Genomic DNA, 548,649 nt, shown 5'->3' on the forward strand with positions numbered 1-548,649 from the left:
ATATGGCTAGCATTCCAATATGGCGTCAAGAGATAGCTCATATTGTTTGTATGTTTGAGAAGGAACTGTCGACGAGTTTCATGGACTTGCAGGTTCATCTTCTAATTCACCTAGTAGATGAGGTTGAATTAGTTTGTGTGGTTTTTTATCATTGTATACATTTCTTCTGAGATAGGTATGGGAATAAATTAAAAGGTTTTGTTTGACAAAGGAGAAAATCTAAGGGGTCTATGGCAGAGGAGTATATATCATATGAGTCTTTCTATTATGCCAATGAGTACATCAAGCAGATTGAAAACATACCAGGTGCAATGATTTGGGACAACGAAAGGGATGAAGACAAAAGATAGGGGGAGCTTCTCGAAATGAATGGAAAGAGGCACATGATAAAGAGTAAGTGTAGGCTTATCATTTGTCTGATTACTACACAGTAACTATTCACGTTGAACTTCATATTAATGTATATTTTAATCTCATATGTAATATATATATACATATATATATATATATATATATATATATATATATATATATATATATATATATATATATATATATATATATATATATATATATATATGTATATATAGGTTTGATTTCAACAGTGAATTCATAAATTGAAGCCATCAACAAATTCATTCTTTACAATATGGAAGCGACACAACCATGGGTCACATTGTACGAACAAAAGAGGAGGAAATGGGATAGTGACAAGAAAGAATTCAAATGATTGAATGGTAGAAGTGTGCCTTATCCTAATCATTTAAAAGAAAATATGCCAATGACATGCCCTAACAGTTGGGTTGTTGATCAAGTCAAAGAGAAATACAGTGCATCTGGTCGTTACCCGTGTGCTGAAGAGGATGCACTAAACATAGGGATTGGGTACATCAACTTAGTAATTATAATCTCTTTCTGTATAGTTTTAACTTCATACTACACCTTTGAATTGTAACATCTATATATATATATATATATATATATATTATATTTTTAATTATGTTCAAGTTATTAGACACATGACACTATGATTTTTTCAATTTTTGATAGGTGCATTTGTTCAATGTGGGCATATGGACATCATTTTCGCATGGAGGATGTCGATGATGGATGCATGATACAAGACTATGGAGTGGAAGTCAAGTTCGACCAATGTAGTTGTGCTAGCCATCGTGATCAAAACCTAATGCAGGGGGCAGTATGTTACATTGGAAAGATACAAGAGATCATTCAAGTGGACTTATCTTCGTTCCAATGTGTTACTTTTAGGTTCAAGTGGTGGGACACCTTTCATCAAAATATTGTAAAGGAAGATTGAGATAGTGGGTTGATATCTATCAAGTCTAGAAAGATGTGGCATGAATCTAAGGAGCCTTATGGTTTCCCAAAACATTGCAACTAGGTGTTGTTTTACCCAGATGTGTTGGATAGGGATTGGTGGTTTGTATTAAGACATGAGCCTATATCAAAACATATTTTTGAGAAAATAAATGTTATTATGCCAAGTGAGGAAGATAATCAGGGTGATGACAATGGAGAGTGATATGTACTTGTGTTATTTCATTATTTCTACTATTGTTGTATGTTTTTTTTTTTTTTCTTTATTTCACTAATTATATTTTTTTTTATTCATATTGTTGGAATTTTATAATATAATTGGTAAGTTTCACAAAGTTTTTACACTTTTTTTTTTATTATTATACAGTGGAAAGATTTTTACACTTAAAACTAGGTCTTCCAATTATGTAAAATATCTATGATAATCAGGATTCAAGGTCACAATCCTACTCAAATAGGAAAATGAGAAGAAAATAGTGAATTTAGAAATAACATTGAATATTTAGTCTGGGTTTAGATACTTATTGATTTATTAACCAATTCACATGTTTTTTCTTATTATTTAATTCAAAATCAATATAAATCATCATGTAGTGATAACTCTATGAGGACTTTAACAATGAAAAAATTGTGTATTAATATGTAAGATTAAATTATTGGCATGAGAAGTAAAGTCATGTTTACTATATTTAAATTATAATTATTGCAACATTATGTAAACTAAAAGGAGGTCTTATGCATGTATAAAATGTTGATTACATATTTTTATGGACCATAAGAGAAACAAATGGAAGTTATATGGATGCATGAGAGATTTTAATTTTTTCTTCATGGCTAATGGAACAATTTTGAATTAATAAATAAATAAAAGTTGAATTAATAAATATTTCATGGCTAAGAATTAAATGATAAATAATGTGATGGTGATTAAGAGGCATTTGTTTGAATTTCAAATAGACTTGGTGATGCATTTTTCTTTCCTATTTAGATTATGTAAAATAAATATCTATTTTATGTATTTATAAGTAAATTAGTTAAAGTAGACATGCATTTATCATTGTGAACATGATGTAATATTAGCTAGGAGAAATGTGAAAACATGAATTTTAGTGACTATCTCGTGATACATATGTGGAAAAAATAATATTTTTTGAGTTGTTCATTAAGAAATAATCAAATATATTGTTTGTCAAAAGTTTAAATCTAATATAGTATCATTTTTGTATTATTTAACTGATATTTATTATTAAAAAGAACTAAATTTAAACCAGTACAATAGCAAATAAAGAACCAAAATAACACCAAAATGTTATATCTTTATTATTAGAAAAATGTTCACTTACCTCTTTAAGGGAGAACTTCCAATAGAGAAAATCCCCAACTACAAGTAACTTCACAAGCCTTATTTTACATTTCTTGATCCTCATCTTTAGAGAGAGAAATTTCTAATTTAAATTGGTAAGAGTTGTTATAAATGTTAAATTTAAATTGCTTGAAAATCTCATAACTTTAGTAATAAATTAAATTTTATAAAAAAATATAATTTTTTAAGCCATATTAAATCTAAATTAATTATAAAAACTTATGACCTAAGTTTTTGAAATTTAACAATAGATTGAATTTTATAAACCAATATTGAATTAGTTAAATTGTATTTTTGAATAATTTATTATTAATAATATTTTATATTAAAAATTGAATGAGTTACACATTTTCGTCTTATTAAGAACTAACTAAATTATTTTACCTTTAATTTTTTTTGCTTGTGAGTATTGAAATATTTTACTAATTAAGTTAAATTGAATATCAATGAACTATCTAAACAATAGAAAAATATTTATCGTAATTTTACAATCATAGTTTCAACCATACTAAACTTTGTAATTTATAAAAATATCTTTGCATTTTTTTAAAATAATTTTGCATGCAATTTCATATATAAAAGTTTGATATAAGTTCACCAATACATAATCTATAATAAATATTATTTCATAAAAATAAACATCATGATGATAACCATCTAACAAACATAAACATAATCTAAGATACACATTCAAATTCACTACCATCATCTAATTATATACACCTCTAGCACATATAAACATCATTAGCTAGCACACAAATCTAATAATCTAACAGGGCATCATCATCGTGATCACATCTAACAAAACACAAACATTATAATTTAACATCATCACCATACACATCCTCAAATTAATATACATCTCATGTCAAATAATTGCTATCACATACATATCTATCTGCAAGCACATTAAATGAACATATCTAACATGACCTAACAATATACACACCAACATATAAATTAAGTACATAAACATGAACAAAAAAATTGCACCATATAATATATACAAACAAGTCAAATAACTACAATCAAATATATGATACAACAAATGTAGTAGTGCCAGCCTGGTATGCAGTAGAAGACGATGGATGGTCAACTACTGCCTCAACACATGTCAAAATTTGAGGTGGAGGAGGAGGTGACTGGTCTGCAATAGAATATGATGGATGGTCAACTACTTCCTCAACGCGGCCTGATGAAATTTGAGGTGGAGGATGAGGTGGCTAGTCTGGCCTGTCAGGAGAAATATAAGACGCATCCTCTAGCTATGGCATCTCATCATCAGATGATGAAGGAGGTGTACTATCAGAGGGATCACAATCACCACCCTCATCATCATGATCATGATCACCACTCTCATCATCATGATCATGATCACCACCCTCATTTGACGTATTTGTCAATGCATGCCCTGCATCCCTCATCACTGCCAGTACCCTACTAGCTCCAACGATATGACGCATAAGAGACATCATCTCGTGTGAATAGTCCCTATAGAGATCCACGAACCTAGGATTTGCATTGATATCTCGAGCTCTTGCAGGGAGGTCTCCCTCCTCAACCAAAACTCTAGCCAATCTGTCACAGTAGTCCATCTAAAATAATAGACCAAACCTACAACCCCAGATGCCCATGGCCCTTTAAGAATGTGCCTCATGCTCTTGGACCTTGCCCATATCCTCCATCTTCTGGGGGAGGAGGCATTTCCCCATCAAATGTGTCGATGTCTAAAAAATATATAGTACACAACAATAATTAGGCAATTTAATTAAACAAGTTAATAAAACAAGTTAAAGAACGTGCTAGAATAAATTTTATTCTAATTAATTAAAATAATAAAATGAAACTAGATTAATTTAAAGAAAACACTAATATTACCTCTATCATTTGGAGGCTCAGCTGGTGTGAAGAGGATGTTGGGACATTGTTTCCAATCAATCCCCACTTATGGAAACACCAACGCGACAAACGCATGGTCATCCTCACTAGCCAGTAGTTTCAGTGCCTCGACAAAAATCCTAAGCAGATACTCCAACAGGCCCCTCTTGGGCATCATTTTCACCCACATGTGCATCCAGACCTCTAGGTGTTGCAGCAAGAATGTTGCAACGTCAACCCGAGGTTCGTACAAATTTGGAGGGGACTGTGCTATATACACAAGTAGAAGTGAAGGTACTGCCTGTTGTCACTGCTCATCTGGCAAGAGACCTTAGGGGTTCTAAGCCAGACTTCTATAGGGTCAGAAGAAGCTTGATTTTGATGGAAAGAGAGCAAACCTATTCTAGGGGAGAGCTATTCTACTGCAAAAATGAAGAAAACAACATGCAAACCTAAATCACACCATAACCCAATTAACCGTGGAAACAGCTATGCCTGAACAAAATTGGAAATTAACACTAACATACTACTGCTATCTAGTATCTAGGTTGTAGAAGAAGAAAGCACCAAAACTAGGCTAAGGGGGTCAGAAATGGAACTAGGCTAAGTCTGTGTATAAGCAGAAGAAGCGGTCAGAGGAAAAAATGGTGAAAATAGGACGTAATGAGCAACAACACATGAGGACCATTGGATCAGGCGAGTGAAGGGTAAATGAACGGTTGAGATTAGATAGTAGGAGGGTACATAGGCAAATGGGCGGACATGGTAGATTAACAAGATGGACGGCTGGGATTATATCACAGAGGCGATCGACAAATGAGTGGCGGAGATCGTCCAAGCTAGTTGGCGATCGGGGGAAGCGACAACCATCAATCAAGAGACAGATCAACGGTGGAGAGTTCAAGGCGATAAAGCAGTCTAGTGATGTGATAGCCGTCAGATCTGGCAGGGAAGATCGATGGTGGAGGTTGGAGTGTGAAAAGAAACGTGCGGAAATGATGAGCAGGTTTGGAGGGCAGTAAGTTGTATCTCGCGTGCCCTCAAAACCATAAGTTGTATTTTGAAAATTCACGTGATTAGCCTCCCCGGCTAACATGTAGCATGGGGAAACCGCCCATATCACGTGCTCTCAGCTCGATAACGTTTGGACAGAAATCCACTTGATATGGCGCGAAGGCCGTCAGATCTAGCAAAGCAGATATGGCGGATATGTGACCGAGCAGGTTGGTGAGTGGGTGTGTGACAACCGTTAAATATTACAAGGAAGATCGACGGTGGGAATTTAAAGGACAAAAAGTCAAGCGTGAAAAGTGGATTTGAACGGTGATTGGACGATTTGTCTTGTGAAAGGCGTTTTACTGGTAAAACCATTTAAACATGAATTATTAGTTCTTGCGCAAGCGTTTCGGGCTGAAGGAGAATGACAGTATGAGTGAGGTCTTAGGCAGAGGGTGAAGGGATAGATAACCAGGAAATGAGTGAATGATCATGAAACGAACCAAGCAATGATATGATGAACCACGTGATTGCATTAAATGACAAACCCTATGAAAACCAAAACCCTGTGTTTTTGGGGTTGCTGCAGAGTTTTTTCCTCACATCATGGTCCCAGAGGGAGGAGATGAGGCCGAGACACCTGTGAGCATCCTAATGGATATTTTCTTTACCAACCTACTGATTAAATGAAAGCATAAATGGAACAAACTGAAACACAACTACTCTGTTCTACCCTGTTGTAATGGACTGCAACTATTCAAGCAAATGAACAGGAAACAGGAAACTACTTAAGTCAATGAGCAGGAAAGCCATGAATCTGTGTTGAACCACTGTGATGAAAATGCATCTATTTAACCAAATGAACAATCAAACCATGCATCTATGCTATTGTTGCAATGGAAATGAACTGCTTAAGTTAATGAACAGAAAGTAGGATTCTATGCTAGAATACAATACAAGAAAGAGGAGCTTTGGCTGCTAGGGTTGGGCCCTAACCCAAGAGATTCAGCCCTCTAAGTTAACTCAGTGCTGGCTCAAATAAAAACTCATCTTCATTATCAAAGAACATTGTATTACATCAAACTGTTACAAGTCAAAAGGTCTGAATACTTGCTAACTGACTGACTGACTATTGGTTGACTGCCTAGCTAACTAACTGACTAAAAAAACTAAGGTCCTAAGCCTCTCTATTTATACATCTAAAGTCTCAACGACTTCCCTCAAAATTAGGGAGGTACAACTCCCAACTTAATGGTAACTTGTCCTTTCACTTTCACTAGCTCGGCTGCCTTCTAGTAGGGAGGCTGCTTGTACTTCCACTTGCTTGGTTGTCTTTTAGTACTTTAGATTTGGCTGTTTGTACTTTCAACTGATGGAGGGATATTCAAATGGATGGGCAGTAAATGAGGAGGATTTACCTCTTGTAATTCCTCTCCCTTGTCTCATCCGGGTTTTTACCAAGGTATTTTACCATAGTTCCTTACTTTTACCTCTTATCCTTGCATTACATGAACATTAGACCACAATGAAAAATATCCAACTCTAACTCAACTCATAAGCAAAATATAATCAAAAGTATGCAATAAGTTGTGAGAATAGTTGGTTCGACTAAGCTAAGAGGTGAATTAAGGCCAATTAAGGCCCATATAATTACTCAATGATGAGACTCATCAATTGGCCTAGGAGGTCGATGGTTAAACGTAGGCCTCGTCTCTGGAAACCTCTCAACAAATAAATAAAAAATCTCTAAAGTGAAAGGGAAGGTCTCCCTCCCATATCTCAACGCATGACATCTATCTAAAGCCATATAAAACTGCCTCAAAAAAATGACAGACCATCTAATATAATGTGGTTCCTGAATAAAAGAATTGACATAATACAAAAGAGGGAAACTAATGTGTTTCCCATCACTACTAAAGTGTGCAATGGTGGTGACTAATAATGAGAGGCACCTAACCTCCTGTGTAGCAAAAGAAGAAATTCGTAGTTGTCCACCACGTACTTGAAAATCTATTAGACATATTGCATGAGGCCCGACATATCTCTGAGTGTAGGCAAGCTGACTCTCAGCTGCAACCCCATGGGGGACATCAGGGAACTAGGGAAAATCCCCCTCCCCTCCTGGATAGGCCAGTGATAAAGTATATGTCCTCCTTAGAGGACCTATACCACACCCTAGGACCAACATGTAAACCATGCTCCTAGGCACTCCATCAGTGGATCAGATGCACCAATAAGACATAATATGCCTTCAGGGATGTAGCCTCCTCATAGTACTTGAGGATGCCTACATTTCTTAAGAGCGTTCGGGTCGTTGCAGTAAAAGGGCGATGGTATAAATCCCTCTCCTTCTCTCTAGCCTCCCATTGTCGAACCATATTGTATGGGTCCGCTATTTGCTCCTACTCCTGTTGTTGCTCCCTCTATTGACATCTCTACTACATGATTGACATATAAAATACATCAGCCTCATACATAAAATACTATTTTTTTTATTAAATGAAAAATGTATTTATAAATATGGAAACATAAATTTGGAATTAAAAAAAATTCATCAGTGCGCCAAAACATAATCATGCACCGGCTCCGGTGTGCTATCAAACCCAACCACATTGGCATCGGTGTACATATACATATTACACCATTGTTGGTTCACAAATTTAAATTTTCATCACGATGCGTCACACTTATGCACAAGTGAGCATGTATAACTTTTTCGCACCAGGAAAAAACGTTTAGGTTATCGAACACACCGAGCTATAGCTATATTTTTAAATATTATTTTTGTGGTGCATTTGGTAAATATAAATGCAGTGGGCATAACACATCGTCGTAAAATTTATAAATTTCCCAGTGCGTTTTCATTTACGAAACAGATTGCAACAATAGAGGTGTGTTATGTTCACTCATCAAACTACGGTGCACCCTATAAATTTACAGGGTGCATCGCTATCGGTGCGAGCTGAACATATCGAGTGCACTGCGTAGGGAATTTTTTCAAAAACAATGGAAAATTTAAGCTAATTTGCGAATTATAATCTGCTAAAAAATTAAATTAGAGAGAAACATAGATATTACCTGGACATTTTCTTGTTGAGGAAGCATTGTTGACATGTAATGGACAAAAACAAATTTTACCACGGTTTGAAAAATTGGAAAGTCGGGAAGTGAGCATGGAAGGATGGTGAGTAAGAGAAGCACTGACGTCAAGGTTCTTGCATGAGGAAAGAGTGGCACCGGTGCTTCAGATCTCTCCAACAATGTAGATGTTAAAAATTAAATTTATGGCTGGGAGGTTTTTTTATTTAACCCTCCTTCGGTGCATTACTATAACCACACCTGTGGGGAAGATATCCAAGAACACCGTGTTTTTTAAAATTAAAAAATCTATAGCGATGCTTTTGTTAAGATGCTCCAGGCCATTCTAATACAAATAATGCACCAGTGCTTTGTTTGACTATAGCACCGCTCTTTTAAAAAAAAAAAAAAACCACTTAACAGTGCTCTTTAGAAGATGCCCTGGGGCATTTTAGTATATTCACTGCACCAATGCACCTTTGGAAAATAACACTGCATTTTTTTGAAATTTAAAAACTATAGTGGTGCTCCTTCTTGGTATGCACCGAGGCGTTTTACTACATGAAGGGCATCAGTGTTGCGGGTGTATATAACACCGACAATTTTTAAAAGTTAACCTTTTTCCAATGTTATCGATTATTCAAGCACCAATGTGTTGTGTTATTTAGCGCACCATATTTTGTTTTATTTTATAAAAATAATGGTGCACCATGTTCTATGTGGCACCAATTCTTGTATGGATAGTAAAGCACCGGTGCATTTGTAGATTGTAGATGCACCATCCAAAAAACATCTGCTAAAACATTCACCCACCCGCCTCTGCTAGTGACCTCTGCTACAGACGGATTTTTGGGCTATTTTTATAGGGGCTTATGAAAAAACCTCCTCTAGAAGGTCTTTTCCTTGTAGTGTATTTGATTTTAAAGTGATTTATGGTTTTTATTATGCACATATTATATATGAAGCCTAATGTGATCCCCGAGGGCTAAGTGAAAAAAATCAAATCAGCAAGACAAGATTGATGTTCCTCATTCATTTCTCTAGACAAACATGAGGTTTTTAAGGCACTTTGTCCCTTCACCTTCTCTAGTAGATTGGAGTAATCCTACTAAACAAGTTATATGATTTTAAGGGATTTTAGGAAGACTTAGTTAACATTCATTTTCAAGTATAAAATGAAGTCTCCTCTAGTGGGGGATCATTCATCAATTTGTAAATTTAACTTTGGAAGTAATACATAATTTTGGTTCAAGTTTCTTACTGTAGTGCCTTTATCTTGAGGGATTCACCCCCTTGCTTTCTTCATGGTTTGGGCCTACTTTGGAGCTATAATGGAGGTTGAATCATCTCTATCTATGGGTTAGATGGTTGTTATTTTATTCTCTTTCAAGATTTAATGTGGTTTTATTTCTACAATTCTTGTACTTTCATTGCTAGCATGCATTTACTTTCATGTATTTCCTTTATTATTTTTTCTTTATGATTTGTCACTAGAATAGTTCGCTATAATTTGTAATTTCTTGCTATTAGAATAGTTTAATTTCTACAATTTACATTTTGTTCATTTCCTTTGTGCAAATTTACTTTATTGTAACTTTCCTTTCTTGTTATTTGGTCAAAGCATGGAGCTAGGTTACACTTTTTGGCAAGGGAGGGCGCGTTTAGGTGAAAAAAAGATGGCTCGATCAAGCATTTTAAGCACTCAATCAAGCCATTTTTCAGCGCTCAATCAAGTTCATTGAGTGATTAAAAAATAGCTCGGTCGAGGGTTTAAAACAAACATTCAATCAACCTGTAACACTAGATTGAGCTTCAGGGCTCGATCGACTGTTAGTGTTCGATCGAGCTCTTATTTTCTATTAAAACTCGCAGATGTGGTTTGCGTGCATCATTTTCACATACTGCAGGATAAAAATGAGCTCAGCCGAGATATTGGAGCTCGATCAAGCGATTGCAACATGGAGCAACCCAACCAACATCATTAACAACTCCGCCAATGTCCTAGAGGCTCAAGCTAAGTAGGTTTCCTATCCTTTTTGTATTTTTCATTTAATTTTTCTTTCAAAATTAAATAAATTAATTTGAAAAAAAAAATTCCATACAAAAACCATGAAAACCACAAAAAAAACCCTTCAAAACAGTTAAAAGCAACTTAGAAAACCACCAAAACAACCCTAGAAAACCATAAAACAACTTAGAAAACCACAAAACCACCAAGAAAACGCTTTGAAACCACCAAAAGAACTATAATTTAGGTTTTAATATTTTTTTCTTACTTGCAATTTGGTAGCATGTTTATTATGAATATTTTCTGATTTTGAATGGTAAAAACATTATTTTCTAATTATTTTAGGTTTTAAAGTTTTTCTTTACGAATTTAGTGAAATAAATTTTCAATTTTTTTATTTTTTTATTTTTATTTTTATTTTTTTATTTTATTTTATTTTATTTTATTATTATTTTTAATTAATTAATTAATTTTATTTTATTTATTTATTATTATTTTTTTTAATATTAAATTTCAAACAAATTTGACCAAAAATATACCCCAAAAATATACCCCAAAAAACAAATTTCATAACTTTGGGCATAAGGATGCTCAATGTGTTGCTTACGAAACCATCATGACAAAAGAAGCACGAAATCAAAAGAGTGTAATAGGAATCAAAAAAAGTTCCTATAATAACTTTTCTCCTCTTAAAAATGAAGTAGAATGTTCGATTTGTAACAACTTTGGTCATGAATAATTTAAATGCAGGAGCAAATTTCGGCCATCACTTCAAAAGGAGCAAACACATTAAATCCCACGATATGGAGAAATAAGGAATCTCAATCATAAATATGTGGCATAGCTCTGTATGCAGAAGGACAAGAAAATCAGTGGTACATCGACAATGAATGATCCAAACATATGACAGGTGATAAAGAGAAACTTCATTCATATAATTCTTTAGAAAAAGAAAAGAATGTCTCATTTAGAAATGACACTCCAGCTATCATTAAAGTTAAAGGTTCTATCTTCTTGAAAGAAAAGGTTAAAGCTGGAAATGTCATGTATGTAGATGGTTTAAAGCATAACTTGTTGAGTGTCAGTCAAATGTGTGATCAAGGAAATGAAGTTGTGTTTCGATCAAATGGATGTGTGGTTCGTGAGCTTGATACAGGAAATACCGTGATCAAAGGAACAAGAACTTCAAAAAACTTATACATACTCAAAGGAGGAAAACAACAATGCTATCTAAGCAAAATCGATGAAAACTGGCTATGGCATAGAAGGTTGGGACATCTAAGCTTTTCTCAAATAAGAAAATCATGTAGGTTCAAGGCAGTTCGTGATCTTCCAGATATCAACATCCCAAACAATACCATATGCAAACCATGTCAAGTTGGTGATCCAGGTGGATGTTGGTGGCCACCCACCTATCCCATTTGGACCCCACAATTGTCTCTTTCAGTTTTTCTGTTTCCTTAATTATAGCACAGTTTACTATTTTTAGCAATTTTTCGGGTCCTAAACTTCCGAAGCCGTTTTGAGGCCCTAAACGACGTTTTCTGGGAAATCCACCGTCAATGATTTTTCGGTCTAAAAATCGTGTTTTTCGTCGTAGTCCTCAGAGAGATCTTTCCAATGGGCTATCATGCGCATCAAACGGAGATAGTATGACCAATTCGCGACCCCGGGATCGCGAATTGGTCGTACTATCTCCGTTTGACGTACATGATAGCCCATTGGAAAGATCTCTCTGATGACTGCGACGGAAAAGATGATTTTTAGACAGAAAAATTGCTGGCGGTGGATTTCCCAAAAAACGTCATTTAGGGCCTCAAAACGGCTCCGGAAGTTTAGGACCCGAAAAACTACTAAAAATAGTAAAATGTGCTATAATTAAGGAAACAGAAAAACTGAAAGAGACAATTGTGGGGTCCAAATGGGATAGGTGGGTGGCCACCAACATCCACCTGGATCATTTGGTAAGCAAACCAGAGTTCACTTCAATGAAAAAGAAGGATCAACAAGTAAGCCTCTTGAACTCATCCATATTTATTTATGTGGACCAACAAGGAAAAAGTCACCTTGTGGAGAAGAATAATTTATTTTATTTATTGATGATTTTTCCAGGATGTGTTGGACAGGTCTACTAAACCAATAGCATAAAGATGAAGCATTTGAAAAGTTTAAATCCTTCAAAGCTTTAGTTGAAAATGAATCAGATTGAAAAATAAAATGTCTCAGATCTGATTGAGGGGGAGAATTCATATTAGATGAATTCTTTGACTTTTGTGAATAACATGGAATAAAGAGGCAATTCTATGTCGAAAGAAATCCTCAGAAAAATGGCGTGGTGGAAAGAATGAACAGAACAGTTCAACAAATGGCTCGAAAAATGCTTGATGAATCTGGAACTCTTGCAACCTTCTGTGGTGAAGTTGCATTTGCTGTCATGACTATTCTCAACAAAGCAAATGTTCAGATAAATAGCAATCAAACTCCATATGAACTTTGGTATGGTAAGACTCCTAATATAAAACACTTTAGAGTGTTTGGAAGCAAATGTTTCATCAAAAGGACTGATGAAAAACTTGGTAAGTTTGAACCTAGAGAAGATGAAGGAATTCTTCTTGGTTATTCATCCAAAAGTAAAGGATATAAATGTTATAATAAAAGACTTCGGAAAATTGTTGAAAGCATTGATATTGTAATTGATGAAGAATGTAGAAATCCATAACAAATGAAATCATCAGAGGAATATGACAGTGAGGAAGTTGGGGAATTCTTTCCCGCATCAAATAAAAATGATATAGAAGAAGAAACAAATGAAGCACCAAGAGAAGATACAACAGACAGGGAAAAGACTCCATCTAGGTATGTTTAGAAGAATCATCCATAATCTCAAATTCTAGGAGAAAAGTGGGCTGGTGTACAGACAAGAAAAACTCTTATAGGAACCTCAAGCAATCTAGCATTACTATCCTCCATCGAACCTCAGAATGTAAATGAATATTGCAAAGATGAATGTTGGGTCAAGGCCATGGATGAAGAACTTGACCAAATTGAAAAGAATGATACTTGGGAGTTAGTTCCTAGACCTCATGATAAAATTATTATAGGGACAAAATGGATATTTAAGAACAAGTTGAATAAGAATGGAGAAGTTATTAGAAACAAGGCTGGACTTGTTTGTAAAGGGTATGCTCAACAAGAAGGTATATATTTTGAATAAACTTTTTCACCTGTTGCTAGACTTGAAGCCATAAGGATGTTTCTTGCTCTTTCTAGTTTTCAAAAATTAAAAGTATATCAAATGGATGTAAAATCAGCCTTCCTTAATGGAGATTTAGAAGAAGAAGTTTATATTGAAGAAGATGTTTATATTGATTCATTCTTGGAAATGATGCAAAACTCGTATGCAAGCTTAAAAAGGCTCTCTATGGTTTGAAACAGGCTCCAAGGGCTTGGTATTACTGCCTTGACAAATATCTACAACAACAAGGTTTCACAAAAGGTTCTGCAGATAACAATTTATACACAAAGGTTGAAAATGATAAACTGCTAATTATTGTTGTTTATGTTGATGATATCATCTTTGGTAGCAATGAAGAATCCATGAGTCAGAATTTTGCTTTAGTAATGCAACAAGAATTTGAAATGTCCTTACTTGGTGAACTTACTTATTTTCTTGGTCTACAAGTACAACAAACAAAAGATGGTATATTTCTTTCACAAACCAAATATCTCAAGCAAATCTTGAAGAAGTATGGAATGGAAGATTCTAAACCAGTATGTACTCCAATGGTAATAGGATGCAGTCTCAGTTCTAATGATGAATCACTAGCAGTAAACCAACCAACTTACAGATCTATGATTAGAAGTTTGCTTTATCTAATAGGTGCCGGACTTGATATAATGCATGCAGTAGGAATTGTTGGAATGTTCCAAGAAAATCCAAAGGAATCACATCTCCAGGAAGTTAAAAGAATTTTCAAATATCTTCAAGGAACTTGGGACTTCGAACCATGGTACCCTAAAGATACAGACCTTACTCTTCATGCATATATAGATGTATATTGGGCATGAAATGTTGATGATCGAAAGAGAACTAGTGGAGTTGCATTCTATATGGGTTCTCAGTTAGTGTCATGGTTCAGCAAGAAACAAAGTTCGATTGCATTATCTATAGCTGAAGCAGAATATGTGGATTTTGCATCTTGCTGCACAAAACTACTTTGGATAATGCAAACATTGAAAAACATTCAGATCACATGTACTCCACCCATCTCCATTCTATGTGATAATACAAGTGGCATCAGTATTTCAAAAAATCCTGTCATACACTCCAAGACCAAGAACATACCCATTAAGTACCATTTTCTACGAGAACAAGTGCTTGAACAAAAGGTTAAATTGGAGTTTGTTCCCTCCAAAGAACAGGTTGTTGATATATTCACTAAACTGCTTCCTAGAGAAACATTTGAATATATCAGACAAAATATGGGAGTAGTTGTTGTATCATCCTGATGTCAAATCCAATTTTTCAGAGGAAGGTTATTATACGTGGGTTTCATGAAGTATAGTCGCATATACATGTGGGTTTTTGTGGCTGAAGGAGAGTATATGTTTTTCTGACAGAAAAACAATGGGTCAGATTCTGATATGGGTGCTCTGTCTATATTGACGATTATAGTCTAACGATATGATTTGTTCATTGATTTTTATCTGACTGACAAAGATGCCTTGATGAATGACTTGTTGAAAATGCACAGGTAGCATAGGTTCAAGGGGAGCATTAGCCTTCACTCACATTCAACATTGTTGGCATCATGGTTATTGAGTTCAGCTATGGCTTCAAATACTTATATCATTTGTTGCATAAGTCATGTAAAGATCTAGGGTGTGATATGACTTCTTCTGTCATGGTCTATATTTCAATGAGTCCTATTGGACATATGATGTAATTTGTATCCCCACTTTTCATGGGATGGATGATGTAATAATTGTTGTATTTCTGTCATGTATAAACAATTGGTATATCCCCACTTGATTGGGTGGATGAGTCAAATATGGTGTATCCCCACTTGGTTGGGTGATTGATGTATGTATGAGTCATTGGTCATAGGGAGGTCATACTCACTTAGTTGAGTTATAGAGTCATGTTATTATTTTGAAACATATCTTTGCAGACTCGGCATGTACTCAGGGGGAGCATGGACAACATAATGTATATCAAAGGGGGAGAATAACTTGGTCCTCCCTTTGCCCCTAATGTTAAAGGGGGAGAGTATTTTGGTGTTGCTTGTTATCTCTAACAGTTTCTACAGCTTGGAGTAATCAACACTAGCATGGTTGCAATCAAGTCCAAAAGGGGGAGATTGTTGGCATTATGATACAAGTGTTGTCCTTGATGGAATCTCATTCACAGGTCAGTTCAGTTTTGATGAAAGGCAACCCACAGTGTAACAGATCCATTCAGATGTAACAAGGATTTGGTATAGAAGAATAGGAAGATGGAACTAAAGTCTACTAATCAGAATGAAGAAGTTGAAGGTAAAGGATGGTGAAAAGCAGTTCAAGATGTATACACAGGTTCACTGAGTCAAAACAACATATCCATGCCAATTCATAGAAAAAAAATATCGTATATGTATACACACACTTTCACAAAAAATAAAAGCACGTATATGTTGGAAAATCAAGGAAATTCAAGAGGAGACAATACCAGGGGTCAATACCATGGTATTAGCTCACAATATTGAGTGGAGAAATGACTAGTTGATCCTGCCCAAGAATACCACAGGTCCTAAGTGGTTTTGGTCCGAGGTATTGAGAAAGGCCTAAAACTATATAAGGAGGAGGAGATCATATGACCAAGGTATGCAAGTGAAAAGGGTTTCTAAGCAATACTTCTATCTGAAGTATATTTTATGTTGCAGGGGCTATGTTGGCGATTTGATCTGAAATATTTTGTGCACCATGAATTTAATGTTGGATCAGGATCATGAGACCTGAAATGAATTATCATTGAATGATTTGATATTGGTTGGGCCAGATCTAATTGTGTACACCTGTTTTATTCTTTAAATGTCATGATTTGGGTTTTTCTGAAGTCTGGAATAACAATGAAGTTATGAGTTAATATTTTCATATCTATACACTGGTTCATCTCGGTAAAAGTGCGTGTACACATAGGTTCTACTCTTCCAAGTAGTGTATACAAAGGAAAAGCCTTTTCTTTAGGTTTGATTGATCTATCTGATCAGTTTTGTTGTTTTACTGTTGTCTATCAATGAAGTCTTCTTAGATATGAATGAAAAACTGAATGCATAAGGAGTTTGATATCTGATTGATTGATTGTATAAGTGAGAAGGGTGATCTCTGCTACTGCCTATGTAAATAAATGTAAATTGACAGTAGATGTTTAGTATATTGCTGGTTGGTACATACTTGATTTAGAAGTTTTATGTTTTAGTAGTTTTGAAGTTATACGTAGGTTTGATTAAAGGAAGTAGCGTCTACACACAGGTTGGGTTCAGTAAAGTAGCATATACATTCTGATGTATGATTTTTGAGGTTGCAGCTGGTTCTAAATGATTATGCAGGTTTCTGGGTTCAACACAGTGTTATGGTGACAATGATCTGACTATTCAGATTAACCAATTATTGGTTGATGTAGTTTGAAAGTTCTGATGGGTCCAATATGAAAATTTGATGAAACAAGATCTTCATGTGTATTGTTGTGTACTAGGAGCATCCAGTCTGAAAATTTATGAAACATGGGCCCTGGAGGAAGAGAGAAGGTCGTAGTCTTCTGTAGGCCGGTGCCTACGTACTAGTAAACACATTGGCTAGTACAAGAGTTAGGGGGTTGTATCTCCCTTCCAGTAGAAGCTGGAAAACGAGAGAAGGTTGTAGCCTTCTACAGGTGGGTGCTTGCATATTGGTATAAGTCTACACCAGTACAATATTGTAAATGGATTTTATTATTATTAAAAGAAGACATAAACGACAACAGAAGGTGTTTTTCACCCACATTGGGTTTCCACCTTAAATCTTGGTGTTCATGTGTGTTGCTTATGTGTGATGGTTTATTCTGTTTTTACTACACTATTTAGTAAGTTAATGATGCACTGGTTATAGATCAACACCTGATAAATTAACTAAATCACAAATTCTCTAGGTATACGTTGGTTTCACTAATTACAGTAGCGTGTACATGCTAGTTCACTTCACAGAAGTAGCATATATAAATCTGTTTGGGAAATGAAAAATTATTGATAATATTGATTCACCCGCCCCCCCAGTATTATTTCCAACAACATTAATGATATGAAGACGATGCTCAGAACCCCTAGAAAAATCCGATAATAGAATCTCTAAACAAATTTTATAAGCCAAGAAATTAGACATATGAGGGTCCCACATATCATATAACCCACTAGAATGACCAATAGTATATGTTTCATAAACCCTCCATCCTAGATATTTTTTCAAAAAATAAGACCAAGCCTTCTTCCCCAACACCATAGTCTCCTGAAAAAGGATGACCGATGGTTGATGTACTAAGATTAAGTGATTCTTGGATAATTGCTTAGGGACACCCCCCAATCCGTGAATGTTTAATGACATAATCTTCATGGGGGAAGATTTTTATGGGGTGAAATTTATCTAAGAGCCCGAGAAGCATATTCCACAAAGGAAAGGATATTGTGAGTGTTTGATTCTTCCATAAAATTTAGAGCTAAAGAAGAGTAAGAAGGGACACTAGACCAAACACTTTTATATTTACCACCCCACTTTTTCCTAATGGTAACATTCCACCTCAACTATGAACTAATGGACAAATCAGCCACGTGGACAGGGATGAATGGATAGTAAGTGGTTCCAGATATAAAATTGTATTGTGCTTTAGAATCTTTAAGTCACTTCTAATAGAATTTGTAGCAAACAAATCTCCCTATAAGAGCCAAAATGAATAATCAGAGAATGGGGCTCTGAAGGAGACTAATATGCAGGCCAAGAAATAGGGTCAACAATCATCGGGGACTTCTTAGGACAAGGGGTCACCGAGGAAGGAGGGTAGGATCCTATTATGCAACTAGCTCACAGAAAAGATAGATCAACGACTTGAAAATTATCCTCTTCGAGGGAGAAGCCTCCTTTGCATTACATAAATGAATAATTCTTGGATGATACAAATGATAAGAACTCCTTGGTATATATATGAGTCTAAGGGGTCACAATATAATCAGAGCCTACATAACAATAATAATGTAAGGGTACAAAAATAACAATAGTGGGCTTCTATGGGGCACAACAATAACAACATGGGGGATACATGGACATAAAAATAACAATAGGGGGCTACACAAATAACAATAAGGGGAATACACTAGTATTATAGGGACCTAACATGCTCATCTCCTTCAAAAAAGTGTTGTCCTCAATGCTTGAGTAGTTCTGGATGCTTCTGTATAAAGTTCTCAGCCTCCCATGTGGAATCTTCCGTGGGTAAGTTTTTCCACTTAATGACATACTCTAAAATTAATCGATTCCGTAGTTGTCGGGTTCTTGTTTCCGTGTCTGCTTCATGATCAAATATGTTTTTTTCCTTCTTCATCAAGTTCTAGAAACATTGTTTGAACTAGAAGCTTGTCACCGATTACCTTCTTTAAGGATGAAATGTGGAAAACTGGGTGTACTTAAAAATATGCAGTAAACTCCAATTTATATGCCATAGTACAATTATTTTGCAACACCTTGTAAGGACCATAGTACTTGGTGATAATTTTTTATCCTTCTTAGCTTTCTTGAGGGACATTTGTTTGTATGGTTGTAGCCATAAAAATACTCAGTTGCCTACATCAAAACTTCTTTCACTGTGATATTGATCTGCATGTTGTTTCATTCGATTATGTGGCAAAGTGATGTTATCCTTTAAGAGTTGTAGAACTTGTTGTTGATGCTCAATGTGATCTTCCACTGCTTGAACCTTAGAGTTTTCTCTTAAATATGATGTGATAGATGGTGGATGATATCCATAAAGTTCCATAAATGGGTTTATTTTTGTTGTCATATGTAAGGAATTTTTAAACCACAATTCAGCTAGAGGTAACCACTTGACCCATTGTGTTTGTTTATCAGATACAAAGCAACGCAGATATCCATCCAAACATTTGTTAACTATCTCAATTTTTCCCTCAGATTAAGGATGATGAGATGAATTATGAGCTAGTTGAGTACCAAGACATGAAATAATTCCATCCAAAAATTTCCAGTAAAAATGGGATCTATGTCACTTAAAATAATCTTTGGGTTTCCATGTATCTTTTGAATTGTTTCCATAAATGTAGTAACAACCGTACTGGCTTTAAAAGGATGAGATAATGCACAAAAGTGTGCATACTTGGTAAGTCTATTAACTACCACCATGGTGACACTCTTTCATACTTGATTAAAACTGTGATAAAATCCGCAAAACTGTGATAAAATCCATTGAGACCTCCTCCCAACACTGACTTGGAATGGGTAAAGGTTGTAATAGACCCGGGGTCTTAGTTGTCTCAACTTTATTTTGTTGGAAAAATAAACATTCTGCCACAAACTTCTGAATATCATATTTAAGGCCATCATCGAAAAATTCCTTCTTGACCCTGTGGTAAGTTTTCAAAAACCTTGAGTGCCCTCCTAAGTGGGAGGTGTGCAATTCCAAAAGAATCTTTTGCTTGAGTTGGGAACTATTACAAAGATATAAGCAACCTTTGTACCATAATTAATTATTTTTCTAGCTAAATGTATCAGATGCACTAGGAACTTTTTGCAAATTTTGAATGAGTGCCCACACCTCTTCATCATTCTTCTAGTCTTCCCTTGCTTCGTTTATCTAATCAAGTTGGATAATAGAAATGCACAAAGAAATGCTTCCATATCCTCATTATTTCTTAAAAGTGCATCTGCAACAACATTTGCTTCCCTTTTTTGTAGATGATTTCAAAGTCATAACCCAATATCTTTGTGGCCCATTTTTGTTGCTCTTCTAAAGATACCATTTGTTCCAAAATGTATTTGAGACTATCATGATCTATTTTTACCTTGAAGTGTCTTCCCATTAGGTAAGGTCTCCATTGCTTTAGTGCATGTAGTATTGCCAACATTTCCATCTCATAAATAGGTTTGTGCAAATAATTTCCTTTGATTAGATGACTTTCAAAACCAATTGGTCTTCCTTCTTGCATTAAAACAACAACAATTCTATTTTTTGAGGCATCACATTCCACAATAAAGGCTTGTGTGAAGTGAGGTGTAACTAAGACCGATGCTTGGTACATTTCCTCTTTAAGATGTTCGAAGGCCTTAGTCACTTGTGGAGTCCAATAAAATGCAAATTTCTTCAGTAGAATTGTTAGAGGTGCTACTATTCTCCCATAATTCTCAAAAAACTTGAGATAATACCCTATCAACACGAGAAATCCTCGAAGATGCTTTATGGTTGTGGGGATTTTCCATTCCTAAATGGATTTAATTTTGTTAGGGTCTACCTCAACACCCTCATGAGATACAATATGACCCAAATATTGCACGTCTTGTACTCCAAATAAACATTTGGAGGTTTTTGCATATAATTGTTTCTCCTCCGATAGTTTGAGCACCCTGTCAAAATGTTGAACATGGTCCTTCCAAGACTTGTTGTAGATTAGTATATCATCAAAAAATACCAGTGAAAATTTTCTAAGGAAAGGATTGGAAATGGAATTGATCAAACATTGAAATGTCGAAGGTGAATTAGTAAGGCCAAAAGCAATGTCCAAAAATTCATAATGTCCCTCATGAGTTCTAAATACTATTTTCGTAATGTCTTCAATCTTCATTATAATTTGATGATATCCTGAACGAAGATCCAACTTGGTGAAGTAAAAGACTCCATGTAATTCATCCAATAATTCATCAATGACAGGAATGGGAAATTTATCTTTAATGGTGAGCTCCCTATAATCCCAACACATACACAATGGTTCATCCTTGTTGTGCACCAAGACAATTGGAGCAGAGAAAGAAAATTGACTAGGTTGAATTATACCAACCTCTAGCATTTCTGCAACCATATGTTCAATTTCACTCTTTTGGGCATAGGGATATATGTAAGGTCTAATGTTTGGAGGAACACTTCCTCGAATAAAATGAATATCATGATCATGATCATGGATAGGTGGGAGGCCTTTGGGAGTCTCAAATACCTTGGAATGATTGTCCAAGACTTTTTGGAGATCTGGAGAAATAGATGATTTTGATGTTTGAACCTCTAGTGAGCATAATTTTGCAATTATGCCCCGTTTTTCTTTCTTCAAAATATTTGTCATGCCATTAGAGCTGATTATATTTCTCGGTTTCCTTGTGATACCCCATTTTTTTTTAAGAAAAGTTCTTGGAAATTAAAATATATTGTCCCAAAGATTGTAACCATTGGGCTCCTAGTACAATATCAGCACCACCCATTGGAATGGAAAGCACTGGACTATTCAATTCATATTTCTCCAAGGTTGGTTTGACATTATGGCACTTTCCATAGCATTTTATAGTTCCTCCATTTGTAACCATCACTTGACACTCTGGTGGTGGATATAAGAAGCAATTCAATTCCTTGGCTATCTTACAATGAACAAAATTATGAGTACTACCTTAATCAATCAACACTATTACCTTTTTCTTCTTGATATATCCTTATATCTTGAGATTTTGAGGAGTGGTAATTCCTACCAAGGCATTGCAATACATGGACGGACTCATTTCTTCTTTCTCTGGGGTTCGTCCCTAGTGTATATCCTCCTCTTTTGATGTTTATTATTCCTTTTCTTCCTCGTCTTCACAATTTATGTATAATAATTTCTTCTTGGCACACTTATGACCTTTAGTGTATTTTTTTATCACAACTATAACAAAGCCCTTTTGCTCTTTTTTCCTCCAATTGTTGTTGTGTCAAACTTGTAGGTTGTAGAAGGCTAGGAGCAACAACACTTCCATCTTTATAGTTGTGAGTGGTAGACTTCCTTGTTGCCATAAATTTTCTTTCAACTTTTCTTGCCACCCTAAATGCCTTTTCCAATGATTCAGGTTACCAAAGGCAAACCTCAAGTTGGATGTTATCCTTCAAAGTACCTACGAAGACATCAATCCTATGTTCCTATGGAATATTAGTTACCTTGATATTTAATTTTTGGAAGTCCTCAATGTGCTCTTCCATTGAACCCTTTTGTTTGAGATTTATCAATTGGCTAAAGAAGGTGTTGCTCTTTGTATCCTCATAATGTGCTATCATTTCCTTCATAAAAATTGCCCAAGTGACAAGTGGGTTTATGAGAACAAATCCATCGGTACCATACAAACTAAATGGGTTCTAAATATAAATATGCAATTTGTACCTTTTATGTGTGTTTCACATCACGGAGATCAAAATATTGCTCCATCTGTAGTATCCATGTTATCGGATCCTTTCCATCAAACTTCCTCATATCGATCTTTGGAATGTGGTGGTTCTTAAACCCAACATTGGAGTCTCTAAAATCATAATTCATATTCCTTTTTTCCTCATCATGATTTTCATGGATTACCTTGTCACCATTGGGAATCCTTTCTTCTAAAAACTTTTCCAAACCTTCCTTCAACCCCTCTATCTTGACATTCATCATTGCTTCCATGTCTACTTTTAAACCATCATTCAAAACTCCCATGTCCCTTTTTATACCATCTATCTTAACTCCCATGTCCCTTTTTATACCATCTATATTAACATTCATCATGGCTTCCAATTCATTTTTTGTTACTTTTTGTGAGAGTGAAATTTGTTGCACTTGGTCTCATAAATTTGATATATCATGTTGCATTTCTTCCTCTTCTTCATGCATCATAGAAGAGCTTTCTGGTTGCTTACTAGGTGTGTCCATTTTTTTTGTTTCGAGGCATTTTGGAATCAAACAATGATATCTATGCTTCACTATGCCCTTTGAATCACTTCAAACTAATTTTTCAAACAAAAGTTATGGAAAATTTAAAAAAATACACACCTTTTTCTTTTTTTTTAGGAGCTCGATATTAAAACTATTGTATCTCCAACATCTGGAATTTCATTGTGTGGTTTCCATATGAGTCTTCTTTCCAACCCTACAAGTCAGACTGAGATTGGATTCTTCAGGAGATATTTATGCCCAATCTCCCACAATGAATTTATTATAGACTGGTTCAATATAGTGAACCTGTATGGAGTTCCACATGTCACTGTTTTCTACCTCTGACTTTAAAAATGGTACTCGAAATACTATAGTCTGTGCAATTTCAGTAACTTTTTACAAAACTCAAATCTAATGCTCAGAGAGAAAGTTATGATGATTTTCCCTAGGTCACCTGTTTGAGATGAAATTCTAGAGCTTACAAAAACCCTAACTTCCTTGGATCATATCTCCAAAATTATAGTGAACCAAGATCTTAAATTTGTTCAAAATGTTCGCCAATATTTCAGATCCATGTGGTATTAATTTTACATTCTAAAGCCTCATAGAAAAAACGTTATAGAAAAAAATCTAATACTGCATGTTTAAAGAAGCGAAACCCTAGAATCCAATGCTCTAATACCAAGTGTTATGAAATCGACTCACAAAAAAGATACATCAACGACTTAAAAGTTATCCTCTTTGAGGGGGAAACCTCCTTTACATTACATAAATGAACAATTCTTGGACGATACAAATTATAAGACCTCCTTGGTATATATAGTAGTCTAAGGGTCACAATATAATCAGAGCCCACATAACAATAATATTGTAAGGGAAAAACAATAAAAATAGTGGGCTTCTATGGGGCACAACAATAACAACATGGGGGATACATGGGAAAAACAATAACAATAGGGGGATACACTAATAACAATAACGGGAATACACTAGTATTATAGGGACCTAACAAACCCCATAAGATAATTTGTAGTGAAAATTGAAGAAACCCCAATAGAACCCACCCAAATCAAAGGTTTCATACAAGAATTGTCAACAAGTTCCCCCTTTTTCACATAATTTTGAACATAAAATTCAACATGGCCATCGAAAACATCAATTGGTGATACACTAGAGGGAGAAAAAAGTATGTCATTTATAGTACTTGGGTCAACGTGTTGACACAAAATATGAGAATCCATTAAAGACGCTTTATGCTTCTTGTTCCCATTTTGATGGTCTAGCCACGACCCCCTTTCCAGTTGTTGAGTTTTTCGAGCCACCCCATACTGATGCTTATAGTGTGATATCAAATGCCTGGTCTCATGATAACCCAAGAATCAAAACATAATTCTCCAATAATCAATCCATTGTTGAAAGGTAATATTTCCCTACCAAGTCGAGCTCTGCTAGAATACCTCCTGAGTGACAATATCCACCAAAATCCAAGTTAGAAATGTTTCCATCCCACACAAACTTCGATCCTCCAAAAATATGAAATTTCCAATCACATTCCCAATAGCCATAAGGATTGGTCTCATCCATAGTTCCAAAGGGAGCCCTGGAAGTTTAACCTAGGCCAATTTTCACCATGGAACCTCCCTGAGTGGTTTGAAACCCAAGAACCACCACAGAAGAGACAAATAGATTCAACCAAGCACCCATGGAAGTCCCATAATTCTATCCACATCTTCTAACAAGAGAAAATGGAAAAAAAAACCACCCATTCAACAATAAACTAATCTTTGACTTGTAAGTGATATTGGGGGCCCAGTGGGAATCAACCCACTCCTACATCTGTGAAACATCCATACTATATAATTCTCATTGCTCCACAAGAGAATGTTTTTGCAATCCAAAGACCCAATACCAACCCTTGAAGAAGAGCACACCTCAATACCATCAACCCCAGTAACATTTTGTAAACTTGGTCTAGAAACAGAGCAAGTGTCGAAGGACGTAGTGCTAGAATGTATACAAGAAAAAAGAGTTTCTTCCTCTACAATTGCTCAAATGACGGCATATGTATCTTGGGAATATGGACCATTCATGGCATGCCCGTCTATCACATGCAAACTGCTTTTTGGCGTCACCACCATAGATCAACCCACGTGCAGAAAATCCACCTGTTACAACCACAATAAGTGAAAAATGTTCCAAGCAATAAATTGAAATGTTAACACTTGACAACATGCCAACTTCAACCTCCCGCATCGAATCCAATGCAATTTGCACGTAGATCTGAAAATATGGAGAAACAAAGAAAAAAAGCATATATACACCAACTATAATGATGAGAATAGTCATAAACATCTGTCACTACCCCAAATAAGCACCAGACGTATAGAAAGTAGGAGAATACAATATGTTCATCCACGTCATCCCAATAGCTCCCAAAAATCAATAATATTAAATTATCAACAATGAGGTTTAGACATACCAATTAAAGTCCCAATTAATATACAACCATAACCAACCATTTTTGGGAGGCCCATATCATGCCTAACTAGAATGGAGTTATGATAATATGACATATACTTAACTCACCATAAAAATTAAAATTATGCCACGCCAAAGGAAAAACCACATCATATCCAAGATAGAATGCACTTCCCACACCAAGTAGCGAATTCTAACTATTGTAACCTAAAACCACCCCAAATTACATATTGTTGAATTTTTATAGCTATGGTCCATCTTCATAATATTTTCATTTGTATTTATTGAAATATGGATTATATTTTTGAAATACAATTTATTTGAGGCATGTTCTTCATGCTTGCAAAAGAAAGAAAAATATTATAAGTCTCATCAAGAGAAACAAAATGAAATTTTTGAATTTGTATCTTTCCCACACAAGAGGCCAAGTTGGCTTTCCCATGAGACACACCAATTTGCATGAGACAAAAGACTATAAATATAGCCTATTCACTCTCCTACAAGAACACACTTCGGATCACTCATTTATCTATGTTCAAGCAAAGAAGACAAGGAGTATAAGAATGAATATTAAGAAAGAAGACACTTGCTCACTCTAGCAAATCGAGACCAAATTTTGTACAAGTGTCTGAGGTTCATCTCTCTATGGAACAATGCAAAATTTTTAGGTTTGTCTCTGTATGGAATGGTGCAAAAGTATGAGGTTCATCTCTCTGTGGAATAATGCGAAAGTCTGAGGTTCATCTATCTATGGAACCGTGTGAAATTATTAGGATCATCTCTCTATGGAACAATGCAAAAGTATGAGGTTCATCTCTCCGTGGAACAATCCAAAAGTCTCAGGTTCATCTCTCAGTGAAATACTAAGGTATATCTTTCTATGGTTCAGCGTGAACGTTCTTTGGCATAGTGCGCAAGTTTGAGGTACAACATTTGTGACACATTCTATGGTATAGTACAAAGGTTCTATGGTCAAGTGCACAGATCTTAGGCATATATTTTGTTGTATCATCCAAATCCTAAGTCTAAGATAAAGGATGTGTTTTTGGCCATCTTGGAGTCTCTATCTCTGTGATATATCTTTGTGACATAGTGTGAGTTCTAAGGAAAACTTGGAGGATGTTTCATGATCTTGTTGTAGATCTTGTGCGTATAGAATTGTGGAGGGTTGACTTGGTCCTTTGTGGTTGCTCACCGTATTGGTTAGTTGAATTTGATGTATCTCTTGTTGTATTGATTCACTAAGAAAAAAATTGGTTAGGTTTTTCCCCACAATTGTGGGTTTTCACGGGTTAAAATCTTCTTATGTTCTTATGCATTATGATCTCTATTGCTCTATTGCCTACTTGGTTGAATTTCTGAATTATAATTATTTAATGATCTCTCTGCTTTGCTAAACAAAATATATATCAATTTAAGTAATTATCATAGTTCAAAAATAAAGTACTTGTACCTATTGTATCAGAAAAATAATTACATATACCAGATACTACTTGGATCATGAGAAAAAACCACCCCAACTTATCAAATCAGATGAAACCATACACAAATCCCACTGAGACACAAACAATAATATACCACAGATGAGATCGATAATGAAAATTGATATTGGGCCCAAAAAATTGTATTGGTAAATTGGATACACCCTCTATGACCCTAAATAGTGGACAAATATCGAACAAAACGACAAGTAATGTGAAAAATTCAAAAAATAATGCGCATCGCAAATAGGATATGAATTTTTCTGTATAACCTCCCAAAGCACCAAGAAAAGACCAAATAAAATGCCCGCCATATACTAAAAACTTCTAATAAAGAGAAATCTCATGTAATACATGACAAAGGAAATCATATCATCATCCCTAACACTTGATAACAACCATATAAAACCTTAGAGACACATACTATGGCGCCATTTGACTTCTAGATCCGCAAAACATATATGATGGCCTAAATGAAACAAAATCGAGGATAAAACTCCACATACCTTAAAGTAAAGTTTCATGCATGTTGAATACCCTTATCACAACCAGAAATTCAATAATTCGCATCAATGCATCAATATGGTCCATAAATAGATACAAACTACCTAGATGTAAGTTGCATGACCTACACAACACACCATTTTCGCCTCTCCCTCCCGCTCCCATCGTGGCTATGTATAAACATTAATATTTATAAAATAAATAAATTTTTATAAGTTTTTATTTTATTATTAGAAAACCATAAAAATATATTAAGTTTGTTGAATCTATTTTGTTATTAAAGGATAATGTCAATTAGAGTTTTAATTATTTTTCTTAGCAAATAAATTATTAAAATAACTTCAAAAACCTGAGCAAAGGGAAACTAAAAGAAAAATTAGTAGTTGTGGGATGACTGGTGGAAAACAAAAAGGAACCATTAAGCCCCATGGGGGAGAAAACAGAGGAAACCAAAATCAAGGGGATAAAAAGGAAACCGATAAAACCACTTAGACCAAGAAGAAGACACATTGTTGGATAGTTTGAAATAATGACGTATAAAAATTGAGAAACAAAGCAAAATTGTCATGAAGCAAACTAAAACTGCCACATTTTGTAGTACCAACAAACAAAAAAGAAAGGAAAAACTAAAGAGATTAGAGTTATAAATCCAAATAAAACCTAAAACTAAGTGCAGGAAGGAGATATATTTGTTATTTCATCAGAAGTGATATCAATCAAGTTTTCCTTGGAGCCACCTGAAAATTTTGATACTATAACTTCTCTATGCTTCTTCTTGAGCCATGAGTAAAGGGTTACAAGAAGATGACCATGCTCTTCAAGCTTTTCCAAGTGAGCTTTAAGCTTAGAATGTTTTGCCTCCTAACTATAGAGAGCATGGGAGATGAATTTTTTGTAAGCCAATATAGCTTTTTAGTCTTAAAAAAACTAGCATCTCCAATGTGACTAGTCCCCAAATCCAGACCAAAGTCAAAAATATGTTAATCTATCTCCCCATCCTCTTGAAATGCACACTCAACCTTCACATCTGCCATCATAGTTTTAAGTTTCTACTTAGTTATAGGCAAGAAAAAGTGGTAGGAAACCCAAATAGATTCCATTGTTGTATATTTTGTGTGGGTTCAATAGTTTGGAGGTTTTCCTTGTTGGTTAGGTTGCAGAGCCTTGGTGAGTTGAAGTAACCAAAAACTATAAACATATACATGGAAGAAAATAAATTTTTAAAATTCACATATTGTCAAGTAAACTAGATGAACTTGAGGAAGAGTGGAAGAAATAGGCATAGCTACACAAGGGTGCCAAAGATGCTAAATGATCTACATGTCGAATCGACTAATGTTTCCCTTTACCAACATGAATGCCTATAACATTGATAACATCATAGTTATATCTTGACACCGGCAAAGCTATAAAGCTATCGAGGGAAAATTCCATGCCACAAATGTTGTTAATGAAACCTACATATAGTGGAATTGGTGGGGATCAACATATTTTTCGGGATCAACTACCGCCAACTAAAAGGCATGTAACCTTCCTTGTTGTATCTTTGTATACCCAATACAAAAAATATAGGAAAGTATATCATTATTATTATTCTAAAAAACAAATATATATTTTTTAAATGAATAAATTTATATAAATAAATAAATAATTCTTAGAATTTCACTAAATTTAACTATTAGGAAAATATCGCTTAATTAAAGAAATTTGTACTTTTAATTTTTAAAATTTAGTGAAGTTTATAAGATTTTTAAAAGATAAAATTAAAGAATTAATGTGGGATATATATATATATATATATATATATATATATATATATATATATATATATATATATATATATATATATATATATATATATATATATAAAAAAAATGAAATGGTAATTAACAAAAATTAAGATAATAAAAAATTGAACATATTATTGATGAGTTTTCAAATTGGCTATTTTTATGGTCCATTTAACATCTGCATTTCATACATTATTGCTTCTAGGCCATAATCTTCATGAACAATTCATCCTCTTGATGACCAATATGACTTATGTTTATTGAATTGTATATAATTAACTTAATTTAAGTGAATTGTGACATATGCCACTACAAGGAAAATACGTTTTAGTGAAGGTTATAACGAAAGTTTTTAGTGTTATAAAATAGGCAAAAATTGTCAAAAAACATCCACTAAAACATTCGTTTGTGATAGCAGATGTTTTAACAAAGATTATAACAAAAATTCATCACAACTGAAAAAATTTGGGCGGTCGGAGGCTTTAGCGGATTTTTGTTTGCGGTGCGTTTCATGGAACAAGTAGCATCAATGCTCAACATATATAAAGGCACTAGGCTGCATACATAACTAAAAGAAGTGAGGCATTGAATGCAAAGAAAATCAGTGGATAATTTATGCCGCACTGATGCTAATATATAGAAAAATATTTGGGGTGTTCTTGTAAGGAACAACACTGGGGCATGCAAAAAATAATTGCACTCTCGCTCCTTTTATTTAAACTTGCAGTGCTGATGCATATTATTTGTATAGACACACTGGTGCGCTAGTTAAATAAAAGTACCAATGATGTTAGTTTTCATAATGCACCGAACCTGGAAATAATATTTTGTAGGACCAGGGTGTTAGTTCTATGAAAGCACTAGTGCGTTAAGAATTACAATGCATCAGGGTGTTAATTGCAAACAATACCAGTGCTTGAAGAAATAAATTCCCCAATGCTATTGTTTTCCGAAAAGGAACTGGTCATGCAAAAAGATGTCATCATGACACTTTTCTATAGCATAACACATCAGTGCGTTTTTATTTTATGGACACACAAATATTTTGTATGAGATTTTATTTTTTTTTGGAAACTTTGACCTGCGATAGTGCAATTATTGTAATTTTTAAATCCATTATTTATCGAAAAATTGACACATATCTTATAACAATATTCATATAAATTAAAATTTGATTAGTGCATTTGTATATGATGTTTGGATTAATTTGTTATATTATCATATTTCACATCTCTTCATTATAATATTTAATCATCCATATATTTAATCAATAGTGTAACATTCCACAATGACATTGGATAACACAATAGAATAAGTTAAAATGTATTTTACTATATATCATTAAGAGGCTTTTTGTCATATAAAATGGGATTGTTATTGGTAACCTCTTGTATTTCAATTAGGACACTATGTTCATTACATTAAACAAAATCTCTTTTTTTTACGGATAATTATTTCAAAAAATACAACAGGTTGCCTCGATATCCAAATATATCATCATTCTTCGTTGGAACTATTGTCAATGCTCAAGCTACTTCCATGACTTGGGCTATTTGGAGGAATATTATGTTGATTGCATCGATTGTTTTCATCTTCTTGATCTTGTTCCATCTGCAAATATAAAAATAAAGTGTAATGAGCATATCTACATTAACGAGAATAATGAAATTTGAAATAAACAATATACATCAATGTAAATCGAATATCAATGTACCATAGCAAGAAGTGACCCATAAAATGTGCATATGGTTTCAAAACCAAGTTTCATGCCTTGTTGAAACAAGTCTTCTATTGGCATAGTTCCATACTTTCTTTCCTGTATGTTTTAAATCCCATTATAAATCACATATTTAATATAAATATATTTTTTGTTCTATTAATTATAAACTCAAAGAAGTAAAACAACATAGATACTTTCAAATTCCACAATTAATTTTTGATATGCTAACATATACTCACAACCAATATTTAACCCAATCTCAATTAATTCTTCTAATTGCTCTTTTTTGTATGTTAACACCTATTTGAAGACATTCAAGGATGGTTGTTGTAAAACAACTTAAAATATACAAAAAAAAACCTTGAATTGTTAAAAGGAAATATTAATAATTACTCACAAACTTTGAAATCAACCATTTTCTTCCTTTTCATCTTGTTTTATGTGTTGAATGAGTTCCATTTTATTTTCTTCTCTGCAAGAAAATACTTGAAAATTAATATTTAACACTATATTATTTTTTTATATGTGGAAAGTCAATCATGATTACATACATTTGAAGCACATTGTCATTGAGATGGGTCCTATTGTGATGTAATTATGTGCATTTCTTTGACAATTTCCTTGTACACTTTTTTACACATTCCTACTAGTATATTTTGCATATTAATTCGTTGATCATTTGGGATTTTCATAATCTTCCTGAAAAAAGGTAATAAACTATTTTTATATTGATATATTAAAACTAAATATAACAAAATTGATATTAATAAATGAATGGTTTGTAGTAATATATACAGATAATTATAGAAAATCATTTAGGAATATTACGCTTTGAATGATTCTTTTTTGTTGTTGTATTTTTTTGCTATTATAAGTCTGACATGTTTCAGTGACCATTGCTTTAGAAATGCTTGATGTAATTTAGATATAATTTGATTCTTAGAATCATTGGATTGATTTTTGTATTGTAAGTGGAAAGTACGTCTATACATTCACTCCACTATATCCCTCATAGTTTTGTAAAAAACATTCCCTTTTGATTAACCTTCAGCACCACTGCAGATGAGTTAAGGACCAATTCATCATCATTTACATGTTTTATAATTTTTTTTTACTTAGAATGACGTTGATATTTTCTTTTGTTGTTTTTCCATGTAGAACATTAAACATATATGAATTAATAGATTGTTTGAAACATGTTATCCAATATTCTTAAGTATATTATTAATGAAAATAAAAAGTCATTTTGATTAGTATTTTTCATTCACCTCTTTCATCCTTCTGCAATTTTTCTATTAGGCTTTTATGCTCTTCTACACTTAGATTAGAAATAATCCTATCGACTTTCTTCATTTTGTGGCTCTGCATGACACACGCTAACCAATACATATTAGCTTACATATAGTTCAAACATATTAATTTTATAACAAATTTACAAAGCACTTTCCCTCTCTGCTTTGTTCGATGTGCTATCATTGTGTTGATCAATATTTTTGTTACTTGACACCTTATGAGACATTTTTTTATCAATATAAAGCCTATACCATACAATACATAAGCCATTAAATGTATTTTTTAAATAAATCAAATAATTTTCAACCAATAAATGCACACATGTGTTTATCCCATAAAACACATTGGGAGTTTAATTGTTCAACTTCGTCAAGGAAAATTATTTTTTTTAAATTAATTTTAAATTATAATGGTGTGATTTGTAATGCTAAACGCACCGCAATGATTTAACAGTGCTAGCTGGAAGAGGGGCATCAATGCATTATATTACACCAAAAGTAAAGATGAACATACTGGACAAAACTGACAATGTTTTTTTTCCAAGGAAAAAACGTAATTTTCATTAATAATTAAGAAAATTACATGTTGTATACCAACATATAAGGAATTCATTCTTTACTATCCAGAAAGTTATCAGTCCAAAAGTCATGTGCACAAAAATAATATTTACATATCATCCTTCTTAACATGAAGGATCAATGGCAAACCAGGGCCATAAGTTTGTAAACTAGATAAACTAACAGCTTCAATATAAACAAAATAAACAAAAGAGCCAAAAATGATGATCACATAGATCATTCCTGTAGATATCCCGCCCCTTCAAAACTGACAATGTTATAATATATTGGTGTGTTATATTACACAGGATGCGTTGGTGCATTATGTTACATAGGGTGCACTGCAGAACATATATCCTTTTTTTTAAACGGATAGAGCTAACAGGGTTTGGATCTAATTCAATAAGTGATTCCCCTACTTTAAATGTCAAGTGCCCTATATATAGTAAGTACACAAACCCATTAAATCTAAAATACCTAAAATGAAAACCCCTAATTCTGAAGTGGTAGAGGAAATTAAACCCTAAGGTGAAATTTTGCATGAAGAAGCAAGGGTTAAGGTAAGTATTGATTTTTTTTGTTTTTTTTCTTTCTGAATTTTAATTAATTTTAAAGAGGAACAAGTATCGTAAAGATTTTTACTAGTAAAACCAATATTAATTTTTTTATTACACATGGTTTTTAATTCTCTTCTTTTTCTTTGAATTGTGAATAAACCTAAAATGAATTATAAAAGAAATTAAGAGTAAAATTTAAAAAATTTGGTATCCAAGGTTTTGAGTGAATCACCATACATTTCAAATTATCATCTTTCCGAGGTTCCAAAATATTTTGTTGCTTCACAGTTCTCCCAATATGTCTCTCTTGCAAATGATCTCTCTTTTAATTAAACCCTAACATAAATTGTAAATTATTTTATTTGTAAAATAAACAATAAAATTTAAAACTTTTATTATACAGGGTTTTGAGTGAATCACCATACCTTTTAGTTTCTGATCTTCTGAATAATTCTGCTGCTCCAAAGTATTATGTTGTTACACAGTGCTCTTGGTATGTCTCTCTTACAAATCACTCCCTTGAAATGTTGGGGAAAATAATGAAATAATGAATAACTTTTTACTATTTAAAATACTTTATGAAATTAGATTTCAAAATATCAATTTCCGCTTGTTTTTTAATTAAAAAAAAAAGAAGAAAAAAATGCATGTTTTTTTTTTTAAATTTATCTGAACATCGGTAGTTTGATAGTCAAGCGCACTGATGTGTTTATAAGAAAAAGGGACTGACATTTCCGGGGTGCCAAATTTTTTCAATGCACTGACATGATACAATTATTTATTTATTATTTTTGAAATCCTGAAACAATGCAATTAATATTTTTAATGCAACGGTGCGGTTTGTATTTAAAAGCATCAGTGCTATAATTGTTATAAGAGCATCGAGACAGTTGAATTTGTTGTTTTTTTGTCTTTCTAAAATCCGGAAACAGGGATGTACTAGTGTTATTTTTTTTTAAATGCATCGGTGCATTTTTATACAAGAGCACCGATATGATAACATATGTTTTTTTGGAATGTCGAAAACTGGTCTGGGTATTATTAGAACGCCCCGATGCTAGTATTATTTAAACACATTAGTGCACTTTGTTCTAATAAGCGCACTGGTCGGGTTTAAAAGTTATCTGTATTTTTATTAATTTTTGTTAAGCTTGGCAGGACCATTCCATTTTCTATTAAACAAAGGCAAATTTACACCACATAGATTGACTAGGTGGCCTCAACTTGCCCCGAAGGGAAACCAAGTCTGTTAGCCACCTGTCCGCATTGTAAGCCATCCAAAAATAGTAAAGTCTTAATCTCTCTAGCCAAGCTAGATATGTCTCTGTTTCATGTCCATACACTACATAACTATCTAAACTGATATTTGCATAACAGAAATTAAAAGCTATCCACATAAAACAAAAATATGCATAGGTAAGAGTCTATCCCTTCTACTCCTCTGAGGCAGATTCAATAGGTGTCGAATCCTTGGCTGATGCCCCAGGCATCTCATTCAGTTCCAGTATGCAAGGGATGTGGCGGTCAATTCTATCTAGCCTGATGTCTTGTTTATGAAGTTGGAATAGGATTTTCTGCAAATCCTGCTTGTAACTCGACATACCTTGGAGTGTCACTGCCATTCCCACATAAATATGTTCCATTGCTTTGCCTAATAAACTCTTCATTAACCAATAGAGGTAAAGATTTTTTTGAATTACATAATTCTTCCTCGGGTGTTGCCCGGATCCGGGACTAAAGTCCTCCAATTGTCCATGTCTTCCTTTGTCTCACTGCCTTGTTTTATTTCCTCCTCCCACTCTTCTAACAGTTTCCAGATTCCTTCATCTGTCCCCTCACGGTAAGCCTCTGTCGCTTCAGTGATAAGGTGTTCTACCGACTTCCTGCCCCTTCGAGGTTCCGATGTGCTTGGCTCTTTGTCTTTCCTAGGTGTCGGGCCTCTCCTTCCATGACTGCGTCCCCTCACAGGTCGAGCCATGTCCAGATTTCCTGAACCCTGGTGACAACAATGGTTTGTTAAACCAAAACAAAGCATTGCAGTTTGGGACCTTTTCTGAATTGTTTCCAGCACTATGTGCCACCCCCTACTTCTCCTCTCCTCTTGCTCTCTTGACCTCAGAGTTGGGGTGGTCCATAGACCAAACCCAGCAATGGGGTGGTCCATAGACCAAACCCACTATCGCTCCCCTTTTCCAAGCCCCATAACTTTTGTTCACATGCAGGTCAACCTTCCCTTGCCTAAGCCATTCGTGTAGTCCCCTCCTCCTCCTTACAATTTTCTAGGAAGAAATTGGGTCCCTTTCCCCTCTGCCCAGGGAGTAATAGTTCTGCCTCTCAGTTTTGCCCCTTTAGCTTTCCAATCAGGGTCTCTGGCCTTTCCATTGTCCTGAGAGGAATTCCGGTTAACCCAGCACTTGCTTTTCCTGCAGCTATAATGTCTGCTTCCCATGCAACTTATCGACTGCTCCCCCCTTCGCCCTTCTTCCATCTCATTTCCCTCACCCATTTGCTTGCAACAGTCAACCTCACCCCAAGCGTGGTTTAAGGAGCCCGGTATTTCCAAACCCGACAACATGAGATTATCCCCCTAGCGACCATAGGCACTACCCAACTGGCAAAGGATATAGATGCAGAACCAAGAAATTGCCAACAATTTCCTTCCCCATTGCCACCAGCAGTTCTCTACCCCCAGGACTTCTTCCTATTTACCCTCTTCTCACCCCAGCAAAACCCCAACCATAACATAATTACAGTGGAGGAGCAAGGCCAAATAACATACCTGGGTTCAATTGGCATTCGTTGTCGAGCTTTGATTCGGAGGTTTAATCTCCCTCCTGAGCCACTGCAACACCATCTTCTGCCACAAGCATACACTCTAACAATGCTCGTGTGCCTACCTTGCCTTCCTTTATTCCTCACCTCACCTCATGTCTTGCCACCTTTCCCACCACCCCAGCATGCATTCATGCCAAGGGTCGTCGCACCCATTTCCTTGAGCATGTGGGGGGCGGCGGTACTATTTTCAGAGGTACCGATCATTAATAAGACCAGGTTGTCCCAACTTTCGGAACGCATCCCGATCGGGGTAAAAGTTATCTGAAATTTTATTTTCACATAAATGGCATATTAATTTCAAATTATCCTTTAGGACACATCCACATGAATTAAAGTAGTTCATAGTATACATTTTCCATTTAAAGTCATATTATCCTTGAAAAATGGTTTGAAAACTATATTGAAATTCATATTGTGTTATATGGTTCTAGAGATTAATTTTTGATATGCACACATTTTTTATTTATTTATTTATTTATTTTTCCTTTGATTTTTCTCAAATGCAGGGACAAAATCTCAATAATATCAAATGGTCAATTCTTCAAATTCCAGCTCGTTCCATATTGTTGATCAAAGTCTTTCACGAAATTCTCCCTTTCCATCTCCAGTAAGTTCATATTTTATTTATATTTTGATTATCTAATTGATTTTTTTTAATCCATGTCAATTTGAATAAAATTGTATCCAAATTTTCAGGATCCTGATTCAGAATCAAGTTCAGATGCAAAAAATATTCCTCCATTTCAAAAATGTTAGAAGCTCTTACCAGGAGCAGCATAACGCAAGTAATTGGTAGATGAAAATGGAGAACTTCTTCACCCTGCCAATTAGAACATGCCATCTTCCAATCGCAATACTGGATCAATGATCGTAATAATTGTTTAGTATAATGTAATTTCAACAAACCAATTGCATTTATGTGCTTACTAATATCATTGATATTGTACTAATGACGTTCAATATTTTTTGAAATTAGGATTCTAGTGATGATGAGCGACCCACCTACCATCTTCCGGTGCACCCCACTACAATGTCAACTCGAGAGAATGTTTCATTAAGAGCAAGAATCAGAGAGGAAACATACAAATAATGTTTGAATCAACCACCTATTCAATTCCCACTACGTCCAGATTCACTAATTAGGAATGACTACAACAATAGTAGTTCTTCATCACAAGTTGGAAATAGAGGCAATCAAATAAAGGTTGGTATGGATGATTACTTATGGGATACGATTGCCATGGAGGCAATGTTTTTATATGAATTCTAGAACGATGAGATTGGGGATGATGCTCATATCATTGATACCTTATTTGAGAGGCTGAAATCTGCTTCCACCACCCCTCTCTTTGGACCTGGCAGTAAGTCTCAGCTGGGGACAATGATGTTGTTGTACAACTTGAAAGAAAATTTTGGCATGTCAAATGCATGTTTCTCGACAATATTGAGGTAATTCACCTGCATGATCGATCAAGTCCCTTATATTTTGAGAAATCTTGTCACAAAATAAACATTAAAAATGTTTGATTTTACGAATGTAAAATATTGACATTGTACAATTATATTCCCCACCAATTGTAGATTATTCAAAGATAAGTTCTTCAGAGTGATAATGTCTTGTCGAGTAGCTGTGAAGAGGCAAAAAAATTGTTGAAAATGTTGGGTGTTGAGTACATATCATATCATGCATGTCTGAATAATTGTATTATATATAGAGGAGAATATGCATACAAAGAAATGTCTCAAATGTGGGCATGACAGTTACCATAATTAAAAAAAATGGGTAAATCACATGGTCCTCCTCATAAGATATTCAGGCACATTCCTATAATCCCAAGGATTCAAAGACTCTTTCTTTACAAAGAATTAGCTATGTTGCAGGGATGGCATGCCTCACATAGAAGTGAGTCAAGATCTATGTGAATCCCAACAGATTCAATAGTCATGAAGCATATAGAGGATACATAGTCTTAAAAATTCAAGGATGAAGTACAAAGTCTATGACTCGGCATAGTCATGGATGAGTCAACCCATATTACCTCCAAAACACCAACTATTATGTTTTACCTGTAGTAGTGATCAATAACAATATCCCCCCATGGTTTTCCTTGAAGAATGAACATCATATGTTGGATCTCATAGTCCCTTGTAGATGACAAGTGAAGAATATCGATGTCTACTTACAACCATTGGTAGATGAATTGAAGAATTATGGGAAGGAACATGCGTATGATCTATAAAGACCCATTTCAACAGAGAGGAGTTTTATGTTGTATGGAATATGTTCTTACACCATACATGATTATCCAAGCTTAGGAGTTTTCTCTGGTAAACTACATTTTTAATTATTTTTTTATATAAGTAACAATATTGTTTCACATATTAATTTAATTTGCCACAATTGTTATGATGGTCGTTAACGTGTTGGCTTGTATACAATAATTTCATAGGTCTTTTAACAAAAGGGTATCATAGATGTAAATGTTGTAGACATTCTCTGAAGGCTAGGTGGTACGACCACCTATGAAAACCAATGTATGACTGCTCCAGGGTATTCTTCCTAGAAGAACAACCTTACAGAAGAACAACATCCACTTTCAATGGTAAACTAGAGAGAACCCAAAGGACTGCAATAATGACACCCGCTGAATCGCTTAGAACATATGAAAGAGAGAATGAGAAGGACTTTGTAGAAATGTTCAATTAAAATGGGGAGCCTATGTTCAATGATCTAGAATTCTTCAACACCTATGTTGAGAAATTTCCCATTGGGATGAAAAGGAAATATGTATTTTATGATCTCCCATATTGGGAGAACCTCAAGATTACCCACTTACTAGATCCCATGCATATATTTAAAAATATTTCATCTTCTTTATGGAGGCACATATCATTGAAAGAAAGTGACATATTGGCTGTTAGGAGAGATCTTATTTCTTCAAAAACTAAAAAGAAGCATTGGTTAATACAAGAAACTAGAGGAGAGGTTGGTCCCTCTTGGTCTTTCAAAGAGGGTGATGTCCCATGGACTTTAAAGAAAGATTATATTTATTTTTTAAAGGAAGTTATAATGAGTGTGAGGGTGTCTTATTTATATAAGTATTCACTACAACACTTGTTCACTATGTAAGACCATTTGTCAGATTTGAAATCACAAGACCATTTGAAAATTCTAAGAGTATGTGTATCAAAAACATGATTAAAATATATATATATATATATGTGTGTGTGTGTGTGTGTGTGTGTGTGTGTGTGTGTGTGTGTGTGTGTGTGTGTGCGTAATGGGATATTTTATAATGAATTTTTGTATAATGTATTATTTACTATGCAGTGTCATTATCCTCTGCTCGTGCATGGGCATGTGAACCATGACTTCTCCAAAGACCTATGATGTGCCATGTCTAAATTATCTACCTTTATATGTTGGATCACATCAAAGGAGATTCATATGGCTAGCATTCCAAGATGGCGTCAAGAGATAGCTCATATTGTTTGTATGTTTGAGAAGGAATTGTCGACGAGTTTCATGGACTTGCAGGTTCATCTTCTAATTCACCTAGTAGATGAGGTTGAATTAGTTTGGGTGGTTTTTTATCATTGTATACATTTCTTCTGAGATAGGTATGGGAATAAATTAAAAGGTTTTGTTTGACAAAGGGAAAAATCTAAGGGGTCTATGGCAGAGGAGTATATATCATATGAGTCTTTCTATTATGCCAATGAGTACATCAAGCAGATTGAAAACATACCAGGTGCAATGATTTGGGACAACGAAAGGGATGAAGACAAAAGATAGGGGGAGCTTCTCGAAATGAATGGAAAGAGGCACATGATAAAGAGTAAGTGTAGGCTTATCATTTGTCAGATTACTACACAGTAACTATTCACGTTGAACTTCATATTAATGTATATTTTAATCTCATATGTAATATATATATATATATATATATATATATATATATATATATATATATATATATATATATATATATATATATATATATATATATATATGTATATATAGGTTTGATTTGAACAGTGAATTCATAAATTGAAGGCATCAACAAATTCATTCTTTACAATATGGAAGCGATACAACCATGGGCCACGTTATACGAACAAAAGATGAGGAAATGGGATAGTGACAATAAAGAATTCAAATGATTGAATGGTAGAAGTGTGCCTTATCCTAATCATTTAAAAGAAAATATGCCAATGACATGCCCTAACAGTTGGGTTGTTGATCAAGTCAGAGAGAAATACAGTGCATCTGATCGTTACCCGTGTGCTGAAGAGGATGCACTAAACATAGGGATTGGGTGCAGCAACTCAGTAATTATAATCTCTTTCTGTATAGTTTTAACTTCATACTACACCTTTGAATTGTAACATCTATATATATATATATATATATATATATATATATATATATATATATATATATATATATATATATATATATATATATTATTATGTTCAAGTTATTAGACACATGACACTATGATTTTTTCAATTTTTGATAGGTGCATTTGTTCAATGTGGGCATATGGACATCATTTTCGCATGGAGGATGTCGATGATGGATGCATGACACAAGACTATGGAGTGGAAGTCAAGTTCGACCAATCTAGTTGTGCTAGCCATCGTGATCAAAACCTAATGCAGGGGACAGTAGGTTACATTGGAAAGATACAAGAGATCATTCAAGTGGACTTATCTTCGTTCCAATGTGTTACTTTTAGGTGCAAGTGGTGGGACACATTTCATCAGAATAATGTAAAGGAAGATTGCGATAGTGGGTTGATATCTATCAACTCTAGAAAGACGTGGCATGAATCTAGGGAGCCTTATGTTTTCCAAAAACACTGCAACTAGGTGTTTTTTTACCCAGATGTGTTGGATAGGGATTGGTGGTTTGTATTAAGACATGAGCCTATATCAAAACATATTTTTGAGAAAAAAATGTTATTATGCCAAGCGAGGAAGATAATCAGGGTGATGACAATGGAGAGTGATGCGTACTTGTGTTATTTCATCATTTATGCTATTGCTGTATTTTTTTTTCTTTATTTCGCTAATTATATTTTTTTTGTTCATATTGTTGGAATTTTATAATATAATTGGTAAGATTCACAAATTTTTTACACATTTTTTTTACAGTGGAAATATTTTTACACTTAAAACTAGGTACTTCCAATTATGTACAATATCTATGATAATCAGGATTCAAGGTCACAATCCTTCTCAAATAGGAAAATGAGAAGAAAATAGTGAATTTAGAACTAACATTGAATATTTAGTCTCGATTTAGATACTTATTGATTTATTAATCAATTCACATGTTTTTTCTTATTATTTAATTCAAAATCAATATAAATCATGATGTAGTGATAACTCTATGAGGACTTTAACAATGAAAAAATTGTGTATTAATATGTAAGATTAAATTATTGGCATGAGAAGTAAAGTCATGTTTACTATATTTAAATTATAATTATTGCAACATTATGTAAACTAAAAGGAGGTCTTATTCATGTATAAAATGTTGATTACATATTTTTATGGACCATAAGAGAAACAAATGGAATTTAAATGGATGCATGAGAGGTTTTAATTTTTTCTTCATGGCTAATGGAACAATTTTGAATTAATAAATAAATAAAAGTTGAATTAATAAATATTTCATGGCTAAGAATTAAATGATAAGTAATGTGATGGTGATTAAGAGGCATTTGTTTGAATTTCAAATAGACTTAGTGATGCATTTTTCTTTCCTATTTAGATTATGTAAAATAAATATCTATTTTATGTATTTATAAGCAAATTAGTTAAAGTAAACATGTATTTATCATTGTGAACATGATGTAATATTAGCTAGGAGAAATGTGAAAACATGAATTTTAGTGACTATCTCGTGATACATATGTGGAAAAAATAATATTTTTTGAGTTGTTCATTAAGAAATAATCAAATATATTGTTTGTCAAAAGTTTAAATCTAATATGGTATCATTTTTGTATTATTTAACTGATATTTATTATTAAAAAGAACTAAATTTAAACCAGTACAATAGCAGATAAAGAACCTAAATAACACCAAAATGTTATATCTTTATTATTAGAAAATTGTTCACTTACCTCTTTAAGGGAGAACTTCCAATAGAGAAAATCCCCAACTACAAGTAACTTCACAAGCCTTATTTTACATTTCTTGATCCTCATCTTTAGAGAGAGAAATTTCTAATTTAAATTGGTAAGAGTTGTTATAAATATTAAATTTAAATTGCTTGAAAATCTCATAACTTTAGTAATAAATTAAATTTTATAAAAAAATATAATTTTTTAAGCTATATTAAATCTAAATTAATTATAAAAAATTATGACCTAAGTTTTTTAAATTTAACAATAGATTGAATTTTATAAACCAATATTGAATTAGTTAAATTGTATTTTTGAATAATTTATTATTAATAATATTTTATATTAAAAATTGAATGAGTTACACATTTTCGTCTTATTAAGAACTAACTAAATTATTTTACCTTTAATTTTTTTTCCTTGTGAGTATTGAAATATTTTACTAATTAAGTTAGATTGAATATCAATGAACTATCTAAGCAATAGAAAAATATTTATCGTAATTTTACAATCATAGTTTCAACCATACTAAACTTTGTAATTTATAAAAATATCTTTGCATTTTTTTAAAATAATTTTGCATGCAATTTCATATATAAAAGTTTGATATAAGTTCACCAATACATAATCTATAATAAATATTATTTCATAAAAATAAACATCATGATGATAACCATCTAACAAACATAAACATAATCTAAGATACACATTCAAATTCACTACCATCATCTAATTATATACACCTCTAGCACATATAAACATCATTAGATAGCACACAAATCTAATAATCTAACAGGGCATCATCATCGTGATCACATCTAACAAAACACAAACATTATAATTTAACATCATCACCATACACATCCTCAAATTAATATACATCTCATGTCAAATAATTGCTATCACATACATATCTATCTGCAAGCACATTAAATGAACATATCTAACATGACCTAACAATATACAAACCAACATATAAATTAAGTACATAAACATGAACAAAAAAATGTACCATATAATATATACAAATAAGTCAAATAACTACAATCAAATATATGATACAACAAATGTAGTAGTGTCAGTTTGGTATGTAGTAGAAGACGATGGGTGGTCAACTACTTCCTCAACACATGTCTAACTTTGAGGTGGAGCAGGAGGTGACTGGTCTGCAGCAAAAGATGATGGATGGTCAACTACTTCCTCAATGCGGCCTGGTGAAATTTGAGGTGGAGGATGAGGTGGCTAGTCTACCCTGTCAGGAGAAATATAAGGCACATCCTTTAGCTATGGCATCTCATCATCAGACGACGAAGGAGGTGTACTACCAGAGGGATCACAATCACCACCCTCATCATCATGATCATGATCACCACTCTCGTCATCATGATCATGATCACCACCCTCATTTGACGTATTTGTCACCACATGCCCTGCATCCCTCATCACTACCAGTACCCTACGAGCTCCAACGATATGACGCATAAGAGACATCATATCGTGCCAATAGTCCCTATAGAGATCCACAAACCTAGGATTTGCATTGATATATCGAGCTCTTGCAGGGAGGTCTCCCTCCTCAACCAAAACTCTAGCTAATCTGTCACAGTAGTCCATCTAAACTCATAGACCAAACCTACAACCCCGGATGGCCATGACCCTTTGAGGATGTGCCTCGTCCTCTGGGGCCTTGCCCATATCCTTCATCCTTTCAGGGAGGATGCATTTCCCCATCAAATGTGTCGATGTCTAAAAAATATATAGTACACAACAATAATTAGGCAATTTAATTAAACAAGTTAATAAAACAAGTTAAAGAACGTGCTAGAATAAATTTTGTTCTAATTAATTAAAATAATAAAATGAAACTAGATTAATTTAAAGAAAACACTAATATTACCTCTATCATTCGGAGGCTCAGCTGGTGTGAAGAGGATGTTGTGACATTATTTCCAATCAATCCCCACTTATGGAAACACCAACGCGACAAACGCATAGTCATCCTCACTAGCCAGTAGTTTCAGTGCCTCGACAAAAATCCTAAGCAGATACTCCAACAGGCCCCTCTTGGGCATCATTTTCACCCACATGTGCATCCAGACCTCTAGGTGTTGCAGCAAGAATGTTGCAACGTCAACCCGAGGTTCGTACAAATTTGGAGGGGACTGTGCTATATACACAAGTAGAAGTGAAGGTACTGCCTGTTGTCACTGCTCATCTGGCAAGAGACCCTAGGGGTTCTAAGCCAGACTTCTATAGGGTCAGAAGAAGCTTGATTTTGATGGAAGGAGAGCAAACCTATTCTAGGGGAGAGCTATTCTACTGCAAAAATGAAGAAAACAACATGCAAACCTAAATCACACCATAACCTAATTAACCATGGAAACAGCTATGCCTGAACAAAATTGGAAATTAACACTAACCTACTACTGCTATCTAGTATCTAGGTTGTAGAAGAAAAAAGCACCAAAACTAGGCTAAGGGGGTCAGAAATGGAACTAGGCTAAGTCTGTGTATAAGCAGAAGAAGCGGTCAGAGGAAAAAATGGTGAAAAGAGGACGTAATGAGCAACAACACATGAGGACCATTGGATCAGGCGAGTGAAGGGTAAATGAACGGTTGAGATTAGAAAGTAGGAGGGTACATAGGCAAATGGGCGGACATGGTAGATTAACAGGATGGACGGCTGGGATTATATCACAGAGGCGATCGACAGATGAGTGGCAGAGATCGTCCAAGCTAGTTGGCGATCGGGGGAAGCGACAACCATCAATCAAGAGACAGATCAACGGTGGAGAGTTCAAGGCGATAAAGCAGTCTAGTGATGTGATAGCCGTCAGATCTGGCAGGGAAGATCGATGGTGGAGGTTGGAGTGTGAAAAGAAACGTGCGGAAATGATGAGCAGGTTTGGAGGGCAGTAAGTTGTATCTCGCGTGCCCTCAAAACCATAAGTTGTATTTTGAAAATTCACGTGATTAGCCTCCCCGGCTAACATGTAGCATGGGGAAACCGCCCATATCACGTGCTCTCAGCTCGATAACGTTTGGACAGAAATCCACTTGATATGGCGCGAAGGCCGTCAGATCTAGCAAAGCAGATATGGCGGAGATGTGACCGAGCAGGTTGGTGAGTGGGTGTGTGACAACCGTCAAATCTGACAAGGAAGATCGACGGTGGGAATTTAAAGGACAAAAAGTCAAACGCGAAAAGTGGATTTGAGCGGTGATTGGACGATTTGGCTTGTGAAAGGCGTTTTACTGGTAAAACCATTTAAACATGAATTATTAGCTCTTGCGCAAGCGTTTCGGGCTGAAGGAGAATGACAGTATGAGTGAGGTCTTAGGCAGAGGGTGAAGGGATAGATAACCAGGAAATGAGTGAATGATCATGAAACGAACCAAGCAATGATATGATGAACCACGTGATTACATTAAATGACAAACCCTATGAAAACCAAAACCCTGTGTTTTTGGGGTTGCTGCAGGGTTTCTTCCTCACATCATGGTCCCAGAGGGAGGAGGTGAGGCCGAGACACCTGTGAGCATCCTGATGGATATTTTCTTTGCCAACCTACTGATTAAATGAAAGCATAAATGGAACAAACTGAAACACAACTACTCTGTTCTACCCTGTTGTAATGGACTGCAACTATTCAAGCAAATGAACAGGAAACAGGAAACTTCTTAAGTCAATGAGCAGGAAAGCCATGAATCTGTGTTGAACCACTGTGATTAAAATGCATCTATTTAACCAAATGAACAATCAAACCATGCATCTATGCTATTCTCGCAATGGAAATGAACTGCTTAAGTTAATGAACAGAAATTAGGATTCTATGCTAGAATACAATACAAGAAAGAGGAGCTTTGGCTGCTAGGGTTGGGCCCTAACCCAAGAGATTCAGCCCTCTAAGTTAACTCAGTGCTGGCTCAAATAAAAAGTCATCTTCATTATCAAAGAACATTGCATTACATCAAACTGTTACAAGTGAAAAGGTCTGAATACTTGCTAACTGACTGATTGACTATTGGTTGACTGCCTAGCTAACTAACTGACTAAAAAAACTAAGGTCCTAAGCCTCTCTATTTATACATCTAAAGTCTCAACTACTTCCCTCAAAATTAGGGAGGTACAACTCCCAACTTAATGGTAACTTGTCCTTTCACTTTCACTAGCTCGGCTGCCTTCTAGTAGGGAGGCTGCTTGTACTTCCACTTGCTTGGTTGTCTTTTAGTACTTTAGATTTGGCTGTTTGTACTTTCAGCTGATGGAGGGATATTCAAATGGATGGGCAGTAAATGAGGAGGATTTACCTCTTGTAATTCCTCTCCCTTGTCTCATCCGAGTTTTTACCAAGGTATTTTACCATAGTTCCTTACTTTTACCTCTTATCCTTGCATTACATGAACATTAGACCACAAAGAAAAATATCCAACTCTAACTCAACTCATAAGCAAAATATAATCAAAAGTATGCAATAAGTTGTGAGAATAGTTGGTTTGACTAAGCTAAGAGGTGAATTAAGGCCAATTAAGGCCCATATAATTACTCAATGATGAGACTCATCAATTGGCCTAGGAGGTCGATGGTTAAACGTAGGCCTCGTCTCTGGAAACCTCTCAACAAATAAATGAAAAATCTCTAAAGTGAAAGGGAAGGTGTCCCTCCGATGTCTCAATGCATGACATATATCTAAATCCATATAAAACTACCTCAAAAAACTGACAGACCATCTAATATAATGTGGTGCCTGAATAAAAGAATTAACATAATTCAAAAGATGGAAACTAATGTGTTTTCCATCACTACTAAAGTGTGCAATGGTGGTGACTAATAATGAGAGGCACCTAACCTCCTTTGTAGAAAAAGGAGAAATTCGTAGTTGTCCACCACGTACTTGAAAATCTATTAGACATATTGCATGAGACCCGACATATCTCTAAGTGTAGGCAAGCTAACTCTCAGCTGCAACCCCATGGGGGACAACAGGGAACTAGGGAAAATCCCCCTCCCCTCCTGGATAGGCCAGTGATAAAGTATATGTCCTCCTTAGAGGACCTATACCACACCCTAGGACCAACATGTAAACCATGCTCCTAGGCACTCCATCAGTGGATCAGATGCACCAATACGACATAATATGCCTTCAGGGATGTAGCCTCCTCATAGTACTTGAGGATGCCTACATTTCTTAAGAGCGTTCGGGTCGATGCAGTAAAAGGGCGATGGTATAAATCCCTCTCCTTCTCTCTAGCCTCCCATGGTCGAACCATATTGTATGGGTCCGCTATTTGCTCCTACTCCTGTTGTTGCTCCCTCTATTGACATCTCTACTACATGATTGACATATAAAATACATCCGCCTCATACATAAAATACTATTTTTTTTATTAAATGAAAAATATATTTATAAATATGAAAACATAAATTTTGAATTGAAAAAAATTCATCAATGCGCTAAAACATAATCATCCACCAACTCTGGTGCGCTATCAAACCCAACCACATTGGCATCGGTGTGCATATACATATGGTGCACCATTGTTGGTTCACAAATTTAAGTTTTCATCATGATGCGTCACACTTATGCACAAGTGAGCATGCATAAATTTTTCGCACCAGGAAAAAACGTTCAGGTTATCGAACACACCGAGCTATAGCTATATTTTTAAATATTATTTTTGTGGTGCATTTGGTAAATATAAATGCAGTGGGCATAACAATTCGTTGTACAATTTATAAATTTCCCAGTGCATTTTCATTTACGAAACATAGTGCAACAATAGAGGTGTGTTATGTTCACTCATCAAACTACGGTGCACCCTATAAATTTACAGGGTGCATCGCTATCAGTGCGAGTTGAACATATCGAGTGCACTGCGTAGGGAATTTTTTCAAAAACAATGGAAAATTTAAGCTAATTTGCGAATTATAATCTGCTAAAAAATTAAATTAGAGAGAAACATAGATATTACCTGGGCATTTTCTCGTTGAGGAAGCATTGTTGACATGTAATGGACAAAAACAAATTTTACCACGGTTTGAAAAATTGGAAAGTCGGGAAGTGAGCATGGAAGGATGGTGAGTAAGAGAAGCACTGACGTCAAGGTTCTTGCATGAGGAAAGAGTGGCACCGGTGCTTCAGATCTCTCCAACAATGTAGATGTTAAAAATTAAATTTATGGGTGGGAGTTTTCTTTTATTTAACCCTCCTACGGTGCATTACTATAACCACAATAGTGTAGAAGATATCTAAGAACACCGTGTTTTTTTTTTTAAATTAAAAAATCTATAGAGGTTCTTTTGTTTAGATTCTCCGGGGCATTCTAATACAGATAATGCACCAGTGCTTTATTTGACTATAGCATCGCTCTTTTAAAAAAAAAAAAAAACTGCTTAACGACACTCTTTAGAAGATGCCCTGGGGCATTTTAGTATATTCATTGCACTGATGCACCTTTGGAAAACAACACTGCATTTTTTTAAAATTTAAAAACTATAGTGGTGCTCCTTCTTAGTATGCACCGAGGCGTTTTACTACATGAAAGGCATCAGTGTTGCGGGTGTTTATGACACCGACAATCTTTAAAAGTTAACCTTTTTCCAGTGTTATCGATTATTCAAGCACCGACGTGTTGTGTTATTTAGCACATCATTTTTTGTTTTATTTTATAAAAATAATGGTGCACCATGTTCTATGTGGCACCAATTCTTGTATGGATAGTAAAGCACCGGTGCATTTGTAGATTGTAGATGCACCATCCAAAAAATATCTGCTAAAACATTCACCCACCCGCCTCTGCCAGTGACCTCTGCTACAGACGAATTTTTGGGCTATTTTTATAAGGGTTTATGCAAAAACATCATCTAGAAGGTATTTTACTTGTAGTGTGTTTGATTTTAAAGTGATTTATGGTTTTTATTATGCACATATTATATATGAAGCCTAATGTGATCTCCAAGGGCTAAGTGCAAAAAATCAAATCAGCAAGACAAGATTGATGTTCCTCATTCATTGCTCTAGACAAACATGAGGTTTTTAAGGCACTTTGTCCCTTCACCTTCTCTAGTAGATTGGAGTAATCCTACTAAACAAGTGATATGATTTTAAGGGATTTTAGGCAGACTTAGTTAACATTCATTTTCAAGTATAAAATGAAGCCTCCTCTAGTGGGGGATAATGCATCAATTTCTAAATTTAACTTTGGAAGTAATACATAATTTTGGTTCAAGTTTCTTATTGTACTATCTTTATCTTGAGGGATTCACCCCCTTGCTTTCTTCACGGTTTGGGCCTACTTTGGAGCTATAATGGAGGTTGAAACATCTCTATCTATAGGTCAGATGGTTGTTATTTTATTCTCTTTCAAGATTTAATGTGGTTTTATTTCTACAATTCTTGTACTTTCATTGCTAGCATGCATTTACTTTCATGTATTTCATTTATTATTTTTTCTTTATGATTTGTCACTAGAATAGTTTGCTTATAATTTCTAATTTCTTGCTATTAGAATAGTTCAATTTCTACAATTTACATTTTGTTCATTTCCTTTGTGCAAATTTACTTTATTGTAAATTTCCTTTCTTGTTATTTGGTTAAAGCATGGAGCTAGGTTACACTTTTTGGCAAGGGAGGGCACATTTAGGTGAAAACAAGAGGGCTCGATCAAGCATTTTAAGCACTCAATCAAGCCATTTTTCAGCGCTCAATCAAGTTCATTGAGTGATTAAAAAATAGCTCGATCGAGGGTTTAAAACAAACATTCAATCAACCTGTAACACTAGATTGAGCTTCAGGGCTCGATCGACTGTTAGTGTTTGATCGAGCTCTTATTTTATATTAAAACTCGCAGATGTGGTTTGCGTGCATCATTTTCACATACTGCAGGATAAAAATGAGCTCAGCCGAGATATTGGAGCTCGATCAAGCGATTGCAACATGGAGCAACCCAACCAACATCATTAACAACTCCGCCAATGTCCTAGAGGCTCAAGCTAAGTAGGTTTCCTATCCTTTTTGTATTTTTCATTTAATTTTTCTTTCAAAATTAAATAAATTAATTTGAAAAAAAAAATTCCATACAAAAACCATGAAAACCACAAAAAAACCCTTCAAAACAGTTAAAAGCAACTTAGAAAACCACCAAAACAACCCTAGAAAACCATAAAACAACTTAGAAAACCACAAAACCACCAAGAAAACGCTTTGAAACCACCAAAAGAACTATAATTTAGGTTTTAATATTTTTTTCTTACTTGCAATTTGGTAGCATGTTTATTATGAATATTTTCTGATTTTGAATGGTAAAAACATTATTTTCTAATTATTTTAGGTTTTAAAGTTTTTCGTTAAGAATTTAGTGAAATAAATTTTCAATTTTTTTATTTTTTTATTTTTATTTTTATTTTTTTATTTTATTTTATTTTATTTTATTATTATTTTTAATTAATTAATTAATTTTATTTTATTTATTTATTATTATTTTTTTTAATATTAAATTTCAAACAAATTTGACCAAAAATATACCCCAAAAAACTCCAAAACAGAAAACAACCAAACTATAACCAATAAATAAATAAATTAGGAGCTTGAGATTGACATGATGAATATGGTTTCTCATGGTAAACCTCTATTTATCAAATAAGAATTTTTATTTTATTTTATTATTTTAAATTTAAATTAATTTATATTTTAAATATTTTTTTAATAATAAATATAGTACGATGAGTTTTGAAAAATTAATTACTTAAATAAAATATTAATTTTTTTTATGCAACCAGCTCACAAAATAGAAGAAAAGGTAGATCAATGACTTCAATATCAGCCTATTCTAGGGGCAACCTCCTTTACATTACACAAATGAGCAATTCTTGGATGATACAAATAACAAGACCTCCTTTCTATATATAGGAGTCTAAGGGGTTCAAATACAATGAGAGCCTACATAACAATAATATTGTAGGGGCACAACAATAACAATAACGAGCTTCTATGGGGCACAATAATATAATAAGGGGGTTGTACTAATAACAATAAGGGGTTACACTAGTAGTATAGGGACCTAACATGCCCCTCTCCTTCAAAGAGTGTTGTCCTTAATGCTTGAGTAGTTCTGGATGTTTCTTTATAAAATTCTCATCCTCCCATGTGGAATCTTCAGCGGGTAAGTTCTTCCACTTGATGAGATACTTTGAAATTTATCGATTTCGTAGCTATCGATATCTTGTTTTTGTGATTGCTTTAGGTTCCAATATGGTTTTTCCTTCCTCGTCAAGTTCTGCAAATATTGTTTGAACTGGGATCTTCTCACCTATAACCTTCTTTAAGCATGAAACATGGAAAACTAGGTGCACTCAGGAAGATGCAGGAAGCTCCAATTTGTATGCCATAGTACCAATATTTTGTAACACCTTGTACGAACCATAATACTTTGGTGATAATTTATTATCCTTCCTAGTTTGCTTGAGGAACATTTGTTTGTGTGGTTGTAGTCGTAGAAATACCCAATCACCTACATCAAAACTTCTTTCACTGCAATGTTGATATGCTTGTTGTTTCATTATATTTTGCGCCAACGTGAGGTTATCCTTTAAGAGTTTGAGAACTTGTTGTTGATGCTCGATGTGATATTCCACTGCTTGAACATTAGAATTTGCTTTTAAAGATGATGTGATGGACGGTGGATGATATCCATAAAGTGCCCTAAATGAGATCATTTTTGCTGCATTATGGAAGGAAGTGTTATACCACCATTCAGCCAGAGGCAACCACTTGACCCATTGTGTCTGTTTATCAGATACAAAGCAATGAAGATATCCCTCCAAATATTTTTCCACTATCTCAGTTTGCCCATTAGATTGAGGGTGATAGGATGAGCTATGAGCTAACTGTGTACCCAGACAAGAAAATAATTTTGTCCAAAAATTTCCAGTGAAAATGTTATCTTTGCCACTTACAATAATCTTTGGGTTTCCATGTAGCTTTTGAATTGTTTTCATAAATGCAATACCAATTGTATTGGCTTTAAATGGATGAGATAATGCACAAAAGTGTGCATACTTGATAAGTCTATCAACTACCACCATGATGGCATTCTTTCCTTCGCAATTGGTTAAATCTGTGATAAAATCCATTGAAACATCCTCCCAACATTGACTTGGAATGGATAAAGGTTGTAACAAACCTAGGGTCTTAATTGTCTGAACATTATTTTTTTGCAAACCAAACATTCCGCCACAAACTTTGAATATCATATTTAAGGCCATCCCAAAAAAATTCTTTCTTAACCCTGTGGTAAGTTTTTAAAAATCCTTAGTTCCCTCCTAAGGGAGAGGTGTGCAATTCTAGAAGAATCTTTTGTTTGAATTGGGAATTCTTGCAGAGGTATAAGTGATCTATGTACCATAACAAATCATTTTTCTAGCTAAATGTATCATATGTACTAAGATATTGCTGCAACTTTCGAATGAGTGCCCACACTTCTTCGTCATTCTTCCATTCATCCCTTGCTTCGTTTATCCAATCTGGTTGGATAATAGAAATGGCACAAAACAATGCTTCCACATCCTCATCCTTTCTTGAGAGTGCATTTGTAACCACATTTTGCTTCCCTTTTTTGTAGATGATTTCAAAGTCATAACAAAACATCTTTGTGACCCATTTTTGTTGCTCTTCTGAAGATAATATTTTTTCTAAAAATTATTTAAGACTATCATGATCTGTTTTTACCTTGAAGTGTCTTCCCATACGTTAAGGTCACCATTTCTTAAGTGCATGTAGTATTGCCAACATTTCCTTCTCATAAATAGCTTTGTGTAAATACTTTCCTTTGATTGCATGACTTTCGAAAGCAATGGGTATTTCTTCTTGCATTAAAACAACACCAATTCTATTTCTTGACGCATCACATTCCACAATAAAGGTTTTGTGAAGTCTGGCGTAGCTAAGATCGGTGCTTGGCACATTGCCTCTTTTAGATGTTCAAAGGCCTTCGTTACTTCTGGAGTCCAAGAAAATGCATCTTTCTTTAGTAATGTTGTTAGAGGTGCTGCTATTCTCCCATAATTCTTAACAAACTTGCAATAATACCCTCTCAACCTAAGAAATCCTTGTATATGCTTTATGGATGTGGGGATTTTCCATTCCTTAATGGCTTTAAATTTTCTAGGGTCTACCTTAACACCTTCATGAGATACAATATGACCCGGATATTCCACCTCTTGTACTCCAAAGAACATTTGGAGGTTTTTGCATATAATTGTTTCTCCTCCAATAGTTTGAGCACCCTGTCAACATGTTGAACACGATCCTTCCAAGACTTGTTGTAGACTTGTATATCATCAAAAAATACTAATACAAATTTTCTAAGGAAGGGTTTGAAAATGGAATTCATCAAACCTTGAAATGTATAAGGTGCATTGGTAAGACCAAAAGGCATGACCAAAAATTCATAATGATGCTCATAAGTTCTAAATCCTGTTTTTGGAATGTCTTAAATCTTCATTTTGATTTGATGATATCTTGAACGAAGATCCAACTTGGTGAAGTAAATTTCTCTATGTAATTCATCCAATAATTCATTAATGACATGAATGGGAAATTTATCTTTAATAGTGAGCTTGTTGAGCTCCCTATAATCCTGACACATGCACCATGATCCATCCTTCTTGTGTACCAATACTACTGGAACAGAGAAAGAACTTTGACTAGGTTGAATTATACCAGCCTCTAGCATTTCGGCAACCATATGTTCAATTTCATTCTTTTGGGCATATGGATATCTGTAAGGCTTGATGTTTGGGGGAACACTTCCTGGAATCAAATTAATAGCATGATCATGATCACGAATATGTGGGCGGCCTTTGGGAGTCTAAAATACCTTGGAATAATTGTCCAAAACTTTTTGGAGATCTAGAGAAATAGAGATTTCGATGTGGGAACCTCTAGTGAACATAATTGCCCAATTACGCCCTGTTTTTCTTTCTTTAGAAGATTTTTCATGTTGTTAGGGCTAATTATCTTTCTCGGTTTCCTTGCGATACCCCTTAATTCAACTTCCTTTCCTTCCAAAAAAAAATTTAAAAGCTATCGTACCCAAATATTGTAGCCATTAGACTCCTAGTACAACATTAACACCACCCATTGGAATGGAAAACATTGAACTATTCAATACATATTCTCCCATGTATAGCTTGATATTATGGAAATTTCCAGATAAATTTATGGTTCCTCCATTTGCAACCATCTCTTGACACTCTAGTGTTGGATATAAGAAGCAATTCAATTCCTTGGCTATCTTACAATGAATAAAGTTATGGGTACTACCCTAATCAGTCAACAGTATTGCATTTTTCTTCTTGATATGTCCTTCTATCTTGAGAATTTGAGGAGTGGTAATTCCTACCAATGCATTACAAGATATGGTCGGATTCATTTCTTCTTTCTCTAGGGTTGGTTCTTGGTGTATATCCTCTTCTTTTGATGTTTCTTGTTCCTTTTCTTCCTCCTCTTCACAATCTATGTAAAATAATTTGTTCTCAGCACACTTATGAACTTTAGTGTATTTTCTATCACAACTGTAACAAAGTCCTTTTTCTCTTTTTTCTTCCAGTTTTCATGGTGTCAAACTTGTAGGTTGTTGAAGGCTAGGGACAACAACACTTCCATCTTTATAGTTGTGAGTGGTAGGTTTCCTTGTTGCCATAATTTTTCTTTCAATATTTCCTGCCAACCTGAATGCCTTCTTCAATGAATCAGGTTCCCAAAGGCGAACCTCATGTTGGATGTTATCCTTTAAAGTTCCTATGAACACATTAATTCTATTCTCCTATGGAATATCTTTTACCCTTATATTCAATTTTTGGAATTCCTCAATGTGCTCCACCATTGAACCCTTTTGTTTGAGATTTATCAATTTTCTAAAGAAGGTGTTGCTTTTTGTATCCTCATAATGTGCTATCATTTACTCCATAAAAATTGACCAAGTGACAATTTTTTTGCGAGAGCAAAGCAATCGATACTATACAAACCGATTGGGTTCTAAATATACAGTTGCAATGCGCACCTTTTGTGTGTTTTGCACATTATGGAGATCAAAATATTGCTCCATCTGTAGTATCCATGTTACGGGATCCTTGCCATCAAAATTCCTCATATCGATCTTTGGAACATGGTGGGTCTTCAATCCAACATTAGATTCTATGGAATCATGATTAATGTTTCTTTTTTTCTAATCATGATTTTCCTCTACTACCTTTTCGCCATTTCTTGAAGCAACTTTGTCAAACCTCCTTTCAAACCTTCCATGTCTTTCTTTAAATTTTCAATGTTTACTTCTAAACCATCCATCTTAGATTCCATGCCATCCATCTTAGCTTCCATGTTAGTCATCTTAGCTTCCATTCCTTTCTTTAAACCATCCATCTTAGCTTCTATTACTTTTTGTGAGAGTGAAATTTGTTACACTTGGTATCATAGTTTTGATATATCATGTTGCATTTATTCCTCTTCTTCATGAGTCATAGTAGAGATTTCACGTTGCTTACTAGGCGTTTCCATGTTCTTTCTTCGGGTCATAAATTAATGATAATTATTCTTCACTATTCCCTTTGAATTACTTCAAACAAAATTTTCAAACCAAACTTATGTAAAAGTTTAAAAAGAATACACACATTTTTCTCTTTGTAGGAGCTCAATATTTAGTATGTTGTATCTCTGTAATTGTGGATCTCCAAGGTCTGAAATGTCATCCTATGGTATACCTCTGATTCCTCTTTCAAACCCTGCAAGTCATAACAATATTGGATTCTCCAAGAAATAGTTATTCCAAATCTCCCATGATGGCCTAATTATAGACTGGTTCAATAGATTGAACTTGTACGAAGTTCAATGTATCACTGTTTCGACCTTCAAACCTAAAAATTATATATAGAAAAGTATAGTTCATCCTCTTTCTGAAAGGTTTTACAAAATTTCAATCTGATGCTCAAGTAGAAAATTATGACGATTTTTCCAAGGTCACCTATTTGAGATATAATTCGGGAGCCTACAAAAAACCCTAACTTCCTTGGATCATATCTCCAAAAATATAGCGAAACAATATCTGAAATTTTAACCCTAGGTTCATCAAGATTTTGTCTCAAATAGTTTTTAATTTTAGATTCTGAAACTTCTTAGAAACAAAGTTATAGTGAAAATTTCATGATGTCCTGTTTAAAGCAGTGAAACCCTAGCATCCAAACCTCTGATACCAAATGTTATGCAACCAGCTCACAAAATAGAAGAAAAGATAGCTCAATCACTTCAAAATCATCCACTTCGAGGGGGAAACCTCCTTTACATTACAAAAATAAACAATTCTTGGATGATACAATTGACAATACCTCATTTATATATATAGGAGTCTAAGGAGTCCCATTAATAAGAGCCTGCATAACAATAATATTGTAGGGGCACAACAATAACAATAGTGGGCTTCCCCCGGATGCGGGTGTTAGATAGGATGGGACGGGCGTGGGCGGCAGGCCACATGCCATCACGTGGCAGACGTCAGAGGCATAGGTGTTGGCATTATGGCTAAAGTGTTGTCCTTGATGGCAACCCATTCAGGTGATAGATCACAGTACTTCAAGTCAGCAGCAGAGATTGATGATCAGCTATCAAATATTGAAGAAAATAAGGGGTACGCAGGTACACCTTACATAAGGTGCGTACACGCAGGTCAGTGTTACATAAAGTGCGTACATACCCGCAGTTATCCCGTTCAGGAGGTGCGTACCCCCAGTGCACACATTTCAAGGCAGAGAAAAGCACACGTGGGGTTTCTTATGTTTAACCTTTGGTATTTAGCCGACGGTTTTGTGTTATTATGGTGTCGGCCCGTGGTATTGATCCATGATTTAAGGAAGAGCTTTCCTATATAAAGCAAAGGAGATCATTTGGCTTGAGTATGTTTTGTGTTGAATATCTTATGAGGGCTAGATCTGAAATATTATGATCTCTTGGGAGTAATGTCTAGATCTAAATAAGGCGAATCTACTGATGGATTGAGATCTCTTCGGCGCATGATCAGATCTGTAGATCTGACTGTCTGGGTTATTCTTGAAGTCTTGAAATCATCTATGCCCGAAGGTACGTAGGTACAGTGAAAGAAAAGTGCGTACATACGCAGGAACGAAGCGTTTCAGGTGCGTACATACGCAGGCACAGAAGGGTTTCAGGTGCGTACATACGCAGGCACAGAAGGGTTTCAGGTGCGTACATACGCTGGCACAGAAGGGTTTCAGGTGCGTACATACGCAGGCACAGAAGGGTTGCAGGTGCGGAGGTCCACAGGCAGTTCAATGGACTCAGAGCGAGGTACGCAGGCGAGCAGTTGAGCAGGGTGCGTACGTAAGCAGGCGAGCAGTTGAGCAGGGTGCGTACTGTAAGCAGGCAAGCAGTTGAGCAGGGTGCGTACTGTAAGCAGGCGAGCAGTTGAGCAGGGTGCTTACATAAGCAGGCGAGCAGTTGAGCAGGGTGCTTACTTCTCTTAAAATCTTTGTTTATCATTGCTGTGTTCTGGGTTTGGTCCTATCATTGACTGGGTGATTCTCTTATACTTGATGATCATTTGATGCTTATGGATCCAGTTTGAAAATTTATGAAAAGTGGTCCTTGTAAGAAAAGAAGTAGGGGGTTGTAGCTCCCTTCCAGGAGAGACTGGAAAACGAGAGAGAGTTGTAGCTCTCTGCAGGTTGCAGCCTGCGTACTGGTAAAGGACTGCACCAGTACAAAACCATTGTAAAAGAAGTTTCTAATTTGAAAGAATATAGAGACATATTGCAGCAGGTGGTTTTCACCCACATTGGGTTTCCACCTTGCATCTTGTGTTCTTTGGTGTGACTATCTGTTTTTCTTTGTTCATGCTCATTATTTTATGGTACTGACATGCAAAAATAATTCAAAGAACAAATAAGGAAGATTTATTAAAAGAGTTATATAATATTGATTCACCCCCCCTCTCAGTATTATTTCCAGCAATTGGTATCAGAGCAGGTCCTTCAGAGAAGCTTGATCGCTTGAAGGTAGATCGTTCATCATGAGCAACTACGAGAGAGGAGCATCAATCAGGCCACCGGTTTTTGATGGGACAAACTTCAATTATTGGAAGGTAAGAGTTACTACCTATCTTCAATCTCTTGGTACATAAGTTTGGGACATCGTAGAGACAGGCTATGCTTTTCCTTCAGCTACTCCTACAGATGCAGCCGAGAAAAAGAAGTATGAAACAAATGCAAAAGCAGTCAGTACTCTATTAGGATGTATATCTCAATCAGAATTCATGAAGGTAATGCACTATAAATCCGCAAAAGAGATATGGGACAAAATTGTCACGAGCTATGAAGGAGATGAACAGGTAAAGCGTGCTAAACTTTAAACTCTCAGAATTCAGTATGAGACTCTCAAAATGTATAATGATGAAAGTGTGGCTAACTATTTTCTTCGGGTAGATGAGGTTGTTAATTGTATGAAAAATTTGGGTGAAGAAATAAAAGAGGCTATTGTGGTTGAAAAGGTTCTAAGATCATTGTCCCCCAAGTTTGAATCTAAAGTATCTGCAATAGAAGAAAAGGAAAATCTACAAATTCTTACTATGTCTCAACTACATGGAATTCTAACTGCTTATGAAATGAGAAAGGAAGGTCCATCAGACAGAAGAGAAGCTGCTTTCAAGGCATCAGACAAAGGAGATTATTATGAAGCAAGCCACGTCCCAGAAGAAGAGGAAGAAGAATCAAATTTTGTCAGAAATCTTCAAAGGGGTTCTGGAAGGTTCAGAGGTAAGTTACCTTTTAAATGCTTTGCTTGTGGAAGAGTAGGTCATTATGCTGCAAAATGTCCTTATAAGGATAAAGGAAAGGAACCTGCTAGATGGAACAAGAAACAGAATGCAAATAAGAAAAGCTACTACACTCATGAAGATAGTGATGGTCTATCAAACAGTGATGAAGATGAACAAGGTAATGAATATAAGTTGTTAATGGCATTTGAAGATGATGATTATATGGATGCTATAGATGTGGATAACCTTTATGATGAAATTACTAGACTCAAGAGATGTATAGAAGAAAAGAACATGATCATTGATACTCTACAATTTCAAATTGATGAAAAGGAAAAACATCTTGAAAAATTAGAAGGTGAAATTGTTGGTCTTAGAAAAGGGATTGAGAAAACAAAAGCTATTAATCTCAAGTTTGTCAAAGGATCTGAAACTTTGGATGAGATTATCAATGTGCAGCGGTCTCCACTAAACAAGACAGGTCTGGGCTATAATGGAGAAACTTCTCAAGCATCCACCTCAAAAAGTTATCTTGATGCAGCAAGAAGAAATGAGCAAAAGCACAATGAAGATCATCAGGTAAAGCAGGGACGAATTACAAACAAAAACTATCAGGGGCAATCCATCTTAAGGGTGAACAAAAGCTACAACCAGCCACAGGTAAAATCTTCTCAATTTGGTTCAAGAATAGATGACAATAGAAATTACAATCAATTGGCTGGTAGATTCGATAACCGCAGAAGTTTCTTCAATGGACAATGCTTTTCTTGCCATAACTTTGGTCACAAAGCAGCTCAATGTGTTGCATATAAAACGATCATGACTAGGGAAGCTCAAAAACAAAGAAGTATGACCGGGATTACAAAAAGGACCTATAACAACTTTTCGGTTCTTGAAAATGAAGTTGAATGTTCTATTTGCAATAACTTTGGTCATGAAGACTCTGAATGCAGGAGCAGGTTTCAGCAGAAAAAGGAACAAGCCTCAAGCACCAAAACATGGAGAATAAAGGAACCACAAACAGAAAGATGTGGGATAGCATTTTATGTAGAGGGACAAGAAAATCTATGGTACATTGACAGTGGATGTTCGAAGCATATGACAGGTGATAAATAAAAACTTGAGTCATTTTCTACTCTAGAAAAAGGAAAGAAAGTCTCTTTTGGAAATGATACTCCTGCGACTATAAAAGGAAAAGGCATTGCTCAATTAAAAGAAAAGGTCAAGGCTGGAAATGTTTTGTATGTTGATGGATTGAAGCATAATCTTCTAAGTGTCATCCAGATGTGTGATCAAAGAACCGAGGTTATATTCAGATCAAATGGATGTCTTGTTCGTGATCTTGATACAGGTAAAACAGTGATCAAAGGCAAAAGAACTCCAAATAATCTGTACATATTTGAAGAAGGACAACAACAATGCTATCTGAGCAAGGATGATGAGCACTGGTTATGGCATCAGAGGTTGGGACATCTAAGCTTTTCACAAATAAGGAAAGCATGCAAATATCAGGCAGTTCGCGATATTCCAGATATCAAAATTCCTGACAACACCATATGCAAATCATGTCAGTTTGGAAAACAAACCAGAACTAACTTTCCAGAGAAAGAAGGATCAGCTAGCATGCCTCTTAAGCTAGTACATACAGATACATGCGGTCCTTTCAGGAAAAGAACACCTCGAGGAGAAGAATACTTGATATTATTCATTCACGATTTCTCCAAGTTTGTCTGGTTAGGACTTATGAAGCACAAAGATGAAGCATTCGAAAAATTCAAATCCTTCAAAGCCTTGGTTGAAAATGAATCAGGTCACAAAATTAAATGCCTCAGATCCGACAGAGGTGGGGAATTTACTTCAAATGAATTTTTCGATTTCTGTGAAGAACATGGGATAAGAAGAGAATTCTCTACAGCAATAACTCCTCAGCAAAATGGAGTTGTGGAAAGAATGAACAGAACAGTCCAACAAATGGCTCGTGCTATGCTTGATGAGTCAGGAACTCCCGCAACTTTCTGGGGTGAAGCTGCACATGCTGCGATTGTTATTCTCAACAAAACAAATGTTCGAGTGAACAGCACTCAAACTCCTCATGAGCTCTGGAGTGGTAGGACTCCTTCAGTAAAGCACTTCAAAATCTTTGGGAGCAAATGCTATATCAAGAATACTGGTGAGCAACTTGGCAAACTTGAACCTAGAGCAGATGAAGGCATTCTTCTTGGTTACTCTCCATATAGCAAAGCATACAAATGCTACAATAAAAGACTTGGCAGAATTGTTGACAGCATTGATGTAGTGGTTGATGAGAAGGGATACATTCCTAGGCAAGTACATCATGAAGACATCGAAGAAGATGAAGGCTACCCCCAACGACAGAATGATGAAGAAGAAGAACCTCAAGAAGAAAATCAAGAAGAACCAGAGGAGTAAACAAGAATAGAAGAAAAGACTCCATCCAGATATGTCCAGAAGAATCATCCAGAATCTCAGATTATGGGGCAGAAAGAAGCAGGTGTACAAACAAGAAGAACAGTTGCAGAAGCCTCAAGCTATTTGGCATTACTCTCCTCTACTGAACCACAAAATGTGAAAGAGGCATGCAAAGATGAATGTTGGGTGAAGGCAATGGATGAAGAACTTGAGCAGATCAAAAAGAACAACACTTGGGAGCTGGTTCCTAGACCAAAGGATAAGAATGTTATCAGAACAAAATGGGTCTTCAAAAATAAATTGAATGAAAATGGGGAAGTAATTAGAAACAAAGCCAGACTTGTTTGTAAAGGGTATGCGCAGCAAGAAGGAATAGACTTTGAAGAAACCTTTGCTCCTGTTGCAAGACTTGAGGCCATCCAAATGTTCCTTGCTCTCTCAAGTTTTCAAAACTTCAAAGTATTTCAAATAGACATGAAATCAACCTTTCTGAATGGAGACTTGGAAGAAGAAGTATACATTGAACAACCAGATGGGTTCATTCTTGGAAATGATCCAAATCTTGTATGCAGATTGAAAAAGGCTCTCTATGGTCTCAAACAAGCTCCAAGGGCTTGGTACTACCGTTTGGACAAATATCTTCATCAACAAGGCTTTTCAAAAGGATCAGCAGATAGCAATCTTTATATAAAAGTTGAAAATGACAAATTGCTAATACTTGTTGTGTATGTAGATGACATTATTTTTGGCAGCAATGAAGAAGCTATGAGTCAAAGCTTTGCCTTGGTCATGCAGAAAGAATTTGAAATGTCCTTGCTAGGAGAACTGACATATTTCTTTGGTTTGCAAATCCAACAAAAAGAAGGAGGAATCTTTTTATCTCAAACCAAGTATCTCAAACAGATTTTGAAGAAATATGGCATGGAAGATGCAAAACTAGTATGTACACCCATGGTCACAGGATGTAGCCTCAGTGCAAATGATGAATCTGCGGCAGTACATCAACCAACCTACAGATCTATGATTGGAAGTTTACTTTATTTGACAGGTACCCGACCGGACATCATGCATGCAGTTGGAATAGTTGGAAGATTTCAGGCAAATCCGAAGGAGACTCATCTTCAGGCAGTGAAGAGAATTTTCAAATATCTTCAAGGGACTCAAAATTATGGCTTATGGTATCCTAGAGATACAGATCTTACACTTCATGCTTATACAGATGCAGATTGGGCCGGAAGTGTGGATGACAGGAAAAGCACAAGTGGTGGTGCGTTCTTTATGGGTTCCAAACTGGTATCTTGGTTCAGCAAGAAACAGAGTTCGATTGCTTGTCTACAGCTGAAGCGGAATATGTTGCTGTTGCATCTTGTTGCACCCAACTCCTTTGGATGATGCGGACTTTGCAGGATTTTCAAATCACTTGTACACCACCAATCCCCGTCTTATTTGATAACACAAGTGCAATCAGCATCTCAAAGAATCCTATTATGCATTCAAAAACCAAGCACATACCAATCAAGTATCATTTTCTCCGGGAACAAGTGCTTGAACAGAAGGTCAAGTTGGAGTATGTTCCTTCTAAGGAACAAGTTGCTGATATTCTCACCAAACCCTTGCCCAGGGACACTTTTGAATACCTCAGGCAAAAGCTGGGGGTTGTTGATGCATCATCTTATTGCTGAACCTCTTCTGATTGATGGTACAGGTTCAGGGGGAGCATATAATGCATTGTTGGCATTATGGAGGATGTGCAGAAGGAGATCTTGGAAGTAGCTGCAATATGTCTCTATCTCTTTCATGGTGGATTATGGTTCTTCGTTGCAGATCTGGTTCATATTCAGGGGGAGCATGTTCTTAGGGGGAGCATAACCCTTTGCCCTTGATGTCAAAGGGGGAGAATGAAGCTGAAGTTTTGAGGTTGCCATCAAGTCCAAAGGGGGAGATTGTTGGCATTATGGCTAAAGTGTTGTCCTTGATGGCAACCCATTCAGGTGATAGATCACAGTACTTCAAGTCAGCAGCAGAGATTGATGATCAGCTATCAAATATTGAAGAAAATAAGGGGTATGCAGGTACACCTTACATAAGGTGCATACACGCAGGTCAGTGTTACATAAAGTGTGTACATACCCACAGTTATCCCGTTCAGGAGGTGCGTACCCCCAGTGCACACATTTCAAGGCAGAGAAAAGCACACGTGGGGTTTCTTATGTTTAACCTTTGGTATTTAGCCGACGGTTTTGTTTTATTATGGTGTCGACCCGTGGTATTGATCCATGATTTAAGGAAGATATTTCTTATATAAAGCAAAGGAGATCATTTGGCTTGAGTATGTTTTGTGTTGAATATCTTATGAGGGATAGATCTGAAATATTATGATCTCTTGGGAGTAATGTCTAGATCTAAATAAGGCGAATCTACTGATGGATTGAGATCTCTTCGGCGCATGATTAGATCTGTAGATCTGACTGTCTGGGTTATTCTTGAAGTCTTGAAATCATCTATGCCCGAAGGTACGCAGGTACAGTGAAAGAAAAGTGCGTACATACGCAGGAACGAAGCGTTTCAGGTACGTACATACGCGGCACAGAAGGGTTTCAGGTGCGTACATACGCAGGCACAGAAGGGTTTCAGGTGCGTACATACACTGGCACAGAAGGGTTTCAGGTGTGTACATACGCAGGCACAGAAGGGTTGCAGGTGCGGAGGTCCGCAGGCAATTCAATGGACTCAGAGCGAGGTACGCAGGCGAGCAGTTGAGCAGGGTGCGTACGTAAGCAGGCGAGCAGTTGAGCAGGGTGCGTACTGTAAGCACGCAAGCAGTTGAGCAGGGTGCGTACTGTAAGCAGGCGAGCAGTTGAGCAGGATGCTTACGTAAGCAGGCGAGCAGTTGAGTAGGGTGCTTACTTCTCTTAAAATCTTTGTTTATCATTGCTATGTTCTGGGTTTGGTCCTATCATTTACTGGGTGATTCTCTTATACTTGATGATCATTTGATGCTTATGGATCCAGTTTGAAAATTTATGAAAAGTGGTCCTTGTAAGAAAAGAAGTAGGGGGTTGTAGCTCCCTTCCAGGAGAGACTAGAAAACGAGAGAGAGTTGTAGCTCTCTGCAGGTTGCAGCCTACGTACTGGTAAAGGACTGCACCAGTACAAAACCATTGTAAAAGAAGTTTCTAATTTGAAAGAATATAGAGACATATTGCAGCAGGTGGTTTTCACCCACATTGGGTTTCCACCTTACATCTTGTGTTCTTTGGTGTGACTATCTATTTTTCTTTGTTCATGCTCATTATTTTATGGTACTGACATGCAAAAATAATTCAAAGAACAAATAAGGAAGATTTATTAAAAGAGTTAGATAATACTGATTCACCCCCCCCTCTCAGTATTATTTCCAACAATAGGTATTGCAAGCGGCTGGTATAAGGTGAAGCTGCAGAGCATAGTAAATGCCCTGCATGGCAATTCGGCTCAAGCAGAGGTTGCAGTTATGGTGGGTGAGCTCCAAGGTAAGGCAGTTGAGGCTATAAACAATGTTGTTGCGTATGGTCAGGGAATGTTGGTGGCTCTTCCTTTTGGTAGGTCTCTGCAACTTCGGTTGCCCTGCCTCTCCGTCTCAATTGGGATATCCACTCTGTCTGTCTGGCTCATTCTGCAGTCTGTTCCGGCAGCTGGTTGTTTGGATTATTCCGTGGTCTGTTTGAATTTCCTCTCCTTGACCCCTGTAAGAATGGTGAGACCTCGACAGCGTCTGCTTAGCCGTCGAGGCACTTCCAGAGGAGGAACCTCTCGCAGTCACGAGGCGGATAATTCTGTCCACTGTTGTCATTGCAATAACTTACGCTCCACTGGAGCTAATCCCCTTCACTCCAGTCAATTCATGGACGTGGGTGCATCGAGCTCGGCTGCCTTGCCTGCCTTTGGCTCTGCTATCTTCAATTTTAGCAGTTCCATGAACAACCTGCAGATTAGTGCGCATGTTTCGGTCTTGTTCATTGAAAATTCCCAGGAAGACAATGACTCCCTGGATGAACATGGGCAGAGGAAGGCTGACAGCAAGATGCAAGAAGCAAAGGTTCCTGAAACTAACCCGGAGAAGGATGTTAAAGATCCTACCTCAGACCTGGAAAATGTCTCGAAAAGCAGGCTTGATCAGAGGGAGAGGACCAGTGAAGCAGAAGACACTGCTCCCACTGCTGCTGAAAGGGAAGCTTACGGTTGGTGCCGGGTAGAGGAGGTGCAAATGGATGAATAGTGATGCTCGAGCTCAAGGTTCACATGGCTCTTCTGTCTGGTCTTCTGGTCTCTTTTGCTGTCTGTTTTCGCTTAGTTTTGGCATCAATGCTTTGTGTTTATGTCTCTGAAACTTCGTTAATGGGTTGGTTACTGTTAGTCTCCCCTGTGTGGGATAATCCGCATTTCTGGTTGGTGCCCCTGCGTGGGCTAGCTCTTTTGGATGGTTTAGCTTCTCTGTTTGGTGCCCCTGCGTGAGCTAGTTTTTTTATTAGCCTCAACTGCTCCTGGATGATATTCCCAGAGCCTGGTTCTCTCTGTTTTATCATGATGTAAATTTTGTCTACTGTACATAATATATTAGCATAGTTTTTACCGAGAAAAAAAAAACAATAGTGGGTTTCTATGGGGCATAATAATAACAACATGGGGACTAAATGGGCACAATAATATAATAAGGGGGTTGCACTAATAACAATAATAGGTTACACTAGTAGTATAGGGACCTAACAAATTTTTAAAGTTAAAAAAATGATATTTAGGTAAATTATATATATATATATATATATATATATATATAGATATATAGATATATATATATATATATATAGATATATATATAGAGAGAGAGAGAGAGTCATGTAACTATAGAGCAAAACATAACTTGTGGTATCACATTTGAAGGCAAGAACGTCTCAATTTATGGTACTAATTTGAAATTTGTGCATAAGACTCTGATTATGAAAAGACTCTCTGTGGGTAGTGAAAAGGGGAAATCCTTTCAGCCCTCTTTTCTTCATTTGTACAAATTAAAACAAGTTCTAAACTCGCAGCCCTTATGTGAATCCCAAAGGAAAACCCAAGCTCATTGGTGGTTTTATAAATCAAATCTTAGGTTCATTCCTTGCCATATCCCATAAACAGTTCAATCATCATTCATTGGCGGGACCGGGGCTTCATGGGTCCCATTCCAGGTCGGGAGTCGAGGCTCTCACCACAATTTGATCAAGGCTTGTTCCAAATCTCGACATCCAACTAGTGGCTCACCGAAGTCGATAGTCGGAGGTCAAATTCACTGTGTAACGCTTAACACCAAAGGCCGATGACACTTCTGCTCCTACAACTCTCCCAACTTCCAATTGGTTTGTTGGGTTCTTTACGTTTCTATGTGTTGCCATGTTTTTTGGGGCATTGATATATGAACTCTACATTTTTACCAAAATATATATATATATATATATATATATAATTTTAAAAAAATACTATATTTTTCAAATTTCCAAGGTTGCACACTCATTTTAATAAATTGTTGTAAGTGTATTTAACATTTTTGTAAGTGCACTCTAATATATAATTTTTCAAGATTTAGTTTTGCTTTAACATTTTGTTAAGTGTGCTCTAATATGATTATAATTCTACCCTTCAATTAATCGTTGGTTGACCAAAAATTAAAGAGGCAATTTCTAAAGTGAACATTAGAAAACAAAAGCAATTTTTTTTCAATTTTTTTTGAATTATATGTATTTTCATTTTGATTGGTTAATGGGCCTTGGGTCTTATTTTTCAATGTTGTTTTTTCTGCGTTTTATAGCAATGCAATGTACCATTGTACGATTAGTCATTGTTCCGACTGATGGCCCAAGTGCATTTGCAAGGGTGTTGAATTAATGCAATGTATGATGAGCACATAGATTTGATAAATTGCAATGTTACACATTAAAATGCACAAAATTCATGAAAACAACTTGAATGTAGACCAGAGAGACATTATTAATTGCTCATACAAAATTTCAAGGAAATTTAACATAACAACACCTCTGCATGATTCCCTAAAGCAATTCGAGGTCGAGGCTTTTCTTTATTTGCCAAGTTCTTTCACTATCCACTCCCACCTCCCGACTTCACAGAGCAAAGTGGGGACAAAATAATGCAGCAAGACACAGGAAGCTTACCTAAAAATATTATGTTTCCCTAGGATTATATTTATGTGATTCTATTTACTTATATTTGCACAATATTGTTTAGTGTGGTTGTTGTAGGATAATTCCAAAGCATACACAATTCCCAAAGTAGGTTAGGGTCGGTTTACTCCTTCCTATTTGCAGCTGATTGTTCTGACAGCCAATTAACTGATGGCCCAAACTATATTTGCAAGAGTGTTGAATTAATACAATTCCATGCATCAAAGCACAATTAATATCAAATGAAAAAAAACATGAATGTCCTTTCCACCTAGGTGGTTCAGTCACCCAGGTGTCAGTGGCAGTATTTAGGTCAAGTACCAGTCAGAGTCAGCGCTATCCATCATGGCAACCACTTTCATTGTTTATAGGCCCGACCCCTGACTTTCGACCTAGTCAGGGTCGATGATATTTGTTGGTGCATCGACCTGGGTGACCTGGGCATATTCCTGACTGACTATATAAATTGCATATATATATATATATATATATATATATATATATATATATATATCACAATTTATAGTATTATTGATTATTTCTTATATTTGTATTCATTTTTATAAATAACTTAATTATCTTATTTACACAACAAATAATAAAAAAATTCCCAAGTGGCAGTGGTTTAGTGACCCACATCGCAGTGGCAGTATTTAGATCAAGGAGAAGTTAGAGTCGATGCTTATCATTGTTTTTGGGCCCGACCCCAACCTTCGACCTAGTCGGGGTCAATGCTCTTCCTTGGTGCATCGACTTAATTGACCAAGGCGCATTCCCGACTGTGACTATATATATATATATATATATAGATATATATATATATATATATATATATATATATATATATATATGTGACAGTATCCATCTGAAATCCCTGGCGGAGTGGGGCCTATCCATGAGTAGGCCCAATTTTAGCTGAGTACTCCACATGGTAGTATAGAATTTGTGACAAGACCATGCATCATCTAGTTAGAAATTCCTTAGTGGTCCTGATGGAAGTAGTTACTTCAAAGCCCAGTTTGGGTCTACCCTATCCATTAGAGTGACCAAATTTGTTATTTCCTGTCCTAACCCGTGACCTTCAACCTAGTTGGGGTTCATTCTTGTCGTTGGTACATCATAGTTAACATCAGTCCCATTTCTTGGTGCATTAACGTGCTTAACAATGTGCCCTTCCCAACTGCGATTATGTGTCGATGCTCGATGCTTTGCTCATTTGTTTGTCTCAGGAAATCTGCCCACTTCTAGTTTAGTGCTTCTTCCACTGCATAGTGATAGGGTTATCCATAGTTTTCCAATTTGGAGTTAGCACAACTAGGTCATGGTAAAGCTAGATGGATAAGCGTTATCCAAGATGCGACTCTGTGTAGGGTTTGAATGAGCACTTCAATGTATTTTGGATCTGGTGGCTTTTACCACAGTTGCTCTAGCATAGATTTTCCTATAAATTGGTTGAATTGGTTGTGCAATAGGGTTGACCTTAGTGGACTTGTTTCCAAATCCACAACTTCTCACTACAACTTCCGCTGGTACTATCCCTCCAGAGCTTTCAACAAGGCGACTGTTTCCTAGCCCACAGAGTCCTTAGAGAATAGTGAAGGCCACATGAAGATTGGAATTCAATAAGGGAATGGGGAATATGTTTTCAAGGTTTAATTAAGGCCTTGAATACTATGGACATGTGTGCATTGGATGCATTATCCATGTGTAAACGTTTATGCGTTGGGGGCAGGGAATTCCATGCATGTCTACGTAGGTAAACTTTCAACCGCTTGTTGCTAAGAATTGGGTGACTCCTATAGTGCATTTAGTTCAATTGATACAATAGCGAGTCAAGTCAATGTTGAGGCAGTCTATAGGGTGGAGCTGCTGGCCATAGGAATTTCAACAATAATGCAATGCAAATCAATTACTCAGCTAGATACAAAAGCCTTCATGTAAAGTTAGAGTTTTTGTAGTGTTTCATTGCATTATGTAGCATAACACTATTTCCCTGATGAGCTAGCAGTCTAGGTTGACATCTTGTCACCAATGTAACCTATTGACTACAATAAATAAAATATATTAATTGGTTGTATTTAGGCCCTTTTCCCCCCGCTTTGTTGAAATATGTAACTTGGTTTGGTCTTCATAATGACATATATAATCATGATTTTATGTATTTAATGTAAAAATAAAATAAAATTTATTATTATTGTTCTTGGAATCTTGAGGCATATATTTTGTGCTCAAGGGAATTTATTTTATAGGTCAGGCACCCATTGAGTACTTCTAGGTTTGTCATAAAGTCAACTGAGTCATTGTCATGTATTGAAGACCCATTTGGGCATGTTACATATTGTAAAGAAAAATTTATTGAGTCAATGTAGAGTCAAAGTAGAGTCAAAAGACCCTCCAAGACCTTGTCGTGGTGCAAAGATACAATTAGCCTACATGAAGGAACAAGTCAGTCTAAAGATAATAATTTGTACCCCTCAAAAGCATATATAAGAAGGAACTCGACCTCATTTGTACATACATTTAAGCAAGTTCGATCTCCTCAAGATAGATGCCAGAAAGGATAAAGAATAATAAGCAGAAGAAGATCAAAGTTTTGGGTCTCTCTCTCTCTCTCTCTCTCTCTCTCTCTCTCTCTCTCTCTCTCTCTCTCTTACTAGGATTTCTACAATCACTGGGCAAGATGAAATTCTGAAGCTGCATTGAAGTTGTGAAGCTACAGCGAAGTTGTGAAGTTGTATCAAAGTTTTGAAGCTGCAATGAATCTATGAAGAAGGAGCTAGGTCGAAGCTGTGAAAGGTCAAAGTGGTGAATCTGCAGGAGAAGTCGAAGTTGGAGTAAAATCTGTTGGTCGAAGTTGCAGAATAATTTGCTCGGAAGAAGAATTTGCTAGAGGTCGAAATTGTAGGAGTTGTTGAGGAACTACTAGAAGGAAAGCTCGTCAAGGGACTTGATCTTGGAGGGTCTTGGTCAAGGTTCATATGTCTTGGAATTAATTAATTGAAGATTTTATAAGAGAAGAATTCTTGCGGGTTTTCCTTTCAAGTGGAGAGGTTTTATCTTGTGTCCTCTTGTCTCACTGTTCTTTATGGTTTGGTAGTTGATTGATGAAAAGAACACAATAATAATTAAGGTGAAAAATTATCTAATCAAGATAAGCAAAAATACATCAAAAGCAATTATCAAAGTAAGAAAAATCACATAATCTAGATGCCCTAGATTTCTCAACATGATTAAGGGTCTAAATTTAGGAAAGAATGATTTTAGGCATTTTAATTGAGTATGATGTAGATAAAAATTGAAATTAAGATGGCATCAAGCGAGCTAGTAAGTAAATCGAAGTAGTATAAATTCGACTATAGGACTCGCAATTGTGATTTGGCTTTCTATTGAATTTTCTTGCTTTGTATTAATTACATATTCCAACTTCTATTTCAATGCATTATTTATTGTTTATACAAATTTGAAATGAAATTTAATATAACAACGCCTCTCTTATACTTGTTCTTTAATATTTCTATTTATTTTTTAGGGTTTCCATGTAATGAAAACATAAATATTTGAGCCAGACCAATCACAACGCACGCACAATGGGCAATCTCTAGGGAATAATATTTGACAATACTCCCACACTTGTAAAAATAGCAAACATTAATTGCTGAGGTACAATTTTCCAATGGAAGTCGGTGATCGAGACTTTTCTCTATTGTCCAAGTCGGTTCATTGTCCATTCACGATTGATTGGGTAGCGGGAACATTATGGCTCTAGCGTAATCAGGAAAAAAATATAGTTTTAGAGTTTTGTATTTCCATTTATTTTATGTGACTGAAAATTTATTATTGTAAATATTATTCAGTACTATGCACAAAATTTCATAATAATAATATAGTTACAGTAATAATGATGACAAAATATCAAATATTTTGAGCTCTGGATTGTACTACAATGTTCACTAAATTTTATGCAATCTTATGCATTGAATGAAATTACTTAGATCTTTAACACTTGAAAGAATATTTCGTGCCATTGCCAAAGAAATCAAATAGTAAGTCTCTAAATGTTTATGATTGTTACAATTCATTTTGTGACGAATACTTCAGATAACATTTCAGCTTTGCCAATAGTTTTCATGGGTTGACAACACCTGGAGGAGCTGGCAGAAAGGTCTTTGAAAGAACAGGAAGTTTGGGAACCTTGGTGCAATTGAATATGTACCAACATTGTCAATAAGGTATGTGAGCGTCTTAGTTTTTGGTTTTATTTTTTCAAAATGCAACATATTCATTGGTTTTTTGCTTTGTTTAACTCGTTCTTTGTCTTTATGGTTCTCGTTGTGCTATGAGGAATCTGTCTATGTAAAATCTCATGGGTTTGATTTTTTATTATTGACAAAATCCATTTAAAAAAACATATGTGAATTTAACATTAAAAACAGGCTTTTCACTTTCACTATTCATTGTCCGCATTCAGGCTCCTTAATAAGAATATTTCCACATTTGTTTCCATTTGGATGTTGCAGTTGCATTTAAAAACATTTCAAACATTAAGTAATGTGAATATTTACAATATCTAGATTAAAAAAATAAAAAATAGAGTTAGTCTCATGTACGATAAAGAACATTGCTACACAACAGGAAAAAAATTAGAAAATTATTCAATAAACAAACTTGAATTTCCTAGGAAGTTCATGTTCCTTTAAATGCTATAACAAATTGCACATAATAACTAATATCTTTAACCTACTAGGGAACAGAAACTAGAGAAAGGATGACAGGTTTAGTCCATTCAATGGTTGTTATTTTTCTTGATTGAAGACTTGCACTACTTTTGTTATATGTCATAAGTTAATAGTTTTGTAGATAGAAACTCATATGCCAACTTCATTGTTCTCTTTTGCAAATAAATTTCCAAATACATGAAAGTGGAAATGTAGAATTAGTTTCATGTTGCATTGTACCGTTCCTTTTTTCCCCCTTGTTTCATTGTGAGTACAGTTCTCACAAACACAAAGCAATTTCATTTAGCTAACCAATTTTAACGAAAAATATCATGGGACGACTATAGAAAAATGCATGAAATATTTGATGTTGACAATTGGAAATCAAAAAATCTATGCAGCAATCATGTGATTATTGACGATGTCTTGAACACAAATAATATTTTTAGACTTCAAGAACTTTCACACACCCTTGGTGATTTTCTTTTCAATGCAATTTAAGTACTTTTGCATATCCGTTATACATCGAATAAATTGTGAAATGGAACAATTGACCACTTCTTCATGTATTATTAAACAAGGAAAAATAGAAGCAATAGAATCATTTAATTATGAGCTAGCACCTGATTTCCTATATCAGCTTCATGGAATTCATGACATTGAAACATATTTGTGGAGGATGTGTTTCCCTGCTTCAAATGGTCCTATTAACAATGAACAAGGACTATGGGGAGATACATTTTTCATACTTTGGTTGGCCAAATGGTTTAAGTTACCAATAGGGATTTGGTCAAGCACCAAAAAAAGGTATCTTCTCTTCAATTCAAGCAAAACAACAAACCCATTGCATATATTGTTCCATGATGAGAATCCTCTTAACAGTCACTATGAACCATTGTTGTACAAGAAAATAGGCCAAAGCATTGTAACATGCAGTGAATACTTTTCTCCTTCTTGCAAAGATATACAAATCTATTGCAAAGTGATCAATGACAAAATGCAAGCCCATGAATCACATAAGGTGACAAATCCTATATCCATTTGTGGAGATAGCATGTTCTCTGCACTTTGTCATTTGATAGCGCCTAAATTTGATACAGGGTCCTTGAGACTTTACATTGTCGAGTCATTTTTCAATTCAATAATGTACAATGCACAAGATGCATTGCATTGTTTACAAAAATATCTATCAAATGATGTCATAAAAAAGTAAAAAAAGAGTTGCAAATTGGCAAGCATACCTTATCAATATGGAAATGCCATATGAAAAAGGTGGGGTTGAAGGTGGGCCATTTTTCTTGCAATAGGAATCAATAATATTTGTGCACAATGTGATGATTGCATTGAGAGAACTATGTTCTTGACACCTTTACAAAACTAAAAACATAAGCATAAATAGAGATTGGAATAACATTCTACAATCAACTGCTTTAAATGATTCAACTGAAAACATTGGCATTGAAGACAAAAATGAAACAACCAATGATTCAAAAAATGAAACACCGACTGAAACGTTGGTACATGGATACATAGGGTCCCAATGCATCCATGATTTGCAAGACAAGTTGATCGAGGTTTCTCCAGCTAAAGGAAAATGACCCCTTGTAATTTTTAGAGACAAGTATGCAAAGGAGATGAACTTTCCATCCCTTTTCTTTAGAGATCCGCGTAATAGTGACATTGTTGAAAGATTCCACTACCAAAAAATTGTGCAATGGGAGCTAATGCATTATAGTGGTGATTTCTCTTACCACACAACTAATCTCTTTTTCAAAACATTGCGAATAATAATTGAAAAAGTCCTTTCATGCATTTCAATAAGAATCAAAAAAGGAAAATTAAAAGGAAGAAATTTACAAACTAAAGATGTTAAATACAAACCCAACTTCGACAAGAACCTTAGAAGTGACATTGGTTACATGGATTTCAAACACATAATAATTTCTCTTGATTTCTTACAACAAATGAAGAAAAATATATTTTCCATGATACGTCAACAAGGACCACCAACTTTCTTTGTCACATTTACAAGTGTTGAACATCAGTGGGCTCCATTGGTCAACACATTGACCAGATTACATGACAAAAGAAGAAAAAGAAAACATATTGAAACAATAGTGGAATGCAATATTGACGATATGACAAGGAAAACTGCAATAACGTGTAGTTGTTATTATAGGCATAGAATAAATGCGTTAAAGCAAATGATATCTCAATATAAAAAATTCCTTGGAAACATAGTGGATTACTACTTTCTAACTGAGTTCCAAAATGGAGGAAGTGAACATGAGCATGTTATGGGTAGAAAATGCACCGATATATGGAGTTAATAGTAACACTGACATTCAAAACTTTTCCGACCATTATTTGACTTGTAACACAGACCACCTTGATCCAAAGCTTGTTTACTTCAACACCTTCAAAAAGTTGTAAAAGGAGAAAACTCTCACATTGTAAATACAAATTTCCAATGTCTCCCATGAGAAGCACAAAATTTCTTGAACCAATTGCTTTGGTAAATGACACAATGAACGAAAAAGTGAAATTATTATATGGTATTCTAGAAACCAGAAAATATGATAGCAATAGCACTTTTGATGATTTTTTGGATGATATACATTTGATTGAAGATGATTACATCATAATAATACAAAGTACATTGAAACAACTGATGATTTTATTGGAATGAAAACCCTATCACATTTGGAACAATAACTTTGCAAAGAACATGCCACAATTATGGAATGCAAATATTGATGCCCAGTTTGTGCTTAATGCATATGCAATTACATCATATTTCACATCTTACATGACAAAAATTTACAAATCGATGAAAAATTCATTCAAAAGAATAAGAAGAGAACATGAAAAGAGCAAAGTAAATGTTATTGAAATGATACATTCATTGGGAAACGCTTTGCTTAATCTCCAATAGATCTCGACGCAACAAGCAGTGCATATAGCACTTTCTCTACCATTGAATCATAGTTCATGGGAATTCATATTTATAAACACAAGACTAATGGATGAACACCCATGTATCCTCAAACCAACGTTCCTTCTAAGACATGAAGATGACAATTAAAAAAATGACATGTGTAATTCCATTATTGATTATTACGTTGTTGGACTTGATGCTATAAAGCATGTATGCCTCGCTGAATTTGCATTAAGGTACAAAAAAATGGAACACTTATTACAAAGAGAAAGAAATCAAAGGTAATATGATTCATCAAATACAAGAAGCACATTGACTATGAAAACTATTGCAGGGAAAAGCTTTTTCTATATGTCCCATTTGAAAAAATTGAGAATGCATTGAAACAAAACTTGGGATCATGGGAAGTCGCTTATATATTACATGAAAACATAATAAAAATAAATGAATCTAAATTCACATATAACATCAACCCACTATGGGGAAATCTAGAGAATGCAATCCACGAAATCTAGAACAATTCCATGGATTCCAGTAATACAATAAAAAATAGAAAATCGTTGAACACCTTAGCGAGAAATATGATTTGGAAATAGATTTGCAATGTTCCCATCACCATCAAAGAAAAAGATAGTTGAATATTGGATTCCATTTGTCTAAACATCCATTTCTACTTGAGAATGCGGAATATCACAAGATAAGAAGAATGCTCAATAGGGAGCAACAAGCAATTATCAAATACATTGCAATGAAAAAATGTATGAACATAGAGAAACCATTGTATCTATTTCTAACTAGAGGAGCCAGAATTGAGAAAAAATTCACAACAAAAGAAATATTCCAAATGCTTATATGGCTTTATGATGCACACTATTCAATTGATCCTTTGAAACCAAAGGGATTGATACTAGCATACATAGGAAAAGTTGCATATAATGTAGGTGGAACAATTGTCCATTCTACACTTCTCATGTTGTTTAACAAGTCTTCCCCTACACCACTTAGCAATGAAACACTAGATGCACTCAAAAAACTTTACCAAGAATTGAGACTAGTTTTCATTGACAAAGTTTCCCTTGTAGGAAGTTGCTTCTTGTTTTGCATTGATGATCAAATGAGAAACATTAAACATGTCTAGACAAAGTACTTTGGAAATGTTGACATTATATTTTGTGGTGACCTTTATCAAGCACAACCTATACAAGATTCCCTGATATTTGAACAACCTATTCTCAAAAAACAACCAATCACATATGATTTTTGGAAAGAAAATGTAAAATGCTATGAATTGCATACTACAATGTGTCAAATAGATGAGAAATTCATCTCAATATTGAATAGAATGCACACAAACACTCAAACAGAAGATGATTTGATATATTTGAACAAAAAATGTGTTAGACCTACACCTATTGACCCTATTTTTCCCTATTTCTTTTATAAAAATAAAGATGTTGCTTTGCACAACAAAAAAATGTTGGCACTTGTTCCTAGACAGGAAATTGTCATCAATGCAATTGACCAAGAAGAAGAAAACCACAGTGATTTTCCTTCACATTTACATATAGCAACATTGCCTTAAGAAATAGTCATGAAATTAAATATGTTAGTTGAAATCTATGCTGGCAATTATGATTCACAAGATGGCCTTGTAAATGGAGTAGATGGAATCATTAAATCTTATACAAAAACAAATGATATTAATGTCATATGGATCAAGTTCTTCGATACAAACATAGGACATCACCAAGCAATAAAATTGGCTAACTTATATAATGTTGTTTCCAAAGATTGGATCCCTATATTGTGAGTAGTAAAACCAATAACACAACGACATGCTATATCAAAATATGAAAACAATTTCCTGTTCAATTGGCATGTGCACGCACAATACATAGGTCACAGGGCCTCACACTAGACAACCTTGCATTTGATCCTTCTAGAATACAAACTCATGGATTAGTCTACACAACCTTGTCTCATGTTAGGAACATGAAATCCTTGATACTGTTAAAGCCTTTATAGAAGAAAAAAAACTTCAAAGTTTAACAAAAAATAGCAATTGAAATGCAACATCTACGACAAAATGCAAAATGGGAACTGAATTACAAGTATCAATCTTTGCACACACATCCATGCACATCAATTATGTCTTTAAACACTTGAAACCTAGAAACTTATATTAACAATGTAATCAATGACTATGATCTAATGGACACTAACATCTTGTGTTTTCAAGAGACACATTTGAAACAAGATACACTGCAACAAAGGTTCAAAACCTTCACTTGCATATCTAACCATAACAAATATGGATTGCTCATATGCTTCAAACAAAGCATAACAATCCTTGAACACATGCACTTTGAAGAAGGCAATGTAGAAGCACTTATGGAAAATATCATTCTACATGGAATGCAAATCAAAATTGTCAATGTCTATGCAATGCCCTATGCTACATTTCCCAATATACTAAGTGAATGCATGAAGATGGGTTACACTTTTGGGCTAAATGTGGTGATGAAATTTCAAAATTTTCCTCTTTTATCAAATCAAAGCTCTCAAAATTCATATAAGCATTGTGAATTTTGGTTCGAAGTAAAAAAAAAAAGTATGTGGAGAATTACGTTGTTGTCCTAATGATATTTTTGCAAAAAAAATTAGTTTCATATAATCTCTCAATTTTCCATTAAATGCAATACTTGTCCTCACAAAATACACATTTTAAGAGGTATGTGTGTGTTTACGTAGCATAACTTAGTATAAAATGTGTTATATATATATATATATATATATATATATATATAAGCATGATCTACATGTAGAGAACTAAGTTTTTCATATTAAAAAATTGTTTGAAGTTGACGAAGTAATATTTCAATTGCATTTTGCAAAAAAATGTGTTTATGTAAGTTTTTTTCAACTATTTAAATAAATTGAAAAACCCAGAGTACCATTTTGAAGAGGACTCGTAAACGAAGATAGTGGTATTTCTTAAAATGTTTTCGTCGTGTATATTTTATGTTATTGATTTTGTATTTAGCATTTTTAAAATTTTCCAAAAAAAATTCAAGCATTATGTTTAAAATAAATTAGATGAAAAATATCATATTAATTTGAAAATGTCAAATCCATATGCCATTTTATAGAGGATTCTTTCATGAATCCAACATGATCAACTTTGTTGCCTAAGGACAAATTTTACCCTAAGTCTGCTAGGGTACAAAATAGTGTTGAAGAAGGGGTGCTAAAATTGTGGCTTTTAGGACCTTAGAAGCCTGATTGAGCACTTGAAATTTAAATTCAAATTTCTCGATCGAGCCTTTGTAAAAAAAGTAAATCAAATCCTTATGTGAGGGAGGAAGATATAGATATAGATATAGATGGAGGGGGGAGAGAAGGAAGAAAATTGTTTGCACTAGATGCATTGATTTAATTGTAGATGTTGATTTATAATCCTATTTGATTGCTTGCATTAAATGCATTTATTTTAGTGTAGATGTTGATTTCTAATCCTGTTTTATTGTTTGTATTAGATGCATTCATTTCAGTGCAAATGTTGATTTCTCATCCTATTTGATTATTTTCATTAGATGCATTGATTTCAGTGAAGATGTTGATTTCTAATTTGATGTAACTAGATGTATGGTGTACATTAATTTCAAGGTAATTAGATTAACATTGTGCATTGATTTCAGTGTAAGCACAAAAAAAATATTGATAACGTGCATTGATTTCTATGTTATAGTAATTCAACCATAAATAAAATACTTGAATTTTCATCTCAAATAAAATGTTCACTTAATTGAAATGTTTGCTTCTTGAAACTGTAAACTATTTGTAATTAACTACATTCTTATTATTCTCATTTTCCATGCTTCATATTGGATTGTAAAAAGTACAACACACACACACACATATCATGTTATGACTAAGCTCTTGTAGATAACCTCAAACGAAATAAAATTGAATAAAACTTATTTGTAACTTTTACATCTCCACATCTTTTAAAATTGAATAAAACTTATTTCAATCATAAGGAATTGACGTAAATTTAGGAAAGTTGATAACATTATATAAAATTATAGAAATGTTATCATAATATATTTTATTGGCCTATATTAAATTCCAATATGATTGACTTATATCATGTTATGAGTAAGCTCTTGTAGATAATCTCAAAAGAAATAATATTGAATAAAACTTATTTGTTGTTTACATGACATCTTTTAAAATTGAATAAAACTTATTTCAATCCTATTTATGTTTTTTAATTGAACCTTGAGATTTAAGAAATTGATTGAAATACTTAAAAAAATTGACCAATGCAATAGTGTATGGGTGGGTCACAAAAAATTTTATATATAGATTTATTATTATTATTTTTCCTTGGAAAAAGTCATAATTTCATTACTTCCAAAAAATATAGAAAGTAAATTTGTAGATATATGCATTTCATATATTTTAGATAATATATGTTCCATATATTGTCCATATATATCGTATATTTCATAATATATTATGATCAAAATACAAAATTTTAACACCTACTTTCAAGTCCAAACTGCATCACAATATCTTTTTCACTATATAGTGCCCCTCTCACAGAAGGGACGATGATATATACCCCGTTTCCCATCTGGAAGGAATTCTTCAATCTGCATTTGCCCCACCTATATCATCATCGAACCATTCTCGACAGCCTCATTTTCCAGCACATTTCTCTCCCTGTAAACTCGTGTAATTGAACAACAATCAAATTGTTGTATAAAGAGAAATATATCTTCAATGATTGGCAAATAGTGAATAATATGACAGCATTGTAATCTATTTTTCCATTGCACAACGATCAATGAGCCCCCAAATACTTGAATATATTGACAACCTCTCAAAATCACCCGTTGAAGAAGAATGTACAAGCCCATTAATTTAGCAAAATTATTACTCCCCTCCCCTAATCCCGCGGAGAAATAATGGTATTGATTTGTAGAAATAAATACAACAACCCCCGCCCCCCCAATTTTTGGTTTCCCCTTGGATGAACCATCAAAAAATCCCCATGGTAAAGTATAGTCTATGTATTATGCCTGTACATCACGGATACGCCCCATAGAAGGTAAGGATGTATAATATGTGAAGACACCAATAGCTTGAACAACCACCACCAAAGAAATCGAGAGTTTGTCATGGAAAATGGCAGCATTCCTTGCCAACCAGATACCCCAGGAAATAATCAAAGGTAGAGCCCGAACTTGCTTATAGGAATCTTCAGAATACCATGCCAGGTAAGCCTCATCAAAGGAATTACCCGCCCAAACAAATTGCAGACCCAACAGACAAGAAACCTCCATCCAAATAGCATAGGCAAATGGACACTTAACAAATAAATGAGGAATATCCTCTGCTGACAATTTGCACAAGTAGCACCATCCTAGGCCATTAAATTGTCTTTTCTGCAAAAAATCCCATGTAGGCATCCTATAGGCATCCTACCCTCCAACAATGACCAACCAAATAACTTTGTTTTTGTAGGACACTGTACCTTCCATATTCTGCACCGCCATCATTTGGGATTCCACACAAAAATTGCCACACTGATCTTGATATATTCGTTCTTTGGTGTATAAACACCCGAAAATACAGGGTCCCAAACCAATACATCCACTCGATCAGTGATTTGAATATGTGTAGCAGAGAGTGCATTTATATCTCTGTTCCAACGTTCAAAATGTTCGCCTAGCAGAATGAGAAACACCCATGTAACCAACCTTGTTACCAAATAGTAGTTGCTTTCGGATTCTGAATCTGATGAAGTGTTCTATAACCAACCTCTGCAAGATATATGCATAAATCCTCAGGAAGAAAATGATCGATGCCACTTCTTGGCCATGGGTCTAATCTCACCTGAATCGACTTCCCATCTCCTACCCTCTATGCTAAACCACTCTTGATAATCTCAAACGATCTCACTAATGCCTTCCACGTCAAAGAGTAATTCCAAATAGTCCATGAAGGAAGCCTCATCCAATCAGTCAGATTATCTGGTTTAATATATTTCTCAATCACCACAGAATTCCACAAACTGTTCGTGGAGATGAGACACCACCCAACCTTAGCCGCCAATGCCTTTGAAAAATGAAATATGTTCTTCAAACCCCAACCTCCTAAAGCTTTTGGTATCGCGATTGCATCCCAACAAACTCAAGGAAAACCCTGCTCCTTATGTCCCCTCCATAGATAATAAAAAACTAACCGTCATAGTTTTTCCAAAGTCCCCTTTGGGATCCAAAAGAGTGACATCCAATAAACCAGTATAGCCTCAAACTTGACTAAAATCAACCTGCCAGCCCTCGAGAGCCACCGATGGCTCCATACATTCAAGCGCTTCCCAATTTTTGCAATTAACCACTTCCAATCAAATTTCTGATAATCATTAGGCTTTAGATAGAACCCTAGATACTTGATGCCCTCATCAAAGTCCAAAACAGGACAAGCAAACTTAGAAGACAAATAGTCAATTTCCATCACCTTAATATTGGAATAGGTAATGGAGGATTTATCCATGTTAATAACCATACCTGTAGCTTTCTTAAACAACTCTAATCCAATACACAGTTTATCCACATCTCTACATGACCCATCACAAAATATCAAAATATCATCAACAAACAAAAGATGGGAGATGAACAAAACCTGAGATATAGGAACCCCTTTGTAGCTGCCAGTGATTTTAGCATGATCCAGAAAATGACTCAAACTCTCCACAACCAGCAAAAACAATAGAGGGGACAGTGGACACCCCTGATGAAGACCCCTCCCAGGAGTGAAAAAGGGAGAAGTTGCCCCATTGATTAGTACAACAAAGGATACCGAGGTCACACAACTCATAACCCATCGAATGAAACTCATAGAAAATCCCAAATGTGTCAAAATAAGTCAAAGATAAATCCAATTGACTCAATCACAGTCCTTCGACAAATCCAATTTAATCACAACTCCTTTTAATCCCCTAGTCATTAAACTGTGTAAGCCCTCCTGTGCCACCCCAATAACCTCATGAATATATCTTCCTACCATAAAACCAAATTGTTCCCATGAAATTCTATTAAAAAGAATCTCCTTTAGCCAACGTGCAATAACCTTGGATATAATCTTGTATAAATAGTTGCACAGTGAGATAGGTCGATACTCGTCAAGTGTACCTGGATTATCAGACTTGGGAATTAATGCAATAAATGTAGCATTAACATGAGGGTGAATAAATCCTTCCGAACGGGATTCCCCAATCACCCAGAGGAGATCCTCTCCAATCAATTCTAGAAAGCCCAGAAAAAATTCTACCGGCCACCCATCCAGTCCAGGGCTCTTATCCTTCTGGAAGGATGCAAGAATTGTCTTCAACTCCTCCATTGACACCTCGACCATCAAATCCACATTGTCATTATCTTCCAAAAACCTAGGGAACAATTGTGACACCTGAATAATTTCCTCAATGGAAGTCCCACCCTGCTCTTTGAAAATATCATCGAAATATTTCACCCCCAATTGAGCTAGATCTTCAAAGGATGAATGTCTAGTCCCAGCCTCATCAGCCAGCTCCCATATTGTTATAGACAATTTTGTGCCTTGCAGCATCAGGCATGAATTGTCAATAATCTAAGGGATCCAAAGTCCCTAAACATGATGTTCCTACCCCTAGAGGAACAAGGTCAGCAAACCAACAGCTCTCAGATCAGTTCTCCACCTGAAAACACTCAAAAACAAGCAATCCTGAAATCAAAGCAGGTGCTCCACTAGGCTTCTGCGCTGAAACTCAACTCCTCCATGGTGTACCTGCGTTGCAAAGCAGGTAGAACAAAGGCCACCTGCGCTGAGCGAGATGGGACAAGTGGCACACTGAGTCATTACTCTGGAATCTTCCAAAAATGACACTTGGATCAGGGATTTCGCCTTGTGATGAGTCAGAGGCTCTGTTTCTCCAAGTGGAAGCAAGGTTCTCCAAGTGGACTCAAGAACTGAAGATCAACTGAAGAGAGAGAGGACACAAGGCAGCTACACATTAGTTGCAAGCTGACTCATCCTTTCTCAATTCATCTATATATTGAGCTCTCTCCTATGAGCTCAGGAGGCTGGAATTTTGTGCAAAGTAATGATATGTTGTTGGTTTCACTATAGAACTATTGGGTGATTGCTTGAAGGAGGTGAAGAGGAGAAATTCTTTCTGCTGGGAGGTGTTGCTGGATTGGGGCCTTCAATGGTTGTAACACTCTCAGAACTTTATTTCTTCCATTAATAAAAGCTATTGAGGTTCTTCTATATGCACTTGTTTCAATGATGTATTGTGATAATTGTATATTTGATTTATGCTAATCCTTGAATCAGTTATGATTGCATGCTTTTTGTAGTTTCCTTCTTTGTTATTTTGCAGGATCTCATTGTAGCTGGGCCAGCATAAGAGCAAGGAGCTGGGAGCAAGCAGCAAAGAGAAGAGTTTGGATTCGACATTAAGCGCAAGGCAACGGTTAGTGCATTTCTTCATTCTCTCTTGCTTTCATAAAGAAGTAAACCTTAAGTAGTTTTCTTTACAGTTGTTGCTGAGGTACTATCACCCTTAGAGTGGGATAGGGTCATCCGAGTTGGATACGTTTCCCTACAACAAACTGGCGACTCCGCTGGGGAACGTATCTATTTGATTGTTTGTAGTATTTTGCTATTCATTTCCTGAACAAAAGAGTACCAAATCGAAAAGCTTTTGACTATATCAAAAGCGAAGTAGAGGGCAACTACTCTAGCTCATTTCTGAGCAGGTTCATGATTTGAAGAGCTGATCTACAAGGATCCTTATAAGCTCTTAGTGATAGCTTTTCATCTTCCTTGTCATCCCTTAGTGTGTACTTGACTAATAGCTTCTGATTTGAGCAAAAACTGTGAATTTTTGAGAAAATTGTGACCCGGAAACTGAGAAAACGCAACTTTCGTTTTCCAAAGCAGGTAGTACACAGGCTACCTGCTTTGCAACGCAGGTCCCGAAGGGGCTACCTGCGCTGAGAGCCAGACTGGCTGTGCAGCACCTGCGTTGGCCCAATTTTGCCTTGTGCATTTGGGGTTTCCTCCCTTTTTCTTGCCTGTTTTCACTATAGATTTTGCAGCCAGTTACCAGTCTTGTACCTGTTCTGAAACCAACCTTACTTGCCATCATTCCGCCTCTGTTATATAACGAAATTGTACTTGTTCTTTTGTATTTCTTACATCATTTACAATTTCCCATAACGAAAGTGAACTAGTCTTGCTTTGGCCTCTTAGATCTGAACCTGTGTTAGGCATTTTGCTGGTCTAAAGAGTTAGCTTGTTTGCTGTCCATAGCTGATTAGTCTTTTTTACTTTCGTCATTATGGTTTGATTTCATGTATTTCCAGTGATTAAACAAGTAAATCTTAAGGTGTCTTTTGATTTTGGACAAGCTTGTTTGTTTTCGCTTTAAATCGAAATCAAAGTTATATAACAACTTTCTTTTTGTAATACATCAACATTAAGAAAGGGAAAAGAAAATACATGCATTGTGCATTTTGCATTTGACTGTTTGCATGCTGATTTAGGAAATTTTGAATTAGTGTGTGCTCTATGATCTGTGTGAAAAGATTTGCCTTTCTTCTCCTCAGTAGTTAAGATTTTCAAAGTTGAAAGATTGAAAAGTTTGCTTCTCATCTTAGACTGCATTCAGGAATTTGTTACATACATCTCGTGGTGATCCTTAAAGGCAAACTGCTAAGCAAGATCAACATTAAAATAAATCCAATTTACTTAACAATGCTTTGAAACATAACGCAAACACATAGAGGTCTAGGTAGAGACGTGTTCCGGCGTCGTTAAACGTAGTGACCGTCGATCTCTACGAAGGTGGGTGATTCCTCCTGAGAGTCGGTGGCACTAATACGGACTTGTGCTCCCACGTACCGTTGCGTATATATTGGGAGACCCCTATAGGAACAAAGCCTTTATCCATAGGAAGCCGTGTCGGCCGCCCTACTGATCGCGATGTAGTGAACACAGCATTCACGAAGATCGACCACCCGTACCGTAAAACGTATTCTGTGGTTTCGCGAAAAGTTTGGCACACCCTCTGCCTAGAACTCCAGAGTAGTTTCTTTTGGCCTTTTTCAAACTCTATAACTGAAAAAGTCCATCCGAGCATTTGTCACTTCGGGCTCATTAAAACATCGAAGGAGACTAGATTCATCTTTAGCTTTTTCTCGACTCTTAAAACATGAAAAAGCAAAGTTGTGTCTAAAGCGTCGTTAATAAAATTTATTTTAATCGGAACATAATCACCTGTTATTCCCACGTTGATCTTTCAGTTGAAAAGTATGGAGCCCACCAACCAAGGAAGTCACCTTGGTGGAAGTCCCAATCCCTTCTCCTCTTGGGGAGATGTTGGTGCGCCTCATATGGCCACATTGTCACTTCCAGGATTGACAATTGGCCTACCTGTATGGCTCTTTTCAACTAATGTAGTTCAGATCACCACTAATCCTGAGCAGTCGAATCAACAGTCAGACCAGTCTAGAGCTACCCACCAGCCTTCCACTTCTTACAATTCTTCCTCTGATCCTTCATCTTCGCAAGGTAGAGCCGGCAAAAGTCAGCCTCCCATGGAGAAGAAGGAAAAGAAGAAGAGAGAAAAGAAGCAGAAGGGGCCTATGGCGAAGGCGACTGGGGGCAAGCAAAAAACATCTGACAAAAATCCACACACTACACCGACCGGGCCTAAATCGCCATGTGTCATTTGCAAAGGGACCCACTTCCACCGTGACTGTCCTTGTATTCCCCGGATACTAAGGGACTGGTCCCCCAGGTTGCACAATCTGGTAGCATCAACCTCTGATAGACATGTTGATTGCATTCCGTCAACTAGCGAGAGTGAAGGACAAAGAGGGAGACCAAGATCACCCTGCAGACTGTGTGAAGGCGATCACGCCATCCACCGTTGTCCATTCTTAGATGAGGCGAAGAGAGTTTTGGAAGATCGTCCGGTTTCACCGTTACGACTTCCTCCTGGATACCAAAAACTCGTGCCAAGTCCCTCGATAGTTGAAAATCCAGCTGGCCCGATTAAGTGGTCAGCTGAAGTGTCGGTCATTGAGAATGAACCTACTGAATCCAGACCAGACGAAAGTCTAAAGGTCAAAACGGCAGTTGACCCGGTTCTTCCTTCAGAGGTTTCATCCTCAAATGACACCGTCGTTGAAGATTCATCTTCAAATGACACCCTCACTGAAGAGAACAAGGATGACACCATCCAGATTCTTTTCATCAACACAGACTCTGATGAGCATCAGGGCAATGCGCCCATTCCTTTATCGCAGGAAGGAACATCGTCAGGGTCGTATCCGGCCGTGTATTCGGTCCCACCACCAAGCAACTTGGTTGTGTCCTTTGATTGGAACCAACTAGGCAGACCCCGGTTACCAGCCAATATACCATTCAGAATCATTGTCTAAATCTATAGAATGGTGATGGCTGGAACTATCATTGATGAAGGGGCATCTGTGAGTATCCTTTCCTCTATTGCTTGGAAAGCACTGGGTTCCCGGCGCTTTTACCTGAGATGAGAAATCTATCAGGTTTTGATAAAGGAACCAGTCACCCGTTAGGGATTCTCCCCAATGTTCCCGTTACATTGAAGGGGAAGACAGTTCATATGAACGTCATGGTCGTCCAGGGACCCTTGGTGTATAACTTACTCCTTGGACGAGACTATATATATTGCATGGAGGCGATAGTGTCCTCACTCTTCAGAGTCATGTGTTTTCCGCACGAAGGAAGAATGGTCAAGCTCGTAGACCAACTTTCATTTCCAGGATCACGCATCGCAAATAGTCAAATACCATCCCTTAACGGTTTATTCACTCAAGGAATGCCTCCACCCCCGGTTCTACTTCCCGATGAATGCGAGTGATTCGGAAGAAAGAACTGGGACCCAGGGGGCATGCACCCTGGCCTGCCTTGGGCAGAGAAAACCTTGGGTATAAAGTTAATTTCCGCAGAAGAATATAACTAGTCCATACCCCGTCCGGCATGGAAGAGAGGGTTGTTCTAGGATAAAGTTCTTTTGTCAAAGTTATGTGAGTGAGATAATCAGCTTCTCGCTCCCCTTGTCTAGGTAAGTAGGATGCCGAGGGAGGAGATCCATTTGTGGTGGCAAGTAGCCACCATCTTTGAAGGCAAGCCTCACCCATTAAAACATATGTTTTGAAGGATAAGTAGGGGCAGCCTCCAAAGAAAGAGATGAAATTGCTGCAACAAGTGGTCACCATCTTTAGTAACCTAGTAATAGACATCGCCGGAAAAAAGAGTTTAGTTTGTGGCAGCGAACAAAACCATTTTTCGGATAATAAGTAAGAGGCAAACCTCCCTCCGTAACGCCAATGTTTTATCTGTTGCGATCTTGCAAAAATCGAAAAGTGAACTGATGGGAAGACAAGTACCGTCGGCACCGAAAAATAACGAGAAGACAAGTATCGTTAAAAATATAGCAAGACGACAAGTAGAAAAACAGAGGTGGGATAGAGGAGGGGTAGCCTTGAAATTATACTTTATACCTGGGGGCATGAGAACCTTTTGGAGTGCAAGCACGGGACGACTATTTATTTTTTAAATTTTTAGGTCCTCCCTTTAAACCTGTAGGTCTAACCCGTTAAACTCGTAGGATTAGCCGTTTCCAGCTTGCATAAAGAAAGGATGTGGGGCAAAAGTTAAAACTTGCCAAATTGGAGTAACTAGTGGTATAGCTCCTTAAATATGACTACCTCACCTGAGGCGTTCCTTGTATTAATACTGGTATAATCGAGCAGTTTTAGCACACAGTTCATGCTCGTTAAAAAATAAACGCAAGATCCGAGCAGTTTTAGCACATAGTTCATGCTCGTTAAAAAATAAACATAAGTTGTGAGCAATCTTCCCCTAGAGTTCAAGCTCACCCAGAAAAAATGAACCGGTAAATAACCTTGGTAAATGTAACCTTTGACAGCCATATTAAAGCCCTTGGTCGTGTTCTTGCAGTCTCACCTCCATCCGTTCATTTGGCCAATCGTTCATCTTCATATGTTTGTTTACCCATTTTGAGGAACAGCTGCGAAGAGTGATTTCACTTAGCCATCCTTGTGACACTGCCGTGATTGGAATATTCCAACCTGTACCTGGAATCTGCTGCTATCCCTGTTTATCACTCGTTCCTCAAAAGACGAGTCTTCTTTGAGCTCTTTTCTTCTGACTCGTAAAATATGAAAATTTGCCGAGTTTTGGCCTTCTAGCTCGTTAAACGACCGGAAGAGCCATCCCTCCTCTAGATTTTAATCTTTTTGGACCTGAGGGATTATTGCACAAAAAGATCGAGCGCTTGTTTTGTTCGGCTCGTTAAAGCAATCGAAAATTCATCCCTTCTGTATTGTTTTATACTTTTTCGGACTTAAGGGATTAGATGACGAAAAAGGAATTCTGGAGTTGACTTTATGTACCTTTTCAGACTCTCTAAAAATGAAAAGGGCCGAGTTATCCTTGTCGTTAGACTCGTTAAATTCATTAAATAGCGACAAACTTGTCTTTAGACGAGAACGAGTTTCCCTATCGCTAGGCTCGTTAAAACATAGTGATGGGCTTGCCCGAAGGGCAGGTTATAGAACAAGCATATGTTATCCTCCTCAAGCTTGACAAAAATAAAGAGGTACTGGTCAGCAATGACTGGGGAAAAAAAAAAATTGGGAGAACCTCACAGCTTTAATGGTAGCAAGTCGCTCTTGAACATGATATTTTGTCCTCCGTATCACATCGGGTTGGGTTGTTTCATTCACCGGTCTCATCACCATGGTCCTCGCCACACCATCCACATTTGGGGTAATGCTACCGATCCATCACATCAGTGTCGTTATATGTTCAAGAGATGTTGTTCTGCAAAGAGTCAACCATGTCCCATCCACTGCCATACATTGTCCTTCATCCATTTCATGACCGCCACCCTGAATCATACATCACAGTTTGTTCTCACCTCATCACAATCACTAGCTCCGTTCTGTGTCACTGATGTGGGATTCATTAAGGCCCTCCTTTGACGGATCGCTCCTTGTCAACATCAGCTCATTATCCAAGGAGTTGATCTAGGAACAACCCCTTCAGTACTTTGAAGCTTGCATGCCTCAATGGCAAGTTTCTCACTTCCGGCGACAGGTATACATCAATGACCTTCGACCAGAAGATTTTGCATGGTGGTCGACGCCAAGTCTTTTATTCCCACCATGTGAATTGTACTGCCGTACCTTGAGGGTCATCATCCTTATCGGTGATTCCTCTCGCGCTTGTTAACGGTTTACATCATTGACCGGTAATCAAGCGATGTCTTTCCATGTTCGACTTCAAGAAATTCTCACATGGATCGACTTGTACATCGAGTGAAGATCGGAAGAGATTGAAGACCCCGGATCTAGTTTCATCCATCCGAGCTGCGATATATATTCAGGATATAAAGACATTTGATGTGTACATCATTGCAGCAGATGATCATCCTTCTCAAAGGATGATAATTTCAGCAGAGAATTATCATTCTACCATCAGACGATCGTCTGTTCTATGTACCAAAATGAATTTATAAAGCTGAGCATGGGAATGCCCGCCTCAGCTAGATCATGAAAAAGTATGAAACATAATGTATTGTATTGTATCTTATTACAGGACACTTCTCAGCAGATTGAATGAACTTCGGATCCTCCTAATAAAGCATTTCACCCGATAAACGACCTCATACTTTAGGGGGCATCTGTTATAGACAATTTTGTGCCTTGCAGCATCAGGCATGAATTGTCAATAATCTAAGGGATCCAAAGTCCCTAAACATGATGTTCCTACCCCTAGAGGAACAAGGTCAGCAAACCAACAGCTCTCAGATCAGTTCTCCACCTGAAAACACTCAAAAACAAGCAATCCTGAAATCAAAGCAGGTGCTCCACTAGGCTTCTGCGCTGAAACTCAACTCCTCCATGGTGTACCTGCATTGCAAAGCAGGTAGAACAAAGGCCACCTGCACTGAGCGAGATGGGACAAGTGGCACACTGAGTCATTACTCTGGAATCTTCCAAAAATGACACTTGGATCAGGGATTTCGCCTTGTGATGAGTCAGAGGCTCTGTTTCTCCAAGTGGAAGCAAGGTTCTCCAAGTGGACTCAAGAACTGAAGATCAACTGAAGAGAGAGAGGACACAAGGCAGCTACACATTAGTTGCAAGCTGACTCATCCTTTCTCAATTCATCTATATATTGAGCTCTCTCCTATGAGCTCAAGAGGCTGGAATTTTGTGCAAAGTAATGATATGCTGTTGGTTTCACTATAGAACTATTGGGTGATTGCTTGAAGGAGGTGAAGAGGAGAAATTCTTTCTGCTGGGAGGTGTTGCTGGATTGGGGCCTTCAATGGTTGTAACACTCTCAGAACTTTATTTCTTCCATTAATAAAAGTTATTGAGGTTCTTCTATATGCACTTGTTTCAATGATGTATTGTGATAATTGTATATTTGATTTATGCTAATCCTTGAATCAGTTATGATTGCATGCTTTTTGTAGTTTCCTTCTTTGTTATTTTGCAGGATCTCATTGTAGCTGGGCCAGCAAAAGAGCAAGGAGCTGGGAGCAAGCAGCAAAGAGAAGAGTTTGGATTCGACATTAAGCGCAAGGCAACGGCTAGTGCATTTCTTCATTCTCTCTTGCTTTCATAAAGAAGTAAACCTTAAGTAGTTTTCTTTACAGTTGTTGCTGAGGTACTATCACCCTTAGAGTGGGATAGGGTCATCCGAGTCGGATACTTTTCCCTACAACACATATTTTTTTATTTCTTTTCCTACCCCGAGAACCTGCATGGAAGAATTTTGTGTTCTCATCACCATTCTGCATCCAAATGGCCTGGCTTTTTAAGCACCAAGTCGCCTCCTTCTTAGCCAACAGAAGCCTCCTTTTGTGCTCAAGCCCTGTTACCTCCAACTTATCCACTTCCGATTAAAAACTCCTACCATTTCCCTCCAATAATATAAATAGCCTATCCTCAATATCTTTTAATACCCGATCATCCTTACATCTCTTATCATGAGCCCAAGCCAAAGTTAGCTACTTGATCTTCCTCAAATTATTCACAAATTGAACCTCTGCATGACCTCTATGTTGGCAATAAGGAATCCAATTATTTGTAACCAGGTCAACAAAGTGCACATCTTTCAACCATTCAACGTTGAATTTGAATGGGCTTGGAGGTTTCCTCCCCCACCCTTTGCATTCCAACAGAATTGGGTTATGATCTGATTCACCACCATAAACCATCCATTGCCTCAAACAAAACAAAGACAAGGAAACATCCTCAGCCACCAAGAAGCGATCCAATCGCTTAGCAATAACATTCTCACCCGAGTGATGATTCCTCCAAGTAGGATTCAATTTAATAGGTTCAATATCCACCAACCCATAAGAGTCTAATAGATTGATGAAAAAAGGAGAAAGTGCATCAGGATTAGCATTTTCACCCCACAACTCAGATGCCCCTAGAGTAAAATTTAAATCACCACCCAAGATCACCTTCCTATTTTCGAAAAATGATTTACAAAACAGGTTCTCCCAGAAGGGGATCCAATCAATATAAGGACCATAGATATTAACAACTAATAGAGAGGTATCCAATTCTGCCAAGAAAAATTCCAGTCCCATAACTGACTCAAAACCCCAAATGTTCTCACAATGACAGGTCCTTTCTAGCCATCCCACCGCCAAGCCACCAGATCGACCACAAACATCAATAGCCTCAAATGTCCATCCCCAGAGTAATGACTCCAAAGTAGCCTTCACCCACGAACTAATACCCAAATTTTCTTGTAGGAAAATAATATCTGGCTTAGTATCCTTTACCAGTCTACAAAGCAAATATTTTTTAGATGGGCTCGCCAAACCTCGACAATTAAATGACAAAAAATTCATGAGGTAACCATAATCCTGGGTTTCACTGCTCTAAGTGCCCATTCAATACAAGACTGTCTCATAGATGCTAAATCCATTTTTGCACGAGCCTGTGCATGCGAGAGTAATGATTTCCGACCCCTACTCCTAGAGAACATAGGTATGGTGGAAGCCAACCCCAGGCTAGAAGAAGCACATATACCATCACTATCCAAAATCACCTGATTGCACAACGAGTATCTAATACATTAATCTTCTAAATTTCTCGAGAGCGAAGACAAAGATGTAACTCTAGGAGTCAGAATACACTTCTCAATACTAGGAATGATGCATTCTACCATAACCGGAGATGAAACTAAAGTAGTTGAAGCAGAATATAGAGAAACATTAACAAATTTATCGCACGACAAAGAATTATGTACCATAGGAACAGATGGTGACATACCAAGAGTACCATCCACTTCAGCAGTAGTGACCATCGCCTCCGGCAAATGCATCCCTTCTGCCCTACTAGTAGACCCCTTCTCCTTCAGATCCTCCCCCCTATGAAAGTTAGGAGAGGTCTGCTCCGATACTCCCCCCAAATTTTCCAAATCCTGACAATCACCACCACGCACCTCATCTAGTGCAGCCACCAACGCTCCCACTTTGCATCCACCAAGATCCGCCCCCACATACCTAGGCTGAAACTGCAACATACATTGATCAATCGAGTGACCATAGGTATGACATCGGAAGCACCTAAAAGGTATGCCTTCATAATCCAACTTTTGTTTGAAGGATCCTGATGCAATTTGAATAGGAATTTTAGCAATCAAACCTTCTTGCAATTTCAACCTTACCAAAATTCAAGCCACCATCATTTCCCTAGTCTCCACAAATGACATACCTGCTTCAACAAATTTCCCAATATAATTCCCAATTGCTTTAAGACGGTCTAGCTCCCAGAAACCACTAGGAAGATGCGAGAGGCGTACCCAGACCAATTCCTTAAAAACCTTAGCCCTCTTGGCATCAAATAGTGTAGACCACTTGGAAAAACATACAGGCACCCTCGCAATCTGCTAGTGAGTGCCAACCACCCATTTAGAATCATCTTTGGTTTGCATAAAGAAAGAGAACCGATCGTTCGTCATCCCTTGAAGCCTGGAAACATATGAAAACTTAGAACCCCAAGTCTCATTAATCCATTCCCTTAGAAAAGGGACCCCCAAATGTCTACCACGGGCCCGACCAACAATAACCAAATCTAAATATTCAACCAACTTGGACATTGGCACGTCCTCCCCAAAAATTAACCCTTCACCACAATCTTTAATTCGCGCTGCAATGAATTTTTTCTTATGCCCCTTCAATCTGGCAACCTCGACCCTATCTTTCAAAATAGACTGAAAACCCACCAAACCAGCAAGAGAAAATGTAGTACGACCATCCTCCACACTCTTACCATTCAATTAATTCCTTAAAGCCTCACAAACAGAAGGAGAAGAAGCATTCACCCCCTTCACCAGTGGGTGCCCAACTAATGAAGAAACCCCAGAACTCGCCCCTCCACAGAGATCAAATGAGTCTACAACCCCAACCGGAAATGGCCCAAAATCCTCAGATAAAAACACTGATCTAGAGAGTGGTTCTGACACCAGCCCTGCATATGATTTTGTTCTAGCAACCCCCACCCTCACATCAACTGGAAGACCCTGTAACTGCACAAAGCACCGTTTGTCCTTACATGGGTCACAAAAGTCCGAGGGAGGTCCTAAATCCGAGGAATGTTCATAACTGACACCAAAATTCTGGTATCCCCAGTGTCCCCCTAGTTATGCCCCAATTGTCTAGCAAAGAGGACCGCATCAACCTGTGTAAACCTGTCCCTCAAATAGTCCTTCAACTTCACTGTCAGCCTAGCCCCATGGTAGCCACATTTAGGTATATACATGGAATAAGACATTATCGAGACCGATTCCACACCTGCTAGCAATGATTGAACCCCAAGCGCTGCAAAAAATATTCATGTTGACTCAAATGGATCTGATGTGTAGTCCAGTTCCGCCTCCTCCTCCATCTCTCACCAGACACTGACAACCTAGAGTTTTCTCCCATCAATAAACCTTAAACCAGACCCATCGGCTCCTCGGCTCCAAAATATCTCCTCCTAAACTTGAATGGTTGACCCACCAAAGAACTTGTACCCCTTTTTATTATAATATGAATCAATTTATAATTCAAATAATTTGTTTTTAAAATTGAATTATATAATAACATACATTTTGATTTCACTAAAAGACACTTTCTACAAACCAATATGAAGCATGATTGTAATTCTTTCCATGCTCAATATTAAATTGATACATGATATATTTTAGTTCATTTTAAGTATCAAAGTGACTTGCATCATAGTAAGATTGTACTTATATCATATTATGACTAAGCTCTTGTAGATGACCTCAAAAGAAATAAAATTGAATAAAATTTATTTCAATTTCATTTGTGTTTTTTAATTGAACCTTGAGATAGCCAAGTAAATTTAGGAAAGTTCATATTTAATTATATATAAAATTATAGAAACATATATCATTAATTGATTTTTGGTATATTAAATTCCAATACATATGACTTAAATATCATGTTATGACTAAGCTCTTGTAGATGACCTCAAAATAAATAAAATTGAATAAAACTTATTTATTGTTTACCAGACATCTTTTAAAATTGAATTTAAAACTTATTTCAATCCTATTTGTGTTTTTTAATTCAACCATCATATATTTTAGTTCATTTTAAGTATCAAAGTGACTTGCATCATAACTTAAGGTTTCACTTATTTTCTTAGTCTATGAAACTAGAAATCAAAATTGTTATATTTTTTAATAAAAGTTATAGTATATAGAGTTTTTTTTTTAAACTAGCGAAATAATTTTAATAGATCCATAAACTTCAAAAATTAATGAACATCCATAAACAAGATTAATACAAATCCATAAACTAAAATAATGAATACATCGATAAACTATCCATGTGAAAACATATACAAAATACAAATATCACATGAACATCCATAAACTGAAATAATAAGCATGATCCATAAATTGAAATAATGTCCATGTACATCCATAAATTTTCGATGTATGAAAATATAAAAATCTGGTATTACATGTGAATGTGACCTATGAAATGGGTCTGAAATTATACAAACTATCCACTCTAAGAATCACCAGAACTCCTATATGAGTTTTGTTGCATAAAGTAAGTTTCCACAATCTGGTATTGCAATATAACACGTTCAAATTCAAACTAATTAGATCATTATTTGTACAAAATAAACAATATGGAAATAAATCATTTTGAACCACATTTTTAATTAGATATATGAATCTACTAACCTCACTTAAGTCCAAATGTAAGTCAAATAGGATGGGGGTCTAATGAATTTAGGTTTGGTTCTCCCCTACCTGTGGCTCAAAGATTGGGGTCTGCATCAATGGACCCACATTATCAATGCCTCTATATCCAACATCCCACTCATGTGTCAACATAAACCTGACGTCGATAATGCTCTACATATTGGCCTGTACACACAATGGCAAGGACAAATTGTAATTAGTCTACGAATTAATTAGCATGCATGTAACTTAAAAAAATAAAATGTTGAAATCTTAGGAATAAAAATGTTTACCTCAATTGTTGGTCCATGTGGTTGTACATAGTGACTCTCCTCCACATGAGTGTTATGAGGTGGAGGTGGTGGTGGAGGTTGAGGAGAATACATGGAAAAATGCACTCATGGAGGATGTCTTGGCCGATCAAATACCCCCTTGGATGATCTCATACGCTTATCCATGTAGTTGGAGCCCTATTTCTACATGTTATCATGAACTTATTAATATAAATGCAATCTAATACAAACTAACTTAATATAAATAACTATGCATAATTTGATGATAAGATTCAAAAGTTTCATATATGTGCGTGTGTGTGTGTGTACCTAGTTTGTGTCACATGTGTCGTGCACCCTCTAAGTGTCACGGATGGCATCATGACATATACATGCATATGAAAAAAGTTGGTCAACAGGTAAAACTTGAGAGAACTGAATCATCATATAAAGGAATTGGCAGATCATGAGGCAATGGTGGCAGTCTGCTAATCTCTTCATGCAAAGAACATGTGCAATGACCAATGAAGTCCACATGCTATCGGCAATGGTATCCATGGTCCTAGCACCGAGCTACAATGGCTTCTATAGATCAGTCAATAATACCATACTCCAAGATGGTAGTGACAATAATCTCGGAGGTGGTTGTACATTCCCAAGGTCCCTACAATCCCCTGCGCAATCATATGTACATCCCAAGTCAACTCCATAATAATGAGATCTGGTATCAGTGTAATACAACCTCATATGTAACACGAACTTTGCATATATATGCTTGGAAAAATAAAGGGTGACCTAGTCATGGTGGGGGAACTGGCCCAAAACTCCAATGAATCGATCATATATCAACATTCTTAAAATATTTTAGTGGAATCAGGCCTTAATGTCTAGTAGGGAAATCTAGAGGGATTTCAAACAACTCCCCACGAACATCAATGTTCTTGGTGACCTCTTTCACCACCTCCCAAGTATGTGGGCCTCTAACGTCATGCCTCATAATCCTTTGTATGGAATGTAGTAGGTGGCTTTGTGGGCTCAATCTATGGTATGTCTCGATCAACCTATTGATGCTATAAAACATCAAAGACAAACTACACCTAGTAGCTGAACTAGCATGGATGTTAAGTAGTTGTCGTGTGATCCATGTATGTTGGGTCGTAACATCCTCCAATGTGATACTAGTTATAGCATCATCCCACAAAGGGATCAACGTTGCACTGTTTGCAAATCATAAACATAATTTAACATATATATTTCACAAACTATAAGCATAATAACATATACATTAAATTCAAACACACCAGTTAAAGACAATTTAAAATTAAAGAAAATTTGAAGACATAAACACATAAAGTTTAAAGAGGATTTAAAAATGCAGGAGGTGTACCTGAAATAGGTGAAGAATGTCCACTATCAGTAGAATGATCATCAACAGAGACAAAAAAAAACTGCCTTTGACAGTCTGACTGGCATCAAAGGTAGGATCTATGAGTGGAACACACACTTTAGGTGGGCTACATGATCTATCACAAGCTTGACCATGTATAGTAGATCCCCCCACACTCCAACGGCCTATGATTGGGAGGCGTATGAGTGATGCCTTTGCATATTACATATAATACATATAAACTAATCCAATAAATAAATGTTGACTAAACTATTACATATAATACAAAACTATTACATATATAACATATAAACTAATCCAAGAAAAAAAAGTTGACTTAGAAAGAATGTTGACAAGAAAACCATTTCTAAACTCAAGTAGAATAATATAGCTTGAAGTCCTAAACTTTAGAGTTCATTTTTTGATAATTTATCAACCAAAGTATTGAGTTCCATGTAAACACAATCGAAGAAGTGATCAAATCTACCTTCAAAGTTTTTTCCATTTCTAAATATAATGCATTTTATTCATAGGGCATAAATATGTAAATATATATGTAAAAAATTGAAATAAACCTATTCACACAACTAATAAAATTTAATGCCAAGCAAATACTTCAATAGCCTTTATGTTCTTATAATATTTGACTTTGACACATGGCATCTACTAGGTGTAAGCATATGAAAACAATGTTTCTTGTACAACACACTACATAATGAAACAATATGGTACAAATTAGAAAAGAGTCAAAATGATTTTATTCACTTTAAATGCACTTTTCATGATGAATTTAATGTATCTATCAATGATGCATTGTTGAAACTTGAACTTATATATATAGTTATATAATTATATAGTTAAATGTTAAATTATATATATATATAATTTAACATTTAACTATATAATTATATAACTATAAGATATATATATATATATATATATATATATATATATATATATATATATATATATATATATATATATATAATGTTTTAAATAGTTATGCTATAGTTATAGTTATATTATGTTATAGGTATGTTGTACATGTTACACTATGTAATATCATAGTTATAATGTTAGAGAGAGAGAGAGAGAGAGCTATGTTATGTTATATTTGATATATAGAACTATAATATATCGTTGTGTGATGTTATAGTTAAACAAGGCCACATAACTAGTGCTCTATGCCAGTTAGTTTAATAATTGAATTTTCATTGGTAATAGAATAAAAATTAATTGTAATTAACCATAGTTGCAAGTTTTAGTCATTTGACATAATGCATGTTTTGTTGAATATAAATTACATATGCATTGAAATCATGTTGTTCTATTGCGATATAATTTTGCAAATATATATTATTAGTAATTTGCAATAGGTAGGAATGCAAAATATCTCAAAAAAACACAAATTTTTCTTGGATGTGTGCTTATGTTATTGCGACATGTCATTTTTTTCATTTTTTTCCTTTTTCTTTTAAAGTTTAATAATAGAGTTGGTAAAAATGTTGAAAACTGGAAAAAATAAACATTATTAAATTATCAGATTTCTTTTAACATTAACTATTTCAATAATACAATATATATATATATATATATATATAAACACTACAAAGTATAGAGAGTAACTTAAATAAAAAACTCTAGTAAAATTGAATTGCAAGGGGTTCTAATTGGATTTGCAACAAGATTTTCAATTTATGAAACTTGGTAAAGCACATTTACACAAAACTATGTATAGAAAATTTTATTTAATTTTCTTATAGTAAAACACATTGACATAGATCCCCTATTTGTCTTTTTTGCTAGCATGAGACCACAAACACAACCCATGTAGCGGTACTAGGAGCTAAATAATAGTGAAACCCTAGACAATAGAGATTTTTGTAAAAATATTTATAATTTTTGGCATGCCATTGAGCAAATGATGAAAGCTATATCATTATATACATGCAATTCAGTTTTTTTAAAACATTGTCGCTATTTCCATGAAGTTTATTTTAGATACAAATTTTATTTTCCTTTCAATAGGCACATGTGATAAATTAGCTATTTTTTGCATGCCAAAGTGTGATTTGAAAGAGTTTATAAATTTTTCCAATATAACTTTGATTACATAAACAAAATAATGCTTCCCAAGCTATAGACACACAGTTTTAAAATTATCGGGAGATGAAATAGAAACCCGATGCAAGCTAGTTAGAGGTCAGAGCCTATTCGTTTGGCAACACATTAAGGGAGATAATGCTGACTCCCGACCATGGCATGGACATGGCAAGAGATTAAGGTGCGGACGTGTAAAATGCATGCATGATATTTTTTTAGCTTTTCAACAAATCCCTAATGTTGAACCCCAGAATTGCTTCTTTTTTATAATCCTTCTTCTCTCTAATCCTTCCTTTTTGACTTTCATAACTACAATTTGGCTATCAATTTACAAGGTTGAAAGAATAGAAGGTACATAATCATCTTATATTTCATAAATGTCATTTGTCTTTATTATTTAACTTAATATCTACTTGAGCTACCCAATTACAACAATTCTGCAACTAATTCCAAGGTTTGATAGGTTGCGGAGCCTCAACCGAGAAACAGGGCACATGGATAGTTGAAAAATAACTACAGCAACGATATTTTCCTATTTGCAGAAGTTGGATCAATGAAGAAGGAACTCTATCAGTTCGGTCAAAGGATAAGTCAACTATCGTGAAAGGTGAATCAAGCGAGCAAGATGTATATTTTCCGCCTCATGATTTGTTGCGTTGATAGAAAATCATGAGAAAGATTATGATATATTATCTCTTTAGTTAATTATAGGCAATGTCAATTAGCATAGGCATAAATATTTGAAAACATTTATTGCATAAGGGTTTTATAAATATGCCTCTTGACATGGCTAAAATAGACTTGAATTTTATCTTTGAGCACTATGTTTTTGATATATAAAAACTCTTTTTTGATTTCATTCTAACATGTGATCTCAATGCGTGGATAGTTAACTTGTGAAAGCTTAATGATGCTACTTGCTTCTTGTAGGAGGGCCCCCTCGAGATAGTAAGGTCTTTTTTCATTAACAAAATTTATTATTTCAGTTTATATTCCCATAGATTTTTATCAATTCATTTGAGTAATTGAGTTTTGATTCTTAGATATAAGTTTGAAATTGTTTCTGCTAATCATTTTATTGTTCAGGTGAAGAAGGATTTCAGATGCACATGAATAGAGTACAATCTAACATAGCAGTAGAAGTATAAGCTTTGCATTGTAGTGATTTTTCAATTACATAACTAATCTTTCTTTAAGTTAGAACATATTTGTTTGTAAGTGTGATTTTATTGTAGAGAGTGATTTTATTTAAGTGCAAGTGTGTTTTACATTTAAGAAAGTGTGGTTTCTAATTTTCATTCAAGCAAGTTTGATTTTGAGAGTAATTTACATTTAAGCAGTTATGGTTTTCAAGAGTGATGTTTCATATTTAAGCAATTGTGGTTTTCAAGAGTGATTTTTAATTTAAAGTAAGTGTGAGTGTGATCATTATTCAAGAAAGTAAAGTAGAATTGATTTCATTTTGTATAAGTTACATAGCTATAGAAAAACATGTGCATTTCAATAACTCAAATTAACTTAGGAATTGAATGAGTGACAAAGACTCTTAGCACATACAATGCACATACACTTCATCAATTTACTAGCCCTGGTTGATAATTCATGTAAGTAATTTAACATCAATTAAATTACCAAACATTTTGGCATCGTTGCTGGGGAAGTGTATATAGGAGTATTTTTCTTTTTCTTTTTATTGAAAAAAATGATATGCATAGGGAAAGATATTCTAGAGGTAGATTTGTAGGTAGAGGTAGAACTTTGATTCCAACATCATCACTCACCCCACCATGACCTCGTAGTGCCACACCATCCAACCAAACTCATATTCCATCCATTACAAGAAGACACAAACTTCCTGAGGTACTTAGATCTGAAATCCAACCTAGAGATTCACCAACTTCATCAATTGAAGCCATAATAGAAGAAGAGGATCCTACATTCCCAACAGAAGGAGTAATTTTTCTATCCTCAACTAGAGAACAAATTTTAGGAAAAGAACTAGAAATCCCTAGTGAAGAGGAAGAAGAAGGAACCTATTTTAACATTCCATTGATAGAAGAATCAGAGGATCTAGAAGAGGAACTAGAAAATCCAATTTTAGAACCTTACATTAGTTTTGAAGAATCTACAATGGCAGGTGAAGGGGAATGGGAAGTACATATTGTGAATGGTGAACAACCTAGGATTGGAGGTGGAAGAGGAGGAAATAGAGGAGGTGGAATAGGTGGAGGTAGAGAAAGAGGAGGAGGTAGAGGAGATCCATAACCATTTGGATTTCCCATCCTCAATGAAGATACCATAGCTACAATGAAAAATGTCTCACCCTCCATCCTTCCTAATTTAATGGATTAAGGAATAAGGATCTTGAAACATTTCTCTTTGAATTTGAAGTCTTGTGTATATCCTATGACTACCTGCTTGATTCGGAGAAGTTGAAATTGTTTCCATCCACTCTTAAGGATGCAACATTAAAATGGTTTATGGGCTTAGGATTACATTCCATAAGAACATGGAAACATATGAGAACTACATTCTTAGAGAAATACAAAGATTATTGTATGCCTCATAATATTAAAGATGAAGTTTTTAAAATGATGCAAAAAGAAGATGAAAATCTTGAAGACTTCATTGAAAGATTTTCTTATAATGTTAAGAGGGCTAAAATGCATAATCTAGATGAAGAAAATTTGAAAGCTAAAATTTATTAGAGATGAGTGGATTGATCTTCTCAATCTGATGGGTAAAGGAGATATTTCTCAGTTAACATTTGGAGATATTTGTGAATTATGCATACACATTTCAAGAGGTAAAGCAAGAACTAGGAAAAATCCAAGAGATCATGTTATGTCTAGGATTAATAAATCTGCAATTGGGACAGTAAGTAGGGATGAAATAGGCAATTTTCTTGACAATTTTAAAACAGATATTTTGGGGAGTCTTAGTGAGAAAATAGATACCCTTAAAGTAAAAACAAGCAAAAGGATGAAAATGTTGCATTATCTATCATTTGTCCAAAATGTAGAAAGAAGCATGCCTTAAGAGAATGCCCTCTTGACCTAAAAAGTGTAGAAACCCATGTTATATGTGTAGAAAATCATGATACAAAGGAATGTCCTTCAATACCAGGTCTTAAAGTTGTCTATCAAGAGGAAGTAATACCAAATCAAGTAGAACCCCTTTGTTTTATTGTTAAGAGACCATGGAAAAATCCACAACCAAATATGACTCAGGGTTTCAACAAGAAATGTTTTTTATTTTTGGATGGTTTTAGTGGATATAACCAGATCCAAACAGCTCCAGAAGATCAAGATAAAACCACTTTTATCTGTCCATGGGGAAATTATGCTTACTGAGTACTTCCTTTTGGGTTATTTAATGTAGCTGTAACATTCCAAAGGGCAGTTTTAGGCATTTCTCTTATCTAATTCATGATTGTGTAGAAGTTTACATGGATGATTTTATTGTCTATGGAAATTATTTTGAAGAAGCTCTTAAAAATTTGGAAAAAATTCTCATTATATGTAAAGAAGCAAAACTCCCATTAATTCATGAAAAATGTTTTATGATGTTTACTTAGGGAATTGTTTTAGGACACCATATTTCAAGAAATGGAATTAGAGTGGATACATCTAAAGTGGAAGTTATTTCTAAATTATCAGTTCCAATATATCAAAGAGATGTTAGAAAATTTATTGGTTTTACTGGTTATTATAGAAGATTCATAGAAAACATTACAAAAATAGCCTCCCCGCTTTTCAAATTGCTCACAAAACATTGTGAATTCATCTGGAACTCTGACTGCCAAAAAGTTTTTGAAACATTGAAAGAAAATATCTATGAAGCACCCATTTTAAGAGGACCAATTTGGAAATTACCTTTTCACATTTCAACTAATGCCTCAGATACAACTTTAGGATTTGTATTAGGAAATAAGGATTTAACTCTTTATGCCATTTACTATACCAGTAAAAATTTTGATTCCTGCAGAGTTAAATTACACTGTAACAGAAAAAGAGTTTTTAGTTGTTGTACATGCCATCAATAAATTCAAACATTACATCATTGGTTATGAAACTTTCATACACACAGATCATTCTGCAATTATATATCTAATGAATAAACCAATTACTAATGGCAGAATTACAAGATGACTATTATTATTACAAGAATTCAATATTACTATTTTGGATAGACCTGGAAAACAAAACAGAGTTGCTGACTTTCTATCTAGAATCCAAAATGATAATAATGATGCTTTTGTAAAGTATAATTTTCCTGATGAATATCTTTTTGTAGTTGTTGGTTGCTAAATTTGCCCACTTTTTACCCACCTTTTTATCCCTTTCCTATACTCATTTCATGCCCTCGTTGGTCAATTTGTGTTCTAAATAGCATAGGTGCACCTATTGTCATGTCTTTGAGAATTGTTAATCAATGAAACGTAGTCGTAGGGTATTATTTCCTAAAGCGACTTGCTAACTTAAGTTTCCATGCAGATTTGGAGGAATGATGATCAAAAGCATGATTCAACATATGATGACTATTGAGTTGGCAGCACTATCTTTGGATATCAGCTGCAATGGTGGTTCAACCTATCGACCAACACAAGTGTTATCTTTGTATTATGTTATATCTCAAGAATCACTATGTATTTGCAGGCAGACAACTGTCGTAATCTTAGGCACTGTTAGTTGTTAATGAAATGTATAAGTAGTGATTATGGGGCTGGGAAAGCCACCGCTAGGAGATATGCGATATTTTTGAGTTGTAACAACAAACCTCTGTAATGATATTTTGATTAATACAATTGTTGAAATTTTGAGTATTTTATAAATCACGATCTTGCCAAAAACTTGATCAGGGAGTTGGACCCACTCTCCTGACTAGGTGTTGATGGATTAGATGTGTGCCTAGGTTAATTTTCTGTTCTGTTATCTCTTTGCTCTGTATTGATTTCAGTGTGTTGCTATGAGTCTTAACTTGTTGTTACAGTTATAACTTGTTGTTACACATTATTATGTTATGATTAAACGTTCAATGCTGGGTAGGGAAAATGTGGCCTTCATATACCTTGCATGATAGTCTTGAAATACTCTATCGAGCCCCGGGTTGACAATTAATGTGGAATTTGGTGAATTGCATGATTCATATCTGAACACCAACATTTTGGCGTCGTTGTCGAGGAGGCTATCGAAGGTGCGAAATTATGACCAATATTGACCATAGGACCATTCTCTCATCCTGGGGAGGAAATTTTTTCACCCTGCTCTAGGTCCTGAGCATTAGATTGTTTGTTTCTTTCATAGGAACTGCTCTCTCATCTTGGGAAGGGAAGTTTTTTTTCACCTTGTTTCAGGTCCTAAGCTTAGAATTTTGTGGTTGGTTTGTTTTCCTTCTTTTGCTTTCTTTTTAGGGGCCACTCTCTCATCCCGGGGAGGGAAGTTTTCACCCTGCTCCAGGTCCTGAGATTTCAATTTTCTTGAATGTTTTCCTTTTATTTTTTGATTGAATGAACAAAGATACAAATAAAATGGGTAGAGGAAGACCCCCAAAAACAGGAAGAAAATATCTAGGAAATCATTTCAAAAGCTAAATCTGGAGCATCGTTGTGAGATGCTGTTAGGGTGAGATCTCATACGAGATCTAGAGGGAAATCAGTTTCACAATCAGGGAAGAAGAAGTAGCAAGCAAAGGATCGGGGGAACTGAACACTGTGAGTTCAGAAGAAGAAGAATACTTGAGGGAATTCACTACACCATTTGATCGAGGAAGTGTTGTTAAACAGACTCAACCATGCATTATAGAACAACCAGAACCTATTGAGATTCCAAGTGAATATTGGAAGATATTCATGGCTCCTGCAACTTCTTCGATCGAGTTCCCAATTGGAGATATCAGGGGTGATGTGCCTATGAAGCCTATTCCTTTGACAACATTACCTAACTTTCATGGTCTTTCTTTTAAAGATCCGGACACATTCCTGTTTGAATTCAACGTTGTCTGTTAGGGGTATGACTATATTTTTGATGCCCAGAAATTGAATATATTCCCCTCCACTTTGAAGTGAACATCTTTGAGATTGTTCATGGTTTTAGGGGGGAAATATATTACTACATGGGATGATATGAAGATGAATTTCCTCGAAAAGTATCAAGGCTACTGCAAATACTAAGATGTTAAGGAATAAATCTTTAAGATTGTGCAGAAAGAGGATGAGAACATGGAGGAATTTGTGGAACATTTCAAATACAGTTTGCAGAGATCAAGCCATAGTGATCTAGATAAGGACATCTTGAATATAACTTTTCTCCAAGAACCAAGGGAGGAATCTTTGGAAATTTTGAACATAGTAGGAAAGGGAGATATATCAAAGGAAGAATTCGACACCATCTGTGAATTATATATTAAGTGTTCACATGGAGCTGCGAGGCATAGGCAGGGGATATGAACTCTCAAGTCATCCAGCGGTGGAGTTACAAAACCAGAAATTGGAAACTTGTTGGACAACCTGAGGACTGATATCTTGAGAACACTATCCTCACAACTGGACGTTTTACAGGCGAAATGGAAGTATATGGAAGCGGAGAAGGCTATGTCCATTTTCTGTCCACAATGCAGGAAGAAGCACTCATTGAGGGAATGTCCACTGAATATTGTTGAGACCTGTGAGATATGTGAACAAAGTCATTCCACTAACACATGTCGATCTCTTCTTGGAATGAAGGCATTTTTTTAGGGAGAAAATGAAGAAGTAGATCAGATGTACTTCATGGGATCAAGGAAACCATGGCAACCATGGCCACAAAACATGAATCAAGGTATGCCTCAAGACCCTTCTCAGTATTTTAATAATTTGAATTTTGGGCCTCAGTCTGTACCTTTTTCACCTTCATGGCCGTAGTCCTGTCAATATCCAATGCCCTGGCAACCATGGTTCCCTCAGTCTAGTCCAACTCCTTCATGGTCCCAGAATTTCCGTGGATGTCCTCCTCCTCTAGGAAAGTTCTCCCTTCCTATGCCATAACAAATTTACAACTGCCCTCTAATGCCTCCACCAGTAATCCTCCTCTTCATCCACAACTACTTTTTCAATCCAACCCAAATCCAAACAATAGGGGAGCTCAACAGGTTGAGACACTCAACCTTCTTGCATACAATATTTCCACCGCAAAATGTAATGAATTAAATCTCTGGTTTGGTCGGGTGGTAAATACTCAGACTTCACCAATAATTGTTAAACATACTGATGATGAAGTCTCAGAAACAGAACCTAGGAATTCTGCTGGAACAACTGGGGATGAGTCAACACAAACTCCTATGGAAGAACAACCCCCTTCTCAAACAATTGTTACTACTGGTCCACCTTATCTTGAGAGATTATCCTTGAGAAAATAGAGTCCTCATCCTAAATTTGACTTTTTAGGGGAATTGAAAAATTTATTTGTCAAAATCCCGTTACTTCAGGCTATGAAGGACGTACCGATTTATGTCAAAAACAATCAAAGAATATTTCTCTAAGAAACCTGGAATAAAACGAAGGGATCCACTCACTATTCACGTTATGGGAAAATTATCAGACGTAATATTGGGAAAGTCTATACCTGTTAAGTACGGGAATCCAGGGAGCTTGATTCTTATAGTACAGATTAATGGGGTTGATAACCCAAATGTGTTGGTAGATTTGGGGGCAGCAATTAATGTCATAATTTCTGCAACTGTGATTACCTTGGGCCTGTGAAACCTTAAACCAACTCCCTCCTAGAATTGGTAGATCGGTCTACTATAAGACCGGTAGGGAAGTTGGAAGATATAACTATTTCAGTAGACTCATGGCAATACCCTGTCGATCTTTTGGTATTACATACCCAATCTCCAGTTGGTGGGAATCCTTTGATTTTAGGAAGACCTTGGCTTGTGACTGTAGATGCTTACATTGGGTGTCGGTCAAGAAATATGGTAATATCCAATGGGGAAGTTATAAAGAATCTTATCCTTTATCCCCCTGCAGAACTGAGTTCACCAGATAAACTAGGATTTACCTTAACACAAAAATCTCTACCTGTGAAAGGAATTGAACCTGAAAACGAAGAAATTAGACCAATTCTTACTATTGGTGAGGCCCTCTGTTTTAAGGATGAAACAAAAGATGATGCCATTAATACCTTTATTAGCAGCCCCAACTCCATTTCTAATTCAACCCGCCAGCTATTAGAATTTGTTATGAGTTGCAGTATTCAGGAAGCCATTGAACCATAGACTGGAGTTGAAAATGTTCCGGTAATTGTACCCCATAATAGTATACTTGTTGAAATTGAACCAGGGAAGACGTTGAACATTAATCCTGACCTTTCACCTTCCTAGTCTGAACGATTATTGAAAGTCCTTCAAGAATAGAAAGAAGCCTTCACTTGGGAATATACAGATATGAAAGGAATCCATGTTGACTTATGTACTCATCACATATACATTAAAGAAGAATGTCGACATGTTAGGAAACCACAAAGAAGAATGAATCCTTCTTTAAATAACATTGTCAAAGACGAATTACAAAAACTATTAGATGTGGGATTTATTTACCCAATCTCGGACAGTCAATGGGTATCCCCACTAGTCATTGTTTCTAAAAAGAATGGAAAGTGGCAGATTTTCATTGATTACAGGGAATTAAATAAATCAACTCAAAAGGATCATTTTCCCTTACCTTTTATTGACCAGTTCCTTGATACATTAGCCGGATAGAAGTTCTTCTCCTTTCTGGACAGATTTAATGGGTACAACCAGATATAAATAGCTCTTGAGGATCAAGATAAAACTACCTTCACATGCTCTTATGGAACCTTTGCAAATCGAGTCCTCCCATTTGGTATCTTTAATGCACCCGCTACCTTTCAACGGGCAATATTGGGAATTTTTTCTGATCTAGTCAATGATAGTGTTGAAATCTACATGGATGACTTCACCCCATATGGGGATTCTTTTGAAGAAGGTCTGGAAAACTTAGATAAAGTACTTAAAATATGTAATCAAACACATGTTTCTCTTAGCACAATAAGATGCCATATGATGATGAAAGAAGGAATAGTGTTGGGACATCTGCTTTCAATTGTAGGAATCTGGGTTGATCCTGCCAAGGTAGAGGTAATATTAAATTTTCCTACACCTAAGACACTGAAACAGGTGCATAGTTTCATTGTTTATGTTGGCTATTATAGACGTTTTATAGAAAAAATTTCTAAGATAACATTTCCAATTTTTCAATTATTACCTAAGGATGCAGAGTTTGTGTGGACAAATGAATGTGAAACAGCCTTTGTGAAAATCAAAGAACTAGTTTGCAAAGCTTTGATATTACGTGATCCTGACTGGAAGCTCCTATTTCACATCTCTATAGATGCTTCTCACATAGCAGTAGGGGTAGTCTTGGGACAACAGGAGGAAAAGAAACCATACACGAATTATTATGTCAGCGAGAATTTGACTCCTGCTAAATTGAACTATATGGTAACTGAAAAAGAGATTTTGGTTTTTATTTATGCTATTAATATGTTTCAGCAGTACATTATAGCTTATCCAACTTTCATGCACACTGATCATACAACCATCAGGTATCTGATGAATAAACAGATAACTCCTGGTCATATTACAAGATGGTTATTAATAAATCAAGAATTTGATATCACCATTGTTGATAAGCCAAGGAAAGATAATGTAGTTGCATATTTCCTCTCTAGGCTGGATACTAGTGATGAAGGTGCACCTGTAGAGGATATTTTTCCAAATGAACATCTTTTTGCAATTTCTACTAACGCTTGTGGTATCCAAATATTGTTAACTATATTGCTACAGGAAAAATACCTCAACACTTACCATACAGAGAGTAGTGAAGGATTATCCATCATAGTGCCTGCTATTCGTTGATAGAAGGATATCTCTTTTATACAGGACCTGATCAACAAATCTGGTGCTGCATAGGTGAAGATGACGTCTGTGATGTCTTGAAAGCTTCTCATGGTGGCCCATGTGGAGGGCACTTTGTAGATAAGAGGACATGTCATAAGGTGTTATGGATGGGATACGATTGGCTCTCTATTTTTCATGATGCAAGGAAATATGTCCGAGGGTGCGATAGCTAACAGTAGGTGGGACAACCTGCTCAGTCAGATGAGATTTGGTTACAGCCTCAACTAGTTCTTGAGCCATTTGATAAATGGGCTATCGATTTCATTGGGTCATTCAATCCATCCTCACATAAGAAAGTCCACATTTTGGTCTCCACAAATTATGTGACAAAGTGGGTAGAGGCCAAGGCTATTATGAAAGCAACATAATAGATTGTCTCATACTTCTTATTCGAAGAAATTTTCGCTCGGTACAGAGCTCCTAGAGAGATAGTTTCAGATATATGGTCGCAGTTCACATCACATATGATAGAAAGACTTATGAAGAAGTATGGAATCAAGAATAGGGTAATATCTCCATATCATCCTTAGGCGAATGGTCAAGTCGAGAGTACAAATAAAGTGCTGGAGAATATCCTTACGAAGACTGTAGCAAACCATCACTGAAACTGGGCCGAAAAGCTTCTTGAGGCACTTTGGGCATATAGAACAACATGGCGGAACACAACAGGATTTTCACCATACGAGCTTGTCTATTGGAAATCCCCTTTGTTTCCATTGGAATTTGAAATTAAGATGCTCAAGACAAACAATGAAGTAGGTTTGGATCTTTCAGAAGCCCAAAAACACTGACTATAATAGTTAAACAAGTTAAATGAAATTCGTTTGGTAGTTGTCCAGAACACTGCTGCAATTCAATGGTAGTGAACTAAATGGCATGATAAATTTATCAAGAAAAAGGTGTTTCAAAGAGGAGATTGGGCGTTGCTCTATGAATCTTAGTTCAAATATTTTAAAGGAAAACTCTGCTCTAGATGGATTGGACCATATGAGTTGATACGGTGTTTGATAACGAGACTTTTAGACTCGTAACAATCGATGAGGTACATACTCCCCTGATTGTAAATAGACATGGCCTCAGATTGTATCACCATCTAGTTTCCAAAGACTCCTTTATCAAACATCTTTCTAACGATTCTGGTTTTGAAATTGTTAGTGCAAAGAACTCTTCCTTTGCACCTCTTGAATAAAAAAAATAAAAATAAATAAATAAATACATATATATATATATATATATATATATATATATATATATATATACAATAAGATGTTGTTACTACTCTATCATTATTTTTCTTGTGAGTACTTTGTTGGCACGGCTACTCCCGTAGTTTTGTTACTCCTCTGGTGTTGTTACTCTGCAGATGTTAATTTCATCTAAGTACTTCATTGGTGTTGTTACTTCATTCATCGAGATTTCATCTAAGTACACTAGTGTTGTTACTCCTTCATTGTGTTACTCTGTTCGTCGTGATTTCGTCTAAGTACACTGGTGTTGTTACTCCATTCTTCGTGATTTCGTCTAAGCACACTGGTGTTGTTACTCCGTTTGGCTTGATTGTCTAAGTACACTGGTGTTGTTACTCCTCCAACGATGTTACTCCTTCGGTGTTGTTACTCTGTCAAGGTAAGTTTGAAGGTACATCCCCAACTGACTTCGTGGATTTGATTGACATTTCACGTATGACATGACTAGACATGACCATGGACAATCATCCCTTAGTTGGGGGGAGGTATCATATTAATGTTAAACATGTCATATTTAATAGCAATGATGATCCGTCATTATCATTGTTGAACCTTGTGCCAACTCGTACATTCCACATCATCATTTTGATCCCCACCATACCTTGCACATTTATCCATACGCATTGGAACTTGAACTACATACAATTGTATTGAATTACGGTCCTTTCCAATGCGTTGTAATAATTTCCATTATTTACCATAATCCACCATGGATTTTTCCCATAATATCTGCCCGGATTTCCCTTTCACCACATCCTTTGCAACCACAATCCTTGTCATCGCAACTTTACCAGCTAATGCTCTCCTCAATGGTTTTGCTACTACTCTAAGTGCTGCTACAAAGAAACTTGCAAAAATGGTGGGAAAGTTGTTAGGCATGAACCGGAAGACACAGCGCAGGTTTGACACCATCCGAATGTATGGCAGGTTTTTTAGAATGTGGGATGGCATACCTATTTTGAGAGGTTGCAGGGATTCGACTAAGCTATTATAGTCGAATTCACATTGAAATCGGACGAAGTTATTCCAAAGCTCGTGGGTTGGACATTCCTGTCATAGAGGAAATTATCTCGACTGTTAGTGGGTTGCCAGAAGGTGGGCAGAAATGGTTCGCCTAGAAATTACCCTTACCAGAATTTCCAAAATTATTCTTGCCTACAGGAGAAACCATGGTTCAAAAGGGAAGGGGATATGATAAAAATCCTTGCCACATCCATGGGCTGAGGTCGCATACTTTATGGTGCGATACATTACTTGTGAAGGTTGGCTCGCTACCTTATTCAAATACCATTTTAAACTTCTTGCATGCCTTCGGTTTTGTCATGTGAATTCTCTGGATATGCCATATTTCTTATGGAATAACCTCTAGTTAATGGCACGCTCTTCTCATCAGTCGCGTCAACCATTGGTAGTTCTCACAAACCACGGGCTTGTCAGGCTACTAGTGGTACATGCCCTATCACAGACTTCTATGGTTTCGCCATAATTCACTGAATTAATAGAAGAGGAACTTGTAGCCATGATGTAGGAAAGAGAGGAAGAGGAATTAGTGGCAGAGGAAGAAGTCACAGATTACGTTGTTACACAATAACCAGCGTCAGTTGTTGAACAATTGGAAGAATTGGTGATGGAGCAGGTTGTAGCTATTACACGATGTTATTACACAAGAACTAGCATCAATTGTCAACCTGGAAGAAGGAGAAATGAAAGTGGAAGGAAGTGCAGTTGACGATGTTACACAAGAACCAGTGTTGACCACTAAACTAATGGAAGAATTTCCGGCAATGGAAGAAACTGCAGGCGAGGTTGTTATACAAGAACCAACATTTCTTGCCAAAGTGATGGAGAAACCGGTGGAAGAAGCATAAGTCGTGGTCAACGTTGTTACACAAGAACCAATGTCGATTGCCGAGCAAGCAACTAAAATGAAAAAAAGGGTGCCACATGAAGAAAAGGAGAAGGATGGTGCGGAATAGTCGGGGGAAGGAGAAATAATTGAAATAGCAGGTGCAGGAAGGATGGAAATCAATGAGGATATCTCTCATTCTCTGCTTTCCACCTCCCTGCCAAGAGAGGCAAGGAAATTTTTCACCCTTAGATGCTCGATGAAAGAAAATATCTCTTTCCCGATACTAAAATTTGTAGGGATAGCTAAGGGCATTATTGTCGACACTTTCACACAAGAACCAGTGTCGATTGGTGGAAAATTTGGGAAAATCGAAGGACGGGTGGTCAAAATTGTTATGCAAGAACCAGTGTCGACTGAGGAGCAAGTGGAAGAAATTGTGGCTTATGCTATTTTCATAGAGTTGTTGGAAGAAAGCGATGTTGTTGGTATCAACATGCAAGGGCCATAACCAATTTCTGAGCAGATGGAAGAAGATAACCGGGCAACAGAGTAGCCATAGGAAAAATGTGTTGAAAATGTTACTCCGCAAGGGCCTTTAGTGGCTCCGAAGTCATTTAGGGAAGATGTGGAGGTTTTAAGACCTGCAGAAGAAGATGTTGGGGCCGCCCCCCGAGTTGAGGAGTAGAGAGAAGAAATAAGGTTGAAATAGGAATCGGTTGACGAGTTTCCTAACATCAACCCGACAAATCCAACACCGGCCGTGAAACCAGTGGAGGGGGTCACTGTCAAACAATAATTCACTAAAGAATGCGCAAAGAGAATGGCCCCCATCCAAGAAAGGTATCGGTGGAAATTTAAAGAAAATATGCAATTAAAATTGGAGATTATTAAGTTAAGGAGCAGGTGTTACGCTTACAGAGATGGGTGAGGAATCATAAGAGGAATATCAGTCGAGATGCTACAAATCCTGGAGCTGAAACCACTTCAACAGTAGTACAGACCGAGCCATTTTTGCATCTGTTTGAGTTGCGAGAATTCTTGTTCACCGCTGAAATTTAGAAATGGCAGGCTACTGCATCTCACCTTCAATGGGGGTCTATCTCTTTGGAAGACCACCAGGGAGTGAGAGGAATTCGAGAACAAGCTGTGAAATTTATGACTGATTACGCGACCCAGATGGAGAAAGAAAAGTAGAAACGAGAAAAACTACAGAAAAGGATTGAGGAACTAGAAGAGCAAGTGCAGCTACTGAAGGTTGACAAACATGAAATGTTTGCTCTTGCATGACATGTAATGGTGTGCTGACCTCCTACTCATAGTTATGCTATGTTCCTCCATGAACAGTACATGTTCTTCTGTATCATAGATAAGCCACGAAAATGAAGATTCGATACAGTTCCTGCGGATCTTGAGGGGTCACAATATCCTGAACCAACCCTTGATGTGCGAACTCTACATGCACGATTATTTTCTGGGGATCGATCAATCGTTCAACCTAGTGCCATATGTGGGGGATATTCAGTTGAGAGCCTTCACCTCCTTCACGATTAACCAGGTTAAGTGGAAGAAATCCTTCGACATGTTCGAAGAGAACCAAGTAAACATGCCACTTGTAGTTTGGGTAGAGCATTGTCAGGCCGTGAATATTTTTAACAAACATCATACCTTCTTGGGAATAGAAGGACAGAAGGGTCAGATGTTGGAAACATAGAAGTGGTGCACTGACATGTGTACAAAGCAATTTTTTACTTGTCAGGAGGAGGCCCAGGTCAGCTATCAGAAACAATGGGTGTTATTGTGAACTATAGTAAGGATACGTGAACCTTTTGGGGCCCCTAATTTTGTTCAAGCTTTAGATAGAATGCCACGATATATCACATTTATTTAGACCTGCGGGACCTGATGGATGGGTCTGAAATTTCGTTTTCCCATTGTTTGGTTGCTAGCTAAGAAATACACACCAGATTAAGTGGTACACAAGGATTAGTGGAAGGAAGTCCTTCACACAGATGGATACAAGGTTCCCGTAATAGAAATGGTTGCAAAACCTTGCACGGCTCCATGCTGACCATAGTGGCTCTAACACAGATTTGCATAGGAAACGAGTTGCATGAGGAAATGAAAAAGGGCTAGTTGGGGGGAGATGTTGGTTGCTAATTTTGCCAAATTTTTACCCACCTTTTTATCCCTTTCCTCTACTCATTTCATGCCCTTGTTGATCGATTTATGTTATAAACAACAAAAGTACACCTATTGTCATGCCTTTGTGAATTGTTAATCAATGAAGCATAGTCTTAGGGGATTATTACCTAAATCGAATTGTTAACTTAAGTTTCCATGCATATTTGGAGGAATGATGATCAAAAGCATGATTTAGCATATGATAAATATTCAGCTGGCAACGCTATCTTTGGATATCAGTTGCAACAATGGTTCAACCTATTGACTAGCACAAGTGTTATTTTTTTATTTTGTTATATCTCAAGAATCGCTATGTATTTGCAGGCAAACAGTTGTCGTAATCTTAGGCAGTGTTAGTTGTTAATGAAATGTGTAAGTAGTGATTACAGGGTTGGGAAATCCACCGCTAGGACATATGTCGTATTTCTAAGTTGTAAAAACAGACCTCTGTAATGATATTTTGATTAATACAATTGATGATATTTTGAGTATTTTATAAATCTCAATCTTTCCACCGCCCTGGTCAGGGAGTTGGGCCCACTCTCCTGACCAGACGTTGTTGGATTAGATGCGTGAATAGGTTTATTTTATGTTGTGTTATCTCTTTGATGTGTGATGATTTCAGTGTGTTGTTGTGAGTGTTAACTTGTTGTTACTCTTATTGTTGTTACATTTATAACTTCTTGTTACACATTGTTATGTTATGATTAAATGTTCAATGTTGGGTAGGGAAACTTTGGCCTGCATATACCTTGCATGATAACCTTGAAATAACTAGTCGAGCCTTGGTTGGAAATTAATGTGGAATTGGGTGAATTGCATGATTCATATTTGAACACCAATAGTAGTATCTATTAAATCTCCTTGGTTTAGAGATATTGCTAATTATTTGGCTACATGGAAGTTACTATCGTATTTGTCTCCTCAAGAGAAAAAGAAGATTATTCGAACTAGTGCAACCTATTCCTAGATAAGTGAAGAATTGTACAAGACATGACTTGGCCTAATCATTCGAAGATGTGTTAAAGAAGATGAAGTACAAAAAATATTGAAAGCTTGTCATGATGAACCATGTGGAGGACATTTCACTGGTAAAAGAATTGCTTATAAAATCATTCTCTTATGATATTACTGGCCTTCTCTTTTTAATGATTCCAAAGAATATGTTAAGAGAATGGGAAAACTAGTTTCTTTAGATGAAATGTCTTTACAGTCTCAAGTACTTATTGAACCTTTTGAAAAATGGGCTCTGGGTTTTATTGGTCCAATCAATCCGCCATCAAGACAAAAAAGGTATATTCTTGTATGTACAGAGTATGTCACAAAATGGGTAGAAGCTAAAGCACTTTCTTCTGCTATTGAAAATGTTGTAGTTTCATTTCCTTTTGAGGATATTTTCACTTGTTTTGGTGTTCCAAGGGAAATTGTGATAGATCAAGGTGCTCAGTTCACATCCAAGCCGGTACATAATATAATGCAGGAATACAAAATCAAACATAGAAGGTCAACTCCATATCATCCACAAGACAACGAATAAGATGAATCTACCAACAAAGTAATTGAAGCAATTCTTACCAAAACTATGCATTTGCATATAAAGGATTGCACAGAAAAGCTTCCAGAAGCTTTGTGGGCATATTGTAGCGCATGCAGAAATACAATTGGACACACTCCTTATGAAATTGTTTATGGAAAACAAGTCATGTTTCCTATTGAGTTCCAGGGAAAGACTTTTAAAACAACAATCAAATTGGGTCTTGATTTATCATAAGCCTAAATACAAAGAATGGATAAATTGAATGAACTTGATGAGATGCAACAAGATGTTATTCAAAGAACCAATATAGTCCAACAACAGATATCTAGGTAGCATGATAATTTTATCAAAGAAAGGAAATTTTAGCCTCATGATTGGGCATTGCTTTTTTATTCAAAATTTGAATATTTCCAAGGAAAATTTCAAACTCATTGGCTTGGTCGATATGAGATTGAAACTATCTTTGATAATGAAGTAGTCATAATCAAAACTATTGATGAAGAGAAGATGACCTTCCTTGTAAATGGTCATAGATTACAAATATATAATAAACCATTAACAAGGGAGGAATTCATAATAAATCTGCAAGATGATGTTGATTTGAAGTTGTTCAAGGAAGACTCTTCTTCCCCTCCAACTTAGTCTTTTACTTTCTTTTTAAAAAATAAAAATAATATATATATAATAAAATTGTATAAACATGAAAACCAACATTGTTGGCATGTTTATATAGAATCCAAGTTGAAAACCAAGAGTTCTTGGCATCTTAGATTTTATTTTCCCTATTCTAGTCCCATTTTCTTTTATTCCTCTTTTTCTTCTTTGAAATAATGTAGCTATGAAATTGTCAACAAACTGCAGCTCTAGCAGATTCTGTAGCTGAATTAACAGATTGTGACCACAACGAATGGAAAGGATGATAAAAGCACAATCTAATGAAAACAGTCATAATCAAAACTATTGATGAAGAGAAGATGACCTTCCTTGTAAATGGTCATAGATTACAAATATATCATAAACCATTAACAAGGGAGGAATTCATAAGAAATCTGCAAGATAATATTGATTTGAAGTTGGTCAAGGAAGACTCTTCTTCCCCTCCAACTTAGTCTTTTACTTTCTTTTTAAAAAATAAAAATAATATATATATAATAAAATTGTATAAACATGAAAACCAACATTGTTGGCATGTTTATATAGAATCCAAGTTGAAAACCAAGAGTTCTTGGCAGCTTAGATTTTATTTTCCCTATTCTAGTCCCATTTTCTTTTTATTCCTCTTTTTCTCCTTTGAAATAATGTAGCTATGAAATTGTCAACAATCTGCAGCTCTAACAGATTCTGCAGCTGAATTGACAGATTGTGACCAGAGAAAATGGAAATGATGATAAAAGCAAAATCTAATGAAAATTACAGCTGAAGCAACAGGACAACCTACAAAAGACAAATCAAAAGCAGTAAGATAAAGGAGAAAAGGTATGTAAATATTGAGTTATATAATAAAGGTAAACATTTGAATTATGAAATAAAAAGATGAGTAACCATTGCTACTGCCATATTGAATAATGATTACCCTTAATTGTTTTCACACAACTTTGGTTTAATGAAAATATCAATGTATTGTCAACCAAGTTGGGGTTTAACCGTGATATAATCACCCTCACCTCTCCATTCATCATTCCTCTGCATGTCGAACACTTCCATTTCACTCAACCCTGTTTTAGCGTTGAGACCGCTCTCACCTAAAACTCTATTTTCCTAACTCGTTTCATACTCAAATTCCTTCCCATTCCTTAAACCTGTCAAAAGAGCGATTGTGGGTTAGACTTCCTCTACCATGGGGGTCATTGTAAGGTTAGAGTCGAATGGAATTAGGTTTTTGGAGGGATATCCACAGGTCAAACAAATGTTGCAGCAAGCTCAGTGGCTTGAATTTGTGGAGAAATTCGATGGCCATGAGAAGGAGGTAACAAAATCTTTTGCTAGGGCATATGACGACATCGAAGTAGAAATTGGGGACATGAAGTTGGTGTTGACAGAATCCTTCATAGCAAAAGCGACATGATTGCCAAGAATTGGAGAAAGTTGGTTTAAGAATAGAAGAATTGAAGAAAGAGAATGGAGGGTTTTTCTCAAGAATCCAGGTATGAATATTTCTGAGTTTAAAAAGGGAATACCAATCACGAATTTGAAGAATAAATGGAGAAACCTGCTGCTAATCATTCAAAAGTTTATAACTTGTGAAGGAAGATTTGGTAATATGTTCTTTTATCATGCAAGATTAATGATGAATTTTCTAGATGGAAATGAAATTAACCTAGCATATTTTCTACTTCAAAGCTTAAGAAAAATGGTTGGTAGCATTCAAAGAAAAATTCAATCTATTGATAGTGCTCTATATCATCATGGTCTAGTAAAAATATTAATTCAAGCACATATTAGAAACCTTAGTGAAGTTGTTCAACTCATGATTAAACTCTTCACTCTTGAATTGCAAAATAATGATCCTCTTGCTCTTGCATTCGAAGTAAAATATATAATGCATGATATAAAACCACTAAGGTTGAATTGGATATTCCTCTTATCGCTTTTCTCAAGGCAATTTATCCTACTTACTCCAATTATCTTGAGTCATTGCAAGCAAATGGAAATCTCAAATATATCACCTTTGGCTCTCTTGTGAAAAAGTTTGCTGAAAGAGAGAAAGCTTTTGGAAAGAAGACAGCCGCTGAATCTTCTGAAGAGGATGTGTGCCTTTCTCATAAAGAAAAGAATCCTACTCAAGATTCTTCCAGAGGAAGAGGTGGTCGAAGAGGAAGAGGAAGATATTTCAGAGGCAGGGGGGCAGACACTCTCAAGGAGAAAAGGCAGATTTGCACTGCATACACTGCAAAAGAAATGGATCACATGATGCCTCTACATGCAAGTTACCATGGGAAAAAATTTAGAAAAGAAACCAATAGAAAGGTAAAATTGATGATATAGACAAAGGTAAAGCACCTAAATCTGCTCACTATGTTGTGGCACAATGTAATATTGGAGTAAATGAAGATTTATTTAATGCTTCACTTGCTTCTTGAAAAAATGATTGGTTGCTTGATTCAGGAGCAACCTGCCACATGACTCATAGAAAAGATTTTTTTGAAGAATTTACTGACAATGTTGATGGAGCAGTATACTTTGCAGACCAAACAAAAATCAAGCCATCAGGGCTTGGCACTATCAGGCTTCAATTGCCTGGTCTTCCAGAATTTCTTTTGCATCATGTTCTCTATCTCCAACAGCTGAAGAGAAACTTGTTGTCCTTGGTCCACATCCACCAGCAAGGTCACTCCATTCATATTTTTGATGGCAAGCTTGAGGTGAGAAAAGCATTTGACCACTCACTTGTCATGAGGGGAATAGAAGAAGAAAGGCTTCTCAAGTTGCAAGGTACCTCTGCTCGTGCACAACATTTCTTAAATTCTCATCATGAAGAAGGTACACTTCCATCTAGTTTATCATGGCATGCTAGACTTGGACATTTGAACTATGACAGCCTCCACTTGTTGAAGAAAATGGTGTTGTTGGTTTGCCTACAATTCCTAGGAAATTTAAGCAATGTGATGCTTGCATTATAGGAAAGCATAGCAAACAGTCTTTTCATGATTCACATTCAAGAGCACATAGAAAACTTGAACTCATTCATTCAGATTTATGTGGTCCAATGCCTGTTCCTTCTGCAAATGGAAATAAATATATGATGAAATTTATTGATGACTACACCAGAATGTGTTGGGTTTATTTATTGAAGAACAAATCTGATGCTTTTCAAACATTCAAGAACTTTCATAAATGGATTGAAAATGATGCACAATCTCATATTGGGTCTATTCACACTAATAATGGAAAATAATACACATCAAATGAATTTGAAAACTATCTTCGCCAACATGGGATCAAACATCAAACAATTGTGCCTTATAATCCCCAACAGAATGGTGTAGCTAAAAGAATGAATAGGACAATCTTAAATATGGTACGATCCATGCTCTTCTTCAAAAATGTAAAGATAATGTTTGTGTTGATGTTGTTCTATGTGTTGCATATACAAAGAATAGATGTCCATATAATGCTATTAGAAACAAGACTCCATATGAAATGTGGTATGGAAATGTTCCTTCGATAAAGCATCTCAGGGTCTTTGGTTCCACCTATTATTCCTTGATACCAAAGGTACATAGAAACAAACTTGGTGCTAGAAGTCGTAAATGTATCTTCCTAGGGTATTCAAACACCCCCAAAGCATATCATCTCTATGATGAAGTAAATAAAAAGTTTGTTGTATCTAGAGATGTAATTTTTCTTGAATCATCCAAAACTGACAATGTTGTTGAGCGGCAACTTGATCGCTTGGATAGATTTGCAAAAGAAAAATCATTTCAAGAATTTGATAATCAGATTCCACATCTTGAAGGGGGGATTCCTATACTAGATCAACATGTGGAATCTTCTTCTGAAGAACACTCTGCCCTGCATGAAACTCCAACAACGGATGATGCTTTAAGTGATGTGATTGATAGAATTGGGAGACTCAATCTTGATTCAGTCCCAACTCAATCAACGGAGCAGCCTGGAGCATCTGAGAAAGGTCCCCTAAAGTGGCTGACAAAGACACTTGAAAGTGTTCATCCTAATGAGGTTGGAAAGACATGAACTAGAAATTCAAATCGACAAAATGGAGGTGATGTAGATGACTCTAATTCACCTGTTGATATGGATGTTTCTTATGATTGTGAATTGAACTTGTCTACAGATTTTGAACCAACTTCCTTAAAAGAAGCTACTTCTCATGATGAATGGAAAGAAGCGATGCAAAAGGAGTATGATTCCATCATAAATAATGACACTTGGAAGCTCGTTGATCCTCCATTAGGAACCAAACCAATTGGCTGCAAGTGAGTCTACAAGAACAAGTATAAAGATGATGGCTCACTTGACAAGCACAAATCTAGGCTTGTGGCAAAAGGTTTTGCACATAAGGAAGGGGTCGATTATGAGGTGACTTTGGCCCCCACAGGAAAATGGGCTACCATCCGGACACTCTTTGCCCTAGCAGCTCAGAACGGTTGGAAAGTCCATCAAATGGATGTAAAAACTGCTTTCTTGAATGGAGATATAAAAGAGAATGTTATTATGTCCCAGCCTGAAGGATTTGTTGTGAAAGGACATGAAAATAAAGTATGAAAACTTGTGAAGTCCTTGTATGGCCTCAAACAAGCACCGCGAGCCTGGTATGAAAAACTAACTGAGCATCTTCTAAAACTCAATTTCAAACATTATGATCTTGATGATGCAACTTTATTTTTCAAGAAAGTTGGAAAAACAGTTGTATATCTTGTGGTATATGTAGATGATCTTTTGATGACAAGGAACAATGAAAGATACATTGCATCCATAAAGAAGGAATTGGGGAAAAGTTTTGAAATGACTGATTTGGGCTATGTTCATTACTATCTTGGTATTGAAGTAACCCAACATCCGAAGTCCATATTTATTTCTCAAAAGAAGTCCATTGGAGATTTGTTGAACAGGTTTGGCATGACAGAATGTAATCCTCTTACTACTCCAATGGAACAAAACTTAAAGCTCACATCTATTGAAGGAAAAGAATTTGAGGATGCAACAAAGTATAGACAGCTTGTAGGAAGTCTCAACTACCTAACTACTACCAGACCAGACATTTCGTTTGCTATTGGAATCCTCTCCAGGTTTATGCAAAAGCCTTGTGAGGAACATTGGTTTGCTACAAAAAGAGTTCTAAGGTACTTGAAGGGAACTCAAGACTTTGGAATCAAGTATACACAGGTGGACGACTTCATCTTGATTGGATACTCTGATTCAAACTTCGATGGAGACAAAGAAACTAGGGTATCTACTTCAGGATATGCTATGAGTCTTGGATCAGGAGCTATCTCCTGGAGATCATGCGAACAATCAGTTCCAGCAGATTCCACAACAGAAGCAGAATACGTGGTAGCAGCGGAAGCAACAAAAGAAATTGTGTGGCTCAGGAAAATTCTTGAAGATTTGCAGGTAAAACAAGTACAATCAACTCCACTCATGATTGACAATACCTCTGCAATAAAGTTGGCCAAGAACCCTAAGTTCCATGATCGAACGAAGCACATCAATACAAAATATCATCTGATTCGACATCATGTTGAGGCCAAAACAATCCATCTCCGTCATTGTTCCACCAATGAGAAAATTGCGGACATCTTCACCAAAGCGCTTGGAAGAGAAAAGCTTGAACAATTCAGAATGATGCTTGGACTCACCAACATCCCTTCAGATTAAGGTGGGGGATGTTGACACCTAATCATCAGGATTGGGTGAATATAATGTAAATAAATAAAAATAATATGAACAGTCATCGGGATATTAAGTGAACAGTCTCTCCCTCATGTATATAATAAAGACCAACCTTAAGGAATGTAATATACAAATCAATTTGTGTTGAGGAGTTACTGCCTGGTCTGACAGAAACATAGACAATTGGGAAGATTTCTTAGTTAGAAATCATTTCAAGGAAGTAGAAATAGAAGAGCCCAGTGGTAAAACAAAGAGAAGTAGAAGGAAGTTGCCCATAAAAGATAATTCACCTCCAGAATAAGAGAAACATTCAGAAGATGAGACTCCTCTCGCAGATATGTTAGTAAATCTTAAAAAGAAAAATCTTAAGAGAAAGGTAACTTCATCCAAAGAGAAAATAGAGCAAGGAAAGGTTAAGAAGCAACCCCTTATTACTAAATTATCATCCAAACCATCATCTTCCATAAGAAGAAGTGCAAGGCTCAATAAGAAGTTGCATGAACAGCCTCGACAATCCCCAAAATTTGTTGATTTAGAGAAAGAGGAAATGGAACCTATAGTTCCATCATCACCGATGCCATCACCCACAATTGCTAGTCCAGTTAGAAGAACCCCAGAGATTGATCTTGTGCAACAAGAAATTTATGACTATATAGAGTCTTTGGAAAGAAAATCTACAGGTAAAAACATTGCATCATCCTCAAATCAAGGAGAAAATGAAGCAGTCCATTTTAATATCTCAGAAGGACATCAAGTTGAAGAAACCCTCAAACAAGAAATTTATGAATTAGAAATACTGAATAGACATTTAAAGCAGGAGAATGAAGCAATAAAAGCACATAATGAAATCCACAGAACTCAGAATGACAACATCCTACTACACCTTGGTATGTGGTATAAGAAAAACAAGAAATTGACAGCTCAGAAAAATTTTCTTAAAAGGAGGAAGGGTTGAAGAGAAAATAAAATCAGAGAAGAAGGAAGTGGGGTTAGTGTTCAAATACGAAAAGAAACATAGATAGGACTTGCTGGCTTTCGCAGTCTCGACTACGGGGAGCACAATGGCTATATCAAGTGTTGATTTTTGTTAGCATCAAATGTGCTCTAGCCATAAAATTTGGTGGAGAGGCTAAGGAACATGAGATCTTTCTGGTAGCATCGAATGTGCTCTAGCCAATAAAATTGGTGCAAAGGCCAAGGCACATGAAATCTCCAAGACCCAGAAATCATTTGGGGAAATTCCACCCAAATGGAAAGATACTAAAATAATTAATATTTTTAATGAGGTTCCCAAGTCTAAACTTAGGAAAATTAAAATATTAATGTGTATTAATATAATATGGGTGAGAAATTTCTAAATAACGAGGATCAAGCTAAATATAATCTTAGCCATTGATTAGGGACTTGATATCGGTCATTGAATCATCAACAAGAAAAGTATAAGAGGAGGCTTGAGGGTTAGTTGGAGATACACCAAGACACCAAGAGAGATCAATCAATTCAATTTTCAGGGGCGAGGTTTGCTGAGAAAATCGAACAAGTGATTAGCTGCAGTGAGGGGTAGTTTGGAAGGAGGCCGAAGAATACATATCATAGAGGCAGAAAAGAGTCAGAAGAGGCAGCGCAGAGCCTATGAGGGCTGACACATAGGCTAAGGAGGTCAGTGCAGAGGACACAAAAGTCGCAGAGGTAGGCACATAGGATGCAGAGGCTGACGCAGACAACACAAAGGCTGTAGAGGCTAATGCTGAGCCAAAGAGGCTACGCTTGGGAGGTTCTGTGGGGAAGAATAAGAGAAAATTAGACGGGAGAGGGTAACGCAGTTCCAGAGGAGTGCTTAGAGGAGCTTTCATGATCAAACACAAGGAAAAGTCATAGTCACTATGGGGTTGTTCATCCAACTGCCAATTTACTAGAATATCTATCTCCGAAGAGAGGTTCTACTACCAAGGAAATTCCCTAAAGGGTGACCCATTTTTGGCACCCTAGTTGTATTCATAATCTTCTTAATAATAAAACCCTCTATATGATGCACTAGTTTTCCCGAATTGGGTTTTTCTGGGGACGATTGTCCAAAAATAACAGTGTCCCTTCTGTTGTCTCAATTTATTTCAGTTGTTGATTTGTATATTTGTGAAGGTTGCATTTGTGTTTACTTCAATATTTATGTTATTAAATAACTTGTTAATTTGAATAACAAGTAGGAGATAGTAAACCAGACAGTGCAGTAGGGATCTCTGATGTGTTAGATTCAGAATTTTTCACATGGTATCAGAGCGATTTTAGATCAAGGAGAACTGAAGACACCAGCAGAAGAAATCTGAAGATCCGCAACAAAGAAGTAGTTGTCCCGAGAGACAACTTTGTTCCAGAGTTGAAGTGGCAAGAGGAAGAGTGACGTAGTGCTAAGAGGGTGACACAGAGCCCGCGTCAAAATTTCGAGCTAGGAGAAAGGCCTATGTAGAGGCAGAAGGGGGGCATATTAGGCCTACGTAGTGCTCGATCATCCTTCTCAGCTAGGAAGGATCGACACTGAGGCCAAGAGGATTTGATCCATCTATCACTGAGATTGCGCAAAGCCCGAAGAGCTCAGATTCTTCAGTTTCCAGGGCTAATGGAGTTGTGAAGATTGTGATTTGAGGATCCGATGGGACGTTGTTTATGTCTGTGTAGAACAATGTTTAAGGAGACGAAACCAAGGTAGAGAGAAGCACTACCTCGACGAATTTTTAGCTAAGAAAACCATATCCGAGTTGTAGCAACAAAGGAGGATTGGAGAGGAGCGATTCGATAGTTGGCAGAAGGATTTCCAGGAGGGAAGTCGAGATTCAGAGGGAGTCTAGAAGAGGAGAAGAGATGGCAGTCAACAGATTAAGGGATCAGGACAGATTGGTCGGGGCTTCCAATTTTGTCATCTGGAAGGCTAGGATCTTGGCAATCCTGGATAAACATCCATCAAGGACTATGTCTTGAGAACCTTAGTTGCCCTAGTTGACCTTGACGCTAATGAGAAGTATGAGGAGGCCCAAGCAAAGGTGAAATGCATGATTCTAGATGGGGTCAAGGATCATGTCATACCACATATTGCTGAGATGAACACAACAAGAGAAATGTCGGAGACCTTGACCACCTTATACCATGGCTTTTCCGTGCAGCAGAAGATGTTATTAGAGAATCAGTTGAGGTCATATCAGATGCAGAAAGGAGACGAGATATATCACTTCCTCCTCAAGTTGCAAGGAATTTGCGATCATCTTACTTCTGTGGAGTCTACACTGGATCTAGAGTTTATGGTCAGGACTGCTCCGAATGCAGTCTCCAAGGACTGGGAGATGTTTGTCCAAAGCATTTTGGGTAGAGCGACTCTCCCCAATTGGGAGGAGATGTGGGTAGCTCTTCGACAAGAAGAGATCAGGAGGTTAACCAAGGTAGGGAGTAGTGGTAAGGGAGTTTGGGTCAAGAAAGAGGAGGAGGAGGATGCAACTCTAGCATCTGCGAGACAACAAGGGAAGAGGAAGAACAAGGACATCTCCAAGGTCAAGTGCTTCAACTGTGAGGAGCTAGGACATTATGCATCTTAGTGCACCAGGAAGAAAGGCAAGGGAGAAGCTTCTGACTCAAAGACAGCTCCAGCAAAGGCAGAGAAGAATGTCGAGACTGATGATGATTGTGCCATGACTGCTCATGCACGTCTAGAGAAGAGGTGGGGAGACATAGAGTTGTAGTTGAGAGGAATACATGCAGGGATAGGATCCTTGAGGTGCCCAAACTCTTCGATCACATATGGCTACGGGAACCCTTAACGACAATAGCATGATGATAGGTGTTGGGTGGAGCAAAGTGTGGTGGAGTAGTAAGGCAGGGCTAGAGTGCAGAAGTCTGTAGCAACGCAGTAGAGATTGCAACATTGCGAGAGACACATAGGTGTTTGCAGTAGCGTAGTGGTAGCAGAGGAAGCACAGGATAGCAGAAGAGGTAGCCTCAACATCACGAGGCTTCAGACCGACCGGAATGTTAGTGTTTGGGTAAAGTCAGTGACTTACTTCTTGGTAACTAAGTTGCAATGCAGCGGTTAGTAGTGGTAGTGCTATGGGAAGCATGATGTAGCATGTTGAGAGGGAGCTGCAATACATATGTGGTAGTGGCAGTGGCAGTGTCATGGGAAACTGTATAGGAAGTAGCAGTGCAATGGATGTGAGGTAGCAGGCCTCGCATCAACATAGGTACCGATGCGGAGGATCAGTGTTATGTTTCTATGGTGAAGCATTACTAGAGCACATTTCTCGCTAAGAGGGAGTGTTGATTTTTGGTAACATCAGATGTGATCTAGCCATAAAAATTGGTGGAGAGGCTAAGGCACATGAGATCTCCAAGACCTAGAAATCATTTGGGGAAATTTCACCTCGATGGATATATATTAAAATAATTAATATTTTTAATGGGGTTCCTAAGTCTAAACTTAGGAAAATTAAAATATTAATGTGTATTAAGATAATATGGGTGAGAAAGTTTTAAATAACAATGATCAAGCCAAATCTAATCATAGTTGGTGATTAAGGACTTAATCTCGTATGTTGAATCATCAACAGGAAAAGTATAAGAGGAGGCTTGAGGGTTAGTTGGAGATACACCAAGACACCAAGAGAGATTAGTCAGTTCGATTTTTTGGGGCGAGGTTTGCTAAGGAAATTGAACAAGTGATCAGTTGCAGTGAGGGTAGTTCGGTAGGAGGTCGAAGAATACATACCAGAGAGGTAGAAAAGATTTGAAAGAGGCATCACAAATCCTAGGAGGGTTGATGTAGAGGCTAAGGAGGTTAGAGGAGAGGACACAGAAGTCGCAGAGGCAAACACAAAGGACATAGAGGCTGACGCAGAAAGCCACAAAGGCTGACGCAGACAGCTCAGAGGCTGTAGAGGTTGACGCTGGGCTAAAGATGTTGTGCTAAGGAGGTTCTGTGGGGCAGACTGAGAGCAGCTTAGCTGGGAGAGTGTGATGCAGTTCCAGAGAGGGTGACACAGTTCCAAAGGAGTGCTTGGAGCAACTTTCGCTGTCTAGCACAAGCAACAGTCAGAGTCACTATAGGTTGTTCATCTGGCTGCTGATTTGCTGGAATATTTGTCTCTGCAGAGATGTTCTAATGCCAAGGAAATTCTCTGAAGGGTGAGCCATTTTTGGCACCCTAGTTGTATTCAAAATCTGCTTAATAATAAAACCCTCTATATGCTACACTGGTTTTCCTCAATTGGGTTTTTCTGGGGATGATTGTCCAAAAATAACAGTGTCCCTTGTATTGTCTCAATTTATTTTAGTTGTTGATCTTTATATTTGTGAAGGATGCATTTGTGTTTGCTTCGATATTTATGTTATTAAATAACTTGTTAATTTAAAGAACAAGTAGGAGGTAGTAAACCAGACAATGCAATAGGGGTTTCTGATGTGTTAGATTCAGAAATTTTCACATCAAGGGCATTGTCTCCTATGTTATCCATGGCATAGAGCGGGGTGTCGCGCTTTTGAGGGTGAGTTTAAAGGACACATTTCCTTACAGGTACTAGAAATAACTTTTCATGGTAGCTGAGGATATGTAGACGAGGTAGTTGGTTTATTGCGGTAAGAAGGCCAATCTTTGATACTATGATATCCAATATAGGACTAATGATATCCAAGACAGGAGTAGGAGACTTGTTTGTTGTTATCTCTTTGTTCCCATTCCTATTTTTAGATTTGGCAGATGGCTAGGAGAATTGTTTGCTAATATGTCTTTGTAGTGATTGCCATTTTGAGACTTGAAATTACAAGAGAACATTCATTCAGATTGATAGCATAATATAACAAATAAAAACATTTTGAATAAACATAATTCAGTGCTTAAGGAAAGAGAGTAGAGTATAGCAAAAGTTTGCATTGGAAATTTCTCAAAATATTTCAACTAAACAGAATTCAGTGTTTATAAAACTATTTAGTTGACAAGAATCAAAAGTCATGTATAGCAAGGCACAAAAAAAATTATGGACATTACTTCAAAAGATTTAAGTATTTTTGTGCCTGAACATAATAATGTTCATTATTCCTTCGGCATTATCATTTAAGATCTATAATAACCTAGTGTATTATTTTTTTCACTTTTATCATCCTTGCATGAGGAAAAAATAATACAAAGTTCTTATTGATGTTTAAATAAATAGAAAATTGCAGCATTTTGTTATATGACTAAAAAGTAAACTTGAGAGGAAGGGGATGATACCTGAGGAGAGAAGAGGAAGTTGCTAGTTGGAACTTTGGGTTGTTCTGTTGTGTTTGTTGTTGCTCTTAGCATCCAAAATCTCATTGTCGCCATTGAGATTTGTAAATTCCGCAACATATAAATTGTTGCTATTTTTTTCTGTAGATATTCTTGGTAAGACATAGTAGCTAATTCAGGTAGTAGTTTCTTTAGAACTAACATGTTTTTGAGACAACATCACAAGATGCTGTTATTAGGAGTTCTTATAGTGCAATTGATAAAATTTTGAAAAAGAAAAGAGGTTTTCTATTTACACTTAACATAAAATATTGACAGATATACTATCATTATAGAGGAAGACATTTGCCAATTTCATACTACACAAACAAGTTCAAATGGTGTTAAGTATGCATTTGCAATGACAAGTATTCCTTGCACCTGTTACAGAAGAAAACTAGTCAACATATTTGTAGCAAAAAATAAGTAACTGTAGTATGAAACATAACTTGGTTACTGAGTATGTACGTACCTGGATCCATTTGTAAATTATTTTTTTGAGGTATTGTTCTATCTCAATATTCAAATGCGTAATGAAAGTGACCTATGTTGTACGAAACATTTTTTCCTTGGCATCTTTTCTTTTTGTTATGTTTTTGAAGAGCATGGTTGGCATATCTCCAGTTTGCAAGCATTGTTCTATTTCATTGTGATTAGATGCAAAGTTTTCAAATAGTTGTAGCTGTAGTATAAAGCGCGCCCGCAAAAAAAGAAAAAGAAAAAAGATAAATATATAAAAAAATTTAAAAAATGTAATTGTTCAAATTGCATGTAGACAATAAGATGAAATGCATAAGACTAATGGATGAGTGGTGCAAGGTTGAGCATGTTACTGATGCTTTGTCGTCTTCAGAGCTTCCATCTTTAATTTGTAGTGTATATTGCATTCCAACTTTTTGAGTTGTTGTTACAAGTGTTGCAACTGTTGCAATTGGGAATGTTTCTATGCTTTCTCCCAACTGTTTTATTGTTGCATTGGGAACAAATTTGTATTTTTCAGTGCTCATGTTGTCTAACAACATAGTGTGGTTGCAATCACCACAATCATAGTTTGTTTTTGGTGCAATCTGGAAATTTGTGACTACAATTCCTTTTCCTGGCAAGATCTTTTGCTTGTATTTTTTGATGAGGTCACTTGGAACAACCATCGTCATTGTCATCAATCCTTGTTGATCAGTGAAATCAACACGCAATATTTGATGACTTTTTTTTGCTTAGTCCATAAATGTGGTGTCGACTACCATGACATCACCATGAAAAAAATTCCGAGATTTTCGAATGTTTAGTTCTTCAATTGATATCAAAATGGTTGGAAATGCATTCGTGTTGTACATAGATCATGCAAATTAGAGCCAATTACAATGAGACAATGTTGATGTGTATATGGAAGATATGGCACATGCACAAAAACAATATGCATAGGTTGAATTGTTTTTCTGCTTCTGTTGCTGTGTTGTTTTGTTCTTCAAACCTGCAAGTTTTTTTGTTGCAATGCAAGTGGCAATGGGAAGGAAAAACACAATTAGTAATAATGGATACATGCTAACTAGTATATATATATATATATATATATATATGAACAAAAGTTAGGTAGATATGGTATTTGTAAATACTTACCATTTTTGTCTTTGCTCACTACAACTTTGATCCATTTTTCTTCTATAGCAGAAAAGAAATTGTATTAGAAGCCTTCTTTGCATATGGGTGCAATGGATGCTTGCAAAAGGACATTAGTAAATGGTTAAAGTTAAATGGCAACAAAAAGTGGGGGAAATGGTTTAATTGCAAATATGGAAAGTGTTAAAAATGTTTTATGGTTCATTTTCATATATATGGTCCATTATGAAACAAATTGTGTCATGATCTAACCAATATGTATCCAGTTTGTAGATCTTGTAGCTATGTTTTATGTTAGACCATACATGATCAATAAGTGATGTGTGCAAATAGGAATTTGTATCTAGAAGGAAACGAAGGTTGTGGCTATGCATATAGTATGTTAGTGTCTTAGTTCTATTGTTTCTTTGACGCATGTTAACATTGAAATCTCCTACAATGAGCATTGGTTCGCTAATAGCTATATTGGAGAATTTTTTTTCAATAATACTTCTAATATGTTATAGTGTGCGGGGATGCATTGCGGACTGGGGAGTGTTACTAACAAAGAGATTCCTTGATGAGGATTTCAAGCATGGCATTGAGGTGGGAATATCTAGGAAGAAATTTTGGAAGGGAGGCATAGGTGTTGGGATTCCATCTTGGTGAGTCTTGGAGTTGGAGGAGAGAGCTCCCATCCAGTGTGTCTTTCACACTTCTTGGGCTAATGCAGAGGTAGAGTATTGTGCACACGTGGGAGGTGAAGCTTCAGTTGTTGAGGCTTGTCTTTGCAGGAGAGTTGGAGGAAACACTTGTAGAGGAGATTGCTACTTTTCTGGAGCCTTGGAGGAGGATTTTGTTGATATCTTTGCAAGTTTTATTCTTGAGCAGTCTTAGAGGGCGTAGGGCCTCTTGGAGGTCGATTTTGGGAGGTTGGATTCATACTAAAGCCTTTTTGGGTTTTTGTGGGTTTTGGTCAAGGAGCATGGGGTTAATTTTGTATCATTTTCTAAGCATCGGAGGTGAAGTTTCATGCACTTCCTTTCCATCCAGCAGTGTAGTTTTCTGGGGAGCGCAGTGCATTAGAGGAGTAGTCATTTCTAGCATTTGAGATCATTGTATTATCACCTAGGTTCTGTCATGCTTTCCATTGAGGCAAGCCCAGGTGCATTCCTCCATACTATTGTACTTGCTCCATGGATTAATAAAATGGCTCAGTTGGTGCTTATTTCTGGAGTTTTGATGAACCATTTTAGGTAGATTTGGTATTTGTAAATACTTACCATTTTTGTCTTTGCTTGCTGCAACTTTGATCCATTTTGCTTCTATAGGAGAAAAAAAATTGTATTAGAAGCCTTCTTTGCATATGGGTGCAATGGATGCTTGCAAAAGGACATTAGTAAATGGTTAAATTTAAATGGAAAAAAAAGGGGGGGGAAATGGTTTAATTGCAAATATGGAAAATGTTAAAAATGTTTTATGGTTCATTTTCATATATATGGTCGATTAGGAAACAAATTGTGTCATGATCTAACCAATGTGTATCCAGTTTGTAGATCTTGTAGCTATGTTTTATGTTAGACCATACATGATTAATAAGTGATGTGTGCAAATAGGAATTTGTATCTGGAAGGAAACAAAGGTTGTGACTGTGCATATAGTATGCTAATCTCTTCTATTGTTGCTTTGACACATGTTAACATTGAAATCTCGTACAATGAGCATTGGTTCGCTAATAGCTATATTGGAGAATTTTTTTTCAGAAATACTTCTAATATGTTATAGTGTGTGGGGATGCATTGTGGACTGGGGGAGTGTTACTAACAAAGAGATTCCTTGATGAGGATATTAGGCATGGCATTGAGGTGGGAATATCCAAGAAGAAATTCTGGAAGGGAGGCATAGGTGTAGGGATTCCATCTTGGTGAGTCTTGGTGCTAGAGGAGAGAGTTCCCATCCAATGTGTCTTTCACACTTCTTGGGCTAACGTAGAGGCAGAGTATTGTGCACACGTGGGAAGTTAAGCTTCAGTTGTTGAGGCTTGTGTTTGTCGAGGGAGTTGGAGGAAACACTTGTAGAGGATATTTCTACTTTTCTGGAGCCTTGGAGGAGGATTTTGTTGATATCTTTGCAAGTTTTATTCTTGAGCAGTCTTGGAGGGTGTAGGGCCTCTTGGAGGTCGATTTTGGGAGGTTGGATTCAGACCAAACCCTTTATGGGTTTTTCTGGGATTTGGTCAAGGAGTTTGGGGTTAATTTTGCAGAATTCTCTAAGCATCAAAGGTGAAGTTTCTCACAGTTCCTTTCCAATGAGCAGTGTAGTTTTCTAGGCAACACAGTGCACTAGAGTAGTCATTTCTAGAATTTGAGATCATTGTATTATCACCTAGGTTCTGTCACGCTTGCCATTGAGGCAAGCCCGGGTGCATTCCTCCATACTATTGTACTTGCTCCATGGATTAATAAAATGGCTTAGTTGTTTCTTATTTCTTTCTGGATTTTTAATGAGAATTTGTTGATTGTTTAGAATTTTTGTGTTGTAAATCATTTTTGCTTTGCATATCACTGCTTATTCTAGTTTGTTACATTACAACCTCTGTGTTAACCCAACAACATCCAAAATTATAAAATGTATATATGATGTCTCCACAAAATTGTAGAAAGAGTCCTATTGCGCAATGATGAAAAAATCCAGCAAACACAAAAAGAAACCTCCAGTAGCTAACAAGATATGTTTCAAATACATCACCTCCATCTTTTCTTACTAGCTGAGGTCTTACTAGATGATGCTTTGGTAGCCTTGCAAGGGGTCTCAGTTTATTTGATTAACTGTGACTGTGGTTGTGGTTTTGGCACACTTCTAGATGCTCTAGATGCTTGTTTATATTTTTTCAACAATCTCCTAGCCCTTGACACATTTTGTTTCATTAGCCTCAACCTCTTCCTCATAATCAAATTTCTCATATAATAATTTTTCAAATTCTTGCGCAGGGGAAGAGTCCATTTCATGAACTGTTTGGCTCCATCAAGTGCATCCAAGGCTTCTGCAAGTTGAGTATCAACTTCTTTGATGGTCTCATTGATGGCTTCCTTATATCTTTCATTTTTCTCTGTTATCTGGTCAGCTTGTCTTTGGCAAATTTCAATTTATTCAAACAACCTTTGATACTCTTTCCACTCATCAAATGTTGGTTTCTCTATTGCCTGAAATGTTTCTTCATTTTCTTTTTCCACCCAGTTGTAGCCCTTGTTGCTCTAGTCACATGTTTCCTTGGTTTCATTTTAGGTTCTTCCATGTCTTCAACATTTATCACCTACTTGCCTTTCTCTTGTGTAGTAGGTTTAGAAGGCCCTTTAGATGTGTCACCCTCTACTTGTTGAGCTGCTTGTGAGGCTGTATGTCTGAGTTCCCTATTCTCCTTTTGCAAATAGGAAATCTAAATGTGTGCTTTAGCAAGATCATCCTACAGTTTTGCAATTTTGCTTTGTCTTCTTCCATTTGAACATTATGTGCTTCACTAGTGTCTTTCTCTAGCCTGTCTTCTAGAATAATAACAATTTGTTGAGGAGTTGGCTCCTCAATGACTTGCTTGGTTCCCAATCTGGTTCTTGGTCTGAACACAAATTGTGTTTCCTCTACTGTTGGCACCTTTTCTTTCCCTTTTATAGTTTCCTTCTTATCCCTAATCAATTTTTCCATTATCTCTTTCATTGTTGCTTCATTCTTGGGTTCTTCTTATTCTTCAGGTATCTCTATTGGGGAGATGTCTGCATGAAGTAGCAAACCCACACTTTACAAGAAGCTTTCCCATGATATCTTCCTCTTCTCCAGTTCATGCAACACTAACAACTTAATCAAGGAAAAATGGAACAAACTGGGCATATGCCTGTCTCTGTTTGCTTGCACTCTCTCAGCCATTTTACCCAAAATTTTAAACAAATAGTATGGAAAATTAAGACTCTTCTTGGTAGTAAAGTTCATGAGAAGCCTAATATGATATTGGTATACCTTACTAAACCTACCCTCACAAGTAAAATACCTTTGTATGACTTTGAGCATCTGATTGTAATGGTTTAGTAGGTAAGTTTTGGGAAATGTTGTATCATATTTTTCTTTAAACTGAGGCTTAAAAAACTCCTTGAAATAGGTTGCATCTAAATCTTGTCCCTTAAACCAGTTTTCACCTTGCAAAGGAATGGTTGTAGCATTCGAAACAATTTTCTCTGTAATGACAAACTCCATATTACCTAACTTAACTATGTATTCCTTGAAATTTAAAGCAAACATGCTTTCTAGCTGTACATGGTGGCCATGAGACTATATCTTCTCACAAAAGAAATGCAACCAGTGTTTTCAAAGGTCACTTTAATAGATGGGTCAGAATTTACAAGGTCAAGGTTTCTAGGCTCAAAGCGCACTGCATCCCCTCCTTTATTTTTGTTTCTGCCAGCAGTGGTAGCCATGTGTCTTTAAAAAGGTCTTAATTGAACTTGTGGCACGCTCGTTGGATGGTGGTAGGACAACACTATACCCAACCCACTCAACTTCGACAACACTTACACAAACCCTAGGTCTACGGTTCGATCCCTAAGTTTGAACCAAAATGAAACAGGGGCTTACGCAGTGATTAGGTAGCAGCGAACTCACCAAACTTTAATTGACCTAGGTTAAGCTTTTAAAAACAAAATGTGATTAAGGGTAATGTATCCTACCTCAGACCTTCATGAGAACCAATTTTTGATTGTGTGCATGCTCTACAGGGTGTCGGGGAATGTTGCACAGCTGTTGTACAACACTGTGCGATTTCCAGACTGGGTAGCGCTTGTGCAGAAACCTTCTACAGTGATGATCCACTCAATTTGTTAACAGTGTGCTTGCTGGGTTCAATCCTTGAACTTGTGTACTGATGTTTTGTTCTCTAAATAAGCACAATTTGCATGAGTGAACAGTGAGATGAGATGAGGGTGGTAGGAAAATTTGAATTGCACCTTTGAATTTTGTCTTTTGTGTAGTCATTAATTTGGTCACCTTGTCACTTGATTGATTTAACTTTGGCTCTTGCTTGACTTGTAATGAATGTAGGGGTTATGGGAAATGATTAATTTTAGGGGTATGATACATAAATAATTATAAGGCATGAGGGTGTGTAGTGATGGTAAGAGTGAATATGAGAATGTGGATAGTAATGTTTAGAGAATAGGTTTGGAATGAAAAGGGGGAGGAGTATGTAAATGTATATGGCATGGGAATGAAGGGGTTTATGTATGAAGGGAAGGGAAATAGGATATGGGATGGAAAAGTTGTTAGGATATTCCGACACATAGGATATAGTTAAGATCAACTTGGTCTAGTTTAGAGTTAGGTATAGAGTTAGGTAAAGTGTCTTTCTTTACCATTGTACATATTGTAACTTACAATCCGACGGTCACGATATGTAGTGATCCGACGGTTCACTCTCACCTCGGTATTATCGACACTTGATCCGTGGCTTGACACCCGATTGGTCCATGAGTTCTATTTAAAGCGCATGGAGGGTCATTGTTCGGGTAATCCGTGCATGAGAGAAGCTTATGTAAATTTTCATTCTTTGATTAATAAATTGTCTGTACCCACGTTGGGACAGGCCGTGGACTGTTTCCCTCCTTGCACTCTGAGGGTTTTAACCACGTCAAAAATACTGGTGTATTGATTTGAGATCTGGTTGTGAGCGGTGTCCTTTTGGTATTCTTTCTGAGGAACTTACCCTGTAAATTCTTACATGGTATCAGAGCTATTTGAGGGCCGCGTCCGTTGGTGATCCAAATCTGAAGCCGGTAGAACTGCATGCGGCTGTCGTTTCCTAGATCTGCTGTTTCTGACTGCTTTCGGGCCGAGAGGACTGCTCTGTTGCGTTCGGAGCATCTGTTTCAGTGAGGAACCCCTTTCGTTTCACGCGAAAAGGTTTCCGATAGCCCTAGCTGCGTCATTTTTCAGATCGGGAGGTATACAGTGTTTTTTGCAGTTTACTGTCATTTTCTCTCTGCTTATTTCGGTTTCGGTTTATTTAGCCTTTTTTTTTCCCGGATCTATACCTTTCATTTCTGCGTATGCTCCTTGCCCTGCGACTCTGTGCGATCTGGGCAAATCAGAAACAGAAAGAAAGGATTTTTCTCATGCGTATGCTCTTTTCCCTGCACCTTAGTGTGATCTTGGAAAATCAGAAACATTGAGAAAAATATTTAGTTTTTCGGTTAAAAGCTAACTTTGAGATTTTTTTTAAAATTCTAGTTTTTTGGCTAAAGCTAACTTCGAGCCGTAAGGTTCGTTTTTCTTTGCATATTCGTGTTGGGTTTTGTGTTTTGTGTTTTGTAGGGGAAAAGAGCCTTCCCAAGGCAAGCACGCAAATCGAGCCCCCCCCCCCCCCCCTCTCTCTCTCTCTCTCTCTCTCTCTCTCTCTCTCTCTCTCAAATATTTTGTATAGATCAATTGGTTCAAAGACTTTTTAAGAGAGTAGAGGTCTTGGGTTCAAGTCTCCATTTTGTGGGGGCGGACTTTTTCATTCCCGCACATTCGCGCACTTTGCCGGCAACGTCAACAATTTTTTTTCAAAAAGCCATAACTTCTTCATCCGGAAGCCTTTTTCAGAGCCGTTTTTTTTAAAACCGCCTATTTTTTCGAGATCTATCCATTGGACCACTTACTTTCAGCATCTTCAGCTTTAGTTTTTTTTCAAAAAATGGAAAGTCCATGCCAAGTCATTCTTGACAGCACTAACTACTTCCAATGGGTAGCCTACATGGGAGATTTACTTAGAAGTAAAGGTCTCTTCAGAATAGCCACAGACCAAGAGAAGAAACCCAAAGATGAAGACAAGGCCGAAAAATGGGAAAATAGACAAGATCAAGCACGTGGTTTGATAGGAATGTCTGTTTCTCCTGATCTTAGATTCCACATTGCAAAAATTGAAACTCCTCATGAAGCATTAGAAAAACTTGCTAAAGTTTTTGGGATTAAAAATGAAATTAGAGCCCATCAACTTGAGAATGAGTTGCTTACTTTGGATCCTAATAATTTTTCCTGCATTGAAGATTTCTTGTCCAAATTCAAGACCCTTAGATATCTCTTGGAAGGTGTTAAAGTTAAGAAAGAAGATGGTAACCTTATTTATTCCATCCTTACTAAGTTGGGACCAGCCTACTCTGTATTTGTTTCCACTTTCCATTCTACAAGGGAAGCTTTCATTTGTCAAGGCAAAGACTACAAACCCCCTTCCTTTGACTCCTTTTGTGATTCCTTAATAAGAGAACAAGAAAAACTCTTACACCTTGGTCTTCTTAATCTTGGAAACTCTTCCTCGAAAGCGTTAGCCGCCCAGCAGCAACCAAATTCAAAGAATCCTAAGAAGTCTTATCCTCAAAGGAATGGTCCTAAACCAACTCAGCCTCAAGATGAAAGATCATTTCAGCAAAATGACAAGACCAATAAAAACAAATGGAAGAGGACTGACAGACATTGTAACTTTTGTAATCGAGATGGCCACTTAGAATCTAAATGCTTTAAGAAGATGGAAGCCTTGGAAGCCGCAATGAAGAAACATAACATCCATGTGGAGCCTACTTCAACTTCAACTTCCGGAATGGCACTTTCTGCATGTCGTTGTCAATCATCTCAGTCTGGTTATGCTTTAAATGTATCTTCTTCTTCTTCTCATTCTCATGAGTGGCTCATTGATTCTGGAGCCTCTTATCACATGGCCAAAAACCAAGCCATGTTTTCTTCTTTAAAAGATTGTAACACCAAAAATATATATGTTGGTGATGATAGATCTCTTAGTGTTGTAGGGACTGGAACTGTTCATCTAGACAATGGTCAGTTTAATGATGTATTATGTGTTCCAACCTTATCCTCCAACCTTCTATCTGTCTATCAGATAACTCATTCAGGTGAAGGCAAAATTGTTGAATTTTCACCTCATGATGTTGTAATCAAGGATCTAAAAGATCCTAAACAGATTCTAGCTACTGGTCTTGCTGATGATTCCACAAGGTTGTATAAGTTTCACAACTTTGGGTCATCAAATCTTCCCTCAGCATTTGTTGCTCATAATGATGAAGTGAGCAAACTTTGGCATGAGCGATTTGGTCACTTAAACTATCGCTCCCTTCAGCATCTATGTAAAGAAAATATGGTGACAGGTCTTCCTATGATATCTTGCAGAGATGGTGTTTGTTCCGGATGTGTACTCGGAAAACATCATCGAGACAGTTTTGACAAACGTGCCTCTTGGCACGCCTCAGCCCCTTTACAGCTTGTGCACAGTGATTTATGTGGTCCTCTTCCTGTTGCTTCATTCTCTGGTTGCAAGTACTTCTTAACCTTCATTGATGATTTCTCCAGACGCACTTGGGTATACTTCTTAAAACTCAAGAGCGAAGTATTTAACACTTTTTTGGCCTTCAAAGCCTTTGTTGAAAAACAATCTGGACATCAAATTCTTAAGCTACGAACTGATAATGGTGGAGAATATGTTAAAAACACATTCATCAACTTTTGCACTGAAAATGGAATTCAAATGCAACATACTGTTCCATACACTCCACAACAAAATGGTGTAGCTGAAAGGAAAAATCGCACCTTAAAGGAAATGGCTAATTGTATGCTGCAATCTAAAGGACTCAGTCTTAGTTTTTGGGCCGAAGCAATTAATTGTGCAAATTATATAATCAATCGCACTCCTACTAAGGTTCTAGAGAATATCACTCCAGAAGAAGCTTGGAGTTCCATTAAACCAGATGTAAGTCACTTTCGTGTGTTTGGAAGTGAAGCATGGGCCCATATTCCAGATGAAAAGCATAAAGCTTTAGAACCTAAGAGTGAGAAATGCACTTTTGTTGGATATTCTGAAGATGTAAAAGGTTACAGACTTATTCCATTTAAGTCCAAAAATGTTATCATTAGAAGAGATGTAAAATTTGATGAAAATAAATCGGCCTGCGAGCCTAGTCCGGCGGATGTGCCACCTCTTCCTATCTCTTCTACTTTTGAAAACATTTCTTCTTCAGATGATGAAAGTGAGGATGACAATCCTCCCCCACCTTCTCAGGATCCTCAACTTCCAAGATGGGTCCGTGCTACTCGAGATGCAGCAGGTGATCTTGCCGGTGATCCTACAGATCAGCGACGTACACGTTCTCAGTTTGAAAGAGCCTCTTCTTTACTGGCTCAAGCTCCAGTAAATCATGATCCTGACACTTTTGCAGAAGCTTCAGGCCATCCACATTGGGAAGCAGCTATGAATGAAGAATATCAGTCATTGATGACAAATGATACATGGGATCTTGTTCCTCTACCAACGGGACGAAAACTTGTAAGATGTAAATGGGTTTACAGAACCAAGTATGGACCAGATGGCAAAATTGATAAACATAAAGCTCGTCTTGTTGCTAAGGGCTTTTCACAGGTTGAATGAATTGACTACACTGAAACCTTCGCCCCTGTTGCCAAAATGAACTCTATCCGCCTTGTTCTTTCCCGTGCTGCCTCTTTAAAATGGGAAGTCCATCAAATGGATGTTAAATCTGCCTTCTTGCATGGGGACTTGCAGGAAGAAATCTATATGGAACAACCCATTGGCTTCATACAAACAGACTCAAGCCTTGTGTGTCGACTTAAGAAATCCCTTTATGGTCTCAAGCAGGCTCCTCGGGCTTGGTATGCCAAAATGGATAGCTTTCTTTTAGAATCTGGCTTTTCTAGGTGTCATTCTGACAATACTGTCTACACCAAGAAAGTGGGTGACTCTCTTATCATCCTTGTTCTTTATGTTGATGATCTTATCCTTACTGGTAGTGATCCCAACCTTATAAACCATGTGAAGTCTATCCTTAAAAAGAAATTTGAAATGACAGACTTAGGACACTTACACTATTTTCTCGGTCTTCAAGTCTTGCAATCCAAGGAGGGTATTTCCCTTTCCCAGTCCAAGTATGCTTGTGATATTCTTCGTCATTTTCACATGGAAGACTGTAAGCCAGCCCCTTCTCCCTTTCAGTCTGGAGTCAAACTTTCAGTCTCTTGTTCTTCTCCTGAAGTTGATGCTACCTTATACCGTCAACTTGTAGGAAAACTCTTGTACTTAACCCATACTCGTCCTGATCTTTCCTTTGCTGTTGGCCTTGTTGCTCGTTTTATGCAAAACCCCCGTGAAAGTCACTGGAAAGCAGCCAAAAGAATACTTCGTTATGTTCGAGGTACAGTACAGTTTGGGATTCATTACAGTGCCAAAGCAGCTCCTCTATTAGTTGGTTTCACTGATTCTGATTGGGCTGGTGACCTTGATGATCGGAAGTCTACTGCCGGTTATGTCTTCACTCTTGGTTCAGGACCTATTACATGGGCTTGTAAGAAACAGGCTGCCATTTCTCTTTCGTCAGCAGAAGCAGAGTATCGTGGTGCCGTGGAAGCTAGTAAGGAAGCCTTGTGGCTTCGTCAGATCCTATCAGAGTTTGGCTTTGAGCAGCAGCATCCAACCTCCCTTTGGTGTGATAATCAAAGTGCCATTCAGCTATGCAAAGATCCAGTCCAGCATCAGCGCAGCAAACACATCGAACTACACATGCACTTCATCAAAAAACTCATTCATGACCATGCTCTTGAAGTACAATATTGTCCAACAGATGATCAGATTGCAGACATCTTCACAAAGGCTCTCACAGAGGCGAAGTTCACTAAACTTCGATATATGCTTAGAGTTCAGGAAGTTGTCACTAAGGGGGGATAGGCTCTAGTGCCTCCTTCCTTCTCCTATTGTGTCATATTTGTAAATCCTTCAATCCTATCCCAAGTTGTTCTTAAGGGGGGATGTTAGGATATTCCGACACATAGGATATAGTTAAGATCAACTTGGTCTAGTTTAGAGTTAGGTATAGAGTTAGGTAAAGTGTCTTTCTTTACCGTTGTACATATTGTAACTTACAATCCGACGGTCACGATATGTAGTGATCCGACGGTTCACTCTCACCTCGGTATTATCGACACTTGATCCGTGGCTTGACACCCGATTGGTCCATGAGTTCTATTTAAAGCGCATGGAGGGTCATTGTTCGGGTAATCCGTGCATGAGAGAAGCTTATGTAAATTTTCATTCTTTGATTAATAAATTGTCTGTACCCACGTTGGGACAGGCCGTGGACTGTTTCCCTCCTTGCACTCTGAGGGTTTTAACCACGTCAAAAATACTGGTGTATTGATTTGAGATCTGGTTGTGAGCGGTGTCCTTTTGGTATTCTTTCTGAGGAACTTACCCTGTAAATTCTTACAAAAGTAAGGGGGTAAATAAAATAGGAGTAAAATTATAGATCATAATTGGCAGAGTATTTTAATGACCAAACCTCATAACCAATGGAACCTTAGATTGACACAAATTCATTTCGAATGGTTCTGATCAATGAAGACTAACACAAATTCCCCTTTAACCCTGATTAACTTTATAAACATGTGGCCTCAAAACTCCTACTGACTAAGACTTTTCACAACTCCAGTGATGTCAGACAATGACTTTGAGGCTATGACAACAGGAGTAGTAATAGGCTAAAATTCTACTCAAAAAATGAAAATCAATGAATAAGGCAAATACATTTTACCTCAAACACTAGGACCCTAACATTGGCTCCAATGTGGATGGCATCATCCTTGTGAGGTGCCAAGAACATTAACGTGAACTAGTAGCCTAATCAGACCATTGGGCAATGGAGTCAAACATAGACACTGAAAATATAACTGATTGACTAAAATTGACTAACTGACTGGCTGCCTGAACTTATATATGGCAGCAGATCATTGGAACCTTAGGGCCTTCTCCCCGGTCTTCAAATTCCAATGATAATTTCCCACACTTGCAGTATTGAAATTAAACTAGTATATACAATGGAGTGTTGGAACAGCTGCAACTCAGGTAAGAAAATGTTTCAGCAACCTGCCATTGACAGACCCTCCTCCAAGTAGTTCTCCTGACAGATCTTCGAGAAAATAAGCAATTTTTTCCTAGAAAGCAACAATTTTGAAAGGTGCTTTTCTCAAATTTTCAAACTTCAAGTGCTTTCCTTTCTCCTCATTCCTGGCATCCCACTTTAACACCAAGTCTTCAATCTAAAAATCAATTGCCTTAGTCCTTCTGTCATAAATATTTTTGATCTGGTCTTGTATCAACTGAGTATTCCTAAACACCTCTTCTCTAGGCTGTTGTAGTTGGATCATTTGATTAATTCTTCTTTGAATATCATTGGGTTCCAATTCAACCACCTGTAACAATTTCATCACTGGAACTCCTAATGAAGAATGAAAAATTGCATATGTTCCATAAACTAATTGAAAAGGAGACATGCCTATTGACTTTTTGGTGCTTACCTGGTCAGCCCATAGTGCATTCACCAGCTTCTTATGCCAACTTCTTTTGTTTTCTTGCAACAATTTCTTAACGATGTTGACCAGGCTCTTGTTGGAAGATTCATCCAAGCCATTACCTTGAGGGTAATAGGTTGTTGAGTGTCCAAGAATAATGTTAGATTTATGACAGAAATCCACCATTTTCTTTGATCTAAAAGCAACAACATTATCTGTGATGATTTTATGTGGGTAGCCAAATCTGGACAAAATATTGCCTTCCAAAAAATGAATGATAACTGTGTTTGTAGCATGTCTGGTTGGGACTACCTCAATCCACTTGGTAAAATAATCGGTTGCTATCAATATCCATTTGTGTTGTCCAGATGAAGTAGGATGAATTTCACCAATGAAATCAAGTCCCCACTATTGAAATGGTGACTCAACCACTATGGGTTTCAGGGGTAGCGGGAGCAATTTCTTCCTTCCTTCAAATATTTGACATTCACGACAACTAGAAACTTTCTTATACACATCAGCAAACAAAGTCGGCCAATAAAACCCAACCCATATAATTTTGTTTGCAGTCGTCTTCCAAAACAAATGTCCACCACAATCCCCTTTATGAAACTCCTCTATGGTCTTATGTGCTTCATCTTCTAGCAGACAATTTAACAACATACCATTGGGATCCTTCCAATACAAAAATTGATCTATAATACAAAATTTTACTGCTTTCAACTTAAGGAAATGAGCTTTGGTTTTGGTCAAACCTGGAGGTGCTTGTAAGTGTTGCAATACATACAAAATGTCTACATACCATGGAGAAACAACAAATTTTTCTGCAACCTGCTGAACTGACCTTAAATCATCCTCCTCTGACAAGGCAGTCAAGAAATCAATCTCAAGAGCATGCATATTTGATTCTGCCATCATTTTCTCCAGTCCTTGTCCTTTAATCAGCTTCATGGGCTTAATCTCTATGTCATACTCAAGTATGGAGGCAATCCATTTACCTCTCCTACCTTCTGAATCATTCTTAGTAATAATATCCTTGACAGAAGCACTCGGTACATAAGCAACAATATGCGAATGCAAAATATACACCCGAAAATCCTTCAAAGCTTTTACTAGATCAAAGCCCTGTTTTTCCATGATGTTGTATTTTAGGGAAACATCTTTGAGAGTCCTGCTAAAAAATGCTATAGGTTTTTGTACACCTTTCTGATTTTTCTACATCAAAACAACTTCTATACTATGCTTCGAAGCAAAAGAAAAGATGATAAAATCTCGAGTGTAATCCAGACTAATAAGTACAGGGGCAGGGGATAGTGCAAATTTTACCTCATTGAAGGATTTTCTAGTTTCTTCATTCCATTTAACCTCGTTGTCTTTTTTCAGCATGTTTGTAATTTCCCTTAAATTTCTGCCAAGTTGGGAATAAATCTCCTTAAGAAGTTTATCTTGCCAATAAAAGACTGAATTTCTTTTTTGTTTCTTGGAAAGTCCATTTTCTGAATTTCCTGTATTATGCTAGGATATATTCTAATTCCATCTTTAGAAATTATATGTCCTAACAGTTCGCCTTCTTCCAACCCAAACAAAGACTTTTTGGGATTCAGTGAGATGCCATATTTTTTGCACTTTTCAAAAAGTGCCCTCAAGTGTTGTAAATGATCTTCGTCCAACTGTGAATAGATAGTGATGTCATCAATATATATCACTAAAAATTTGTCCTTCTCATCCACAAAAGCTATGTCCATAGCTCGTTGAAAAGTCGCTCCCGCGTTCATCAAACCAAAAGGCATTTTAGCATACTTGAAGGTACCCCACAGTGTAGTAAATGCAGTCTTGTCCTGATCTTCTAGGTGAACCAAAATCTAGTTATATCCCGAAAATCCATCCAGCAGTGACATTATCCTTGCACCCACCACTTTCTGAAGGATATGATCCATTTTGGGCAATGGGTAGTTGTCCTTGAGAGACATTATTTCAAATTCCTAAAATCTACACATAATCTGATTTCTCCTATCTTCTTCCTAACTGGCACTAAGTTAGACAACCATTTAGAAAACCTAAGAGGTATTATGATCCCAACATCAAATAACTTCCTTACCTCCTTTTCGATCAAAGGAAAGAGAATAGGATTTGTCCTCCGCAACTTTTGCTTGAATCTTTTTTGGTCCTCTTTGATCAGTATCATGTGCTGGATGATGCTCTTGTCATATACCTTTAGATCCTCGTATCCCTAGGCAAAAATATCAGAAAATTCCTTTAGCAAATATAAATAATTTTGCTTCATTTCCAGACTTAGGGTCTTGGACAGTTTGACCATCTTAGGCTTATCTGTTGTACCTATATTACACTCCTCTACCCTGGCCTTGGTAGGCATTAACTTTGGCCTTTTAGCCACATCATTTTGATCAAACAGTTCCTCCAATGGTACCAACCCTCTCGAAATGACATTATCTTTCAATTGCAACACCTTCAATTTTGTCCCATGCCTATCCAATTCTTCTTTGATTTGATTTATAAATTTCTCCTTTTCATCTTCTTCCCATTTGCAGTCATTCTCAAACCTCATCTTGGCAAATTCTTCTTTCATCAACAAAATTTTTTCCAACTGCTTGTCATTTTCAAAAACCTACCAATACTTCATGTTATCTGGGACAACAGGACTGTATTTGACCTCAACTGTGTATTTTCCTTTAATTCTGCTAGGAATTTCAAAATCACAAGCTAATGTAGCTAAGGCATCAAAAACAACATTTTGTCTTCTAGGAACCACTGAAAAAGTATACTCGGAAAAATTATGCAAACAATCTAGGACAACATTCTGGTAAGCACGCATTCGGGGATGTTTTGTTTGGTACTCACCTTTAATCTGTTTGATGACTAATTCTGAGTCTCCATAGATAACTATCCTTTTAGCTCCTGACTTCTTCAAAACTTGCAAACCCAAGAGGAGTGCCTCATACTCTGCCACATTGTTGGTGCAATCAAAAGCTAGTTTATATGAGCACAGTTTGGTCTTTACGACTTCAAGATTGATTATCCACACACCTACACCATCACCTTCTTTGCTTGTTGCATCGTCAAAATGCATACTCCAAAGGTGTTGTTTTTCCCCTTCTTCTTCACCCACTTTAGCCTTCAAATTTTCAGATTTCTCATTGACTGTTTTGTTGTCCTGTTGCTCACTTTCCTTGCTGCCCTGTTTTGTATTTTCTCCTTCCTTTAATTTTGTTATAAGTACTGAACTTGTTTTTTCTTCTTCGGGACAACCAACATTAAACATAACAAAGGAATCTAGATCAGAGTGAACTGCATACACAGGATGATTTGTGGGCTTTTCCTTATTGTTGATCATGTATATCATTAATGGTTCCGATACAACCTTCTAGTTTGGCCTCCAAAAAATGAAACAGTGATGTAAGACATGTCGGTCTACATTGCACCTTGCAATTTTGCTATCCATGACATGGATAGAAGCATGCCAAACTTGGGAGGTATTTTTTCTATGAAGAGACTACCATATATTTTATCAACCCCAAACACTTCACCTTGCTAGAATCGAACAAGTACAGGTCCTTGTATGGTTTGGTGATATCAAGCCCAAGCCTCTCCATGATTACCTTCGGCATCAGGTTATGGGAGGCCCCGGAATCCAGCATAGCATTGTGAAGAATTTGATCATGCACATTTAAACTCACATAGAAAGGGGGCACTTCACCATCTTGACCCCTGTCATCAATTTTTGGCCCGAAAATGATAGCAAGATGATCATCAGTTATCTTGACAGTATCAAAAGTCTTGTCAATCCTCAAAGCCTTTAAAATTTGAGTCCTATATTGATCATCCTTGAGAATTTCACCTAGAGGAATAGAAATTTTGAGCTTAGCAAGTTCAGTCTCGAAATTAAAAGGATTATGTGTCCTATCTTCCTCCTTAGGGACTGAATCTTTCTTATCTACATTATCCTTAGAAGAATCATCTTTCCTCTGCAAAATGATGATTGGTGGTGTTTCTTTTGACCGCTGCTACTTGGCACATATTTCTTTGCGTTGTTGGTTGCTACATTATTTGCTAAACTGTTTCCCACATTCCTGCTCCTTAAATTATACTGCCTTTGGTCCTGCATGATATCATTTTGATAACCCTTTTTGTACTCTTCAGACTCATCCATCAACATATCATCTTGGGACTGAGAAAACAACAATTCTTCTTCCTCAATCACAAAATTTTCGAATTGTTCTTGCTCTTGGTCTTCTTTGGTCAAATACACAGTTTGCTGCCTATCACTAAAAAAGTGAATTTGATCCTTAGGTGCCTTCTCATCTTCCTCATCTTGGTCTTGTGCATAATTTTGTTGGAACGGTGGTCTCACTTGTTGTTGTGGTTGTTCTGGACCTTTCTCCTCTCTTTGTTTAATTTGAACCTGTGGCTGCCTTCTAAAATTGGGGTTTCAGATCTGTGGACCTATTTGAGGCTCTCTTGTAGCAACCTGATCAATCAATGTCATTTTCTCCATAGTCTTGACCAGGGTATCTAACTTTGCATCAGAGGAAGTGGCAATTTCTTCTTTTATGGTTACTCTTCTTTCTGATTTCATTTTAGATTTCTTCACCAACAAATTTACCTCCACGCTGACTACATTACTCTGCATATCTTCAAGTGTTGTTGGATTTCTTTCCTTGAGTTGGTATGCCATCTCGGGATCAAAACCATCGGGGTAATGGAGTAAAGCTATTCTGGTAGGGGGTTTTATATTTGTTGGGATGGAGTTGTACACTTTGTTGAATCATGTTGAAAAATCTTGGATTGTTTCACCAGGCTGTCTTTTCGAGTTATCATATTCAGCAAGGATCTGTAAAGGGTTCTTTTTCTCACCCCATCTTGCAATGAAGGCATCCTCCAGTTCTTGATAGGTAGCAAATGTTCTGGCTCTAACACTTCTAAACCACTTTTTAACCTCCCTAGAGAAGCTCTGTGCAAACAATCTCATCTTTACATCCTCATGATCTACTTCTTCAAGGTCCACAAAGTCATTGACTTTATCTATATGTTGTTTGGTAGTAGTTTCACCAGTACCATCATACTGAGGGAATCTTTGGCCATAATTCTGTGGTAAATTGTGTAACTGAGCAGGTAAAGCCAGAGGGGCTACCTTGCTGCCATAGATGATGTTTGAATAGCTAATGAGCATGTTGTGGTGGAAATTGGTGTGGATGAAAGGTGAGGCAGCAAAACAATTTGTTGAGTGGTGGCTATAGTAGATGATGCAGGAACAACGAACAATGTAGGGATTGCACTGAAAGATAGAATTGGAGGAACTATCAAAGAAGAAACAATAGATGTAGGGACATCAAATAAAGTAGGAGTTGTGGTTGGTGAATGGACTGTTTTTTGGAGAAGAATTGCTTTCTCAACAGTATGTTGTACTTTACTAACTAGACCTCTAAGTTTTATGAACCACTACAATATATTTCTACCACAATTAGTCTTTGGAAGTCGGATGTAAGGACTGATAGTGGATTGATCCACAACAGCTCCAAAAATGCAAGACTCAGATCTAGTTCTGGACAGAGGGTGCTCAAAAGATAAATTGGATTTATTAACTATGCTTGAAATTTCAGGCAAAGAGCAGGACCTTTCAAGATGGATATTACTCCCTTGACTCTCCTCGAATGCTCTCTTTTTTCTTAGCAACCTTTTAGGATTGTTTACAATCTCGAGAGGATTTGGATTAGGGTTTTGCCTAGTATGCCTCTTGGAAGCCATATTTTCTCACACAACTTTGCATGCAACCGATCACAACATAGGTCAAGGTGACTTTCAGCCTATGAATACCTAGCAACCTATCACCCACAAGGCTAGGATATAGCTCTAAAAACAATACATCTTCCTAGGGAAAATTTGACTTGCGTTCCCTAGAAACGATGCCACTATGTTAGCACTATGTAAATTTATCCAGGTTGAGGATAGAAACCCCAGAGGTAACCACAAACCTCTTTGGTTTAGAAACTGATCCTTTCTAACCGGAGGGGGCTCCCTCACTAGTAAAAATCTAAAGATAATTACCCCGAAGCTCAATGACTACAGAGACCAGATATGGAAGAATCTTAGAATTGATGATAATTGTTGGGAGATTTAAGAAAAGGCCACGGAGGAATGAAACCATTAGCATATTTCAAATTCTCAAATCTATAACATCAGTGCATAAGTGAGTCATCTGTAAAGACAGAGGCAAGGTAGGTACGTGCTTCAAGTAGACATCAATTGTAGTATAATGAAAAGGATAAAGAATCACATAACAACATTCAATCAAATGTAATAGAGCAAACTCTAAATTTTGTCACATACTTTTTGATCAAATATTTAGAAGAACAAGGTTAAAAGAGCAAGACTAAATTCCATCATGTATGAAGATCAACAATCAACTAGAGCACTGAAAGGTGAATTCTGGAAACTGCTTCAACAATACACTTTAGAACGAGACATCAATAACATTAGAATGAGATAGCAATAAGACATTTAAATTAAAAAATTTCACAGAAGAAACACAATCACTTGAAAGGGACATACCACATGAATCTCTGCAACTAGTGACAAAATCTGCACTTAAGACTTTATTCAATATTAGAAGTTCACACACACAGGGCCTATTTCTTGATTCCAACCAACCCTTTCTTCATAGTTCTTGTGGCCTTAAATACAATTTTTTACATAACAGGCCCATTGACCAGATACATTGCATGTCTTATCCATTAAGTGGACAGAATTAGACTATGTTTAATAACATGTTTTTTTTTAACCAAAAAGACTAAACAAAGCTAACAATAAAAAATACAACATTTATCTTAAAAGAACATAAAGCACTTTATCCTATCCATCTAATGACTTATTCATTTAGTTTCAAATTTATCCTCATCCTTGATCATGTCAACATAATTCGGATCCAAAACAAAAAATAGAAACAACAAACAACTTGAGTTGTGTAGCAACTCCAGCTTGGCACGCACACCTGTAGCACTGAGGGACAGTTGGATGATGAACGATGATGATTAGGTGGATGAGGTGGAGAAGGACCCATCCAATGTGTCTCTTTGCACATGCAAGCTCCAAACTGCTCAATTCCACTTTTGTGCAGCACATGCGCAACAAAATTTAAACTTGTGGTTGAGCCATGTTTTCCTGCTCCAAACAAAACCAAAATCGACAACCAATCACCTGAACCTCTATGTTAACCCAACAACATCATAAATTGCAAAATGTATCTATGATGTCTCCACAAAACTGCATAAAGAGTCATGTTGCGCAATGATGAAAAACTCCAGCAAACACAAAAGAAACCTCCAGTAGCTAACAAGATATGTTTCAAATACATCACCTCCTTCTTTTCATACTAGCTGAGGGCTTACTAGATGATGCTTTGGTAGCCTTGCAAGGGGTCTCAATTTCTTTGATTAACTGTGACTGTGGTTGTGGTTTTGGCGCACTTCCAGATGCTCCAGATGCTTGTTTATATTTTTTCAACAGTCTCCTAGCCCTTGACAGTTTTTGTTTCATTAGCCTCAACCTCTTCCTCATAATCAAATTTCTCATATAATAATTTTTCAAATTCATGCACAGGGGAAGAGTCCATTTCATGAATTTTTTGGCTCCATCAAGTGCATCTGAGGCTTTTGCAAGTTGAGTATCAGCTTCTTTGATGGTCTCATTGTTAAAATTGGCAATTAGGGCCAAACTCCATGTGGGTCAGCTTATTTATGGAAGCTGATATTTTTATTGGATGCCTCTCGTTGAGAGGTGTAGGATTGATCTAAAGATCATCCGATTCTGATAAGTATTTATGGAGATATGAATTTATTTTGATTATGGAATTATTATCAAGCCAACCAGCAACTTGAGTAGGCTCAGAAGCCCAATAGACATGCCTATTCATCATCTACATTTTAGTATAAATTGGCAAGGACTTGAAGTCATTTGAACACACATTCTTCATGTGATCTCCTCTCCACGTCTTGGGTTTTTGGAGAAGGAGAGACACTAATGAAGGATGCCCTAAGATGATGCCCTAATCCAATGCAGTATTGAAGACACTTAGCCGCAGTAAGGAATACATTATTACGTTGTTCATGATGGAGAGTATTATTCTATTAATAGAGACACATAAATGCTAGCAAACAATGAGGATATTATTCTGCCAATAGAGACACATATACGCTGGCAAACAATGAGGATATTATGTTGTCAATAGAGACACATATACGCTGGCAAACAATAAGGATATTACGTTGTTAATAGAGTCACATATACGCTGTCATTGATATATATAATGAGGAGCTAATACGCTAGTCATGACACTAATACGCAGTACACTTATGCACAGGTCATGGCATATATATATCATCATATACGCTGGCAAATTAACGCAGCAAAATATATTACAACGTGGGCTAGTCTGACTCCAGATTATAAAGGTTTGACATACACATGACAGGAGGACGCAGTCTCGGCATATCTGGGAATGAAGAGACACAGTCTCGGCATAATCATGACAAGCAAAGTCTCGGTGGATATCCCAGTGAAAAAGATTCGGACCTGTCTCCTAGCAGTGGATATCTCAGTGAAAATATCCGGACCTGACTCCTAGCAACCTCATTATATATGTATAGAACATCCTCGCATGGATCATAGTGACACAGTCTCGGCATAGCTACATCAGACATCGATGCAATGAAATCTTAGTTACAGTTCTAAACTGTCATGATCTCAATTGTACTCATGGTCTTGATGGTAGTCTAATGAGGATTTCAGTACGACATATAACCCAGACATAAACATGTTCTGGGCATAATTGCATTCATAGCAAGGTCAAGATCTCAATGAAGCAGTGATGAATGATGATGAAAGATGCAACACCGTGGGCATGACAAGTATGAGATCATGGGCAGCATCAAGAATAATGATCATGGGCAGCATGATGTATGAGATCATGGGTAGCATGATGTATGAGATCATGGACAGCATGATGTATGGGCAGCATAGTGATCATGAGCAGCATGATGATGCGTGATGCAGTATGATGGTGCTACATGGTAAGGTGCAGCAAATGGACGAGATGTGGCACTATGATAGGTGAATAATTCACCTTAGAGAATCAGTTGAAGCAATATGTCTTCAACTGATCTTTGCGGATATCAAAAGTCAAAGTGTTGACTTCTATTGTAAATGTACTATCTCTCTCACTTTCTATGCTAAACTTTCTAGAACATAAAAGAAGAATAGATCAAGGGTTTCCCCACATTGGGGTTTGTCCCTGGCTAGCACCACATCTTGTGTCCTCTTGTCTTGGCTTGTCTTCTGCAATTTATATTTATGTTCTATTTGCAATTTACTTTAATGTTGTTGTGATTGCTAACTATGAAAAATTAAATAAATTGCTCTAGCATAGAACATACCTAAACTTAACACTCATTGATATCTTCCTTATATCTTTCATTGTTCTATGCTATCTAGTCAACTTGTCTTTGGAAAATTTCAATTTCTTCAAACAACCTCGAATACTCTTTCCACTCATCAAATGTCATTTTCTCTGCTACCTGAAAGGTTTTTTCCATTTTCCTTTTCCACCTAGTTGTATCCCTTGCTTCTCTAGTCATAGGTTTCCTTGGTTTCATTTTAGGTTCTTCCATGTCTTCAACATTTATCACCTGCTTGCCTTTCTCTTGTGCAGTAGGTTTAGAAGGCCCTTTAGATGTGTCACCCTCTACTTGTTGAGCTACATGTGAGGATGTATGCATGAGTTCCCTATTCTCCTTTTACAAATAGGAAATCTGAATGTGTGCTTTAGTAAGATCATCCTGCAGTTTTGCAATTTCACTGTCTTTGTCTTCTTCCATTTGAACATTTTGTGCTTCACCTGTGTCTTTCTCTAGCCTGTCTTCTGGAATAGTAACAGTTTGTTGAGGAGTTGGCTCCTCAATGACTTGCTTGGTTCCCAATCTGGTTCTTGGTCTGAACACAAATTGTGTTTCCTCTGTTATTGGCACCTTTTCTTTCACTTTTCTAGTTGCCTTCTTATCCCTAATCAATTTTTCCATTATCTCTTTCACTGTTGCTTCATTCTTGGGTTCTTCTTCTTCTTCAGGTATCTCCATTGGGGAGACGTCTGCATGAAGTAGCAGACCCACACTTGAAAAGAAGCTTTCCCATGATATCTTCCTCTTCTCCAGTTCATGCAACACTAACAACTTAATCAAGGAAAAATGGAACAAACTGGGAATATGCCTCTCTGTTTTCCTGCACTCTCTCAGCGATTTTACCCAAACTTTTAAACAATAGCATGGAAAATTAAGACTCTTCTTGGCAGTAAAGTGCATGAGAAGTCTGATATGATATTGGTATACCTTACTAAACCTACCCTCACAAGTAAAACACCTCTGTATGACTTTGAGCATCTGAATGTAATGGTTTAGTAGGTAAGTTCTGGGAAATGTTGAATCATATTTGTCTTTAAACTGAGGCTTAACAAACTCCTTGAAATAGGTTGCTTCTAACTCCTGTCCCTTAAACCAGTTTTCACCTTGCAAAGGAATGGATGTAGCATCCGAAACAATATTCTCTGTAATGACAAACTCTAGATTACCTAACTTAACTCTGTCCTCCTTGAAATTTAAAGAAAACATGCTTGCTAGTTGTACATGGTGGCCATGAGACTATATCTTCTCACAGAAAGAAATGAAACTAGTGTTTTCAAAGGCCACTTTAATAACTGGGTCAGAATTTACAAGGTCTAGGTTTCTGGGCTCAAAGTGCACTGCATCCCCTCCTTTATTTTTGTTTCTTCTAGCAGTGGTATCCATGTATCTTTAAAAAGGTCTTAGTGGAACTCATGGCACGCTAGTTGGATGGTGGTAGGACAACACTATACCTATGTGGACACACAATGAAAATAACTAAGACTCAGCAGTCTTGTTTACAACACGTTGCGCAATAATATGGAAAGGGTGTACTGAGGTAGGTGTAAGGACTATTTCATTAAAAGACCTTTACAAACTTTTCACCCAACCCACTCAACTTCGACAACACTTACACAAACCCTAGGTCTACGGTTCGATCCCTAAGTTTGAACTATAATGAAACAGGGGATTACGCAACGATTAGGTAGCAGTGAACTCACCAAACTTTAATTGACCTAGGTTAAGATTTTAAAAACAGACTATGATTAAGGATAATGTATCCTACCTCAGACCTTGATGAGAACCAATTTTTGTCTATGTGCATGCTCTGCAGGGTGTCGGGGAACGTTGCACAGCTGTTGTGCAACACTGTGTGATTTCCAGACTGGGTAGCGCTTGCGCAACAACCTTCTACAGTGATGATCCACTCAATTTGTTAACAATGTGCTTGCTGGGTTCGATCCTTGAACTTGTGTACTAATGATGTGTTCTCTGAATAAGCGCAATTTGCATGAGTGAATAGTGAGATGAGATGAAGGTGGTAGGAAAATTTGAATTGCACATTTGAATTCTGTCTTTTTGTGTAGTCATTAATCTGGTCACCTTGTCACTTGATTGATTTAACTTTGGCTCTTGCTTGACTTGTCATGAATGTAGGGGTTATGGGAAATGATTAAGTTTAGGGGTATGATACATAAATAATGATTAGGCATGAGGGTGTGTAGTGATGGTAAGAGTGAATATGAGAATGTGGATAGTAATGTTTAGAGGATAGGTTTGGAATGAAAAGGGGGAGGGGTATGTAAATGTATATGGGATGGGAATGAAGGGGTGTATGTATGAAGGGAAGGGAAATAGGGTATGGGATGGGAAAATAAGGGGGTAAAAAAATAAGAATAAAAGTATAGATCATAATTGGCAGAATATTTTAATGACCAGACCTCATAACCAATAAAACCTTAGATTGACACAAATTCATTTCGAATGGTTCTGATCAATGAAGACTGACACAAATTCCCCTTTAACCTTGATTGACTTTATAAACATGTGACCTCATAACTCCCACTAACTGAGACTTTTCACAACTCCAATGATGTCAGACAATGACTTTGAGGCTATGACAACAACAGTAGTCATAGGCTAAAATACTACTCAAAAACTGAAAATCAATGAATAAGGAAAATACATTTGACCTCAAACACTAGGACCCTAACACTTTCAACCACAAAATTCCATTAATAAACCCTAATGCTAGTATCTATTGGAAAGCCTTGTTCCCTCATTATTGATTATCCTTGATAGGCCTTTTCTTTGGTTGTTATATGACATCCTACACCATGTTATTGAAAACTAGTAAAACCCTAACTTATAATATCCATCTATTTGGTATATTAATAGAGTGCTTGAATATTGGCATGAAATATATAGACCTTTCTAGGCTCCACCAATACTTATTCCATTTATTACACCTAATATATATCATCTTGAGCCATAGTAATTGGATATCCTTTCAATGATTTAGGGAATCCTACCTTGTGGTCAAATGCCACTAAAGAGCCAGATAAAGGTTATTGAGGTGACAGTGGAAGCCCTTTCTCTCATTGCCCTAAGGTCTGGTTTTTCCCAGTGGGGTTTTACACTAGGCTTGCAAGATTTTGTAATAAATTTTTTGGCATCATTTCTAGGGACGAGTTGAGTCCACCTCTTCAAAATCTCAAGTTTTTGCTTCAATAATTCTTGATGAGAGTATCCCAAATCTTATTATAGAACCTCTTGTTATCACACAAACTAGCAGGGGTCCCTATAGAGTGACTACTAGGTCAAGTGGCTACAATGGAGCAACAACCCATTGTCACCTCAGCTAAAGCTCCTTGCTCTTTACGAACTTCCACCGATGGGAGGAGTCCCGATATTAGGGAAATTACTAAGAATGATATATCAATGGTGTAGAGGTAGTGATTTCAAAATCCTATTCAAAGGAGAGAGTCTAATGATAAGGGTTGTTTGCTTTCGAAGCAAGATGTGTGGCTCTCCAAGAAGAGCTAAAGGGAAACCTAGACCCAGGGTTGAGAGGTATTTCTTGATACAAAGTTCCCTAGACCTAAGAATCCTAAGAGAATAGGGTCTAAAATGATCCTTGTGAAATAGGAATGGTAAAAGGTGTGGGACCACAATGAAACCCTAGTGGACCCAAACAAGGTCAAGGGTTTTGGGTAGAAGTTCAAACAAAAATCTTGACCAAGTATGGGAGGAGAAAAGGATCAAAGGAAGTAGGTTTGACTTGATATGTTGATGCAGTGATCCTTAATGAAGCCACTAACCAAAAGAAAACTAGGGAGAATGGTTTTTGATATAGGGCTTGGAAAAACTTGATATTCAACTGTCGGAATAGCTTCAAAATTGGAGGCCCTCTGAAGGACACACCAACACAGCTCTAGACCAAATTTCATCAATTTTGGATGGCTACAATTGATTTTGTGTGATGTCGTAGGAGACCTTAAGGTTAGGGCTTAGAAAAGAGGAAATAGAGGTGAAAAATATTTCCGTTGTGGTGATCACCAAGGACTAGATCAATGCCTAGCTTATTGGGAGAATGGGGTCAATGAGATTTCAATGTTTAGAGTTTCTTTTACCAAATCAAGGAGTTCCCAGCAACTTCGTATGGCTCTAAGGGAAACAACTAGGTTACCAAGGAAATTTATACTTCTTGATGCTGCAATTGATGACTTATCAAGGTAATTATGAAGATCATATACCCCTAGGAACATTTTTTCAATATACCAATCACGAAACATATGAAAAACCCTCACAAAAGCAATCTTCAATAAATTCACACCTCAATTAGGGCAATTACTCCAGCTTCATGAGAAAAATTCTCATACATTATACATGTGACATAATAAAGAAATAGATCATGAAAAAGGCACTTACAAGTATATCAAAATCATCCAATCATCAAGAGAGACAAAAATCAAAGCTCCAAGATTATAGACAAGATTTCCAAACATCAAAATGCATCAAAGACATCCAATTTCTCCTCCAATAGCTATAGAAAAAATCCCAGAAGAAACAATGATCCAAATCCAGGTGATGATCAAATGAAATGATCATCACATCAATATATATCCTCCTCTAAGGGGTTCGATTTGCCTAATTAGGCCTAATGATGCCCCAACTAATAAAATAATGTGCAAAAATAATATTACTTGGTGACAAGCCCACCAAGATAGCTCCATAATAAAAAAATAAGCCTCTCAAGAGGGAAAATGATACATAAAATAGGTCAAAGAACCATTGAAGAGGCCTAATGGAGTCCAATGTGTGGCAAAATGGATGAATGAGCTCTAATCATAGTGATAAAGGGGGTGGCCCTTTGATATCCAAGCAAATGACCTATAGAGTCCCCAAGTGGTCGTGGGGGCACAAAAACATCCTCATAGGTCTCCAAGTGGATTGAACAAGCATGTATCCCATCTGTAAGGGATGGAAGGATGATGCAAGCCCTCCCTTTGTCTCCCATGGTGAGACACATCCTCATCTAGGCCCTGAATCAACGGCGAGGTGTGTGGTGCAAGAGTGTAGTCGGTTGGGCAAGGTGGTCCAAGTGCATCATCATCGTCAAATAAATGGAACACGAGGAAGCAATGAGTGGAACTAATGGATCCCATGATGTGGAAATCTATTCTCTATTATGGTGAAGGCCCATGGCTCTCAACACTCACCCTACAAATGCCAATATGACCCTCTTAAGGGCTTAGATCCCGTATAGGGAGACCAAACCCAATATGAAGACCCACCTGCAATCATGTATAAGATCCAATGTGTCCCCTCACCTTCCAGTACAATAGATCATTAGTGCAATTGAGTAAATAAGCTTACAAATCATGGAACCAAGTGGACACTTCATAGTGGCATGCACTTCCATAGTGGGCTTTAGAACATACAAGTGTCTCCAAGTTAAAGAAGAAGGCTAACTGGGGACAATATTAGGTGGTTTCAACTTCTAAGGGTAGTGACATGTTGATGGTACATCCATTAGATGGTGGGTGGCATGTGATATAATGGTGGAACGGAGTGGGGCATCAGAAGAAGTCTCCAAGCCACATGCCACGGTACAAGGGTAGCTATGATAGGGGGAAACCCACACTACCGTATATGAATGTAGGAGGGAGAAATTGTGGTACATGTATTCATATGCATTTTTCCTTTTATTGATTTTTCTTTTTGTAACTACTCGGGCTGCAGGGGATGAGAGCATGGTGTGTAAGATGCAACAATGAATACCCCCAATAGGTGGGGCAGTTCATCTCCCACAGGGGTTGGGACAATCATGGATTCCTTAATGATGTAGGGGGTCGATACAAGGGACCCTAGGAATGAGGGTGATGGCCATAATGATAGGGGGTAGAACTCATGTTGGCTTTTTCCCACCTGCTAAATTTGTATGTCTCAGCCATCTTTTGCATTTTGTAGTACATTTCCTATTGAGAGTGGCCAAATTATGCTTTTAACTTTCTTTTTGTCTACACCAACCTCCAGGGCATTGTTCCAGGCTAGACCCAAAGTGTGGACAAGGAGAGGGGGAAGCTAACTCCTTGTGGACAAATGTGAAACCCGATGGGAAATATATGAAAAGGGGTTATAATGAGCCGAGGGGAATGATGTATGTGGTGTCGGGAAGCAGTACCATACAACCAAAATCAAGGTGTCCCATGTAGTGCCACCCCTAAATCTTGTAGCCAATAAAGGAAATCCCACGAGACTAGGATACAAGGCTAACCATCAAATTGGAAAGAGGAGACAAGAGTACAAACCAAGCCCACTCTTTCTGTGAATTCCCCACTAATCCATGCCCAAAAGTGTCCATGATAAGTAAAATCCATACCTTTGGGGTTGGAAGGCCCACCTTCACACATACATCATGACAGATGGGCGAGGGTCAGAATGGTTAGCTCAGGTGGCACATTGAGCTATCAGGTGGCTACAAGGGGTTGCTAGTTGTCGGCCGAGGACCATCTAAAAGGAAAATTTTCCCCTATGGATATCACCCACAGGTGGTGGGTAACATCTCACTCCAATTGGGACACGATCTCTCAATAGAGTGCATGAACGTACTCAAACAGGAAGGTCATGAGAACACCAAAAATATCTTGGGACTACAGACTTATTACCTGCACATGTTAAAGACCAAGCACACGGGGCAACGTGTTTGTGGCGTCTTATGGTCGCCCATGCTTGTATTAGGCCATAAAAAATAAAAAAATAAATATAATTTTATTCTAAATGCAATTTAATCTATATGCATCTAATATAGCATGATAATATTACATGAAGTTAGTTATAATGTGAAAAATATGCATGCAATGCAACCTACCCTAACATGCATGGTTACATTATTCGAATGCTAAGTGTAATCATACAACCAATGCAACTAACATATCATTATATCAATATAAGAGTTTTCGTCAATATGATTACTCATGCAATAAATCCAAAAGCCAACATAGAGATAATCATATGGATGATGCGGGTGGGGGGCGGGAAAATATGATATCCATATGGTATAGAACAGAGTCCTGCATGAGGGGAAGGATACCAAATTAGAGGTTTGGAGCCTCTCCTGCAAGCACATAATGGAAGAATAGATGACCAAGCTCAAGAATTCCCTATTACGATCATTGTTCATAATATTATGCTTTGTGATCACCACAAGGTCACGATGGGAAGGAAAAGGGGACCGAGGAGATGGAGGGGCACAACAAATAGGTTGCTCGATATGATGATCACAAGCAGGAGGATAGTCACAGGGATCGAGTACAGTGACCAGTACCAGTATCTCCTCAGGGGTTGGAGATCCAGGGACTTCTCAGCAGATGGAGTAGCAGGAACAGGAGGAGGAATTGATTGAACCTCCTACCACCAGTGGTAGAGCCAGTAAGGAAGTGCGTCAGACCTTGAGGGATGCAGAGGAGTTTGTCAGAGCTCCTAGGACAGACAAGAGACATCGCAGGCAACTTAATAGATATCAAGCTTTGGTAGCTCAGGTTACAAAACCCTCCAGCTTTCAAGAAGCTGCATAGCATCAAGTGTGGGTGGATGCCATGGTAGAAGAATATAGTTCTATCATGAGAAATGATGTTTGGGAGGTAGTGCCTAGACTAGGAAACAGATCAGTTGTAGGTTCTAGATGGATCTACAAGATCAAGTACGTTATAGATGGCAGTGTAGAGAAGTAGAATGCTAGATTCGTGGCACAAGGGTATGCACAGAAGGAAGGGATAGACTATGAGGAGATCTTCACCCCAATGGCCAGATATACCTCTATCAGATCTGTTATATCCCTAGCAACGTACTTAGGATGGGAGATTCACCAGATGGACGTAAAGGCAACATTCTTGAACAGGGTGATAGAAGAAGAGGTGTATATAGAGTAGCTTGAATGCTTCGAAACACATGAGAAGCACACTCATGTATGCAAGTTGAAGAAATCCCTATACGAGCTCAAACAGGAACCAAGGGCATGGTATAGTCGGATTGATAGTTATTTGCAGCAGTTGGGATTCATCAATAGTGATGCAGATCCCAACCTCTACTATTTGATGGTGGACAATGAGCCTCTCATTCTAGTTTTGTATGTAGATGACCTATTTTTGACAAGATCACCAAGGCTCATAAAGGACTGCAAAAGGAACCTTGAAGCATAATTGACATGAAGGATATGGGGTTGATGCATATTTTCTAGGATTGAAAGTATGGCAGAAGAATGGGGAGATATTCCTTGGGCAAGGGAGATATCCTACAGATATTCTGAAGAGATTCAGAATGTAGTATTATCAACCCATGACGATGCCCATGATTACCAATTGGAAGAAGATAGATGCATCTGGGGACAAGAAAGTTGACCCCACCTTATACATACAACTCATTGGGTCACTCATGTATCTGGTTAAGACTAGGCCAAACATTTGTTTCGCTATCAATACCCTTAGTCAGTTCAAGGTAGAACCGAAAAGGGCACATTGGGCAGCAGCTAGGCACATTCTTAGATATGTAAGTGGAACAATCGGATATGGGTTGAAATATACTCGAGGAGATGACGTCAGATTATGTAGATTCACAAATGTAGATTGGGCAGGTAGTTGAATGAACATGAAAAGTACATTCGGGTACTGCTTCAGTGTTGGATCAGGGATGGTCTCTTGGTGCAAAAGGAAGCAAAAGTAAATATCACTTGTGAAAATTCGAGAATACCACCCAAATCTACTATTGTAGCAACTGATTAAACTTATACTATTTGTTAATTATTGAAACAAATTATTTACTGATTCCTACAGAAAATATCGAAGCTAATACAATTGCAACCTTCACTTAATTAATTAATTTTCCCAAAACAAGAACAGAACAATAGAGAAAAAATCCACACAAGTGACAATATTTTTTGGACAAATGTCCCCAGAAAAACCCAATGCGGGAAAACCAGTGCAGTAGCTCTGAGTGTTTTATGTTATTAAGTAGTAGTTTCCAAATACAACTCTGGATGCCCTTCTGACAATCCACTTATAGAGAAAATAAACTAGCAGAAAAACTTAGTGAGATTACCTCACTCTACCCCTAATTCTAGTTGTTCTGGCAGCTGAACCAACTATCCCCAACTATCTCTACGCTGGACCTACATCAGCCTCAAAAGGCTCTGCGTCAACTCAACTGGGAAATGTTTTCCATCTGGAGAAGTTTCCAGCCCTCCCATCTCAAAAATGTAAGCTCCCTCAGTAAACTCGGACTTCTGCACTGAAGACAGCACAACTTCTGCATGAGCCCTCCTGGCTCAGCCTCAAGCTCTGCGTAGGCCCTTCTGGCCTAGTTTCAACTCCTCCTAGGTTTGCGCTGCCTCCTCCTGGTGTCTCTCTACCTCTCTTCTATGTATCCTGGGCTCTGGAGAAGATACTCCAACCCAACTATCCTTGCCCCTCACTCCAACAACTCACTACCGAAATTCTCCTTGCAGCTCCTCTGCTCTACTTCATAAAATCGAACTTCTAAACTCTTTGTGTGTATTTCCAAGTAACCCTCAAGCCTCCTTAAATAATCTCCTCATTGACATTCAACGACCTAGATTAGAAACTAATCAATGACTAAGATCATTTATGCTTGATACTCATCCTCTTCTAGAAGTTACACCCACAGTTAGATTAATACCCATTAATTATTTTATTTTCCTAAGTTTAGACTTAGGGTCCCATTAAAAATAATTAATTATTTTAATAAAACTATTTTTTGGGTGGAATTTCCCAAAACGTTTTCAGGGTTCTTTGGAATACATGTGCCCAAGCCTCTCTGCAAATTTGATACTTAGAGCACATCTGATGCTATAAAAAATCATCACTCCATCTTAGCGAGGAATGTGCTCTAGTAATGCATCCTATTGAAGCATCACTATGTTATGTAACATTTACCTCTGTGATGTTGATGTCTGACATGTTTTCCACCAACCACTGCACAAATGTTGCATTTGTATTGTTGTTGACCTTGCCATTGTCAACTCTGCATCTGTACTGCAAATCCCTTTGAGTTTCTACATCCGTGCTGCTGCTGGCACTACCACTACCAACTGTCCCTACACCGTAAACTGTTGTTGCTACTGCATTAGCAATAGAAAAACATCCCAAATTATTGAAATAACTGTGTTCAGTATGGAACCATGTGAATGTTGGAGCATGACTACTGTTAGTCTTTGCACTGACCCTCTGAATCTTTTGTGTTGTTGTTGACCTCTGCTCTGTGCCATCTACACTACTACCAACTCTGCTCTAAATTTTTCATTCTCCGACGCTCCTAACCACTACAACTGTCTCTCTAACACTCCTCGACACCATCTGACACTAGTCCATCCTGCTACTTCTGATCTAGGCTCCCGTAGCAAGGTATTGATCCAAGAGGTGGGCTCCTCAAGGATTCTGACCATCTGTAGCTCCTTCGAACTGCAACTCCAAATCATCCCACCTCCCTCCTAGAGGTATCTTGGCTGTCATGGTGAACTCCTCTTCCTTGATCTCTATGGGTGCAGTCTTCGGTTCGTGCTTCTCATCTTTTTCCTTCTTCCTGAGAGGACACTGAGTTGCGTAGTGACCCATCTCACCACACCTAAAGAACTTTATTTTCAAGACATCCTTCTTACATCTCTGCTGCTCCTGCTACCCCTTAGATGCAAGGGCTGCATTATCCTCCTCCTCCTTGGGCTTCGACCCACTGTTGTTGCTTCCATCAAGCTTGCACTTGACTAGATCTCTCCTCAGCTCTTCCTGATTAAGAGTTGCCCACATACTGTCCCAGTCTGGAAAAGCTGCCTTGCCCAGGGTGCTCTGGACAAATACTTGCCACTCTTTTGAGACTGAGTTTAGGGCCAATCTCACCATCTCAGAACCTTGAGGTGTAGACCCCACAACAGATAACTCGTCTCGGGTCTCTTGAAGCTTCGTGAGGAATGGATCCACACGTCCATCCTTCTGCATGAGGAGATCTCAGCGTCTACTCCAAGTACATCTTCCGCTGCTCGGAGGATCCCTAATATATCTTAAACAACACATCCCACATCTCCTTAGAAGTCCCTATGCTAGCGATGTGACATCCATGTGATCCTTCACTCTGTTAAGGAGCATTCTTTTCGCCTTCGCCATCTCAGCTCGGTACTTCTTCAACAGATATGCATCTGCAGACACAACCACCATGTTACCGACATATGTCTTTGGGGCATGCTCATCAATAAGGAATGACATTCTAGCCTTCTAGATGACGTAGTTGGATGCTCCATCCAACCTCTGCTGATCCCTCAAACCACTGGTTTCCATATCTGCCATGAAAATTTCGAAAAACTCCTCTCTGCTTCTCACTGTTACTGCTCAGCCAATAAGAAAAAATACTTCTTGGCAGGAATTCTTCCGAGGAAATATTCCTCCACAGTGCTTCTCTTCTCTTCTAACATCTCTTCCCAGCAAAACAAACTACAAAAAAACTATGTCCCACCAACTCTTCCTCATGCTGAGGCTTTAGTGCTGCTCCCTCTACCACAACAAGATTTCAATCTTGGAAGCCCTTCTCTCTGTAGATCACTTAGAGAGATACTGCCTCGAAATTCAACCCTCTAGCCTGGACTACGCAAACCCTCTGGGGTTTCGAATTGCTGCCTCCTGCAGCTTTTTTCGACCTCCTTTTCTGTTTAGCGTTGGGTTCTCTGGTACCATTCTTCTTGCTTCACCTGCACTAGCTTTGATACCATGTGAAAATTTGAATCCCACCCAAATCTACTACTACAACAACTAATTAAACTTCTCCTATTTGTTAATTATTGAAACAAATTATTTACTACTTCCTACAACAAATATAGAAGCCAATACAACTGCAGCCTTCACTTAATTGATTAATTTTCCCAAAAAAAGAACAGAGCAATAGAGAAAAAAATCCACACAAGTGACAGTGTGTTTTGGAAAAACGTCCTGGGAAAAACCTAATGCAGGAAAACTGGTGCAACAACTCTGAGGGTTTTATATTATTAAGCAGTAGTTCCTGAATAAAACTCTGGATGCCATTCCGACAATCCAGTTACAAAGAAAATAAACTGGCAAAAAAACTTAGTGAGATTACCTCACTCTACCCGGCAATTCCGACGATTTCGGCAGTTGAACCAACTGTCCTCGGCTATCTCTATGTAGGCCCCCTGTCAGGCTCAAAAGGCTCTGCGTTAACTTAACTGAGAAATGTTTGCCCTCTGGAGCAGTTTTCAACCCTCCCGACTTAGAAATGTTAGCTCCCTCAGCAAACTCAGACTTTTTCACTGAAGACTGCAAAACCTCTACGTGAGCCCTCCTGGCTCAGCGTCAAGCTCTGCGTGGGCCCTTCTGGCCCAGCTTCAACTCCTCATAGGTCTGCACTACCTCCTCCTAGTGTCTCTCTTCCTCTCTTCTGTGTATCCTGCGCTCTGAAGAAGATACTCCAACCCAACTATCCCTGCCCCTCATTGCAACAACTCACCATAGAAATTCTCATGGCAGCTCCTCTGCTCTGCTCAAAAAATTGAACTTCTGAACTCTCTGTGTGTATTTCCAAGCGACTCTCAAGCCTCCTTAAATAATCACCTCATTGATATTCAAAGATCTAGATTAGAAGCTAATCAATGGCTAAGATCATTTCTGCTTGATTCTCATCTTCTTCTAGAAGCTACACCCACATTTATATTAATACTCATTAATTATTTTATTTTCCTAAATTTAGACATAAGGTCCCATTAAAAATAATTAATTATTTTAATAAAATTGTTTCTATGTGTAATTTCCCAAAACTTTTTTTGGGTTCTTTGGAATACATGTGCCCAAGCCTCCCTGCAAAATTTGAGACATAGAGCACATTCGATGCTACTAGAAATCAACAACACTGAGCTCAGTAGAAGTTGAATATATGTCAGCCAACACAACTACGTGCGAAGCTATATGGCTTAGGAAGCTTCTCGTGAGTTTGTTCAGGTAGATGGGAGCGACCAATGTTTACTGTGATAATCAGAGTTGCATAAAACTCTCTGAGAGTCCATTATTTCATGATAGGTTGAAGCATATTGATATCAAATGTCATTTCATCAGAGACTGCGTTCAGCGTGGGGTAGACCAGCGGTAGTATGTTCCCACAAGAGATTAGGTAGCATACATACTGACGAAAGCTCTGGGGAGAGCTAAGTTCATCCAGTTCAGGGAACAAATGGGTGTGGTAGAGAACTCGTTTCAGTAGCAGAAACATATGGATTCTCAGTTGCAACAATAGCATATGAGAGGGAGTTGCAGTGTAGATACAGTAGTTGGCAACAATACAGCAGGATCAGTAGCAACACAGATGCAGCGCATATAAGAGTTGTGCAGTAGTTGGTGTGTAGTAGCAACGAAACATCAACAACGTGACAAAACCAATGTGTTGTGGCAACAGTTGCAGCACTAGAACTCTTTCCTCGCTAAGAGAGAGTGTTGTTGTTTGTAGCATCAAATGTGTTCTAGCCATGAAATTTTGTGGAGAGGCTAGAATACATGAGATCTCCAAAACCCAAAAATAGATTATGGAAATTCCACCTAGAAATGACTTAATTAGATTATTAGTTGTTTTTTTTATATTTCCTAAGTCATAACTTAAGGAATCTGACTAATTAATCAAATTAATTAAGTTAAGGTGTGAATGTTCTAGAAAATCACATGGATCGACAGGGAAATAATCTAGGCCATCGATTATGTTTTAATCTTCGTCGTTGGTGCTCCAACAAAATATTATAAGTAGAAGTCGATGGGTAGATGGAAGGCACACTAGTGCAGTTACTGAGTTTCCCAGGTAGATCGATTTTTTCAGTGGTTGAAGTTTAGCAGAGGAGATAGAACCATAAGGTGAGTTGCAGGAGAGAGAGAGGGTATCAGCAGTGATCTGGGAAGTGCAGGACGAATTTAGGAAGAGACAACATGAGGAGAGATGTAGTCCATTAGAGCACTACACAAAGGGTGACTCAGAGACACCAGTGTATGGGCAGAGAGTCCATCTCAAGGTCAGGGAGTCGCTGTGGAGAGTGAGAAATTTGTCACTAAATTTCTCTCAGTATTTTTCCTCTGTTCTGTTGTCTGAATTCTTGTACTTGAATTACTGTTGAAGGATTAATAAAGAAACCCTCATCTGCTTCACCGGTTTTCCCACATTGGGTTTTTCCAGGGACAATTGTCCAAAAATAACCATGTCAATAATTTTATGTGTGTGCTAGAATTTCTCTAATTTTCCAGCATTTATTTTTCTTCTGCAATATTTTTTTGTGAAGGCTACAACGTATATGTTTCAATATTTGTCGTAGGAAACTGCAAATAGTTTGTTTAATTAATTTAACAAACAGAAGAAATATTATCAATTGCTGCAATAGTATTCCAAGTTTCAGAATTCTCATAGGAAATTCTTCTGTAAATTCCCGACTCACCCAAGCTACTGAAGCTGACCCAAAATATGTCACATGAACTACCTTTGCACCTAGGAAGTGCCTAGAACTGGTTGTCTTGCTACAATATAGCCTTGTAGGAGCCCAAAAGTAGACTCCCCTTTGTCCTAACTAGGGAGACACTCAAATTTCTCTGAAGAATGGGGTGGGATTTTGCTTGAAATCCATATGTTGAACAAGACTCCAAATCTGGTGCTAAACAACTCCAAGAGAGGTTGAATTGGGTAAATGAGATAGTCAAAAGATAGTGAGAAATTATTCTTTGCTTCCTTAAGTAGTCTAGCCCCCTTAGCCTCCCTTGATGGCCCCCACAATCCACTAGTTTGACTCTCCTCCCTTGGTGATTCGAATGGTCTCCCTTGGTGGCCCCCATGCTCCACTCAAGATTTGATTTTTCTCTCTCCTATGAAGAGACCTTTGCCCCAGTAGCTCGGTATACCTCTATCAGATCCATTGTATCCCTTGCAGCACAGATGGGATGGGAGATTCAACAAATGGATGTCAAGACAACATTCTTGAATGGGGTGATAGAAGAAGAGGTATATATCAAACAACCAGAAGGTTTCGAAACACATGAAAAGAGAACTCATGTGTGTAGATTGAAGAAAACCTTGTATGGGCTGAAACAAGCACCCAGAGCTTGGTATGGTCGAATTGACAACTTGTAGTAGTCGGGATTCATCAAGAGCGATGTTAATCCCAATCTTTATTATCTGTCGGTAGAAGGTGAGCCCTTAATTTTGGTGTTATATGTGGATGATCTATTTTTGATAGGATCATCCAGACTCATAGAGGATTGCAAGAAGAACCTAGAAATACAATTTGACAAGAAGGTTTTGGGGATAATGTACTACTTTCTGGGATTGGAATTTTGGTAGAAAGATGGTGAGATCTTCTTTGGCCAAGGTAGATATGCATCAGAAATTCTGAAAAGATTCAGAATGTAGGATTGTCGACCTATGGCTACGCCTATGATTACCAATTGGAAGAAAATAGATGCTTCCGGAGACAAGGAAGTGGACCCCACCTTATACAGATAGCTCATCGGGTTGCTTATGTATCTGGTCAACACCAGGCCAAATATATGTTATGATGTCAACACCCTTAGTCAGTTCATGGTGGAACCAAAAAGGGCACACTGGGCAACAGCAAAGCACATTCTCAGGTATGTGAGGGGAATAATCAATTTTGGATTAAGATACACCAAGGGCGATGATATCGAATTGAGTGGATTCACTGATGCAGATTGGGTAGGAATTTCAGTAGACAGGAAAAGTACCATTGGGTATTGCTTCAGTATTGGATCTAGGATGACCTCTTGGTGCAGTAAGAAGCGTCTGTAGCACTGAGATTGGCTGAAGCTAAGTATACGGAAACTAGGAAAGAAACATGTGAAGCTATATGAATCAAGAAACTGCTTGTAAATCTATTTAGGAAAAGGATGGAAACAACAAAAATATTCTGTGATAATCAGAGTTGTATCAAGCTCTCTGAAAATCCAATATTTCATGATCGCTCCAAACACATTAATATTTAGTGCCACTTTATCAGGGACTTTTTTCAACGTGGGGTAGTACAGTTGGAGTATACTCCCACAAGAAATTAGGTAGAAAATGTACTCACCAAGGCTCTAGGAAGAACAAAGTTTTCTCAATTTCGGGAGCAGATGGGTATGATGGAAAATCCCTTTCAATAGCATGGTGAAACATTTGAGAGGGAGTTGTAGTACAGGTGCAATGGTGTCATGGGCAACAGTACATTAGCAGCAACAACACATTTTTGGTGGCAGCAATAGTGCGGAAAAGGAAATGCTTCAGAGACAGAGCAACATGTTGTTGGACATTGTTGCTAGAGCACTTTCCTCGCTAAGAGGGAGTGTTAGTTTTTGGTAGCATCAGATGTGCTCTAGCCATAAAAATTGGTGGAGAGGCTAAGGCCCATGATTTCTAAAAAACCCAGAAACTGTTTGGTGAAATTCCACCTAGATTGTATTTTATTAAAGTAATTAATATTTTTAACCGGGTTCCTAAGTCTAAACTTAGGAAAATTAAAGTATTAATGGGTATTAATAAAAATATGGGTGAGAATGATCTAGAAGGTAGATCAAGTCAAGATTTAATCTTAGCCATTGATTAGAGACTTAATATCGACCGTTGAAGTCTCAACGAGAAAAGTATAAGAAAGAAGGCTTGGGGTTCATTTGTAGACATAGAGAGTTGATCAGTCAGTTCGATTTTCCTAGGGAAAGGTTTGCTAAGGAATTCGAACAAGTGATCAAGTAGTGAGGATCAGAGAAGTACTGCAAGGAAGTGATTTCCAGTTCCAATGAATATACTTCAGAGAAGACAATGAAGGATCAAAGATCCATCGCAATGCCAAGGAGGGACAACACAACATCTAGAGAAGGTTAACGCAGAATTGCTGGGGGAGAGCAAGGATCAGTGCCAAGAATCATTGTGGGTGATTGGCAAGAGAAATATTGATTTCTCAACAGTAGAATCAACAAAAACTAGGGTGGCACATTGAGAGGGAATATCCACGCAGAAGTCACACAGAGACTGCGCAGTGGGTCATCCAGGAGCTGGGGTTAGTGTCGAATCTCCAGATTCAATGTGAGAAAAATCTCACTATTTATCTATCAGTTATATTCTCTGAGTGGATTTCCATTTTTCTTTGGGGCATCCAAATTGTACTCAGAAATTTACTACTAATAATAGAAACCCTCATATCTGTTGCACAGTTTTCCCGTATTGGGTTTTTCCAGGGACGATTGTCCAAAAACAAGTGTGTCAATGTGATTGTTTATATGTTGGTGTTTCTCTTGCCTATTTAACTTTCAGTTCTTAATTTGGGAAGTCTACAGCTGAATTTATTTTGATATTTATTGAAGCATTGGTGAATAAATTATTATTGTAAATAAGTAGGAGAAATAAATCAATCACTACGGCGAAATTTTCATAGGGAGCACCATAGGTTCATTATTTGGAGAACAAAGGGCCAACCCCTTGTCCACTGCTTTTGGGAGTCCTATTTCACATTATGGCACCTACGCACTTCATTAGGCCTCCTTTAAGGCATAATAACATGTATTATTGATCATTTGACCTCTTGCGAGGCTTACTCTTTTGATTTTGAGCTAGTTTGATGGGCTTGTCACCAAAAGATTGTTATTTTGCACATTATTTTATTTAAGGAGTTCTATTAGGCCTCATTAGGAAAATCGAATTCATTTGGACATGTATAAATACAAGTGAGATTATTTCATTTCATCATCATCACTTGGGTTGGACTTGTATATGTTAAGAGAACTTCGGTATCCTTCTTGGAAGACGAAATTTTGGAGCATGGAATGAATTTTGATGTTTGGATCATTTTCTTTTGTCTTGGAGTTTCTTGATTGGCAAAACTTTAATGGTTGGATATACTCTTATACATGTAAGTGAAATTTAATGCTATTCTTTCTTTCTATTTTGTCAAATACATCGTTGCTAGGATTTTTCTATACTAGGGCTATTTTACTACATCCATTTATGCGAAGTTGTGGAAATTTTGTTTCTAGATAGTGTTGCTTCATGTATGGGCCATGTATAATGAATGAATGTTCCTAGGGATGTTTCATGGTTGAAATTCATCTTGATAAGCCATATATTTTTCAAAATGAAGTGTAAAGTCTTTGAAGTTGCTTTTCTTCTGTCCTAATGCTAAGCGAAGTTGTCTTTGAAGCCTTCTTGACCTAGAAAATCAAAATCCATATTCATAATCATTCTTGAATCCAATATCCCGAAAGGATTAGGCACTGGTCCACCATAGGTGATCACCCTAAAATCCTAAATTTTTCCCTTCTTCCTTTCTTTTCTAGGTCTAGCCCCATTGGGTCTCTTAGGGCATCAAATTTCTTGCAAACCACCCATAAAAAAAATTCGATCTCTTGGCTCCTACTACACTGGTGTGTTTCCTAGGTGCCCTCCAATTTTGAAGAAATTCTGATAGTGGGATTTTGAGATATCCCAAGCCCTAGCCTCGAAATTGAATCTTTCCCTTGGTTCCCTTAGGCTAGAAACCTCACTGGGATCATTGCATTACCTTTCATTGAAAATTCCTTCCTTGATCCCATTCTCCTCCCTGATTTGGTCAAGCACATCATTGGTTGCTCAACCCCATTCTCTTGACCTAAACTTGAGTCCACTTGGTCCCATGTGATCCCACAACTTATTGAAGTTGATTTGACAAAGATCACTGGAAGCCAATTTTCCACAAGGATTTCAGGAACTAACAATCTTGTTAACAATTCATATACTCAAACCCTATCTCTTAGAATTCCCCTAAGCCCTTCCTAGAGAGCGTTTCATCTTTCTTTCAAAGCAAGCAAGACATATATCTGAGCCTCTCTTGTGAATAGGCTTCCAGGATCACCTCTCATCATATCATCGATCCATTATTTTGTGATCCTTAGTGTAACGAGTCTTCTACCACCGCTGAATCCATAAAGAGTAGGGAGCCTTAGCCGAGATGACAGTGGGCTATTGCTCCATTGTTGCCCTCGACCTAGTAGTAGCCCTTCAAGGATCCCCCTTTAGGACGCCTGCTAGTTTGAGCAGTAACATTTTTGACACCGTTGTCGGGGACATGAGTCATGTCTTGTTCTCCATATGACAACATTGACATATCATTCTTGGCGACTCCATTGATCTCTAAAGTGAATGCTTGTAGGGTGAAGCAAGCATTTGTCGAGGAAATTTCATTCACCCTTGTGACTCCCATGTCATTCAAGACCCAACAACATCTTGACCAGTTATTTTCCCACCATAAAACTAACGGGGATCCCGCAGTATCCCTCATTGGAATTCATGATAAATATGCCAATGTTCGATATGGACCCACATTCCATAGCCAATCACATTGTAAGGTTCATGAGGTATCTTTCGAAGCAAAATATAACTCGACCTTGTGACCAAATGGAATTATTTGTCCTATCCATTGCCCCTAATATCGATTGGCTTGGGTCATGTGAACCTAAAATCATTCCTTCTCTTTCAATGTTGGTCGTGCACTTCTTCTTGCATGAAGGGCTAGGTTTCCAATCTCATGAAGATGTGTGCCAAATGTTGGACATGGCCTTTCGAGAGGAGGAAGCTATTGAATATGGTTTTATGCTTGAGGAAGAGTATCCTCATCCTTCTCCAAATCATTAGGATCAAGTGATTGATGCACACCTTGAGGATTGTGCCTAAAAAGAAACTCATGAACCAAAAGGAAGGTCCTCCAAGGGTGATGAAGAAGATTTGGATCCCGAGAGCTTTCAGGTGTTGCAAGATAGGATGATGGAATATGAAGAGTCTTGCAAGAAATTGATGGCTACATATAACTCCAAAGATATTTTCTCCCTCTATTGTGAGCAATCGGAAAGGCTCCGTAACATGAAATGTGAATATAACAAGAGCCCTACTGATGACCTTCTCCTTGAAGCATACTATCAAAATCACGTAGTAAATACCTTAGAAAGCATTCTTCGAGAAAGAATGAAGGAGGAAAAGTCCTCCCTACTTGACAAAGAAGAAAATGAATTGCAACTCAGCCAATATCAAATATATAATGAAGAACACGATGATTCTAAAGGAAATCATGATCATCAAATGAATGAAGAATCTATGAGTGATTTTTGGGTTGTTGATTGGGGAATTGGGTATGATTATAAAAATCAAGACTCCATGCTATCCCAAATCCATAAAAATGAGCCCAAGGAAGATGAAAATGATCCACCCCTTCTGAATGAAAATGTTGGCCCTTATGAAGCCTGGTCTCTTCTTTATGTTTCAAGATGATCCAATCAAAGAAGAGCCTTCCAAAAATTATGGGTAATCCTGATGATTCTAATGTAAAAGAGATTGATGAAAATGTTTCCTTTAGCCATACCACTGACAAAGGGTTTTTCTTCATGTTTGAGCATTCCTCACCTTATGTCCCTATCCCGGAGATGGATGTTTATGATAAGGTTCATTCCCCTAGTTTTGAAGAAGAACTGGTTTCCCCTATGAAAAACCAGGAATCATGGTTTTTCCCCAAATATGATGATGACTTTGCCTCTTGTTTTCCCAATGACCAAGATATTATCATCTTAAATGTGTCTAAATCATCTAGTCCTTCTTACCCCGAGGATGATAGGCTCGAGATAGTTCTTCATCAAAGATTTATGTACCTGGTCATTAACATTTCCATCTTTTGGTTAGAGGAGAAAATTCAATCATCTCGGTTGGTGTCTTTCCCTTCTTTCGAGATTCTTTTCCATGGCATATGGGTCTCTTATTTTCCCACCTCCTACCCTCGCAATCCCTCATACTATTCCTCATATTTGTGTTTTTGGATCTGTTGCATGAATAATCATAGAACCACATGTTTCTCTATTGATCAACTAACATGTTGGTTGCATTGTAGCTATGATTACACTTAGCACTTGACATTGTAGCATATGCATGTTAGGGTAGGATGCATTGCATATTGTTTTCTCATTTGAACTAACATCATATGATATTTCTCATGGTAGATTCGCTGAATTTAGATTAAAATTTGCATATTTTATTTTTCTATTGATTTTACAGCCTAACACCAAGCATGGGTGATAATAAGACACCTTAGAAACATGTTGCCCCGTGAGTTCATCCTTTGATATGCGGAGATAACAAATCTACGGTAACCAAGAGATTTTTTGTGTTCTCGTGACCTCCCAATTGAGTAGATTAGCCCACTTTTCGAGAGATCACAACTCAGTTGGTGCCAAATGTTACCCACCATTTTGTGGGTGGTATCCCTAGGAGAAAAAAAATTCTCCAATATGATCCTCAGTTGACAGTAAACAACCCCTTGTAGCCATCAACTAGCTCGTTGTGCCACTTCTCCGCTACCTAAGCTAGCCATGTGGTCCCTCACCCATCTCTCATGAACGTATGTTTGAAGGTGGGCCTCCCAAACCTAAACGCATGCCTTGTAATTTGGTAACTGCATATTGTAGTTTACTTATCATGGAAACTTTTGGGCATGGATTAATGGGGGGATTCAGCAGAAAGAGTGGGCTAGGTTTGTGCTCTTGTCCCCTAAACCTCTTTTGGATGTTACCCTTGGACCTTAGTCCCGTGGGATATCTTTTACTGACCTTTGGGATTTAGGGATGGTACTACATGGGAAACCCTGATTTTGGTTGCATGGTCCCACTCCCTCATCCACATATATCACTCCCCTTCTGCTCATTATAATCCCATTCATCATTCCTCCCACCTAGGTCCACATTCCTCCACTAGGTCCACATAGGGTTAGCCTTCCCCTCCTCTTGTCCACACCTTAGGTCAGGCCTGGAACGATGCCCCAAAGGTTGATGCAACTAAAAAGAAAAGAAAAAGCATAATTGGCCACATTCAATAGGAATATGTACCACAAAATGCAAAAGATGCCTGGGACAACACATTTATGTTAAGTTATGGTATGTTCTATGCTTATAACAGTTTACTTCTTTTTCTTATTGTATTCCACAGATTAGCAATCACATGTACATAAAGTAAAGTGCAGATAGAACATTAAACGATCAACAGAAAACAAGCCAAGACAAGAGACACAAGATGTAGCGCTAGCCAGGGACAAACCCCACAATGTGTGGAGAAACCCTTTGATCAAATCTTCTTTTATCTTTGTTGACCACTATGTGTCAACTACCCATAGCAGTACACCCCCTTTTCTTCGCAAAAGGGATAGCGTTTGATCGACGTCTCCGTGCCATTCGATTGTCATCATCAACCCGATCGTGTTATGTTGTAAACCCAGTCTGCATGTGTAAATTGTAAATAATCTTAGCAGATCTAAGTCATGTGTGTAAATTGCCTAGGAAAACCTAATTTTCTAGTGATAATCTACGTTCTAGAAGGTTTTTTGTCTCACCGATCCATGATCGGCAGAGTTTTCCTTCAGCCTAACTCCAAAACCGGAATGACTTTTGTCATTAGAATCTTAGGGGAATCCTAGTGTGCTTCGAGTCTATGTAAAAGTAATTTGGAAATAATTATAACTATTTGGTTAGGTTATTACAAATTGCTTGATCTGCTAGATTATAGTTGTGTCGCAGAACTGGGTGGTCTATGTCAAATGGGTTTTCCCCCTTGAGATGTAAAATTGTAAAAGTCATGATATAAAGTGTCTTGACGGTTAGAAAATGTTTTAATCCCCTTGTGAGTCCTAAGTCCTAGGTCCTAGGTGATTTTTCCAAAGGCTAAGTTCGAGGATCCAACAATATTAAAAAAAAAAGATATAAATAATAAAAATTAAAATTTAAAAAATTTAAAAATAGATAAAAATAATAATAATTAAAAAATATTTTTTTTTGAAAAAAATAAAATAAAATAATAAAATAATAATAAGTGAAAGTTTTTAGTAAATAAATGCAGAATTTCAATTTTTTAATATATTAAAATGCATTTAAAAATTCGACGGATGAGATTAAAAGGGATTTTGATCCTCATCGACGGTTGAGATCATTTTGACATGGATAACTCGAACTAGCCATTGGGAATTTTTCCTTTAAATAGGGTGTCAAGGGTCATTTGAGATCAAATTGGACCTGCAAGTCTGATGCTAAAGAAAGCTCTCTTGTAGTCATTTTTTGTGCAATAAAGAAAAACTTTGGGGTTAAAAATCTTGCTGGTGTTACTCTCTTGGAAATGATGTAAGATGTTTTATTTTTCTGCATAATTTTATTTTCAGCCATTGATAATAGCTTGATGAAGATTGATTTAGGCACAGGTATCTTCTCTGATCTCTAGGGTTTGAATGATAGTTTAGATTCTAAAATATAATGGCAGTGTCTCCATTTGATCTGGATTTCACTATTGTTTTCTCCCTCTATGTTAATGGTTGATTTTAAGCTGTGCAGGAAATCCTTTTTTCAATATTACCGTGCATTAGGGGAAGTTCTCGACTGAACCAGCCAACTCTCGAATTGTGTTTTATGAAAGAGCTCAGCCAATTTTGATCACAGGCTTATCATTTGAATTTTTTTTATTATTTATGAATGCATGAAGGGTTTTCTGAAGTATCTCACATCAAATTTAAATTCTGAAATATTACCGTGGATTATTGACAAATCTGGCTGCTTAAGAGTCAAAAATCTGTAAATATTGTAAGTTTTTAGCTGGTTTTAGGGTTTTTAGGTTTTGTTTCTTGCACATTTTACTTCTCGGTGTTCTTTTCTTTTTTTTTGCCATTACAGGTTGCAGGTACAAATTTTAAAAGTTCTTCAACATTTTCCATCAGGCAATTAGGGTTTCCATTATGCAAATCTGAAGCAGGAAGGGTTTAAAGCTTTCAGTCTCTGCCGCTCAAGGAAAATTTTTATTTTCTGACTAAAAACTCATTTTTTATGCTATATGGATCTGCAAACCTTTCCGCAAGCTGCCTGGTCATTTTCTGCCACTGTTGTCTAGCTTTCTCCACATCGCCTTCATTGGGCTCCCTTCCTCGCTGTCTAGATTTGTGTCCTTCCCACGCTGCTCCAGAGCTTGCAAAAACTAAATTTAAATCCCTTCATTTGCTGCCAGATATGCACGCAATCTTCATCAGGTTTATCCACTCCGGCAGCCTTTTCTCCCTTTGCATTTTCCTCCATTATTGAGCTCTTTACTGCCTGCAAAACGTTGCCAACATAGCCATCTCCTTTCTGTCCCCACGCAAGCTTCTATTCCAAAACTGCAACTCCATTATAGTGGCAAAGAAACCCTTCACGCTGATTCATCGAACTTTTCTCTGTGAAACCCTCTTCTCAGCCATTTGTCAGCTCCATGCAGCCATTTCCCACGTTGTCCACCTGCCAAAACCAACCCGTTTCCCCTGCCATCGTGCCCCATTATGTCCTCCATTTCCTGTGTATCCTTCAACGCAACCACCTTCAGCGTCTTATCTTTGCTCCACCCACACTTCTTCACGTTGCCAATCCCTTTGTGTCTTCACCCTATGCACCGTCCAGTCTGCACGTATCATCCCACACAACTCCAGCTCTCTGGTGATCTCAGCGTGCAAAGAAAAATCGAAATCCACTTTGCCTGTGTCCTACTCCATTGTTTTTTTTAAATCTCTGCCACTTCCAGCTGCATACCTGCAAGTTTCTTGTGTATTTCTCATCTACCGTCCAACCTGCGTACATAGCTCAAAGCATTCGAATTTCATATGTTGTGGTTTGATGATTAGGGTAGCGTATATTTTTTGTGTAGTTTAGTCTTAGTTTTAGTTTTATTTCAGTTTTGTTTTATTTAAATTTTGAGTTTAGAACTTCAAAAAATTAAAAAATAAAATCGATTGCATAAGTAGAGCGTAGGTAGTATTTTATTTTAGAACTTTAGTTTAGAATAGATTTTCATTTTTAAATTTTAAAATATAAAAAAAAAAATTAAAATTTAAAAATTTAAAAAAGCCATAAAAAGTTTTCTTTTTTTTAGAATTTAGATTTTCCCTTTTTTATGTATATATGATAAAGTGTTAGTTTTAGTTTTAGATTTTATTTATTTAGATTTCAATCTTGTTTTATTTTAAACTTAAAATTATATATATATATATATATTAAAAAAAAAAAATTGAAAAATTCATTCTATGTTCCATTTCCCTGTAGTTAAATACGCTTAATTTTTTGTTTAAAGATTAACTATCGAAAAGTGGTGGATCATTGCGTGAACTGGTCAGCATTTAAAATTGCATGGTTATCTAAAGCATTTAATCTTTTGGATTTTAAATCGTTGGAGCATTGTGCATTTATTGAGCATCTTGCATCGCTTGGTTTATTTGATGATAAATGATTGTTTTATATGGTTTATATTTCTGCAACATTTAATAAATAATCATTTAATCATTAACTCCATAAGGCACTGGTACATTAATTTCTAAATCAATCAAGTGCTAAATTGACTTGTTGTGTCTCCCAATCCAACTGGTCCACAGTTGGTCATCCTTTATCCCATGGGGTCTACCCCCCTTAGCCTCGGAAGACAGCTTAAACGGAGAGATCGAGGATCAGAGTGATAGCCCCCGGTCTGAGTGTTGTCGTGACAATCTGTGCGACAACATTTTTTGGCGCCGTTGCTGGGGATAGAGCTTTTCTGTCCCTAGCGTTTTAACAACATTCGTCTTCTTATTTCTCATCATTCTTTCATCTTTCTCATCTTTCATTTGAGTTCAGAGATTCAATATTTTTTGCATCATTTGGATATTTTCATCACCTTATCTTTTGTCATATCAGCAGCTACTCTTCGGTTCATTTCTTGTTTGGGTGGCGACTCCATTTCTTTTATTTTTTCCAGGCAAGAAACCTCCCTCATATCTACTTGTTGGTTTCTTTTTGGATCCTAGAATTAGATTCATTGTTCAAGTGGCGACTCCACTTCTTTCATCTATTGATTTTCTTGAGCAAAGATCTCGTTCTATCATCCATTTGGTCTCTCGTTATTCATCATTGATTATTCGTTTAAACCATGTCATTTTACTGATGATCTCCATGATTTTCCGGAAGAGGCCATTTCTAAATTACTTTTGTTCTTAGGTGGTGATTCAGTCGTTGTTAGAAAGCATTTAAACAAGTTTACTTATATGATGATCATATATTGTAGACTTCCTCAATATAACCATGAAGATGTCAAAATGCGTCACTTTTTCCGTTCTTTAGAGGGTAATGCTTTGAATTGGTTTACTAATTGTCTTGAATATTCTTTCACTTCTTTACAAGACATTGTCGATGCTTTTAAAGATAGATATGGTGATCCAAATAGCTCTCCTTGTGCTCCTAAAATTGTGCAACATAATGAAAGTAATCTTATAAAAAGTCCAGCTGTCGATGAAATATTTCAAGACAATTCTTCATATCAGAATGTGCCATCCACCTGTACCATTGCAGATCTAATCCATGATAGTGGAAAAGCAGGGACAAATGACAATGAAAAGGAAGATCAAAAGCAAATTATACAAGAACTAATGCTGCTGGTAAAAAATATGGAGATCAATCAAACTGATTACGCCAATGATGTGAGAACTTTATGCACCCACCTAGAAAAACGTAATAAGGAGATGGGGATCATGCAAAATCATCATGCTAAGGAAATTGAGGCCATGAAGACTAATCATGACACAGAAATTAGTTTTATGCAAAGCAAGTTATCAGGCTTAGAGGAAAATATGATGACCATGAAAGCTAATCATGATAGGGAAATTAATTCTATGAAAAATAAATTATTGACCATGGAAGAAGACCATGCCAGGGAAATCAGTGCTATGAAGGTTGAACACTCTAGTCAGATGGATTCCATTGCAATACAGGTTCAGATATTTCCACAGCTATCAAAGGATGAAAGAAACTAGGGAACGTCAATAGATCAGGAGCCTCCTTATCTGTTACAACAAGCTCCATCTTATTATGAGGTCATTTATTCCATTGAAAAATGGATAATTGAAGGTGACCTGGATAAAAGGGAAATTAATAATCAGGTTGATGCTCACACGGTTAATCCACCACTCATTGAAGATCAAGTTATAACTCATGGCACCTGTGAGATTGATCCATCATCCTTGACAGAGCAAATGCATAATGAACAAAGACATGTCACGCATATCTTACATACTTCATCTGAGAGCTTTGAAGCAGAAAGTTCCACGTCATTGGTGATACAGCCTGCCACGAAGAAAAAGCGCAAGAAAAAGAAAATGAGAAAAAGATTTGATGCATCAGATGACAGCGAGCAGCTTGATTTTCAGATAGGAAAAAGTCCTACCATATGCAGAATTGGACATGGTACATCCGACAAGCAGCCAACAAATTTGTCTGAAAGCAGGAAAATGCTCAGTATACACTATATTGAACACCTCTGATGCCATGGGGCATCCTCTGTATTTCTAAACCTACTCCTTGTTTTTTCAGCATTTTCATTTCTGTTTTAGGATTAGATTTACTTTTTCATGTTGTTGGACTAGTTAATAAATGAAGAGTTTATATCTTTCCTGTGCTTAATGTTATATGATGATTTTTTGATGGAAGCTACTTATGTTTTGTTGTGTTGCGTGGATGCAGATTCTGGATTCTCACATTCCTACAGTGAAGCAACGTGTCCCCCAGTAGAGCCAGATGTTGACCACTACGTGTCAACTACCCATAGCATTACACCCCCTTTTCTTCGCAAAAGGGATAGCGCTTGATTGACGTCTCCTTGCCATTCGATTGTCATCATCAGCCCGATCATGTTATGTTGTAAACCCAATCTGCATGTGTAAATTGTAAATAATCTTAGCAGATCTGAGTCATGTATGTAAATTGCCTAGGCAAACCTAATTTTCTAGTGATAATCTACGTTCCGGAAGGCTTTTTGTCTCACTGATCCATGATCGGCAGAGTTTTCTTTCAGCCTAACCCCAAGGTATGAAACCAGCTCAAGAAAAGATAGATCAACACCTTAGAATTCAGCCTCTTCGAGGGGGAAACCTCCTTTACATTACATAAATGAACAATTCTTCGATGATACAAATGACAAAACCTCCTTTCTATATATAGGAGTCTAAGGAGTCACAATATAATCCAGCCGACCTAACAATAATAATATAAAGCCACAAAAATAACAATAGAGGGATTCTATGGGGCACAGAAATAACAATATGGGGGTAATATGGGCACAACAATATAAATAAGGGGTATAACTACAATAGTAATGGGGTAATCACTAGTATTATAGGGACCCAACATGCCCCTCTCCTTCAAAAAAGTGTTTTCCTCAACGCTTGAGTAGTTCTGGATACTTCTGCATAAAATTCTCATCCTCCCATGTGGAATCTTCAGCGGATAAGTTCTTCCACTTGATAAGATACTCTGAAATTGATCGATTTCGTAGCTGTCGAGTTCTTGTTTCTGTGACTGCTTCCGGTTCCAATATAATTTTTCCTTCCTCGTCAAGTTCTGGCAATATTGTTTGAATTGGGAGCTTGTCACCTATAACCTTCTTTAAACATGAAACATGGAAAACTGGGTGCAATCGAGAAGCTGCAGGAAGCTCCAATTTGTATGCCATAGTACCAATCTTTTGCAACACCTTGTACGAACCATAATACTTTGGTGATAATTTATTATCCTTCTTAGCTTGCTAGAGGGACATTTGCTTATATGGTTGTAGCCGTAGGAATACCCAATCACCTACATCAAAACTTCTTTCACTGCGATGTTGATCTGCCTGTTGTTTCATTCTATTTTGTGCCAACACGAGGTTATCCTTTAAGAGTTGGAGGACTTGTTGTTGATGTTCGATGTGATGTTCCACTGCCTGAACCTTAGAATTTTCTCTTAAATATGATGTGATGGATGGTGGTTGATACCCATAAAGTGCCATAAATGGGGTCATTTTTGTTGCTGTATGGAAGGAAGTGTTATACCACCATTCAGCCAGAGGCAACCATTTGACCCATTGTGTCTGTTTATCAGATACAAAGCAACGAAGATATCCTTCCAAACATTTGTTTACTATCTCAGTTTGCCCATCAGATTGAGGATGATAAGATGAGCTATGAGCTAACTGAGTACCAAGACAAGAAAATAATTCTGTCCAAAAATTTCCAGTGAAAATGGGATCTCTGTCACTTACAATAATCTTTGGGTTTCCATGTAGCTTTTGAACTGTTTCCATAAATGCAGTAGAAACTGTACTGGCTTTAAATGGATGTGATAATGCACAAAAGTGTGCATACTTGGTAAGTCTGTCAACTACCACCATGATGACACTCTTTCCCTCAGACTTGGGTAAACCTGTGATAAAATCCATTGAAACCTCCTCCCAACGTTGGCTTGGAATGGATAAAGGTTGTAATAGACCCGGTGTCTTAATTGTTTCAACTTTATTTTGCTGGCAAACCAAACATTCCGCCACAAACTTTTGAATATCTGATTTAAGGCCATCCCAAAAAAATTCCTTCTTAACCCTGTGGTAAGTTTTTAAAAATCCTGAGTGCCCTCCTAAGGGAGAAGTGTGCAATTCCATAAGAATCTTTTGTTTTAGCTGGGAATTCTTACAGAGGTATAAGCGATCTTTGTACCATAACGAATCATTTTGCCAGCTAAATGTATCAGAAGTACTGGAATCTTGTTGTAGCTTTCGAATAAGTGCCCACACTTCTTCGTCATTCTTCCATTCCTCCCTTGCTTCGTTTATCCAATCTGGTTGGATAATAGAAATGGCACACAACAATGCTTCCACATCCTCATCCTTTCTTGAGAGTGCATCTGCCACCACATTTTGCTTCCCTTTTTTGTAGATGATTTCAAAGTCATAACCCAACATCTTTGTGACCCACTTTTGTTGCTCTTCAGAGGATAATCTTTGTTCTAAAAAGTATTTAAGGCTATCATGATCCTTTTTTACCTTGAAGTGTCTTCCCATTAGGTAGGGTCGCCATTTCTTAAGTGCATGGAGTATTGCCAACATTTCCTTCTCATAAATAGCTTTGCTTAAAAACTTTCCCTTGATTGGACGACTTTCAAAAGCAATGGGTCTTTCATCTTGCATTAGAACAACACCAATTCCATTTCCTGAAGCATCACATTCCACAATAAAGGTTTTTGTGAAGTCCGGTGTAGCTAAGACCGGTGCTTGGCACATTGCCTCTTTAAGATGTTCAAAGGCCTTTGTTGCTTCCGGAGTCCATGAAAATGAATCTTTCTTCAATAATGTTGTTAGAGGTGCTGCTATTCTCCCATAATTCTTAACAAACTTGCGATAATACCCTGTCAACCCAAGAAATCCTCGCAGATGCTTTATGGATGTGGGGATTTTCCATTCCTTAATGGCTTTAATTTTGCTAGGGTCTACCTTAACTCCTTCATGAGATACAATATGACCCAAATATTCCACCTCCTGGACTCCAAAGAAACATTTGGATCTTTTTGCATATAATTGTTTCTCCTCCAATAGTTGTAGCACCCTGTCAACATGTTCAACATGATCCTTCCAAGACTTGTTGTAGATTAGTATATCATCAAAAAATACTAACACAAATTTTCTAAGGAATGGTTTGAAAATTGAATTCATCAAACCTTGAAATGTTGAAGGTGCATTGGTAAGGCCAAAAGGCATGACCAAAAATTCATAATGACCCTCATGAGTTCTAAATGTCGTTTTCGGAATGTCTTCAATCTTCATTCTGATTTGATGATATCCCGAACGAAGATCCAACTTGGTGAAGTAAATTGATCCATGCAATTCATCCAGTAATTCATCAATACAGGAATGGGGAACTTATCTTTAATAGTGAGCTTGTTGAGCTCCCTATAATCCGGACACATGCGCCATGATCCATCCTTCTTGTGCACCAATACTACTGGAGCTGAGAAAGAACTTTGACTTGGTTGAATTATACCAGCCTCTAGCATTTCTGCAACCATACGTTCAATTTCACTCTTTTGGACATAGGGATATCTGTACGGCCTGATGTTTGGAGGAACACTTCCTGGAATCAGATGAATAGCATGATCATGATCACGCATAGGTGGGAGACCTTTGGGAGTCTCAAATACCTTGGAATGATTGTCCAGGACTTTTTGGAGATCTGGAGAAATAGATGATTCCAATGTGGAAACATCTAGCGAACATAATTGTGCAATTACACCTCTTTGCTCCTTTTTTAGAAGCTTTGTCATGCCATTAGAGCTGATTATCTTTCCTGGTTTCCCTGCAATACCCCTTAATTCAACTTCCTTTCCTTCCGTAGAAAATTTGATGAAAAGTTCTTGAAAATTAAAAGCTATTGTACCCAAGGATTGTAGCCATTGGACTCCTAGTACAACATCAGCACCTCCCATTGGAATGGAAAGCATTGGGCTAGTCAATACATATTCTCCCATGGATAGCTTGATATTATGGCACTTTCCAGAGAAATTTATTGTTCCTCCATTTGCAATCATCACTTGACACTCTGGTGCTGGATATAGGAAGCAATTCAATTCTTTTGCTACCCTACAATGAATAAAATTGTGGGTGCTTCCTGAATCAATCAACACTATTACCTTTTTCTTCTTGATTTGTCCTTCTATCTTGATGGTTTGAGGAGTGGTAATTCCCGCCAATGCATTACAAGATATGGTCGGATTTATTTGTTCTTCATCTAGGCTTTGTTCCTGGAGTATATCTTCTTCTTTTGACCTTTCTTGCTCCTTTTCTTCTTCCTCTTCACAATCTATGTAGAATAATTTCTTCTCAGCACACTTATGACCTTTAGTGTATTTGCTATCACAACTGTAACAAAGCCCTTTTGCTCTTTTTTCTTCCAATTGTTGTGGTGTCAACCTTATAGGTTGTGGAAGACTAGGGGCAACAACACTTCCGTCTTTATAGTTGTGAGTGGTATGCTTCCTGGTTGCCATAATTTTGCTTTCCATTTTTCTTGCTAACCTGAATGCCTTCTCTAATGAATCAGGTTCCCAAAGGCGAACATCATGTTGGATATTATCCTTTAAAGACCCTATGAACACATCAATCCTATGCTCCTCTGGAATATCTTTTACCCTTATGTTCAATTTTTGGAACTCCTCAATGTGCTCCATTATTGAACCCTTTTGTTTGAGACTTATCAATTGGCTAAAAAAAGTGTTGCTTTTTGTATCTTCATAATGTGCTATCAATTCTTCCGTAAAAATTGCCCAAGTGATAAATTGTTTACGAGAGCAAAGCCATTGATACCATACAAACTGATTTGGTTCCAAATATACAATTGCCATACGTACCTTTTGTGTGTTTTGCACATTATTGAGATCGAAGAATTGCTCCATCTGTAATATCCATGTGGCGGGATCCTTGCCATCAAACTTCCTCATATCGATTTTTGGAATATGGTGATTCTTCGATCCAACATTAGCGTCTATGGAATCATGATTAACATTTCTTTTGTTCTCATCATGAGTTTCCTTTACTACCTTTTCACCATTAGTGACCCTTGTAGCAACTTCTTCAATTCTTCCATGTCTGTCTTCAAATCTATCTTCAAATCGTCCATCTTAGCTTCCACGCCATTTATCTTAGATTCTACGCCATTTATCTTAGATTCCACGCCACTTATCTTAGCTTCTGTTAGCTTTTGTGAGCGTGACATTTGTTGCACTTGTTCTTGTAATTTTGATATATCATGTAGCATTTCTTCCTTTTCTTCATGAGTCATGCTAGAGCTTTCAGGTTCCTTACTAGGTGTTTGCATTTTCTTTCCTTGGGGCATCAGTTACCGATAATAATGCTTTACTATGCCCTTTGAATTCTGTTAAACCAAGCTTACACAAAAATTTAAAAAAAAACTACACACCTTTTTTCACTTTATAGAAGCCTGATATTGAATCTGATGTATCTCTGTAATTTTGGATCATCCAGTTTTGAAATTTCTACCTGTAGTAGCCTTCTGCGTCCTCTTTCCAATGCCACAAGTCTGAGCCAAATTGGATTCTCCAAGGAAGAGTTATGTGAAATCTCCCACAGTGACTTTCTTTTAGACTAGTTCAGTAGAGCGAACTTTTACGACGTGCCACGCGTCACTGTTTCAACCTTTGAATCTGAAACACACACACAAGAAACTACAGTCTGCCCTCTTTCTGTACCTCCTTACGAAATTTCAATCTGATCCTCAGAGAGAAAGTTATGACGATTTTCCCTAGGTCACCTATTTTAAATGTAATTCAGGAGTGTGCAAAAAGACCAACTTTCTCAGATCATATCTCCAAAAATATCACACGAAAAGCTCTGAAATTCGGACCCAAGGTTTAGCGCCAATTCTTCTCAAATGGGTTTTTTTTTAGACTTCTGAAACGTCACAGGAAAAAAGTTATAGCGAAAATTCCACGATGACCTGTTTGGAGCAGCGAAACCCTAGAATCCAAAGCTCTGATACCAAATGTTATGAAACCATCTCAAGAAAAGATAGAAAAGATAGATCAACGCCTTAGAATTCAGCCTCTTCGAGGGGGCAACCTCCTTTACATTACATAAATGAACAATTCTTCGATGATACAAATGACAAAACCTCCTTCTATATATAGGAGTCTAAGGAGTCACAATATAATCCAGCCGACCTAACATTAATAATATAAAGCCACAAAAATAACAATAGAGGGATTCTATGGGGCACAAAAATAACAATATGGGGGTAATAGGGGCACAACAATATAAATAAGGGGTATAACTACAATAGTAATGGGGTAATCACTAGTGTTATAGGGACCCAACAGTCTCCTTGCCATTCGATTGTCATCATCAGCCCAATCATGTTATGTTGTAAACCCAATCTGCATGTGTAAATTGTAAATAATCTTAGCAGATCTGAGTCATGTATGTAAATTTCCTAGGCAAACATAATTTTCTAGTGATAATCTACGTTCCGGAAGGTTTTTTGTCTCACTGATCCATGATCGGCAGAGTTTTCTTTCAGCCTAACCCCAAGGCCGGAATGAATTTTGTCATTAGAATCTTAGGGGAATCCTAGTGTGCTTCGAGTCTATGTAAAAGTAATTTGGAAATAATTCTAACTATTTGGTTAGGTTATTACAAATTGCTTGATCTGCTAGATTATAGTTGTGTCGTAGAACTGGGTGGTCTATGAGGGTCTATGTCAAATGGGTTTTCCCCCTTGAAATGTAAAATTGTAAAAGTCATGATGTTAAGTGTCTTGAGAGTTAGAAAATGTTTTAATCTCTTCATGAGTCCTAAGTCCTAGGTCTTAGATGATTTTTCCAAAGGCTAAGTTTGAGGATCCAACAATAATAAAAAGATATAAATAATAAAAAATAAAAAATAAATTAAAAAATAGATAAGAATAATAATAAAATTAAAAAAAAAATAATAATTAAAAAAAAATTGAAAAAAATAAAATAAAATAATAATAAGTCAAAGTTTTGAGTAAATAAATGCAGAATTTCAATTGTTTAATATATTAAAATGCATTTAAAAATTCGACGGATGAGATTAAAAGGGATTTTTATCCTCATCGACAGTCTAGATCATTTTGACATGGATCACTCGAACTAGCCGTTGGGAATTTTTCCTTTAAATAGGGTGCCAGGGGTCATTTGAGATTAGATTGGACCTGAGATTCTGATGCTAAAGAAAGCTCTCTTGTAATCATTTTTTGTGCAATAAAGAAATATTTTAGGGTCAAAAATCTTGTTGGTGTTACTCTTCTGAAAATGTTGTAAGATTTTTTATTTTTCTGCATAATTTTATTTTCATCCATTGATAATAGCTTGATGAAAATTGATTTAGGCATAGGTATCTTGTTTGATCTCTGGGGTTTGAAGGATAGTTTAGATTCTGAAATATAATGGTAGGTATCTCCATTTGATCTGGATTTCACTATTGTTTTCTCCCTCTATGTTAATGGTTGATTTTAAGTTGTGCAGGAAATCTTTTTTTTTTAGGTTACCGGGCGTTAGGAAAAGTTCTCGGCTAAACCAGCCAACTGCTGGATTGCGTTTTCTGAAAGAGCTCAAGCAATTTTGATCCCGGGCTTATCATTTGAAAATTTTCTTTTATTTATGAAGTATCTCCCATCAAATTTAAATTCTGAAAATATTACTGTGGATTATTGACAAATTTGGCTACTTAAGAGTCAAAAATCTATAAATATTGTAAATTTTTAGCTGGTTTTAGGGTTTTTAGGTTTTGTTTCTTGCACATTTTATTTCTCGGTGTTCTTTTTTTTTTCCATTACAGGGTGCAGGTACAAATTTTAAAAGTTCTTCAAGGTTTTCCATCAGACAATCAGGGTTTCCATTATGCAAATCTGAAGCAGGAAGGATTTGAAGGTTTCAGTCTCTGCTGCTCAAGGAAAATTTTTATTTTCTGACTGAAAAGCTCATTTTTTATGCTATATGGATTTTCAAACCTTTCCGCGAGTTTCCTGGTCATTTTCTGTCACTGTTGTCCAACTTTCTCCACACTGCCTTCGTTGGGCTCCCTTTCTCGCTGTCCAGATCTATGTCCTTCCCACGCTACTCCAGAGCTTGCAAAAACTAAATTTAAATCCCTTCATTTGCTGCCAAATCTGCACATAGTCTTCATCAGGTTATCCACTCTGGCAGCTTTTTCTCCCTCTGCGTTTTCCTCCAAATCAAGCTCTTTATTGCCTGCAAAACATTGCCAACACAGCCATCTCCTTTCTGTCCCCACGCAAGCTTCTATTCTAGAACTGCAACTCCATTACGCTGGCAAAGAAAGCCTTCACGCGGGTTCATCGAACTTTTCTCTGCCAAACCCTCTTCTCAACCATTTGTCAGCTCCACGCAGCCATTTCCCACGCTGTCCACTTGCCAAAACCAACTCGTCTCCCCTGCCATCGTGCCCCATTACGTCCTCCATTTCCTGCGTATCCTTCAACGCAACCACCTTCAGCCTCTTATCTTTCCTCCACCCACGCTTCTTCACATTTCCAATCCCTATGTGTCTTCACCCTATCCACCGTCCAGTTTGCACGTATTATCCCACGCAGCTCCAGTGCTCCGGTGATCTCAACTTGCAAAGAAAAATCGAAATCCACTTTCCCTGTGTCCTGATCTAGTGTTTTTTTTAAATCGTTGCCACTTCCAGCTACAAACCTGCAAGTTACTTGCGTATTTCTCCTCTGTCGTCCAACTTGTGTACATAGATCAAAGCATTCGAATTTCATATGTTGTGGTTTGATGATTAGGGTAGCGTATATTTTTTGTGTAGTTTAGTCTTAGTTTTAGTTTTATTTCAGTTCTGTTTTATTTAAATTTTGAGTTTAGAACTTCAAAAAATTAAAAAATAAAATCGATTGCATAAGTAGAGCATAGGTAGTATTTTAGTTTAGAACTTTAGTTTAGAATAGATTCTGATTTTTAAATTTAAAAATATAAAAAAATTTAAAAATTTAAAATTTAGAATTTAAAAAAGCTATAAAAAGTTTTCTTTTTTATAGAATTTAAATTTTCCCTTTTTTATGTATATATGATAAAGTGTTAGTTTTAGATTTAGATTTAGATTTTATTTGTTTAGATTTCAATCTTGTTTTATTTTAAACTTAAAATTTTATAAATATAAAAAATATATATACTAAAAAAAAAATTGAAAAATTCATTTTTGGTGTCTCTATGTTCCATTTCCTTGTAGTTAAATACACTTAAATTTTTGTTTAAAGATTAACTATCGAAAAGTGGTGGATCATTGCATGAACTGGTCAACATTTAAAATTGCATGGTTATCTAAAGCATTTAATTTTTTGGATTTTAAATTGCTGAAGCATTGTGCATTTATTGAGCATCTTGCATCGCTTGGTTTATTTGATGATAAATGATTGTTTTATATGGTTTATATTTTTGCAACATTTAATAAATAATCATTTAATTATTAACTCCATAAGGCACTGGTACATTAATTTCTAAATCAATCAAGTGCTAAATCAACTTGTTGTGTCTCCCAACCCAACTGGTCCACAGTTGGTTATCCTTTATCCCATAGGGTCTACCTCTCTTAGCCTCAGGAGACGGCTTAAACGGAGAGATCGGGGATCAGAGTGATAGCCCCCAGTCTGAGCGTTGTCGTGACAATCTGTGTGACAACAATCTTCAATAATTCAGCAAAGAGAAATAGTACAATAAATCTGATTTATATCAACAGTAGCAAACCCTAGATCAGTGTTAGCGGCTTCATCATCAAAACTAGGGCAGTTGATATCTCACAAACCAACCGTCGGATCGGCTTGATTCCACCACCAAAAGTTGCAGCCTTCAGAGGAGGTTCAAATGAACTTATAGCATAGATCAAAAGAGGAGGTTAGATGGTCCACGCTGGTCAAACTTTGGATCTACAGTTGCAGCTTCAGTTTCAGCAGCTTCCTTCAAACTAGGGCAGTCGATATCTCGCAAACCGTCTGTCGGATCGACTTGATTCCACCACCAAAAGTTGCAGCCTTCAGAGGAGGTTTGATGGTCCACGCTGGTCAAACTTTGGATCTACAGTTACAGTTTCAGTTTCAGCAGCGTCCTTCAAACTAAGGTAGTCGATATCTCGCAAACCATCCGTCGAATCGACTTGATTGCACCACCAAAAGTTGCAGCCTTCAGAGGAGGTTCAGATGAACCTACAATGCAGTTCAGAAGATGAGGTTTGATGGTCAACACTGGTTAAAGTTTGGATCTGCAATTGTAGCTTTAGTTTCAACAGCGTCCGGCTTCACATGTGTGAGAGAGAGACCCTTTTCTGTGTAGTAGAGAAGAGACTCTTTTTTGCGCAATTGAGAGAGAGAGATGTGATGAGATGAGTGATTGCAAATGAGGAAAAGTGATACTGTATTTATACACAACGTTGACGTTTGAATAGGTGTGACTGTTGGGCTTCTAAGCCTACATGAGTTGTAGGTCGGCTTGATAATAATTCCATAATCAAAATAAATTCATATCTCCATAAATACTTATTGGAATCGAATGGTCTTTAGATCAATCCTACCTCTTGACTAGAGGAATCTAATAACAATATTATTAGCCATGAATAAGATAACCCACATGAAGTTTGGCCCAAATTTCCAATTTAACACTCCCTCTCAACTAGGGAGAACTTCATCTACAATCTGTCTGTCGGTTGCTACTATTCATCCATCAAATGCACTGCCCTGTACAGCCTGACCCTTGCCCTGCTTTGCTCTATTCTCCCTGTTCTTCTTTGTCTTGTTCTGCCTTGAACTGATTTGTACTGCTCTGCTCTGTTTTGTTATGCTCTGCTTTTGTTTTGTTCTGCTCTGCTTTTGTCCGAATTATGAAGAAGAAGAAATGATCGAGGATGTATCATATTGACTTAAAGTCAGCCTCAGAGTATGTACCACTGGTCCCAAACCAGTGTCAACCGACCCGAAGTCAGTGTCATAGTAAGTACAACTCCTACCACTGATCCCAGACCAGTAACATCCTCCACTGACGCAAAGTCAATCTCTGAGTGCGTACCACTAGTCCCAAACCAGTGTCAACTACCCGAAACCAGTGTCATAGAATATACCACTGCTACCACTGGTCCCAGACCAATATCATTGATCCCAGATCAATGGAGGTCATCCTCGCATAGGGAGTACGGTAGATACAACGATGCATCCATCGGTACTACTATGGTTCCTAACTTCATTTCCCTGTTCATTGATCAGATGAGAGGTACATCCCATGAGTTCCAGACTGCATGGGTAGGATGTCTCAACAGGAGAATTTAATCAATCCCATTCTCACAGGAGAACACATCAATCCTGCTACAATCGCCATGGAGAACACATTAACCTAAGGTGCCATGGAGAACACATCAATCCAAGCCTCACAGGAGAACACATCAATCCTGCTACAATCACCATGGAGAACACATCAATCCTGCTACAATCGCCATGGAGAACACACCAATCCAGGCCTCACAGGAGAACACATCAATCCTGCTACAATCACCATGGAGAACACATCAATCCAGGCATCACAGGAGAACTAATCATCCTACTCCACAGGAGAGCGAATCATCATGTTCCCACAAGAGAGTGAATCATCTTGTCCCACAAGAGAGCGAATCATCTTGTTCTAATGCGCACCACCAGGGGAGGGTGAGTCACCCTGTGGTCGTATGTTGCTCCAGTAAGAACCACAAACCCTCAAAGCTCCTAGAGCTCAATGTATGCAACATGCAGGACCCTTATACAAGGGTTTCTTGATGAATCCAAGTCGTTTGGGAAAATCACAGATTAGATCTTTCCTCGGGGCTTTGACAAGGTGTATCGACCTATACATCATCTTAATGCGATGGAGCCTCCTTGCTCATCGACTTACCATATCCCAGATGATGTCTATCTCCTGGAGTAATCGACGAATACGGGATTCCTCAATAATCGAATCCCACCTCTGGTTGTTAGAGAGAATCACAGTGGTATGTGTTCAAATAGCTCATTGAAGAGCTTCCCCAACCAGGCAGCTTCATACGAGATCATACTCGTAGATATGTATCTGGTCTCAGCGATGCTTATGGAAACCGACTTCTGCTTCCTGCTCATCCATTATATCAAAGTAGAATCCAAAGAGAAACAACACTAAAAGTGCTCTAGTGATCCTCCACACTACCTGCCTAATCAGCGTTCGAATAATCATGAAGTTTCATATTTTCCGCAGTGTATCTCAATCCATGAGAGATTGTGTCCTAAAGACATCTCAAAAGATTCTTGGCACCAATCTAGTGAGGCTCAACCAAATATGAGCTCACAATGCTAACTGCAAAACATATGTTCGGACGAAGGTTCACCAAGAACATCAACGCGAATGAGTTTTTGAAACTCAGAGGCATTTCCCAAATCTGGTCCGACATCACTACCATATAACTTCTGAAAGTTAAGATCCTCGAGGTAGTCACAAGTTTGCAGTCCATCATACCAAATCTTTTCAGAATCTTCACCACATACTTTCCTTGAGATAGGAAAATTTCCCTTGGCTTCTACCACACTTCAAGTCCTTGGTTCTTCTTTTCAAATTCAAAAGCCAACTCCCGCTTACATTTGTGAATGAGAGGGTATGCACCTGTTAGAAAGAGGTTATCCACATACAACACCAGTGTGAGAGGCTTGTCATCTTCAACCTTAAGGTAAAGGTTAAGATCGACTTCACTCCTAGTGAATCCCAGCTTCATCAAGTAGCTATCGATCGTTTCATACCATGCTCGGGGCGCTTGCTTCAGCCCACAGAGAGCCTTCTTCAACCTACATAAATGACATTTTCAATCATAAATCTCAAATCCTTCGGGTTGCTCCACATAGACCTCTTCTTTGATCGAACTGTTCAAGAACGCGATCTTGACGTCCATCTGATGTAGGTTCCATCCTTGTGAAGCCACAAGGGCTATGATCAAGCAGATGTCGTATATTCGGCAACAGGTGCAAATATAATAGTCTATACCTTCCTTCTAGGAGAAACCACGAGCAACGAAACGAGCCTTATACTATTCCGTACTTCCATCTGTTGCAGCTTTATCTTGTAAATCCATTTTGAAGTAACAATTGTCTTGTCGTGGGGTCTGGGAACTACTTCCCAGACATCATTCTCCATACTAGACTCATATTCTTTGGTCATAGCATCCTTCCATACTTGATGCTTGACGGCATCTGAGAATGATGAAGGCTCATTTTGTATGATCGTGCTCATGATGGTCAGGTATCCTTGATACAGGTTTCTTACTTTCACGGAAGGTTCCTCGGGATGCAGCATGTCCTTCAGCATCATCAAGTATTCCCCTAAGCTATGAAGGCCTCTTCCTAGAAGAGGAAGGCTCAGGTGGATAAATAAGATCCATGGGTTCCTCCACATCAAGCATTGTTACATCATCTACCCATAGTGACAGCTTCCACAATCGTACGGTTCTTCCTTTCCGCCACACCATTCTCCTCAAGAGTATGTGGTGTAGTAGTCTCCCTCTTAATCCCAGCCTCATATATGCTTGAGTGAACCAACTGTAATGTATCGGAGGTCTTTCTTTGGCTTGAGGAGAATGGTCCCCTTGTGAGCTTTCCTTCGACACATCCTGGACATACACCTTCTTTCACTACTCAGAATTCGGGCATCCCTGTCACCATTTGTCTTACACTGAGTAGAGATTTATAATGAAGGGGGGCAAACCTCTGATGCCAAAGTTTGGACTGAAGAGATGTGTCATAAGACATGACACCTATCGGACTTCCATTGACCTGATATAATGAATCAACACGAAACCCAAGAGTAAAGGCATATTTAACATTATTTTTCCATATACGTACCTTTTCATCGTTGAAGGTTACCTTGTAGCCTTTGTCTTCCATTGCCAAGATGGACACCAGGTTCTTTTTGAGGTCAGGTGCATTTAATACATCCTGGAATTTCTAGCCTTCTTGAATGGTTGTCCACTTCCTTGATTCCCAACTTTCCTCTAACCTTTGCTATTGAATTTGTCATTCCTTTGATTGCCATCAGAGGGATTTTGATTATCGTCCCGGTGTGAGTCTTTTCTATCAAGGCACTCCCTTGCATAGTGACCTACTTTATCGCAGATGTAAAATCGTCCTTTTCTTCCACCCTTAGGTCCAGCATTTCCTTTTGATTTAGTCCCAGAATTATTTCTTTTCTTAGCATGAGAAGAAAAGGCAGCAAGAGGACCTTTAGGCATGGGCATTTCTTGCTCTTCTACCCTTGTTTCTTCTTAAATGCATCTAGCCATTAATTCCTCGAAACTAGGAATTATATTATTGTTCAGAATAGTCCTGAACACGTACCATTCGGATGGTAATTCAGTGTATCATAGATTTCCTTGGAGGTGTCCAATTCAGAAATGTAGGCCACCTAGTGCTTGTCGATAGAGTCTTGAATGATCTTCTTTGTTTAACTTCTCTGTTTTTCCATTTGTTCTAGGCAACAGTGGATGCATTTGATGGAGCCTCAACAATATTGCCTCTTACATGGTCCAACACTCCTTATCTTCTAGGGTTAGATCAATAGACATCTTCCATCCATGATAGTCAGCTTTCTCACGGAGCTTGTCTTTGGCAGGAAAGAGTGTTGAAGACCCCATAGTTCTTTTAGGATAGCCTTGCCAATCTTCTCTTCGGTAATTTCTCTTGCTCTTGCTCGGGCTTTGTCTTCACCTTAGCTCTGATACCATGTTAAGTTATGGTATGTTCTATGCTTATAACAGTTTATTTCTTTTTCTTATTATATTCCACAGATTAGCAATCACATGTACATAAAATAAAGTGCAGATAGAACATTAAACGATCGATAGAAAACAATCCAAGACAAGAGACACAATATGTGGCGGCTAATCAGGGACAAACCCCACAATGTGTGGGGAAACCCTTTGACCAAATCTTCTTTTATCTTCAATAATTCAGCAGAGAGAAATAGTACAATAAATCTGATTTATATCAACAGTAGCGAACCCTAGATCAGCAGCATCACCATTAGCGGCTTCATCATCAAAACTAGGGCAGTCGATATCTCACAAACCGACCATCGGATTGGGGCTTGATTCCACCACCAAAAGTTGTAGCCTTTTGAGGAGGTTCAGATGAACCTACATCGCAGATCAGAAAAGGAGGTTAGATGGTCCACGCTGATCAAACTTTGGATCTGCAGTTGCAGCGTCAGTTTCAGCAGCTTCCTTCAAACTAGGGCAGTCGATATCTCGCAAACCATCCGTCAGATCGACTTGATTCCACCACCAAAAGTTGTAGCCTTCAGAGGAAGTTCGGATGAACCTACAACACAGATCAGAAGATGAGGTTTGATGTTCCACGTTGATCAAACTTTGGATCTGCAGTTGCATCTTCAATTTCAGGAGCTTCCTTCAAACTAGGGCAGTCGATATCTCGCAAACCGCCCGTCGAATCGACTTGATTCCACCACCAAAAGTTGCAGCCTTCAAAGGAGGTTCAGGTGAACCTACAACACAGTTCAAAGGAGGAGGTTTGATGGTCAACGTTGGTCAAAGTTTGGATCTGCAGTTGCAGCTTTAGTTTCAGCAGCCTCCAGCTTCACATGTGTGAGAGAGAGACCCTTTTTGCGCAATAGAGAAGAGACTTTTTTCTGTGCAGTAGAGAGAGAGAGAGATGTGATGAGATGAGTGAGTGAAAATGAAGAAAAGTCATCTTGTATTTATACACAACATTGATGTTTGAATAGATGTGACTGTTGGGCTTCTGACCCTACATGAGTTGTAGGTCGGCTTGATAATAATTCCATAATCAAAATAAATTCATATCTCCATAAATACTTATCGGAATCAGATGATCTTTAGATCAATCCTACACCTCTTGACGAGAGGAATCTAATAAAAATATTATTAGCGATGAATAAGATGACCCACATGAAGTTTGGCCCATTTAACAATAGACCGTGCGAAAAAGCCAATACGTAAGTTCTACCCCATTTCCATGGCCATCACCCCGGTTCCTATGGGCCTCCTCTATTGTTCAAGAACCCATGATTGTCCCAAGTTCCAAACCTTGGTGGGTAATGAACCACCCCACCTTAAAGGGGGTATCTACTACTATACTTTACACATCATGATCTCATTCCTTGAAGCCCTAAGCAATTAACCAAAGAAAAATCATAAAAGGCAAAAGGCATATGAACAAGGGTGGAAAAATCAAGGTCGGGGTAACTCATGTACCACGATTGCTCCCTCCTATACATTATTTACCCAAGTGTGGGCTTCCCTTTGTCAGCTACCCTTGTACCCTGGCATGTGACCTAGGATTGCCCCTTCATCCCCTACTCTGTTCCATCACTTTATCACATGCCACCACCATTTGAAGGATGTACCAAGGACATACTATCCCCTTTAAAAGTAGAAACCACCTAATAAGGTACTTGGTTAACCCCCCTTGGAGCTTGGAGACATTAGCACATGCCACAACCCACTATGGAAGGGCATGCCATTATGAAGTGCCCACTTGTTGTCCATTGTTTGTAAACTCTTTAACTTGATTTATTTAATGAATTGGTGTGTTGGAAGGCAAGGGGATGCATTGGATCTTATGTAGGATTGCAGATGGTCTCCATCTTGGGTTTGGTCTCCCTATATAGGGTCCTAACCCTCCAAAGGGCTACATTGGCACATGTAGGGTGTGTGTAGAGAGCCATGGGCCTCCATAGCAACAGAAAACATTCTATGGATCCCCATAGTTATTCAAAAATTGCTCGTGGTTCACCTACTGGACGAGGAAGATGCATCTGGTTCACAATGCCCAGTCAGCCCCACAGTTATGTCATGTACTTAGCAGATGACCTAGGGCATGTATGATGATGTGGCATCACTTATACCATCATCCGAACCCTTGCAGATTTTCTACATGCATCTTTGATCTGTTTGGAGGCCGATGATGACACTTATGTCCCCCCACACCCATTTGGGAGCACCACAAGATCATTATTTGGAGAATAGGGGGCCAACCCCTTGTCCACTACTTTTAGGAGTCCTATTTCACATTATTGTTGATTTGTGGTAGCATCGAATGTGCTCTAGCCATGAAAATTGGTGGAGAGGCAAAGGCACATAAGATCGCCAAGACCCGGAAATGGTTTGGGGAAGTTCCACCATATTGGAGAGATATTAAAATAATTAATATTTTTAGTGGGGTTTCTAGGTCTAAACTTAGGAACAATCTCAATTCTTCCTTCATCGACTCACTTTTAAACAATCTTATGTTTTGCTTAATCAACCTTTATGCTAATTCAGAAGTAGCATGTGAGACAATTTGTTCTTTCCTCCAAATGGCCAACAACTTGGACTATAGTGGCTTGCAAATGGCATCATGGTTGCCCATAACTCTGGCCATGATTTCTAGAATCTTGAGCCTCTTTTCACAAGTAGGACCCATGGTGTTATGCAACCCTTGAAAGCTTTCTTCTATCAACTGGAAAAATTCCCTCATAATGTCATCATTCTAAAGAGGTATAGGTGAAGTTATCCTTGTGATCTCACTACGACAAGAAGCAACCATAAGTCTTATCACTTCACAAGTGTGTTCTAGGAACTTGTGTTGTATCAAGGCAAGCATGGATGGTTCTAGGGCCCAATTTAAACTCCTCCTTGAAAAGAAGTGAGTCTAACTTATCCAATTTAAGAAGGGCTTTCACTGTCACCTTCATGATCTTCAAATCTGACCCATGTGCAAACAGAAAATTTCTTACGTCCTATTCTTTCTGTAGATCCCTTGGTTTCTCTCACTGTAGAATAACAGGGACTCCTCTTGATAAGTGTCTATCGTTTTCTCTTGTTCTTTGCTCCATACTACCTCTACAAAACATTGTCAGACGACATCTATACAACCCACTCTCAACCTCAAACCCCGACTCATTGTAAGACAACTACAATATCCATTCATGAACATGGCATTAATGGATATCAACATATGCTCTCTACAATCTATGCTCTATAAATACTATTAGCAACACAAATATAACTTGGATCAGTCCTCTACCAATTATGCATAGCCATCCGTATCTTTCACTGCTCAGCCTCAATCTCATTCCATACACCCTAATACTCTACCACATTGATCAATCATTTGCACACAACTACCTTTCTACCATCACACCTCTATATTCTCGTAGAATGCAGGAAAAACTCCCTACAATAGGTATGCACAACGTACAGATCAAGGCCTCTAGTCGATCCTCAGCAGCACTTGATGCATCTCGTCTTGGCTTTGCCCCCTGATACTATTAAGTGAATTACACCGAATTGGCCTAGGAAAAACTGATAAACTCAGCCACAATAACACAATGAATTCATCCTACTTGACAATGTCTTCGTCCTCAAGTGCACGACCCACAAATTTGACACTTGCCACTCAGGGAAAATTTAGCTTCAATATACATTGACTCATCGACCATGGAAACAGTAAAAATTAGGCTTCCGCAAGGGCTAAATTTTTCCCAAGAGAAACCCATCAATTTGGCTTCATGAGCTGTAGAAATCAGCCCTAATAATTTCGACGAAATTCGGCCTTGAATTTTGCCCTCCACACACTAGCAAATTTTTCCCTAATTTCAACCTCTGTGGACTAGCATATTCGACCTCCACGAATTGGCAATTTCAGCCCTAAATTCGACCTCCACACACTGGAAAATTCGACTTGTAATATTTTGAATGGCCATTGGAGAGGACAATAACGAATTCGGATCAAAGAGATTGATAAACATAGCCCCTTCAAGGCCCCCAAACAGTTAAATTTGGCGCCACAATTTCATCTCAGGAAAGCAAGCTAGTACGACCTTGTTACTGCAATCAATTTTGATCCCAAGCGAGGTGATAATTTGGCCCTTTAAAAGATTCACAATTTTTCTACAATAATTTGGCCACTGCAAGAACAATAATTTCGACTTCAAAGAATAGAAGATTTTAGCTCCGGAAAACCCTAGAAATTCACTCTCGAGTTTGGCTTCAATAATTTTCGTATCTGTCTCTTATTATATTAAATTGGCCCAGTCATCTCCATAAATTTATCTTCAATCTGGCCCAACAAATTGACAAGAAAACCCTTAGGCTAGTAAGAAAACCAACTCTAATACCACTGTAATCACTACTACATATTGAGCCCATTTTTGACGGCTCTTTGTCTCTCTTGCGACGCTCATTCGTAGCTATAACGACAAAAAAAAATATTTTGCAAAACGCCGAACATTTTACAGTCATATTTTGGACGTCTTCTTGGTCATCGGAAGTTCGACATAAATCGTCATCGCAATTTGTGTTGTCGGAATTTCAACAATTATTGTCGTCGCATCTCATTTGAAGACAACTTGTTTTGTGTCGTCGCAAGTGTGACATCAAGGGATGGAAATTGCGACAGTTTGGTGTGGAAATTGCACGTTCAAGTTTCGAAATTGCAATGTTCAGGCATTGAAAGTGTGATGCTTAGGTGTTGAAATTGCAATGTTTAGGCGTCGAAATTGTCAATATGTGCACATAGCAATATATTTCTGTATGACCTATATGTAGCAGATCTAAATGTCCTCTTTCCATATCTGAAGGTCTTTATATGGATTTTGCTGTACATATTTGTTGGATGAATATAATACAACCATATAGCTATTTTTTTTCGTGCTGAAAAAAAATGTTTAGGTGTCGAAATCGCGACGTTTGAAGATTCGTCAGAATTCCGATGAACTTGTAGCTTTAAAAAAGAATTAACAAGGTATGAGGATGGTTTAGTTCCCACCTTTTTTCCTCCATTGATACCTAAAATCTTCCTATGTTTGACTAACTGTAGCTTTGACAACCTTACATATAACAAGTATATTGATTGGTAATTGCTTCATGATATAAAATCCCTAGAGTTGTATTGTCGTCGCATCTCATTTGAAGACAACTTGTTTTGTGTCGTCGCAAGTGTGACATCAAGGGATGGAAATTGCGACAGTTTGGTGTGGAAATTGCACGTTCAAGTTTCGAAATTGCAATGTTCAGGCATTGAAAGTGTGATGCTTAGGTGTTGAAATTGCAATGTTTAGGCGTCGAAATTGTCAATATGTGCACATAGCAATATATTTCTGTATGACCTATATGTAGCAGATCTAAATGTCCTCTTTCCATATCTGAAGGTCTTTATATGGATTTTGCTGTACATATTTGTTGGATGAATATAATACAACCATATAGCTATTTTTTTTCGTGCTGAAAAAAAATGTTTAGGTGTCGAAATCGCGACGTTTGAAGATTCGTCAGAATTCCGATGAACTTGTAGCTTTAAAAAAGAATTAACAAGGTATGAGGATGGTTTAGTTCCCACCTTTTTTCCTCCATTGATACCTAAAATCTTCCTATGTTTGACTAACTGTAGCTTTGACAACCTTACATATAACAAGTATATTGATTGGTAATTGCTTCATGATATAAAATCCCTAGAGTTGTATAGATTTTCCATATGGTTACTTCTCATTGGTTTCCGATACCTCTTGTAAGAAAAAATGAAGCACTTGTTATTTCATCCATTCTGTGAACCGAAACCAATTAATATCAGAAAAGGTAAAGACTAAACAATTATTCAAGAACATGAAATTGCGTTGAAAGTAGGTTTTTTGGAACATGAATTTTTGAGGTCTCCTTGGCCAATAAAAGTTGTCATATTACCTAACTTTAACAATAACCTGCGTTTATTTTGCTTCAAAACTCAGTAGAGCGTTTCTCTTAAGAGATTACTTGTTAAGATCTTCCTTGGAAGATGAAAGTCCACACATCACCTCAAAAAACCTTTCACAATTTGGCCAAGTATGAACTAGATAGGCAGAACACTTACTGATGTTTGTTATAACATTAGTAAATGTAAATATGAAATCTCTAGCTGCATAACCACAAAACAAGACAATTTAGCAATCAAGTTCTTTCTGCTAAGCAAAGAAATATGTAATCCATAATGTTAAGTCTGCTAGCAGTTTGTACAGGAATATTATAGCATTTCACTTATGGTACAAAAACCTTATAGCTTTTCACTTGAGTATTTTGGCATCACGCAACCATAACTCCTTTCTCATTTAAAATGATCCCCTTTCATCTGAATGCAGTGATCAGAATTTTTTTTCCACAACATCAGTTTTCTCAAAGACATCTTTGATGAAGTCACTACAGATATTTGTTGAAGTCCTTCCATCGCTATCAGTGGCACATCTTTGCTTGCTAAGCTGATTAGGTGATCTATATCAAGGCATGCTGCCTAAGGAGGAGGGAGGTTTCCCTTTGAAGGTTGAATATGCAGAATTTACCAGCACTGCCCAGAGCTATTGACGATGAACAATTGGTGACAACTTACTGACACTTGCAAGGAAATGTTCCAAAAAATGCACATATGAAAATATTAGAGAAGATATGGCCTAAAGAATATCAATATATCAAGGCATAGAAAAAGAGTATACTTCATAGCAGGTTGTAGGTCATAAACTTAGTTGTGCATAGGATGATCCATATTGTATATGAAAAATAGGCACGACTGTCAATTCATTAGGACTCAGGTTTTGGACCATGTAAACAAAGACACTGCAAACTTTCTTCTAAGAAAATCAGGAAAATGCCTTTGGCTCATTAGCATTGCATAAGGATATAGGGTTGAATCCTTTTGAAGTTAACATGGACATCTCTCTTAACAATACAAGTACAAAAAGGGCAGTGTTGAATTACTTGGCACAATGAGTCATGAAAACATATAATCTTTCGCTGGAATCCATGTTGCACAAAGTATATGAACGCAAAGACCTTTTTCTAGATATGAAGCTGCCTTTATCAAATAGTGAAATGTATCAAAGAATCATCGTTGATAGGTCTCAATTTTTAGTAGCAACGTTGGAAATGGAAGAGAAACTGGAAGAAACATGAACACTTAAAAACAGGAGGTAATATTGCTGGCATTCTCACATTCCACTTTTGGTCTATGCGCAATGGCTGCATGATTTATAGAAGTGTATAAGAAAACTGTCCTTGGACATGGCGCATGTGGTTGATAGGCAAAATATAGTCTTTTGGAATTAACAGAAAAATATTAGAATCATCACTTACTGAAAAAGGTCCACGCATTATCATATAGATGAGAAACGATAAAATGACTAGGCATTGTCAGATACATATGAATACATTATTTGACTAAAAATTATAATTATAAGCTTCATGACTTGAAAAGTTTAGGTTTGAAATATATACACAAAATGGCTCCTAGTTAACAGCCATTCACAAAAGCACAATCACCAAAGTTAATTCAAAGCTCATTCTTCATTATGTACAACAAAGAAAAGCGCCAGTGCCTTCTTTCAAATTTGTACTCAAGTATAGGAATATTACAATCTAGGGAGTTCAATGGCCCCTCCCAGCAGTTTGAGATAACATACACATAAATACTTGAACAACATACAATGCTCTAACTCATCCCTAATTCATAATAATTCTTTTGATGAAACTATACCCCACAAACCAATAAAAAATTTGATCTAGTGACTACTATATTTCCAAGAATATATTACAACACAAGCTGTGCTTTAGCGGAAACAAAACTTTTGCTTCAAGATTGCCAAACTTATGGAACCCTCACCGACATATGAACTAATTTTGGGGATGTGAACAAGACAGAAGAAAAATAATCCCATAATTACAGACTTCCTAGAATCTGCCCTCATAGAACACAAAAATTAATGTGTTCAGGGGAAAACTACTGTCAAAATGCAAATAATAAACCTAAGGAGAAAAGAATCATATTTTCTTGAGAAAAAACAACAAATGGGTTGTAACTACAAACTTTCCTTGGGTAGATTTAATGGATACTTTTTGAGCCAAAAAAACAACAATAAATATACAAAACCAACCAATAGATGTACTTCAACGCACAAGTATTTGACGACAATAATTGGCAAGGCAAAGGAATAGTGATACTAAGGAACATTGGAACTTTGCCTCTCAAAAATATTACTCTGCACGCAACAATAAGAAGTTGAAAGCTGAATTTTAACGAATAAGAGGAGGCTCAATTTCTGACAAATCAATCTCATTCATGGACTTCGATATATCATCCACAGAAAAGAGAATACTGCATTAAGAAAAATGGCATTACGCAGTTAGGCAATAATATAAAAAGAGAAATCTCTGTCCCATTCTAATGATATTTGATTCATCTACAATGTTGAATATTATTGGGTGGTTTGGGAAAAATTGAGCACATTGAGACTTGTGTTGTACCTAGAGTCATCATCCAACAGGAAGGAATTGCTCAAAGCATTGTTAGAGTCTTCTGTCATCAAGACTCTCATACTGGCAATAACACGGAAAAGAAATTTGGCATTAATTGATTCAAAACACATCTTTACATGAAGGCCAAGGATAGCCTGAAACAAGAGTATATTCAACAAAAGAACCCTCTATGTATGAAAACTTTTGACTTACATCTAGAGCCACGCTATGTGTGCCATATTTATCATCCCAGTACATGATGTTGATCCGACACAGTTGTTGTATACTCAAAACCTGAAAACAACCAAAATTAGATTTACAATATTAGTTAATGAATAAACTTGAAGAAAAGTGCCTTCACATATTGGAGTATATTATTATTAACATATATGATATATCACTAAGTGGGCACAGATCATGTGTAATTTCATCCAAGGATTTCTTTGGCTTTTGATGTATGACCTGCTCCATAGAAAAGAATGAGCTAGGATTAACATTTGATCTAGAAAGAGCTAGGATTAATATTTTTAGTGCTTGGAATTCTAGAGAATTGATCAGTCCTGAGAGGTTGAATGGGTCATTTTCATTTTCATCGAGGGTGTACTTCCATATTGAAGTTGTACCATGAATTTTTTCTGTACCGAATTGTATTTGAATATGTATTCAAATTCGAATCTTTCCACTATGTGTAAAACACCAGTTGGTCTTCTCAGGACTAGGAAAAAGCATTCATGTGAGGATCTTTGTTGTCTAGAACAGAGTAGAAGCCTCATAGCACATTTCAACTCTTAGAGAAGAAATACTGGTACATGCACACAGAAGCGCACTCACTTCAGCCATGCTTACAATAAAATTGCCAAAGAAACCATTGGTGTTTGCAGATTATTTGGAGAATACTCTAGGTCATCCTGTCTGGGAATGTCTCAAGTGTGTCTTTGCTAGCAGATACTACTAGATCATTCCTCTGACCTACAACCTCTAAAATATAAAACCAACTGTAGAGCTTGAATTTGGCCATTCAGAATTCCCAACTTATAAATACTTCAAGGAAGTTGGAATTTAAGCCCAAGTAGCTGAAGCCTCGGTGTACTCGCCACACTATGTTATTAAGCACCTACAGGCTCTATAATGAAACGAGGTACCTACTGTGCACATATGGAAAAAGGTCCCAAGGGCTAGGGCAAAAATAGGTAACTGGACCGTGTTGGATGCAAGTCTAACAAAAGCTTCTTCATCCTAGAACATGGAAATGCTGGACAGACAAATAGATGTGCATCCAGGACAATGTCTTTAATCTTTTTCTTTTTGAGGTAATACAACCAGAAATAAGGAAGATAATCCACTAAATTTCAGAGTCAATGATAACCAAAATGGAAACATTGAGACCCAACAAGATTTATTTAGCCATCGTAGAAGGGGTGATTCATCACTGTTGAAATATAATTTCAACGCAGCCGTACGCTCCCCAAAACCGCCAGCAAAAACCACAAACCGGTTTAAAGATTTCTCGGACCGCCTACCTGCAGAGAATGGTTTTCGTACACAAGGGCCCGAGAAAATGTGGAGCTGACACGTGGTTCAGCCCTGACGTAACGCAACGTCATTTTCTCGGAGGTTAATGTTCAGCACTTGTTGCGTTTCCGATATTGTTGTCCACCGTTGGATTTGCTCCCGTGTTCTCCGCCGTTGATCACCTGGAGCTGCATACGAACCCACATCAATTCAATGTTTTGCGTGGAGTAAATTAAAAGCATGGTTGACCATACCTTTCATTAATGCTTGTCATAAACTTAGGTGAATAGTTAAGTTTTTTACATAGGGCACGTAATGCATTTAGTTTTATATATACGGCATATATTTATTTAAGTGTTGACCATATGTAATGTAAAAAAAAAAAGGGGCCACGGTAATATAGAGTTTTTACGCATTATGTTTTATATAGCGAGCAAAACATATATGCTTGAGTTTTTGCTCATTGTATTTTTTGAAAAAGGGAAAAACACACAGCAGTGTGTAGAAAAACAAGAACAGGGGTGTGAGTTTTTTTTGGCGATGTAATTTTTTTGTATTAGCCATAGCTAAAAACCATGTGTGGTTTTGCACAGCAGTGCATAAGGAAAATGGTGGAGCGAATTTTGTAAGCCTGTGTAAGTTTTGCTTTTACAGCAGTATGTAAAATTGTTTTACACCAGTAAATGTGAATGGAGGTTTTACAGCAGTAAATGTTAATGGGAATTTTTCCAGCAGTGTAAATTCTCATATGGAGACACAGTGAATGTTTTTTTTTTTTTTTTGTTTTAATGAATAGAAATATTTTATGGTGAAATCCTCTGTTCCTCAGTGAATTTTTTTTTAAGTCTTCTGTGTGCACAAAAGATCCTGGAGCAAAAGAAACAGAGCATTGCCTCTGTGTGTTTGAATATTTGGTTTTTGGTATTTTCCCCATTAGAAAATATCCAACAGTGGTATCAGAGCAGGCTTAGGCTCTTTGAAGGAGACAAAGAAGCTGAAGGGAGAAGGTTGTTGCTGCAGCAAAACTTCTCAGGCAGACAGAAGACTCAGACAACAAAGGATTCAGGTATTCTTCATAGCTATCTTGTTTGTTATTGAAGAGACAGTCAGTGTTTTAAATACACAGTCAAGGAATGGCCAGCACAAGCACTGGTATGGGTTTGTTTAACACCCAGCTCCCACAGTTTAATGGGAAGAACTATGACTACTGGTCAATAACTATGACAGCTCTGCTTGCTTCCCAAGATTTATGGGAAATAGTTGAAGAAGGCTTTGAAGAACCAGCAGATGAAACTGAGTTCAATGCATTAACTCAAGGAGAGAAGGATCTGCTGAAGAACAATAGGAAGAAAGATTCAAAAGCCCGTGTGTTGTTGTATCTAGCAGTAGACCAGAGTATGTTTCCAAGGTTAGCAGCAGCTAAGACAGCGAATGAAGCATGGCAAACCCTCAAGACAGCCTATCAAGGCATGGAGAGAGTGAAGACAGCAAAGCTACAATTGCTGAGAAAGGATTTTGAGAACTTGAACATGAAGGAGTCAGATAACATTGACTCATTCTTCACTCATGTGATTGGTGTAATCACACAAATGAGAACTCATGGAGAAACCATTGAAGACAGAAGAATTGTGGAGAAAATATTGAGGGTCTTACCCTCAAGGTTTGATGCCATAGTCACCACCATTGAAGAGACAAAGGATCTCTCAAGCTATTCAGTTGATGAGCTGCATGCATCACTGATAACACATGAGCAGAGGTTGAGTAGGAATGAAAACTCATCTCTTGAGCAAGCCTTTAAGACCCAGATGTCCTTTGGAAGAGGCAGAGGTCAAGGCAGAGGAAACAAAAGAGGAAGAGGCAGAAGCCAGAATAGAGGTGGAAGGAACAACTCATCAAATGCACAAGGAAGAGGCAACAATCCAAATCAGAACCAAGGCCAAGGCAGCAGCCAACAAGGAGGACAACATCATGCTCAAGGACAAAGGTATGATAAATCTAATGTTCAATGCTATTATTGCAAAAAGTATGGACATTATGCTAGTGATTGTAGAAAGAAACAGCATGATATGAACAGCAGACAAAATGCAAATGTTACAAGAGAAAACAGCAGTCAAGAAAATGTCCTGTTAGCTTGTAACATGGCTGAAACACATAGTGAGGACATATGGTTTTTAGACTCAGGTTGCAGCAACCATATGACCGGAAACATAGCCTTCTTTTCTGCCCTAGATAAAAATGTGAAATCAGAAGTCACACTAGGAACTGATAGTAAAGTGTCTGTTATGGGAAGAGGAGAAATAAAAATACTTTCAAAGCAAGGAGAAAGGAAAACCATAGCAGATGTATACTATGTCCCCGGAATGAGATGTAATCTCTTGAGTATTGGACAGCTTGTCCATAAGGGCTACAATGTTTTCTTTAAAAATGATGTATGCACCATCATGGATATACCACCCAGCAAAAGATGCATTGCTGAAGTGAAGATGACAAGGAGCAGGATGTTCCCTTTGAGGATCAGGGCAGATTTGAAAAACAAAAATGAAATTGCAGCAGTTACCCAAGAGGCCTTCCAAAGCGTGCCAAAGGATGAAAATTGGTTGTGGCACTTGAGATTTGGGCATCTCAATTTTGGAGGTCTGAATTTGTTGAGTAGGAAAGGAATGGTAAAGGGATTACCATTGATAGAGAAACCGGACAGCCTATGTGAAGGCTGCATTTTGGGAAAACAACATAGAGAAAGTTTTCCATCAGGGAAAAGCATAAGGGCAAAGACACCCTTAGAGATTATCCACTCAGATTTGTGTGGGCCAATGCAAGCTCCATCATTAGCTGGCAGCCTATATTTCTTAACATTCATTGATGACTGTACAAGAAAGACTTGGATATATTTCCTTAAAAACAAAAGTGAAGTGTTTGAGAAATTCCAAAATTTCAAGGCATTTGTTGAAAACCAAAGCGGGCTGCATATAAAAGTTTTGAGAACTGATAGAGGAGGTGAGTATATCTCCAAGGAATTCCTAAGATTTTGTAGAGAAAATGGAATTCACAAACAGTTTACAACAAGGTACACTCCGCAGCAAAATGGAGTTGCTGAAAGGAAGAACAGGACCATCATGGATATGGCGAGGAGCATGCTAAAGGCAAAGCATTTGGGAAATGACTATTGGGCTGAAGCTGTACATTGTGCAGTTTATATATTGAACAGGTGTCCTACAAAAGCAGTCATGAACAAAGTGCCAGAAGAGGCATGGAGTGGGAGAAAGCAAAGTGTCACCCACATGAGAGTTTTTGGGTGTGTGGCCTATGCACACATTCCGGATCAGCTAAGGAGGAAGTTGGACAGCAAAGGGGAGAAATGCATCTTCATTGGATACAGTGATGAATCCAAAGCCTACAGGCTGTACATTCCATCTACCAAGAAGTTCTTTGTCAGCAGGGATGTTCAATTCATTGAAGAGGAAGCTTGGGATGGAAGCATAGAGAAGACAGTTAATGTTAAACACTGTTTGTCTCATGATGAAGATGAAGAGGAGGTGGCTGAAATGAATCCCCAAACAGCAGCACCAACACAAGGACAGCAAGGGACACCATTGAGGATCAATGAGAGTGCTTCTCCAAGCACACCACAAGGAGGAAATTCAAGTGCATCTTCAAGCACTTGCACACCAAGTGAACGAGGTAAGAAGTTTAGAAATCTAAGTGAAATTTATGAAGAAGGAATGAATTCCTTATTTGCCTTGTATTGTCATGTTGATGATCCTATTCATTTCGAAGAAGCAATCAAAGATAGGAAATGGATAGAAGCTATGGATGAGGAGATGAATGCCATAGAGAGAAACAAAACATGGGATTTGGTTGAGTTACCAAAAGGCAAAGAAGTCATTGGTGTAAAATGGGTCTACAAGACCAAGAGCAACGCTGAAGGCAAGATTGAAAGGCACAAGGCAAGGCTGGTTGTCAAAGGCTACAAGCAGCAGTATGGGAGAGATTATGAGGAGACTTTCGCCCCGGTTGCAAGAATGGAAACCGTGAGAGCAGTGCTGTCCATAGCAGCTCAAAACAAATGGAAAGTCTACCAAATGGACGTGAAGTCAGCATTCCTAAATGGAGTGTTAATGGAAGAGGTCTATGTGGAACAGCCTCTTGGATATGAGAAGAAAGGTGAAGAGCACAAAGTGTGCAAATTGAAGAAAGCTCTTTATGGGCTGAAGCAAGCGCCAAGAGCATGGTACAGCAGGATAGATTCATATCTATTGGATAATGAATTTGACAAGTGTGAAGGAGAACCCACAGTCTACATCAAAGAAAAGGATGGTAAAATTTTAATTGTTGTCTTATATGTTGATGATGTTATTTTCACAGGTAATGATGATCAGCTCATTAAGAATTTTAAATCAGTCATGAAGAATGAATTTGAAATGACTGACATGGGTTTCTTGAGATACTTCTTAGGCATAGAAGTAGATCAAAATGAAAAAGGAATTTTTATATCTCAAGCAAGATATGTAAATCAAGTTCTGGGCAGATTTAACATGCAAGAATGCAAGGCAGCAATCACTCCCACAGTGATGGGATTAAAGCTCAGCAGAGAGGACAGCAGCAAGGATTTTGATCCTAGTTTGTATAAAAGTATTGTGGGTAGCCTTATGTATTTAACAGCTACTAGGCCTGATTTAATGTATGCTGTTAGTTTAATTTCCAGGTTCATGGAGAGGCCAAAGGAGGCACATTGGCAGGCAGCAAAGAGAATTTTGAGGTATGTCAAAGGCACCAAAATGTTTGGAATTTTATATCATGCCTCAGAACATTCAGATTTGGTTGGATACACAGACAGCGATTGGGCTGGAAGTGTAGATGATCGGAAGAGCACTTCCGGTTATGTTTTTAATATGGGTTCAGGAGCCATTTCATGGGCTTCTAAGAAGCAGTCCATTGTAGCATTGTCTACAGCAGAGGCTGAATATGTGGCAGCTACAGCAGCAACATGTCAAGCAGTGTGGATGAGAAGAATGTTGAGAAGCTTAGGCCAAGAGCAGGCAAAAGCGACAGTGATTTTTTGTGACAATAGCTCAGCTATTGCTTTGTCAAAGAATTCAGTGTTTCATAAGAGAACGAAACACATTGATACAAGGTTTCACTACATCAGAGAATTGGTGAACAATGGAGAAATTGTCCTAGAACATTGCAGGACTCAAGAACAGGTAGCAGACATCTTGACAAAGCCATTGGATCAGAAGAGCTTTGAATTTTTGAGAAAGTGTCTCGGTATGACCGAATGCCCAGCTGTTGAAATTAAAGGGGAGTGTTGAAATATAATTTCAACGCAGCCGTACGCTCCCCAAAACCGCCAGCAAAAACCACAAACCGGTTTAAAGATTTCTCGGACCGCCTACCTGCAGAGAATGGTTTTCGTACACAAGGGCCCGAGAAAATGTGGAGCTGACACGTGGTTCAGCCCTGACGTAACGCAACGTCATTTTCTCGGAGGTTAATGTTCAGCACTTGTTGCGTTTCCGATATTGTTGTCCACCGTTGGATTTGCTCCCGTGTTCTCCGCCGTTGATCACCTGGAGCTGCATACGAACCCACATCAATTCAATGTTTTGCGTGGAGTAAATTAAAAGCATGGTTGACCATACCTTTCATTAATGCTTGTCATAAACTTAGGTGAATAGTTAAGTTTTTTACATAGGGCACGTAATGCATTTAGTTTTATATATACGGCATATATTTATTTAAGTGTTGACCATATGTAATGTAAAAAAAAAAAGGGGCCACGGTAATATAGAGTTTTTACGCATTATGTTTTATATAGCGAGCAAAACATATATGCTTGAGTTTTTGCTCATTGTATTTTTTGAAAAAGGGAAAAACACACAGCAGTGTGTAGAAAAACAAGAACAGGGGTGTGAGTTTTTTTTGGCGATGTAATTTTTTTGTGTTGGCCATAGCTAAAAACCATGTGTGGTTTTGCACAGCAGTGCATAAGGAAAATGGTGGAGCGAATTTTGTAAGCCTGTGTAAGTTTTGCTTTTACAGCAGTATGTAAAATTGTTTTACACCAGTAAATGTGAATGGAGGTTTTACAGCAGTAAATGTTAATGGGAATTTTTCCAGCAGTGTAAATTCTCATATGGAGACACAGTGAATGTTTTTTTTTTTTTTTTTTTTAATGAATAGAAATATTTTATGGTGAAATCCTCTGTTCCTCAGTGAATTTTTTTTTAAGTCTTCTGTGTGCACAAAAGATCCTGGAGCAAAAGAAACAGAGCATTGCCTCTGTGTGTTTGAATATTTGGTTTTTGGTATTTTCCCCATTAAAAATATCCAACAATCACTACATATTTCCATACATGATAAATCTAGTCATCCAAGGAAACTTGTAGACCCGAATGATATACATATACTGCACAAAATGACACTTACACGCCTGCAAGGTGAGATACAATCAATTTTAGAAGAATTATAATGTGCCACTTATTTGATTTGTTTTTTAATATTACAAATACGGACTTCAAATATGGCCTGCACCTATATAATACAAAAAGATCATTTTTTTTCTATCCAAAAAACATATGTCAATAAGAAAAATAAAAAATAAATGCCCATGATATTTTAAGCAGAAATAATTCCCAAATATTCTTCATCAATAGGAGTTCATAGCTTGAATTATTTTTGCAAAGATCTGGTCTTTTGATGAAAAGGCAAGCATGTCTTCCAAGAGAGCCTAGCTCTACCTCTGTTATGTTGGAAAATGTAGCTATGTTCAGTCTACAATAATGTACATGAGTCATTATGTAATGTATTTGTCAAAAGAATAAAGAAAATAATTATTATTATTATTATTTTGACTTATTAAAGCATGGGTTTCATGCTTGGGTCACCTTGTTTTAAGTCAAAGTCCACATTGAGGACTTCTAGGATTTATTCCGAGTCCATAGAGTTATTGTACATTTAATGAGACCCTTCTTGGGCTTTTGAATCATGTAAAAAGGTAAAGTATTGAGTCAAATATGAATTATGTAACTTCCACGCCATGTTGGCCTAAGAGAAGATCAAGTTGGCCTAAGGACCCTATTCCACCCGACAAGAAGCCTATAAAAGGAAGCACATCGAATTTATTTGGAGCATCACTCTCTCATCAAGTTTGAATTCACTTGTAACTGGGAAGAAGTGCGAAAATCTCTTGTTGCTGGGCAGAAGTGCAAGGTTCTCTTGTAGTTGGGAAAGTCTGTTGCTGGGAAGCCGAAGTGAGTGCAAGTTTGGGGAAGTCTAAGGAGACAAGGAAAATTGAACTTTTGGTGTCTCTCTCTCTTTGTTTTGGGTCCTAGATTAGAAGATTGAAGTCTTCCAAATTTCTGTGAAAATTCCAAAACCCGGAATCCCTACGGCAACAAACTGTGTTACTCCTCCTACTTGTTAATCCATACAAGTTATTTACTGTGTTCTATGGTAAATATCAAAGTAAATACAACTGCAACATTCACTATTTAAAATAATATGCCGAAACAAGAAACTGAACAAGAAAAGATACAACACAATCACATAGTTATTTTTGGACAAATGTCCCTCGAAAAACCATATGCGGGAAAACCAGTGCAGCAGCTCTAAGGGTTTTATTATTATGCAGTAGTAAATCTGAGTACAATTTGTTGGAAGCCCAACTGGCTATCCAATATAGAAAGAAACTGGAAAAAACAAATAGTGAGATGATCTCACCCTGTCACTAGAAGAATCTGACCTTGATCTCGTTGGAAGGAGGTTTTGTGCCCCTTCTATGTCATCCTCTATGCAGATCTGCGTCAACCCTATGCAGTCTCTGTGTCACCTCAGTTGGGGACTATGCTTCTCTTCCTCCGGATCCTCTGCTGCCCAGAAACTTCGATTTCCAGCCTCCCGGTCTCACACCCTAGCTCCCGGCTTCTGAAACTCGATTTCCTCAGCAGGAATTTGATCTTCCTTTAGGCTCTATGCTACCACTGTGTCAGCTCTACGTGGTCCAGCGTCAACCTCTCTTTGGACGTCATTTTGCCCTCTCTGGCTTGTACTCTCAGGCCCAGGAAAACTTTCCTCTTCCGGATACTATCTCTGCCCCTCACTGCAAAAGATCACTTCGAATTTCTCAATGGCAACTGCTTTGCTTCAGAAATTCGATCTTTTGAACTCTCTCTGTGTATCTTCTCCAAGTGCCCATTAAGCCTTCTCTTATAATCCTCTTGTTGAGCAATCAACGACTCAGATTAGATTCTAATCAATGGTTAGGATCATATTGACTTGATCTCCACCTTTTTCTAGAAGTTTCACCCTCATTTTATGTTAATGCCCTTTAATTATTTTAATTTCCTAAGTTTAGACTTAGGGTCCCATTAAAAATAATTAATTATTTTCATAAAACCACCTTTGCGTGGAATTTCCCAAAACGATTTCTGGGTATTGGAGAATCCATGTGTCTAAGCCTCCTTGCAAATTTTCAATCTCAGAGCACATCTGATGCTACCATAAATCAACACCCCCTATTAGCGAGGAATGTGCTCTAGCAATGGAACTTGCTGAAGCATCACTCTGTTATGTAACATCTCCTTCTGCGCTCTTGATTTCTCACATCCTATCCACCAACTACTGTGCAAATGCTGCATCTATACTACTGCTGACCCTGCCACTTCATTCGTACTGCAACTCCCCTTTAATTCTGCATCTGTGCTACTCCTGGCACTGCCACTGCCAACTACATCTGCATTGCAACCTTCTCCAACTGTTGTTGCTACTACATCAACAACGGAAAAGCATCCCAAATTACTAAACTAGTGTTCAGTATGATGCATCTCGCTGCTGGAGTATGACTGCTATTAATCTCTACGTTGACCCTCTAAAGCCTCTGCGATGCTGATGACCTCTACTCTGTGCCATCTGCATTGTTGCCAACTCTTCTCTACACTGCTCAGTCTCTCGCGCTACTAGCCATTGGAACTGTCACTCCTACACTCCTCTGCATCAACTGGCCTGGTCCATCCTGTTACCTCTGTTTTGGGCTCCTGTAGCAAGGAATTTATCCGAGAGGTGGGCTCCTCAAGGATCCTGCCCATTTGTAGCTCTTTCGAACTACAACTCTAAATCAGCCCACCTCCCTCCTGGAGGTATCTCGGCTGTCATGGAAAATTCATCCTCCTTGATCTTCACGGCTGCAACCTTCGGATCATGCTTCTCATCCTAGTCCTTCTTCCTGAGAGGACACTGTGTTGCGTAGTGACTGAGTTCACCACACCTGAAGCATTTGATCTTCGAAACGTCCTTTCGCCTTTGTTGCTCCTGCCGCCCCTTGGATGCAAGGGATGCATTCTCTTCCTCCTCCTTGGACTTTGACCCACTGCTGCTGCTTCCGTCAAGTTTACACTTGACCAAGTCCCTCCTCAACTCTTCTTGCTTAAGAGTTGCCCACATCTCATCCTAGTTTGGCAAAGTTGCCTTGCCTAGGATGCTCTGGAAAAAGACTTGCCACTCCTCTGAGACTGAGTTGAGGGCCATTCTAACCATCTCAGAACCTTGAGGTGTTAACCCCACAACTGCCAATTCATCTCGGGTCTCCTAAAGCTTCGTGAGAAATGGATCAACGTGTTCCCCCTTCTGCGTCTGCGTAGATCTCATCTTCTGCTCCAAGTACATTTGCTGTTGCTTGGAAGATCCTCGATATAGCGTCGACAATGCATCCCACATTTCCTTGCCAGTGTTTCTGTCAGCTATGTGATAGACTATATGATCCTTCACTCCGTCGAGGATCATTCTATTTGTCTTCGCCATTTCTCCCTTGTACTTCTTCAGCTAATCTGGATTTGTGGGCTCAGCTACCACGCTGTCGATGTAGACTTTGAGAAAATGATCATCCTGAAGGCATGACATCCTTGCCTTCCAGATCACATATTTGGATGCCCTATCCAACCTGTCCTAATCTCTCAGTCCACTGGCTACGATCTCTGCCAAATAGAAAAATGTCAAATAGCCTCCTCTCTCCTCTGTGTAGCACTAGATTGGCCTACGCACTCCCTTTTGGAGCTTGTAGATCTACGCCTCTCCGTTGCTGCAGCCCCTATGAGGATTTTATTATTATGCAAGAGAAATAATATGTACAAATCTAGGATGCTCAACTAGAAATCCGATACAGAGAGAATAATGAACAAAAGACTGGTGAAATGATCTCACCCTGTCACTGGAGAATCAGTGACTGATCCTGCTGCTCTGGAGGCTCTGCATGTCCTCTGCACAAAACTGCATCACCCTGGGCAGTTTCTGCATCACCCCTCCTGGGTATTACACTACCTCTCCTTTAGAACCTCTGCTGGCTAAGAAATCGACTTTCTGCCTCCCAAACTCACACCCTAGCTCCTGGAAACTAAATTTCGACTTCCCTCAACAGGAACTCGAGTTCCCTTCAATGATTGCGTTGCCTCTGCATCAGCACTGGGTGGGCCAGCACCAACCTTCCTCTAGACGCCTTTCTGTTCTCCCTCTATCTCGTACTCTCTGGAAACTCCTTCTCCTGGATTCTCATTATCCCTCTGCTATAAGATATCTTCAATCGATTTTCATCCTGAGAACTTCTCACTTCAGAAAATCAATTTTCTCAATTTCTCTGTGTGTTTTCCAAATGACTCTCAAGCCCCTTCTTATATCTTCTTGTTGGACAATCAACGGCCTAGATTAATTCATAATCAAAGGCTCAGATCATTTTGGCTTGATCCATGTCTTTTTCTCGAAGTTTCACCCCTGATTAGATTAATACCCATTAATATTTTAATTTTCCTAAGTTTAGACTTAGGGTCCTCATTAAAAATATTAATTATTTTAATAAAATCACTTATGGGTGGAATTTCCCAAAACTTTCTGGGTTCTTTGGAAGACTTGTGCCCAAGCCTCCCTGCAAAATTTTAGGCTTAGAGCACATCATATGCTACTCCAAAGAAACACACCACCACATGGGGGAGCATCTTTTGCACCAGTTGGGGGAGTCCTAGCTTCTTTGTGCCGGATTTCCAAATTTTTGACCATGAGGATCAGAGGTACAGTGCAGGGGAAACATGTCTCAGTTTTAGTAGACAGTGGTGCCACCCACAATTTTATTGATGCTTAGATGGTCCAGAGGAGAGGCATCACCACTGCAGAGTTTGAGGGGTTTTCAGTCCTAGTACCACGATACAGGACTATGTAGTGCACTCGATATGTTCCCACTCTGACAATGACCATGGGGAACTATTCGATGATAGACCACATTTTCGCGGTGGATGTACCAGAAACCAATGTGGTGATGGTTGTTGAATGGTTGTATTCCCTTGCTCGAGTTACCACTGACTGGAAGCAGTTAGTGATGGAGTTTACTTGGCCGAATGGCAAGCAGGTGGTTCTTCGGGGCATGCATGTAGGAATTTACAGGGTAAGTTCCTCAGAAAGAACACCAAAAGGACACCGCTCACAACCAGATCACAGATCAATACACCAGTATTTTTGACGTGGTTAAAATCCTCAAAGAGGGAAACAGTCCACGTCCTGCGCCAACATGGCTACTACAGGCAATTTATTAATCAAAGAATGAAAATTTACATAAGCTTCTCTCATGCACGGATTACCCGAACAATGACCCTCCATGCGCTTTAAATAGAACTCATGGACCAATCGGGTGTCAAGCCACGGATCAAGTGTCGGTAATACCGAGGAGAGAGTGAACCGTCGGATCACTACATATCGTGACCGTCAGATTGTAAGTTACAAAATGTACAACGGTAAAGAAACACACTTTACCTAACTCTATACCTAACTCTATACTAGACCAAGTTGAACTTAACTATTTCCTATGTGTCGGAATATCCTAACATCCCCCCTTAAGAACAACTTGGGATAGGATTGAAGGATTTACAAATATGACACAATAGGAGAAGGAAGGAGGCACTAGAGCCTATCCCCCCTTAGTGACAACTTCCTGAACTCCAAGCATATATCGAAGTTTAGTGAACTTTGCCTCTGTGAGAGCCTTTGTGAAGATGTCTGCAACCTGATCATCTGTTGAACAATATTGCACTTCAAGAACATGGTCATGAATGAGCTTTCTGATGAAGTGCATGTGTAGTTCAATGTGTTTGCTGCGCTGATGCTGGACTGGATCTTTGCATAGCTGAATGGCACTTTGATTATCACACCAAAGTGTTGTTGGATGCTGCTGCTCAAAGCCAAACTCTGATAGGATCTGACGAAGCCACAAGGCTTCCTTACTAGCTTCCACGGCATCACGATACTCTGCTTCTGCTGACGAAAGAGAAATGGCAGCGTGTTTCTTACAAGCCCATGTAATAGGTCCTGAACCAAGAGTGAAGACATAACCGGCAGTAGACTTCCGATCATCAGGGTCACCAGCCCAATCAGAATCAGTGAAACCAACTAATAGAGGAGCTGCTTTGGCACTGTAATGAATCCCAAACTGTACTGTACCTCGAACATAACGAAGTATTCTTTTGGCTGCTTTCCAATGACTTTCACGGGGGTTTTGCATAAAACGAGCAACAAGGCCAACAGCAAAGGAAAGGTCAGGACGAGTATGGGTTAAATACAAGAGTTTTCCTACAAGTTGACGGTATAAGGTAGCATCAACTTCAGGAGAAGTACAAGAGACTGAAAGTTTGACTCCAGACTGAAAGGGAGAAGGGGCTGGCTTACAGTCTTCCATGTGAAAATGACGAAGAATATCACAAGCATACTTGGACTGGGAAAGGGAAATACCCTCCTTGGATTGCAAGACTTGAAGACCGAGAAAATAGTGTAAGTGTCCTAAGTCTGTCATTTCAAATTTCTTTTTAAGGTTGGACTTCACATGGTTTATAAGGTTGGGATCACAACCAGTAAGAATAAGATCATCAACATAAAGAACAAGGATGATAAGAGAGTTGCCCACTTTCTTGGTGTAGACAGTATTGTCAGAATAACACCTAGAAAAGCCAGATTCTAAAAGAAAGCTATCCATTTTGGCATACCAAGCCCGAGGAGCTTGCTTGAGACCATAAAGAGATTTCTTAAGTCGACATACAAGGCTGGAGTCTGTTTGGATGAAGCCAATGGGTTGTTCCATATAGATTTCTTCATGCAAGTCCCCATGCAAGAAGGCAGATTTAACATCCATCTGATGGACTTCCCATTTTAAAAAGGCAGCAAGGGAAAGAACAAGGCGGATAGAGTTCATTTTGGCAACAGGGGAGAAGGTTTCAGTGTAGTCAATGCCTTCAACCTGTGAAAAGCCCTTAGCAACAAGACGAGCTTTATGTTTATCAACTTTCCCATCTGGTCCATACTTGGTTCTGTAAACCCATTTACATCTAACAAGTTTGCGTCCCTTTGGTAGAGGAACAAGATCCCATGTATCATTTGTCAACAATGAATGATATTCTTCATTCATAGCTGCTTCCCAATGTGGATGGCCTGAAGCTTCTGCAAAAGTGTCAGGATCATGATTTACTGGAGCTTGAGCCAGTAAAGAAGAGGCTCTTTCAAACTGAGAACGTGTACGTCGCTGATCTGTAGGATCACCGGCAAGATCACCTGCTGCATCCCGAGTAGCACAGACCCATCTTGGAAGTTGAGGATCCTGAGAAGGTGGGGGAGGATTGTCATCCTCACTTTCATCATCTGAAGAAGAAATGTTTTCAAAAGTAGAAGAGATAGGAAGAGGTGGCACATCCGCCGGACTAGGCTCGCAGGCCGATTTATTTTCATCAAATTTTACATCTCTTCTAATGATAACATTTTTGGACTTAAATGGAATAAGTCTATAACCTTTTACATCTTCAGAATATCCAACAAAAGTACATTTCTCACTCTTAGGTTCTAAAGCTTTATGCTTTTCATCTGGAATATGGGCCCATGCTTCACTTCCAAAAACACGAAAGTGACTTACATCTGGTTTAATGGAACTCCAAGCTTCTTCTGGAGTGATATTCTTTAGAACCTTAGTAGGAGTGCGATTGATTATATAATTTGCACAATTAATTGCTTCGGCCCAAAAACTAAGACTGAGTCCTTTAGATTGCAGCATACAATTAGCCATTTCCTTTAAGGTGCGATTTTTCCTTTCAGCTACACCATTTTGTTGTGGAGTGTATGGAACAGTATGTTGCATTTGAATTCCATTTTCGGTGCAAAAGTTGATGAATGTGTTTTTAACATATTCTCCACCATTATCAGTTCTTAGCTTAAGAATTTGATGTCCAGATTGTTTTTCAACAAAGGCTTTGAAGGCCAAAAATGTGTTAAATACTTCGCTCTTGAGTTTTAAGAAGTATACCCAAGTGCGTCTGGAGAAATCATCAATGAAAGTTAAGAAATACTTGCAGCCAGAGAATGAAGCAACAGGAAGTGGACCACATAAATCACTGTGCACAAGCTGTAAAGGGGCTGAGGCGTGCCAAGAGGCACGTTTGTCAAAACTGTCCCGATGATGTTTTCCGAGTACACATCCGGAACAAACACCATCTCTGCAAGATACCATAGGAAGACCTGTCACCATATTTTCTTTACATAGATGCTGAAGGGAGCGATAGTTTAAGTGACCAAATCGCTCATGCCAAAGTTTGCTCACTTCATCATTATGAGCAACAAATACTGAGGGAAGATTTGATGACCCAAAGTTGTGAAACTTATACAACCTTGTGGAATCATCAGCAATACCAGTAGCTAGAATCTGTTTAGGATCTCTTAGATCCTTGATTACAACATCATGAGGTGAAAATTCAACAATTTTACCTTCACCTGAATGAGTTATCTGATATACAGATAGAAGGTTGCAGGATAAGGTTGGAACACATAATACATCATTAAACTGACCATTGTCTAGATGAACAGTTCCAGTCCCTACAACATTAAGAGATCTATCATCACCAACATATATATTTTTGGTGTTACAATCATTTAAAGAAGAAAACATGGCTTGGTTTTTGGCCATGTGATAAGAGGCTCCAGAATCAATGAGCCACTCATGAGAATGAGAAGAAGAAGATACATTTAATGCATAACCAGACTGAGATGATTGACAGCGACATGCAGAAAGTGCCATTCCTGAAGATGAAGTTGAAGTTGAAGTTGAAGAATGCTCCACATGGATGTTATGTTTCTTCATTGCGGCTTCCAAGGCTTCCATCTTCTTAAAGCATTTAGATTCTAAGTGGCCATCTCGATTACAAAAATTACAATGTCTATCAGTCTTCTTCCATTTGTTTTTATTGGTCTTATCATTTTGCTGAAATGATCTTTCATTTTGAGGCTGAGTTTGCTTAGGACCCTTGTTTGGTTTAGGACCATTCTTTTTAGGATATGACTTCTTAGGATTCTTTGAATTTGGTTGCTGCTGGGCGGCTAACGCTTTCTTGGAAGAGTTTCCAAGATTAAGAAGACCAAGGTGTAAGAGTTTTTCTTGTTCTCTTATTAAAGAATCACAAAAAGAGTCAAAGGAAGGGGCCTTGTAGTCTTTTCCTTGACAAATGAAAGCTTCCCTTGTAGAATGGAAGGTGGAAACAAATACAGAGTAGGCTGGTCCCAACTTAGTAAGGATGGAATAAATAAGGTTACTATCTTCTTTCTTAACCTTAACACCTTCCAAGAGATATCTAAGGGTCTTGAATTTGGACAAGAAATCTTCAATGCAAGAAAAATTATTAGGATCCAATGTAAGCAACTCATTTTCAAGTTGATGGGCTCTAATTTCATTTTTAATCCCAAAAACTTTAGTGATTTGTTCCAATGCTTCATGAGGAGTTTCAAGTTCTGCAATATGGAATCTAAGATCAGGAGAAATAGACATCCCTATCAAACCACGTGCTTGATCTTGTCTATTTTCCCATTTTGCAGCCTTGTCTTCATCTTTTGGTTTCTTCTCTTGGTCTGTGGCTATTCTGTAGAGACCTTTACTTCTAAGTAAATCTTCCATGTAGGATATCCATTGGAAGTAGTTAGTGCTGTCAAGAATGACTTGGCATGGACTTTCCATTTTTTTTAAAAACTAAAGCTGAAGATGCTGAAAGTAAGTGTTCCAATGGATAGATCTCGAAAAATTAGGCTGTTTTAAAAAAAACGGCTCTGAAAAAGGCTTCCGGATGAAGAAGTTATGGCTTTTTGAAAAAAAAAAATTGAAGTTGCCGGCAAAGTGCGCGAATGTGCGGGAATGAAATAATCCGCCCCCACAAAATGGAGACTTGAACCCAAGACCTCTACTCTCTTAAAATAGTTTTGAACCAATTGATCTATACAAAAAATTTGAGAGAGAGAGAGAGAGAGAGGGGGGGCCTTGGTTTGCGTGCTTGCCTTGAGAAAGCTCTTTTTCCCTACAAAACACAAAACACAAAACCCAACACGGACATGCAAAGAAAACGAACCTTATGGTTCGAAGTTAGCTTTAGCCAAAAAACTAGATATTTAAAAAAATGAACTTTGCGGCTCAAAGTTAGCTTTAGCCGAAAAACTAAATATTTTTCTCAATGTTTCTGATTTTCCGAGATCACACTAAGGTGCAGGGAAAAGAGCATACGCATGAGAAAAATCCTTCCTTTCTGTTTCTGATTTGCCCAGATCGCACAGAGTCGCAGGGCAAAGAGCATATGCAGAAATGAAAGGTATAGATCCGGTTAAAAAAAAGCTAAATAAACCGAAACCGAAATAAGCAGAGAGAAAATAACAGTAAACTGCAAATAAAGACTGTATACCTCCAGATCTTAAAAATGACGCAGCTAGGGCTACCGGAAACCTTTTCGCGTGAAACGAAAGGGGTTCCTCACTGGAACAGATGCTCTGAACACAACAGAGCAGTCCTCTCAGCCCGAAAGCAGTCAGAAACAGCAGATCTAGGAAACGGCAATCGGATGCAGTTCTACCGGCTTCAGATTTGGATCACCAACGGACGCGGCCCTCAAATAGCTCTGATACCATGTAGGAATTTACAGGGTAAGTTCCTCAGAAAGAAAACCAAAAGGACACCGCTCACAACCAGATCACAGATCAATACACCAGTATTTTTGACGTGTTTAAAACCCTCAAAGAGGGAAACAGTCCACGGCCTGCGCCAACGTGGCTACTACAGGCAATTTATTAATCAAAGAATGAAAATTTACATAAGCTTCTCTCATGCACGGATTACCCGAACAATGACCCTCCATGCGCTTTAAATAGAACTCATGGACCAATCAGGTGTCAAGCCACGGATCAAGTGTCGGTAATACCGAGGAGAGAGTGAACCGTGGGATCACTACATATCGTGACCGTCGGATTGTAAGTTACAAAATGTACAACGGTAAAGAAACACACTTTACCTAACTCTATACTAGACCAAGTTGAACTTAACTATTTCCTATGTGTCGGAATATCCTAACAATGCATTCCTACCCTCCATAGGAAGTCTCGTCCCCACAAGATGGAGGCCGATTTGAGGCATGGAGACACAACATGGGCAGTAGAGCTGAGGATTTCAGAGGCTGGGGGGAAGGCCAAGCCACAACATCTAGACATACAGGCCGTACTGGATAGATATTCGGTAGTCTTTGGAGACATACCGCTGGGACAACCACCTGACAAGGGGTTCGAGCACACTATAGATCTAGAGCCTGGTGTTTAGGCAGTCATTACTACACATTATAAGCATCCCAAAACCTATAAGGATGAGATTGAGAGGGTCATCAGGGAGCTATTGGCATTGGGCCACATTAGACTGAGTTCTAATCCATTTGATTCTTTGGTTGTGCTGGTGAAGAAGAAGGATGGGACTCTTCGCATGTGTATTGACTACAGGGCCCTCAACAAGAAGGCACTGAAGAACAGGCATCCCATTCCGCGTATTGATGAGTTGACAAACGAAATTAAAGGAGCCAAGTACTTCTCTAAAATAGATTTGTGGTCTGGGTATCATCAGATTTGGGTGAGGGAGAAGGACATCCCAAAGACGGCCTCCAGATGTCATTATGGGCATTTCGAGTTCTAGGTCATGCCTTTCGGGTTGACCAATGCACCAGCTACTTTCCAGTCGTGCATTAACAATGTGTTCAGAGGCCAACTGAGGAGCTTTGTACTAATATTTTTTGATGACATCTTGATCTACAACAGGATGTGGCAGGAGCACCTGAAGCACCTAGAGACAGTATTGCATATCTTGGAGGAGCAGCAGTTCTATGCCAAGATGTCCAAGTGCGAGTTTGGGCTGACAAAGATGCTCTACTTGGGACACACCATAGGCACAGATGGGGTCAAGGTGCATGAAGAGAAGATTCAAGCCATTTGGGATTGGCTAGAGCCTCAAGATGTGACAACGCTGAGAGGATTTTTGGGCATTTGTACTTATTATTGAAAGTTCGTGAAGGGCTTCTCATAATTGGCAACACTCTTTACTGATCTGACTAAGAAGGGGGCTTTTGCATGGACAGATGGAGCTTAGGCAACATTTGATCGCCTCAAGGAGGTGATGAGTTGTTGCCTAGTATTGGCACTTTCGGATTTTACACAACCTTTCGCATTGGAGTGCAATGCATCGGATGTGGGGATAGGGGCAGTGTTGTCCCAAGGAGGGCACCCCATTGCCTTTGAGAGTCGAAAGCTCCTACGACATGAGATGTCATATTTGATATACGATAAGGAGATGTTGGCCATAATGCATCCATTGGCCAATTTTAGACAGTACTTGGTGGGAAATCGATTTCGGGTGAAGATGGATCACAACAATCTTCACCACTTCATGGGGCAGCAAGGCCTCAATGCTAGGCAGTAGAGGTGGGTCAACAAGGTGTGGGCCTACGATTTGTATATTGAGTATGTGTCGGGGAATCACAACGTGGTGGTGGATTGCACTATCTAGGAGACTTGCAAGACTTTCACTCATGAGTATTTGCCATGATTGGAAGGCACAACTATTAGTAGAGTACTCCAAGGATCGTCCAGCATGCGAGATGTTGGAGGGAAGCTATGCAGATGAACGCTACAGGGTGATGAATAAGATTATATATTTCAAAGGTGCATATTTTTGTTTCAGGGGTCCCAATTGAGGGAGCGCGTCCTTTATGCAGCTCATGATTCTCCTTTGTTTGGACACCAGGGGTTCAGGAAGACTTATATGGAAATGAAAGAGTGCTTCATTTGGAAGGGCCTCAAAGGGGACGTGTTGAGGCATGTGCAAGCGTGTGAGGCTTGTTAGAGGAACAAACGAGAGTTGACCCATCTAGTAGGACTATTGAAACCTCTTCCCATCCCTGTGTGGAAATCGAAGAGTATCTCTATGGACTTCATCACCAGAGTTCACTTGGTACAACGGAAGGATTGTATTTTTGTGGTGGTCGATTGACTGACCAAGTTTGCACATTTCTTTTCCATTCCGACACAATATTCAACTTCACAGGTGGCAAAGTTGTTCTTTAGGGAGGTCTTTTGCTTGCATGGACTTCTTAAGACTATAGTCAGTGACCGAGATAGCCGATTCATGGGGGGATTTTGGCAGGAGCTTTTCAGGTTAGTTGGCACGGAGCTCACCCCGAGCACCAGTTATCATCCACATACCGACTGCTAGACAAAGAGGGTGAACTAGTTGTTAGAGGGCTATCTCAAGAACTGTGTGACAGGGCAGCAGAGGGTTTGGAGTCGATGGTTGCATTTGGGAGAGTATTGTTACAACACGCCACATCACATGTCCATTGGTATGACTCCTTTCTGTGCTTTATATGGGTATGATGCTTTGTCTTTTGCTGACATTTTTTTTGGAGACAATAGGGCCCCAAAGGCCAAAGATTGGATCCTAGAGAGCCAAGATATCCTCAAGGCTCTTAAGGATAACTTGCAAACAACTCAGAATCAGCAGAAGATGTACGCTGACAGGCATAGAGTGGAGAGGCATTTCAAGGAAGGGGACTTGATGTAAGCAGAAGGGGACCAAGAAGTTGTAGTCGAGATTTTTTGGGCCTTACAAGGTGATCAGGAGAGTTGGAGAGGTGGCTTACGAGTTGGAGCTACCACGAGGGAGCAGGATCCATAATATTTTTCATGTTTCATGCCTTAAGAGGGTGTTGGGGCAACAGGCTCCAGCAGTTGTGGAGTTGCCTCCACTTGATGATGAGGGGCACCTGATTTTAGAACTGGAGACCATCTTGGAGACTAGGCAAGGAAGCTCAGAAGCAAGATTATCAGAGAATACTTGGTGCATTGGAAGAGCTTGCCAAATGAGGATGCTATTTGGGAGGGTGAGCACATACTTGAGCATCCAACATTGAAGTTGCTTGGGGACAAGCAACATTTGGGAGGGGAGGACTGTCATGTCCCTTCCTAAATTAATTTGGAACAAGATTAATTACATTTTGGGGCCAATTTTGGAGGTGATGGGGCCCATTCGATTTTATTAGGAGGTTAGACTTAGTATAAGTTATTTTGATGTGATTAAGTTGATGTGGTTAAGTTATAATTGGGGGCCACCCACACTAGGAGAATACACATTCCCTAGTCCAATTTGAATGGACGGGAAGTCGTTGGTTAAATGAATGACCCACGAGGGAAGGAAAATGGAGGGAAAAGTGCTCCACGTAATCTATATAAGGAAGACAGCTCTCCTCATTTCATCATCTTTGGCATATCGAATTTCTCTTTAGTTGCTTGCGCTGCTTATTTGAGTCACTTATTGTTTAGCAAGAGTTTTTCAAGTGGAGAGCTCACCCTTTCTTCAGGGGACTTCGAGTGCAACCCTAGAGAGGTTCATATTCAGTCTTTCGGAGGAGGTTTTCATTGTGATTTCCAGTAGTTGCATCCATCTTCTCCAGGTGGTTTATATTTCTGGAGGATGCAGGGAAGGGAGGCCAAGTTGTGATTGTGGCATCTTTCTGAGGAGGTTTTGGCCAGGAGAAATTCCAAAAGGGAGGCATAGGTGTTGGGCTGCCATCTTGGTGAGTCTTGGAGCTGGAGGAGAGAGCTCCCATCCAGTGTGACTTTTGCACTTCCTCGGCGAGCGTAGAGGCAAAGTATTGTGCACATGTGAGAGGTGAAGCTTCAGTTGTTGAGGCTTGTCTTTGCTAGGAGAGTTGGGGGAAACATTTAAAGAGGAGATTGCTACTTCTTCGGAGCCTCAGAGGTAGATTTTGTTGGTATCCTTGCAGGTTGTATTGTTGAGCAGTCTTGGAGGGCAAAGGGCCTCTTGGAGGTCGATTTTGGGAGGTTGGATTTAGACCAAACCCTTTATGGGTTTTTGTGGGTTTTGGTCAAGGAGCTAAGTGTTAATTTTGTGGCATTTTCTAAGCACCATAGGTGGCGTCTCTTGCAGTTCCTTTCGAGCTAGCAGTGGAGTTTTCTCGAAAGCGTAGAACATTAGAGCAGTCATTTCCATCATTTTAGATCATTGTATTATCACCTGGGATCTCTCACATTTGCCCTTAAGGCAAGCCCAAGTGCATCCCTCCATACTATTGTACTTGCTCCATTGACTAATACAATGGCTTAGCTGGTTCTTATTTCTAGAGTTTTAATGAGCATTCACTAATTGTTTAGAATTTATGTGTTGTAAATTTTTTTTTCTTTGCATATCACTGTTTATTCTAGTTTGGAACATTACACACATAAATATGAAAAGAAAGCTAATATATAATATGTGTAACAACTTAAGAAGTCTAGTACTACATCACATATCAATAGTGAATCAAGTCCTAAATCCTGAGCCTTGACTCAGTTGCAAGAGTCAATATATCAACAAAAAATATAATAGATATATATCATCCAAATGTCATAAATTAATCAGTCATTGAGTTCCTGTGCCCCTTTTATGAGAGGAGGGAATGGTTTTTCCTTTGGAGGAAGAAGACCTTGCCCTTGGGGCTAGAAATGGACTCTGCGATACTCTAGAAGCAAAAATAGGACGTCGCCTTTGTCCTCTGATATTGCCCATGCTCCAAATCCATGCCACAAAACTGGTCAATTCTCCTCCTCGATAGTGACAAACTCCTCTCTCCATAGGGTCAAATCATTAAGGATTGACTGCAAAATGAGTTTAAAAAATCAATTTTCCCTAACTTATACATGGCTTGGAAAAGATTCACGATTTTTTGGATTGAATCGTAATAAAATCACGAGTTTATCGATTAAATCATGATGTTTTAAGTTTGAAAAACTCCTGAAAAAATTGGTCAGTAACATCAGTGAGTTAGAAAACTTCTGATTTCCTGATTTTATCTGGATGTTTTCCACAAAGCTTTGCACTAGGTTTGAATATTCTCTAGAATGATACACCTAGACTAGCATGCCCCTAGGATGACCTTCGTACCTTCTGAAGGGTGGTAGTTGATTCAGGGCATAGATGAGGATGGTCTCGCATCTAGAGACTAGGGAGGGCTAGTGGCACCTAGAAATTCCTCAACGTTGGAGTATAAATGGACATTTTGAGCAGCATGAGACTCAACACTTCTCCGATTGGTGAAAATCCATAAAGAGCAGGGGGTAGTAGCCGTGGTGACAATGGGATATTACCCCATTGTTGTCACTTGTTATAGTGATAGCCTTGTAGGGTACCCCTCTTGAAGCCCTGCTAAATTTTGCGACAACATGTTTGGCGTTGTTGTTGGGAACAAAGCGAGTCTACCTACCCATAGCTTGAAGACTTATCTTCACTCTTTTTGAAGAGAAAAATCTCAAATGACAAGATAGATGCCCTTATGGTGACTCTTGAATCAGTTAATATTGAATCCCCTAGTAGCTCTTTTGATGAAGCTAGAGCTCCATGAACAAGAAACACTACTAAGAAGGCTACTGAGGTAGGTACTTCCCCTATTAACCTAACTACACTTTTGGTTAGGAAACTTTTTCCCAAAAATTGTCCCCCTACCAAAGCCATGAATAGGCCTTGGAATCTCGCTGCTATCAAACCATTTGATTTTAGTAGCCACCCTAATGCCCCTCATCACTTTCCTGATAAATATCATGAGTGGTTCCCTAGATTCAATGGCACTAATGTCACCACTGCTAAGAGACATGTTCACAATTACTATTGGTGTAATATTCTTTCTAGGAATTGACCCAAAAATAACACTCTAATTTTTGAGTCATTTTAAATTTCCTAGTGGAGTATTTGGTCAAACAATTTACTGTGGTACTGTTCGGAATCACGATTGTCGTTAGACCAAAACCCACAGGTGTTAGTCAACAATCGCATCACTAGAGATAAGGATCCACGAGAGGTAGTTAACCCATGTCACGAAACACACAGGGAGCGTTGGTTTATCCAATCTCCAACAATCTACCCCCAACGCGGGCTAGGTCTGTATTGAACTCGTGACCTACGCTATGATACCACTTGTTGGGAATCACGATTGTCGTTAGACCAAAATCCGCAGGTGTTAGATAACGATCACATCGCCAGAGATAAGGATCCACGAGAGGCAGTTAGTCCATGTCGTGGAACACAAGGGGAGCGTTGATCTATCCAAATGTCCAACAGTGACTACTATAGGTATGATTTTTGTGTTTTGATTTCAGATATGCCTTGAATACCAAATGTATGCGCTCATAACAGATCTCAGAGCAATGATTTACATATTAAACTCAACTATAAATATGCCATTCGACAAGCAACATACCATAATAAATTTTGCCTTTCCATTTAAGTATTCGGTTCAAAAATATATAACGAAATACCATTGAATAAGGATCTAAACAATGGATTGATATAACAAATAATTTTAGCTAACGATCTAGAGTAGAATCTGATTTTATTAGAGGCTCTCAATGATTACACTTGCAAAAGGGAGGATGGTACCTAGAAATTTCCCAAACTGAGAAGGGAATTATAGCTAGACAGTTCAACCCCTTAATTACCAATTTCTATAGGACATATAATTTTCTTGGATGCACTGGATTCCTTAACAAGCTGCTACAGGACAAGAATATAGTTTGGCCCAAGAGATAAGACCCAATTCTGGAAATGACAATGGTTCTTTTCTCAGTTTTTGTCACAGGAACTTCAGGAGAATTCGACCCATTTCTCCCCAAAGAAAACCTTCAGAAATTGCTACACGTACTTAAGGCAGAACCGCTCCCACAAACCACTTGGGGTCTTGGAAATCTAGTGCTGGTATCATATGAAATTCACTCTCCTTTATTGATAGAAATTGATATCATATCTTGCATTGGAAATTTTGAATGAGACTTAATAATCAACATGTTCCTCTTGGAGAAATGCATGAAACATCTCAGTTCCCTTAGATTATAAACTCGACCTCTTCTTGGCTCCCAGTTTCTGGTGCCCTTTATTGATATATATCATATCGACCTTTCGATGCAAGAAACACACCTACTTAACACTAGAATCTTTGGCATCAGTAAAATTTGAAATACGAACTCCTCCTTGGCTTAGACCAAGGCCAAGCAAGTGTGATTTTTTTTGAATCTAACACATCAGAAATCCCTACTTCTCTTTCTAGTTTATTATCTCCTACTTGTTCTTTACATTAACAAGTTATTTAATCATATAAACATCGAAATAAACACAATATCAGCCTTCACAAATATACAAATCAGCGACTGAAATAAACTGAGACAACACAAGGGACACCATTATTTTTGGACAATCGTCCCCGGAAAAACCCAATGCGGGAAAACCGGTGCAACAGATATGAGGGTTTTATTATTATGCAGTTTTCTGAATACAACTAGGGTGCCAGAATTGGCTTACCCTTCAAATATTTTCCTTGACAGAAGTACCTTGCTCTGGAGAGATATTCTAGCTAATCAGCAACCAGATGATTGGCCCTATAGTGACTTCGATTGTTCCTTAGTTGGATAGAAAAAGCTGCTCCAAGCTAACTTCTAGAATTGCGTCACCCTCTACGGCTCTGCGTCTACCTCTCATCTCTGATTCTGCCCCACGAAAACACCATAGCACTGTCTCTTTAGCCCAATGTCAGCTCTGTAGCCCTCTGTGCTGCTTGCGTCAGCCTCTTGGCCCTTTCTGTCCTCTGCACTGGCCTCCTCAACCTCTGCATCAACCTTGTTGCCTCTACGTTAGCCTTCCTAGGTTCTTCACTGTCTCTTTGGCACTTTCTCTACCTCTCTGAAATGTATTCCTGGCCTCCCGCTGAATTTCCCCTCGCTGCAACAGATCACTAACTCGATTTCTCAGCAAATCTTGTCCCAGAAAATTGATTTGACTGATCAATTTGGTGTGTCTCCAACTGACCCTCGAGCCTCCCGTTGACGATCAATGATCAAGATTAAGTCCCTAATCAACAACTAAGATTAGATCTAACTTTCTCGTCGTTATTTAGAACTTTTTCACCCATATTATATTAATACACATTAATATTTTAATTTTTCTAAGTTTAGACTAGGAACCCCATTAAAAATATTAATTATTTTAATATCTCTCCATCCGAGTGGAACTTCTCTCAATGATTTCTGGGTCTTGGAGGTCTCATGTGCCTTAGACTCTCCACCAATTTTCATGGCTATAGCACATCTGATGCTACCAAAAACAACACTCCCTTTTCGTGAGGAATGTGCTCTAGTAATGCTTCACCACAAAAACATCACACTGATCCTCCGCATCAGTACCTGTGCTGATGCTTGGCCTTCTGTCTCACGTCCACTGCATTGTTTCTTTCTATACTTCTGCCCATGACACTTCCACTGTCACTGCCACATCTGTACTGCAGCTCCCTCTCAACATGCTGCATCATGTTGCCCATAGCATTGCCATTGTTAACTCCTGCACTACAACTCAGTCACTGAGAAGTAAGTAATTGTCTTCTCCCAAATACTGACATCCTGGTGAGTCTCGAAGCCTCGTGATCTGAAGCTGCCTCTGTTGCTATCCTGTGCTCCCTCTGCTGCCACTGCGCTGCTTCAAACACCTTTATGCCTCTTTCACTGCTGCAATCTGCAATGCGCTGCCTCAGATTTCTGCACTCCAGCCCTGCCTTGTTGCTCCACCACACTTTGCTCCACCCGACACCTATCGTCATGCTACTGTCGTTAAGGGCTCCCATAGCCGAATGTGATCCATGAGTTTGGGCACCTCAAGGGTCTTGCCCCTAACATGTAGTCCTCCTGACTACAACTCGATGTCTCCCCACCTCTTCTCTAGAGGCACATTAGCACTCATGGCACAATCGTCATCAGTCTCGACATCCTTCTCCATCTTTGCTAGAGCTGCCTTGGAGTTAGAAGCTTCTCCCTTGTTTTTCTTCTTGGGGCACTGAGATGCATAATGTCCCAACTCCCCACAGTTGAAGCACTTGACCTTGGAGATGTCCTTCTTCTTCCTCTTCCCTTGTTGTCCCGCAGATGCTAGAGCGACACCCTCCTCCTCATTCTTGATTCAAAATCCCTTACCACTACTCCTCGCCTTTGTTAACCTCCTGATCTCCTCCTGTCGAAGAGCTTCCCACATCTCCTCCCAACTGGGTAGAGTCGCTCTGCCCAAAATGCTTTGAACAAATGTCTCCCAGTGCTCGGAGACTACATTCGAAGCAGTCCTAACCATAAACTCTGGATCTGATGTAGACCCCACGGAAGTAAATTGGTCCCGAATTTCTTACAACTTGAGGAGGAAGGGATCTATCTCCTCTCCCTTCTGCATCTTATATGACCTCAGCTGATTCTCTCACAAAATCTTCCGTTGCACGGAAGAGCTCTGGTATAAGGTGGTCAGGGCCTCCCACATCTCTCTTGTTGTGTTCTTCTCAGAAATATGTGGTATGACATGATCCTTGACCTCATCTAGAATCATGTATTTTGCCTTCACCTATGCCTCCTCATACTTCTCATTAGCATCAGGATCAACTGGGACCACTGTGGTTCTCAAGGCATAGTCCTTGATGTGATATTTATCCAGGATTCCCAGGATACTGGCCTTCCAGATGACAAAATTGAAAACCTCATCCAATTTGTCATGATCCCTCAATCCATTTACGGCCATCTTTGCTCCTAGACTCCCTCTGAGTCTCAACTTCCCTCCTAGAAATCCTCTTTCCAACTGTCAAATCACTCCCCCTTTGCTGTTGCAAATCGGATCTGGATTTCTTGGCTAGAAATCTGTCACGGTAGTGCTTCCCTCTACCTTGGTTCTGTCTCCTTAGACACTATTCTCCACAAACAGAAACAACGTCCCACCAGTTTCTCAAATCACAAGCTGCATAGCTCCCTTAGCCACGACAACTGAAGAATCTGAGCCCTTCGGGTTGTGCGCAATAACAGCTTGGGTTGAATATGCTCCTCTTGGCCATAGCGTCAATCCTACCTGGTTGAGAAAGATGACTGGGCACTACGTAGATCTGATTTGACCCTCTCCGCCTCTGCGCTGGCGCTCCTCCTGGCTCAAAATGCTTATGCAGGCTCTACATGAGCCTTTGCGTCACCCTCTAAGCACTGCATCACCTATTCTCTTGCCGCTTCAGCGCTGGAATAGTGCTGTCTCTCGAGACAGCTGCTTCTACTGCAAATTTTTCAGATTTCCCCTGCTGGTGTCTTTAGTCCTCTTGTGATCTGCAATCGATCTAATACCATGTGAAAATTTATGAATCTAACACATCAGAAATCCCTACTGCTATTTCTAGTTTATTATCTCCTACTTGTTCTTTACATTAACAAGTTATTTAATCATATAAACATCGAAATAAACACAATAACATCCTTCACAAATATACAGATCAACAATTGAAATAAAATGAGACAACACAAGGGACACCGTTATTTTCGAACAATCGTCCCCGGAAAAACCCAATGCGAGAAAACCGGTGCAACAAATATGAGGCTTTTATTATTATGCAGTTTTCTGAATACAACTAGGATGCTAGAAATGGCTCACCCTTCAGAGATTTTCCTTGGCAAAAGTACCTTGCTCTGGAGACAAATATTTCGGCTAATCAGCAACCAAATGATTGGCCCTACATTGACTTCGACTGTTCCTTAGCTGGACAGCGAATGTTGCTCCAAGCTAACTTCTGGAACTGCATCACCCACTACAGCTCTGCGTTTGCCTCTCATCTCTTAGTCTGCCCCACGAAAACACCACAACATAGTCTCTTCAGCACAACATCAGCGCTCTAGGCCTCTGTGCTACCTGCGTCAGCTTCTTGGCCCTTTGCGTCCTCTGTGCTAGCCTCCCCAACCTCTACGTCAACCTTTGCTACCTCTGCATCAGCCTTCCTAGGCTATGGACTGTCTCTTTAGCACTTTCTCTACCTCTCTGATATGTATTCTTAGCTTCCTGCCGAACTGCTCCTCGCTACAACAAATCAATATCTCGATTTCTCAACGAACCCAGCCCCAGAAAATCGAATTGACTGATCAGTTTGGTATGTCTCCAACTAACCCTCAAGTCTCCTCTTATACTTTTCATGTTGACAATTCAACAATTGAGATTAAGTCCCTAATCAACAGCTAAGATTAGATCTGGCTTGATCCTCATTATTTAGAACTTTCTCACGCATATTATATTAATACACATTAATATTTTTATTTTCCTAAGTTTAGACTTAGAAACTCCATTAAAAATATTAATTATTTTAATATCTCTCCATCTGGGCAGAATTTCTCCAAACGATTTTTGGGTCTTGGAGATACCATGTGTCTTAGCCTTTCCACCAATTTTCATGGCTAGAGCACATCCGGTGCTACAAAAAATCAACAGAAAGCTCTAGCCTTGGAAGTGCATCCCAAAGGAAGGACAATCCTCATGTACCAAATAAACCTAATTCAAAATATCAAAACAATGGCATTCCATTAGATGTGGATATGACTAGTGTTTTGGCTAAGGTTAATGTGCAAGTCCCTCTTATAGAGATGGCGAAGCTTCTTGCTCAAAGGAGGAAAGTTAGGAAGGCTTTTCACTTCAAGGATGAGCTTGAGGACCCTCCTCTCATCCTACAAAATATGGATGTCATGAACCATTCTTGTTATCCCTGGTTATCAACACCCTTATATTGCATAGTTGTATGCTTGATTCCGGTGCTTCGGCAATTGTTATGCCCCTTAGGGTCATGCATTAGTTAGAAATGGACATCACTAGACCTTATAAGAATGTGTGTGGTTTTGATTCCAAATATATACCTGTCTATGGTCTTATTAAATATGTGAAGGTATCTTTGGTAGCTAACAAGGATATATCTATGTTAATGGATATTGTAGTCATTGATGTGTCAAATTCCTGGCATATGTTACTATCAATAGAATGGTGTGCATCAATAGGTGGCCAATTGCAAATGGATTTATCATATGCCATAGTCCCCACTTTTGATGGGACATAATTTGTCTTATATAGGGAACCACAAATGCCTGATCATGTTGAAGATATTGAGCCTTTCCTTTTCCCTGCCCCTATTAACAAGGCCATAATTAGCAAGAATTAAAGAGTTGTGAGTCAAGACCATTCTGGTGGGCCCCCGAATTCAATCAAGCCTCTTATTTTCCAAAATGTATGTCACATTAAAAAGTCTATCAAGATATGGAAAATATCCAAAAAACAATGGGTCATATTACCAACAAAAAAAGGGTGATCCTATAGGAGAAAATTGTTTCTTCCATTCTTTACACCTAGTCATCAACCCATGCAGCCCCTGACAATAACCACTAGCTGACGACGTGCCATTTCATCTCTGCCACCTACATCAATCATATGATTCTCACCCATTCAGCAAGAACAAATTGATGAAGGTGGGCTTCCAATCAAAAGGTATTTTATTCATTTTGCAATCAGGTGCTTATGTGTGTTTGTATTTGGGCATTTGATATGGATTATGGGGTGACTTGGAAGGAGGGGTTTTGACCGTGATCTTGTTCCCTCACCTTAAATGGGGGGTTAATCTTCGATCTAGTCTAGTGGGACCTCCCCTAATGGCCCAATGGGTACAAGAGGGGCACTACTCAGGAAGTCCTGATCAAGATAACATAGTTCCATCTATCCCTATTCATACTTACCACTTTCCATCTTACACTATCCCTATTCCATACTTACCACTTTCCATCTTACATTATCCCTATTCCATAGTTACCACTTTACGTCTTACACTATCCCTATTCCATACTTACCACTTTCCATATTACATTATATGCCTGTTGACCACTACGTGTCAACTACCCATAGCAGTACACCCCCTTTTCTTCGCAAAAAGGGATAACGCTTGATCGACATATCCGTGCCATTGACAGTCATCGTCGACTTGATCATATTATGTTGTAAACCCAGTCTGCATGTGTGAATTGTAAATAATCTTAGCAGATATGAGTCATGTATGTAAATTGCCTAGGTGGACCTAATTTCCTAGTGATAATCTACATTCCGGAAGGTTTTTTGTCTCACCGATCTATGATCGGCAGAGTCTTCCTTCAGCCTAACCCCAAAGCCGGAATGGATTTTGTCATTATAATCTTAGAAGAATCCTAGTGTGTTAATCTGCTAGATTATAGTTGTGTCGCAGAACTGGGTGGTTTATGAGGGTCTATGTCAAATAGGATTTCCCCCCTTTGAGATGTAAAATTGTAAAAGTCCTAGAGTTAGAAAATGTAAAGTGTCTTGAGAGTTGTAAAAGTAAAATTGTAAATGTAAAGTGTCTTGAGAGTTAGAAAATGTTTTAATCCCCTCATAAGTCCTAAGTCCTAGGTCCTAGGTGATTTTTCCAAAGGCTAAGTTCGAGGATTCATTTAAAAAATAAATTAAAAATTGAAAAATTGAAAAGATAAAACACAATAAAAAAAGAATATATATATATAAAAGATATAAAAAATAAAAAAATTAAAATTAAAATAAAAATAAATAAAAATTAAAAATTAAAAAAAAATAATAATAAAATAAAATAAAAACTTAAAAAATAATAATAAAATAATATTTTTGAGTAAATAAATGCAGAATTTCAATTTTTTAATGCATTAAAAATTCGACGGATGAGATTAAGAGATATCTTGATCCTCATCAACAGTCGAGATCATTTTGACATGGATCACTCGAACTAGCCGTTGGGATTTTTTCCTTTAAATAGGGTGCTAGGGGTCATTTGAGATCAGATTTGATCTGAGAGTCTGGTGCTAAAGAAAGCTCTCTTGTAGTCATTTTTTGTGCAATAAAGAAGACTTTGGGGTTAAAAATCTTGCTGGTGTTACTCTTCTGAAAGTGTTGTAAGATGATTTATGTTTCTGTATAATTTTATTTTCAGCCATTGATTTTAGCTTGATGAAGATTGATCTAGGCACAGGTATCTTGTCTGATCTCTGGGGTTTGAATGATAGTGTAGATCCTAAAATATAGTGGCAGGTATCTCCATTTGATCTAGATTTCGCTATTGTTTTCTCCCTCTATGTTAATGGTTGATTTTAAGCTGTGCAGGAAATCCCTTTTTCAGATTACCGGGCGTTAGGGGAAGTTCTCGGCTGAACCAGCCAACTCCCGGATTGTGTTTTCTGAAAGAGCCCAGTCAGTTCTTGATCCCAGGCTAATCATTTGATTTTATTTTTTTATGAATGCATGCAGGGTTTTCTGAAGCGTCTTACATTAAACTTATACTCTGAAAATATCACTGTGGATAATTGACAAATCTGGCTGATAAAGAGTCGAAAATCTATAAATATTGTAAAAAAAAATTTAGCTGGGTTCTAGGGTTTTAGGTTTTTGTTTACTACACATATTATTTTTGGCGATTTTTCATTTCAGGTTTGTAGAGTTTTTGAAGCACTAGAGGGTTTATCAATGCTGCACAGCTGCCGGGCCTACGTTCTACGCTTTCTCTCACCCCTACGTTGCCACTGTTATTGCTCTGCGTGATTTGTCCTTCTGCGGAGCTTTCTTCACCCTCAACGCTTGCAGACAACATTGAGAACAAGCGTGTCTTTCCTGAAAACGCCTATCCAAACTCCTGCGTGCTGCCATCTTACACCTCTGCTCCACGATTTTATTACCTCCACACTGAAAACCTGCTCCTCCTATCCATCAAAACTCTCTCACGCTCATCTGCAGTGACCAAACATCACCATACCTGCAAACAATAGACTTCTGCGTTTTCACTCTAAGTCACGCGTCACCTGCGTCAAATCTCCGCTGGCCTACATCTAATCAACGCATAAATTGTTGGGCGTAAGAATCACGTGTTTCTCGTAGGCGTCAGGTATTTTTTGAGTTTCAATACGGTTCAGGGTTCTCCCACTGTGGTCGCCAAAGAGCATTCCGCCATAAAAAAATTGTTGGAGGTTGCAAACTCGAAGAGCATCCTCCATCCACCGTCCAAAGAACCTACAAACTGTAAGAAATCACGTTTTTTACGGGCCAGGTAAATTTTATAACTGTTATACGTAAGTCTGCCTGCGTTTTTGGTTTCAACGTAAGTGTGCCTGCGTTTTTGGTTATACGTAAGTGCAATTAGATGAATTTAGACTTTGACTTTTTTTTTATTCAGATTATAGTTTAGATGTTTAGCGTAGGTTTAGTTTTCATCGTCATTTTATTTCATAGCGTAGGTCCGGTTCCTTAGTTTTAGTTTTATAAAAAAAGAAAAATTTCGATTTTCATTTCTTTTTATTATTTGTGTTAGATTTAAAATTTTTCATGCATTAGATTAATTTTGTTTTAGTTTTGAATTTATTTAAATATAAAAAATAAAAAATATCGTTAGATTTTAGTTTTTGTTTAAATAGTTTTAGATTAAATATCATTTCTTTGTTTTATTTTGAGCTTAAAAAAATAAATTTAAAATTTATAAAAATTTTAAAACTTTAAAAAAAAATCATAAAAAATATAAAATTATAAAAGGCAAAAAAGATTTTCTTTTCTTGTGGTTTAGATTTTAATTTTTAGGTTCCTTTTTTTTTAAATTTAAAGTTTCACTTAGTCTTTAATTTTTATTTGAAAAATATAAAAAAAAAAATTGCCAATTTCAGTCTTGGCTCGGGAATTTCTTAGGTTTCATCTTTTATGCTGAGGCTAAAATTTTGACCTGGGAATTAGTGTTTAATATGATTCAATGTTCATCTGAGGATTAACTGCATGAATGTGATCTCTGGTTAATATTTTACGTGATTGTTCAAAGCACTTTATCTTTCGAAATTTCAATTGCTGGAGTATCATTTAAGCATTTTCTCGCATTTGATAAAAATTAATTTTTGTTTGAGTTATTTGATGATAAATGGTTGCTCTACATGGTTTATATTTCTGCAGCATCTGATAATTAATCGTTTAAACATTAAATCCACAAGGCACTGGTCTATTAATTCAATAAAATCTATTTAGTGCTTGTTTCTTCGTGTCTCCCAACCCAACTGGTCCACAGTTGGTCTTTATCATCTCATAGGGTCTACCCCCCTTAGCCGCGAGAGACAGGCTTAAACAGAGAGAATGGGGATCAGGGTGACAGCCCCCGGTCTGAGCGTTGTCGTGACAATCTGTGCGACAACAATGCCCAAGTTCCATCTCCATTCTTCAAGTTCAACTTACCATTCGTTCTTTGGGATCTTGTGGCCATACATTTGCATACCTGTGTAGGGGCCAAAACTTTTCCCTAGTAAGTTTATGTAGCTAAAAGAAAAGGAAAAATCATATTTTGGCCACAGAGAAAAATAAAAGGAATATCAAAATGCAAAAGATGGCTAGGGCATACACATTAACACACGGGAAAAAGCCTAGCATGAGCTATGACTTACTCGTTATGGCCATCACCCAACTCCTGAGCACATGTTGCTCCATTATATAATAAAAGAAAACCTTGCATGTCCCAACCCCATTCACTAATGAAATGACTCATCCTTAAGGGGTAATACAATTGCTATATAGTAATACAAAGAAAAATCAAGCAAAAGTAAAAGGCGCACTAGAGGGCTAGAAAAGCAAAGGACGAGTTGGTAACTCATGCATCCACCAATTCTCCCTCCTCACATCTATACAATCAGGATGTGGATCCCTATCATGTTGATCCCTTTGACCATGAAAATTAGCCATGAAGTCCTCTCCCCTCCATACCATCATTATTATTCGCTAAAACCTATCAATTGAAGAGTGGCTTGAGGTAGAAACACCTAATAGGGTTCTCCTTTAAACACTTCTACCTAGGGTGGAAACACCATTGTGAATTCAAGGCCCCAATTTTGGAATGGAAGCCTTAATTAAAATATTAAATTGCCCTTTACGTTCAAGCTTGGTTCAATTGGAAAAAAAAATGATTATTGTCTATCGTGATTGGTTTCTTTCACTAGACTTTATGTTACGATTGTTCGGTTGTTTAGCAACCCAAGACTCGAGAACCTTACCCACAAGTACCCAGGCCCTAGAGAAGTATATTGGCACCCATAGGTGAAGTGTTGAGAGCCTTGGCTCTTCGAGCAGTTGCAACACATCATACCTACCCTTAGGCACCTCTTGCACCCAGGATGTTCTACCACTTTGCACTTTTACGGAAAAAGTCAAACTCTGAAATAAATAAGCAAGGGTATGAAAATTGAAAAGTCGTAAAAGTCTAGAGAAAATTGAAAAAATCAACAAAAACTTGGCAAAATTAAAAAATTAAAACAATATTCATTTCTTTTTTAATTTTTTAGCATCTAAAGTATCCACAACATCAGATAAATTCATTTCCACATTGTCATGTCCCTTCCTAAATTAATTTGGAACAAGATTAATTACATTTTGGGGCTAATTTTGGAGGTGATGGGGCCCATTCGATTTTATTAGGAGGTTATACTTAGTATAATTTATTTTGATGTGGTTAAGTTATACGTGGGGGCCACCCACACTAGGAGAATACGCATTCCCTAGTTCGATTTTCATGGAGGGGAAGTCGTTGGTTAAGTGAGGGACCCACGATGGAAGGAAAATGGAGGGAAAAGTGCTCCACAAAATCTATATAAGGCATCTCTCCTCATTTCATCATCTTTGGCATATCGAATTTCTCTTTGGTTTCTCGAGCTGCTTAGCTGAGTCACTTTTTGTTTAGCAAGAGTTCTTCAAGCAAAGAGATCACCCTTTCTTCGGGGGATTTCGAGTGCCACCCTAGAGAGGTTCATATTTAGTCTTTCAGAGGAGGTTTTCGTTGTGATTTCCAGCAGTTGCATCCATCTTCTCTAGGTGGTGCGTATTTCTGGAGGACGCAGTGAAGGGAGGCCGAGTTGTGATTGTGGCATCTTTCTGAGGAGGTTTTGGCCGGGAGAAATTCCAGAAGGGAGGCATAGGTGTTGGGCTGCCAACGTGGTGAGTCTTGGAGCTAGAGGAGAGAGATCACATCCAGTGTGACTTTCGTACTTCCTGGGCTAGCGCACATGAGAAGCGCAGCTTCAGTTGTTGAGGCTTGTCATTGTCGGTAGAGTTGGGGGAAACACTTGCAAAGGATATTTCTACTTCTACGGAGCCTTGAAGGCAGATTTTTATAGTATCTTTGTAGGCCATATTCTTCAACAGTCTTAGAGGGCGTAGGGCCTCTTGGAGGTCGATTTTGGGAGGTTAGATTTAGACAAAACCCTTTCTGGGTTTTTGCCGGTTTTGGTCAAGGAGCTTGATGTTAATTTTGTAGCATTTTCTGAGCACCGAAGGTGCTCAGAAAACAACATCCCAGACAGAAACATTATCTCCTTAAACATTGTTCTGCCCAAACAAAAACAGTGTCCCACCAGCTTCTCAAATCACAATCTGCACAGCTACCTTAGGCCTGACAACTGAAGAATCTGAGCCCTTTAGGCTCTATGTAATCATGGCTTGGGATGAATCTGCTCCTCTTGGCCACAACGTCGATCCTTCGTGGCTGAGAAAGGTGATCGGGCACTGCGTAGGTCTAATCTGCCCCTCTCTGCCTCTACGTTGGCCCTCCTCCTGGCTCGAAATGCTTACTCAAGCTCTGCATGAGCCTTTGCATCACCCTCTAAGAACTGTGTCACCTCTTCTCTTGTCGCTTCAACTTTGGAATAGTACTGTCTCTCGGGACAACTGCTTTTGCTGCAAATTTTTTAGATTTATTTTGCTGGTGTCTTCAGTACTCATGTGATCTGCAATCGCTCTGATACCATGCGAAAATTTCTAAATCTAACACATCAAAAATCCCTACTGCTATTTCTGGTTTATTATCTCCTACTTGTTCTTTACATTAACAAGTTATTTAATCATATAAACATCGAAATAAACACAATAGCAACCTTCACAAATATACAGATCAACAACTGAAATAAATTGAGACAACACAAGGGACACCGTTATTTTTGGACAATCGTCCCTGGAAAAACCCAATGCAGGAAAACCAGTGTAGCAGATATGAGGGTTTTATTATTATGCAGTTTTCTGAATACAACTAGGGTGCCAGAAATGGCTCACCCTTCAGAGATTTTCCTTGGCAGAAGTACCTTGCTTTAGAGACAGATATTTCGGCTAATCAGCAACCAGATGATTGGCCCTACATTGACTTCGATTGTTCCTTAGTTGGACAGCGAACGCTGCTCCAAGCTAACTTCTGGAACTGCATCACCCTCTATGGCTCTGCGTCTGCCTCTCAGCTCTCAGTCTACCCCACGAAAACACCACAACGCAGTCCCTTCAACCCAACATCAGCTTTGTAGCCCTTTGTGCTACTTGCTTCAACCTCTTGGCCCTCTGCATCCTCTGTGCTGGCCTTCTCAACCTCTGCGTCAACCCTTGCTACCTCTGTGTCAGCCTTCCTAGGCTTTGGACTGTCTCTTTGGCACTTTCTCTACCTCTATGATATGTATTCCCGGCCTCTTGCCAAACTTCCCATCGTTGCAATAGATCACTAACTCAATTTCTCAGCAAACCTTGCCTCAGAAAATCGAATTGACTGATCAGTTTGGTGTGTCTCCAACTGACCCTCAAGCGTCTTCTTATACTTTTCATGTTGACAATTTAACAACTGAGATTAAGTCCCTAATCAATGGCTATGATTAGATCTAGCTTGATCCACGTTATTTAGAACTTTCTCACCCATATTATATTAATACACATTAATATTCTAATTTTCCTACGTTTAGACTTAGAAACTCCATTAAAAATATTAATTATTTTAATATCTCTCCATCTGAGTGGAATTTCTCCAAACGATTTTTGGGTCTTGGAGATCTCATGCACCTTAGCCTCTCCACCAATTTTCATGGCTAGAGCACATTCGGTGCTACCAAAAATCAACATAAAGCTCTAGCCTTGGAAGTGCATCCCAAAGGAAGGACAATCCTCATGTACCAAATAAACCTAAGTCAAAATATCAAAACAATGGCATTCCATTAGATGTGGATATGACTAGTGTTTTGGCTAAGGTTAATGTGCAAATCCCTCTTATAGAGATGGCGAAGCTTCCTGCTCAAAGGAGGAAAATTATGAAGCCTTTTGACTTCAAGGATGAGCTTGAGGACCCTCCTGTCATCCTACAAAATATGGAGGTCATGAACCATTCTTGTTATCCTTGGTTATCAACACCCTTATATTGCATAGTTGTATGCTTGATTTCGGTGCTTCAGCAATTGTTATGCCCCTTAGGGTCATGCATCAGTTAGAAATGGACATCACTAGACCTTATAAGAATGTGTGGTTTTGATTCCAGATATATACCTGTCTATGGTCTTATTAAATATGTGAAGGTATCTTTCGTAGATAACAAGGATATATATATGTTAAAAGATACTATAGTCATTGATGTGTCAAATTTCTGGCATATGTTACTATCAGTAGAATGGTGTGCATCAACAGGTGGCCAATTGCAAATGGATTTATCATATGCCACAGTCCCCACTTTTGATGGGACGCAATTTGTCTTATATAGGGAACCACAAATCCCTGATCATGTTGAAGATATTGAGCCTTTCCTTTTCCCTGCCCATGTTAACAAGGCCATATTTAACAAGAATTAAAGAGTTGTGAGTCAAGACCATTCTAGTGGGCCCTCGAATTCAATCAAGCCTCTTATTTTCCAAAATGTCTGTCACATTAAAAATTCTATAAAGATATGGAAAATCTCCAAAAAGCAATGGATCATATTACCAACAAAAAAACGATGATCCTATAGGAGAATTGTTTCTTCCATTCTCTACACCTAGTCATCCAGCCATGTAGCCCCTGACAACAACCACTGGTTGACGACGTGCCAATTCATCTCTACCACCTACATCAATCATATGATTCTCACCCATTCGGCAAGAACAGATTGATGAAGGTGTGCTTCCAATCAAACAGTGTTTTATTCATTTTGCAATCAGGTGCTTATGTGTGTTTGTATTTGGGCATTTGATATGGATTATGGGGTGACTTGGAAGAATGAGGGGTTTTGACCGTGACCTTGTTCCCTCACCTTAAATTGGGGGTTAATCTTCGATCCTAATCTAGTGGGACCTCCCCTAATGGCCCAATGGGTACAAGAAGGGCACTACTTAGGAAGTCCTGATCAAGATAACATTGTTCCATCTATCCCTATTCATACTTACCACTTTCCATCTTACACTATCCCTATTCCGACTTACCACTTTCCATCTTACATTATCCCTATTCCATAGTTACCACTTTCCATCTTACACTATCCCTATTCCATACTTACCACTTTCCATCTTACATTATATGCCCAAGTTCCATCTCCATTCTTCAAGTTCAACTTACCATTCGTTCTTTAGGATTTCGCGCCCATACATTTGCATACCTGTGTAGGGGCCAAAACTTTTCCCTAGTAAGTTGATGTAGCTAAAAGAAAAGGAAAAATCATATTTTGGCCACAAAGAAAAAGAAAAAGAATATCAAAATGCAAAAGATGGCTAGGGCATACACATTAACACACGGGAAAAATCCTAGCATGAGCTATGACTCACTCGTTATGGCCATCACCCAGTTCCTGAGCACATGTTGCTCCATTATATAATAAAAGGAACCCTTGCATGTCCCAACCCCATTCACCAATGAAATGACTCATCCTTAAGGGGTAATACAATTGCTATATAATAATACAAAGAAAAATCAAGCAAAAGTAAAAGGCACACCAGAGGGTTGGAAAAGCAAAGGTCGAGTTGGTAACTCATGCATCCACGATTTCTCCCTCCTCACATCTATACAATCAAGATGTGGATCCCTATCATGTTGCTCCCATTGACGATGACAATTATCCATGAAGTCTTCTCCCCTCCATACCATCATTATTATTCACTAATACCTATCAATTGAAGAGTGGATTGAGGTAGAAACACCTAATAGGGTTCTCCTTTAGACACTTCTACCTAGGGTGGAAAAACCATTGTGATTTCAAGGCCCCAATTTTGGAATGGAAGCCTTAATTAAAATATTAAATAGCCCTTTACATTCAAGCTTGGTTCAGTTGGACGAAAAAATGATTATTGTCTATCATGATTGGTTTCTTTCACTAAACTTTATGTTATGATTGTTCGGTGGTTCAACAACCCATGACCTGAGCACCTTACCCACACGTAACCTAGGCCCTAGAGAAGTATATTGGCACCCATAGTTGAAGTGTTGAGAGCCTTGGCTATTCGAGCAGTTGCAACAAATCATACCTACCCTTGGGCACCTCTTGCACCCAGGATGTTCTACCACTTTGCAAATTTACGGGCCATCCCCAAGACACGGGTACCCTTTCCTCCATGCACTCCCTACCCTCAAGAGGGAGGTGACACTAGAGCACCTGCAACACAGAGAGCAGCCCAAGGGCGGGGACTGTTGGATGATGAGATCAGGAGGGACTTCAGGAGGAGGAACTTATGTTTTACATGCCGAGAGTCGTGGGCACCAGGCCATCGATGCACAGTGAGCAAGGCTCATTACATCGAGGTCTTCTCAGATAGTGATCAAGAGGATGAGGTGGCGTTGGAGCTTGGTGGGGGCGACAGTGAGGATCCAACAAAGAGGGGACCACCACCATGTGAAAATTCCTCAACAGGAACCCCTATTGCAGCAAACTGATGTTACTTCTCCTACTTGTTAATTCACGCAAGTTATTTACTGTGAAGTACGTAAATATCGAAGAAAATACATCTGTAGCCTTCACTTAATTAACATATATGTGGAAACAAAATACTGAGCAAGAATGAAAAATACAACACGTAGGACACAATTATTTTTGGACAAATAGTCCTAGGAAGAACCCAATACGAGAAAATCAATGTAGCCCCTCTGAGGGTTTTATTATTATGCAGGAGAAATTCTGAGTACAAATCTAGGATACTCAACTAGCAATCAGATACAGAGAGAATACTGAACAAAACACTGGTGAAATGATCTCACCCTGTCACTAGAGAATCAATGATTGATCCTGCTGCTCTGGAGGCTTTGCATCACCCTCTACATGTCCTCTGCACAGAACTACGTCACCCTGGGAAGTTTCTGTGTCAACCCTTCTTGGTATTACGCTGCCTCTCCTCTAGATCCTTTGCTGGGTGAGAAATCGACTTTTTGCCTCCCAGACTCACACCCTAGCTTTCGGTAACTGAATTTCGACTTCTCTTAGCAGGAACTTGACTTCCCCTCAACGACTGCGCTACCTTTTCGTCAGAACAGTGTGGGCCAACGTCAGCCTTCCTCTGGACATCTTTTTATTATCCCTTTGCCTCGTACTCTCCGGAAATTCCTTCTCCCGGATTCTCACTGCCCCTCTGCTGCAAGATCTCCTTAATCGATTTTTGTCTTGAGAACTTCTCACTTCAAAAATTCGATTTTCTCAATCTCTCTGTGTGTTTTCCAAATGACTCTCAAGCCCCTTCTTATATCTTCCAGTTGGACAACCAACGGCCAAGATTAAATCATAATCAAAGGCTCAGATCATTTTGGCTTGATCCATGGCTTTTTCTAGAAGTTTCACCCTGATTAGATTAATACCCATTAATATTTTAATTTTCTTAAGTTTAGACTTAGGGTTCTCATTAAAAATATTAATTATTTTAATAAAATCACTTTTGGTTGGAATTTCCCAAAATGCTTTCTGGGTTCTTTGGAATACCTATGCGCAAGCCTCCCTGCAAAATTTGAGGCTTAGAGCACATTGGATGCTACCCCAAATCAACACACCACCACATGGGGGAGCATCTTTTGCACGAGCTGGGGGAGTCCTAGCTTCTTTGTGCTGGATTCCCAATTTTTTGACCATGAGGATCAAAGGTACGGTGCAGGGGCAACTTGTCTCAGTTTTAGTAGGCAATGGTGCCACCCACAATTTTATTGATGCTCAGATGGTCCAGAGGAGGGGCATCACCACTGTAGAGTTTGAGGGGTTTCAGCCCTAGTACCAAGAGATAGGACTATGTAGTGCACTCGATATGTTCCCGCTCTGACAGTGGCCATGGGAACTATTCGATGACAGAGCACTTTTTTGTGGTGGATGTACCGGACACCAATGTGGTGATGGGTGTCGAATGGTTGTATTCCCTTGGTTGAGTTACCACCGATTGGAAGCAGCTAGTGATGGAGTTTACATATCCGAATGGCAAGCAGGTGCTTCTTCGGGGCATGCATTCATACCCTCCACACGCAGTGTTGGCCCACAGGATGGTGGTCGATTTGAGGCATGGAGACATAGCATGGGCAGTAGAGCTGAGGATTTCAGAGGTTGGGGAGAAGGCCAAGCCACCACATCTAGACATACAGGCCGTACTGGATAGATATCCAGTAGTCTTTGGAGACATACCGCCAGGACAACCACCTAACAGGGGGTTCGAGCACACTATAGAGCTAGAGCCTGGTGTGCAGGCAGTCATTACTACACCCTGTAAGCATCCCAAAGCCTATAAGGATGAGATTGAGAGGGCCATCAGGGAGCTATTGGCATTGAGCCACATTAGACTGAGTTCTAGTCCATTCGCTTCTTCGGTTGTGCTGGTGAAGAAGAAGGATGGGACTCTCTGCATGTGTATTGACTATAGGGCCCTCAACAAGAAGACACTAAAGAAAATGTATCTCATTCCACATATTGATGACTTGATGGACAAACTTAGAGGAGCCAAGTACTTCTCTAAAATGGATTTGCGGTTTGGGTATCATCAGATTCCGGGGAGAGAGGAGGACATCCCAAAAATGCCCTTGAGATGTCATTATGGGAATTTTGTGTTCCTGGTCATGCCTTTCGGGTTGACCAATGCACCAACTACTTTCCAGTTGTGCATAAACCATGTGTTCAGAGGCCAGCTGAGGAGGTATGTACTAATTTTCTTTGATGACATCTTGATCTATAGAAGGACGTGGGAGGAGCATCTGCATCACCTAGAGATAGTATTGTGTATCTTGGAGGAGCAACAGTTCTCTGCCAAGATGTCCAAGTGCGAGTTTGGACTGACAAAGATGCTCTAATTGGGGAACATGATAGGCGCAGATGGGGTCAAGGTGCACGAGGAGAAAATTTGGGCCATTCAGGATTGGCCAAAGCCTCGAGATGTGACAATGCTGAGAGGATTTTTGGGCATCTGTACTTATTATCGAAAGTTCATGAAGGGCTTCTCACAATTGGCAACACACTTTACTGATTTGACTAAGAAGGGGGCTTTTGCATGGACAAATGGAGCTCAGACAACATTTGATTGCCTCAAAGAGGTGATGAGTTGTTGCCTAGTATTAGCACTTTCGAATTTTACACAACCTTTCACATTGGATTGTGATGCATCGGGTGTGGGGATAGGGGCAGTCTTGTCCCAAGGAGGGCACCACGTTTCTTTTGAGATCCGAAAGCTCCTACAACATGAGATGTCATATTCCATATATGACAAGGAGATGTTGTCCATAATGCATGCATTGGCCAAGTTTAGATAGTACTTGGTGGGGAGTTGATTTCGGGTGAAGACAGATCACAACAATCTTTGAAACTTCATGGGGCAGCAGGGCCTCAATGATAGGCAGCAAAGGTAGGTCAACAAGGTGCGGGCCTACGATTTTGATATTGAGTATGTGCGGGGGAAGCACAATGTCGTGACAAATGCACTATCTAGGAGACCTGTAGGACTTTCACTCATGAGCTTTTGCCATGATTGGAAGGCACAACTATTAGTAGAGTACTCCAACGATCGTCGAGCATGCGAGACCTTGGAGGGAAGCTTTGTAGATGAGCGCTACAAGGTGATGGATGGGGTTATATATTACAAAGCAAATATTCTTGTTTGCGGTGTCCCCGTTGAGGGAGCACGTCCTTTATGCAGCTCATGATTCTCCCTTGTCTGGACACCAGGGGTTTAGGAAGACTTATATGGCAGTGAGAGAGTGCTTCACCTGGAAGGGCCTCAAAGGGGACATGTTGAGGCATGTGCAGGAGTGTGAGGTTTGTCAGAGGAACAAAGGAGAGTTGACCCATCCAGTAGGACTATTGCAACCTCTTTCCATCCCTAAGGGGAAATGGGAGAGTATCTCTATGGACTTCATCACCAGACTTCCCTCGGTACAAGGGAAGGATAGTATTTTTGTGGTGATCGACTGGCTGACCAAGTTTGCACATTTCTTTTCCATTTCGACACGATATTCAGCTTCACAGGTGGCAGAGTTGTTCTTTAGGGAGGTATTTCTCCTGCACGGACTCCCTAAGACTATAGTCAATGACCGAGATAGCCGATTCATGGGGGGATTTCGGCAGGAGCTTTTCCGACTAGTTGGCACTGAGCTCACTCCAAGCACCAGTTATCATCCATAGACTGACGGCTAGACAGAGAGGGTGAACTAGTGGTTAGAGGGATATCTCAAGAACTATGTTACAGGGCAGCAGAGGGCTTGGATACTATGGTTTCATTTGGGAGAGTATTGTTACAATACGACACATCACATGTCCATTGGTATGACTCCTTTTCGTGCTTTATATGGGTATGATGCTTTGTCTTTTTCTGACATTATTTTTGGAGACAGCAGGGCCCCAAAGGCCAAATATTGGATCCTAGAGATCTAAGATATCCTCAAGGCTCTTAAGGATAACTTGCAAACAACTCAGAATCAGTAGAAGATGTATGTTTTAGGTGGTGAGCCCCAGTATTGCAGCGATAATGTTACAACTCCTATAACTCCCCTCTTTAATTTTATCAACCCGGTAGTTCGTAACAAACTTGGAAGCGACGGTGTTGTATGCACAAGTACTAGCTCTTGCCGCAGCTGTCACTTGGTCAGCTAGAACAAGTCTGCTAGGGGCTTAAGCCAACTTCTATGAGCTCTTAGAAGAAGCTTTTTAACTGATGGATGAAAGCTAACTCAAAGAAGGCTAATCTACTTGCAAAGAGAAACTGGAAAGCTGAAAGGAAATGTAAACCCTAGCAAACCCTAATTTTACTAACTAGCCCTACTGATGCAAGAAAGAGGATGAAAGTTACTGAAAGAGAAGCCATTGACTTCTAGGAAGGTAAAATTCATGTGTCTAAGCTACTTCTACAGTAACATCTGAAAAGAAACATCTTTTTGTATTTTTTAATAAGTTGTTAGAATTATCATGCATGGGATTTAACTGTTTTTGACTGTGCAGAGGTGGATTGGCGAGAGGAAATGCTTGGAGGAGGTCGGGAAGGTTCAGAGAGGACCTAAGGGGTCCCTAACACCCTTCCAAAGAGTTTCACAGAGTTTGGCTATTAAGAAACCTCATTCGTGAGCTTCTACAGGAAGTCTGCAGCGGTTCTACAAGATGTTCTGGAATTTCTACAGGATGTTCTGTAATTTTCTACAAGATGTTCTGAAAAGTGGATTTTGGAGGGTTGATGGAGGAAAAATGGTGGGAAAGTGGAAATGGAGGTTGGATAATGATGTTAAGGGGTTTAGGACCTGGCGCATGAGGCTAAGGAGCGATTGGATTTGGTTCAAGGATGGAGGAAGCGATGATGCACAAGAATGTAGAAATTAGGGCAAGGTGGGAAAAGTATGGCAAATGAAGGGTAGGAATCATCGATTAAGGGTTGGAGTAGATTATCTGATGGAGGAAAGGTAGATAGAGAGGTAATACAGGTGATCTGCACACAATTTTCTAAAACTGACCAAACAAAGACTATGCAAACCCAAGATCTAGCTATCTTGACCTAATTTGACCTAAATAACAGCAAGGAAAATGAACAACAGTTTATTTGCAACGAAATAATGTGAAATGCTATGAAAACTAAGCAATCAAGACTCTGAACATGTAACCAACTTCTGCAAATAAAAATCGAACACTAATGATTGCATGGCGAAGCAAAGACTGTGTTTTTGTTGGCAGCAAGGTCACCTTGATCCCAGCTCCTGATCCCACTAAGGGAGAGGTGAAATCAGAGGTGCTTGATGGCCTTTTTCTGAAGCTCTTCCCTGTTAATAACCTATCAAATCAATTTGAACATAAAAAGCCTTTTTAATCATCAAAAGCAATCTAAATAACAACGCAAGATTTAAATCTAAATAACAGATTTTATTCTAAGAACGCAGCAAAGACACATGAAAGTAAACAAAGGAGGTACTGGGCACTTGAGATGGGCCCAACCCCAAGAGCTACAGCCTCCTAAGAGAGATTTAGAGCTGGTGCAAAGCTGGATTCATCTTTTTTAAGCAAACGAATAATTACATTCCAAAAACTGTCCACAAGGAAAACTTGAAAATGTGTTGAAACGCTGAGCTAACCTACTGCCTAAAAAAATGACTAAAATCAAACTACAAACTAGCTAACTTCTGCCTACAAAGTGACTAACTGAAATGAGGCCCTAAGCCCTCTTATTTATACAAATTGAGGACCCCAACAACCCTTCTAAACTTTAGGAACTCAACTGCCAAAACTTGTAGTTAACAACACTTTTACTAGCACTTGCTTGGCTACCCTTGTGTTAATTGATTTGGTGGCCCTTGAACTCCGAGCTGATGGTGGAGAATTCGAGGTAAGGGCCCACAAATGAAGGGGACACCTTCCTACAAATCCTCTCCCTTGTTCCCCCACGAATTTGGCTGCCAAGTGCTCATTAAAACCTTTGATTTTGTCTCCAAATTGACCAAAAAGACTACACAAAGCACACATTAGACTTGTTGGCATAATGACTAATCCAATTCACTCTATTAGAATAAATATAATCAAAAACATGCAATAAACTAATGAGAATGGTGGATTAAGTCGAATTAGGAGGTTGAATGAGCCCATATAATTATCCTTTTTTGGGGCTCATCAATAGGCATCAAGTGGAAAGGCATTTTGAGGAAGGGGACTTGGTGTACCTTCGATTGCATCCATACCGACAGTCCACACTGAAGTAGAAGGAGGACAAAAAGTTGCAGTCAAGATTTTTTGGGCCTTACTGTTGGAAAATACTGAGAGGGGGGGTGAATCAATATTCCTTAGCTATTATCACTTTTAAATCTTTTCAAAGCATTAGTTAATCTTCAATTATTATTAACGTTTATGCAATAATAACAGTAAATAAAAGAACCCAGGAGGCACAAAGATTTTAGGTGGAAAACCCCCTCTAGGTCAAAAACCACTGAACACTTTTCTAATAAATTCATTAATCTTCAGCCCCAACTGAAATAAAAGCAAAAACTTCCTAGAATTCTAGGAAAGCTTTCTTCTCCAGCTCCCATTGGATGGACGCTCCAACGCCCGAGATTCTTCAGTGGTCAACTAAACAGATGCCCCAACACCCAATGAGCTACAACTCACCCTAGCACCACCCTACCACCCTGAAGTTTTCACAGGCTTGAACCTATTGGTGACTTTATGCACCATCCTAGCACCACCCTATAGAAGAATAAAAGAAGAATGGACTCCCGTACCAGGGAAAATGGTCCACTTTACAATGATATAGAATGATGTAGAAGAAGAAGACGCACTAGACCATAACCCCAACTATGACACAACCACCTAATGATGATCCTCGACCTCCCAACAATGCCACTTCAACTCTTGGCAGATAGACACTTGTACAACTTTTCAATGATGCTTTTACAATGACTTTGTACAATGATACTTTTACAGTGATTGTATGCAGTGCTTCCCACTTGAAGACTTCATATGGTGAACTTCTTGCTGTTGTTCTGCACCTTGATTGTTGCTCTTGTCATGCTACCCTTTCTCACTCTTCAGAACATTAGATTATGCATTGAGTCTTCTCTTGATGAATATATAATACCTACAAAAAGTCTTCAAGGAAATACCCATGGCATGATAATAACAAAACTTACCTCATCCTGCAGAGCATATGTCAGTGCTAAACAAAAACAACAAATCAGAATACAAATAACCTAATGAAATTAAGAAATGAACATGCATATACAGAAGATACTTACCTATAGCTTACCTTTGTTGCATCATTTCGCTGCACCTTGCTCTTTGCTGCCCTAGAAAGTCTGGTCCTTTGCACCCTTGACAGTACTTGATCTAGTTTTTCTCACCTTCTAGGAGCACGATATTTAATCTGATGTATCTTTGTGATTTCAGATCCCCAATATGTGATCTTCAGTCATGTAGTATCCCTCTGAGTCTTCTTTCTAATGCCATAGGTCTGACGTGATTTGGACTCTTCAGAGCAAAGTTATGCCCAATCTCTCACAATGACCTAATTATGGACTAGTTCAGTAGAGCGAACTTGTACGGCATGCCACGTGCCACTGTTTCCTCCTTTGGCTCTGAAATTGATACACATAATACTATAGTCCGTTCACTATCCGCCACATTTTACAGATTCCAATCCTCTTTTCAGAGAGAGATTTATGACGATTTTCCCAAGGTCACTTCTTTGAGATGAAATTCGGCAGCCTGCAAAGACCCTAACATTGATCTATCATATCTTCGACAATATAGCGAACCAAGATCTGAAATTCGGTCACGACATTCATCAGGATTGCGAATCAAATGGGTTTTCCTTTCAGAATCTAAGACCTCGCATAAATGAAGTTATAGCGAAAATTCCATGATCAATACATTTGGAGGATATATGATATTTCTTTTTATAGAGTTGAGAGGGGCTTCTATAGAGAATGTTGGAGGGATTTTAGGAGCTTAAAAAATTATTAATTATTGACTATTCAATGATCAAAACCAATTATGAGTGCCATGCCACAACCCCATAGGGTTTTATCCCACTAACTGGGGTTACTAACTTCAAACATGAATATCTCTCAAACCATGAAGAATTACTTGGCGTGCCATATATCAACAGAAACATCTCGATGAATAGAATCTATCTAGAAGATCCTTGACTCAAAATAGAGTAATTTTTCAAGTCAAAATTCCCTTGCAATATCAGGGTAGCCCCTGGTGCTGCTTGGGTTGACATTAATGACAACCTCAGATCATCTTTAGATCAACAATCTCCCCCTTTTGAATTGATGGCAACACAAGTACTCCCCCTGCGATCAGGGCACCTCTTCCTACTGCCTTCTCTCCCCCTTTGACATCAATGGCAAAGGGTAACTCCCCCTAACACACAACCATCTTGCGGACCTGTACACACTTCCACTCCCCCTTTATTTTTTGAATAAGGAAAATCTAATGAGAACTTGGGAGAATCTCAAGCTTCTGGTGAAGATATTCAAATGCTTCACGAGGTAAAGGTTTAGTGAAGATATCAACGATTTTTTCTTTTGTACCAACATATTCAAGGTTGATATTGTTTTCGGCGACCTGCTCTCTAACGAAATGATATTTAATCGGAATGTGCTTCGTTTTGGAATGCATCATAGGATTCTTGGAGATACTGATTACACTAGTGTTATCACAAAATATGGGAATAGGCTCATCAAACTAGACCTGAAGATCTCGAAAAGTTTTCTTCATCCAGAGAACTTGAGTACAACAAGTTGCTGCCATGATATATTCTACTTTTGCTGTGGATAACGAGATTGAGGTTTGAATTTTGCTCAAACATGATACGAGACAACCACCTAGATAGAATGTTGCTCCACTAGTACTCTTACGATCATTAACGCTTCCTACCCAATCTACATCTGTAAAGGCTTGAATAATGAGATTGTTGCCCCTGGGATACCACAAGCCATATTCCATTGTGCCCTTTAGATATCGAAGAATTCGTTTAACGAAAATAATATGTGATTCTTTTGGTGCTGCTTGGAATCTTGCGACTTGTCCAACTGCTTGCATAACATCTGGCCGAGAGGCTGTTACATATAGAAGACTGCCAATCATAGATCTGTACAACCTCTGATCCACATCCTTAGATGCGTTGATCCGGATTTAAACAGGAACGCAACAAATTACAGAGATAACCATATACACAAAGATGTAGCGAAAATAATACTTCATTTCATTAATGGAAAATACTGAAATATGCTTACAACCAGAAATGGAAATAAACCAGCTAGGGTGATGGTAGCTTATCTCTAAGAAGAGATGTGTGGCTACATGCCTCTGAACTGTTCTGAACTGTGTTACAATGTTTTGAGAAACAATGGAAAACCCTTCACATTCCAAAACCTAACCCTAGAAGATGAAACGCCAAATTGTGGGCCCCGTTTTTGGGTAATCTGGTATATCAAATTCCCGGGGTCGCGAATTGGTTGTATTATCTCCGTTTGACGCGCATGATAGCCCATTGGAAAGATCTCTATGAGGACTACGACGGAAAAGACGATTTTTAAACAGAAAAATTGCTGGCGGTAGATTTCCCAAAAAACTTCGTTTAGGGCCTTAAAACAGCTCCGAAAGTTTAGGAACCGAAAAACTGCTAAAAGTAGTAAAAACGGCTCTGGAAGTTTAGGACCCGAAAAAATGCTAAAAATAGTAAACTGTGCTATAATTAAGGAAACTGAAAAACTGAAAGGGACAGTTGTGGGGGTCCAGATGGGATAGGTGGGTGGCCACCAACATCCACCTGGATCATGCGTCGTCTATGCTCAATTTGCAACCTGTTACCATCAGAGTAAGGATGGGTTTGCAATCTTCCATTTTGAATTTCTTGAGCATTTCCTTGATGTACTTGGCTTGACATATAAATATTCCTTTCTCTTGCTGAGATATTTGAAGCCCTAAGAAGTATGTCAACTCACCAAGTAAAGACATCTCGAACTCACTTTGCATCTTTGTAGCAAACTTTTTACTTAGTCGATCATCATTGCTACCAAAGATTATACCATCCACATATATCTCAATGATTGTTAAATTATCTTTATCTATTTGTACGTAAAGATTGCTATCAGAAGTACCTTTCTTGAACCCTTGTTGACGTAGATATCCATCAAGACGAGCATACCATGCTTTGGGAGCCTACTTGAGACCATACAGAGCCTTCTTTAACCTGCAAACATAGTCTTGTTTTTCTGATAGCAGAAAACCTTCAGGTTGTTCGATGTAAACTTCTTCTTCTAATTCTCCATTCATAAATACTGACTTAACATCCATTTGGTAGACTTTTATTTTTCTTTAACATGCATAAGAGATAAACATCCGGATGGCTTCCATTCTGGAAACTGGTGAAAATGTTTCGTCGAAATCAATTCCTTCCACTTGTGCATATCCTTTGCAGACTAATCTTGTCTTGTTCCTGGTGATTTGTAATCCTTCCACTGTTTTGCTCCCCCTGAACCTTTAATGAAACTACCATCTTGTTCAAACTACCTTTCTGAATCGTAGACCTATGCCATATACCACTGCATAGACTCCTCTTGTACAAACATTAAGGAGTCAACAAGCCAGATTATTCAAAATAGTGAGTCACCTAACCGGCCATCTTGACTTGAGTCATTATCTGAAGCAACTGCTAATTCCTCATGACCTTTTGCTTTTACAAAGCCTGAAAGCATAACTGCTAAAACCTTGTTATTTTCTTTGTTTTCCTATACCTGTTTCCTTTTCCAGACCTTATTCCTGCAATCTCGAGCCATGTGCCCATAGTTATGACACTTGAAGCATTCAATGTTGTCCATGGGCGATTCCATCTAATATCTGCAACCACAAGCGCTATGGTCATAGTTATGGCATTTGAAACATTCAATATTTGGCCCATCTAGCATGTATTCTCTTATGACAAAATCATTGTTGAACCTGTCTTGTGATCCTGCAAACTTGCTTCTAGGGTTTTGCAAATAATGGTTGCACCTGTCAAAAACATCACAATCCCTAGCCATATGTCCATAGTTAGCACATAAAAAGCAATAACCATTAAATAAACGAACATACCTGGAAGATTTTTCATTCTTCTTTGGAGGCAGTGTTGTAGTTTCTTGTGGTCCTTTGTTCTTGATTGCTTTGGTCTTGTTCTTTGGAGTTGCAACATTCTTCTTTGGCTTTTCACTTTGATCAACTTCCTTCTTAGAATCATCCTGCGAAGCTGTGGAGCTTGTACCTTCATCAACTGGAGCTTTACCATCTTTAATTTCCTTCATTTTCGCTTCTTCATCTGTCTTATCTTGTAAGTATTCTTTTTGTGATCCCTTGAGTTTGTTGATCTCATCACGAGTTGCATCAAGTTCTTCTTGCTTTTGAGCAAGATCTTCTTGAAACCATCTTTTCAAGATCTTCCTTCTTTTTTCTGCCTCCTCAACCTGTAGCTTGAGAAGAGTGGTCTTCTCTACTTCTTTGTTGAGAACCTGTATCTGTTCCTTCTGCTTCTCATTTTCAATCCTGAGCCTGCTTATTTCTATTGAAGATGTTTCTAATTCCTTTTGCTTTTGGTCAACGGCGAATATGTATCTTTGATCAGATTCCTTCCTTTCAATTTTTGCTTCCTGCATCTGTTGTGTGATCCTGCTAATCTCTGCAAATGTTGTGTCGAGTTCTTGTTGCTTCTGTTGGACTTCTCTCTTGAGGTCTCATGTCGTTGTATTATTGATTTCTTCCAACTTCTTTTGAAGTGACTCTTCAATACATTTGTGTTCTTCAACTTCAATTTTGATACCTTGAACTTGTTCTTCAAGAGTATTGGAACGGATCTTCTCAGCCTTGAGCTCTTTTATAAGTTTGATTGCCTCCTTCGAAAATTATTCTACGGTCAACCCTTCTTCATCATACTCAGAAGGATTTGAGTTTTCAATAACACCTTGACCTGATTTATTTTTTGAATAGAGATTATGAAGCTTTTCCCAAAGAGCTTTAGGTATTGAGCATTGGCCAACTTTTGTTTTCACAAAATTTGGAAAAACATTCAAAATTACATTCATGACCTTCAAATTGTACCTTTAGCTTTCTCGGTAGATGTGTATCCAGAAACAATTGATTCCCATACTCCATGTGCCTGCAAAGATACTTCCATCTTGGATTCCCATATCCAATAATTATCTGCATCAAAATTAGGGGTTGGTACCAATACTTACTTTCTTGAGATTTTGTTGTACCTGTACCTTCCTTTGAAATCCTTGTAACCCACTTCTTTGACTTTCCCATCTTTATGCTCTGAAAACTGACTTCGAGAGGTTAAGTTGTTACTGAAGGAACCAAGCTCTGATACCAATTGTTGGAAAACACTGAGAGGGGGTGAATCAGTATTCCTTAGAAATTATCACTTTTAAATATTTTGAGAGCATTAGTTAATCTTCAATTATTATTAACGTTTATGCAGTAATAACAGTAAATAAAAGAACCCAGGAGGCACAAATATTTTAGGTGGAAAACCCTCTCCGGATAGAAAACCATCGAACGCTTTTCTAATAAATTCTTTAATCTTCAACCCCAACTGAAATGAAAGCAATAACTTCCTATAATTCTAGGAAAGCATTCTTCTCCAGCTCCCACTGGATGGACGCTCCAACGCTCAAGATCATTCAATAGTCAACTGAACAGATACCCCAACACCCAATGAGCTACAACTCACCCTAGCACCACCCTACCACCCTACAAAAGAATAAAAGAAGAATGGACTCTCGTACCAGGGAAAATGGTCCACTTTACAATGATATAGAATGATGTAGAAGAAGACACACTAGACCATAACTCCAACTATGACACAACCACCTAATGATGATCCTAGACCTCCCAACACTACCTCTTCAACTCTTGGCAGATATACACTTGTACAACTTTTACAATGATGCTTTTGCAGTGACTTTGTACAATGATACTTTTACAATGATTGTATGCAGTGCTTCCTACTTTAAGACTTCATATGGGGAACTTCTTGTTGTTGTTCTGCACCTTGATTGCAGCTCTTGTCATGCTACCCTTTCTCACTCTTCAGAACATTAGATTATGCATTGAGTCTTCTCTTGATGAATATATGATACCTGCAAAAAGTCTTCAAGGAAATACCCATGACATGATAATAGCAAAACTTACCTCATCCTGCAGAGCATATGTCAGTGCTAAACAAAAACAACAAATCAGAATAAAAATAACCTAATGCAATTAAGAAATGAACATGTATATACAGAAGATACTTACCTGTAGCTTACCTATGCTGCATCATTTTGCTGCACCTTGCTCTTTGCTGCCCTAGAAAGTCTGGTCCTTTGCACCCCTTGATAGTACTTGATCTAGTTTTTCTCGCCTTCTAGGAGCATGATATTTAATCTGATGTATCTATGTGATTTCAGATACCCAATATGTAATCTTCGGTCCTATAGTATCCCTCTGAGTCTTCTTTCCAATGACATGGGTCTAACCCAATTTGGACTCTTCAAGACAAAGTTATGCCCAATCTCTCACAATCACCTAATTATGGACTAGTTCAGTAGAGCAAACTTGTACAGTGTGCCACCTGTCACTGTTTCCTCTTTCGACTCTGAAATTGATACACAGAAAACTACAGTCCGTGCACTATCCGCCACTAGTTACAAAATTCCAATCCTCTTCTCAAAGAGAGAGTTATGACGATTTTCCCAAGGTCACTTCTTTGAGATGAAATTTGGCAGCAAATATCTCCGACAATATCATATCTCCGACAGATCATATCTCCGACAATATAGTGAACCAAGATCTGAAATTCGGTCATGATGTTCATCAGGATTGTGAATCAAATGGGTTTTCCTTTCAGAATCTAAGACTTCCCAGGAATGAAGTTATAGTGAAAATGCCACGATCACTACATTTGGAGGATATATGAGATTTCTTTTTATAGAGTTGAGAGGGGCTTCTATAGAGAATGTTGGAGGGATTTTAGGAGCTTAAAAATTATTAATTATTGACTATGCAATGACGAAAACTAATTATGAGTGCCATGCCACAACCCCATAGGGTTTTAGCCCACTAATTGGGGTTACTAACTTCAAACATGAATATCTCTCAATCCGTGAAGAATTACTTGGCGTGCCATATATCAACGGAAACATCTTGATGAGTAGAATCTATATAGAAGATTCTTGACTCAAAATAGAGTAAGTTGTCAAGTCAAAATTCCCTTGAAAGATCAGGGTAGCCCCTGGTGCTGCTTGGGTTGACATCAATGAAAACCTCAAATCATCTTTAGATCAACACTTACAAGGTGACCAGAAGAGAATGATAAGTGCCTTACGAGTTGGAACTGTTAGCTACCTATACCAATAGGTTTCATATTTCATGATTGGCAAGAGAAGTTCCAAATATGCTCTGCTTTGGCTATGCAAAGATCCCATATTTCCTGAAGGAGACAAGATAGGAAAAGAGCTCAACATGGTTCCAAATTTTGATGGATGATTCAACAGTATAATCTGGATCATGCCATGTTTGAATTTTCTGTTGTAGAATAGAGAAGGAAGTCTGTCCAAACTGTCTAATCTTGGCAGACAAAGTAGTTCAGGTAGAGAAAAGAAGGCTCCCAACAGCTTAATCTGGGACCTTGGAAGAAATAAGGGCAGAAGTAGATAGAAAACAAAAGAAAAAAGCCAAAGAAAAGAAAAGGCAAGTAAGGGTCTGCAAGTCCAAATGCACCCTCCAAGAAGGAATAAAAAATGCTAGGCAAATAGATGGGTAGGCAGTTGGAGTTGCAGAAAGGTCATTTCCTACAAGTTGCATGGGTGCTGACTTGGTTGACCAAAGCAAAGTTAATGAAATTCAGATGGAGTTACTCTTCATCAAGTTACAGCAATCAAGAAGCATGTCTAACCTCCCTTCTCCCCCTTTCCATTTCATTACTAACAATCCCTCAACATCTGAGATTCATGGGATAGATTATGGTTTCATAGTGGTTCTTAATCTTTTAGAAGCCACATTTCTTGTCTAAAAATCTTTTCATTTTGATCTACTCTCTAAACTAAGTAAGTTTCAAATAAGCTTAGTGGTTTCCCCTCCATTTACCCCTTCATCCATATTAACTCTAACACTACTATGTAAACCCCCTACATTACCTTTCCCCTACTAGTATTAACACCATGGTGTATAAACCCCAAAATTTGTATAAATATCCCTCCCTTTGGCATTATAGCCAATAAGTTCTCTGTCAGGAATCAAATGGCATCTGGTCACTTTGATGAACCTAACCCTAACCCCCTCCCCTCCTCTCAATTCATTTGGCCCCTTGGAAAGCTTCATTTGATAAAAGAGCCTCACAAATGACCTGGTTTTGCCTATACCCACTTCATTTACAAAAATAACCCCTAAATACCCACTTCGTTCTCTTATCCAAAGTATTGGCGCTGTCTTATTGCGCATCGGAAAACCTTACAAAACCCCTTTATCCATGAAACCCCTTTGAAACTACCAAAAAACCCCGAAAAACCCACTTTCCGCTGCTTAACCAAAGTTTGCGCATATATTCAATTTTTCGGAATATATTGAAAAGACATCAAAAAATATATATTTATTCCTCCGCCCGTGGCCGTATCCACCTATCATGTCATCATCCCGTCCACCATCGGATCAGATCCAAGAGATCCGACGGTCCTTATGGATATCGGAGCGGTCCCCGCGACAGAGGTTTAGCGCCCGAGAAAGTGACGTTGCGTTACGTCAGGGCGCGGCCACGCGTCGCCCATTGAGGGCTCTCGGAGCAACCTCTGACAAGTGCGGGGCCGTATCATAACCGCCCCGAGAAACCGCAACTGTTAGGGCTAAACCGTAACTGTTAGGTCATTCACCGCCCGGTTTGCGGGTCCAGCGCCATCCCCACGTCATCACCGTGCCTGCCACCTCATTACCCCGTGGACCAATGGCAGCCGCCACCTCATCCGATGATGTCATGCTGACGTCATCCGAGGCTGACCCCACCCTATGACGTCATGCGGACGTCATCACAGAAAAAGCGCCAAATTGCAAAAGGTCCATATTTTAGCCAAAAAACGCGTTTTTTCATACTTTTCGCTCATTTGCTATTATTTCCTCTGCATGCTATTTCACGTCCTGAACTGCGCCACCTGCGGGAAACGACCTGAAGACCTCCAGAGCACCAATTCCACCCACAGTTACGACCTCTGTTTGCGGTTAGCCAGGTATTTCTCATAGTTCATCCTCCATACGCCGAAATTCACTGTAAATTGCTCAGAACGCTTAAGGAACACTGAAACTCACTATTTCACCGACAGTTTTCCTCTGCAACACTTCTAAATTACAACTGCAACCTTGAAACCACCGGCTGAGCCTTCATTTCCCAAGTTTTGGTCGAAAACTGTAAACTGCTCGCGCAAACGTGAGACAGTTGGTCAAGCTATTTAAACCTGCCATAGAAGACAGAGGGAGACCAGGCATTGGTCTTATTCATAATTCGAGCAGTATTTCAATTGCTGCGTGTCCACTCCACCCTCTGGTCCCTATAATTCACAGTTGCATTGCAAAAAGTCACCTCGGTGCTGTACTACTCACTTGAACTAATTCACCTGCAAGACAGAAACTGAATAGACCATGGAGACTCCAATTGCATTGAACATCAAGCCTCTCAATGCCCCTCACCAGGAATTAGAATGGAAAGCCCTGGGAGATATGGATTATCAAATGCTAGACTGGTTTCCATTAGGCTCCAAATATAATATCCAGATGCTGAATGAGTTGAAAGCCCAGCACCTTAGTGGAGCTGACATCCTAGGGATTTGGGACTCAAACTTGCCCATCTACAACCTCCCCCGGGTAAATCCTATGCCAGAGTTGATCTACAGATGCCAGGAGTGCTATGATCCAGGCCAAAGAGTTGTCCTCAGCCCTACAGGCGCAATTCTGTTTCACATCACCCCAGAAAGCATAAATGAGATGCTACACTTCCACACTGCAAAGCCATTGACCCCCCTCCACATGCAGAACTTGATAAAGAAGGGGAATAAGTTGTCAAATGACCAGACCATCAAAATCAACCAGCTGTTTGTACAACCAGGGTCTGAAGCCATCAGAACTCCTCCTATTGGATATCATTACTTGAATGAATTGGGCAGAATGCTAGTGGATTTGATCAGCTATGTCCTAGGCTTCAAGGGAATGGAGGATGTGGATGAAATCATAATGGCAATGCTGTCTATATTCTTTCCTGGAAAACCCCCAGCTATACATTATGATTATGCCACATACATTGCAGATAAGATCCATGACCAGCTCATGAACTTGAAGAGGGAAAGACTGTTCAGGTATACTTCATACATATACCACCTATTCTTGTTTTATCAGCCAGCCAGCTTCTCGATTCCCTTGAAACAAGTCAATGCCCAGGGGAATCCAAGGTCAGTTGTGTTTTGGACCTCTGTTTTTCATTGTGCCTCTGTATCACCATACACATACTCTGAGTTCATAGACTTATTCATTCATCCAGCCATGACAGTATTGGATGGTGTTCCTCCTCCAAGGTTAACTGATGACATGAGGAGAATTCTCCACCTGAACAAAACCTACAACATTGGTAATTGGTACCTCTACCAAGACCACACAGTCATCAGAGTATATGGCTGTGAGTTGAAGCCTTTTAGGTTGCCAAGGTATGTCCCCATGAGGCTTTTTGCCTTAGAATATTTCAGGCAATTTGGGAATGCCGACTACCTCCACTTTCAAAGCAAGAACAAGAAGGCACAGTTGAAGGTAAGGAGCCAGCTGGGCCCTTTCCTATACAACAGAAAAGAGGAGGGGTGGAAAGAGGCAAACAGTATCCTAGAGGCCCTCAAACTGCAAACTAGCTTTGAATGGATACCCTATGATCCCAATCACTTTGTCTCCCTCAGGAGGATAAGATACAAATTGGGCAGCTATTCACACGTAAGGCAGCCTGAGATTGAGCAGTATGCCAATAAATTAAGCTGGGAAGAAGGTACCCTAGAAGAAGAAATTACTAGTGAGGAGCTGCTAGAGAGAGAGGCTAGAAATATTCAAAAGAAAGCTGACTTAGAAACTTGTGGACAGGTTCCCCTCTCATACAAAAAACAACTTGGAGCAGCTGCCTCGTCCTCAACAACGCACCATCAAGCTGCCATGAATCCTCCACAGACAGTCAACAAAGGCAAAGAAAAGCAGGTGGAACAGCCACCTCCTATGACCGAAGAGCAAATGGAAACCCTAATGCAGCAACAAGAAGAGATGGAGCAGCAGGGAGAAGGGCAGCAGCAAGAGGAGCAGCAACAACAACAAGAACAAAGGCAGGAACAGCCTGCCCAGCAAAAGCAAACAGTGGAAGCCCCTAAATCCACTGAACAAACTGAGCCTCCAAGGCAAGAGACTTCAGCCGAGGCATCTACACTCCAGACTCCACAAAAGGAGGACACAAGCAGGAAAAGGGACAAAGAAACTCCCCTTACAATATCAGCAACTCATGGGGAGAAGAGGCAGAGAATCAATCCTCTTTCAGAGGAAGAGATGCCAATAAGGCAGCCTCTGGGTATGGTCCCACCCAGCAGGGAAACATCAGCAAGTTCCTTTCAACAGGAACAGGATAGAGCAATGGGAGGAGAAGTGAGTTCCTCTAGGCAGCAAAGGGAAGGTGGGCCTAGTATTAAACAACAGTTCATCGATATTAAGATGAGAAATGAGCCCATCAAGAGACAGCTGTACAACCATCTGCTAAACTTGGCTCCCACCAATCAGCAAAGACTCATGTCTGCATATGATGTGCAGGAAGGCAAAATGATCATGAGTCATTTCATGCCAACAGCAGTACAGCCCCAATCTGCCTCTGATTATTTGAGGACTAACTTGGAAATCCTTGCCAAGGATATCCACCCAATGGACAAGATAGAACTGCACAAGCAAACGGGTGAGATGGTCTATGCTTCCCTGGCAGACCAAACCTTGGATAACTATAGGCTACAAAATAGCCTTAACAATACAGCCTCTCAACTGGAGTTGGAGAGGGCATCATCCCAGGCAAAGGACAACAGAATAAGGTCCTTGGAAGACATAATCATTGAGATTGGACATGATCCCAAAGATATCAAAGGGATACAAGAGGTATTGAAGTTGAGGGATGCTGACATGGCAGCCTTGAGGAGAAAGATCAAACTCCCTGCCACAATCCACCCTCAAACAGATGAGGTGGCCCAGCAAAGGCATGATCAAGAGGCCACGACCCTGTTGATATCTCTATACAAGGAGCTAATCCGGACTCAAGACAAACTAGGAGAATCAGAGGCTGCAAAGGCAGCACTACAGGCAGCATTGAAGCAAAGAGAAGAGGGTCAAACCTCCCAGCCTCCTCCTGAAATAATCAATCTTGAGGAAGCTCCTCCAACAACTGCCCCTCCTCCTCAGCAAACAGAGCCTACAGCACCAACTACATCAACAACTGCACCAACAACAGAGCAGACTCATAGTCTGGATATGCAGAAGCTCCAAAATGAAATTCAAGTCCTGGAAGCTCAAATGTTGGAGCTCAATTCAGCCAAAGAATCTTTGGCTAAAGTAAATGAGAGATATGATAAGAGCAAACAGAATGCAGCTGAAAAGGAACGAGAAATAAAAGCTCTAAAGAAGAGGATAACTGAGCTTGAGAAGGAGCTCACACTAGAAAAGGTGACAGCAGAGCTAAAAGCAGTCCTTTGGGCCAATATTGGCCGGTCTATCACCAATCAGTGGCAGTACATTGAGACTATAGATGAACAATCAATACTCATTGCAAAGGCAAGCAGGGAAATACACAGAGCTAGAGCAAGCCTTGGCAACATGCCTGATGCTGCCACCAGAATGATCAATATTTTAAATAACAGGACAAGCTCTCAACTGGCCACCATGGGAATTGCTCACAGGACTGAGACAATCTCAATGGTTAAAAGGGTCCTGACACTACGAAACCTGGTTGGAACATTGGAAAGAAGAACCCAGGATATGCAGACTGAAATCAACAAGTTCATGGACAGATTTCAGGCATTACAGAACAGAGGCCTCCCCAGCATATTAAGCAGTGTAGGAAGACTGCTTACCCTTGAAAACTACACTAAGAGGGTTGATGCCTATGCTGCAGGACAAATTGCAAGACAGCCCAGCACTTCAGCAGAATCAGGGCCAGCATCAGGGCAAACTTTATACAATAGGGTGGACAACCTATTTTTTATTATGAATGAGATCAATCATCTGTTTGATGTGCCTCCAAATTTTTTTTAAGTATACAGAAGCAGATGAAACCATAGAGGCAATTGTGAAGCACCAATTGCCCACACAGGAAGTCTGGAAGAATTTGACACAGATGATATTATCAAGCCAGAACCTGTAAATGTTAATTTTTTCCAGTTTATAAGTAAGTCATACACAGGCAGAATTTTGATAGATAAGCATACAGAGCAAAGATGAAAGGCTGAGCCAACTCAGCGGGGCTATTCGGTCGCCACAGCAGCAATCACAGTCACAGGTGGCAAACCCGAGAAAATACAGCGCAGCAAACATAAAGACGCGTTCGCCAGCATTAAAGCAGAGCGGCTCAACCGACTCCCTGACCTCCAAAGGTCAAAATTATCCTCTGACAAACTTAAAGAGCACTTATGCTGCATTCAAAGTTGTAATAACTTCTTTTCTACTTTCTGTACGAATTTATGAAGATATTTTCTCTCTCAGATAACTCAATGCCTGAGATATTTTGTATAAACATTCCTATAAAGTCCCCTTCGCATGAGCTTGCAAGGGTTGTTGTTGATTTCTCCTGAAGAAATTCTTATGCTGTAATCCTTTCAGAAGTTTAATAAAGAAAGTGATGGAATTTCTCGGATTTCTGAGGTGTTGAATGCGTTCTGGTGTCTGTTGATAACTGCTGGATTCCTGTGTATTTCACCATACAATAAGTCTCTGTAACTCTCTCTGTTATTTACTTGTTTTGTTAAAATCCATATATGTTATCTGATTTTCAATACTAAGCAACAAGGAAAAAGAATAACTTTCAGGATTTATTCACTGAGTACCCTGGGTTCAATCCGTGTTGTTCATGAATGTTTTCTTCAGCTGTAATCTAGATAAGTGTAATTCTTAATTGCTGCACTTTCAGAATACACCTTTCACAGTGGCCTTTGTCACAGGAATTCAAGTTTTGCTCCTGTGCAGCGTGTTCACTTTCACCTCACCAGCTTAATAGAAAATTCTTAATTGCTTTCTGTTGGTTGACATATATCACCATTTAAGCTAAATTTGTTTGTCTAAGATACACAATAGGCCCTGCAGTTTGAACACCACCAATCCTGCATATCAAATCATTTCACAATTCCAGACTCCATTGCCCAATGGTATTTTACTCTCTAAACACTATATCATAAGACCTGAAAGAAATCCTTCAACCAAAATATAAACCAAAACCTGAGCAAAATAGCTAGCCTAAAACACCATCATAACAGAGACAAATCATAAAGAGAGAGCCCTCTCTGATTACAGTTTGGCTAGAAACTGTGATCCAAAGATTGGTTAGTGGTTACCCCGGCCGTATTCCCTTGGGAGTCATAGGGAACAACCTGGGTGTTAACAGGAGCTACCACCAGGGAGCAGGATCTATAATATTTTTCATGTTTCATGCCTCAAGAGGGTGTTGGGGCAACAGGTTACAGCAGCTGTGGATTTTCCTCCACTTGATGATGAGGGGCACCTAATTTTAGAACTAGAGGCCATCTTGGAGACTAGGGAAAGGAAGCTCTGAAGCAGGATCATCAAAGAATACTTGGTGCATTGGAAGAGCTTACTATATGAGGATGCTACTTGGGAGGGTGAGCACATACTTGAGCATCCAACATTGAAGTTGCTTGGGGACAAGAAACATTTGGGAGGGGAGGACTGTCATGTCCCTTCCTAAATTAATTTGGAACAAGATTAATTACATTTTGGGGCCAATTTTGGAGGTGATGGGGCCCATTCAATTTTATTAGGAGGTTAGACTTAGTATAAGAATTTTGATGCGATTAAGTTGATGTGGTTAAGTTATAGTTGGGGGCCACCCACGCTAGGAGAATATGCATTCCCTAGTTCGATTTGAATGGAGGGGAAGTCGTTGGATAAGTGAGGCACACACGATGGAAGGAAAATGGAGGGAAAAATGCTCCACGAAATCTATATAAGGAAGAAAACTCTCCCCATTTCATCATCTTTTGCATATCGAATTTCTCTTTGGTTGCTCGCGCTGCTTAGCCGAGTCACTTGTTGTTTAACAAGATCTTTTCAAGCAGAGAGATCACCCTTTCTTCAGGGGACTTCGAGTGCGACCCTAGAGAGGTTCATATTCAGTGTTTCAGAGGAGGTTTTCGTTGTGATTTCAAGCAGTTGCATCCATCTTCTCCAAATGGTTTATATTTCTGGAAGACATAAGGAAGGGAGGCCAAGTTGTGATTGTGGCATCTTTCTAAGGAGGTTTTGGCTGGGAGAATTTCCGGAAGAGAGGAATAGGTGTTGGGTTTCCATCTTGGTGAGTCTTGGAGCTAGAGGAGGGAGCTCCCATCCAGTGTGACTTTTGCACTTCCTCGGCCAAAGTAGAGGCTAAATATTGTGCACATGTGAGAGGTGAAGCTTCAGTTGTTGAAGCTTGTCTTTGTTGGGGGAGTTGGGGGAACACTTAAAGAGAAGATTGCTACTTTGACGAAGCCTTAGAGGCGGATTTTGTTGGTATCTTTGCAGGTCGTATTCTTGAGCAGTCTTGGAGGGCGTAGTGCCTCTTGGAGGTCGATTTTTGGAGGTTGGATTTAGACCAAACCCTTTCTGGGTTTTTGTGGGTTTTGGTCAAGGAGCTAGGTGTTAATTTTGTAGCATTTTCTGAGCACCGTAGGTGGAGTTTTTTTCAGTTCCTTTCCAACAAGTAGTGTAGTTTTCAAGGCAGCACAGAGCATTAGATGAGCAGTCATTTCCAACATTTGAGATCATTGTATTATCACCTGGGTTCTGTCACATTTTCCCTTAAGGCAAGCCCAGGTGCATTCCTACATGTTGATGCCTCGAAAATCGCTGCATCAACATCGGGGATAACCACCCGGTCCGAACCTTAAAGGCAGCTCCTTTTCCGTTTGGTGTGGTGGCTTCGACTGGATATAATGGGACCAGTTTCCCAATGATTGGTGAATAGGATGGATAAATGATTGATTCTCTAATATCTAATGATAATGGATGAATGATTTAATCTAAAAGTAAAATTATAAACAACTATCCTATCCCGGGAAATTGCTGCTTTTAGTGTAACTTTGGATGGTCTTCATTCATAAACAGGCATATAGATGACTCTTGTTGGTAAGCAAAGATGTTTATTCATATGATAATTACTAAGCCCAAATAGTTGAACAAAGCAATCAAGCAAAAATTATTACACTATTCCTCATATATATCATAGACATAGATATGATTGAAAGAATAACAGTCCTTAGACATTCAATAGTGAAAAGTACAAGGATTGTTGTTAAAACACATACGTATATTCAATGATAGCAAAATTTAAACGAATGTCGATTCACATAAAAATGACACAAGAGCATAGATAATAGTACCATATGTTTATTTGAGTCACTCCCAATATCAACCGCATTCAAATTCCTTCTTTTAACTTAGGAACACTTCCACAAAAGGCAATAGTGCACATATCATTAAAGCCTTCTTCGTCAAAATTCAGAATACTGGCCCAGTCTTTATAAAAAATAGATCAGAAGCACAATAGTGTGACTTCCTGATTTGAGTTTATACAAAAACTGAGGACCCTTTCCAAATGCATGAAAGGGCCTATAAATACTAATTAAGCTAACTAATTACAAAATAAAAGTGTTATTTAATTGGTACAACTATGCTATGAATATCTCCTCAAAATCATCTTGTCTTCAGTCGGCACCATGATTCATTGTTTTGAATGATCTCCCTTCGGCTTGAGCTGGCAGATATCTAGCATCGGTTGCAACTTTGGAGGGCGACTTAGGCAAGAATTCAATTGAGCTGAATATGTGGCATCTTGGATCTCGAGGATCATGCAACTGATGGCATCAGTTAAACATTTGAGTGCGGCCCTCTGACTGTATGGCTTGATTAAGAAAAACCAAAAGGTATCCCAAGTTAAACTTTGGATGCCAGCGATTAGTCTTCCTTTCTTTTCCAATTCCTGATTGCATGTTTGTTCCAAGGCTTTGGCCGATGTCAATTTTCCTGGATTACACTGTGAAATCATATTAGACAGATAAAGAGTGTCGTTGACAAATTCAATTAAATTGCTAGTAGATAACCGACATCTTGAGGTTTCTCTTTCTGTCTTCATTAGTTGCGTCTGCCATTCTAGGAACAGGATGTCTTTGTGTGACTCTAGAATTTTGGGCAGATCCGAAGCCTGTCCTTCAAGGGAGTCTTGCCAAGCAAGAAAACTGGTTAAGGTCTCATCGGCCTGTTCTAAATCCTGTCTAGCTTCAACTGATTTATCAACTATCGATGTAGTAATCTCACAAAGAGGTTCAGCCAGAGAAATGTTATGACATAGCAGTTTTAGCTGTGTAATCAATGCCTTATTGATTTGTAGAGCTTCTGTTCTGAACTCTGCTACTTGAGGAAGGCTCCTGAACTTTTCTACTTCTTGTGACAGTTGAGCAATTTTCTCATCCTTAGTCTTGCTCATTTGTTCATTCATCGCCTTTAATCTGGCCACTGCTTCGGACAATTCCTTCTGTTTCTGCACTGCACTTGAATCTATCCTCTGTTTCTCTTTGAGCAATTTCTCATTTAATTGGCTGTTTGTCTGCCGCTGTGTTGATAGTTGTTGTTCCAATTGTTCTATTTTCCGCTGTGCTTTAGACACCTACGACTGCAATGAATCAATCATTTGATCTTTTTCCTTAAGGAGACTGCTCACTTCCGAGGCTTTATCCATGGTGGTTGCTGAATATGCTCTGACATACTGGGAGAGTTTCGTAAGGTCATCGGAAGGGTTCAATTCCTCCTTCCACACCACATTAGCCATCTCTGTTTGATCTGGCAAAAGGGAAGATTGATCAAGTCTCCTCCTTTTCCTCTATCTTTTCACCACAGCCCTATGTTTAGGACTGTAAAAGACATCTAATGGTGGTATGTCTTCTATCTATAAAAAAATCTGATCGGATGGGTCTGTGGGAATTATTTCCGCATCTTTGCTACTGGGTAGGCCGTTGGTTCCTTCACTTGGAACCGTAGTTGTGGTTGTTTCTTGACTGACTGTCACTTGGGGTGTGCCGAATCCTTGAGAAGTCTCGGGATTGTTTATAATAGAGTCAAATTGTTGCCACTCTTGGAGGAGTTTGGGATCAATTTGAGTCTCTAAATCAATAACTTCACTGTCCTGCTTCTTTTCTTTCTCCTGCTTTGTTTCCTTCTCTTTACCTTTTTCTGACTCTTTTCCCTTTTCAGGAATTTTCTCTGTAGCAGGAGGCTCGTCAATACTCTTCTGCCCAGGCTCGCTTGACTTAGTTGTTGGTGTAGTAGCCAATAAATCCAGAGGCAGAGTTTGCAACCTCTGTTCTCTGAGCCTATTGAATTCTACCAGTCCTTCATCATTATATTTCATCCTGGCCAATGTTTTAACCTGAGACAATGATTCTGCTAAAGAAAATAAATCATCAAATTCATCTTTTTCATGGTCAAACTTAGTAAGTTTGGCCTGTTCAAGCACATTATAGGCAACCTTCTAGGGATCGAATTGCCTGTTAGGGATGGTCGCAAGATTGAGCATATTTATTTTTCCTGCCTCCTTCTCAGCATGTTTCCAATCAAGTATGGTATAAACACCGCATCTCAAAGGGAATATGGGCCATAGCTGCTTTTTGGAAGTCCTAAGAGTTTTGGACATTCCAGCGGTTGTGATTTGGTAAGCTAATTCTCGTGCCAACAATTTATCCGATACATACAATGGGAGGACATGGGGTCTTGTGGCACTACCAAACACCCTTATATATGTGAATTTATCTTCCCCGAACCAATTTCCCACAACAGTCAAGTCAATTTCTGCCTCCTCGGAAATCCTTGGGGCAGGCTTATCAAAAATAGCATAATAGATAGGCAACATGAAACCATTACAGATTTGATACAAGTGGTCTTTATAATGTGCCTTCCATAACATCTGATGGTAGATGTGGATTGGCTTAGGGTCCTGTGGCGTCCACCTCCACCCAAGTATCGGGTATTTGGAATTAAAGCAAAGCATATCCATAACATAAGCACTATAATAGAAGGGGGGAATAGTCCTGGTCGTTTTGCGTGAATTGAATCTAAAATCAAGAATTGCAGAGGCTAACTTATCAAACAATATATTCTTCCAATCCATGACATAACTACTAGTTGCCGCTTCCATTAAAGGGACCATTTCGATATCAAATTTTGTTGAATCATGCATTCCCCATATCCTACACATCATTTCCCCAATGTAACAGTAAGGAGATGCTAAGGAATCCACGGAGTACTTACCCGATGATTCATGTTTGTGCTTTGCGGGATTCTGTCTCCACTGTCTAATCGGGGCTGATTCCGTCTCATTCTCCTCTGCGAATTTCTCCAGAAAAGCTTTGTTGTATTTCTTTTCAGGTTCGGGCAAATGGTACATTTTCCTCAAGTCGTCAGGCTGAAATGAACCGAAAACTCTTCCATCAACTGTACAAAAGGTCCTATTAGAAACAGGAATTTGTTCGACCACCCATCTGACCACATCAGTGTAAGGGAGAATTTTCTCCCGAGCTGCTATCCTGTGTAAAAATGAGTCGGCCAAATCTTTCAGCGAGGCTTCTGATTTATTAGTTGAGCCTGCAGTAGCTTCTTCCGACACTTCCTCCGGTTCTTCTGCCTCAATTAAATTATAGATGCTTTGCCAGCTTGTATTTCCAAGGCCGAGACATGTAGTGTCCAAAATTAGGCTTTTTTTGCTTGGTCCTAGGTCACTGGTGGGCTGGACTGTTACTGCAGGGGCTGCTGCTGCAGCGGATCTCTTAGATTTCTTTCCCATTTGCTTTAAACTTGATACTTCGATGGAATTCTGCACAAGGAAGGAAACCAGCGTGATACAGAGAAATAGATAACATGAGCCAATATGAAAGAGTTATATCTATTGGCGAGTAAACAAAGATCATGGTGAAATTGCCACAGATAGAATCTAAGTGGAAAATCTCGGCATAACTGCTTCATTAATTGGCCGCTTCACCTGTCAATCATGATAAGGAAGCTTTTAAATATCCATCATAACGTCTATATGGTGAATAATTGATTCAAGCGTGGCTTAGATTTTTGGCGGCTAATCGCATTTGATGATTGGCAACGTGAAAGGGAGGGTTTTCATAATAGTCCAAAATATCGTTCAATCACCAAAGGTGATATAATGCATGCCAATCTTTAATATGCTTAGAAACACGTGCCCTGATTTAATGCATCGCAATCAGGACAGGGCTCGGGTCACTTTACTTACGCCATTGCAAAATCGCCGATCGCCGATAGCGATACGCCTTATCGCATCAGAGGATTTGAAGGTGTCATAGTTAATGCGTTGATTACCATAGCCGATTGCCGATAGCGATACCTTTTATCGCATCGGAGGAATGGGGGATGCCTTATAAATGATGCGCTTTGCCTTTCCCCGATATCCGATAGCGATTTCCCTTTTCGGATCAGAGTAATTCAATGGGCCTTTATTTATGTTTCTCTTATTATTGCGATATGCGATCTTGCGATCGCTTTATCGTAATAATAAAAAGCTTTATGATTTGTTTAAAAGACCTATTTTATCATTGTTTAAAAGGGATATCATATTTCAGTCGGACCTTTTGATGAGGGTTTTTTCTAATAATAAGTTAATACCAATTTATTCACACATCTATGTTTAAAAGGGACCCATTTCATATTATGATTATTAAAGAAAATTCTATGAAATGGGGGGTTGTTGTACAGCACAACACTACATACTATTGTACTTGCTCCATTGATTAATAAGATGGGTTAGCTAGTTCTGATTTCTGGAGTTTTAATGAGCATTTGTTGATTGTTTAAAATTTATGTGTTGTAAATTGTTTTTGCTTTGCATATCAATGTTTATTCTAGTTTGGAACATTACACACATACATATGAAAAGAAAGCTAATATATAAGATGTATAAGAACTTAAGAAGTCTAGTACTACATCACATATCAATAGTGAATCAAGTCTTGAATCCTGAGTCTTGAATCAGTCGCAAGAGTCAATATATCAACAAAAAATATAATAGATATATATCATCTAAATGTCATAAACTAATCAGTCACTGAGTTCCTTTGCCCCTTTTACGAGAGTAGGGAATGGTTTTTCCTTTGGAGGAAGAAGACCTTGCCCCTCGGGTTAGAAATGGACTCTGCCATACTCTAGAAGCAAAAATAGGAGGTCGCCTTTGTCCTCTGTTACTGCCCATGCTCCAAATCCATGCCACAAAACTGGTCAATTATCCTCCTCCTTGATAGTGACAAACTCCTCTCTCCATAGGGTCAAATCGTTAAGGATTGACTGCAAAATGAGTTAAAAATTCAATTTTCCCTAACTTATACATAGCCTTGAAAAGATTCACGATTTTTTGGATTGAATCGCAATAAAATCACGAGTTTACCAATTAAATTGTGATGTTTTAAGTTTGAAAAGCTCTTGAAAAAGTGGCCAGTAACATCAGTGAGTTAGAAAATTTGCGATTTCTTGATTTTATCTGGATGTTTTCCAGAAAGCTTTGCACTATGTTTGAAGATTCTTCAGAATGATACACCTAGACCAGCATGCCCCCAGGACGACCTTCGCACCTTCTGAAGGGTGGTAGCTAATTCAGGGCCTATATGAGGATGGTCTCACATCTAGAGACTAGGGAGGGTTAGTGGCACCTAGAACTTCCTCAACGTTGGAGTATAAATGGACATTTTGAGCAACTCGAGACCCAAGACTTCTCTGATTGGTGAAAATCCATAAAGAGCAGGGGGCAGTAGTTGTGGTGACAGTGGCATACTACCTCATTGTTGTCACTTGTTATAGTGATAGTCTTGTTGGGTACCCCTCTCGAAGGCTTGCTATATTTTCAAACAACATTTTTGGCGTTGTTGTTGGGAACAAAGCGAGTCTACGTACCCATAGTTTGAAGACTTATCTTCACTCTTTTTGAAGAGAAAAATATGAAATGACAACATAGATTCCGTTATGGTGACTCCAAAGCCATGAATAGGCTTTGGAATGTCGTTGTTATCAAGCCATTGGATTTTAGTAGCCACCCTAATTCCCCTCATCACTTTCTTGATAAATATCATGAGTGGTTCCCTAGATTCAATGGAACTGATGTCACCACTGCTAAGAGACATGTTCACAATTACTATTGATGTAATATTCTTTCTAGGAATTGACCCAAAAATAACACAGTAATTTCAGAGTCATTTTAAATTTCCCTGTGGAGTCTTTGATCAAACAATTTACTGTGGTACTGTTTGGAATCACGATTTCCGTTAGACCAAAACTCGGAGGTGTTAGTCAATGATCGCATCACCAGAGATAAGGATCCACGAGAGGCGGTTAGTCCATGTCGCGAAACACATAGGGATTGTTGGTTTATCCAATGTCCAACAATCTCACCCCAACGCAGGCTGGGTGTGTATCGAACTCGTGACCTACACTATGATACCACTTGTTGGGAATCACGATTGTCGTTAGACCAAAAGCCGCAAGTGTTAGATAAAAATCACATCGCCAAAGATAAGGATCCACAAGAGGCAGTTAGTTGATGTAGTGAAACACACGGGGAGCGTTGGTTTTTCCAATGTCCAATAGGCGCTACTATAGGTATGATTTTTGTGTTTTGATTTCAAACATGCCTTGAATACCAAATGTATGCGCTCATAACAGATCTCAAAGCAATGATTTACATATTAAACTCAGCTATAAATATGTCATTCGACAAGCACCAAACCATAATAAATTTTTCCTTTCCATTTAAATATTCAGTTCAAAAATATACAGCAAAATATAATTGACTAAGGAGCTAAACAATGGATTGATATAATAAATAATTTTAGCTAATGATCTAAAGTAGAATATGATTTTATTAGAGGTTCTCAAAGATTACAGATGCAAAAGGGAGGATGGCACCTGGAAATTTCCCAAAACTGATAAGGGAATTATAGCTAGATAGTTCATCCCCTTAATTACCAATTGCTATAGGACTTATAATTTTCTTGGATGCATTGGATTCCTTAACAAGCTGCTACAGGACAAGAATATACTTTGGCCCAAGAGATAAGACCCAATTCTGGAAATGATAGTGGTTCTTTTCTCAGTTTTTGTCACAGGAACTTCAGGAGAATTCGTCCCATTTCTCCCTAAAGAAAACCTTCATAAATTTCTCCACATACTCAACGTAGAACTGCTCCCACAAACCACTTGGGCTTGGAAATCTAGTGCTGATATCATATGAAATTCACTCTCCTTTATTGATAGAAATTGATATTTATCTTGCACTGGAAATTTTGAACGAGACTTAATAATCAACACGTTCCTCTTGGAGAAAGGCATGAAACATCTCGGTTCCCTTACATTATAAACTTGACCTCTTCTTGGTAGGGTAAAACCTTTCACAATTTGGTTCCCAGTTTCTGGTGCCCTTTATTGATATATATCATATTGACCTTTCGATGCAATAAACACACCTACTTAACACTGGAATCTTTGGCATCAATAAAGTTTGAAATACAAACTCCTTGTTGAAATTTTTAAGTCTATCCGCTAGAAATTTAATCTATATTCTTGTGGTTTATTTCTTCTACTTGTTAATTCTGAACAAGTTATTTAAAACATATAAATAACGAAATAAGAACAGTACAGTCTCAACAGCTACAGATCAACAACTAAAAGAAAACAAACACACAAGTGACACTGTTATTTTTAGACAACTCATCCCTGGAAAAACCCATTGCAGGAAAACCAGTGCAGCAATTCTGAGGGTTTATTATTATGCAGTATATCCTTGAGTACAACTAGGTGCCAAACTGGCTCACTCGACAGAGAAAAATAACCGACAGTAATACCTCTCTATTCAAAAGTAGGTATTCAGAAAACCTGTCCAACGAAACCCTCTCCAATGACACTAAAGCACTGCATCAGCCCTCCTGGCCTCTGCATCAGCCCTCTGAGGCACTGCGCAACCTCTGGGAGCCTCTGCGTCACTCTTGCTGCCCTATGCGTGGATGACACAGGCCCTTCTGGCTCTGCACTATCTCTGGTGGGCTCTACCTAGCCTTCTCTGGCTTCTGCGTCTGCCTCTTTGCCTCCGTGCTGGCCTCTCGACACTATCTTTGCCTCTCTGTCCAGTACTCACTTCCCCTCGTTGGTGATCACTGATTCAAATTTTCTTAGCAACCCCGCTCTAGCAAATCTAATGATTGAGCACTCTGGTGTGTTCTCCAACTGACCCTCAAGCCTCTTCTTATACTTTTCCTATTGGTCCTTCAATGGCCAAGATTAAATCTATAATCAATGGCTAAGATTAGATTTGGCTTGATCCATGACTTTTGGAACCTTCTAACCCAGTTTTATATTAATATCCATTAATATTTTATTTTTCCTAAGTTCAGACTTAGGAACTCCATTAAAAGTATTAATTACTCTAATATCTCCCAAACCGGATACAATCTGTCCAAACCGTTTCCGCATCTTGGAGATCTCATGTGCTTTAGCCTCTCCACCAATTTTCATGGCTAGAGCACATCCGATGCTACCCCAAATCAACACTCCCTCTTAGCGAGGATTGTGCTCTACAAATACTCCTCATTGAGCATCACTCTGATTATCCGGCATTGGTACCTGTGCTAATGCTAGGCCTCCTCGCCCAACATCCTCTGCATTGCTACATCTTATACTGCTTCCCATGGCTCTACCACTGCCACTGCCACATCTGTACGAAAGCTCCCTCTGCGTCTGTGCTACTGCTGGTCTATCCTCCCAGCACTGCATCTGCACTGCATCCCCCTCTCATCATGTTGCATTGTGCTACTGCACTGCAACTCAATTACTAAGAAGTAACTGATCCTCCCACCTCCTGACATTCCTATTAGGCTAGAAACACTCCCGATGCTGAAGCTCTCTTTGCCGCTATCAAGTGCTTCCTTTAATGACCTCTGCGCTGCTGCAACAACTCCATGCATCTTGCACCATTGCAAACCCCTCTGTGCCATCCGCACCATTGCAACACTCTCTGTGCCTCTCGCACTTCTGGAGCCTGCTAGCCTCATGTTGCCCGAGGACTCCTGCACTGTAGCACTCTTTGTCACTTCATCCGCATCCGTCTCTACCAACATCCACCAGTCCTGCTACTCTCTTTGGGGCTCCCGTAGCAAGGTATAATCCAAGAGGTTCGGTACCTCAAGTATCCTACCCCTCATCGCCTATAGTTTTCCTGACTACAACTCGATGTCTTCCCACATCTTCTCTAGTGGTACATGATCACATCTTCTCTCTTCAACTCCTATTGAGTCTCTCTACTTCCCGCCTGGAAGTTCTCTCTTCGACTCCTGCTGAGTCTTTATTTCCCTTCTGGAAATCCTCCTACCAATCATCAAGTCGCACCTCTCTAATCTTCTATGCACCTACAACGCTGACCTTTGGTAGCGACTCCCTCTACCTTGGTTTTTCCCTGTTAGGTATTGTTCTGTCCACAACACCCCACTAGCTTCACTCCTCGCAAACTACCCACAGCTTCCTAAACCCTAGCAACCGAAGGACTGAGCCTCTAGGCTTTGCGCAATCCCCGCACTGGCTGAAATGCTCCCCCAGCCAACTACGTCAACCCTCCTAGTTTCCGCATGGCTCTGCGTGAGCTTTTTCTGTCTTCCTCAGCCTCTGCGCTGGCCTCTCTCTGGCCTAGACTGATGATGTAGTCCTTCTGCGTCAACCCTTCTTTTGCTGCTTTTTGCAAGGATCAACTTCTCTCACACGGGACAGCTGATTCTGTTGCAAATTCTCTGCTTCAGTTGATGCCCTCAGCTCTCCTGTGATTTGCAACCACGCTCTGAGACCATGTTGAAATTTCTAAGTCTATCCGTTAGAAACTTAGAAATTTAATCATGTATTCTTCTGGTTTATTTCTTCTACTTATTAGTTCTGAACAAGTTATTTAAAACATATAAATAACGAAATAAACACAATAAAGTCTCAACATCTATAGATCAACAGATGAAATAAAACAAACACACAAGTGCACTGTTATTTTTGGACAACTCGTCCTCGGAAAAACCCAATGCGGGAAAACCGGTGCAGCAATTTTGAGGGTTTATTATTATGCATTATATCCTTGAGTAAAATTGGGTACCAAACTGGCTCACCCGACAAAGAAAAATAATCGACAGTAATACCTCTCTATTTAGAAACAGGTATTCAGAAAACCTGCCCCACGAAACCCTCTCCAGCAACACTGAAGCACTACATCAGCCCTCCTGGCCTCTGCGTCAACTCTCTAAGGCACTGTGCAGCCTCTGGGAACCTCTGAAAACACTCCTGCTGCCCTCTGGGTTGATGACGTAAGCCATTCTAGCTCCGTGTTGTCTTTGCTTGGCCTGCTCTGGCTTTTGCGTCTGGCTCTCGACCTCTGCACTGGTCTCTCGGCACTATATCTGCCTCTATGTCCAGTCCTCACTGCCCGTCCCTGCTGATCACTTATTTTACTTTGCTTAGCAACCCCACTCTAGCAAATCGAATTACTGATCACTTTGGTGTGTTCTCCAATTGACCCTCAAGCCTCTTCTTATACTTTTCCTGTTGGTCATTCAATGACTGAGATTAAATCTCTAATCAATAGCTAAGATTAGATTTGGCTTGATCCATGACTTTTGGAACTTTCTAACCTAGTTTTATATTAATACCCATTAATATTTTATTTTTCCTAAGTTTAGACTTAAGAACTCCATTAAAAATATTAATTATTTTAATATCTCCAAAAACAGGTACAATCTGTCCAAACCATTTCTGGGTCTTGGAGATCTCATGTGCTTTAGCCTCTCCACCAATTTTAATGGCTAGAGCACATCCGATGCTACCCCAAATCAACACTCCTTGGCTTAGAATAATTCGGCCCTGATTAATATGATAAATAAATTTGGCCTTGATCCTATGGTGCTCAATCTTGGAATTAGTAGTGCGTTTTACCTTTAATATTTGCTTCATGATTTGCTCTCTACATCTCTAGTACTCGGCCCTCTTGGAGAAGAAATGAACTCGACCCCTTTTTATGAACAATTGTTCTTGCAATTATAATAATCACTACTCAACGATTCTCCCTTTAGATCAAGGGGTTTCTCCTTCATCAAACTCGCTTTAACACTTGCAATAGACACAAATGGGAGACCTGAAGTGATCTCCCCCAAGAGCTAACTAGGGTGACACTTGAAGTCCACCGCAATCAACTTGAGTTTTACTTGAAACCCTTAAGTCTGAAACTCGCTTGAGTTTCTTTACAATATCAATGAGATAGATGGGAATAGAATCCTCAACAAATGAGTCCATCCTTCTATAATTTCTCCCCATGCTTCTAGACTTCCTTTTAGTATTATTTTATTGGTGGGGGCCATTTTCCACTAAATGACTCTTTTCCGCCATTTTAATAAAATAATATTTTGCCTCCATCCTCCAATAAAATAATATTCGTTGCCATTTTCCAATAAAATAATATTTGTCACCATTCTCTAATAAATTAATATGAGTTTATTGAGCTGAGACTTCTGTGATCCATATCAATTTTATTGAAGAATCTTCGGCGAAAATCACATAGAAAAAATTATGTCGGCGTGTTTCGAACCATCCAGTGTGGTTCATCTTCAGGACAAGTTGAATGAGCAGATCATATTTAGCACATTAAATAGACTTGGCAGAGAATCCATGACTCAACGGCTAAAAATAACAGCTATGATAATGGCTAGTTTGACCAAGAAAAAGGGAAATTTATTATTATTAATATTGTCTTTTTTTTTTTTTTTTAAAGTAAATCAAAAACTAATAATTTCAAGTATGTTGAAAAATTAAAATGAATAAAATTAAAAAATTATATAAAATGAATTACTTTTAAAATTTTAATAGTTAGTTATAAACGTCAAACATATTGTTATTATTAATAATATTTACTTTTAAACCTAAAATTAATAATAAGAAAATAAATAAATAAATAGATAATAAATAATAAAATAATAATAATATGTTGAAAAATTAAAATGAATTAAATTAAAAATTATATCAAATGAATTACTTTATATATATATATATATATATATATATATATATATATATATATTTAAACGCTGAACATAGAGTAAATGTTCGTCAAAAAAGAAAGATATTACAATAAAAACAATTAATTTAAGGAACCCAAAAGTATATTAGTTTAAATTAGATTAATTTAAAATTAATTTTTATAAAATAAAATAAAATTAATACACAAAGAGACTACAAAAATTAATAAGTAATTATAAATAAAACTAAATATATTAAGAACAATTAGTAGTTTAAATTAAATAACTAATATGAAATTAATATTATAATTAAATAAAAATGAAACACAAAACTTAAAAAATGAAACACAAGGTTTAAAATAAATAATAATATTAATAATAGATAAAGTAATATATATATATATATATATATATATATATATATATATAATTAATAAATAAATAGTAATAAAAATAATAAATAAATAAATAAAAATTAAATTTAAAGGAGAGAGAGAGAAGGCAAACCATTAGGAGGAGAGGGCTGGGACCCAACAACTACTAATCTTCTAGCCATCCTCTCTATTCAGATTGATCGGCCTTTTTTCAATCTCAAGGGCTTCCCTTAATTTCTGGTGATGGAATTGAGACACTCTAGCAATCACGCTAGCCTCCTCAATGCAGACATGATGATTGGTTTTATCTACATGCTCTGCTAACGCAGAGGATTTAGTTCTCATATGCTTTAGGTTAGCCGCGTGCTCACTAATCCTTTGATTAATGGAGCGACCAGTCTCACCAATATAGGGGGTTCCACAAGAACAAGGAATAATATAAACCCCTTTCATGTCTTTGGGGTCGATGGGATCCTTTACAGATTTTAGGGATTTACGAATGGTGTTAAGAGGTCTAAACGTTGCGGGGATATTATGCTTCTTAAGAACCCTCGCAATCTTATCCGTGGTCCCCTGAACATACGGAAGATGGACACCAGGAATTCGCTCTTTGGGCTCCTTCCTGGTAAATGAATTCTTAGCTGCTTTGAGGAAAGCCTTTTGTCCCAAGTGTCTACTATAACCATTCTCGACAAAGACCTTAAGGAGATGGGATTTTTCCTCATCGAAGCTATTTTTATCAGAGATCCTTAAGGCACGAGTTGCAAGGGTGTTGAGAACCCCCAACTTCTGGGCCGGGAAATGATGGGAACTAGCATGAAGATACTGCTCCGTATGAGTTTTCTTGCGAAACACTCGGTTTTTATTGTAATATCTTTCTTTTTTGACAAACATTTACTCTATGTTCAGCGTTTAAAAATATATATATATATATAAAGTAATTCATTTGATATAATTTTTAATTTAATTCATTTTAATTTTTCAACTTATTATTATTATTATTATTATTATTATTATTATTATTATTATTATTATCTATTTATTTATTTATTTTCTTATTATTAATTTTAGGTTTAAAAGTAAATATTATTAATAATAACAATATGTTTGACGTTTATAACTAACTATTAAAATTTTAAAAGTAATTCATTTTATATAATTTTTTAATTTTATTCATTTTAATTTTTCAACATACTTGAAATTATTAGTTTTTGATTTACTTAAAAAAAAAAAAAAAAAAAAAGACAATATTAATAATAATAAATTTCCCTTTTTCTTGGTCAAACTAGCCGTTATCATAGCTGTTATTTTTAGCCGTTGAGTCATGGATTCTCTGCCAAGTCTATTTAATGTGCTAAATGTGATCTGCTCATTCAACTTGTCCTGAAGATGAACCACACTGGATGGTTCGAAACGCATCGACATAATTTTTTCTATGTGATTTTCGCCGAAGATTCTTCAATAAAATTAATACGAGTTTCTTTTCTCAATAAAATAATATTTGCCCCTTTTTTCATTAATATCACCAAAATTGGGAAAAACTCCTTAGTGATTTCCACATTCACAAACTTGGGGATATTACAGTCCTCCATGCAAAAAATTGATTCTCCTCAAGCAATGCTCGAACAAGCGCTCCCTCTATCTTCTGACCTAAATTGTAACTACAAATAATACCGGGGTCCCAAATGTGCCACTGAACCACCCCACACTGTTGTGCCACCTCAACATGAATAAATCCCCTGATACCGTCTCAGTCCCTCCTAATTGATGTGAAGCATCTCTTGCTCCACTCACTGTCCAACAAGTCATAGCTTCCAAAAACACTCCACCTATCGCCCATATGTAGGGTACCCTAATAATGTACAATCCTGATTAACTCCTCGACAAGTTGCTACATTGAGAAACCAATCTTGTGTCCTATTATAGTAGACTCATGAAGATACCATCCAACCCAGGTGGAGAAGAACCCTCGTCAGCACAAGCTCTCCATGGTCTCCTCCAGTTGATCATCCTGCCATGCTAGTGTAGTGCCCCTTGTCATCAACGAATCACTAGGGAGAAAAATACTCTCCGTAGAACTGAAACCCAATGGATGATTTGCATGATCTTCCCCTGTAGAAGCTAGTTCATCCCTAAGGGTAGTTGAACTGTGAATCCTTGTAATGTTAGGGTCCCATGTTAATCTCAAAAGGATGCCACCATGTTGACGCTGCGACACTTTGACTATAACTGACTGCCCATCATGCTCATACTGTATCCTCCTCTCTTGGAACCCAAGGGAGAAATATCTATAAAGGCCAAACACATCTTGCCTAGGCATCTCCATGATGTGAAAGGCTACCCATCCAAAGCTAACCCTAATCTTGAGCAACAACAGGGAAATCCTACCTCACCAGACGATGAAGGCCTCAACGATCCCCCATGTGTCCACGCAAGAGTGAACTAGATCATTTTCTGCCATGATTTTGCTCATCACGAGATAGAGTGACCTATCAACCAACTAGATCCCTAGATCCCATAGCCAGATCTACTGTGACATAGCTCTGACAACTGTTGGAATCCATCTGTGCATCGTCTCTGATTCCTGCATGTAATCAATATATAGGATCCATATATCATGAATCAATTAGATACATGCTAAACTGCCCTACGCCTACCATATCACACAGTGAGTTCTGCTATCCTATCTCCTAATGATGCATCCTAATACTTTCTGGAGTCTAAACATCCTCCTGTAAGAAGGGTCTACCACCCGCTATATATGCTCCTGTAACACCTCGGGATGTCCTACCCAAAGTGTGTCATGCATCTCCCTAAGTGTGAGATCAAGGACAGAGCATATGCTACCTCTATAATAAATCGGGCCATCCCCAAGTTTGCATCTGCCAACTTGCGCCCTAACCATATGCCACAACCATGTAGTCTCTCTCCTAATGCACTGTGTCCCATCCAACTGTCTTTGATGAACCTCCCGCATCCTGCTGCTCGTGTTGAGAGAATCAAGGAAAGACAACCAAATCCTCTATGATTGTAAGCAACCTGAAGGAGAAATAGATGTGTGACTCCCGAGAGGTATGATCAAGAGATGCTCATCTATGCCCTCATTGATCCTGGGTAAGCCAAACCCAATGGTACACCTGATGTCCCCTTCAAGAGATCTCTCTGGAGGCAATGCTTCACAATCTCGTTGTGCAACATCCCACACTACTACACACAGACACATATCCCCGTACCCCTCTGCATGGCATTGAACTCCGCGACATATCTCTGTGCACCCCTAGATACCACTGCCTACTGTCGTACCACCCTGTAATGCCTGGTATCCCGCATGTGCCACTCTGATAGTGAAACCAATATGGTGTGAGTCATATCTCCTCATCTGTCCTAGTAGACTTGAGCGACCTAACTCCTCACATGTTAATGGGAATAACACCACTGTGTCAATCCTCAGTGGCTCATATGCCCAATACATCAAAGGAAGAGAATCATTTCCATACAATGCCTTGTCTGGTGGCCTGCCGATGCCACCTCCTCCTCTAACAAGCTCCTGGCAGAGTATGCTAATCATCCTGTGACCCCATGCATGGCCCACATGCCAAGACAACTCACAGAGTCTACTTTCTCCCCTATCAATCCAGCCTATCACTAGTGTTGTCCGGGACTCTGATGGAGGTATGAAAGTGTGTGTGCGCTTAATCATCGGATCCATCACACATCTCCTACCATCACCTACCGACTCCATGATGGGATGGGGGTTCCCACATGGATCCCAACAATAGTCTGGCCCTCAAGCCCCTCTGGTAGCCCATGCCCCCCGTTGAACTATGGCCTCGGATATATCTAGACACCTAGCCCACTCCATTGTGTACCTGCTCAATACCTCTCGCCACCCAACCCTGTGAGAGGGATCGAATGCAAGAACTCTTGTACATGTAACAACTCCATCATGTGAATGCTATGTCCTATGCAACTCATGTCGCTTCGTCCCATTGGCCTGGTCAATACATAAGATTTGTCTAAGTAATCTGCCTTCTTCTCTCCAATGCGCAGAGGTAACCTAGTGCTTCAAGCTCCACCTATATATGCCTGAAGAGAGCTACTATCTGAAAGTACTGCAGCTCTGCTGGTTGCTTGAGCATCTTCCTGCTCCCCATAGATGGTTGACCCAAAAGATGATTGCTCATCCTCCTCCACAGATAGCTCATCATACATAATATCCTCATCCAGCTCACACCCTTGTTCTCTCCATGTTGATGTAGGTGGCTGCTATCTGGAAACTCTATCACGACTCTGGGTACCTCTGTGCCTACTGGCACCTCGTAAATGGATGGCTATACGGGTGCATGCTCTACCCTCTTTTCCAATGTCTCAACCTGAGCCGTCAATGGTATCTCCAATAGTGGTGACTCCTGAGTCACACTAGGCTGATATAAGTCCTCCTCACAACCACCAGGGTTATCTACCTCATGCATAATCTCCTCCTCAAGCTCGCTGTTAGGAAACACCTCCATGTAGTGGGCCTTGCCCTTAGTGTACCTGTGACATGGGGTGCACGACTCCTAACATGTGAAACAAAAGTTCCGCCTGGTCTCCTCATCTAACTATTCCCTTCCTGTCCACTCCTTTTGACGAGGTCTGGTGTCCTTCCAATCGAATCTCTCTACGAGCCTCTGAGTGAACTCCGTGTATGATGTGATGCATGCATGACCCAAAGTGATCAAACCTCGGTACCACCACTCCTGTGCATCTCCATCCAAATGTAAGGTAGCATACCTAATAGCATCCACCTCTCTCATGGGGTTTTGCTAGAGGTAAACATCCAATTTCTGCACCCATTCTCTGGTAGAGCTCCTAGCTAAACCATCAAAGCTGGTGAGGGTTGTTTTTTCCCACCATCTTCTGTATGCCCTGATTCGGCTGCTACCCTATATGGTGTGGATGGATTCACCCTCGTGGCATGCACATCTCTAGGGTCTCTACCATAAAAACTAGGATGGCTTTGGTTTACCCTCTTGCTGCTACTCAACTGGGCCAACATTTCTATTAGCTTTTTATTATTTCTGAGGATCTTGTCCATGATCTTGCTGGCGTCCCCACAGCTGGCCAAGATCGTGCTTTGATACCACTGTAATATTCTTTCTATGAAATGACCCAAAAATAGCACTGTAATTTCGTAGTCATATTAAATTTCCCAATGGAGTCTTTGGTCAAACAGTTTACTGTGGTACTACTGTACGTATGATTTTTGTGTTTTGATTTCATATATGCCTTGAATGCCAAATGTATGAGCTCATAACAGATCTCAAAGCAATGATATATTTACATATTAAACTCAGCCATAAATATGCCATTCAACAAGCACCATACCATAATTAATTTTGCCTTTTCATTTAAACATTCAGTTCAGAAATATACATCGAAAATTCGAAATATCATTGACTAAGGAGCTAAACAATGGACTGATATAATAAATAATTTTAGCCAATGATCTGGAGTAGAATCTGATTTTATTAGAGAGGTTCTCAATGATTACACTTGCAAAAGGGAGAACAACACCAGGAAATTGCCCAAAACTGATAAGGGAATCAGAGCTAGACAGTTTGGCCCCTTAATTACCAGCTGCTACATGACTGATAATTTTCTTGGATGCACTGGATTCCTTAACAATCTGCTATAGGACAGGCATATACTTCGGCCCAAGAGCTAAGACCCAATTCTGGAAATGACAGTGCTTCTTTTCTTAGTTCTGGTCACAAGAACTTTAAGAGAATTCGGCCCATTTCTCCTTGAAGGAAAACTTCAGAAATTGCTCCATGTACTCAAGGCAGAACCGCTCCCACAAACCACTCGGCCTTGGAAATCTAGTGCTGGTATCATATGAAATTTGCTCTCCTTTATTGACAGAAATCAATCTCTTATCTTTGCACTGGAAATTCTGAAGGAGACATAATAATCAACCCATCCCTCTTGGAGAAAGGCATGAAACATCTCAGCTCCCTTAGATTATAAACTCGGTCTCTTCTTGGCAGGGTAAAACCTTTCACAATTCGGCTCCCAGCTTCTGGTGCAAATATATCAGCTCAGCCTTTTTTGATGAAAGAAACATGCCTCCTTAACACTGGAATATTTGGCATCAATAAAATTTGAAACACGAACTCCTCCTTGGCTTAGAATAATTTGGCCCTTATTAATATGACAAATAAATTCAGCCTTGATCCTATGGTGCTCAGTCCTGGAATTAGCAGTGGGTTTTGCCTTTAATATTTGCTTTAGGATTTTCTGCCTACATCTCTAGTACTCGGCCCTCTTGGAGAAGAAATGAACTCTGCCCCTTTTTATGGACAATTGTTCCTGCAATTATAATAATCATTGCTAAACAATTCTCCCTTCAGATCAAGGGGTTTCTCCTTTATCAAACTTGCTTCAACACTTGCAATAGACACAAATGGGAGATCTGAAATGATCTCCCCCAAGAGCTAACTAGGGTGACACTCGAAGTCCACCAAAATCAGCTTAGAGTTTCGCTTGAAACCCTTAAGTATGAAACTCACATGAGTTTCTTTACAACGTCAATGAGATAGATAGGAATAGAATCCTCCACAAATGAGTCTATCCTCCTTTTATAATTTCTCACCATGCTTCTAGATTTCTTTTTCATATTATTTTATTCGTGGGGGGCATTTTCCACTAAATGACTTTTTGCTGCCATTTTAATAAAATAATATTTTGCCTCCATCCTCCAATAAAACAATATTTGCCGCCATTCTCCAATAAAACAATATTTGTCCCTTTTTCATTAATATCACCAAAATTGGGCAAAACTTCTTAGTGATTTCCATGCTCACAAAATTGGGGATATTACAATTGGGCAGTGGGTCCTAGGTATATTGATCATGAAGATGTTGTCATGATGTTTTCCCTATCACTTGATGGAGATGCTAGAGATTGGTACTTTGGCTTGCCCCAAGGAAGTGTCACTAATTGGGATATGTTCCATGAGGCCTTCAAGAAGAGGTGGGAAACAAAGCTAGATGGAGGTATGTGCCTTGATAGATTCCTGGTTGTAACAAAAACAGATAAAGAATCTGTAAAGGAATTCACTCAAAGGTTTGATAACCTCCTTAGGGAAGTCCTTGATAGGTTTAAACCCTCTAATGCAATTATCCTTAACAAGTATATCAAGTGTTGTCGTGGACATTTGAATTATGCCCTCAAAGAAAAGAACCCCACAAACTTAGCTAACACAAAGAAGATTGCTTCCAAGGTTTAACAAAATCTAAATGTTGCTCGCATTGACATGTTCAACTATCCTAGGGTCAAGGTTGAGTCCAAGCCTAAACCTAGTGCTCAAACTGACCCTATCATGCAAGCCTTTGCCCAAAAGTTTGACAATTTCACCACTGAGATTGTGCAAGGTAAAAAGGCTCCCATAAATAGAATGATGGTGATTGAAAGGGAGTGAGGGTCTAGGTCCAATTTTCTCTTAAGAACCAATTCAACAAGGACAAATCCTTCCCTAGGAAGAACACCGATGGAGACTGTGCCATGGAACAAAATGTTCCAAACACTCTTGCCCCAACCAACTTGGTTGGGCAAGGAGGGTCACCTCGGTATCAATATTTTGAAGACCCTTAAGAGGATGGTCCTTTTGAGCAAGAGGAAAAGGAGGAAAACACTGAGCATCTAAATGTGATAAATGAGACTCATCCTTTCAACATCTTGCTTGTGGAAACTTACTTCCACCCAAAGCCGTGCCAAACCCAAATTGATACTAGCCAAGCCAAACATGTGTTGGCTTTTGAAAATAGTGGAATATTTAAAGGTCTTCAATACTCTAGAAAGAGTAGTGAGCAAGCCCAAGCAAGCTCTAACTTTACGAATCCATCTCAAGGGAAAGATAGTCCCTAACGGCAACCTAAAAATAAACCAAAGCCAAAACCCAAGAATGATGAGATTGAGCTAGATGTTGACATGGGTAATATTTTGGCTAAGTTTAATGTGCAGGTCGACATGGATAATATTTTGGCTAAGTTTAATGTGTAAGTCCCCCCTAAAGAGATGGATAAGATTCCTCCCGATAGGAGGTGTTGACCACTACGTGTCAACTACCCTTAGCAGTACACCCCCTTTTCTTCGCAAAAGGGATAGCGCTTGAGCGACATGTCCATGCCTGTCATCATCAACTCGATCATGTTATGTTGTAAACCCAGTCTGCATGTGTGAATTGTAAATAATTTTAGCAAAGCTAAGTCATGTATGAAAATTGCCTAGGTGGACCTAATTTTCTAGTGATAATCTACGTTCTAGAAGGTTTTTTGTCTCACCGATCCATGATCGGCAGAGTTTTCCTTCAGCCTAACCCCAAAGCCGGAATGAATTTTGTCATTAGAATCTTAGGAGAATCCTAGTGCATTGATCTGCTAGATTATAGTTGGTCGCAAAACTGGGTGATCTATGAAGGTCTATGTCAAATGGGTTTTCCCCCTTCGGATGTAAAATTGTAAAAGTCATGACGTAAAGTGTCTTAAGGGTTAGGAAATGTTTTAATCCCCTCATAGGTCCTAAGTCCTAGGTCCTAGGTGATTTTTCCAAAGGCTAAGTTCGATGATCCATTTAAAACTAGAAATAAAAAAAATTGGAAGAGTAAAAAAACAAAATAAAAAATTAAAGATATAAATAATCTAAAAAATATAAAAAATTAAAAATAAATAAATAAAAATAATAATAAAATTTTAAAAATAATTAAAAAATAAATAAATAAATAAAAATTGAAAAAATAATAAAATAATGAAGTAAAATAAAATAATAAAATAAGTCGAAATTTTGAGAAAACAAATGCAAAATTTTAATTTTTAATTTATTAAAATTTCGACGGATGAGATTAAAAGATATCTTGATCCTCATCGACGGTCGAGATCATTTTGACATGGATCACTCGAACTAGCCGTTGGGAATTTTTCCTTTAAATAGGGTGCTAGGGGTCATTTGAGATCAGATTGGATTTGAGAGTCTGGTGCTAAAGAAAGCTCTCCTGTAGTCATTTTTTGTGCAATAAAGAAAGACTTTGGGGTTAAAAATCTTGTTGGTGTTACTCTTCTGGAAATGCTGTAAGATCTTTTATTTTTTTGCATAATTTTATTTTCAGTCATCAATAATAGCTTGATGAAGATTGATTCAGACACAGGTATCTTGTCTGATCTCTGGGGTTTGAATGATAGTTTAGATTCTGAAATATAATGGCAGGTATCTCCATTTGATCTGGATTTCACTATTGTTTTTTCCCTCTATGTTAATGGTTGATTTTAAGTTGTGCAAGAAATCTTAGTTTTCAGTTTACCGGGCATTAGGGGAAGTTCTCCGCTGAACCAGCCAACTCCCGGATTGCGTTTTCTGAAAGAGCCCAGATAGTTTTAATCCCGGGCTTATCATCTGAAATTTTTTATGAATGCATGCAGGGTTTTCTGAAGTATCTCACATTTAATTTAAATTCTGAAAATATTACTGTGGATTATTGACAAATCTGGCTGCTAAAGAGTCTTAAATCTATAAAACTATAAATTTGTAGCTAGTTTGTAGGGTTTTAGTTTTAATCCTTGCATATATATTTTCTGGGTTTTTGTTTTCCCATTGCAGGGTGCAGGTCTGAGAAGAATTTTTTTTTTGTGTGTAAAGCCAGATCTGGCCCCAGAAAATAGCCTTTGCAGGTGCATCCTTTTTGCAATCCAGGGTTTTAAATTTTTATCTGGAGAAAAGTCTGCAGGGATTTCATAAATAAATTTGAGACAATTTAATCTCGAATTTTTGGGGGATTTCATTAAGCTGCGATTTTCTTTGTTGCCTAGAATTATTTTCAGGCTTATTTTGCTTTGGGTTTTGTTCCTCACGCAACTGTCTCATTTCCTCAACGCTGCTGCAATCACATTTTCCCTTTGGACTCCATTCTCCAAGCCTGGAAAAGGTATTTTGCTATCACGCTGCCCAGCTTTATTGCAACCCTGATCTACGCAGTTTTCACAATTGCTGAAAGCGTTGGGCACTCATTACCGCAGCTATCCAGCATCATCTTACAGCCCCACGCAGCCTTCTATCATTGCATAACCGTTTCCTCTCCTCACTGCATCCATTTCCAGCTGTCTGCAGCTATTCCTTTCATCTCCCCGCTCGTCCAAACCTGCAGTTGCAAACAAAAGACATATATATATATAACCTACAATCAGAACATGCCCATTGCATTCACCCTACAGCTTGATCCCCATCTGCCTGCGTGTGGTTTTTCCCACGCATTTCTCTTCCACATTCAGCTCTTCTACAGCCCATACTTGCAAAAAACTCGTGCTTTCCCCCTATCCACGCTGCTCCAGCGACCTGCACACACAGAAAGTCAGCGAATCCATTGATCCCTCCACGTTCCACGCATATTCCGCAGCCTTCAACCTGCAAAATCAAATTCTCTACGCTGCCGTTAAGTTTCTCCTTCCTCAAGCATGCCTACCAATACTCCAAAACAGCGAATGAAAATCTGATTATCGCATGAGCACATTTTGATTGTTTGTTGGGGCAACGTATTATTTTTTTTTTCGTTTCAGTAAAAAGGATAAAAAAAAATAATAAAATTTAATTTCAGTTTTAACTTTTTAATATGCGTTAGTTCATTGTAGTTTTATATCTATTAAATTTTTGTTTTAACTTTAGACTTAGATTTCTTTAATTTTGTTCAAATTTAGATTTTAATAATATAAACAAAATAAAATAAAAATATAAAAATTAAAAAAATCAAAAAGATTTTTATGGTTTTGTTTTATTTTCTGAGTTAAGGTCTTTTAGAGTTAGTTTTAGTTTAGATTTTTATTTTTTATTTTTAGTTTTAGTTAAGATTTTTATTTTTTATTTTTATATATGTATGATCACGTGAGTGGTTGTTTTTTTTCATTTTTTTTTTTAGATTTAGATTATTTTTAAGATTTATTTTTAGTTTAGTGCATAGTAGTTTAGGGTTAGATGTTAATTTAGAATTTCAAAAAAAAAAATTAAATAAAAGAATTTGACTTTCATTTTCATATAGAGATTTCTTTTAGGCTTTTTTTTTTTAATTTTGTTTTGTTTTGATCTTAATTTCAAAAAATCATAAAATATAGAAATTTCTTTTATGGTTTCAAGTTAGATTTTAATTTAAATTTTTAATTTTGTTTTGTTTGTTTTTTTTGTTTGTTTGTCTTTTTTTTTTTTTTTTTTTTTAACCAAAAAAAAATTTGAAAAAGCTTAGCTAAGAAGTGAAAAATCATTTTGGTGTCTTTTGTGGTATTTTCCTATAGGTAAATGCACTTAATGTTCATTTTGAAGTTAGCTATGTAAAAGTGATAACTCGTTAGCATTTGAAATTACGTGGTTATTTCAAGCATTTAATCTTTCGAATTTTAATTGCTGGAATATCGTTATTGAAGTTTAATTACTGGCTCATCATTAAGGCGTTGTGCGTTTGTTGAATATCTTTCATCGTTTGGGTTATTTGATGATGAATGATTGTTTTACATGGTTTATACTTCTGCAACATTTAATAAATAATCATTTAATCGTTGACCCCATAAGGCACTGGTACATTATCTCTTAAATCAATCAAGTGCTAAGTCGCCTTGCTGTGTCTCCCAACCCAACTGGTCCACAGTTGGTCATCCATTGTCCCATAGGGTCTACCCCCCTTAGCCGTGGGAGACAGGCTTAAACGGAGAGATCGGGGATCAGGGTGACAGCCCTCGGTCTGAGCGTTGTCATGACAATCTGTGCGACAACAGGAGGCAAATAAAAAAGGCTTTAGTTTTTGAAGATGAACACGATGATCCTCTTGTTATTTTACAAAATAAGTACTTTGACAAGAAAAATGGGGGTCTGAGCCATTCTTATTATCCCTAGTGATCAATGATCTTATACTTCACAATTGCATTCTTGATTTACGGGCGGTTTTGATTCGAGATCCATTCCTATCTATGGTCTTATTAAAGATCTTAAGATGTTTTTGGAAGCCAAAAACTATATTTCTATTGGTGGATATTGTGGTCATTGACATGCTTGATGCATGGGGGATTTTTTCATTTGTAACATTCCTTTCAGAATATTTGGTTAAAATCCTCAACATTTCGTTCCATAAAAATTCACCATAATAAAATTGCACAATTTTATCAAAACAAGTAAAATTGCATATATGAAAATAAACCAAAAATGTTGCAACTTAGAGTGGCATGAGATATATGCAACAAGACTCAACTTTATTTTACTGGCCCAACATCCTTCTGCGTCCCTCTACGTCAAACTTCTCTTACTGGCCCAGTGTCTACCTGCCCACGTAGGCTCTGCGTCAATCTACCTCTGTGTTGCCTCTTTCTGTGTCACCCTGTTCCTGCTCTGTGTCTTGTTGCCTTGCACTCTCGAAAGATGTTGATGCGCTCTCTTCCTTTCTCACCTGAAACTCTCCCTCTGATTCGATTTTCTCTTGCCGAACTTCGACCAGTGAGAAAATCGAACTTACTCAGGTAACTGAGTATCTGCCTCTGCTGTGTTCTCCAACTACAAATCAAGCCTCCTCTTATAATCCTCTCGTTGATCAATCAACAGCCCAGATTAGATTCTAATCAATGGCTAGAATCATATTGACTTGATATCCAACTTCTTCTAGAAGTTTCACCCACAATTTAGATTAATACCCATTAATTATTTTAATTTCCTAAGTTTAGACTTAGGGTCCCATTAAAAATAATTAATTATTTTAATAAAACTGTCTCTGAGTGGAATTTCCCAAAACGATTTCTGAGTATTGGAGAATGCATGTGTCTAAGCCTCCTCGCAAATTTTGAGACTTAGAGCACATCCGATGCTACCAGAAATCAGCACTCCCTCTTAGCGAGGAATGTGCTCTAGTAATGCAACCTACTAAAGCATCACTCTGTTTTGTAACATCTCCCTCTGTGCTGCTAATGTTTGTCATGTTGTCCACCAACCTCTGTGCAAATGCTGCATCTATATTGCTGCTGACCCTGCCACTGTCAACCTTGCATCCGTACTGCAACTCCCTCTGAATTTCTGCATCTGTGCTGCTGTTGGCACTGCCACTGCAAACTACTGCTGCTACTGAAACGGATTTTCTACCATACCCATCTGCTCTCTGAACTGAGTGAACTTAGCTCTTTCGAGAGCCTTTGTGAGTATATCGGCTACCTTCTCTCTTGTGGGGACATACTGTAGTTGTATTGCCCCACGCCTTGTCTCTGATAAAGTGACATTATATATCTATGTGTTTCGACTAATCATGAAATACTAGATCCTCAGAGAGTTTGATACAACTTTAATTATCACAATAAACTCCGGTCACCTCCATCCTTTTTCTTAACAAGCTCACAAGCAATTTTCTGAGCCATATAGATTCGCACGTAGTTGTGCTGGCTTCCATATATTATGCTTCTACTGAGCTCAGAGCTACCGATTTTTTCTTCCTGCTACACCAAGATATCATCCCTGATCCAACAGTGAAGCATTGCCCCGAGGTGCTTTTTCGGTCTACTGAATTACCTGCCCAATCTACATCTGTGAACCCATTCAATCTGACGTCCTCCCCTCGGGAGTATTTGAACCCATATCTGATTGTTCCGCGCACATACCTAAGAATGTGCCTAGCTTCTGCCCAATGCACCCTTTTTGGTTCTACCATGAACTGACTAAGAGTGTTGACAACAAAGAAATTGTCTGACCTAGTGTTGACCAAATACATGAGCAACCCAATGAGCTGCCTGTACAAGGTGGGGTCTACGTCCTTGTCTCTTGATGCATCTATTTTCTTCCAGTTGGTGATCGTGGGAGTAGCCATGGGTCGACAATCCTGCATTCTCAATCTTTTTAGAATTTTTGTAGCATATCTTCCTTGTCCAAGGAAGATCTCCCCATTCTTTTGCCAAACTTCCAACCCTAGAAAATAATGCATCAACCCCATGTCCTTCATGTCGAATTCAACTTCAAGATTCTTCTTGCAATCTTGTATGAGCTTGGATGACCCAGTTAAGAACAGGTCATCTACATATAATACCAGAATAAGTGGCTCATTCTCTACCATCAAATAGTATAGATTGGGATCAAAGTCACTTTTGACAAATCCTAACTATTGCAAGTAACTATCAATCCGACCATACCATGCTTTGGGTGCCTGCTTGAGCCTATACAAGGCATTCTTTAATCTGCAAACATGAGTTCTCTTCTTATGAGTTTCGAAGCCTTCCGGTTGTTCTATATACACTTCCTCTTGTATCACCCCGTTCAAGAATGTTGTCTTGACATCCATCTGGTGAATCTCCCATCCCATTTGAGCTGCTAGGGATATAATGGATTTGATAGAGGTGTATCGAGTAGCTGGGGCAAAGTTCTCTTCATAGTCTATTCCTTCTTTCTAAACATACCTCTTTTCCATGAACCTTGCCTTGTACTTCTCTATATTTCCATTTGCAGCATACTTGATCTTGTAGATCCATCGTGATCCTACAATTGATCTATCTTCTGGTCTAGGTACTACTTCCCAGACATTATTCGTCATGAGAGAGTTGTATTCTTCTACCATGGAATCCACCCATACTTGGTGTTGAACAGCTTCTTGAAAGCTAGAGGGTTTTTCAACCTATGCTAACAATGCTTGGTATCTGTCGGGTTGTCTACGTTGCCTTTTCTCAGTTCTAGGAGCTCCAACTATCTACTATGCATCCCTCAGCGTCTGTTGTACTTCTCTACTGGTTCTACCACTAGTGGTGGAAGTATCAACCAACTCCTCCTCCTCATCCTGTTGTTCCATTTGCTGAGAACTATCCACATTTCCTCCTTCTGAAGGGACACTGGTACTGGTCACTATACTCAATCCAGGTGAATGTCCTCCTGCATGTCCTCATTGCTACCCTTGATGCTCTTGGACTAATGGAACATCTCCTAACTGATCTTCTGCAGACATATCACGAGATTTCCTGAAAGATCTATCCTCCATGAACTTTGCATCCTATCTCACTACAATATTCCTGCTGCCAGGAATGTAGATTCTTTATCCCTTTGAGGTCTTGCTGTATCCTACGAGATAACCCTTTTCTGCTGTCTGATCTAGTTTACTGCACTTCTCATCTGGAATGTGACAATAAGCCACGCTTCAGAATATCCTGAGATGACTGACTTCCGACTTCTTCCCTGTGAAGACCCCTTCGGGTGTTTTCTTCCCCAATGCTCTATGAGGAGTTCTATTTTGGATATACACTGCTGGGTTGCAAGCTTCTGCCCATAGATACCTAGGTAGATCCTGATCATACAACATAGATTTGGCTGCCCCAACAATAGTTCTATTTTTCTGTTTTTCCACTCCATTTTGCTCTAGATTATATAGAGTTGTCCACTCTCTTTTGATGCCCTCCTTTGTGAAGAAATCTATGAAGTCTTTGTTCGTATATTTTCCACCATTATCTGAACACAATGCCTTTATCTTTTTCCCTATCATATTTTCAACAAGAGCTTGAAACTCTCGGAAACGATTCTTTAAAGACTTCATCTTCTTACCAGTTTTGGAAGAGTTCCAGGAATTGCATTAAGCATTCCAGAGTTGGTGGTAATCCTTAAACCATCACAGTGAGACCTCCCTTTTCAGGTTGAGGTTCTCTCTTTTATGCGGGGTGAGACCTCCCTTTCATGGTTGAAGGTTTCCCTCTTCAAAACATTCGGAGCACTTCCTCTAGCAAAAGACATGAGCTTCATGCCAGACTTGGAAGAGTTTCGGGAACTGCACTAAGCGTTCTAGTGTTGGTGGTCATCCTTAAACCACCGCCCTTTATACCAACATTTTAGAGAGCACATTCAGCTTAGTGCAGCCATGCATTTTTGCACATTTTGTATTACAACTCTCTTCTTGGACTCATACATACCCCTTCGGATTAAGGGGGAAATGTTGGACACCTAGTCCTGTATGGGTTAGTGTAGAATGTGAACAACCATGAGAGTCCAAGAGACCTTGGGATGTGAAACCCAATAGTCACACGAATGTACTATAAATATATATCATTGTCAATAATAAATATAATCTCATATTTATATTTCCTATCTTGTCTCTGCCATGTGTGTGTTTAACAGAAGTTACACCCACGGTTACATTAATACCCATTAATTATTTTAATTTCCTAAGTTTAGACTAAGGGTCCCACTAAAAATAATTAATTATTTTAATAAAACTTTCTCTGAGTGTAGTTTACTAAACCACTTTCTAGGTTCTTCGGAATACATGTGCCCAAGCCTCCCTGCAAGACTTAGAGCACATTTGATGCTACCAGAAATCAACACCCCTGGTGGGCAATGAGATGCCCCACCTTATAAAGGGGTATCTACTACTATCCTACATTCCATGTTCTCATCCCTTGGAGCCCCGAGTAGTTATAAAGAAAAATTAATAAAGGCATATGAAGAAAGGTGGAAAAAACAAAGGTCGGGGTAACTCATGTACCATGATTTTCTCCCTCGTACACTCGTATACCCAAGTGTGGGCTTCCCTCATCATAGCTACCTTTGTACCATGACATGTGGCTTGGAGCCTTCCCTTGATCCCCAGTCTGCTACACCACTATATCACATGCCACCTACCCATTAATGGATGTACCATGGACATGTCACCCCCTCTAAAGGCTAAAACCACCTAATGGGGTCCTTGGTTAACCCCCTTATTGAGCTTGGAGACACTAATACATGCCAAAGCCAACTATGGAAGGGCATGCCACCATGAAGTGCCCAATTTATTCCATGGTTTGTAAGCTCTTTTACTTGATTACTCTAATGATTTGTTGTATTAGAGGGCAAGGAGACGCATTGGATCTTATGCCAGATTGGAGGTGGGTCTCCATTTGGCGTTTGGTCTCCCTATACAGGGTCCAGGCCCTCAATTGGGTCATTGCATTTGTATTTCAAAGAAAATTAGTCGTTTGATCCTATTCTCCTCCCTACTAAGGTCAAGCACCTCAATTGGTGATCAACTCCATACTCTTGACCTAGCATGGGTCCACTTAGGTTCTTTGTGGTCCTGCAACTTTATAACTCAAATTTCACAAGGATTACATAGAAGTTATTCCTCCACAAGGATTCTTAGGTCTAGGAAACTTATTATCAAGAGATATCATGTAATAACCCTGATTTCAAATTAATTTTAAATACCAAAACATGAAATTTGAATGCTGAATGGACTGAGGAATGTAATAAAGAATTCTCTAAACTCAAAAGACCGCTGACCAGTGCATCAATCTTAAGAGTCCCTGATATGGACAAAGATTTTACTGTATGTACTGATGCATCCAAGCAAGGGTTAGGTGCAATATTAATGCAGAATAGAGGAGTAATAGCATATGCCTCAAGAAAGTTAAAGCCTCATGAAGCACACTATGCCACTTATGATTTAAAGTTAGCCGTTGTAGTACTAGCTTTAAAGATATGGAGACACTATCTAGTAGGGCGAAGCTTTATGCTTAAAAGCGACCATCAAAGTCTACAGTATTTGTTCACCCAAAGAGACTTGAATGCTAGACAAAGACGATGGAGTGAATTCCTAAGTGAATATGACTTTGGAATATCATAAATTAAAGGAAAAGAGAACGTAGTGGCAGATGCTTTAAGCAGAAGACCCCAAATATTTTCTCTCATACCTATCAAAGTAGACTTAAGGCAATGAGTACTAGAACATATCATAAAAAATAACTGGTATTTAAGGGTAAGATCTAGTCTTGATAGTAAAAAGCCAAAAGAACCTAAGTTTGAGGGATATGAACTAGAAGATGATGGAATCTTGCGATTTTATGGAAGGATGTATATTCTTGATAATGGGGATCTCCGAGACACCATTCTTAAGGAATCCCACAGAGCAGTGTATTGTGCACATCCTGAAGTAAAGAAAATGTATAATAATACCAATAAACTCTTCTTCTGGTCAGGCATGAAGCGCGATATCGTTCAATTCGTTGCAAAATGTCTTGAATGTCAACAAGTAAAAGCTGATCATTGTCATCCAGTAGGTCTCCTACAACCTCATGACATTCCTATGACCAAATGGGAGATCATTTCTATGGATTTTATCACTGGGCTACCTCTTACTTCACAAAGACACAATGTTATTCTGATGGTAGTGGATAAATTAACGAAAAGCGCCCATTTCATTCCCGTAAGAGATACTTACGAAGTTGCTGACATAGCTCGAGTATTTATAAATGAAATTATTAGATATCATGGAATACCTAAGAAGATTATATCAGATAGAGATTCGCGATTCACTTCAATATTTTGGACTTGCATGTAGTCAGCCTTAGGAACTCAACTAAATTTGAGTACAACTTATCATCTTGTAACTGATAGGCAAACAGAAAGGGTAAATCAAGTACTAGAAGATATGTTGAGAATGTATATTATGAACCAACAGTCACACTGGGAAAAGTAATTATCCTTAGTCGAATTTGCATACAATAAAAGTTACCACAATTCAATCAGAATGCCTCCATTTGAAGCATTATACGGCAGACCTTGCAGAACACCGTTAAGCTGGGACAGGTTAGAAGATCAGGTGATAGTAGGGCCAAAATTAATCCAAGAGATGGAGGAACAGGGAAAACAAATTAAACAATGGTTAAAAGAAGCACAGAATAGACAAAAGAGTTATGTTGATGCCCACAGAACTGACGAAAAGTATGAAGTAGAGGATCAGGTTTTCGTCCGCATCAAACCAAATAAAAGCACTATCCGATTCGAAAAAGCGACAAAGTTGTCACCCCGATTTATCGAACCATTTAAAGTCATGGAAAGAGTTGGACCCGTTGCCTATCGTCTTGCATTGCCACCTCACTTGCATAAAGTTCATAATGTATTCCATGTATCTATATTAAGGCATTACATAGCTGACAAATCTCATAACGTTCAATGGAAAGAATTGCAGGTATCGGAAGAGCGAATAATTTCGGTCGAACCATTACGTATACTGGAACGTAGGGTTCGACAGATCGGGAATCGTCTGGTATACCAAGTTAAGGTCCAATGGGAAAAGTATAGCCCTAGATCGGCTACTTGGGAAGATACATAAATAATATGTCAAAAATACCCCAACTTGTGTCAATTTTGAAGAACTTTAAGCCATATTTTGTATATATTTACTTTACTTTAAATCAAATACTCAAAACCATTTTGGAAGGATCACATATAAACGTGAATTTTTATGTTATTGAAATATGATATATGTTATCTGCTTAATTCTACTGGTACGTGGATACCAAGATGGAATATGTTATTTAAATTAACCTTACTGAGTTATGGATACCAAAGTGAAGTTTAATATTTGATTAATCTTGCTATAAAATCTAAATCATGAATTATGATATAATAAATTTTGCTTCATTATGCATATAGATATAATTAATGAGATAGAAATAAAAGAATGATTACAATTTCAATATGAAAGCCAATAACATGAGCAGGACATGACCAAATATGTTATACTAGAGATAACAACATGTATGAACTATACAGAAATTGTTTATTTTATATATATATTGATGCATATGTTATAATATATGGACAAGTGTTTACGTTGCAGCTAGCATTGTTACCAAAACGGTCACGTGATGAGAAAAACTTTAGTACAAATAAGACTCAATGAGGTTCCATGAAAGAGCATTGACTCAGGTCCCACTAGGAAGGGTGGAAGTATTGTCCACTGTTTATCCTCCAAAACCTGGAGTCATGGGAAGATTGTGCGAATCACGCTCCCCTAGACGTGTGATGATGAGTGCCAGCCTACCGGGAAATCAGGTTGATATAATCGGCGTTGATACCCTTGAGAACCTATGAATGGTTAATCAGTGTAGCTGATGCCATGGCACACTCTAGTAGAGGACGGATAGGATGGAAGCGGAAGAGATTAGGAAAGATAGGATGATTTTAGAGTAGCTTGGGGAACCAACCAGGGTAGAACATGAATATTATAGTTGTAAAATCTTAAAATATTTAAGAAAACAAAATTTTAAATACTCATATAAAACGAATTCAATCTTGAAATATAAAGACTTATATACTCACATTAATCACTAATATATTTTAGAAACCCTAACTTTGGGACGAAGTTTTTGGAAGGAGGGATGTATGTAATGACCCACCTATAAATAAAATACGAGTATTAGCATACATACGAGACCTCCATACGATAGCTACATATGCATGGACCCGCATGTATCGCACTATATATAAACTAGTTACTCTACCAGAGTATCATATGTATGATAAATCCTTAAAACCAGCAGAAAATGTTAATTTTAAATTACAAATTAAAATTTACAATTTAAAATTAATAAAATAATAATATAAATTAATTAAAATTATAAATTTAATAAATTTAATTAATTCATTAAAATAATAAATAAACTTTATTAAATCAAAACTGCGTATCCAAATAAAATCAACGAAATCAAATGAGATTTGATCTCATAAAAGTTACACGTAACCAAAATATTGACATGGAGATGAGAAGAAGATGGCGAATGAGGAAATAAAAGAAGGAAATCTTTTTTTTTTTGTAAGCTACGGCATTTCTATTATCTACATCAAATTTAAAAGTACAAACTTAGGAACCTCAATCCGCCCAACTGGGCAACTGGGAAACTGGATCTGTTGGCTCCTCTTCATCAGACGTTCAATACTGTTTTTCATGCCGAATACTGTCAAAAAACTTTGCAGGACATTAAACCCTTTCTCCCCAAATGTTTCCAAAAAACTATTCTTTCCAAGGTCTGCTAAAAGACCTAACTTTACTACTACTGCTATGGCATGTAAAACTAATATCCAAAAACCAGAGCAATATCATCTAAATTCAAAAAGAAGACAGTTAACAGGCCTCTTAATTCTCCGCGTTTCCCCTTCTGGTTTCATTGTTGTCATTGGTCTTCACCAGCTCCTTCAGCATCTCTCGAATTTCCTTAAGTTGTTCGTTCTGTTGACGGAGCAGCCCTTCAATGTTCGCCACCTCCTTCTTCGCTGCCGCCGTTTCCTGATCCATTTCCACCATCTCTGCCGCGACTTGCTCCATGGCCTTTGCCAAGAGATGCTTCAGCACCCAGTATGTGTGAAGAGCGCGGCGGTAAAGAGTTAATCTGCCTCTGGTGTTGCCTGGGTCAGGCAGCTGAGAAGTCCATTCTTCCATCTCCGGGTCGGACGGTTCCTCCAAGACTCTGTCTTCCATAACATCAATAATTTTCCTTATGTCTACATTTGTCTCTAGATTGTATGCATGTTCTGCTTCATGCACCGCCATGCGAATCGATTTCTTCTCCCTTTTTCGCCTTCCTTGTGGCTGATTCCCCTCCTCGCTGATGATTGGTTGTCGGGGTCTACCTCTGCCTCTCTGTTCGCGAGCCTTCCTTCTTCCATCCTTTTTGCCTCGCTTAGTTCCTTTGCTGCTTTGACCTGTTTCAAAATTCTTGCTCTTGAAACCTTCCCCCTGGTTATACTCCATTTCATCTGAGCTTTCGATTTCGATTTTTACTCTACCCCGTTCGAAATGCCTGTCGCCTACTGCCTCCCTCTCTGCCTGGACTGTCTTATCCCATCTCTCAGCCATTTTGGTACGGTTGAGGCGTTGATTTTGGTTCCTCTGCCAAGTCTCACCTTCTCTCGCCACCTTCTTCGACTTCTTGCTGTCTGTCATCCTTCTCCTGTTCCACCTTATAGAATTCTCGCCACCTTTTCGATTATGATGGGTTTGCCCTCCACTTCCTTTCTCCCTTGCACCTTGAATGATGCTTTCTTCGGTGTTTTCTGGTTTTTGTTTTGGGCTGCGTACCTGCTGTTCTGAATTATCATTAAATGCTGATGTCAGGGAGGTGAGGCCGCCGTCCTTCTGTCCTGTCTTCGCTGCCGAATAAACCTGCCTTATTTTCCTTCTCCAGATCTTCACGATTTTTTGATTACCACTATGCTGTTTCATGGTTATCGTTGTCTATGAGCTGTTTTAAGCCATCCCATCTTGTCATCACTGCTTGATTAGTCCAGCTGTCATCCACTTTTGCCAATAATTCCTTACTTCCCCAATTGGCCAAGCAATCCGCAGGCTTATTTCCTTCTCTCCTGACATGCGAGGTGATTTTGTAATCGATACCTTTCAATGTTTCCTCGATTTCTTGGAATATACTCGCTGTTCTCCAGCTTTTAACTACCTTCTCCCATTGTTTCCCTTGTATTAATTTTCTTATGGTGGTTATGACCAGGGCTGAATCACCTTCGATCTCTATCTTCCTATATCCATTTCTTGTAGCAATTTTGAGACCCTGATAAGCTGCCATAAATTCCGCTTCGTTATTACTCATTGTTCCTCCGTGTTCTGCATAGATCCATTCTACCTCTCCTTGTCTATTTCTAAAGATTCCTCCAAATCCTGCTGGACCTGGATTCCCCTTAGCTGCCCCGTCGAAGTTAAGCTTGATAAACCCTTCCTGTGGCTTACGATAGACTGCATGACTTTGGCCCGCGATAGGTTGGTGTTGCTTTGCTTTTTGTTGATAGATCATCCCTTGTTCCAAGTTCAGCCTTTTTAGGATTTCTGCTTCTTCCTCAGAGGTCTTCCAGTCTTCTTCTGCCCAATTTTCTGCGAGGATTGATTCTCTGATTTGTCTTAGGGTTCTTTTCCAAACTTCTTCTGGATTTGATATTTTCCCCTTGAAGATTCGACCATTTCTCTCTTTCCAAAGATTCCACACGTTGAAACCTGCCGCCATGTTCCAAGCTCTTCTTACCACCGTGCTTTTAAACTTTCCTTCTCCCCAGTCACATAGAGTTTGAATTATATCCTGTGGATTTCGTTCAGTGGTCGAGAATAAATTTTTAGTCTTTTCCCATTGGAATTGGGCCATGCTGCATCCATTGAGAAGGTGTTCCTGGTCTTCTTCATCTTGATAACAAAGGCAACATCTTGATGGACCTGAGAATCCTCTTTTTTGTATTCGATCCCAAGTTAGAATGCGTTTCCTTCCTACCAACCATACAAACATCTTTATCTTCGGCCACCATTTATTTCTCCATAGCTTCCTCCACTTCTGCTCTTCCTCCCCCTGCTCTTGCTGGATTTTTACATTATATGCTTCCTTAATGGTAAACGTTCCTTTGGTTTCTTTACCCCATCGTAGAATGTCACTGCCTCCTCTATTTTTTATTTTCCTGGAATCTAATTCCTTGCTGAATATTGTTTTTTGTTCCTCCGTTGCATTCCTGTTCCATTCTTCCATTGATTTCCATTCCCTCCATTCTTCGTTTCCTCTTTCTTCTATCCAATAATCTTTGACCCTAATGAGATCTCTATCCATACATGTTCTGTAGATGTCCTGCATTCCTTGTAGGTCCAACATTTTCTCCCTTTGTTGCCATGCTTCCTCCCAAAATCTCGCATTCTGACCCCCTCTGATTTCCCAAAAAATATGACCATCAACTAATTCTCTGCTTTGATTAGTCAGGTTCCATAAATCTGATCCCCATGGTGTTTCTTGTTTCCTTAGTATTTCTTCAGGAGTTGATGGCATATTATATTTTGTTGTCCAGATTTCTTTCCACAAATCCTTCCCTCCTTGCATCCATCTCCATCTTAATTTGGCTGCTAGAACTTGATTTTGGATCGATGGGTCCCTTAGGCCAAGGCCTCCTTTTTCTTTAGGTTTGGTTAGGTTGTCCCATGAACAGAGGGCCCATTTCTTTTGTTGCTTATGTCCTCCCCATAGAAATTTTCTGTATATCTCTATCAGCTTATTGCATATCCCTTTTGGTGCTGCCATTACTGATAAAGGATATATCGGGATCGCCTGAATGGTGGATTTAAGCAAAACGACCCTTGCAGCCAGGTTCAGAGTGCGGAAGGACCAATTTTCCAGTCTTTTCATGATCTTTTCCAAGATGGTTTTCCAGTTTCCTATTTTGAGGGATGAGGAATCTAGCATAGTTCCTAAGTACTTTGTTGGGAGATCCCCTTTTCTATAACCCAAGATCCTGGTTAAATGATTTTTGATGGGTTCCACTGTATTAAAGAAGAATGTTCTTGATTTTTCATTATTTACCTCCATACCTGAGCCTTCCATGAATACCTCTAAAATTTTCTTTATCCTTCTCACCTCATTCAAGGATGCTTTGCAGTATATCATGATGTCATCCACGAACTGTTGGTGGGTGACTGTAGTTTGATTGCCCCATAGTCTCAGACCCTGGATTTTCCTTTCTCTTAATTCTTTTTTGAAGTATCTACCTAATCCTTCTGCTGCTATTATGAAGAGAAAGGGGGATAGGGGATCCCCTTGTCGGAGTCCTCTTGTAGCATTAAAAGTAGCAGATGGAGCTCCATTTAGCAGGATGGAGAAATTCGGTGTGGAAATCATACTTAAGACCCACTTCACCCATCTGTCACAGAATCCAAAGGCTTGAAGGATGGTTTCTAGATATCTCCAGCTTAACCTATCATAGGCTTTTGACAGGTCTAATTTTATCAGCATTCCTTTTTCCTTCTTCATTTTCAAAGTGTGGATTACTTCCTGGGCCACCACTAATCCATCCAGAATCTGTCTTCCTTCTACAAACCCAGTTTGTTCTGGGGATATTATGCTTGGGAGAATCGATTTCAGCCTCTGTGCCACCACTGATGCCACTATCTTGTAGATGACGTTACATAAAGCTATGGGGCGAAAGCCTTCAGCTTGATCCGCTTGGGTAGTTTTAGGAATAAGAGTCAGCAGGGTTGAGTTTATACCTGGCCATATTCTTTGATTGATTCTAGCTTCCTCCACCACTTCTAGAACTTCTTCAGCAAGGAAATGCCAACCTGCTTGGTAGAATTCTACCGTATACCCATCTGGCCCCGGGGCTTTGTTCCTTTTCATGTTCCTGACTGTATCCTCCACTTCTTCTATTGTAACTTTCCTCATTAAAGCCAAATTCTGTTCTCTGGTTACCAGTTTAGGGATCTCCCTGCTTATCTTTGTTATAGCTTCTGATCTATTATCCTGAGTTTCCTTTAATAAGTTTTTGAAATGATTGACCAAAACTTTTTCGATTTCTTCATGCTGGAGAACTCTCTGGCCTTCTTGATTTTTTATTGAGAAGATTCGGTTTCTTTGTCTATGCTGTATCATTGCTTTATGGAAGAACTTAGTATTCTTTTCCCCTTCTCTAAGCCACTGAACCCTTGACTTCTGTCTCCATAAGATCTCTTCTTGTTTCCTTCTTTCTTCTAGCTGGTTTAATATAATTCCTTCTTCCTTTATTCTATCTTCCTGTGTGCCTTCTAGGATATCCATCTGCTGCAGCTCTTCCATTCTCTGCTCCAGGCGCTTTTTCTCTTCCAGTATATTTCCAAATTCTTCTTTATTCCACTTTTTTATTTTGTCTTTCATCTCCTTTAATTTGAGTTGAAAGGTATGCATTTTATTTTTTCCTCTTTGTTCACTCTTCCTCCACCATTCTTCAAGTTTCTCTAACAGTCCCTCATTTCTTAACCAAAAAGCTTCAAATCTAAAAGGTTTGTTGTTTGGTCTTTGCTTGAGATCTATTTCCATTTTTATCGGCCAATGATCCGATCCTGCTACCGGAAGAATTGTGGCTTCTATGAAAACATCTTTCATCATTATTTGTTCGGAAATTAAGAATCTATCAAGCCGAGATGCTATTTGATTAACTCCCCCTCTTCGGTTATTCCAAGTATGGTTTCCATTTATCGTTTGAATATCAATCAGTCTCTGCTCCCTTATCAAATCTCCAAACTGTTCCATTGTTTTATCCATTCTCCTTAGCCCTCCTCTTTTTTCCGCTGAGCTTTTAATCAGGTTGAAGTCCCCTCCTACTATCCACTGCCTTCCAGGGATTAGACTTCTCAATGCTTTTAGATTTTGCAGAAAGTTTTCCTTTTCTCCTTGGGTATGGGGTCCATAAACCCCTGTTATAATAATCTCCTCCATTGTTCCTATTATCTTTGTTGTCCCTGTTAGAATTCTTGGAAAACTTATCCAATTTCTTAATTGAATTTCTTCAGGGTTCCAAATTATTACCAGACCTCCTGCGCTCCCAATCGCATCCTGTCCCATCATTTCATATCTATTCTTTTTTCTATTCAAAATGTCTCTCATTTTCTCAGTACTTATTTTTGTTTCTTGTACTATCATTATGTTGGGTTTTTCTTTTTTCAGTCTTTCATTTAAATACCTCTGTTTGCCTCTACTGTTGAGGCCTCTTATGTTCCAGCTTGTGATGATCATCGCAGAAGTTTCGGGGGATTTTGGAATACCTCTGAGAGAGGTATCACTCTTCCTGAATTTACTAACATATCTCCAACTTCTTGAATTGTTTCACTCATTGTTCTTCTACCTCTTTTTTTGCCTCCCTTGCCAATGCTGCTCATTCCTAGATTTTGTGTTTCCTGCTTCCCCATTTTCCCATCTTCTCTATCTTCCAATATTCCTTTTTTCTCTTTATATCTTTGAAAGGCTAAAAGAAGGAAATCTTGAAAGAGGGGAGAAAAAACCATTTTTACAGAGGGAGCAGAGATGAGAAAAATTTTGGAACACAGTGGTACAGTTATGAAGGGAACTTGAGTCTTCAGTTTACTGAAGTTTTTGGGCAAGGGGGAATCAGATTGCTTCAATTGGAAAGCTTTCTGAGACTAAGTACCTAGGTTGTACCCAGTTCAGCAGGGAGGTTTTGGCCGTTTTGGTAACATAGTCAGACAATAATTGCAGCAGAGCAGACAAATGTGTAGTAGAGAAGGCAGTTTGGTATTCATTAGATTAATCTTTCAAAGTCAATATTCAAATTTCATGTTCTGGTATTTAAAATTAATTTGAAATCAAAGTTCTTACATATCATCCAAAACTAGGCTCAAGTGTCCTATTGGTGCTTCCTAGAGAGCCCATCTCCTTGCTTCTCATGCAAGTAAGCCATTTATTTGAGCCCCTCTTGTTAATAGGCTTTAGGAATCACTCCTTATCCAATCATTAATCTATTCATCATTGTGATTCCTCTTATACCGGGTCTCCTCCCATCGATGAAAGTCTGTAAAGAGCAGGGAGCCTTAGCTGAGGTGACAGTGGGCTATCACTCCATTGTTGCCCCTTGACCTAGTAGTTTCTCTATAGGATCCCCTCCTAGGATCCCTGCTAGTTTGAGCGGTGACATTTTGGCATTGTTGCCAAGGACACGAGGCGTGTGTCTTGTTCCTCATACGAAATTATTGACATATCATTCTTGGCGACTCCATTGGAAGAAGGAAGCCCTAGTTCTTCATTGAACTTTAAGGTCGAGGCTTGTAGAGTGGAGCAAGCATTTTTCTATGCATCTTTAACTTCACCCTAGCAACTCCTACATAATTTACATGTATACCTCAATAGGATGTCTTTCTTTGATGATTTTCCCGCTTTGGACATCGCTAGCATCCCTAGGCACCCTAATCATGTCATGGGAAGGATGGTGATACACTCTCTGTAATTGATCATGTTGAAAGATTTAATGCACATGCTTCAAAGGAGAAAGTGGTCCACTAGGATGTCCTTATGTTGTTGTTTATGAGATCTCATTTGGTCATAACTCATGGTTGCAAAATCATGAAGCTAGTAGCATCTCATCTATTAAGGAATTCTTTGATGGATTTCTTAGACATTTTCAAGTATGCCCCACATTAAACATTCAAGACGAAGCCTTCATTGAGCAGCATCATGATGATCAGGAAAGGGGTTCCTCTGTGGGTCCGCATGACAAAAGATGGGATGATAACTCTGACAGCATGTGTGATAGGGAGGGTGAGTTTGTAGAGAGTGAAGTCACTGTTAACCCTATCTTTTCTAGGGGTACTATCTCTAATGATCTCCCCTTTGAAAACCTTGGAGAAGATGATCATGTAACCCCTTCAAATATTGATATTATCACTTACATATTATCGAAGGAAAATGGGAGGTTCATGGAAATTGTTTCGACAAGGACCCTATCGATGACACCAATGACGATGATATCGATAGGACTGTTGTCTTTCCTCACAATCTTGGGGTTGTAGTTGAGTCTCGTGTGGACCCTTTCCTCAAGCCTCCTTATGTTATTACTAATAATGAGGAATCCTCCATCCCTCCTAAGTGTAATCATTATGGGCAACCAAGTTGTGTTTTTCCATCTCATCAGCCTCCCTTTCCTACTAATCATGACCATTTGGTGGATATAAAACATGACATAAATGATAAGGACCATGGTGGAAGTGATATGCCTAGGGTCGCCATCCATCAAAGGTTTATGAGCCTGATTGTTGACATATATATCATTTGGTTATAAGAGAGGATCCCATGGAGTAGATTACATCCCTTTGTTCCCTCTTCCCCCGTGGTACTCCATGCATGGTCATTTCATTTTCCCGCCTACCGCCCTTGTGACCTTCCATGTTGTCATTCCTACCCCTGCCTTTGGATATGTTGCGTGAGTAAGTAGAAGGGCAGTTGTTTTCATATTGACTGGATGATATGTTGGTTGCATTGGGTCTATTATTACACTTAGTATTTGGGTGATGTAATATGCATGTTAGGGTAGGATGCATTGCATGTTGATTTTCTTATTAGAACTAACATCATATGATATTATCATCATAGATTAGATGCATTTAGAATAATTTTATTTTCTTGTTGATTTTATGGCCTAATACTAAGCATGGGTGATCATAAGACACCACATAAACATGCTTCCCCGTGTGCTTAGTCTTTGATATGTGCAAGTAATAGGCCCGCGGTACCAAGAGATTGTTGGTGTTCTCATGACCTCCCATTTGAGTAGCTTTCTGCACTTTTCCAAGAGCTCATGTCTCAGTTGGACCTAGATGTTACCCACCACTTGTGGGTAGCATGCATAGGAGAAAATTTCTCCTAGATGGTCTTCAACTGACAACTAGCAGCCCCTTGCAGCCACCACATAGCTCGATGTGCCACTATCTCCACCACCTGAGCCAGCGATGTGGTACCTCTCCCATTTGCTATGATCGTATGTTTGAAGGTGGGCCTACCACCCCCAAAGGTATGACTTTTCATGAGTTTAGTTGAGTAATTTTGTTTACTTATCATGGACACTTTTGGGCATGGTTTGGTGGGGAGATTCGGTAGAAAGAGTGGGCTAGGTTTGTACTCTTGTCTCCTATGCCTTAGCCTTGTATTCTAGTCCCGTGGGATCTCCTATACTGGTCATTAGCTTTAGCACTGACACTACATGGGAAATTCTGATTTTGGTTGTGTGGTCCCACTTCCCAACACCATATTATTATATGAACCTCCCTTGCACTCATTTTAACCCCATTCATCACTTTTACCATCTGGGTCCACATAGGGTTAGCCTCCCCCTACCCTTGTCCACACTTTATGTCGGGCCTGGAATGATGCCCAGAGGTTGATGCAACTAAAAGAAAATAAAAAGCATAATTTGGCCACCTATAATAGGAAATGTACCACACAATGTAAAAGATGGTTGGAAAATACAAATTTAGCACGTGGGCAAAAGGCCAAACATGAGCTCTACCCATCATTCATGGCCATCACCCTGGTTCCTATGGGCCCTAGATGAGCCCCCTTCACAGTAAGGAACCCATGATTGTACCAACCCCTAGTGGGTAATGAGTTGCCCCACCTTAAAAGGGGGTATCACCTGATATATCCTACACTTCATGCTCTCATCCCCTAGAGCCCTGAGCAGTTATAAAGAAAAATAAATCAAAGGAAAAAAGCATATGAAGAAGGGTGAAAAAACAAAGGTCGAGGTAACTAATGTACCATGATTTTCTCCCTCCTACACTCATATACCCAAGAGTGGGCTTCCCTCATCATAGCTACCCTTGTGCCATGACATGTGGCCTGGAGCCTTCCCCTAATCCCCACTTGCCCCATCATTATATCACATGCCACTTACCCATTAGTGGATGTACCATGGACATGTAACCCCCTCTAAAGGCGAAAACCACCTAATAGGGTCCTTGGTTAACCCCCTTATTGAGCTTAGAGACACCTATACACAACAAGGCCCATTATGGAAGGGCATGCCACCATGAAGTGCCCAATTAGTTCCATGGTTTGTAAGATCTTTTACTTGATTACTCTAATGATTTGTTGTATTGGAGGGTAAGGGGACGCATTGGATCTTATGCTAGATTGCGGGTGGTTCTCTATTTGGGCTTTGGTCTCCCTATATGAGGTCCAAGCCCTCCAATGGTCACATTGGCACTTGTAGGATGAGCGTAGAGAGCCATAGGTCTCCACCATAGCAGACAACACTTCATGGATCCCCGGCACCATTCATTGATTTCTCGTGTTCCACCTTTTGGATGAGGATGATGCACCTGGTTCACTATCCCCAACCGGCTCCACACTTGCACCATACACTTGACAGATGTTCCATGGTCCAGATGAGGATCTGTCTCACTAAAAGAGAGAAAGGGAGGGTTTTTGTCATCATCATAGCCCTTTCAGATGGTTTACAGGCATTATCATCCATTTGGATACCCATGAGGATGTCATTGTGCCACCACACACACTTGGGAGAACCACATGTGAGTTTCTTGGAAAAAAAGGGGCCAACCCCTTATCCACTATGTTTGGAACCTTTTCACTCAACTTGGCATTTGGATTCCATTAGGCCTCCTCAATGGCCCAACGACTCATCATATTCATTATTTTTCCCTCTTGAGAAGTTATTCTTTGTATTATTGAGCTATCTTGGTGTGCTTGTCACCAAGTCATGTCATTATTTCACATTATTTTATTATTTGGGGCTAAATAAGACAAATTAGGATATTCAAATCCCCTATTGGATTGTATAAATAAATGAGAGGATGATTCATTTCTCTCATCATCACTTGGATTGGATTAGTATCTCTTGAGAGATTTTCGCACTTTTTGCTAGGATAAACTTTTTGGAGTTTATTGATGCACTATGATGTTTGGATTTTCACTATTGTCTTTGGAGTTTCTTTCTAATGCAAAGTGGATGAATGGGTATACTCTCTCTCTCTCTCTCTCTCTCTCTCTCTCATGTAAGTGAACTTTTAATGCTATTCTTGTTATCTTACTTGTCAAATGCATGTATATTGTTATCATTATTCTTGTATGGGTTAATGTAATGTGAAATTCTTTTGGGACCTTGAATAAGTGATTTAATGAATGTGTTTCTCTTTGAGGGATTGGGTGAATGTTCCTAGAGGCACCTATTAGGTTGAAAGACCTTGAAACTTCATCTCTTTGGCAAATTTGAAGTATAAATCTCTAATTGACCTACTTCTTGCCCTTGGAGAGGCTAACTAAGATCAATTAGGGCTCCTTAACTCACAAAATTCTCGATCTACGTGAATCTTGACTCCATTAAGCTCAAGCAACAAGGCATTGATCCTCGTATCAAATTTACCTCTGTTTTCTTCACTTTTCCAAATTCTAGGCCTAACCCTAGAGGGTCACCTAGGGCATCAAGCGAAATTCATTCTACCTATTCAAAACACTCAAATTTTGGTCCACTATTGCATTGGGGTTTTCTCAAGGGGTCCTCAAAATTTGAGGCAAATCTGACGATGGAATTCGGAGATATAGCAAGCCCTAGCAACAAGACTATTTCTTTCCCAAGGTTGATTTTGGGTTTGTGTCCTCAATTGGGTCATTGCATTTGTATTTCAAAGAAAATTAGTCCTTTGATCCTATTCTCCTCCCTAGTCAAGTCAAGCCCCTCAATTGGTGATCAACTCCATACTCTTGACCTAGCTTGGGTCCACTTAGGTTCTTTGTGGTCCCGCAACTTTATAACTCAAATTTCACAATGATTACATAGAAGCTATTCCTCCACAAGGATTCTTACGTCTAGGAAACTTATTATCAAGAGATATCATCTAAACCTAGGCTCAAGTTTCCTCTTAGCCCTTCCTAGAGAGCCCATCACCTTGCTTCTCAAGCAAGTAAGCCATTTATTTGAGCCCCTCTTGTGAATAGGCTTTAGGAATCACTCCTTATCTAATCATTGATCTATTCATCATTGTGATTCCTCTTATACTGGGTGTCCTCCCATCGGTGAATGTCTGTAAAGAGCAGAGAGCCTTAGCTGAGGTGATAGTGGGCTATCGCTCACTTTTTGCCCCTTGACCTAGTAGTTGCTCTATAGGATCCCCTCCTAGGATCCTTGCTAGTTTGAGTGGTAACACAGCCAACTAGGGCTTAGCGTGGATTGATTAGGAAGAGAGATTTTTGGTCTTGGAAAGTCTAAACATTGAGGGTTGTGGTGGTTGCCTCAAAATCTTTCTCCTTGGTGGGCATTCCTTCCAACTTCATCCATAATTTCTCTTACCCTAATTGTTTTCCCTAGGATAAAACCCTAGTTTGGTTATAGCTTCAACTTGAGGACTTCCCTAGGGTTCCATGTGCCATAACCTTGTTGAAAAACATTGTGGGAAACCCTTTCCTAGCACCTTGACCTTTGGACATCCCAACTCAAGATATATCAATCAAACCCTAGGTCTTGTGTTGCCTAAACTTGGCCTCTCTAAGAAAAGCAAATTGTCTCCTCTTCATAGTCACCTTACACCTTTAAGGCTAGAATACCTATTAGGTGACCTTTATAACAAGATTCCTCCCATTGGTGAAAATCCATAAAGCGCAAGGGGTAGTATTTGTGTTCACAGTGGACTACTACATCATTATTCTCACTTGGTCTATTGATAGCCTTGTAGGGTACCCCTCTCCAAGGCCTGCTAGATTTTCCAGCAACATTTTTGGTGCCATTGCGAAAATGATGCAAGTCTACCTCCCCATAGTTTGAAGCCTTAGCTTCACTCTTTTTGAAGAGGAAAATCTCAAATGACATGATAGATCCCCTTTTGGTGACTCCTTAATCAATTCATACTGAATCCCCTAGTAGCTCTTTTGACGAAACCATAGCTCCACGAAAAAGAAACATTACTAAGAAGGCTACGAAGGTAAGTACTTCCTCTATTACCCAAACTAAATCTGTGGTTAGGAAACTTTTTCCCAACAATCCTCCCTCTACAACAACCATCAATAGGACTTGGAATCTCACTGCCTTCAAGCCATTGGATATTAGTAGCCACCCTCATGACCCTCATCCATTTCCTGATAAATATTATGAATGTTTGATCATGAAGATGTCAGCATGATATTGTTTCCCCTCACTTAATGGAGATGCCAGATATTGGTACTGTTACTGCTCTAACTAGCATGGATCCTATGAGGGGATCCTAAAGGGAAAACTATTAGGTCAAGGGAAACAATGGAGCAATAGCCCACTGTCATCTCAGCTAAAGCTCCCTACTCTTTATGGACTCTCATCGATGAGAGGAGACCCAGTATGAAGGGAATCACTAGATGAATAAGTCAATGAAGGGGTAAAGAGTGATTCCTAAGGGGTAAAGAGTGGCTTGCTTGCTTGAGAAGCAAGGTGTAAAGCTTTCTAAGAAAGGCCAAGGGGATTTCAAGGGCTAGGGTTTTGCAAGTAGGAATTGTGAAGGAGGGACCTAGTCCAAGAGATCTTTATGAAAACTTGGATTCCAAGTGGCCCTTGTGAAATTATCTTCAAAAGGTTGTGGGACCACATGGGACCAAGTGGACCCAAAATTAGGTAAAGCGGGTGGAGTTGATCAATCAAGGGTATGCTTGACCTAATTGAGGGGAAGAAGGGGATCAAAGGAAGAATATTCAACAATCTTAATACAATGATCCCAATGAGGTCAGTAGCCAAGGGAATCAAAGGGAAAGAAACAATCTCGGAGCTAGGGCTTGAAGTATCTCAAGATCCCACCATCAGAATGGATTCAAATTTGGAGGGCTCCTATGAGACACAACAATGCAGTAGAGGCTAGGAGATCAAATTTTTTTATGGGTAACTTGTGAGAAACGTGATGCCCTAAGTCCCCTATGGAGGATAGGCCTTAAAGAAAGAGGGAGAGGTGATAAAGATTATGCTTTTTGGTGATCACCTATGGAGGATCAATGCCTAATCCTTTGGGAGAAATGGAGTCAAGATTATTCCAATGCTTGGAGTGATTTCACTTGGTCAAGGAGGCCTCTAGAACAATTTTGCATGGCAATTAGGGCATGGGACAATTGCTTCAAGGTATTTATACTTCAATATGCAATATGTGATGACTTATCGAGACAAAATTTTAATAAAATATCTCTAGGAACATTCACTTATTCAAACATGGCCCATGACATGATGCAACGCTAATAAAAGACAAATTTCCACCATTTCACACAAGAAAAGCAACAAATTTCAGCCTAGTATAGCGAAATTCCCCAGCAACATGCATGTGACATAAGAAAAAGACAAAATAGCATTAAAAGAGCACTTACATGTGAGAACAAGTACATCAAATCATCATCATATGTCAATATAAAAGCTCCAAGAAAAAAATGAAGAGATCCAAACATCAAAATTCATCCATCCATCCAATTTCGTCCTCCAAAAAGAATAGCGAAAATCTCACAAGAGAGAATGATTCAATCCAAGTGATGATGATCAAATGATTCCATCACACTTCTATTTATACACTTCCTAATGAATTTGATTTAGCTAATTAGGCCTAATTTAGCCCTAAAATAAAATAGTGTGCATAATAACAAAACCTTTGGTGACAAGCCTACCAAATAGCTCAATAATGTAAAAATAAGCCTCTCAAGAGGATCGAATGATCAAAAAAGTAATTTATTTGGGCCTTTGAGCCTTTGAGGAGGCCTAATGAAGTCCAAGGGGTGCCATGATGAATAAAAAGACTCCAAACATAGTGGACAAGGGGTTGGCCCCTTGTTATCCAATCAAGAACCTTTGGTGCTCCCAAGTGGGTGTGGGGGTACAAGAACAACCTCATGGGTCTTCAAATGGATCAAATATGTTTGTAAACCATCTATAAAGGCTGGAGTGATGACATAAACCCTCCATTCACATAGGGAGTGTCATATCCCCATTTTTATTTTCCTCCATAGTACATCCAGGGTGGATTTCTAGGGCATGGCATGGCCAAATCATGGGAGCAAGTTTATGTCATCAGGGGTTCTGAGGGAGTTTTTATGGGATCCGATGGCACTCGCTTGGCATATTCCATCACCCGCATAGTTTTCCTTTCGTTCCATTGCATTCTGACAACTTTAAAAAAATTGCATTATTATGGGGCCTAACTTAATTAATTATGCCCGAGGTGCCATTCCATGGGGATTAATTGTTGGAACACCTCAGTGTAATACCTCGTTGGAACCGGAACAAGAATATCTACAGGACGAGATGTTGAGAAGTTACTTTTAGTGGTCAGAGAGAGTATGGTGGCCAATTTAACATTTTCTCACATTAAAAATAATATTTTAATTGAAATAAAAAGAGGGACAAGTGCTCTATGATTAAAATAACAATAAAATAGGAGCCCTAGAGGGGTCCATTAGATTTATAAAAAGAGGAGGAGGAGGCCAATATGGGACATCTTGGATTTAATATTTCTTCTAGTATGATAGGTTGAGAACCCGATTTTGTACTTCATTGGTAGCCCTAGGACGGAAACCCTTGGGTATGTTGTTGAGTGTTGGACAAAAACCCAACTTTCTTTGAGAAGACTTCATCCAAGAGTTTCATAGAGCTTCAGAGATATTGGAGTGAGGATCATTTAGGACTTGAATTGGTGCTTCATCGTCTTTTAGTGATTCAGTGGCAGCCGTTGTGGAGTTTTGAGAGATCACAATCAACATATCAGCAAAATATTTGGAGGGCCACTCAGTTATCATCTTTCTCTTTTGTCTCAAATATTTCTAGTTGTACTCTACATGCTATATTATAATAAATGAAGCTGCTTCATTTCTTGCGCTGCATTTTTCGATGTTGTTTGAGTTTTCTGGGTTTACTTTTGCAAATTGTCAATGTATTTGCAATGCTTGTATAATTTCTGGGTTTCTATTTACTGGTGCATTTTGGTGCAATTTTGTGGGTTTTTGGCAAAATTGTGGGCATAAAATTTTATAAAGAAAATTCTCAGAAAAATACCACAAAATTCTTGAAAGGGATATTACAGTGGTATCAAAGTAGTGCATCTTGCCAGCCTGCAGGTTAATTGCAAATCAACTTTAGGGAGATTGATGGTTTAAGAGAAATCCATCATGCCAACCATTTTGTAGAAGAAATATCTTTTTGTTAAAGAGGGAAAATAATATTTTGGCCCAAATATTTGTTAAAAGCTAAATTATTTGGTTAAAGGGCCAAAAACATACCAGCACTAGTACCCCCTCAACGTCTGCTTTCTACAATGCTTCGGCCCTAGCTTGTGAAAAATCATGTAGTCTCGTGGCTTTGTCACTTCCAGTAGCAATTAATCCGTGTAATATGTTAGAAACACCGCATCCATGCAATCCTCCATCAACTACGAGTATACCTCAGACTACTAAATTGCGTAAGCTTGATCTATATACTTTAATGTACATCATTCTGTTCAGGCTACTGGTAATGTTTCAATCTCTACACTTGCTCAGTGTTGTGCGTTGATCTACAGAAATTCCCATCAGACATTTCAATGCACAAAGGTGTATGACAACTTCCTGAGTATGCACACGAATCTCCTTCATTAAACCTCAACATACGTTGACTTATAATTTTTTGGCCTAATCCACGCTCCATGAATCATCAGTCGCCTGGAAAAAAAAATTACGTGACGTTATGGACCACGCGCATAGGTATATTAAGCATGCACTCAATCTAACCTTCGTTTAGACTTCCGATTGGCGGCTTGTTGACTTTAGTTGGCTTGATCACTGCCATTCTTGTTGGACACCTAATCCTCTAAGGGTTATGGTGTGGAAGTTAAACAGTCAAAGGAGTCCAAGAGACATTGGAAGATGAATCCAACAGTCATGTACAATGTATTATAAATGAACATCTTGTGAATAGTAAAGGTAATATCATGCTTATCTTTCATAATCTGTCTATTCCATGTGTGAGTTTAACATGGTATCAGAGCGTCAGGTCTGCAGGTCTGAGTTACTTATGCTCTGCATTTCTCAGATGTGTCTGACAATCCTTTCCATAACGTCTTTGTTCCTACTTCTTGCCAACGACATTTCCATTAAGGTCTAACCATACTAGCGTATCTTGGATTTGAGGGTCAAAGGGAATACAAAACAACTTTGCGTTGTATTGAATTCCACAATGGTGAATGAAGCAGTGAGTCTCTCCTTCTGTTATGTGCTTTACAAATGTGTTAAATCTCCTTCTGTTATGTGTGTTGGTTCATATGATGAATGTATATGCAATGTTGTATTCATATCTGCGCATTGTGTTAGTGTTTTGAAAGCCATGCATACCGGTTTTTGGTTAACTCCCCATACCACTGTTGTCATAAATAACGTCCGACTGACATAATAACGCCTCTCACCTCCACGATGTCCATTAATATAACTGTGGCTCAGTTGAATGGTATGTGCCATACCATAGTTGAATGCTTAGTGCGATACCACCAGTATGTTATAACTCTTTCCCCACTCCCATTTTAATATATAACTGTGGTTTTAATACTGTAATATAGTGTTACGTTGAACGTCGGTATTAAAAACGTAGTTGGTATCACACCGCTCCTCCATACGCCACATTACATACTCCCGTTTTAATATATAACTATTGTATATACATCGAACAGTTCTCAACTATTGTATATCCTTAACCCCATCCCTTTTACTAGAAAGGAAACCCTTGTATAACTCAACCACATCTCTTTCATGAAACATTTCCTTTTGAATGCATTAGAAAAATCATCCCAAGAGGAAATAGAGGATGGGGGTAAGGATTGATACCATATGCGGGCATTTCCTTAAAGGGTCATGGAAAATGAAATCATGCGGATGTCTTCACTATAGGATGGATCACATACTCGATACTCAAAATTTGTGAGGTTCTCCTAGGGATCTTCTTCTCTGGTAAATATTGGTCTATCTAGGTCTTTTGGGGGAGGCCGAAGAAGGGCCCCAAGAATATTGGAAAAATTGAAAGGATCGAAAAATCCATGCTTATGGTTCTTTCAATTGAGTACCCTGTCAAAGAAAGGAGTGTGAGGTGACCCATCACCTCTTCGATGATAAGTCAAGATTTCAGGGATCCCCATTCTAAGAAGGGCGTTGTGGAGTCCCCAAAGGAATACTTATATTGTCATTAATGAATCAATTCCTCAATGATTCACTAGGAAGTTAGACTTGCTTCCTCCCCGAAAATGGTGTCAAAATGTTACCACTCAAACTAGTGGGGGTCCCAAGAGGGGTTCGTATAGAGAAACTACTAGGTTAAGTGGCAACAATGGAGCAATAGCCCACTGTCACCTCAACTAAAGCTCCCTATTCTTTATGGAATTTCACTGATGGGAGGAGTCCTGGTATTAGGTAAATCACTACGAGAAATATATTATTGGTGTAAAGGTAATGATTCCAAGAGCCTATTAAAAGGAAAGACTCTAATGGTAGGGATTGCTTGATTTAGAAGCAAGATGAATGGCTCTCCAAGAAGGGCTAGAAGGAGACCTAGACCTAGGGTTGAGGAGTATTTCTTGGTAAGAAGTGCCCTAGACCCAGAAATCCTAGAAGAATAGGGTTTCTAAGCAATCCTTGTGAAATTGGAGTGACAAAGTTGTGGGACCACAAAGAAGCCCTAGTGGACCCAAATGAGGTCAAGGGTTTGGGGTGAAACATCAAACAAATTGGATTTGGCTTGGATTTTCAATGCAATGATCCTTAATGAAGCCACTAACCAAAGGAAGCTTAGGGAGAAACGATTCTTGAGCAAGGGCTTGGGATAACTTGAAATTCCACTGTCATAATGGCTTGAAAATTGGAGGACCTCTCAAGGAGACACTAACGCAGCCCTTGACGAAGTTTCACCAATTTCTGATGGCTACAATTGATTTCATGTGATGCCCTAGGAAGCCTAATACAGTTAGGGCTTAGGAAAAGAAGAAAAGAGGTGAGAGAGATATTTGTTTGGTGATCACATAGGACTAGACCAATTCCTAGCCTATGGGGAGAATGGAGTCAATGAGATTCAATGTTTAGAGATCCTTATACCCAATCAAGGAGTTCCCTAGCAACTTTGCATGGCCCTAGAGGCAACAACTAGGCTACTAGGAAAATTTATACTTCTTTGATGCTGCAATTGATGACTTATCAAGGAAATTATGAACAATCATATACCCCTAGGACATTTATTCACTATACTTTGCATGAACATATGAAAAATCCCTCACAAAGACAAGATCAACAAATTCACATTTCATTAATGTAGCTTCACCAGCTTCATGAGGAAAAATTCTTCATACATTACACAAGTGATAAAAATGAGAAATAGACATGAAAAGCACACTTACATGTATAGCGAAAATCTTCCAATCATCAATAGACAAAAATCAAAGCTCCAAGATTAAAGACAAGCTCTTTCCAAACATCTAAATGCATCAAGATTCCAATTCGTCCATCAATAAGGCTAGCAAAATTCTCACAAAGAGATGATGATCCAAATCTAACTGATGATTAAATGAAATGATAATCACATCAATATATATCCTCCCTAAGGCGTTTGATTTTCCTAATAAGGCCTAATAATGCCCCAACTAATAAATTACAATGCAAAAATAACATTCCTTGGTGACAAGCCCACCAAGATAGCTCCATAATACAAAAATAAGCCTCCCAATAGGGAAAAATAATAAATACAACAGGTCGATGGGGCATTGAGAAGGCCTAATGGAGTCCAATATGTGCCAAGATGAATGAATGAGCTCCAAACATAGTGATAAAGGGGGTGGCCCCTTGGTATCCAAGTAAACGTCATGTGGTGCCCCCAAGTGGCTATGGGGGCACAAAACATCCTCATGGGTCTCCACATGGATCAAACAACCCTATATCCCATATATAAGGGCTACAGAATGATGCAAGCCCTCCCATTGTCTCCAATGGTGAGACACATTCTCATCTGGGCCCTGGATCAACTGCCAAGTGTGTGGTGCAAGAGTAGAGATGGCTAGGCAAGGTGCTCTAGGTGCATCATCATTGTCCAATAAGTGGATCACGAGCACGCAATAAGTGGAACTAAAGGATCCCATGAAGTGGCAATCTGCTCTCTGTTATGGTGGAGCCCCATGTCTCTCAACGCTCATTATACAAATGCCAACATAACCATCTGCAGGGCTTGGACCCCGTATAGGGAGACCAAACCCCAAACGAAGACCCACCTGCAATCCTGTATAAGATCCAAATCATCCCCTCACCTTACAACCAAGCATTAGTGCAATTGAGTAAATGAGCTTACAAATCATGGAACCAAGTGGATGCTTCGTAGTGGAATGCCCTTCCATAATGGGCTTCAGAACATACAAGTGTCTCCAAGTTCAAGAAGAAGATTAACCAAGGATCTTATTAGGTGGTACATCCATCAAATGGCAGGTGGCGCGTGATATAATGATGAAATGGAGTGGGGCATCAAGAGAAGGCTCCAAGCCACATGCCACCATACAATGGTAGCTAAAATAAGGCAATCCCACAATTGGGTATATGAATCGTGGTACATGAGTTACCCCGACCATTGTTTTTCCACCCTTCTTCATATGCCTTTTTCTTTTTATAGATTATTTTTTTGAAACTGCTCGGGGCTCCAGGGGATGAGAGCATGATATGTAAGATATAACAGTGAATACCCCCTTAAGGTGGGGCAGCTCATCTCCCACCAGAAGTTGGGACAATCATGGGTTCCTTTATGTAAGGGGCCAATATGAGCTGCCCTAGGTGTGAAAATTCCTAAACTAGAATCCTATTGCAGCAACTGGAAATTATTCTCCTAATTGTTAATTAGATTTTAACAATTTACTTATTGTTTCCTACAACAAATACTAAATAAATCACACTGCAACCTACACAAATAAAATTGCGAAAGAATAAATGCTGGAATAAATGCTAGCGCAATCACATAAATTTACACAGTTATCTTTAGACCAATGTCCCATGGAAAAATCCAACTTGGGAAAACCGATGCAACAGTGAGGGTTTTATTTATTTTGTAGCAGTAAAATTTGGGTACATCTATGGATGCTCAACTGGCAATCCAAACAGCTAGAAAATCTGAGTAAAATACTGAAGGGAATTACCCTTCTCCCATAGCCAAATTTTGACTCGACTTTCCCTATCAAAACTTGGCCTCTTAGAGCACTGCGTCAGCCTCTGCGTAGCTGGATGGACAACTTGCTTCAGACCGGGCTCAGATGAAGTCATTCTACCTCTGGAAACTGAGGAAATCATCTCTCCGACCCTCTGGGACTCCTTCCCAGCCTCTGGAACTGAGAACGAATTTCCTTCTCTCCAAATCGATCTACCTAACTGAAGCATTGTGCAGTCCCTCATCGCTGCCTCTCTGGGATAATTCGACTCACTTGTTGTTGTGGATCTGGAAAATCTTTCCTCCAGCTCACTGTCCCTGCCCCTCTCATTGCTTCAATCTCTAGCTCTCTCTCCGGCAACTGACTGTTGCTAGTGTGGAAATCGATCTTCTCAAGTGCATTCTCCAAGTGCCCATCAACTTCTTCTTTTAATCCTCTGTTGAGACTTCAATGGCCAAGATTAGATCTTAATCGATGCGTAGGATTAACTTGAAGTCGATCTGTGTGAGTTTCTAGAACATTCACACCTTCACTTAATTAATACTGATGAATTAGTCATATTCCCTAAGTTTAGACTTAGGAAATATTTAAAAACAGACTAATAACCTAATTAAGCCATTCTTATGCGGAATTTCCAGAAACGATTTCTGGGTTTTAGAGATCTCATGTATTGTAGCCTCTCCGGAAAATTTCAAGGCTAGAACACATCCAATGCTACAAAAACTAACACTCTCTCTTAGTGAGGAATGTGTTCTAGTCCTCCACTGCATCCTGTCTCTGTATCATCTCCTATCACGTTGTTGATGTCTGGCTGCTACTGCCCACCAACCACTGCACAACTCTGATATCTGTTGCATTTGTACCGATGCTGACCCTACTAAACTGCTGCCAACACTGCATCTGCATTGCAACTCCCTCTCATTTGTTGTTGCTGCAACTACAACAACTGCAACTGAGAAGCATCCTAAATACTAAATCAACTATGATGAGTATGACGCATTTGTCACCCGAGTCTCCGACTGCTGCTAGTATCTGCATTGTCATTAAGGAATCTATATTGTTGCTAACTCTGAATTATGCCATCTGCACTATTGCCAACTCTGCACTGCCCTCCTCAGCATTTTATTGATACTAGACTCTGTAGTGGTCATTCTAGCATTTGACTGCATCTACTGCCAATGATCCATCCTGCTATTGAAAACTGTGGGCTCCTGTAGCAAGGTACTGATCCAAGAGGTGGACCTCCTCAAGAATCTTGCCCATATGTAGCACTCTAGGGCTACAACACCAAATCACCCCACTTCAATCCTATGGGTATGTCAGCAAACATGGTGAAGTCTTCCTTCAGCCTGGAGAACAGCCTATCGATCTCTACTGATGTTGCCTACTGGTCCTACTTCTCCTCCTTGTCCTTCTTCCTAAGAGGACACTCAGTACTGTAATGACCAAGCTCACCACATCTAAACCACTTGACCTTTGACAAGTCCTTCTACTACTTTCGCTGCTCCCACTGTCCTTGACTGGGACCCTTCGATGCGAGGGCCACATTCTCCTCCTCCTTCACCTGCTTCGATCCACAATTGCAGTCACTAATGGAGCTCTTTAGAAGAGCTCGCCTCAATTCCTCTTGCTGCAAGTCAGCCCACATCCTGTCCCAATCTGGTAGCTTGTCTCTGCCCAATATGCTTTGGACAAAGACTTTCCAGTCCTCGAAGACACTGTTGAGTGCCAATCTTACTAGCTCTATAGGTTGAGGCGTTGTCCCATCAGCTGATAACTAGTCTCGGACTTCCTAAATCTTGGTGAGGAAGGGGTCTATGCCTTCCCCCTTCTGCATTTGGATGAGCCTAGGCTTCTCCTCTAAGTACATCTTCCACTGCTCGAATGTTTCGTAGTACAGTGTGGAGAGTCTCCCACATCTCTCTAGAATTCCCTTTAACAGCTATGTGTGAAACAATGTGATCTTGAAGTCTATCTAGGATCAACCTCTTCGCCCACGCCATCTCCTTTCTGTACTCCTTAAGCTGATCTGCATCTTGGGGTACTGCTACCACTACATCTAGAAGGAAGGACATCCTTGCCTTCAGATGACATAGTTGGAAGCACCATCCAACTTCTCCTGATCTCGAAGCCCAGCAGTGGCTATCTCAAACAATGTTAAAAGTATCCTCTTCCCTTCTACTTAGTTGCTACTCAGATATTCGCACTCCCTTCTGGAGTGAGAAATTACGTACACAATGACCGCTGATCTGCAAGGTAAATTGAACTTCTTGGGACTAGAAGTTCCTTGAGGAAAATTTTCCCTCAATGTGTACTCTTCTTCCTTCCAACTGGGCTAGCTCTGCTCTAGAAAATTGCTGCAAAACTACGACGTCTAGCTACAGATCTACTCTATGAAAATACTGGGCTGCTCCCTCTGCCTCTTGAATCCCTCGATCTGGAGAGATCAATTTTTTCTATCCCACACTCAGAAAAATCGAATCTCCTCAAGAAATTCAGCCTATTGGAAAACTCACTGCACTGCACTCCGGGGTTTCGATCTACTGTCTTCATTGAACAACGAAACTCCCTCTGTCTTTGCTACAGAGCTCTCTGGCTGATCATTTGTGCTCTAATACCATGTGAAAATTCCTAAACCAAAATCCTATTGCAACAACTGGAAATTATTTTCCTAATTATTAATTAAATTTTAACAGTTTACTCACTGTTTCCTACAACAAATACTGAATAAATTACACTACAACCTACACAAATAAAACTGCGGAAGAATAAACGCTAGCACACATGTATATTTACACAGTTATTTTTGGACCAATGTCCCTAGAAAAACCAAACTTGGGAAAACCGGTGCAGTAGTGAGGGTTTTATTTATTATGTAGCAGTGAAATCTGAGTACATCTATGGATGCCCAACTGACAATCCAAACAGCAAGAAAATATGAGTAAAACACTGAAGCGAATTACCCTTCTCCCATAGACAATCTTTCTCTTGACTTTCCCTATCAAAACACGGCCTCCTCGAGCACTGTGTCAGCCTTTGCGCTGCTCTGCATAGCTGGCTAAACGACTTGCTTCGGACTGGGCTAAGATGAAGTCGTTCTACCTCTGGAAGCTGAGGAAGTCGTCTCTCCGGCCCTTTGGGACTCCTTCCCGGCCTCTAGAGCTAAGAAGGAATTTCCTTCTCTCCAAATTGATCTGCCTGACTGAAGCACTGCGGAGTCCCTCAGCGTTGCCTCTCTGGGATAATTCAACTCACTTGTTGCTACCTCCCCGGATCTAGAAAATATTTCCTCCGGCTCATTGTCCCTGCCCCTCTCACACTGCTTCGATCTCTAGCTCACTCTCCGGCCATTGACTGTCGCTACTCTGGAAATCGATCTGCTCATGAAATCAAACTTCTCAAATGTATTCTCCAAGTTCCCATCGACTTCTTCTTATAATCCTCTATTGAGGCTTCAATAGCCAAGATTAGATCTTAATCGATGGCTAAGATTAACTTGAGGTCGATTCGTGTGAGTTTCTAGAACATTCACACCTTGAATTAATTAATTCTGATTAATTAGTCATATTCCCTAAGTTTAGACTTAGGAAATATTTAAACACTGACTAATAATCTAATTAAGTCATTCCTAGGTAGAATTTCCTGAAACGATTTCTGGGTTTTGGAGATCTCATGTATTCTAGCCTCTCCACAAAATTTCAAGGCTAGAATACATCTGATGCTACAAAAACTAACACTAGGAACCAGGGTGATGGCCATGAGCTCATGTTTGGATTTTGCCCACATGTTAAATTTGTATGTCCCGACAATATTTTGAATTTTATGGTACATTTCCTGTTGAAAGTGGTCAAATTATGCTTGTTCTTTTCTTTTTAGCTGCATCAATCTCCGAGGCATCATTCCAGGCCCGCCCCAAAGTGTGGGAAAGGGGAAGGGGAGGCCAATGGACAAATGCAAACTCGAATGAGAAATATGGTGAATGGGGTTATAACGAGCAGAGGGGAGTGATGTATATGGTGTCGGGAAGCAGGACCACGCAACCAAAATTGGGGTTTCCCATGTAGTGCCATCTCTAAAGCTAGTAGCCAACAAAGGAGATGCCACAGGACTACGATACAAGGTTAACCATCAAATTGGACAAAGGAGACAAGAGTACAAATGAAGCCCACTTTTTCCATTGAATCCCCCCACTAATCCATGCCCAAAAGTGTCCATGATAAATAAACAAGATACCCAACTACACAATGAAAAGTCATACCGTCAGGGTCAAAAGGCCCACCTTGAAACATGCGATCATGACAGATGGGTAAGGGACCATATGGCTGGCTCAGGTGGCAGAGATAGTGGCACATCGAACTATCTGGTGGCTGAAAGGGGTTGCTGGCTCCTAGCTGAGGACCATCTGGGAGAAATTTTTTCTCCTATGGATACTACCCACAGGTGGTGGGTAACAATACCTAAGGGACAACTACTAGACCAAATGACAACAATGGGACAAAGACCCACTCACCTCAGTCAATGTCCCCTGCTCTGTACGAAATTTCAATGATGGGAGGACTCTTGGTATGAAAGATATCACTAATAATGGTAGGATCAACAACTAGGTATATTGTGATTTCCAAGGCCCATTCAAAGGAGAGGCTCAATATGAGGCTCACTTGCTTCAATGAAGCTTAATTGATCCCCAAGAAAGACCTAAGGTGGAAGGATTAGACCTAGGGTTTAGGGGTGTTTAGCAACAATGAGTATGCCTAAGGTCAAGACCCTCAATATGATATAGAACCTCTCAAGTAGCTTTGTGAGATAATCATATACCTTCAAGTGGGCTTTTTCTATTTGAGAGACCTAGATTGGTTCCACACAAGATCTAGGGTTTATGACTTTATCATGGGAGGAAAACCTCCTAGGTGCACACTAGATCAAGCTAGAAAGGGTCGAAATGTTTAACTTCCTTTGAGTTTTATGTGCAAATACCCTCAAGAAGACCTTTCACCAAGACGTTCAATGTGATTTTCAAGATTCCAGCTAGGGTTTGAGTTTTCTCACAATTCGACCATGGGAATTGTCTCAAATTTGGAGGAGAGCTAAGGGAAACATCAGTGTAGAAGGCTGTCTAAGTGGTTTTGCAAAAATTTCTCTCTAATGCAATTCACATCAAGCCCTAGCAGGACGTCTAGGTTTAGGGCCAAAATTTAGAAAGAGGAGAAAAAGAGAAGGGAAAAAGGGGTGATCACCAAATTTGCATGGATTAGTGCCTTATCCTTGGCCTATGGAGTCTATGTGATTTGAAATTTGGCCAAAATTGTCTTCAAGGAGGCTAAAAAGTGATGCCCTAGCAAGCACTCTTTAACATTTACCCACCCAAAATCAATGGATTTTATGGAAGAAAAACAAGTTTTACTCCACTAGGAACATTCATCTACTTGTTATCAATGAGGAACATGCACAAATTTGCAATCTAACCATCTTTTACAATGATATTCAATAATTAGTGCACAAAAGAAAAAGCTAGTTACAAAATTTCCACACATTAGACATTTTTCATGTAAAAAAATCTTCAACAAGATTTACATACAAGATAACAATAGATATATCCAATACAAGATCAAGAAGATGGCTCCAAGAAAGAACAAAATTTCAGCTCCAAAAATATCAAAATGCATCAAAAGATCTCCAATAGACAACCAAGAGAAAGTGTGAAATTCTTCCAAGAGAGCTAATCGAAGAAGTGATGATGATCCAATACAAATGAGGCTCTCCTTTATTTATATGAGCCTTTACAAGTTTGATTTAGCCTAATTGGAGTCATTAAGCCCCTAATAATTTTTTAATGTGCAAATAATATCCCTTTTCGTGACAAACCCACAAAATAGCTCAATAAATGAAAAATAAGCCATCCAAAGCTACCCAAAATGATAGAATAATGGCCAGGATGGTCATTGGAGGGCCTAGTTGAGTCCTCAAGTGCCATGATGAAGAAGAGGGCTCCACAAATAATGGTCAAAGGTGTTGATTTTGGGAAGCATCGGATGTGCTCTAGACATGACTTTGATGAAGAGATATTAAAAGAATTAATATTTTTAATGGGTCCCTAACTCTAAACTTAGGAAAATAAAAATATTTATGTGTATTAATATAAAATGGGTGAGAAAGTTCTAAGCGATGAGGATCAAGCTAGTTCTAATCTTAGTCGTTGATTAAGGACTTAATCTCAGTTGTTGAAGCGTCAATAGGAAAAGTATAAGAGGAGGCTTGAGGGTCAGTTGGAGACACACCATCAGAGATCAAGAATTCAATTTTCTGGGGCAGGGTTTGCTAAGGAAATCGAGTTAGTGCTCAAATGCAATTGAGGGTCAGTTCAACAAGGGATTTCCATCCGAGGCTAAAGAATACATAACAGAGAGGCAGTGAAGTGCTGGGAGAGACAGTGCAGGCCCTAGAAGGGCTAATGTAGAGGCCGTAGGAGCTGACGTAGAGGGCGCAGAGGGCTGTAGAGGCTGACGCAGAAGCCGTAGAGGCTGACACAAAAATCGTAGAGGGCTTCATAGGCAGCACTAGGGAGATTTTGTGGGACAAACTTGGAGCAGATCAACAAATTTTGACTCGAGATAAGGTGACACAACTTCTGGAAGAGTGACGCAGTTCCTAAATAGTGCTTGGAGCATCTTTCGCTGACTAGCATAAGGAACATCCGAAGTCACAGTGGGGTTTGATCATTCTGTTACTGATTTGCCCGAATATCTGTCTCCAGATAGAGGTACTACTGCCAAGGATATTCTCTGTTGGGTGACCCATTTATGGCACCCTAGTTGAACTCAAGAAATCTGCTTAATAACACAAACCCTCTATATGCTGCACCGGTTTTCCCGAATTGGGTTTTTCCGAGGACGATTGTCCAAAAATAACGGTGTCCCTTGTGTTATTGTCTCAACTTATTTCAGTGCATGATCTGTATATTTGTGAATGTTGCATTAGTGTTTACTTCGATGTTTATGCAATTAAATAACTTCTTGATGAAAAGAACAAGTAGGAGATTGTAAACCAGTAATTGCAGTAGGGGTTTCTGACGTGTTGGATTCAGGAATTTTCACAAAAGGGGACAGCCCCTTGATCTCTAAGCAAAACATCATGTGGTGCTCCGAAGTGGCTTTGGGGCACAAGTAATGGTCCCATGGGTCTCCAAGTGGCTTATAATCAAGTCGATGCTCCATCCACGAGGGCTAGAAGATGACACATGCCCTCCCATGTCTCCCTGCGAGAGACAAAACCTCTTCTGAGCCCTGGATCAGATGCCAAGTGTTAGGTGCAATGTGTAGCTTGGTGGGCAACATGGTCCAAGTGCATCATCATCCCTGTATAACGAGTTAAAACAACTGTAAGTCTAGTACGAGCAATAGGGGGAGTAACAACAACGTAGGGATTGTGTAGTCACAACGTGACGCACTCTGGGAAGTTGGGGAGACAAAAGCATCCTTTATCATTTTCAAGACTATAGAGGGCAACTACAGACAAGAGGGCCATCCTACATGCAACTCTCATTTCATCACACGTAGGACTACATCATCTCCTCCATGACTGCACAGTCATTGGAGTGAGGCTTTTTGGCCAGCACCATCCAAGGGAGTTTGGAGCTAGGAGGCTGGGAGATCATTTGGAGGGCAATTTGAGGAGGATTTCTGGAGTTGAGAGAACAGAGATTGACAGGATCAGTCACAGTAACAGAATTCGAAATTGGAGGAAGGGGCCACGCTCTGAAGGGTCAAAGATCACACTCATTTAATAGAATGTTCTAGGCAGATCTAAGGGGTCCAATAGGAGTCCCAACTCAGCCAATTGCTAGAGGAGCTAAGGGGAATTTGGGCCAAATTTTCGAGGTCAACATTTGGCAAATTCCTTCGTGTTTTATTCTAGGTATTTGGTGGAGAGGCCAGGGTTAATTTTCCATCATTTCTGAGCACTCTAGAGTGGGAAAATCAGGGGGCGAAGTCAAGCAGCAGTGCGGTTTCGGAGCAACAACACAGTTTTCTGGAGGAGCTGGTTATTGCAACCATTGGGTTTTCTGGCATTCATCACCTAGTGCTTGTAGCTTGCCATTAAGGCAAGCCCAGGTGCACCACTTCCACATTATTGTACTTTCCTCCCAAATTATAATAAAATGGCTCAGTTGTTGGTTATTCCTGGCATTTGTATGGGTGTACACTGAATGTTTCAAGTTTATGATGTTGTTTTAATTGTTTCCTTTGCATAGCACTATTTTTCCTAGTTTAGAACATTACAGTGGTATCAAAGCATGATCTTGGCCTAGCTGTGGGAAAACTAGCCAGAAGATCATAGAAGCTTTGGGTATGAGTGCACAGTGACAGAGACAAACCCATGACTCAAGGGAAACCCAGTATGCAGAAATTCTGGGATAGAATTCATTGAGATGATGAGAGGTTGGGGTGACAGACCAAACCCATCCTCGCCCTTACAATAGAGACGCTAGAGGTGTGCAGGTCGTGGGGGTGCAACCATCTACATCATGTGGGGAAAGTCGACCAGATCAAGGCATCTCAAATCTCCTAAAAGAGAGTAGGCATGACAAAGACAGTTAGAGGGTGAGACCAGGGGGTGCTTTTGCTAGTGGAGACCTAGTTTTAGATATCAGGAGCCTAAGGAGGAGGTTGAGCATGATGCTAAGAGTTCACATGGTGGTGAGGAGCACATCGATATACCCGATGTGGCGCAAGAGTCACCTTTATTAGAGACCTCTTCGATAGCCCCAATTTACTCCTTGGTGGAGAGGATAGAGCCTACACACATAGAGCCATCTGTTGAGGGGGTGGGACACATGGACGAGATGCCAACGTTTGTTGAGGTATCTGGTGCCTTGACCGAGTTTACAGGTGATAGATTCACGCGACGGTTCCATCAGTTTCAGGCCGACCTTCTAGCATTAAAAAGGAAGGTCGCGTTAGTGCGAGAGGCTATTTTGTAGCAGAATGAAGAGTTGGAGGACATGAGAACAGTTTGTGTTGAGTCCACAGCCCAATTAACGCATGTTGGGGAGCGATTGGATTCCCTACAGGTGCAGCTAGAGCGCACGTTGGGGCGTGAGAGCAGCCCTCTTCGAGCATACATAGATGGGGTTGGTAGCACTGTGAGGTTACCTTTATCCATTGGACAGAGAGAGACAAAGCGACCCAGTCATAGTTCATGTGTTGACCAGAGTAGCGGGATGAGACGACCTGAGTTGCACAGGGTGTAACACCCGCATGCTGGTTTTGTTCTATGTGCGGGAGTTCGTGCACACGATCCCACTCTTTGGGTTGGATGGCGAGAGATTCTGAGTTGGTACCCTGTGGAGTGGGCTATGGAGATGGTAGTGGACCTAGGTGTAGCTCAGCTGAAGCTTCTAGGGACTAGGGATACTGTCAACGAAAATTGGCATTGGGTCCCCGGTGGGACTACCTAGCATTACTAGGTATGCCTGTTGACTACAATCGGGATGGTGCAGTTGACCTAGCAATTGAGCATGCACATTCGCTAGGGGAGTCTCAGTCAGCATCAATGGCCGACCAGTTTATGAACAAACTCTTTTGGTTTTCTTGGTATGGCATTTGTACACGGGATCACTGGGTGATCAGCATACTCTGGCAGGCAGGAGCAATGTTGCACTAAGCGCCCCCCCCGGTTCCAAGCCCAGAAGCGCATCCCGTGCGGAAGCGTCTAGGAAGCTTCAGAAATTCAAAAGCGCGCTTCCGCCTGATTTTGCCGCTTCCTGGAATTTTCTGAAGTGTGGCTCGGAAGCGCGCTTCCAGACCTCCAAAGCGCGCTTCGTACGACGCTTCGGCCGTACGAAGCGTGGCGCTTCGGAGGGCGAAGCGTACACTCCCCGTACGCTTTTGGAAAAAGCGCCGCATGGCCTAAAAAAATAGAATTTTTTTTAATTTTTTGATGAGTTTGCTTGTTGGGGGTAGGTCTACCTTGGGTTAAGGTGAGGAATGAAGGTAAAAAAATATAAAAAAAAAATATAAATATAGCAGACTCTCCCTCATGGTAATGTTAAATTCTTAAAGTAAAAGTGACATTCTCCTTTATTTTTCATTTTCATCATTTTACTTAAATTTTTAACATTACCATGAAATGACTCAGGATGTTTGAGAGTGGTTCCAGCCTCATTGGACTTCATATGGAGAAAATAGAATTTCATATCCTATTCAAAATTCAGCAGACTTAACAGTTTTCAGGAATTCAGGATTAATGGGATTGTGGCATTTCATTATATTATATCAAGTATGAAGGTATGCGATTAGCATTTAATCAAGAACGCCAAGCCCTATATGTACCCTACTGTTGGTGGTGTTAATTGTTGAACTCCTTTGTCACGCCCTTAACAAAAAATTACCTTTCAATCAAGTCAAAATCATCGATCAAGCATGTTAAGCTTTTTCTACCATATTTTAAGTCTTGAATTAGGTAGCTTGATCAAAATTGGGCAGTGTTGATTAATATCCATAGACAATAGACGTAGAGGCAAAGGCTAGACAAGAGGAGAAGAATCTAGATTCTAGATGGTTGATGCATCTAAATGGTTGATGCTCGAATAATTAATCATTAATGTACAATGGATGCTATATCTATCTTGATTTATGCAAAAATATGCATGCTTTCATGTCTTCTACAACTAATTTGGTATTTGGGATGTTTGTTTTGAGTATAAATGCAATAATATATATATATATAGCAGACGCTTCGCTTCCTAGATTTTTGGAAAATGACGCTTCTGCATCCCCACTTCCAAAAAACGTCCCCGCTTCATGCAACATTGGGCAGGAGTTTGTCGAAGGTGGCATTGGCAGGCCACTAGACAATGCCTTGTATGGAGCTGGGGGATCTTCACTTTGTGTGGGCCACAGAGGACGCAGAGGAGGGGAACAGTGGTGGCATCACTGCTGACACATAGGGAGAGTCACTTCTTGGATCCCTCAGGGGGGGATTTGGAGGGAAGATCCATTGATCAGCGGGGATAATGATGCGATGGTGGAGGTGATGACACTGATCGGGTGTGGCCTGACACATAAAGACATAACTCTAGGCCATCACATCTAGGGATGTGTGGGAGCATCTAGCATTGAGCAGTGGTCTACCAGTGGGCATGGAGATGCATGGTGGTGTGTTGTAGTGTGTTAGACTGTGTTGTGAAGTGGGAGTGAATCACATTGCATTAAGTACATGCGGGGAGTGACAGGTGCAGTGACACTGGCGGGAAGCGGGATGGCATAGTTGTAGCCAAGGATATCCAGTAGTGTACAGGGATAGGCATGTCCCAGAGTACTATGATGATTAGTGGTATGCAAAGGTGTATGGTGCTACACAACGAAGTCTTGGAGTGTTACCTCCAAGGACACCCATGGACAGAGATTTCGAACAAACCTTTGGGTGTAGTTCACCCAGGATCGATGGGGAAACCGATGAGCAATACTTGATGGTATCTATGGGCACTCACACACCTGATCCTCTTTTACATCACTTACAGGAACGGGCAACCTTGTTGTTGTCCTTTGACACTTTGGGCACGAGCTGCAGGGGACGGGGAGCTCACCCAAGATATTTGGATGACACTTGGTGCGATAGAGGGGAGACTTCTCGGGGAGGGCATCAATTCGGTGTGCGAGTTGACAACCATAGGTCGAGGGATGAGGTGATCACCAATAGGGATGGCATATCATTCATCATTGATCCTATACCTGGGGAGCTGGTCACAGGGGAGACATGTGTCAATCTTTCCACAGGGCATGTTTGGACCATGCATGAGCAGAGGATACCGTGTACGGATGAAATAGTTGTCCAGTATGTATCCGGGTTCCCAACATCGTATCAACACATTATCAAGGGGCGGGTAGTCGAACCAGTGGTGATGGTTGGTAGGAGCAAGATGGATCCGCATACACTAAGTCGATTGCACGTATCAGATACCCATCTATTGGTCGCATTCAGGGGGTAGCTATTTGGCACAGGTGGTTTCCAGTAGTCATCAGTACTACACAGAGGCAGACATAGGACAGTTTAGCATGCCTCAAATTAGTTCATGATGTATGGAGCCTATATATGGGTGGCATGCTAGGACTAGAGTTGAGCGCCAGAGGGATTCCATCGGTTGTCAGGGATATGTCGCAACAAGTCTGGCTATGGGATGCAGGGCTTCAGTTAATCGATAGATCACTCGTGATGAGCAGAGTCATGGTAGAGAGTGATATAGTTCACTCTTGGGATGACACATGGGGGTTCACAGAGGGTTTCATCATATGGGGAGGCAAACATTTTCTGTTGCTGCACAGGATCGAAGTTACATTTGGATGGGTAGGCCTTGGTGCCATGGAGATGCCCAGGCAAGATGCGTCTCGCCTCTTTCAGTATTCCACCATCGGGTTCCAGGAGAGGAGGATATTGTCTGCGCATGATGGAGAGTATGACATAGTCAGAATAGTGCAGCGTCAGCATGGTGGCACCACTCTAGGAATAGCAGGGAACTAGGGCATCACAACTCTTCAAAGCTCAATAACCTTTAGGGATGCGTCGACTACTGTAGGGGGAGATCATACATATCTTCCATTGGGCTTTAGCGAGTCATTGATGGAGTAGGGGACTTCTGGTACTTGCACTGGGCAGGATAGTGAGTGGAGTGAGGGGAGCCTCATGTTGGATAAGATGGCATAGGATCCTGGTATTGAAGGATTCTTTCATATCAGGACAGTGCCAAGGTTAGGGATGATTCAGTGGCACATCTGGGATCCTAAAATTGAAGAATTCTTTCATATCAGGATAGTTTTGAGGTTAGGGACGATTCAGTGGCACATGTGGGACCCTGGCACATGTTGCAGTGACAGTGGGGAGCAACACTTAGAGAGGATGCTCATTTAGGCATTGCTTGAGGACAAGCAATTTTTGGTACATTGGAGGAGCTTGCCGGTTGAGAATGCTACTTGGGAGGGCAAGCACATACTTGAGCGTCCAACACTGAAGTTGCTTGGGGACAAGCAACATTTGGGAGGGGAGGGCTGTCATGTCCCTTCCTAAATTATTTTGGAGTAGTATTAATTTCTACATTTTGGGACCAATTTTGGAGGTGATGGGGGCCCATTTGTTTTTATTAGGAAGCTAGACTTAGAAGAAGTTATTTCGATGTGGCTAAGTAGACGTAGGGGACACCCATACTAGGGGAATACACATTCGCTAGTTCGATTTGCATGGAGGGGAAATCGATGGTTAGGTGAGGGACCCACGATGGAGGGTAAATGGAAGAAAAAGTGCTCCATGAAATCTGTATAAGGAAGGCAGCTCTCCTCATATGCATATCTTATCTTTTGACATATTGAACTCAATCTTAGTTGCTCAAGTTACTTAGCCGGGTTACATTGTTGTTTAGCACACTAGTATCTCCGAGTCGAGATTCCAACCCTTGCTTCGGTGGACATCGAGTGCCAGCCCTAGAAGGGAGTTCTTCTTCATTTCAGTTCGTAGCATCAACAGGGAGACGAGTTACAACAACTGTAAGTCGAGTACCAACAGTAAGGGGAGTAACAACAGTGTACGGATTGCGTAGTCACAACGTGAGGCACTCCGGGAAGTTGGGGAGACAAAAGCATCCTCCATCATTTTCAGGAGTATAGAGGGCAGCTACAGACAAAAGGGCCATCCTACACACAATTCTCATTTTATCACACATAGGTCTGCATCATCTCCTCAATGACTGTGCAGTCGTTGGGGTGAGACTCTTTGGGAAGCACCATCCAGGGGAGTTTGGAGCTGGGAGGCTAGGAGATCATTTGGGGCCATTTGAGGATGATTGCTGGAGTTGGGAGAGCAAAGATTGATAAGATCAATCATAGTAACAAAATTCAAAATTGGAGGGGGGTCACATTGTGAAGGGTCGATTTTTGAAGGTTGGAACCAAGGGAAACCCTTTCTGGGTTTTTCTGGGTTTTGGGCAAGGATCACAATCCTAATTCTATAGAATTTTCTAGGCAGATATAAGGGATCCAACAGATGTCCCAACTCAGCCTGCAGCTAGAGGAGCTAAGGGGAATTTGGACCAAAATTTCAAGCTTAACATTTGGAAAATTCCTTCGTGGGTTATTTTGGGTATTTGGTGGAGAGGCCAGGGTTAATTTCTCGTAATACTCTGAGCACTCTTGAATGGAAAAATCGAGGGGTGAAGTCAGGCAGCAATGCAATTTTGGAGCAACAACACAGTTTTCTAGAGGAGCTGGTTATTGCAACCATTGGGTTTTCTAGCATTCATCACCTAGTGCTCGTAATGGCAAGCCTAGGTGCACCACTTCCACCTTATTGTACTTTCCTCCCAGATTAAAATAAAATGGCTTAGATGTTGGTTATTCCTGGACTTTTTATGGGTGTACACTGAATGTTTCAATTTTATGATGTTGTTTTAATTGTTTTCTTTGCATAGCACTATTTTTCCTAGTTTGGAACATTACAGATAGCTAGTAGATCAAAAATCTCTCATCAACTTAAAGAAGGATTCTTGAAAAAAATTCAAGGAATATCATAAGGAGAATAATATTCCAAGGTAATTAAAGGTTGCAAATATATCTAGTTCTCATCAAGTACACCTATGGACTCATCAATAAAATTTGAGAACAACAAGGAGCATCTAACTATAGAGGTAATTAAAGGTTGGACCTCATCCTTTCAAATAACAAGGTATTGGATTTTGTACTAGGAAAAGTCAAGGAACCATCAGATGATGCTAGAAAGGAGAAGTACAAAGAAACTGATATTATTGCCATGAACCTAATTGTGGATGGAGTCAAAGACAACCGAATTCCATACATATCCACACTAGATTCTTCAATAAAAATGTATGATGCTCTCTCAAAGCTATTTACAATCAAGAATATTGGACAAGTAGCAAGTCTAAAGAATGAACTTCGAATAGTTAAGATGACAAAGGATGATACAGTGTCTTCATATTTTGTAAGAATTTCCCGTATTAGAGATGAACTGCAAGCAATTGATGAAGTAGTCCCTAAAAAAGAACTTGTGATTTCTTCCCTTCTAGGACTACCAAAGTCTTGGAATGCCTTTGCAGCTGGAATTAGTAGTTGGAAGAACTCTCCATCATTTGAAGAAATGTGGTCTGCATGTATACAAGAAGAAGCTCGTCTTTCCTTGGTAGAAGGCAAGCAAGAAAATGAAGAAATGCTTCAAATGCCTACTCTGCTCATGTCAAGAAGAAAGGAGGATATAAGAAGTTTAAGGGACCAAAGAAAAATCAAGGGAAGATTGACCTCTCTAAAATAGAATGCTATCATTGTCACAAGATGGGTCATTATAAGAATCAATGCCTGATAATCCTGAGAACAAAAAGAGAAAAAGGGATCAAGCTACAGTTGCTACCGATGTTAAACCTCCAAAGAAGTCTAAAGCAGAGGATTCTGAAGTCACAAAGTTCTATGAAGTCTTTATTGTTTTAATTTTTGTATAATATGTCTCTAAGATCAATCTTTTGATTTCTAGGGTTTATAGATTTAAAATGTTTTGTTAGAAGGTTATTGAGTTGTTTTGATGAATTAAAGGGATCCCTCACAAGTCTAGATCGAGAGGGAGATTCCCTACCTTTTTCACAAAAGATAAGTATCTTATTCTTTATTTCTTTTCATTATTAATTCCCTCTATTTGTATAAGTTTCATTTGTGCTTGTTTATAATCTTCTCTTTTGTGTTTTCCTTGGAAGGAAAGTTTGCAGGTATACTTTAAAAGTACTTGCAATAAGGATTATGGCTAGATTTAGAGGGAGACTCCAATAAGAAGAGAGAAGCTTTGTTTCAAAAGAAGCCCTTCAATAGGAAACCCTACAAGGTTTGTAAAAGGAAGCAACTCAAGGTATGTTTAAGATCACAAGAATTGTTGCAGATATTCCTCATACAAAAAGGTGCAATCGTTTTGTCTTGGTTTATATTATTAACTCTCTCATGTCTAGGATTTTGAATCATACAAATTATTATTTGTTAGGATGATTAATCTTTAGATTAAATAAACCCTTGTCATAGTCCTTATCTTTTGCTCACTTTGGTAAAACACTAACCTTTAGGGTTCACTATAAAACCCTAATCCTTTAATGTTTAGGGTTTGTTGATATGATGAAACCCTAGCCTCTTAGGATTTGGTGATCATATCTAAAACATATGAGGAAACCCTAGCTAGTTAGGGTTTTGATTAATTATGGTTATGACAAAACCCTTGTAATAGTTAACAACCTAGCAAAGAAACCCTAGGTGTAAATTCTTCTGTATGTTTGAAACCCTAACTTGGTTGTTGTATATATTAAATTTTTTATGCTTCAGTTATAATTGTGATTAGGTTTTAAGACAAAACCCTAACAAAGATTGATATAAGTTTCTAGGGCATGATAATAAAACCCTATATGTAAAATTCATTCACTATGATTGAATTTAGTTGCTAATATCTAAAGTTTAGTTTTGGTAGAGGAATCTAGGGTTTGTGAAAAAACCCTAGCATAGATTGTTGTGAAAGTCTAGGGCATGAAAGGTGTAACCCTTGTTGATTGTAAAGCTAACTAGTTTTATGTTTTGATATCTAAAGTCGAATTTGTTATGCTCCGATTGTGATGACATGCTAACCCTATATTGATAAAGCTAACTTCATGCTCTATATTTGTACTTGGTAAAACTTCTTGTTGAAAATTTGCAGGTACATAGTCTTCAAGATGTTGAAGATGCTTACCTACCTCATACTTGATGATGATGTTGGGCATGGTGGAAAGAGGGAGATGTAAGAATCTAAAGCCTACATTGTTGATTAATAAATGACCTTGTTGCCATAGAAGGAACGATGTTTTGAAAGGTTGAAGTTCTTCAATGAGTGTAGCTGAGTTGTTGATGAATTTATCCTCTTATAGAGAAGAATCTTGGATAAATAAAGTATATATCTCCCCAATTAAGAGGGAGGACATATTGTGACTACTTTAGTAATGACCTTGAAGAACGAGTAAGATCACAGAAAGGCTAAACCACTACAGATGATTATTCGTGATTGATAGAGTTGTGAACAAGAATTGGATATTTTGGAAATTTGGTGCTGCCGAAAAAATTGAAGAAGGAAGTCTCCATCAAGATGAGTTTAGATATCACGATGACATAAGCAACATCAGAATAATTGAATACCCCGAATATTGTGCTAGCATACAAGAACATATACATTGAAAGTTTGATATTGATTGGGGTCATGAAGCTACAATACGTACCAACAGATGAACAAGTAGTTGATGTGTTGACAAAATCTCTTCTCGAGTAGAAGTTAGTTTTAGGAGCATGCTCAGATTGGTGGATGTGTTGATCTCTTCTTGAAAAGTTGGTGTATTGATAAATGTCTCTGATTTGGTTGAGAGGGAGAAATGAAACACCATAAAAATGCATGTATGATGGTACTTGGGAGGACATCGTAGCCTAGTTAGTATTCAGATCTCAGTTGATGTCTAGATCCCAGAGGGAGGGTATCATACAGAGCTTCGGTTTAGTGGTGATACTTGGATCCCTATTAGGGTTGGTGTCAGGGCATGTAGGCTTAGATGGTATCTATATCCTATTGGATTATGCTCAGATTGTTGGATGTGTTGATCTCTTCTTGAAAAGTTGGTGTATTGATAAATGTCTCTGATTTGGTTGAGAGGGAGAAACGAAACACCATAAAAATGCATGTATGATGTTACTTGGGAGGACATCATAGCCTGGTTAGTATTCAGATCTCAGTTGATGTCTAGATCCCAGAGGGAGGGTATCGTACAGAACTCCGGTTTAGTGGTGATACTTGGATCCCTATTAGGGTTGGTGTCAGGGCATGTAGGCTTAGATGGTATCTATATCCTATTGGATTGATACCAGGGTTGTAGCATGATGGTACCTATAGTGGAAATTGCCTAGATGGCACCTTAGTCCATGTTGAGAGGATACCTTAGCAATGAGGATATCCCAAGCAATGTGTATGCTATTAATCTCTTCTTAAGAACATTTCAAATTGAGGTCAACCTTGTATTGATTGAACAATTATGAATACCTCCCTAGTTAAGAGGGAGTATTGAGAAATGTAACTAGTATCGGTCTTTAGAATTGTATTAGAGTCATGAAGTAATACATTTGTCAAAAGAAATAAAAGAAAAATTATTGTAAGAGAAAAGTTATTTTTAAGCATATTTTCACGCTTTATTTATTTTATTTCTAGGTCAAAACCTCCATTGAAGGCTTCTAGGGTTTATGTCATACGTCCTTTTCCATGTCATCATGCAATAGACCCTTGTTGGGCTTTGAATGTCAAGAAAGAAATTTAATTTTTGAGTCAAAGTTGTATTGTATGCCTCCTCCACCAAGTTGGTTTTTCCTCCAATCAAGTTGGCCTCATTGAAGTAATTCGACCTCACAGAATCACTATGAAAGCAATGCTACTCGACCTTAGAGGTTGAAACCACTTAATGGGATCCTTGATTAACCCCCTTCTTGAACTTGGAAACACCTATCCACTCTAAAGCCCATTACGGAAGAGCATGCCACTATGAAGTGCTCACTTGGTTCCATGACTTGTAAGCTCATTTGCTCAATTACACTAATGATTTGTATGGATTAGTATCAGTTAGTGCAGAGGAGTGCCAAAGTAACAGTTGCAGTGGCTAGAAGCGCTAGAGACTGAGCAACGCAGAGTAGAATTGGCAACAGGGCAGAGTCTATAGCAACGTAGAGGCTTTAGAGGATCAACACATAGACTAGCAACAGTCAGAAATCCAACAACAAATGCATCATGTTTAACAACTGTTTAGTATTTTGGATGATTTTCTGTCGTTGTTGCAGCAACAACAGCAGTTGGAGAAGGTTGCAGTGCAGATGCAATGTTTGTAGTTGCAAGGCCAGCAGCAACATCGATGCAACATTTGCGCAGTAGTTGATGGCTTGTGATGTCAGACATCAACAGTGTAGAGGGAGATGTTACAAAGTCAGGGTGATGCTTCAACAAGTTGCATTACTAGAACACATTCCTCGCTAAGAGGGAGTGTTGATTTTTGGTAGCATCGGATATGCTCTAAGCCTCAAAATTTGCAGGGAGGCTAGGACACATGTATTCCAGAATACCCAGAAACCGTTTTCATAAATTGCACACGGAAATAGTTTTATTAAAATAATCAATTATTTTTAATGGATGCCTAAATCTAAACTTAGGAAATTAAAATAATTAAAGGATATTAATTAAACTAGGGGTGAAACTTCTAAAAGAAGACGAGGATCAAGTCAAAATGATCTGAGCCATTGATTAGAATCTAATCTGGGCCATTGATTGATCAACAAGAGGATTATAAGAAGAGGCTTGATGGGCATTTGGAAGACACATCGAGTGAGAGATCAGAGATCAATTTTCTCAAGAGAGCAGCGCAGCAGTTGTCGGAGAAGTGATTGAGGTGATTTCTTGATCCAAATTGGATCCATGAAAATTATCAGAGTTCTATGACTGTTTCAAATCATGATAGACTTCAAAATCTTGTAAATGTCGAGCTATCAGAAAAAAACTCTATATAATGGTAATTTGCAGCCAACACAGAGCAACGAGGACTTTCGGTCAAAGCGTGATGACCGTTGGCCCATGGAGACTGTGCATGGCACAAAAGTGGCAGTTGGGAAGCTCAAACCTAGAAACGGAGGTTGTTTCTGATGCGCGATTAGCGCAAAGCTGGGCAAAACCCCTCGAAAAGGAAAAGCCCCGAGCGCTCGGTCACAAGGGAAACTGGAAAACCGTGGGAAAAGCACTGAAACTGACAGGCGGGTCCCGCGCTCCAAAACCGACGGAATATCAGAGGCATTTCAGGCGGTAAGCGGGTTTGTCAAAGGACCAAGCAATTCCATACGTTGAATGACGCGTGTCTGGTGGATGAGAGAGAAAAACCGCTCTCATCGCGGGTTAACAGTCGAGCAAGTCACCTGTGCGATAAAAGCGATAACCATAGGATCTAGAGGCTCCAGATCGAACGACGAAGATAGCACTCGATGGGAAACCGGATTTGACTGAAGAATAGGTTGAGGCATATGAAATTTGAAGTCCGATTTGACCACTGAGCTGGTGGATGAATCATTTCACAGAGTAACCGAAGTAACGACTGTTCGAGGATGAGCTGGCGCTCAATTCGTGAGGGGACAAGTGGCCACCTCCCTGTGATATGTTACACAGTGGCGATGACGTAGAAGCAGGGAATTCCAAGCGGACAGAGGCAGGCGATCCGAAGGGTCGGAAAAGGAAGCGAACAGTCAAGGGACAGATTGGCTTTAAGCCACGGACAGACAAAGAGCAGAGGGGAGACAGTGAGACAAAATAGAGAGTGAAGCAAGAAGCAGAGAAGAGAGAAGTCGAGTTGACCTGCAGAACTAACGCAACATCGAGCAAACAGAATCGAGAGGGCTTGAGAGGTTCAAGCAATCCCTGTGAGGATATCTATTGGGAACTAGGTACCAAATTGGACTCATCCCATTAAGACCAGTCGAGGTCGAGACTTGGTAAGGAGGACTCCGTGTACTCTAATGGCTTGGGAAATCCAAGAACCACCCTCCTAAGCATCATCTGTTTCAGGAGACTCAAATTGAGCTCCTCATTGTAAAAACTCTGCTTAAAGACACAATAAAAAAGGCCACCACTAAAAGCTGGACCAGGAGACGAAGCCCAAGAGGATTGGGTGAACTCCTTATTAAATTGTTGTGTTTCTCTTACTGCTTTCCAATTGCCTATGTATTTCGCAATCTTATCGATCTGTTGCTTAAAATAACATAGGCACACACCAGCACATGAGTCTGTAATACCTTCATTAATTTTCCTAAGGTCACCTAGGGGTGATTTCAAATCAAGTGGTATTAGAGCTTTGGGCTGTTAAGGTTAGACAAGCTTGTGCTAGATTTAGCTGCTGAATGCTAACTAGATCAAAGCTCAAATTAGGAAAAGGAGAGTTGGTCGAAACTAATCCTGAAATTGGGAGAGTCTATCCTCAGAAGACAATGTCAAAGGAAGGTTTTGTGGGGCCAAAACCTCAATTTATAGATAGTTTCCTAGCCATAAGGTCCATGGTAGAGGAAATGTATAAGGATTTTAGAAAACACAAAGATGAAGATTCATCAGGCTCCAAACAAGATAAAGGAGAAGAAGAGTCTCTCCTCCATGACCACTCAAAAGGCAAAGGGAAAGAAGAAAGCTTTCTCACACCTCCTAATAGCCCTAAACATAAAAAGAAGACTTCTTTGATTAAACTAGATGTTAAATTTGATTTACCAATATGTTGAAAATCTAGACAATTGGATTAGACAAATTGATGTTTATTGTAGAGTGTAGAGTATTGAATCAGACAAGAGCAAGATTCAGCTGGACAGCCTACACCTTGGAGGCACTGCCTTGGTTTGGTGGGAAGGCAGGACCCAAGCCGACATGAAGAGACATGGTAAGACTATTTCTGTCTGGAGTGAATTTGTTTCTGCAATCAAAAAGTAGTTCTATCCACTGGCCTACATGCAGCAAGCCATGATGAGCTGGCAAACTCTTCGACAGTTGAAAGGGAAAACTGTACAAGGTTACACCCAAGAATTTAGGAAGAGAGCATTGATTCTAGAAATCTCACAAGACTCACCTGAGACTCTGTTGAAGTACATCGGTGGTCTACACAGCTATATAAGGCACACTATCCTCATGTTTAATCCCACTAGTATAGATGAGGTATATGTTCAAGCTACACATCTAGAGGCTAGAGGAAAGAATGGAAACCCAAAAGTTGGGGGATCATCCCAACCCACTGCAAGCAAGAATAAGGAGAAATGAAAACAGAAATGGAAAGCAAGGAAGGCTAACACTGTAATCTGTATGTTGTTGTGAATAGGTTCAGCAAAATGTGTGTTTTGATACCTTGTAATAAACAGATTACAACTGAACAAACTACAAAACCGTTCTTTCAACATGTATGGGTTCACTTTGGATTACCCACTTCCATTATATCTCATCGAGACACTCGATTTGTGGGAAAGTTTTGGTCGAGTTTGTGGGAACTGATGGAAACCAAACTGAAGAAAAGCACAACTTTTCATTCACAAACCGATGGCCAGATAGAAGTAGTAAACTGAACAGTGATCCAGTTGCTCAGGGGATATTGTAGCAAGCATCCTAAGCTTTGGGATGAACATTAATGTTATGTGCAGCATGCTTACAACCGGGCCAAACATTCTTCCACACAGAGATCTCCTTTTGAGACCTGTTTTGGTTTCACACCAAGGTCTCCTTTGGATTTTGTCTTTGGTAAGGACACAACAGTTGAGGGACACAACGATGTGGACAAGGCAACTAGGTTCATTGAACAAATCCAAGAGATCCACCAGACTGTATAGGAACAACGGGAAAAGAACCAAGCCAAATACAAGGCAAGGCATGACAACCATCGGATGGAGCATAGTTTCCAAGTTGGTGATCAAATCTGGCTGTATATCAGCAAGGACAGGATGCAAGGTGAAGGTAAAAAGCTAAAGCCTATCAGGTATGGACCTTTCAAGATACTTGAGAAAATTGGTGAGAATGCTTTTCGCCTTGATCTACCAGCTTACATGCACATCTACTCAGTCGTAAATGCAGATAGCTTGAGATTGTTTGAACCTTCACTAATTGAGGATCATGAAGAGCAGAGTCAATTGCCTTCTATGGATGACTAGTTACCTGAATAACTTAATGAATTGCAGGAGGATAGTTCTGGACAGGAAGGTGAGAACGACGCACAGGGGAGATGCTAAGTACCTCAGAATTGAGCTCAGGGCTTCAAAGCCAAGCAATGCAAAATGGATAGAGATTGGACAAGTGAGACAATTGTACCCTCACTTAGTCGATGCTTGAAAACCAACTTTTGGTGGTCCAAAAGATTTTCTAGTGGGAAGGCCGTGATCCATGAAAATTATCAGAGTTCTATGAATGTTTCAAATCATGACAGACTTCAAAATCTTGTAAACGACGAGCTATCAGAAATAACCTCTGTATAATGGTAATTTGCAGCCAGCACGGAGCAACGAGGACCTTCGGCCAAAGCGCGCTGACCGTTGGCCCATGGGGATTGTGCATGGTGCAAAAATAGCAGTTGGGAAGCTCAAACCCAGAAATGGAGGCTGTTTCTGATGCACAATTAGCGCAAAGCTGGGCAAACCCCTCGAGAAGGAAAAGCCCCGAGCGCTCGGTCACAAGGGAAACTGGAAAACCATCGGAAAAGCGCTGAAACTGACATGCGGGTCCTGCACTCCAAAACCGGCGGAATATCGGAGGCATTTCGGGCAATAAGCGGGTTTGTTAGAGGACCAAGCAATTCAATACGTTGAATGACGCGTGTCCGATGGATGAGAGAGAAAAACCGCTCTCATCGCGGGCTAATAGTCGAGCAAGTCACCCGTGCGATAAAAGCGATAACTGTAGGATCTGGAGGCTCCAGATCTAACGGCGAAGATAGCACCCGATGGGAAACCAGATTTGACGGAAGAATAGGCTGAGGCATATGAAATTTGAAGTCTGATTTGACCGCTGAGCTGGCGGATGAATCATTTCACAGAGTAACCGAAGTAACGACCGTTCGAGGATGAGCTGGCGCTCAGTTCGTGAGGGGACAAGTGGCCACCTCCTTGTGATACGTTACACAGTGGCGATGACGTGGAAGCAGGGAATTCCAAGCGGACAGAGGCAGGCGATCCAAAGGGCCAGAAGAGGAAGCGAACAGTCAAGGGACGGATTGGCTTTAAGCCACGGACAGACAAAGAGCAAAGGGGAGACAGTGAGACAGAACAGAGAGTGAAGCAAGAAGTAGAGAACAGAGAAGTCGAGTTGACTTGCAGAACTAAGGCAACATCGAGCAGACAAAACTGAGAGGGCTTGAGAGGTTCAAGCAATCCCTGTGAGGATATCTGTTGGGAACTGAGTACCAAATTGGACTCATCCCATTAAGACCAGTTCAGGTTGAGACTTGGTAAGGAGTCTGTGTACTCTAGTGGCTCGAGAAATCCAAGAACCACCCTACTAAGCATCATCTGTTTCAGGAGACTCAAATTGAGCTACTCATTGTAAAAACTCTGCTTAAAGACACAATAAAGAAGGCCACCACTGAAAGCTAGACTAGGAGACGTAGCCCAAGAGGATTGGGTGAACTCCTTATTAAATTGTTGTGTTTTTGCATTCTGCTTGCTATGTTTCTCTTACTGGTTTCCAATTGCCTGTGTATTTCGCAATCTTATCGATCCATTGCTTAAAATAACATAAGCACACACCAGCACATGAGTCTGTAATACCTTCATTGATTTTCCTAAGGTCACCTAGGGGTGATTTCAGATCATTTCTTGCAGTGAGGAGCAGGGATAGTTTCCAGAGGAAGTTTCCCTGATCCAAAGAGTATAAGGCAAAGAGGGCAGAAAGACATCCAGAGATACTGACGTAGGGCCATGAAAAGCTACGCAATGGCAGCGCAGAGCTTTAGAGGGAGTCCGAAATTATGCTGAGGAACAGTCGTGATTTAGTGTCGAAGCTGGGGTGTGAGACCGAGAGGCCAGAGGGACGAGGTTTCCAGCTACTAGAGGATCGATAGGAGGTGCATCACAGTCCCAACAGTAGTGACGCAGTGACTGCGTGGGTGTGACGCAGTGACTGTGATGTAATACAGCGCAGAGGCTCATCTCTAGCATAGATTAGTGTCGAATCTTCCAGTGACAGGGTGAGATCATCTCACTACCATTTTTCCCAGTTAGATCTCTATATAGGATTCCCAGTTTGCGCATCCAAAGAATTGTATTCAGAAAAACGCTGCTTAATAATACAAACCCTCAGCTATTGCACCAGTTTTCATGCATTGTTTTTTCCAGGTACATTTGTCCAAAAACAACGGTGTCCATTGTGTGTTGTGTATTTATTCTTGCTCAGTTCTTGTTTCCACATATAATTTAATTAGTGAAGGCTACAATGTATTGGTTTCGATATTTTTCGTAGAACATAGTAAATAATTTGTTCAAATATCTAACAAATAGAAGAAACTTTCATCTTGCTCAGTTCTTGTTTCCATAAATAATTTAATTAGTGAAGGTTGCAGTGTATTGGTTTCGATATTTTTCGTAGAACATAGTAAATAATTTGTTCATATATCTAACAAATAGAAGAAACTTAATCAGTTGCTATAGTAGTGATTCGGAGATTGGAATTTTCACATGGTATCAAACCACAGGTGAAGCAAGAGAGAAGACCGAAAGAGCCCAGCGTTCAAGAGGAGGGAGATGAAAGTGCTGCATAGGCAGTAGATCGAATCCCTAAATGGATTGCGCAGTCCAGGCCAGGAGGGAAAGATTCTCAAGGAAAATCTCTCTCTTAGTGAGTTGACAAAGAGGTAAGATTTCTAGATCGAGATTTGTCAACGACAAAGGGAGCAACGCAGTTTTTTGCAGCAATTGTTGGGGAAAAAAACATCAGAAGAAAGGAGACACTTTTTGATGCAATTTCTCCCTCAGAGAAATCCTAGCCATGGAATTCAATTTCTCAATCGCTGAGCAGCAACAGATCTACTAACTCCAACAGGGAGTGCGCGGACCAGCATCTCAGCAGCTCAACATTTTGTGGGCAGAGATGGCAACTAATGGGCTGAGAGATCAAGATCAATTGGACAGAGCATCCAACTATGTGACTTGGAAGGCTAGAATCTCCTGCCTTCTAGATTAGCATAATCTCAAAGCCTGTGTCGATAGTGTGGTAGCTGAAACTGCAGATGCAGATCCAACCAAGAAGTACAAGGCTGAAATAGGGAAGGCCGAGCGTTATTCCTTGATGGAGTGAGGGATCACGTTTTGTGACACATTGCTGGCAAAGGGAATGCCAAGGATATGTGGGATGCCTTGGCTACGTTATATCAGGGATCTTCCAAGCAACGAAATATGTACTTAGAGGAGAAAATGATATCTACGAGGATGTAGAAGGGGGAACACATTGAGTCATTCCCATTGAAGCTTTAGGAAGTTCGAGATCAGTTGGCAGTTGTAGGGTCATCACCTCAACCTATAGAGACGGTGAGGATGCCCCTGAATTCAGTCTCAGAAGAATGTCAAGTGTTTGTCCAAAATATCCAAGGCAGAGAGAAATTGTCAGATTGGGAAGGGATGTGGGCTACTCTTCAACAGGAAGAGATGAGGCGAGAGTCAAATGAAAACTTGATAGCAACAACACCAGTGGGACGAAGCCCAAGGAGGAAAAGAATGCAGCCCTTGCTTCAAAGGAGCAGCAGGAGCAGTGGAGGCAGAAGAAGGACGTCTCAAAGATCAAATGTTTCTGGTGTAGTGTCCTCTCAAGAAGAAGGAAAAGGACGAGAAACATGATTAGTAGGCTACAACTGCAAAGATCGAGGAGGAGTTTTCCATGATTGCCTAGATACCTCTAGGAGAGAGGTGGGGTGATCTAGTATTGTAGTTCGAAAGAACTACAAATGGGCAGGATCCTTGAGGAGTCCACCTCTTGGATCAATACCTTGGTACGGGAGCCCAAATCAGAACTAGAAGGATGGACCAATGTCAGTTGGTGTAGAGGAGTGTCAAAGTGACATCTGCAATGGCTAGGAGTGCCAAAGACTGAGCAATGCAAAGCAGAGTTGGCAGCAGTGCAGTTGGCACAGTGCAGATTCAGCAGCAATGCAAAGGCTTTAGAGGGTCAGCGCAGAGACTAGCAACAACCATAAATCCAACAACAAATGCATCATGCTGAACAACGATTTAGTATTTTGGATGCTTTTTCATTGTTGTTGCAGCAACATCAGCAGTTGGAGAGGGTTGGAGTGTAGATGCAGCGTTGGTAATGGCAAGGCCATCAGCAACACAGATGCAACATTTGCATAGTAGTTGATGGCTAGTGATGTCAGATATTAACAATGCAGAGGGAGATGTTACAAAGTCAGGGTGATGCTTCAGCAAGCTACATTACTAGAGCACATTCCTCGCTAAGAGGGAGTGTTGATTTCTAGTAGCATCGGATGTGCTCTAAGCCTCAAAATTTGCAAGGAGGCTAGGACACGTGTATTCCAGAATACCCAGAAATCATTTTCAGAAATTCCACCAGGAGACAATTTTATTAAAATAATCAATTATTTTTAATGGATGCCTAAGTCTAAACTTAGGAAATCAAAATGATTAAAGGATATTAATTAAACTATGGGTGAAACTTCTAGAAGAAGACGAGGATCAAGCCAAAATGAGTTGAGCCATTAATTAGAATTTAATTTGGGCCATTGATTGATCAACAAGAGGATTACAAGAAGAGGCTTGATGGGCATTTGGAAGACACATCGAGTGAGAGATCAGAGATCGATTTTCTCAAGAGAGCAGTGCAGCAATTGCCAGAGCAGTGATCGAGGTGATTTCTTGCAGTGAGGAGCAGGGATAGTTTCCGGAGGAAGTTTTCCTGATCCGGAGAGTACAAGGAAGAGAGGGCAGAAAGACATCCAAAGAGGTTGATGCAGGGCCACATAGAGTTGTGTTGTGGCAGCGTAGAGCTCTAGAGGGAGTCTGAAAGTTTGCTGAGGAACAATCAGGATCTAGTGCCGTAGCAGGGGTGTGGGACCAGGAGGCCAAAAGCCCGAAGTTTCCAGTTAGCAGAGGATCGAGAGGAGGTGTTGCATAGTCCCAGCTACAATGACGCAGTGACTACGTGGGTGTGACACAGTATTGCAAAGAGGCTCATCTCCAATGCAAATCAGTGTCGGATCTTCCAAGGACAGGGTGAGATCATCTCATTACCTTTTTGCCCAATTAGATCTATGTATAGAATTACCATTTTGGACATCCAAAGAATTTTATTCAGAAAACTACTGTTTAATAATACAAACCCTCAACTGTTGCGTCGGTTTTCCCACATTGGGTTTTTTCGGGGACGTTTGTCCAAAAGCAACGGTGTCCATTGTGTGTTGTGTATTTATTCTAGCTCATTTCTTATTTCCGCATATAACTTAATTAGTGAAGGTTGCAGTGTATTGGTTTCGATATTTGCCGTAAAAAACAGAAAATAATTTGTTCAGTTATTTAACAAATAGAAGAAACTTAATCAGTTGCTGCAGTAGTGATTCGGGGATTTCGAATTTTCACAAGGTAGCAGAGCGCAGGTGAAGCAAGAGAGCAGAACAAAATACCCCAACGTTGAAGAGAAGGAGGGAGATCAAAGTGATGCTTAGGCAGTAGATAGAATCCTCAGAGCTATTGCGCAGTCCAGGCCAGGAGGGTAAGATTCTCAAGGAAAATCTCTCTCTAAGTGAGTTGATAGAGAACAAAGATTTCTAGATCGAGATTTCTCAACGACAGAGGGAGCAACGTAGCAGAAGCTTAAATGCACAGAAGTCTTCAAGTCAGACAATTTTTTGCAGCAGTTGCTGGGGAAGAAAAACGTCAAAAAAAGGAAGGAGACACTTCTTAAGGGAATTTCTTCATTAGAGAATTCCTAGCCAGGGAATTCGATTTCTCAATTGCTGAGTAGCAGGAGATCTACTAACTCCAGCAGGGAGTGCATAGGCTAGCCTATCAGCAGCGTAGAGGAGATAGGAGGCAGTTCAACCAATTGTTGGCAGAGATGGCAGCGAATGGGCCAAGAGATCAAGATCGGTTGGACGGAGCATCCAACTATGTGATCTGGAAGGTTAGAATCTCATGCCTTCTGGATGAGCATAATCTAAAGGCCTATATCGATAGTGTAGTAGATGAACCTGTAGATGCAGATCCACTCAAGAAGTACAAGGTTGAAATGGCGAAGTCCAAGCGGTTGATCCTCGACGGAGTGAGGGATCACGTTGTGTGCCACATTGTTGGCAAAGGGAATGCCAACGAGATGTGGGATGCCTTGGCTACGTTGTATCATTGATCTTCCGAGCAACGAAATATGCACTTGAAGGAGAAAATATGATCTGCAAGGATGCAGAAGGCGGAATGCATTGATTCGTTCCTATTGAAGCTTCTGGAAGAAAGAGATCAGTTGGCAGAGGTAGGGTCATCACCTCAGCCTACATAGACGGTAAGGTTGGCCTTGGATTCAGTCTCAAAAGAATGCAAGTGTTTGTCCAAAGTATTGATGAGCCCCGAATTGGGTAACTTATTGGGCTCATTTTTCCTAATTGTCCTTGTTCAATCCTCCATTTTTCATAGATTATGCATGTTTTTCTAGTATGTTTATGTTATTTGAACGAATAAGGGTGGTCACTCTACCTAGGAGGCTAATACGTGGTTATTTCAGGATTTTTGGACAAATTTTGGAGCAAAACCAAGCAATCATGGGTCAACTGACAGCCGAGCTTGAGGGGAGGATTTGTAGGGAGGTTGTATCTTGCATTAAATGGCCTTCCTCGAAATATCCACCCTCAACTCCGAGCTCCACAGGCCACCAAAACGAGTTTTAAAGGCAGCCAAGCAGTTTTGGGAAGAGTGACTGTTTACTAGCAGTGGGGACAACCGAGTCCCTTGAATCTAGGAGGGCTGCTAGCCCCCTCGTATTGTACAAATAGGAAGGCCTCAGCGTTCGTAGTTTACTTTTGGAACTGTTGGTATTTGCACTATAGTGCTGTCCTTTCTTCAGCTCGTTTTTTCTTAGCCACCGCTGTACAAAATTTCTTGTGATGATTATTTTTGAGTAATGAGAAGCAGTCTTACTTGGCATCAGATCTTAGTTCTTTATAGGAGCCCGCAGCTCTTGGGGTTGGGCCCAACCCGAGTGCTAAGGCCTCCTTTATGTATTGTTATTTGTTCTTCATGCATTTGCAAAATTGTTTCTGTTAAAGTAGATTAAATCTTGCTGATTAACTAGGTCACTGTTAATGGTTAGAAAAAATTTTGATGCTCAGATTTAGTTGATAGGTTGTTTACAGGGAAAAGCTTCAAAAAAGGGCCATCAACCATCTCTGGTTTCACCTCTCCCTCAGTGGGATCAGGAGTTGTGATCAGGATAACCTTGCTGCCCACAAAAACACTGATTTTGCTTTGCCATGCAATCACTACTGTTTGATTTTCATGTGTAGAAGTTGGTTACAAGTTTATACTTTTGCTTGCTTAGTTGCATGAGTTAGAATACATGGTTTCATTGCAGTTCAAACTTCTGTTCATTCTCTTTACTGACAGCGAGCACAGATTAGGTCAACGTAACTAGGTCTTTGAATTTACAAGTCTTTGGTGGTTCAAATTGGAAAAACGACTTGCAGAGCACCTGTACCACTCCTTCATCTACTTATTCTCCATCAGCACCATCCACTACACCCTCTACTCAGAATCCTTGCCTCACGTTGCCATTTACTCACATAACCCTAGTTTTTGTGCATCATTGCTTCAGTCCTCCTTGAACAATTCTAGCCATCTACCTCTATCCTCAACTCCATCCACCAAGTCCTGGACCACCTCCAACCCTTATTCTACCTCCATACCCACTCCTTCATCTTTCTCCATCCATCCATCCTCCAAAATCCCATTTCTGAACATCCTGTAGAAAGTTACAGAACATCCTGTAGAAAATCACAGACATCCCGTAGAACCCCTGCAAACTTCCTGTAGAAGCTCATGAATGAGGTTTCTTGATAGCCAAACTCTGTGAAACTCTCTGGAAGGATGTTAGGGACCCCTTAGGCCCTCTCTGAACCTTCCCAACCTCATCCAAGCATTTCCCCTCGCCAATCCACCTCTGCACAGTCAAAACAGTCAAATTGCATGCATGATAATTCTGACAACTTATTCAAAAATACAAAAAGATGTTTTTTTCAGATGTTACTGTAGAAGTAGCTTAGATACATGTATTTACCTTCCTAGAAGATAATGGCATCTCTTTCAATAGCTTGCATCCTCTTTCTTGCATCGGTAGGGATAGCTGGTAAAATTAGGGTTTGCTAGGGTTACGTTTCCTTTCAGCTTTCCAGTTTCTTTCTGCAAGTAGATCAGCCTTCTTTGAGTTAGCTTTCTTCCATCAGTTAAAAAGCTTCTTCTTAGAGCTCATAGAAGTTGGCTTAAGCCCCTAGCGGACTTGTGCCAGCTGACCAAGTGACAGCTGCGGCAAGAGCTAGTACTTGTGCATACAACACCGTCACTTCCAAGTTTGTTACGAACTACCGGGTTGACAAAAGTAAAGAAAGGAGTCCCAGGAGTTGCAGCATTATCGCTGCAATACTAGAGCTCACCACTCTTTTTGGCGCCGTTGCCGGGGAAGCGTCAGAGTATTTGTGATTGCTGCTTTTCTTCTATTTTCCTACTCTAATATTCTGCTAAGTAGTTTATTTCAATTCCATTCTGCAATTTCATTTCTGCAAAAGTAAAATAGACATTTCTTGCTTTCATAGATTAGCCTTTCAATTCCGCAATGTCAATTCTGCAAGCGTAAAATAGAATTTCAATTTTGCAAGCATAGTCTAGCATTTCATTCTAGCAATTTGATTTCAGCAAAGTAGATTAGTCCTTTCCTGCTTTCATTTCAACTCCGCATTTCCATTTCTGCAAGATAGATTTTAGTTAGTTGCAATTCCATCTGTTTCAGTTTTGCAGGTACAAGCAGAAAAAAAAGAAGCAAAAGCAACCAAAAATCCTTTCATGCCTCGTAGGAACAGAGATAATATCGGAAAATTCCTACCCAACACCCCCACCACTTCACTGAGTCACCCTTCTCTCTTCTTTGGTGGCAGTGATCCAGAAGAACCTATAGGTGAACCTCCTGAGATATACGAAGATCCTATAACAGAAGAAGAGCAAGAAAACATTCCTTTTGAGACCATGGCTGACAACAGAAATGGTAGAGACGATGATGAGAGAATAGAAGGTACCTTCCCCATCCGAGAGACCAACAGGGACATGAAAATGAAGAGCATCAGTCCCTCAGCCTTACCTCATTTCCATAGATTGACCACTGAAGACCCTGATACCTTCCTGTTTGAGTTTGCTATCCTTTGTCAAACCTATGACTATACAGAAGATGAGCAAAAGTTGAAACTCTTTCCCTCTACCCTCAAGGATGCAGCATTACACTGGTTCATGGGGTTACCTGGAAACAGTATCACTACTTGGGCTCAGATGCAGCAAGCGTTTAACAACAAATACCAGGATTACTGTAGGTCAAATGAAACCAAGGGAGAAATCTTTCGGATGACCATGGGAAATGATGAGTTTTTAGAGGACTATGAGGAAAGGTTCCAACTTAGCTATAAACGGGCCAGGTGCACACTTGACCTTGAATCTCTAAAGCTGGTTCTGCTCCGAGGAGTCCCTGAATACCTTCTAGATACCCTTCACATGCTAACTGGAGGAGACATCTACCAACTACCTTATGAGGACATAAAGACTGTGTTTAGAAACCACTCTAGGGCAGCCCGAAAAAGAGGTAGGGGGAATCCACTTTCAGCTAATACTACCTTCTCCAAGCATGAGTTTGTTAATCAGATGGAAAGTGAGATGAGACAGACCATTGCCATGCAACTTGATACTTTCCGAATCCAACAAAAGAAAGAGGAAGCTGAGAGGGCTCTAGCCATTTTTTGTACCAGATGTACGAGGAAGCACCCTAAGAACGAGTGTCCATTGCACTCAGTAGAGGTATGTTTCGTTTGTGAGGAGAACCACCCTACAAACCAATGCCCAACCTTGCCCGGATTCAAAGCCATGTACCAAGGGACTGAGGCACCCACTGAACCTCTCTACTTCCTCAACCAAAGGAGGCCACATGGACCTAGACCTTACCAGCAGGGGATGCAAGGGACATCCCAAGCTTATTATAGCCCCAACCAATCTACTCACATGCCTTCCTGGGGTCCCCCTGCTCATCCTTCCTAGTCTGCACCTCCTCCATGGTCTTATCCACCTCAATACCATACTCAACCCACTGCTCATTCGTTTCACTCACATGTCCAGCCATAGCCTCAGTGGAATCCACCTCAACCGGGGTGGAGGCACCAATACAACTCTCCTCCCGCCATTCTGCCTCCACCACCGGCTCAACCACAACCATTACCTCCTGCTCCTCCAAGACAACCCCAGATGCCTGCTCAACCGAACCCGAACCCCAACAACTGACAGGCCCAGCAGGTATACACTAGGGAGACAACATGTCCTACCTATGTTGTGGAGATCCAGGAGATCAACCTGCGATCTGGAAAGACCCTTCCAAATCGCCAACCTCCTCCCCCAGATGACGAGGAAGAGCAACAGGAAAGTGAACCCAAAGCCATTCCACCCTTTCCTGAGCGACTAACAATAACCACGCAACCAAACCCAGAGGAGACTGAACTTCTGGGAGAACTAAAACAGTTGTGTGCGAAAATACCCATTCTCCAGGCCATCAAAGATGTACCAATATACAACAAATTGATTAAGGAGAAGTGTTTCAGGCACCCAGGCAGGAGAAAGAGAGATGCCTCGACTATCAATGTCATCGGACAACTGTCCGATCTAATGTTGGGGCAAGTAATCTGTCCAAAGTATTTGGACCCTGGGAGTCCTGTAGTTGATGTCCACATCAATGGCACCATAATTCCCCATACCTTGATTGATCTAGGGGTTGCCACTAATGTGATGACCAGGGACACCATGCTTAAACTCAACCTTCATAATTCCTTAAGGAAGACCTCAACAGTCTTGTAGTTGGTAGATCGCTCCACTGTGACTCCCGAAGGGATTGTGGAGGATGTCTTGGTCTTTGTTGACTCTTGGGAATACCTTGCGGACTTCTTGGTCCTTCAGCCAAAGGCTAAGCTCACTAGATACCCCCTCATTTTGGGAAGGCCTTGGTTAGCCACTGCGGATGCTTACATCAGTTGCCGAGCTGGAAACATGACCATCAAAAATGATCCTATGTCCAAGCAGCTAGTCCTATACCCTCCTGTCCAACCTCTGCTAGAACATGACTTACCACTCTGGTTGGAAGAAGGAGATGAGGATGAGGTCTACTCTGCACCCTTGTGCACAATAGAAACCACTAGCGGAGGTCCTCAAACCGAGGATGATTTGATTGAGACTTTGATTCAAAGTCCACCTCCTAGTGCACTGTCCTTAGAGGAATTGGTGGAGGATACCCAAGCCAGCACCTCAGTGGACCTCTGTGTGACTGATCCAACCTCTCCCAGAGTTACGAATGTGGAGTTTGGTCTCGGAAGAACTTTAAAGATCAGCTCCTCCCTATCTCCTTCCCAGGAGAAGGAGATGTGCAGCTTACTGAACAATCATTTAGATGCTTTCGCCTGGAGCTATAAGGAGATGAAAGGAGTCCATCCTTCGGTCTGTACCCATCACATCTACATTAAAGAAGATTGTAAACTGGTCAGGCAGCCTCAGAGGAGAATGAATCCAGCCCTTAAGGACATTGTCAAAGAAGAATTGCAAAAATTATTGGATGCAGGATTCATCTATCCTATCTCCGATAGTGAGTGGGTCTCGCCTCTAGTGCTGGTGCCCAAAAAGAACGGGAAGTGGAGAATCTGTGTAGATTACCGAGAACTTAACAAAGCCACTAAGAAATACCATTTCCCTTTGCCTTTCATAGATCAGGTGTTGGATGGACTGGCAGGGAAGAAGTTCTTCTCTTTCCTAGATGGGTTCAACGGGTATAACCAGATCCAAATCAGCCCAGAAGACCAAGATAAAACCACCTTCACCTGTCCTTGGGGTACCTTTGCCTATCGAGTCCTTCCATTTGGGCTATGCAACGCTCCTGCCACTTTCCAGAGAGCAGTATTAAACATCTGTTCTGAGTTGGTCCATGATTCGGTAGAAATCTATATGGATGACTTTACTCCTTATGGGTCCAACTTCCAAGAAGCATTGACTAATCTAGGAAAAGTTCTAACCAAGTGCATTGAGATGAACCTGTCCCTCAGTCCCGAAAAATGTGAATTTCTGATGACTGAAGGGACCGTGCTAGGACATACCATTTCTCGCCAAGGGTTACAGGTGGATCCTAACAAAATTGCTATCATCCAAAAGGTTCCACCTCCTCAGAAGGTAAGAGATGTTCGAAGTTTCCTAGGCTTAGCAGGATATTATCAAAGATTCATTAAAGACTTCAGTAAGCTAGCCTCGCCTTTGTTTGGACTCTTAGGGAAGGATGTTGAGTTTAAATGGACTGAAAACTGTCAAGGGGCACTAGATGAGTTGAAAGATAAGCTGGCGTCCGCCCTAATCTTGAGAGGTCCAAACTGGGCCCTACCTTTCCACATCCACACTGATGCCTCGAACAAAGCCATAGGGGCAGCCTTAGGACAAGTTGAGGAGAAACTCCCATATGCCATATACTTCGTCAGCAAAAACTTGTCCAAGGCAGAAATGAACTATACTGTAACCGAGAAAGAGTTCCTGGCTGTAGTCCATTCCCTGAACAAGTTCAGACACTACATCACTGGTTATCAAACATTTGTACACACTGATCATGCTGCGATTAGATATTTAATGAATAAGCCTGATGTCAATGCTCGTATCATTAGATGGTTACTTTTGTTGCAGCAATTTGATTTGATGATTGTTGACAAGCCAGGTAAGGAAAATGTTTTTGCTGACTTCTTGTCTAGATTGGACTTGCCTGCGGGTGAAGAAGGAACAGTGGATGACCAGATGCCAGATGAACATCTGTTTGCTATCTCAGTGCTCTCTCCATGGTTTGCTGATATAGCAAATTACTTGGTCTCAGCACAGTTCCCTCCGCATCTATCCTCAAAGGAGAAGAGCAGAATTGTAAGGAAAAGTGCCCCGTTCACTTGGATCGGGGGCAACCTGTTTAAACTTGACCTAGATCAAATCTTGAGACGTTCTGTTAGGGAGGAGGAAGTCTTTGACATCCTCCTAACCTGTCATGATGGACCTTGTGGAGGCCACTTTGCAGCAAAAAGGACTGCCTTCAAAATTCTATAGGCAGGCTACTATTGGCCTACTCTTCATCAAGATGTCAGAAGATACATCAGCCAGTGTGACCGATGTCAGAGGATGGGGAAACCGACTCCAAGGGATGAAATGCCTCTCCAACCTCAAGTGACCTTCGAGCCATTTGAGAAGTGGGGCATGGATTTTGTGGGTCCTATCAACCCTCCTTCAAAGCAACGGTCTTACATCATTGTGTGCACCGACTATCTGACCAAGTGGGCAGAAACGAAGGCAATCAAAGCAGCAACAGAAGAAAAGGTGGCTGAGTTTCTGAGGGAAAATATCTTCTACAAGTTTGGCTACCCAAGAGAGTTAGTCACAGATCAAGGAAGCCAGTTCACCTCCAACCTGATTGAAGACTTGCTCGCGCATCACAAGATCAAGCACAAGACTTCCACCCCCTATCATCCTCAAGCAAATGGGCAGGTGGAAGTCACTAATCGAGCATTGGAAGGGATTTTGACTAAGGTTGTGAGCAGAAGCAGAAAGGATTGGGCAGATCGCCTAGTTGAGGCCACCTGGGCCTACAACACTTGGAAGACCACAACCGGTTTCACACCTTATGAGCTGGCCTACGGGAAGAAAGCTTTGTTGTCCATAGAGTTCGAGTACAATACATTAAGGGTGGCAGCTCAGCGGGACCTAGATCTCAGCCATGCTCAACATGAAAGATTATTGCAGCTGAATGGATTAGATGAACAAAGAATGCAGGCCCTCCTCCACTCAGAAGTAGTTCAACTCCAGAGGAAGATATGGCATGACCGACACCTTACTGAAAAGCAATTCCAGCCAGGAGATTGGGCGCTGCTGTATGACTCAAGATACAAGAATTTCAAAGGGAAGCCGAGAACAAGATGGTTAGGACCGTATACAGTGGAGAAATGCAATGACAATGGTTCAGTCCTTATTAGGACCATTGATGAAGAAGCCATCCCCACGCTTGTCAATGGGCATCGACTGAAAATCTACAAGAAACCCCTTTCAAGGCAGGAGTTCATTGAAACTGTGGAAAAATCAGTGCTAGTAATAGAGCAGGGTTCTGCCTCTGTTCCGGCCACACCTTGATCATAAAAAAAAAAGGAATAAAAAGATCCCTGGACGAAAACCTCTCTGAGGCAGCCAGGGCAGGCAGTGAGGGTGAAAACCTCAGGGAGGTGCCCCTGCTGTCTCTCAGAAAATAAAGAATTTGAATGAAAAGATCCTTGGGTGAAAACCTCTCTGAGGCGCCCAGGGTAGATAGTGGGGGTGAAAACCTCATGAAGGCGCCCCTGTTGTCTTTCAAAAAAAAAAAAAAAGAAAAAGAGGAAAGAAAAAAAGAAAAGAAACAGGTCTAATCTCTGAAAAATTATTGCAGGTTGCAGGGAATACAGTGCTGATAAAGAAGGTCGCGCAAAACAAGGACAGGGGTCCATCCCAAGCTACCAGACATCCTCACAGACACTCCCTCCATGGCCACTCACTTTTTCCAGGATTTGGACACATTCGGGTCAAGATTCGACCTCCTACAGGAAGTTCCAGGGCTTTCTACAGGAAGTTCTGCATTTCTACAGGAAACATCCTGTAGAACCTTTGGGCAGGCCAAAATTGATTCTGAAGAGGGATTTAAAGCTTGAAATCTGTTGATAAGGCATGCAGCCACCCCTTTTTCCCATCCATCACCTGTTTCATCTCTTTCCACCACCATTACCACAATCTGGACCTGTTTCCTGTACAGTCATGCAAAAAGTCTTGATTTCCTCATATTGCCATTTTTTTTCTTCTCAAAGGACAAATCAAGTACATGAAGGCCCGCACACTCTACCTGTTAAAGCTTCATCAAGACCCTTCAATCGTGAATACAACCCTGTTCGTTCAGCATGCATCCCAGGAGGAGAAACAGCTACAGGATGTCCTACAGGAATCCTATAGCAGCTGATCCGCCTGGAATACACACTATGGAGTCAAGAGCAGTTGAAATCAACGTAGGAGGCATGCAACCAGCTCCGCTTGAACGTGATCACCTCCTCGACAGCTGAGAAAAGACAGAGTCATGCATGCAACGTTCACTACCAGTGGATCGAATTCCGAAGCCTGCATGCAGCATCAGCCAATGAACGAAGGAATTCCAATGCCTGTGCACGAAGCAGCAGTGAGAAAAGCCATCGTTTCATGTCCAGAAACCTGCGAAACACGTCCACGGCCACACAGGTAAGTGCCTAACATTATTTCGTCAAATTGCATCAACTATACTATGAACACTGCATATCTGTGAATGGTGGGGATTGAACGAATGCAATGGCCAGTCAACTGGCTACCCACAGCCAGTAGAATTGCCTCGTGGGATCCGAACGAGCTCGGTTATGCTCGATTCCGCCAGAAGGACGTGGAGTCGACACGTGGGAAGTGTCTAGTCAGGGAAAATCAGTAGATTTGCAGTGAAATCAGCGGACTGACAAGGATGACGGCGGGTAATGGCGGAGATATAAATTGGCGATCAGAGACACGCTAGGGAATGATGGCCGTGACGTTGTCTAACGGCTCGGCCTGGCCACCTCACCCCCCACGCCATGAATTGCGCCGTATTTCAAAATCATTCGGCCAGAGCACTCACATTAACCACTGTCATTTACGCCTACAACCGTATTTCAGCAACGTGAGCGTCCTCCTCTGCAGTTCGTTAGCCCGAGTTCCTCGGCCCGGTTCAAAATCTTCCCGCGTCCCAAGCTTGCTCCAGAAGCAAGAAAAGCTATCTACAGGAAGCACAGCAAAAGCTCCTGGAGCAGAGAAACCCGTATCTTCTGCGTCGGAATTGGAAATTTCGAAGAGAGGTAGGCTCGAACACGCCATTCCCATGCTTGATATTTCGAAAGGTGGTGAATTAGCTTGTTTGAAGTGGGAAAAATTAAAACCAGTCTGCCTGTGGGTCAAGAATAGTGGTTTGCTTATATGATACACAGAATTTCTTTCAAATGATGCTGCATCACATTTTCCTCCACGGTTCCTGTTAACCAATTCTCTCCATGAACGATAAACCGCTGTAAGGCTCACCTGTGCACATATAAAAAAAATTGTGACTGTTATGTGGATGGAATAGAAAAACAAGCTCTGCACCCTGTCTGTGAGAGCCTAATTTCCTTTTGACAAGTCGAGTTTTGGGCAGCAGCAGTAGTATAACCAAGAAATTGGTGAAAGGGGAGATACAAATGGTGGGCTCCAGTATTGTAGCAATAATGCTACAACTCCTGGAGCTTCCTTCTTTAGTTTTATCAACCCGGTAGTTCGTAACAAACTTGGAAGCGATGGTGTTGTATGCACAAGTACTAGCTCTTGCCGCAGCTGTCACTTGGTTAGCTGGCACAAGTCCGCTAGGGGCTCAAGCCAACTTCTATGAGCTCTTAGAAGAAGCTTTTTAACTGATGGACGAAAGCTAATCTCAAAAGAAGCTAATCTATTTGCAGAAAGGAACTGAAAGCCAACAAGAAACGCAAACCCTAGCAAACCCTAATTCTACCAGCTAGTCTTACTGATGCAGAGATGGGGGTGCAAACTACTGAAAGAGATGCCATTACTTCTATGAAGGTGAAATGCATGTGTCTAGACTACCTCTATCTGAAGAAAACATCCTTTTGTATGTTTGTTTCAATTATTAGAATTATCATGCATGTGCTTTTTAACTAGCTTTTTACTGTGCAGAGGTGGATCAAGGAGGAGGAAGGCTTGAAAAAGGTTGGGAAAGTTCAGAGAGGGTCTAAGGGGTCCCTAACACTCTTCCAGAGAGTTTCACAAGGTTTGGCTACCAAGAGACCGCGTTTGTGAGCTTCTACAGGAAGTCTGCAGGGGTTCTACAGGATGTTTCAGGACTTCTACAGGATGTTCAGTAATTCCTACAAGATGTTCTACAATCGGATTTTTGGGTGATGGGCGAGTGGAAGAGGCTGCATGGGTGGATAGGGAGGTAGGAGAGGGGTTTGTAATGACTTAGTGACAGAGAGATGAGATGATGAGGGGGTGTGCTAAGCTAGTTTGTCTAAAGGAGGGTAGAGGGAATGGAAGGCCGAAAAGGTAGGATAACGTGGGTAGTAGAGTAGCTGAGAGACAAGGGGTCTAATTGGGAGATGAGTAGTTGGCCTGGGCAAGGCTTAGAAGGATGAGAAGGTGAGGGAGTAGCACTGCACAGTGTAAACTGAACCAAATCATCCACGTCCTGCACATAATCAAAACATTCTTAACTGTTTAATGGAACCAATGAACAGCAACGTTATTTCTAAGGAAAACCATGTATGGTACTGAAGCAAAGAAACATTCCAAGAGGTCTGAACGCATGGGCAACTTCTACAAACGAAAATATTGCACCACAGATTGCATGAATTCGTAAACCAATGTTTTTGGTGGGTAGCACTGTCTGCAATTCCAGCCCCTAGAAAGAGGTGAAAATGAGTGTGCAAGCAACCCTTTTCTGGAACTTTTATCAACTCCAATCTCTTCGCTTTATCCTAAATAGCTGAAGCAACTCTATCTTCTAACAATGACCTACTTAACCACACCAAGAAATCTAACTCAACAAACTGCGTTTCAAATGCATGTAAATAAAAACCATAATGCTGAAAGAAAAGATAACAATACAGAAGGAGGCCTTAGGCTCTCAGGTTGGGCTCTAAGGATTGAACAAAGGTAGTTAGGCCAAATGAGCCTAAAATGTTACCAAATTTGGGGCTCATCATCACCCCCCAGCTAAAATGATTGCTCATCCCTGAGCAACTAATCCAGCTCCTTGTCCTTCATTGCTTTAACCGCCACCCTCACATCACAGGCTTCTGAAGTGGTCTCCTCCTCACTGGCATGGAACCCAGCCTTCCTTTCCACCTCTGCCCACTGCTTATGCTCTTCTTTTTCTGTGCTGCCTTCCATCAATCCTAACAGCAGAGGTGGGCTTAGCTTGAGGCCAATCCAGTTGGCTTGGAGGTTCTGTATGGATTTCTTGTAGAGGGGCACCCGTGCTAGAGCTTCCCTCATTCGAGTTGGAGTATGATATTCTCTGATTTTAAGGCTGTGGGACAATGTGTTCCATCGGCGGGTGCAAGCATGAACACAGTTGTCCCCTAATAGTCGCTCCATATCCTCGAAATGTGCTATGGCCTGTGCCTGCTGATCCATGTATTTCAATAAAGTTTGAGGGTTGGTGGCTAAGTGTTGGTGGGTCGATATCAATGCAGTGGGATGCCCTGGCTCTGCTCTAATCAGCAGTGGCTCATGTAATTCTCGGTCCATGACCTCTTTGACTTCTGCTGCCCTCTTTTCTTCATGGTTCAACCATGAGGCAAATGCCATCAACTGCATATCCCCTACAACTGTGTTGGGATCCCATGTAGTCACGTTAGGAAGGGCCAAATTATGGAGATAGAACTCCGAGAGTTTGGCCTTATCCTCTGATGAACTGCTATTGCAGAACGCTGTGAACTGTTGGGGGTCTTGGAGTTGGGAGATACCCCTCTGTGCCAATGCATTAATCTGATATTGCAGCCACTAGTCTTGTAGGTACAGGCCATAGGATTTGGCCGGCTGTCTGCATTGTAGAGCATCCATGGCCCAACTGGCCATGCAAGCCAGTTGTGCCTCTTTTTGCTGCAACTGCTGTTTGAGAGCTTGTATCTCGATTTGTGCTTGCAGTTCCCTTTCCTGTAGATGCGAGGTTGGCTCCCCAAGACCAACTTGCAGTCCTTCTCTGCCTTGATGTTCTGCTGTAGTGTCCCCTGAGGATGTGCCCTTTTCCTTCTTCAATTCCTGTAGCTGCAGTTTAAGTTTCTCATTCTCTCCCTGTAGGAATACCCGCTAGGAGTTTGCCACGTGTTTAGCCATAGCTAATTCTTTTCTTGCCTCCTTGAGTTGTTCCTCCAAGGGGCCTATATCTGCCACTCCTTTTGATTTAGCTATTTTCATCCACGTGTGGGTTCTCACCCTTTCTTCCTCCAATGCAAAGAAAAGCGGCACTGTGAATTTTTGTGGAATAATTTTCCCAGCCTCCAAAAAGTTATAGTACGAGCTCAAGCTTGGCTGGGGACTAGGTTCCGGAATATGCTCTGTCTCTTCTTCCCTCGGTGGCTCTACTTCGTCTTCCCTAAGTGGTGATGAGGGTGCCTCTCCCTCCATCCTCTTTGTCTCCTTAAGCCGGGCCAAGGTTTCCTGTAGAGCGGCCTCAGCATCCTGTAGCCGGGCTTTTGAAGCCAACCTGTCCATTCTCTCCTTCCAAGTAGTTGTCTTCGGGCTCCCCCGCTCATAAGTGACTGATATTTTTGAGGGGGACCTCTCCCTTGGCGAGGTAGGGGTATCTTCTATAGTAATTGGGCTGCTGGATGGAGGTTGTGGCCTACCTGTTTTGATTCTCACACTTCTCCTGGCTTTGAAATACAGAGGGATCTCCCTCTTTCGTTTTTCCTTCGGCTTAGGAGGTGTACTAAGGGCGGCCAGCAGGGCTGCTGCCTCCCTTGCAAGAATTTCGGCTCTCCTCTCCTTTGGTTTTCCTTTCTCAGGGCTTCCTGTAGAAGGCCCTGTATCAGCTGATTTCTGGCTTCCTGTAGAAGCCGTTTTTGGTTTTCCTGTAGAAACAGGTGGCACCGTTTTAGCCTGTTTGACTGAGGGTGCTTTGCCTTTTGACTTGGTTGAGGCTGCTTTCGAGGTGCCTTTACTGACGTGGACTGGTTCAGTTCTTTCCATCCTACTCTGTAGCCTTTTCTCTCTGGGTGTCAATGTGGATTTGTCACCCTCCTTTTCGGTAACCTGGGGTTTCTCTTGCCTCCCCTTTTGTTCTTTCTTCGGTGCTTTGGTCGCGGGTTCTTGGCCTTTCCCTTTCTTCTCTGTGTGTACTGGCTCCTTCTCCTCGCTGCTGGAGGAGGTGAGCTCCTCAGTCAACATCTTGATATCGCCATCCTTAGTCAGATTTCGGAAGGCTTCCCACGAGAGAGGGACTGTGTAGGTGTGGAGTGCATCCTCCACAAGGAGCTTAATGAGCCCATGATGGGCTACCTGGCCTGGCGTGCCCTCTTTTAACTTGGTGGCACATTCAGTCATAGACTGCAGGAGGAAGTAAGGAATACTTAGCTTGTTTTCTGAAGGTAGGTCCATTTTGTGCCTCAATTCTGTGTGTAGCCGGAAATGGTACCCATATACAATGCTGAATCGTCCTTCGCACGTGATGTATTTCATAATTTGGAGGCTGACCTCACTCCAAAGTGGCTGTAGGCTAGCTCTGCGAACCCCGTTCTTATCCTCTGAGAATTGCTCCTCCGGTGGGAAGAACTCCTTTTTAGCCTTTTGGCCTAATTTCCTCTCCTCCTTGTCCCACGGTACCCGCATTGGGAGGTCAGTGACTCTGCTAATGAACTGTGGGGTGAGTCTGAGATTCAAACCCCTGAAATTAACAACGGCCAGCGTTTTTGATTTTGGCTTCAAAGCTCGCAGGAACTCCTCTGCCACCTCATCATCATAGCCTTGAAGCTTGTCGCAGAACGACATCCATCGCGCACGAGTGAACAATTCTACCACCTCCGGGTTCTCCCGTAGTTTCTTTGAGTCTATCGGTTCCTTTCTGATGAATCCGCCCGGCATGGTGAAAGCCTGCTATGTTAGCCGGAGGTGGCAGGTGCGTATCAAAAGATGGCCTTTCGGATTTCTTTGGGACAGAGCGTAGAACTACGCCTCTGTTACGCACACAATTCGTGAATGCTTGACTATCTACAGATGAGCCTTGACAGGGGCTCAATTACAAACCACATCCTGTAGAAAACCCCGCATATACTTCGACGACAACTTTCATGCAAAAGGAAGACGACGCTTGCAATTTTACGCTCAGACTGTAGTTTTACATTTTTGAGGACGTCGACTTCGCCACCCTTCAAACCAATTGCATGGGAGGAACAGGTTCAGGCTTACCTTTTCCAATTCGCCACCTTTGACGTGAATAGATCAACTTTCCTCTGTAGCGGCGAGCTTCCTGTAGCGCAGCTTCCTGTAGAAGTCGCGCACAGGTTCCGGAGAGCACGTCAGTGGTTCTGCTCCTTCTGTGTCACCACCAGACGTCTGAACGAGCCGAGGACTTGGAGTAACGAGCTTCAGAGAAATTCGGACGCTACTCGACTGCAAAACGGCTGGTGATAAATGAGTGGAGTGACGATCTAGCCGGTGGATTTGAATCCCGGCCGAACTCGTGGCGCGGGGGTGAGTTGTCCCTGCCGGACCGTTGGACGACGTCACCTACTCATTTCACTGCAAGTCTCCCTGACTGCCGCATCATTCCCTGTAGATCTGCCGCTTCCATTTCCGTTAAATCGCCGCTTCTCCCCGACTGGACGCTTCTCACATGTCCATTACCCGTTTTGCTTGCCACGACCACCACTTTCCAAATCTGACTAGACCATCTGACTGGTCGTGGTGGCCAGTTGAATGGCTACCCGACTGCTCAACCCATTCATTTCCACACTTGCAAACATTTTAGAGTATTATTCATGTAATTTGACGAAAAAAAGGGTGAGGCACTTACCTGTGCGGCCGCGACATTATTTTCAGGTTTCGGGACGAGGGTGATTGGATTTGCTGGTTGCTGCTTCATACACAGGCACGGGGGTCCCTCCTTGCAGACTGCTGCTGATTACGAAGCTTGTTACTTGGCTGCGGGTGGTGCATGTGCCCGCTCTATGTGTTGCAGGCGCCTTGATGGTGTACACTCTAGCTGGATGAACTGCTACGGGATTCCTGTAGGATGTCCTGTAGCAGTTTTTCCTCCTCGGGTGCATGCTGAGACAGTGGAGACGGTGGCATCATGGTTACGATCGCAGGACCCTCGGATGGCTTTGATAAGTAGTGCATGGTGTCTCTGCAACCTTTTTTCCATTTGAGAATCGCTTCCTCTGATAATTCAATGTTCTGTTTTGACTGTGCAGGTATTTCCATTGCATGGCAACTGGGGTGGTAGAAGGAGGCGACAGCAGTGCGTGATGGAGAAAACATTAGCTTGCATGCCTCCGTGTCGGACCTCGGGCATTAGATCTCCCCACACAGTCAGTTCTGGGCCATCCAAAGCTTCTACAGGAAGTTTCCTGTAGAAATACAGAACTTCCTGTAGAAAGTCCTGTAGCTTCCTGTAGAAGGCTAAACTGTGATCAAATCATGCCCAGACCTTGGAAGAGATGAGTGTTTCCGGAGGGAGTGTTGGTGAGGTCACCTGGTAGCATAGTAGGGACCCTTGTCTTTGACTTGAGGGGCCTCTTTTCCTGCATGGAATACCTGCAACCTGCATGCATTGCCACATTGTGAACTTGCTTTCCCTGTTTTTTTGTTTGTTTTTCTTTCTTTTTTTGAAAGACAGCAGGGGCGCCTCCATGAGGTTTTCACCCTTACCATCTACCTTGAGCGCCTCAAAGAGGTTTTCACTCAAGGGTCTTTTTCAAACATTTTCAGAAAGAGAGTAAGGACGCCTCAATTAGGTTTTCACCCCTACCATCTGCCTTGGGAGCCTCAGAAAGGTTTTCACCCAAGGATCTTTATTTTTATTTTGATTTTTTTTTTTTTAAGATCTTCAGGGTATGCCCAAAACAGAGGCAGAACCCTTCTCTATGACCAGCACTGATTTTTCCACAGTTTTGATGAATTCTTGCCTTGACAGAGGTTTTCTGTAGATCTTTAGGCGATGCCCATTGACAAGCATAGGGATGGCCTCCTCATCAATGATCCGAATAAGAACAGATCCATTGTCATTACATTTTTCCACTGCATATGGTCCCAGCCATCTGGTTCTCAGCGTCCCCTTGAAATCCTTATGCCTGGAATCATACAACAGCGCCCAATCTCCCGGCTGAAATTGCTTGTCATTGAGGTGTTGGTCATGCCACACCTTCCTCTGAAGTTGAACCACTTCTGAGTGGAGAAGGGCCTGCATTCGGTGCTCGTCCAATCCATTCAGCTACAATAACCTTTCTTGTTGGGCATGGCTGAGATCCAGGTCCAGCTGAGCTACCATCCTCAAGGTGTTGTATTCGAACTCAATTGACATCAAAGCTCTCTTCCCATAGACCAGCTCATAAGGTGTGAAGCCGATTGTGGTCTTCCAAGTGGTGTTGTAAGCCCATGTGGCCTCAACCAGGCGATCTGCCCAATCTTTCCTGCTGCTGCTCACCACCTTAGTCAAGATCCATTCCAATGCTCTATTGGTGACTTCCACTTGCCCATTTGCTTGAGGATGATAGGGGGTGGAAGTCCTATGCTTGATGTTGTGATGCGCGAGTAGGTCTTCAATTAAGTTGGAGGTGAACTGGCTTCCTTGATCGGTGACTAGCTCTCTTGGGTAGCCAAATTTGTAGAAGATGTTTTCTCTTAAGAATTCGGCCACCTTTTCTTCTGTCGCTGCTTTGACTGCCTTGGTTTCTGCCCACTTTGTCAGGTAGTCTGTGCACACAATGATGTAAGACCTTTGCCTCGAAGGAGGATTGATTGGACCCACAAAATCCATACCCCACTTCTCAAATGGCTCAAGAGTCACTTGAGGTTGGAGAGGCATTTCGTCCCTTGGAGTCGGTTTCCCCATCCTTTGGCATCGGTCACATTGGCTGATATACCTTCTGACATCTTGATGAAGCGTGGGCCAATAGTAGCCTGCCTGCAGGATTTTGAAGGCAGTCCTTTTGGCTGCAAAATGTCCTCCACAAGGCCTGTCATGACAGGTTAGGAGGATATCAAAGACTTCCTCCTCCCTTACACAACGCCTTAAGATCTGATCAGGGCCAAGCTTGAACAGGTTGCCCCCGATCCAAGTGAATGAGGCACTCTTCCGTATGATCCTGCTCTTCTCTCTTGAGGATAGGTGCGGAGGAAACTGTGTTGAGACAAGGTAGTTTGCTATATTAGCAAACCATGGAGAGAGTATTGAGATAGCAAACAAATGTTCATCTAGCATCTGGTCATCCACTGTTCCATCCTCTCCTGCAGGTAAATCCAATCTAGACAAAAAGTCAGCAACAACATTTTCTTTACCTAGTTTGTCAACGATAGTCAAATCAAACTGCTGCAACAAAAGTAACCATCTAATAATACGAGCATTCACATCTGGTTTATTCATTAAATATCTAATTGCAGCATGATCAGTATGTACAAATGTTTGATATCCAGTGATATAATGTCGGAATTTGTTCAGTGCATGGACCACGGCCAAGAATTCTTTCTCAGTTACAGTGTAATTCAGTTCTGCCTTGGATAAATTTTTGCTGACAAAGTAGATGGCATATGGAAGTTTTTGTTCAACTTGTCCTAAGGCTGCCCCTATGGCTTTGTTTGAGGCATCAGTGTGGATGTGGAAAGGTAGGGCCCAGTTTGGACCTCTCAAGATTGGGGCAAACACCAACTTGTCCTTTAATTCATTCAGAGCCTTCTGACAATCGTCAGTCCACTTAAACTCAACATCTTTTGCCAAGAGGCTAAACAATGGCGAGGCTAGCTTGCTGAAGTCTTTAATGAATCTCCTATAATACCCAGCTAATCCTAAGAAACTTCGAACATCTCTTACCTTCTGAGGAGGTGGAACCTTCTTGATGATAGCAATTTTGTTAGGATCCACCTGTAACCCTTGGCAAGAAATGGTATGGCCTAGCACGGTCCCTTCAGTCATCAAGAATTCACACTTTTCAGGACTAAGGGACAGGTTCAGCTCAATGCACTTGGTTAGGACTTTTCCCAGATTGGACAATGCTTCCTGGAAGTTGGACCCATAAGGAGTGAAGTCATCCATATAGATTTCCACCGAATCATGAACCAGCTCAGAAAAGATGCTCAAGACGGCTCTCTGGAAGGTGGCAGGAGCATTGCATAGTCCAAAGGGAAGAACTCGGTAAGCAAAGGTACCCCAAGGACAAGTGAAGGTGGTCTTATTTTGGTCTGCCGGGCTGATCTGGATCTGGTTATACCCGCTAAACCCATCCAGGAAAGAGAAAAACTTCTTTCCTGCCAGTCCATCCAACACTTGATCTATGAAAGGTAGAGGAAAATGGTCTTTCTTGGTGGCCTTGTTTAGTTCTCGATAGTCCACACAGATTCTCCACTTCTCGTTTTTCTTGGGAACCAGCACCAAAGGGGACACCCATTCGCTATCCGAGATGGGGTAAATGAATCCGGCATCCAACAGTTTTTGTAATTCCTCCTTGACGATGTCCTTAAGGGCTGGATTCATTCTCCTTTGGGGTTGCCTAACCGGTTTACAGTCTTCTTTGATGTAGATGTGATGGGTACAGACCAAAGGATGGACTCCTTTCATCTCCTTATAGCTCCAAGCAAAAGGATCTAGATGACTGGCCAACAGACTACACAGCTCCTTTTCCTGGGAAGGAGATAGGGAGGAGCTGACCTTTAACGTTCTCTCAGGACCGAACTCCACATTTTTGACTCTGGGAGTGACAGGGTCGGTCACACAAAGGTCCACTAAGGTGCTGGCTTGGGCATCCTCCACCAATTCCTCTAAGGACAATGCACTGGGAGGTGGAGTCTGGATCAAGGTCTCAATCAAATCATCCTCCGTTGGGAGGCCTCCCCTAGTGGTGTCTAGGGTGCACAAAGGTGCTGAGTACACCTCATCCTCTTCTCCTTCCTCCAACCAAAGTGGTAAGTCATGCTCTAATAAGGGTTGGGCAGGAGGGTACAGGACTACCTGCTTGGACATAGGACCATTTTTGATGGTCATGTTTCCTGCACAGCAGCTTATGTAAGCATCTGCAGTGGCTAACCAAGGCCTTCCCAAAATAAGAGAGTATCCAGTAAGCTTTGCCTTTGGTTGCAGAACCAAGAAGTCTGCAGGGTACTCCCAAGAGTCAACAGAGACCAAGACATCCTCTACAATCCCTTCGGGAGTCACAGTGGAGCGATCTGCTAGTTGTAGGACTGTCGAGGTCTTTCTCAGGGAACCTTGAAGGTTGAGTTTGAGCATGGTATCTCTGGTCATCACATTAATGGCAGCCCCTAGATCTATCAATGTGTGAGGTATGATGGTGCCGTTGATGTGGACATCCACTACGGGACTCCCAGGATCCAGATACTTTGGGCAGATGGCCTGCCCCAACATAAGATCAGACAGTTGTCCTATGACATTGATGGTTGAAGCATCTCTTTTTCGCCTGCCTGGGTGTCTGAAGAACTTTTCCTTAACCAGTTTGTTGTATATCGGTACATCTTTGATGGCTTGGAGAAGTGGTATTCTCACACACAACTGTTTGAGTTCTCCCAGAAGCTCATCCTCCTCTGGGTTGGGTTGTGTGGTGGCCGTTAGTCTCTCAGGAAAGGGTGGAATGGCCTTTGGTTCACTTTTCTGTTTATCTTCCTCGTCCTCTGGGGGAGGAGGTTGGCGATCCGGAAGAGTCTTTCCAGATCGCAGATTGATCTCCTGGATCTCCACAGCATAGGTAGGGCATGATGTTTCCCCAGTATATCCCTGCTGGGTCTGTCGGTTGTTGGGGTTCGGGTTCGGTTGAGCAGGCATTTGGGGTTGCCCTGGAGGAGCAGGAGGTAATGGTTGTGGTTGAGCTGGTGGTGGAGGCAAAATGGCGGGAGGAGTATTGTACTGGGGCCTCCACCCCGATTGAGGTGCATTCCACTGAGGCTATGGCTGGGCATGTGAGTGAAACGAAGGAGTAGTGGGCTGAGTATGGTACTGAGGCGGGTAAGACCATGGAGGAGGTATAGACCAGGAAGGATGAACAGGGCGTCCCCAGGAAGGCATAGGAGCGGATTGGTTGGGGCTGTAATAAGCTTGGGGTGTCCCTTGCATCCCCTGTTGGTAAGGTCTAGGTCCATGTGGCCTCCTTTGGTTGAGGAAATAGAGAGGTTCAGTGGGCGCTTTTGTCCCTTGATACATGGCTTTAAGCCCAGGTAAGGTTGGACATTGGTTTGTGGGGTGGTCCTCCTCACAGACAAAACATACCTCAACCAAATGTAATGGGCACTCGTTCTTAGGGTGTTTCCTTGTACACCTAGGGCCGAAGATAGCCAAAGCCCTCTCAGCTTCCTCTTTCTTCTGCTGGATTCGGAATGTATCAAGTTGCATGGCGATGGTCTGTCTCACCTCACTCTTGAGGTCCTCTAATTGATTTGCAAACTCATGTTTTGAGAAAGGAATACCAGCGGAGAGGAGGTTTCCTCGTCCTCTTTTTCGAGCTGCCCTAGAGTGGTTTCTAAACACAGTCTTTATGTCCTCGTAAGGCAGTTGGTAAATATCTCCTCCAGCTAGCATGTGAAGGGTATCTAAGAGGTCTTCAGGGACTCCTCGGAGCAGGACCAACTTGAGGGATTCAGGGTCAAGTGTGCACCTAGCCCGTTTATAGCTGAGTTGGAACCTTTCCTCGTAATCTTCTAAAGACTCATCATTCCCCATGGTCATCCGAAAGATTTCTCCCTTGGTTTCCTTGGACCTACAGTAGTCCCGGTATTTGGTATTGAAGGCTTGCTGCATCTGGGCCCAAGTGGTGATACTGTTCCCAGGTAAGCCCATGAACAAGCATAATGCTGCATCCTTAAAGGTAGAGGGGAAGAGTTTCAGTTTTTGCTCATTTTCGGTATAGTCATAAGTTCGACAAAGGACGACAAACTCAAACAGGAAGGTATCAGGGTCTTCAGTAGTCAGTGCATGGAAGTGAGGTAAAGCGGAGGGGCTGATGTTCTTCATTTTCATGTCTCCATTGGTCTCTCGGATGAAGAAGGCACCTTCAATTCTCTCATCTTCTCCCCTATTGTCAGCCATAGCTTCAGATGGAGTGTTCTCTAACTCTTCTTCTGCTATAGGATCTTCGTATATCTCAGGAGGTTCGCCTATAGGTTCTTCTAGATCACTGTCACCAAAGAAGAGAGAAGGGTGGCTCAGTGATGTGGTGGGGGTGTTGGGTAAGAATTTGCCTGTTTTATCTCGATTTCTACTAGGCATGAAATGAAAAGACTTATAATTGCTTTTGTTTTTTTCTGGTACCTGCAAAACTAAAACAGATTGAACTGCAACTAACTATCTTGCTGAAATGGAAATGCGGAATTGAAATGAAAGCATGAAAGAACTAATCTATTTTGCTCAAATGAAATTGCAGGAATGAAATGCTAAGCTATGCTTGCAGAATTGAAATGCTAGTCTACGCTTGCAGAAATGAAATTGCGGAATTGAAATGTTAATCTATGAAAGCAGGAAATGTCTATGCTACTTTTGCAGAAAGGAAATTGCAGAATGGAAATGAAATACTACTTAGCAGAAGGCGAGAGTAGGAAAGTAGAAGAAAAGCAACAATCACCAATACTCTGACGCTTCCCCGGCAACGGCGCCAAAAAGATGGTGGGCTCCAGTATTGTAGCAATAATGCTACAACTCCTGGAGCTTCCTTCTTTAGTTTTATCAACCCGGTAGTTCGTAACAAACTTGGAAGCGACGGTGCTGTATGCACAAGTACTAGCTCTTGCCGCAGCTGTCACTTGGTCAGCTGGCACAAGTCCGCTAGGGGCTCAAGCCAACTTCTATGAGCTCTTAGAAGAAGCTTTTTAACTGATGGACGAAAGCTAATCTCAAAAGAAGCTAATCTATTTGCAGAAAGGAACTGAAAGCCAACAAGAAACGCAAACCCTAGCAAACCCTAATTCTACCAGCTAGTCTTACTGATGCAGAGATGGGGGTGCAAACTACTGAAAGAGATGCCATTACTTCTATGAAGGTGAAATGCATGTGTCTAGACTACCTCTATCTGAAGAAAACATCTTTTTGTATTTTTGTTTCAATTATTAGAATTATCATGCATGTGCTTTTTAACTAGCTTTTTACTGTGCAGAGGTGGATCAAGGAGGAGGAAGGCTTGAAAAAGGTTGGGAAAGTTCAGAGAGGGTCTAAGGGGTCCCTAACACTCTTCCAGAGAGTTTCACAAGGTTTGGCTACCAAGAGACCGCGTTTGTGAGCTTCTACAGGAAGTCTGCAGGGGTTCTACAGAATGTTTCAGGACTTCTACAGGATGTTCAGTAATTCCTACAGGATGTTCTACAATCGGATTTTTGGGTGATGGGTGAGTGGAAGAGGCTGCATGGGTGGATAGGGAGGTAGGAGAGGGGTTTGTAATGACTTAGTGACAGAGAGATGAGATGATGAGGGGGTGTGCTAAGCTAGTTTGTCTAAAGGAGGGTAGAGGGAATGGAAGGCCGAAAAGGTAGGATAACGTGGGTAGTAGAGTAGCTGAGAGACAAGGGGTCTAATTGGGAGATGAGTAGTTGGCCTGAGCAAGGCTTAGAAGGATGAGAAGGTGAGGGAGTAGCACTGCACAGTGTAAACTGAACCAAATCATCCACGTCCTGCACATAATCAAAACATTCTTAACTGTTTAATGGAACCAATGAACAGCAACGTTATTTCTAAGGAAAACCATGTATGGTACTGAAGCAAAGAAACATTCCAATAGGTCTGAACGCATGGGCAACTTCTAAAAACGAAAATATTGGACCACAGATTGCATGAATTCGTAAACCAATGTTTTTTGGTGGGTAGCACTGTCTGCAATTCCAGCCCCTAGAAAGAGGTGAAAATGAGTGTGCAAGCAACCCTTTTCTGGAACTTTTATCAACTCCAATCTCTTCACTTTATCCTAAATAGTTGAAGCAACTCTATCTTCTAACAATGACCTACTTAACCACACCAAGAAATCTAACTCAACAAACTGCGTTTCAAATGCATGTAAATAAAAACCATAATGCTGAAAGAAAAGATAACAATACAGAAGAAGGAGGCCTTAGGCTCTCAGGTTGGGCCCAACCCCGAGAGCTATGGCTCCTTTAAAAGCTCAGAACTGAGATCAAATCTGACTGCTTTCCATTAAAAAATAATAATCATAAGTCAAAGAGCATGCCAATAATGGCTACAAAAGAGCAAAACTAAGCTAGCAGCTCGTAGTGCAGGATGTGCAACAATGTTCCAAAAGTCCTTTTCGAAGGCTAAAGCCTTATCATTTATACATCACGAGGCCCCAAGCTGGCCTCCTAAATCAGTGGGACTTGGCTGACCAAACTAGGAGTGAACTGCTGCTTCCTCAAAATCCGTTTGGCTGTCTTTTAATCTGGTTGTGGTGGCTGCTGGAGCTCGGAGTTGGGGGTGAAGATCCCGAGGAAGGCCATTTAATGCTGTGGACAACCCTCCTACGAATCCTCAACCCCATCTTGGCTGTCTCCTGGTCCTTATCTGCTCAGTTTTGTTCCAATCGTGTGTCAAAAAACCTGAAATGAGCACGTGTTAGCCACCTAGGAATAGTGACAGCCCTTATTCGTACAAATGACATAAACATACTAAAAAATGATGCATAAGTTATGAAAAATGAAGGATTGAGCAAAGGTAGTTAGGTCAAATGAGCCCAAAATGTTACCAAATTTGGGGCTCATCAACAAACAGCTGAGAAACCCTGTCCTGAGAATCAAAGGAGGAAACCATATCAAAATTTCCATTCTAACCAGAGCTCAAGCCAAAAACAGAGTGTTTTCATCATGCTAGGAGGGTTTATCAGAAAGGAACCCTCAGATTCCAGAAAATTGAGGGAAACTCCCGAGGTGGTAGAACTGTTTACCCGTGCCAACTGGATGACCTTCTGTGATAGAATTCAAGGTCACGATGATGAAATAACAGAGGAGTTCCTAAGGTCCCTGCAGCCCAAATCAAAAACACTGGCCACTGTAAATTTCAGAGGATTGACCTTGAAACTCACCCCACAACTCATTAGTCGGGTCACTGATTTGCCATTGGGGATACCCTGGGATAAAGAGGAAAGGAAATTGGGCCAGAAGGCCAAAAAGGAATTCTTCCTACCAAAGGAGTAGTTTTCAAAGGATAAAAATGGGGTCCGGAGAGCTAGCTTACATCCATTTTGGAGTGAGGTCAACCTTCATATTATGAAATATATTACCTGTGAGGGGCGATTCAGTATTGTGTATGGTTATCACTTCCGCTTGTTAACTGAGCTCAGGCATAAGATGGATTTGCCCTCAGAACAAAAATTGAGCATCCCATACTTCCTCCTACAGTCATTGATTGAGTGTGGCACAAAACTGAAGGAGGGGACACCAGACCAGCTGGCTCATCATGGGCTTATCAAGCTCCTAGTAGAAGATGCCCTCCATACTTATACTGTCCCTATCTCCTGGGAGATTTTCCGTAATATGACCAAGGATGATGATATCCGGATTCTGGCCGAAGAACTCACTTCATCCAGCAGTGAGGAAAAGGAGCATGTCGAGGCAGAGAAGCTAACTAAGGGTAAGGAAATTAAGGGTAAGAAAACCCAGGGCAGACCACCACAGGAAAAGCCACAGGTAAAGCAACAGGAAAAGCAAGAGGAAAAGCAAGAAAAGGGCCAAGCTACTGAGGCCAAAGCTGTGGGTGAAATAAAAGCACAAACGCCAAGGGAGAAACGGTTGCAAATCAGGGCAGAAAGGACTGAAAAGGTCCAAGCAAGTGAGGGCACATCCAAGGAAACCACAGCAAAATTGAAGAAGAAGACACCCCCAGCCAAGCAGGCCAAAACAGTGAAAACTGTTTCTACAGGAAGCCCGAAAACTGCTTCTACAGGAAGACAGAAAACAGTCAGCACAGGACTTTCTACAGGAAGTCCGAAGACAGAGCAACAGAGGGAAAAATCACCGGAAATTTTAGCTAGGGAGGCAGCAGTTGTGCTGGCCACCCTAAGCACATCTCCCAAGCAGAAGGAGAAGCGAAAGAGGGAGCTTCCACTATATTTTAAGGCGAGAAGGAGCGTGAGGATTAAAACTGGCAGACCCCAACCACCGTCCAAAGAACCAATCACCATTGTAGACACCCCTACCACACCAAAGGAGAGGTCCCCCTCCAAGGCAGCCATCACTTATGAACAGGGAAGCCCGAAGACATCCACCTGGAGGGAGAGAATGAAAATGTTGGACACAAAGGCCTCTCTACAGGATGCTGAGACTATTCTACAGGAAACACTGGCTAGACTAAAGGAGACCGAAGCAATGGAGGGTGAGGCAGCTAAATCACCTCAAAGGGAAGAAAAGGTAGAACACATTATGGAACCTAGCCCCCAGCCCAGCTTGGGCTCCTATTATAACTTCTTGGAGGCCGGAAATATCATTCCTCAAAAATTCACAGTGCCACTTTTCCTTGCACTAGAAGAAGAGAGAGTGAGGACCCACACTTGGATGAAAATCGCTAAGTCCAAGGGTGTGGCGGATATAGGTCCTCTGGAGGAACAACTCAAAGAGGCAAGGAGGGAATTGGCTCTAGTACGACATGTGGAGAGCAGCCAGCGGGTCAGGCTACAGGAAGAAAATGAGCTACTTAGACAGCAGCTACAATTACAGGGACAGAGGAAGGAAGACAGGCCTCATATCTTGGGAGAACAACAGCAGCAGGAGGAGCCCACAACAGCCAGAGATACCCCTGATGAACAACAGAGAAAGGAAGGGGTGCAGACTGAAGTTGAGATACTGAATCGGCAGCTACAGGAAAAAGAATTGGAGACACAATCTCTGAAACAACAGATACAAGAAAAGGAGGCCCAACTGGCCTGCATGGCCAGCTGGGCAATGGAAGCTCTGCAGTGTAGGTAGCCTGCCAAATCCTATGCCCTATACCTCAAGGATCAGTGGTTACAGTTTCAGATCAATACCTTGGCTCAAAGGGGCATCACCCCATTCCAAAATTATCATCAGTTTGCAGCTCTATGTGGCAGTAGTTCATCTGAGGATAGGGCCAAATTATCAGAGTTCTACTTGCACAACTTTGCCCTTCCGGACATGAACGCATGGGATCCTAACACGGTGGTAGGGGATGTCCAGCTTATGGCCATGGCCTCTTGGATGAGCCATGAGGAGAAGAGAGCAGCAGAGGTCCACAGTATCATAGGCAGAGAGCTCAGTGAGCCTCTCATGATCAGAGCAGAGCCAGATGACCCATCAGCAGTGATAAGCGCCCACCAGCACTTGGCCAACAGTCCTCGGGATCTACCGGAATACATTGAGCAACAGGCTCAAGCCATTGCCCACTTTGAGGACATGGAGAGACTGTTGGGAGAAAACTGCATGCATGCCTGCACAAGGCGATGGAACACACTGCCTCACAGCCTGAATATAAAAGAATACCACTCTCCCACCAGGATGAGGGAAGCCTTGGCAAGGGTACCCCTCTACAAACAGTTGATGCAGAACTTGCAGGCCAATTGGATTGGCTTGAAAGTCAGTCCTCCTTTACTTGTGGGATTGCTAGAGGGAGTGAAGGAAGAGGAAGAAGGTAGACAATGGGAGGAAGTGGAAAGGAAGGCAGGATTCCACGACCGGGAAGAGGATATCACAGCAGAGGCTTGGGACGTGAGGGAGGTGGTCAAAGCCATCAAAGATGATGAGCTGGACTAGTTGCTCAAAGGATGAGCAACCGATTTAGCAGGGGGTGATGATGAGCCCCGAATTGGGTAACTTATTGGGCTCATTTTGCCTAATTGTCCTTGTTCAATCCTCCATTTTTCATAGATTATGCATGTTTTTCTAGTATGTTTATGTTATTTGAACGAATAACGGTGGTCACTCTACCTAGGAGGCTAATACGTGGTTATTTCAGGATTTTTGGACAAATTTTGGAGCAAAACCAAGCAATCATGGGTCAGCTGACAGCCAAGCTTGAGGGGAGGATTCGTAGGGAGGTTGTCTCTTGCATTAAATGGCCTTCCTCGAAATCTCCACCCTCAACTCCAAGCTCCACAGGCCACCAAAACGAGTTTTAAAGGCAGCCAAGCAGTTTTGGGAAGAGTGATTGTTTACTAGCAGTTGGGACAGCCGAGTCCCTTGAATCTAGGAGGGCTGCTAGCCCCCTCGTATTGTACAAATAGGAAGGCCTCAGCGTTCGTAGTTTACTTTTGGAACTGTTGGTATTTGCACTATAGTGCTATCCTTTCTTCAGCTTGTTTTTTCTTAGTCACTGCTGTACAACTACAAACTTTCTTGTGATGATTATTTTTGAGTAATGAGAAGTAGTCTTACTTGGCATCAAATCTGAATTCTTTATAGGAGCCTGCAGCTCTTGGGGTTGGGCCCAACCTGAGTGCTAAGGCCTCCTTTATGTATTGTTATTTGTTCTTCATGCATTTGCAAAATTATTTCTGTTAAAGTAGATTAAATCTTGTTGATTAACTAGGTCACTGTTAATGGTTAGAAAGACTTTTGATGCTCAGATTTAGTTGATAGGTTGTTTACAGGGAAAAGCTTCAAAAAAGGGCCATCAACCATCTCTGGTTTCACCTCTCCCTCAGTGGGATCAGGAGCTGTGATCAGGATAACCTTGCTGCCCACAAAAACACTGATTTTGCTTTGCCATGCAATCACTAGTGTTTGATTTTCATGTGTAGAAGTTGGTTACAAGTTCAGACTTTTGCTTGCTTAGTTGCATGAGTTAGAATACATGGTTTCATTGCAGTTCAAACTTCTGTTCATTCTCTTTACTGACAACTAGCACAGATTAGGTCAACGTAACTAGGTCTTTGAATTTACAAGTCTTTGTTGGTTCAGATTGGAAAAACGACTTGCAGAGCACCTGTACCACTCCTTCATCTGCTTATTCTCCATCAGCACCATCCACTCCACCCTCTACTCAGAATCCTTGCCTCACGTTGCCATTTGCTCACATAACCCTAGTTTTTGTGCATCATTGCTTCAGTCCTCCTTGAACAAATCCAGCCATCTACCTCTATCCTCAACTCCATCCACCAAGTCCTAGACCACCTCCAACCCTTATCCTACCTCCATACCCACTCCTTCATCTTTCTCCATCCATCCATCTTCCAAAATCCCATTTCTGAACATCTTGTAGAAAGTTATAGAACATCCTATAGAAAATCACAGACATCCTGTAGAACCCCTGCAGACTTCCTGTAGAAGCTCACGAATGAGGTTTCTTGATAGCCAAACTCTGTGAAACTCTCTGGAAGGATGTTAGGGACCCCTTAGACCCTCTTTGGACCTTCCCGACCTCATCCAAGCATTTCCCCTCGCCAATCCACCTCTGCATAGTCAAAACAGTCAAATTGCATGCATGATAATTCTGACAACTTATTCAAAAATACAAAAAGATGTTTCTTTCAAATGTCACTGTAGAAGTAGCTTAGATACATGTATTTACCTTCCTAGAAGTCAATGGCATCTCTTTCAGTAGCTTGCATCCTCTTTCTTGCATCGGTAGGGATAGCTGGTAAAATTAGGGTTTGCAAGGGTTACGTTTCCTTTCAGCTTTCCAGTTTCTTTCTGCAAGTAGATCAGCCTTCTTTGAGTTAGCTTTCTTCCATCAGTTAAAAAGCTTCTTCTCAGAGCTCATAGAAGTTGGCTTAAGCCCCTAGCGGACTTGTGCCAACTGACCAAGTGACAGCTGCGGCAAGAGCTAGTACTTCTGCATACAGCACCGTCGCTTCCAAGTTTGTTACGAACTACCGGGTTGATAAAAGTAAATAAGGGAGTCCCAGGAGTTGCAGCATTATTGCTGCAATACTGGAGCTCACCAAGTATCCTGGGCAGGCAAAAATTTCCGAATTGGGAAGGGATGTGGGCTGCTCTTTAGCAGGAATAGATGAGACAAGACTTAGTCAAACGCAAACTTGATAGAAGTAGCAGCAGTGGGATGAAGCCTAAGGAGGAGGAAGAGAATGCAACCCTTGCATCAAAGGGGCTACAGGGAGAAGTAAAGGTGGAAGAAGGACGTCTCAAAGATCAAATGTTTTTGGTGTTGTGAATTTAGTCACTACGCTACACGGTGTCCTCTCAAGAAGGACAAGGATGAGAAATATGATCCGTAGGCTGCAACCGCAAAGATCGAGGTGGCGTTTGCCACGATTGCCCAGATACCTCTAGGGGAGAGGTGGAGTGATCTAGTATTGTAGTTCGAAAGAACTACAGATGGGCAGGATCTTTGAGGAGTCCACCTCTTGCATCAATACCTAGCTACGGGAGCCCAAATCAAAAGTAGCAGGATTGACCAGTGTCAGTTGGTGCAGAAGAGTGTCAGAGTGACAATTACAGTGGTTAGGAACGACAGAAACTGAGCAGCGTAGAGCAGAGGTGGAAGCAATGTAGTCGGCATAGTGCAGAGCCAGCTGCAACGCAAAGGCTTCAGAGGGTCAGCACAGAGACTAGTAGTAGTGAGAACTCCAGCAACATATGCATCATGTTGAACAACTACTCAGAATTTTGGATGCTTTTTCGTTGTTGTTTCAGCAGCAACAGCAGTAGTTGGAGAGGGTTGTAGTGCAGATGCAGCATTGGCAGTGGCACAGCCAACAACAACACAAATACAACATTTGTGCAATAGTTAGTGGACAGTGATGTCAAACATCAACAACGCAGAGGGAGATGTTACAAAGTCAGGGTGATGCTTCAGCAGGTTGGATTACTAGAGCACAATCCTCACTAAGATGGAGTGTTGATTTATGGTAGAAACAGATGTGCCCAAGCCTCAAAATTTTTAGGGAGGCTATGACACAAGTATTCTAGAATACCCAGAAATAATTTTGGGAAATTCCACCGGGAGATGGTTTTATTAAAATAATTAATCATTTTTTATGGATGCCAGAGTCTAAACTAAGGAAATTAAAATAATTCAAGGGTATTAATTAAACTAGGGGTGAAACTTCTAGAAGAAGACGAGGATCAAGCCAATATGATTTCAACCATTGATTAGAATCTAATTTGGGTTGTTGATTGATCAACAAGAGGATTATAAGAAGAGGCTTGATGGGCATTTGGAAGGCACATCGAGTGAGAGATCAGAGATCGATTTTCTTAAGAGAGCGGTGCAACAGTTGTTGGAGAAGTGATCGAGGTGATTTCTTGTAGTGAGGGGAAGGATAGTTTCTGGAGGAAGTTTTCCTAATCTGGAGAGTACAAGGCAGAGAGAGCAAAAAGATGTCCAGACAGGCTAATGCAAGGCAATGCAGAGCAATGTTGTGGCAACGTAGAGCTTCAGAGGGAGTCTAAAATTCTGCTAAGGAATAGTCGGGATCTAGTGTCAAAGCCGAAGTGTGAGATGGGGAGGCCAGAATGCCAAAGTTTCCATTTAGCAGAGGATCGAGAGGAGGTGTAGTGCAGTCCCAACAACAGTGACACAGTGACTGTGTGGGTGTGACGTAGTACTACGCAAAGCCTCATCTCCAGTGAAAATCAATGCCAGATCTTCTATTGATAAGGTGAGATCATCTCACTACCTTTTTGCCTAGTTAGATCTCTGTATAAGATTGCTAGTTTGGGCATCCGAAGAATTGTATTTATAAAACTACTACTTAATAATACAAATCCTCCGCTGCTGCACTGGTTTTCCCGCATTGGGTTTTTCCTTAAGGCATTTGTCCAAAAACAACAGTGTCCATTGTGTGTTGTGTATTTCGTCTTGCTTAGTTCTTGTTTGCGCATATAGTTTAATTAGTGAAGCCTGCAGTGTATTGGTTTCGATATTTTCCGTAGAACACTATAAATAATTTGTTCAATAATTTAACAAATAGAAGAAACTTAATCAGTTGTTAGAGTAGTGATTCGCGGATTCCGAATTTTCACATGGTATCGAGCGCAAGTGAAGCAAGAGAGCACACTGGAAGAGCCCAACATTGAAGAGGAGGGAGATCAAAGTGTTGTGTAGGTAGCAGATCGAATCCCCAGAGGGATTGCACAGTCCAAGCCACGAAGGAAAGATTCTCAAGGAAAATCTCTCTCTAAGTGAGTTCACAGAGAGGTAAGATTTCTAGGTCGAGATTTGTTAGCAGCAGAGGGAGCAGCGTAGAAAAAGCTTCAGCGCAGAGAAGTCTTCATGTAAGACGGAGTTTTCTACAGCAGTTTCTAGGGCATAAAAACATCGGAAGAAGGAAGGAGACACTTTTTAAGGGAATTTATTCCTCAAAGAATTCCTACCCAGGGAATTTGATTTCTCAATTGCTGAGCAACAACAAATCTACTAACTCCAACAGGGAGTGCATAGCCCAGTGTATCAGCAACGTAGAGGAGAGAGGAGGCAGTTCGACATTTTGTTGGCAGAGATGGCAGCTAATGGGTTGAGAGATCAAGATCAGTTAAATGGAGCATCCAACTATGTGATTTGGAAGGCTAGAATCTCCTGCCTTCTGGATGAGCATAATCTCAAAGCCTATGTCAATATTGTGATCGCTGAACCTGCAGATGCAGATCCAACCAAGAAGTACAAGGTTAGAATGGCGAAGGCCGAGCAGTTAATCCTCGATGGAGTGAGGAATCACGTTATGTGTTACATTGAATGTCGGCGACCTGTTCATCTGTACCGATATGTTGGAGCCTTATAGCTCCCTGCTGCACCATATCTCGAATATAGTGGTATCTGATATCGATATGCTTGGAGCAATCATGAAATACGAGATTCTCTGAGAAATGAATCCCACTCTGGTTGTCACAACGGATCACGGTGGTATCCAATGTAAATCCAAACAACTCAATGAAGAGCTTTCGCAACCAAACTGCCTCACAGGAGGCCATGCTGGCAACAATATACTCTGCTTTGACGGTGCTCAAGGCCACCGACTTCTGCTTCTTGCTCATCTAGGATATCGAAGTAGATCCCAAAGAGAAACAACACCAGGAAGTGCTCTTATGGTCCTCCACATTACCTGCCCAATCAGCATCTGTGTATCCAAATAGTCTCACATCTCCAGCGATGTATCTTAACCCATAAGTGATAGTGCCACGAAGATATCTCAATAGATTCTCGACACCAATCCAATGTATGTGGTGGGGTTCAACCATATATTGACTCAACGTGTTGACTACGAAGCATATATTTAGACAGAAGTTCACTAAGAGCATTAATGCTCCAACGAGTTGTCGATACTTGGTAGCATTTCGTAAAACAGGTCCAGCAACACTACCGCTTAACTTCTTGAAGTCAAGCTCGATCGAGGTAGTTACAGGCTTGCAGTCCACCATACCGAATCTTTCCAATATCTTCACCACATATTTTCCTTGAGATAGGAAAGTTTCCCCTGGCTTCTGCCACACTTCAAGTCCTAGGAAATAGTGCATCAGTCCTAGGTCCTTCATTTCAAATTCAGAAGCCAACTCCCTCTTACATTTGAGAATGAGAGGGTCTGCACCTGTTAGAAAGAGGTCATCCACATACAACACCAGTATGAGAGGTTTATCATCTTCAACCTTAAAGTAAAGGTTAGGATCGGCTTCACTCCTAGTGAATCCCAACTTCATCAAGTAGCTGTCGATCCTCTCATACCATGCTCGGGGTGCTTGCTTCAGCCCATAGAGAGCCTTCTTCAACCTGCATACATGAGATTTTCGATCATAAATCTCAAATCCTTCGGGTTGCTCCACGTAGACCTCTTCTTTGATCGAGCCGTGCAAGAACGCGATCTTGACATCCATCTGATGTAGGTTCCATCCTTGTGAAGCAGCAAGGGCTATGATCGAGCGGATGGTCGTATATCTGGCAACAGGTGCAAATATCTCATCATAGTCTATACCTTCCTTCTGGGAGAAACCACAAGCAACAAAACAAGCCTTATACTTTTCTGTACTTCCATCTGCTGCATGCTTTATCTTGTAAAGCCATTTGGAAGTAACAACTGTCTTGTCCTGGGGTCTGGGAACTACTTCCCAGACATCATTCTTCATAATAGACTCATATTCTTCAGTCATAGCATCCTTCCATACTTTATGCTTGACGGCATCTGAGAATGATGAAGGCTCATTTTGTATGATCGTGCTCATGATGGTCAGGTATCCCTGATACCTATTAGGTTTCTTACTTTCACGAAAGGTTCCTCGGGGTGCAGCATGTCCTTCAGCATCATCAAGTAGCCCCCTAAGCCATGAAGGCCTCTTCCTAGAAGAGGAAGGCTCATGTGGAGGAGGATCAATCGGATCCATGGGTTCTTCTACATCAGGCATTGATTCATCATCCTTTTCTTTCGGTTCCCTGGTGTCGGCTTCTTGAGAGATCCTCAAAGTCGGAAGATTGTCCACCTTGCTGAGAGCCATATCTTCGTCAAAGGTGACATCATGACTAATCACGACTTCCCTTTGACCGGCTACATAGAGTCTACAACCTTTATTATTTTCACCATAGTCCACGAAAATTCCCTTCTTTCCAGATGCACCCAATTCATTTCTTTTCTCTTTCGGCACATGAAAATATACAAGGCTTCCAAAAAGTCTAAAATGAGAGACATTAGGTTTCTTACCGATGAACTTTTCTTCAGGAGTCTTGGAACCCAATGCTTGATGAGGACATCGATTTTGTACATATACGACAGTGTTTGCAGCTTCAACCCATAGAAACTTCGGAAGTCTTTGATCATGTAGCATGGATCCGACAGCTTCCATAATCGTGCGGTTCTTCCTTTTCGCCACACCATTCCATTCATGAGTATATGGTGTATTAGTCTCCCTCTTGATGCCAGCCTCTTTACAAAAATCATGGAACTCATTAGATTCATATTCAGTCCCATTATCAGTTCTTAAGATCTTGATCTTCTTTTCGGTTTGATTCTCGATCAGGGCTTTGAAGTGTCGAAACCAAGAGAACACTTCATCCTTCTTTTTCAAGAAGTATATCCAAGTCTTTCGAGAATAGTCATCTGTAAAAGTAAGATAATATGAATATCCTCCCAAGGAGTTCACAGGCATCATACCAGATATGTCTGAGTGAACTAGTTGTAATATATCGGAGGTCTTGCTTTGACTTGAGGGGAATGGTCCCCTTTTGAGCTTTCCTTCGACACATCCTGGACATACACCTTCTTTCTCTACTTGGAATTCGGGCATCCCTGTTACCATCTGTCTTACATCGGGTAGAGCTTTGTAATGAAGGTGGGCAAACCTTCGATGCCAATGTTCGGACTAAAGAGTTGTGTCACAAGACATGAGACCTAGCATACTTCCACCGACCTAATATAAAGAATCAACTCGAAACCCAAGAGTGAAAGCATCTTTAACATTATTTTTCCATATACGTACCTTGCCATCGCTGAAGGTTACCTTGTAGCCTTTGTCCTCCATTGCCAAGATGGATACTAGGTTCTTTTTTAGATTAGGTACATATAATACATCTTGTAAGTGGATCGTATTACCTTGATTCAATTTGAGAGAAACATTGCCTACACCTTTCACGGGGTATTTCATGTCATCTCCAAGGACAATTTCCAGGTTAGTTTCTTTCTTTACCAGAATATGGAGTACTTCTTTGTAACCAGTGAAGTGTCTTGAGGCACCATTATCAATGAGCCAAATTCCCATTGAGTTCGAAGGAGTAGAGGTAGATAGAGCAGCTGGTAGATAATATTCAGCCTGCTTATTGTCAACAGTGTTAGATTCATACATGGAATTTCTAGCCTTCTTGAATGGTTGCCCTCTTCCTTGATTTCCAGCATTCCTTTTACCTTTGCTAGTGAATTTTCCATTCCTTCGATTACCATGAGAGGGATTTTGATCATCGTCACGGTGAAAGTCCTTTTTATCAGGGCATTCCCTTGCATAGTGACCTGCTTTATTGCAAATGTAACATCGTCCTTTTCTTCCACCCTTAGGTCCAGCCTTTCTTTTCAATTTAGACCCAGAATTATTTCTTTTCTTAGCATGAGAAGAAAAAGCAGTAGGAGGACCTTTAGGAAAGGGCATTTCTTGCTCTTCTACCCTTGTTTCTTTTTGAATGCATCTAGCCATTAAATCCTCGAAACCAGGAATTACATTATTGTTCAGAAGAGTAGTCCTGAACACGTACCATTCGGATGGTAATCCTCCAAGAGTCGTGAGTGCCATTTCTCTGTCAGTAATAATCTCCCCAATAGATAGGAGATTGTTCTTGATCTCGGTAATTCTTAAGAAGTATGCTTGCATACTCTCATCTTTAACCTTCCTGATTTCCCTCAACTTATTTCTAAGAAACAAAACCTGATTTGCATCATTAACTTTAAATAAACTTACCAGACTATCGTAGATTTCCTTGGAGGTGTCCAGTTCAAAGATGTAGGCCACCAAGTGCTTGTCAATAGAGTCCTAGATGATCTTCTTCGCTTTAACTTCTCTGTTCTTCCATTTGTTCCTGGCAGCAGGAGGTGCATTTGATGGAGGCTCAATAATATTGCCTCTCACATGATCCAACACTCCTTGATCCTCAAGGGTTAGATCGATAGACATCTTCCATCCGTGATAGTCAGCTTTCTCACAGAGCTTGTCTTCGGCAGGAAAGAGTGTTGAGGACCCCATCGTTCTTTTAAGATAGCCTTGCCAATCTTCTCTTCAGTGATTTCTCTTGCTCTTGCTCAGGGTTTGTCTTCACCTCACCTCTGGTACCATGTTAAGTTATGGTATGTTCTATGCTTATAACAGTTTACTTCTTTTTCTTATTATATTCCACATATTAGCAATCACATGTACATAAAGTAAAGTGTAGATAGAACATTAAACGATCGACAGAAAACAAGCCAAGACAAGAGACACAAGATGTGGTGGCTAGCTAGGGACAAACACCACAATGTGTGGGGAAACCCTTTGATCAAATCTTCTTTTATCTTCAATAATTTAGCAGAGAGAAATAATACAATAAATCTGATTTATATCAGCAATAGCAAACCCTAGATTAGCAGCATCAGCATTAGCAACTTCATCAGCTTGATTGCACCACCAAAAGTTGAGGCTTTCAGAGGAGGTTCAGATGAACCTATAGCACAGTTCATATGAGGAGATCTTCTAGTCCACACAAGTCAAACTTTACTTCTGCAGTTGCAGCTTTAGTTTCAACAGCTTCCTTCAAACTAGGGCAGTCGATATCTTGCAACCCGTTCGTTGGATTGACTTGATTCCACCACCAAAAGTTGCGGCTTTCAGAGGAGGTTCAGATGAACCTACAGTGCAATTCAGATGAGGAGATCTTCTAGTCCACGCAGGTCAAACTTTACTTCTGCAGTTCCAGCTTCAGTTTTAGCAACTTCCGGCTTCACATGTGTGAGGGACAGACCCTTTTCTGCACAGTAGAGAAGAGACTCTTTTCTGCACAGTAGAGACAGAGAGATGTGATGAGATGAGTGAGTCCAAATGAGGAAAAGTCCTATATTTATACACAACATTGGTGTTTGAATAGATGCAACTGTTGGGCTTTAAAGCCTACATGAGTTGTAGGTCGGCTTGATAATAATTCCATAATTAAAATAAATTCATATCTTGATGAATACTTATCGGAATCGGATGATCTTTCTATCAATCCTACACCTCTCGACAAGAGGAATCTAATGAACATATTATCAGCCATGAATAAGATGACCCACATGAAGTTTTGCCCTAGTTGCCAATTTTAACAGTTCTGCACGAGGCTGAGAATACATAGTAGAGAGGCAGAGATAATGCCAGAGAGACAGCGCAGACCCTGGAGAGGCTGATGCAGAGGCAGTTGGGAGCTACGCAGAGGCTAAAGAGACCAACGTGGGTGACGCAAAGGGTCTGAGAGCTGACACAGAGGCTTCAGTAGCTGCGCAGAGGCTAGCAGAGCTGATGGAGGGCCAAGAGGCAGCGCCAGAAAAATTTTTGTGGGGCAGACTAAGCACTGGTGAGTTGGGAAGGGTGACGCAGTCCTTACAAAGTGACGCAGAGTAGTGGAAGCTTCCATAGTTGCTATGGGATCGTTCATCCGGTGATTGATCAGCCATAATATCTGTCTCCGAGGAGAGTTACTACTGCCGAGGGCATTCTTTGTTGGGTGATCAATTTCTCGCACCCTAGTTGTATTCAGAAACTGCATAATAATAAAACCCTTATATCTGTTGCACTGGTTTTCCGCATTGGCTTTTTCCGGGGACAATTGTCCAAAAATAATGGTGTCCTTTGTGTGATTGTCTCAGTTATTTCAGTTGTTGATATGTATATGTGTTAAGATTTCATTTGTGTTTATTTTCGGTATTTATATTTATAATTAAATTGTTAATGAAAAGAACAAGTAGGAGAAAATAAACCAGATAATGCAGTAGGGATTTCTAACGTATCAGACTTAGAAATTTCAACACTTCCTCATTGTCCAGAGAGGGTGGTAGTTGATGCTCCCCGATGATTCTTCTTCTTTAGATTCGAGAATGATTCAATGGATAAAGTTGAGCAGATATGGGACATGAGATGATGACAGGATGCTTATGATGATCGCATGATGTAGTTGGAATTTCTCCCTAGCTGAGAGGGAGTGTTAATTTGGCTACTCAATGATAGAAATGCAACATCAAGGGTACATAATGGTTGAAATCCCAAGCCCACTTGAAAGGAGAAATGTCTAGTCGAGCTATAGAGATCTCTATTATAACTGTGTTGCACATAGGGAAGACTCTCATCCCATGTTCTTGAATTCTTAGAGTTGTACATGTATAGTATATGCATAATTATCCCATTGATGACCTATGTCTGGCCATTAGTCTAGGGGTGGAATGCAATTGACTTGATGACCTTCGTATCCAACAATGACCAGAGGCTCGACCAAAATGCATTTAGGAACCTGCTATCCCGCCTTGATATAATGGTCTTGCGGGATCCCAAAATGTACCCACAATCAATTAAAGAAGAATTTGGCGATGGATTCTGTACTGATACTCTTCTTGCAGGCAGCCAATATGGCCATCATAGAAAATCTATCAATGACCAAAAATACACAGTCATTGCCATGCTTGGTAGAAAGAAGGCCAGACATATAGTCCATGGAGATGGATTCCCAGGGCCGTTTAGGAGTAGGTAGAGGAGTATACATGCCTTGCTTCTTAATGGTTGGATTGGATATGGCACATGCAATGCAAGATCTAATATATTTTCAACCATCCTATGGAGATTTGGCTAATAAAAATACTTATGCAGTACTGCCACTATCTTCTCTATACTAAAGTGTCCTGTAACCCGACTGTAGTTCGCCTCCCACTTGAAAGGAGAAATGGCTAGTTGAGCTATAGAGATCTCTCTTATAACTGTGTTTAACATAGGGAATACTAGACTCCCATCCCATGTTCTCGAATTCTTAGAGTTGTACATGTATAGTATATGCATAATTATCCTGTTGATGACCTATGTCTGGCCATTAGTCTAGGGGTGGAATGTAGTCGACTTGATGACCTTCGTATCCAACAATGACCAGAGGCTCGACCAAAATGCGTTTAGGAACCTGCTATCCCGACCTGATATAATGGTCTTGCGGGATCCCAAAATTTACCAACAATCAATTAAAGAAGAATTTGGCGATGGATTCTGTTGTGATACTCTTCTTGCAGGCAGCCAATATGGCCATCATAGAAAATCTATTGATGACCAGAAATACACAGTCATTGCCATGCATGGTAAAAGGAATGCCAAACATATAGTCCATGGAGATGGATTCCTAGGGTCGTCTAGGAGTAGGTAGAGGAATATACAGGCCTTGCTTCTTAATGGTTGGATTGGATATGGCACAAGTAGTGCAGAATCTAATATATTTTCATCCATCCTGTGGAGATTTGGCTAATAAAAATACTTATGCAATATTGCCACTATCTTCTCTATACTAAAGTGTCCTGTAACCCGACTGTAGTTCGCCTCCCAAATCATCTTGGCACACTCGCTTGAAGAAACACAAAGGTGTCCCAAGTGGCATAACAATGTGTCTCAGGGGTGGAAGTCTAGAACTTGCTTGCCATCCATCAACATCTAGTATGCGATGGCGAATTCTAGATCATTTTTGTAAAGTTGTGGCCACCCAAAAGTCTCGTTCCCACAAGAGTCGAGAATAGTGGTCAGCACCACAAGCGATGGCTCTCTGAGGCAATCTGCAACATTATTGGTGTTTCCCTTCTTGTACTTAATGTTCAAATGAAATTGTTGAAGATATGTGGACGATTTTTTATGGCAGTCATTCTGTAAATTCCCTTATGTTTATATAAACTAGAGATGTCGATGATCTATGTGGATGATCATCTCCTTCCCTAGAATGTAATGTTTCCATTGTGGGCAAGTCTACACGATGGAATACATCTCTTTATCGTAAGTGGGGTATTTTCGAACTGTATTGAAGAATTTCTCATTGTGCTAGGCCATCTGATGCCCTTTTTGGGTGAGAACTGCACCAATAGAATAGTCGAAGGCATTTGTCTCAATTTCAAATGGTCATTTCAAGTCTGCCAATGTCAGCACTGGTGCGGAGAAAAGGTGGTGCTTCAACGAAACAAATGCCTTCTGTTCAGACTCAGACCAAAAATATAATTATTTCGCTCCACCCTTGGTAACTTGACTCAAAGGCCAAGTGATATGAAAGAACCCAACATGAACCTTCGATAAAAATTGGCAAGGTCCAGAAAGTTGCGAAGCTCTGTTAGAGTGATTAGTGTTGGCCAATCCCAAAATACTTGGATCCTAGCCGAATCCACATGCACGCCTTGCTCATCAATGATGTAACCCAGATATTGGTCTTGGTTCATGCCAAAGGTGTACTTCTCCAAATTGAAACATAGTTTATGCTGCCACAAGGTTTGAAGGACCTGCCAAATATGTTGCAAGTGTTCTTCCAAAATTTTGCTGAAGATGAGGATGTCGTCCAGATATACAACCATGAATGAGTTGGTGAAGGGCCACAAGATGTCATCCATCAACCTCATAAAAGTTGCAGGGGCATTTGTCAACCCGAAAGGCATGACCAACCACTCAAAAAGGCCCTCCTTGGATTTGAAGTCGGTCTTCAATACATTTGTGGCTTCTGTTGGAACTTGGTGATAGTCGTACTTCAAATCAATCTTGTTGAAGTACTTAGCCCCCTTGAGCTGGTCAAGAAGGTCATCAATCCATGGGATTGGATACCTGTTCCTGACAGTGATTTTATTTAGTGCCTAATAATCAATGCAGAGTCTCCAGGTCCCATCCTTCTTCTGTACGAGTACAATTGGGATCCCACAAGGTGAGGAACTTGGTCAGATGTGCCCTTTTTGTTGCAACTCTTGGATCTACCGCTTGATTTCTTTCTTTTCTAGAAAAGAGTAGTGGTATATCGGCCCATTGGGTAGCGGTGCTTCAAGAGTTAGATCGATCGAATGATTGGCCTGAAAATGCAAAGGTACCCCTCTCGGTGAGGAGAAGATGTCCCTGTATTCTTCCACGACCTTATCCACCTATTTTTACTGCGCGAAGGAACCCTTCTTGGGGGCCATGGATGTGGCCAAGATCTTCCCCTTACTTTGAGAGTGAATCAGAAAGAAAACAAATTTTCCGGTCTAAGAGATGATCTTACTACGTTTCTTAGCAAAGATCAAAGAAATGGCGGTAGGCAAAACTACTTCTAGTATCCTATATAGCTTACAACCGAAAGTGATAATAATAGTGCGAGGCTTGGACTCATACACAGCATGACACTTCCACAAGTATGGTTGGCCTAATAATACATCACAAACTTCAAGGGGAGCAACATCACACAGTACCTTATCCATGAAGGGCTTGACTCTCTAGGGTAGGCAGCACTATTGGCTGAAGCAAAGATCTCATCCTTGGTGAAGTCATCTGATGGGTATGGTTGTGGGTGCGGTGTCATCGATGGGCCCAACCTCTTCACTACCTCAGCTGAGATGAAGCTCTTTTGGCTCCCACTGTGGACAATGAACTACAACGAAGAACCCTTCACCCACATCTATGAGTGGAAGAAGCACTCCCCCTCCTCGGGATCTTCGAGCTCAATCTTCTGGACCTTTGTGCTGGAAAATGGTGGTGCTAGGCTCTGCATCAATAATTTTCTTCCCCTTGTCATTTCCTTTGTTGGGTTCTGACTCAGAGTCAAAACATGCATCTGATTCTAAAGCTTTTATCTCGACCACCAGTGGCTTCTTGTCGCGACAATCATTTGTGTTGTGAGTGGGGCTCTTGTGGAACTCGTACCACTTTCTCGTGTCCTTCTTCGTCTTCGTGGTGCTATTATTTGCTTGTGGCTCTAATGGGGTATCTTGGGTGACCCCACCTTGGCTCTATCCTTTGTTCTACAGCATTGGGGTGTCTTTTCCCTACTTCAGATTTGCAGATCCAAAGTTTCGCTTCTTCTATTTAAAATTTTGCTTGATCTTGACAACATATCAGTATGCGACACCAAGCGAGGAGATGGCCAGGAACTCCATCTCTGCCTAGATGTATTTGTGCAAACATCCATGGTACTTGAACACTAGATGCCGCTCAAAGTCCTTAACACTCAACTTTGTGCGAAGGGTATGAAAATATTTGTGAACTTTGGCATGTCTTAGTCCCTTTCCTTCCACAATGTGGTCCAATTTATGTACTTATCTTCATAGCCATCGACAGGGTAATATTGTTCCTTAACAACATAACGTTAAGAATTCCAAGTGGGTGTCACTAAAAATAGTGAGGGTCCCTTCTCGTCCCTCTTATCAAAGTAGGTTTCCAACTAGTCCTTGACATGGGGGGGTAGCTTTGAGAAATGCAAAAGTAATATTTTCCTTATTGGAAAAAATATGGACAGAAAAATATCCTTCCAGCAGATTTAACCATCTATATACAACATTTGTGTTTATCTGCTCTTCAAATATAGGAATGTCTAACTTGTATCTTGAAGTAGGCAACATCTCTGAAGTCGCTGCAGGATGAAGATGCTTCGCCCACTAATACCCACCAAAGGATCTGGGAAAAGTTATCCATCATCTCGTTCCTTTTTCGCTCAAGGGCCTCTTTGAGAAATATTTTGAAAAGATCTCCTGCTCCCTCGTCTTTTTTTCTTCCGCCATGGGAGGTCATTGGGGTAGGCAAGGTTGGTCTTGCAAGGGTTCAACCAGTTCAAGTCCTAACTCCTTATACATCGACCTCGTTGGGGACATGCACAAAAAAATAGAGAAAGAGTAGACTGCTCTGATACCACTGATCCGAATTTATGCAGGAACGAAATGAAATACAAATTTAAACAGAAACACGGAGCTACAATGAAAACTGAACTTCAATTAATTAATAACAAATACTGAAAATTGTTTATATGCAAAATAGAAACAAACTAGCTCGGGCAATGGTATCTTATCTATGAGAAGAGATATGACGGCTACATGTCTCATACACTGTGTTATAATGAGACTCGAAGGCCTTTTTATTATAGAGAAACAATGGAAAACCATAAACATCCAAAAACCTAACCCTAGGAGATGAAGCGCCAAAATTTTGGGGGCCCCGTTGGGACTAGTTGGGGTCATAGTTTGGCCATATGATCTCTGTTTGGTGCGCATAATACCTTGTTAGAAGGATCTATACAAGGACAACAAATTTTCTCGACAAGCCTTTGCCCCAAAGGCTACTGGCTTGGCACATTTTTCAATAAAACACCGTTTAGGGCCTCAAAATAGCTCTAGAAGTTCAACACTCGAAAAACTACCAAATATAGAATGTTGTTTTAGAATTAAGGAATCTGAAAAGAAATAGTGTTGGGGGTCCAAGTGGAATAGGCGAGTGGCCATCCACCTAGATCACACTCCTACCTAGGGAGGTAACACTATTACGAGTTGAAAGCCCCAAATTTGGAAAAGAAGCCCCATATGAAGTCTCAATTTGCCCTTAATTAACAAGCTTGGTTCACTTAGATGCACTAATGGTTAATTGTACCTAATGGTTAAGATGCAGCACTAGACATTGTGTGTGATTGGCAGGTGGTTTTCATCAAGGGCTAGGCAACTTAATTGGGGCCCAGGTCCACTAGAGGAGGATTTTTGGTGATTCAAGAGACTAAACATCAAGAGAAATATCTAAGCTACCTAACCTATCAATTTGGTGGGCATCCACTCAAATTTCATCCATAAAATATCTTTCCCTAGGTGTTGCTCCAAGAGGAAAACCCTAGTGTCTTTCCCCTCAACTTGAGGACTTTCATGAGGGTTTCATGAGCCTTGGATTAGTTTAATATAATTGTAATAAACCCTTTCCCTCCAGCCTTGACTTTGTGAATATCTATCACCATCAAAAAATCTCAAAACCCTAGTTCTTGAGCCTACTTTTCTAGGGCTTTTCTTCTAGAGTGTTTTTCTTCTTTGAAGCTTTGAACCATTATTGAACTTCTCTCTTGAATGAGCTCTAGCTTGATCACTTTGTGCCTTATATCTAGCATATCTATTTTAAGGTGATCCTATCCTACTGAGACTCCTCCCATCGGTGAAAGTTTATAAAGAGCAAGGGGTTTCCACTAAGATGACATTGGGCCTCTACCCCATTGTTAGCACTTAGTCTATCTTCTTGTCTTGTAGGGCTTCCCTCTCTAAGGCCTAATAGATTTTGTGGTAATAGCCCCCAAACATACACAACCATGAGATTCCCTAGAGAGTGGAACCCTATCAAAAATGTTTTATGATTTATAAAAGGTATAAAGTGATGGAGAAGGATCAATTTCTTAACTTATCAATGAATTTCTTGGCATATGGATTTAATCAAGGAGAAGATCTATGGAAGAGAGCTAATGGAAGCAATTTCAAAAAGAGAGAGAAAGCTACATTTGGATTTCTCAACCCCTTAGCGTCCTCCTATCTTCTTTGGAGATAAAATGGGAGGAAGCTACACTCAAGTACTAAAACAAAACATCATATGAAAACATTTTCAAGGAGATGTTAGAGCCTTGACAAATTGAGCAACAACTTGGTGAAAGTTTATTAAAATCTTAATTCTACAACTAATAAAAGAGGGAAGAATATATTCACTATAAATTTGCACATATCATAAATGAATCACGAGATATCATCCAATCAACATATCCTCTACAATACAATTTTGCTCAATTTGAAATATCCATAACAAACTTACAAGAGAAAAATCACAAAAAATTTCAGACTAGCTATGGTATCTCTCCCAAAGTTCCATGGAAAAATGAGAGGAAGTGCACCTATATTCATAAAGGAGGTGTTCAACTTCACTCACAATAAAATATTATTTTTTCTAAGTTAAAATCCCCTAAATTGGCCTATGGATGGGCAAAAGGCCTTCTTCAACAACCAATTAGATTAAAATACATAATTTGAGTGGCATTTAACCATATGTACATAGATAGTGGGCACAAGCCCACAAAAGGTATCTGTTATCCACAAATGAAGGGAGGGTACATTGGTATAGCATCCAACCTCCAAAGGCCCTTCAACCGCATAACATATCCAAGAAGTCTTCAAATTTGTCCATCTAAAGCATCTAAAATGGGTATGCAACCCCTAAATTATCTTCCAAGTAGTCTCCAAGATGCATGACCATTCCCAAAAGTCTTCATATGGTGGATCTCTTTTGCCTTCAAAGGAATTCCCATAGGATTTCCACATCAATCCCATAAGCAAGAAAAATCCATGTCTCCCTTATGTGTGGACATGTCAACTTCCAAGTGTGCATACTTAACCTTCCAAGGCTCTTCAAGGGAGTGCCTTTTTCCATGAATTATGGATGCATATTTTGGAAAGGGTTTTTATTACAAACAGACTCCTTGCTCAAATCCTCCTTTAAATTGTAAATATGTGTGCCATCAATGGTGGATGTAATGGGTTCTAATGATGCCATGTCCTCATAAATGCTCCGCGACAAACATGTGGCCACAACTAGGAATGCATAACAAGTGAAAGGTGTCCATAATATGACATTCTTCAAACAAAAGTGTGCTCAAGCAACACTTCCAAATCCTTAGTATTACAATCAGTCCTTATTGGACTCACAATTGTTATTAAACCAAAACCTACAACTGATAGTCTCTGCTACAATCACTAGAATTAAGATCCATGAGAGGCTATTAGTCCATGTTGCTAAACACAGGGGGAGTGTTGTATCCAAGGTCCAACAATACATGAGCCAAGTGAGTTTTGAACTCAACACTTGTTGCTTTGATACCACTTGTTGGACTCACATTTGTTGTTAGACCAAAACCCACAAAGCATTAGTCTCCATTACTATCGCCAAAGTTGGGATCCATGAGAGGCAATTAGTTCATGTCACAAAAGACACGAGGAGCACTAAACCCAATATTCCATAATCCTCTAAAACGTTGAATAAAATCTTCACCAATCAAATTGTCTACATATGTCAGCCCTATTACCCACCAAAATGGGTAACCCCATAGGAGGAAATTTTCTCCTACATTTGATAGCCAGTCAGTCAACCAGATAGCCAGCAACCCTTGCCAACCACCATTATTCGATGATATGCTATGTGTTTCTACTACTTGCATCATCCACATGCCTCTAACCCATCTAACATTAGCACTTGATGAAGATGGGCTGCTATTCAAAAGATACTTTAATCATTTTGCAATTGAGTGCTTATGTAATGTTCCAAATGCAAAAATTTGGAAGTTTCTCCAAATTTAACTGAACAAATACTTCAAATAAAATTTTCATTCATTAAACAGAAGATTTCCATATAAAATATAACAAAGAGAATATGAAAAAATAACAACAAGATGAACATGTACAATCCCAACTTTTATTATAATAGATAAATCAAGGTTTACATGTTGATACAACCAGATGTAGCTGAGATGGGAAAGTTGGCCTAAAGAATCTGCTCCAATGCTGCATTGGCCCTCCAAACCTTAACTTAAAAGCAACTTCTAGGCTTTCTTGTGAATTCTAGATGAATTCACCAAGTGGAAAGATGGGTTCCCACCCACTTTCACTAAATCACCCAAGGGTTTTTGTCCTGGTGCTATTGAAGTATAGAATTTCGCCCACCATATCTCAATAAAGACAAATGCTCAAGTCCAAGATATCCTCAAATGGTCCCCTCCTCCTCTTTTATAGATCTAATGGACCCCTCTAGAAGCCTTTATTTTATTATTATTTTAATCACATAGCACCTTTTTCTTCCTTTTATTTTAATTAAAATACCTTTTTAATTTGGAAAAATGGTAAATTGGCCACCATTCCTGCTCGGGCCACTGAAAGTCACTTCCCACCATCTCATCCTTTGGATCTTATCATTTCAATTCCAATGAGCTATTACACTAAGGTGTTCCATCAAATGTTCCTCTAGAAATACCACCTTGAGTGTAATCAATTAAGTTATGCCCAATAATAACCCTGATTTATGAAAGTTATCAGAATGTAACGGAATGAAAGGCAAACTGTGCAGATGATGGAATATGCCAAACGAATTTCATCGGATCCCATAAAAACTCCTCAAAAATCCGCTCAGAACCCCGGATGACATAAACCTACTCCCATGACCTAGCCATCCCATGCATTGGAAATCCATCCTAGTTGTACTATAGAGGAAAACAAAAATGGGGATATGACAACTTATAATTGTTTGTTTTCAGCATTTCATATGGACAATGGGGTGATCTGGACTATGGACAAACCTTGACCGTAATCTTGTCCTCTCACCTTTAAGGGTGTTAATCTTTGACCCTAGTCAAGTGGGACCTCCCTTAAGGCCATTAGGTTATAGGAGGGTCACTACATGGAAAACCATGATTGAGATAGCATGTTCCATCCTTCCTATATCATACTTAAAACCTTCCATGCCACATTACAAGCCCTATATCTCTCCTCCATTCTTTGGGTACAACTTGTCACTAGTTCTTGGGGATTTGACACTCATATCTCCACATACCATGGGTAGGGCCCAAAAAATTTCCTTGGAAGGTTGATGAAACTAAAAGAAAAGGAAAAATCATATCATGGCCACAACAAAACAAAACAAAACAAAATCAAAATGTAAAATAAGGTCAAAACAATTAGCACGTGGGCAAAATCCTAGCATGAGCTCTAGCTACCTCATATGGCCATCACTCTGTTCTTGAGCACATGATGCTCCATAACATCAAAAAGAGGAACCCATGCATGTCCCAACTCCAATTAGCCACAACATTTTTTGGTGTCATTGTGTGATCTTTTCATCCTTAGTCTCACTCATCTTTTTCATCTTCATCAATCCACACATTCCTAGCATCTCGACATTTGGGTTAGTTTCCTATTTGAGTCATGACTCCACTTATTCATCCTTTTACAAGAGCTTATACTAGAAGAAATCTTGGTAGCTTGGTTAACCCCGCTCCTGATCCTAAAAAGGTTCTTAGAGCTCAGTTAAACAAATTACATTCTAGTAAGCATTTAATCTTTCTCGGACAGGAAGCCCTCCCTAATATCCACTTGCTTTTCCCTGACCCAGGGGTAGATTTTTCTCTTCCTGGTTCTTGACTAACTTTGTGGTTTTTTCCCTTTTGGGCTTTAGAAATAGATTCATGTTCAAGTGGTAACTCCACTTCTTTCATTTTTTCCAATAATTTCTACTAGAAGCTCACTTCTTGTAGACTTCTTGTTTTTCTTGAACAAGGATTTCTCTCTGACATCCATTAGCTCATTTTTCCCCTTAAGCCATTCATCATGACTGATTTGTTTGTCCGTTGTCGTTTTACTAACATTCAAGGCTATCCTCATGATATTCTGGAAACTGCCATTAATAATTTTCCCTCTTTCACAGGTAATAATGCAATCACTGCCAGAGATCATCATATAAAGTTTACTAATTGTATGAAAATATTTTGTAGCTCTACACATTATAAGCATGAAGACATCAAGATGCAGCTTTTTGTCCTTTCTTTGGAAGGTAATAATAAGAATTGGTTTTATGATTTTCCTAACAATTCTTTTGATTCTCTACAAGCCATCATCAATGCTTTTAAAAATAGATATGGAGATCAAAGGGATTCACCTTGTGCCAATTACAATGTAAAGAAAGATGAAAGTGATTTTGTAAAAGACCCAACTATTGTAGAAAGGTTTCAAGAGAATGTACCACATCAATCTTTTCCATATTGCAAACCTTGTGAGAATTTTCATGATGAATCCACTTGTGTCATTGCAAGAAGAATCCTCGATAGTGGAAAGGCAGGTACAAATGATCAAAAGGAAAATGATAAACAGCCTATTAGTGAATTGACTCAAATGATTGAAGGCATGCAATTAAGTCAAACATGGTTGATGAAAACCACATAATTTAATCAAGAGCGATTAATAGCAAATCACGCCAAGGAAATGAGATCCATGCACACCAAATTGTTAGCCATATAAGAAAAGCATGTTGAGGAGCTAAAAATCATGGAAATTAATCACTCTACTCAGATGATGACCATGCACTAAGTTATCCATGGTATGAGATTAGTGAAGCGCTAAGGTTATTGGTGATCTAAGCATGAAGGTTTCGAAGGAGAAAACAAAGGCTTTATCACGCAAATTCTCTCTTCAGATATATTCAAATTTGTTGGAGATTATTGTTCAAGGGTTTCATAAATGGCTTCATTTGGATTAAGGGATCAAGACAGGCCTGATGGTGCATTAAACTTTGGTATATGGAAATCTAGAATTTTGTTATTGTTGGAGGAGCATGGACTAAAAGATTATGCTACAGCAGTTGTTGCAGTACCGAAAGATCCAACACAGTTAGTGGCCAAGGCTCAATGTCTTATCTAAGACAAGTTTAAAGATCACATCATTCCCCATATTACAGAATTGGATACAACCAACAAGATGCGGGATGCCATTCTAAAGCTATTCCAAAATGCTACTGTAAATAGGAAGTCGATCCTTAGAGAGAATCTAAGAAACACCATAATGAACAAGGGAGAAGGCGTAGTTAGTTACCTCACTAGAATCAGACTTGTCAAGGATGAGTTAGCCACTGTTGGAGATAAAATAGATGATGATGAGCTCATGAGAAATCCTTTAAATGGGTTCTCAAAGTAGTGGGACGTGTTTGTCCAAGTGATCAATGGACAATAGGACCTACTTGACTAGGATTGTTTGTGGAGCAATTTCACTCAAGAAGAGCTTAGGTTGAGCCTTGTTAGTGGCAGCAATAGTAAAATCCAGAAGCATGAGGATGACAAGAATGTTTCTCTTGTGGAAAAGGTAAAAGCGAAGAAAGGCTCAAGCAAAGGGCCTAACTCCAAGTGAGAGAAGAAAAAGAAGGCCTTGCGTAAAGTCAAGTGTTTTGGATGTAGTCAACATGGACATTATGTCATTAAATGTCTACACAAGAAGAAGGGTGACAAAAGGAAGAAGTAGCAGACAACAACTTAAGTGGATATTAACAAACTATCTTCAAGACTAGAAGACGAGTTCACTTTCATAGCTTGCTTAATTAGCTCAACCACCATAGGAGTCTAGTATGTTGATAGTGGGGCATCATGTCATATTACAGGAGTTAGAGAGCATTTCTCGAACTACAAAGTAGAGGAGATAGGCTTCCAGATTCAGATGGGAAATAAGTCCAAGTGTACTCCAATTGGGAGAGGGGCAGTCACATTTCAGAGTGAGTCAGGAATGAGTACTCATGTTACAAATGTGTTGCATATGCTAGGTTTAGAAATGAACCTAATTTTAGTTTATGCTCTTCAGGATAAGGGGTATGATGTATATTAAAGAGGTCATAACGTGTATATCAAACACCAGGAATGGAAATCAGTCAAGGAAATTGGAGTGAGAAGCAACGAGTTGTACAGGCTACAGTTGGACGCTCCAAAGGCACTAGTGAGCAGTAGCTATAACAGGAATATGGGAGAGTTATGGCATAGGAGGATGGGTCATATCCATCATGGAGCACTTAAGTTTCTCAAAGAGACCATGAGAATTTCTCCAAAAGTTAGCATGGAACACAATGATGTGTGCAAAGGGTGTGTACTTGGGAAGTTTGCAAAGGTATCATTTCCAAGGAGTGACAACAGAGCTAAGGGTGTTCTAGACCTAATACATTATGATATTTGAGGTCCATTGTCCACTAAGTCTCTCATTGATTATGAGTATTTTGTTACCTTTATTGATGACTTCTCCAGGAATATCTGGATTTACTTCTTGAATACAAGGGATGAGGTCTTCGGTCGCTTCCAAGAGTTTAAGGCTCTTGTGGAGAACTTGACAGATAGGAAGATAAAGGTTCTTGAGATAGATAATGGAGGTGAGTACATCGAGAAAGCCTTCAAGAATTTTTGGATAAAGGAAGGAATCAAGAGGGAATGGATAGCTTCATAAAACTTGCAGCAGAATGGGGTTGCAAGAAGAAAGAGCAGGACAATAGTAGGAGCAACGGGGGCCATGCTACATGATAAAGACATGCTTAGACATCTATCGACATAAATGTCTATAGTGTAGCACAATAGTTTACATTCAAAATAGGGTCCCACACAAGGTGTTGGCAAAGATGACACTTAAGGAGGCATTTACAGGGAAGAAGCCAAAAGTCTAACATTTCAGGATTTTTGGCAGTATCGCATATTGTCATGTTCCAAATGAGAAGCACACCAAGAAAGATTCGACTACAGAGATGGGGTATTTCATGTATTATAGTGAAACATCCAAGGGATACAAGATCTATATTCTAGGGAATAGGAAGATCATCATCAGACAGGACATAAAGTTCTAGGGGGAGAAAGCCTTCAAGAGATCTTGCAAGTTTCTAGCAATTGATAAGGGCCAACAAGAAGAATCTCAAGCTTAGGCCACTATTATGAGTACAGTGACAAGTACGAGCAACGATATAGGTGTAGATGAGAGTTCACAACATGTGGAGCAACAACAACAGGATGAGGAGCTTGAAGCTGTGCCCACCTCAAGTGGGAGAAGGAATGGAGAAGTGCTTCATATGTTGAGAGATGTGCAAGAGTTTATGGGAGATCCTAGATCGAGCACCAGGGATAGGAGACCACCAGAGAGATATTCAAGGTACAAAGCGTTGATGAGTGAGATCATTAACAGTGAGCCTTCCAACTATCAGGAGGTTGCAACACACCAGGTGTGGCAAGATGCAACAATGGAGGAGTATAACTCCATCATGGATAATGATGTTTGGGACGTGGTGCCTAAACCATTGGATAAGGCAGTGGTTGGTTCCCACTGGATCTATAAGATCATACATGTTGCAGATGGAAGTGTAGAAAATTTCAAGGCAAGGTTCGTATCCAAGCGGTTCTCTCAAAAGGAGGGAATAGATTATGAAGAGACATTTTCTCCAGTGGCTAAGTGTACTTCCATTAGGGCCATGATCTCGCTTGCAGGATGTTACCCACCACCTATGGGTAGATATATATAGGAGAAAAAATTTCTCCTAGAAGGTCCTCAGTCGACAGCCCCTTGCAGCCCTCCGATAGCTCGATGTGCCATTTTCTCTGCCACCTGAGCCAAACATGTGGTCCCTCGCCGATCTGTTATGAATGCATGATTGAAGGTGGGCCTCCAAACCCCAAAGATATGACTTTTCATTGGTATAGTTGAGTAGTTTTCCTTACTTGTCATGGGCACTTTTGGGCATGAATTGGTGGGAAGATTTGGCGAAAGACTGGGTTAGGTTTGTATTCTTGTCTCCATTTCCTTATTACATGGTTACCCTTGTATCCTAGTCCCGTGGGATCTCCTTTATTGCCCATTAGCTTTAGGGTTGACTCTACATGGAAAATCCCGATTTTGGTTGTGTGTTCCTGCTTCTCGACACCACCTAATTATCTATATAAAGAAAATCTTTTTTCCTTTCTGATTTTCTAACATGGTATCAGAGATAAGGTAAAGAAGGAGGAAAAACGCAGCTCAAAGATCTATTAAAAGGAGAATAAGAAGTTTGAATAAGGGTCATCGAAAGGATCATATAAGAAGTCAAGTCTACCATCTTCAAGGACAATGTCTAACTCAATGAAGGGAGAAAACAAATTAGAAGGAGCATCCAACTATAAGGCATGAAAGAAGAGGATAGACCTTATCCTCGAGAAAAATAAAGTTTTGGATCTAGTCAAAGGAAAGGTGAAGAAGCCTACAAATGAGTCAAGTGATGCAAAAAAGGAAAAGTTCAGGGAAACAAAAATATTGGCCATGACACTAACGGTGGATGGAATAAAGGATAACCTCATTCCATATATATCTAACATAGATTTCGCTCAAGAGATGTATGAGGCATTATCCAAATTATTCACTATATAAAATCTTGGTCAAATAGCAAGTCTTAAGAATTAATTGAGATCTATAAACATGACAAAGGAAAACACTGTGGCATCCTTCTTTGTGAGAATAGCTAGATTAAGAGATGAACTCCAAGAAATTGATGAGATAGTACCGGAAAAGGAGCTTGTAATCACTGCACTTTGAGGATTACTGTTGAAGTTTCTAAGTCTAACAGTTAGAAACCCTCCATGCACTTTACTGATTTATTCCTACCTACTTGTTCCGTTAATTAACAAGTTATTTACCATGTAAATACTGAAAATAAATATAAGTTCGTTCTCAACACATTACAGATCATCAACTGAAGGAAACAGAAACAAGCACACAAATGACACCATTATTTTTGGACTAATGTCCCCAAAAAAACCCAATGCGGGAAAATCGGTGCAGCTATCTGAGGGTTTTATTATTAAGCAGCTCTTTTCTGAGTACATTGGGTGCCAAACTGGCTAACCTGACAGAGACAAAAAATCTGGCAGTAATATCTCTCTTCGGAAACAGGTATTCGAAAAGCCTGCTCCACGAAATCCCTCTCTAGCACAATCTGAAGCTCAGTGTCAGCCCTGATGGCCTCTACATCAGGCTGAAACCCTCTACGTCAGCCTACTGAGGCCCTGCGCAACCTCTCTAGCTCACTGTGTCACTCCTACAGCCTCTGCGTGGGTGACGCAGGCCCCTTCTGGCTCTGCGCAGTCTTTGTTGCCTCTGCGTGGCTCCCTCTAGCTCTGCGTCTACCTCTCTCTACTTTTGCGTTGGTCTCTCGACACTGTCCCTGCCTCTGTCTCGTACGCACTTCCCCTCGCTGCAACTGATCACTGATTCTATCTCTCTTAGCAAACCCCGCTCTAGAGAATAGAATGACTAATCACTCTGGTGTTTCTCCAAGTGACCCTCAAGCCTCCTCTTATTCTTTTCTCGTTGACAAATCAACAGCCGAGCTTAAGTCCCTAATCGACGGCTAAGATTAGATCTGGCTTGATCCATGTCTTTTGGACCATTCTAACACAATTTTATATTAATTCACATTAATATTTGAATTTCCCTAAGTTTAGACTTAGAGACTCCATTAAAAATATTAATTATTTTAATATCTCCCAAATTGTTTAGAATTTGCCCAAACCCTTTCTAGGTATTGGAGATCTCATGTGCCTTAGCCTCTCCACCAATTTTCATGGCTAGATCACATCCGATGCTACCCCAAATCAACACTCCCTCTTAGCGAGGACTGTGCTCTAGCAATACTCCTCACTGAGCATCACTTTGATCATTCGGCATCAGTCCCTGTGTTGATGCTAGGCCTATTGCCCAACATCCTCTGCATTGCTGCATCCTATACTATTGCCCATAGCTCTTCCATTGCCATTGTTACATCTGTACGACAGTTCGCTCTGCATCTGTGTTGCTGCCCATGGCCCTGCCACTGCCACTACTACATATGCACTGCATTTCCTCTCATCTTGCTGCATCGTGCTGCCCATAGCACTACCACTGCTAACTGCTACACCGCAACTCAATTACTAAGAAGTAAGTAAATGATTTCCCAACTCTAACCTCTTTGTCAGGCTAGAGTACTCTTGATGTTGAAGATCTCTCTCTGACCTCTACGCTGTTGCAACAACTCCCTGCATCTCGCACCATTGCACACCTCTCTGTGACATCCTACATTGGTGCAACACTCACATGCCTCTCGCACTGTTGCAGCCTGCTAGCCTTGCACTATCCTGGGAATTCTGTAGTGTAGCTCTCTCTGTCGCTTCATTTGCATCTGTCTCTACCCACATCCACCAGTCCTTCTACTCCTCTTTGGGGCGCCCGTAGCAAAGTATAATCCAAGATGCTGGGTACCTTGAGGATCTTGCCCCTCATCGCCTGTAGTCCGTTTGACTACAGCTCGATGTCTCCCCCTTTCCGCTCAAGTGGCGTGTGTACACTCATGGCACAATCATCGTCTGTATCCACTTCCTTCTCTACCCTTGCTGGCACTGCCTTGGTCTCGGAGGCCTCTCCCTTGGACACTGGGTTGCATAATGACCCAGCTCCCCACAATGGAAGAATTTGATCTTGGAGAGGTCCTTCTTCTTCCCTTTCTCTTGCTTTCCCTCAGATGCTAGAGCAACATCCTCCTCCTCCTACTTAACTCTAATCCCCTTGCCATTGCTTCCCGTCTTGCTTAGCCATCTGATCTCTTCTTAGCGAAGAGCTGCCCACATTTACTCCCATTGTGAAAGGGTTGCTCTGCCCAGTATAATCTAGACAAATACATCCCAATCTTCTGAAACTACGTTCAGGGTTGTTCTCACCATTAATACCTGATCCGGCGTGGTCCCTATGGAAGTCAGTTGATCCCAGATCTCATTCAGTCGACCGAGGAAGGTGTCGATCGGTTCTCCCTTCTTCATCTGGTATGACCGCAACTGATTTCTAGTAACATCCTTCTCTACACAGAAGTATGTTGGTACAATTTATTTAGGGCCTCCCACATCTCATTTTTTGTTTCCTTCTCGGCAATGTGTGGTACTACATGGTCCTTGACCCCATCAAGGATGATGCTCTTGGTCCTCGCCATTACCTCCTCGCACTTGTCGTTATCAGCTGGGTCCACTGGGATCGCTATCATTCTCAAGGCGAAGTGCTTGACACGATTTCTGTCAAGTACAAATAAGATTTTGGCCTTCCAGACTGCAAAGTTTGAGGCTTCGTCCAGTCTGTCCTAGTCTCTTACTCCGTGTAGTGCCATGTTGCTCTTCTACTTCCCTCTTGGAAGTTCTCGATGTGACTCCCTCTGAGCCTTCATTTCCCTCCTGGAAAACATTCTATCAATGTCAAGATGCCCCCTACTCTGATCACCTATTCAACTGCACCATTGATCCAGATTTCTCGGCTAGAAACCCTCGGTAGAAACTCCCTCCTCCTTGGCCTTGCCCTGTTAGGTACTGTTTTGACTACACTACCCCACCAGCTCCACTCAGCAACTTACCCACAACCTCCTAAACCCCAGCAACCTGAAGGTGAAAGCTCCTAGGCTCTGCGCAGTCCCGGCATCGGCAAACTAGCTCTCTCAGCCAATTGCATCAGCCCTCCTGGCCTCTGCGTGAGCCTGTCCTTGCCTCCTTCAGCCTCTATGCAGCATCTTCTTGGCTCAAACTTGATGATGCAGGCACTATGTCACCCCTTCCTTGTTGCTTTGCTACTAGGAACAACTTATGTCACTCGGGCCAGTAGTTTTCTGCTATTGCTACTCTACTCTGTTGATGTTCTCAGTTCTCCTGTGATCTCTAACCACACTTTGATATCATGTTGAAGTTTCTAAGTCTAACAGTTAGAAACCCTCCATGCACTTTACTGATTTATTCCTACCTACTAGTTCTGTTAATTAACAAGTTATTTACCATGTAAATACTGAAAATAAATACAAGTGCATGCTCAACACATTACAAATCATCAACTCAAGGAAACAGAAAAAAGTACACAAATGACACTGTTATTTTTGGACTAATGTCCCCGGAAAAACCCAATGCGAGAAAATCGTTGCAGCTATCTAAGGGTTTTATTATTAAGCAACTCTTTTTTGGGTACACTGAGTGCCAAACTGGCTAACCCGACAGAGATAAAAAAAAATCTGGAAGCAATACCTCTCTTCGGAAACAGGTATTTGAAAATCCTGCTCCATGAAATCCCTCTCCAGCATAATTTGAAGCTTAGCGTAAGCCTGAAACCCTCTGCGTCAGCCTGTTGAGGCTCTGCGAAGCCTCTCTGGCTCACTGTGTCACTCCTGCAGCCTCTGCATGGATGACGCAGGCCCCTTCTAGCTCTGCGCAATCTCTGTTGCCTCTACGTGGCTCCCTTTGGCTCTGCGTCTGCCTCTCTCTGCTTCTGCGCTGGTCTCTCAGCACTGTCCCTGCCTCTTTGCCTCGTACTCATTGCCCCTCGCTGCAACTGATCACTGATTCTATCTCTCTTAGCAAACCCCACTCTAGAGAATAGAATGACTGATCACTCTGGTGTGTTCTCCAAGTGACCCTCAAGCCTCCTCTTATACTTTTCTCGTTGACAAATCAACGGTCGAGATTAAGTCCCTAATCGACGGCTAAGATTAGATCTAGCTTGATCCATGTCTTTTGGACCATTCTAACATAGTTTTATATTAATTCACATTAATATTTTAATTTCCCTAAGTTTAGACTTAGGGACTCTATTAAAAATATTAATTACTTTAATATCTCCCAAACTATTTAGAATCTACCCAAACCCTTTTTGGGTATTGGATATCTCATGTGCCTTAGCTTCTCCACCAATTTTCGTGGCTAGAGCACATCCGATGCTACCCCAAATAAATAATTACCAACATCATGGAGTGCCTTCTCATCAGGTCTCAACAGTTGGAACGAAACTCCTATATTCGAACAACTATGGAATGCATGTAGTGAGGAAGAAGTCAAAATTTCTCTAGTAAGAAACAAAAAGAATGAAGAGGAGAAAGTGTCAAATGCCTATTCTGCTCATCACAAGAACAAAGGATCATTCAAGGAGTCTAATGGGCCTAGAAGAAAGATAGATCTATCAAAAATCGAATGCTACAGTTGTCACAAGATGGGTCACTATAAAAGCGGTTTTCCTGAAAATCCGAGAAATAAGAGAAGAGAAAGGGAATATGCAAATGTTGCTGATGACGGATCACCAGAGTAGAAAAAGAACGAAAAATCTGAAGTCAAAGACTTATTTGCTAGGGACTCTTAGGAACTCTATCCTTCTACTCTAAGTTTTTGAATTGTTTTTTGTTTTGGTTTCTAGCACTTATAGGTTTAACATTCTTTGGGAAAACATTGTTGAATTGTTTTGTTAAAGTTATAAGTATCCCTCGAGATTAGATTAAGAGGGAACCATCACCATATTCCAAATATAAGTATCTTACTCCTTATATTATCTTTCATATTTGGTTTTCCTTTTCTTATCTAGATGTGTTTATACTAGATGTTAATAACATGTCTTTCCTTGTTTATGAAAAGCTTATTGATATGCTCAAGGCCTATGGAGGAGATCTCACAAGACAAAGCATTGGAATTGATGTCCTATAAGGTTTGTTTAGAAAAACAACTCAAAGGTATGTTTTAGATCATAAGTTTTGTTCTCTTCGTGATAAAGGTATATTCATTTAAATCTGCTTGACATTACTAACAAGTGTTATGTCTAGGACTTTTGAATCATAGAGATTCTTGTTTGGGTGATTAATCATTAGATTGAATCTACCCTCATTAAAATCATTATGTTTGTAGAACCCTAAAAGGTTCTCTATAAAACCCTAACCTAAGGGTATGTCGATGTTAATGTGAAAAACCCTAGCCTACCTATGGTTACTGATGAAATCTAGAAAATACTATTCTTTTGATGTTTGGAGTTTTGATGGTAATGTCATGTTTGAAGTTTTAGTAATATTATGGAAACCCTAAATACTTTAGGGTTGGACAGTATTGTGTTCCTAGAACTTTAGGTTTTGGTAAATTAGGGTTTATGAGTAAAAAACCCTTATATATTGAGAGTAAGCTCCTCTAAATGAAACCCTAGGTGTATGTTTGTCTGTTTGATCAAAACCCTAGCCTAATCGAGATTTTTATATGTCTAACTTTAAATATATTGCTATTTGTGTCCTAGTCTTACCTAATGGATATTGATATGCTTGTGCATGATTATGAAATTCTAGATATGGATATGTGCTAACCTAATAATTGATAGTATGTAAGTTCTAAGGTTTGTAACTAAGCCCTAACAGAAGTTGGTCATATCATTGAAACCTTACATTGTGTTGTGCTTGGTTTTTATTTGTTGACATCTAAGGCTTTGTGTCTCATGTATGGAATCTAGGGTTTGCATTAAATCCTGGTAGGAGTCTAACATATGAAATATAAAGTTATTAGAGTTTACATGCTTGAATTGCTTCTAGGGTTTGCAATATATTATAGTAGAGTATGTCTTTGAAAGAAATATTAAGACCCTAGATATGATGAAGATTGTTATACTGATTGAGTTGTTTGAAGTATTGATGATGAAGTCTAGGGTTTATGACAAATCCCCAGTAAGAAGTTGAAGTATAATAGTATGTGTTTCTTGTTGTTTGTGAACCTAACTAAGTTTAGGTATTTGACGTCTAAAGTCTAATGCATCCAATTTTGTATAATTCTAATATAGTTAAGCTCATGCTTCTATATATGTATCTGGTTGTAATTTGTTAAAATTGGAAACCAGGGAAAAACTTCATGTGGGTCATCTTATTCATGGCTAATAATATTTTTACTAGATTCCTCTCGTCGAGAGGTGTAGGATTGATATAAAGATCATCCAATTCCGATAAGTATTCATGGAGATATGAATTTATTTTGATTATGGAATTATTATCAAGCCGACCTACAACTCATGTAGGCTCAGAAGCCCAACAGTCGCATCTATTCACCCACCAACGTTGTGTATAAATATAAGAGGACTTTTCCTCATTTAGACTCACTCATCTCATCACATCTCTCTCTCTCTACTGCGCAGATATGAGTCTCTTCTCTACTGCGCTGAAATGGGTCTCTCTCTCTCACACATGTGAAGCCGGAAGCTGTTGAATTTGAAGCTGCAACTGCAGAAGTAAAGATTGACTTGCGTGGCCTAGAATATCTCCTCTTTGGAACTGCGTTGTAGGTTCATCTAAACCTCCTCTGAAATTCGCAACTTTTGGTGGTGGAATGAAGTCAATCCGACGAACGGTTTGCAAGATATCGACTGCCCTAGTTTGAAGCCAGAAACTGCTAAAACTGAAGCTGCAACTGCAGAAGTAAAGATTGACTTGCATGGCCTAGAAGATCTCCTCTTTGGAACTGCGTTGTAGGTTCATCTGAACCTCCTCTGAAAGTCGCAACTTTTGGTGGTGGAATGAAGTCAATCCGATGAACGGTTTGCAAGATATCGACTGCCCTAGTTTGAAGTCGGAAACTGTTGAAACTGAAGCTGCAACTGCAGAAGTAAAGATTGACTTGCGTGGCCTAGAAGATCTCCTCTTTGGAACTGCGCTGTAGGTTCATCTGAACCTCCTCTGAAAGCCGCAACTTTTGGTGGTGGAATGAAGTCAATCCGACGAACGGTTTGCAAGATATCGATTGCCCTAGTTTGAAGCCAGAAACTGCTGAAACTGAAGCTGCAACTGCAGAAGCAAAGATTGACTTGCGTGGCCTAGAAGATCTCCTCATCTGAATTGCGCTGTAGGTTCATATGAACCTCCTCTGGAAGCCGAAACTTTTGGTGGTGGAATGAAGTCAATCCGACTGTCGGTTTGTGAGATATGGTCTGCCCTAGTTTGATAATGAAGCCGCTAATGTTGATGCTACTGATCTAGGGTTTGCTACTGCTGATATGAATCAGATTTATTGTACTATTTCTCTCTGCTGAATTATTGAAGATAAAAGAAGATTTGATCAAAGGGTTTCCCCACACATTGTGGGGTTTGTCCCTGGCTAGCCGCCACATCTTGTGTCTCTTGTCTTGGCTTGTTTTCTGTCGATCGTTTAATGTTCTATCTGCACTTTACTTTATGTACATGTGATTGCTAATCGGTGGAATATAATAAGAAAAAGAAGTAAATTGTTATAAGCATAGAACATACCATAACTTAACATACTTGCTATCTAAGTTGTGCAAGTACACGATATTCAAGATGATAAAGATATTCATAAGTAAGGTTGATTTGATTGGTAAGCATGATGAAGGAAGCTATATGAATGATGATGATCAAGAAGGATGGAAATCATGAAAACTTCTTCAATGTCATGAGAAAGAAGTCGATCTCCCTAAGTTGAGAGATAGTCGAGCTAAAAGGAAGGATATCTCCCAAGTTGAGAGGGATGGCATATTAATAATTATAGTCATGATGGATACTTGAAGAAATAGGAGAATGCATATTGAGGTGTTGTTGAAAGAAGGAAAGCAGGATTTGGTCGCTGCATGATAAGTAGGAAAGGAAGTTGAATGATTAACGAAACCTTTGCCAAGATTTGTTTGGGAAGCCACGAACTCCTATTGTGATGAATTGTGAGGTAGCATCAAGATGTCAGAAGGCCCCAAAGGTTTGTGTTTACTGATGAGTATTTGAAAGGTTGTTACTAATTGGGGTTGTCACTATTCAGATAAATCTCTCCAAGTTTTTGAAAAGCTTGCTTGAGGTTAGAAAGATTTGATGTGTTGAGGCATTGTGTGTGTAACATGCGTGGGAGGAAATCTGGTCGGCATATGTGTTGATGTTTAGTTCCTAAAGTAGTATGGAGGGTGGCATTGGTCATAGATCTCTGACCTAGCATTACACACCTAGATCCCTGGGTTGACGGTTAGCAAGTAAGCCTAATGGTACCTAGAAACGCTGAAAGCTTTAGTCCGATCTTAGTCCCACTCGAATAGATTTCCCTGGTCAAGAATCTAGTCTGTGGCACAGTAAGTGGCTAAACTCTTCATGGTTCATGTGTTTTGAGATCTTCCATTTACTTGTGTATGTAAGTATGAATACCTCCCTAGTTAAGAGAGAGTGTTGAAGAATGTAACTAGGTTCAGTCTCCATAAATTGTATTTGAGTCACAATTAAATGTATCTATCTAAAGAATGAAAAATAATTTTTTATTATTATTGTTATTATTATGACTTATTAAAGCATGGATTTCATGTGAAAATTTATGAATCTAGACACATAACATAAATCCTACTGCAGTTACTGGTTTAGCATCTCCTACTTGTTATTTCATTCAACAAGTTATTTAATTTATAAACAGTTACGAAAAACACTACTACATAGTACACTAACATACAGATCATAAACTGAAACAATAGATGAAACAAACATACAAGGGACATCATTATTTTTTAACAACACGTCCCTGGAAAAACCCAATGCGGAAAAACCAGTGCAACAGATAGAGGGTTTGTATTTATTAAGGAAGCAGAATCTGAGTACAACAGGTTGTCTCTCACACCGGCTAACCTTACAGAGAAATCACGGCAGAAAGAAATACATACGAGGGTTTACCTCGTTCCTCAAGTCACAGTTGATACAATGAGCAATCTAGCTCCTCCCTGTAAACACTGCAAAGTCCCTACACAATCATTGCGTGGGCCAGCGTCTTGCCTCTAGAAAACTGCGTCACCCCTTTTGTTGGATCGATTTGTTGAGTGAAGTCTGTCATTCAACCCTTTTGGTATAGAACCTTGCTTCCTCACCGAAATCTTGGACTACTGACGAATACTATGCACTACCACTGCAAGGGACCCTCCTGGCTTGCATCAGCTCTACCTGAGCCCCTCCTCGGCTGCGTAGGCCTCTGCACTGCCTCTCTGATGCTAATATTGCCTCTCTACCGTGTACTCTTTGTCTCGGAACTCCTTTCCGATCCAAATCTCTGCTTCTATCCCTCTCACTACAACTTAGATCACTTCTTTGATTTTCTCAGCAAACCTCACCCCAGAAAAATCGAATTGACTGATCACTTGGTGAATCTCCAACTGACCCTCAAGCCTCCTCTTATACTTTTCCTGTTGATGAATCAACGACCGAGATTAAGTCCCTAATCAATGGCTAAGATTAAAACAGACTTGATCCTCATCTCTTAGAAGCTTCTCACCCATATTTTTATTAATACCCATTAATATTTTTATCTTCCTAAGTTTAGGCTTAGGAACCCCATTAAAAATATTAATTATTTTAATAAAACACAAACCGGGTGAAATTTCACCAAACGATTTCCAAGTCTTGGAGATCTTACGTATTCTAGCCCCTCCACAAAATTTTGGAGCTAGAGCACATCCGATGCTACCCAAAATTAACATTTCATGTTTCAATCAGTGTGGAAAAAGTCTGCAAAAAGTCCCGATTTAATCCTAAAAATGCGATTTTTTAAACTAAACGATTTAATCCCCCGACTTTTTGGCGACTTTTTCAGAAAGGAAAAAATCGCGATTTAATCCTTATACTCCCGATTTAATCGGGAGTCGACCCAAAAAGTCGGCCTCCCTCCCAGGTCGAAGATAAAGAGGCCACAAAGGAAAAAATGATATAATTTTCTGTTGTTTAATCTTAAGGCAAAGAGTGGAATCTTTCAAACATAGCCCTAGAAATTTGATGATAACGTTGTGTTGTGCAATTTGTTTTGTTGTTGAATCTTAATTTCGAGCATTATAGTTGGTTGGTGTTACTGAGAAAATTAATTGCTTAGTTGCTATGTTCTGTTGAATGTTGAAACATATATGGCTATTATTGGTTTTCTTTTGATGGATGTTATGTATGCAAAACAATAGGGATCTATACGAGATGTGCAAAAAAATACAAAGAAGAGACATTAGCTAGAGGCGAAGCTGTCAGAAGGCTGCTATAAGAAACTGAGAAGACTATGAAAAAGAAGTGCATAACTACCTCGACGAGCATGATTGTGAGACATAAGAGCAAGAGGACAAGGAGTATCCAGACTAGCAAGCAAGAAAGTGTAAATAGCTGAAGAACATTCCCAAGAATCAACATTGTTATGATCATATTTTTTGTGGATAATGTTGAAAAACATTGGTGATAAAATGCACATAGAATGCAAACTGCAAGAGTGTAACATGCTTTTAGTGATTGAATTCACATGTAAAGAATGACATTGTAGTAAAACACTGAAAACACCTCTAAACTATGACTTCGACTCCATATGTTAAAAAATATAAAAAAAAAAAGAATAATTTTGTGTTTTTTTAATTTTGCAGACTTTTTGCCGACTTTTTCAAAAAACTCCCGACTTTAAAGAGTTTTTCAACTTTTGGACCCTTGCCGAATTAATCCCGACTTCGACTTTTTCCACATTGGTTTCAATCATCATGTTTTAGGTCAAAGTCCCCATTGAGGACTTCTAGCATTTATTCTAAGTCATTAGAGTCATTGTCCATTAAAACAAACCCTTCTTGGGCTTTTGAATCATGTAAAATGATTTATTATTGAGTCAAATAAGTCATTTGTCACCTCCACACCAAGTCAACCTCAAATAGGGTAATTCGACCTCACCAAAAGGGTATATATACAAGCAGTTCAAATTCATTTGGAGACATCTCTCACACAAGTTTGATATCCAAAAGGAGGAGGCAAAAAAAGTGTGAAATTCCAAGAGAAGAAGAAGAATCGTTGGAAAGGACAAGATCGAAGTTTTTGGGTCGTCTGCCTCTCACACATGTGGATTTTTTGGTCTACTACTGGACGATCAAAGTACTACTGCTAGATCAAAGTCTTTCTATTGGGTCGAAGTATTTGTTGGGCTACTACTGTGTTGAAATTATATTGGATTGAATTTGTTGTTGCTAGGTCAAAGTTGTTGCTGCTAAGTCGAAGTTGTTGCTGCCAGTTGTTGCTACTAGGTCGAACTTGTTGTTGAAAGAGTTATCATCTGCAGAAGGAAGAAAGGGCTGACTTAGTGTGGAGGAAGCCTGTGTCTAGGTCAAGAGTCTTGGATTACCTCGTGAAACTATTAAGGAAGAGTTTTTGAATGGGTTTTCCCCTAGATAGGGATTTTTTCTCGGCTGTCTACCTACATCTAGTGTCGGTGATCTTTGTGTTATTGTCTTCGTAATTACGTGATGAACTAAAAGATAAAAGAGGAACATAAGAAAACCAATAAGAATATCAAAGTAGTTATCGATATAAAGAAAATATTTCTGCCTTTCTGATTTTCTAACAACCTCAAGGGGGTATCCACTGCCATATATTACACATCATGCTCTCCATCCCCTAGAGCCCCAAGCGGTTATGAAGAAAAATCAATAAAAGGCAAAGGAATATGAAGAAGGGTGGAAAAACAAAGGTCGGGGACGTACCATGATCTGTTCCCTCCTATACTCGTATACCCAGGTGTGGCCTTCCCTTATTATAGCTACCCATGCACTTTGACATATGGTCTGGATGATTCGCTTGACCCCCCGCTCCATTCCATTATTATATCACTTGCCACCTAACTCTTAAAGGATGCATTATGGACATGCCAAACCATTTAGAGGTTGAAACCACCTAATAGGGTCCTTGGTTAACCCGTTATTGAGATTGGAGACACTTGTACATGCCAAAGCCCACTATGGAAGGGAAAGCTACCATGAAGTGCCCCATGGATCCCATAACTTGTAAGCATTATTACTTGATTATTCTAATGATTTGTTGTATTATAAGGCAAGGCAACACATTTGATCTTATGCAAGATTACAGGTGGGTCTTCATTTGGGGCTTGGTCTCCCTATACGGAGTCCTAGCCCTCCAGAGGGCCACATTGGCACTGTAGGGTGAATGTTGAGAGCCATGGGTCTTTTCCATAGAAGATATTACTTCATGGATCCCCAACAATGTTCATTGATTGCTCGTGTTCCACCTTTTAGATGAGGATGATGCACCTAATCCACCATGCCTAGCCGATGCCACAGTTGCACCATACACTTGGCAAATGTTTCAGGTGCCTCCTGTTACAGATGGAGGGTCTATATCATCACTCTATCCATTACAGATGATCTATTGGCATATTTGATCCATTTGGAGACTCATGAGTATGTCCTCGTACCCCCACACCCACTTGGGAGCACCACAGGTTCTTGATTGGATAACAAAGGGCCAACCCCTTGTCCACTATGTTTGGAGTCATTTTCTTCATCATGGCACCCCTTGGACTTCATCAGGCCTCCTCAAAGGCCCAACGATTCACTTTGTTGATCATTCGACCCTCTTGAGAGGCTTATCTTTACATTATTGAGCTATTTGGTGGGCTTGTCACCAAAAGTTTTGTTATTATGCACATTATTTTATTTTAGGGGCTAAATTAGGCCTAATTAGCTAAATCGAATTCATTAGGAAGTGTATAAATAGATTAGAGGTGATTCATTTCTCTCATCATCACTTGGAAAGATCATTCTTTATTAAGAGATTTTCGCTATTATTTTTGGAGGACGAAATTGGATGGATGGATGAATTTTGATGTTTGGATCTCTTCATTTTTGTCTTGGAGCTTCTATATTGGCATATGATGATGATTGGATATACTTGTTCTCACATGTAAGTGCTCTTTTAATCTTACTTTATCATTTTCTTATGTCACATGCATGTTGCTAGCAAATTTCACTATACTAGGCAGAAATTTGTTTCTTTTCTTGTGTGAAAGAGTGCAAATTTGTCTTTTATTAGCGTTGCATCATGTCATGGGCCATGTTTGAATAAGTGAATGTTACTAGAGATAATTCATCACATATTGTCGATTGAAGTATAAAGATCTTGAAGCAATTGTGCCATGCCCTAATTGCCATGCAAAATTGTTCTAAAGACCTCCTTAATGAAGTGAAACCATCCAAAACATTGGAATCATATTGAATCCATTTCTCCCAAAGGATTAGGCACTGATCCTCCATAGGTGATCACCTTAAAACATATTTTTCTCACCTTTCTCTCTTTCTTTCTAGGACTAGCCTACATAGGTCACCTAGGGAAACAATTTTTACACAATCTAACGATCCAAACCCTTCGATTTTTGGTCCACAATTGCGCTGGAGTATGCTCTAGAGGCCCTCCAAATTTGATGCAAATCCGACAATGGGATCTCCATATATTACAAAACCTATGTTAAGGACCATTTCTTGCCCTAGGTTTCCCTTGGCTAGTGACCTCATCTGGATCATTGCATTCCATTCCAGGAAGATTTGTCCATTGATCCTCTTCTCTTCCACTATTAGGTCAAGCCCCTCCTTGAGTGACCAAATCATCTCACTTGACCTAATTTTGGTCCACTTGGTCCCGCAACTTTTTGAAGATAATTTCACAAAGGCCATTTTGGAACCAAGTTTTTCACAAGGGTTTCTAGGATTAGGTGCCTCCTTCATAAGTCTTATTTTCAAACCCTAGCCCTTTATATCCCCTTGTCCCTTCTTAGAGAGCCTTACACCTTACTTCTCAAGCAAGTAAGCAATTTAATTGAGTCTCTCTTGTGAATAGGCCCCTTCAGGAATCACTCTTTTCCCTTTATTAACCCATTTATATAGGTGTTTCCCTTCATATTGGGTCTCCTCCCATCGATGAAAGTCTGTAAAGAGTAGGGAGCTTTAGCTGAGGTGACAATGGGTTATTGCTCCATTGTTTCCCTTGACCTAGCAATCGCCCCTATAGGCTCCCCTTCTAGGACCCCTACTAGTTTGAGTGGTAATAGAACATAGATGGCATCATATGGATGTCAAGACGGTGTTCCTGAATGGAGTTATAGAGGAGGAGGTGTACATCAAACAACCGGAGGGATTTGAGACACATGGGAGGGATACCCATGTATGTAGGTAAAAGAGAGAACTATACAAACTCACGCAATCTCCTAGAGCATGGTGTGGTTGGATTGACAACTACTTGTAGGAAATGGGCTTCGTGAAGACCAAGGAAAATTCAAACCTCTACTATCTTATGGTTGGAGGTGAGCCACTCATTCTCGTGTTATATGTGGATGATATATTTTTGATTGGGTCACTAGGGCTCATAGAAGATTGTAAGAGGGACTTAGCAACAAAGTTTGAGATGAAGGATTTGGGGATGATGCATTATTTTCTAGGTCTAGAGGTGTGGCAGACAGATGGGGAGATATTCCATGGTCAAGGGAGATACGCTATGTAGATCTTGAAAAAATTCAAGATGTTAAACTGTAAACCCATATCTATGCCTATGATAACCAACTAGAAGAAGATTGATGTGTCTAAGAAGGAGGCAGTGGAGACATGGGTTGAGATATACTCAATGTGATGGTGTCAGGTTCATGGGATATATTGATGTAGACTGGGCAAGTAATGTAGTAGACAAGAAAAGCACTTCAAGGTGTTGCTTCAGCATGGGATCAGGGGTTGTCTCTTGGTACAATAGGAAGAAAAAGTTTGTTTCATTAAGTTACGCAGAGGCAAAATACATGGCAACAAGCATGGCTACATGTGAGGCCATATGGTTTCAGAAGTTACTAGTGGCACTATTTGGTCAGAGGTTAGAGTCGACCAATATCTATTGTGATAATCAGAGTTGCGTCAAGCTATCTAAGAATCCAGTGTTTCATGATAGGTCGAAGCACATCAACATCAAATAACATTTCATCACGGACTGTGTACAACATGGATCAGTTCAACTACAATATGTTCCCACAAATCAACAAGTTGCAGTTATTCTAACGAAGGCCTTGGGTAAAGGAAAGTTTGTTTTCTTCAGGGATAAGTTGGGCATTGTGGAGAACACCTTCCTCGCTGAGAGGGAGTGTTAGATTTTGTAGCTCAAACAAATGTTATAGTCTTGAGAGGTGTCATTAAGGCGAAGAACTTGAAGGAATTAATTATCTCCAAGCCCATGTAATTTTTCCTGAGGGAAATATCTTAATTATGTTAATTAGTGAATTTTTTAATTATTTCCTAAGTCTAACTTCGGGAAAGTGAATAATTAATTGACATTAGTTGAGATAAGATCTATTTTCCTCTAGAATCTTGTAGAAAGTTTCTAACTTGATCTTAGCCATCAATTGGATCAAGTGAGCTTCTAATCATGGCCATTCATTTGTGAATGAGAGATTATAAAGGAGATCAATGCGCAACATTGGAGACAGATCAGATCATAGAGATCATTCGAGTGGGTGATTTTTAGAAGACAATAGAGGGTTTCAACAACAATGATCGAGGAGAGATATTTCTGGGATAATTCTTCATCAAATAGATTTCCAATTTCTGAGTTCCAGAGGAGCTTATTAGGGCTGAATAATTTCTACAAAAGGAGGTCGAGTTTGCCAGTGCAAATTTTCCAATTTACCAATGCAAGTTTCTAGAGATCGAGATCGAGTTGCTAGTTGCCACAACTAATTGATGGAGGTAGTGCGAGTGGCCTATGCGAGTTGCTACAGGCAGTATAACTTGCTAGATCGAATTCCTAGAGGCAGTGCGATTTTCCGAGAAGGGCAGTGCAAGTTCTCAATTAGCCAGTGTGATTGCAGGAAGGGAGTGCAAATTGCAAGAAAGGGCCAAATTGATCTACAGAGGGAGATAGTGAAGTTTCCCAGATTGATTTGTTCAGAGATGGAGATAGAAATATTGTCGAAGCTTTTCCAGTGTTAGGAAAGTAGTTGTAATTTCTAATAGCAGTTTTTGTTGAAGATATTAATAAAAATCCCTCATATCTGAAAACTGGTTTTCCCCACAGTGGGTTTTTTCCAAGGACATTTTTTCCAAAAAAACTGGTTTAAATTGTGTGATTGGTTTCTCATATATTTCCTGTAAATTTATTTTTTGATTGGTGTTGTTTATGTTATTATTCATTACTTCCCGCAAAAGAATTAATGTGTCGTAATAGGAAATAATTAACTGGGCTAATAACACTTTCTGGGTAGTCAAAAATTTCACACTAGAGACCGATGGAGACCACTTAATGGGACCCTAGCTGGATCTTGGGACCCCACAGAAGATATTGAGGTGGATTTGAGGACCAACCCTCAAATCTTGGACATTCCAAGCCTCTACACCTTTGACACCTGATCACACTTGGACATGGCATTTGGAGCATTTATGATGGATGACATAAGCATACTGGAGGCTACAAATTACACATGTGGGAAAATTAGGCATAATTTGATGTTAGTTAATGGGTTGGATTGTAACCCAAGGTTAATTAGCAATCAAACTTGTTTTAGAGGCTTTGTAAATCATAATGAGATGACCTAATTCTCATATAAATAGAGGATAGGCTCATTTCATTTCTCATCATCACTTGTGACTATTTCAGCCCTCTAGGAGAATTCGGCCTAGCTGAATTGTGACTTGTATCTTGTAGAGATGTGATATATGGTGGATTTTGCTAACAGAGCTATTCTTTGGCTTTGGAGATTTCATTTTGAAGCAATAAAGAACTTGTTCATGCATTCTATTTTGTAAGTGTACCTTGTATTTGATAAATATTTGTTATTTTGTGGCTATTGTATGGAATGGTTGATTATCTAGGTTTTCTATGTGAAAATTTATGGCTGAAAATTATTTTATGAACTCTTGATGATAGTATTGCATGCATTACCCAGTTATAGAATGTGAATGACAACCCCATGGGTGAACATTTCAATGAAATCTCCCCATTGACTTTGCTCTATTACAAATAGTAAGGCTTGAAACCTAGGGTTTCATATTTCCTTACTCTTTTGCCAAGGTTCAGTCATCTTTAATAATCCCCTAGAATCCGTCACCCAAGGTCAAGACACTGACCTTTGTTACATGGTTTATCACCTTGAAACTCATCCTAAATTTCACTTTTCTCCTCTAAAACCTGATTTTCGACCTCAATATAAGCTGCTAGCTAGGGCTAGGGCACATTTCTCAACTAGGGCTTGAAGCATTCCTTGGTAGGGGGATTCAACATGTGGAGGTGAGGTATTCCCCTCAAAATCAAGTCATTCTCGTGGCTAATTCTCTATTCCAGGGAAAACATCCCTTGCCCTGGGTATATTTTGCCCTGAAAAGCCCTAGTTTTACCTAGGCTTCAACTTGGGGATTATTGAAGGATTTTTGTTCCATAAATTGAAGGTAAACATCTATTGGAAGCCTTTTCTTGGCCTTTTGATCCTAGGTAGTCCTATTAACCTTGCCTATTCTCAAGCCCTAGGTCACGTTGTACCCTAATTAGGCAATTTGGAGGGTGTAAATTTCCTTAGGTAACCTAATATAGGGAAGCCTCCCTAGTGGTGAGAGTCTACAAAAGAGCAAGAGGTAGTGGTTGTGGTGACAGTGGACCACACCTCATATTGTTGTCCCTTAATTTAGCTCTTGTATTGTGAGCCATCCTCACAAGACCTGCTAGATTTTGAGGCAACATGCCCTAGGCCTCTTCCTTTTAAGTCAGAAAATTAATATTTACACACTAGATCGGCCTTGAGTTTCAGCTTCCAAATTAATTCCGCATTTCATCATAGGTCGGTCTAGTCTAATTTTATTAAAATTTAAGTTGTGAGGTTGGAATAAAACTTATTCCAATGCACCTATATGTGTGTGTGTGTGTCCAAACAAAACTAGCTGCAATACTACCACAAAATCAAGTGCTATACCTTATCCACTATAGGTTGAAATCATTATTCATTCTACTATACAAGAGGTCAAGAATATTTTGTAGCTAGAGTAAGGATCTCACCTCTATTTATTAATGGATCAGCCACCAAATACATGAATGGTAAGGAAATCAACATTAGAATGATCCTAGTTACCAAGACTCTATGGCTTCTATTCATATATTTATGCACTGGACCTGATTCAACGAAGGCTGAAATTTGTCCTTGTGTGCATTCTAGTACATAGAAGATAAACATTCTGCCTTCTCTACACAATTTTCTTAAACTGTTGTACATAATAGAGTTGATATCTTGCTCACCCTAGGATGCTTGTCTGGATCTTACTTTCATATTCATATCCCTTGAGATAGTGCACAACATATTTCCACTATTAACTGGCCATAATCTTCATACCATGCTCAGGATTCTTGCCACAGTTTACAATATGTAGCTTGCTCATTATCAACCACAATACAATCAATAAATTCACTCCCATAGTCGTTCAGGGCTTGTCTAAGTTATAAATGATGAGGGCATTGTCTCATTAGGTAACCCTATATATACATCTCTCCTAGCTAATCATCCTTGGTTGAAGCCCTATTTCTCGAAGACTAATGAAAACTACTAGGAATGGACATAAATGTTTTTCTTATTCACAAAACTAGGGGTAACAAGATCCCAGGCAGTCTCTCTGTAGCTAATAAATAGGCTACTCAAAGTTGTTTCCCTAAGGATAACCATGTGAAAATTCTTATACTTAAGGAACCCCTACTACAACAAAACTGAATTTACTTCTCCTACTTGATTTTAATATACATTATCAAATTATTTTCTAAAAAATACTAAAGTAAATTACTTCTGCAGCCTACGCCAATTTAATTTGATTACATGAAACAAGAAACTGAGCAAAGAACAAGATACATAGGACACTGTTATTTTTGGACAAAATAGTTCCCGGAAAATGCAGGAAAACCAGTGAAACAACTCTAGGGGTTTTATGTTATTAAGCAGTGGTTCTAAATACAATGTTGGATGTCGTCTCGCTAATCCAATTACAGAGAAAAATATAATGGTGGAAAACTGAGTGAGATTACCTCACTTCACTCGATAGTTTCAGGCTGATCCGGCAGCAGAATTGGCAAACCCCCTGCTATCTCTATGATGTCCCTACATAGGCCCTGCATCAACCTCAAACACTTTGCGTCAGCCTTGCGTTGTCTCTTCTGCCTCTTGGAGCTTCTGCGTCAACCTCTCCCTGTTGTTGTGGCAGCTCCCCGACAGTTCCGAATTTCTACAAGAAGGCAACTTCCCTTCTGTGCTGGCCCTTCTGCCTCTGCGTCAAGCCTGCGTGGGCCCAGACTGGCCCAACGTCCGTCCCTCTAGGTGTTGCACTACCTCCATTGGTGGCTCTCTACCTCTCTGCCCAGTATTCCCGAATTATCCCTGCCCCTCTGATGTAAAATGATCACTTAGTTCGAATTTCTCAACTTCCAAGCACCAGAAATTTGAAATCTAGATCAATTAGTTCTCTCGGTGTGTTCCTGAATGAACCCAAAGCCTTCTTCTTATACTTTTCTCAATGAGACTTCAACGGTCGATATTAAGTCTCCAATCAATGCTTAAGATTAAAAACTTGACTTAATTTTCTTTCTAGAACATTCTCACCCACATTTTGATTAATAACCATTAATATTTTAATTTTCCTAAGTTTAGACTTAGGAACCCCATTAAAAATATTAATTATTTTAATACAATAAAATCTGAGTGGAATATCACCAAATGGTTTTTGGGTTCTTTAGAACTCATGTGCCTTAGCCTCTCCACCAATTTTCATGGCTAGATCACATCTAATGCTACCAAAAACTAACACTCCCTCTTAGTGAGGAATGTGCTCTAGCAACAATGTCCAACTACATGTTGCTCTTGTTGGGTGTGGAGCCTGATTATCTTCTGTATTCAAAGGTTTCAGCCAGATGTATACTCCAGGAAGACTGTACACCCCTCCATGCGGGGGGGTGCAGGGGGGACTTGTCCCCCCCGTGGGGGTCCGGGGGGGCTAATCCCCCTAGGTTGAGGGGTCCAGGGGCCAGCGCCCCCAAAGCTAAAAACAGATGTAAAATTGCCTTGTAAAAGTCTAGTAATTTCTAGTCAATCTGGGCCGTTCATTAGGCGGATGATCTGACGGTAGAAATTATGTTTAGTTTAGGGGTTTTTTTTTGCCCTAGAAGGCAACCCCTCACTATATATGAGGGAATTGTATTGCATCTATATTATATCTCTATTCTGAGTGAGGAAGAGAGAAGAGATTGAGAGCAAAGAGGGTGTTACGGCGGATCTACTGTAGGTTGTATCTCTTTAGTTTGCTGGATAATATAATAAAAGAAGGACTGGCTATTTCTCCATGGACGTAGCCCAAACTAGGTGAACCACGTATATCTGTGTCTCTCTTGTTTTATGCGTTTTCTGTGTTTATATTTTTGCAATATTCTATGTATTCCATTGCTCTGTAATATATAATTTTCTAACAACTGGTATCAGAGCCGAAGGTATATTTGGCTGATAAACTCACAAGAGAGAAGGGTTCCTGGTTTGAGTGGGAGCAATGGCGGAAAATGGTAGGTTTAGGATCGAAAAATCCAACGGCCAAAACTACCAGCTATGGAAGATGCAGATGGAAGATTATCTGTATCAGAGAGATCTGTTCCTACCATTGAGCGGAAAGACTAAGAAGCCGACGAGTATGACAGACACATAATGGGATATCCTCGACAGAAAGGCACTTGAAACAATACGGCTGTGCCTAGCGGCGTCGGTAGCGTTTAATATTTCAAAGGAAACGACAATAGAAGGTTTAATGTCGGCATTAGCCAAACTATATGAAAAACCCTCGGCGTCAAATAAGGTATTTCTTATGAAGCGTTTATTTAATATGAAAATGTCAGAGGGTGGATGTGTTGCTGATCATTTAAATGATTTTAATACAGTTACAAGTCAATTAAGTTCTGTAGGGGTAAACTTTGATGATGAAGTTAGGGCTCTGTTATTTCTGTGCTCATTTCCAGAAAGATGGAATGGTTTAGTTATGGCCATTAGTAACTCTGTCTCTGGATCTAGTACTTTAAAGTTTGATGATGTTGTCAATGCAATCCTTAGCGAAGAAATGCGACGGAAAAGCTCCGATGAGACATCAGGTAATGCTTTGACTGCAGAGGCTAAGGGAAGAAAAATGGAAAGGGGAAAGAGCTCAGAATATCGCATTAAGTCAAGAAAAGGCAGATCCAAGTCCAAATCGGGGATAGTGTGTTGGAAATGCGGGAAGAAAGGACACCTGAAGAAAGATTGCAAGTCTCGGAAGGGAAAAGAAGGAGACGCGAAGCAAGAAAACAATCATGAAGCGAATGTAACAAGTGATGTGTTGCAAGATGCTTTGATTCTTTCATTAGAAAATATTATTGATGCCTGGTTGGTAGATTCAGGGGCCTCATTCCATGCCACACCTAATAGGAAACATTTTCATGATTATGTTCAAGGATATTTTGAACAGGTTCGATTGTGTGATGATAAACCCTGTAAAATCGTTAGAATGGATACAATTTTCATAAAACAGCATAATGGAAATTAATGGCTATTGAAGGAGGTAAGGCATGTTCCAAATCTGAAAAAAAATCTGATTTCAACAGAGCAGTTGGGAGGTGAAGGTTGCGTAACTACTTTCACAGATAAAACCTGGAAGGTCACTAAAGGATCCCTGGTAATAGCAAAAGGAGAAAAGGTTGGTACATTGTACTTATGCAATGGTATTTCTAATTCTGTTAATGCTTTAACCTCTACAGGAGAAGATACGGCATTGTGGCATCATAGGCTCGGGCACATGAGTGAGAAGGGGATGCAAATTCTTCACTCAAGAAATTTGTTGCCAGGTTTGAAGCATGTTGATTTAAAATTCTGTGAGAATTGTGTTTATGGAAAACAGAAGAGAGTCAAATTCCTTAGAGTTGGGAAAGAAAAGAAGAGCGAAAAATTAGAGCTTGTGCATACAGATGTATGGGGACCTGCTCAGGTATCATCTCTTGGTGGCTCTCGTTATTATGTTACTTTTATTGATGATGCAACCAGAAAAACTTGGATTTATTGTATTCGAAATAAATTTGATGTATTTGATACTTTCAAGAAATGGAAATCTTTGGTTGAAAATTAGATAGAGAAAAGGTTGAAGTGTCTCAGATTAGATAATGGAGGTGAATATTGCAGCAAAGAGTTTGATAGGTATTGTTCAGAGAATGGAATTTGCAGAGAGAAGACAGTTCTAGGAACAACACAAGAAAATGGCGTGTCAGAAAGGATGAACAGGACAATCATGGAGCGTGCAAGGTGCATGAGATTGCATGCAGGATTGCCTTTACACTTTTGGGCAGATGCTGTAGATATTGTTGTTTATCTAATAAATAGAGGGCCTTCAAGTTCCTTGGACGGTGGTATTCCAGAGGAGGCATGGACAGGTAAAAAGGTAAACTACTATTTTTTAAAGACTTTTGGTTGTGAAGCCTTTGTCCACATTAATAAAGAAAATAGAACAAAGCTTGAGGCAAAATCAAATAAATGTACCTTTATTGGATATGGTGTTAATGATTTTGGTTATTGCTTATATGATTATGAAAATCACAAAATCATTAGGAGCAAAGATGTAATATTCAATGAAAAGATCTTGTATAAGAATCAATTGCAAGAAAAGAAACAGGAAAAAGAAAACAGAGAATACACAATGCTTGATGATATCACAGGAAAAGTGATGGTGCCTGAAAATCATAATGATCAACAACTAGAACAACAACCACAATAGCAACAAGCACTTCAAACACCTGAAAGTGGTGTCAAAAGATCTACTAGGATAAGTAGACCCCCCGAACAATACTCTCCTTCATTATATTATGTATAGTTGATTGATTCTGGTGAACCAGAATGTTATGAAGAAGCAGTGCAGGTAGAAACCAGGAAGAAGTGGGAGCAAGCCATGAAAGAAGAGATGGACTCCTTAGCACATAACCAGACTTGGGACTTAGTTAGGTTGCTTGCAGGTAAAACAACATTACAGAATAAATGGTTTACAAGTTGAAGGAAGAAGATGGAGGTAGTAAAAGGTATAAAGCTAGACTTGTGGTGAAAGGGTTTGCATAGAAAAAGAGTATAGACTTTGATGAGATATTTTCTCCTGTTGTGAAAATGACTTCAATCAGAACTATTTTAAGTCTAATAGCAGCTGAAGATTTGCATCTTGAGCAATTAGATGTAAAGACAACTTTTCTCCATGGGGATTTGGAGGAAGAGATATATACGCAGTAGCAACAAAGATATGAGGTAAAAGGGAAGGAGAAACTAGTGTGCAGATTGAAGAAGAGCTTGTATGGCTTAAAACAGGCTCCAAGGTAGTGGTATCTAAAATTTGACAGGTTTATGTCTGAACAAGGTTATACTAGGTGTCACTCTGATCATTGTGTTTATCTCAAAAGGAAAAATGATGGCAGCTATATTATATTGTTATTGTATGTAGATGACATGTTTGTTGCAAGTTCTAACATGCAGAAAATAAATGTGCTTAAAAGGAAATTGGCAAACTCATTTGCAATGAAGGACTTGGGTGCTGCAAAACAAATCCTTGGTATGACTCATGAGAATAACTAGAGATAGGAAGAATCGCAAATTAACATTGTCTCAAAGTGATTATATAGAAAAGGTGTTGAAAAGGTTTAATATGCAGAATGCAAAACCAGTTAGTATACCTTTGGCCAACCATTTCAAATTAAACAAGGAGGCGTGTCCTAAGACTCAAGAAGAAATGACTCATATGTCTAACGTTCCATATGCATCAGCAGTTGGAAGCTTAATGTATGAAATGGTCTGCATAAGGCCTGATATTGCACATGCAGTGGGAGTTGTAAGAAGGTACATGAACAATCCAGGAAAAGAACATTGGATGGCGGTGAAGTGGATTCTCAGGTATTTTAGAGGTACCACAAATCAAGCATTATGCTTTGGTGGTTCAAACATTGCTCTATAGGGATATGTTGATGCAGATATGGCAGGTGATAGAGATAACAGGAGGAGCACAATAGGGTATGTGTTTACTATAGGTGGAACAGCTGTCAGTTGGATCTCAAAACTACAAAGTGTTGTTGCACTCTCAACAACAGAAGCAGAGTATGTTGCTACTACAGAGGCTAGTAAAAAAATGATTTGGTTATAAAGGTTTCTGGATGAATTGGGTAAGAAGCAAGAGTTGGGCAGGTTATACAGTGACAACCAGAGTGCCATACATCTTGCAAAGAACTCTGCATTTCATTCCAAGACTAAGCATATACAGCTCAAGTACCATTTCATACGGTCAGCGTTGGAAGATGGATAGTTGAAGCTAGAAAAGATACACACTAGCCAGAATCCTACAGATATGTTAACAAAAGTTGTAACCAGGGAGAAACTGAGAATCTGCTTAGTTTCAATTGGTCTTCAAGTATGATGAAAAAGATGAGAAACAGCCAGGTCCAAAGTGGAGTCATTGTCTAGCAAATGAAGCAGCGGTGGAGTTGCTATAATCAGTCTCCAAGTGGGAGATTGTTGGGTGTGGAGCCTGATTATCTTCTGTATTCAAAGGTTTCAGTTGGATATATACCCTAGGAAGACTGTACACCCCTCCACGCAGGGGGGACTTGTCGGGCTAATCCCCCCCAGCTGGGGGGTGTTGGCATTATGACACAGGTTTGGCACTATGGCATAGGTGTTGTCCTTGATGTCAACTCACTCAAAGGGCAGATCATAGTTCAGGCTCTCAGAATGAAAGAAAATGAGGTATACACAGGTTCCTCTTAACAAAGTCGCATATACACGCAGGTGTACCGATCAAAAGACGCGTATACGTATGCACGCACTTTCATGCAAAGAAAAGCGCATACATGTGGGAAAACTTATGGTTGGTCCATGGTATTTAGTCCGACATATTTGAACCTATGGTTTTGGTCCTTGGTATTGCATCCAAAGTGTTGAACCCAGTATTGGATCTCTATGGTTTTGGACCATGGTTTGAGTAAGGCCTAAGCCTATAAAAAGGGAAGGAGATCATTTGGCAAGAGTATCAACTGAAGCATTGAATATCTTATGAAGAGCAAGATCTAGAATACTGTCATGGTGCATAACTAGATCTGAATCAAGGAGGAACCTGAGCGCAAGGAGAAGGATAAGTTCTATTGATGGGTCAAAATCTTAAGGCAGTATCTTTGTGTAATTTTTGATCTGTTATATTTGGCGCATGACGTGATCTATCAATATGATAATCTAGGTATAACTAATGTCTGAATAAGTGAAAAGGATAAATTATCTTTTATAGATCTGTACGTAGGTTTAGCGCAGCGGAGGTGCGTATACACGCTGGTTCACTAACTTAAAACCATGTATACGTAGGATGGCCTTGATACAGAAGCATATGCACGCAGGTTCCACATACTGAAGTAGCGTATATCTCATGAAATATGTTTTAGCTGCTTCTGTTTATCGCTGCAGTGTTCTAGGTTCAGAATTGGTGTTTGGTTACCGGTACTGTTTTCTGGTTACAACATTCTGAGAAGTTATTGGTTGATTCAGTATTTGTTTGTACAAAGGAGTTTGGTTAATACAGATATACTTGATGTTTGATTGATATTCATGGATCCAGTCTGAAAATTTATGAAACGTGGTCCCTGGAAGAAAAGAGAAGGTTGTAGCCTTCTGTAGGTCAGCACCTACGTACTAGTATCTCAGCTAGTACAAGAGCTAAGGGGGTTGTAGCTCCCTTCCAGGAGAAGCTAGAGAACGAGAGAAGGTTGTAGCCTTCTGCAGGTAGCAGCCTGCGTACTGGTATAAGACTGCACCAGTACAGAATCATTGTAAAAGGAAGTTTCTAATTTAAAAGAAGATAGAGACAAATTGCAGCAGGTGGTTTTCACCCACATTGGGTTTCCACCTTACATCTTGGTGTTCATGTGTGTTGATTATGTGTGATGATTTTCTCTGCTTTACTGCTCCTGTTTACTGATCATATGGTTAAATAATGTTCTGATGCACTCATTAAGAAGCAACTAACTGATTTATAAGTTTACTGCATATACGTTGGTTGCATTATACACAGTTGCGTATACACGTTGTTTTACTTAACTGAAGTAGCGTATATGAATCTGAATATGGAAATGAAAAAGTTTTATTGATTAGATAATACTGATTCACCCCCCCCCTCTCAGTATTATTTCCAAGAGGAGGTCTGGGGGTTAGCGGTCCCCCGGCGGGGGTTCGAGGGCAGTGCCCCCGAAGCTAAAAACAGATGTAAAATTCACTTGTAAAAGTCTAGTAATTTCTAGTCAATCTAGGCCGTTCATTAGGCGGATGATCTGATGGTAGAAGTTATGTTTAGTTTAGGGTTTCTTTTTCCCTAGAAGGCAACCCCTCAGTATATATGAGGGAATTGTATTGCGTCTATATTATATCTGTATTTTTGAGTGAGGAAGAGAGAGGAGATTGAGAGCGAAGAGGGTGTTACAGCGGATCTGTTGTAAGTTGTATCTCTTCAGTTTGCTGGATAATATAATAAAAGAAGGACTGGTTGTTTCTCCGTGGATGTAGCCCAAACTGGGTGAACCACGTATATCTGTGTCTCTCTTGTTTTATGTGCTTTCTATGTTTATATTTTTGCAATATTTTATGTGTTCCATTGCTCCGTAATATATAATTTTCTAACAACTCTGTCTCTGAAGCATCTCCTTTCCTCACTGTTGCTGCCATCAACATTGTGCTACTGCTGCTACTGTACTACTGCCTATGACACTGCCACTGCCACTGCTACATCTGAACTACAGCTACCTCTCAAATGTTGGATCTGCTATTCTGCTTGCACTTCCATTGCTAACACTGCATTCATATTGCAACTCAGTTGTTGAGAGAAGCAACTGAGAAACACCCAAAATTACTGAACTAACTATGTTCAACGTAATACCATGTGAATGTTGGAATATGATTGCTACTAGTCTCTGACCCTCTGAATCTTTTGCGCTACTGCTGATTTCTGCACTATGCCATCTGCACTGTTTCCAACCTTGCTCTGCACTGATCCGTATCTGGTCTATGCTACTACATCTGTCTCTCCAACCAACACACTGCATCATCTGACACTAAGTACATCTCATTACTGCTGAATCTCAGGCTCCCGTAGCAAGGAATTGATCCAAGACATGGGTTCTTCAAGGATCCTGCCCACATGTAGTCCTCCCGACTACAGTTCTATATCGCCCCATTTCCCTCTTGGAGATGTGTGGGCACTCATGGAAAACTCATCTTCGTCAATTTTTGTTGGAGCGGCCTTAGGATCATGTTTCTCATCCTCATCTTTTTGCTTCAAAGGACACTGGGACGCAAAGTGGCCCATCTCGCCACATCTGAAACATTTCACTGTTGAAATGTCCTTCTTTCGCTTCTGCCTCTACTGTCCCTTAGATGCTAGAACCGCGTTCTCCTCCTCCTCTTTGGTCTTTGTGCCACTCCCACTACTGCTATTGAGGTTGACCTTAACCAAATCCCTCCTAAATTCTTCCTATTGAAGCGCTGCCCACATCTCCTCCCATAAAGGTAGTCTTTCCTTGCCCAATATACTTTGAACGAAGACTTGCCATTCATCCGAGACTCCATTCAAGGCCGTCCTTACCAATGTTGCATTAATCATTATCGGGATTAAATCGGCGCGGGGAAAAATCAGAATTATCGGAAAAAATCGGGAAATAACCATTTGGTACAAAAATATTCATTTTTTTTCATTTTTTTCAATTTTTTTAATATCTAAACCATCTACAACATAAAATAAATACATGACACATAAATATGATAAAAAAAACTAATATATAAGATATTTAATATCATTTCTAGCGCTAAAATCACACATAACATTGAATCATGTCCTGAATAGTAAGTCCTAACTCCTGAGTCCCAACTCAGGCTCAAAATATCAACAAAAAATATGATAATGTATCTCATCATGTCATAATGTCATATACAATAAAATAAAGAAAATAACTAAAGTCTAATCCTATTGATTTCCTCTGTCCCTCTTGCAAGAAAATGCCACAGCTTTCCCTTTCCCTCTAGATGTAGATGTTGGTGCTGGTGGAGTTGGCAGTGGAGTCTGCTATGCTCTAGAAGCTGAAGAACTAGAAGTAGGAGCTATAGGAGGTAGACCACATCCTCTACTGGTGGCAGGGGTAGCCCGGGCAGGTGGTGTCACCTGGAAACATTACAATCTCCCAATCCTGAAATCCTAAAAAACTGATAAGTCTGCTGGATTTTGAATGAAATCTAAAATTCTACTTTCTCCATATGAAATCCAATGAGGCCAGAACCACTCTCAAACATCCTGAGTCATTTCATGGTAATGTTAAAAATTTAAGTAAAAGGATAAAAATGAAGATTAAGGAGAATGTCACTTTTACTTTAAGAATTTAACATTACCATGAATAGCATATCAATACTAGGGCCTAGACTTGATCATTAAGCTGCCCCACTCAAAAATTATTTGTTTCTTTCAAAAAAATTGCATTTCAAAGATTTAGCTTCTCTTAAAAAACAGAAAAAAAAACATTATAAAACCTCGCTGCCATTTGTCGCGACCCCCAGCTATTTTTTAAGTTTTTATCGCGATTTTTTCGTTTTTATCGCGATTTTTTCAATAAAAATCGGCAAAAAAATTCCTGCGATTTTTTCATTTAATTATCGCAATTTTATCGGAAGAGGGAAAAAATCGCGATTTTTTCATTTTATCGCGATTTTCACAACATTGGTCCTTACCATCGCGGTATACTGAGGAGTAGAGCCCACTGCAGCAAGGTGGTCTTTGGTGTCCTGAAGACATTGAAGATAAGAGTTAACCCCTTCTCCCTTCTGCATCAATGCCCATTGCAACTTTTGTTCTAAGTACATTTTCGTTGTTCGGAAGAACCTTCATACAGTGAAGACAAAGCTTCCCACATTTCTCGGGCTATGTCTTTTCCCTGCAAGTGAGACCACATGATCTCGAACTCCATCGAGTATGTATCTCTTTGCCTTTGCCTACTCGGCCTTGTACTTCTTCTTCTGATCATTGTCCGCAAGAACAACCACAACACTCTTGATGTAAGCTTTGAGATCGTACTCCTCCAAAACATCTAAGATTTTGGTCTTCCATATGACATAGTTGGAAGCTCCTTCCAACCTCTGTCCTGATCTCTGAGCCCATGTGATGACATCTCACCCAAACTATTGAAATGACTCCTCTAGTCACTGCGCAGCACTGGTCTACTGCCCAGCAAGTAAAAAATTCAAACTTTTGGCAAGAAACGTCCTTTGAGGAGAAAATTCCCCTTCTATGTGTCTTCGCTCTTTTCCGACAAATTTTTGCCCTGGCAAAAACTGCACCATTCAAGCATTGCGCTAAGGCTCTGCGTCACTCCCTCTGCCTTTGCAAACTTACAAACCAGAAATCATACCTCTATCGATGCTCTCAGAGAAATATTTCCTTAGAATCTCTGCTTTCCCGACAAGCACTACCTAATTCATTCAAGGGGATTCGAATTGCTGCCAAATGTAGCTATTGGCCTCTCTATTCAGTGTTGGATCTGCTCTTCCTATTTCAAAATCAATCCTCTGATACCATGTGAAAATTCCTATACTCAAGGAACCCCTACTGCAGCAAAACTGAATTTACTTCTCCTACTTGATTTTAATATACATTATCAAGTTATTTTCTAAAAAATACTAAAGTAAATTATTTCTACAGCCTACACCAATTTAATTTGATTACATGAAACAAGAAACTGAGCAAAGAACAAGATACATAGGACACCGTTATTTTTGGACAAAATAGTCCCCGGAAAAACCCAATGTGGGAAAACCGGTGCAACAACTCTGAGGGTTTTATATTATTAAGCAGTAGTTCTAAATACAATGTTGGATGCCCTCCCGACAATCCAGCTACAGAGAAAAATATAATGGTGGAAAAATGAGTGAGATTACCTCACTTCACCTGGCAGTTTCCGGCCGATCCGGCAGCAGAACTAGCAAACCCCTGACTATCTCTGCGCTCGCCCTACATAGGCCCTGAGTCAGCCTTACAGGCTCTACATCGGCCCTGCGTTGTCTCTTATACCTCTTGGAGCTTCTGCGTCAACCTCTCCAGCTGTTTTGGAAGCCCCCTACCGGTTCCAGATTTCTGTGTGAAGGAAACTTCAAGCTTGCGTGGGCCTAGACTGGCCCAACGTCAATCCCTTTAGGTGTTGAGCTACCTCCACTAGTGGCTCTCTACCTAGTATTCCCGAACTATCCATGCCCCTCTGCTGCAGAATGATCACTTAGTTCGAATTTCTCAGCTTTCAAACCCCAGAAATTTTGAACTCTATATCAATTCGTTCTCTCGGTGTGTTCCTGAATGAACCCCAAGCCTCCTTCTTATAAACTAACAAACAACCCTGCTGGAAACATCTCAATAATTTTGTGGATGCTATTCAAGGATTCTACCACATGCAATAACCCTAAGCTTCCATTTTAGTTCCATAATTTTCACTTCCTAAGGATTGACACCCTTAAGATTACCCTAGACATTGGTGGGTAACATCTAGCTCCAACTTGGGGGAGAGTGCTCTTCTTGGGAGCACTCGAGAAACCCCATAAACTCGTCATGCGTGAGAAAAATAATCACTAGTGCCTATGCCATCAATTTTCATGCTTCAAATCCTCTCTCCCTTCCTTTAGGTTGAATCCTCATATAAAACAGAGAAATATCAAAACAGAAGTATTAGTAAATTGACTTATCCTTTACTGCCGAGTTGCAGATGAATCCGTGCTCCCTCTTTAGCCATTCAACACTTGGTTTAGCATTTTTCAATACTTGCAATATGTTTCCATCTGAACCTTCATTATGATCCATTTTCTTAAAATTTTCATGTGGAGAAGAACTGATTTCACTGCTAGTTGAACTAGAATTGAAGGGCTCATCATATTCATTCACATGAAGGTCTTTAATAGTTACCTGCGCATCCTTCCCACTAGGTAGCATTTCCTCTTCTTTTTGTTCACCATACTCATTATTTATATTTACAAAATAGAGCCCCAATAGGGAAATGTTGCCATCACACTTCTTCAGGGATAGGAAATTTTGATACAAGTCGACATCCAAATAAGGAAAAATGTGTAGATAATTATACCCTTTTTTGAACTTGTTCAAAAAGAATGTGGCAAGTGAGATGTCAAATAATATCCCTTCAAACATAGCATTTCCAAGGAAATATTGAAAATGCCTTTTGGTAGATGTAGGATTTGGATAGAGCAGGTGATTGGTAGTCTCCTTGAAAAACCCACACTATACATGAAATGTTGTTTCCGTTGTGTTTTTCATAAAATCTTTGAAAATACCACCCCTGTCAATTTCTATCACCAAGAATGACATCGAGATGAGGAATCAAAACCCTGTCCTTGTTATGTTTGAATGCATGAGTCAAACCTGGGATGTTATAGTCTTCAAAACAATGAGGAAGATACATGCCCATTCGATAAAATTGAGAGACTAAGTCAGCTGAATGGAACTCTGTATTCCTGTAGATAACAAGAGTCTCATTTATTTGTTTTTAGAGGATTCAAGCTCCTCGCAAACCCACTCCATCATCAATGAGTCCAAATCTCCTATAGGTTGGGCTATATCTTCATTATTTCCATGATTAAAAATGTCGAGAATTGAAATTTCATCTCTGGGAAGTTTTAGATCCGTTTCTTGTTCTTCAAATGCCACTATGTCAAAGTCCATGGTATGTGCTTCCTCTTTGGCAGCAAGAGGGCTTGCTGGAAAACTGTCACAGCAACCCTTTTTCCAACCAAGAGGGTCATAGGAAACTTCTTCATGACACCTGTAATCATTCCATTCAGATTTGGTACATAATCTTGGGCTGTCCCTTTCTTGCAAGCAGTTTGTATTCTTACATTCATGAATAGGACAACCAACCATCTAGTTTTCAATATAATTGTCCAGAACCAAACACTGGAATATCTCTGAAATATCCGTAGAAAAGTCATCAATTGGACAAAGCTCTTCATCAAATCTAGGAAGACCTTCAAAATCTACTATATATGATTTGCCACTGATCTGTCCAAATAATAAATCTTTATACCGGTATATGCCAGGGCTGTTGCTACCTTCTTTGTAGCTGGAAGTGCTAGTTTCTCTATTGTCTTCTTCTGGGAATAAATCAGCAGCAACATCGTCATATATTAAGGCCTTTCCCTCCAAATTTTCTTCTTTAGGTGCCTGTTTATAGCTCTTTATTCCTGTTAAACCAGGCTCATTGTCATACACACAAACATCCTAAGACTTCCTTTTCTAGTCTGGCAGATATCCTTTGATCACAACCTAATCATTATCACTATGAACCTATAACAAGGTTGTGGGATCCCGGATGCGAGTGCAGAGTAAACGCGTGGAGGGTATGAGACGTCACGTGGGCAAGTGGCAGGCCCAGGACGAAGGGAGGTACCAGGTAAGGCGGGTTATTAACCCGCATGCAAACCAACGGCTAAGGGCATTAATGCCCGTCTTCTCAGCTTGCGTGAATCGTCTGGCAATCGGTGCCATGGAGCATTTTAAGGGGGAGGTGTTGGTATTGCAGAAGAATGTCGGATGGCATTGCAGCGATGCCCTGCTGAGCTCAGAGAGGCAAGAGGAGGTGTGCATTCCGCCGGTTGCAGGGCAAGGGCCAAGCACGCCCTGCAATTCCGCTGAGATTGGGTCTGTTCTAAGAGCTAAGGAAGTTCCAGGTGTTTGCGTGAGGGTACATCTGGAAAATTCAGATATGCAGAGGGAGAGGCCGCGCATGTGTAGCAGACGGGGGGGAACCAGAGGAAGGGCCTTCACGCAGAGGCAAAGCCATAATTCGCCCTCCTCCTCCATTGAAGTCACGTCTGTGCCTCAGAGGTTCCATGGCAGCAGTGAGGAAGGTGGCGAGCAGGCTGGTAGAAGCATTCGTTCAGAGGAGGGTCAGTCGGAGCAACCAACGCTCAGGTATAGGCTCCCATGCCCTCAAGCCAATTCTACTCTGGTAATTTCCATCAAGATTGAGCCGGGAGTCTCACAAGGCGAGGAGGCAGAGAATAACATTGTGTGTGAGGCAGAGCCAGCACCGGATTGGCAGCGCTACAGCAGAGAGGACTCCCCCATTGCGTGCCTTCCGGTTGATGCGGTTCCCAGTCGTTTGGCCCCTAGACGCAGGTTTGGAATTGATATTGAGCGCCCAGTCATGGAAGGTGTCCCTGCCACCGGTCCTTCGACGCTTGCTGGACCAAGCAAGCCTGCACAGGGAGGGACCTCAGGAGAGGCCATCCCTCTCTCAGACTCAGAGGACTCTCTCCGTTTCGGGTGCCGCATAGAGCAGGCGCCTTACACCACAGATGACGAATGAGCCCGCTCTCGGTAACCTTAGCTGCATTTCTTGGGTTGTCTGTTCATGTTTCCGCCTACTGGTATCAGCTTCTTTGTCTATGTGTCGGCTATAATTGTTCTTGTTTGTTCTTTGTCTATGTGTTGTCTTTGTCTGGGTCAGTCCGTGGCCATGGTGTCTGTTCAGAATCTATGTGTTTTCAGTGGCTAGGTATCAAATTCCAATTGTGGCTTTTGCTCAATTTTGGAACTGTAATCAGGGCAAGAAGAAGGCTGATAGGCAAATCTACATAGCCTTGCCCATTGTACTCCATATGTATCTTTGTTTTGTATGATAATAGAAATAGTTGTATTCAGAAAAAAAAAACAAGGTTGTGGGAGGATCAAATCCAGAACCCTTGTCCCTCTGGTTGTCATTGTTACCGCTCAATCTAGCAGGGCTCCTAGGAGGCGTTCCAAAGAGGCAACTACTAGACCAAGTGGAAACAATGGGACAATAACCCAATATCACCTTAGTCGATGTTCCCTGCTCTTTACGGACTTTCACTGATGGGAGGAGTCCCAATATGGAGGAAATCACTTGAATGATAGGATCAATGGCAAGGTATAACGTGATTTCCAAGGCCCATTCAAAGGAGAGGCTCAATTAATGGTTCAAATGCTTAATGAAAATCTGAAAGGCTCCCCAAGAAAGACCTATGAAGGATGACCTCGGGCTTAGGAATGATGAATACCGAAGATCAAAACTTCCAAAATCCCTCACTTGTGATTGATGTTTTTATACTAGGGTTCAAAGTGAGGCAAGGATGGCTCATTCAATGGAAAGATTCAATTAAAGTGTGAGCTTTGGGAGAAGCTCGGTTGACTTTCCACGAAAAACCCTTGAGAGAAATACTATAAGAGACCAAGGGTTGAGAGATATACCGTAGTAAAGGCTCATCCAATGATCACCTATAGTTAAGAGAAAAGGTTTTGAATAATGAACTACAAAGTGCAAACCTTCAAGATATCCCCAAGTCAAAGCAACTTCAAGAGTTCCCTCTTGGTGCGACAGCTAGGGCATCAATTTATTTAAAATTCCACCATCGGAATTCGTTCAAAACTGGAGGATGCCTAAATGAGACATAAATGAAGTAACTTGTCTGGACGGAATCCTAAAATTCCTCCTCCCTAAAATTTTGCACCAATCCCTAGAAAATCTCCTTATCCTTAGAGGATGAAGTAAAGAGGGAGAAAAGAGGTGAAAGAATGATATTTCATTAAGTTAATGTGATCACCAAGGATTTAGGACCAATTCCTGGCTATTGGAAAGATTGGAGTCAAAATGATCAAGATTTGGGAATTTTGCTCTTCAAGGAGGCCTAAAGAAGCAACTTCACTGATGATGGATGCAGCTACATGACAATATTAGACTTTTATACTTTGATATGCAAGATTTGATGGAGTTTCGAGGTAAAAGGTGCACAAACTACCCCTAGGAAAATTTGTTCTTCTTGCCAAGATGAATAACATATGCAACGAGCCAAGATTACAAGTGTTTCATAAATTCGCATTAATTTTTAGGGCACAAGCAAAATCAAAGCATAATGTTCCATCCATTAGACATAAATTATCAAGAAATTCACATGAAAAGAGAGTATATCCATCTATCACATTCGCAAAATAGAAGCTCTAAGAGAGATAGTGAAAATATTCCACACATCAAAATGCATTTAATCATCCAAATCATTCCACAAATTGCAAGTCTGAAATCTTTAGAAAAATATATCCCAAATCCAAGTGATGATGAGAGTTCAAATGAACCTCTCTCATATTTATATGATCCTCCAAGGGATTTGAATGGCCTAATTATGCCTAATGATGCCCCTACAATAAAAATAATGTGCAAAATAACATCCTTTTGGTGACAAGCCCACCAAATAGCTCCACAATAAGAATAATTAGCTTCTCAAGAGGGCCGAAATGATAGATAAGTAGCTAAGAGGGTTGTTGGGAGGCTTAATGAAGTCCAGCATGTGCCAAAAGGAATAGAAGGGCTTCTAAAATAGTGATGGAGGGGGTGGCCCCTTGATCTCCAAGAAAACGACCTATGGTACCCCTAAGTGGTTGTGGGGGCACAAAAAACATCTTCATGGGTCTCCAACTGAATCAAACAAGCATGTATCCCACTTGCAAAGGGCTAGAGCAATGATGCAAGCCCTCCCTTGTCTCCCATAGTGAGACAAACCCCATCTAGGCCCTGGATCAACTACCAAGTGTGTGGTGCAAGAGTGTATGGTCCTGTAGCGTTGTGGTTAATAAGCCTTGTTAGGTAGGCACATGTGTCGATTGTCTGTCACTGTTGGAAGTTTCAATCGGTGTGACCTGTAAATGACGATGATGTAACAATCACACACCTATCAGAGGGTTAAAGGGTCACAAGGTTTTTTCGCACTGTGCAAGGTCATGGTAGGTTTGTGCAACATATAGGTGGACTAAGGTCTGGCACTATGCGTAGAGCATAGTAGCAGAAGGGTATGGGAGTATGAATCAGTTAGGAACCACACGTTGTAACCTCAAGACAATCTCGTCGGATTGCAGAAACCTAGTTCTAATAGTCACCCATTAGCATCTCGAGTGAGACCGCTCACTCTGTGGGTGTTGCTGAAAGGGTCGATGCTAAGCAGGTCTTTGTTGGCCACTGCGTCACAAATCTTGGGTCTATCAGTATCCCGTGTGCCAAAAAATGGTTTCATTGTCAGGACCAAGATAGTTGCATGATTGGATTGTCTTTTAAGGATAAGGAAACCATGGAATCCTGACAGGAAGGAGATCACTCGTTGGCTTGCGCGAAAGGAGCACGAGTTTGCTGCAAAAGAAATAGGAGATAAGGGTCAGAGCACAAAAAATTGGTTGCAAAAGTATATGTACACTGATTTTCATGAGACCTTTGCAGAATTTCTTAATATTTTGACGAAGTGGGTCCAAAGGTTGAAAGACAATAATCCTACACATCGGCACGACGGACCAAGGAGGTGGACGCCAAAAGAGGTACGTTAGCTAGAAGTGGTAAGCAATAAGATTTTGCGTGATGTTGATTTTTGGTTTGAGTGTGTTAGAAGGATATATTGTGAGTTTGCAGTAGAATCAACAGTGTCCAATATTACAGCAGAGCGAAAGTTCCTCAAGGGGCCGAGAGGTAGATTTACAAGATCATTTTCGTTGTTGATTAACATGTTGTTGTATGACCATGATGTTCTGCCGTTGGAATCTGATGCCATGAGAAACTGAGTAGCCTGCGCAAACGAGGAAGTGGGGAAGACCCGAGAGATGGTTTTAGGAATGAAGGACAGAAAGGAGGAACAAATGGCGGTAGAAGTTGTCAGTGGACCCTAAATTGCACATAACAAAAGAAGGGAAGAGAATGGAGTAGGAGATCTACAAGGATGGCACATTGCGGAGCTGTAGAAGATATCGATGGGGTGACGCGAAAGGTGGCTAGTCAGTGTTGGTACATGCCGAAAGAAGGATCCCAAAGGGAGGGGCTAGGAGCACGAGTTTGTTGCAAAAGAAATAGGAGATAAGGGTCAGAGCACAAAAAATTGGCTGCAAAAGTATATGTACACTGATTTTCATGAGACCTTTGCAGAATTTCTTAATATTTTGACGGAGTGGATCCAAAGGTTGAAAGATAATAATCCTACACATCGGCACGACGGACCAAGGAGGTGGACGCTAAAAGAGGTACATTAGCTAGAAGTGGTAAGCAATAAGATTTTGTGTGATGTTGATTTTCGGTTTGAGTGTGTTAGAAGGATATATTGTGAGTTTGTAGTAGAATCAATAGTGTCCACTATTATAGCGGAGCGAAAGTTCCTCAAGGGGCCAAGAGGTAGATTTACAAGATCATTGTCATTGTTGATTAACATGTTGTTGTATGACCACAATGTTCTGCCGTTGGAATCTGATACCATGAGCAATTGAGCAGCCCGCGCAAACGGGGAAGTGGGGAAGACCCGAGAGATGGTTTTAGGAATGAAGGATAGAAAGGAGGAACAAATGGCGGTAGAAGTTGTTAGTGGGCCCTAAATTGCACATAACAAAAGAAGGGAAGAGGATGGAGCAAGAGAGCTACAAGGATGGCACATTGAGGAGCTGTAGAAGATATCGACGGGGTGACGTGAAAGGTGGCTAGTCAGTGTCGGTACCTGCCGAAAGAAGGATCCCAGAGGGAGGGGCTAGGAGAGGACATCGCAGGACGCGAAGTAGTGCTAGTGACCGGAGTTACGAAGGGACACAATTCGGTACACCACCTACAAAGGCAGGGGAAAGAGAATAGTTGAGCCCGCACACTATGGAGGATTCGAAATCAAAACAGCAAGACCAAATCATCATCAGGGATGGGCCTATTACCCACCTGTTGTCCATGGTTTGTAAGCTCTTTAACTCGATTTGTTTAAATGACTTGTTGTAATGGAAGGCAATGGGACACATTGGATATTATGCAAGATTGCAGATGGTCACCATTTTGGGTTTGGTCTCCCTATACGAGGTATTAACCCTCCAGAAGGCTACATTGGCACATGTAGGGTGTGTGTAGAGAGCCATGGGCCTCCACAATAGTAGACAACATTCCATGGATCCCCGGATACGTTCAAAGATTGCTCGAGATTCACCTATTGAACGAAGAAGATGCACCTAGTTCACCATGCCCTTGGCAGATGGCCCAGGACCTGTATGATGATGTGGCATCACTTACACCATCATCCAAGCCCTTGCAGATAGTCTACAGGAATATTCAATCTATTTGGAGACCCATGATGTTACTTGTGTGCCCCCACACCCATTTGGAGCACCACAAGTTTATTATTTGGAGAACAAGGGGCCAACCCCTTGTCCAGTACTTTTGGGAGTCCTATTTCTCATTATTGCACCTATGGACTTCACCAGGCCTCTTATAAGGCCCAACGACATGTACTCTTGGTCATTCAACCTCTTGAGAGGCTTATTCTTTTGTTTATGAGCTAGTTTGGTGTGTTTGTCACCAAAAGTTAGTTATTTTGTACATTATTTTATTTTAGGGGCTAATTAGGCCTAATTAGCTAAATCGAACTCATTAGAAGTGTATAAATACAAGTGATGTGATTTCATTTTAGCATCATCACTTGGATTTGGGACTTGTATCTCTTTAGAGATTTTTGCTATCCTTTTTGGAGGACGAATTTTTGGAGCATGGAATTAATTTTGATGTTTGGATTATTTTCTCATGTCTTGGAGCTTCTTGAATGGAAAGTTTTGGATGGTTGGATATATTCTTATACATGTAAGTGCAATTTTTTGCTATTCTTTCCTTCTATTTTTGTCACATACATTGTTGCTAGGATTTCACTATACTAAGGCTAATTTGTTGCATCCATTTATGCGAAGTTGTGGAAATTTTGTTTCTAGATAGTGATGCTTCATGTATGGGCCATGTATAATGAATGAATGTTCCTAGAGATATTTCATTACTGAAAATCATCTTGATAAGCCATCTATTTTGCAAAGCGAAGTATAAAGTCTTTGAAGCTACTTTTGTTGCTTCCCTAATGCTAAGCAAAGTTGTCTTTGAGGCGTCCATGACCTAGAAAATCTGAAAGTCCATAGTCATAATTCTACCTGACTCCAATCTCCCCAAAGGAGTCCATCATAGGTGATCACCTTAAACTTTTTTTCTCTCTCCTCCCTCTTCTTTGCTAGGCCTAGCCTATTAGGTCTCCTAGGGCATCATTTATCTCGCAAACTACACACTCAAAAAATTTGATTTCTTGGCTTCCTCTACGTTGGTGTGTCTCCTAGGTGCCCTCCAATTCATTTCCTTAGGCTAGAAACTTCATTGGGACCCTCATATTTCCTTGCACAAAAATTCTTTCTCTGGTCCCTTTCTCCCTCCAAAATAGGTCAAGCATATCATTGGTTGCTAAACCCTACCCCCTTGACCTAACCCCAGGTCCACTTGGTCCCATGTGGTCCCATACACCATTAAGGATAATCCTTCAAAGATCACTTGGAATCCAAGTATTCATAAGAATTTTAGGGCTTAGGAACCTCCATTCTAAAATACATACCTTGAACCTAGACCTTGAAATTCTCCTTAAGCCCTTCCTTGAGAGCCTTCCAAACTTGCACTCTGAAGCAAGCAAGCCACATATTTGAGCCTCTCTTGTGAATAGGCTTCCAAGATCACCCCTCACCCTATCATTGATCAATCCATTTCATGATCCTTATCATAAAGAGTCTCCTCCCATTGGTGAAATTTCGTAAAAAGTAGGGAGCCTTAGTTAAAGTGACAGTGGGCTATTGCTCCATTGTTTCCCTTAACCTAGTAGTATCCCTTCAAGGATCCCCTTTTAGGACCCCTGCTAGTTTGAGTGGTAACAGGGTCCACCACCCTGCACGCATCTACAGACTAGGAGGCAAGCACTCAGCGCACTCATTCCATTAGTATAGGAGGTCATCATAGTCAAGGGGGAAGGAATAGTAGTCGTAGTGGAGTTTGCCCGATTGTAGGAGGAACGACACAAAATATTCAGATTCAAAGTGGTGCGCAAACAAGCGCACATATTTCTAGTAGCACAACAAGCATGGGAGGGAGTACTTCATCTAGGAGTATTGTGCATACCACTATGGAAAGCGTAGATCTGAGGATGCCCATGTTTCACAGTGTTGCGGCCAAAGATCTAGAACAACATTTGTTTGTGTGTGAAGTTGTTTGGACAACTAAGCAGGTTCAGGATGAGGCCTCCAAGATTGCGCAGCTGGAATCCACGTTCAGGGATCGCGCGCTGACATGGTACATGAAGTATAAGAGTGTGATGCCAGCTAGACAAAACAAGATCCTAGTGGACATTAAGCAAGCGCTGATTCGGGAATTTCAGAGGCCCAAGTCAGAGTCCCACTACATCACGAAACTCAAGGAGATTAAGCAAAGTGTAGGAGAATCCGTATGGGCCTTTAACCAACAGTTTAAGGTGCTGAAGGATAGGCTGACGTTCGAAATTTCGGATGCGCATCACAAAGAATGGTTTATTATTGGACCACTAACACATATCAGAATTCCATTGACACGATAGAGGAATGGTACATAGTCAGAGGCTTTGGAGCTGGCACTGAAGCCTCACCAGCAGGAGGAAGTGAGAGTAATGGGATGGCACAAGTGCAGTCTTAATTGGCTGCGCTAGCTTCACAACTCCAAGACTTGTTGAAGGGGAAGGAAAAACGACAAGAAGTATGATGTACCATTTGTCGGACGGAGGGTCACCATAGGAACGAATGAAAACTGTTGACTGATTACATGACAACTGGTGCAACAAATCCCCTTGCGCAGAGCAAGGGAATGTGGTGTGAAATCTGCAGGGTATGGGGCCATATACCCTCTAGTTGCCCAATGATGCAAAAATATGAGGCCACAACGTGAACTTTGTTCTGCGAATTCTGCAAGTTGGTTGGGCATGATATTCACCACAATCATGCACTGGAGCTAATGCACGAATGAACCTTCAACTCCTTCAGAGTGCAAGGACCAGAAGGGACGGAGGCCGTTACAAATGGACTTAATCGCCTGCGTATGCTCAGGGTGGACAATATAATCAGCAAGGCTGAGGACGTGGCATGGGAGCTAGAGGGCATAGAGAACCTGGTAGGGGAAGAGGAAGATTTGGCTGAGGGCAGAGTACTATAATATGTTATAATTGTGGACAACAAGGACATTTGGCTCGTGATTGCACCAATCCATGTTGTACGTGTATTTATTGCAAGTCCTTAGACCATCCAATGGAGAACTGCCCTCAGTTGATTGCCAAGTGGTAGGAAAAGAAGGGGCCTAATGTCCAAATGATAGTTGTCGAACCATGCAAAACCTAGCAGCGGGTCAGCGCAATAACACAGGGAGGTATTAAGATAGGAGTTGACGCCACAATGTCTCGAGTACAACAACCTCAACGGGTAAGGAGAGCTCCTAAACCACCTCCAAAATTTGATCCTACTAAGGAGAAGACCATGTACCAGGAGGCACAACAGGAAATAATTACAAAAGAATGGGACAGGCCAAAGTCTACGCACGAAGCAGCTAGGTCGGATATATTTGATAATACCATAGGCAGAGGGCGAAGAAACGTAGTGGACCTAGTCCAAAGTCTGCTACAACGCTGTTTGGAGTTGGTAAAAGATCCTCATGCATTGGACAAGTTCCGAAAATTGTTAGAACAATCTACCAGAACAACAGAGGAGACTACTGAGCAACCTTCATCGAGGGTCGTGAATCAAGTAGCTCGCAGAAAGAGGACCAACAAAGAATTTCGGTTCGGTGCGCAGATCGATGAATATGAGATGGATAATATTATTTTGGATTTGGGATCAGATGTAAATATCTTACAGAAGAGTACCTGGGAAATGATGGGGAGGCCGAAGCTGACGTGGTCTCCAATCCAATTTATATTGGCCAATTAACATTGAATTTTTTTGATCTAGCGATTGTCAGGGGTGCCTTTGGATGTCTATGGGGTGTCAAGCACGGCTAATTTTGAGGTCATCGAAATCATGGACGATATTGATCCCTATTCGGCTCTTCTGGGGATCAAATGGACTTCAATAACCAAGTAATTATCAACTTAAAAAAAAGACAGATGATTTTCGAAGGAGAAAATATTCGGGTCATTGCACCATTGGATCGACGGGAAGGGGTCGCTACGTAGAGCCGGTAAAGGGCGATCTCAGTCGGGAGGACCTAGATAATATCTATAATGTTACAGCCTAGCAAAATGATTATGTAAACCCAATAGCCGAAGGAGTGTTGAGTTGGCACAACATCGAGTCCTGCACATCTCACTCAGAGGAGGCTTTGGAGAATTGGAAAAATCGACTGCATGAGGTAAGTACCAAGTGATGCGCCCACATCACGAGAATGGTACGCTAGATCGGAACAATCCACCTTGTTTTGACGGACTCTCTGAGGTAGATATTTTTGTACAGGAATATGAAGAGCAGGTACCTGATTGCCAAAGAATTCCTGTGTTGGACGTTGCATTATGCGCTACACCAACTAGGTGGTGGGTTGCGCACAAGGAGTGAGTCGCGGGGTGGCGACAATGTAAAGAGTTGTTGAAAGTCAGGTTTGGACCCAACTCTGGGGTCCCTGGGAAAAAATACTCAGGAATGGAGTGCCCTAGAACTCACTTGAAGCGGTGCATTTCTGCATGGACGAAGGGAGGAGTACCTCAGCAAGAATGGGTACATCGCTTTATTAATACCTTGGATGTTATTCTGGCGAATTGGTATATTGAGTTGGAGGTGCGCAGAGGACCCAGGATTGGGATGAGTTGGCGCAAAATTTCAAGGAAACCTTTAGCTTTTAAGCAAATGAACCTACGTGCTACGACAAAAAATATTTGCAGAGGATGACCCCGTCCTAAATATGGATGGGCCATTGTGCGATGCATCTCAGCACTTGCAGTGGGTGCAGGAATTTTTGGAATGTTACAATGTGGCAGATAATGGAGGGGATGATGAGGATGATCCACGGAGTATCCAAAATCCAGAAGTGGAAGGTGAGCACATAGTGGAGGGATTGCCCTTACAATTTAAGGAATATGCGCAGCCAATCAAGACAAAGAAGGGTAAGTTCGAGGCTAAGAAACGTTCCAAGTTGGAAACCACTGGAAGCTACCGAGATGGTAGTATTATTGGAGGGGTCATAGGTTCCTTGTACCAGGAATTGACCGACAACAATGGTAGGGAAATCAGAGGTATTCATGAAGCCAAGAGAAAAGTTGTGGAGATCGGAAGAGTACCAGATAATCATACAATGACAGGAGCAGTTGATGGCTATGCCACCTTGCAGGAGATGGGCTGAAAGTCGAGACGATGGAGGACGGGAGAAAGGGGTAAATTATCCCTTGTGTACATATGTAAATGTTGTAAATAAGTAGGAGTAAAGGTTATAGAGGATGGGGCTTAACCAGAGGTTATGTAGGTGTAGCTAAAGATAAGTAGCATGCTGTGTTGGGGGTGATGCCAACTTAGGTATAAAAGTCATTATAAAGGATCGACCTGCAAGATAAACACTGGCGACGACATAATTCAACATAAGAAGGCTCAAGGGCATTGATGATGGTCAGGATCGGGTGAGGAATGCTACATCAGAATGATTTATCTCGTCAAAACAATCTTCGGGGAGAAAGAAAAAAAGCGGTTGGATAGATCATCGAATCCCATATGGCAGCAAAGGGAGGCCGACAAGCTGTCAATATACCCTTGGACATTGTCACGCTATGGTTATGAGATCCAAAACTGAGGTGAAGGAAGACCTGAATCGACTAAGACTGACTGGGGTGAGTCAACGGCTCGTGTGAACCATCATATCGAACGAGCTAGGAAAAAAATGACTCGAGAAGATTGTTAATAATTGAGGAGATTCAAATCCAAACTCCATCATAACCAAGAAAACGTACTAGCGGACCTAATGGAGAAAGCAGAAGGCAAAATTATTATAAATGATCACCTAAAGACCGAAGGAGAGAAAGTAAGGTATTCAAGAATGAAGTTGAGTCCAAAAAGAGGATGATGAGGCGGGAGTGGAGACAAAGGAATAGAAAGGTCAACAAGAGGATTTGGATGTGGAAGAAGAGGTTTCAACAAGGAGACTTGGGTGATAAAACTAGGAAAGGGAGGTATAGGTCCGAGGGAGTGGCGGAGATTCATCAAGATGTCCAGATGAAGGAGGATCCTCGCCACTCGCAAAGATGGTTCACACCTGAAGACACAAACGCACCAGTAGGTTTAGTCGGGCGATGTTGTAGTCCACACCAGAAGGACTATAGCATGAAGGCGGGGTTTTGTCTTGATGCATGATGGCAAAAATTGAAGAAACACGGGACGATGGCCATGTCTTAGCACAGGGGCAAGGCAAGGGTCTACATCATGAAGAAACCAACAACCTTCACGACTTGTCCCATTGCACCGAAAGAAAGAAGGGGTACGAATGCAAGAAGGAGATAAATGCTAGCGACAGGCATAGAATTCAACCCTAGAGAAGCAGTGGTAGCTAGAGATTTCTGTTTGAGTGCACCACTGCAAGGGAGGGGGGCATGGTTGATCCCTCTTTATGTGTTTTAAGAGCTCCAAGGTGTCCAGGTTCTATGTCTTTTCCTAAGGCAGTCGTACCAAAGGAAAGGATACAACCTCAATGGTATTAGAGGTCCTAGATCCATAGGGATAGAAGGAGGACTGAGTGGCTCGAGGACGAGCAACATTTTTGTGTTGGGGGCTTGTTGGGACCCATAAATTTTTTGGAATTTTTTTGGCATAAGTAGGACTGCGCAACAAGAACCGAGGGCTCAGAAAGGGTAAGGTAGCACATAGCAGAGGATTGGCGCAGGAAGAAGGAGCACAACAGAGGGTTGGCATAGGAGGAAGGAGCGCAACAAAGGGTTGGCATAGGGATAAGGAGTGCAACAGAGAGTTGGCGCAGGAAGAAGGAAGGTTGAGGCTGAGAGATAGTCCCCAAATGACATGGCATGAGAGGCCCTCTTTCTTAAGAGGATCCAACACAAATGCAAGAAAGGTAATACGTTAGCTTGAGGAGATCCAACACATTTGCTAATATAAAAGAACTACCAAGGAAAACCCATTATTAGAAAGGGAAGGTGAAGGAACTAGAAAGAGACAAAGGGAGAAGGAGGTGAAGAGGATAATGCTCTCACAAAAAGGAAAATAAAAGAAGGAGAAGGTATATTTCCCTCTTACAAACAACAAGTTTAAATGATAAGGAACCACCAAAATAATGTAAGAATGTGGAGTTAGAATAATGTAAGAAATATTAAAATGCACAAACTACTTGTCAAACCTCAAAGAAGGTGGATGATTGCAATATTAATTCACATAGGGTCCAAAGCTAAGATTGGGAAAAGGTAAAGATAGTTCAAAATGGGAGGGTTTAATAATCTAAGTTGTAGGAATTGCACTTTTTCAATCCTCATGCTTCACATGTTTTGCATGTATCATTATAGAAGAAAATAATGGTTCATTTATCCAATTCCTTGTGCATGATCCTACTTATCCTATTTAGACTAGTGAATTAAAGTAAAGGAATGAGAAGGGAGATAGGTTCCTTCATATTCAATGAAATGTCTCAAATAAAAATTGGTTCCTTAACCCATTGTATATGGTGAGATTAATGGCTATATCATTTCCTACAAGGTCATTCATTTACTTTTACAAAATATAAATAATTAAACTATGAGAAAAGGAAAAGAGAGAATACAAAAAATAATATACAAAAGGGGTAGGGATCTATTGTGCACTTGTTTGTGATGGGGGACCACAAAACAAGGGCAATCCCCCCCCCCCCTAAAACACTATAAAATATTACAAAGAAGATGAAATGTCATGTTATGAGTAAGGAAACATAGTAAAATAACATCTTATATCTAACAAAATCCCAAAATTCCCTAAAATCAAGTGTATGGAACCTCCAACTTCTTAGTTTTTGTAGCACCGGATGGTGTTCTAATCTCGAGACTTTGTGGAGAGGCTAAAATGTTAATTTTTGCAACTACAGTCAAATTCCACTTTGGAGAGCTCATATGATGAAGATTAATCGCAATAGATTCCTCTTTTTGAGAGGACCAAAATCGACCTAAATATCACCTTATTTGGACAAGCAGAAGTTGGTTTTTGAATTTATTTATTTATTCATGTATATTGGATTGGGTCAGCCCTAAGCACATGTACAATTGGACAGGTCGGCCTCAACCCCAAGTGGACCCTCATGAAAGCTCATTTGGACACATTGATCAAGTCATCCTCTCTTCTCTTATTGTCTTGGTTCGCACAAGTTTGATGGAGGAAAGCTCGCACAAAGGGTCTGAAACTACAAGGTCGAAGCTTGCACACGTTTAGGGTTTCTGGATCTCGGACACTAGCTCGTAACTATGGATTTTTGTCCCTGGATGCTAGCACAGTATGGTCAAGGAAACGTCCAGGAAGTCTCGGATGCTCACACATAGTATCTAAGGGAGCATCCAAGAGGTTAGGGTTTCTGCAGTTCAGTTTGGATCCTGGACACACGCACAAAATGGTCTAGGGAGCGTCTAGGTTGCCATAGACATTGGCACAGTAGCCTCAAGGGAGCATCCCGAGCTACCATAGATGCTCACACAGAAGCCTGAAGAGAGTGTCTAGGGTTTGAGGCAGATCTAGGTATGGTTGGTCCCTGGACGCCCACACACAGTTCACTTGGGAGCGTCCAGATCAGTCCTAGACGCAATCATCTAGTTCTCCTGAGAGCGTCCAGATTTGTCTTAGACGCTCGCACAACTCCTCCATGCATCCGGGACCAAAATATGAGTTATCAGTATGCAACCGTGTTCAACTTAGTGACAACAGTATCTAGTAGTTGACTACAGTGAGTGACACCACATTACAATCCTCAAAATTAGGGTTTTGATTATAAGCATGATTAGCTTCATTTCATGGATATCATCATAGTTGTTTTGTTGCATAGATAAATTTATTGATCATTATACTCTCTTTTGCTAAATCATTTGATGACGATCTAAGAAGAAGAAGATTTGCAAGGGTTTTCCCTATAGTGGGTTTTGCCCTGGTCTCATACCAATCCTGGTGTCTCTATGTGTGCATGTTTTTCTTCTATTGTTCCTTTATATTCCGCTACATAGATGATGATGATATTGTTCTTTCTACATAATTGCATATGCTAATGAATAATGGTGTAGAGCTGAATAATGTAATGATGATATGGGGTGAACATAATGTATTAATGAAGAAATGCAATTATCAAAGCAAAGAACAATATAGCCCTATGAAAAAATTAACATGGTATCAGAGCTGGGCTAAAGAAAATCCATGGATATCACCCCAATGATGACACCTTTGATGGAAGCAAGAAGAGGATGGTGGAGACCTAAAAGAATTCTAGGGTTTGAAGAAAACCCTAGGCAACTTGACTATTAGGGTTTGATGGATTCTATGAGGTTAGGTTTGGAGAGAAAACCCTGGTTTATGGAAACAATATGAGATATGAAACCTAGTATGGTCAATGTGAAGATGCTCAGGCACTAGTGGGAGTTTTGATGAAGCCCTAGATGGGATAATCCCTAGTAGGTCTGGTTGGATAATTGAAGGCAACATGGACTATGAACATTGATGGCTCTTGAAGGTTGGTTCAAGAGGGAGAGGATCACCTCTCATTAAAGATAAGTATTTCTTGACTTATGATGCCTCTTACTTTTGTTTAGACTTATGGATCTGTTTATTATGTTTATTGTTTATACTTTCTGCATATGTATTTGAGTATATGGATGTTTCTAACCTCCTTGATGAGTTGTGATGAGTGGATCCTTCTTGAGGATCATTTGAAATGTAGGAAGGATGGTTAGAGCTGGAAAAGGTTAAGAGGCACTATATGAAAAGATGTCAAATGCTACCTATGTCTAATAAAAAGGTGCACAGGTATATGAATACCACAATGTATGCATGGTATGTTCTATTTTAGCAATAACATTGATGGCTAGGTAAGCCCTAAGGTATGATGTATCCTTCTTTAATGGATCATACATGCATATGAAAGTGACTTGGATCTATGTTTCCTATGATGAAATGATGCACCTGGTGTTGAAATTTTTGATCTTCTTGAATTCTATGAGGCCACCTAATGTTGATACATTGATATACTTGATGATTGGTTAACATCTATCCTTTGATATCTTGATCCTATAAAGAAGGCTAGCACTTTGACTCTAGTAGATGATACTCTTGATTCTTGTCATGCATAGGTCATGTTGGATTTCATATAGAAGGATAGCTCATTGAATATTACACATGATACTACTGGTAATGCTTGTGATAAGCATGATGAAAGCATATGGAAAGAGAGATTGACACTCTCGTTGTTTTGGTAAATTTTTATTGAATGACCTTACTTGATCTTATTGATAATGAAAAGCATGTTAACCTTGATGTTAAAGGTATAACTGCGAGATTGATATTCTAGATCTCTTACTACCTGTGGTCATGTCCTGATGGCATATGGTAAAACATAATGCCCTATCTTGATGAAATGATTTGATAGAAAGTTTTATTGTGTTCATAATCATTGATCTATGATGTTGCGTCTTTTTGTTGCTTTGAGTCTAACCTTTGATAAAAAGATTGATGTCATGATGTTGATAGCCATGATAGATATATGTTTATGATCTAATAGATCTATTGTTGCATGACTCTAGTATAGGCAGGTTGATGACATGAATGAAGATGAATGAAGTAGATTCCCAGTCAGAGGGAGAATCTCTTCTCAATATTCTTACTCACATCACTATTTGTATTCTGTGTTTTTGAAATATAATTTATGTGCTCTGACATTATTGAATTGCAGCAAAGTCTCAGATCTGAAGACCGTACAAAATTAGGGTTTTTATTCCAGACACAGGCATAGATATGGGAGATTTCGTCCCTAGATGCACTCATGCTAAGGCTAAGATAGCATCCAGGAAGATAAAGACACTCCCATGCTAACCTGAAGGGAGCGTCCAGGGGTTTGACTATAGTTGATCATCATCGGAAGTTTTCTGAAGCTGTTTGAACTCTGAATCAAGGTGTCTCTGACATATTCTGCCACTGTAAACTGATTTCTGAAGTTGACACACTCATGCTAAGGCTAAGATAGCATCCAGGAAGATAAAGACACTCACATGCTAACTTGAAGGGAGTGTCTAGGGGTTTGACTATAGTTGATCATCATCTAAACTTTTTTGAAGCTGTTTGAACTTTGAATCAAGATGTCTCTGACATATTCTGCCACTGTAAACTGATTTCTGAAGTTGTTGGGTTAAATTATTGATCACAAAAAAATGCAGTATTATGAATGAAATCATATGGTCACCTGGAAATGTTAGTACCACAGATGTGTTGCAGATAACAGTAAGATCTGAAAGCAGGAAAATCTTGAATGTTTGCCATAATATGAACTTGTGTTTATGTTTGAGGTTTGTGCTACAAGGGTTTGGCATGACTTGGATGATTGATATAGATAAGTCGTGTTTGGAACTTTGACAAGATGCTTGACAATGACTTAAAACTTTGAATTGATGATTGAGATATGTTTTGATCTATAGATCTCTCCAAGATAGCAAATTTGGACTTGACCTGATGACTAATGCTTTGATTTGATGATTGTTGATTTGCCCTGATGTCAATGCTATGTGGGCATAGTGACCTTCAATGACTTATGCGAGTATTTGGAAAAACGGTGTTGTATTGGCCTCCTTGTTCTTAGCACAAGGGTTGAGGTATTGATAGTTCTAATTCAACATGAAAATGGAACCTGCATGACTCATCCTTGGTGTATGCATTTGCACCTAGTGACAAAAATGACTTGTATTATGATTATGAGAATGACTTGATGAAGTTTTGGATTGATATTGCATGGTTGATTACAACTTGTTGGCATGATAATGAATGAAGTCAAGACTTGATATGAGCTCTACCTGCCACTTGATTGAAAGAATTGATATTGTGATATCGATGACTTTGATAATATTTTTGATCTGACCTCTAAACTATGACGAGCTGACTTTGTTGATACAACATTGATTTATGTAAGGCTAATTATATTGGCTTAGTAAGGCATTATGCTTGCAGAAAGTATTTCATGAAGCAAGCTCCCCAATCCAGATATGTCCATATTTGATAGTTATTTGATAAAGTCAAGATGATGAGTTCTAAGGTATGGCTTTGATTTCAATTATGGTTTTGGTTTTACATATTGATAGTCTACTCTTGACAAGTGATGAGCCTCTGATGATCTAAGTAAGAAGGAGTTGACTTTTGAAGCTCAGAATGATGTATCATGGCATGATTTCTGGAATTTGGGAAAGAAATTCTATATTGCAAAGCTACTGAAAAATGTTTTTGAATAATGGAAATCCTTGGATACTCTGATTTGAAGTTCAAGATGTTGTTGAACTTGACATTGCATCCGACAGTTGTTTGAAGCATTGATGTTTTGTTTTGAAGATCCATCTGTATATATATGATGTGCATAGAACCTGAATAAATTCATGAGCCACTTCATTCACATAGAGTTTCCACCAAGCATCCTTTAAAATATCTGCATAAGATGTTCTATTTTTTAGGCTGAGATATTTCTCCTATAATATGTGACTGCATGGATGTATTGTTGATATTTGAGATTATTGTTAATGAGCACATTTGGATGCTACTTTAGTATGATATCTACCATGATATCTTGGATGAGAGGTCCATAGCACGACCAAGGTGGAGTACGATGTTGCTAGCATGGCTAGCTGCGAGGCAGGATGTAGAAGCTCCTTAGAGATCCGTTTGATCAGGATCTGAATATGACATGGATATATTGCAATGACAGAGAATCCCATATATATAGTTGGGACTGAGATACATCCATATATTGAGTCAATGCAGTCGTTCGAGACAAACTTAGGCTTGTGATTGACATCTCCTTGAGAGGGAGGATGATTATGGTATCCTTTTGTGATTTATATGATTATTTACGATTTAACATGATATTTGATTTCATGTCTTGTATGAACAAGAAACAGCTACTATTGAGACAAGCAGATACCAGATTTGAGTATCATGAGAGCAACGCTAATCGAGGACACTGAGCCAACTCTTCCTCCCTGTCTAAGCTCCCAGGGTGAGGAATTGAGATAGAGGGCTCCTGAGGTTGAGGGAACTCTGGAAAATAGGGTATGACCCCTATATGTTACCCATAGGGTTGGAGATGCTCCTCCCCTAGCTTCTTAGGCTCGGAGAATGTTGCTCCCCTATTTCGTCATTGAGAGTATACCCCAATTGGCATCATACCCACAAGCAGGGCTTGTCGGGAATACCGCTCCTCATTTGGCCAATGAGTTGAGAGTGTACTTGGGGTGTACAACCCAAGTCGATTATGATGCAGGTGTTCTACCACATGACTATTTAGGGTCATCGATGGGAAGATCAGTAGGCAATAGGATGGGTTGAGATAACCCTATGTGGTTCCCGGTTGAGATTGAGCTCCCTGATGTGATCCGAGGGTCGAGATGTGCTCCCCTGTGTGTTTGGATATCCTATTGCTTGATATGGGGTTCTAGATGTATAGCCCCCGATGAGATTCTGGGTCGAGATGTGCTCCCCGATGTGGTTACAAGTTGAGATGTGCTCCCTAATGATATGCTCTCCAATGATGATTGATGATGATAGTTCGAGTAGTAGCCCGCTGGCTGTGATTTTAGGTAGTAGCCCGATGGATAAAGTGTGGTAACTTAAGCTCTCCTCCAGTAACAAATTCTTCTTCTTCTAGATTCGAGAATGTCCAGCATACGAGAAGGAACAATCAAGAGATAAACATGAATAAACAAGGGATAGATCGAGATGTACATTGATGATTTATGATGATGAGATACTTGAGGTGGTCATGTCATGATGACTACATGAAAAACATTATCAATGATGATATGTGATGACACTTGAAGATACCAGAATTGCATATTGATCAATGGACAAATATTGGCGGGTAGAATTCTTCCTAGTTGAGAGGGAGTGTTAATTTTTGCAACTGCAGTCAAATTCCACTTTGGGCAACTCATATGATGAAGATAATAATTGCAATATATTCCTCTTTTCGAGAGGACCAAAATCAACCTAAATATCACCTTATTTGGACAAGCAGAAGTTGGTTTTTGAATTTATTTATTTATTCATGTATATTGGATTAGGTCGGCCCTAAGCACATGTACAATTGGACAGGTCGGACTCAACCCCAAGTGGACCCTCATGAAATCGTATAAATAAAAGAGACCCCAAGCTCATTTGGACACATTGATCAACCCATCCTCTCTTCTCTTATTGTCTTGGTTTGCACAAGTCTGACAGAGGAAAGCTCGCGCAAAGGGTCCAAAACTACAGGGTCGAAGCTCACACACATTTAGGGTTTCTGAATCTCGGACGTTGGCTTGTAACTATGGATTTTTGTCCTTGGACGCTGGCACAGTATGGTCAAGACAGCGTCCAGGGAGTCTTGGACGCTCACACATAGTATCAAAGTGAGCATCCGGGAGGTTAAGGTTTCGGCAGTTCAGTTTGGATCCCAGGCGCACATACAAAATGGTCTAGGGAGCATCCGGGATGCCATAGACACTGGCACAATAGCCTCATGGGAGCGCCCAAGCTGCCATAAATGCTCACACAAAATCCTGAAGAGAGCATCCAAGGTTTGAGGAATATCTGGGTATGGTTGGTCCCCAGACGCCCACACACAGTTCACCTAGGAGCATCTAGATTAGTCCCAGACGCAGACATCCAGTTCTCTTGAGAGCATCCAGATCTGTCTTAAATGCTCGAACAACTCCACCATGCTTCCGGGACCAAAATATGAGTTATCAGTATACAATCATGTTTAAATCAGTGACAACAGTATCTAGCAGTTGACTATAATCAGTGACAGCACATTACAATCCTCAAAATCAAAGTTTTGATTATAAGCATGATTAGATTCATTTCATGGATATCATAGTTGTTTTGTTGCATAGATAAAGTTATGGATAATTGTACTCTCTTTTGCTAAATCATTTGATGACAATCTAAGAAGAAGAAGATTTGCAAGGTTTTTCCCAGTAGTGGGTTTTGCCCTGGTCTCAGACCAATCCTAGTGTCTCTATGTGTGCATTTTTTTCTTCTATTGTTCTTTAATATTCCACTGCATAGATGACGATGATATTGTTCTTTCTACATAATTGCATATGTTGATGAATAATGGTGTAGATATGAATAATGTAATGATGATATTGGGTGAAATTAATGTATTAATGAAGAAATGCAATTATCAAAGCAAAGAACAATGTAGCCCTATGAAAAAATTAAGATAAAACATAGGGGTTCTCCAAAACCTAGAAATTGTTTCTAGAAATTCCACCTAAAGATGGCTCAATTAAATTAATTAACCATGATTAAAAATTTCCTAACTCAGGGAAAATGGTTAACTAATAAAAAGTAATTGAGAAGGGTGTGAATCATTTAGAAACTCACATAAATCGACGTGGAGATGATCTCAACCATCGATTATTTTTTAATCGTGGTCATTAGAGTCCCAACTAGAGACTATAAGAAGATGTCGATGGGTAGATGAAGAACACACTTAGTTTACGAGTTCCTTAGTAGACCGAACTACCCAGTTGTAGAGATCAATCAAGGGAGAGAAGTTCGAGCCAGAAGAACGCACGAGTGAGACGCTACAGCAGTGAGTTCCTTGGCAGATCGAGCTATCCAGTTGCTGCAGCAGCGAAGAAGGGTTCGAACTAAAAGGAACACAGGTGTGAGTGGGGTAGAGACGGTGATTTCGGAAGAAGTTTTCCAGTTCCGGAGAATCAGCAGCAGAAGAACCATATTTCCCAAAGAGGTTTTGCAAAGCCTACGCAGATAGCTTCAGAGGGAGATCAAGTTTGTTGAAAGGAAGGGTGATTCAATTGCAATTGGCCCAGAGAATCTCCAGGAGGCCAAGCGAGTCACTTCCAGAGGCAGAGTCAGTGAAGATGTCACCTTTCCAACAATTCTGGGGCATAGCAAATAGAGTCTGTGCAAGCATTACGGAGAGGTTGTACGAGCAACTAGATTTGCCAGTTTTTGGAGTTGGGTCAGGCGTGGTGTTGAGGAATTTGCCTCACAGATATTTTGGTCAAATTATTTTGTTGATTGGATAGCTAGCGGGGCATCCATAGATTGTACTCAGAATTTCACTAATGCATAATAATAAAAACCCTCACTATTGCACTGGTTTTCCCACATTAGGTTTTTTTAAGGACAATTGTCCAAAAATAACGATGTTCCAATTTTTGTGTGTGCCAGTATTTTCTCAGTTTCCAGTTTATCTTTTGCAATATTTATTTTGGTGAAAGTTGCAGTTGTGAATTATTCATTGTTACAACAGTTGAAAATTTCACATGGTATCAGAGCAAGTTTGATAAACGGGAAGCTTAAAGGTAGAGAAAGGAAAATTCATTGTTCAAGAGGGAGCAATAGATCGAAATTTTTAGGGGCTACACAATTCCTAGCTAGGCAGTGCAAATTATTGGGAAAGACTTCGATTTTCCAATTGTAGTTGCATGAAAGTTTGGTTTGTCTGGAATAGTATTCCAACAAGGAGAGGGAGAAACAATAGTTTAGTATTTTCGTTGAGCAAATTTCTTGTCAGAGCAGAAAAGGATTTTGCAACATTTTTCTAGAGAAAAACCCATGGTGGGTGGAAGAGAAAGTGAACATAGAGGGAGATTTCTCTCAGAGGGTTTCTAGTTAGAAATCCAATATTTCCAGTTGCAGCGAGAAGTAGCAACAAGCATTTTTCTCACTCTAGGAAGGAGTGCGAGTAGCAGTGCTAATAATCGAGCAGGAAAAGCTAGGAGATTCCTATTTATTCTTCTAGATTTGAGTTTTGCAGATTTTGCAACTTTGCAGAGATGGTCATATGAGATTGTCAAAATAGGTCGTGCGAGTTAGCCAGAATGCAGATCTGGGCAGCGGATCAACTTCTAGTTGCCAGAGACAAGTGTCAAAGGGAGTGTGACTTGTCTAATGAGAGTTACAAAGCGAAGAAAGGTCTCAGTAAGGGACAAATCTCGAAAGGAGGTAGTGGTGCACCAAATCTAGGTGGAGGAGGAGTATGAGACTCCAGTGTGGCAGTTGGGTAGGATCCAGCGCAGTTGCAACAAGGAGATTAGTTAGATCAGTTTCGGTTTGTTGTAGCAAGACCATCATCTTTTCTACAGGAGCCCACAATATTACAGTAGCAAGTTTAGTGTCAGAAAAATGCAACCATCCATTTAGATGAAATTTGCAAAACTAGTTGTTGTCAATACATGTGAGAGAGTTGTAGATCTAGTTGTAGTGACACAAGCAGTGTAAATTGCCCAGTGGCGGTGTGCAGGTGCAGTTACAGCCAGATGATTCCAAACGCAAAGCTATGCAGTCCAGTTTCTAATACAGTAGGACAGTGCGAGTTGCCAAGAAGGAGCATAGTGATTTTCCATAGGGAGATTGAGACTTAGAGGGAGTCTAGCTTCAAATGGAGTAGCCCTATGGAAGCTAGCGCTTCAGGATCTGGGGAGATCAGTCTCATTATTGCAATAGTAGCAACAACAGTATGAGTAGATCTGAGTTCAAAGTTGCGTAGATATTTGGGCAGGGTCTAGTGAGGCGAGCATGAGATGGTGTTTCCTCATGGATCATACCTTGCTACAAGGGCCCACAAATTCGGTAGCAGGAGGATTAGTGTCAATTTATGCAGTCAGTTCTAGAGTGACAACTATAGACTAGTGGCAGTCAGATGCTAAGGAGCACAAAGCAGTGTTGACAGCAAAGCGGGAGACTCAGTAGTAGAGTCAACAACAACGTAGATTCCCAGTGGACAGTGCAGAGGATAGTTGTAGTCAAATGCTCAGGAGACAGATGTGGCACAAAGACAGTTGATTCAGTATTTTGAATTCTTCTCAGTTGTTGTAGTTGCAGTAGTAACAACACCAGTTGAGAGGGAGTTGAGTTGCAATGTAGATGCAAAGTTGGCAGTAGTACAGGTTGTACAATGTAGTGTCAGCATCAACACAAATGCACTAGTTTGGTTCAGCTACAGTCAGTGGTAGATGAATCAGAGTAGCATAGTAGTTGATGGACAATAACTGAGTGAACAACGCAGTGACTAAGGGAACAACACTGTGACTGAGGGAGAAATGCAGTCATTTCCAGCAGAGTTTCCTGTCAAACATCAACAGCGTGTATGGGAGGATGATGCAGAGGCATGGTGTTGTAACAATTCAGCACTAGAACATGCTCACTAAGAGGGAATGTTAGTTTTTGTAGCAGTGTTCTAGTCTCGAGACTTTGTGGAGAGGCCAAGAGAAAATTTGTGGAGATCGGAAGAGTACCAGATAATCATACAATGATAGGAGCAGTTGATGGCTATGCCACCTTGCAGGAGATGGGCTGAAAGTCGAGACGATGGAGGATGGGAGAAAGGGGTAAATTATCCCTTGTGGACATATGTAAATGTTTTAAATAAGTAGGAGTAAAGGTTATAAAGGATGGGGCTTAACCAGAGGTTATGTAGGTGTATCTAAAGATAAGTAGCATGCTGTGTTGGGGGTGATGCCAACTTAGGTATAAAAGTCATTATAAAGGATCGACCTGCAAGATAAACACTGGCAACGACATAATTCAACATAAGAAGGCTCAAGGGCATTGATGATGGTTAGGATCGGGTGAGGAATGCTACATCAGAATGATTTATCTCGTCAAAACAATCTTCGAGGAGAAAGAAAAAAAGCGGTTGGATAGATCATCAAATCCCATATGGCAGCAAAGGGAGGCCGAAAAGCTGTCAATATACCCTTGGACATTGTCACGCTATGGTTATGAGATCCAAAACTGAGGTGAAGGAAGACCTGAATCGACTAAGACTGACTAGGGTGAGTCAACGGCTCGTGTGAACCATCATATCGAACGAGCTAGGAAAAAAATGACTTGAGAAGATTGTTAATAATTAAGGAGATTCAAATCCAAACTCCATCATAACCAAGAAAACATACTAGCGGACCTAATGGAGAAAGCAAAAGGCAAAATTATTATAAATGATCACCTAAAGACTGAAGGAGAGAAAGTAAGGTATTCAAGAATAAAGCTGAGTCCAACAAGAGGATGATGAGGCGGGAGTGGAGACAAAGGAATAGAAAGGTCAACAAGAGGATTTGGATGTGGAAGAAGAGGTTTCAACAAGGAGACTTGGGTGATAAAACTAGGAATGGGAGGTATAGGTCTGAGGGAGTGGCGGAGATTCATCAAGATGTCTAGATGAAGGAGGATCCTCGCCACTCGCAAAGATGGTTCACACCTGAAGACACAAACGCACCAGTATGTTTAGTCGGGCGATGCTGTAGTCCACACCAGAAGGACTATAGCATGAAGGCGGGGTTTTGTCTTGATGCATGATGGCAAAAATTGAAGAAACACGGGACGATGGCCATGTCTTAGCGCAGGGGCAAGGCAAGGGTCTACATCATGAAGAAACCAACAACCTTCAGGACTTGTCCCATTGCGCCGAAAGAAAGAAGGGATACGAATGCAAGAAGGAGATAAATGCTAGCGAAAGGCATAGAATTCAACCCTAGAGAAGCAGTGGTAGCTAGAGATTTCTGTTTGAGTGCACCACTGCAAGGGAGGGGGCATGGTTGATCCCTCTTTAGGTGTTTTAAGAGCTCCAAGTTGTCCAGGTTCTATGTCTTTTCCTAAGGCAGTCGTACCAAAGGAAAGGATACAACCTCAATGGTATTAGAGGTCCTAGATCTATAGGGATAGAAGGAGGACCGAGTGGCTCGAGGACGAGCAACAATTTTGCGTTGGGAGCTTGTTGGGACCTAGAATTTTTTTGGCATAAGTATGACCGCGCAACAAGAACCGGGGGCTCAGAAAGAGTAAGGTAGCACATAGCAGAGGATTGGCGCAAGAAGAAGGAGCACAACAGAGGATTGGCGTAGGAGGAAGGAGTGCAACAAAGGGTTGGCATAGGGATAAGGAGTGCAACAGAGAGTTGGCGTAGGAAGAAGGAAGGTTGAGGCTGAGAGATAGTCCCCAAATGACATGGTATGAGAGGCCCTCTTTCTTAAGAGGATCCAACACAAATGCAAGAAAGGTAATACGTTAGCTTGAGGAGATCCAAAACATTTGCTAATCTAAAAGAACTACCAAGGAAAACCCATTGTTAGAAAGGGAAGGTGAAGGAACTAGAAAGAGACAAAGGGAGAAGGAGGTGAAGAGGATAATTCTCTCACAAAAAGGAAAATAAAAGAAGGAGAAGGTATATTTCCCTCCTACAAATAACAAGTTTAAATGATAAGGAACCACCAAAATAATGTAAGAATGTGGAGTTAGAATAATGTAAGAAATATTAAAATGCACAAACTACTTGTCAAACCTCAAAGAAGGTGGATGATTGCAATATTAATTCACATAGGGTCCAAAGCTAACATTGGGAAAAGGTAAAGATAGTTCAAAATTAGAGGGTTTAATAATCTAAGTTGTAGAAATTTCACTTTTTCAATTCTCATGCTTCACATGTTTTGCATGTATCATTATAGAAGAAAATAATGGTTCATTATCCAATTCCTTGTGCATGATCCTACTTATCCTATTTAGACTAGTGAATTAAAGTAAAGGAATGAGAAGGGAGATAGGTTCCTTCATATTCAATGAAATGTCTCAAATAAAAATTGTTTCCTTAACCCATTGTATATGGTGAGATTAATGGCTATATAATTTCCTACAAGGTCATTCATTTACTTTTACAAAATATAAATAATTAAACTATGAGAAAAGGAAAAGAGAGAATACAAAAAATAATATAAAAAAGGGGTAGGGATCTATTGTGCACTTGTTTGTGATGGGGGACCACAAAACAAGTGCAATCCCCCCCCCCCAAAACACTATAAGATATTACAAAGAAGATGAAATGTCATGTTATGAGTAAAGAAACATAGTAAAATAACATCTTATATCTAACAAAATCCCAAAATTCCCTAAAATCAAGTGTATGGAACCTCCAACTTCTTAGCTTTTATAGCACCGGATGGTGTTCTAATCTCGAGACTTTGTGGAGAGGCTAAAATGTTAATTTTTGCAACTACAGTCAAATTCCACTTTGGAGAGCTCATACAATGAAGATTAATCGCAATAGATTCCTCTTTTCGAGAGGACCAAAATCGACCTAAATATCACCTTATTTGGACAAGAGAGGTTGTTTTTTGAATTTATTTATTTATTCATGTATATTGGATTGGGTCAGCCCTAAGCACATGTACAATTGGACAGGTCGGCCTCAACCCCAAGTGGACCCTCCTGAAAGCTCATTTGGACACATTGATCATGTCATCCTCTCTTCTCTTATTGTCTTGGTTTGCACAAGTGTGATGGAGGAAAGCTCGCACAAAGGGTCTGAAACTACAAGGTCAAAGCTTGCACACGTTTAGGGTTTTTGGATCTCGGAAACTAGCTCGTAACTATGGATTTTTGTCCCTGGATGCTAGCACAGTATGGTGAAGGAAACGTCCAAGAAGTCTCGGATGATCACACATAGTATCTAAGGGAGCATCCAAGAGGTTAGGGTTTCTGCAGTTCAGTTTGGATCCTGGACACACGCACAAAATGGTCTAGGGAGCGTCTAGGTTGCCATAGACATTGGCACAGTAGCCTCAATGTAGCATCCCGAGCTACCATAGATGCTCACACAGAAGCCTGAAGAGAGTGTCTAGGGTTTGAGGCAAATCTAGGTATGGTTGGTCCCCGGACGCCCACACACAGTTCACTTGGGAGCATCCATATCAGTCCTAAACGCAATCATCTAGTTCTCCTGAGAGCGTCCAGACTTGTCTTAGACGCTCGCATAAATCCTCCATGCATCCGGGACTAAAATATGAGTTATCAGTATGCAACTGTGTTCAACTTAGTGACAACAGTATCTAGTAGTTGACTATAGCGAGTGACAACGCATTACAATCCTCAAAACTAGGGTTTTGATTATAAGCATGATTAGCTTCATTTCATGGATATCATCATAGTTGTTTTGTTGCATAGATAAATTTATTGATCATTATACTCTCTTTTGCTGAATCATTTGATGACGATCTAAGAAGAAGAAGATTTGCAAGGGTTTTCCCTGTAGTGGGTTTTGCCCTGGTCTCATACCAATCCTGGTGTCTCTATGTGTGCATGTTTTTCTTCTATTGTTCCTTTATATTCCGCTACATAGATGATGATGATATTGTTCTTTCTACATAATTGCATATGCTGATGAATAATGGTGTAGAGCTGAATAATGTAATGATGATATGGGGTGAACATAATGTATTAATGAAGAAATGCAATTATCAAAGCAAAGAACAATGTAGCCCTATGAAAAAATTAACATGGTATCAGAGCTGGGCTAAAGAAAATCCATGGATATCACCCCAATGATGACACCTTTGATGGAAGCAAGAAGAAGATGGTGGAGACCTAAAAGAATTCTAGGGTTTGAAGAAAACCCTAGGCAACTTGACTATTAGGGTTTGATGGATTCTATGAGGTTAGGTTTGGAGAGAAAACCCTGGTTTATGGAAACAATATGAGATATGAAACCTAGTATGGTCAATGTGAAGATGCTCAGGCACTCGTGGGAACTTTGATGAAGCCCTAGATGGGATAATCCCTAGTAGGTCTGGTTGGATAATTGAAGGCAATATGGACTATGAACATTGATGGCTCTTGAAGGTTGGTTCAAGAGGGAGAGGATCACCTCTCATTAAAGATAAGTATTTCTTGACCTATGATGCCTCTTACTTTTGTTTAGACTTATGGATCTGTTTATTATGTTTATTGTTTATACTTTATGCATATGTATTTGAGTATATGGATGTTTCTAACCTCCTTGATGAGTTGTGATGAGTGGATCCTTCTTGAGGATTATTTGAATTGTAGGAAGGATGGTTAGAGCTGGAAAAGGTTAAGAGGAACTATACGAAAAGATGTCAAATGCTACGTATGTCTAATAAAAAAGTGCACAGGTATATGAATACCACAATGTATGCATGGTATGTTCTATTTTAGGAGTAACATTGATGGCTAGGTAGGTCCTAAGGTATGATGTATCCTTCTTTAATGGATCATACATGCATATGAAAGTGACTTGGATCTATGTTTCCTATGATGAAATGATGCACCTGGTGTTGAAATTTTTGATCTTCTTGAATTCTATGAGGCCACCTAATGTTGATACATTGATATACTTGATGATTGGCTAACATCTATCATTTGATATCTTGATCCTATAAAGAAGGCTAGCACTTTGACTCTAGTAGATGATACTCTTGATTCTTGTCATGCATAGGTCATGTTGGATTTCATATAGAAGGATAGCTCATTGAATATTACACATGATACTACTGGTAATGCTTGTGATAAGCATGATGAAAGCATATGGAAAGAGAGATTGACACTCTCGTGGTTTTGGTAAATTTTTATTGAATGACCTTACTTGATCTTATTGATAATGAAAAGCATGTTAACCTTGATGTTAAAGATATACTGTGAGATTGATATTCTAGATCTCTTACTACCTGTGGTCATGTCATGATGGCATATGGTAAAACGTAATGCCCTATCTTGATGAAATGATTTGATAGAAAGTTTTATTGTGTTCATAATCTTTGAGCTATGATGTTGCGTCTTTTTGTTGCTTTGAGTCTAACCTTTGATAAAAAGATTGATGTCATGATGTTGATAGCCATGACAGATATATGTTTATGATCTAATAGATCTATTGTTGCATGACTCTAGTATAGGCAGGTTGATGACATGAATGAAGATGAATGAAGTAGATTCCCAGTCAGAGGGAGAATCTCTTCTCAAGATTCTTACTCACATCACTATTTGTATTCTGTGTTTTTGAAATATAATTTATGTGCATCTGACATTATTGAATTGCAGCAAAGTCTCAGATCTAAAGACCATACAAAATTAGGGTTTTTGTTCCAGACACAGGCATAGATATGGGAGATTTTGTCCCTAGATGCACTCATGCTAAGGCTAAGATAGCATCCAGGAATATAAAGACACTCCCATGCTAACCTGAAGGGAGCGTCCAGGGGTTTGACTATGGTTGATCATCATCGGAAGTTTTCTGAAGCTATTTGAACTCTGAATCAAGGTGTCTCTAACATATTCTGCCACTGTAAACTGATTTCTGAAGTTGACACACTCATGCTAAGGCTAAGATAGCATCCAGGAAGATAAAGACACTCCCATGCTAACTTGAAGGGAGTGTCTAGGGGTTTGACTATAGTTGATCATCATCTAAACTTTTTTGAAGCTGTTTGAACTTTGAATCAAGATGTCTCTGATATATTCTGCCACTGTAAACTGATTTCTGAAGTTTTTGGGTTAAATTATTGATCACAAAAAATGCAGTATTATGAATGAAATCATATGTTCACCTGGAAATGTTAGTACCACAAATGTGTGTCAGATAACAGTAACATCTGAAAGCAGGAAAATCTTGAATGTTTGCCACAATATGAACTTGTGTTTATGTTTGAGGTTTGTGCTACAAGGGTTTGGCATGACTTGGATGATTGATATAGATAAGTTGTGTTTGGAACTTTGAAAAGATGCTTGACAATGACTTAAAACTTTGAATTGATGATTGAGATATGTTTTGATCTATAGATCTCTCCAAGATAGCAAATTTGGACTTGACCTGATGACTAATGCTTTGATTTGATGATTGTTGATTTGCCCTGATGTCAATGCTATGTGGGCATAGTGACCTTCAATGACTTATGTGAGTATTTGGAAAAATGGTTTTGTATTGGCCTCCTTGTTCTTAGCACAAGGGTTGAGGTATTGATAGTTGTGATTCAACATGAAAATGGAACCTGCATGACTCATCCTTGGTGTATGCATTTGCACCTAGTGACAAAAATGACTTGTATTATGATTATGAGAATGACTTGATGAAGTTTTGGATTGATATTGCATGGTTGATTACAACTTGTTGGCATGATAATGAATGAAGTCAAGACTTGATATGAGCTCTACCTTCCACTTGATTGAAAGAATTGATATTGTGATATCGATGACTTTGATAATAGTTTTGATCTGACTTCTAAACTATGATGAGCTGACTTTGTTGATACAACATTGATTTATGTAAGGCTGATTATGTTGGCTTAGTAAGGCATTATGCTTGCAGAAAGCATTTCATGAAGCAAGCTCCCCAATCTAGATATGTCCATATTTGTTAGTTATTTGATAAAGTCAAGATGATGAGTTCTAAGGTATGGCTTTGATTTCAATTATGGTTTTGGTTTTACATATTGATAGTCTACTCTTGACAAGTGATGAGCCTCTGATGATCTAAGTAAGAGGGAGTTGACTTTTGAAGCTCAGAATGATGTATCATGGCATGATTTCTGGAATTTGGGAAAGAAATTCTATATTGCAAAGCTACTGAAAAATGTTTTTGAATAATGGAAATCATTGGATACTCTGATTTGAAGTTCAAGATGTTGTTGAACTTGACATTGCATCCAACAGTTGTTTGAAGCATTGATGTTTTGTTTTGAAGATCCGTCTGTATATATATATGATGTGCATAGAACCTGAATAAATTCATGAGCCACTTCATTCACATATAGTTTCCACCAAGCATCCTTTAAAATATCTACATAAGATGTTCTATTTTTTAGGCTGAGATACTTCTCCTATAATATGTGACTGCATGGATGTATTGTTGATATTTGAGATTAATGTTAATGAGCACATTTGGATGCTACTTTAGTATGATATTTACCATGATATCTTGGATGAGAGGTCCATAGCACGACCAAGGTGGAGTACGACGTTGCTAGCATGGCTAGCTGCGAGGCAGGATGTAGAAGCTCCTTAGAGATCCGTTTGATCAAGATTTGAATATGACATGGATATATTGCAATGACAGAGAATCGCATATATATATTTGGGACTGAGATACATCCATATATTGAGTCAATGCAGTCGTTCGAGACAATCTTAGGCTTGTGATTGACATCTCCTTGAGAGGGAGGATGATTATGGTATCCTTTTGTGATTTATATGATTATTTATGATTTAACATGATATTTGATTTGATGTCTTGTATGAACAAGAAACAGCTACTATTGAGACAAGCAGATACCAGATTTGAGTATGATGAGAGCAACGCTAATCGAGGACACTGAGCCAACTCTTCCTCCCTGTCTGAGCTCCCAGGGTGAGGAATTGAGATAGAGGGCTCCTGGGGTTGAGGGAACTCTGGAAAATAGGGTATGACCCCTATATGTTACCCATAGGGTTGGAGATTCTCCTCCCCTAGCTTCTTAGGGTCGGAGAATGTTGCTCCCCTATTTCGTCATTGAGAGTATACCCCAGTTGGCATCATACCCACAAGCAGGGCTTGTCGGGAATACCGCTCCTCATTTGGCCAATGAGTTGAGAGTGTACTTGGGGTGTACAACCCAAGTCGATTATGATGCAGGTGTTCTACCACATGACTATTTAGGGTCATCGATGGGAAGATCAGTAGGCAATAGGATGGGTTGAGATAACCCTATGTGGTTCCGGGTTGAGATTGAGCTCCCTGATGTGATCCCAGGGTCGAGATGTGCTCCCCTGTGTGTTTGGATATCCTATTGCTTGATATGGGGTTGTAGATGTATAGCTCCCCCATGAGATTCTGGGTCGAGATGTGCTCCCCGATGTGGTTACAAGTTGAGATGTGCTCCCTGATGATATGCTCTCCAATGATGATTGATGATGATATTTCGAGTAGTAGCCCGCTGCTTGTGATTTCAGGTAGTATCCCGATGGATAAAGTGTGGTAACTTAAGCTCCCCTCCAGTAACAAATTCTTCTTCTTCTAGATTCGAGAATGTCCAGCATACGAGAAGGAACAATCAAGAGATAAACATGAATAAACAAGTGATAGATCGAGATGTACATTGATGATTTATGATGATGAGATACTTGAGGTGGTCATGTCATGATGACTACATGAAAAAGATTATCAATGATGATATGTGATGACACTTGAAGATACCAGAATGGCATATTGATCAATGGACAAATATTGGCGGGTAGAATTCTTCCTAGTTGAGAGGGAGTGTTAATTTTTGAAACTGCAGTCAAATTCCACTTTGGGCAACTCATATGATGAAGATAATAATTGCAATAGATTCCTCTTTTCGAGAGGACCAAAATCAACCTAAATATCACCTTATTTGGACAAGCAGAAGTTGGTTTTTGAATTTATTTATTTATTCATGTATATTGGATTAGGTCGGCCCTAAGCACATGTACAATTGGACAGGTCGGCCTCAACCCCAAGTGGACCCTCATGAAATCCTATAAATAGAAGAGACCTCAAGCTCATTTGGACACATTGATCAACCCATCCTCTCTTCTCTTATTGTCTTGGTTTGCACAAGTCTGACAAAGGAAAGCTCGCGCAAAGGGGCCAAAACTACAGGGTCAAAGCTCACACACATTCAGGGTTTCTGAATCTCAGACGTTGGCTTGTAACTATGGATTTTTGTTCTTGGATGCTGGCACAATATGGTCAAGACAGCGTCCAGGGAGTCTTGGACGCTCACACACAGTATCAAAGTGAGCATCCGGGAGGTTAAGGTTTCGGCAGTTCAGTTTGGATCCCAGGCGCACATACAAAATGGTCTAGGGAGCATCTGGGATGCCATAGACACTGACACAATAGCCTCATGGGAGCGCCCGAGCTGCCATAAATGCTCACACAAAATCCTGAAGAGAGCGTCCAAGGTTTGAGGAATATCTGGGTATGGTTGGTCCCCAGACGCCCACACACAGTTCACCTAGGAGCATCTAGATCAGTCCCAGACGCAGTCATCCAGTTCTCCTGAGAGCATCCAGATCTGTCTTAAATGCTCGAACAACTCCTCCATGCTTCCAGGACCAAAATATGAGTTATCAGTATACAATCGTGTTTAGATCAGTGACAACAGTATCTAGCAGTTGACTATAATCAGTGACAGCACATTACAATCCTCAAAATCAAAGTTTTGATTGTAAGCATGATTAGATTCATTTCATGGATATCATAGTTATTTTGTTGCATAGATAACGTTATGGATAATTGTACTCTCTTTTGCTAAATCATTTGATGACGATCTAAGAAGAAGAAGATTTGCAAGGTTTTTCCCAGTAGTGGGTTTTGCCCTGGTCTCAGACCAATCCTAGTGTCTCTATGTGTGCATTTTTTTCTTCTATTGTTCTTTAATATTCCACTGCATAGATGACAATGATATTGTTCTTTCTACATAATTGCATATGTTGATGAATAATGGTGTAGATCTGAATAATGTAATGATGATATGGGGTGAACTTAATGTATTAATGAAGAAATGCAATTATCAAAGCAAAGAACAATGTAGCCCTATGAAAAAATTAACATAAAACACAGGGGTTCTCCAAAACCCAGAAATTGTTTCTGGAAATTCCACCTAAAGATGGCTCAATTAAATTAATTGACCATGATTAAAAATTTCCTAACTTAGGGAAAATGGTTAATTAATAAAAAATAATTGAGAAAGGTGTGAATCATTTAGAAACTCACATAAATCGACTTGGAGATGATCTCAACCATCGATTATTTTTTAATCGTGGTCATTAGAGTCCCAACTAGAGATTATAAGAAGATGTCGATGGGTAGATGAAGAACACACTTAGTGTACAAGTTCCTTAGCAGACCGAGCTACCCAGTTGCAGAGATCAAGCAAGGGAGAGAAGTTCGAGCCAGAAGAACGCACGAGTGAGACACTAGAGCAGTGAGTTCCTTGGCAGATCGAGCTATCCAGTTGCAGCAGCAGGGAAGAAGGGTTCGAACTAAAAGGAACACAGGTGTGAGTGGGGTAGAGACGGTGATTTCAGAAGAAGTTTTCCAGTTCCGGAGAATCAGTAGCAGAGGTTTTGCAAAGCCTACGCAGATAGCTTCAGAGGGAGATCGAGATTGTTGAAAGGAAGGGTGATTCAATTGCAATTGGCCCAGAGAATCTCTAGGAGGCCAAGTGAGTCACATCCAGAGGCAGAGTTAGTGAAGATGTCACCTTTCCAACAATTCTGGGGCATAGAAAATAGAGTCTGTGCAAGCATTACGGAGAGGTTGTACGAGCAACTAGATTTGCCAGTTTTTGGAGTTGGGTCAGGCGTGGTGTTGAGGTATTTGCCTCACAGATATTTTGGTCAAATTATTTTGTTGATTGGATAGCCAGTGGGGCATCCATAGATTGTACTCAGAATTTCACTACTGCATAATAATAAAAACCCTCACTATTGCACTGGTTTTCCCACATTAGGTTTTTTCAAGGACAATTGTCCAAAAATAACGATGTCACAATTTTTGTGTGTGCCAGTATTTTCTCAGTTTCCAGTTTATCTTTCGCAATATTTATTTTGGTGAAAATTGCAGTTGTGAATTATTCATTGTTACAATAGTTGAAAATTTCACATGGTATCAGAGCAAGTTTGATAAATGGGAAGCTCAGAGGCAGAGAAAGGAAAATTCATTGTTCAAGAGGGAGCAATAGATCGAAATTTTTAGGGGCTACACAATGCCTAGCTAGGCAGTGCAAATTGTTGGGAAAGACTTCGATTTTCCAGTTGCAGTTGCATGAAAGTTCGGTTTGTCTGGAATAGTATTCCAACAGGGAGAGGGAGCAACAACAACTCAGTTTTTTCGCTGAGCAGATTTCTTGTCTGAGCAGAAAAGGATTTTGCAACATTTTTCTAGAGCAAAACCAATGGCGGGTGGAAGAGAAAGTGAACACATAGAGGGAGATTTCTCTCAGAGGGTTTCTAGTCAAAAATCCAATATTTCCAGTTGCAGCGAGAAGTAGAAACAAGCATTTTTCTCACTCTAGGAAGGAGTGCAAGTAGCAGTGCTAATAATTGAGTGTGAAAAGCTAGGAGATTCCTATGTATTCTTCTAGATTTGAGTTTTGCTGATTTTGCAACTTTGCAGAGATGGTCATATGAGATTGTCAAAATAGGTCGTGCGAGTTAGCTAGAATGCAGATCTAGGCAGCGGATCAACTTCTAGTTGCCAAAGACAGGTGTCAAAGGGAGTGTGCCTTGTCTAATTAGAGTTACAAAGCGAAGAAAGGTCTCAGTAAGGGACAAATCTCGAAAGGAGGTAGTGGTGCACCAAATCTAGGTGGAGGAGGAGTATGAGACTCCAGTGTGGCAGTTGGGTAGGGTCCAGCGCAGTTGCAACAAGGAGATCAGTCAGATCAGTTTCGGTTTGTTGCAGCAGGACCATCATCTTTTCTACAGGAGCCCACAATATTATAGTAGCAAGTTTAGTGTCAGAAAGATGCAACCATCCATTTAGATGAAATTTGCAGAACTAGTTGTTGTCAATACATGTGAGACAGTTGTAGATCTAGTTGTAGTGACACAAGCAGTGCAAATTGCCCAGTTGCGGTGTGCAGGTGCAGTTACAGCCAGATGATTCCCAACGCAAAGCTATGCAGTCCAGTTTCCAATACAGGAGGACAGTGCGAGTTGCCAAGAGGGAGCATAGTGATTTTCCATAGGGAGATCGAGACTTAGAGGGAGTCTAGCTTCAAAGGGAGCAGCCCTATGGAAGCTAGCGCTTCAGGATCTGGGGAGATCAGTCTCATTATTGCAATAGTAGCAACAACAGTATGAGTAGATCTGAGTTCAGAGTTGCGTAGATATTTGGGCAGGGTCTAGTGAGGCGAGCATGAGATGGTGTTTCCTCATGGATCATACCTTGCTACAAGGGCCCACAAATTCGGTAGCAGGAGGATCAGTGTCAATTTATGCAGTCAGTTCTAGAGTGACAACTATAGACTAGTGGCAGTCAGATGCTAAGGAGCGCAAAGCAGTGTTGACAGCAAAGCGACAGACTCAGTAGTAGAGTCAACAACAACGTAGATTACCAGTGGACAGTGCAGAGGATAGTTGTAGTCAAATGCTCAAGAGACAGATGTGGCACAAAGACACAGTTGATTCAGTATTTTGAATGCTTCTCAGTTGTTGTAGTTGCAGTAGTAACAACAACAGTTGAGAGGGAGTTGAGTTGCAATGTAGATGCAAAGTTGGCAGTAGTACAGGTTGTACAATGCAATGTCAGCATCAACACAAATGCACTAGTTTGGTTCAGCTACAGTCAGTGGCAGATGAATCAGAGTAGCATAGTAGTTGATGGACAATAACTGAGTGAACAACGCAGTGACTAAGGGAACAACACTGTGACTGAGGGAGAAATGTAGTCATTTCCAGCAGAGTTTCCTGTCAGACATCAACAACGTGTATGGGAGGATGATGCAGAGGCAGGGTGTTGTAACAATTCAACACTAGAACATCCTCGCTAAGAGGGAGTGTTAGTTTTTGTAGTGGTGTTCTAGTCTCGAGACTTTGTGGAGAGGCTAAAATATAGGAGTTCTTCAAAACCCAGAAATCGTTTCTGGAAATTCCACCTAGAGATGGATTAATTAAATTAATCGACCATAATTAAAAATTTCCTAAGTGTAACTTAGGAAAAATGGTTAATTAATAGGAATTAATTGAGAAAGGTGTGAATCATCTAGAAACTCACACATATCGACTTGGAGATGATCTCAACCATCGATTAAGTTTTAATCGTGGTCTTTGGAGTCCCAACTACAGATTATAAGAAGAGGTCGATGGGTAGATGGAGAACACACTCAGTGTGTGAGTTCCTTGGCAAATCGAGCTACCCAGTTGCAGAGATCAAGCAAGGGAGAGAAATTCGAGCTAGAAGGATGCACGAGTGAGACATCGGAGCAGTGAGTCAAGGGAGAGAAGTTCAAGCTAGAAGGACGCACGAGTGAGACACTAGAGCAGTGAGTTCCTTGGAAGATCGAGCTATCCAGTTGCAGCAACACGTAAGAAGAGTTCGAGCCAAAAGGAACGTAGGTGTGAGAAGGGCAAAGACAGTGATTCCGGAGGAATTTTTCCAACTCCAGAGAGTCAGCAGCAGAAGGGTCGTATTTCCCAGAGAGGTTGTGCAAAGCCTGCGCAAATAGCTTCAGAGGGAGATCGATTTTGCTGAGAGGAAGGGTGATTTAGTTACAGTTGGTCCAGAGAATCTCCAAGAGGCAAAGCGAGTCAGCCAAGACGTCGACTTTCCATCGAATCCAAGGCATAGCGAGTAGAGCCTACGTAAGCACTATACAGAGGCTCACACAAAGGTTGTACGAGCAACGAGATTTGCTAGTTTTCTAAGCTGGGTCAGGCGTGGTGTTGACGTATTTGCCTCACAGATATTTTGGCCAGATTATTTTGCTGATTGGATAGCCAGGGGGCATCCATAGATTGTACTCAAAATTTCACTACTGCATAATAATAAAAACCCTCATTTCTGCACCAATTTTCCCACATTGGGTTTTTTCGGGGACAATTGTCCAAAAATAATGGTGTCACAATTTTTGTGTGTGCCAGTATTTTCTCAGTTTCCAGTTTATCTTCCGCAATATTTATTTTGGTGAAAATTGCAGTTGTGAATTATTCATTGTTTGTCGTAGCAAATAAACTACAAAATTAATTTATAGTTAAAATAATAATTTTTCAGTTGCTGCAATAGTTGAAAATTTCACACAACTTGTAATGACTAGACATTGTTTCAAAGTTTCTAGGTGAAAGTGTAGTCTTATAGCACAAGAAAAGAAAAGTATGAAAAAAACTAAAATGTCCTAAGAATCAAAAGGTATGGAACCTCGAACTTGTAATGCACTAGTCTTCCTTTCAAAATTGCTAAGTGAAAGTGTAGTCTTCTCCCTCGACATTGCCCAAGATTCAAGCCAAGTAGGAGGCAAAGTGGAGGAGCTAGAAATGGGTAAATAGTGAGAGAAGAGCCCTCGGTAAGCAAGAGGCAATGAGAGCCAAGTAAAGGGGGAGTGAGATTTGGCATGAAGCAAGGAAGATAGGTTTCAAACCATGAACGGGCATAAGGTTTTAGAACCCTAAAAAAAATTCCATGAATGCATACTTCTTACTAATATGGCAAGAAACCATGGGAATGGACCTCCACAAATGGTGGAGATATGGATTCCCATGTGAAATATTCCTAATTACAAGTGCCAAATTTTGTGATGGAAGACATGGGAGTCACCAAACCACTGTTTCACTCTCATGCCTAGAAAATAAAGAAAGAATGCAAAGAGGAGGGATCATGGATGTCCAAAGAAACTTCAAAAATCTAAGAAAGAAAAAGAGAGGCACAAAGTCTCCAAAAGGACTTGACAATCTAAGAGAAATAAAACAAAAGTCCCAAGAGGAGCAGAAGGCTAAGGAAAAGAAAATAAACTCTTTTCTAAAATAATTGCACCTAATTTAAATGGAAAAAGGTAAGAAAAATAATCAACAAGAAAATCTATGAGTTTTTGGTAAAAGGTAATATTTGTTCCATAAGAAACAAGAAAATTAGTTCTATATTTCATTTGAAACTAGTAAAAATCCCACAAAACAATACAACATGAAATCATGAATGATAAAATTGTGTGGAGCATTCCACAAATTCATAAACTCGAATGAAACAAAGAGAGAAAATGCTCAAAAGGAAAAAATATCGCACATGCAACCCACTAAGGAGTGGAACCACTTACAAAGACCAAGGGAAAAACAAGGCAAGGGATTCTCCGCTAGACTAATTTAATTAAATGGGTTTGGGTTGAACATTAAGCCAAGAAATCAAAGACAATGCTCTAAGTTGGTACTGTGTGGAATGATTTACCAATAGTCCCAAGTGATAGTGATACTCGAGTGTCTCAAGTGATAGTGATACTTGAATGTATATGGATTAATGTGAGAAGAAATGTTTGGATAGGGTGTTTTGCATAAAGAGGAGCCCAAATAATTAAATTAAATTGAGGGTGCTAGAAGAGACAATAGAGGAGGGGGGATCAACTATGCGAGGTTGAAGCACCTCTAAAAATCATCCCAAGGTGGAATAACAAAAAGGTTAATTTTTTTGTGCTACAACATTAAGTACAATTAAAATAGCATTTAGAATGAAGTAATTTGGCACAATTATGGTATATTGTCAAATCCTTGGCTATCATCTTTATTCAAGCTTATTTGGTGTTTTTACCCTCAAGATTGCTAATCACTTCCCTTCATCTTGTTAATGTTTTCATATTAAAGCTTCATGATTATGTCTAAATTTGTGGTTAGCTACTCATAGTCTTCACCATCCTTGCTCAAACTTCCAATGCATAATGATGTCCCTAATATCCTTGCATGGTTGCTGGTCCAACCTCGTGCTCTCAATCCATGATAACCCCACTAAGCACACCATTGCTAATATTTTCATCATATCCATGTTTTTCCTAGGTCAACACTTGAATTAGCATCAAAATAAACCTCTCTACACATCATCTTTGTGTCAATCACAATTTAGGTAGATATTATTCTTATGTTTACCCAATGGACATCTTTGACAAAAAATTGCACTCTTAAAAGCCTAATAATTACATTTATTACTCTTAATCTGATGTGGTTCACGAACTCTGGACATTGGTGACTGCTACGTCCACGAAAACAGTTTCTGAGTAGATCCACCCGAAGGGATTAGTCTCGCCAACTCATTTTAGAGCCTAACTCTGAGGGTGTCAAGGAGAATTGACCCCATGACCTCTCATAGTGAGGTGCTTATGTGGCAGGTACTCGACCAATTGAGCTAACCCTCGGGGCCTTACATTTATTACTCTTAATAAATGATTATGATGAAATTAAGATTCAATAATTTATATGAACATGGTGCAAAATTGACTAAGCCATAACAATAGGCATCAATCAATCTAAGAAAATCCATTTTTTTAAGCATTATAGACCTTGGAAGGAGGGAGAACATTAGGCAACCAAATTGTAGAGAGTTGTTAGGAGTTTTCTAGTTATGATGGAAAAAAATGGATTTCACATTGCAAATGCTATGGTACTAGTAGGATCTAAAATCCTCGATTGGGATTAGGCATTTACCACCTTGAATTTAGACATGGGACACATGTACCGTCATTAGAGATCATCTAGATTCTAAATCATGCAACACTTACAAATGGATTTATCAACTTTTAATGAAAACATCCATGTTTGTAAAGTCCATTCCATCATTTCTCTATGTATGTGTATCCATGTAATATTATTGTATTGTTGTAAGGAATTTTTAAGTAAATGATTTTGTTGGTATTAGGTATCTATCATCTCCATCTCCATGCTAACGTGAGACAAATTATATTTTCTCCATGTCTCTAAGAGATTTGAATATGGGTCTCCACAATGAAAACCTAAGACATTAACTAATGGTCCTCATGATTCAATGTTGAGTATAGTTGTAATCTTATTATAGTGTATGGTTATTTGTGGTCATGGAATTTACAAAATATAATTATTCTCTATGGAAGACACCTTGGAATGCGCAGCTCACCTTGTCAACTCCAGCATTATATTTTGCAGCAGCCTGGCCTCCCAATTGTTTCTCTCATAGTTGCCTTCCCCTGTGCTCCACGTCGCTCCTTCTGACCTCAATTTTTTGACTCCTGACCCCTATATCTCAATCGTGAACAATGACACAGGTAGGGAACGCCGCCTTGGATGGGGCAAAGAGTGCAGTCGGCCCCCAACCACTCTGGACGACACCTCCATCGCGACCTTCTTCAACCATAACATTCCTGACATATTCGAAGGAAAGTAGTTACCATGGAGGAAGAGGAGACCCATGGGGGATGCACGTCCCTTTGGGCTCTCCGCAATCCAATTGGTTGCCTTGGCCTTGCCCTGCCTTGGCCAGAGACCTCAGCATTGCCTACCCCCCAAACCTCCCATCCCCTGCTATGTCTCCCCCACGCTCCCATCCCGCCAGCTCGTCCCTCCCCGCAAAGCTCCTCCTCTTCCCTCCTCCCCTCAACCCAACCCATTCGAGTGTTACATTTTGGAAGAGGTCCCTAAGGACCCCAACATAGTGTAGGCTCAAGGCAACACCCAGGCTTGTGGAGGCACCAACTCGACAACGATGTGGCTCCACTGCAATGCGCGCTATCCACCGATGACATGACGAGCAAAAGGTTGGTAGCTTCGCTCTCATTTTGGTTAATAGCTATTAGAGTGACCTTGTTTTGGCTCAATGAACACCAGTGCGACCACACCTTTTCTGCTCAGCCTAAGTGTGCCCAATTTAAGACTGAGAAGCTCACAGTTGTGGTGCAATTTCCCATTGCCCTTGTCCTTCAGTCTATCGTCAATACGTCGCGAGGCTCAATCCTCTGCGATTTGAATATCATTATTTTTCATATGTTATACTCTCTGGAAAATGTAAACTCTAGTCTCCCCACTCTAGTCTCCCCACCCAGGGGCAAAGAATTTTTGACTACACACTTTGGTTTCTTCGCTCGAGATAGAGATAAATCTCATGATTGTACAGTGTATATTTTGTTCAGCTAATATATATATACATATATATATATATATATTATTTATTTTATTATTGTATATTCAATGCGAGTTGTCTTTAGTACGACTTTTTGGAAGCTTTTCCCATAGGTTTTTCTTGTTTAATTTCTCTAAAATCCTGCAAATTTTTTTTGAAATCACAAGTTTGATGGGTAACTCTTGCACAATCCAAGTGCCCTAAAGTTTTTCACGGTGTTGAATCTATATATACAGTAGTTTAAATAACACAAATCAAGATTTCACCTCAAATTGTCCAAAAAACCACACTAAAAACAACTACTATTCAATGCGATTACCCTAAACATATCTTATAATCAATATAAAATATAAATTTATATACACTTAAATTTATGATGATACTTCAATCTATTATCTACCTTACTATATTTATATATATCCTTTAAAATATAAATTTAAATTATTTTAGAAAACCTAAATCAATTTAAAATACTTCCCAAACTTACCAATAAAAAAATCAATGAAAGAAATACCAATTTAAAAACTAAAAAAATTTAAAATATATATTCAAACCATACCCATATTATTTTTTAAAATGTAAATTTAAAATACATATATATCCTTTAAAATATAAATTTAAGTTATTTTAGAAAACCTAAATCAATTTAAAATACTTCCCAAACTTACTAGTAAAAAGATCAATGAAAGAAATACGAATTTAAAAGCTAAAAAGATTTAAAATATATATTCTAACCATACCCATATTATTCTTTAAAATGTATTAAATGAGGTAAAAGCAGTACGTGAAAAAGATAAAAAGACTTGCGACAACCTAAGGTTTTCCTATTATTTGTATTTCGCGGAAACAACGGCAACCCTCGGCTGTGACAAGCTATGGTTTCCGTACTATTTGTAATGTTCTCTATTCTGACGCTAAAAGTAAATTGAAACATTCATAATAATTCTGGCAATGGATGGTGAAATCGTCCGTACCTGCAGCTAGCGGAGGGTTGAGGTTGACGCTGTACCTGGTGTACCGGTGAAGGAGTACCAACGAGAACCACTACAATTAACCGCACCCGCTTATTTCACTCATCCAAGTCATCTCCATTAACTGCAAATCAATTAATAAAGATTCATATATCAAGCATTGCAAAGTCCACGATCACACCATACATGCTGAAAATGGAAAATATTAAAATAAAAAAAATAAAAAGCAGAGCACATTTCAAAGATGAAAAACCTGACCGAGTAAAAACCCGGATCAACGAAGCTACTGCCAAAAAAATTAAGCAATAGAGAGGTTCAGAGTGAGCTTTACCTTTGAAAGTTTTTTCTTCATTAAAAAGCCCAACGATTCTTCACTCTTCCAAGAACATGATATTGGAAAAACCATCTGGGTCATATACATCCAATTCCATTTGGGAGCGAGTTATTATTAGTGCAACTGACATCTCATTATGTAAATATTTATTATTAAAAAACTATCTAGAATAAACAAATCAGAAAATAATTATGCTGGTCCATTTCAGTGATTAAGCTTCGTAACAAATCCCAAATCATGGTACTTGTTTCCATCCTCCAAAGCAATCACACAAATATTAAAAAAAAAAAATAACACAAACTACAACAAAACTAAAAGAAAAAATTAACCTTAAATATAAATTATTTTGAATAACTTAAATATGTCACAAATTTACACATCAAAAAAATTAAAATTTAAAGGATATATTTTTTAAAATGTGAATTTAATTTGTTTTAAATGAGGTAAATCCAGTGCATAAAACTTAGGGTTTTTATATATATTTTTTTATTAGGAAAATTAAAGTTGGGCTATTTATTAAGTAGGGAAACTCATTTTACAGCCAAGTATAAAAGCTCATTCTACAACCTAGCATAATTGAATCTAGAAGCTTATTTTACAACCCAACCCAGTATAAAAGGTTCATTCTACAGCCAGTATAAAGGCTATTTGTAATTCACATTCTTACTTAGTTGTCCATATGATATAATATATTTTTATGTAAAATAATTAGAAGTAATTGTAATATATTCATAGATACAATTTAAACAATAAAAAATAACATATTGTATATTGCATTCTAAAATAAATTTACACCTAAAAAAATTTGATCTTTCTCTATTTATACTAAATCCTTAGTTAAAATAAATGACAAAATAATAAACTGTTCGTCTATGTTCTTCCCCAAATCATCCCTATTTAACTATAAAGCAATCAACTAGAACCTTAGACAGATAAAGAATCATTCTGTAATGATGTGGGCGATGAAGCCATAAATTTCGAAAAACAAAAAAATCAAAGCGAACCAAATCCATTTCAAAGATGAAAAAACTGAATCGGGCTCCAAAAAACATTAAAGCAATAAGGCAGGTTCAGAGTGAACTTTACCTTGAATATCGTTCTTTTTATTGAAAGCACCAACGACTCTTCTCCTACAGATAAACTCTTCCAAGAACATCATATTAGAAAAACCAATCCAATTCCATTTGGGAGCTATTATCAGCACAACAGACATTTCATTACTTAAATATTTATTGGTAAAGAATATCTAAATATGTATATAGATTTAAATTAAAGAAACCGAATCTATTTTACCTGCTTGTCCCATTCCAGTGATCACACTTCATTAAAAAAAAATCCCAAATCATGGGACTCATTTCCATCTGTCCATTTCGTATCTAAGTCTCATCCCAAAAAAATCGAATCGACCAACAAAAGAAAACAGACACACAAAAATATAAAATAACAAATAACAAATAAACTAAGAGCAATTACAAATAAAATTAAAAAAAAAAATAGACTGTAAATATAAATAAATGAAAGATATAAATTTAAAAGCGAAGAAGATATACCATATCCATATATGTAAATCTAATCTGTTTTAGATAAAATAAATCCCGGGCATGTCCAAAATTAAATGACGACATGAAAGAGTCGTGAATTTAAAAGCTCAGATATGAATTTAATTTAAAAGCTAAGAATATATACCATACTCATATATATTCTTTAAAATGTAAATTTAATCCAGATATTGTAAAATTAATCTATAAGAAAATCTCAGGAACAGCAGCAACCTCGGCGCTGTCTATGGTTTGCGTACTATTTGTATTTTTCCCTATTTTCACCCTAAAATTTCGAGAAACAACAACAAACTTGGCTAGGGCAACTTATGGTTTCCGTACTATTTATAATTTTCTATTTTCTACCGCTAAAATTAAAGTTGAGACATTCATATTAACTCTGGCAATGGATAACTGTATAGTCCATACCTGCAGCTACGCGGAGCTGAGGTTGAGGCGGTTGAGGCTGTACCCGCTACCGGTGAAGGTTTACGCATCTAAAAATAAATACTGTGTATCTTGTTCGTCTCTGTTTTTCTCCAAAGCGTTTCTTAAAGATGAAAGTATGGGTGAAGGGGAAAAAATATCCTCATTTCAAAGACAAAAATCCTCAAGCAAAGCTACCTACCAAAGAAAATTAAAGACGAGTTCAAAGTGAGCTTTACTTCGAATAGCTTTCTCTTTATTGAAAGGTCCAACGATCTTTCTCTTGGAGATAAACTCTTCCCGAACGTGACAATGGGAAAACCCTCTGGGTCCTATGCATCCAATGTATTATCAGCACAGAGGACAATTCAGAGTGAGTTTTTGATTTTTTTTACACAGAAAAAACATAACACTCTTCATTTAAGTGAGCTTTATCTTGTATTGCATTCTCTTAATTGAATAGCCTTTTGAAAGGTCCAACAATTTTTCTCCTAATATAAACTCTTCCAACCACGTGACATTAGAAAACCATCTGAGTGGCATACATCCCAGCGGACATCTCATTACGTAAAAAATTAGTGGTAAAGAATTATCTAAATTAAATAAAAGAAACAACAACGTATCAGAAAAAAATAAATTATACCTGCGTTTACATTCCAATGATTACGCTTCATACAAAAAAAAATCCAAATCATGAGACTCGTTTCCATCTGTTCATTTCGTCTCTAAATCTTAAAAAAAATATCAAACCGACCAACTAAAAACCAAATACACAGAAATATTTAACAAAAAAAACCAGAAAGCCAACTACAAACAAAATTTTAAAAAATAGACTAAATATAAATTATTTTAGATAGAAATATAAAATATTTTAACTACAAGTATAAAATATTTTATTTTAAATAACTTAAATTATTGTAAAATAAATCTTAAACTTACCAATAAAAAAAAAATGAAAGAGATATAAATCTCAAACTTCCCAGATAAAAAAAAAATAAAAGAAATATAAATTTAAAAGCTAAAAAGATATATCATGTCCATATATATTCTTATTCTTTAAAATGTAAATTTAATTGGTTTTAAATGATGTAAATCCATTGCAGTTTAAAAATAAAATGACCAAACAAATTTAAAAACTAAAATAATATTATATAAATTTAATTTAAAAGCTAAAAAATATCATATGAATCTAATTTAAAAACTAAAAGTATATATTGTACCCATATATATTCTTTAAAATGTAAATTTAATTGAACGGCAACCTCAGGTATGTCTATCGTTTCCGTCCTATTTGTATTTTTCCCTATTCTCACGGTAAGATTGGGAGAAGCAGCAGCAACCTTGGCTAGGGCAACGTATGCTTTCCGTACTATTTATGATTTCTTTATTCTGAGACTAAAATTAATGTTAGACTCCTCGGGCGGAGAATTAGAATTAAAGTTTGGACATTCATATTAATTATGGCCATTTGTGACGCAATAGTCGGAGTTTCCGAGGCGGTACCGGCTACCGGTGAAGATTTACGCATCGAATAATTAAGTATTGCGTGTCTCGTTCGTCTCTGTTTTCCTTCGAGTCACCCTTATTATTATACAGCCTCACACGGATAAAGATTGATTATGTAGTGGAACATAGAGCATTGTAAAGCCTATAAGAGGAAAACGTTTTTTTAAAGAAAGAAAGCATAGGTTATTAATATTTATGGAATTATAGTTTTATTAATGTATTTAGTAGTATATGTGATGTGTTAGATTTAAATAAATATAAAATTTAATAAATAGCATACTGCTTCAGTATATTAATAGAATTATAATTTTTCGGCCTGGAGTATGCCGTAAAACTGCTTCTGCTTGGCTAAGAGCTCGTCTTCCTCGGACGTAAGGAAACAGGTTAACGGCCCAAGACCCAGAGGCATCTGGCAGGAGTGAGAGCCTGCTCCCGATTACGGACCACCAGCAGGGTTATGCCAGGTGGCGTGGTTTTCCTATTTAACAGTGATGAGTCAACCCAGCGTTCGCGGATAGCAGCCTGAGATGGCTGTCCTCACTGTTGGTTTGACACCTGAGTTGATAGGTTTTACCACCTTCGGAAAAAAAAAAAATAGAATTATAATTTTACAGGTTAAAAAAATATAAATATAAAGAAAACTCAAAAAAAATGAAAATTAAAACAATATACAAATTCAGAGTGAACTTTATCTTAAATAGCCTTTTTTATTATTAAAAGGCCAACCATAATTCTTCGTCGTACACATCCAATCCCATTTGGAAGCTATTATTAGCACAGCTGACATCTCATTATGTAAATATCAAATATTTATTACCCAAGAACTATTTAAATTAAAAAACAAATCAGAAAATAATTATTCCTGTTTTTCCATTTCCGTGATTAAATTTTATTAGAAATCCCAAATTCATTTGTCCGTTTCCTTCTAAACGTCACCTGCAATGTGATTTAAAATAAATTTATAAATTATTTTAAAAGATTTAAATCAGTTTAAAATAAATTTATAAATTATTTTACAGAATTTAAATCAGTTTAAAATAAATTTAGAAATTATTTTAATGAATTTAAATTTATTTTAATGATTTTAAATTAATTTGTTAAGTAAAGTGAATTAGGATCAAATTTTACCGGAGTAGTTGTGCCATGTGACCAGATCCAGTGCTATTCCAAGGTGCTATCATGAATAATTTTAACAGTTTAAGAGCTCCTCAAACTACAAGTCAAACTGAAACGATCATTCACATCTTAAAACAACCTAAAATATTTTTAAAACTTAAAATATAAATTTAAAATAATAAAAATATAAATTTAAAATTTAAAAAAAATATACCATAACCATATATAATATTTAAAATGTAAATTTAATTTGTTTTAATATAATATTTAAAATATGAATTTAATTTGTTTTAAAGCAAGCAAATCAAGTGCTTGTCACCCATAAAATGACCAGAATAACCCAGAGAAGTGAATTTAAAAGTTAAGAAAATATGATATGAATTTAATTAATCAAGTGCATGTCACGCAAAAAATACCAAAATAACCCAGAGAAGTGAATTTAAAAGTTAAGAAAATATGATATGAATTTAATTTATTAACTATAAAGATATACCATACCCACATATATATTTTTTTTAATGTAAAAGATAAAAAAACTACATAAAGAACCGTGAATTTATAAGTTCCGAAAATCTGACGGAACAACAACAACCTCAGCATTGGCAACTTATGTTTCAGTACTACTGGCATTTTTCCCTATTCCCACACTAAAATTTGGAAGAAATCTGTGGTTTTTAACTATTCGTGTTTTTCTCTATTCTGATGCCAAAATTAAAGTTGTGTCACTTTAAAAATGAAAAACCTGAAAAATCCCTCATCAACAAAGCCACTTACCATAGCAAATTAAAGCAATAGGTAGGTTCAGAGTGAGTTTTATCTTGCATAGTTCCCTTTTAAAGGCCCAAAGACTCTTCTCCTAAAAATAATCTCTTCCAAGAACATGACATTAGAAAAACCATCTGGGTCGTATACATCCAATCCCATTTGGGAGCTATTATATCAGCAGAGCGGACATTTCATTATGTAAATATTTATTGGTAAAGAACTATTTAGATATTTATATAAATTTAAATTTAAATTTAACCAAAAAAAATCCTAATCAGAGACTATAATTATACTTTTCGTTCCATTGATCACGCTTCATAAAAAAATTCCAAATCATGGAACGGGTTTCCAGCTGTCAATCAAAAGAAATCAGATACACAAAAATCTAAAAAAATAAATAAATTAAAAAAAAAAAATCATCATATTAAATATAAATTATTAAAAAAAAAATTAAATATAAATATAAAATATTTTTAATAAATGAAAGAGATATAAATTGAATGGCTAAAGAAATATGCCATATCCATATATATTCTTTAAAATAAAATAAATCCTTACCAAATGAAAAACCTGAATATGATATGAATTTAATTTAAAAGCTATCAAAATATCATATGAATTAAATTTAAGAGCTAAGAATATATACTATAGCAATATATATATATATATATATTCTTTTAAATTAATATTCTATAAAATTTAATCGAGATTTTGTAAATTTAATTTAAGAAAATCAAGAGGAACAGCAACAATCGCAGCTATGTTTATTGTTTAAGTACTATTTGTATTTTTCCCCGTTTTCACTTTAAAATTTCGGGAAACAGCAACAAGCAACTTATGGTTTCCGTACCATTTATAATTTTCTCTATTCTGATGCTAAAATTGAAGTTAGGACATTCATATTAATTTTCAAAAAAAACATTACTCATTTAAAAGACGAAACACTTTAATGGAGTAAAACCCAATCAGCCAAACTACCTACTTTTAAACACTTTAATGGGGGTAAAACCCGATCAGCTAAACTACCTACCAAAGAAAGGTTGAGAGTAATATTTACCTTCAGTAGCTTTCTGAAAGGTCCAACTATTTTTCTCCTATAGATAAACTTTTCCAAGCAAGTGAAAAACCATTGAATCCTACACATCCAATCCATGTGGGAGCACAGCAGCCATCTCATTACTTAAATATTTATCATAGAGAATTATCTAGACATGTATATAGATTTAAATTAAAATAAACAAATCAAAAAAATAATTATACCTGCTTTTGCTCGTACATTCCAGTGATTAAGCCTCATAATAACAGACTTTAGATATATATTACTGTAGATATAGATTACTTTAAATATAATATTATAAATTATTTTAAATATAAATAGCTTAGATTATTTCAAAATACATCTCAAATTTATTAATAAAAAATAAGCAGAAGAGTTATAAATTTAAACGCTAAGAAGATATACCATATGTAAATTTAATTTGTTTTAAATGAGGTAAGTCCAGTGCGTGCGGATGACCAAATGATTTTAAATGCTAGAAAATATTATATAAATTTGATTTAAAAACTCAAAAAATATTATATGCGATGACCATATATTCTTTAAAATGTAAATTTAGTCTAAGAAAATGTCGAGGAACAGCAGCAACCTCTGCTATGTCTATATGGTTTCCCTAATTTTTTCCTATTCTCAAGCTAAAATTTGGAGAAACGGCAGCAACCTTGGCTAGGGCAACCTATGGTTTCCGTACTATTTATAATTTCCTCTATTCTGACGCTAAAATTAAAGTTGGGACATTCATATTAATTATGGCTATGGATGAAGGAATAGTCCGTACCTGCAGCGAAGCTGAGGGCTGAGGTTGAGGCTGTACCTGCTACCTGTGAAGATTTAAGCATCGAATAAATAAGTACGGTGTGTCTTGTTCGTCTGTATTTTCCTCCAAGTCATCCTTATTAATGGCAAAGCAATCAAACACAGTCCCACACGGACAAAGATTCCTTATGTAATGGAACACAGGGCCACGTCCACGATGAAGCCATATATGCTGAAAACGTTTCTGAGAGATCAAAGTATGGCCCAAAGGGGCAAAACAAAATTAGGAAAAAACAATACCTATTTCAAAGACGAAAAACCTCAATGCGGTAAAATCCGGATAAGCAAAGCTACCTACCGAAGATAATTAAAGCAATAGACGAATTCAGAGTGAGCTTTACCTTGAATAGCTTTTTCAGAGATAAACTCTTCCCAAGAACGTGACAATGGAAAAACGATCTGGATCTTATGCATCCCATCGTATTTGGGAGTTATTATCAGCACAGAGGACATTTTATTGTGTAAATATTTATTAGTAAAAAACTATCTAGAATTCAAATTAAAGAAAACAAATCCGAAAATAATTATACCTGCTTGTACATTTCAGTGAGTATGCTTCAATAAATAATTATACCTGCTTGTACCTTCCCATGATTACACTTCATTCGTTTCCATCCATCCATTTTGTCTCTAAATCCCCAAAGAAATCAAATCGACCAAAAAACGCAGACCAAAAAAATAAGAAAATAACAGATAAACCAACACAAACTATAAACAAAATTGAAAGAGAACATAGAAAAACCAAGATGCATGGCCATGCATACAATAATATAAAAGAAAATAACAGATCAACCAGCCACACAACCTGCAAATAAAATTAAAAGAGAAAATGGAGAAAAAATGGACTGTAAAAGCTAAGATGTTTTGCAAAGTCGTGCATAAATAACTACAAGAAGCCAAACTAGCAAGTGCCAAATACAGAACAAGATGAGTTAAAACTGCTCCGATGCTTGCTTTTAAAGCATATTTCATATCCGTTATTTTTCAAACGGCTAAATTCTAATTTCTTGTCAGGGCCGCTTTTTAGCTACCATAAATTTTGTTTTCACTTGAAATCCACCGCCATCATCTTGAATTTCAAATCCCTTTGCATTGCATATCAAATTTCCGATTGAAAAAACGAGCGGTATACGAATTCCAGGCCTATTCAAATTACCCAGATAACGGTTTCAAATTCCAGCCGGTTTCAATTTATGGTGGATACCGGGATGACGGGAAAGCGGTTTTGTAAGATGCTCAAAATCATGTTGTATGAATAAATTACGTTTCATGAAGTGAGCTGGTCGGAAACATCAATTTTTTTATATGCTTTTTTGTTAGAATATTTTAAAATTAAAAAATATATATCTTAAAATATTATTAAATTTAAATTTATGGATTTTTTTTTAATTTAATATTTTAATTAAATTATTTGTATATTTTTATAAATTATCGACATCTTTAATTTGATACAATATTTTATTAAAATACTTTAAAGTTAAAAAATAATATTATTTTTAAAACTAAACTTAAAAATATAATTTAATAAAATGTAGACATAATGTAAAAAATATCATATGTAAAAGTGGTCGTGAGATTTTTTTAACATGTATTTAGTATAATTTAAAAAAATGCACACATAATGTAAAAATTATAATATGGAAAAGTGGTAGTTAGGTTTTTTTTAACATGTATTTTGATTTTTTTGAACATGTATTTTAATTTTTAAAGTATAGTTGTATTGTTTTTCATTTTTTTCATAAATTTTAATGGTTTTAATAATAATTATACTAGTTTTATTTTAAAAAAAAAAAAAATAGTTTCAAAGAATAAATTAATTGGTGATAAAAGTAATGCGAAATCTTATAAATTAAAAGATCCAAAATGCAATTTATTAATAGTGAAGACAATTGTAGATTTCTTTAAGTTACAAATTAAAAAATAAACATAATTATTATTTTATTAAAAAAATCAATAAATAAAATATGATATTATCAATATTATTCTTTATTTATATTTTTAGATAATTTATAGCATCATATATATATATATGGCTATTAGCCCTAAGGGTTGAGTTCCTTTCATTAAAGCACTTCTATTATTGGGAAGCCACATGTTCAATTCTCTTAACACTCTCAGGTCAGGCTCAGTTCAACCCAATTTTCCTCTTGAAAGCACCTAAGCTATTGAGAAGTTACAAATTCAATTTTCTCAAAACTCTGGGAGTCAGGCTCCATGGTTAAACAGACAAAATTACCTACTTATTTTAATTTAAAAATAATTATTATCAATTGAAGTTAAAAAATAAATTATAATCACTTTTAAAATGTAATGTTTCGTATATTGATTTTATTTTGATATGTTTGAGAGAATTGAGTTTATTTTAGATAATTATGAGAAATAAATATTATCCATTTCACTCTATTATATAAATTTTAATTGAAATATAAAATATGAGGATTAAAGTCCACTGAAATCAAAATGATTTATCAATTCGAACTTCAAAATGATATCCAAATGAAAACTCTTTTTTGAGGTACCAAAACTAATTGTCATGATAGACAATTCGAACTTCAAAATGATATCCAAATGAAAACTCTTTTTTGAGGTACCAAAACTAATTGTCATGATAGGTTTAAACAAAAATTTGTTATGATGGAGTCTCACGATTAATATGGAGGAGGACGAGTATTTTTCTCAATAATAGTCTTTTTCATCCTGCTACTATAGGATCATTATATAGTCTACTCCATCTTTGTCAATTTTGAACATATCTATATAAAATAATAAAAATAACAAATCTAAAAAGAGCTATACATTCCATTTTCACTTTTCATTATTATTATATTTCACATAAAATAAATAAAAACTTTATTTGTTTCAAATTGTATCTATTGTAATTAGTATTTTAAAATACATTTTCTAAATTTAAAATATATATAAACCTTATATATAAATCATTTAACAATTGTAATATCTCCTTTCACTTGAATTTCCCTAATTTTTTTTTGAGGGAATGCCTCCAAGTTAGCAATACAATTTCTACTTTTACAACTTACATAGCAACATTGATTATTAAAATTGTATTATAACCTTGATGGAACAAGGCTATAACCGTATGTTTCAAATTATATAGTGCTACTTAATAACATTTGTACAATGGTACTCATAATTGTCGTCGTGTAATGTTTTCATCGTTGACAAAGTTATAACTTTAGCACCATGAGCAAAACATTCAAACTCTTGCAAAGTTGTCGGACTACTCCACCTAACAATTTCACATCCTCAGGTAAGGAGAGCCGATCTACAGTTCACAGTGATGAGGATTTCTTGGATGGTTCGATGAGGAAGAGGTGGTTACAGAGTAACCACCCTCTCACGCAGATGTCATTGGTAGCTCATTCACCTCTTTCCCTCCATTAAACTTAGCTCTGCAACAATTGTGGAAGAATTTCCATGCAGTTTGATTTTGGACTAGACCATCTTCTGATGTTGTCGACTATAGGTAACAATTTGTCCCTAGGGTTTTATTTGTGTCTTTCAAGGTTTTTCTTTTCTTGTTCTCATTCACTTTCCCTATACTGGTGGTTTGATACTTTGCTCCTCATACATAGATGGAATGCATTACTGGGTTCTCAGAACGTTCATGGCCATGGTTGTACTCTGAGATTTCCTACAAAGGTTACAAAATCTAGATGGGCTTCAACAGTGGTAACTTAAAAATCCCTCTTTTCAGTCCTTTATTCTTTGTTAGAGAACTCTATTTCGTCCTTATAATAACCCTTGATATTGTTTTTAGAGTTTTTCTAGAGGCTTAACAAAGGAAGGAGAGTGTTGCTCAAGTAACCCATTACCCAAGTCATCTTTTAGTTGTTCCTATGCAACTACCTAAGACATGCAGTGATTCTAATGTTCCTCCATTCCATTTTGTCTGATCCTTGAAGATTAGTAACGTTTTTTCTTCTCCATTGTAAAAATACAGCTCGCTTTCGATTCCCCTTAACATTGTGCGTTTAATTACATTATAGGGGTTGAAGGGCTTATGTGGTTAAGGTATTATGTAAGAATTGTTTTTAATTACCTCCTTGTCGAGGGTTTCCAAGTGTCTAGCTTAGACTTATTAGGGTCTTTTGGTGAGGTCTTTCCTTTAGTCATTTTTTATATATGTTAAGTATCTCAGTTACTTTGGTCTGCCTGCGGCCACTAATCCACTCGTGAGTTGGCCTTAAATGTCATTTTACATGTTGTGCACGTTTATTTTGGATATTCGTAATTTATGGAAAATGTATCTATCTATATATACTACGAGTGTGAAACCCCGCTTGAGAACTCTGTAATTTGCCCTTTTTTATTTGAATGTCCTCGATTATTGCAAAACAATATTGTTATGCCTGCGAGTGTGAAACCCCCGCTTGAGAACTCTGTAATTTTCCCTTTTTAATTTGAATATCCTCGATTATTGCAAAACAATATTGTTATGCCCTTTTAATTTATAAATTTCTAAACTTGATTCTAGTTTGATTCCACTATTAAGGATATAAAGAAATGTTAATATGTGATCCTCGACAAGATTTCGTTTACGGTTCAACCCCAAACTTACATAAATATAGTTGTAGATCATCATTAGTTATGCTAGGTAATTTTTTTTACTCGAGTTCATATTAATAGAGATTTTATAATATGTTGAATGTTTTAATACCTTGCATAATAATATTTATTATTATTATTTTAATTCTTTCTAGTCATATGTCATATTCTCTCGTGCATTATTTATTATTGTTGCAAATATTTACTAAGTTTTAGCTATTATCCTAAAACCTAGGGTTTGAACTCATAACATTTTCCATTGATACTCACAATACATTATAGTATTCACTTTTCTTTCCTTTTGAAGATTAATGCCAACAACAGTCTCTCGTGCATTATTTATTATTGTTCCAAAATTTTACTAAGTTTTAGCTATTATCCTAAAACCTAGGGTTTGAACTCATAACATTTTCCATTGTTAATCACAATACATTATAGTATTCACTTTTCTTTCCTTTTGAAGATTAATGCCAACAACTATGTAATTGAGAACTTTGTTTACTCATAGTTAGGACCTTAATCCACTTTGAATGAGTTTATTTATTTTTTTAATAATCGCTAGTAGTTTTAGGTTGTCATTTATCTTGTCCACTACTATCCACGTTCCCACGCATGTTATTTGTTCTTTACAAAATTTATGGTTTAGTTTAATTTTCAAATAATTGCTTACATTTCTCCACAGATGGTATTTGTTCTCAAAGGTTCTAGGCAGGACTACCCAGACTTGTCACCTTCTTCAAAATTATAAATAATTCTCTCTTGAATAATAGTTTCTTGTGCAATTATTATCTATGCTTATAATTTGATTGTATAAGTAATATTGTACTCTGTTTTGACTAGGAACTAGGGATCGTTCCTAGGCTTCTATTAACTTAGCTTGACCGAGGAACTAACCCAAACTTCCTCTAAGAACTTTGTTCCAGTCTCATTTACTATTAATGTCTGTCTACCACTATTATTATTTTTCTAAATTCTTGCATGGTATATAAGAGTCCTATTCCAGAACCCACACTCTTCATATAGATATGATGGCTTCAACATGCTTCTCATCATAAGTCATATTTAAATTTTGAATTTTATAATCATAGTTCAATTTTGTACACATAACAAAGTTATTAGTCGTTTAAACAAATAATAACTTTCTCTTTTGGAAACAATATCTAACAAAAATAGTAGATTTAATCCATACTCTAGAGCTTTAGAAACCATTTATATCAAGTCAAAGATTCCATATACTTTTATCATCTACAATAATAATTATGTTATGAGAAAAACATAAAATTTATGGAGTACTTATCTGTTAAAGTTAGATTGTCAGGGAATTCACAAAGGAGAAAGACCATTCCTCCCAACCAATGAGAATGGAAATTACGTCAAGTTCTCCCCCCAAGCCAATTTTTCACTCCCAGAATAGTTTCTTAGCAATGACCTAATAAGGTTTGTTCAAAGGCATCAAGACTATACCATTCCAGCCCAAAGAAATCTCAGACTCACAAGTTTGTCTTGGGGATCCCACTGGCTCCAACTAGCTCAAGAATACACAGCCCAAAGAAATCTCAAACTCACAAGTTTGTCTTAGGAATCCCGCTCACTCCAACTAGCTCAAGAATACCATAACTTTATAGCTTCATTCTCCTCACTTGGACCTTGTCCACCCAGGTACCAAGTCTTCAATGTTTCCTCAAGTTTTCTCCCCCTCTCCCTTTTGCTCCCTTGTCCCAAGGGAGATTATTTATCTCTAGGGAGAGGAATAAATGTCTTCTAATTATTTGGTGAGTGGAAACTCTTTATTTAGTTTCTTTTCCCCGCAAATTCCAAGACTTGTCATAACATTTTAAAATAGATTAAAACAAAACCTTTTTTTTACATTAAGGTTTTTCCACTAGGTTTTTCACTTAGCCCCTAATTTACCAAGTATGTGCAGTAAAATTAATTTTAAATATTTACTTTTCATTGACGGGTGTTACATCTTCCCCCAGTGAAACATCGTCCTCGGTGTTTCCTTGGCCCTCAAATGAGCTGGAATATGCCTTGTGCATACAATTTTTCATTCTCTCATGTAGTTTCTTCTGAATGAAATGCTTCCACTGCATTTTAATCTGGGAAATAGATTTCTTCTGTAGCATAATTTTTTTTTTTATTGTAAGTATGTCGAAGCTCCACCATGAATATTTCTTCTGGTTCGTCCTACATTCACAATTGTTGTCATTAGTTTATATATATATATATATATATATATATATATATATATATATATATATATATATATATAATCATTTCAAATTTATTAAAGACACTATTAGTTGCCACTTATGTATTCAACAAAAGTATTTAGTATGCATCACAACTCAACCAGGGTTAACAACATGCACTCATTAAGGGTTAGCAACATCATTATAAACTCATCGACAATAGCGATAATCCTTCTTACTTATGCAATGGCTAAGTCAATCGAGAAGGACCCCACCTTATGGATCCACTATGAATATAAGATCATGGAAGTGCCAATTCCATTGGCACTATGTACTTAGTGGTCATAACATTTCGAAACTCATTTACTGTTTTTATCTTTATGATATATTGCAATTGGTGTATTATCATATTGGGTAATATCAGTATGCTCGTATCTTAATTTCAAATGCTACATATGATCTAGGTGGATATTGGTGGTCACCCGTCTATTCCACTTGGACCCCCACCATTGTTTCTTTTAGTTTTTCAGTTTCCTTAATTGTAGCACAATTTACTATTTTCGGCAATTTTTCAGGTCCTAAATTTCTAAAGCCGTTTTGAGGCCTTAAATGACTTTTTTTTGGGAAAACAGACAAGCATAAGTTTTTAAGTAATGTTTGTAGTCGAAAGTTGTCTTCCTCGGCTAGGTCTTTCTAACGAGGTATTGTGTGCGTCAAACAGAGATTGTATGCCAAATTTAGGACCTCGAGAAGTTGATGTACCAATGTACCCAAACAGGGCCCATAGTTTTGGCGTTTCATCTCCTAAGGTTAGGTTTTGGACATTTATGAATAGGTTTTTTTTTTCTAACCCATTACTCTATGTGACCAAATTGCTTCTTGTTTCTACATAATCATCTTATATTAATGACATTGTTACAATGTGTTGTTTATTGAATCACCATGAAATCATACCTAAACTAAACTGGAAAAGGTGTCTTGAAGTGATTTTTTTGTAATCAATGCTACTTTCAAAAAAGTCACTATAACACGGTTCAGAGGCATGTAGCCACCACATCTCTTCTCAGAGATAAGCTACCATCACTCGAGCTAGTTTATTTCTACTTCTGTGTGTAAGCATATTTCAGTTCTTTGATATTAATGAAATGAAGTTTTATTTCTGCTGCATCTCTGTGTATATGTGTATTTCCGTGTTTCGTTGTGTTCCTGCATAAGTCTGGATCTGTGGTATCAAAGCAGTCTACTCTTTCTCTGTTTTTCTTTGCATGTCCTCAACGAGGTCAAGGTATAAGGAGTTAGGGATCGAACTGGTTGAACATTTGCAAGAAAAGCCTCGCAAACCCCGATGACCTCCCATGGTGGAAGAAAAGAAAGATGAGGGGGCAGGATATCCTTTCAAAATGTTGCTTGAGGAAGCCCTTGAGCGACAAAGGAATGTGATGATGGATAACTTTGCCTAGATCCTTCGGTGGTTAGCCACACGTGACATCTTCATCCAAGAAGCACTCTGGAGGCACCACTCCTTTTAAGGTACAAGTTAACTTTGGTATTCCCATATTTGAAGGCCAGATAGATGTAGATGTCATAGATAGATGGTTAAATCCGTTGAAAGGATATTTTTCATTTCATGACTTTTCCAATCTGGAAAAGATTACTTTTTCACTTCTCAAAGTTGTCCCACATGTCAAGGAATGGTGGGGAACCTACTGTGAACAAAAGGACGAGAGGGAATCCTCACTGTTTTCAACCACACCCACTTGGAATTATTTCCAAGATGCCATCAAGGAATAATATTACCTTGTCGGGAGCTATGAAGATAAATACATAAAGTGGACCACGTTGTGGCAGGGAAGGGACCAAGATGTGCTGAAGTTCACAAATGTTTTCCATACCCTTCGCACGAAGCTGGGTATCAAGGATTCTGAGTGGCATTTGGTACTCAAGTACCACGAATGTCTACACAAGTACATCCAAGATGAGATGGAGTTCTTGGACATCACCTCGCTTGGCATTGCCTATCGATACGCTGTCAAGATCTAGCATAAATTTAAATAGAAGAAGCGAGACTTTGGATTTTCAAATTCAAAGTAAGGGAAAGGTGCCCCCAAGCTGTAGAACAAAGGACAAAGCCAAGGCGGGGTGACCCGAGACAACCCACTGAAGCCGCAAGCGAAGAACAACACCACGAAGAAAAAAAGGGCACAAGGAAATGGTGTCAGTTCCATAAGAACCCCACTCACAACACAAGTGAGTGTCAATCCAAGTAGTAAATGGTGGACGAGTTGAAGGCTTATGAATCAGATGCATGTTCTGACTAGGAGTCAGAAACCAACAAGGGGAATGACAAAGGGAAGCATATTATCGATGCGGAGCCTAGTGCCATCATTGCCACCACCAACATCCAGAAGGATGAGCCTGAAGATCCAGAGGAGGGGGAGTGACTCTTACAATCACAAATGTGGGTGAAGGGTTCCCCGTTGCAGTTCATTGTTGATAGCGGGAGCCAAAAGAACCTCATTTCAGTAGAGATCATGAATCAGTTGTGCCTATCGACCACAGCACACCTGCAACCATACACCATCGAGTAGCGTCACCAAGGGCGATATCTCCACATCAGCCAACAATTTCGCCTTCCCTACAACATCAAGCCCTTCACGGATGAGGTACTATGTGATGTTGCTCCTCTTGAAGTTTGTGATGTATTATTAGGCCAACCATACTTGTGGAAGCGACACGCTATGTATGATTCTAGGCCTCGCACTATTATTATTACTTTGGGTGATAAGTTGTACAAGATACCAGAGGTAGCACTACCTATCACCATTTCTTTTATCACTGCGAAGTAATGCAGCAAGATCATTTCCCAAAATGGGAAATTTGTTTTCCGTATGATTCACCCTCAGGGAAAGAAGAATATTGTGGCCACGACCTCTAGATCAGGCTCCTCTGCACGACAATAACAGATGGACAAGGTTGTGGAGGAGTATAGGGACATCTTCACCTCATCCACAAGGGTACCTCTACACTGTCAAGGTCAAGCACTCCAACGATCTGACCTTGGGCACGCCACTACCCAATGGACCGATCTATCGACTCTCTTTTTTGGAGAACGATGAAATCAAGAGGAAGATTTAGGAGTTGTTGCAGAAAGGGCACATCAGGACAAGTTCATCACCCTGTGGGAGCCCGATCATGTTGGTACAGAAGAAGGATGGGACTTGGAGACTCTGTATTGACTATCGGGCATTGAACAAGATCACTATTCGGAACAAGTATCCAATCCCACGGATTGATGACCTTCTGGACCAACTCAAGGGGGTCAAATATTTCAACAATATTGACTTGAAGTTCGATTATCACCAGGTACTGATTGAACCCTCCGATGTGTGGAAGACCACCTTCAAATCCAAGGAGGGCCTTTTCGAATCATTGGTCATGCCTTTCGGGTTGACACATGCCCCCACAACCTTCATGGGATTGGGATTCCAACCACTGTGTCCCATTGATGTGGCCATACCATTTGCAGCTACTCCGACAGATTCGGCTCATGTCGAGTCTGAAGCTGACAGGGCTAACAGATTCATTCAACACATTCAGCACATTCGCCAGCAGGTACATGACATATTGGACAGATCCAATTCTAAGTAAAAGTAGCGTCATGATTAGCATTGGATGCCACACACGTTCTAGGTGGGTGACAAGGTTTGGTTACATTTGCAAAAGAAGCACCTCGCTGGGCCCCACCACAAGCTTCACCTGCTCTGATAGGGCCTTACACCATCATTAAGATTTTAGGGGACAATGCCTTTGAGCTCAACATTCCACCATTCCTTGGCTTGCACCCAATGTTCAATGTAGACTACCTTTGACCATCACCAGGGGAATTTTGAGGTCTAAAATGGGCCTCCTAAGGAAATTATAAAATAATAGTGGAAATAATAAAAAAAGATTATATTACATCATCAAATTTTAGAGGGAAAAAATAAAAAAACTATTTTTTCAACTCATATTTTCAACTTATCTCACTATGGGTTTACTCAAATATCAAGCAGGAACACTCAATGGATGCACAATTTGATTTCTCATCTAAGGAGTACCCATGTTGCATACTTCCGATGGACCCTGCAACACGAAAAATGAGAAATACATGAAAAACGTTATTGCAATCACTTTTTTTCATGTATTTATCATTTTTCGTGTAGCAGGGTCCATCAAAAGTATGCAATATGGGTACTCCTTGGATGAGGAATTAAATTTTGCATCCGACGAGTACTTCTGCCAAAAATTTGAGTAAAACCTTAGGGAGATAAGTTGAAAATGCAAGTTGAAAAAGTAATTTTATTATTTTTTAATCTTTTTACTTTTTTACCCCTAAAATTGTGAATCATCCCCCATAGTTGACATCATCATCTTGAATCTTATTGGTTCTTATAAATTTTATTTTGGTTGTACATTTTTCTTAGGAGGCCCATTTTAGACCTCAAAAGTTCTCTAATGACTTTCCACCATTGCTAGACACACTAGACATTGTAGAACAACTCACACCAACAGAGTTAAACCCAGACTGCATGAAACATGCCACAAATGATCTGATCATGGATACACAGATCAAGAATACTCGCCATCAGCAGATACAACTATATCGGGTTGTCAAAGCTGGTCAATTCCTGCACCAAGGCAAGTGGCTCACCAAGGACCAAGTTCAGCAGAAGTTTCCCCATCTCATGGAGGCACTTAGCACAATGGGGACCATTGGTTCCTAAGGGGGGAGGATTGATGCAGGTGGATATTGGTGGCCACCCACCTATTCCACTTGGAACCCCACCATTAGTTCTTTCAGTTTTTCATTTTCCTTAATTGTAGCACAATTTACTATTTTTGGCAATTTTTCAGGTCCTAAACTTTCGAAGTCGTTTTGAGGCCCTAAACAAAGTGTTTTTGGGAAAAACGAGCAAACATTAGTCTTTGACTATGTTTGTAGTCAAAAGTTGTAGTCCTCAAATACATCTTTAACGAGGTATTGTGTGTGTCAAATGGAGATCGTATGCCAAAGTTACCACCTTGGGAAGTTAATGTACCAATTTACCCAAACGAGGCCCATAGTTTTGGCACTTCATCTCCTAGGGTTAGGATTTTGGATGTTTAGGTTTTTCCATTATTTCTCAATAATACATAGGCCTTTGATCCTCATTGTAACACAGTTTAGAGGCATGTATCCGCCACATCTCTTCTCAGAGATAAGCTACCATCGCCCAAGCTAGTTTATTTCCATTTCTGTATGTAAGCATATTTCAGTTCTTTGATATTAATGAAATGAAGTTTTATTTTTGATGCATCTCTGTGTATATGTGTATTTCTGTATTTTGTTGCGTTCTTGCATAAGTACGGATCAACATATGCATTAGTTATGCATGGAATAAGGTTTAGGATAACTTCATTTTCTTGCAATGTTCAAGTAGCTACATGATTGTCTACTTTGTTCAAGTAAACTTAGTTATGCCCATCTTGGGTTGTTTTTCTTTGAGCAAAATCAAGAGTCCATATTTCAACATTTCTTCAGTCTAGCCCTTTGTTATCCTGAAGTGCAGGTTGTTGATGAAGATCATACATGGTTTGTTTATGTGTATAGTCACAAGGATTCTTCCCCTTGTACTCATTTACACATTGACTAAAATTACAAAGGCCAATTTTAGAGTTTTATTTTCGTAGTTATAGATGCACCACCTGGCCACAATATTTTTCTTTTTCCACTAGGTTGTTCCACGCCATAATATCTTGCAATTCCTGTTGAATTGATCTAGGGAACCCCATTAATGTTTACATGTTTGTACTTGCAACATCAACTTAGTAAATATTTAGTTAGTTGTCACACCAATTTGTACCTCATACACATCTAATGACCATTGCCTCTCTTTTCATACTATGCATAAGTAGTCATTCTTTTACTCAAATGACGCCTCACAACCATATCAAACATACTTAGGTATTTATATGTATTTAGCTTTTCATATTCTACAATACCTAGGTATACGTGAAATTCTAAGACATAGTTAAAAGAAACCACTAATTATTATGTATACATAATTTTTATAAGATAAGTTTAATATCCATCTTTTATGTGTTAAGTTTTCTCCCCAGAATAACTTTTGACATAAGTTCGTCATTTTAGTTCACGTACGACATATTTTTTTCATACTTGTCCACGTTTTATCCCCATCTTACCCTTTTCTCATGGCTTGTTAAATTCTCTTACATACACTACTTGTTACTTATTATATTTGTTGGCTATTTATCTACATAGTTCACTTTGGAAATTGTTGTCATATTTTCTTCTAAAATTAACTTTGTATTTCATTAGGGGTACCACCAATTGTCCATATTCCGTCCATGGCATTGATACTCCATAGGGTTACTTTGTACCCGTATAGCCAACTGTTTTCCTCACCCAGATTATGTGGAAATACTGATTGATACATATGTAAAATCAATGATAACAATATTTATTTCTTCATAAGCTCAACAAAACCTTGTGTGCTTCACTTAAATTGGTGCCTAGGTCTCTAGTTAAATAAGGCTTGCAATTATGTAGGTTTCCAACTTGGATTCTTTTGTATTCACATTTACCTACATGAAAGAAATTTGATTTTCTATACTAAAGTTGTTGTTGCTAACATATTTCGGGCCTCAACAAGGGATTTCTATTGATATGTACGCAAATCTATAAGAAGGCATAGTCTATTCCATCACCCTTTCCCTTGGCTATGAGTATATTAGTCAGTCAATTTAGTTTTTTTTATATGGCTTTATTATCTATTAGCTTCATTAAGAAGCTACACTATTGCTGGTTACTTCCAACAATTGTGTTATAGGAGATTATACTTCATTCCCTAGTGTACCCATATCTAATCTCCTCCTTTAGGGGTCTAGCAAGTGCTTATGCACTTACTATTGTCTTTATCTCTCTATTCTATGTAATATCGAAAATCATTTATTAAAATTTTTAACTCTAGGTTGGCCCCTTATTCCTCAGAGTTCAACCCATAGCTCTGATAACACTTGTAACATCTCCTTTCTCTTGAATTGCCCTATTTTTTTTTACTGAATGCCTCCAAGTAATCAATACAATTTCTACTTTTACAACCTACATAACAACATCGATTATTAAAATTGTATTATAACCTTGATGGAACAAAGATATAACCGCATGTTCGAAATTATACATTGCTACGTAATAACCTCTATACAATGGTATTGATAATTGTCTTCATGTAATATTTTCATAGTTAACATAGTTATAAATTTAGCACCATGAGAAAAAACTGTGAACTCTCGTGAAGTTGTTTGACTACCTGCCACCTGGCGATTTGACACCCTTGGGAAAGGAGATTTGATCTACAGTTCAAAGTGATGAGGGTTTCTTGGATGGTTCGATGAGGAGGAGGTGGTTACAGAGTAACCACCCTCTCACCCCGGTGTCATTGGCAACTCATTTGTCTCTTTCCCATCGCCAAACTTAACTCTACAACTGTTGAGGAAGAATTTCCATGCGGCTTGCTTTTGAACTAAACCATCTTATGATGTTGTCGAGTATAGGTAACAATTTGTCCCTAGGGTTCTATTTTCGTCCTTTAGGGTTTTTCTTTTCATCTTCTCATTCACTTTCCCTATATTGATGGTTTGATACCTTGCTCCTCATACATAGGTGGAATGCATTATTTTGTTCTCGGAACGGCGACCGTGGCCATGGCTATACTCCGAGATTTCCTATAAGGGTTATCGAATATGGATCGGTTTCTGTAGCGTAACTTAAAAATCCTTTATTTTCAGTCCTTTATTCTTTGTTAGAGAACTCTGTTTTGCCCCTATAATAACCCTTGATATTGTTTTCAGAGTTTAGTGGGAGGCTTAGCAAAGGAAGGAGAGTGTTTCTCAAGTAACCCATTACCCAAGTCGTCTTTAAGTTATTCCTATGAAAACACTTAAGACATGTAGTGATTCTAATGCTCCTCCATTCCATTTTGTCTAATCCTGGTGGGTAATCTTGGGTTGCTTTTTTTTATGCTCCAGTGTAAAAATATATCTCCCTTCCAAGTTCCCCTTAACATTGTGCTTTTTGTTGCATTACAAGGGTTGAAGGGATTACACGGTTAAGGTCCTCTATAAGAATTAATTTTAATTCTCTCCTTGCCGAGGGTTTCCAAGTCTCTAGCTCGGACTTATTAGGGTATTTTTGTCAATTATTTCCTTTATTTAGTATGTATATATGTTAAGTACCTCATTTGATTCGGTCTGCGACTACTACTCCACTAGGGAGTTGGCCTTAAATGTCATTATGCACATCATTGTACAAGGTTATTTAAGGTATTTGTAATTTGTGAAAAATCTGTATATATATATATATATATATATATATATATATATACACTATGGGTGTGAAACCCCTACTTGAGAACTCTATAATTTTCCTTTTTAATTTGAATATCCTCGATTATTGCAAAACAAAATTGTTGAATGCATGTACAGGCCCTTTTATAAAATTGTTTTTATTTGATTATGGTATTAAGGATATAAAGAAATGTTAATATGTGATCCTCCACAAGATTCCCTTTACGATTCAACCCCAAACTTACATAAATATAGTTGTAGATCATTATTGGTTATGTTGGGTAATTTTTTTTGTACTCCAGTTCATGTTAATAGAGATTCTATAATATGTTGAATGTTTTAAATTTTAATACCTTGTATAATAATATTTATTAGTTTTTTTTAATTATTTTTCTTTTGTTTGGGTGCATTTTTTATTATTGTTTTAGAAATTTATCGAGTTTTAGCTATTACCCTAAAACCTAGGGTTTGAATGTGGAATTCATAAAGTTTTCCATTTTTAATCACAATACATTATAGTATTTTCTTTTCTTTCTTTTTGAAAATTAATGCCAACAAATGTGTAATTCAACATTGTGTTTCCTCATAGTTAGGACCTTAATCCACTCTAAATGAGTTTGGTTTTTTTCTTAATCACTAGTAGTTTTAGGTTGTTGTTTTTCTTGTCCACTATTATGGTTTTGTTCTTTACAAAATTTATGGTTTAGTTTTTTTTTTAAATAATTGCTTACATTTCTCCATAGATGGTGTTTGTTCTCCAAGGTTCTAGGCAAAACTGCCGGAACCTATCACCTTCTTCAAAATTATAAATGAAGCTCTCTTGAATAATAGTTGCTTGGCGATTATTAATTATGCTTATAATTTGATTGTATGAGTAATGCTATAATCTATTTTCATTAGGAACTACAAACCATTCTTAGGCTGCTATTGGCCCAGGAACTAACTTAAAACTCCTCTAAGAATGATGTTCTAGTCTCATTTACTATTAACATTTGTCTACCACTATTATTATTTTTCTAAATTCTTGCATGGTAGATTACAGTCCCATCCAAAACCCACATTCTTCTATAATCTCATTTACTATTAACGTTTATCTACCAATATTATTATTTTTCTAAATTATTGCATGGTATATTACACTCCCATTCCATAACCCATAACCCACACTCTTCATATAGATACGGTGGCTTCAACATACTTCTCAACATAAGTTAGATTTCAATTCTGAACGGTATAATCATAGTTCAATTTTGGACACATAACATAATTATCAGTCCTTTAAACAAAAATAACTTTCTTTTTTGGAAACAATATCTAACAAAAATAGTATATTTCATCCATACTCTAGAGCTACCATTTATATCAAGTCAAAGATTCCATATACTTTTATCATCTACAATAACAATCTTGTTATGAGAAAAACATAAATTTTATGGAGTACTGGTCATGTTTCCCCATATTCCCAAGATTACCATAGTAAAAAAAAAAAAATGAATTATTACACATTACTATAGAACTATTATGACATCACCCCTTTTTTATTCTGGGCGCTAGTCCCGACAACCGGATTGTTGAACTCACAGTGATGTTGTCGACCTGGCACTATAGGATCTGGTTTATTAACTTTGCACGTACTTCGGAAATCATCCGCCTCCTCGCGATCAACAACTGGGCAGATATGTGTTACACATGGCATTTCATTGATTTTTCTCTGGTTATGCAGTACTGTTTAGAGTTATTACACTGGGTATTGGTGTTAATTCTCCTTGCTCGGCCCCCTACGTGGCACGAGCAGGCTCCTCTAACCGCAGGTGTTTACCTCGAGCCCCTCACCATTGCATCAGAGGATGGGTGGGTTTATGATCCGACAGTTCAATCCTTTCAGGGTTTGGTTCATTCAGCACTCCGTTATCAGTTTGCATTATTGCCTCCTCCGTTTGGCTCCGGCTCGATTCTCCCCTTAGTTTTTCTGCGGGCCTACTCAGTCTGCTGCCAGGCCTTGGAACAGTTTGGAAGACCACCAGAGGAGAGGATATGGCGACTCTATTACACAGAAAAATTCTGGGTATGCTTTTATTTCTTTTTTTACGGTTATTTGGCATTCCCGTCTCTGGAGTTTATTTCTTGCTATTTGTTTCCACCTCTATCTGCTAACTACAGTTGTAATGGTGTATTTTTGGTGTAGAGCCTGCCTCAAACAACCGAGGCCCTCAGACGAGGCTACAAGGTCAACATTTCTCTGGTTTCCTTGCTCAAGAAGCCCAGGTACGGGTTTGCTCCTGGATAACTATTTTTAAATGAATGTGACTCATCAGAGGATTCAAATTTGAAATGGTTAGCTATTTTGATTCTGTATCACAGCCTTCTGAGTTCCGAAGGTTTGAAGCTTGTTGAGTTAGCAGGGTAGTCCTTCTTGTATAGTCGAGAGCTGTCGGGGTTGGAACCTGTACCCCTTATACTCGGGTAGAGGGATTTGTTTGTAGTTTCCTGGCGTCAGCTGGGCAATGTTATCTTACTGTAATTGTGTATATTCTTTTATCCACCATGGAATGTTTTCGGGGTTTACTGGGTTGTATTAAGTGTACTTGCACGGTGCTACGAAGCAACTCTCAGGAATTTCTGAGTGTATCCGCTGGAAGCACCTCTGGTTGAGTAACTCTCTTCTCCAAATGTATATTTGCAACTGTATAACCCTCTGTTACAAAGTTATCATCGACTGTTAATGGATGTTGCTTTCTAGCTATGTACAGTTGCATGCTTTAATAATATGGATCTTGTTTTCGGTCTAGATTTGTAAAGATAGCAGTTCCCATCCAGATTGTTACTTAATCTAATATTTTGAACCGAGATTTAAATGATTGTTTAAATGTCTGGCAACATTCATTTCTCTACACTTATTATTTTTTATTCTTTACAGCCTCGGTGCTATATTTGGTAATTTTAAATTTCATATGCAGGGTTTCTTAGTTAAATGTTTGATGTAAAACCCCACCCGTAGAGTCTTGAGGGTTTGCGTGCATGGCAACCCTTGTCGGCTGGTTTACATGATATAGGTTTCTCCCTCCATGGATCTTTGGGGTCTGACGGTTACAGATTATCTTGCTTTTATACACCGTATGTATATGTATATATCACTGGACTGTGTACTAGCTTGTTGACGGTAAGGAGATGTATGCATGTTTTTTTTTTTTTTAAATGAACGGCGTTGTCACACCATACCCTACTCCTGTATAACACCCTAATGAAATTTATAGGCCGGTATTACTTGGATTCTACCCTTCCTATTCTGGTTAACTTGAACGGAAAGATTCCTGTCTTTTGGTTCATTTCCTAAGTATAAAATTTATATATTTACAGTTCCAGAATTACACCTTCCCACTGGGAGCTTCATTAGCGGTTGCTGTATACTACACCTACCACTTCCTAGGGCTCATTATCAGAGTTTTGTGTAGTCCAAAACTGTACATTTCCACCAGTTTACCGTGGTCACCCTTACTCACCTGTTTCCAGATTTGAAATATTTTATGTACCCTGCCCTCTTCTAAATCTTCTATAAAGACCACCAACATTTCCTTTAATTAACTAATGCATTAATTACAGAATTAATGTTGTACAAGTATTAACTATTCCCTTACTGTTACAGTTCTTTTATATCAAATGTATAATACAGAACATATTCACACACAGTAAATAGATTTTTGTTTGGTATCTGTCCCTGGATGTCAATGTACTGATTTCACAGAATTATTCACCTCTATTTCTTCACTACGCCCTCCAGACGCCGAGCTTCCCTCTGCCTCCTGCTTCTATTTACCACTCAACCTTGAGATTCGTCTTTCGGGACCAGAATCTCCCCCCCATGCTCTCTTGCAGGACCACTGTCCTTGGCAAGATATCTGCACCTAGTGCTTGGCTATCTGGTCCTCACTAGACTTAGCCATTTTTTTTTCTTTCTATCTGTCTGTCCTCACAGCACAGCCTAACTTTTCCCTTTTTTTCTGGAAACCTTTCCATTCAGGAGAGATAGTTATGGTTGCAATCACTGCAACCGTTCTTTCCCAACTTCCCCTCAGAAGTTGCCAGCATTTCCCAAAAGAAAAACTTTTCTTTCTTTTTTTTAACTTATTAAAGAAATAATAACAATATTATTAAATTTCAAAACAGTTAATAATGTCATATTCAGTTTCTTCTATTTTAACCACAGTAAAATCAAATATTTACATTTCTCTGGGGCATTACACCTCCCCCTCCTAAAATTGGACATCGTCCCGATGTCCGTTGACCACGAACAACCCTGGGTAAGCCTTTTTCATGAGCTCTTCATCTTCCCAAGTGGCCTCATCAATGCCAAAGTGCTGCCACTACACTTTAACTTGGGTAATAGCTCGCTTCTGCAACTGCACTTCTCTCCGGTCGAGAATGCTCAGCGGCTCGACCAAGACTTCTCCTTCCGGTTCGACCTGCACATGCAATATTCTAAATCAGTTTCTTTTGAAGAAAACTTTTAGACTGGTCTACTGGAAATAATCCTTACCTGTATATCTTGCCATCTGATCACATGTTTAGGATCATAAACGTATTTTTTTAACACAGAGACATGGAAGACATTGTGGACCCGGATGTGACTTGGCAGGGTGAGCTGGTAAGCCACCGACCCAATTCTTGCCAAGACTTGGAATGGTCCACAATATCGAGGTGCCAACTTGGCACACCCACTCCATTGTAGTGTACTCTTTCTTGCTTGGATCCTAACATAAACATGGTCACCGACTTGGTATTCTTTAAACCTCCTCTTCCGGTCAGCAAAGTTCTTTTTCCTATCCTGAGCAGCTTTTAAATTAGAGTGTACCCTTTTTACCATTTCCTCCATTTCCTTAAGCATTTCTGGCCCTAACCTTAATTTGTCTTCAGGTCCACCCCAGCTTGAGGGTGTGCGGCATTTCTGCCCATACAGGACCTCAAAGGGACTCATTTGTAACGAGGTATGATACCCGTTGTTGTATGCAAATTCAACCAAGTGAAAATACTCCTCCCACTGCGTTGGTTGCTGCATTACATATGCTCTTAACATGTCTTCTACCACCTAGTTCACTCGCTTTGTTTGTCCGTCGGTCTGGGGGTGATACGTTGTACTGAAGTTCAGCTGTGTTCCCAATTCTGCAAATAATGTCTTCCAAAAGGCCGACGTGAATTTCACATCACGATTTGAAATTATTGTCTTTGGGAGTCCATGTAATCTAAACACATTCTGCATGAAGATATGGGCAATCTGTACAGCTCTGTAGGTGGATTGCACAGGTATAAAATGTGCTGCTTTACTCAACTTATCTACCACCACCATAATAGAGTCGTTATTCTTCTTTGTCTTAGGCAGCCCTGTTATAAAATCCATAGAAATGGTTCCCACTTCCATTCCAGAATGGGTAAGGGTTGTAATAGCCCCGCTGGATGCTAATGCTCTGCCTTAATTTGTTGGCAATCCAAACACCATGCTAAATACTCGACCACATTCTTCTTCATACCCAGCCCATAGTACTCTTTTCGAAGCACAGTGATCATTTTCTGATACCCTAGGTGTCTAGCATAGTGAATGATGTGAAATTCATCCAAAATCAGATTTTTAAGACTGTTTTGACTAGGTACATATAGCCTCTTATTGTAATACAACATTCCAGCATCATCTACCTCATAGCCTTGCCGGTTCCCCTCGCTGGTAGACTACTGTACTTGCTGTTTTATTTGCTGGTATACAGTATCTTGTTCTGCTACCTTTTTTATCATTTCCTCGAAGGGGCTTTTCCATTCGCTAAAGGAAATTTCATACAAACATTGTAATTTCCGACTTAAAGCGTCCACCACCCGTTTTCTTTCCCCTTCAAGTGTTTGATATCAAAGTCAAAACCACTTAGGAAATCTACCCACCGTGCTTGCCTCGCGTTTAAAGTGGGCTGGCTAAAATAATTGGTCAGACTGTGGTGGTCTGTCAGTAATAAAAATTTCCTCCCCATGAGATAATGTCGCCACATCTTCAAGGCGTGTATGATGGCTGCCAGCTCTAAGTCATAGGCAGAATATTTCTGCTCATGCTCTTTTAGTTTCCTTGACTCGTAAGCAATCACTTTCCCTTCTTGCATCAACACACCTCCCACACCTTCCTTGCTTGCGTCAGTGCACACCACATAGTCCTTATTAGGATCAGCTATGCTCAAAATGGGTGCTGTGGTGAGCAGATGCTTAAGCTGCTCAAAGCTTCTTTGACATTCCAGGGTCCATTTGAATGTTATTCCCTTTTTCTGTAAAGAAGTGATGGGGTATGCCACTCTTGAGAAGCCTTCCACAAATCGTCTGTAATAACCAGCTAACCCCATAAAGGACCTGATGTCTGCTACATCTTTCGATACGGGCCACTCCATTATGGTTCTTATCTTTTCAGGATTCACCATGATCCCTTCCCTTGTGATTATATGGCCCAGATACTGTATTTCTTCCTTGAAGAAGTCGCACTTGCTGAACTTCACATATAAATGGTGTTCTCAGAGGGTTTGTAGCACCAATCTGAGGTGCTCCTTATGCTCTTCCATGGTACGGGAGTATATCATCGATAAATATCAGCACAAATCTATCCAAATATCGATGAAATATGTTGTTCATTAAGCACATGAAATTTGCAGGGGTGTTAGTTAACCCAAGGGTAGCACCACAAACTAGTAATGCCCATACCATGTTCTAAAAGTTGTTTTAGCTATGTCTTCCTGCTTAATCATGATCTGGTGGTAACCTGATCGCAAATCGATCTTGGAGAATACTGTTGCACCCTTCACTTGGTCGAAAAGTTCATCAATCCGAGGTAGAGGATACTTGTTTTTTATTGTCAGCTTGTTCAGCTGACGATAATCTATACACATGCAAAGAGTTCCGTCTTTTTTCTTAATGAACAATACTGGAACTCCCCAAGGAGACACACCTGGGAGAATATAGTTTTTGTCCAACATCTCCTGTAGTTGCATTTTTAACTCTATCAACTTCGGTATACTCATTCTATAGGGTGCTCGAGATACTGGGGTTGCCTCTGGTACCAATTCGATAGTAAAGTCTATATCCCCTTAGGTGGCAGTCTGGAAATCTCTTCCAGAAACACATCAGTGAATTCTTGTATCACAGGGATGTTGTCCAATGTGGTTGTCTTATCTTTCAAGTTAGCATAGCCCACTTGGATGGCATAAATTTTACATCCCTTTCTAATGAATTTTGCTAGCTGAGAGGCAGTTATTGGCCTGACCTGTACTGGCCGCTTAATTCCTTGCATCTCTTTCCTTGTTCCCAGCTCATCTCTATAATAAATAGTTTTTGTTTTGCAGTTGACTAAGGACCAGTGTTTCTCTAGCCAGTCCATACCGATTAGAACATCATATGACCCAAGGGGAAGCACGTTTAAATCTACCATTACTGGCTGTCCTGCTATCTGTAGAGAACAGTTATTGACTTTTGCAAGTACTCGCCTCTTGGCTCTTGTAGCCAGCTGTACTAGCCATGGATTCTTGAATTTAACAGGTTGCAGTTTACAATGCTCTACAACCTTAGGACTAATATAATTTAATGTGGCTCCAGGATCAATTAAAACATCTACAGTAAGGTCTGAGATTTTACCTTCGAATTCCACCATGGTTGGTTGGTACTCCGCCTGACGATCGTCCAAAGATGCATTAATCATTGGCAGGCTACGTCCTATGTTGCTGACTGTTGATGCTTCTTGAATCTGGGATACCTATTTGGTTCCCTTTCATTGAGGGCAGTTTTTGACATAGTGAGGTCCACCGCAACCCCAACACTGCACTGGAGGCCTTGCTGCCCCTTCGATGTCCAACTTCACAGGTTGATCGCTGACTCTGGACTCATTGGTTGGCTTGGTCCTGAATGAATTTTTCTGTACAACTCTGCTGCTTTGCCCCTTGCCAACACCCTTGCTACCACCACTGTGCATCCCTTTGTTGTTTCCAGCCGACTTATTACTTCTTTTATCATTCCATCTTTTACCTGAAATCTCCCCCTTCTGTTTACTCTGCTGGTAACAAATTCTGGCTTTACGTATTGCCTCATCCATCGTCTTCAGATTGCCAAACTCAATCCTCTCCCACATATACAGAGGTAAACTACTCACGAACCTCTATACTTTAGCTTTTTCTTCTCTAATATAGTGCACATAACGAAGCAAGGATGTAAAACGGGTGATATATTCGTCCATGGTTTGTTGTCCCAACCGCAAGTCATGGAATTCTCTTGCCTTTTCGTCCTAAAAACGCTCAGTCAAGTATCTCTCCTTAAAGTACCTTTGAAATTTCTCCCAGGTTATGGTCTATTCACTTACTCCCCTTACGATCTTAACTTCTTCCCACCACAAGGTAGCTTTTCCTTGCAAATGGAAAATAGCCAGCCATGCTTTAAGGTTGTGATCGTATTCATATAGCTGGAAATATTTGTTCATATTAATCAACCATGCCTCAGTTGCTTCCTCCTATTTTCCGTCAAAGTGTGGTGGTTTAATCTTACGAAACTCCCCTTGCAGCTCTATCCGTTGCCTTTCTGAGGTCTGCTGTTCGGATGCATTATCAGATCGTTCCTCCCTTTCCTCAGTCCCTTCAGGTTCTGTATGGTGATGCTGCTCCCCAGACATTCTTTGTTGTTCCACACTGGGATTTGCTGGTGGAGGGTTCTGTTTTTCAAACAGGCTTTTTATGATTCTCTCTTGTTCCAAAGTCAGCCGTGCATTATATTCTCGTAACCGGGCCATCTCATTTCTCAATTCCTGCATGGATTCCAAGATGGCCATGTTTGTATTTCGAGCCTCCTCTCCGAGCTGTACCCATAGCTCGGGGTTGCTCTCAGGACCAAGTACAGGTCCCTGGCCCATCGCATACCTGCATGATGCACTGTCCGCTCTTCTCATACTGTCAGTCTTCCAGTTCCTGGTTCTGTCCTTAACATCGGAAAAGTGACAGCAAGAAAAAAAATTAGCACACTAATTGTTTGCTTGAATTGCACAAAAATAATGAAAATAAATTGTATGTGTTGTTTTCTGTAGTTCACTTCCAATTCCCAGAGGCCTCAGTTTTGTAACTGGGCTCTGATACCATATTGTCATGTTTCCCCATATTCCCAAGATTACCATAGTAAAAAAAATGAATTATTACACATTACTATAGAACTATTACGACAACACCCCTTTTTTTATTCTGGGCGCTAGTGGAGTCTTTTCCCGGCAACCGGATTGTTGAACTCACAGTGATGTTGTCGACCTGGCACTATAGGATCTGGTTCATTAACTTTGCACGTACTTCGGAAATCATCCGCCTCCTCGCGATCAGCAACTGGGCAGATATGTGTTACACATGGCATTTCATTAATTTTTCTCTGGTTGTTTAGAGTTATTACACTGGGTATTGGTGTTAATTCTCCCTACTCGGCCCCCTACATGGCACAAGCAGGCTCCTCTAACCGCAGGTGTTTACCTCGAGCCCCTCACCATTGCATCGGAGGATGGGCGGGTTTATGATCCGACAGTTCAATCCTTTCAGGGTTTGGTTCATTCAGCACTCCGTTATCAGTTTGCATTATCGCCTCCACCATTTGGCTCCGGCTCGGTTCTCCACTTAGTTTTCTGCGGGCCTACTCAGTCTGCTGCCAGGCCTTGGAACAGTTTGGAAGACCACCAAAGGAGAGGATATGGCGACTCTGTTACACGGAAAAAGTCTGGGTATGCTTTTATTTCTTTTTCTTTACAATTATTTGGCATTCCTGTCTCTGGAGTTTATTTCTTGCTATTTGTTTCCACCTCTATCTGCCAACTACAGTTGTAATGGTGTATTTTTGGTGTAGAGCCTGCCTCAAACAACTGAGGCCCTCAGACGAGGCTACAAGGTCAACATTTCTCTGGTTTCCTTGCTCAAGAAGCCCAGGTACGGGTTTGCTCCTAGATAACTATTTTTTAAATGAATGTGATTTATCAGAGGATTCAAATCTGAAATGGTTAGCTATTTTGATTCTGTATCACAGCCTTTTGAGTTCCGAAGGTTTGAAGCTTGTTGAGTTACAAGGGTAGTCCTTCTTGTACAGTCGAGAGCTATCGGGGTTGGAACCTGTACCCCTTATACTCGGGTAGAGGGATTTGTTTTTAGTTTCCTGGCATCAGCTGGGCAATGTTATCTTACTGTAATTGTGTATATTCCTTTATCCACCATGGAATGTTTTTGAGGTTTACTGGGTTGTATTAAGTGTACTTGCACGGTGCTACCAAGCAACTCTCAGGAATTTCTGAGTGTATCCGCTAGAAGCACCTCTGGTTGAGTAACTCTCTTCTCCGAATGTATATTTGCAACTGTATAACCCTCTGTTACAAAGTTATCATTGACTATTAATGGATGTTGCTTTCTAGCTATGTACAACTGCATGCTTTAATAATATGGATCTTGTTTTCGGTCTAGATTTGTAAGATAGAAGTTCCCATCCAGATTGTCACTTAATCTAATAGTTTGAACCGAGATTTAAATGATTGTTTAAATGTCTGGCACCATTCATTTCTCTGCACTTATCATTTTTTATTCTTACAGCCTCGGTGCTATATTTGGTAATTTTAAAATTTCATATGCAGGGTTTCTTAGTTAAATGTTTGATGTAAAACCCCACCCATAGAGTCCTGAGGGTCTGCGTGCATGGCAACCCTTGTCGGCTGGTTACATGATACAGGTTTCTCCCTCCATGGATCTCTGGGGTCCGACGGTTACAGATTCTCTTGCTTTTATTCACCGTTTGTATATGTATATATATCACTGGACTGTGTACCAGCTTGTTGACGGTAAGGAGATGTATGCATGTTTTTTTTTTTTTTTTTTAAATGAATGGCGTTGTCACACCATACCCTACTCCTGTATAACACCCTAATGAAATTTATAGGCCGGTATTACTTGGATTCTACCCTTCCTGTTCTGGTTAACTTGAACGGAAAGATTCTTGTCTGAGTATAAAATTTTATATATTTACAGTTCCAGAATTACACCTTCCCATCGAGAGTTTCATTAGCGGTTGCTGTATACTACACCTATCACTTCCTAGGGCTCATTATCAGAGTTTTGTGTAGTCCAAAACTGTACATTTCCACCAGTTTACCGTGGTCACCCTTACTCACCTGTTTCCAGATTTGAAATATTTTATGTACCCTGCCCTCTTCTAAATCTTCTATAAAGACCACCAACATTTCCTTTAATTAACTAATGCATTAATTACAGAATTAATGTTGTACAGGGATTAGCTATTCCTTTACTGTTACAGTTCTTTTATATCAATGTATAATACAGAACTTATTCACACACAGTAAATAGAGTTTTGTTTGCTACCTATCCCTGGATGTCAATGTACTGATTTCACAGAATTATTCACCTCTATTTCTTCACTACACCCTCCAGACGCTGAGCTTCCCTCTGCCTCCTGCTTTTGTTTACCACCCAACCTTGAGATTCGTCTTTCGGGACCAGAATCTCCCTCCCCGTGCTCTCTTGCAGGACCACTGTCCTTGGCAAGATATCTGCACCTAGTGCTTGGCTATCTGGTCCTCACTAGACTTAGCCATTTTTTTCTTTCTGTTTGTCTGTCCTCACAGCACAGCCTAGCTTTTCCCTTTTTTTCTGGAAACCTTTCCAGTAAGGAGAGATAGTTAGAGTTGCAATCACTGCAACCATTCTTTCCCAACTTCCCCTCAGAAGTTGCTAGCATTTCCCAAAAGATTTTTTTTTATTTTATTAACTTATTAAAGAAATAATAACAGTATTATTAAATTTCAAAACAGTTAATAATGTCATATTCAGTTTCTTCTCTTTTAACCACGGTAAAATCAAATATTTACATTTCTCTGGGGCATTACAGTACTTATCTATTAAATTTAGACTGTAAGAGAATTTACAAAGGAGAAAGACTACTCCTCCCAACCATTGAGAATGACAATTGCATTCCCGAGCCAGTTTGTCACTCCCAGAACGGTTTCTTGACAATGACCTAATAAGGTCTCTTCAAAGGCATCAAGATTATACTAGTCTAACCCATAGAACTCATAGACTCAAAATTTTGTCTCAGGGATCCCACTGGCTCCAACCAACTCAAGAATACCCTAACTGTCCTGCCTTCCTTCAACAATTGTAGTTTCCCAACCTTACAACTTCATTCTCCTCACTTGGACCTCCTCCAACTAAGTACTAAGTCTTCAAGGTTGCCTCAGGTTTTCTTCCCTCGCTCCCTTTTGCTTCCTTATCCCAAGTGAGATTATTTATCTCTAGAGAGAAGAATAACTATCTTCTAAGTGCCTAGTGAGTGAATTTTTTTTATTTAGTGTATTTTCCCTGTGAATTCCAAAACTTATCATAATCTTTTAAAAAAGATAAAAATAAAACCGTTTTTTTAACAATAAAAATTTCACTAAAACTTTTAGCTTAGCCCTCGATCTACCAAATTTGTGAGATAAAAGTAAATTAAATATTTACTTTTCACTAATAAAAATGTTACAACAATATTTCAAATATGTTTTATAAATAAAAATTCATTATAAATAAAAATGATTTTATATATAAAATTAATTAATTCATTATATTTCGAAATTCATTATATTTATTGAAGTATGGGAAGATGTCATCATGCGCTTACCATGTTTTGTGATTTTAAACCATCAAATGATTATGAGGCCATTTTTTTAAGGATTTAAATATGGATTATTATTTGTTATTTTTAATATTAAGAAATTATTTATTCATTTATTTTTATTTTTATTAAATAAAAGAATATATAATAAATGTAGTGTTAAAATAAAAAAGAGAAAATATTTAAGAGAATATTTATTTGGGAAATATATAAATAGAAATAATGAAAAATATATTTTCCTTATATAATTTTAATTTTTTTTAGATTTTATCAAAATATTAATGAAAAGGACAAAACCTTGAAAAAATATTAACAAATAATTTTTTTATATTTTCAAAATATATAAATATAAACACTGAAAAATGAAAAATATAAATTAGGCTATATATTTGTAGACTTCATTAAAGAGTTTTAAAATCACATCCATTTTCTTGGAAATAAGCAAATTAAAAATATAAAAAATCCTTGCATTTTTATCCCTTCATTATTACACGAAAATTTGAGAATATAGAAAATAACTATATTTTTCTTCACATGCAAACTCTAAAATAGAGATATAATGAAGATTTGCATGACCAATAACCAAATACTTTGTTGAGTATTGTGTAACAAATTCTACAATAATGTTAGAGACATTAATAGCTATTAGACTGGACTTTAAAAAAGAATATCTTAGAAGCATCTAAACAACATTAAAGAAGAATTTGAAGAATTTCAAAAGTCAAGTTTTAAAGAGGAATGGACAATAAATACTTCATTTTTGCAATATTTTATATTAATTATATAAGAATATTTTTTATTATTTAGATAAAGGTATTTGAGGAAATTAATGTTTAATTAAACCATGAATGATTATATATATATGTGTGTGTGTGTGTGTGAGTGTTGAACTATATAAGTGTTATGGTTCAAGCAAATTTTGTAAATAAAAAAATTATAAATTATAATTTAAGCATATATTTTATTATTTTTATTTTTTCAAAATATTTTATATATTTTTAATTTATATAATTATATATATATATATATAGCCCCAAGGGTTAGCTCAGTTGGTCAAAAACCAAACCGTGCCTCGCCATCGGGAGGTCACAAGGTCGAATCCACCCGAAGCCCTTGGGGTCAGGGCTTGCAGTAGGCCAAGGGGCGATTTAGCCCAGCTATCACCCAGAATTTTCCGTGGACGTAGCGATCACTCACTGACCAGGGTGCTCGTGAATCACATGCAAATATATATATATATATATATATATATATATATATATATATATATAACACTTTTTAATATTTATTAACATTTTATGCTGTTCAAATATTTACTTTGTTGCGAAATTTTACTTATTACTTCAATTTCTTACTTTTTTTAACATAGATTGTTAAAGAATTAAGGTTGAGAAGCCACAACATATCTTGTTATTTATTTATTAAAGAATTTAAACAATTTGTCAAAGAACTTAAAGAAATAGTTAAATAACTCCTAAGAGAGTTACAAACAATTTCTCATTTGTTTCCTCAAAAAGGAAAAGAGACAGAATCCCAAGGGGTTTTTTTGGGAAAAAGACAAATGAAAGAACACAGACATTATGCTGCCTAGATTTTCCTTGAGCTGGACAAAAATAACCAGTGGGAAAACTGTGGACTATAGTCGAAAGGGTATGTGACTTGAGGCTAGACCGTGGTCTTGATGCCCAAGATACCAGACTGTATCTGATTTGTTGACTGTCAGGAGTAGGAAGAGCTCGGAGGGGGATTCTGGACATAATTGCCAGATCCGTGGCTAGGTGGTGAGACCTTCCAAGAAAAGGAAATACTTTCACGGTTATCAATACAACAGAGGCATATAAGTAGTATATTTTGTGCTTGGTAATCATTTTTTTTTTCTCAGTAAAACTATGCTATTCTATTATATTATGTATAGATAAACATTACAGACAGAAAGACAGGTTGCCCAAGGCCGACCGTGGCACTGTGGGTTGGCAGCTTGCAACTCCAAAGAAGCCCTCACAGGGGCGACATTTCCATCCGGAATTGTATCCAAACCACTACAAAACACATCATAGTTTTCATTCCAAACCAAAATCACCCACGCAGGGGCTTTGAAGCAAAAAACTTCCCTCGCAGGGGCGACCGAGGACCTGTGCTAGCGCCCTTAATAGACCTACTAACTGAACCAAAGCATATAAAGACCTGCACATGAACTTGAAAGACCCAGACATAAACATATAACTTTTCCCATACCCAGACACAGATAGCGACCGAGACAGAAGACTTAAACCGGACCTGAACAAAAAGATGGTCGACGGAGCGTGCCGCTGAATGCTACTCCTCAGGCTTCTCCTCGATAATCGGAGCCCATCCATAATGCTCAGGGAGGCCTTCCCATTCTTCCCCTGTAGCTTTCTTGGAGGACGACGCCTCCTGCTTCTGAGGTTGGATGGGAGCCTGCTCAGGAGCTCCCACTGTTCTTTCCTCGGCAATTTCCGGTTGTTCATCGGATAGCGTTTCCCTGCTGCCCGAACCGTCTTCATCTTCCTTGGTGTCCTTAATGAATAGGACTGAGATGTGTGCACTGATGCTTCCAAGGGTGAAAACTGCAGTGCCAAACGCTGGAAGAGAGGGTGGTCCTACAGTGGGGCTGCCCATGTCCATGAACTGGGTGGCCTGCATGCGGGTAGCCTCGGCCCTTCTGTGACAGTAACAACAACAGCAATGGTGGTGGGAATCCGCTGCTGGATGGCGTGAGGAGCCCCCTCGACCAGAGCCGCGTCTGCATGGCATTCTTTCCCTTGGCCTGGCCATGCTGGCAGTGGAGCTGGCGGTATAAAACAGAGCTTCAATTGTAGGTTGCCCCTGCTCGAGTCGCTTCCCAGCGGAGTGAAGTTCTCTCTCCTCAACTCTTGAAAATAACACAGTGATACCCACGCCTCTGTCAACAGGGAATTCAAGCTCGAAATATCCCTTGACCGCTTGTGAACTGGCTGTAACAACCGCAGCGTCTGCCAGAAGGAAGAGATTGCCCACACCAGCCTGCGCAGCGTGCCTCTCACTCTGAATATGGTTCTTCCCCATACAATCACCCAACTTAACCCTCTCAGCATTCTCTTGAATCCTGGGCGCCATAAATGCGCTCTGCAACCTCCACAATTCGCCTTAGATTTCATTGAAGGCTCTGAGCTAATGCCTCAGAATTTAATTCCTCGGCGGCGATCTGAGTGTCCTCCCGCATATAATCTCGTGGCGGCACATGTTGGCCATGTGGCCTCTCACCTTCTGCTGTGCGAACACCCGCATCCGGGGTGTGCTTGGTAATCATTAATTGAAAGGAGTTATTAATGTTTAGTAATAGATAAACAACAAAAGAACAGAGTACTAGAGACAATCTGTCATTTTGTATTGTTAAATGTATTCTGTCATTTTATACTGCTAGTTATATCCTATCCTTTTTTATACATCGACGAATAATAGTGATGGAATGCCTGTAGCTTTACCTCTCTAGAAAATAAACCATAATCATTTCAGAATACTAACACACCAGCAATTTAGAGAAGTCAACAAAGGAACAATCTATGGCTTTGAGAACAATTATTAGGTTTATATTCGAAACTATGATATGCGTCTTATATAGTTAAGTACACGTTAAAATAAACTCACTGCATATATTTTGGAACCATAAAACTTTTAGTAGACACGATAACAATACATCTAAATAACAATATCTCCGAATAAATTATGTCCTTAATAGTTAAATGCAAATGAAAGCGAAAATTGCATTCATGAAATCGTCACATACAAAATGATAGAGGCGGTCCGTAAGGGTTCTTTGTGGCTCTCAGTCAAGTTACGGAGGAACAACCGTGAACCAACCGCCCAAGCTTATGCCCAATTTTCAACCATTAAAGATGAGAACCTTCGATTTAGAAAAACCATATCATGAACACTGTGCATATTCGACCAAAATAAAAGATCTTATACAATGAAGGGAGTCGATAAACTGAAACAAAGAAAATAAAATCCGGATTATAGAATTGTTATTAGTTTACAGACACAGATATAGAACTAAAATAACCAAAGTGGGATTAAACCCTTAAATAAGTCCATTTCACATCAACACAGAGAGTTGTTCCACTTCCACATAAATAATACTTAAACCCTCATTCATTCTGTTATATCGACTAAAAATATAACTCGGCTTGAGACATGGCACGAAAATCTAAAGGCGACAAGATGAAACAATTTCTCATTCAATCAAAATTTGGGATTATCTTTTAGGTGGAAAGTTTTCCAGAGAGCTTGATGAAAGACCAACCTGTAAAAGATGACGAAAATTGGTATAAGGAAGCCCAACACACCCCGAACCTTCTGGAAACACATCTGCAGAACCTTACCTACACTCACAAAACACCAAAATTAAACCCTAAAACAAATTTGGATTTAGCATTCAATAGAGGAAAATGTTTAGGGGTTCTTTCGTACCTGAAATGGAGAAATTTTGGACGGAGGGAGGTGAAAACCACCTAGAAACCCTGCAACCATCAGTAGTGGCTCTCAATAGTCAAAAAAAAAAATGAAAGTATTCCTACAGCTTTCCCGGGTCATTACCTCCAGAATGTCGTAGGTTTCCCAACCTCTTCTCCCCTTCCCGGGTCATTACCTCCAGAATGTCGTAGGTTTCCCAACCTCTTCTCCCCTTGAGCGAGCGAACCATCAAAAGAAATCAAGTCATCTGCACGCCGAGAGCCGAATAAGCTTAAATGGAATGTTTCGTGGTGAAAGTAGAAGTACTAGAAGAAGTTTAGCAAACCAAACTTACAATGAGGTACCTGGATGTTTGATGGACCCGTTGAGACAAGGAGATCGAGCTGCACCACCATTCTCCATCAAAAATCTACAGTCAAGTTGTAGAGCTGAGCTACAGCCTCCTCTTGCATTACCCAAGTGAAAAATCGTTTACAACAAACCCAAAGCTTTCATAGTGAGAATTCCTAGAGCTTAAGAACCGTAGATCATTACCCGATCCTACGATGTATAGTGTGCCAAGTGTTTCCGCAAGCCAGACCCATTTGCCGAGTCCAATCAGTCATTAATCGATAGAGCTGCAAGTGTCGGCCTGAATTACGGTTCACCTCTGCCTTAATGCATTGCGTGTAGCGAGAAGCGTGATAACGAAGAGTATTCCAAGGGTAGATTAGGTGTGGATATGGAGGACAGTGTATTAAATGCATCTTAAAACCCATTGCATGAACCGAAACCTTTAAACGTGATATTTACTTCATAGTAAGGTTAAAGTGTATAAAGTTAAAAAAATTTGTTTTCATGTGTTATGTTGTTACATTTTCTTAAAGGTATCAATAACTTGTATTATTTAAAAAATTATAAAACCAAAATTAAATATAATATTTATATAAACCTTGTATTTTTTTATTATCTTAATAAAAAAATTAAATTAAAATATATATTATAAAAAAATAATCTACCGTTTTCTTTCAGGTCCTTTATTTAGTCTTTTAAATACATTTCATTCCTTTAAAAAAAATTAGTGAATTAGAGTGAAAAAAAAGTATGGATAGAGTGAGAATAATTGTTAATAAGAAGATATAAAATTTAGATAAGAAACGATATATAATTAGGTATTTGGTTTGATGGTTGTTATATATATTCTTGGTGTTATATTGGTATCTAAAAAGCTTGATCTTAGGTCTTGCCCAAATTACTCTAGCAAGTTACAGATTCACCATAATTAAAAGAAAAAAAAATTATTACTTTCATGCCTTCAAAATAGAAAAAGTTATTTATTAACTAGGCTTAGATAGTGGATCATATTAGATGTACGAAAAAATATATAAAATAATGTGCTGTTAGTGAGATATTGTATGGTTAGTCATATGTAGGCATCAAGGAATATTTAAATTAATATACGATATGTACATCATGTGACCTCTCTCTCTCTCTCTCTCTCTCTCTCTCTCTCTATATATATATATATCTATATATATATATATATATATATATATATATATATATAGTGTTAAATTGAAATATATATTTGTGTGTGTGTTTACATATAGCACATGTGACAGTATATTCTCGATATTTGTTCTGCAAGTTAAGCCTCCTAAATAGTTATCACTACCCTTCATATAGCCAAATTATATTCATTTCTATATATTGTCCATGAACAAAATATAATATAATCAAACATGCCATGGTAATTTGTCTTGGTATGCAATCCCATCATCAAAATTTTTTTACAAAAATGAACAGGAAAAAATATATAGAGTTTCCATGTAAGCAATAGTGCATATTCCATTTGGATATTCCCCGAACTATGGAATTTTTCATTGTAAAAGGCATAGTAAAAAAAATTCCCTAGGTGGTTATTGAGTCCTTCCTTTGATAATGCATCTGCAATTGCATTTTGTTCCCTATATATATGATAAAAAGTTAAGTCATGGGATCATCCCATTATCTGTTTGATTCTCTTCACCTAATTACTGAGGTGCTTGTGAGGTTTGAAAGAAGACCACATATGAACCCAATCCATAACTACTTTTGAGTCTCCAAATATAACCATTTACTCGATGGAAATCCACTTTGCATAAAAGAGTACCCCCCAAAGTGAAATGTTCTATGCATGAGTATCTGATCCCACCCCACTGTACTAGGTAAAATTATAATAAGTATGCGGCTTAATAATAATATAAGCCCCAGTCCTGCACTTTTCATTGCATGACGCCCCATCAAAGAATCCCATTGGGAAATTGTCCCAAATATTTAAGAGTTTTATATGTCTCTTAGGCATCCTTTCCTCCACTGACCTGATTTCATTAAAATACATTGCAATCTTCATGCATTTCCTCTTGATTTCCATTGGGGACTCTTCAAACATTCTAGAATTTATACATCACCAAATGCCCCAATAAATGTAGAAAGGAAGAATGCGCCAAACATTATATCCTAATAACCAATCCCAAAGACATGCATCAATTAAATTGTTATTCTAGTCGGCATTTAACTTTAAGATACCCAAAACTCCAGTCCATATGGAGATTGCGAAAGGGCATTTTAAAAATATGTGTTCCACATCCTCAAATGTCGACTCACACAAGACACATCCCCCCAGTTCATAGAAACCCCTCCTGCATAATTTATCCCATGTTGAGATCTTATTTCTCCATGTCAACAAAAAAAAAACATTTAAGTTTAAGTGGACAGTTCCATTTCCATATTTTTTGAAATCATCTTAGGACCTCGATTAAATGTTGCGTAGGATTAATAAATTTGTAAGCCTCCTTAACTGAGATCTAGGCATTTATAGATATGCCATCCCATGTGAATTTGTCTTGCATATCATTTAATGTTATACTAACCATATATAAGTTATATACATATATATCCCAAGTAACCACCATTTCACCAGATAAACCAATTTCCCTAGAACTACACCAAGAAGGACACATAGTGATGGGATCAAAATCAACATGTATTTGATTTAAAAAATAAATGCCTAGATTATGAACATAACATATGAGATTTACAAGCAATGAATGGTCCCTCACATATCCTATGATAGGATCCATACCAATCTCCACCATAGAGCACTTACCAAATTCCCACCCCAAATTCTAAATCAACCATTTTTTAACTTTCATCATATTGTTCCATATGTATGATGTCGAGTATGGATCCCATGCCCCATCCTTTATCCATTCCCTCAATGAATGGGATTTCATATACTTTTCTTTTATAATCCTCTTTCATATGCCATCTCCATTTAGTGCGCGCCATAAACTCTTCATCAACAAAGCCCATCCAAAATGTTCAATATTTAATATAACCCAACCCCCTTCTTCCTTCCTCAAGGATAATGCCTCCAAGTGAACAAGGTGGATCTTGTTGGCATCCCTAGATCCCACCAAATTGAATTTTGAGATGTATGCATTTATATGCTTAAGGATGTTTTTTGGTAACATATAAATATGCATCCAGTAGACTGCGATACTCTGCAGGTCCGTCTGAACGAGTATCAACCTACCCCCCAAATTAAGCCATTTATGTGACCATAATAACATCCTCTGCTCAAATTTATCCATATACCAACTCCAATCCCTAATACCATATTTATTTGGTTTAAAAATGAAACCCAAATACATGAAGTCACAATCCAATGGAGAAAATTCAACCGCAAACAATTTTGCAATCTCCATAACAGTAGGCTCATGTTGGGACACTGCAGTTGGTAATATTTTTGACTTATTCAATTAGAGACCCAATGCATCACTGAAATAATAAATTATCTAATGTAAGCTATTCCATTCAATAACATAAATATCCCCCATGATAATGACACATCGATAAATATAATATGGGTTATGGAAATATTACTAGAGACCCAATATCTTGAAAATAATCCACATGAATGTGCCTATGAAATCTTCCAACTTAATCCATCAATCACTAGTAAAAATAAGAGAGGAGAAAGAGAACAACCCTGCCTAAGTCCACGTGATGCCTTGAATAAGAGAGAACGAACACCATTAATAAGATTTGCATAATTAACTAATGATATGCACACCCTAATCCAATCAACAACCATCACAGATAGCCCAATCTTTTGTAGAACCATTCTCAAGAAAGTTAAATCCACACAATCATATGCCTTGATTAAATGTAATTTCATTAATATCGTGTGTTTCTTTTTAAACTTGATGGAATGTAGGCATTCCTGCACAATAGCCACCATATCTTGAATTTTTCGATGTTCCAAGAACCCATATTGCTCAGGAAAAATATATTTTGATAGTGTTGCTTTAATGTGAGTTACAATAATATTAGATATCATCTTCTAGACAATATTGCTAGTGAAATGGATATATGGTATGTGAAAGTATTGATATGTGCAAATTTTGGGATCAATGTAATGAATGTGGAATTTAATGCACCAAAGATTTTGTAGAGAGTCCTCGACTCCTACACCATATGTAGCAGGTTCGCCCCATGTTGTCCATGAAGTGAAGGAATAATTCCACCATACACCCATCCGAACCCAATCCTTCGTCACTAGCAAAATACTTTAAAATTATTGTCAACTCCTTTGAAGTGATTGGCCTCCCAATATTTATATTATCTTCCTCATTAAACATGTTTGGATATTCTTGAATGTTTCTAGCTAGTTTTCAAGGCCCACTCTGATCTGGCATGATATATATTTCCAAAATAGTTAACTGCTCCTTGATGTATATCTTTAAGGGAGGATATATACCTTCCCTCGACATCCATCAAACCCCATATAGTATTGTGTCTCCTCCTGTTTGAGACATAATGATGATAGAATTTTGTATTTTTATCTCCCCTACTATCTAGATGGCTTGAATCTTTAGTCACCATTCTTCCTCTTGAAGCAATAAAATCACATATTTTCAACCTTCAAGTGCCAATGCCAGTTCCTTTTTGGATTCTAAGAAGTAATCCTGAGTTGATGGATCAAATAATTCCATAATTTTTTTATTAATGTCTATTAGTTCTTTTATATGGATCCTCTTTTTTCCCTTTCCCAAATCCTCACCACCTTTTTTAGATTAGAGAGTTTCTGCCTCACTACATCTATCTGAGGGATCTCCAAATATTTAATTGACTTTGGTCATGATTCCTGAACTAATTTTTCAAATTCCTTGTCTTTTAGACAAGAATGATTAAATTTAAAATGACATAAAACCCCTCTAGGCGGATTCCCCACACCACTGGAGAAAAAATAGTTCATGATTTGAAAAACCTAATGGGATAACCCATGATCACAACACACCAAATCATTCCACCAAGTTCTCATGAGCCAAGTAATAGTTCAATATCTTTGCAATATCCTGTGAACCAGATCAACCATTCTTCCATGTGAGAATAAGAGGATCTGGTAAGTTTTCCACCAAATGATTATGCCCAAAAAGATCCTAAAAAAACCTTCTAGAGGGGCCATCTTACACTTAGTGCCACGGTCATATTTAAGTCACCACACAAAATAAGCGAGCCAATTTTTAACAAGCCATCGCAATCCAATGGGTTCCAAAATTCCAACCTGGAATCATATGGTGCATAGACATTAATGATATGAAGACGATACTTAGAACCCCTAGAAAAATCCGATAATAGAATCCATGAACAAGTTTTATAAGCCAAGAAATTAGATATATGAGGGTCCCACATATCATATAACCCATTAGAATGACCAATAGAATATGTCACATAAACCCTCCATCCTGGACTTTTTTTCAAAAAATAAGACCAAGCCTTCTTCCCCAACACCATAGTCTCCTGAAAAAGGATGACCGATGGTCGATGTACTAAGATCAAGTGAATCTGGGATAATTTATTAGGGACACCCCCCAATCCCTGAATGTTTAATGACATAATCTTCATGGGGGAAGATTTTTATGGGGTGAAATTTCTCTAAGAGCTCAAGAAGCATATTCCACAAAGGAAAGGACATTGTGAGTGTTTGATTCTTCCATAAAATTTAGAGCTAAAGAAGAGGAATAAAGGACACCAGACCAAACCCTTTTATATTTACCACCCCACTTTTTCCTAATGGTAACATTCCACCTCGACTATGAACTAATGGACAGATCAGCCGCGGAGACAGGGATGAATGGATAGTAAGTGGTTCTAGATATAAAAATGGATTGTGCTTTAGAATATTTAAGTCACTTCCAATAGAATTTGTAGGAGACAGAGTCCCCTATAACAGCCAAAATGAATAATCAAAGAATGGGGCCCTGAAGGACAACAATCTGTAGGACGAGAAATAGGGTCAACAATCACTGGGGACTTATTAGAACAAGGGGTCACCAAGGAAGGAGGGTAGGATCCTATTATGAAACTAGCTCACAGAAAAGATAGATCAACGACTTAAAAATTATCCTCTTCTAGGGGGAAGCCTCCTTTACATTACATAAATGAATAATTCTTGGATGATATAAATGATAAGAACTCCTTGGTATATATAGGAGTCTAAGGGGTCACAATATAATCAGAGCCTACATAACAATAATAATGTAAGGGCACAAAAATAACAATAGTGATATTCTATGGGGTACAACAATAACAACATGGGGGATACATGGGAACAACAATAACAATAGGGGGCTGCACAAATAACAATAAGGGGAATACACTAGTAATATAGGGACCTAACATGCCCCTCTCCTTCAAAAAAGTGGTGTCCTCAATGCTTGAGTAGTTCTAGATGCTTCTATATAAAATTCTCAGCCTCCCATGTGGAATCTTCAGTGGGTAAGTTTTTCCACTTAATGATATACTATGAAATTAATCGATTCCGTAGCTGTCGGGTTCTTGTTTCCGTGACTACTTAAGGATCGAATATGATTTTTCCTTTTTCGTCAAGTTCTAGAAACATTTTTTGAGCTAGAAGCTTTTCACCGATAACCTTATTTAAGGATGAAACGTGGAAAATTGGGTGTACTTAGGAAGATGCAGGAAAATCCAATTTGTATGCCATAGTACAAATATTTTGCAACACCTTGTAAGGACCATAGTACTTGGTGATAATTTATTATCCTTCTTAGCTTGCTTGACGGACATTTGTTTGTATGGTTGTAGCCGTAAAAATACCCGGTCGCCTACATTAAAACTTATTTCACTATGATGTTGATCTGCATGTTGTTTCATTCGATTTTGTGGTAGAGTGAGGTTATCCTTTAAGAGTTGGAGAACTTGTTGTTGATGCTTGATGTGATCTTCCACTGCTTGAACCTTAGAATTTTCTCTTAAATATGATGTGATAGATGGTGGATGATATCCATCAAGTTCCATAAATGGGTTCATTTTTGTTGCAGTATGTAAGGAAGTGTTAAACCACCATTCGGTTAGAGGTAACCACTTGACCCATTGTGTTTGTTTATCAGATACAAAGCAACATAGATATCTTTCCAAACATTTGTTAACTATCTTAGTTTGTCCGTTAGATTGAGGATGATAAGATGAATTATGAGCTAGTTGAATACCAAGACATGAAAATAATTTCGTCCAAAAATTTCCAGTAAAAATGGGATCTATGTCACTTACAATAATCTTTGGGTTTCCATGTAGCTTTTGAAATGTTTCCATAAATGCAGTAACAACTGTACTGGCTTTAAAAGGATGATATAATGCACAAAAGTCTGCATAATTGGTAAGTCTATTAAGTACCACCATGGTGACACTCTTTCCTTCATACTTGGGTAAAATTGTGATAAAATACATTGAGACCTCCTCCCAACACTGACTTGGAATGGGTAAAGGTTGTAACAGACCCGAGGTCTTAATTGTCTCAACTTTATTTTGTTGGAAAAATAAACATTCTGCCATAAACTTCTAAATATCAGATTTAAGGCCATCCTTGAAAAATTCCTTCTTAACCCTGTGGTAAGTTTTTAAAAATCTTGAGTAACCTCCTGTTAAACAGAGATGATAACATGTAAAGATAATTTCTTTGACTAAATAGTTAGTCAAAGAAATGTGTAAATTATATCGCATATGTTAAATTGAGGCTTCTGTGATCCATAACAAATTTAAGAAGAGTTTCGGCATAAATCACATGCAGAAAACCTTTGTCGACGCATTTCGAACCAACTATTGTGGTTCATCGTCAAGACAAGTTGAAGAGTCAGATCAGGGCTGCACATTAAATAGGGAGAGCAGATCATCCAAAAGGCTAGGTGTGACCATCAACGGCTATATAAAAACGACTAGATTATATAATAGTATTATAATGTTAATTATGGGTCAATAAGACAAAAGGTAATAACTCATAGTAATATAATATTACAATCATAGTAACTAATTTTCTTCTTAGTAAATAATTCAATATATTATAATATATTATATATATGAACCTTATCCTATTTCATTTTATTTATAAATTTTATTTGGTTATTAAATTAATTTATTTAATTCTTTTTTCTTTTTCTTTTTTAAATATATAACTAATAATCAAATGGAAATAATTAATTATTAAATATATTTAAAAAAAATTGGATTTATTAAGGCAAGGGTAAAAGCTTAATATCAAAATTATAAGAAAAGCCATCTAATGGATCTAGGGATGTTAGTACAAGCTAGGATTGATAATATTAAGATATTAATGATATGGTATTAGTAAAAAATATTAGAACGAGAGACAAAATTCTAAATACAAGAAGGTCAAGAATAGGACAAAAAATAAATTAACCAAAGGAGAAACCTAAGGAGGAAAGAAAAGGCAGGGTTCAAAGGAGAATATATTTAATGATCATATATGAAAATGAATGCTTTCAGCTAAGTACTATAGAATAGTGCAATTAACACATAACAGAAAGAACATACTCCATATATAATTCATGAAACGAAATGCTATCACTAATCTAATAAAACAGAACTGATCATACAAGATAAAAATACCATATGTGTGAGGTTCTGCTCATTTGACTAGTGACATAGATCAACTCCTTTCTTCAATCAAATTATTCTCCAAGCATGCAAAAGTGCGTCAACAAAAGAAAGTAGTTTGATATTCAAAAGTAATGACCATGTTCCATAATTTCATCAAGGCATCTACAAACTTACAAAAGTGCATTCTTAGCAAATGTTTTTTGATAAAATCGTGGACCCTTCTTTAAATGCATGAGAAGGGTATAAATACTATCTAACTAAAATTTAAAAATAGATTATACAAAATATCATAGGAGGTTTCAAACAATGTTCATATTAACTAGTAACTAACTCTAAAAATAAAATCAATTTGATGACTCGAGGCTATGAAAATGTCTTGTTGTCTGCCAACTTTTCCTTGAGATTGCATATGTCGGACATTGGTTTTACTTGAGAAGGTGCTACGAATTGCTTTTTGACCTGTCCTGAAAAGATGGCATCTGTAAGAGGTTGCATCCTCCTTTGCGTTGAATTGAATGAAAAATTCAGTGTCATAGTTCGGCTGTGAGGTTTGACAAGAAATTTCCAATATGCCTCGAAGTCGGTCTTTGATAATTTCGTGATTGCCTCTCTTTGGAATTCCATCTTTGCTTTCCAATTTTTATCCAAGTCTTTCAAATATGGCAGTGACTTTGGATTACCTTATTTTATCAAGTTGGTGGTGTGCAAAGTGTGATTGACTGCTTTTATTATATTCTTTGCCACTCCTGTTTCTCTTGCTACTGCCAATTCTACCTGCTTGATCTGCGCAACAAAATATGTGAATAATATGTCTTTATGTGTCTCTTCAATCTATGGAATATTAGTGCTTCTTCCTTCTTCAGATTCTTGCCATTCAATATAGTCAGAGATATTAGTATTTAAGTCATTAAAATCAGTTCTCTGATCAATTTCCTTATCTGTTAATTGATCACTAGTATTCAAATAAGGGGTGATATGGGACATTTTCTAGCAGAATAGATCTTGTTGTTTTGACAGAATGGAGTTTAGCTCCAATGCCTCTTTGATGAACTCATCAATAGTGGGGACATCTTTATATTTCGCCATAGTCTCTTGCAACTCTTGGATTTGCATATTCTTTGCTGAGATATCTGCTTCGTGGCTTATCCTAAGTACTTCCATACTTTGCTGCAATTGGACTATTTGTTCTGTGGCTTGCTTGTTCACATTTGTTTTCTCGATTTCCAGTTGTTGCTCAAGCTGTGCTATCCTTTCTTCTCTTTCCCTTAACAAAACAAATACTTCAGTGGCCTTATCAATGGTGGCAGTAGCATATGCCCCTGCAAATTGTGACAGCCTGGTTAAATTTTCAGTTGGATTTGAAGGAATATCCTTCTAGACTATATCCATTGGTTCATTCCCTGGTGGGATTTCAGGTGTTTCCACTCTCCTTCTCTTCCTCTATCTTCTTACTACAACCTTATGCAGTGGGCTGTAGAATACATCTAAAGGAGGTATTTATGTAACCTTTAGGATAATCTCAAATGTGAGGAATGTAGGTATAATTTCTACATTCTGTGAATTTATCCCTTGTTCGTTCATTGGCTCAGACTCTGAAACTTTCTGAGTTTGTTTTGGAGTATGATATCCTGTAGTTTCTTGGACATCTGTTGGTTTGGTAGTATCTTGGAGTTTTTTATTAAACTGGTCCCATTCCTATTCCATATTGCTACTTTCGCCTTTGGGACCAATATCCTGAGTTAGGTCAGTTTTGACCTATTTCTCAGCTGACCTTTGGCTAGATTTTGTCATAGCCTCTATTTCCTGTATCTTCCCTGTGTTCTGGGCTGCATTCACTTGAGATTCTGTTCGAGAATTTGTTCCCTCGCTGTTAATGGTCATACTAAGCATAGGTTTGTCATTAGTTCTTAACAAATGCAATGGGATTGTTTCAAACCTATGATTTCTAAATTCCTGAAACCTTTCGAGGTCATCAGGATTCAAATTCACCTTTGCCCAGTTGAATGCTTGTTAAAATGGCTCGGCTGATTGTAATAAATCTACAAATTCATGATCTTCATGGATAAAGGGTTTGACCTTTAGTGACGTAGTAACATTTTGTGCTACTTTCTTTGGGTCAAATTTCCACTTTGGCAGAGCAGCCAACCTAAGCCTCTCTATGTTTGGTAATTATTTGCTTGCATGGTTGAAGTTCGCCAATGAAAAAGAACCACACCGGATGGGAAAGGGTGGCTATAGTGATTTTTTGCTATGTTTCAAAGTCTTGGTAAAGCCTTTTCCAACAGTTTGGTGAGTTATTTCTCTAGCTAACAGCTTGTCGAAGACATACAAGGGAAGTACATGTGGTTATGTTGTACTGCCGTAAACTCTGATATATGTGAACCATTGCTCAGCAAAGTTCTTTCCTACTACAAGAAGGTTTGTAGTGGCTTCCTTAGAAAATATCGGGGCCTTTTTATCAAAAATCATTTGATGTAATGGTAGCATAACACCGTGGCATATCTTGTAAAAATGGGGTATAAAATGGGATTCCCACATTTTTTATGACTAAGATGGATGGGGTATGGGTCTTGCACGGTCCATTTCCAACCCATAATTGGAAACTTACTACAGAAGAAGATAGATTCCAAGATATAAGCACTCATATAAAATGGAAGAAGGTTTTATGTGGAGGTGGATCTCTTTTGACGATATTCAGAAATAGTTGTAGCTAAGTTGTCAGATAGGATAGTAGCCCAATTCATTATATGAGAATTGATACATGCATCGATTAAAGGGACCCATTCTATAGAGAACTTAGTATTATTAGGCATTCCATGCAATCTACATAACATGGAGGTTGCATAGTTATGGGGATTTTCTAAAGAAGCTATGGGGTACATACATGTCTTATCATATTTGAATTTGTTTTCTAGGACTCTCCACCCTTGAATCATCTTAAAGGGTTCTTCATTCTATTTCACTAACTTAGCCAAGAATGGTCTATCATATATATCCTGAGGGTCGGGAAGATGATACATTTGTTTCAAATCTTCAGCTTTAAATGATCCCATCAGCTCCATCTTTGAATTCTTGAATTGTTTGTCTTCAATATTGACATTCTCCACCACCCATCTAACCATATCTGTGTATGGTAGTATCTTGGCTCTTGCTCCTATTCTGTGAAGAAAAGAGAAAGCAACGTCTCTGAATTGAATTGCCAAGGGTTGTATTGAATCTATTGTTCCCTTAATAAGAGTAACTTTAGGCCACTCATCTTCAAGTCTATTATAGATAACTTCCCATGCCGTTTCTCCTCCATCAACAGTGCAAACCGTATCAGAAAATATGGGCAACATTTTTGTAACTGGTGGGCTCCAGTATTGCAGCAATAATGTTGCAACTCCTAGGACTCCCTTCTTTACTTTTATCAACCCGGTAGTTCGTAACAAACTTGGAAGCGACGGTGCTATATGCACAAGTACTAGCTCTTGCCGCAGGCTGTCACTTGATCAGCTGGCACAAGTCCGCTAGGAGCTTAAGACAATTTCTATGAGCTCTTAGAAGAAGCTTTTAACTGTGATGGATGAAAGCTAACTCTAAGGAGGCTAATCTATTCGCAGAAAGAAACTAAAAACTGAAAGGAAATGCAAACCCTAGTTTTACTGACTAACCCTACTGGTGCAAGAAAAGAGATGAAAGCTGCTGAAATGGATGCCATTGACTCTTGGAAAGGTAAAATGCATGTGTCTAAGCTACTTCTGAAGTAAAATCTGAAAAATAAATAAATAAATCTTTTTGTATTTTTGAGTAATTTTGCAAAATTATTGTGCATGTGCTTGAACTGTTTTTGACTGTGCAGAGTTTGATTGACTCAGGTAGTTGGGAAGGTGAGAAGAGGGCCTAAAGGGTCCCTAGCACCCTTCCAGAGAGTTTCACAGTGATCAGATCTCGAGAAAGTGCCCACGTGATCTTCTATAGGAAGTCTGCAAGGGTTCTCCAGGATGTTCTACGGGAAGAAGAGCCAAGAGAGGATTTTTGAGGGTTGATGGAGGAAAACAGGTGGGAAAGTGGAAATGGAGGTTGGATGAGGCTGTGAAGAGGTCTAGGACTTGGTAAATGAGGCTACAGAGTGATGAAGATGGTTGGATTTTTTCAAGGATGGAGGGAGCAATGTTGCACAAAAATGTAGAAATTAGGTCAAATTGGAGAAGTGTGGCAAATGAAGGGAAGAAATCTGGAAGTTGGGGTTGGATCAGGTTGTATGATGAAGGAAGGATAGACACAGATGTATTACAGGTGATCTGCACACTATTTCTCAAACTAATCAAACAAAGACTATGCAAACCAAAGATCTAGCTATCTTGACCTAATTTGACCTAGAAACCAGCAATCATGATGAACATAACTTTATTGGTAGAAAATCATGTAAGATAGCTATGAAAACTAAACAAGAACAGATCTACGCATGTAATCACAACTGGTATCAACTTTTGCAACTAAGAATCTAACACTAGCAATTGCATGAAGAAGCAAGAACAACATTTTTGTGGCAGCAAGGACACCTTGGTCTCAGCTCATGGTCCCGAGGAGGGAGAGGTGAGATCAAGGGTTGCTTGATGGCCTTTTTCGAAGATCTTTTCTGTTACCAACCTATCAAATCAACCTGAACATGAAAAGCTATTTCAATCATCAAAAATGACCTAAGTAACAAAGCAATATGTTAATCTAAGTAGCAGAAATTATTCTAGGAATGCAACAAAAACATATAAAAGTACACAAAAGGAGGTACTGGCACTTGGGTTGGGCCCAACCCCAAGAGCTACAGCCTCCTAAGAAAAATCTCAGAGCTGATGCAAAATGAAACTGATCTCCATTACTCAAAAAATAACCATGTCACAAAAATGTTTACAGCAAAAGCTCCAAAATGGGCTGGAAGGCAGAGCAGCACTAAAGTGCGAAAATACAACTGTTCAAAAGCTAACCTACGAAGGCTGGAAGCCTTCCTATTTATGCACTACGAGGACCTCCAACAACCCTCCTTAACTCAAGGGGCTTGGCTGCTCAAAACTGCAAGTAATCAGCCACTTCACAAAAGCTGCTCGACTGCCCTTGGGGATCATCTTCGGTGGGCTGCTGAACTCCGAGCTGATGGTGGAGAACTCGAGGAAGGGGCCATTTAGTGTAGGAGACACCCTTCCTACAAATCCTCAGCCTTGTTCCCTCGTATTTGGCTGTCAACTGGCTCATAAATGCTTGACCTTGGTCCAAAAGATGTCCAAAAATCTGCAATAAGCACGTATTAGACTTCATGGTCAAGTGACTATTCTCATTCATTCAATTAACATAAATATACTCAAAAGCATGCATAAAATATGAAGAATGGTGGATTAATGGAGAACAATAGGCAAAATGAGCCCAATAAGTTACCCATTTTTGGGGCTCATCAGTGACCTCATATTCTAAAACACTATGTTGCTTCTATTTTTGCATTACTTTTCATAAGGACATCTCTTTTGAAGCTTCCCTGAAATGAAAGAGAGATACATCAGCGTAAATAGTAGAGGGCAATTAAGGCTGAAGATCTCTTTGAAATGACTTGAATCATGGGAAGATTTTGAACGCAATCTCTATATTAACTAGCCATGACTTGAAAACATTAACTTCTCTCCTCGAGCTGCTAAACAATAATTGCTCTGTCAACCCACTTGATATTTCATTAAAACTCAATAACTTCCCACACTTTACGCCTAATTTGTTGCATTGCGACTTTCAAACGTTGCAACATAGAATTGTTCGTAGATAATGCAAAATGTGATTGCGAAACATCGCAATATCACATTTCGCAATTTTTAAAGGGATAACATAATGGCATGCCTTATTAAATTGCGACTTGCGAAGTGCGATCACATATTCTTAGAGTGTCACGATCAGAAAATCGTAGTGGAGACTTTATCACATATCACATTTCGGGATTTTCTATAGGATGTTAACAATTGTCACAAGGAAAACTACGAGATGCGATTTGCGATAAAAGTTTTAAGTATGGGTTGCATTATAAAGGTTTAAGGCAAATTTTTAGAATTAGCACTTATTTTCAAAGGCTAAAAATTTAAAAGGTTCCCATTTGTATGTCAAATACTAACTATTCATCCCTATAAATGGTGGGGTTGTTACAACACCTCCTAAGGGGGATGTGTGCAATTCCAAAAGAATCTTTTGCTTGAGTTGGGAATTATTACAAAGATATAAGCAATCTTTGTACCATAATGAATTATTTTTCCAGCTAAATGTATCAGATGTACTAGGATCTTGCTGCAACTTTTTAATGAGTGCCCACACCTCTTCATCATTCTTCAAGTCGTCCCTTGATTCGTTTATCTAATCAAGTTAGATAATAGAAATGACACAAAGAAATGCTTCCATATCCTCATTATTTCTTGAGAGTGCATCTGCAACAACATTTTTCTTCCCTTTTTTGTAGATGATTTTAAAGTCATAATCCAACATCTTTGTGACCCATTTTTGTTGCTCTTCTAAAGATACTAATTGTTTCAAAAAGTATTTAAGACTATTATGATCTATTTTTACCTTGAAGTGTCTTCCCATTAGGTAAGGTATCCATTGCTTTAGTGCATGTTGTATTGCCAACATTTCCTTCTCTTAAATAGGTTTGTGTAAATAATTTACTTTGATTAGACGACTTTCAAAACCAATTGGTCTTCCTTCTTGCATTAAAACAACAACAATTCCATTTCTTGAGGCATCACATTCCACAATAAAGGTTTTTGTGAAGTTAGGTGTAACTAAGACCGGTGCTTGGTACATTGCCTCTTTAAGATGTTCAAAGGCCTTAGTCACTTTTAGAGTCCAAGAAAATGCATCTTTCTTCAGTAGTATTCTTATAGGTGCTACTATTCTCCCATAATTCTCAACAAACTTGCGATAATACCCCGTCAACATGAGAAATCCTCGAAGATGCTTTATGGTTTGTGGGGATTTTCCATTCCTAAATCGCTTTAATTTTGTTAGGGTCTACCTTAACACCCTCATGAGATACAATATGACCCAAATATTGCACGTCTTGTACTCCAAAGAAACATTTGAAGTTTTTTGCATATAATTGTTTCTCCTCCAATAATTTGAGCACCCTGTCAACATGTTGAACATGGTCCTTCCAAGACTTGTTGTAGATTATTATATCATCAAAAAATACCAACACAGATTTTCTAAGGGATTGGAAATGGAATTCATCAAACATTGAAATGTCGAAGGCGCATTAGTAAGGCTAAAAGAAATGACCAAAAATTCATAATGTCCCTCATGAGTTCTGAATGCTATTTTCGGAATGTCTTCAATCTTCATTATAATTTGATGATATCCTGAAAGAATATCCAACTTGGTGAAGTAAAAGACTCCCTGTAATTCATCCAACAATTCATCACTGGTAGGAATGGGAAATTTATCTTTAATGGTGAGCTTGTTGAGCTCCCTATAATCTCGACACATACAAAATGGTTCATCCTTGTTGTGCACCAATATTATTGGAGCAGAGAAATAAATTTTATTAGGTTTAATTATACCAACCTCTAGCATTTCTGCAACCATATGTTCAATTTCACTCTTTTGGGCATAGAGATATCTGTAAGGTCTGATGTTTGGAGGAACACTTCCTGGAATCAAATGAATATCATGATCATGATCACGGATAGGTGGGAGGCCTTTGGGAGTCTTAAATTCCTTGGAATGATTGTCCAAGACTTTTGGAGATCTGGAGAAATAGATGATTCTGATGTTTGAACATCTAGTGATCATAATTTCTCAATTATGCCCTGTTGTTCTTTCTTCAAAACATTTGTCATGCCATTAGCGTTGATTATCTTTCCTGGTTTCCCTGTGATACCCCAATTTTTTTTTAAATAAAATTTCTTGGAAATTAAAATCTATTGTCCCCAAAGATTGTAACCATTGGACTCCTAGCACAATATCAGCACAACTCATTGGAATGGAAAACATTGGACTATTCAATACATATTTCCCCATGGTTGGCTTGATATTATGGCACTTTCCATAGCATTTTATAGTTCCTCCATTTGTAACCATCACTTGACACTCTGGTGGTGGATATAAGAAGCAATTAAATTCCTTGACTATCTTACAATGAATAAAATTATGAGTACTACCTTAATCAATCAACACTATTACCTTTTTCTTCTTGATATATCCTTCTATCTTGAGAGTTTGAGGAGTGGTAATTCCTGCCAATGCATTGCAATATATGGACATACTCATTTCTTGTTTCTTTGGGGTTTATTCCTAGTGTATATCCTCCTCTTTTGATGTTTCTTGTTCCTTTTCTTCCTCATCTTCACAATCTATGTAGAATAATTTCTTCTTGGCACACTTATGACCTTCAGTGTATTTTTTATCACAACTGTAACAAATCCCTTTTTCTCTTTTTTCCTCCAATTGTTGTGGCGTCAACCTTGTAGGTCGTGGAAGTCTAGGAGCAAAAACACCTCCATATTTATAGTTGTGAGTGGTAGACTTCCTTGTTGCCATAATTTTTCTTTCAACTTTTTTTGCCACCCTAAATGCCTTTTCCAATGAATAAGGTTCCCAAAGGTGAACCTCAAGTTGGATGTTATCCTTCAAATTCCCTATGAAGACATCCATCCTATGTTCCTATAGAATATCAGTTACCTTGATATTTAATTTTTGGAAGTCCTCAGTGTGCTCTGCCATTGAACCCTTTTGTTTGAGATTTATCAAGTGGCTAAAGAAGGTGTTACTCTTTGTATCCTCATAATGTGCTATCATTTCCTTCATAAAAATTGACCAAGTGACAAGTGCGTTATGAGAGCAAATCCATTGATACCATATAAACTAAATTGGTTCTAAATATAAATATATAATGTGTACCTTTTGTGTGTGTTGCACATCGTGGAGATCAAAATATTGCTCCATTGTAGTATCCATGTTATCGGATCCTTGCCATAAAACTTTCTCATATCGATCTTTGGAATGTGGTGGTTCTTAAACCCAATATTGGAGTATCTAAAATCATAATTCATATTCCTTTTTTCCTCATCATGATTTTGATGGATTAGCTTGTCACCAGTGGGAATCCTTTCTTCTAGCAACTTTTCCAAACCTTCCTTCAACCCCTTTATCTTGACATTCATAATTGCTTCCATGTCTACTTTTAAACCATCATTCAAAACTACCATGTCCCTTTTTATACCATCTATCTTAAATTCATGTCCCTTTTTATACCATCTATATTAACATTCATCATGGCTTCCAATTCATTTTTTGTTACTTTTTGCAAGAGTGAAATTTGTTGAACTTGGTCTCATAAATTTGATATATCATGTTGCATTTCTTCCTCTTCTTCATGTGTCATAGAAGATATTTCTAGTTTCTTACTAGGTGTGTCCATTTTTTTGTTTCAAGGCATTTTGGAATCAAACAATGATATCTATGCTTAACTATGCCCTATGAATCACTTCAAACTAGTTTTTCAAACAAAAGTTATGGAAAATTTTAAAAAATACACACCTTTTTCTTTCTTTTTAGGAGCTTGATATTGAAACTATTGTATCTCTATAATTTCGAATCTCCAACATTTGAAATTTCATCCTGTGGTTTCCATCTGAGTCTTCTTTCCAACCCTATAAGTCGAACTGAGATTGGATTCTTCAAGAAATATTTATGCCCAATCTCCCATAAAGAATTGATTATAGACTGGTTTAGTAGAGCGAAATTTTATGGAGTTCCACATGTCACTATTTTCTACCTCCGACTTTGAAAATGATACCCGAAATACTATAGTCCGTGCAATTTCAGTCACTTTTTACAAAACTCAAATCTGATGCTCTGAGAGAAAGTTATGATGATTTTCCCTAGGTCACTTATTTGAGATGGAGTTTTGGAGCTTGCAAAACCCCTAACTTCCTTAGATCATATCTCCAAAAATATAGTGAACCAAGATCTGAAATTTCTTCAAAATGTTCACCAATATTTCGGAGCCATGTGGTATTAATTTCATCTTCTAAAGCCTCATAGAAAAACGTTATAGAAAAAAATCTAAGATGACTTGTTTGAAGAAGCGAAGCCCTAGAATCCAATGGATTGATACCAAATGTTATGCAACCAACTCACAAAAAAGATAGATCAACAACTTAAAAATTATCCTCTTTGAGGGTGAAACCTCCTTTACATTACATAAATGAACAATTCTTGGATGATACAAATTATAAGACCTCCTTGGTATATATAGTAATCTAAGGGGTCACAATATAATTAGAGCCCACATAACAATAATATTGTAAGGGACCAACAATAAAAATAGTGGGCTTCTATGGGGCACAACAATAACAACATGGGGGATACATGGGCATAACAATAACAATAGGGGGATACACTAATAACAATAAGGGGAACACACTAGTATTATAGGGACCTAACAGACCCCATAAGATAATTTGTAGTGAAAATTGAAGAAAGTTACCCCAATAGAACCCACCCGAATCAAAGGTTTCATACAAGAATTGTCAACAAGTTCCCCCATTTTCACATAATTTTGAACATAAAATTCAACATGGCCATCGAAAACATCAATTGGTGATACACTAGAGGGAGAAAAAGTATGTCATTTCTAGTACTTGGGTCAATGCGTTGACACGAAATATGAGCATCCACCAAAGTCGCTTTATGCTGCTCGTTCCCATTTTGATGGTCTAGCCACAACCCCCTTGCCAGTTGTTGAGTCTGTTGAGCCACCCCATACCGATGCTTATAATATGCTATCAGATGAATGGTCTCATGATAACCAAAGAATCAAAACATAATTTTCCAATAATCAATCCATTGTTGAAAGGTAATATTTCCCTACACCAAGTAGAGCTTTGCTAGAATACCTCTTAAGTAACAATATCCACCAAAATCCAAGTTAGAAAATTTTCCATCCTACATAGACTTCGATCCTCCAAAAATATGAATTTCCAATCACATTCCCGATAGCCATAAGGGCTGGTCTCATCCATGGTTCCAAAGGGATCCCTATAAGTTTAATCTAGGCCAATTTTCACCATAGAACCTCCCTGAGTGGTTTGAAACCCAAGAACCACCACTGAAGCTAAAAATAGATTCAACCAAGCACCCATGGAAGTCCCATAATTCTATCCACATCTTCTAACTAGAGAAAATGAAAAAAAACCACCCATTCAAAAATAAACTAATCTTTAACTTGTAAGTGATACTGGGAGCCCAGTGAGAATCAACCCACTCCTACATCTGTGAGACATCCATACTAGATAATTCCCATTGCCCCGCAAGAGCATGTTTTTGAAATCCCAAGACCCAATACCAACCCTTGAAGAATAGCACACCTCAATACCATCAACCACAGTAACATTTTGTAAACTTGGTCCATAAATAGAGCGAGTGTCGAAGAACGTAGTGCTAGAATGTATACAAGCGAAAAGAGTTTCTTCCTCTACAATTGCCCAAATGAGGGCATATGTATCTTGGGAATATGGACCATGCATGGCATGTCCATCTATCACATGCAAACTGCTCTCGGGTGTCACCATCATAGATCAACCCACATGCAGAAAGTCCACCTGTTACAACCACAATAAGTGAAAAATGTTCCAAGCAATAAATTGAAATGTTAACCCCTGACAACATGCCAATTGCAACCTCCCACATCGAATCCAATGCAATTCCCACGTAGATCCAAAAATATGGAGAAACAAGGAAAAAAATCATATATACACCAACTATAACAATGAGAATAGTTAGAAACATTTGTCACCACCTCGAATAAGCACCAAACATATAGAAAGTAGGAAAATACAATATGATCATCCACGTCATCCCAATAGCTCCCAAAAAAAATAAGATTGAATTATCAACAACAAGGTTTAGACATACCAATTAAAGTCCCAATTAATATACAACCATAACCAACCATTTTCGGGAGGCCCATATCATGCCTAACCAGAATGGAGTTATGATGATATGACATATACTTAAACCACCATAAAAATTCAAAGTATGCCACCCCAAAGGAAAAACCACATCATATCCAAGATACAATGCACTTCCCACACCAAGTAGAGAATTCTAACAACTGTAACCTAAAACCACATCAAATCACATATTGTTGAATTTTTATAGCTATGGTTTGTCTTCATAATATTTTCATTTGTATTTGTAACATTGAAATATAGATTATATTTTTGAAATAAAATTTATTTGAGGCATGTTCTTCATGCTTGCAAAAGAAAGAAAAATATTATAAGTCTCATCAAGAGAAAAAAAATGAAATTTTTGAATTGGTATCTTTCCTCCACAAGAGGCCAAGTCGGATTTCCCATGAGACACGCCAATTTGAATGAGACAAAAGACTATAAATATAGCCTATTCACTCTCCTCCAAGAACACTTTGGATCACTCATTTATCTATGTTTAAGCAAAGCAAGCAAGGAGTATAAGAACGAATATTAAGAAGGAAGACACTTGCTCACTCTAGCAAATCAAGGAGACCGAATTTTGTACAAGTGTCTAAGGTTCATCTCTCTATGGAACAATGAAAATTTTTGAGGTTTGTCTCTGTATGGAACGGTGCAAAAGTATGAGGTTCATCTCTCTGTGGAATAATGCGAAAGTCTGAGGTTCATCTATCTATGGAACCGTGTGAAATTATGAGGATCATCTCTCTATGGAACAATGAAAAAGTATGAGGTTCATCTCTCCGTGGAACAGTCCAAAAGTCTCAATTTCACCTCTCTGTGGAACAATGCGAAATACCAAGGTATATCTTTATATGGTTCAACATGAAAGTTCTTTGGCATAGTGCGCAAGTTTGAGGCACAACATTTGTGACACATTCTGTGATATAGTGCAAAGGTTATGTGGTCTAAATACGCAGATCTTAGGCACATATTTTGTTGTATCATCCAAATCCTAAGTCTAAGATAGAGGATGTTTCTTGGAGTCTCTATCTCTATGACATAGTGTGAGTTTGAGGCAAACTTGGAGGATTTTTCTTGATCTTGTTGGAGAGCTCGTGTATAGAATTATGGAGGGTTGACTTGGTCCTTGGTGGTTTCTCACCATACTGGTTAGTTGAATTTGATGTATCTCTCATTGTATTGATTCACTAAGAAAAATTTTGGTTAGGTTTTTCCCCATAATTGTGGGTTTTCCTGGGTTAAAATCTTCTTATCTCCTTATGCATTGGGATCTCTATTGCTCTATTGCCTATTTGGTTTAATTTTTGAAGTATAATTATTTAATGATCTCTCGGCTTTGCTAAACAAAAATATATATCAATTTAAGTAATTATCATAGTTCAGAAATAAAGTACTTGTATCTATTGTATCGGAAAATAAACACATATACCAGATACCACATGGATCACGGGAAAAAACCACCCCAACTTATCAAATTAGATGAAACCATAGACAAATCCCACTGAGACACAAACAATGATATACCACAGATGAGATCGATAATGAAAACTGAGATTGGGCCCAGAAAAATGTATTAGTAAATAAAATACACCCTCTATGCCCCCAAATAGTGTACAAATATCGAACAAACCAACAAGTAATGTGAAAAAATAAAAAAATAATGCCCATCTCAAACAGGATATGAATTTTTCCTACATAACCTCCCAAAGCACCAAGAAAATACCAAATAAAATGCCCGCCAGATACTAAAAACTCCTGGTAAAGAGCAATCTCATGTAATACATGAAAAAGGAAATCATATCATCATCCCTGACACTTGATAACAACCCAATAAAACCTTAGAGACACATACTATGGCACCATCTGACCTCTAGATCCGCAAAACATATATGATGGCCTATATGAAACAAAATCGAGGATAACACTCCACATACCTTAAATTAAAGTTTCATGCAAGTTGAATACCCCTATTACAACTAGAAATTCAATACTTCGCATCAATGCATCAATATGGTCCATAACTAGATACAAACTACCTAGATGTAAATTGCATGACCTGCACAACACACCATTTTCAACGCTCCTCCCCAATCCCATCCCGGCTAAGCATAAACATTAATATTTATAAAATAAAGCATGTTTTATAAGTTTTTATTTTATTATTAGAAAATCATAAAAATATATTAAGTTTGTTGAATCTATTTTGTTATTAAAGGATAATGTCAAATAGATTTTTAATTATTTTTCTTAGCAAACAAATTATTAAAATAACTTCAAAAGTTTGAGCAAAGGGAAACTAGAAGAAACATTAGTAGTTGTTGGATGACCGGTGGAAAACAAAAAGGAATCAATAAACCCCAACTAGTAGTTATTGGAAAACAAAAAGGAATTAATAAACCCCAGGGGGAGAAAACAAAGGAAACCAAAATCAAGGAGATAAAAGGGAAACCGATAAAACCACTTAGACCAAGAAGAAGAAACATTGTTGGATAGTTTGAAATAATGACGTATACAAATTGAACAACAAAGCAAAATTTTCATGAAGCAAACTAAAACTACCACATTTTGTAGTACCAAAAAACAAAAAAGAAGGAAAAACTAAAGAGATTAGAGTTGTAAATCCAAATAAAACCTAAAAATAAGTGCAGGAAGGAGATATATTTGTTATTGCATCATAAGTGATATCAATCAAGTTCTCCTTGGAGCCACCTGAAAATTTCGATACTATAACTTCTCTATGCTTCTTCTTGAGCCATGAGTAAAGGGTTACAATAATATGACCTTGCTCTTCAAGATTTTCCAAGTGAGCTTTAAGCTTAGAATTTTTTGCCTCCTAACTATAGAGAGCATGGGAGATGAATTTTTTGTAAGCCAATATGGCTCTGTAGTCTTAAAAAAACTAGCATCTCCAATGTGACTAGTCCCCAAATCCATAACAAAGTCAATAATATGTCAGCCTATCTCCCCATCCTCTTGAAATGCACACTCAACCTTCACATCTGCCATCATAGTTTGAAGTTTCTACCTAGTTATAGGCAAGACAAAGTGGTAGGAAACCCAAATAGATTCCATTATTGTATATTTTGTGTGGGTTCAACAGTTTGGAGGTTTTCCTTGTTGGTTAGGTTGTAGAGCCTTGGTGAGTTGAACCAACCAAAAACTATAAACATATACATGGAAGAAAATAACTTTGTAAAATTCACATATTGTCAAGCAAACTAGATGAACTTGAGGAAGAGTGGAAGAAATAGGCATAGCTACACAAGGGTGCCAAAGATGCTAAATGATCTACATGTCGAATCGACTAATGTTTCCCTTTACCAACATGAATGCCTTTAACATTGATCGCATCATAGGTATATCTTGACACTGGCAAAGCTATAAACTACCAAGGGAAAATTCCATGCCAGAAATGTTGTTAATGGAACCTGCATATGGTGGAATTGGTGAGGATCAACATATTGTTGGGGATCGACTACCGCCAACTAAAAGGCATGTAACCTTCCTTCTTGTATCTTTGTATACCCAATACAAAAAATATTATATCATTATTATTATTCTAAAAAACAAATAATTTTTTTTAAATGAATAAATTTATATAAATAAATAAAAATTTCTAAGAATTTCACTAAATTTAACTATTAGGAAACTATTGCTTAATTAAAGAAATTTGTACTTTTAATTTTTAAAATTTTAGTGAAGTTTATAAGATTTTGAAAAGGTAAAATTTTAATTAAATTTTGTAAAATTAAAGAATTAATGTGGGATATATATATATATATATAATTTAAAAAATGATGAATGGTATTTAAAAAGAAGTTAAGATAATAAAAAATTGAACATATTATTGGTGGGTTTTCAAATTTGCTATTTTTATGGTCCATTTAACATTTGCATTTCATACATTATTGTTCCTAGGCCATAATCTTCATGAACAAATCATCCTCTCAATGACCAATATGACTTATGTTTATTGAATTGTATATAATTAGCTTAATTTAAGTGAATTGTGACATATGCCACTACAAGGAAAATACCTTTTAGCGGAGGTTATAACGGAAGTTTTTAGTGTTATAAAATTGGCAAAAATTGTCAAAAAAGCATCTGCTAAAACATTTGTTTGTGATGGCAGATGTTTTAGCAAAGATTATAACAAAACTTCATCACAACTGAAAAAATTTGGGTGGTCGGAGGTTTTAACGAATTTATTTTGTGTTGCGTTTCATGGAACAAGTAGCATCGATGCTCAACATATATAAATGCACTGGGCTGCATACATAACTAAAAGCATTGAGGCGTTGAATGCAAAGAAAATCAGTGTGTACTTTATACTGCACCGATGCTAATATATAGAAAAATCCCTGGGGCATCCTTGTAAGGAACGACACTGGGGCATTCAAAAAATAATTGCGCTCTTGGTCCTTTTATTTAAACTTGCAACGTCGATGCGTATTATTTGTATAGACACACTAGTGCGCTAGTTATATAAAAGGACCGATGTTAGTTTTCATAATGCATCGGAGCTAGAACTAATATTTTGTAGGACCAGGGTGTTAGTTCTATGAAAGCACTGGTACGTTAAGAATTACAATGCATCAGGGCGTTAATTGCAAACAATACCAATGCTTGAAGAAATAAACGCCTCGGTGTTATCGTTTTCTGAAAAGGAACTGGTCATGCAAAAAGATGTCATCACGACACTTTTCTATAGCATAGCACATCGATGCGTTTTTATGTTATGGACACACCAGTCTTTTGTATGAGATTTTTTTTTTGGAAACATTGACCTACGACATTGCAGTTATTGTAATTTTTAAATCCATTATTTATCGAAAAATCGACACATATCTTATAATAGTATTCATATAAAAATTAAAATTTGATTAGTGAATTTGTATATGATGTTTGTATATCTATGTCTCTCTTGTTTTATGTGTTTATATTTCTGCAATATTTTATGTGTTCCATTGCTCTGTAATATATAATTTTCATTGTTATAAAATTATATATTACAGAGCAATGGAACTGTTATGAAACCAGCTCACAAAAAGATAGAAAAGAGAGATCAACGCCTTACAAATTCAGCCTCTTCGAGGGGGCAACCTCCTTTACATTACACAAATGAGCAATTCTTGGATGATTCAAATGACAAAACCTCCTTTCTATATATAGGAGTCTAAGGAGTCACAATATAACCCAGCCGACCTAACAATAATAATATAAAGCCACAAAAATAACAATAAAGGGATTCTATGGGGCACAGTAATAACAATATGGGGACAATAGGGGCACATCAATATTAATAAGGGATACAAATACAATAGTAATGGGGTAATCACTAGTATTATGGGGACCCAACATGCCCCTCTCCTTCAAAAAAGTGTTGTCCTCAACGCTTCAGTAGTTCTGGATGCTTCTGTATAAAATTCTCATCCTCCCATGTGGAATCTTCAGCGGATAAGTTCTTCCACTTGATAAGATACTTCGAAATTGATCGATTTCGTAACTATCGAGTTCTTGTTTCTGTGACTGCTTCTAGTTCCAATATAATTTTTCCTTCCTCGTCAAGTTCTGGTAATATTGTTTGAACTGGGAGGTTGTCACCTATAACCTTCTTTAAACATGAAACATGGAAAACTGGGTGCAATTGAGAATCTACAGGAAGCTCCAATTTGTATGCCATAGTACCAATCTTTTGCAACACCTTGTACGGACCATAATACTTTGGTGATAATTTATTATCCTTCTTAGCTTGCTTGAGGGACATTTTCTTATATGGTTGTAGCCGTAGGAATACCCAATCACCTACATCAAAACCTCTTTCACTGCGGTGTTGATCTGCCTGTTGTTTCATTCTATTCTGTGCCAACACGAGGTTATCCTTTAAGAGTTGGAGGACATGTTGTTGATGTTCGATGTGATGTTCCACTGCTTGAACCTTAGAATTTTCTCTTAAATATGATGTGATGGATGGTGGCTGATATCTATAAAGTGCCATAAATGGGGTCATTTTTGTTGTTGTATGGAAGGAAGTGTTATACCACCATTCAGCCAGAGGCAACCATCTGACCCATTGTGTCTGTTTATCAGATACAAAGCAACGAAGATATCCTTTCAAATATTTGTTTACTATCTCAGTTTGCCCATCAGATTGAGGATGATAAGATGAGCTATGAGCTAACTGAGTACCAAGACAAGAAAATAATTCTGTCCAAAAATTTCCAGTGAAAATGGGATCTCTGTCACTTACAATAATCTTTGGGTTTCCATGTAGCTTTTGAATTGTTTCCATAAATGGAGTAGAAACTATACTGGCTTTAAATGGATGTGATAATGCACAAAAGTGTGCATACTTGGTAAGTCTATCAACTACCACCATTATAACACTCTTTCCCTCAGACTTGGGTAAACCTGTGATAAAATCCATTGAAACCTCCTCCCAACGTTGGCTTGGAATGGATAAAGGTTGTAATAGACCCGATGTCTTAATTGTTTCAACTTTATTTTGTTGGCAAACCAAACATTCCGCCACAAACTTTTGAATATCTGATTTAAGGCCCTCCCAAAAAAATTCCTTCTTAACCCTGTGGTAAGTTTTTAAAAATCCTGAGTGCCCTCATAAGGGAGAAGTGTGCAATTCCATAAGAATTTTTTGTTTTAGCTGGGAATTCTTACAGAAGTATAAGCGATATTTGTACCATAATGAATCATTTTGCCAGCTAAATGTATCAGACGTACTGGAGTCTTGTTGTAACTTTCGAATAAGTGCCCACACTTCTTCATCATTCTTCCATTCCTCCCTTGCTTCGTTTATCCAATCTGGTTGGATAATAGAAATGGCGCACAACAATGCTTCCACATCCTCATTCTTTCTTGAGAGTGCATCTGCCACCACATTTTGCTTCCCTTTTTTGTAGATGATTTCAAAGTCATAACCCAACATCTTTGTGACCCACTTTTGTTGCTCTTCAGAGGATAATCTTTGTTCTAAAAAGTATTTAAGGCTATCATGATCTGTTTTTACTTTGAAGTGTCTTCCCATTAGGTAGGGTCGCCATTTCTTATGGAGTATTGCCAACATTTCCTTCTCATAAATAGCTTTGTGTAAAAGCTTTCCCTTGATTGGATGACTTTCGAATGCAATGGGTCTTTCATCTTGCATTAAAACAACACCAATTCCCTTTCCTGAAGCATCACATTCCACAATAAAGGTTTTTGTGAAGTCTGGTGTAGCTAAGACCGGTGCTTAGCACATTGCCTCTTTAAGATGCTCGAAGGCCTTTGTTGCTTCTGAAGTCCATGAAAATGCATCTTTCTTCAATAATGTTGTTAGAGGTGCTGCTATTCTCCCATAATTCTTAACAAACTTGCGATAATACCCTGTCAACCCGAGAAATCCTCGCAGATGCTTTATGGATGTGGGGATTTTCCCATTCCTTAATGGCTTTAATTTTGCTAGGGTCTACCTTAACTCCTTCATGAGAACAACATGATAACCCAGATATTCCACCTCTTGTACTCCAAAGAAAAATTTGGATCTTTTTGCATATAATTGTTTCTCCTCCAATAGTTGTAGCACCCTGACAACATGTTCAACATGATCCTTCAAGACTTGCTGTAGATTAGTATATCATCAAAAAATACTAACACAAATTTTATAAGGAATGGTTTGAAAATGGAATTCATCAAACCTTGAAATTTTGAAGGTGCATTGGTAAGGCCAAAAGGCATGACCAAAAATTCATAATGACCCTCATGAGTTCTAAATGTTGTTTTCGGAATGTCTTCAGTCTTCATTCTGATTTGATGATATCCTGAGTGAAGATCCAACTTGGTGAAGTAATTTGATCCATGCAATTCATCCAGTAATTCATCAATGATAGGAATGGGAAACTTATCTTTAATAGTGAGCTTGTTTGACTCCCTATAATCCGGACACATGTGCCATGATCCATCCTTCTTGTTGCACCAATACTACTGGAGCAGAGAAAGAACTTTGACTCGGTTGAATTATACCGGCCTCTAGCATTTCTGTAACATATGTTCAATTTCACTCTTTTGGGCATAGGGATATACTGTACGGCCTGATTTTGGAGGAACACTTCCTGGAATCAGATGAATAGCATGATAATGATCACGAATAGGTGGAGACCTTTGGGAGTCTCAAATACTTTGGGAATGATTGTCCAAGACTTTTTGGAGATTTGGAGAAATAGATGATTCCAATGTGGAAACATCTAGAAAACATAATTTGTGCAATTACACCTCTTTGTTCCTTTTTTAGAAGCTTTGTCCCATATGATCCGTTATAGCTGATTAATTTCTGGGATTTCCCTGCAATACCCCTT

At 38.9% G+C, this 548,649-nt stretch overlaps 1 protein-coding gene and 1 long non-coding RNA gene across 11 annotated transcripts; both read right to left on the reverse strand.

The window, feature by feature from the left end:
- Positions 1-203,137: 203,137 nt before the first annotated feature.
- On the reverse strand, positions 203,138-482,562 carry LOC149259732 (uncharacterized). The gene is made up of 6 exons (XR_016247633.1): positions 480,967-482,562; positions 479,878-479,952; positions 479,550-479,670; positions 203,929-204,009; positions 203,725-203,796; positions 203,138-203,575 (listed from the first exon to the last, which is right to left on the reverse strand). It is a non-coding gene; the product is annotated as an uncharacterized LOC149259732 (long non-coding RNA).
- Positions 482,563-518,754: 36,192 nt separating this feature from the next.
- Positions 518,755-520,091, reverse strand: LOC149259733 (uncharacterized). 10 transcript variants are annotated; one of them, XM_089376944.1, is made up of 5 exons: positions 519,733-520,091; positions 519,574-519,645; positions 519,396-519,445; positions 519,229-519,307; positions 518,755-518,829 (listed from the first exon to the last, which is right to left on the reverse strand). In XM_089376944.1, the coding sequence occupies exons 1-5, from the start codon at positions 519,791-519,793 to the stop codon at positions 518,816-518,818; spliced, it is 276 nt and encodes a 91-aa protein (XP_089233070.1). In that variant the 5' UTR covers positions 519,794-520,091; the 3' UTR covers positions 518,755-518,815. The 10 variants fall into 10 exon arrangements, 9 of the variants coding, with proteins under 9 accessions (XP_089233070.1, XP_089233035.1, XP_089233033.1 ...); XM_089376909.1 differs by having other exon boundaries at positions 519,522-519,645; XM_089376907.1 differs by lacking the exon at positions 518,755-518,829 and having other exon boundaries at positions 518,885-519,307; positions 519,396-519,436; positions 519,522-519,645.
- Positions 520,092-548,649: the final 28,558 nt, after the last annotated feature.

The sequence above is a fragment of the Pinus tabuliformis genome, chromosome 6 (assembly GCF_031772625.1).
Source record: "Pinus tabuliformis cultivar Carrire ecotype Pingquan chromosome 6, CPIR1, whole genome shotgun sequence".
NCBI classification, from domain to species: domain Eukaryota; kingdom Viridiplantae; phylum Streptophyta; class Pinopsida; order Pinales; family Pinaceae; genus Pinus; species Pinus tabuliformis.

What these genes read in the sequence shown, in the direction of transcription:
- LOC149259733 (XM_089376897.1), bottom strand. Translation starts at nt 519,793, where the DNA reads ATGGTGGTGCAGCTCGATCTCCTTGTCTCAACGGGTCCATCAAACATC. An exon ending in AAACCTACGACATTCTGGAG is followed by an intron (nt 519,446 to 519,521) that starts GTAATGACCCGG and finishes TGATGGTTGCAG; the next exon opens with GGTTTCTAGGTGGTTTTCAC. An exon ending in CCAAAATTTCTCCATTTCAG is followed by an intron (nt 519,308 to 519,395) that starts GTACGAAAGAAC and finishes TTGTGAGTGTAG; the next exon opens with GTAAGGTTCTGCAGATGTGT.